General features: G+C 43.3%; 6 protein-coding genes, 12 long non-coding RNA genes and 8 pseudogenes across 53 annotated transcripts; 12 read left to right on the top strand and 14 right to left on the bottom strand.

Annotated features, from left to right (window-relative positions):
• The first annotated feature begins 113262 nt into the window (after positions 1 to 113262).
• Positions 113263 to 149728, top strand: ADPGK (ADP dependent glucokinase). Of its 20 annotated transcripts, none has more exons than XM_077939773.1 (8): positions 113263 to 113569; positions 114511 to 114632; positions 122523 to 122748; positions 125761 to 125823; positions 141518 to 141638; positions 145379 to 145575; positions 146230 to 146328; positions 148166 to 149728. In XM_077939773.1, the coding sequence occupies exons 3-8, from the start codon at positions 122656 to 122658 to the stop codon at positions 148715 to 148717; spliced, it is 1125 nt and encodes a 374-aa protein (XP_077795899.1). In that variant the 5' UTR covers positions 113263 to 113569; positions 114511 to 114632; positions 122523 to 122655; the 3' UTR covers positions 148718 to 149728. The 20 variants fall into 20 exon arrangements, with proteins under 20 accessions (XP_077795899.1, XP_077795894.1, XP_077795900.1 ...); XM_077939768.1 differs by having other exon boundaries at positions 148163 to 149728; XM_077939774.1 differs by having other exon boundaries at positions 113263 to 113726.
• LOC144329964 (uncharacterized) lies at positions 113318 to 140347 on the bottom strand. The gene is made up of 2 exons (XR_013395733.1): positions 140283 to 140347; positions 113318 to 114436 (listed from the first exon to the last, which is right to left on the bottom strand). It is a non-coding gene; the product is annotated as an uncharacterized LOC144329964 (long non-coding RNA).
• Positions 148065 to 152073, bottom strand: LOC144329975 (uncharacterized). Its single transcript, XR_013395744.1, has 2 exons — positions 151878 to 152073; positions 148065 to 150454 (listed from the first exon to the last, which is right to left on the bottom strand). It is a non-coding gene; the product is annotated as an uncharacterized LOC144329975 (long non-coding RNA).
• A 14108-nt stretch (positions 152074 to 166181) lies between these two features.
• On the bottom strand, positions 166182 to 226098 carry BBS4 (Bardet-Biedl syndrome 4). 7 transcript variants are annotated; one of them, XM_077939763.1, is made up of 17 exons: positions 226056 to 226098; positions 217815 to 217866; positions 208258 to 208315; positions 202338 to 202417; positions 197409 to 197472; positions 194353 to 194464; positions 192902 to 192974; positions 181094 to 181147; positions 179313 to 179440; positions 175744 to 175798; positions 174071 to 174139; positions 172622 to 172774; positions 172354 to 172525; positions 169450 to 169519; positions 168672 to 168813; positions 167672 to 167873; positions 166182 to 167158 (listed from the first exon to the last, which is right to left on the bottom strand). In XM_077939763.1, exons 3-17 carry the CDS (start codon positions 208295 to 208297, stop codon positions 167049 to 167051), a joined length of 1524 nt encoding a protein of 507 aa, XP_077795889.1. In that variant the 5' UTR covers positions 208298 to 208315; positions 217815 to 217866; positions 226056 to 226098; the 3' UTR covers positions 166182 to 167048. The 7 variants fall into 7 exon arrangements, with proteins under 7 accessions (XP_077795889.1, XP_077795887.1, XP_077795891.1 ...); XM_077939761.1 differs by lacking the exon at positions 208258 to 208315 and having other exon boundaries at positions 225745 to 226098; XM_077939765.1 differs by lacking the exon at positions 208258 to 208315 and having other exon boundaries at positions 202338 to 203848.
• LOC699123 (histone-binding protein RBBP4 pseudogene) lies at positions 197861 to 199220 on the top strand (annotated as a pseudogene).
• Positions 222511 to 226097, top strand: LOC144329976 (uncharacterized). Its single transcript, XR_013395745.1, has 3 exons — positions 222511 to 223873; positions 224793 to 224894; positions 225147 to 226097. It is a non-coding gene; the product is annotated as an uncharacterized LOC144329976 (long non-coding RNA).
• A 172-nt stretch (positions 226099 to 226270) lies between the features above and the next one.
• LOC144329768 (small nuclear ribonucleoprotein F-like) lies at positions 226271 to 230397 on the top strand (annotated as a pseudogene).
• A 5847-nt stretch (positions 230398 to 236244) lies between these two features.
• LOC114675420 (HIG1 domain family member 2A-like) lies at positions 236245 to 236810 on the top strand (annotated as a pseudogene).
• A 2766-nt stretch (positions 236811 to 239576) lies between these two features.
• LOC100427840 (golgin subfamily A member 6C) lies at positions 239577 to 264523 on the bottom strand. Of its 3 annotated transcripts, XR_013395711.1 has the most exons (20): positions 264284 to 264523; positions 259600 to 259957; positions 257036 to 257206; positions 256419 to 256519; positions 255236 to 255406; positions 249712 to 249831; positions 246515 to 246553; positions 246199 to 246249; positions 246017 to 246098; positions 245814 to 245920; positions 244698 to 244784; positions 244483 to 244590; positions 244203 to 244290; positions 243305 to 243795; positions 242962 to 243030; positions 241562 to 241637; positions 241040 to 241131; positions 240516 to 240616; positions 240271 to 240424; positions 239577 to 240184 (listed from the first exon to the last, which is right to left on the bottom strand). XR_013395711.1 is itself a non-coding variant. In XM_015142669.3 (18 exons), the coding sequence occupies exons 1-18, from the start codon at positions 251595 to 251597 to the stop codon at positions 239970 to 239972; spliced, it is 2148 nt and encodes a 715-aa protein (XP_014998155.3). In that variant the 5' UTR covers positions 251598 to 251727; the 3' UTR covers positions 239577 to 239969. The 3 variants fall into 3 exon arrangements, 1 of the variants encoding a protein (XP_014998155.3); XR_013395712.1 differs by lacking the exons at positions 257036 to 257206; positions 264284 to 264523 and adding an exon at positions 247717 to 247797 and having other exon boundaries at positions 259600 to 259820; XM_015142669.3 differs by lacking the exons at positions 255236 to 255406; positions 256419 to 256519; positions 257036 to 257206; positions 259600 to 259957; positions 264284 to 264523 and adding exons at positions 240699 to 240801; positions 247717 to 247797; positions 251514 to 251727.
• Positions 264524 to 265101: 578 nt separating this feature from the next.
• LOC712182 (uncharacterized) lies at positions 265102 to 325498 on the bottom strand. Of its 3 annotated transcripts, XR_013395727.1 has the most exons (7): positions 325456 to 325498; positions 292346 to 292462; positions 290729 to 290791; positions 289550 to 289621; positions 287642 to 287733; positions 265658 to 265729; positions 265102 to 265216 (listed from the first exon to the last, which is right to left on the bottom strand). XR_013395727.1 is itself a non-coding variant. In XM_077939785.1 (6 exons), the coding sequence occupies exons 1-5, from the start codon at positions 325477 to 325479 to the stop codon at positions 287659 to 287661; spliced, it is 363 nt and encodes a 120-aa protein (XP_077795911.1). In that variant the 5' UTR covers positions 325480 to 325498; the 3' UTR covers positions 265608 to 265729; positions 287642 to 287658. The 3 variants fall into 3 exon arrangements, 2 of the variants coding, with proteins under 2 accessions (XP_077795911.1, XP_077795910.1); XM_077939785.1 differs by lacking the exon at positions 265102 to 265216 and having other exon boundaries at positions 265608 to 265729; positions 289538 to 289621; XM_077939784.1 differs by lacking the exons at positions 265102 to 265216; positions 265658 to 265729 and adding an exon at positions 281479 to 283973 and having other exon boundaries at positions 289538 to 289621.
• On the top strand, positions 274985 to 371452 carry LOC144329963 (uncharacterized). The gene is made up of 3 exons (XR_013395732.1): positions 274985 to 275624; positions 275869 to 277224; positions 371089 to 371452. It is a non-coding gene; the product is annotated as an uncharacterized LOC144329963 (long non-coding RNA).
• Positions 325583 to 325841, bottom strand: LOC144329971 (uncharacterized). The gene is made up of 2 exons (XR_013395740.1): positions 325806 to 325841; positions 325583 to 325714 (listed from the first exon to the last, which is right to left on the bottom strand). It is a non-coding gene; the product is annotated as an uncharacterized LOC144329971 (long non-coding RNA).
• On the top strand, positions 329007 to 329800 carry LOC144329693 (small nuclear ribonucleoprotein F pseudogene; annotated as a pseudogene).
• LOC114675401 (HIG1 domain family member 2B-like) lies at positions 335615 to 336201 on the top strand (annotated as a pseudogene).
• Positions 338956 to 357731, bottom strand: LOC720414 (golgin subfamily A member 6C-like). 4 transcript variants are annotated; one of them, XM_077939689.1, is made up of 20 exons: positions 357547 to 357731; positions 356930 to 357030; positions 355744 to 355914; positions 349093 to 349212; positions 347095 to 347175; positions 345895 to 345933; positions 345579 to 345629; positions 345397 to 345478; positions 345194 to 345300; positions 344076 to 344162; positions 343861 to 343968; positions 343581 to 343668; positions 342683 to 343173; positions 342328 to 342408; positions 340940 to 341015; positions 340418 to 340509; positions 340077 to 340179; positions 339894 to 339994; positions 339649 to 339802; positions 338956 to 339562 (listed from the first exon to the last, which is right to left on the bottom strand). In XM_077939689.1, the coding sequence occupies exons 1-20, from the start codon at positions 357593 to 357595 to the stop codon at positions 339348 to 339350; spliced, it is 2397 nt and encodes a 798-aa protein (XP_077795815.1). In that variant the 5' UTR covers positions 357596 to 357731; the 3' UTR covers positions 338956 to 339347. The 4 variants fall into 4 exon arrangements, with proteins under 4 accessions (XP_077795815.1, XP_077795816.1, XP_077795817.1 ...); XM_077939690.1 differs by lacking the exons at positions 355744 to 355914; positions 356930 to 357030; positions 357547 to 357731 and adding an exon at positions 350893 to 351104; XM_077939691.1 differs by lacking the exons at positions 355744 to 355914; positions 356930 to 357030; positions 357547 to 357731 and adding an exon at positions 350893 to 351101 and having other exon boundaries at positions 342340 to 342408.
• On the bottom strand, positions 365285 to 388745 carry LOC144329958 (uncharacterized; annotated as a pseudogene). The gene is made up of 5 exons (XR_013395726.1): positions 388605 to 388745; positions 388085 to 388176; positions 366151 to 366222; positions 365861 to 365930; positions 365285 to 365630 (listed from the first exon to the last, which is right to left on the bottom strand). The product of XR_013395726.1 is annotated as an uncharacterized LOC144329958 (transcript).
• A 3029-nt stretch (positions 388746 to 391774) lies between these two features.
• LOC144329966 (uncharacterized) lies at positions 391775 to 394723 on the bottom strand. Its single transcript, XR_013395735.1, has 3 exons — positions 394683 to 394723; positions 392669 to 392749; positions 391775 to 391818 (listed from the first exon to the last, which is right to left on the bottom strand). It is a non-coding gene; the product is annotated as an uncharacterized LOC144329966 (long non-coding RNA).
• Positions 394724 to 397314: 2591 nt separating this feature from the next.
• LOC144329972 (uncharacterized) lies at positions 397315 to 400508 on the bottom strand. Its single transcript, XR_013395741.1, has 2 exons — positions 400334 to 400508; positions 397315 to 399628 (listed from the first exon to the last, which is right to left on the bottom strand). It is a non-coding gene; the product is annotated as an uncharacterized LOC144329972 (long non-coding RNA).
• On the top strand, positions 398086 to 402232 carry LOC144329973 (uncharacterized). The gene is made up of 2 exons (XR_013395742.1): positions 398086 to 401048; positions 401810 to 402232. It is a non-coding gene; the product is annotated as an uncharacterized LOC144329973 (long non-coding RNA).
• Positions 402233 to 414105: 11873 nt separating this feature from the next.
• ARIH1 (ariadne RBR E3 ubiquitin protein ligase 1) lies at positions 414106 to 527714 on the bottom strand. 3 transcript variants are annotated; one of them, XM_028851099.2, is made up of 15 exons: positions 527030 to 527714; positions 504508 to 504575; positions 483809 to 483876; positions 456388 to 456532; positions 445014 to 445106; positions 444447 to 444502; positions 438806 to 438872; positions 436844 to 436950; positions 433791 to 433833; positions 433222 to 433293; positions 430126 to 430256; positions 428572 to 428629; positions 419812 to 420072; positions 418636 to 418748; positions 414106 to 417470 (listed from the first exon to the last, which is right to left on the bottom strand). In XM_028851099.2, the coding sequence occupies exons 1-15, from the start codon at positions 527058 to 527060 to the stop codon at positions 417386 to 417388; spliced, it is 1398 nt and encodes a 465-aa protein (XP_028706932.1). In that variant the 5' UTR covers positions 527061 to 527714; the 3' UTR covers positions 414106 to 417385. The 3 variants fall into 3 exon arrangements, with proteins under 3 accessions (XP_028706932.1, XP_028706930.1, XP_028706931.1); XM_028851097.2 differs by lacking the exon at positions 504508 to 504575; XM_028851098.2 differs by lacking the exons at positions 483809 to 483876; positions 504508 to 504575.
• On the top strand, positions 424877 to 427393 carry LOC144329960 (uncharacterized). The gene is made up of 2 exons (XR_013395729.1): positions 424877 to 427028; positions 427310 to 427393. It is a non-coding gene; the product is annotated as an uncharacterized LOC144329960 (long non-coding RNA).
• LOC114680066 (small nucleolar RNA U13) lies at positions 450578 to 450662 on the top strand (annotated as a pseudogene).
• Positions 511739 to 514446, top strand: LOC144329962 (uncharacterized). The gene is made up of 2 exons (XR_013395731.1): positions 511739 to 512795; positions 513948 to 514446. It is a non-coding gene; the product is annotated as an uncharacterized LOC144329962 (long non-coding RNA).
• On the bottom strand, positions 513975 to 520438 carry LOC144329968 (uncharacterized). The gene is made up of 2 exons (XR_013395737.1): positions 520152 to 520438; positions 513975 to 515068 (listed from the first exon to the last, which is right to left on the bottom strand). It is a non-coding gene; the product is annotated as an uncharacterized LOC144329968 (long non-coding RNA).
• Positions 527715 to 536867: 9153 nt separating the features above from the next.
• Positions 536868 to 540143, bottom strand: LOC144329967 (uncharacterized). Its single transcript, XR_013395736.1, has 2 exons — positions 539757 to 540143; positions 536868 to 538532 (listed from the first exon to the last, which is right to left on the bottom strand). It is a non-coding gene; the product is annotated as an uncharacterized LOC144329967 (long non-coding RNA).
• A 13152-nt stretch (positions 540144 to 553295) lies between these two features.
• On the bottom strand, positions 553296 to 554264 carry LOC698624 (prohibitin 1 pseudogene; annotated as a pseudogene).
• Positions 554265 to 576716: the final 22452 nt, after the last annotated feature.

The raw sequence follows: 576716 nt of genomic DNA, 5'->3' as shown, positions 1-576716 counted from the left end.
CTTGTATTATTAAGAACCTTATAAGCCTTAAGAAATAAAATATTACTGAAGGATTTGAAAAAAAATCACATTGAGCAACCTGAGTATTGAATATGTTATTTGGGAAAGGCTAATAAACCACAGATGTCATAGATACAGATATAGATCAGTTATAGATTAGATAGATAGATAGATAGATTTCCATGTCCTGCTTCACATTTTTGTTCCATTTAGAAACTGTTAATATGTACTCACAATGCTTAAAGTTCAGCATATACCGTATGGTCTCAGTAATTTGAAAAATGCTAAAGTATAACTACAAAAATTATATTATTTAAGAAAATATATACAACTGACTTTAATTTTCTGCTTCAAAAATTTATGTGTTTTCCAAACTTTCTCTAATAAGCATATATTACATTTATCAATATGGATGCAATTTTTAAAATCAGCCTTATAATTTTACATGTATTATATGATCACAATCATGTAAAACTACAGACAATAAAAAAGAAAAGGTAACGTTATAAAAATGATTATTTCTGGGTGGTGAGAACATGAGTTTTTTTCTTCTTTCTGTGTTTCCATATTTTCCTAATTACTGCTATTATGATAAATCATTTTGTTTTTTATCAACGAGAGTTACAGATTATTTTTAAAGTGAGGTCCTCACCTCACTCTATGCACCAAAGTTAATTCCAGTGATTTTAGAGAATTAATTTTACAAATTTTAGCAAACTAGGAGAACATAAAATCAAATACAAATCAAACCTCTTGAAGGGAGTGGTTTTCAAAACTTAGGAATACTAAGAGAAATCACAAAGAAAAATATTTGCTATACAAAAATTCTGTAATATTGTCTTCAGAATAGCATCTTAAGTCTTGAGGGCGTAACTCCACACGTTGAAAGATATGCTGACATAAGGCTCCTAACCATTCAACCCACTGAACCATTCAATCTCCCTCCAGTCTCCTCGCCTTCCTGGCTCAGGTTGGCCCTGGTCGTCATTCCCTTCACTTCCACCTCTCCTGCAAGACAACCTGAGGGGTTCTGGTGCACAGGCACCCTTCTTGACCTTGACATGAAGCAATTACAATTCTTGACACTCTCCATTCTTCTCTTTGCTTCCTGACTCTACAAAGGATGAAAACTATAGAAAGCTAGCATCCCTTTTTTTTTTTTTTTTTTTTTTTTAATCCCACTTCCTGCCAGAAGGCTCTCTTCCCAGCTTGGCCAAGGACTCCTGCAGAAGGGCCAGCGCGGCATCCTCCTCTCTCCAGGACGCATCTTTGTCTGGATCGCGGTGCTGTCTCCGGCAGCGAGGCACACCATCTGCTCCTGCCTCCCACCAGCTGCCGTCTCATCTTAGCTCTCTGTCTCCCCTGAGAACTCCCTGACTTTCAGGCCCATGGTATTCTCTCCTGCCCTTGCTCAGGAGGGGGCCTTATCTTCTGGGAGCTTTCATAATCTCTCCCCATCACTTAGCATTGCCCTGGTTTCCCCGCGAGGCCTGAGATCTGAAGCCTTCCCCACTGAGTCCCCTACTGTCATCTACACCATCACACGGGGTGATAGCAGAGGGCGTGCATCTTGGGAAATGCTTGAGAGAGCTCACAGGGGACTTAGAGCTTCTGCCAGGAAGAAAACAGATCCCGGGGCTCCAAGCCCCAGGGGATCTTAGTTTAAATTCCCATATGGAGTCTCAAACTTGTGAATCATATCCAAAGTGGTATCTATGTAGGGAACTTTGGTATCTATGTAGGGAACACTCTCTTCACACCGTGTCTTTCTCTGCTCTCACACCACCACAGCAACAGTCACCCACACAGAAGGCTTCTGTGACCGAAAGTTCCCCCCCACACCAACCAGTGGACCGCAGCTGGGTGTCCTCCAATTCAATTCTGATGCTATCCACCTGGAGAGTGTCTCAGATCCCACAGGCTGCAGGCTCAGTGCCCAAGACTGCCCCGACATATCCGCAGACACCAGTCGCAAGTCTAGGCCTCTGGAACTTCTGATCACCCGGCTTCAAGTTGGGGTCTCCATGATCCCCTCTTTAGGTTCAATTAATTTGCTGGAGCGGCTCACAGAACTCACATTTGCTGATTTGTTATAAAGGATATTACAAAGGAGGAGATGTGTAGAGTGAGGTATGGGGGAGGGGGCGCGGAGCTTCCGTGCCCTCCCTGGGTGCCACCCTCCGGGAGCCTCCAAGTGTTCAGCTATCTGGAAGCTCTCTGACCCCAGTCCCCTTGAGATTTTATGGAAGCTTCGTGATGTCAGTGTCCCTTCCCCCAGTGTATAGGGTGGGACCCTCCCTGGACAAGGCTCCTAAGGCTCTAAGGCCCACCATCAGAAAGGTGGGGGAAGATCACAGTCCTGCTTTGAAGCAGGGGAAAGGAGGACAGGAGAAGTTTGGAGAGAAGAGCACATCCATTTAGCTCAGACTCTTTTCCACCTAGAACGCTCTCCCCGACATGTCTCCACATTTTTAAGTCAGGCACATCCGTCCGACCCGGAAGAAATGCTGTCTCCTTCAGGAAGTCTTCTCTGCTCTTCCAGATGAATGTCATCATTCCTCCTTCTCAAATTCACTAGTCCTGTATTCAGACATCCCCTAGGAAGAATGTATGCCATCCATGCCCTGCTACAATGCCTGTCCCCTCCCTTTCTCGGCCTGCTTCTGAGGCCTCAGCAGCTGCAAGGCCCAGCTTGGTCAAGTTACAATTGACTGAGCCAAGGTGCTTGCAGACCCAGACCTATCACAGTACTCATTCTCAGACATGAAATTCCTACCCAGACCACAGAGCTCTGTGTGCATGGCTCTCTCGTGTCCTGCAACCCTGCAGTCTTCATCATTACCTGATCTGTGCCAGGCTCAGGACACATGAGCCCAGGAGGGTTCCCATAACACAAATGGGTTACTGATGGCTCATTTTCTTCTTCCCCTCATTATGGGTCAGGTCCCTAGAAGCAGAGTCAAAGATGGAGATTCTTAAGTGATGTTTTGAGGGAGTGCTCTCAGGAGAAACCTATAGGGGAGTGAGAGGAGCAGGAGAAGGTGGGGGAAGGAACTCAGTGAGAATGTCAGGGGAAATCCAGCCACAGATTGATCCCCTGGGGAGCCCTGGAGCACAAAGTGTACCACCAAGGTCATCCTGCCCAGAGGCAATAGGGCTGGGCTGGTAGACCCCCCATTTATCAGCTATTGGCCACAATGCCTCCAGAGTAGGGTAAGAGGGGACTTGTAACCCCCCATACCTCCAGCCTCTGGGGAAGGGTACAGGTGTGTGCAATTAGCAGCCAACACCCACAGCAGCTCAGAGATGGGGCACTCTCTCGGTAAAGGGTGTCTAAGTGAGACACCAACAATATCTATTGTACCTCCTTACTTTATCTCAGTCACACATATTTTGACATGTCTGTCACCAGCTTACTCTTATTTTTTTTTTAATCTTCATAGACATGAACACAACCGACTAATTCCAATCTTGATCAGTAATACTGAAACCCCAGACTCCTTGCTTCCATGGACTAGACAAGCGTTCGTTTGGAATTGTTACCACAGAATTTTAGACACCATCTAGTGTTGTTTCTCCATTTCATAGATGAAGAAATCGAGGCACAGAGAGACATGCTTTACCTTGTCCAGCAAATTTTGTGGCAGAACCGAGGCAGAGGCTGCCTAACTGTCAGGCAAGAGCTATTTCACCATACCTCTATTTCTGCTTATAGCACTGCATTAGGACTATTTTGCTAAGATTTTCCAATCAATCATTATTGGAAATGACTATTAGATAGAATGTTTGGGAAAAAGTTACATGCCAGGAATAGTATTCCCTCCTGTGGTTTATGTCTTAGATGAGGATGTGGAGTTAAGCCAGATATAGAACCTACTTTAAACCTTACAGAGTTTTTAAACCAAACTTGAACCTTCTGGAGTTCATTTATTTATTCTTGGCAACTTTCAGCTTCCTGATTCTTGGAAAGTTGCTGGCTCATTTAGAAGAAAAACTCATGAGACTTCTTGTGCATTGAGTAGCTCTTACAAAACAGTCTTTTGAAGTGTAAAGTGTAAATGAATAAGAAGCAGAAGACAGAAGTTCTCCTAAAATACACATGGATGTAATCATTAAGGCAACAGGCACTCTAGCAAAATGCATAATTGTTTCTTGGGCCTGAAACACTGTGGAAATAGTCTTGCGCTCAGCAAATCCCAATCATGGTAGAATATTTCCTTTGTCTGAGACTCTCTTTAACTATGTGAGTGACATAGGTTGATGCCAAAGGGCAGCAGAGGGGGCATGGCCAGGCCTAGATTCACTCCACATTGTCTCCCAAGCATTTCTCTTACAATAATATCCTCTATCAATTGAGCTTCTTTCTGCTTCCTAATTCAAATTGGTCAGAATCATATGATGCCTAATTAAAACAACTGCTTTTCTGCATTTAAAGGCCTAATACTCTGAAGGTTAAATGCCATGGAAGAAGGGTCTCCTCAGAACACAGATAATTTCTTTTGATACATATAAAAGTTTTTGCTTCTTATTTGGCCTTTAAGAGATCAACTGGTCTTAGTCCTGCTTCACACTTCGGGTTTCTTCTAGTCCAAGTTCAGTTCAAGTTTCATTAAGAGTTCTTCCTTTTTTTGCGAGGTGGGAGCGGGGAGATATGGTTTTGCTCTGTCACCCAGGCTGGAGTGCAATGGTGCAGTCATGGCTCACTGCAGCCTTAACCTCCCAGGCTCAAGCAGTCCTCACACCTCAGCCCATGCCACTACCAAACCCAACTAATTTTTTTTCATTTTTTGTAGAGATGGGGTTTCACCATGTTGCCCAGGCTGGTCTCAAACTTCTGGGCTCAAGTGATCCACGTGCATTGGCCTCCCAAAGTGAGATTACAGGCGTGAGTCAATGCACCTATCCCAATTTCTTAAACAGTTCCATTCTGTTGTCTGTTATAGAAGATGGCTTTCTTCCTTAATAGCTGGTCTATCTGTTGAGGCAAAGAGCAAAATAAGCAATTGTCTAGTGTCCGGAAACTCATTTTGGTTGTTCTAGACAATTGGTTCCCAGTTCACCACCCACATTACTCCTCTTCAGCATGATCCAGGGAGAGTATTGTAAATTCTCCCTCCACTGCACAGTTAACACGGACCATCACCACTCCTACGCAACTGCAAAAAATGTTCAAGGCCAGTTTTAATTATGTTCATGAGCTATTAAACATTCCAGATCTCCCTACTATTTTGAAAGATGGCAGAAACAGCATAGCTGAGTAGATGGGGCACAGGGTTTGGAGTCAACTGATCCAGGTTTAAATCCTGGTTTTCCTCCTCATTAGCTCTGTGGCTTTGGGTAAGAGACTTGACATTTCTGAACCTAAGCTTCCTCATCTGTATACTAGAGGTAACATTGCTTAGCTTGCAGGGTAGTCGTGAGGGTCTAATAAGTTAATGTTCAAAGATGACCAGCCCATAGTAGGTGCTCAAAAACTGGGAGTAGTTACTATTATTCTTGTTTTGGTGACATCTGTCCTTCACTGCAGATTGTACAAGGGTACCCAAATCTTAAAGACCTCTGCCGGCATCTGGGGCCAAACTCTGAACCATTGCTGTGAGCTAGTACCACCAGCCACTTACTGTGCTTTTTCTCTTCCTGCCCCCTCAACCCAGCCACAGTGAGGAGAGTGTAGACTCATGAAGGGCTGAAATGACTTGCTCAAGGTTTCTCAAATGCAGTAGGCCCTCCTGAGTAAGGGAATCTCAGAATTATAATGCCTTGTTATTTCTTGAGCTTTTCAATGGAGATGGGGAAATATTTTAAAGCATCAGCTCTTTTCCTTCTGATTTATGTCTACTTCTGACTTAAAAAAAAAAAAAAAAAAAATCAGCCACTGGCTGCTGTGTACTCTAGCTCCCACCAGAGCTGGCCAAATTTCCTGGTATTTCCAACTACATATCAGGTGCCTGGAAATGTTGGCCTGGAGTTTGGAAAAGGGGTAGAAGATGGATACTTGGATTTTGACATCCTCTAACTGAGATGTTAGCTGAGCTTCTGGGTGGTGAGTGCAGTCTCATATGCTAAGAGATCATGTGTGATATGTAATATGATCTATTATGTAATAGCCAAGAAAATTTTGATAAAGAAAAATAATGAGAGAAGAGCTCACCCCACAGGATGTGAACACATATATAAAGCTAGTTTGAAAGTAAAAAAGTGGTACAGTGCCTGATAGAACAAGATAAGCAGTCAGACCACAGTATACACATAACAACTTAATATGTGATCAGTAAATGCCTCCGAATTGTTGATTCGTTATTTGAAAAATCCAGTTAAGTCTTGAGGAAGAGACAGACAGTGCTTACCAAATATTCTATGGGATCCCCCCAGCTGGAAACAAAAGACTTTGAGATGGTAGAGTTGCAGGTAGAAGCAGCCTGGGTCCCTGAGTCACTGCCTGGAAGAGCACCAAAGAAGGAATGCCATCCGAACATCACTGGGCTTGATGTGAGTGAAACCTAAGGCTTTGTTGTGTTAAGGCATTAGATTTCAGGGTTTGGCCATTGTAGCAGCTGGCATTAATTATCTCAAATACCAACACCTTTGCACCTTATACCACATATTAAAATCAAAATAAATTCTAGGTAGAATAAGAAATAAAATGTTGAAAACAGAAAATAAAGGTGCATGTTTATTCAGTCATTGGAAGGGGTTTTCCTAGGCCTGAAAGCAGTAGAAGAAATTAGAAAAGGGAAGATCCATAGTCTAACTACACAAATTTTAAAATTCTGTTTGAGACAGATTTGAATTTCAAAACAGAATTGAACAACACTTGGGGAAAGTGTCTTTGCAGCAAATATGATGAAGGGTTAATATCTTCAATATTTACCAAGCTCATAAAAATGGAGGCCAACGGAGAGAGAGAGGATTATCTGAAGCAAAGTTTTAATCATAGCTGGCTTGTCCTGTTACCTGAAATGTTTCTGAGTTCCCTGTTGCTGCCAGTTGGTTTGCGTTCTGTACATGCAAACTGTATTTAACATTGGCTCAAACCCAACATAATTAGTAAAGTCAATCTGCCGCAAAGAAAAGATCATTATAATGCTTCGTGCAGCCAAATGTCCATGATGTGCTGCATGTGTTATTGGAAGTTCTCCACATGACTGCTCCCCTCTGTTGGTGCAAGAAATTTAGGGCTGGTCATACACCACTTTCCAGGAGCTTAAGAGGAATGGTGGGATTGTCACCAGGAACAGAGGTAGGAGCAGACAATGGAGAAATTTGAAGCAGTTTTAAAAATACATCCTGCTTGTACTCATTGAATTATATTATGGATGCCATTATGTAGTGCTACTTACTTTCTATGCATTACCTCATTTAACCCTCACAACAGCCCTATAGCTAGGTATCATTTTCTCGTTTTCAAATAAGGAAACTGAGGCTCAAGTTGATGAAGTAATTTGGCCAAGGCTACACAGGAACTGGCAGAGCTGAGATTTGAAACCCAGTATGTATGACTCCAGGGACACGTAACCAGTCGCTGCCCATATTACCTGCTGCTGAAATATAGAAAGCTTCTAAATAAATGACATTTCTTGGCAATAGCAGGGTTTGAGAGGCATAGGAGGATGTGGGAGAATGGATACAGAGGGAGGCAAGGGTACAGCTTCTGTTGCCAGCTACCTTCTGACCTGAAACAACTAAGGAAATTCCAGACAAAATATATTAAACAGCGGTTTCCAAGATACTGGATACCAGTAAGAGAAGAACAGTGATCCTTAGGAGATGGAAAACAAATATATGAGTCCCACGATTGCCCCACCTATCTGCCAGGCCATGTTGCAAGAAGGGGGAACCCAGGCAGAACCCAGAAGTCTCCTTGAGATGAGGAGATGGAGGTGGGATGCCAAGACAACTAGAATTCACACGCCAGAGAATGAAAAATAGAAGGCTACCCAGGCAGAAAGCTCCAGCAATCTATAGAGAGTCCTCTTTGAGTCTTCAGCTACTTCTCATCAGTTCACATAAGTGAGGAAACAACCCAAGACCAGGGGGAGAATAAAGATCAGGGGGGAAATTCCTGGAGCTCACACAAGGCTGCAAATGGTTCTTGCTTTCAACAGCCAGATTGGGAAACTTCAAGATTTATGAGGCATTGGGTAAGAGACTCAAAAGGATTTTACCTAATTCGTGGGGGCAAAATTAGTCCTAGAATAAATTCTTCTCTGGTTTGACACAAAACTTGAAAGCAAGACCTGGCCGGGCGTGGTGGCTCACACCTGTAATCCTAGCACTTCGGGAGGCCGAGGCGGGCGGATCACGATGTCAGGAAATCCAGACCATCCTGGCTAACACGGTGAAACCCCGTCTCTACTAAAAATACAAAAAATTAGCCGGGCGTGGCGGCGGGCGCCTGTAGTCCCAGCTACTCGGAGGCTAAAGCAGGAGAATGGCGTGAACCCGGGAGGCGGAGCTTGCAGTGAGCTGAGATCGCGCCACTACACTCCAGCCTGGGCGACAGCGAGACTCCATTTCAAAAATAAAATTAAAAAAAAGCAAGACCTAAAAAGATCAAACTGTTTCCAAGCAACTTAACTGAATCCCAGAATACATCTCAAGGATCTTATGAGAATAAAAAGTATATATATTCAGTACCCAACAAGTCAGATTCACAATGTCTGATGTCTAATAAAAAATTAGATATGAAAACAAGTTGGACAATAAGATGCACAATAAGGAGAAAATCAATAAATTGAAACTGATGCAGAAATGACACAGATGATAGAATTAATAGATGGGGGAATTAAAAATTATTATAGCTGCATTCCACGGGTTCAAGAAGCCAAAGGAAAAGAAAGATTGAGCATGTTTAGTAGAGATGTGGCAGTAGAAAAAAAAAACTAAAGCAATGTCTAGATATGAAAAACTACAATGTATGAGACAAAACATAAACTGGATAGAATTAAACACCACAGAGAAAAGAACACTGAATTTGAAGATATAACAATAGAAACTATCTAAAATAAAACACTGAGAGAAAAAAAGACTGAAAAACAAACAGAGCATTAGTGAGCTGTGGGACAACTTCAAGAAGCCCAATACACAGGCAGTTGAAGATCCCAAAGGAGGAGAAGGCAAAATAAAAAAAAGTAGGAAAAAAATAATGCCTGGAAATTTTCCAAACTTGATGAAAACTATATAATCACATATTCAAGAAGCTCAACAAACTCAATCACAAGGAACATGAAGAAAACTACACCATTATTATAAGCAGTTGCTTAAAACCTGTGAGAAAGAGGAAATCTTTAAAGTATCTGAAGTAAAATACCCCTATGTACAGAGAGGAACAAAGATAAGCATGGCGGGAGACTAATCAGAAACAATGTGAGCCATAGAGTGAAACCACATTTTAAAAATACAGAAAAAAAAAGTTAACCTAGACTTTTATACCCAGCAAAAATATATTTCAAAAGTGAAGATGAAATGAAGACTTTTAAAATCATACAAATGCTGAATGAATTTATCACAAGCAGGCTACAGGAACATTAAAGCAAGTGCTTCAGGCAGAAGGAAAATGATACCAGATACAAATGTGGCCCTACCCAAAGGAATGAAGAGCACTGAAGAGGATATAACTATGAGTCTAAATAGACTGTTTTCTTGTTTAATCTCTTTAAAGCATGGCTGACTCTTCTTTTTTTTTTTTTTTTTTTTGAGATGGATTTTCGCTGTTGTCCCCCAGGCTGGAGTGCTGTAGTATGATCTCGGCTCACTGCAACGTGCATCTCCCAGGTTCAAGTGATTCTCCCGCCTCAGCCTCCCCGAGTAGCTGAGACTACAGGCACCTAATTTTTGTATTTTTTGCAGAGACAGTGTTTCGCCATGTTAGTCAAGCTGGTCTCGAACTCCTGACCTCAGGTGATCCACCTGCCTCAGCCTCCCAAAGTGCTGGGATTACAGGCATGCGCCACCATGCCCAGCCAGCTGACTCTTTATAGCAAAAATGATAGCAAGGTATTTGGGAGGCAAAAACGGAAGTATATTGTTGTAAGGTTCTTATATGAAATGGTATAATATCATTTGAAGGTGGAATGTGATTTTTAAAATATATACTATACACCTTGAAGCAGCCCTGAGGAAAGGATAACTGATAACTCTACTAAGGACATAAAAAGAAATCATTAAAAATATGTAATTAATTCAAGAGAAGACTTAAAAAGAATACAGAAAACAGCGAGTTATTAGAGTTTAAAAGTTCTTTAAATGTATATGGTCTGAGAGTCCCAGAAAAGGCAAAAATTATCAAATTGGATAAATAAAGCAAGCTACAACCATAGGCTGCCAAGAATCTCATTTTAAATATAAAGACACAAATAGGTTAAAAGGAAAGGGATGATGTGATGGTTAATTTCAGGTATCAGTTTGATTGGATTAAGGGATGTACAAATGGCTGGTAAAGCATTATTTCCGGGTGTGTCTGTGAGGGTGTTTCCAGAAGAGACTGCCATTGGAATCCATGGACTGGGTAAGGAAGACCCGTCCTCACTCAGTGTGGGCCCACACTATCCCATTGGCTGAGGCCAAGATAGAATTAAAAAGCAGAGGAAATGCAAAGGTGAGTTCACTTTCTCTCTCTCTCTTCTGGGCCTGACACCCTTCTTCACTGGCTCTTGGATATCAGAACTCCAAACTCTCCAACCACTGGGCCCCAGGACTTGCACTAGCAGCCCCCTGGGTTCTTGGGCATTCAGCCTTGGACTCAGTTACACTGTTCATTCCTGTGGTCCTAAGGCCTTTGGACTTAGGCTGAGCTAAGTATCCCTGGTTCTCCAGCTTGCAGTCTTCTGCAAGACTTCTCAACCTCCATAACCATATGAGCCAATTCCCCTAATAAATCTCTCCTCTTCTCTCTCCTCTACTGTCTCCTCTCCTCTCCTCTCCTCTCCTCTCCTCTCCTCCCCTCCCGTCCCCTCCCCTCCCCCTCCCCTCCCTTGTCTCTGCCCTCCCTTACCCTCCCCTCTCTCTCCCCTCCACTCCCTTATCCTCTTTTCTTCCTCTCTTCTCTCACTCTCCTCTCCTCGACTCCCCTCCCCTCCTTTCCCCTCCCCTCCCCTCTTCTCTTCCTCTCTTCTCTCTTCTCTCCCCTCATCTCCTCTCCCCTCCCCTCTCCTCTTCTCTTCTCTTCCTCTCTTCTCTCCCTTTCCTCTCTTCTCCTCTCCTCTCCCTTCCCTCCCCTCCCCTCCCCTCTCCTTTCCTCTCTCTCTCTCTCTCTCTGCCTCACCTCCCTGCCCCTGTCTCTCTCTCTCTCTCTTTCTGCATCTCTGGAGACAGAATGGTAATACCATTATTAAGAGATACACCATGTCCTATTAGATTCCTAGGGCTAACATAACAAATTACCACAAACTTAGTGCCTGAAAAGAACATAAATTGTTTCTCTCACAGTTCTGGAGGCCTCAAGTCTGAAATCAAGGTGTTGACAGGGCCATAATTCCTCTGGTGTCTCCTGGCATTCCTTGGCTAGAGGCAGCACAACTTCAATATCCCGCTCATTCTTCACATGGCCTTCTCCCTGCTTCTCTGATGTCCTTTTCTGTCTCTTATAAGGATACTCTTATTGGATTTAGGGCCCACTAAATTCAGTATGATCACATCTCCATTCTTACCTTAATTACACCTGCAAAGACCCTATTTCCAAAAAAAAAAGGTTACATTCTGAGATTCCAGATAAACATGAATTTTGGAGGGACATTTTTCAACCACTAAACCTGCTAACACTAAACAAAAGAAATCTGGGGTGACTATGTTAATACTAGATGAAGTAGATTTCAGAGCAGCAAATATTTCCAGGGATAACAAATGTCATTTTATATTGGTAAAAGCATCAATTAATCAAGAAATATCAAAATTCTAAACATTTATGCACTTAACAACTTCAAACTACATGAAGCAAAAATTGATAGAATTGGAAAGATAGACAAATTCACAATTACAGCTGGAGATTTCAACACTCTGTCTAAATTGATAGAATGAGTAGAAAGATAATCTGCAGAACATAGAAAATATGAAAAGCACTATAAACTATCAACTTAATTGTCATTTATAGAACATTCCACATAACAGCAGCAGCATGTACATTCTTCTCAAGTGCACAGAGAATATTCACAAAGATAGACTATATTCTGTGCTATAAAATAACTCTCAGTAACTTTAAAAGGAGTCAATTCAGCTGAGTGCAGTGGCTCACACCTGTAATCCCAGCACTTTGGGAGGCCAAGACAAGTGGATCACTTGAGGTCAGGAGTTCGAGACCAGCCTGGCCAACATGGGGAAACCCCGTCTCTACTCAAAATACAAAAATTAGCCAGGCATGGTGGTACGCGCCTGTAGTCTTAGCTACTAGGGAGGCGGAGGCAGGAGAATAGCTTGAACCTGGGAGGCAGAGGTTGCAGCGAGCCGAGATTGTGCCACTGCACCCCAGCCTCAGTGACAGAGTAATCACTTGGACTCAGGAAGGGGAACATCACACACCGGGGCCTATCATGGGGAGGGGGGAGGGGGGAGGGATTGCATTGGGAGTTATACCTGATGTAAATGACGAGTTGATGGGTGCTGACGAGTTGATGGGTGCAGCACACCAACATGGCACAAGTATACATATGTAACAAACCTGCACATTATGCACATGTACCCTAGAACTTAAAGTATAATAATAATAATAAATTTAAAAAAAAAAAGACTCTGTCTCAAAAAAAAAAGAAAAGGAGTCAATTCATACAAAATATATTCTCACACCACAGTGAAATAAGATTAGAGATCAATAACAAATATCCCTAGAAATCTTCCAAATATTTGGAAACTAAATGATACACTTCTAAATAGCCCATAAGCCAAAGAAAAAAATCAAAGGGAATTAGAAAGTATTTTGAACTGAATAAAAATAAAAACACAATGTATCAGAATTTGTGAGATATAATTAAAGCAATACTTAGAGGGAAATTTATAACATTAACTGTCTGTATTAGAAAAGAAAGATCTCAAGTCATTGAACTAAGCCTCCACTTTAAGAAACTAAGAAAAAAAGAGCAAGGTAAGCCCAAGGTAAACAGAAATCAAATTGATATCAGAGAAACAATAGAGAAAAATTAATAAAACCAAAAGGTCGATATTTATTGAAAAGATCAATAAAATTGATAAATCTGTAGCCAGAAAGAAAACAGAATACACAAATTGCCATATTAGGAATGAAAGAGATAAATCAGAGATTCTAGAAAAGGATAAGAGAATATTAATCTAGATAACCATATATATATTAAAGAAATTTAATTTGTAGTTAAAAACATTCCCACATGCGCAAAACAAATTCCAAGTCTAGATGGCTTTACTGATTAATTGTATCAAATCTTAAAACAGAAGTAATTCCAATCCTACACAAACTTTTCTAGGGTACTGAAAATGAGGGAATACTTCCCAAGTTATTCAGTGATGAAGGCATTATTACACTGACACCAGTCAGACAGACATTAGAAAAACAGAGGTGAGAACAGATAATTACCAATCTACATCTCTAGTAACTGTCAATTAAAAACAAAATGTCAATTAAAACAAAATGTCAATTAAAAACAAAACAAAAAATTATAGAAAATCGAATCCAGCAATATATTAAAAGGAAAATGGCTATGTTCTTAATGTTTGTATCCGAAATTCATATGTTGAAGTCCTAACTACTGAAATGATAGCATTAAGAGCCGGGGTCTTTGGGAGGTGATTAGGTCATGGGATAGAGCCCTCCACCCTTCCTCCATGTGAGGATACAGCAAAAAGACCCTGTATGAACCAGGAAGTGGACCCTCACAAGATACTGAAACTGCTGGCACCTTGATCTTGAACTTCTCAGCCTCTAGACCTGTGAGAGATAAACTTCTGTTGTTTCTTGGCCACCTAGTCCATAGTATTTTGTTATAGCAGCCCAAACAGGTTAAAACAATAATATATCCCAATGAGGTGGCTTTATTCCTGTAATGTAATATTGGTTGAACAATGAAAATTATTGAATAAGTTGGGTGCAGTGGCTTGCATCTGTAATCCCAGCACTTTGAGAGGCTGAAGTTGGAGAATCACTTGAGCCCAGGCATTTGAGACCAGTCTGGGCAATACAGGGACACCCTATCTCAAAAAAAAAAAAAAAAAAAAAAAGTTACCTGGGCATGGGGGCACGTGCCTGTGGTCTCAGCAACTCAGGAGGCTGAGGTGGGAGGATTGCTTGAGCCTAGGAGGTCAAGGCTGCAGTGAGCCATGATTTCACCCATGCACTTCACCCTGGGTGACAAAGTGAGACCCAGTCTCAAAAAAAAATACATTGACTAAAATATGGTCATCTCTATAAATGCAGAAAGAAAACATTTGGCAGAATCTTACATCCATTCGTGATTTTTTTTTAAAGAAAAGAACTCTTCCAGAAAACTAGGAATAGAAGTTTCATTACCTAATAAAGGAGATCAACAAAAGTCTACAAAATCCTAAGCACATCATGTTTAGTGGTGAAAGACTGAATTCTTTCCTCCTAAAATCAGAAAAACCTAGGATATCCACTCTCATAACTTCTGTTCAACATTGTAGTGGAGATTCTAGCCAGTGAAATAAGGCAATGAAAAAAAATGAAAGACATACAGATTAAAAAGGAAGAGACAAAACTGTTTCTGTTTATGGACAACATTATTACCTTATACAAAATCTTATGCAATCTTCAAAAGTTACCAGGATAAACAAACTTAACAATGTTGAAGGACAAAATAAGTAAAGAAAAATCAATCTGTTTATACCAGAAATGAAGAATCCAAAATTTAAATTTAAAAACCTACACCATTCTCAATAGCATTAACAAATATTAATAAAATGCTTAGGAGTAAATCTGATTTTAAAAAGGTATGCAAGGACTGCACACTGAAAATTATAAAACACCTGTGAAAGAAATTAAAGATAAACTAAATGAAGACATATACCGTGTTCATGGTTTGGATAATTTAATATTGATATCAATTCTTCTTAAATGGATTTGTAGATTCAATACACTGTCAATCACAAGCCCAGGATGGTTTGTAGAAATTGGCGTGCTTATTTTAAAATTCATGTAAGTCAAAAAAAAGGACCTAGAATAGCTAAAAACAACCTTTAAAAAGAAGAACAAAGTAGGAGGATTTACACTACTGTTACTGGTGGAGGCGTTCCAGGTTCTTGGCGAATTGGACAAAATGCACAAAGAAAGGAAAGAAAAGCACAGATTTATTTAAACAAAAGTACACTCCACAGACTAGGAGCATGCTTGAGCAAGCAGATCAAGAGCTCTGCTTACAGAATTTTGGGGGGCTTAAATACCCTCTAGAGGTTTCCCATTGATTACTTGGTTTATACCCTATGTAAATGAAGTAGTGGCCTGCAACCAGTCTGATAGGTTGTGGAAGATGACTAATCAGAGACTGAAGTGAAGTTACAAAGTTACACATGAAGACTTGGCCTGTGACCAGTCTGATTGGTTGCAGGAGGGGACAAATCAGAGGTACTTTCATTTTTCATCTGCAATGCAGAAAACTGAAGGGGTTGCAAAGGGAATAGCCTCTGATCCTTTTGTTACATGGATATGGAGAGGTGAGGGTTTTTCTTTTGATTCAGTTCTAGGAAGCAGCATGAATTGTCCTTAGGTTCCCTGCCTCTAGACCCTATTCTCTTGCCTCACTACTGATTTCAAGACTTCTAAAGTTATGGTATTCAAGAAGACATGGTATTGGTATAAAGACAGACAAATAAATCAATGGAACAAAATAGAGTCCTGAAGTAGAGCCAAAACAGATAGGCCGATAGATTTTAAAGAAAGATGCAAAGGCAATTGAGTGTGGAAATGATAACCTTTTAAACAAATGATGCTCAAATTTGGCCTATTAAATATTCATAGACCAAAAAAATCCCCTCCAATCTTCACTGCATACTATCTACAAGAATAAACTCAAAATGGATCATAAAGCTAAATGTAAACTTAAAACTATAAAACTTCTAGAATAAAATCCAGGAGAAAAATCTTTGTAAAGCTCATTTAGGCAAAGATTTCTTAAATGCAACAAAAAGTATAATCCATAAGTGTCTATAAAATTGATAAATTGGACATCAGCAAAATTAAGAACTTCTATTCCTTGATAGACATTACTAGGAGAGTCAAAAGACAAGCCACAGACTTAGAGATAATATTTTCAAAGAAGCGTATCTGTTAAGGACTTATAAACACAATATATAAAGAACTCTCAAAACTCGGTAATAAGACATACAACACAATTTTTAAAATAGGTAAAAGATTTTAAAGAGACATTTCACCAAAGAAGATATATATGGACGGCACAAGAAAACATTCTCAACATCATTAATCATCAGAGAACTGTGAATTATAACCACTACATCCCATTTGAATGTTTAAAATCAAACAGACAGATCATCTCAAGCATCAGCAATAAAGTGAAGCCATCACTGTAAGTCTCATATACTGCTGGTGGAAATGTAAATCATGCAACCACTTTGGAAAACAGTCTGGCAGTTTCTTAAAACATTAAACTTACACCTACCGTATAACCTGTCTGTTCCACTCCTATATGTTTATCCAAGAAAATGAAAGCGTATGTTCATAAAAAGACTTGTATATGAATGTCCATAGCAGCTTTGTTCAAACTAACCAAAAACTGGAAACAACCCAAAATGTCCATCAACAGGTGAATGCATACGTAAATGCAGTAGACTAGTTCTCAGAAATAAAAAGGAATGAACCATTGATACATGCTACAACGTAAATGAATCTCAACATAATTATGTTCAATGAAATAAAAGACAGACAATAAGCCAGGCACGATGGCTCATATCTGTAATCTCAACACTTTGGGAGGCTGAGGCAGGAGGATTTCTTGAGCCCAGGAGTTTAAGACCAGCTTGGGCAACAAACGGACAACTCATCTCTACAAAACATTTAGAAATTAGCCAAGCATGCTGGTGTATGCCTATAGGCCCAGTTACTCAGGAGGCTGAGGTGGGAGGATTGCTTGAGCCCAGGAGGCCGAGGCTGCAGTGAGCTGTGATTACATCACTGCCCTCCATCCAGCCTGCGTGACGGACCAAGAACTTGTTTCAAAAGAAAAAAAAAAAACCAATAACAGAGTACATACTCTATGATTCCATTTTCATAAAATTCTACAAAATCCAAACTATTCTGACAGAAAATAAGTCAGTAGTTGTTTGAGGACTAGGGACAGGAAGTGTAGGCAGGGAGGAGTGGGAAGGAAAGACTACAAAAGAGAATTTGGGGGTATGATGGATATTTTCATTATCTTGATTGTAGTAATGGTGTCCAGAGTGTACACATACATCAAAACATACACACCATGCATGTTAAGATGCAATTCATTGGATGTGTATATCTCAATAAAACTGTTAGAAATAGACACAGAACACTAGGACAGGAGGGTCTAAGATGTTTGGAGAATATCACTGGAGAGAATGTTGAGATTCATGACTCTGGAAGGTGAAGGATCCAACAGGTAATGATTGAAATAATAATTGTTATTATAGCTAATGATTATTGTCTGCCTACTATTTTATCATTTCACACAAGGGAAGGAACATGAAGCCCAGAGAAGCTAAGCAACGAGCACAAGGTCACAGAGCTGGTGAGAGGTGGAACAGGGGTTTGGATCCCACACAGTTAACCAAATCACTGGGGAGTTTCTGGAACAGACTGCATGGAGCCCTGGGTTTCCTACAGCACTGGAGAGGTGTTAGCGTAAGTTCAGTTGCAGTGACCCCCAGCCCTCCTGAATCTGCTGGGCCCTGCCCAGCCTCCACAAGTTCTTCTCCTCCTGTTTCTGCCGCTGGGCCATGCAGGCAGAGCCATCGCTGACAAGCGCAGATTTTGGCAGCACCATTCTCATGAATTCCAAGCCAGGAGGCTGGGAGCCAGTGTTCCGAGAGATATTTGAGAAGATGAAGACAAAAGCTGTCGGGAAAAGTGACGCATGAGGGCATGCCTGAAATATCTGCAGGTTCAACTACTTCTCCAAATCATCCCAGAGCAGGCATGTGGCCCGGTCGTGACAGGTGCTCCAGCATGTCTCAGGAGGCCTGGGAGAGCTTGCAAGAACAAGAAGAGAAAGAAGTAGACACAGGGAAGCCTCAAAGATCCTTTGCAGGAGGAACCAGACACCATGTAGGGGCTGAAGGTTTCATTAGGTCAGCGTGGCTGGCATGGGCGTACCCTCCTGCAGAGCCAGCTGTCCTGGGCAGTGAGAGGAGACTCCCATGCATCCTTGTACTCCACCGCCACAAGTCAGAATGTGGCCATTCCCAGCCTAGAACCCCATGGGGCTTTGCTACAGTCAGAAAGTCTGAGCTGGTTCCACTTCAGGGAAGGAAGGGAGGGGGTCCTGCCAGTTTTCTTGGCAGTAGAATTGTGTTCCAGAGATTGTTATCACCAATCTCCTTCTGCAACTGACGGTAGCTCAGGCCAGTATTTCATCAACAGTTCCCATTAGGGTAGCCTCATTGGAAACACCAAAAGGAATTCCTACCCCCAATTCCCTCTCCAATCTCCTTCTTCTCCCCTATATTAGTTTCCTATCCAATTACCACAAACTTAGAGGCTTAAAACAACATGAATGTATTATCTTACAGTTCTGAGGTCAGACGTCTGAAATGGGCTTCCTTGGGCTAGAATCAAAGCATTGGCTGGGCTGCTTTTCTTGCTGCAGGCTTTGAGTATAAACCCATTTTCTTGCCTTTTCCAGCCTCTAGAGACTATCTGCATCCTTGGCTCATGCCCCCTCCCATCTTCAAAGGCAACCATGTCTGGTTGAAGCATCTTTCTCATATCACCTCTCTCTCTGTCTTACAAAAACCCATGTGATTTCATCTAGCCCACCTGGATAATCCATGATAATCTTATTTTAAGGGCAGCTGATTGGCAAATTTAATTCCATCTGCAACATTAATCCTCCTCTACCATATGACCTAACACACTAAGACAGGGATTAGGACAGAGATGTCTTTGGGGAGTCATTATTCTCCCTACTACAAACCTGCCAAAAGAACAATATGTCTGGCTAATTAAAAGCATTAAACAAATCTTATGTTTCCAAAAAGCTTTTTTTGAAAGGTGCATCATGAGCGCCTCCCCCAGATTTGCTTTGGGCAAGGAGGTTGGTGAACAGGAGAAATTTTGCTTTCATTCTTGGCAGAAAACATCACCAATGACAACCCACTACCCTCTCCCTGCCGAAAAGAGCCTGGGAGCCACCAGGGAAATGCTTGACTTTATAAACGTACTTGCGGGCTTCAAATCCAAGCAGGAAGTGAAGCCAAATCCCCCAGGGAAAATTTTTCTAAAATGTCAAGAAGACTGCCATTTCTCAATCCTGAAAAGGCTGTCCACTTTGGGCAGCCAACTGGTTGCCTGTTTACAAAGACCCCTCTCTGTTTATTGTAGCCATGGTTTCCTCTGTGTTAAGCAGCCAAAGGGGAAGACCTGGCATCCCATGCTCAGGAAAGCCCTTCTTTGGATTCTAGTCTTGAGAGTTGCTGGTCACAGAGCCATGCTGGATCTGGGCTGAGCACTGAGGATATGTTTTAGTTACCTGTGGCTTCCATAACAATTTATCACGAGCTGAGTGGCTTAAAACAACAGAAATTTATTTTCTCACAGTTCTGGAGGCCAGAAAACTAAAAATCAAGGTGTCAGCAAAGCTGGCAAGGCTCCGCACAGCACCGTCTGGAGACTCTGAGGAAGAAACCATTCTCTGCTTCTCCTCTAGCCTCTAGTGGCTGTTGGCAATCCTCAGTGATCCGAGACTTGTAGCTGCATCACCCCAACCTCTGCCTCCTCCTTCACATGGTCTTCCCTGGGCTTTCTTCCGTTGTCTTTGTCTTCTCCTCTTCTTATAAGGACATTTGTCATTGGATTTGGGCCCATCCAGTTAATCCAGGATGATCTCATTTTAAAGAACCCTTAACTCAATTACATCTGCAAAGACCCTTCTTTTCAAATAAGGTGACATTCACAGGTACTGTAAGTTAGGACTTGGACATTTTGGTTGGGGGGCACAATCCAACCCCTACAGGGAGAGATCTGGCTCCCAAATGGCATTGGGTGGAGTCCTACCACTGAGTTTAAACCCCATCCCTCCAGGTGCAGCGAATTATTTGAGGCCACCCTGCAGCATCACCACATGGTCCTTTCTAGGCAAAAATACTCTCTCCTCTGCCTGAAAAGCTGGCTGCCCTTCAAAATTCACCTGAAGCATCACCTTCTGTATAAGGTCCTCCCTGGCCCAACCCCATAAGTGATACTGATCAAACAATCTTTGTGTTTTGATTTCCCCAACAAATCAAATCTTGTCTGTTCCTCTATTGTAGCACCTATTACTATGGTTACTTCACACGTCTGTTTCTCCCACTAGGATGTGACAGCCTGAGAATTCAGAAATCCACATGTTCACATGCATCTATTCATTCAGCAAATACTTACAGAGAGCCTGCTGTGCATTAGGCACATAAGAATGGCTCAAACTATTCTTTAAAAAAGGCATCGGCCAGGCGCAGTGGCTCATGCCTGTAATCCCAGGACTTTGGGAGGCCAAGGTGGGTGGATCACGAGGTCAAGAGATCGAGATCATCCTGGCCAACATGGTGAAACCCTGTCTCCGCTAAAAATACAAAAATTAGCTTGGCGTGGTGGTGTGCACCTGTAGTCCCAGCTACTCCGGAGGCTGAAGCAGCAGAATCACTTGAACCCAGGAGGCAGAGGTTGCAGTCAACCGAGATCATGCTACTGCACTCCAGCCTGGTGACAGAGCGAGACTCTGTCTCAAAAAAAAAAAAAAAAGAAAGAAAAGAAAAAAAGAAAAAAAAAAGAAAGAAAGAAAAAGAAAAAGGCATAAAACTAAGAGATCTTATGATGTGGGAGCGCAACCTAACCCAGGTCTGGGAGACCAGAGAAATCTTTCCCGAGGTGTCCTTTGAGCTGAAGCCTGAAGAATAAGTAGAAATGAACTAGAAAAAGGAGGGAGGAACATTCTAGGCAGAGGGACTAGCATGGACAAAGACTCAGGGGTGAGAGGAAGCTTAGCAAGTTCAAGGACCTGTAAGAAGCTAAGTGTGGCTGATGCAGGGCTGGGAGTTCCTGTCATGGCAAAATAACACTTGGGGTGCAGGTCAGGGTCAGAGCACACAGGGCCTGAAGATCTCGTAAAGGCATCTGGTCATTATTCATCTTTATGTCTGATATGGTTTGGCTCTGTGTCCCCACCCAAATCTCATGTTGAATTGTGATCTCAAGTGTTGGAGGTAGGGCCTGGTGGGAGGTGATTGGATCATGGGGATGGTTTCTAACGGTTTAGCACCATCCCCCTAGTGCTGTCTTATGATTGAGTTCTCACAAGATCTGGTTGTTTAAAAGCATATAGCACTTTCCCCTTTGCTTGTTCTCTTTTGCTGACCATGTGAAGATGTGCTTGCTTCCGCTTTGCCTTCCTCCTGATTGTAAGTTTCCTGAGGCCTCCCCAGTCATGCTTTCTGTACAGCCTGTAGAACTGTGAGCCAATTAAATCTCTTTTCTTTATAAACTACCCAGTGTCAGGTAGTTCTTTATAGCACTGTGAGAATGGACAAATACAACTTCCCAGCTTAATCAGTGTTGAATGAATGAATGTAAATTGACCATTGTCTGTTAAGAGACAACAGAGTACTTCCTCTTTTACCATGTATGTGAAAACAAATAAAAAAGTTTATCCTTTCAAAATGAATTTGCATCCACTAGTGACTATTCAGATTCAGAGTTGAAAGGCTAGTTTCAAGCAAAAATGACTTTTGATATTTTAAAAGTATTTATTTAAAATTACCAGTATAAGTATTTATTTAAAATTGCCAGTGTACTAAGATCTATATCAAATACTGAACTGGCCTTGGTTCAAATCAAAGGTATTTCTAACCTATAAAGGAAAGAGACTAGAACAAAGTGCTTATAAAACAGCTTAAAAATACCCACCCCCAAAAGGAGGTCAGGCTGCAGCACTGATTGATCATGCAGGTCACAGACAGTGAGCTGCATCAGTCAACGGTTAAAAATATAGCTTGTTAAAAATAGGGTAGTTCAGACCCCACCCCAGACCCCGATCAAAATGTCCAGGGGTGGGGCTCAGGCCACTACCAGATTGCTATTAAGCAACCCCTCAGCAAAAGAAAGTTTAAGGATCCCTAATATAGTGACTTTTTTATTATGGCAAAATATCTAGGTTTTTTTGTGGCATGTTAGTGGTGTTATTTATAGTGAAGCTAGAAAGAGGATCAGAACTAGGACAAGCAAGGTGGGGATAGCAATGGATATCAGCAAAGGTTGAGAATAGAAAAGGGAATTGAGTAGGGAGGTGAAGGTTAGTCTTCTGAAATAAGTAACCCAGAAAGTACTGATTAGTCTTTCTTATCACCCAACTGCCCCTGGTGGTAGGGAAGATGTTTAGGTTTCTGAGATAACTTGAGGTCTTATTCCCCAGCCCTGTACCCAACAAGGCACCACCTTGACATTTCTCCTTCTTGCTCACAAAGTGTAATCACACCACTGAGAGTCTGAGAGGTGATGACACACCCCACACAGTGGGAGCCCAAGAGCCAGAGGAGGAGCCATCCCAGAAGCCAGAGCTGCCCTGGCTCCCCATATAGCTGGGGTAGAAATGGCAGTCGGTCCTATGGGACAAACACCAATCCTCCTGGGGGCAGATGGTGTCTATGGCTAGGGATTTGGTCCTTAACAGTGTCCACAGATTGACTGCTTTGCATCCTACAGGTTTGCTACCTGGGAGACTGATAGACCCTTCCGGAGAGCAGGAGGTCAAGGGGCCCAGATGCTGAGCAGGCATGAAGGGGAGGGTATACAGAAGCAGACCATGTACAAGTTCCTGCAGGGTCCCCTGGCTCTCAGCAAACCCCTAGTGAAAATATTTCATATTTCCAAACAGCTCCCCAAATTGTATTTTTTAACATATGAAAATCTTTAATACATAAAAATGCTTTCCTAGAGCCTGGTTGTCTGGCCTGGGCTCCCCAGCAAGGGAGGAGAGTTCATAGTCTACTTGAAGCTACAGACTAGGCAGAGGAGTCTATAGAATATTCACACGTCAATGTTTGTTTCTGTGTTGCTGGTAAACGGAGAAGGCTTTGGATAAAGTCTGAGGTCAGTTAGAACCTCAGTTCTTCCTCACTTTTTCCTACTTTCAACACCCCTAGTGGGATTCCAGCTCTCAAACTAGCCTCCCTTTGGACAAATTGTGCAGACAACTTCAACTAAGGACAACCTTCACCTGTAAGTCAAGAAGAGACCTGGCTTTTCTCTTGAGTCCTGGGCTTCTTCCTCATCCTGAGGTTAAAGAACCAGAATTTGTGAGGGGAGGGAAGAGGATGCAGAGATGAAGCTCTTGATCATACTGTATGGCAGGCCAAATACTGGCCTCCAAAGGTATCTACACTCCAATCCCAAGAACCTATGATATGTTATGTTACATGGCAAAAGGACTTTGCAGATGTGATTAAGGTTACCGATCTTGAGACAGAAAGATTGGTAAACTCAATCACACCTGCAAAGTCAAGTGTGAAAGTTCAGCAGAGAAAGGCTCTCAGCTTTTAAGAGCTCAGGTAATTAGACTGGGCCACCCAGGTGACTGGGAGCCTTTCCCTGCTTAACTCACAGAGATGCAACGAAAGAAAAGGCAGGAGAAATGTAAACTGTGAGAGGACTCTACCCACCATTGGTGGCTTGGAAGACGGAGGAAGGGGACCACCAATCAAGGAATGCTGGCAACCTGTAGAAGCTGAATGTGACCCTGTGACCCTTAGATGGCAGCCAACAAAGAACCCTCAGTCCCACAACCACCTGGAGCTGAATTCTGCCAACAACTTGAAGGAGCAAAAGCATGGATCCTCCCTTGAGCCTCCAGCAAGGAATGCAGCCTGCACACACCTCAGTTTTGGCCCAGGGAGACCCATATTGGACTTCCGCCCAGCAAAATTATAAGCTAAGAAGCAGATGTCATTTTAAGCTGCTGAATGTGTGATCATTTATTACAGCAACAATAGAAAAACTAATACACCCCTAACACACTCTTATCCCTACCAGAGATCAGGAGGTCAATGGGTGCTGGGAACCAAGCAGGAACCAGCCTGGGCTTTGTGGGCTCATACCTGACTGAAGTAGGTTGGGTGAAAATCTATACCCATGAAGGGGTTGGCTTCCTAGACTCCAGAAAGTGGGGATTTAGGCAAGATGAGAGTAGAATCAAAAGATGATCACCACCTTTACTTTCTATCCTTCTATCCAAATAGAGGGTGGAAGGGGTTCAGGAATGCTCCCTGATTCCATGGATGGTCAAGTGGTCTTTCTCCTCCTCACTGGTTTGAGTGCATCCTTTAGGGCTGCAATGATCCCAACTACACAGCTTCTCTCTCAGCTCTGGAAGCAGCCCATGCTGGGATGGGGGATTAAGATTCATGATCCACTGAAGAAGCAGGGAGGCTTGGAAAGGGTGCACCCCAGAATCCTTCCCCAGGCTCAGCATTCCTCCCATCCGCTCTGGGCAGGGAGGTTTTGATCCACCCCCAGAGATGAGAAAGGTTCTCATTCACTTGTTTCCAAGGGTGGGGGTAGGGTGGGCAGGGGAGGGAATCCCACAATGGGACTGTGACTAAGACTAAATACAGATCAAAGCTCAATTTATGTCTCCAGGCTGAGCACAAACAGTGCTGAGTACCAGGATGGTACAGAACTAGCATCTTGGGCCCACGGGAGCAGCTGCAAAGCACCTTGGGAAGCTCCTTCTCCCCAGCCATGGCTGGGAGAAGCCAGAGGTCTGCTTCAGCCAGGTCTGCTGATGGCAGTTCTCTCCTTCCTTGAGTGTGTGCTAATGGCCTAAGCAAGAAGGACTGTTCCCAGGAGACACCAGGGGCCAAGCTCTCAGGAGACAGTGAGTCCATGAGCCAGGGGCAACCCCGTGGCCTAGAGTGCACACTCTCCCTGAGCCAGCGTAGGCTCCCATGACTCCTCCAGAGTGGCCAGCACTGGGCAGTTGCTTATCAAGCAGGGTGAAGGTGCTGTACAGTCACCTGAGGTCAGGTGGGGATGTCAGGACTTCTCCATCCTTTCCTCAGCTCCCAGAAAGTTGCACATTCAAGAACTTTCTCGCCCTTGCCCCAACCTCCCTCCTGGCCACTCCTTTGCCACGCTTGATTACTTCCGCCAATGTACCGTGAACACTAGGCCTCTCTGACTCCGCTTATGCCAGACCTTGTATAGAATGCCTTCCCTGTCTTGCCAAAATAAATGTGGTCTTCAAAGTCCAGTCCAACCATCACCCTCCCTGGGGAGCTTTCTCCAACTTCTCCTCATTTCCTACTCCAATTTAAGTAGAATTATTTCTTTGCTATTAAGAGTATTTATATTACTTGGCACAGACTTTATGGGTACATTTGTGGCAGACTAAGATTTTGAAATATTAACCAATGAATTCTACCCCTCTCCCCATATTTTCCTTCAGCCTGGATTTCTCTCCTGGTCCGAACCAGGTGAGTCATCACTCATTGCCTTAGGCAAAGGTTGACACTGCAGAAGATGAAATCAATTCTCAGCCTTTGAGTTTCAAAAGCCTTGTCATAAAGAATTATGGAAACAATTTGGTTGCTAGAGGGATTTGGGAGAATGCACAATTCACAGAATTCAAAGCTTTCTGCCATTCCCTTCACTCCCTTCGGAGACTAGACCAGAGGCTGAACCAGGGCCACAGCTTAACCATGTCACAGTCTATGACAATGGTGCCTCCTAGAATTGTGCAACACACAACGTACATGACTATACACAGTGACCTTAGAACCAGGCCCTTATTTCCACCCATTCTCCTTAGCATCAAGTCCTTTATCACTGATCATTGATCATTCTTGCAGCCACATAGTTGCGGGACAGCTGTTGTACCCATTGGCTTTACATTCCTATTCCTGGTGGAAAGGAGAGAGAAAGGCAGAGAGCCCTTAGTGAGGACTTTTATTCAGGAAAGGATATCCTCTCTAGGGACTTCTGCCTTGATCTCATTGGCCACAACTGTGTGTCCTCTACAAGGAAACCTGAGTCTTCGTTTTCCAATCTCTATAATAGGAAGGCAAGGGAGAAGATTGTGAGCAGTCAGTTTGCTTTGTCTACACAAGGGGAGAACATTCCAGGCAGGAGGTAGAGCATGAGCAAAGGCTGGAGAGCAAGAGCATCACTGCTGGGATTGCAATGCCTGCCACTGCAGGGCATAGCAGGCACTCACCAGACACTAGCTGGAGGAGTGAACGGATAGATAAAATGAGATCATAGCATGGTACAAAGGCTACAAAAAGTTTAGCCTAGCTGTATTGTAGCACTTAAGACAAGAAGTGGCAAGACAAGAGGCAAGGTATTACATGGCAGCCAGAGCACCAGGGGCCTTGTGTTTGAGTCTTTATACAAAGAATAACAAAGAGCCTTGGAAGAAATGTCTATAGGGTGTAACTTGATTAGATTGTGTTTGGGAAGATCATGCTGCCTGTAGGGAGGGGTACATTTTGGAGGTGAATGAGACAAAAGGTAAGGAGTGCATCTGGAGCCTATTGCAATATCCAAGGTAGAAAAGAAGATAGCCTGGAAGAATATGTGGTAATGGGGACAGAAAGTGGTCAGAGTCAAGAGATATTTTGGAGGCAGAACTGACTGCATTTGGCAAAGGATTGAACATAGGTGAAAAGAGAAAAGTCAAAGACAACTCTGAATTTCTGGCTCAAGTTACTGAGTCTCTGGTGCTATTAATCATTGAATCAGGAAGCACAGAAATAGCAAGTTTGTATTTGGAGTAGAGGGATGACGAATGCACTTTGGATGTTATACTAGGCCTTGTTATATACACACCCCAAGATTTGCTCATCTCCATCTACCCCACAGGTCTTAATCACTGGTCAATAAGGATCTCCAGCTGCAATCACGAGTGTACCCTCATCTCATCCCATGTCAAGCTGAACTTGGAGCAGTGCCATTTGGCTATTTGAACTGCTTATCATGCAGCCATAACAAGGACACTGCTTCTCATGTAGTAGACAGGAGGTGGACTTGGGTAGCAATGCCACCAGCACATTCTCCACATGTTCCATGGGCAGCTGCCACAAATGCTTAATTCTTTTCCAGCCCAGGTCCTGCAGCTCATCCACCAGGTTCCTAGGCAAAGCTGCATCTCTAGTTCTTTGTATACCATGATGTACTACAGCTTTTCTGCCTCATCCCACTCTGTCTGCATCAACAGCTCTTTCAAGCTCCAGTCGTCCCTGGGCTTGGCTGAACCTGTTGGAGACTACGGCTTCTCTGATCACTTTTTGGTTCAACTGAAGCACCAGACTGAAAGCTTGCAGTCTGGTTTCTCCAGTGGATCCCTGGAGGGGCCAATTAACACAACCCAGAAATGGGTGGGAGTTAACCATGAAGCAGACCTGGCCTATATGTACAGAAAGAAGCCACCAGATAAATCTTTTTCTCTCTACCCACAACCCCAAAGAAGTGTTCCAAGGCATGGTTCTTCTGTTAGTTCTGTTTATAAAACATTCCACGTGACAAAGCAACAGGCTGCATTTTTATTTATTTTTATTTTTTGAGACAGGATCTTACCATGTTGCCCAGGCTGGAATGCAGTGGTGTGATCATGGCTCACTGCAGCCTCTAACTCCTGGGATCAAATGATCCTCCCACCTCAGCCTCCAGCCTCCAAAGTAGCTGGGACTACAGGCAAGCACCACCATGCCCTGCTAATTTTTTTTTTTTTGTAGAGATGGAGATCTCACTATGTTGCCCAAGCTGGTCTTGAGCTCCTCTCCTCAAGTAGTCCTCCCACCTCAGCCTCCCAACGTTGCCTGCATTTTTAATGAAGTTGTGGCTAGTTTGGTGCAGTCACTTCCTAGCGCTGCCATAACGAAGTACCACAAACTGGGTAGCTTGAAACAACAGAAATTTATTCTTTCACAGTTCTGGAGGCCAGAAGTCGGAAATCAAGATGCTGGCAGGACCATGCTACTTCTGAGGGCTCTAGGGGAGAATCCTTTCTTGCCTTTTACAGCATATGGGGGCCCCCGGGTGTTCCTTGGCTTATGGAAGCTTTATTCCATCTCTGTCTCTGTCTTCACATGGCCTCCTCCCCTCTGCATGCCCTTTCCTCTTCTTATAAGGACACCAGTTATATCCCGTCTAATCCAGCTAGCCTTCCTCTTAATATAATTAACCACATCTTCAAAGACCCTATTTCCAAATAAGGGCACATTTGCAGTGCTAGGAGTTAGTACTTCAACATATCTTACTGAGGACACAACTCAACCCCAAACACTCGGTAACACACCATCTCATGTTTGCTTCCCTCCTCCTCTGCCCCATGTGCCTACTTCTCTTACACTTTGCTGCCCTGAATTTGTACCACCCAATATGGCCTTATCATAGGCACTTTGTCTAGGGATTTATTTTCTAGGAAATTTGTGTAAAGAAAGACTTGCTGAGTTTGCAACATCCAAATGAAGATATCTATAATTCTGAAATGCAGGGTAAAGGTCTGGACAGGAAAACATAAATAGGAGCTTTTATGGTAAATATCTGCTTTGTGCATCCTGTATTCCTCTCCCTTCTTCTGGCAGTAGTACTTTTTTCCTTTAGGGATCTCTTCTTCCACAATTCCATGTGGTCCGGAGGGGCTGGCAATTCTTACCACCGCAAATTCATTCAGCTCCTTTGAGTCAGCATGTAATTTCAGTTGAATCAACCACTGTCCTTTCCCAGGAATTGGGAGAAGTTCTGTCTTTCCTCCAGAGTAGTTATCTAGGATGCTAAAAGCCCTGAGTCATTTATGATCACTCCTGTGCCCTCCCCCAACTCCATGAGGAATCCTGTGCAATAGAAGAGAATGAGGCCAAGACAATGATAGAGACAGGGCTGGAGATGGAAATGGTGGGAGAGGGATATGTTTTGGCTGTCCCCCCACCCCCCCGCAAATATCACCCTGAATTGTAATAATCCCCACATGTCAAGGGCGGGCCCAGGTGGTGATAATTGAATCATGGCGGTGGTTTCCCCCATACTGGTCTCATGGTAGTGAATAAGTCTCACAATATCTGATGGTTTTATAAATGAGAATTCCCTTGCACAAGCTATCTTGCCTGCTGCCATGTAAGATGTGACTTTGCTCCTCATTCGCCTTCTGCCATGATTGTGAGGCCTTGTCAGCTATGTGGAACTGTGAGTCAATTAAACCTCTTTCCTTTATAAATTACCCACTCTAGGGTTTGTCTTTATTAGCAGTGCGAGAACAAACTAATACAGAGAGAAAGAGGCCTGACAACATCATTTGAGTCCTTAGATCCAGACATGCGAGTTTCACTCTACTTCTAAACTAGCCTATTATGCTAGCCAAACATTTCTCTTTAGTTTTGCTTGAGCTAGTGTGAATTGGGTTGCTGTCATTTGCAACCCAAAGTCCTGACTATATAGATGTCATCGTGGTTAGATGCTGACAGAGCCTGGTCAAAGTATGAAGGCTGACAAGAGCAGAGGGCCTAAGGAAGAATCCCAAAGGGCAGGAACATTCAAGCAGCATTCAGCAAAAGCATTAAAGAAGACGAAAAATTAGTGACCAGAGAGATGGGAAGAAAACAGGGAGAGTGATAGAAGACAAAGGAGGTGAGACTCAGAAGAAGGGAATTGTCCACAGTGCCAAGTGCAGCTGGTGGGTCACACAAACAAGAAATGGAAATGCCCATTGGATATAGCAGCAGCATGTCCCAATGATTTTGAGGAAATCAATCTCAATGGACAGGAGGGGACAGAAATTTAATGACCAAGTATTGAAGTACTCCTGGAAGGAAGTGAGACCGTGAGGGCAGAAAACACTCAGGAAATGTGGTTGCAAAAGGAAGAAAGGAGATGACAAAGGGGGAAAGATGGAAAGTAAAGGAGAAAACTTGAGAGTTTTTCTTAAGATAATAAAGACTTGAACACATTGAAATGTTGATGAGAAGAGACCAGTAGAGAGGTAAAGCTTACAGATATAAGCAAGGGAGGGAAGAGTGGTCCCTGAAAAATGAGAGAAGGGCTCAGATTTATCCATGGTGTCAGGAGAGAGGAGGAAAATAAAGGTGCAATTTCAGAGAGGTTTAGGTTTGATGGCAGGAAGTTGGGGGATTTGCAAGGTTATTGCTGACAGTGACAAGGGCTGCAGGGTAGTAGGCAGGGGAATGGCAGGGTTGGAGTGTGAGAGAAGAATTGGAATGGCCTGTGTGAAGAACAGGAAACAGAGGTCATTAGAGACATAGAAAGATTACTAGTCATGGAGGGAACCGTTGGAGACCATGAAGTTACAATGGCTCCAATGCACATGGCCATGGGAGGCTTCGGGGTAGTGCTCAGCTGTGTCAATATAGGCACAAAGACAGCAAATGGCTGGAGTATGACAGAACTGCAGGACAAGGAGTAGAGGCTCTTGGAAAGCTGAGTAAAGATGGAAGGGAAAACAGAAGGCAGCCCAGAGAGGCTCGAAGTAGAAGGTCTAGGACTCGAATAAAAGAGGGGACTCATACCTGGTAAGTTCCCATATTTTGCCTGGGATGCTGAAGAACAGGTGAGAAGGGCATGTGTCTGGGCTCAGATCACTCATGCAGACCCTGTCTGACATGGACCAGAGACTCACTGCCTGTCCCACTGCCGCCCGCACTGAGTCTGTCTTCACAATCTGTCCCTGATTTGACAACTTCTCCCCCCACACTCTGCACATGATCAGCTGTCTCCTTCCCTCCTCAGCCTACATTCCTCATCCTTACTGCCTCTGGGCCCTTCTTCATGGCCTCTCCATCCCAGCCCCCTGTATAACTTCTCCATACACACAAACACACACATACTTTTTGCCCATTCAAATTCCCTCTTACCCTCCAAGGCCCCGATCAATACTCTCTCCTTAATGAAGCTTTTATCAGCTATTCTGACTTCCTTTTCTGAATCCCTGGGGCATTTATAAACGGTAGCTCAGCATAACTTCATAACAGTCTCATGGTATCTATTAATTGTCTCATTTGTGATTTTGGTCTTTGTAACTAGATTATGAGTTCCTTGATATACCGAGCTACTTGGCCACTGAAGATAGATGATGGATGGATAGATAGATAGGTAGATAGATAGATAGATAGATAGATAGATAGATTGATTTTTATTAGGGATTAGATAGGTAGATAGATGACAGATGATTTGCCTTACGGAAAATTTTCAATTTCTTTACCTATGGGGGGAATTGCCAGGTAGGAGTCCCCACTTTTATCGCCTTTATAGATGGGCCCCAACTTATGATGGTTGGACTTGAGATTTTTCGACCTTAGATAGGTTTATCAGGGTATTAAGTGCATTTTCAACTTACAATATTTTTGAATTACAATGGGGTTGATAGGAACATGACCGCATCATAAGTCAAGGAGCGTCTGTACACACAAACACACATAGACAAGTGAACATACAATGCGCTGGGTACAGGGCTCAGGGACGCAGAGACAGAGGCCATGTGAGGATTCAGCCCTGATTATTCTAAAGCCATCCCAACTCTGCTTTTCAAACAAGACTCCAGCCCCACCTGGTCGCCTCCCCAGTGAATGTCTGTGACTGCTAGTGCCAATAAGAACTTTCCAGACCTGCTCCCCGAGCTCTTGGGACGGAAGCAGTGGCTCCACAGAGGTGACAGGCAATGAACAACAGCCTTGGACCTGCCTATGGGAAGTGTCCGAGAGACAGTCTTTCTAGATGACTGGCCTGTGCTGCTCATTTCCACAAAGGAGGGTCATGGGGCCTGATGGAAGAGCACCAATCTTCCCCATATTTTGCCTATAGAGAGCAGATTTAAGAGAACAAGGTCTGAGAAAGCAAGCTGTCCCTCAATTGTCCTTCCCAGGGAAGCCAGCTCTGGACTCCGAATAGCTTCATTAGGCCCAGGGCAAGGCAGGCCCTCTGGGTCAATGATAGGGAGAGAGGAGAAGAAATGCAGACTTTCTGGACTTTGACTTGTCAACGCCCTTCACTCCCCTCCCCACCCCTCAATAAAGGATACTGTGCTGCTGCTGGCAAATCTGCCTGGCTTACAGCCTCTAAAAATCAGCCAGTCTCCACACCAGAAATGTGAGCCTCTTCTGTTACAGTTTAAGTGGTGGTCCTACTTATAGAAACAACCCCTAGGGAGCCTGTGAGCCCTGGGCCAGCAGAGGCTCCCCTCCAGAGCCTGGGAAGGCTGGGACAGGGCAAGTGAGGCAACAGGGGAGGGGTGTGCACTGCCACCGCCCAATGCTGCCCTAGTGGAAGCTCCAGGCCGAGAACAGTTCTCTTTTATTTCCTCCACGCTGGCCAGGCCAGGCCTGCAGCTGACAGCAGGAGAGGGGCTGAGCCACAGAAGCACAGGCGGTCTTGTGTGGGGCAGACCTGGGCGGCTGGGGGGTGCTCGAGGGACAACTTCCCCTGCAATTGCCCACTCCTTGCTGCAGCTCCTTAGCCTTGACACTGAGTCACTGCACAGTTGGTAACTCTGGCCTCAGTGGTGACACAGAAATGGACAGGAGGGCCCATGAGGATGATGGGCTCAGCGACAGGCCAGGGGGTGGTTTCCAAGTGGGCCTGGCACTCTGGCCTGACACAGTGAGATTTTTGGGTGATATCCACCTGAGTGGGGTAGTAAGGTAACAAAAATAGAGAAAGGGAGAGCACCTTTCAGAATGTGTGTGTATGTGTGTGGGCGTGTGTGTATATGTGTGTGTGTGTGTGTGTGTGTGTGTGTGTGTGTATGTATGTATCGCTCCTGTATGCTTAAATGGTCGAGCTGTGTGGAGGGGCAGATCTGAATGTATTCAGTTACATGATGATGACAGGCTTCAGTGCATGATGGGCTGTCGGTGGTTGTGTTTCTCAGTCATCCATTTGTTGTAATAGTCATCTATTGCTGCATAACAAATGACCCCAATTTAGTGGCTTAAATGAACAACATTTTGTAGTGTCTGTAGGTCAGGAATCCGGCACAACTTACATGGTCCTCTGGCTCTGATCCTCTCACAAAGCTCCAATCAAGGGGCTGGCCTGGTCTGCAGTCATCTCAAAGTTTGACTCATGGGTCATTGCATGAGTTCCTCATGGGTTAGTGGACTGAGGGTCTCAAGTCCTTACTGGCTGTCACCTGGAGGCTACTCCCAGTTCCTTGCCACACAGGCCTCTCCATAGAGCAGTTTACACATGGAAGCCAGCTGCATCAGGTCAAGCAACTTGAGGAGAGAGAGAGAGGACAGCATGGGAACCTGATCGCAGAGGCAACACTTATCCCCATTTGTCTTAGTCCATTTAGGCTGCTGTTGCAAAGTACCAGAGACTGAGTGACTTATAAACAATAGAAACTTACTCTCACAGTTCTGGAGACTGGAAACCTGAGATCAGGGTGCCAGCATGGTCAGGTTCTGGTGAGGGTTCTCTTCTGGGTTGCAGACTGTCATCTTCTCATATCCTATATGGCAGAGAGGGCAAGAGAGCTCTCTGGGGTTCCTTTTACAAGGACACTAATTCCATTCGTGAGGACCCTACCCTTATGACCTAATCACCTCCCCAGGGTCCCACCTCCCAATACCACCCCAGCAGGAGTTAGGGTTTCAATATATAAATGTTTGGGGGAAACATTCTGTCCACTGTACCTTTGCTGTCTTCCATTCATTAGAAGTGAGTCATTCAAGGGAAGGGGCATGAATGACAGGAGGCAAAGAGCACTGAGTGCTGTTTTAGAAGTTGTCTATCACATCCATTAATTCATTTGGCAATTATTTCATGAGGACCTGCTATGTACAAGACAACATGCTAAAGGTGGAAGATAGAACAAAACTGTCCTTGTCACTTGTAGGTTACGACCTGGGAGGTGAGGCATGTATCAATTAAATATACAAATAAATATCAAATTCCAAGTACAGAAAATGCCTCAAAAGAGGGAGGCACATAGTGCCATGAGAGCCTTTAACCAGGGGACTGGGCCACGGGGGCTCCCTGAGGATGACGATTGAAAAGTGTGCCAAGGCATGAGAGAGGACCAGGAGGTATCCGGGCAGTATGGAGGGGAGGGGACAGAGAGGCAGCACTCCTGGCCCAAAGAACAGCATCATAGGTATATGATGGTGATGGATGACAGCCCAGAGCACGTGTGCATGTTCGTGTGCCTTCTGTGTCTGGGTGAACTTGTGTGTTTACACCGTGTGAGTGAATTTCTTAGTCGCACAACGCTACTGGTGCACTTAAGGACTCTAGAAAAGGAACAGGAAGGTGGCAGAGAGAACCAAACCTGAGCAGCCTCTCCGCACTTTCAGAATCATGTTCCTTCACTCTGCTTTCCACTCTCCCACTTTCCCGATCCCCTCTCTGTTAAGGTTTCTTTGGGGAGTCATATATGTCCTCATAAAAAGCAAAAATCTGCTGATGCCACCTAATGTAATATCCGGAAAGGCAGAGCTGTCTGCAAGGGCTGGCTCTGCACCCAGCCCAGCTTTGGAGGCTCCATTCTACAAACCAGCATCTCCCTTGTTAAAAAGATGGTCTATTGATTGAGGCTAAAGTGACTTTTTATGGGGCCTTCAGTCCAGAGACAGGAAAGAGACTGGGAGGAGACTGCAAGGCAGGAGCCCCTGGTGGAAGGAGGTGGGGAGAAGCCCTACAGCCAATGGGAAGGGCAGAGGGGGGCGGGAAGGGAGCTGGGAAAGCCCCTAGCCAGGACAGGACCCCTCTAGGTGTTAGGGGAGCCAAGTTTTGAGAGGGCTGAGGCTGGACACAGTGTGACATGTGGCCCAGCCCCATACACCTGTGTCTGAGGCTGACGAATCCCATGCAAGACCCAGTCATGTACAGACAAGCCCAGACCTGCTCAAATCAGCAAACATGTGTGGGTCGTGTCTTCAAGGCACCCAAGGAGGGGGCTTTCCTCCTTCCAGTAGCACCTTGATGAACTACGCAAGCCGACCCAGGACCTGGGATTCTAGCTCCACTCAGCCAATGACTAACGGCATGACTCCCACTCATTCCTCTCTTTGTTTATTAAAATAATTATCCATGCCCCTGTGCCAGGCACTGCATTAGCCTCTGGGAGCACAGGCATGGTCCTAGCACTCATGGGCCTAACAGTTTAGATAGAAAAGAATCATTAAGCAATATTCACATCACCATAGGATGACAGTTACGAGAGTTACATGAACGAAAAACACAGATCTAACATGGTTCGGAAGACATTATGGAGCCGGCGGGTGCTGAGCGCTGTAGAGGTGACTAGGCCTGTCTGAATGTCAGCCTTGGCTCCCCCCTCCATTCCAGCAACAGTGTCCATTGCTGCATTTTCTCAGCAGATTAAGTGTATGATGGGCTACTTTCCTCTGACCCACCACCCAGTTTTGCAGTCATGGACCTAGTCAGTCCTCTGAGACTGAGCCTGTCTCTATCCTGCACGGGCCTGGAGCTGTCCTTCCCACTGTCTCTTGGGTTTCCTTGCCCCACAACACAGTGGGCCCCAACATCAGCCACTTGTGTGACCCCTCCCTGGTGCCCAGGAACATTTCCTCACTCCCTTCACACACTGCTGGAAGGGAAAGGGCCTCAGGGTGAGATGGACTGAGAGGATGCTTCAGGTCCTCCCTGCTTCAGTGTTCCCCCATTGATATTCATGGATTCTGGATGAAATGAGACAGCCTCCTCCACCTTTACATCCCAGCCCACCCCTAGTCTGAACCATGACATGGGGACTGAGGTGCCAGCCTCCTCCATGTCCTCACTGGTCCTCGTCTCTTGCCACCCAGCAGTACTTGTATCTCCATCTGTGTCATGCTCTGCTTTCTTCCCTTTTCAGACACCCATCGAAGGCCAGTCACCTAAACTTAGGATGTTCGGAGCCCGCACATGCTTTTTTCCACCCCCATGAAGCCTGGCTTTTACAAATTAAAGTCTAGCTTTTCTGACCATTGTCATTTCTATCACTTTAAAGCAGTGGTTCTTAACCTTGGCTTAACTTTTGTAGGGACCTGAAAATTTTCCATTCCCAGAACTTCTGATTTAATTGATCAATTGATCTTAAAGTTCAGTGGACTTAATTGATTATGAAATCGATTGTAATCAATTCTGCAAGGCAGGACTGATGATTCCACCTTGCAGCCAGGGCCGAGAACCGCTGCTTTAAAGAGTTTCATTTAAGAAGAGCAATGACTTCTTTGATGCTGCAGATCCTGCCTTCCCTCCCCATGAAGGAAGCGAAGCCTCAGCAGGATGCACTGATTCAACACATATTAGTTGAGCCCCTTCTATGTGCCAGGCACTGTTCTAGGTGCTTGGGACACAGCAGTGAACAAAACAGACAAAAATCTCTGCCCTTATAGAGCTGTCATTCTAGCCAGGAGAGAGACAGGCAATGAGCAATAACAATAGCAAATCATAAATTTCACAGTATATTTATAGGTGATATGCACAAAAGGGAAGATTTTTTTAACAGTGTAATGGGTATCAGGTTGCCATTTAAAAAAGGGTGGTCAGTCAGACGAGACCTTGTATAGAAGGTGACATTTGAGAAAAGACTTGAAGGAGACGAGAGAGCGAGACCACTCAAAATTCCCAGAATAAAAACCGTAGCAGGGCTGGGCGCAGTGACTCATGCCTGTAATCCCAGAACTTTAGGAGGCTGAGGTGGGTGGATTACCTGAGGTCAGGAGTTCAAGACCAGCCTGGCCAATATGGTGAAACCTCATCGCTACTAAAAATACAAAAAATTAGCCAGGCATGGTGGCGGGCGCCTGTAATCCCAGCTACTCCGGAGGCTAAGGCGGAAGAATCACTTGAACCCAGGAGGTGGAGGTTGCAGTGAACCAAGGTAGCACCGCTGCACTCCTGCCTGGGTGACACAAGTGAAACTGTCTCAAAAAGAAAACAAACCATAGCAGATAATTCAAAATATTATCCTGCTACACTTATTTAGGAGGGAGAATCAATAGGACTTGGTGATTAGAAGTAGAGACCAGGGAGGGATGAAAAAAAAGGCTCCATCAAGGTGACTCTTGGTTTCTTGCGCAGCAGCTATGAGTATTAAAGGGTCTTTGACGTAGCTGTGGACACTGAAATCTGGAGGTGTAAGTCCAGGGTGACATTTTGGCCATGCTGGTGTGCAACGTCTACAAAACATCCCAGTGAACCGACACACAGATGAAGGGACAACAAACTACAGCCTGTGGGTCACTTCTGGCTTGTCATCTGGTTTTTACATTTTTTAATTATTGAAAATAATCAAAAGGAGGATAATATTTCCTGATGTGTGAAAATTATATAAAATTATATAAAATTCAAGTTATATAAAATTCAAATTTTTTAATGGTTGAAAAAAATCAAAAGATGAGTACTATTTTCTAACACATGAAATTTATGTAAAATTCTAATTTCAATGCCCGTAAACAAATTTCTTTGGAGCACAGCCGTGCTCATTTGTTCTTTTAGTGTCTATGGTTGAGTTTGCACTAGAATGGCAGAGTTGAATAGTTGCAGAAGACACCATTTAGCATAAAATATTTACTATCTGGTCTATAACAGAAAAAAATTTGCCAACCCCTCTGTCGACAGTTGGATACATGGATCTGGAGCTCAGGGGGATCATGCAGGCTGGAGACATAAATGTGGAGGCATGTAAGCCATGGAAATGGGTGGGATTGGAAAGCAAGTATGGAAAGAGAAGGGCAGAGGTTCAGGCCAGGCCCTGAAAAACTTGGACATTTGAAGCTTGGATGGAGGAGAAAGAGCCCAAAAATAAGATGGAGAAAGAGTAGGCAAGAGGATGGATGAAAATCCAAAGAGTATGTTGTCAAGAAAGAAAAGGAAAATAAGTTATCACGAGGGACCGAGAGGTTAACAGATCAATGCTGCTGAGAAATCAAATACTATGAGAATGGAAAGTGTCTAATGAATTCAACAATGAAAGGGTAACTAGTGGCCCTGGTGGGGCAGTTGCAGTAGAGCAGTGAGAGAGGAAGCCAGTTTGGAATGGGATGAAAAGAGGATGGGGAGGAAGTGGGGATGAGACATTAGGATAACTTTTTTCAAGTAGCTCAACTGAGAATAGGAGTTCATCAGCCCATAAAGAGAAAATGATGGTTAGAAGTAGATGAAGGTCAAGGAGGTTTCATTTTTGTCATTGTTGTTTGTTTTAGCTTCAGAATGATTGGAGGGTGTTTGATTGGAAAAGGGAACGAATGAAGAGGTAGGAGAGAGAATAGCCAGCAAAGCGACCTGACCCTATGAAAGCTCACTGACAGAAGCCCAAGAGCTCCTAGTTCCTGTGTGGCCCTTCCTCCACTGCTGTGAGCCCTTAGAAGTTGGGGAAAGCAGTTGGGGCATGGTGGCTCACACCTGTAATCCCAGCACTTTGGGAGGCCAAGGCAGGCAGATCTCCTGAGGTCAGGAGTTCGAGACCAGCCTGACCAACATGGACATGGAGAAACCCTGTCTCTATTTAAAAAATACAAAGTTAGACAGGTGTGATGGTGCATGCCTGTAATCCCAGCTACTCGGGAGGTTGAGGCAGGAGAATCGCTTGAACCCAGGAGGTGGAGGTTGCAGTGAGCCGAGATCACACCATTGCACTCTATCCTGGGAAACAAGAGCAAAACTCCATCTCAAAAAAAAAAAAAGAAGAAGAAGAGGAAGAAGTGGAAGAGGAGGAAGAGTAAGAGGAAGAAGAGGATGACAAGAGGAAGAAGAAAGAAGAAGAAAGAAGAGGAGGAAGAATAAGAGGAGGAAGATGAAGAGGAAGAGGTAGAGGAAGAAGAGGAGGAGGAAGAAGAGGAGGAGGAAGAAGAAGAGGAGGAGGAGGAAGAAGAGGAAAAGGAGGAGGAAGAAGAAGAGGAGGAGGAGGAAGAAGAAGAAAAGGAAAAAGAAGAAGAAGAAGGAGAAAGCCAACCCAGCCAGAGAAGCCTGCACCTTACCTTTCTCCTGTGGCAGGTGTGGTGGAAAAGGGCGACCCTCTGGAGCCAAACAATGCAGCTTAAAAATCCTGTCTCTGCCTCTTCCTGCCTCAAAGTGATCTTTGCAAGTGACTATCTCCAGAGTCTCAGTGTCCTTATCTGTAAAGTGGGGGACAAGCCTCTCTTGTTCACAAGACTTGTGAGGATCAGATGCAATGACCACACACCAGCCACAATGTCTAACACATCAGAGACACTCGACTAATGTTAGATTTCCTCCTCCTTGTCCCAAACCATCCCCAGCCCAGCTACTTCCAGACTTTGTCTTGGAAAAAGAGAAAAGAATCTCAGATAAAAACTTGACCGGCCGGGCGCGGTGGCTCAAGCCTGTAATCCCAGCACTTTGGGAGGCCGAGACGGGCGGATCACGAGGTCAGGAGATCGAGACCATCCTGGCTAACACGGTGAAACCCCGTCTCTACTAAAAAATACAAAAAACTAGCCGGGCGCGGTGGCGGGCGCCTGTAGTCCCAGCTACTCGGGAGGCTGAGGCCGGAGAATGGCGTGAACCCGGGAGGCGGAGCTTGCAGTGAGCTGAGATCCAGCCACTGCACTCCAGCCTGGGCGACAGAGCGAGACTCCGTCTCAAAAAAAAAAAAAAAAAAAAAAAAAAAAAAAAAAAAAAAACTTGACCTACATTTAGTGCCAAGTCTCTCGTCTTTCAGGAAGGGAAGAGATGCAATTCCAAGGATGCATTCAGCCAGCTGGCCTGGACTCAGCCAGATGCATTGCTTTGGAAACTCCCTGCTAAGGAAGGACTCTGAGATTCCTTCTTCCAATCAGATCTTGGCACGACCCCTCTGGCTATCTGAACTCTGGAAGCTTTTGTCAAAACAAGAATTTCTAGCCTGTTTTGCCAGGGTCCTAGTTTTATAGAAGGTTCTGTAGCATTATAGTGTTTGGAGCTTGCCTGGAATTGTCACCAGGCCACCAAACTTTCACCTCAGGAGATGATGTTTCTTTGTTTGTTTGTTTTGAGACAGAGTCTTGCTCTGTCACCCAGGCTGGAGTGCAGTGGTGCGATCTCGGCTCACTGCAACCTCTGCCTCCTGGGTTCAAGCAATTCTCATGCCTTAGCCCCCGAGTAGCTGGGATTACAGGTGTGCACCACCATGCTTGGCTAATTTTTGTATTTTTAGTAGAGACTGGGTTTTACCATGTTGGCAAGGCTGCTCTCAAACTCCTGACCTCAAGTGATCTGCCCACCTGGGCCTTCCAAAGTGTGGGGATTACAGGCGTGAGCCACCACACCCTGCCTAGGAGATGGTTTTTCTTTCAACTCCTGAGAGCCCACAGAGATCAACGGTTCCCAGCACAAAGGAGGGTGTGGCCAAGATCAGGAGACACGGCCAATGTAGGGTGAGGGACAGTGTGGGGTAGTGTCCACTGTTACCATGCTTGTGGGGGTCATCTGCACAGAGCACCTGCCTCCTCTCAGGCTGCAACCCAGGGCATCCTGTTCTAAGCCTCATCTCCCCAACCTGTTGTTTAGAAAACACAAAATGGATAGATTTTCCTGGCATTTCCTTGTCAAGCCTAGCAACATGACTTCAGCCTTGGCTTTACACTCAGTCAGGAAAGCGTTTCATCATTTTCTAGGACAAAAATCCTGTGAAGGGGACAAACCAGGTTGGTCTTTCATCATGAGAGATCAGCTCAGCAGGCCAGGGAGGGAGAGAAGCCATTTGTTCTGGGAAGCAAATCAAAGTATCAAAGATGCCTCCTGCAAGTATTTAAATTAAATATTATGTTTCACTGAATGTAAGATATATAATTAATAAAGGTTCCCCACCTTCTTTATAGTCCTACTGAGCTGCAGAGAGATCATTACCAAACAAACCTCTCCACAGTGCCCAGAATGATGGGTGTGTGCGTATGTTTGCATGTGTGAGTGACAATGTGTGCCTGAGTATTTCTGACAACTTGTGCCTCAGAAGTCATTTGACTACAAAAAGCCCACCCAAGCCAACTTATGTAAAAGAGAATTTGTTATAAGGAATTGGGAACATCTCACTGTAACAGACAAGTTGAGTAATGCTCCTACTCTGTCAGTGTCTACACCTTCCGATGGGACCAAACCACTCTCCTCACCAACACCCACAGCTCACTGGACCGGGACGTCCAACCCATGCTGCCTCAGTTGGCTTCTGACTCCCAGAAATTTGAAACTGAGACCCAGACGTTCAAATTAGTTGGTGGTGCTGTGACTAGGAGGGCGTGTCTCAAAGGTGTGTGTCAATGTTTGAATTATGTGCCTCCTTAGCACGATGGTTCTCAAACTTCTGCATGTCAAAGGAGCACCTAGGGCATTTGTTAAAAATGGAGTTTCTTTGGCTCCATCCCGGGAGATTCAGGGCTTTAAATTTTTAATAAATGCTTCTAGTGATTTGAATGTAGGTATTTCAGCAAGACAGAAGAGAGAAAGAAAAAAGAGAAGCAGATGACCGATGGAAAACCTTGCTGCCCCAGAATGTTTTTTAAAAAAAGAGAGAGAAAGAGAGAGAAACTAACTACCTCGGTTGAAGGTGGCTTCCAGTTTTCAGTTAAAGTCCCTCATAAGACCCTTCCATCATTTCTGCCCTTGTGTTCTCTGGATACCTCTGATTCCTAAGAAACTCTAAGTTGGTTTCTGCTTCCTGCCACCAAAGAACTCCTAAAAGCACTGGTGCTTATGGAGCCAAGGGCAAGTAACCATCTGGTCCAATTAGAGGTGGCGGGTGGGAGCAGAGGCAGGACCGCTTTCTATAAACACAGCTACTTCCTCTGCCTTTCTCACAGGTACAGTGGCAGGTCCTCGCATCTACTACAGTGGACGTTTCTGAGCGTGTAAGGGCCCCTGAGTGTTTGTGTGCCTGTGTGTGCGTGCAGGTGCACAACTCTGGGTCTGCTGCCTGTGAGGTACCTGGGTATGGTGTTTTCTCAGAGAACAAGATTATAATTGTGAGTGGGTGTGTGTTACTGAATCTGTCTGTGCACATGAGTGGGAGAGAACCAAGCCAAGCTGCATTCTAGGTTATAATTGTCTACATTAGAGACTCATTAACTGTATCGCTGCATCTACCCATAATACGCCAGGATTATATTTCGAAATTAGCTTCTTAAAGAGAGAGAGCAGAGAGCCCCCTGTTATATGGGAGAGGGGAGTTCCAGACCATTTGGAAAAGGAAAGGTGACCAGTGTTGCACTCAGAATGACCTGGGGACTAGGCAGAGACAGACACTAAAGGTCTGCAGGGTCAACCCCAGACAGCCTGAGAAGGCACCAGGTTCCGTTGCCATGGTGTGGGAAGCAAAGTTAGAGCAGAGGGAACATGGCCCCAGAGCCAGGAGACAACAAGGACACAACGTGCCTGGGCCAAAGTCCCCAGGGCGTTAAGAACCCAGTCAGTGATCAGAGGAAGCGATTTCCTCCCACCTCAGCCTCCCAAGTAACTGGGACTACAGGCACACACCACCACACGCAGCTACTTTTTTTTTTTTTTTTTGTAGAGGTGGGGTTTCACCAGGTTGCCCAGGCTGGCCTCTAACTCCTAGGCTCAAACGAATTGCCTGCCTTGGCCTCCCAGAGTGCTAGGATTATAGGTGTGAGCCACCATGCCTGACCTTGTACAGCATCTTAAGGGCACTTCTACATCTATGACAGTCACTACAGCAAAATTCTCATCACAAACCAGAGCGGAGAAGCAAGCTCTCTTTCCCATACAGCACCCCCACCTGCGGCACTTTATCTATCTCTCTCTGAGATGGTGTATTGCTTTCTGCCTCCTGCTTTATCGCGTGCTGTATGGGAAGGAGAGGTTGCTTCTCCGCTCTGGTTTGTGATGAGAATTTTGCTGTAGTGACGGTCATAGATGTAGAAGTGCCCTTAAGATGCCCTCCTTGCCTTGTGTGTCTGTGCTCGGCCCATTCTCCTTCATCTTTCTTCTGCTCTGCAGGGCTGCATTTCTTAGGTTTCTCTATCATCTGGTTTTTTATTGTGTTTGGCCACTGGGGAGCATTGGCAGGAAATTGGGTGCCGGGCTCTTTCTCACTCTGCCTCTGCATTAAGAGGATCTCGGACAGTTGCTGTATGTTTTCCATTCCTACAGATGCTGCCAGACAAGCCCACCGTGGTTCCAGCTCTTGCTGGGTGACCCTGCAGCCTGGGGGAGACAGTGCTTCCTGCTGCTATTAACCTTGAATTGTCTCACTGTCCTCTGTTTAACTTCTCGGCTGGGCTCATTGTTCACATCTATTACCTGGCTATTACCTGTTTAACAAATTCCCTGCATTAAAGTCCCTCTGTTTTAAATATTCAAGAGATTTCTATTTCCTGGTGAGACCCTGACTGATCCAACTCAGAATAAGAAATGACTTTGTGGTGGGATGAAGGAGACGGGGGGGGTGGGGGGGGGTGGGGGGGGTGGGTGGGGGGTGGGGTGGGGGGGGGGCAGGGGGGGGGGCGGGGGGGGGCCCAGGGGAGAGTTCTGGAGGAGAGACACAGGTTAGAGGATCACTGACAGAGGTGGAGGATAAAACCAGACAGCAGTGAAGGATAAAGCCACGGGAGTGGCAAGACTGATCACACAGAGGGTAGGAAGCTCACTAACTCACAAAGCAACCCATCCCAAATTAGTAAAAACTACTGTTTAAAATGAATTGGAATCCGCCTCACTGTAAGGTGCACCAACTGTTACTGCAGATCAAATCTGATTTTTTCCACATGCCTGTCCTTCGGGTTTTCAGTGAGGCATATCTTGCTCTCTTCCACATCTTCCGCTAAGATGACATCTCTGAATCTTCAGGCATTTCCTGGCAAGGCAGGGTTCCTGAGGTCCTTGCTCCCCTGCCCTGGTGGCTCGCCTCTGGACATGATCCCATTTAGCAGTGCTCCTTACAAATAGGCTCCTATGGGGAAACACTGGTCTCTAGATGTCATCTCAACTTCCTTGCTTCAGAAGGAAGACACGAAACCTCTACAGAGGCATCCAAGGCTGAATTCCAGCCAGGCACAGTGGCTCACGCCTGTCATCCCAGCACTTTGAGAGGCCGAGGCAGGAGGGTTGCTTGAGTCCAGAAGTTCATGAGCAGCCTGGGCAACATGGCAAAACCCAGTCTCTCCAAGAAAAAAAAAAGCAAAAATTAACCGGGCATGGTGGCATGTACCTGTGGTCCCAGCTACTCAGGAGGCTGAGGCAGGAGGATCTCCACCCCAGGATGTAAAGGCTGCAGTAAACCGTGATCATGCCCCAGCCTGGACAACAGAGTGAGACCCCATCTCGAAAACAAACAAACAAACTGAGTTCCATTTTGGAGTTGTAATCCCAACGACCGGTTTCCTGTGGATTTGCAGACAGGTCACAGAATGGGAAAAAAGATAGGTCTTCTATTTAAGGTAAACTCACCCCCTCCTGTCTGTGGTAGTTGGTTGGATAACTCAACATGCATTCTAATCTCCTTTGCCTGCCTCCACTCCAGAGACTGGGAAGATGAAATACTTTCTTTCCCAGCTTTCCCTGAAGCTGGGGGTGACAGGCCTATAACATAGTTCTGGCCAATTAAATCTGAACGTAAATCTGTTGGGGCTTCTGAGAAAGTTTTGCCTTCCTAATAAGAGACAAGTATCTCTGCAGCGAGCCCTTCCTGGTCCTACCTGCCTTTGACATAGTCATAATGTGACTGTGAGGGAAATGCCTGGAGAATCTCAGAAAAGCTGGCCCTGACACAGGGGACCATGGAGCCAGTGTGGACAGTCCCCACCTCTGGACTTCTTGCGTTAGGGAAAAAATCTGAACCAACACACTGAGGAAAAATAGTTTCAACTTCTATTACAAGGAGTTAATATTCCCGATATTTTAACAAATTTCCTAAAATAGAAAAGACCTCAACTAGTTAGAAAAATAGGCAAGGCAGATGAACAGACCATTAATGGAAAAGAAATGCAAATCTCTCTTGACCATACGGGTTGCTCTTAATAAGAGAAACATAAATGAAAACTGAGATCTCATACTCACCTATTACTGGTAAAAATTCAAAGCTTTGACAACATAATTCTGTTACTGCAGCTCTGGAGAATAGACACTCTCATACTTCGGTGGCAGGAATGCAAAATTATTATACAATCACCATGGAAAGAATTTGGCAAAATTATCTCTGTTTTCACTCTTTGTCTCAGCAATCTCACTTCTAGAAATATCTCCCAAATATGACCAAAAAAAAAAAAAAAAAAGCAACACATGTGCAAGCTTATTCATTACAGAGTTATTTGTAAACGCAAAAGCTGTCCACACTGACCCACCCAACGATGGGGATTGTTGAATAAACTATGGTACATCAAAATCCAAAATGCTCCAAAATTCAAAACATTTTGAGCATGAACATGACACCACAAGTGGAAAATTCCACACATGACCTCATGTGACAGATGCAGTCAAAAGCAGTCAAAACTTAGTTTCATGTGCAAAATTATTACAAATATTATAGAAACTTACTTTTAGTCTCTGTGTTTAAGGTGTATATGAAACAAATGAATTTCATACTTAGATTCGGGTTCCATCCCCAAGATATCTCGTTATATATATGCAAATATTCCAAACCACCCCGCAACCCCCAACCCCCCGCCAAAAAAATCCAAAATCTAAAACACTTCTGGTCCCAAGCATCTTGGAAAAGGGACACTCAGCTTATATAGCTATATGATGGAATTATATGCAGCTGTAAAAAGGAATGAGAACCATTTCTGTACATGACTAAAGAGGAGTTTCCAACACATGTAAGTACATAAAGATGGCAAATGTGTGTATAGTATGCTACCACTTATCCAAAAAGGGGTAGGATACAATTATATTTTTAATGGAAGGTTTTTTTATTATTAAAACATGGCTACTAAAGAGGCAAGAAAGAGACCAGGCGCAGTGGCTCACGCCTGTAATCCCAGCACCCTGGGAGGCCGCGGCAGGCGGATCACTTGAGGTCAGGAGTTAGAGACCAGTCTGGCCAACATGGCGAAATCCCAACGCTACTAAAAAAAAAAAAAAAAAAAAAAAAAAAAAAAAAAAAAAAATTAGCCCGGTGTGGTGGCGCATGCCTGAAATCCCAGCTACTCGGGAGGTTGAGGCAGGAGAATCGCTTGAAAGCAGAAGGTGGAGGTGGCAGTGAGCCGAGATCGCGCCACTGCACTCCAGCCTGGGTGACAGAGTGAGTTGTGATCTCAAAAAAAAAAAAAAAGAAAAGAAAGAAAGAAAAAAGGGCAGGAAAGAAAGAAAAATAGTGGCAAGGGCAGGGACGGAGCTGGACTTCTTAGACTGCCCCTGGTTTTATAGATTTGACTTTGGAACCATGTAAACATACTCCATAATGATAAAATTTAATGTTAAAAATGATATCTAAAACTCAAAACTAAAATGAAACAAGTAAAACAAAAATGAATCTCTATTTCAGTAAGAAAAATGCTAATATTAAGTCAATCTTGCATTCCTAGGATAAATCTGATTTGATCATGATGTATTATCCTTTTTACCAGTGTGGAGTTCTGTTTACTGCTGTTTCGTTTGGGATTTCCACTTTGTTACCCACTCAAAATTACCCTATAATTTTCCTTTCTCATACTATCCTCTCTGTTTTTTTTTTTTCTTTAATCAAGCCTGCACAAGTCTCCTAAAAGTTGTTTAAAGGTATGCTATCGTGTTCTATATGCTGGCAGAATTCACATGGCATTGAAATATTGTTCTTTCACTGTTCGGTAGAATTTAGCCATATGAGGCCGGGCGTTGTGGCTTACGCCTGTAATCCGAGCACTTGGGAGGCCAAGACAGGTGGATCACTTGAGGTCAAGAGTTGGAGATCAGCCTGGCCAACATGGTGAAACCCCTGTCTTTACTAAAAATACAAAAATTAGCTGGGCGTGGTGGCAGGCACCGGTAGTCCCAGCTACTAAGGAGGCTGAGGCAGGAGAATTGCTTGATCCTGGGAGGTGGAGGTTACAGTGAGTTGAGATGGTTCCACTGCACTGCCAGCCTGGGTGACAGAGAGAGACTCTGTCTCAAAAAACAGAAAAGAATTCAGCAACATGAAACAACCATGTGAAACAATGGTTTTCAAGGCACTGGATATCAAGCAATGAAAGACAGGTCTCTCTCAGAGACAGGAAATAAATAGGGTCAGCCATCCTCTTACCCCAACTTCCTGCTGCAAGGGAATTTCCAGACTCAAAACAGGGATGGGTCTCAGGCAGAGCCTGATAGACACCCCAGCTGGAGGAGATGGAGATGATAGTCTAAGAACATCAAAAGTCTTTTGAACTGAATGAAAATGAAAACATATCAACATACCAAAATTTGTGGCTATAGCTAAAGCAGTACCTAGAGAGAAATTTAAGCAGTAAACACCTATATTAGAAAAGAAAGGCTGACATAGAACTGTAGTTTTGAGAAAAAAAAAAGAAATGATTACGGCTTCCACCTTAAGACACTAGTAAAAGAAGAGCATATAAAACGCAAAGTAAGCCAACAGACATGAAAAAATGCTCATCAACACTGGCCATCAGAGAAATGCAATCAAAACTACAATGCGATACCATCTCATGTCAGTTAGAATGGCAATCATTAAAAAGTCAGGAAAAAACAGATACTGGAGAGGATGTGGAGAAATAGGAACGCTTTTACACAGTTGGTAGGAGTGTAAATTAGTTCAACCATTGTGAAAGACAGTGTGGCGATTCCTCAAGGATCTAGAACTAGAAATACCATTTGACCCAGTGATCCCATTACTGGGTATATACCCAAAGGATTATAAATTATGCTATTTAAGGACGCATGCACATATATATTTATTGCAGCACTATTCACAATAGCAAAGACTTTGAACCAACCCAAATGTCCATCAATGATAGACTGGATTAAAAAATGTGGAACATATACACCATGGAATACTATGCAGTCATAAAAAAGGATGAGTTCATGTCCTTTGTAGGGACATGGATGCAGCTGGAAACCATCATTCTCAGCAAACCGTCACAAGGACAGAAAACCAAACACTGCATGTTCTCACTCATAGGTGGGAATTGAACAATGAGAACACTTGGACACAGGGCAGGGAACATCACACACCAGGGCCTGGCAGGGGGCCGGGGGCTGGGGGAAAGATAGCATTAGGAGAAATACCTAATATAAATGACCAGTTGATGGGTGCAGCAAACTAACATGGCACATGTATACCTATGTAACAAACCTGCACGTTGTGCACCTGTACCCCAGAACTTAAAGTATAATAATTTTTTTAAATGCAAAGTAAGCAGAAGAAAGAAAAAAATAAAAATCAGAAGACCAATGGATGAAATGGAAAACAATAGAAAAAAAATCAACGAAAGCAAAAGCGATTTTTTTGAGAAGATAATAAAACTGATAAACCTCTAGCTGGGCTTCTAAGGAAAAAAAGAAAAAAGACAAAAATTACCAATATCAGGAATGAGAGATATGATATCACTACAGATTCTACAGATAAAGCAAGGATAATAAGAGAGTATTATAACAAACTAATATTATGACACCTTAGATAAAAATGAAAAAATTCTTTAAAAGACACTAATTACCAAAACTCCCTCAAGAAGAATAATCTGAATAGCCATACATCTATTAAAGACATTTAATTTGTTAATTAAAAATTCACACACAGAGGCTGACAACAGCAGCTCATGCCTGTAATCCCAGCACTTTGGGAGGTCGAGGTAAGAAGATTGCTTAAGACCAGGAGTTTGAGACCTGCCTGGGCAATATAGCAAGACCCCTTCTCTACAAAAAAATTTAAAAATTAGCCAGTTGTGGTGGCATGTACCTGTAGTCCTAGCTACTCAAGAGGCTGAGGCGGGAGGATCACTTGAGCCCAGGAGTTAGGATTCAACGTCACCATGAGCTATGATTGCACCACTGCACTCCACCCTAGGTGACAGAGCAATACCTTGTCTCTGAAAAAACCAAATTTAACTAAAAAATTTAAAAGTCACACAAAGAAAACTCCAGCCCAGGTGGTTTCACCAAATATTATAGGAGGAAAATTTCCTTCAAACATTATGCCACAGATTAAGGAGAAAAATTATCAATTCTGCACAAATTCTTTCAAAACATTGAAGAGCAGGGCATATTTCCCAACTTATTCCATGAGACTAGCATTACCCTGATACCAAAACCAGACAAAGACATCAGAGGAAAAAAAAAAATGGTAGACCAATATTCTTCATGAATATAAACACGTAAGTTCTAAACAAAATTTTAGCAAATCAAATTCAACAATATGTAAGAAAGGATAATACATCATGACCAAGTGGAGTTTATCCAAGGAAAAGAAAAAAAGGCACCAGTCTTTATTGGCAGGTGACATGATCCCCTATGTAGAAAATGTGATGGAATTTACAAAAATAGCTACTACAATTCATAAGTAAGTTAGCGTAGTTGCAGGACACAAGATCAATATATAATAAATCAATTCTACTTCTAAATACCAGCAATGAACAATCAGAAATTGAAATTTCTAAAACACCATTTACAATAGCATAAATAAATATGAAATACTTGGGAGAAAGATATGAAAGATCTGAGCACTGAAAAATATAAAATATTGCTGAGAAAAACTAATGACAACCTAAATAAATGGATATCATGTTCGTGGGTTGAAAGACTCAAGATGTTTGTTCTCCCCAAATTTATGTATAGATTCCAGTGAAAATTCCAGCAGGCTTTTTTGGTAGAAATTGACAAGCTAATTCTAAAATTTGTGTTGAAACACAAAAGACCTAGAAAAGCAAAACAACTCTTTGTGAAAGAACAAAGTTGGAGGACTAACACGGCCTGATCTTAATAATTATTTTAAACCTACAATTATCAATATAATTATTGCTGTAAAGAAAAAAAAATAGATCAGTGAAACAAAAAATAGAATTTAGAAATAGATACACAATTTCCTTTGTAATGGTGCAAAGGAAATTCAATGGAGAAAAGATAATATTTTCAGCAAATGATGTAGGAACAACTGGACCATCCACAGCCAGGAAAATGAACTTCAATCCAACAACTTGCACCGTTTACAAAAATTAACTAAAAATGATCCTAGATTTAAATGTAAACACTAAAATTATAAAAAAACTTTAGAAAAAAGTATAGAAGAAAATCTCTGTGACCTTGACTGAGGCAAGGATTTCTTAGGTATAACACCAAAAGTACAATCTGTAAAAGAAAAATTGATAAATTGAACTTCATCAAAATTGAAACATTATGTTCTTTGAAAGACACCATTAGAGAATAAAAGACAAGCTACAGACCAAAAGAAAATGGTTATAAACTGTATGCCTGCCAAAGGACATGTATCCAGAATATACAAAGAATTTTCAAAACCAAATAACCTGTTAAAAATGGTCTAAAGATAGACACTTTACCAAAGAAGATATGTGAATAGCAAATAAGCATGGACAGATTTTTAACATCATTAATCATTGAGGAAATGCAGATTAAAACCATAACAAAATAGAGCTACACAGCCACAAGAATGGCTAAAATAAAAAAGCCTGACTATATCAAGTGTTAACAAGGAAATAGAGAAACTGAATCTCTCATGCACTGCCTGTGGGAATGTAAAATGGTTCAGTCACTTTGGAAAATGGTTTGTCAGTTTTTTTAAAAAGGTGAATATATACCTACCATATGCTCTAACCTTTCCACTTCTAAGTATTTACACAAGAAAAATGAAAGCATACGTCCATACAAAGACTTATAGATGGAGGTCCACAGTAGATTTATTTGTAATAGCCCAAAACTATTAATAAATGGCTCAAATGTCCATCAACAGGTGAATGAATAAAAAAATCCTGGTGTATCCATACAAATATTATTCAGCAATAGAAAGAATGAACTCTTGATAAATGCAACAGCATAAATGAATCTCAAAATAATTATGCTGAGCCTAAGAAGATAGACAAAAAAGACTACATACCGTATGATTCCACTTATGTAAAACTCAAAAAATGCAAACTAATCTATAGTAACAGAAAGCAGATCAATAGTTGCCTATTGTGGTGGGTAACCTCTAAAATGTCTCCCTGCGACATCCACCCCCTGGCACTCACACCCTTGTGTAACTCCTTCCCCTTGAGAGCGGGCAGGACCTTGCAACCCACTTCTAATGAATAGAATATGGCAAAAATGATGAGATGTCGCTTTTGAGATTAGGTTTCAAAGAGGTGGTGACTTCTGTCTTGCCTATAAAATGAAATCACAGCCCTGGCGGATCCCATGGTTACAACCTTGGGAGAGACCCTGAGGCAGAGTCACCCAGGTAAGTTGTGCCCCACACTCCTGGCCCACAGAATATGAGAGATGATGAACATTTGCAGTTTTCAGCTGATAAATGTTGGGGTTATTTGTTATACAGCAATAGATAAGTAATACATCTGTAGACTGGGTATTACTATTAATTACTATTACTATTAATAGTAATTAATAATACATAATACTTATATAATAAATAGATTATATTATATGGATTGCATATAATAAAAATATAAATTATATATAATAAATAGATCCAATTTTATAAATAGATAAGTAATACATCTGTAGATTAATATTATTAATTACTACTACTATTAGGTATTGCTATTAATACTCAGGTGTGATAATTGCGGGGAACACAGGTGTGAGAGGCAGAAGAGAGGGGTTGCAAATGGGCATGAAGAAAGTTTGGAGGTGAAGGATAGAGTCATTACCTTGATGACCATGATGGTTTCATGAGTGTATGCATATGTTGAAACTTACTAACTTCTACGCTTTAAATATGTGTAGTTTGTTATATGTAAATGGTATCTCAAAAAAAGTTGTGTGTTAGAAAGGTGCTGTGAGGTCCAAGAGAGAACTAAGAATTTATCAATGGGCCACGCACGGTGGTTCATACCTGTAATGCCAGCACTTTAGGAGGCTGAAGTGGAAAGATCACTTGAACCCAGGAGTTTGAGATGAGCCTGGGTAACATAGGGAGACCCCAGCTCTACAAAAAATAAAAAATTACCCGTGTGCAGTGTCGTGTGCCTATAGTCCCAGCTACTCAGTAGGCTGAGGTGGAAGAATCACTTGAGTCCGGGAGGCAGAGGTTGCAGTGAGCCGAGATCATGTCACCGCACTGCAGCCTAGGTGACAGAGTGAGACCCTGTCTCATATATATATATTTATGGATGCAGCAATGTAGAAGTCATTGATCTAGGGTGACCTCCAGTCTGGATTTGCCCAGGACTGTGGTGGTTCCTGGAACACAAGAGTTTCCATTTTAAAGCCTGGAAATGTCCCAGGCAATCAGGATGAGCTGGTTATTCTGCTGCTGATGCTGACGGGATGAGAGGGGCATCTGTCGTGGAAGTCAGTGGCAACCTTGACAAAGGCTGTTTCAGTGAGATTCTGAGGACAAAAACCTTTTGGAATAGTTCAAGACAGAATGGGAGAAGAATTGGGGATGCTGAATATAGACAACTCTTTCGAGAATTTTTGTTGCAGCAGCAAGGAGAGAATTGTGGCAGTAACTAGGCAGGCGCGGTGGGTATGCTGTCCAGCAAGTTAAGTTTTAAGATGGGCGTGATTACAGCTTGTGTGTGTGTGAATGGAAATAATCCAGTGGGGAGAAAGTTTTTGATAATGCTGCACCATACAGACAGAGATCACTGCAGGAGAAAAGCCTCCAGCAGCCGACCTACTTGTCAAAGCAGAGTTCCCACATGTGGTCTGTAGCTCCCTGCCAAGCCACAGGAGCTCCCACAGTGGGTCACAGTGACCCCTCAAGTCTCTTCTTCACTTCTTACAGGCAAGTGACTCCTGCTTCTATAGACACTCATAGTTTTGGCTTAGAAGGGTTACTTACTAGTAACCTAATAAGTGAGTCATGAAAAGTTACTGAAATGTGCTATCCATAAACTAAAATTACCTAGGACTCTGGCTGTGTCCTTTGCTAAAAAACCTGGCTGCCACACAACACTTGGCAACATTGTCAAGCTCCTGCCCTGCAGCACACTTGCAGATGGTTAGAATTTCACAACTTTCCGGAAGGGCTCATGGCTACGACTTCATCAGTGTTGCCCACTGGCTGTGGTTTTGTTTCGTTACCGATGGCCTTGCTATTTTTATTATAAAAGCTTCTTTTAGTTTAGCTTTAATGTTACCATTCACCTTTTTGTGGGTTGCTAGGTTTATTTCACAGTCTACAAAAATCCACATTGGCATCGATAATACTTAACCTGCAATTTTCCTATATTTCATCAAGGCCATCTAAGTTTGGTGTCCAACCCTTAATCACTCATATCCCTATGATGGGCTGTTTGCAAATATCAGCTACTTTCATAAGTAAAACAAAACTATTGAGAGTTATTTTTAAGTTTTTAGGAAATTGTTTTATAGTACAAAAATGCTTTAGTATGTTCATATTCTTTTTTTCTTTTTTTTCTTTTTTTTTTTTTTTAGATTGTCCAGGCTGGAGTGCAGTGGCACGATCTTGGCTCAATGCAACCTCCACCTCCCAGGTTCAAGCAATTCTCCTGCCTCAGCCTCCTGAGTAGCTGGGATTGCAGGTGCCTGACATCACGCCCAACTAATTTTTTGTAATTTTAGTAGAGACAGGGTTTCACCATGTTGGCCAGGTTGGTCGCGAACTCCTGACCTCAAATGATCCACCCACCTTGGCCTTCCAAAGTGCTGGGATTACAAGTGTGAGCCACCGTGCCCAGTCTAATATGTTCATATTCTAAAGAAACTACTAAGTGAATCATTTATATATTGCTAGCAGTATGACAAATCCAATCTGTTTTATTTTTTTTCTATTCATTATAATCCTTGAGTTTTTTCCTGAGTGGAAATTTGAGGGGAGGGGAGAGCACGAAGTCTTATACCCTGCCTATGAATGCCACAATCAAAAGGTTCAGGGGCCCCAATTCTACAATTCTAAAAGGAGTTTTAGGGCTTTTTAGGACAGACCTTCGTGCCAGCGCAGGCAGAGTCTATAGCTCTCCAAATCCTGTGAGCAGCAGTTTTCCTAACTCCAGCCTGGCTCCCACAAGTGCCCACAGCCATTCCTTCCTTCTTCTTAAGAGCCAGCCCAGAGTAGGCTGTGGCTGTGCGTGACAGGGAATAACATCCCATTTTTCTGGTCTGCATCTTTCATTTTTTTCTTGTCTCCTTTGGCTTCTCTCTTCTCCTTGCCGCAAGATTTAGACTTACTGCTCTAAATATAGCTTCCAACAGGTGTGCAGCCAGGGCGGGGAGGCTGTGGTCCAGCTGTCCCCAGACACATGGATTCTCTCCAACTGCCTTGCTGGGTCACAGCATTGGGAGGGACAAAAGGAGGCACAGCTTCTCATTCCCAGAGCAAAGCTAAGCCCAAGAGAGTGTGCAAGCTACCTCCAGACTAGGGAGAACTACTCCGGGTCAGCACGGAATCAGGAATTAGGTCCTATGTTCCCATTCATGGCAGACACTGCCAGATGTCTACTCAATATACGCGTCCTCCTTTCTTGTTAGTATAAACCCCATTTGGCAGGAAGATGGGAGTAGAGAAAGGGATCAACAGAACTAAGAGTCCCAGCTAAAGACAAAACGAAATTAAACAGACCAAGCACAGTGGCTCATGCCTGTAATCCCAGCACTTTGGTAAGCTGAAGCGGGCAGATCACTTGAGGTCAAGAGTTCAAGACCAGCATGGCCAACATGGTGAAACCCTGTCTAGATGTGGTGGCGTGTGCCTGTAATCCCAGCTACTTGGGAGGCTGAGGCAGGAGGATTGCTTGAACCCAGGAGGTGGAGGTTGCAGTGAGCAGAGATTGCGCCATTGTACTCCAGCCTGGGCAACAGAGCAAGACTCCGTCTCAAAAAAAAAAAAAAAAGACTAAATTTAACATTATATTTTCTAGCCTAGCTCTGGCCAATAAGACATACATACATTAAAGGTTTCTAAGAAAGACTTGCTTTCCTCTCTTCCTGCCCATGTCCTGATGACTGGAGCTGCAGCAGCCATCTTGTGACTACGAGGAAAAGGCCAAGAGAAACAGAGACTGCAGACCCAAATCTTTGAACCACTAAAACACCACCACTACTTATCTATCTTTCTTGTGTGGGGTAAAAAAATAATAATAATACATCCTTAAGGTTTAAATTCCATCTCTCGACCGAATGCAAGTCCTAATGGATAAACCATCTGATATGGTATGGTCTGGCTCTGTGGCCCCACCCAAATCTCATCTTGAATTGTAATCCCCACAAGTTGAGGGAGGGACCTGGTGGGAAGTGATTGAATCATGGACACGGTGAGGGAGTTCTTATGGGATCGCATCGTTTACAAGCATGGCATGTCCTCCATGTGCTGTCTCTCCTGCCACCTTGTGAAGAAAGTGCCTGCTTCCCCTTCGCTTTCCACCATGATTGTAAGTTTCCTGAGGCCTCCCCAGCCATGCGGAACTGTGAGTCAATTAAACCTCTTTTCTTTATAAATTACCAGTCTCAGGTAGTATCTTTATAGCAGTGTGAACATGGACTAATGCACTATCTTTCACCCAGGGCATGGGGCTGGGCAGGTAACTGAGGACACGCCTGTTTGATATCATCCTTCCTTCCTCCCCTGCTCCTTTTCCCCCTCCTCCCATATCTCCTCCCTTTCCCCTTTCCCCCTTCCCCACTGAGTCTGTACTCTGCACCAAGCTCTGGGCCATGCCCTGAGAGAAAGTAGTGAAGCTTCAGATAGCCCTGGGGAGAGCCTGCCACCTGCTCTACAGGGCTGATCTTCTCCCGAGATAAGCTTGAGTCTCCTAGGTGATTTCTATGGCTTCTCCCTCTGCATATGGTTTCTTTCTCTTCTTAGGGGGGCAGGTGGTAGAGAGGGAAGAGCATAAATCTCTGTGTCACAGCCCTGTGTTTGAATCCCAGCTCTGCCCCCTGTTGGCTGTGAGATCCAGGTGAGTCACTGAGTACAGTTTAAGGGTGAGCTCCTCTGAAAAATGAACTGCCCTAAGGATTAAATGACACAGCAAGAGTTTACCCTTAGTGGGTGCCTACTCTGGGCCAGATGACTTTTAGACATGATTTTTGATCTTCAGAGCCAGTGCTTTTTAAATTTGAATGTGCAAAGAATCACAAGGATCACAGGGAATCTGCAAGGATCTTGTTTAAAGGCAAATTTGATTCAGGAGGCCTGGGGTGAGGCCCGAGATTCTGTACTTCTAACAAGCTCTCAGGATGCAGCTGGTCTACAGACCACTCTCTGAGTATCCAGGCTTACGTATAAATACACGAGGCAGGTCAGAGGTCAAATAGTTCCAGGGGGCCAGCAGCAAAACTCACTCTGAGCAAGAGGTGCTGGTGGGACCATGGCAAACTGAAGCAGGGATAGCTTGTCTGAAGGAGGTAGCCCTCTGCAACCTCCAAGAAGGTGGGCTCAGCACTGCCAAATATTTCCCTTCTTTTCTCCCAAAGAAACCAACATTCCAGCGTTCCTGATTGTAAAAACAAATTCAACTTTTTGTTTTTTTTGTTTTTTGTTTTTTTTTTTTTTACAAATGCAACTTTTAACAGCTTCATTGAGGTATAACTGACATATAACACACTCCAGATATTTGAAGTTTACAAGTTGGTAAGTTTTGATATTTGTAAACACCCATGAATAAACTCAATTTTTTCAAAAAACCACTCCAGTCAGCTGACTAAACATAGTTGCAGATTAGATACAGGCTATAAACCTCCAGTTGCATCCTCTGAAATAGGACTAGTACTTCCACTTTAAGATGTGGTCATTGAGGACCAGAAAGGTGAGGTGACCATCGTAAGGTCACACAGCCTGCAAGGAAGGTGTCAAGGTTCAATCCTGGATCTGACTCCACCGTTCATGCCCTCCTCCTTCATCCTCTGCCACCAAGGAAAGTCTCTCATGTCACCTGTCTCTGGGACTATAACAAATGAAGGATGACTCCCTGCCCCCTTCTCCACTTCTCACGCTCAGGAAATGATCTCTAAAGTACAAAGGCTCAGCTCACACATGTAACCCCAGGAGAAATAATAAAATAGGTTCTGCTGAAATCAAGAAGCCTCCTAGAGAATGGATCCAACTCCGGAAGTCTCTGCTCTGACTCCCAAAGCACAGCTCTGGGGGCTCTCTGCAGCCTAACGACTCCTGTGGGAGAGCCCAGGTCCCCAGAACACACGTAGAGGGCAGGAACTGACCAAAGCACTCAGGGAGCAGATTCCAAATCAGGGAGAATATTACTTCAGCTACAAGTAACAGAACACCTCAACTCAGAGTATCTTAGCACGTAAGGGGGTTTATTACCTGATAGATCAAGAAACCCAGAGTTGGGAAGACAGGATTCCAGACAGGCTACTTCAGCACTCAGACTCTCTTCTCAGTGGTTTTCTGAGAGTTGCCCCACTCTGGGTATTGACTGGAAGCAAGGTGGCCACAGAAATTCCCAGGCATCACAGCTGGATAAAGAAGAAAAACCATTTTTCTTGAGCTATTTATTAGAAGCGAGGAAACCTTTCTCAAAAGTCCCCCTGCAGACTACCCCTCATGTCTCCTGTAGTCTTTCCATGGTCTGAGCTTCCTCACACCATGGAGATTAGGTTCCAAGGGCAAGCACTGAGAGGGAGAGAGAGAGAATAAATATGCAAGTGGGACAGACATCACATCTCCTTTCATGACCTAGCCTCAAAGTCATGCAGTGTCACTTGTGCCACATTCAGTTCATCAAGGCAGTCACAAAGGGCCACCCAGCTTCAAGGAGAGGAGACACAGAATGCATATCTTGATGGAGCAGTGGCAAGTTCTCAAAAAACAGGAAACAGATTGTGGCCACTTTGGGAAAATATAATCTTCCACATAAAGGGATCTCATCCCTGTTTGCACAGCCGCCCTCACACAGCTCACTCCCATATCCAAGTCTTACTGGGCAGGATGGAGACCATCTGCAGAACCCTCCTGCAGGGGTTCCCTTGTCAACACCCACATTTCCCTGGAATGAATGGCTGGTTTCCCTCAGGACTAAAGTTCCAACCATGGCTGATGTTGAGAAAATCTTACGTGTAAATCTCCTGAAACAAGGGGCTAATATTGACCATGGCACTGGAATTTAACACTTCTGTCTTGAACTAGACTCTGTTGTCTACTCTTCTCAGTCTCTGTATTGTACCTGGGAATGAACGTTCTCATCTCAGAGGCCAGAGTCTCCAATTTGGTTCGTTTAGTGCCAAATTTGTCCAGATACTGTTGATACTAGTCTGTTTCAGAATTTTACACTTATTTTAACATTTACTTACTTTTACTAATCTCTACTGCTAAACTCTGAGCAGTTAATACTCTACGTAATATCTAGGTACCAAGGTGAGCTTTGTCTTGTAATGATTACAGAGGATTTATGAAAGAAGGCTTTTCCTCTCTAGCTGGCTAACAAGATATATATGTGCAAAGGGGAAGTATAAAACACACTGCTTCTTTTTCAAAGTCCTTGTCACAATTGTAAATAATTATTTGGAATAATTATGTGTTTAAGACGGTCGTGCATAGATTCTAAAATCCCTATCTGTCTCGTTCAAGTCTAGTTTGGCTGGAACATGGAAGGTGTTCAATAGATGTTTGCTGAATATCACAGGATAGAATGAAGCAGTAGAAATTAGGAAGGTAGCAGACCCTGTTGGTCACTTCCCTGTCAGTTATTCCTTCTTTCTTAGCTGTGGCAGGCACTGTAAGCCTGTGTGGGATAACCACACAGGGCTCCATCAGTAGCTAAAGCAAGTGCTGGGTTGATGACATTGTAATATACATTAAATCATATGTTATTTCCTCAATTAATAGAATGAAGGTAGGGGAATAAACAGCACAGCCTCACACCCATTCTCTTCCTCTCTGATGTTTCCTTCTTAAGAAACAAACACATGGCTTCATTACCAACAAGCTCAGGATAAATTAATAGGAGCTGAAATCCGTGAAATTAGATTCACTTTTCTAATTAGCTGGAGAGTTCACAGATACCAGGGCGGTCTTTATCACGGGCTCTCTTCTTGGGATGGGGATAGCCATTTGTGATCTCAGAAAATTAAACCCTCCCCTCTTACATTCTACAAAAAAATATCTGATTGAAGTGTAAATGTGAATTTCCTTTGGCCACCTGGAAGATCATTTTGAAGTTGTGACTCTTGAGCAAATTGCTCATTAATTCCACCCTGTGGTTGGGAGATTGTGTGATACAGCAATTTCCATTTTCAAAGGAATTGTCTTTTACTAATAATGTCCTCAGATTAGTTGGCACCCTCCATGGAGTTCAAAGTGATTTTGAGACATTTTGTCTTTAATTCCCACATGCCAAAGAGAGAAAACAGGGGGCCAGGAGAGAAAGTAACTGCTTTCCAGATAGCCAAGTGAAGGAGGCTGAGGTCAGAGAGCCAGGGGCCAGGAGAGACAGAACAAAGTTGTCAACATGACCCAGTGGGTCAGCGGCAGCCCCAGAGAATCCCAACTCTTATTTTATTTCCTCCTCCAGCCAACCAACCACCCCAATTATTTCCTAAGATTCTGAAACTGTCCAACAGACCCATAAGGCTCAAAGCAAGGACTCTGGAGGCCTTGCTCTGCCTCTTTTAAGGATTCACTAAATGACTTAAAATGGCAAAATTTGCCCAGTGAAAGAATGGGCTCCCTATCCACAACAGCTAGATGCCCAGTTTCCAGGAGTTCTTTCATTCACACTTGCATTCAGTTATATGACGACTTTTTATTGAGCACCTACTATGTGCCAGACACTGTTCTGAGTGCTGAGAATATAGAAGTGAATACATGAACAAAAATCCTTACCCTCCCAGAGGTTATCCCAGTGGGGAAAGCAAACAATGAACAAAAGAAATAAGTAAAATATAAGTTTTGTTAATAGTGATAAATGCTAGAAAGAAAATAAAGCAAGGACAAGGTACTTAGTGTCAATCCCAATAAGGGTACCAGAGAGGTTGAAATTTTAGTTGGGGTAACCAGGGAGCACTACACTGAAAAAGTCCAGGAAGAGAAGAAAGGTCACAATGAATATTATGGAGGGTATCACAGCCTTGGGCCAAACATGGAACCAGGTGTTTCCTACAGTCTCTTTTGAAATAAATTCATTCCTCTGTCACGCATCTGTGCAAGTATTCTTCAGAGGGTTGTAGGAGTTAAGAAATTAATTAATGTTTGTACAGGGTTGAATAGTGTTCCCCCTCCAAAAAAAAATGCATATCAACCCCAGGACCTCAGAATGTGACCTTATTTGGGAATAAGGTCTTTGCAAATGTAATTTGCTAAAATGACATTATATAGGATTAGGGTGGACCTTCTGGTATCTTTCTAAGAAGGCCATAAAGTGACACAGAGGACAAACATGAGGAAGACAGTCATGTAAAGATGGAGACAGACATTGGAGTGATGCAACTACAAGACATGAAATGCCAACGGTTGCCAGTAACCACCAGAAGCCAGGGAGATGCATGGAATGTGTTCTCCGTCACAACCTCCAGAAGGATCCAACCCTGCTGACAGCTTATTCTTGGACTTCTGGCCTCCTGAACTGTGAGACAATAAACTTCTATTGGTCTAAGCCACCTAGTTGGTGGTGATTTGTTACCACAGCTCTAGAAAACGGATACAGATTTTGGTACCAAGAAGTGCTGCTGCCTAAAATGTACAAGGGCTTTGGAATTGGGTAATGGGTAGAGGCTGGAGGAATTTTAAGCCTAGATTGTTGAAAGAGATTATCAGTACAAATATAGGCATTAAAGTATATTCTGGTGAGGGCTCAGAAGGAAGTGAAGAGCACAGCAGAGAAAGCCCCTATCATCTTAGAGAAAATGTATATTGTCATGAACAGAATATTGGTTGAAATATGAACATTAAAGATGTCTTTGGTGATATCTGAGATGGAAATAAGGAGCTTATCATTGAAAACTGGAGGAAAGAGTGGCAAAGAACTTGGCTGAGTTGTGTGCTAGTGTTGGGTGGAAAATAGAAGTTGTAAGTGATGAACTTGGATATGTAGCTGAGGAGATTTCCAAGCAAAATATGGAAGGTGCAGTCTGGTTTCTCCCTGCTGTTTTTAGTAAAATGCAAGGGGAAAGAGATAAATTGAGAAGGAGCTACTAAGCAAAAGGGAACCAGAACTTGATTTTTGGAATATTCTCAACTCATCCATATTGTAAAAGATGCTAAGGCATACTCTGCAGAGAACACCAAGGGTGTGGCTGAGCAATCTTCTGCTGGAGCCATTATATGTACAAATCATGGATCCAACCAACCATCTCAGCAGGACCTGGGAATAGAGATGGGGCTACCGAGGAAGGATCTGCAAAGAACTCTGTGTCTAATGAAGTGGATCCTCTTAATATACACAGGAGACCCACAAGGATTTTGAGAATGTCATGCCACCAACAACACTACCAGCTTGCACTAAATGGAACAGAGACAGGAAAAAATGAAAGAAAGCTGCCATTATTCTGGGATTCTATAGGCAGGAAACCAGCCAATAGAGTGATTCAGCTGTGAACATGTATTATCCTTCAAAAAAGGAGAAGATGACTGGCGGAACCCATCAGGGCTGCCTGTGCTTCCCCTATAGAAAGTGTCACCCAAGATATTAGGGCTCCTGTGCAGCAATTCTTGTTCCCTACATACAGCCCAGAAGCAGGGGAACATCAGCGAACCACAGAAGCAGAGACTGATGGGGGTCCTTAGGTGTAGTTCCGTGGGTAGAGGTTATGTTAATCCAAAGACTTAGGAATTAAAAAGACAAGTTATTTGACCTTGACACACTTACCATAACGAGATGGGGATAGGATATCCCCAAGAGAAACCCCCATCTAAAAGCAGGGGTAGGCTAGGCACAGTGACTCATGCCTGCAATCCCAGTATTTTGAGAGACTGAGGTGGGAGGATCACTTGAGGCCAGGAGTTCAAGATCAGCCTGGGCAACACAGCAAGATACTGTCTCTACAAAAAATAAAATAAAATAATAAAAAAAGATTATCCAGTCATGGTGGCTTGTGACTATAGTCCCAGTTAGGAGGATCACTTGAGCCCAAGAGTTCAAGGCTGCAGTGAGCTATGATCCAGCCACTGCACTCCAGCCTGGGTGACAGAGCCAGGCCCTGTCTCTAAATTAATTAATTAATTAATTTGACAAAGGGGAGGGGCAAGTGGGAGGTACATATATTCACTATTCCATAGTGATTTTCAAATCTAGCTGGGCACATGTCATCAGTTCTCTCAACTCTGAAGGCAAGGTGTTTTCTTTGACTAGGACCTATTTTCTGCTTCCTGGGTGTGATTTCCTGATCTATTGTTCTCTTTGGTTCTTGGCTTCATACTCTAGGTTCCACCATCTGAGACATCTTTCCTTTTAAAAACTGAATAGATCCGATTTACAGCTGGATCTCTGTTTTCTGTCTGTAAAAAGTTGGAAGCCTGGAGATCTTTTTTCATTTTGTTGTTTCTGTCTTTCTATGTTTATTTTTTGAGACAGAGTCTTTCTTTGTCACCCAGGCTGGAGTGTTGGAGTGTAGCGGCGTGATCATAGCTCACTGCAGCCTCGAACTCCTGGACTCAAGCAATCCTCCCACCTCATCCTCCCAAGTAACTGGGACTACAGGTGCATGCAACCACAGCTGGCTAATTTAAAAAAAAAAAAAAAATTTTTTTTTAGTAGAGACAAGTTCTCGCTATGTTGCCCAGGCTGCTGGTCTCAAACTCCTGAGCTCAGGCCATCCTCCCATCCCAGCCTACCAAAGTGCTGGGACTACAAGCATGAACCGCCACACTCAGCCTCTGTTCTTTTTAATCCAAGTTAGTATTTTTTTTTCTAAGACAATTCTCTTTCTTATTGTGGATTTCCCATGAATCTGGCTGGGAGCAACTCCATTCTTCAAAAGCCACATTTATAATACTTTCCAAGCTACATCTCTTTCTACTTTGGGTTGATGTCCGGATTGTTTTAGAAGCTACTTTGTCTAGCTAAGAGGATCTATGAGGTACTGGCTTAAATCTTTCTGAGGTCTAAACAGAGTCCTATAGCCACAATATTGATTCGTTCTTTACCCTGGGACCATTTCTTATTTTGAGTATCTTTTGCTGGAGAGACTGTCCTGGACTGTCTATATTGCCTCTAGATTTTGCTTGAAAATGGAATGGCTCCTTCTTGAATTCTTCTCTCCCTTATAATACCTTGTCTTATGCTGCTAAAAGAAGCCAATAGGTCCTTTCAATATTCTCACTGGAAATCTCCTTAGCGAGATCCACAGGTTTATTAGCTACATTTTCTATCCTCCAAATAACACTAATTGTATTATATAACACAAGTTGCCTTTTCTCCAGCCTCCAATAACAGCTTCCTCACTGTTCCCCCATTGTCCACTAACAGTTTCTCTGTCATCCTTCCATCATCCAGCTGCCACGAAGTCCCAAAGTCTATCCGTGTATTTTATTCTTATTTTATTTATTTACTTACTTATTTTTAGAAACAGAGTCTTGTTCTGTTACACAGGCTGGACTGCAGTGGCAGGATCACAGCCCACTGCACCCTCAAACTCCTGGGCTCAAGTAATCCTCTTGCTTCAGTCTTCCAAGTATCTGGGACAATAGGGATGAGCCACCAAACTCAGCTAATTTTTTTTTATTTTTTTTAGAGTTGAGGTCTTGCTATGTTTCCCAAGCTGGTCTCGAACTCTTAGCCTTAAGCGTTCCTCCTGCCTCAGCCTCCCAAAAGGCTGGGATAGCAGGCTTGAGCCAGTGTGCCCAGCTGCCATGTTTTAAATTTTTGCTACAGTAGCACCTCTACTCCTATTTCGAATTTCTATTTCAGTTAGCCTCTGCTACATGAAAAAAAAAAAAAAAAAAAAAAACTATTCCAAAACTTAGTGGCCTAAAATTAGCAATCTGGGCTGTGCTCAACTGAGCAACTTGTCTCTGCAACAGACGGTTTCAGCTGACTCACTCATGCACTTGCAGCCAGCTGGTACCTCAACTGGAGGTGGAGGAACCAAGACGGCCTCACGCACCTGCCTAGGCCCAGCTGGGATGACTGACATGGCTGAGAGTGGGCTAGGCCTCACTCTCTTTCCATAGGGCTTCCTATCTTCAAGGATGTTAGCATGGGCTCCTTTACAGGGAGTCCTAGGGCAACATGAGACTGAAAGCAGAGGCTATAAGGCTCCATCGTGCCTCAGAACTTGCACGATGTCCATTTTGCTGCATTCTGTTGCCCAGGCAAGCCACAAGACTGGCCCGGAATCAATAAGGAGAGAACTACAGAAGGGCAGCAATTCAGGACCTTCATTTCTCAATATTCCAGAAGCCTCAAAGATTGAAAATAGTCTGGGTTCCTCTGGGCCAAAGGAGAGTCTCTAGCCCAGAATAAGGGCTCAGTCAACATTAGACGAACAAGCCAAATAAACATGTGCAATGTGCTCTCCTCACTGGCTGAAGAGTCACTTGTACTCTTCAAGTGACTTGAAGGGAGGGAGGCGTCATCTAGCCCCGCCCTTGTGGCATCCTCATCCCCTCAACGTGAGCCCTAGCATGTGGCTCCCTCCTCTACCCGCTCACCCCTGGATGTATGACCAAGCCCAGATGGATCATCTAGGTAACCACAGGTTCCTGCCCACTCGCTTCTGGGGTGTCATGAGGCTGGACTATCCCGATAGGAAGGGACTCTTCTGCAAGGCCCACCAGCACAGCAGCCTCACTCTTGTGGGGCAAATCACAGAAAGGGGGAGGAGGGGAAGAGTATGCACAGGGGTGTCCCCACTTCTCCTGCTCCCAGAAAGTCCTTACCGGCCCTAGGATCATAAATGAGCAGACCAGGAAGGGCCCTATCCACTGCACAGGAGGAAATAGAGGCACAGAGAGAGGAGCCTCTGGTCAGAGGTCAGTGGCAGAGTCACACCCCAGGATCGGGGACTAATCTCAAAGTTCATCAGTTTTCTCAGGCAGTCACACAGCAGACACCCACCCAGATGGGAAGACCTGCACGGATTGCCCGAGACACTGAGGAGACAGTGCAGGGGAAAGGTAAGGAAATAGAGAGGATTTGTCCCTTCCCCAGGGTAACCCCCAAACAGACCCTTTCCCCACCCAGGGCCTTCTGACAGCAGGGCCTGGCAAGTAGGATCAGGGCTGGGAGTGTCTCTAGGTACTGAGCGTGCCACATTCCTCCTCCTGGCCCATCAATAAGGAATGGGGCCCCGGCCCACCCTCAAGGCTCACCCATCATCCCCAGACTCTTGCCCCAGCTGCCAACTGAGGCAGCTCCAGCACAACTTCCACCAGGCCAGTTCCCTCAACCCTCACCTCCCCTGACCCTCCCACCTCTTCCAGGCTGCAGCCCACCCCCACCAGTCTGCCTGCCTGTGTCAGCCCCCACGGTGCACAGCCTGCCAGCCCCTGAGCTCATCTGTCACTTACTCTACTTGGTGCTGGGCCCAGGAGACAGCGATGACTCAGGTCCAGCCTGCCCTCGGGTCCTTCCAGACAAGGGCAAATGGCCATTTTCCCTTTGACAAGCAGATTGATGCTTTTCTCTCAGGAGAAGCTCTTAAAGCCTGGGAAATGTTGTCCCCTATGGCTCCAGAGAAGCTCTGAGGCCAACGCGACGATAGCTGAGGGTCTCCCTCCCCCGCCACCACCTCCACCCTGGAATTTTCCAGAAATCCTTGGGTAAAAAGGATTAAGAAGAGAGAGAGGACTAGAGAGAGGTGCACACTCTCAGGCATCCTCATGCACACATAGGCACAAGCCCCACACACGTCCCACTGGGACATGGGCACACACACACCACGAGCGTGCACACACACAGAGACACAGGCACACAAACACCATGAGCATGCGTCACCCATAGACATACACATGCACACAGGCACACATGTACCATGAACATGCATACACAAATGCACATGCCATGAGCATGCACACAGGCACACATGTGCCATGAACATGCATACACAAATGCACATGCCGTGAGCATGCACACACACAGTGGACATGCACACACAGGCATACAAGCACACAAACATGAGCATGCATGCACACAGGCACACCCATGATGAGCATGCACACACACAGATACACACACACACAAACACCATGAGCATACACACACAGACACATTCACCATGAGCATGCACACACAAACGCGTGCCAGGAACATGCACACACACTTACACACATGCACACAAACACCGTGAGCATGCATGCACACAGCAATGCAAACACCAGACACACAACCACAGATACAAACACACCAGCATACACACAGACACACATGCATACTTAGACACACGAACACCTCCATGAAGTCACACCCAAGTGAACATGCATGCATAAACACACATAGAAGCCCACGAGCACCCACCTCATCACACAGGATCATGTGCAAACACAAACATGACATGGAGGCCCACACATGCTGCAGCCACGACACACAGACACACACAGGCATTCACATGCAGGCAAGTTCGCATGAGGTCCCCAAAGTCTCATGATCATGATATGAGGTGAGTGCATCACATTGGCTCCAGTCCACTTTGCTCCACCTGGGGCTGGGTGGTGCCCCTGCCTACAGTCTGGGGTTTTGCTGCCGTCCCTACCTGGATGGGCTGCAGCCTACTGACAGGAGGATTAATGGAGATCTGGGGGCATCTTTGAGAGGAGGAGAATGCCCTCTGAGGGAGTCCTCAGCCAAGCTGGGGCAAATCAGTGGCCCTGGGTGGGCTTCAAGGGTGGGCTTCAAGAGTGTCAGATGTCATTACAAGCCAGGCTAGCCACACTTCCCCAGTTGCAGATCAGGAAACTCCAACACAGGACCCAAACCACGAGGCTGCTCCCTGGAGAAGTGGGGAGGCTTCAGCATCCCTCCACTTGCCTCTGCTGAGAGGGAGGGAACCAAAGCCACCCCAGCCCCTGCCCTGCCCATGCCCTTCCAGCTAGGAATCCCAGACAGGCTTGCTGCTCCAGCAGATTTCCGGAGATAGGAGTAGAGGAATCGATGATAAAGGACAAATGCACTCGGAGCGTTTATAGCCAGTGGGAAAATCGCCCTGGGCCTCCCTGACACCAGAAATAAATGATTCCGCGAACAGAAAACCACTCAGACGCAGACGAATGACCCACTGGAGAGTGCTTTCACCTTGAGAAATTGCAGGCACTGGCGGCAGCCAGGGCTATGAGCTGGGTGGTCTGTGCAGCACAGGGTCAGATCACATTGCATCCAGGCCCCAAGACCCCGACAGCCCAAGCTACAGCCACCAACAGTTCTGCCGGGCAGCCTCTCATCTCTGGGATACATGTGACGCAGGAACCTACAGGCCCAGCCCTTCTACAGAGCAGCTGCTTAGAAGGATCCGTCTGTGGACAAAAATGGGGGTCTGTTTTCTTCAACAGAAAACCTGGTTTCTTTTTCTTCTCATGTCATTCCAAGGCCGCTGACAAGCAAATCTCCCCCATCCAAAGTGTTTCTGGGAGTACCGGCAGGTGTCCCACATGTGTTCATGGACATGGCTGGTCAGTTGCTATATGACAGCTGATGTATTTCTCTTCTGCTGGGAACTGTGTCCGCCTGACACTGGCGCTTCTGCTGGGTACTGCTGGGTCCACCTGGCACCACTGTGGGGCCAGGGCCCATTCCTCCAGATGCAAAGCTGCGCCCCCAGCAGTTGAGAGCAGAGCAGAACCTCCCTCCTCCCGTGCCACTCTATCAAAGGGATCTGGAGCAGGGCTGTTTGTGCCTCACTGCCTCACAGAATTTTAGGAAAATTACTTTTGCAATTCCAACCATGCCACCCATCTGCTCTCCCATACCTTAGCATCCAGACATGAGTCCATGGAAGTCAGTGATAGAGACAGAGGCAAGGCTAGACCCAGAACTTTCCTGTCCCCTAATGACCTCTGCTGAGCAAACCTATTGGCCTGGCCGCCTATTCCCCTAGGTGAGGACTCTTCCCAAAGGACCATAATCCACACAAAAGAGGATCCTGTCCCACTGGTTGCCAGAGATATCTAGCCTTACCTGAATTCAAGAGATGGACACTGGTTTGGCTCAACAGAACCCTGTTACACCCAAACATATGTTCAACCTGCGAAAGCAATGACGACACCCTAACAATGATGGGGCAAGATCCGGGCTTGGGACTGTTTACCACTAATTCCACCTGCAATGGCTCAAAAGGCAAGAATATTGTCCACAATGGGCAGATACTTGTGCTCTGCTGAGGGCTAAAATGGGACCATGACCTCCCAAGGTCTTGGTGTTTCCCACTCCCATGACCCTCACCCCACTTGCTTCTTTTCCATATAAAGTGAAGACTACTGGTGTGGAAGAAGGGAGGGAATACTAACAGCTATGGTCTCAATGTTTGTTTTCCCCCCAAAATTCATATGTTGATATCCTAATCTCCAAGGTGATGGTATTAGGAGGCGGGGCCTTTGGGAAGTGATTAGGTCATGGGAGTAGAGCCCTCGTGAATGAGATTAGTGCCCATATAAAAGATGCCCTGGGCTCGGTGCAGTGGCTCATATCTGTAATCCCAGTACTTTGGGAGGCCAAGGCAGGTGGATTGCTTGAGCCCAGGAGTTCAAGACCAGCTTGAGCAACATGGCAAAACCCTATCTCTACAAACAATAAAAAAAATTAACTGGGCGTGATGTGTGCCTGTAGTCCCAGCTACTCAGGAGGCTGAGGTGAGAGGATCACTTGAGCCCAGGAGGTCACATCTTCTGTGAGCTGTGATCCCACCGCTACACTCCAGCCTGGGTGACAGAGCAAGACCCCGTCTCAAGAAAAAAAAAAGGCAAAAAAGCAAAATATAAAAGATGTCCCGGAGAGACCCTTCCTTCTTCCACCAAGTCAGGACACAACAGGAAGTCCATCTAGGAGGAAGCAGTCCCTCATCAGACATCGAATCTGCCAGCACCTTGGTCTTGGACTTCCCAGCTTCTGGAACTGTGAGAAATACGTTTCTGTTGTTTATAAACCATCCTGTTTATGGTGTTCTGTTACAGCCTGAAAAGACTAAGACACTGATCCATGCTAGAAAACAACATTCTTCCTCCCCAAGCTTCCAGCTCCAGCCTTCAGGACACTTGCTGAGTCTTCCCAGCCCCTGCACTGCTTCTCAGAGACAGGCCATGAGGACTAAGGACCCTGCGGTTTTGGGAACTGACCTCCCCAGGGGACTCTGCTTACACTCCAACCTCATTACCCCTTCAGACTGGTCTGGAGTGATTCTGTTCTGAAAGGCTTAACCCTGTTACCTTTGGTTTCTGCATTTACTGGGAAGTTCCAATACAGAGCCACAGGACATCACCCAAATATCCACACTCTTCTTGAATATGATGCTAACAACATCCTCAGTGGTGTCCTTCTCAGGCTCGAGCAGCCTGACGAGGCTTCCTAGGAGAGAAGAGGCCTCTGGAAGAGTAGAATTGTGTTACAGCCAGCACAAAGAGAGAGGAAGGCCTCACAGTCAGTGGATCTCCACCTCTGAGGACATGGAGACAGCCCAGGGCTATGATCCCCCAGCCTTGAACCAGCTGAGGACCATGATCCCCAAACCCTGAGCACCATGGGGACCAGTCCAGGGATATGATACCCCAACCCTGAGAACCATGGGGCCAGCTCAGGGCTATGACCCTCCAGCTGCCCTGAGGAGCAGACTGTGGAGACCAGCTTGAGCTTAACTTGGTTAATCTCTGAGACTAGCACTACAAGGGACATGGAAAGTGCCCTAAATATGAGGAAACAACACCCAGGGTAGGGCCCTCCACTGTAGCCTGTGCTGAGGCAGTAGCCTGCCTTTGGGTCAGCCCAGAAGGGGAACTAGGAAAAGCTTCCAAAAGGCAAAGCCCAAAAGGGGAAACACGAACCAGGAGGGTCATGGAGAACAGGGACAGGAGGGACATGGAGAACCAGGTCCCATGTAAACCGCGCAGAAAGAAAGGCGCTTGGCTGTGGCCTTGAGGAGATTCATGCATGAAGGTGAAGGCAGGAGTCGGGAGCAGCAGCAGACCAAGAGCTCTTCCAGACCTGAAGGGGAGACATCTCTCATCCTGGGGTGGAAGCACCAGACATTCCGTCTACCTGACTCCACATTCAGTCTCTACCTACAGACACAGAGAAACCGCTGGCCACACACGCCTTCCTGGAGTCATGCATTCTAGTAAATCAACCCAGCAGCTTCTACTTACAACCTGTTCCACCTGTACCTCAACCACAGGGAAGAGATGCCTGATGTTTCTCTCTCTCAATCTCTCTCTCTCTTTCTCTCTCTCATTCTGATTTTGTGTGTGTGTGTGTGTGTGTGTGTGTGTCTTTTTAAATCTCACTGCAGTTGGAGATGGTTGTCCTAAGAGGATGATAGAAATCCTCTGAGGGAGAAAACTGCTCCTTTGTTTGGGAAAACACCTTAATGGATCTTTTAATTATGCAAAGAGAGGCCCCAGGGCTCGTTTGGACTGGAGAGGATGAGACAAAGAGGAAGCTAAATCGCACTGCATAATAAACTCGCAGAAATTTTGGAACTATCCCAGGAGGTAGCCTGAAGAAAGGGGCCCCCAACAAGAGGAAAACTCAGGGGCCTGAGGAAAAAGGTGGCCAGTGAGGAGCACAGGCTTCCCCCACCACCCTGTTCCCTGCCGATGGCACCGCTGCGGGCAGCACTGGTTTTCCCACAGCAGGCTGGCATCCTTTACCTAGATGTTGGTGGAAAGGGCACCCTAGGAAGCTGGAAGGCTGAGATGTTTGGATTACAGATTTCAACTATTCACTCTTGGGTCTGCTCATTTTTATGAACAGCAATAAACTGATGTTCCGGCACCCACCTCAACCTGTCTGGGAGGCAGCATGGGGAATGATGAGCTGGAGATGAGGTAACTGGAGATGAGGTCACCATGGAGAAGTTCACAGTCACGGTGAGGGGGGTTCACTTTAGTTCTGTTTTATGGTTTACAAGGCCACTGTCTACCCCATTGCTTCACCAAATCATCAGTGAAATCTGCATTACTTGCTAATGATTTGCAGAATCCTGTTTGACTTTTGGGGGATGTGATCAAATGTCAAATCCTGCTCCAGCGTGGATGTGGGAAATAACAGACTCAGTCAGTTACACCTGGGTCCCACTTAAAGCTAAATGTGGTCCATTCAAGGGCTGTCCTTTATCTTAGATTATGCCCTTCCTATTTTTATGAAATGATGGAATGATGTATTTTTCATGTCCTTAGTTGGCAAAATAAAAATTTTCAACCTAGTATTACCTCCCTTTTTAAAAACATTTTTTACTTGTTTTTGAAATCCCGAAGTCTGACATTGTTAGCAGTGGTAGATCCAAACAGGTCTGCAGCAGCCTCAATTCTTGCCTTCTCAGAAGCACGAATTCGACCAAGGGGCCTAAAGGAAGAGAAACGAGGCAAGTTTAAGAGCAACAGTAAAAGCTTTAGGTCCAGCATGGAAAGAAGTAAAGTATACTTGGAAAAGGCCAAGCGGGCAACTTGAGAGAGTCAAGTGCTCTGTTTGAGCTTTGACTTGGGGTTTTATACATTGGCATACTTCTGGGGTCTTATGTCTCCCTTCTCTCCTGATTCTCTTCTTGGGGTGGGCTGTCCACGTGCACAGTGGCCTGCCGGCACTTGGGAGGGGCTGCATGTGCAGTGTTTTCACTGGAGTTGTACGCATGCTCACTTGAGGTGTTCTTCTGTTCCTAGAAGGTCATATACCAGTTAAACTCAGCCATGTTGCCTCTTGGTGCACATGCTTGAACCCACTGGCCCAATTCCTGAGATCTTATTGGGAAGCTGCTGATTACCAGTTTCTGTCTATTAGGAGACTGCTTTTCCCTGGAGCTTGCTATGACCAACTATTATTTTAGAGAGACAGTTAACAACCACCTGACCATCACCTGATGGTCACCTGACATTCTTGGTTTGTGGGGAGCCCTCTCCTGCCCTGCTCCTGTCTGACTAACTCCCTACCGTAACAACTTGAAGCCACACTCCTGAAGGCTCTGCCTTGCCCAAATCTTACCCAGGTGGGAAATGCAGAGACCCCTTCCAATGAGAGAGGCTCTCCTTTTCCTAAAGATTTCTGCAGTGTCTGTGTCAGCACACAGCTGTATTACTCACTATGGCATCAGGAAGGCAAGCACAATCTTTCGATTAAAGCAACCCGACCTTACAGGCAACAAACAAGGTTTTATAGACACTTTATGTCCTTGGGCAAACTTCTTGAGTTTTTCCTCAATAAGCATCAGACTTAGAGGCACATGGATTTTAGTTTGGTGCTCAGTTCCACGATCGTAGAGTTTTTCATGTCTTTGATCATGCTTAAATGCTTCCTAGTCTTTATTATACTTCATGGTGGGGAAAGCCTTTTCATGGCCCCTTTTATTTATTTATTTTTTTCGTCTTTGTCATGAAGTGCAGTGGCCTTTGCTTGCCTCTCATGTTACATATCTCTACCTCCCCAGGCGCCCATAACTCAGCTAGCTCCCTGCATCTCCATCCGGACCTCTTGCATTCAAACTGTCTGGGCAGCCTATTGAGTGCCTGGCTGCCTCCTGCAGGGCTCAGAACCAGCTAGCTGAGACCCAGCTAGAGCCAGAGATAGAAGGGACCTAAAGTATACAGATCCATCCAGTCCGACAGAGCCTTAGTGGGTGACCACTTGCAGCAGGACTCCTGGTGGCACATTTATCCCCATCACATCTTTTGAGAAATCTTCTCACAGCCAAGTTATCTAGTGCCCTTTTCTTCTCTCCTCCACAATCAGCAAGAGCCTGTCTGCTGTGTTGCATGGGATCTTTGCAGCTTTTAGGTGCAGGACGGTTCTCCAAGTGTCCAGGTAGCCTTGGATTGAGCCAGTTCTCCCCGCTTTTTCGCTTAAAATTTTCATATTAACTGTAGAGGCCAGGTGCAGTGGTTCCAGCCTGTAATCTCAGCACTTTTGGAGGCTGAGGCAGGCAGATCACTTGAGGCCAGGAGTTCAAGACCAGCCTGGCCAACATGGTAAAACCCTGTCTCTACTAAAAATACAAAAATTAGCTGGACATGGTGGCAGGCACCTGTAATCCCAGCTACTCAGGAGGCTGAGGCAGGAGAATCACTTGAACCAGGGAGGCAGAGGTTGCAGTGAGCCAAGATCGTGTCGCTGCACTCCAGCCTGGATGACAGAGCAAGACTCCGTCTAAAAAAAAAAAAAAAGAATTAAAAAAAGATTAACTGTAGAATGTCCTGGGAATGACTCACTGGAGCAAGATGGCCGAATAGGAACAGCTCCAGTCTCCAACTCCCAGCACGAGCGACACAGAAGACCGGTGATTTCTGCATTTTCAACTGAGGTACTGGGTTCATCTCACTGGGGAGTGCCGGACGATCGGTGCTGGTCAGCTGCTGCAGCCCGACCAGCGAGAGCTGAAGCAGGGCGAGGCATCGCCTCACCTGGGAAGCGCAAGGGGGAAGGGAATCCCTTTTCCTAGCCAGGGGAACTGAGACACACAACACCTGGAAAATCGGGTAACTCCCACCCCAATACTGCGCTTTAAGCAAACAGGCACACCAGGAGATTATATCCCACACCTGGCCTGAAGGGTCCCACGCCCACGGAGCCTCCCTCATTGCTAGCACAGCAGTCGGAGATCTAACCGCAAGGCAGCAGCAAGGCTGGGGGAGGGGCGCCCGCCATTGCTGAGGCTTAAGTAGGTAAACAAAGCCGCTGGGAAGCTTGAACTGGGTGGAGCTCACAGCAGCTCAAGGAAACCTGCCTGTCTCTGTAGACTCCACCTCTGGGGACAGGGCACAGCTAAACAACAACAAAAGCAGCAGAAACCTCTGCAGACGCAAATGACTCTGTCTGACAGCTTTGAAGAGAGCAGTGGATCTCCCAACACGGAGGTTGAGATCTGAGAAGGGACAGACTGCCTGCTCAAGTGGGTCCCTGACCCCTGAGTAGCCTAACTGGGAGACATCCCCCACTAGGGGCAGTCTGACACCCTACACCTCACAGGGTGGAGTACACCCCTGAGAGGAAGCCTCCAAAGCAAGAATCAGACAGGTACACTCGCTGTTCAGCAATATTCTATCTTCTGCAGCCTCGGCTGCTGACACCCAGGCAAACAGGGTCTGGAGTGGACCTCAAGCAATCTCCAACAGACCTACAGCTGAGGGTCCTGACTGTTAGAAGGAAAACTATCAAACAGGAAGAACACCTACACCAAAACCCCATCAGTACGTCACCATCATCATCAAAGACCAGAGGCAGATAAAACCACAAAGATGGGGAAAAAGCAGGGCAGAAAAGCTGGAAATTCAAAAAATAAGAGTGCATCTCCCCCGGCAAAGGAGCGCAGCTCATCGCCAGCAACAGATCAAAGCTTGATGGAAAATGACTTTGATGAGATGAGAGAAGAAGGCTTCAGTCCATCAAACTTCTCAGAGCTAAAGGAGGAATTACGTACCCAGCGCAAAGAAACTAAAAATCTTGAAAAAAAAGTGGAAGATTGATAGCTAGAGTAATTAACGCAGAGAAGGTCATAAACGAAATGAAAGAGATGAAAACCATGACACGAGAAATACATGACAAATGCACAAGCTTCAGTAACCGACTCGATCAACTGGAAGAAAGAGTATCAGCGATTGAGGATCAAATGAATGAAATGAAGCTAGAAGAGAAACCAAAAGAAAAAAGAAGAAAAAGAAATGAACAAAGCCTGCAAGAAGTATGGGATTATGTAAAAAGACCAAATCTACGTCTGATTGGGGTGCCTGAAAGTGAGGGGGAAAATGGAACCAAGTTGGAAAACACTCTTCAGGATATCATCCAGGAGAACTTCCCCAACCTAGTAGGGCAGGCCAACATTCAACTCTAGGAAATACAGAGAATGCCACAAAGATACTCCTAGAGAAGAGCAACTCCAAGACACATAATTGCCAGATTCACCAAAGTTGAAATGAAGGAAAAAATCTTAATGGCAGCCAGAGAGAAAGGTCGGGTTACCCACAAAGGGAAGCCCTTCAGACTAACAGCAGATCTCTCGGCAGAAACTCTACAAGCCAGAAGAGAGTGGGGGCCAATATTCAACATTCTTAAAGAAAAGAATTTTAAACCCAGAATTTCATATCCAGCCAAACTAAGTTTCATAAGTGAAGGAGAAATAAAATCCTTTACAGATAAGCAAATGCTCAGAGATTTTGTCACCACCGGGCCTGCCCTACAAGATATCCTGAAGGAAGCACTAAACATGGAAAGGAACAAGTGGTACCAGCCATTGCAAAAACATGCCAAAATGTAAAGTCCATCGGACTTTAGGAAGAAAATGCATCAACTAACGAGCAAAACAACCAGCTAATATCATAATGACAAGATCAAGTTCACACATTAACAATATTAACCTTAAATGTAAATGGACTAAATGCTCCAATTAAAAGACACAGACTGGCAAACTGGATAAAGAGTCAAGACCCATCAGTCTGCTGTATTCAGGAGACCCATCTCACATGCAGAGACATACATAGGCTCAAAATAAAGGGATGGAGGAAGATTTACCAAGCAAATGGAAAACAAAAAAAAGCAGGGGTTGCAATACTAGTCTCTGATAAAACAGACTTTAAACCATCAAAGATCAAAAGAGACAAAGAAGACCATTACATAATGGTAAAGAGATCAATTCAACAGGAAGAGCTAACTATCCTAAATATATATGCACCCAATACAGGAGCACCCAGATTCATAGAGCAAGTCCTTAGAGACTTACAAAGAGACTGAGACTCCCATACGATAATAATGGGAGACTTCAACACTCCACTGTCAACATTAGACAGATCAACGAGACAGAAAGTTAACAAGGATATCCAGGAATTGAACTCATCTCTGCAGCTAGCAGACCTAATAGACATCTATAGAACTCTGCACCCCAAATCAACAGAATATACATTCTTCTCAGCACCACATTGCACTTATTCCAAAATTGGCCACATAATTGGAAGTAAAGCACTCCTCAGCAAATGTACAAGAACAGAAATTATAACAAACTGTCTCTCAGACCACAGTGCAATCAAACTAGAACTCAGGACTAAGAAACTCAATCAAAACCGCTCAACTACATGGAAACTGAACAACCTGCTCCTGAATGACTACTGGGTACATAACAAAATGAAGGCAGAAATAAAGATGTTCTTTGAAACCAATGAGAACAAAGATACAACATACCAGAATCTCTGGGACACATTTAAAGCAGTGTGTAGAGGGAAATTTATAGCCCTAAATGCCCACAAGAGAAAGCAGGAAAGATCTAAAATTGATACTCTAACATCACAATGAAAAGAACTAGAGAAGCAAGAGCAAACACATTCAAAAGCTAGCAGAAGGCAAGAAATAACTAAGATCAGAGCAGAACTGAAGGAGCTAGAGACACAAAAAACCCTCCAAAAAATCAATGAATCCAGGAGTTGGTTTTTTGAAAAGATCAACAAAATTGACAGACCGCCAGCAAGACTAATAAAGAAGAAAAGAGAGAAGAATCAAATAGATGCAATAAAAAATGATAAAGGGGATATCACCACCGACCCCACAGAAATACAAACTACCATCAGAGAATACTATAAACACCTCTACACAAATAAACTAGAAAATCTACAAGAAATGGATACTTTCCTGGACACTTACACTCTCCCAAGACTAAACCAGGAAGAAGTTGAATCCCTGAATAGACCAATAGCAGGCTCTGAAATTGAGGCAATAATTAATAGCCTACCAACCAAAAAAAGTCCAGGACCAGATGGAGTCACAGCTGAATTCTACCAGAGGTACAAGGAGGAGTTGGTACCATTCTTTCTGAAAGTATTCCAATCAATAGAAAAAGAGGGAATCCTCCCTAACTCATTTTATGAGGCCAACATCATCCTGATACCAAAGCCTGACAGAGACACAACAAAAGAAGAGAATTTTAGACCAATATCCCTGATGAACATCGATGCAAAAATCCTCAATAAAATACTGGCAAACCGGATTCAGCAGCAGGTCAAAAAGCTTATCCACCATGATCAAGTGGGCTTCATCCCTGGGATGCAAGGCTGGTTCAACATACACAAATCAATAAACATAATCCAGCATATAAACAGAACCAAAGACAAGAACCACATGATTATCTCAATAGATGCAGAAAAGGCTTTTGACAAAATTCAACACCCTTCATGCTAAAAACGCTCAATAAATTCGGCATTGATGGAACGTACCTCAAAATAATAAGAGCTATTTATGAGAGACCCACAGCCAATATCATACTGAATGGGCAAAAACTGGAAAAATTCCCTTTGAAAACTGGCTCAAGACAGGGATGCCCTCTCTCACCACTCCTATTCAACATAGTGTTGGAAGTTCTGGCTAGGGCAATCAGGCAAGAGAAAGAAATCAAGGGTATTCAGTTAGGAAAAGAAGAAGTCAAATTGTCCCTCTTTGCAGATGACATGATTGTATATTTAGAAAACCCCATTGTCTCTGCCCAAAATCTCCTTAAGCTGATAAGCAACTTCAGCAAAGTCTCAGGATACAAAATTAATGTGCAAAAATCACAAGCATTCTTATACACCAGTAACAGACAAACAGAGAGCCAAATCATGAATGAACTTCCATTCACAATTGCTTCAAAGAGAATAAAATACCTAGGAATCCAACTTACAAGGGATGTAAAGGACCTCTTCAAGGAGAACTACAAACCACTGCTCAGTGAAATAAAAGAAGACACAAACAAATGGAAGAACATACCATGCTCATAGATAGGAAGAATCAATATCGTGAAAATGGCCATACTGCCCAAGGTAATTTATAGATTCAATGCCATCCCCATCAAGCTACCAATGAGTTTCTTCACAGAATTGGAAAAAACTGATTTAAAGTTCATATGGAACCAAAAAAGACCCTGCATTGCCAAGACAATCCTAAGTCAAAAGAACAAAGCTGGAGGCATCACACTACCTGACTTCAAACTATACTACAAGGCTACAGTAACCAAAACAGCATGGTACTGGTACCAAAACAGAGATATAGACCAATGGAACAGAACAGAGTCCTCAGAAATAATACCACACATCTACAGCCATCTGATCTTTGACAAACCTGAGAGAAACAAGAAATGGGGAAAGGATTCCCTATTTAATAAATGGTGCTGGGAAAATTGGCTAGCCATAAGTAGAAAGCTGAAACTGGATCCTTTCCTTACTCCTTATACGAAAATTAATTCAAGATGGATTAGAGACTTAAATGGTAGACCTAATGCCATAAAAACCCTAGAGGAAAACCTAGGTAGTACCATTCAGGACATAGGCATGGGCAAAGGCTTCATGTCGAAAATACCAAAAGCAACGGCAGCAAAAGCCAAAATTGACAAATGGGATCTAATTAAACTAAAGAGCTTCTGCACAGCAAAAGAAACTACCATCAGAGTGAACAGGCAACCTACAGAATGGGAGAAAATTTTTGCAATCTACTCATCTGACAAAGGGCTAATATCCAAAACCTACAAAGAACTCAAACAAATTTACAAGAAAAAAACAAACAACCCCATCAAAAAGTGGGCAAAGGATATGAACAGACATTTCTCAAAAGAAGACATTCATACAGCCGACAGACACATGAAAAAATGCTCATCATCACTGGCCATCAGAGAAATGCAAATCAAAACCACAATGAGATACCATCTCACACCAGTTAGAATGGCGATCATTAAAAAGTCAGGAAACAACAGGTGCTGGAGAGGATGTGGAGAAATAGGAACACTTTTACACTGTTGGTGGGATTGTAAACTAGTTCAACCATTATGGAAAACAGTATGGCGATTCCTCAAGGATCTAGAACTAGATGTACCATATGACCCAGCCATCCCATTACTGGGTATATACCCAAAGGATTATAAATCATGCTGCTATAAAGTCACATGCACACGTATGTTTATTGCGGCACTATTCACAATAGCAAAGACTTGGAATCAACCCAAATGTCCATCAGTGACAGACTGGATTAAGAAAATGTGGCACATATACACCATGGAATACTATGCAGCCATAAAAAAGGATGAGTTTGTGTCCTTTGTAGGGACATGGATGCAGCTGGAAACCATCATTCTTAGCAAACTATCACAAGAACAGAAAACCAAACACCGCATGTTCTCACTCATAGGTGGGAACTGAACAATGAGATCACTTGGACTCAGGAAGGGGAACATCACACACCGGGGCCTATCATGAGGAGGGGGGAGGGGGGAGGGATTGCACTGGGAGTTATACCTGATGTAAATGACGAGTTGATGGGTGCTGACGAGTTGATGGGTGCAGCACACCAACATGGCACAAGTATACATATGTAACAAACCTGCACGTTATGCACATGTACCCTAGAACTTAAAGTATAATAATAATAATTAATTAATTAATTAAAAAAAAAAAAAGAATGAGGATGAGTGAGCCCTTAAGAAGAGTGCATTACTGTGATTTATAATAAGAAATATGTATTTGGTCTTCATCTAAATACAGATGACCCTTGAACAATGTGGGTGTTAGGGCACTGACCCCCCATACAGTTGAAGTTTCACTTAACCACATACAGCCCACTGTTGACTGGAAATCTCACTAGTAATATAGTCAATTAATACATATTTTGTACGTTATATGTGCTATATACTGTATTACAATAAAGTAAGCTAGAGGGAAAAAAAAAAAAAAAAGAATGTCCTGGGAATGCAACATCCTGAGATAGGGAGGAAGTGGCTGTAACAGTTCTGGCTCTGTTTTTCTCCCTTGTAGAACAGGATATCCTTTAACACTTTATCCCAGCAAGTCATGTTACCATGGGGTAGAAAACCCAGAGCAGGCTGCGTTCAGGGGTCCCTCAGCTGCGGTGCAAGTGGAGCACACTCAGACAAGACTCCTTCCAATTTTGCTTCTTTCCTGAGCCATGGGGATTGGCTCACCACGATCCTAGGCTTCTGTTGTCCCTTGCTGCCTATCTGTAAGTAATAACCTACTCCATGTAACTTGTTATGTGAGAGTGTCCTGTCTCACTGGACTCAAGTAAGTGATGGAAATTGGCCAAGGTGCAGTAGACAATGTGATTGATACTGGTGCATAGTGTTATCTGCCTTGCCTTGGGTATTTAAGTCCACGGTCCAGCAGGCAGTTTCTCAGCTGCTTGACTCTGCCCAGAGTCTCTTGAGAGGTACAAGATCAAAAAGACCAGTCCAGCCCCAGAGTTACCCCCCACCCACAAGACAGCTTCCATTGGCCAGATTTGCAGTCCCCTCACCCCCAGCCAACCCTGAGACACTCTGCTTCCTGGACCATCTCATTCACATGCACTTAGGAGAATAGCCCCAAGCCAGGGTAAGGGTAGTGCAAGACCTGGAAACTCAACGACCAAGATGCTACAACATTAGGAAGCAATAGTCTGAAAGGGGTCTTCCTGGGAGGAGACAGGCCAATTCTAGAGTTTTATTTAGCTCTGTCAGAAAAGACTGAAGAGAAGTCCAGGAGACACTGGGCTGGGAGTGGAGGGAGTTTGGAACCAAGGGTTCCGGTTCCTTGTCCCTGCTCAGGCCTCTGGCCTCTGGAATGAGATAAATTATCAAATATTTACCTCCCTGCAGAACACAGGCTCTGGGTTCTCTCAGAAGTGAAGGCAGGATTGGACCACCATGAATGAAACCTCCACACCAAGAAGGATGGAGGACTGTGTGGCCTTTCACATTTAACCCAGAACCACTCCCTCCACTTTGGGAACACACGCAACATGCATGGGGCATATGAACATGTTGGGGCTCAGGAAATGACGCCTCAAAGTGAAGACCTCAGAAGCAGCCTCAGAAGCAAAGTTTCTCTGTGACATTCCCCTGCCCTCCTGTCTCTTGCCCCTCATTCTCTCCTGAGGCCAGCCATAGAAACTAGAAGCCCTCTTCCCCCAGGTGGGTCATTGAAGAAACCAGAACCCCCTTACCCCAAAGCCAGCCATAAAACCTAAAGCTATGACTCTTACCTTCCCCCCACCTTTCGATGTAACAGCTGGCCATAAAGAAATTCTCTGACCTACCTCGTTTGGGAGTCATAAGATCCCTATTCCAGAAAGGGTCCTATCCTATAACTGGGAGAGGGGATGCTGCACAGAGAGGCCCAACAAGAATCTGGACAGACAGGCCCTGCTGGGTTTCCCCACTCAGTCTATTAACATGAGATCATACCCTTTTTGTGCAATCCTATTTCTACATGGCTGTCCCAGCTTCATCAAACCTAAGCATAAAAATAGATCGTTTTCCCTGTATTTTGAAGACTTCATTTCTGAAGTCTCCCATGTCACATAAAACTTTGATTAAACGAATCTGTTGTGCTTTTCTCTTGTTAACCTGTCTTTTGTTATAGAAGTGTCAGCTGTGAGCCTTATGATGGTGAAGGAAAGATTTCACATCTTTTCTGTTCATACATGTGTATAGCCATGTGTGTTGTGGGGGCATATACTGCTTTATTGCGATGTTGGTGTGTATCTATGAACTTACATAGCATGTATGTGTGTCTCATAATGTGAAAGTGATTGTAGGAACATGGCCGTGCACAAGCATGTGTAGGTGTGTGCAACTCACATAAAGGATAAGGCAGAATGAAGTGCCACCATGTGATAAATGAAGAATATGGAGAGCTCATAAGGAAAGAAGAAAAAGGAGTTAAAGTTGTGTTTTCCCCTTCTCTTCCATGATTCCTTCTCTGACTTTTAACACATGGTGACTCAGAAAAGCTCTGAAAATCTCAAGGTTGGAATGAACCATCTAATGCTGGAAACATTTCTGCAACCTCCCCAACAAGTCACTGTCTGTCTTCTCTTTAAGCACCCCTGTTGCTGTTTCTGGTGCTCACTGCTGCTCCAGAGAGTAGACCCTATCATCAGTGGCTCTAATCACTGGAAATACCTTCCTTATATTGCTTGAAATCAGCACCCCTGTAAATTTCGCTTACTGATACAGTTCCTCCTTGATGCATTTCATAAACCCAGGGTCTCTTCTCTGTCCCAGACTCATCATGGCCTCTTAAGATATGAACCTCAGGCCGGGCGCAGTGGCTCACGCCTGTAATCCCAGCACTTTGGGAGGCCGAGGTGGGTGGATCACAAGGTCAAGAGATCGAGACCACGGTGAAACCCCGTCTCTACTAAAAATACAAAAAATTAGCCGGGCACGGTGGCGGGCGCCTGTAGTCCCAGCTACTCAGGAGGCTGAGGCAGGAGAATGGCATGAACCCGGGAGGCGGAGCTTGCAGTGAGCCGAGATCACGCCACTGCACTCCAGCCTGGGAGACAGAGCAAGACTCCGTCTCAAAAAAAAAAAAAAAAAAAGATATGAACCTCAGAACTCAATACAGTTTTCAGACTAGACAAATCAGAGTAAGCAGGACCATTGAAAGTATTTGCCTTGTCCAAAACCAGGTAGAGATAGGGACATCTAGGAAATTCTAAGAACTCCTGAAAATTAACACAAAAAGACAAGCATCTCAATAGAACAATGAGCAAAGGATAATTACCAGACAATTTATGGAGTAGAGACAGTAGCATTTGAAAATATGCTCAGGCGAGGAGCAATGACTCACTCCTGTAATCCCTATACTTTGGGAGGCTGGGGTGGGGGAATCACTTAAGCTCAGGAGTTTGAGACCAGCCTGGGCAACATAGGGAAAACCTGTTTCTAATAAAAATTTTAAAATGTGCAAACCACATCAGTAATCCAAGAAATGCAAATGAAAACAACAGTGAAATATGACTACACCTGTTACACTGGCAAAAACAGAAGCTAAGTAACAAGTATTGGCAGCAGGGTGTGGGAACAATGGAACTCTAACCATTGTGAGAGTGTTGAATAGTGCACCCACCTGGGACAACCACCTAGCACTGTCCAGGTACAATAAGGATGGACTAGCCTCTGTTCCAGCAGATCCTCACCTGAGCATATATCTCAATTCCATTCTCATTCAGATTCATAAGGCACATGTATAAGGATGTTCATCACAATTGTTTGTGGTTGCAGGAAATTGAAAGCGATCTGGGTGTCCATCACCAGGAGCATGGATAGGTAAAACATGGGGGGATTCAGCATTTAGAAGCAATGAAGTTGGTATACTCATGGCAACGTAAGTAGAAATTTAACAACAAAACGCTGGATGAGAAAAATAAGAAATAGAATGTGGTCCATGACACCACACCATTCACACAAATTCAAAACTACAGCAATACAAACTTTGTAAGCATAGGAAGGCATACAGACAAAAAGAATGTATTCCGTATGGGAATCGAATGGAGATAAAAGGAACACACAAACAAACAAAACAGGAAAGGGATAGTATGTGGACTAATGATGGTGGTGTGCCAAGCATCAGAGTTTAAACAGTAAAGAGATAGGGAGAAACAGTATATTTCCATTAATGTGGCCCAAGATTATCTTAGCATTTTTAGGTAGCCACATAAAGACAACTAAACATCTTTTCCAGATACTCCTACCACCCCCACCCTATACCCAAACAAATGCTTTTTAGACTTCAATATTGGGCTCCACAGTTAGTTCTATTTCAGTTCATCTTGACAGATTTGGTCCATTTTTCCAGGCTACTGAGCTCTTTATAGATTCTCATTCGGTTATCCATGATCCTGGCTATTCTTCCTACCTTGATGGCATGCAGGATTTGGGCCCATGTGACATCCACATTCTCCTTATAACTTCTCTCATTCAACACTTAATAGGGACCCACTCTAGGCCAGACCCTGTACCAGATACAGGCAATACTGAAATGTAAAGAGAGAGTCCTTGTCTTCAAGGAGCTCACAGTCTAGAAGGCAGAGTCATGAAAGCCCCAAGTTACAATGTAGCAGCATCACTGATGCAAAGCAAAGGACCCTGGGAACAGCAGGAGGAGGGGCCTCCAGGTCTCTGGGGAGCTAGGGAAGGAGGCCCCAAGGAGGCAGCACAGAGGCTACAACTTGACAGAGGAGTCAGTCAGTGGGGAAAGCTGGAAAGAGAGCTGGCAGGAGGGGCAGTCCTGTAAGAAAGGAGGATTCGGTGCTCGCCTGTGTTGGCCAGCCCATTCTCCATTCCATCTGCTCCTAGAGTCACTTCTCCATTGTTTCTGGGGAAAGCTGCCCTGCCCCACTCTTATTCTACGTGCTTTGGGAAAAGCTGATTCCAACCCCTGCTCTGGGGACGAGCATATGATTCAGACCTGGATTATCAGAGCATCGCCTTCCTCTGAACACTGTGACTGTTTAAGGGATGGGCACCTGACCCAGGGCAAGCCGATCAGGTCCAAGCAAAGGTAATCCTGGTATTTGGTTTGAGCAGCAATGGGAGAGGGATACTCTTTCTGCTGGATTTGTTCCTGTGAGGAGGTAGCAGTCTAGAGCTGCTGGCAGCTATCCCACCACAACATGAAAAGAAGCCTGCCAGAGAATGGAGCTAACAAAGCAAAAAGCAGAGCTGAGAGATGGAAACAGCTTTCTGATGACATTGCTTGAGCCCTTGGATCCAGCCATGCCTGAAACTGAGCCAGATCTATCCCTGGATGTTCAGTTGTGTGAACCAATATATTTCCTTTTTGCTTAAGTCAATTTGAGTTGGATTTTCTCTTCCTTGCAATGTTGAGTCTTAACTGGTTCAAAGTGACAGAAAATGAAGTTAGACAAGTCAGCAGGCACCAGATGGGCATTTAGATGATATCCAATGGAAGAGATGTTGTGGAAAGTGGAGAATCCAGAACAAGGAGTATAATTTTGTGATCTGTATGGTTCACATCAGATATCAGTACGCTGACCAGGATGAGGGGTAAGACTAGAGGCGGTGAGACCAGTTAGGACACCAATACAGTAATTCAAGCAAGTGAGGATGGCATCCCAGGCCAGGGAGAGGAAGAAAAGGGAAGAAAGGATCTGAGAGAGATTAAAGAAGTGGGATCTATTGGATTCAGGAACAGAGTAGAATGGAAGGAGATGTGAGGGTAAAGGAGAGGGAGGATTCTAAAGTAACCCTTGGGTTTCTGGTTCTGATGACTAGTCTGCTGTATTTAGAAGGATAACTCCATAGTGCCCTGCCTGGAAACACAGAGCATGGAAGAAGAAGCAGGTTCACAGGAGAAGAGAGGGAAGGGATGAAGGTAGAAGGGAGAGGGCAATGATGCATTTGGTTTGGGACATGCTGAATTTGAGGTTCCTGTGAAACATCCAATGAAATGTCTGATATTAATGAGTGCACAGGTCTGGAGCCCCAGAGACGAATCCATGACTGTGGATATCGACACAGGGTCAGAGAAGACTTCCAAAAGGGAGCTGCAGTTGAGCTAAGAACCCAAGCACGACTTAAACAGAGCCTGGTGGCTGGGCGCGGTGGCTCATGCCTGTAATCCCAGCACTTTGAGAGGCTGAGGCAGGCGGATTACCTAAGGTCAGGAGTTCGAGACCAGCCTGGTCAACATGGCAAAACCCCGTCTCTACTAAAAACACACAAAAAATTAGTTGGGTGTGGTGGTGCATGCCTGTAATCTCTGCTACTCAGGAGGCTGAGGTAAGAGAATCACTTGAACCTGGGAGGCAGAGGTTGCAGTGAGCCAAGATCGCACCATTGCACTCCAGCCTGGGCGACACAGCAAGACTCCATCTCAAAAATAATAATAAAATAAAATAAAATAAAGTAAAAAGAGCCTGGTAAGAGGAAGGAGAGAGGGTATTTTAGGTAAAGTCACTAGGTATGCAGAGGCACTGGGTACACAGAGGCCCAAAGGCCCAGGAAGGCTTGGCCTCTACTTTAACAGTCTGGTCATCCTTTTGAAGATAATGAAGAGAATGGAAACTCCTGGAAAATGCAGTACATTCACCTTTGCACATATCTGCTGCTGGTCCCTAGGAGGGTTGGTAGAGAGAGCACAGCTGGTATATGAGAAACCAGCCATGGGAGCTAACAAGCAGAGGTATTTTCTTTTCAACCTTGAGCAGCAAGGTGACAGACATAAGCAAAAAATAGTTGAAGCTGTTGCAAGAATGACATTCCTTTGAAACATCACAAATGAAAAACAAAATCCTCTTAACCTATTGACAGTTCCTAGTGGAATAAAACCTTTTCTCTGAAATTACCTCCAAATTAGCAAAACCATAATTAGGATTACTAAATGAATAGATCAGAATTCCATAGAGAAAATATTTACTCCGGCTAAACCTCCCCAGTTCAATAGCTCTTTCAATGAATTTTTTCTAAAGTTTTGTATTTCCATTGACTAATCTGCTGTATTTAGAAGGACTTGTAAGCCACTTGCCAAGTAGTTAAAAGGTCTAAAATGTCTTTGCCAGGAAGCTCTTTGGGAACCTTAGCAAGAACATACAGAGAGGCAGTGGATTGTCCGAAATGCATCCCTGCAGCCAACAGGACACCACTTTCCCCAGTGCCAATCCATCTGCCACTGGGGTACGCCTTATGAACCATCCAGAGCAGCCTAGGATTGCCCAGTGCCATGGCCAGTTCCTAAGACGGTGGTTGCCCCTGCAGGTGGGAGCCTTCTTACCCATAGAACTGAGGGTTCCATTTGGAAGAAGCTAATGGATTATAAGAGACAACATGCATTGCACAATGAAGGTGAATTGTGTTGCTTTGAATGTGTTACTGAATCAAGCCTGGGCCACATGGTGCATTGAGGTGTATTTGGATTACCCTAAGATTTTGAGTGGTAGGTCAGCTGAGAGGACCTCTGATGTGGAAGATAAGCAAGGCCCTACCTGGAGTCCTAACCTACTGTTATGAGTGGAATGTTTGTGTCCCCGCAAAATTCATATGTTGAAACCCTACCCCCCAGTGTCATAGTATTTGGAGGTGGGGGCCTTTGAGAGGTAATTAGGATTAGGTGACTTCAAGAGGGTGGAGCTCTCAAGAATGGGACTAGTGCCCTTATAAGAATCCCGAGAGAGCTTGCTTCTCTCTGCTCTCCACCGTATGAGACTACAACTAGAAGTCAGCAGTCTGCAACCAGAAGTGGGCCCACCGCAGGAATTCAGCCACCAACCACGCTGGCACCCTGACCTTGGATTCACAGACTCCAGAACCATAAGAAACAAATTTCTGTTGTTTATAAGCCACTCAGTGTATGGTGCTTTGTTACAGCAGCCTGGATGTACTAATTCATCTATTAACACCATCTTCTGCCTCTGTTCCTCACCCCATTTCTCAACAGACTCACACACATTCCCCACCTGCTCTGGTCTCTCCCTCTCTCTCCAAACTCACCTTTTTCTCTGGTCATGCCCTCTACCTGAAATGTTCTTTTCCTTAAAGAAGGGAATGGCTAGACTGGAGAGCATCGCATGGAGGTACCTTGTGCTCCATGTAACCCTGAACCCAGTCCTGGCAGCTTCCACTGGGAGCCTCTGATCCACCCCTCACCAACGTCGAAGCAAGATTCAGCATTTCTCTTCATTCCTTTAAAGAAAACCCACTCCACAATGCATTAGAATAAGAAACTGATAGTGTTCTGATAGTGTGATCCTTACTACACTATCGCATAGCACACAGCAAACTCCAACTTTTTTTGTAACTCTCCCTGCAAAGTTTCTCCCCAGCCATGTGCATTCCCCTCCCAATTGGTCCTCCTCCACGAAGCTTCAGCCTCTACTTCCCACCCCTCCCCATACATATCCCTCTCCTTCTGCAGAGCAATTTAACTCTTCCCCACATCGCTTCCAATTTTGTATTCTCCCTTCCATGACCTTCAACAAATAGTCTTCGGGCTTCATTTTCTTTAGAAGGCAATGAGGGGTTATAAATAACAAATATTCTATTTCTACATCACACCTTTTCCATGGTGAACAAGCTCTGGGAGGAGCACAGTACATGGCCTGGGCTGAGGATGAGTGAACAGCTTGAGTGGTCACTCTGGCCACCAGGCCTTCCAGAAGCCACCTAGGCATTTCTGTCCTGGCAGCCCAAGACAGACATGAGGCTGCCCAAAAGTCCTTCTGAAGACCTCAGCAGAGACAGCCCTACCAAAAGTGTTCTCAGGCCCCACATGTACAGAAGTCTCACAGACCACAAGAGCAGAGTCCCAGACTAAAGCAAGAAAGTAGAATAATCCATTTTTACAGGAAAAGACGTTCATGTTTCAGTCATCTGAGGGCAGTTCTGTAAACGAAAATAAGTCATAAGACATGCTGGCTGGTTAGCAGTTGGCTTCCCACAGACTGTGGAAAAAGGCACTAACCACACCCTTCCCCTCCTCTTCAAGCCTACCCATCCATTTCTGTGTGAGTAAGCTGGGGTTGCCATGCTGATCCGAGTCAGGTAACACACTCCCTCCAATATGTCTGTTTCCACAGGGGTGGGCCTGAGAGCTGCTGGCAGTAGAATTAAGCTGAGCCTTTAGTATCTAGCCTTTAGTGTAGTTTGCACCACACATTGCTATGGGACAAGCACAATTATCATTCTTGCCCCTTTGAGGACAGAAAAATATGTCTTATGGACTGGGGCAGCCCCAGACAGAGCCTCATTTCAGGAAGAGACAACAGTACTCCTAGGAGGGGCTCACCTTAATGCCACCTGAACTGAGGGCTGTGAGTTAGAGCTCCCGGGGCCTGGGGAAAGAGTAGGCAGCAGTAGCTTGGAGTCCAGGCTAGTGGGGAGTAGCTGAGTCTCTGCCCCACCAGCAGAATGCAGATAGCTGTAAAGTGTCATTTTCTCCAGAGCCATCAGGATCATTCTGAGACCTGGACTTTGCCTGAAATTTCACCCTTACTTGACTTCCTCCCCTTCCCTGTCCTGCTCCCCTGCTTCCTTCCCGTTTCTCTTGGGAGCACTTCCATAACAAATTGCTTGCATAAGAATCCTCATCTCAGGGTCTGCAACAGGGAACATTTCAACTACACATCCTAGTCTCACAGGGAGCAGACTTCAGTGAATGTATTAGAACAGACGGGATTGAGTAGGAGAAAACAGGGTGGAAAGGGAGACCCTGGGGACAGACAGCTCTTTTGAGGGGTTTTGCTATAGAGTGGCTAAAAACTGACACAGTCATTGGAGAGAAATGAAGGTTGTATTATATTGCTATATAACACGGACTTGTTATCTCATAGTTTCTGAGGGTTATGAATGCGTCAGAGCAGTCCTGACTCAGTTTCTCATGAGGTTGCCATCAAGACGCCAGCAAGGGCTGCTCTCTCATCTGAAGGCCCAGTGGGGGCTGGAGGACGTGCTTCCAAATACTCACATGGTGGCCGGCCAGAGTCTTCAATTCCTCTCCATTTGGGCCTCTCCACAGGGCTGCTCATGATCCTGCTCCCCCAGTTTGAGTGATAAGAGAGATAGGTATTTTGAAATGTGTAGGCAAGAACTGGGAAGGACACACTGTTAATAGTTGCTAAAAGTCCTTAACTCATGGAAGTGGGATTGAGGAGCACAGAGCTTAAGTGAATTGGCAGTAGTTGGTAATGAGTACAGCTACATCTATTGGAAAAATATCAATGAGAAGGAGAGATAAGGGCAGGAAATTGGAATTGGGTCATTAAAAATGTGGGTGACAAAAAAGATACATGGATGATTTTAGAAATATGTACGATTTCCTGGGAGCACGTGGTAAGCTCTGGAACTGCTGCTGACCCCTGGCGGAGTGTGAGTGGGAGTTCCTATCTCTGCTAAGAAATCCCAAGGCCTTCTGGAGAGCTGCCTCATCCTTTCTGTTTCCCCACTGCAGGAAGGCATCAGCTCTACGTGGACTCTCTGGTGCTGACAGCTAAGCCCAGGAGAGGTCCTGGCTGGGTGCAAGGCCACATCACATTCTCAGAGTTGAACCCCGGCTCAGAAGCTTCCTCTCTCGGCGTGGCATTCAAGGCCCTTCATCATACACTGATATGGGGCCACTCAGGAAGGAGCAGGAGCAGCAAGGCTGGTGGAAATGGAGGGGCCATAGGGAGCTCCACTTGTATCGGGACAGTAAGAGAACGTGGCGTGAAATGAAAGCCACATGGCACAGGCAAAAGTGCTCACACAGAGACTGAAAAATATTGTGGGGCAGGATTCAGCCTCGTAGTTACTGGTACCACTCTTAGACAGAGGCAAGAGGGGTCCCTACCCTGAATCTGGTGACTCCAGTGACTCAAAGCAGTCCTCCACAAAGAAGTGTGGTCGGTGGACCTGTGCCAGCGCACACGTGGCCTGTTACTTGTTCTTGATGAGTTATACACAGAAACTAACAGTAAAGTTATTATCTGTTGAATCTTTAAAATTTGGGGCTTGTAACTTGTATAGATTTTTTTTTTTTTTTTTTTTTTTGAGACAGAGTCTCACTCTGTCGCCCAGGCTGGAGGGCAGTGGCGTGATCTTGGCTCACTGCAGCAGCCTCCTGGGTTCAAGTGTTTCTCCTGCCTCAGCCTCCCGAATAGCTGGGATTACAGGCACCCACTACCACGCCTGGCTAATTTGTATTTTTAGCAGAGATGGGGTTTCACCATGGTGGCCAGGCTGGTCTCAAACTCCCGACCTCAAATCATCCACCCACCTCAGCCTCCCAAAGTACTGGGATTACAGGCATGAGCCACCCCATGGGTCCTCATATAGATTTTTTTCAATTTCATTTTTCTAGTGAATTATTTCTATTGAATCAAAGAATTGATCTGTATTGGGTTGGGAAATTAAAAAAAATAATTAGAAACTGAGAAGCCCTACTTGAAAAGGTTGCATATATCACAAACACCCATAAAATGTATTGGTTATGGAGCACATGGGATCGAGTGCTCAGCGCTGGCATGGCACTGCCGGCAACAGAAACGTCGGTTCCAATGACAACACCAGTCAGGTCCCAGGGAAATGCGGCTCCTCACCTTTTGCCCTGTGTCCTCAAAACAGAAAGCAACTATGTCTGAATGTCACGAAGGTTTCTGGGTTGTGCTTCTGCCAATATTGGAGACAGACACTGCTTCAGAGAACAGGGAGGATTTGAGTGGCGGAAGCACTTAGGTAAGGGAAAAGACAAATTCATTAGCTTGTCAAATCCTTTATCTCTGATAACAAGAATGCAATCATTTCTTGCACAGTGAAATACCATTTCCCAGTAGGGCCACACATCCATTTTCATGTTTCTCTTTGTGCTCCAGTTCGTGTTCAGGAGGTCTCACGAATTAGTGTGGTATTGACAGTTGCATGGTGGCTGAGGAACATGTTTGCAAAATGAACCTTTATTTTACCTTCAAATAAGTAGAGGTGTGAGTGTAGATGTAATATGTATTAAGCTAATTCTTCATGTTACTGCATAAACTATTACCTTAAAAGAGAGCAAAAATTGCAGTATGAAAGGAATTTCTATTATGAAATTAAAATATTTTACAGTATTTTCTACAATAATTACAGTTTACCTAACACAATTCCACTAAAGCATTTGAACAGGATATGTAAAATTCATGGTTCATTTCCAAATGTAAACATCACTTTAAGATTTTAAGGAAAATTCCATTTATTACTGAAACTTTCTCCAAATTGAAATTAATTTTTTTAATTATCTAAGAATTATAATTCAAAAAAGGTAGTCTAATTTGGTGTCATCATCAATAAAACACAAATTGTGCAAAAATCTTGATTATAAAAACATAATTAGGTAATTTTGCAATAAGGAAGGTGAGGAAAACAAATTTAATGAAAAGATATATAATAATTTGAATGATTTATAATATGAATTAGGTATATGTTGATTTTATAGCTTACCAAAACATCACCAGCTCATCAACAGAATATCCAAATAGGTGCACAAATAATTAAATTCTGTCATCTTTACTATTTTACCAACTTTTGTTCATATAAAAATCATAGTGCTATACTTCTAAAAAATTTTGATCTTAAGAGGGCATATTTTTCAAGACAGAAAGATGGAACTTTTTATCTAATAGTTTATTGGCCTAGTTTATGGTTTTAAATATTTATACATGTGCTATGGGGGCCTTTACTTAGTGTTAAAGGTCTGCTTAGGGTTACCTTCCTAAGCTAGGCCAGGGCTGTCCAACAACTGACCGGATGTTAGGGAACTGACTCTATATTTTAATTCACCTAAGGGAGAGAGAATTTTAGGTAGATGGAGATGTGACAAACACAAACTTCAGAAGAGAGGCATGATTTTTAGAAATAATTATTTGCAATTGATTCCATGTCTCCTTTATTCTTCAGTTAGTAGAGATGTTTGCCTGCCTTTGGCTTAAGAAAGCCATTTTAAATGAGACCTGCAGTGGATGTCGATAAGAGCCACTTCTGTGATCCTTTGTTGATGTCACTTCTTTGATCCTGGAGGGATAGGAACTGAGTCCCGCTAAGAGGGGACATGGGAATATCCGAGCTCTAAACAGTCACTTCTCCAAAGCCTGCTCTGGAATCCATGCTACTGGCTCAGGCTAGGAGGAAGAGGGCTTCTTATCATCCATGACTCTGCCCAGCCCACTCCCAGACCACCCCCTCCAGAGGTGAAGACCTCCTGTGAACTGGCAAGAGTTTACCCCAGCCCTCTGGACTGTGAGCCTCAAGGGAAAGTACTGCCATTTATACCATTTCCCTGCTGAGAGGCACAGGCTTTGTTTTCTGTGTGTGTGCGTGTGTGTGCAGGCATGCATGCACACCATGAATGCACCTCTGCAATCAATGCTGCAATAACCACCCTTGTATATGGACCCTTAGGTGAATCCTTCTATTTCTGTGGAATAGATTCCCAGGAGTGGGATCACTAGGTCAAAGGATATATGTATTTTTAATTCTAATGGATTTTTCCAGACTGATCTGCAAAAAGGCTGTAATAATTTACATCTCTACCAGCAATGCTGGTATGATGAACATGCTCCTCACAACCTCACACGCAATAGGTGTAGAGACTCTTTTTAATTTTGCCAGCCGGAAGAGTGTAAATGAGTATCTTATAACACTTTAATTTGCATTCAACTGAATTCTAATGAATTTGAGAATCTTTCCATCAGTTGGATATTTTTCTTCCTTGAATTACCTACTCATATCATTTTGCCTATTTCTTTATTGGGTTGTCTTTTTGCATCCATTTATAAGAGCTTTTTGCATACTGTAGCTATTAGCCTTTGTCTATCATCTGCATTACATTTTTTCCAAGTCTTCTACTTGTCTTTTGACATTGCTTACAGTATCTTTTCCCACAAAAATGCTATATATATGTGTATATATATGCAAAAATACCTATCTTTTTCATCTGCTAGGTTTCCAACCTTGGTTGAGAAAGTATTCTAATCCTTAGATTATATGATGCCTCCTTGCCAAAATTTTTATTGAGATATATGTATGAAATAATGCACATCTTTTTATGTATCAATAAATTCTCACGAGGTGAACACACTCATGTAGCCAGGACCAAAATCAGGAAACAGAATCTTACCAGTACCCTAGACATTCCTTCACTTCATGCCCCCTTGCCAATCACAGCCCTCCTCAAAGATTAACCTGTACCCTGACTTCTAACATCATAGGTTAGTGTTTGAATGTTATTTATTTATTTTATTATACTTTAAGTTCTAGGGTACATGTGCACAACATGCAAGTTTGTTACATATGTATACATGTGCCATGTTGGTGTGCTGCACCCATTAACTCATCATTTACATTAGGTATATCTCCTAATGCTATCCCTCCCCCCACCCCCTCCCCACAATAGGACCCGGTGTGTGATGCTTCCCTTCCTGTGTCCAAGTGATCTCATTGTTCAATTCCCACCTATGAGTGAGAACATGTGGTATTTGGTTTTCTGTTCTTGCGATAGTTTGCTGAGAATGATGGTTTCCAGCTGCATCCATGTCCCTACAAAGGACACAAACTCATCCTTTTTTATGGCTGCATAGTATTCCATGGTGTATATGTGCCACATTTTCTTAATCCAGTCTGTCACTGATGGACATTTGGGTTGATTCCAAGTCTTTGCTATTGTGAATAGTGCCGCAATAAACATACATGTGCATGTGTCTTTATAGCAGCATGATTTATAATCCTTTGGGTATATCCCCAGTAATGGGATGGCTGGGTCAAATGGTATTTCTAGCTCTAGATCCTTGAGGAATCGCCACACTATTTTCCACAATGGTTGAACTAGTTTACAGTCCCACCAACAGTGTAAAAGTGTTCCTATTTCTCTACATCCTCTCCAGCACCTGTTGTTTCCTGATTTTTTAATGATCGCCATTCTAACTGGTGTGAGATGGTATCTCATTGTGGTTTTGATTTGCATTTCTCTGATGGTGAGTGATGATGAGCATTTTTTCATGTGTCTGTTGGCTGTATGAATGTCTTCTTTTGAGAAGTGTCTGTTCATATCCTTTGCCCACTTTTTGATGGGGTGGTTTTTTTCTTGTAAATTTGATTGAGTTATTTATAGGTTCTGGATATTAGCCCTTTGTCAGATGAGTAGATTGCAAAAATTTTCTCCCATTCTGTAGGTTGCCTGTTCACTCTGATGGTAGTTTCTTTTGCTGTGCAGAAGCTCTTTAGTTTAATTAGATCCCATTTGTCAATTTTGGCATTTGTTGCCATTGCTTTTGGTGTTTTAGACATGAAGTCCTTGCCCATGCCTATGTCCTGAATGTTATTAACTAGGTTTTCTTCTAGGGTTTTTATGGTTTTAGGTCTAACATTTAAGTCTCTAATCCATCTTGAATTAATTTTCGTATAAGGAGTAAGGAAAGGATCCAGTTTCAGCTTTCTACTTATGGCTAGCCAATTTTCCCAGCACCATTTATTAAATAGGGAATCCTTTCCCCATTTCTTGGTTTTGTCATTGAATGTTATTTAAATGAAATATCCATGTGTACTCTTTTGTATCTAGCTTCTTTGACTCAACATTATGTTTGTGAGATTAATTCATGTAGTTCATTAATTCTTATTGCTGTGCAGCAGTCCTGTATGTAACACACCACATTGTATCTGTTTTACTGTGATAGACATTTGGGTTGCTTCCAATTTGGGGCTATAACAAATAGTGCTGCTATGAACATTCTTGCACATGTTCTTCAGTGAATTTATGTCTGCATTTCTGTTGAGTATTTACCCAACGGTGTAATTTTTGGGTCATGAAGAATGTGTATTTTCAGCTTTTGTGGATATTGCCGGTCATCCAAAGTGGCTGTATGAATTACATGCTCACCAGTAATGTCAGAGACTTCTAGTTGCTCTACATCCACCCCAATAGTTTATATCATCTGACGTTTGCATTTTAGCTATTCTGGCAGGTATGCGCTACTGTTGCATTGTGGCTTGTCTTGACAGATAGTTAACATTTTATTTTTTACATTTTCAAGCCATTAATCCCTCTGGAATTTTATCTTTGTATATGGTTAGAGATAGGGGTCCACTTTGATTCTCTTCTAGGCAAACAGCCAGATGTGTTAGACTAAATACTATGTGTTTTGTCCTGATAAGTTTTGAGGTATAAGTGAGCATTTGCCAGGTGCAGTGGAGTGGGAAAGAACATTCCAGGCTGCAGGAGCTGCATGAGCAAAGGTACGGAGGCATGAAATTCACGATATGTGCAGGAGATTGCATGAGTGTGGCGAAAATTAAAAGCATGTGGCCATGAGTGGCACAGGACGGCAGGCAGGATTGGACTTTGCCGTTCTCAGAGTAGTACACAGGCACAAGGCTGCTGTTGAATGGACACACTAAAGGAAAAAAGGCTCCCTCCTCCTCTAATGTTTGGGGATGTTCTTTGAGATCCTCATTTTGAAAAGGTGTGGTTATCAAAACGTCACTCTTAGGAGAGGAAACTTATGTGTTGACTGAGACGCTTATTAAGATCCATGATACACATTGTTTAGTTTACTTCTCACAATGACTTCATGATGTGGGCATTGTTTCTCTTGATTTACAGATAAGGGAATGAGGTACAGAAAAATCAAGTGGCCCTTGGACACACAGCCAGTAAGTGACAGAATTGAGGATGGAACGGCCTGTTCCTCTTCCTGTGTTCCCGCTCTTTCCCCTAGATGCACTGCCAGTAGATGCATGAATTGAACTTCCAGCCACTTCCCAAATAATGCACATGTGATGAAGCAGAGATTTACAATCCTGCATCAGCCCCTGCCAGCAGACCTCTTAATGTCTGTTTCCTTTTCCCCAGTCGCACAGAGAGGTTGATCCCTTGGGAAAGTGAGTGACTGTTGCAGGCAGCAATTGTTCCTTCAGCTGAAAGGCATGCAGAGTCAGACCAGGGTGACTGGTTTCAGCCCATGGGCACATTTATGGGTCCACAGAGAGAAAGCAGCCTCTGTCCTCTATCCCTTTCCCATATGCAGTTCTTGGTTACAGAAAATTCCAGTTGCTCTTCTTTTCCCAGCTGGGAGAGATCTCTGTCTCCTAAAATAAACTTCTTGGTAACCTGCGCTTTCCTGAGTAGGTCTCTGATCCTCAAGGAAGGGAGAGGTAAACACTCACTAACATGAACACGCTGGCAGTCAGACACACATCACACACACAGAGGTGGCACACAAGCTACACACTGACACAGAGCGGAGACAAACACACACTTGCAGAGAACCTGCCTCTTGAAACATGAGAGCCCAGGGAATCTGTTGAGATCAAGGGTTTTCGAACTATGCCACTTGAGTTCTTCTGCAAAGGGAAGTCACAGAAAATAATGAAGCAATTTCCTACCAAAGGGAATATTGTAACAGCTAGAGATAATTGTAGAAAAGTACACTGAAATTATGAGGTATAATTTTCCCTCTATCAGACTGGCTAAGATTTAAAAGTTTGATAATACACAATGTAGGCGGGGGTGTAAAGATACGGCATGTAGCAGAAAAAGTAAATGACTGCAATTCTGGGGAAGAGAGCTCAGCAAGGTATATCAAAATGTTAAACACAGCTACCGTTAAACCTAATGATTCCACTCCTAAAAAGTTTACACAAACACACACACGCACGATACTGATTAAGGAAGTTCATTATAGCATTTGTTTATATTACTGTAAAATCAGAAACAACTAAAAAAAATCTATTAATAGAAGTATAGTCAAATAAGTTAAGGGACAGCCATACCATGGAATACTCTTAATCATTTAAAATGCTGAGGTGAACCTCTATATTCTGACATCAGAAGATATCCACAATGTATTTTATCCTGTTTGTGTTTTTAAAAATAGATGTTTGCGGCTGGGCGCGGTGGCTCATGCCTGTAATCCCAGCACTTCGGGAGACCAAGGTGGGCGGATCACTTGAGGTCAGGAGTTTGAGACCAGCCTGGTCAATATGGTGAAACCCCATCTCTACTAAAAATACAGAAAATTAGCCGGGCGTGGTGGTGGGCACCTGTAATCTCAGCTACTCAGGAGGCTGAGGCAGGAGAATTGCTTGAACCTGGGAAGCAGGGATGGCAGTGAGCTGAGATCATGCCATTGCACTCTAGCCTGGGCGACAGAGTGAGACTCCATCTCAAATATATATATGTTTGCTAGGTGCAGCGGCTCACACCTGTAATCTCATCACTTTGGGAGGATCACTTGAGCCCAGGAGTTCCAGACCAGCCTGGGCAACATGGTGAAACCCCATCTCTACAAAAATTAGCCCGGTGTGGTGGTGTGCAACTGTAATCCCAACTACTCGGGAGGCTGAGGTGGAAGGATAGCTTGAGCCCGGGAGGTAGAGTTTGCAGTGAGCGGAGATTGGGCCACTACCCTCCAGCCTGGGTGACAGAGCCAGACCCTGTCTCAAAAATTATACATATATATGTTTGTATATATCTGTAGAGTGTCTATCAGGTACATAAGAAACTGTTATAGTACGTGGTTCTGGAGAATGAGAAGGGGACAGGGAGAAAGGGGAAGAGAAGGGAAATGAATGTTTTACTTAACTTTCTGTACTATTTGACATCTTTATGGTAAGCATATATTAACTGTATAACACATTATTTTAACCCTCTGAGATGGTAAAAAATATATATATATTCGGGTCAAGTGCAGTGGCTTATGCCTGTAATTGCAGCACTTTGGGAGGCCAAGGTGGGCATTATTGTATCTGTCACCCAGGTTGAAGTGCAGTGGCATGATCTCAGCTCACTGCAGCCTGGACCTCCCCAAACTCAGATGATCCTCCCACCTTAGCCTCCCAGGTAGCTGGGAGTACAGGTGCATGACACCACACCCAGAAATAATTTTTGTATTTTTTGTGGAGATGGCGTTTTGCCATGTGGCCTAGATTGGCCCAGAACTCCTGAGTTCAAGCTATCTGCCCACTTTGGCCTCCCGAAGTGATGGAATTACAGGCGTAAGCCACTGCGCTTGACTCGAATATATTTTTTTTTTACCATCTCTGAGGGTTTCTATTAGATAGATAGATAGATAGATAGATAGATAGATAGATAGATAGATAATTAGGGTTTGCTGTTACATTTCACTTAGAAAAAGAGTTCCACCACTAAAATGTTTGAAAAATCTTTATGCAACTCAAGCCTGTTATATAAGCGGCCAGAAAAAATTGTGAAAGACTTTTGAAATAGGGAGAAAATGTACCCTATAGAATGCAGGGCTGGTGTGCCCTTCTAGGTTATCTCATTCTATGGTAGTCTCCATTTTTCATTGTCTTTGAATCTGTAAACTGTAGAAAACTGAAAGTAATACAAATTATTATTGTCCACGGCAATGCGAACAAGTTTAGTCAGGTGGAGATGCAAGTGATCCCCACCACCGCCAAACACACACACACACACACACACATACACACATACACACACAGTGGATGAAGCCAGTTTTGTATCAATTAACAAACTTATTTCATTACATCTGATGCCAATGTGTGTATCTGGCCTTTGTGTTGTCCTTTGAATCAGTTTTTAACTTAATTAATGACTTAAATAAAATCTTTGACACTCTTTATTTTATATATGTATGACAGGCATGATTTCTCCCTTTAAAAATAATCATTTAGTGGCACGTGCCTGTGGTCCAAGCTACTGGAGAGGCTGAGGTGGGAGGATCGCTTGAGCCCGGTAGGTGAGGCTGCAGTGAGTGGTGATTGCGCCACTGCACTCCAGCCTGGGTGACAAAGTGAGACCCTGTCTCGGGAGGATCGGGGGGGCGGGGGGGAGGAAGGATCATTTAACAAACCAGGAAAACAAACAAACAAACAAGAGACAACAAAGACTGTGAGGAAGAGATTTCCCCAAGGTTAGAGGCCTGTTGTAGCAAATACAGCACCAATCCCTAACCCTCAAATGTGAGCTTCTGGACTGAATTCCTTGGCTATTGTATACACACCATCAAGTAACAAGTATTGAAATCACTTTCTATTTGATTTGACTATTTACCCCACACAGATATATTCTTAATTTAGAAGATGCTTTCCCACAAATATATACACACACAGACTTACACATGCACAAACACAAACACCTGCGGCCATCCACAGGCCCCCCCGCTGACACGCTGCACAAACTCCCACGCAGATCCAGAGCTCCCCTCCCCGCCACTGGGACAGCCGCCCTCCCTGCGCCAAGCCTGCTCTTGGTTCCTTCATCTCAGCGGAGCTTAAGATTGGGGATGAAGCAAGGTCCCTTCCTGCGGACCCTCGCCTGTGCCACGCAGGGAGAAGAGGTGGCTCCCTCACTTATAATATTGGCCAGGGGTCAGAGTGGCTCTGGGGTGCGACGTTGAGGGATTCAAGGGGATGGAGGCCAAGCCCCATCCTCAAAGACTGCCCATCGTGGAAGAGGCCCGCACACGGGCGGAACCAAGCCAGCCGGGGAGCCACGCCCCCGAGTCCTGGGATAGTCCGGGAAGGCTGCCCGGAGGCGGTCACCTCAGCGCTGAGGTTTGAAAGCGTGGGGGAAAGACTGGGAGCCTGGGAGCCTCACAGCCGCGGCTGGGCCGAGGTGTTTGGGTGGAAGGACTGAGCCAGGGCTCCTAGCACGGATCTGTTAAGTGGATGGCGTTTTTGATTTTGCGGAAAAAGAAATCCCGTGGAATTCAAAGACCTCCCGGGCGCCAGACTTCACTCTCCGGTCGAGAGTAGAGCGGCTCGCACCCCGCTCCGGGGTAGCCCATGAGGCCCCGCCCCGCGCCGCGGCCGCTCTCGCGGTGGGCTCGCTGCGCCCCCTGCAGGCTCCGACCCACTCTCCCCGCACTGCTACCACGGGGAGGCGCCCGCGGGAAGAGGCGGGCCGGCTGCGGCTGCGCCCAGCCTGCGGACCAGGAGGTCCCGTCTTCCGTCCCCACCAGCCCCCGAGTTCGCTCCTGCAGGCCGGCCTTGGTTCTGTGCACCCCCGAGGGCGCCGCGTCCACACATCCCCATTACCGTGAGATCCCATCCCCATTGCGCAGATGGGGAAACCGAGGTTCAGAGTCGGAGCCTGATGCATCCACGGCACGAAGAGGAGTCTCTGGGATCCCGAGGCCCACCCTCACCCGTGCTTGTCTCTCTCCGCCTAGGTGTGGCCACAGACTCAATGGCTTGCGGTGCACCCCACGCACCCTCTCCTCTGGTTCTCTCTGGGCCACAGCATCGCCTGGTTTGGCCTTTCAAGAGCTGTGTGGACAGGAGTGCGTGTGGGGTGGGGTTACTCATCCACTTTACAGGAGGGAAATCTGACAACCACAGGGGAGCGCCTTGGGACCTGATAGTTTCACTTGCGTGGTCTATACTAAGGAGACAATTCAGAAACTCAGCAAATTTTGCTGTGTGAGTGCTTCTCCCTAGTTGTTCATAATAGCAAAATTTGTGAATAGTCTAACTCTCTACTGCTTGGTTAAATAAATGGTATTCTACGCAGCTATGAAAAATCATTCTGGGTAAAAAGTTTGCATATATTAAAGATGCCATTCTATTGTTAAGCAAATAAGCAGGTTACAATGCAGCATATATAATAACAAAGTTCCATTTCTATGAAGATGCATGCGTGGGCACACATTTTTTTAAAACTCTGCAAAGGTATACACCAACAACTTGAATATGAAGATTAAAGGTGATTCTAAAATAAGTATTTGTACCTTTCTGTATTTTCTAAATAATATTATACAGTGAATATGTATGTTTTGTATTTGTTTTGTTTTGTTTTGACAAGGCCTCACTCTTGTCACCCAGGCTGATGAAGTGCAGTGGTGTGATCAAGCTCACTGCAGCCTTGACCTCCCTCACTCAAATGATCCTCCCACCTCAGCCTCCTAAGTAGCTGGGACAGCTAATTTTTGTATTTTTGTAGAAATGAGGTTTTGCCATGTTGCCCAGTTTGGTCTCGAACTCCTGAGTTTAAGCAATCCTCCCATTTTGGGATTAGAAAGGTGGAAGGGATTAAAAGTGCTGGGATTACAGGCGTGAGCCACAATGCCCAGCCAGTTTTTTGGTTTTGTTTTCATTTTTTCCTTACACAGAAAAGCTCCAATATTCACTTACATACTGCAGAAGGAAAAGAGAGGCTGAAATGATTGGATCAAGGAATTAGGAAAGGGAATTTCTGGGGCATTTCCTTTCCCCCAATCCCAGAATAGCCAGAGAAATCATGGTCATCAAGAGCTGCTGCTTCTGAATAACATGACAGTGACGGTAAATTTTCCAAAAGGTTGATTGTAACAGAGTTTGCAACATGACCAAACTGGTGGATCACAGAGTGGACAGACATCAGGAGCTCTGGAAGAAAAATTGCTACTCGGTATCTACTCAAGTTGTAATGGAGAGAGAAATGGACTGATATGCCGGGATTTTTGTTGCAGAGAGCTGGCAAATTTGCAGTAACTAGCTCCATTCAAACTGACGGAAGCACAGAGATGGAGCCCTGAAATCCATAGCTCCATTGAAGAGGCAGCAGAATTTATCTACTCTGACTCAGGTTTGCGGAATTTATCTACTCCGATCCAGGTGCTAGGCCGCTTGTGGTAGGGAGTGAAGCCATCATGCTGATGGAATCGGTGGTGGCAAAGCAGGCTGTCAAGAAGGAGTAGGTCCCCCAGATTCTCCCAGGCAAGGGGACAACACTGGAAACTACATGTTAGGCTTTTCCTTCTGAAACTTGGCAAAGTAGAATTTGCTGAAAAGTAAGTAGTACCGCTTGTTTTTAATTTCGTTTCTCAAGAAAACCCAGCTCTCATCATGACTGTTTACTCTTGTTTCTTTTGGGAAATTAAGTTCTTAATATAACTTTGACTAAAGATACGTAGATTTGTGGTATGAAAAGAAAATCTATTTGTTGGATGATGTTCCCAGTGAAGTACTATCCGTTTGTTATTTTAAAAGTTATTCTCTATTGTTCTAAACAGTAAATAGTGCCAAAACTAAGAAAAACATGTATTATAGTTTCAATGTCAGGCTGACTTGCTTGCAGATCTGTTCACAATAAACTGTAATGCCTCTTTAAAGAAAGATTTAGAAATACATTATTAAAAGTATTAATTCATTTAAAAAAATGTTAAGCATGAATGGGGACAAGGTGGGGAGAATGATTTGTCTGCTCTTTCTTGGAGGCCGGGGAGAAACATCCACGAGAAACCTGCAGGCCCTGCCACTGCTGCTGAGAGCCAGTGACACCAAGGGCTGACCACTTGGGATGTTAGCTGCCCCTAGCCCAGGCACTGTGGTCTGGGTCTGTGGTATAAAGAAGGGCTATTGCCATAAAAGGAGATAGACACAACCAGCTTCAGTCTATCCTGCTTCCTGTCTCAGAATTATTATTATTATTTTTTTATTATAATTTTTATTATAAATATATTATAAATATTTGATAATAATATAAATAATAATATAAATAAATAATAATATAAATATATTATTATTATTATTTTTATTTTTTTTTATTTTTTTAAATATTATTTTATTATATTTATTATTTTTATTATTATTTTTATTTTTGAGATGGAGTTTTGCTCATTGCCTAGGCTGGAGTGCAGTGGCGCGATTTCGGCTCACTGCAACCTCCACCTCCCAGGTTCAAGCAATTCTCCTGCCTCAACCTCCCAAGTAGCTGGGATTACAGGCACCTGCCACCACGCCCGGCTAATTTTTCTATTTTTAGTAGAGACGGGGTTTCACCATGTTGGCCAGGCTGGTCTCAAACTCCTGACCTCGTGATCCGCCCACCTTGGCCTCCCAACAAAATTTTTTTAAAAAGAAAGTATGGTATGTCTTTGGAAATCTGAGATTCAAATCTTAGCACCCTATATCCCCACCACCACTACCATTAACAGTGCAGTTTGGAGCAAGTCACTTAATCTTTTCCAGCCCAGTTCCCGTTTGTAGAATGGAAAGAATGACATCCATATAATGTGGTTGCTGAAAGATTCATTATTTTATTATTCAACAATTATTTATTGAGTGCCAGGCATTAATCTAGTCACTAAGACAGACAAGGTCCATGTTCTCATGGAATTCATATTCTAACAGGGTAAGGTCACAACAAATAAATAATAAATGAAAAATATCAGATATTGATAAGTTTTAGACAGAAAATAAAATAGGGAGCTGAGAATGGTGGCTCACACCTGTAATCCCAGCTACCCAGGAGGCTGAGGTAAGAGATTGCTTGAGGCCAGGGGTTCAAGACTAGTGTGGACAACATAGTGAAACCCCCTTCTCTAAAAACAAATTAAAAAAAAAATTAGCCAGTGAAGGTGGCATGCACCTGTAGTCTCAACTACTCAGGAGTCTGAGGAGGGAGGATTGCTTGAGCCCAAGTGTTTGGAGTTTGAGGCTGCAGTGAGCTATGATCATGCCACTGCACTCCAGCCTGGAGTTTATTTTTAGAGATGAGTGAGACCTCATCTCTAAAAATAAACAAATAAATAGGAAGAAGCAATAGAGACCTACAGGCTTATTATATTGATTGGTCAGTATAGCCCTTTTTGAGGAAATTGTATTTGAGCAGAGATATGAATGACATAAAGCGGCCAGGCATGCACAGATCAAGTCACAGAGTATTCCAGATGAAAGTAAGAGCCAGAGCAAAGACTCTTAGGAAGGGTAGGCCGGGCACGGTGGCTTACACCTGTAATCCCAACACTTTGGGAGGCTGAGGCAGGCAGATCACGAGGTCAGGAGTTCAAGACCAGTCTAGTCAACATAGTGAAACCCCGTCTCTACTGAAAATACAAAAAATTAGCCAGTGTGGTGGTACGCATCTGTAATCTCAGCTACTCAGGAGGCTGAGGCAGGAGAATCGCGTGAACCCAGGAGCGGAGGGTGCAGTGAGGCAAGATCACGCCATTGCACTCCAGCCTGGGCAACAGTGCGAGACTCCATCTCAAAAAAAAAAAAAAAAGATATCAGGTAGCTTTTATTCAATAATAAACCACTTCAAAATTCAGTGACATAAAAATAATAACCATTTATTTATTATTTTGTGGGTCAGTAATTTGGGCTGAGCTCAGGTGGGCTGTCTTCTGGTCTCAGATGATCTTACTTTTGTGTCAGTGGTCAGCTACTAATCAGCTAGGTGACTTTGCTTCTTAGAGTTGGCTGGCTATCAGCTGGAGTGATGGGAGCAAGCGGGCCATATATCTTTCATCTAGTAGGCTATCCCAGGCTTGTTGATAAGTCTTGTTGATATGTGGCAGTGCAGGGTTGCAAGAGAGAGTGGAAACATGCAAGGCCTCCTCAGGCTTTGACTCAGAACCGGAACAATGTCACTTCTGCCATATTCTATTGGCAAGGCCAGCCCAGATTCAAATGGAGAAAGAGACATCACTCCTTGATGGGAGACTGAGAGACATGGTCACAGAGAAAAGAATTATGATATTTGTAACACACCCTGAGCAAGAATGAAAAATTCCAGCATGTCCAGAGCAATTGCTGGGGAGTGTTATGGGCTGAAGTCCTAATCCCTAGTACCTTGAATGTTACTGTATAGTATTTGAAGATAGGGTCTTTAAAAAGGTAACTAAGGTTAAATGAGGTCAGTAGGGTGGCCTCTAATCCAATATGACAGGTAAGGGAATGGAAAGACAGACAAGAAAATATTTCCAAATCACATGTCTAATAAAGGACTTGCATCTAGAGTACTTTTTTAATTCGGTAATAAGAAAAAATCAATCTAATAAAAATAGGCAAAAGATATGAACAGATACTTGACCAATGAAGATATGAAAAGATGCTCAACATCATTAATCATTAGGAAAATAAAAATTAAGACAATAGATATATCTACATATTTATTATCATGACTAAATTTAAAAGACTTACCATACCAAGTCTTGGCAAGCACATAGAAGAACTAGAACTCTAATAGAATGCTGGTAGGTATATAAAATGGTACAACCACTTTGGAAAACAATTTGGTAGTTTGATAAAAAGTGAAACATACATCTATTACATGATTTGGGTATTCCATTCCTAGATATTTCCCAAGAGAAATTAAAGCCTACAAAAAGACCTGTACACAAATGCTCATAGCAACTTTATTTGTAATAGTCAAAAACTAGACAGAACCCAATGTCTATCAACAAAGGATTAGATAAATAACGCTATATCCATACAGTGGAATACTATTCAGCAACAAAAAGCAATAAACTAGCACAATCTATAGAAGAAAAAATAACACATTTAAAAACTTTTATTCTGTGAAAGACTCCATTAAGAGGATGAAAAGACTGGAAGAAAATATTTGCATACCATGTATCTGGCAAAGGACTTTTATCTAGAATATATGATATATATTCTCAAAATTCAATAACAAAAAACAAACCATTCAATTAGAAAATGAGCAAAAGGCTCAAAGAGACGGCCAGCAGTAGTAGCTCATGCCTATAATCCCAGCACTTTGGGAGGCTGAGGCAGGCGGATCACTTGAGGTCAGAAGTTTGAGACCAGACTGGCCAACATGATGAAACCCCATTTCTACTTAAAAATATAAAAATTAGCTGGGTGTGGTGGTGCGCACAGGTAGTCCCAGCTACTTGGAAGGCTGAGGCTGGGGAATCACTTGAACCCAGGAGGCAGAGGTTGCAGTGAGCCAAGATCGTGCCACCACACTCCAGCCTGGGCAACAGGGCAAGACTTTGTCTCAAAAAAGAAAAAAAAAAACCTGAAAAGACATTTCACTGAGGAAGATGTATGGATAACAAATAAATACATGAAGAGATGCTCAACACTACTGGCCATTAGGGCAATGCAAACTAAGACCACAAACAGATGTCACTATCCACCCATTAGAACAAAACCTAAATTAGTGACAATATCAAGTGCTGGTGAGGATGTGAAGAAACTGGATCTCTCATATGCTGCCTATGGGGATGCAAAAAAAAAAAAAAAAAAACTAAACATACGACCCAGCAATTGTATTCCTGGGTGTTTATCTCAGAGATATGAAATATGTGCACCCAATACTCTGTACATGATTGTTTATTGCAGCTTTATTTGCAACTGCCCAAAACTGGAAACAACCAAAATGTCCTTCAATGAGTGAATGACTGAGCTAACTGTGACACTTCCATACTACAGAATATTACTCAGTCAAAAAATAAAAATAACAAAAATGAACTATTGACACAGGCAACAGCGTGGATGCATCTCAAGGGTATTATGCTGTCAAAAGATCACATACTGTATGCTTCCATTTATAACATTCTCAGAATGACAAAATTAGAGTGATGCAAAGCAGATTGGTGGATGCCAGGGTCTAGAAATGGTAGAGGATGGGGATTGGGTGTGACTCTAAAGGGATAGCATGAGGGAGATCTTCGTGGTGATGGAACAGTTCTTGCACCTTGATTGAGTGGTGATTACCCAAATCTCCATATATAATAAAACGGCACAAAACTATACACATACCTTGCAGCAATGCCTGTTTACTGGTTTTGATGCTGCACTATAATTATGTAAGATATATCCATTGAGAGAAACTGGGTGAAGGGTACACAGACCCTACCATTTTGGCAACTTCCTGTGAGTATATAACTGTTTTGAAATTAAAAGTTTTTTAAAGAGCAATTAACAATTGATATTCGCTACAACCTAGATAAATCTCAAAATAATTATGCTGTATGAAAAAAGCCACATCAAAAAGATTATGTACTGTATGATCCCAGTTATATAAAATTCTGCAAAGTATAAACTGAACTATAGTGACAGAAAGCAGATTGCCTAGGTACAGGGAGTGGGGAGATATACGGGCAGGAAGGAGTAAGAGGGAAGGGTTACAAAGGGCCATGAGGAAACATTTGGGGTGATGGATATGCTTACTATATTACTATATTACCTTGATTGTAGTGATGGTTTTGTCAGAGGCATTCGAACCAGAGAGACTCCATTTTGAGTGAGGGCTAGGAAAATGAGGCTGAGAGTTGCTGGACTGAATTCCCAGAAAGTTAGGCATTCCTAGCCTCTAGATGTTTACTGTTAAGGGAACAAATTATTAATGTTTACTAAAACGGACCCAGACTTGGGAGTGTCCGGATATCTCAATATCTGGGGAACAAAGGCATTCCTAATTTTGCTTTAAAGATAATAATATTGATTCTTGCCAAATATCATAATTAAGAAAATTAATAGTTTATCACAAACCCTTGTAGCAGAGCGCATCTCTCCATATATACAAGCATTGTACCTAGGGTGGATGCGTTCCTCCTCTTAGTTTCGGGAACGTCCTGCTCTGTCTATGGAGTAGCCGTCCTTTCACCACTTTGCTTTCTTAATAAACTAGCTTTCGCTTTGCACTACAGACTCGCTCTGAATCCTTTTTTGCACGAGATCCAAGAACCCTCTCTTGGGGTCTGGATCGGGATCCCTTTCCTGTAACAGTTTCAGGGTGTATACATATGTTAAACTTATTAATTTGCATACTTTAAATATTATGCACGTAATGCATATCAATTTCACTTCAATAAGCATACCAAAGATATTAAGTGCCTAGTAATAAAACTTACTAAAGACGTACAAATCCTCCACAAAAAGTCTAATATGCCATTGGGAGATATTTAGGTAGATCTAAATAAATGAAGGGATCTACCATAGTCCTAGAATGATAAAAATCCTAATTGGGTTTTTTTGGGAGGGAGGGCAACAAGTTGATTCAAAAATGTATATGGGAATTTTATTTTATTTTAGTTTAGTTTAGTTTAGTTTAGTTTAGTTTAGTATATGGGAATTTTAAAAGGCCAAAGATAGCCAAGACAGAAGAGTAAGGCAAAAGAATTTACATTAACAGATATCAAGACAGTGAGATGCTGATAAACAAATAGACCAATGGAACAGATTGAAGATCCCCAAAACAGATCCACAGATACATAGACACGCGGTATTGGACAGAGGTGGGAATGCAGAGTCATTGAGAAATGACCAGTAAAAGGCACTGGGTAAACTGGGTATCTATAAGCATTCTTCTCACAACACACAAAAATCAATTCCAAGGTAGATTAAATACCTAAACATGAAATGTGAAAGCTTATAGCTCTTAGAAGGTTGTACAGGAAAATACCAGCATGATCCTGAGTACAGGAAGATTTTTTAAATAAGTAACAAAAAGCACCAATGATAAGGGGAAAATAGTAATAAAAAAAGAACAAAATGTTAACTATATAAAAAACTAAGAACTTTAAGGCTGCGCATGGTAGCTCACAATCATAATCCCAGCACTTTGGGAGGCCAAGGCAGGAGGATCTCTCGAGGCCAGGAGTTCAAAACCACCCTGGGCAACATAGAGAGATCCTATCTCTACAAAAATACATAAATAAGAATAATTTTTCATAGAACTCTACTCACTAAAGACATTATAAAGAGAATGAATGGTGACTGGGAGGGAGGCAATATACTTGCAACTAACCAACAAATAGAAATGTCAAAACCACAGTAAGATACCACTACACACCCTACAAAATGACAAAGCTTTAAGAATCTGTTGGAGTGTATGTAGCTGGAGCAACAGAAATTCTCATATGCTGCCAGTGAGAAGATAAACTGGCATACTGCTTTGGAAAGATGTCAAACATTATATAGTAAAGTTGAAGACAGGCATATCATTGACCCAGAAATGTTATTTAGTTTCTACCCTGAAGAAATGGCTATACACATGTAACACAGCATGTACACAGCAACACTGTAATAGTAAAAAACTGGGAAAACTCCAAATGGTCTATTCATAGTACAATAGATAAATTTTAGTATTTTCATTCAGTGGGATATTATATAGATGCTGAGCAGCCAAAAAATAGAAAAGGCTACCGCATAGTGACCTATGCAGAAATGGCTGTCTTCCTTATAGTAAGAGAGTGACAGACCAGCAAGAAAGACTAAGAAGAAAATTAAATATAGCTCTCAGAACCAACCATAGCAACAGCAGGGAGTGTTTTGAATTCCAACATGTAGCAGACACTGTGCTAGACTGTCTTAAGATAACTCTACCTCCCACAACCATTCTGCAAAGTAGGAATTATTTTGCAGATAAGGAAACTGAAGAACAGAAAAGTTAAGTGACTTACCTGAGGACACACAGATAGCAGGTGACAGAGTGAAGATTTGCGACAAGGAATCAAATCCCACCTTCTTTCCATTGAAGTATGAACTGTTGATTGCTTGCAACAACCATTCACCACCTCTCCCTTCTTCCAGAACCCAATTTTGTTAAGATGTACTGCCTCTTCTGTGCTGTCCTAGGGATGGCAGAGCAAAAGACAGAACAAGCCTGGGTCCCTGAGGACTCTCTGGCAATGCTGCCAGGCCATACCAGTTAGGTGTTTTTGCTACCTTTTATTTATTTTTCCTTTATTTTAGCTTTAGGCCCAGTGGTTGTAGAACTGCTAGAGTTCTTGAATCAAAAAGAAAATGTAGTTAGAAGGCAAACTTCCCATTTCCTTCCAAACCATTGCAAGTAATACCAAAACCCAAACCAGATCACTGTAGCAGATGCTACAAGGTCTACAACAGGACTGGTTTATGCAGCCTGCAGAAGAGAACGCAAGCAGGAAGGCCTGTGAGTGTAAAGGGCTCCAGCAAGCAGCCTGGTAGCAGTGTTCCGGGAAGCCTGAGATGGCTAAGAGAGCACTGTAAGGGTGGAGGCCTATGCTTTATCCTGCCCCCTGATTCATTTCCCTATGAAGCTCATAGGTCCTGGCCAGACAGAAGCCCACACAGTCCTGTGCCTCCTGCCTTTCTAGGCTCAGCGCTTCTTCCTGATCCAAAGCAGTTAATTCCAAAGTGAAAATTCCAGGCCACTACGTTGTCACATCCTCTCAAGCTACAACCCAGTTCCCAGTCTGTGTAGGAAGTTCTATTACTGTCAAGAAACTCTCATGTTCTTCTTACTGCTTTGCTGTTGACGTTCCTCTCATCTGGCTCCTGTGCCTCAACACCCCGCCTCTCCCCTGCACTGGCCAGAGGCAGTCCATCCTCTGAGCACTTCTAGTCCCCTCCTGACCTCACATGAGTGAGGAGGATGTCTGATTGCCAAGGGCTATGGTTACAGACACAAAGCTTTCTCTTTTCGGGTGCTGGGATCCTTTATTCCATCTCTTTAATTTCTTTGGAGTTTTCTGTAACCTTCAAAATTGTGCTCTGACTCTGGCCTTTGGGTATGGCCTGTGGTGGGCTGTGTCCCTGGCATCAACAAAGGCTTTGACACAGCGTGGCCTTCAAAGAGCAGCCTGGATGAAACCGCAGGGGCCTGGAGCTGCAAGGAAAGTGGGTTAGCCCAGCTTTCACAGGGACTGTTTGGGCCCACTTTAGTTTTTGCTACATGTGGGAACAAATGTGCCCCTTCAGGCCTTTCAGATCATGGGGGTGGGTATTTTTGTTAAAGCCAAAACCTTCAGCTAATTTGGAAGCTGACAGGATTCTGCTAAGTCTTTGTGTTAACACAGTATCTGCTCCCTGGCCTTCCAGGTCAGGATCTTGGGTGGGACACCTGGAGCCTCCATTTGCCTCTGAATTTTCTAGAACAAAATTGCTTTTCGTCTCTCATTTCAAGGTCCTAGGAGAGAGAACCAATAGCAAAGGCCATGTCTGGAAGCCATTTGGGTGGGGGCAGGGGGTGTCTTGAGGTCTGCCCAGCCCAGCCCTTTCCTCTTTGTTCAGCCTAGGCAATGAAGCCACAGCTGCCACTCAGAGCTGTTTTAATTGTCCCCAGAAACCTAACTTCTAGAAAAACAATTGGCTTGCAAAGGATTCCAGACTCTCTGAACAGACAGATGATCAGAATCTTTTCTGATTTTCATTAAGGAAATATTTCAAGAGGGACTGTGGCACCAAGACAGTCAATGCCTGCCCCTGAGCCCCTGATGAGAAGGAATTAAGGGCCCTGTGACTATGTATGTGACCAGAAGCCACATCAGGCTCCACCAGGCCTGGCAACTGTCCCTGATGGTCTGTTCTTCACCTCCTGTGGCTCCTGACTCTTCAGTTCTCAGTTGGAATTGAGGTCAGCCCTCTCGTTTCCTTGTCTGGCCCCTTCACCACCCACAATGCAAACCCATACTGAGGGACCAACCAGCAAGAGGCCCAGAGCAGCCCCCATAGCAACCAGAGGGGGCCAAGCTTGCTGCCACAGCCCACAACATGCCAACACCCCATTTAGACTTTTACATGAGAAATAAACATCCACTTGGTTCAACTGCTATTGTTTCGTCTCTGTGACTAAATCAAAAGTCCTCCTAGAGGACTAGAACTAGATCTACTGTCTGTTCTATGGCCTTCCCACAGTTCAGCTTCCTGTGCTCCCCAAAGCTTCACCTTGGAAACATATTTAACTGGTTCTGACCTTCAGCCTTGTGTGACTGTGGCTCCACAGCCAATATCAAATAACTGCAGACACCAGACACTTGGTTAAAATTCTCAATAGAGGAAAATGGTCGCTGGACAGTCAGCAGACTTGCTGTTTTCAGGTCAGCTGCTGGCTCAGTCCCCTCTGGGTGCCAGGGAAACCTGACAGCTGAGGGTTGTGATAAGGAGCAGTTTCTCTAGGAACTGACTGACATGTCTCCCTGAGGAGAGAGAAGTGACAGGCAACTCTAGGGAAGATGGCTTTCATGGCTTCATAAATATCTCACTGGCTCTTTGGCTTCTTCTCCAAGGTAGCCCAGATCTCCTCCTGTGTGAATATCTTTGTGGAAAGGGATGCATTGGTCAGGTAGGCCAGGTAGGATCAACTGAGGGAAGGTAGATGACCAGGATGGAGAAAAGCTGATGAGGCGGGGCTGAGGAGAATGAAGACTAATGCCCACCATCAAAGTTAGGGAAATAAAGTGTCGCTGCCAAGTCCAAACGTCAGGGTCACACTGGAAAACTGGACACAAAGCCAACGTCAGGAGCCAACAGAGCTGGAAAAGTGGAAACAGGCCAGGGAACAAGACTAGGCCGGGCATGATGGCTGCTGAGAATGAGCTGGTACCAAGCCTAGCTTCATTGTCTCTCAACTTAGCCTCATGCACAGAAAAGTCGTATCAACGAAGAGAGAGCTGGGTTTAATGATGTCACCAAGGGGGGAACAAAAGAAAACAACGTTCCTTAACCCAGGTCCGTAACTCTCGTGTTGTGCACAAGATTGTGTACATTTTCCAAAGTTTGTCAAAGGGAACAGCGCCCCCAAAAGGGTTATTTTAAGGTTTGATTGTGGACTCTGGTTATCCAGAAGAGGACGATCTCTGCCGATCTCTGCGGGCTCTCCTGTCTCGACGAAGTCCTTTAGTGCCTGAGGGTCTGGGCCACCTTCCAAAGGGGCGGAATCCCCCTGCCTCGCGTACCCCAGGGGTCTCTGTAGCGCTGCTGTTCTGTGAGCCTACTCCTCTCAGAAGCGCCGAGCACCAGGCCTGGAAGAGGACGAGTGTAGTAAATGAAGGGACACGGGGCGGACGGAGGGATTAAAAGATGGGGGTGTGATCTGTGCCAATGGGGACACTGACTGGTTCGAATATTAACGCGAGGTTTGTCCGCTTCTTCACAATCTGTCCGTTTCGTTTTACTGGGAAAGCAAATGTGTTCCCATCCCTCTATCTGGGGATACGGTTAGAGTTCCGGGAATGGGGTGCAGCGCCCGGACTGGCACAACCGCCGTTGTCCCACCTCCTCCGGAGCCGCAACACCGCAGTGCCGGGACTCGGACTGAGGCGAGGGCTCCCCACCCGCTACGTCGTGGCACCGCCCGTCGCCCCGCCCCTTGGGGAGCCCGTGGCGCGCCCTTTTGACGTAGTGCTTGTGTCAACATCAGCGCGCGCCGAGCCCGGAAGAGGCGCGGACTAGGAAAGGATTCGGTTCGCGCAGCTGCGGCGCCTCGGTCCCCATGGCGCTGTGGCGCGGCTCCGCGTACGCGGGCTTCCTGGCGCTGGCCGTGGGCTGCGTCTTCCTGCTGGAGCCAGAGCTGCCAGGCTCGGCGCTGCGCTCTCTATGGAGCTCGCTGTGTCTGGGGCCCGCGCCTGCGCCCCCAGGACCTGTCTCCCCTGAGGGCCGGTTGGCGGCAGCCTGGGACGCGCTTATCGTGCGGCCAGTCCGGCGCTGGCGCCGCGTGGCAGTGGGGTGAGTGCCAGCGGGGCCTGGGTCTCTGAACCTCCGAGGTCCGCCTTGGAGGTCGGGCGGAGCCGGCCAGAAACAGGGCTTCCCAGAGGTCCCCGGGAGGCGCTGCTGTCCGCGCTGGCCCCTTGGCGAGAAGCGTCGGACGTCTGAGTGGAACCCGGTTCGTCACCGCTGCTCTTTCCACTCGGCTGGCCTCTGCACCTTTCTCTGATCCCGGTAGGACCAGCCCTAACAGCTTCTTGCTAATCCCTCTTTGTCTGACACCTTTCTCCGAGCCTTGTTCCTCGTTCCAACTTTTAGCCCCTTCTCTTCTGGCGACTGTTGTTTTGCAGTCAAAGATACTTGACCTTACCCACTTTGACAACACTCGTCTTCCTCTTTCTTCTGAACTTCTTGAAGACGAGTGATTTCTGCCTTTACCCACTTGCTTTCGTAACGCCGTGTAGTCTAGAAACCACACGACTGTACTGCAGCTCCTCTCTTATTTGCCTTTTTGAGTCTTCATTATCTGCTCTCTGCAGCCTTTCATGCATTGAACACGTCCTTCTTCGTGAAACTCTTTTCTTCCCCTGACTTCAGTGACATTGCATATTTAAGGTTCTTCCAAATCACAGTGCCTCCTTTCTTTGTACTTTTCCTTGGGAATGTAATTATTCCCTTTATAGTGTTGATATTGTAAACACTAACTTTAGTCTCTGTCTCAGTTCAATTTGACTTTCTTGCCATGACCTCAGAGTTATGTATAACCACCACATAAAAGCAGGCCCTCTACCATGTAGACTACTACTTTCTGTGGAGTGTTGGGACTGGGAGGGGTAAAGTAGAGCAAACTTGTCCTGAAGATTAAATGACATAATTCATGTAATCTCTCTAGCATGGTGCTTGCTTTAAAAAGCATTCGATATTAGCTATAATTTTTTTTGTTTTTTTTTTTTTGGACACAGGGTCTCTCTCTCTCTGTCGCCTAGGCTGGAGTGCAGTGGGGCAATCACTGCTCACTGCAGCCTCGACCTCCCAAGCTCAAGAGATCCTTCTGCCTCAGCCTCTGGAGTAGCTGGGACAACAGGCAAGCACCACCACGCCCAACCAATTTTTTATTTATTTATTTTTTTTAGTAGAGTCGAGGTCTTGCTATATTGCCTAGGCTGGTCTCGAACTCCTGAGCTCAAGCGAACCTCCCACCTTGGCCTCCCAAAGTGCTGGGATTAAATTGTCCTTCCTTGCTTTATGTGTGTTCATTCAGCAGATATTCACCAGCTACATGGTTAGTGTCAGGTCTGTTCTAGGTTCTTAAGATACAGAGATGGGTGAAGCAAGGTCCCCGCCTCACTTATTGGAAAAACACATATTATTGTATCAGTCTACTTGGACTGCTAGAACAGAATACCACAAATTAGATGGATTAAACAACAGAAATCTGTTTTATCACGGATCTGGAGGCTGATAGTCCGAGATCAAGGTACTGGCAGGATTGGTTTTTGATGTTGCCTCCCTTCCTAGCTTGCAGCCAGCTGACTTTTCACTGTTAGCCTGCGCATGCACGCTCCTGGTGCCTCTCACTCCTCTTATATGGACACTAGGTCCTTTTGGAACAGGGCTCACCCTTGTGACCTTATTTAACCTTAATTACTTCCTTAAAGGCCCCATGTCCAAATATAGTCACATTGGGAATTAGGGTTTCAGCATATGAATTGGTGGGGGGTGGACAGTTCAGTCTATAACAATTATGGTTAGAAGAGGAACATCCCACGAGGACCAGGCAGACGCCTTAATGCCTTTTACGACCTAATCTTAGAAGCACATAGGAACTCTTCTACCAGAGTCACAGGTCCACCTGGTTTTAAGGGAGGGGACATAGAACAAACCTTGATGGAAGGAGCATCCGTGTCACGTTGTGAAAAGAACATGTGGAATGGGACATCTTATTGCGACCATCTTGGAAAATATATTTTACTACGGTGACTTTCATAGGACAGACACTAAAGAAGAAATGAGATTTCTCCAAGCCAAAGTGGGAACAGTTCCACCTAGGCAAGAGAACCAAATGTGAAAAAGTACATGGTTGGTTTGGGAACAGGTCAACCTTGTTTTCGAGCAAGAATCTTATGGTAGAGGGTTGTAAAGAGATGATGCTGAGAACGAAGGGTTGGACCAGATTGTGAAGGGCTTTTTATGGGGAAGCCATAAAGGCTTATAAGCAGTTAACTGATGACAAGTTCTTTGTTGAGAATTGGTGGGAATGTGAAGGGTGGATTTTGAGCAGTGGTTCTAACCTGTTTCACTGCTTCTCATCATTTATTTCCCAAAGAGGATTTTTTTTTTTTTTTTTTTTTGAGATGGAGTCTGGCTGTGTCGCCCAGGCTGGAGTGCAGTGGCGCGATCTCGGCTCACTACAAGCTCTGCCTCCCGGGTTCACGCCATTCTCCTGCCTCAGCCTCCCGAGTAGCTGGGACTGCAGGTGCCCGCCACCATGCCCAGCTGATTTTTTGTATTTTTAGTAGAGACGGGGTTTCACCGTGTTAGCCAGGATGGTCTCGATCTCCTGACCTCGTGATCTGCCCGCCTCGGCCTCCCAAAGTGCTGGGATTACAGGTGTGAGCCACTGCGGCCGGCCCCAAAGAGGATTTTTAGCCCAAAGTTAGAGGGATTTAGGAGGGACGAGGGGAAGCAGGTGCAGTACTTGTATTCTTGTATCAGAATCGCATTTTGAGGTTGTAGTTTGACTTCTCTAGAGACGTATTCACACTCTCACACAGACGCACTCAAAATGCAATTTAATGTGATTCATAAGGAGGAATATCTTGAGACTCTGACACTGGTATAAGAGGCCGTTGTAGGGTTTGTGTAAAGGGAGAAAGGAGCCTGAACCAGACTTGGCAATGATGTAGAAGAGGTGAGATTTGAGAGATAACCTGAATAATAGGTTGGATGTGGTGGAGTAAAGAAAGGCAGTCAAAAACGACAGGTTTTTAGTATTGGATATCTTGTTTAGTTTTTGTTTTCTGTTTGAGACAGCATCTCGCTCTGTCACCCAGGCTGGAGTGTGCAGTTTCATGATCAAGCTCACTATGGCCTTGACCTGTCATGCTCAGTGTCCCAAGTAGCTGGAACTACAGGCATGTACCACCACGTGCGGCTAATTTTTATATTTTTGGTAGGGACAGGATTTGCCAAGTTGCTCAGGCTGGTCTTGAACTACTGAGTTCAGGCCTTGCCTCCCATCTTGGCCTCTGAAAGTGCTGGAATTACAGCTGTAAACCACCTCACCCAGCCCAGTATTAAATATAACAACTAATATGATTAGGCTTTGTGTCCCCACCCAAATCTCATCTTGAATTGTAATCCCCATAAGCTAATCAAAGGAGAGACCAGGTGGAGGTAATTGAATCACGGGGGCGGTTCCCCCGTTCTGTTCTGATACTGAGTGAGTTCTCGTGAGATCCTTTGGTTTTATAAGGGGCTCTTCCCTGCTATTCGCTCGGCATGTCTCCTTCCTGACACCTGAAGAATAGGGTGCCTTGTTTCCCCTTCCCCTTCTACCGTGAGTAAGCTTCCTGAGGCCTCCCCAGCCATGCTGAACTGTGAGTCAATTAAACCTCTGGCCTTTATACATTACTCAGTCCTGGGCAATCATTATACCATTATGAAAATTGACCAGTGCAACAACTTTATGAGGCAGGCAGATAACAGACATTATCACCAAGTCTTCACACATTGATTTATTTGCCCAAGATCTTGCAGCTATCAAGTGCCAGAGGAGCAATTGAAGCCTGGTCTTTCCCATTTCTGGTTCCTGGTTGATGCCATGTTATTGCCATTAAGAGAGGATTTAAGAAAAACAAGTTTAAAAAGATAAATTGGATTTCAGAGGAGAAATATACATACATTGTTATGGGATTTCAGATGAAGCTTCTCTGTCAGCTACTGAAAATGAGAAGCTGGTTTTTAGGAATATATTGAGAAACAGGATTGCAAATTTTGGAGACACTGGTACTTAGGTTGAAGCCAGAGACTGTATAGGATCACCCAGGAAGAGAAGAGAAGGTAAAAATGGTAAAGGTGGAATTCTGGGAGGCACTTAAGGGGCTGGTGGAAAGGGGTCAAAGAAGTAAAGGATAGGAGTTTTAAGGTGTTTAAGGTGTTTCTAGGAAACTTCCCCTGCTTCTAAATCAGACTGTGGTACCTGTTGTTCATTGGTTTTAAAATGATGAAACCCAGCGGGCACGGTGGCTCACGCCTGTAATCCCAGCACTTTGGGAGGCTGAGGTGGGCGGATCACCTGAGGTCAGGAGTTCGAGACCAGCCTGACCAACATGGAGAAACCCCCATCTCTATTAAAAATACAAAATTAGCTGGGCGTGATGGTGCATGCCTGTGATCCCAGCTACTCGGGAGGCTGAGGCAGGACAATCGCTTGAACCTGGGAGATGGAGGCTGTGGTGAGCCGAGATCGTGTCATTGCACTCCATCCAGCCTGGGCAACAAGAGTGAAACTCCGTCTCAAACAACAAAACACCCTTATGCTAATATTTATTGCCTCTGGAACTGGCTTCACCCCTACCCTTGAAACATATCTTGGTCTTCTCCCCTGTATGAATTCTCCATTGTAGCTAGATCATTCTTTATTGTATCCAAACACAAGGTTAATCCCTTCGTGTACAATTTTGCTTGTGTGTACTTCCTACGTGGGCTTCAGTATCAGATAAATCTGGGTTTGAATTTCAGATCCGCCTGTCTGTGGCTTTTGAAATGTTAGTTAATCCACAGCTTCACTTTTCTTAGCTAAAAGCAGTGATGACTACTTAGCAGTCTTACAGCATTTTGCAAATAGGTTTAATCTATCTGAAAATGCCTGCCTAGCATGGAGTGCTTCTTAAAGATCAGCCGCCTTTCTCTGTCTAGATGCAGGAGCTAGGGTTCAGCCCAGGGACCACTGCCTTTTTTTCCCGTCTCTTTACAGTTCTGTGTCTTAACGATTATGATTAGCTGTTATAACAGCTGATGCACGTAATGTAAAACTAGCAAAAACCTTAGAAAAGTCTCCGGACGCGGTGGCTCACGCCTGTAATCCCAGCACTTTGGGAGGCCAAGGCAGGTGGATCACGAGGTCAGGAGATCGAGATCATCCTGGCTAACATGGTGAAACCCTGTCTCTACTAAAAATACAAAAAATTAGCCGGGTGTGGTGGCAGGCGTCTGTAGTTCCAGCTACTCGGGAGGCTGAGGCAGGAGAAAGGTGTGAACTCAGGAGGCAGAGCTTGCAGTGAGCCGAGATCGCGCCACTGCACTTCAGCCTGGGCGATAGAGCGAGACTCCGTCTCAAAAAAAAGAAAACCTTGGAAAACATTTTACAGGTGATGAAACAGAAGGGAGGAGATAGGAAACATCATCTTTACCTTAGAGGCACTTAAGGTCTAGATGGGAGAACTGTGCCCTCTTTCCCAGCCCCCCCCAGCCCATTTTGACATTCAGCATCTATTGTCTTGACCTATTTTCCAGTTGTTTCGTCTGTGTTTTCTCCAAAATCACACTGTCATCTAATACACATTTTTTACTGATGTGTGAGATTCTGCTTGCATGTCACATGAGCATAATTTTGTTTTCTGATTCTTTAACTGTGTCTCCCTTTATTTCCCCTTGATAATACAACATCTTAGGTAATAATGCTTTTTACATTTTGGGATGCTATTGAGTTGAGAAAGTGCAGAGAAAGATTCTTATTCTGGTTAAAGTATTATAAAACAGAACAAGAAAGTACATGTAAAGTACTCGTTTGGCATCTAGCATGTAGTAGATGTTCAGTGTTTTTTTGAGAAAGGGTCCTGCTCTCTCGCCCAGGCTGAAGAGCAGTGGTGCCATCTTGGTTCACTGCAACCTCTGCCTCCCAGGCTCAGGTGATCCTCCCGCCTCAGCTTCCTGAGTAGCTGGGGCTGCAGGTGTGCACCACCACACCTGGGTAATTTTTGTATTTTTTGTAGAGATGGGGTCTTGCCATATTGCTCAGGCTGGTCTGCAACTCCTAGGCTCAGGTGATCTACCCGCCTTGGCCTCCCAAAGTGCTGGGGTTACAAGTGTGAGCCACTGTGCTCAGCCTGGTTTTTTTAATTATAAAAAGTTATCAAGTAAACCATGAACCAGTCTGAGAAACTGGTTATTTTCCCTCAGTATTCCTGATGTGATTAGGTGCGGGATGGAAAATGTTCCATGATAGTGATATTTTGTAACTCAAAATTAGTTCTGTTGGGTTTTGCCTTGTGTCACAAAATATACTGAACAGCTTTCCCCATTCTCATCTTTGAGGAGTCAGACTGTTTAAAATCTCAGCAGTACTAGATATGGAGAGTGGGGTGTTTATAGTTTTTGTTTGTTTGTTTGTTTTTTGAGACGGAGTCTCACTCTGTCACCCAGGCTGGAGTACCGTGGCACAGTCTCAGCCCACTGCAACCTCCACCTTCCGGGTTCAAGCGATTCTCCTGCATCAGCCTCCCAAGTAGCTGGGATTACAGGTGCCCACCACCATGCCCAGCTAATTTTTGTATTTTCAGTAGAGACGGGGTTTCACCATCTTGGCCGGGCTGGTCTCGAACTCCTGACCTCATGATCCACCCACCTCAGCCTCCCAAAGTGCTGGGATTACAGGCTTGAGGGTGTTTATAGTTTTTGAAGTAGTTATTTTCAAAGGCAGATTTCCCTCCGTTTCTGAACCTTCACTCTTCAGACTCCAATTGTATCCATTTGGATACAATTTTTAGACTGGGCTATCTGGAGGAAATGGTATCCCTCCTTACTCAAGCCCTCATTGTCTGAAACTTAGGAACCTACTGGCATCTGAAAGCCAGAGATACTTGTATTCCTATTGATTCTACCTACCAATCTAATGCTGCATTCATTAGAAATAAAGGGCACCATGTCTGAGGTAAAATTGAGACAGTTTGCAAGGTGTGTTTGGTTTCTTTACATTGAAGGCTGTGAAAGGAAAGATTTTAAACATATTTTTAAGCAACTGCCACGTGCGTGTCCAGAATAGCCCCTTCTGTATGTGTCATGGAGAAGGTCTGTCTTATATTTTCAGTGTTTCTTTGCTATAAATCATCCCTCTTTTAAAGAGAAGAGCCAAATAATTAGAGTAGCTAGATGTTTTATGCACTGAAAGGCGTAGTAACTCTTAGGTTATGCTTCTTCAGTTGATCATTATGTATGTCGAACAAGAAACTGTATTTAAATGCTATTTGATAGGCAAAACTCCTTTCAAAACATGAATCCCTAGGGGAAGAATTAATAAAAAGGACCCTTATAATGAAGATGCAGTCTGGTTGTGTCTTGGGGGAGGATTTCTCTTCCTTGCCCTTGTAAATCTTCCTTAAGTGATGTAAATAATATCTAGTCTGCATACAAACCTTTTTAAAATTATATCATTTTAAAAATTATAAAAGGAACACATGCATGTTAAAAGTAGGAATATACCTGGTAAAATTCCTCTTCATCCCAGTCTCATTCCTCTTCATTTTTGAAAGAGACTAAAAGGGAAATGTAACTATGCATTTTACACCAAAATTTCATCCATTGGGACATTTTTATTAATGAGTTTACCTTGTGGTTTCAGAGCTGGTCAGAATTAACTCTGAAGCCCAGTCACCCGTATCATTAGGGGCCGTCTCAGTTGGCCGGCTGGAAGCTGTCTGTATGGTAATCCAGCCTCACTGGCCAGAATGACATCCCAATAGGCAGAGGCAGGAATAAAGATTACCATGATAGGGGTGGGGCAGGAAGACCTCATCTAACTACCTTAATTATTTAAACGTTCTCTTTAAAAGAGGGATGACTTAGCAAAGAAACCCTGAAAATATAAGACAGACCTTCTCCATACACACATAGGAGAGGCCATGCCAGACAACCTTAGTACAAGTAGAGCATCCAAAATGCTCTGAAATCCAAAACTTTGGGGCACTGACATGATGCTGCTGATGTATATTAAATATTTATATGTGAAAATTCCACCCACACATAAGGAATACAAACTTTATTTCATGGACAAAAGTATTTAAAACACTGTATAAAGTTACCTTCAGGCTGTATGTATGAAGTATATGTGAAATGGATTTGTGTTTGGATGTGAGTCACATTCCCAGGATATCTCATGTATATGTAAATATTCCAAAATCAGAAACACTTCTGATCTCAAGCTCTTCAGATAAGGGATTCAACCTGTACTTTATAATTTCCACCGAGACAACCAAGAGTGGCAGGTCTTTAACGTTCATGGGTCAGTCCTGTGAACACTGGCCAAAGGGTGAGTTCTTACAATGCCGCAGGTGTGCCTAAGTCTGTAAACCACCACTAAAGTCTAAGAGGCAGGGTTTCAGCTGGGAGTACTCGGCATTTAGTAATTTATTGTATCTTGCCACCATCCTCATTTGTCTTTGGAGGGAAGATGCCTGATACTTAGCCTTTGACTGAAACACGTATTTTGCTTACTCTGCCAATTGCTGTTCCTAAGTATACATTCACATATTTAATCTTAACCATAGCTCTATGAGTTAAATGCTCATATTATTGCCATTTTGTGGATGAGGAAACCAAGGCACAGAGAAATTAGTGACTTGCCCAAGTCACACAGCCAGCATGAATCCAGTTTGGCTCTGCCAGCGTTTTCTCAGAAATGTTACATTTTTGTTACAGTAGCTTTGTTCTGAAATGCTAAGCACCTGTCTTCTCACTGTGTAACTAGTGTAAATGTTTGCCAAACTATTGAGGAGTCCTGTGTTCTGATCCTAATACATACATCCAGTTAATGTAATTTTTCTCCTGCCATGTGCTATTTCCTCTCCCAGGTTTCAGATCTACTTCCCCTGTTTTTCTGTTGAATAAGGTTCTGAGAAACATTTTCCTTTTGTTAAATGCAAAACGGTTACTTGGTGCTTCTGCTGCTTTCACACAGTTTTTTTCCTCCTTCCAGAGTCAATGCATGTGTTGATGTGGTGCTCTCAGGGGTGAAGCTCTTGCAGGCACTTGGCCTTAGTCCTGGGAATGGGAAAGATCACAGCGTTCTGCATTCAAGGAATGATCTGGAAGAAGCCTTCATTCACTTCATGGGGAAGGGAGCAGCTGCTGAGCGCTTCTTCAGTGATAAGGAAACTTTTCACGACATTGCCCAGGTTGCATCAGAGTTCCCAGGAGCCCAGGTCTGTTTGGTTCAGCAGTAGTAAATTAAGGGTGGGAAAAGATGCCTTCTTCATATGGTTCCTAGAAGCAAGCAAGCAACTTTTCATTCCAGTTTGAAGAGGAGGGGAGCAAAATCACCCCTGGTTGAAAACTGTGGGTCTAGGTTGATGGTTCTCAGACTTGAGCATGTGTCAGAATCATTTGGAGAGGCTGTTGAAACACAGATTTCTGGGCCTACTACCAGAGTTCTGATTCAGTAGATGTGGGATGAGACCCAATAATTTACCTTTCCAATGAGTTTCGTGGTTGATCATGTAGGTCTGAGAATCTCATTTTGAGAACCACTGGTCTGCAGGGTAGAACCTGTCAGAGTTAGAACCTTAGTGGTTTCCAAGCTCACCTGGTGAATATATACAAAGCCCTGCATGGTCCAGGCACTTCCTGGAGGTTCACGTGGAATAAGAGGCAGTGCTGAGGCTGGAGACCGAACCATGGCTCTTCCTACCTCACCCCAGTATGCCTGCTCCTACATGTACCCTCATGCCTCTTGAGGCTAAGTTTTGGTTGTTTGGTTATCTCCCGTGTCTTGCCCTCACCCTATTCTTCCTCCTCATTTAAACCTTCTTTTGGCTGGGCACCCAGTCTAGGTTGGTAGTTCTAGCCAGGGACGCTCTTAATGCCATTTTCAATTGGCACCTTTCACAGACAAACCTTTGTGACTGCTTTTTTTGATGACTTAAGATTTTAGGCCGGGCATAGTGGCTCATGCCTGTAATCCCAGCACTTGGGAGGCTGAGGCAGGTGGATTGCTTGAGCCCAGGAGTTTGAGACCAGCCTGGGCAACATGGTGAAACCCTGTCTCTACAAAAAATAGAAAAACTTAGCTGGGCATGGTGACATGTGCCTGTGGGAGGATCATCTGAGCCCAGGAGGTCAAGGCTGCAGTGAACCATGATCATGCCACTGCACTCCAGTCTGGGCAACAGGGTGCAACCCTATCTCAAAAAGTTTTAGAAAATAATAAGTTTTTTGTCTTTGAAGCTGCCTATTTGAACATTAGAAATGGACATAGGCATTACCCAGCTGAGTTTCTAAAGGAGACACCAAGTTAAGATTTCAGTTATTATCATTTTGACAGCTGAGATCAGTAGTGAGATTCTTATCTCTTATGAGAGAATCTTGATAGTTCTAACATGAGGAGTCCACTGCTCAAAAGTCTTTATGATTATGGAATTTAAACCACCAGTTTGATTTCTCTTCTCTCTTGATTCTGCCTTTATTTCTTGATGAAAAATTTTTTTACAGCAACTTTATCTAGCTTTGTGATGGTCCAAGTTATTTCGTAACATTATAAAACCCCCTTTCACTAGGGGAGTGCCTTTTTAAGGCAGGTTGATAAACATTATATGAAAATTCTGAAATCTACTTTGTAGATATCTTACTATTTTCCCAAGATTTTTTTTTAGTAAATTCTAGCCATCGTGGTTAAATAAAACATTAAGGCTGACATGTTAGAGGGCCAAATTTCAGCCTACATATCACAGAAAGTTTCAAATTTATCTCTAAAAAGCTATTACTGTCCCATCTGAATTCAGAGGTTAGTCAGCACAAAATTGGCGTAAGAGTGATGTCTACCATCTAGAATTGTTTACTCCAAACTTGTCCAGTTTGCAGCCCAGGACGGCTTCGAATGTGGCCTAACACAAATCATAAACTTTCTTAAAATATTATGAGATTTAACCCCCTGCCCCCTCTTCTTTTTAACAGCTCATCAGCTGCTGTTATTGTTAGTGTATTTTATATGTGACCCAAGACAGTTCTTCCAGTGTGACCCAGGGCAGCCAAAAGATTGGACACCCCTGGTTTAGTCTATGCCTCTGTGTGGGCTGAGGACTAGAAAGCTGGGATTGTAGCATTCCACCCAGGTAACACTATTAGGCTTTTCACCTTTTATAATAGAACAGCAACCTTAGCTGTTATGTGTCAGATTTCCAAGGCGCATGGATCCATCCTTAGCATCATGCAACACCAACCTTGAATTATTTGTTCTCTGGGTCCTCAGCTGAGAGGTGTGGTGTTTAAGGGAAAGTACTGTCCTATATTAGGGGCCTATTATCTTTAGAATTTACTCCCAGGAAAACCTTTATATTTCCCAACACATCAGTGTGTTTCTTCATTTCTCAAAATGTAGCAACAAACATTTACTGAACACTTATAAGAAGAAGACAGTCCCTGCCCCGAAGGACCTAGTTGTGTACCCAGATGATAGCAGCCCAAGTGGACAAGAGCCGCATTAGAGGTTTGTTCAGGTTATAGGGGTAGGAAGAGATCTGTAATCCTATCTGGTGAGGGTGGTTGTGAAGGCTGAAATGTCATTGAGGTAAGGGGAACAGAGAAGGCATTACAGAAAAGGTGACACTGCAGCTGATTCTTGGAAAGTGATCAGGGTTTTGCCTAGTATATGAGAAGGGGAGGGTGTCCTAATGGAAGGAAACAGCATGTGCCAAAGGCACAGAGACAGAGGAAGGCTGACTTGGAGAGCTGTAAGCAGGGTGTGGAAGGGAAGGGCAGGAGATGAAGGTGGTAAGGAAAGCATGGGTTAAATAAAGGTCATATGTGCCTCACTCAAGAGTTAGATTTTAGTTCATTATAGTATCTACTCAATGATTTTCCACAGGATAGTGAAGTTTTTCATTTTAGAAGGACTACAGTGTAGAAGATAAGCCCTGTCCACACTTTTTCTCTTTCCTGTTGTCTCTTCTGGCTGGCTGTAAGCTCAGAGCTGAATTTGATCAACAGTTAAAAGCAATCAGACTCATTTTCATGGTTGTCCTATTTATTTTCTTCACCTTATTACTCACTTTCTGTTTCTCTGTTGCATTAACTTCATCTGTGTGTCCTTTGATGTAAAATCACCTCAAAATGTCTTTGGGAAAATGGACTATAAATTAATTTTTAAAATAAAAAATGATTAAACTTGGGTGATACAGTTGTATTAAAATACAGTCTAAAAGCCTTGAACTCTCTTACAGCACTATGTAGGAGGAAATGCAGCTTTAATTGGACAGAAATTTGCAGCCAACTCAGATTTAAAGGTAGGTCAAAATTTTAGATTAAAACCTGTGCCTTTCACTAGTGTTTCAATAATTTTAGGAGCAAGAATGAGTATCTATTCCTTGATTCAACTTATGGATCACCTAGTATGTAGCAGACCCTGGGTCTTTTGTTATGAAGCAGTAATAGTAGGAGATCAGTAGTAACTAATACTTTCTGAGTGTTTATTCTGTGCCTGACATTGTCTTTAGTGCTTTGCATAGATTATCTAATCCTTGCAACGACCCTGTAAGGCTAGTCAGTACTGCCATTGTTCTTCCTTTCTACATGAGGAAACTTGAGGCAGACAGAGGTTCACAACTGATAGGTAATGGAATAAGGAATTTAACCCAGGCAGTCTGACCCAATAACCCATGTTCTTAGGCACCATATCATGTAATAGGAGCATGTGGGCCTTGAGACTGAGGATTATACAAGTAATGAGAGAAAACACAGGTGGCCATGTTGGTGAGCCTGGATCCAGAGTGCCAAAAAAATAAAAGCCACTAGACGAGAGTCAGTAGGGGAGTGTCTTCAAGACTTAAATTGTTTGGTTTAAGTAGAATTAAAAATTGTTGCCATGTTCACAATAACACCTGAGTAAGAAGTTTCTGTTGCTATGAGTAGAATAGGCGTGAAGGGGGAGGCCAGCAAGAAAGTTATCACTGTTGTCCTGTAAACTGATTAAGGTTTGGATTAGGGCAGCCAGAGAGGAGAAACATATATCTAAAACCTACTACAATACATGGGGAACAAAGAAGAGATTTAACAAAGATGATTCTGGAGTAAATAACCTTGATCAGTGCAGAATGGTTGTGGCTGCTAACACTAGAGAACAGATAGTGAACAGTCTTCTAGTTTTGGGGGACCAGCCTAAAAATAGAAATATGGGTCAGAGTGGTGAAACCAGAAGCCAGAGATGAACTCAGAAATACGGATAGGTCATCAGCAGTTTCAGGGAAAAATTCATATGGAGCCACATTGTACACCGGGAGGTAGGGGTAGATGTGCTTTCAATTTAGAGAGGATATTAAAATGTGAACATTCATATTTTAATAGGAATCAAAGTTCTCATGAAATATTAGGGTAGAAAATACTTTTCAGAAAGAAAATAAAAAGAAAATATAGACTTTTGCAGTCATTATGTTTATAAATTGTAATTAACTCCCAAATAGAGAAGATTAGAAATTCCAGGGCTGACCTTTGGAAATATTACCAGCTAATGGGTAGAAGAAAAGGAGATTGATCATAAGCCCTTTAGAGAGATCCCAGGCCATTCCCATCAGACCTTTGGAAATATTACCAGCTAATGGGTAGAAGAAAAGGAGATTGATCATAAGCCCTTTAGAGAGATCCCAGGCCATTCCCATCAGAATCCCAGGAGTTTTCATGGATTCCTAAGAGGCCACCCTCCTGATACTGACAAATAATTCTGGCCTCTGGGAAGACAATACCCTGGATGGTCATGGGCTGAGTACAAGATTGACCTTTCAGTATTGACCTCCCCTGGGACCAGCATTTGCTCCTGGTCTCTGGAGTAGCTGGTCCTGGGACCAGTCTGATTGGAAGGCATTCTAGTAAAACAAGTCTGGTTTTGGTAGGAGATTGAGGAAAGAAAAGCAATCTGTTACTCAATCCTAACAACAATCTTAGGATTTCAAAGATAGAGGTCTAGAGAGGCTAAGTAAGGTGCCCAGGGCCACTTGGCTAGTAAATGATGCAGCCAGGATTCAAGTGTCAGGCTCTGCCTTTACTTCACCCTGTATGTACTCTCAAAGAGATTCAGTTTAACTTGCCGAAATGCTTCTCAGCGTGGACTGAGAGATCATCTGAGAACTACAGAGATTAAGAACTAGGTATTTTCCAGAGGTGGTAATCATAGCTAGCATTTCCTTCTATAGTTTTTTACCATACACCAGGCACGGTTTTAAGTTAGGTGCTTTAAATGTGTATGAACCTATTTAAATCTTATAGGGCCACCACACCTAGCTTCTCTTCAATTTTTTTTTTTTTTTTTTTTTTTTTTTTTTAAGATGGGGTCGGCCGGGCGCCGTGGCTCAAGCCTGTAATCCCAGCACTTTGGGAGGCCGAGACGGGCGGATCACGAGGTCAGGAGATCGAGACCATCCTGGCTAACACGGTGAAACCCCGTCTCTACTAAAAAGTACAAAAAACTAGCCGGGCGAGGTGGCGAGCGCCTGTAGTCCCAGCTACTCGGGAGGCTGAGCCAGGAGAATGGCGTAAACCCGGGAGGCGGAGCTTGCAGTGAGCAGAGATCCGGCCACCGCACTCCAGCCTGGGTGACAGAGCGAGACTCCGTCTCAAAAAAAAAAAAAAAAAAGATGGGGTCTCACTCTGCCCAGACTGGAGTGCAGTGGTGCGATCTCAGCTCACTGCAATGTCCGTCTCTCAGGTTCAAGTGATACTTGTGCCTTAGCCTCCCAAGTAGCTGAGACTACAGGTGTGTGCCACCATGCCCAGCTAATTTTTGTATTTTTTAGTAGAGAGGGAGTTTTACTGTGCTGGCCAGGCTGGTCTCCAACTTCTGATCTCAAGTAATCCACCTGCCTCAGCCTTCCATAGTGCTGGGATTCATCCACCACACCTGGCCCTTTCTTCAATTTTTAAAACAGAGTTTGTGTCGAATTGGTATTGTACCTTCCTTAAATGTTTATAGAATTTAAGCCTTCTAGTGAAGCCTTCTAGGCCCAGGGTTTTCTATGTAGGAAGGTTTTAAATAACTGATTTCTTTAATAGATATAGGGAAATCTAGATTTTCCTTTTTTTTTTTTTTTAAATGAACTTTAGTAGTTTGTATCTTTCAAGGAATTTGTCTGTTTGATCTGAGTTGTTGGATTTATTTGCATAAAGTTAATTATGGTATTCTATTATTCCTTTAAGATCTCTACAATTTGTAATGATGTTTTCCTTCTCATTCCTGATATTGGTCATTTGTATCTTCTTTTTTTTTTTTTAATTATACTTTAAGTTCTAGGGTACATGTGCACAACATGCAAGTTTGTTACATATGTATACATGTGCCATGTTGGTGTGCTGCACCCATTAACTCATCATTTACATTAGGTATATCTCCTAATGCTATCCTTCCCCCCTCCCCCCTCCCCACAATAGGCCCCGGTGTGTGATGTTCCACTTCCTGTGTCCAAGTGATCTCATTGTTCAGTTCCCACCTATGAGTGAGAACATGCGGTGTTTGGTTTTCTGTTCTTGTGATAGTTTGCTGAGAATGATGGTTTCCAGCTGCATCCATGTCCCTACAAAGGACACGAACTCATCGTTTTTTATGGCTGCATAGTATTCCATGGTGTATATGTGCCACATTTTCTTAATCCAGTCTGTCACTGATGGACATTTGGGTTGATTCCAAATCTTTGCTATTGTGGATAGTGCTGCAATAAACATACGTGTGCATGTGTCTTTATACCAGCATGATTTATAATCCTTTGGGTATATCCCCAGTAATGGGATGGCTGGGTCAAATGGTATTTCTAGTTCTGGATCCATGAGGAATCACCACACTGTTTTCCACAATGGTTGAACTAGTTTACAGTCCCACCAACAGCGTAAAAGTGTTCCTCTTTCTCCACATCCTCTCCAGCACCTGTTGTTTCCTGATTTTTTAATGATTGCCATTCTAACTGGTGTGAGATGGTATCTCATTGTGGTTTTGATTTGCATTTCTCTGATGGCGAGTGATGATGAGCATTTTTTCATGTATCTGTTGGCTGTATGAATGTCTTCTTTCGAGAAGTGTCTGTTCATATCCTTTGCCCACTTTTTGATGGGGTGGTTTTTTTCTTGTAAATTTGATTGAGTTATTTATAGGTTCTGGATATTAGCCCTTTGTCAGATGAGTAGATTGCAAAAATTTTCTCCCATTCTGTAGGTTGCCTGTTCACTCTGATGGTAGTTTCTTTTGCTGTGCAGAAGCTCTTTAGTTTAATTAGATCCCATTTGTCAATTTTGGCTTTTGTTGCCATTGCTTTTGGTGTTTTAGACATGAAGTCCTTGCCCATTCCTATGTCCTGAATGGTATTACCTAGGTTTTCTTCTAGGGTTTTTATGGTTTTAGGTCTAACATTTAAGTCTGTAATCCATCTTGAATTAATTTTCATATAAGGAGTAAGGAAAGGATCCAGTTTCAGCTTTCTACTCATGGCTAGCCAATTTTCCCAGCACCATTTATTAAATAGGGAATCCTTTCCCCATTTCTTGTTTTTGTCAGGTTTGTCAAAGTTCAGATGGCTGTAGATGTGTGGTATTATTTCTGAGGGCTCTGTTCTGTTACTTTGGTCTGTATCTCTGTTTTGGTACCAGTACCATGCTGTTTTGGTTACTGTAGCCTTGTAGTATAGTTTGAAGTCAGGTAGCGTGATGCCTCCAGCTTTGTTCTTTTGGCTTAGGATTGTCTTGGCAATGCAGGGTCTTTTTGGTTCCATATGAACTTTAAAGCGTTTTTTCCAATTCTGTGAAGAAAGTCATTGGTAGCTTAATGGGGATGGCATTGAATCTATAAATTACCTTGGGCAGTATGGCCATTTTCACAATATTGATTCTTTCTATCCATGAGCATGGCATGTTCTTCCATTTGTTTGTGTCCTCTTTTATTTCACTGAGCAGTGGTTTGTAGTTCTCCTTGAAGAGGTCCTTTACACCCCTTGTAAGTTGGATTCCTAGGTATTTTATTCTCTTTGAAGCTATTGTGAATGGGAGTTCATTTATGATTTGGCTCTCTGTTTGTCTGTTACTGGTGTATAAGAATGCTTGTGATTTTTGCACATTGATTTTGTATCCTGAGACTTTGCTGAAGTTGCTTATCAGCTTAAGGAGATTTTGGGCTGAGACGATTGGGTTTTCTAAATATATAATCATGTCATCTGCAAACAGGGACAATTTGACTTCTTCTTTTCCTAACTAAATACCCTTTATTTCTTTCTCTTGCCTGATTGCCCCAGCCAGAACTTCCAACACTATGTTGAATAGGAGTGGTGAGAGAGGGCATTCCTGTCTTGTGCCAGTTTTCAAAGGGAATGCTTCCAGTTTTTGCCCATTCAGTATGATATTGGCTGTGAGTTTGTCATAAATAGCTCTTACTATTTTGAGATACGTTCCATCAATACTGAATTTATTGAGAGTTTTTAGCATGAAGGGCTGTTGAATTTTGTCAAAGGCCTTTTCTGCATCTATTGAGATAATCATGTGGTTTTTGTCTTTGGTTCTGTTTATATGTTGGTGATTGATTTGCCTATGTTGAACCAGCCTTGCATCCCAGGGATGAAGCCCACTTGATCAGGGTGGATAAGCTTTTTGATGTGCTGCTGGATTGGGTTTGCCAGTATTTTATTGCGGATTTTTGCATTGATGTTCATCAGGGATATTGGTCTAAAATTCTCTTTTTTTGTTGTGTCTCTGTCAGGCTTTGCTATCAGGATGATGTTGGCCTCATAAAATGACTTAGGGAGGATTCCCTCTTTTTCTATTGATTGGAATGGTTTCAGAAGGAATGGTACCAGCTCCTCCTTGTACCTCTGGTAGAATTTGGCTGTGAATCTGTCTGGTCCTGGACTTTTTTTGGTTGGTAGACTATTAATTATTGCCTCAATTTCAGAGCCTGCTATTGGTCTATTCAGGGATTCAACTTCTTGGTTTAGTCTTGGGAGAGTGTAAGTGTCCAGAAAAGTATCCATTTCTTCTAGGTTTTCTAGTTTATTTGCGTAGAGGTGTTTATAGTATTCTCTGATGGTAGTTTGTATTTTTGTGGGGTCGGTGGTGTGATATCCCCTTTATTGTTTTTTATTGCGTCTATTTGATTCTTCTCTCTTTTCTTATTTATTAGTCTTGCTAGCGGTCTATCAATTTTGTTGATCTTTTCAAAAAACGAGCTCCTGGATTCATTGATTTTTTTGGAGGGTTTTTTGTGTCTCTATCTCCTTCAATTCTGCTCTGATCTTAGTTATTTCTTGCCTTCTGCTAGCTTTTCAATGTGTTTGCTCTTGCTTCTCTAGTTCTTTTCATTGTGATGTTAGGGTGTCAATTTTAGATCTTTCCTGCTTTCTCTTGTGGGCATTTAGTGCTATAAGTTTCCCTCTACACACTGCTTTAAATGTGTCCCAGAGATTCTGGTATGTTGTATCTTTGTTCTCATTGGTTTCAAAGAACATCTTTATTTCTGCCTTCATTTCGTTATGTACCCAGCAGTCATTCAGGAGCAGGTTGTTCAGTTTCCATGTAGTTGAGCAATTTTGACTGAGTTTCTTAGTCCTGAGTTCTAGTTTGATTGCACTGTGGTCTGAGAGACAGTTTGTTATAATTTCTGTTCTTTTACATTTGCTGAGGAGTGCTTTACTTCCAACTATGTGGTCAGTTTTGGAATAAGTGTGATGTGGTGCTGAGAAGAACGTATATTCTGTTGATTTGAGGTGGAGAGTTCTGTAGATGTCTATTAGGTCCGCTTGGTGCAGAGTTGAGTTCAATTCCTGAATATCCTTGTTAACTTTTTGTCTCGTTGATCTGTCTAATGTTGACAGTGGGGTGTTAAAGTCTCCCATTATTATTATATGGGAGTCTAAGTCTCTTTGTAAGTCTCTAAGGACTTGCTTTATGAATCTGGGTGCTCCTGTATTGGGTGCATATATATTTAGGATAGTTAGCTCTTCCTGATGAATTGATCCCTTTACCATTACGTAATGGCCTTCTTTGTCTCTTTTGATCTTTGATGGTTTAAAGTCTGTTTTATCAGCGACTAGGATTGCAACTCCTGCTTTTTTTTGTTTTCTATTTGCTTGGTAGATCTTCCTCCATCCCTTTATTTTGAGCCTGTGTGTGTCTCTGCATGTGAGATGGGTCTCCTGAATACAGCAAACTGATGGGTCATGACTCTGTATCCAATTTGCCAGTCTGTGTCTTTTAATTGGACCATTTAGTCCATTTACATTTAAGGTTAATATTGTTAATGTGTGAACTTGATCTTGTCATTATGATATTAGCTGGTTGTTTTGCTCGTTAGTTGATGCATTTTCTTCCTAAAGTCCGATGGACTTTACATTTTGGCATGTTTTTGCAATGGCTGGTACCACTTGTTCCTTTCCATGTTTAGTGCTTCCTTCAGGATATCTTGTAGGGCAGGCCCGGTGGTGACAAAATCTCTGAGCATTTGCTTATCTGTAAAGGATTTTATTTCTCCTTCACTTATGAAACTTAGTTTGACTGGATGTGAAATTCTGGGCTGAAAATTCTTTTCTTTAATAATGTTGAATGTTGTCTCCCACTCTCTTCTGGCTTGTAGAGTTTCTGCCGAGAGATCTGCTGTTAGTCTGAAGGGCTTCCCTTTGTGGGTAACCCGACCTTTCTCTCTGGCTGCCTTTAACATTTCTTCCTTCATTTCAACTTTGGTGAATCTGACAATTATGTATCTTGGAGTTGCTCCTCTCGAGGAGTATCTTTGTGGCGTTCTCTGTATATCCTGAATTTGAATGTTGGCCTGCCTTACTGGGTTGGGGAAGTTCTCCTGGATGATATCCTGAAGAGTGTTTTCCAAGTTGGTTCCATTTTCCCTGTCACTTTCAGGCACACAATCAGACATAGATTTGGTCTTTTCACATAATCCCATATTTCTTGGAGGCTTTGTTCATTTCTTTTTACTCTTTTTTCTCTACACTTCTCTTCTCGCTTCATTTCATTCATTTGATCTTCAATCACTGATAGTCTTTCTTCTAGTTGATCGAGTCGGTTACTGAAGCTTGTGCATTTGTCACGTAGTTCTCATGTTATGATTTTCATCTCTATCAGTTCTTTTATGGTCTTCTCTGCACTGATTATTCTAGTTATCCATTCATCCATTCTTTTTTCGAGGTTTTTAGTTTCTTTGCACTGGGTATGTAGTTCCTCCTTTAGCTCTGAGAAGTTCGATCGACTGAAGCCTTCTTCTCTCAACTCGTCAAAGTCATTCTCCATCCAGCTTTGTTGCGTTGCTGGCGATGAGCTGCGTTCCTTTGGAGCGGGAGATGTTCTCTGATATTTTGAATTTCCAGCTTTTCTGCACTGCTTTTTCCCCATCTTTGTGGATTTATCTGCCTTTGGTCTTTGATGATGGTGACGTACTGATGTGGTTTTGGTGTGGGTGTCCTTTCTGTTAGTTAGTTTTCCTTCTGACAGTCAGGACCCTCAGCTGCAGGTCTGTTGGAGTTTGCTTGAGGTCCACTCCAGGCCCTGTTTGCCTGGGTATCAGCAGCGGAGGCTGCAGAAGATAGAATATTGCTGAACATCGAGTGTTGCTGTCTGATTCTTGCTCTGGAAGCTTCGTGTCAGAGGTGTGCCCAGCTGTGTGAGGTGTGAGGTTCTGCACCTAGTGGGAGATGTCTCCCAGTTAGGCTACTCAGGGGTCAGGGACCCACTTGAGCAGGCAGTCTGTCCGTTCTCAGATCTCAACCTCCGTGCTGGGAGAACCACTGCTCTCTTCAAAGCTGTCCGACCTGTATCTTCTTTTTTTTCTGATCAGTTTGGCTAGAGGTTTATAAATTTTATTGCTCTTATTAATAAGTAATTAGCTTTTGGTTAATTGATTTTTCTCTATTTTTCTATTTTCCTTGGATTTTGCTTGCTTCAGATTTAACTTGCTCTTCTTTTTCTAGTTTCCTAATGTGAGAAGCTACAGTCATTGATTTGAGACCTTTCCTGTTTTCTCATATAGGGGTTTAGTGATATAAATATCCCCTAAGTACTGCTTTAGCTGCATCCCAAAGATTGGGATATGTTATTTTTATTTTTATTCAATTCAAAATACTAATAACCCTTTGATTTATTGAGATGTGCCATTTAATAGCCCATTCATGGACTACTTAGAGGTATGTTATTTAGTTTCTAAATATTTGGGAATTTTCCAGATGTCTTTCTGTTATTGATTTCTATTTCAATTTCAGTATGGTCAGAAAATATGCTTTCTATGACCTGAATCCTACTAAGTTTTAGATACGTTTTTATGGCACAGAATATGGTCTGTCTTGGTGAGGTTCTGTGTGTACTTGAAAGTTTCAAGAATGTACATAAGCCTTTCTGTTGTTGGGTCGAGTGTTCTATAAATGTCAATTAGGTGAGGTTGATTGATAGTGTTCAAGTCTTTTATATTCTTACTTTTTTTTTTTTTTTTGGTCTATTTGATCTATCAATTATTAAGAGGGATGTTGACATCTCCAACTGTAATTTTGGATACTTGTCTATTTCCTTTATAGTTCTGTAACATTTTACTTTATGTATTTTGAAACTCTTATTAGGTATATAAATGTTTAGGATTGTTACATCCCTTTCATGAATTAATTCCTTTATTATTACTAGGGATAAATAAAATCATTTCATAATTTTCTTTGCTCTGAAATCTATTTTGATTGAAATAGCCATTCCAGCTTTCATTTGATTAGTATTGGCATGGTATATCTTTTTCCGTCCTTGTGCTTTTAATCTAGTTGCATCTTTTTACTTTAAAGTGTATTTTTTAATAGACAGCATATAGTTGGGACTTGCTTTTTAACCTGCTTTGACAGTCTCTGCCTTTTAATCGGAGTGTTTAGACTGTTTACATCTAATGTGATTATTGATATATCAGGTTAGGTTTAAATCTGGCATCTTGCTATTTGTTTGCTGTTTGTCCCATCTCTATCTTTTTCCCTCTTTTTCTGTACTCTTTTGGATTATTTTCTATGATTTCATTTTATCTTCTTTACTAGGTATAATTCTTTTTTTCTTAGTGGTTGCATTAGAGTTTATACTGTACATCTTTAGCCTATCACAGTCTACTTTCAAGTGATAACAGGCATACCTCAGGATACTGCATGTTTGGTTCTAGACCACTGCAATAAAACAAATACTGCAATAGAATGAATCGCATGAATTTTGTTTCACAGTGCATTAAAAGTTATGTTTATACTGTACTGTAGTCAAGTGTGCAGTACCATTATGTCTAAAAAAAAAAGTGTACACAATTTTAGAGTACTTTGTTACCCATAAATGTTAACAATTATCTGAGCTTTCAGACAGTCATAATCTTTTTGCTGGCAGTACTTTGCCTTGATATTGATGGCTGCTTGCTGATCAGGGTGGTGGCTGCAGGTTGGGGTGGCTGTGGCAATTTCTTAAAATAAAACAATGACATTTGCCACATCAGTTAACTCTTCCTTTCGCAAAAGATTTCTCTGTAGCATGTGATGCTGTTTGATAGCACTTTACCCACAGTGGAACTTCATTCAAAATTGGAATCAGGCGAGGTACAATGGCTCACACCTGTAATCCCAGCACTTTGGGAGAATAAGGTGGGAGGATCACTTGAGCCTGGGCAACATAGCGAGACCCCATCTCTTAAAAAAAAGTTTTTTAATTAGCTGGGCATGGTGGCACGTGCTTATCATCTCAGCTACTTGGGAAGCTGAGGCAGGAAGATCTCGTAAGCCTAGGAGTTTGAGGCTACTGTGAGCTATGATTGTGCCACTGCACTCTAGGTTGGGTGATAGAGCAAATTCCTGTCTCTAAAAATGAAAAATTAAAAAACTTTTAAAAATTGGAGACAGTCCTCTCAAACCTTCCTGCTATTTGCCATTATCAACTAAGTGTATGTAATACTCTAAATCTTTTGTTGTCATTTCAACAATATTCACAGCATCTTTACTAGGAGTAGATTCCATCTCAAAAAACCACTGTCTTTGCTCATCCATAAGAAGCAACTCTATCTGTTCAAGTTTTATCATGAAGAATACAGTAATTCAGTCACATCTTCAGGCCCCACTGCTCATTCTAGTTCTCTTGCTATTTTCACCTCATCTGCAGTTACTTCCTTTACTGAAGTCTTGAATCTCAAAGGTGTCCAAGAGGGTTAGAATCAACTTCTTTGAAACTCCTGTTAATGTCGATATGCTGCCTTCCTCCTATAAATCATAAATGTTCTTAATGGTATTTAGAATGGTAAATTCTTTCCAGAGGTTTTCAGTTTATTTGCCCAGATCCATCAGAGGAGTTATTATCCATGGCAGCTATAGCCTTATGAAATGTATTTCTTAAATAATAGACTTGAAAGTCAAAATTCTAGCCAGGTGCAGTGGCTCATGCCTGTAATCCTAGCACTTTGAGAGGCTAAGGTGGGCAGATCACTTGAGGCCGGGAGTTTGAGACCAGTCTGGCCAACATGGTGAAACCCCATCTCTACTAAAAATACAAAAACTAGCCAGGTGTGGTAGTGCACGCCTGCAGTCCCAGCTACTCGGAGGCTCAGGCACAAGAATCACTTGAAGGAGATTGCAGTGGACTGAGATCAGGCTACTATACTCCAGCCTGGGTGACAGATCCAGACTCTGTCTCAAGAAAAAAAGTCAAAATAACTTCTTAATTTATGGGTTGCAGAATGGATGTTGCGTTAGTGGGCATGAAAACATCATCCTTCTCCCTATACATTTCCAGCAGAGCTCTTGGGTGACTAGGTATACTGTCAATGAGCAGTGATACTTTAAACAAATTTTTTTTTTTTTTTTTTTTGTGAGCAGTAGTTCTGAACAGTGGGCTTAAAATGCCTATTAAACTGTAAACAGGTATGCTGTCATTCAGGCTTTATTGTTCCATTTATAGAACACAGGCAGAGTAGATTTAGCATCATACTTAGGGATCCTAGAATTTTTCAGAATGGTCAGTGAGCATTGGCTTCAATTTAGTCACCAGCTGTGTTAGCCCCAACAAGAGAGTCAGTTTGTTCTTTGAAGCTTTGAAGGTAGGCATTGACTTCTGCTCTCCAGCTCTGAAAGTTCTAGATGGCACCTTCTTAAAATTATCTTATGTACTTATCCAGCATTACCCTACAACAGAAGGCTGTTTTGTGTACATCAAACCTGTTGTTTAGTGCAGCCATGTTCATCAGTGATCTTAGCTAGATCTTTTGGATAAGTTGCTGCAGCTTCTACATCAGCACTTGCTGCTTCACCTTGCATTTTTATGTTGTGGAGACAGCTTCTTTCCTTAAACCTCATGAACCAACCTCTGCTAGCTTCCAACTTTTCTTTTGCAGCTTCCTCACCTCTCTCAGCCTTCATAGAATTGGAGAGAGTAGGGCATTGCTCTGGATTAGGCTTTGGCTTAAGGGAATGTTGTAGCTTGTTTGATCTGCTATCCAGACCATTCAAACTTTCTCATATCAGCAATAGGGCTGTTTTGCTTTCTTTTTGTTGTTGTTTTTTGTTTTTGTTTTGTTTTGTTTTCTTATATTCGTATGTTCACTAGAGTAGCACTTTTAATTTCCTTCAAGGACTTTTTGCATTCACAACTTGGCTAACAGCATAAAAGGCTTTTCTCAGCTTTCTACATGCCTTCTTTGCTAAGTTTAATCATTTCTAGCTTTTGATTTAAAGTTAGAGATGTGCAATTCTTCCATTCACTTGAACACACAGAGGCCATTGTAGGGTTATTAACTGGCCTAATTTCAATATTGTTATGTCTCAGGAAATTTTAGTGAGGCCCAAGGAGAGGGCGAGAGACGGGAACAGCCGGTCCATGGAGTGGTCAGAACACATAAATTATTTATCGATTAAGTTCACTGTCTTATGTGGGAATGATCTGTGGTGTCCCAAAACAGTTATAATAGTAGCATCCATCAAAGATCACTGATCACCATAACAGACATAATAATGAAAACCTTCGAAATGTGAGAACAACCAGAATGTGACAGAGACACGAAGTGATTACATGCTGTTGGAAAAGTGGTGCCCAGAGGGGACCACAGGGTTGCCACAAACTGTCAATTTGTAAAAACTGCAGTATCTGCAGAGCACAGTAAAGTGAAGCACAATAAAATGAGGTATGCCTGTACTTCTCTCCCTCCAATGTTTATACGATCATTGTGAAATACTTGACTTCTGCATGTTACAAACCTCACACTACATTTGTTAGTACTTTTCTTCAGTTATCTCTTAAAGAGATTTAAATAATAAGAAAAATAATCTTATGTACTTATCTAGCATTACCATTTCTGTTGTTCTTCATTTCTTTGTTTAGATCCGTATTTCTGGCTGGGCACGGTGGCTCATGCCTGTAATTGCAGCACTTTGGAAGGCCAAGATGGGCAGATCACTTGAGGTCAGGAGTTCAAGACCAGCCTGACACGGTCAGGTTGTTTCACCCAACATGGTGAAACCCCATCTCTACTAAAAATACAAAAAAAAAAAAAAAATTAGCCAAGCGTGGTGGTGCGTGTCCATAATCCCAGTTACTTGGGAGGCTGAGGCGGGAGAATCACTTAAACGCAAGAGGTGGAGGTTACAGTGAGCCGAGATCACACCACTATACTCCAGCCTGAGCGACTCCGTCTCAAAAAAATACAAAAACATATTTCCATCTCGTGTCATTCTCCCTTCTGCCAGAAGGACTTCTTTTAACATTGCTTGTAGTGGGAGTCTGCTAGTGATAAATTCTTTCAGGTTCCGTATACCTGGAAATTCTTTTACAGTAATATGCTGAGATGTTTGTAGGGCTTACTAAATTTATTCCTGTTTCTTTTTTTTTTTTTTTTTTTTGGAGACAAGAGTGTTGCTTTGTCGCCCATGCTAAAGTGCAGTGGCATGATCTTGGCTCTCTACCTCCCAGGTTCAAGTGATTCTTCTGCCTCAGCCTCCTGAGTAGCTGGGATTACAGGTGTACGCCACCACGCCTAGCTAAATTTTTTGTATTTTTGGTAGAGATAGGGTTTCACCATGTTGGCCAGGCTGGTCTTGAACTCCTGACCTCAAGTGATCTGCCTGTCTCAGCCTCCCAAAGTGCTGGGCTTACAGGCATGAGCCACCGTGCCTGGCCAGTTTATTCCTGTTTTTTAGGGATCGTCCTTTATTGTCTGATGTTCACACAATGTTTTGAAAACCATTGTTTCATACATTTTGTCTTTTTTGTTGTTTCAGGCAGGAGGGTAAATATGGCCTGTGGCCCTCGTTGTCTCATCTTGGAAGTGGAGCACTAGCCAAGAATTAGAGAAAGGAAGTAAAGTGGTTGGGGCAAAACTTTCAGAATTGGCAAGTAAAGGGCATGTGTCAAGGCAGAAAAGGGAGAGGAGTATATTTTTATCCAGAAGCCGGGATTTCTTAGATAACACAAAAGTACCTCTGTACAAAGCAGTCTATATAAGCAGTTAATTAGCAAGTTAATGCCTTTTGAAGCTTCTGGGTGGGACATATTAAATCTGAAATGGGCCGAGTATGTTGGTTTATGCCTGTAATCCTAGCAATTTGGGAGGCTGAGATCTCTTGAGCTCAGGAGTTCGAGACTAGCCTGGGCAACATAGTGAGGCCTTGTCTCTATTAAAAATAAAAATAAAAAATTAGCCAGGCCCGGTGACTCATGCCTATAGTCCCAGCTACTCTGGAGGCTGAGGCAGGAGGATCGCTTGAGCCTGGGAGGTCAAGGCTGTGGTGAGCTATGGTTGTACCACTGCACTCCAGCCCGGGCAACAGAGCAAAACTCTTGTCTCAAAAAAAAAAAAAAAAAAAAAATGTGAAGCAGTGTTGACAGTCTCTGGGGACTTTCCTTTAAATCTCAGTGCAGTCTTCATTGTTCAGTGGTTTTGAGTCTGCTAGCCTGGCCTTGAATGGTGTGGCAAAAACAATGGCTTATTGGAGTTGAGGAACAAGAACAGATAAGAAATGGCTTCTAGAAAGAATAGCCAGAGGGAGGCCCTGGTTGGAGTTGAAGAAAAAGGTTTTGGAAAAGCTGCAGAGCCCCTTCCCCTGAAGTCTCTCAGTTGGGATGCTCTTTAATTCTCATATTGAAAAGGCTGTCCTATTCACGTAACAGTTCAGTAATGGGAGAGAATTTTATTCCACAAATGAGGTCACCCGGTTGAGGATATGGTGATCCAGAAACTGTTTTTATACCGTGTAAAAACTCAAACAGTTTTCATTGGCAGCTTTGTTGCAGACAACATCCCATGTCTCTTTGCGTGCACAAGGTGTGAGTGCGTAAAGAAAGTGGGGGTAGGGTCTTCTTTGGCTGTCATAGTAGCAAAATACCATAAACTTAGGGTCTCAAGCAACAGAAGTTTATTTTCTCACAGTGGAGACTGGAAAGCCCCAGATCAAGGTTCCAGCAAGGTGTGGCTTCTGGTGAGAAGTCTCTTCTTGGCTTGCAGGTGGCCACCTTCTCAGTGTGTTCCCACAGGTCCTGTCCTTGGTGCACGCGGTCGCGGGAGAGAGATTGATCTCTCTCTCTTTTCTTATCAGGCCACCAGTTCTATCTGATTAGGACCTCAACTCACCATTATGACCTCATTTCATATTAATTACCTTCCAAAAGCCCTATCTCCAAATAAGCCACATGGGGGTTTGGGCTTCACCATCTAAATTTGGGGAGGTGACACAAACATGCAGTCCTCAGCAGAGGGAATGAGATGCAGCAGCTGCATAGGTGCCTGATGGCTGTGACACAGTTCTTTTGTCAGCCTCTCAGTTCTGGGCACATTATGGTCATACCCTCCAGAGGCCTTAGCCCTGGTGACATGCCTTCTGCTGCACACCTCCAAACCAACAGCTTTCAAAATTAGATTTGGATTCCAATATTTTGTTGAAATGATTAGAATCAGCCTGAATGTACTGTCCTGGGGTACTGTTGAGGTTCTGTGGGGCAAGGAACGGGGCTCCTGATGGACTTCGTGTTGCTTGTCTCCAGGTTCTTCTTTGCGGTCCAGTTGGTCCAAAGCTACATGAGCTTCTTGATGACAATGTCTTTGTTCCACCAGAGTCATTGCAGGAAGTGGATGAGTTCCACCTCATTTTAGAGTATCAAGCAGGTAAGGAAATGAGTAAGTAATGGTGGCAAGACCAGTCAGGGGACTGTGTATTGTCAGATGGGGGTGTGACTGTGCCAGAAATTTATCTTGGTAAATCAGCAGGATCCTGTTTTTGCCATACTGAACGTTTCCTGACCTATTGGTTCTACTGAGCTGATACTGGCCATTGTCTCAAGGGAGACTGATAGAGTATTACAACATGGAAGAAAATTTCCAGGTCTACAAACAGAATTGCTCTGAAGCCAAGATAAATCAGACTGTAGGAAAGCAGGCATCTCAAATAAAAATGAAAATGTGTTAAACACACATATATAAAGTTTTCCTTTATGACTAAGAGAAGAGAAAGGCAGGTAGCATCCATTCAGCTCTGTGCTGGATTCTGCCCTAGGCCTGTCTGACTGACTCTTCCTAGCTGCTTGGGGTTGATTCCAAGCTACTGGCAAGTTTCTCTGGAGCATTTTATTTTTCCTTGGGTGTGTGAGTGGAAGTGTTTTGTATTTAACATCACTATATTGTTTCCCATCAGATGTTCTAATGTTAATAAATCCACATCCACTGCATCCCATCCCCTCTTCCCTGCAGATTTTATGTGTTACATAGATTAGGCATCTGGTTTCTGAGAAAATCTTAAATACTTGGACATACTTTGATCCTGTGTATTTCCTGCTGTATTTTTCCCTCTGCTCAGAACTCAGACTCTTGAGTTTCTGATTCAACACATTGTTAATTCATATTTAAGACTCAAGCATCTAAACAGACTAATTGGTACCTTGAAGCAGCACTTAATACTCTTTAGTGAACTACTTCCAAGTCAATTAAGAGAATCTTCTCTACTAGAGTAATTAACTTTAACACAAGATATGAACTATGTTGTTTCTTGAAAATTATGCCTTTCTCCAGATAGAGAAAGAGTTGTAACATGTTCTGGTTCTCTTTCGGGTCTTTACTAGAATCAGCTGGGAAGTAAGGAAGGATAGGGTCTGAAAATTAGGGAAACACTGTTGACGTAGGCAGTTCATACTTAATGCTACACGAGTTTTTGAGTTTCTCAGCTTTAGTTTTCCCAAGTGGGAAGTAAGAGTGATAGTTTTTGCTGCCTGATCATTGTGGTAAGGATTAAGAGATTGGTTGGTGTGTGGAAACACTGTGAGCAGCCTGGATGAAAAGATGACCTGGCTGCGCACCGTGGCTCACACCTGTAATGCCAGCACTTTGTGAGGCTGCAGCAGGTAGATCACAAGGTCAGGAGTTCAAGATCAGCTTGGCCAAGATGGTGAAACCCCTTCTCTACTAAAAATACAAAAATTAGCCAGGTGTGGTAGCGGGCATCTGTAATCCCAGCTACTCGGTAGGCTGAGGCAGAGAATTGCTTGAGCCTGGGAGGTGGAGGTTGCAGTGAACCGAGATTGCACCACTGCACTCCAGCTTGGGCGACAGAGCAAGACTCCGTCTCAAAAAAAAAAAAAAAAAAGAAAAAAGAAAAAAAAGAATGCCCTGACTGTGGACTGGAAGGGTCTGGAATTGCTAAAGATGAGCCTCTGAGGTATTGCTGCCATGAGTTCCAGATTCATGTCACTTTTTTTTTGGCACCCACAGCATGAACTGGGGAGCTTTGTGATTCCTGGTTTGTCATTTTCCCTGGTGACTACAGAGTGGAGAGTCTTATGTCTTCAGCAAGACTTTGATGATGTATTGGACAGCTGTGCCTTGTATGTAGTTAAGGAGACAGCACAGCTCACCTCACAAAGAGTGTCTCCATCCTTGGGTTTATAAGCGTCACACTTCAGTTTTTCTTTCCTATGCCTTTTCTGCGTACAAAGCAGTGGACTTCCATTAAACTTTGTGAGGTGACATTTTCCTAGGTCCAAGGAGGGAGCCTAGACTGGTGGCAGCAGTCCTGGGCTCAGCTCTCTCAACAGAAATCCATCCCCAGTTTCTCTCTGACATCAATAGGGATATTCCAAGGGATGTGTCCACTTTTTTTCACATTCTTTCTTACCAAACCTCCCCAGAGAAGCCATCGTCAGGCTTGGGCTGGGAATCCAGTGAGTCACTATGTAGAGGTTTTGCTGACTTACTAGCTGAGGGCAGGATGATACATTGAGAAGAGATTGCTTGCAGAAATGAATACAACACTTTGTGAAGAAAGAGAGGCGCTAACTACCATTACAGGCAGAATTCGATCCATTTGCTTCTCGGGCCACCCCTCTGCCCTGTGTCCTGTGGAAACAGCAGGCAGCTCTGCATGGTTCTTCTCGTCCTTGCCTTGCAGAAGCCTGTTTGTTTTTGCCTCTGTCACTTCCTGAAGCAGTGTATTTTGAATACGGTGTGGCTCCTTTTTCCTAGATTCAATCAGGTCGTGTTTCCTGGCAGTGTCACTATTCAAGGGTTGAGTTCATGTCTTGCTCTCTGGAGAATATCAATGTAATGTATTTTTCTCATTGTACAGAGTCTTTGTTGATTTGCAAAATGTTGGATTTGGAGTTCATAACCATATTTTTTGTTGTCATGGGCATTTAGGTCATCAATCTGTTCTCTTATTTGCTTGTTCTTTTAATTCATTCCCATGGCTATATGCCAGACGCAGCGTGACGCAGAAGGAATATGATAGAGGATGACACAGGCCCTGCCCTCAGCTCACAGTTTACAGCCAGAGATAGACACTTGGAAAAAGTAATTACAGGCTGGGTGTGGTGGCTCAGACGCCTGTAATCCCAGCACTTTGGAAGGCCGAGGCAGGCAGATCACCTGAGGTCAGGAGTTTTAAGACCAGTCTGGCCAACATGGTGAAATTCCATCTCTACTAAAAATACAGAAATTAGCCGGGTGTGGTGGTGGGTACCTGTAATCCCAGCTACTTGGGAGGCTGAGGCAGGAGAATCACTTGAACCTGGGAGGCAGTGGTTGCAGTGAGCCGAGATCGCACCATTGCACTTCAACCTCGGCAACAGAGCAAAACTCCATCTCAAAAAAAAAGAAAGAAAAAAAGAAAAAGTAATTGCAAAATCATGTGCCTCAGTCCTGTATTAGGGTACAGTGGTGGCTCTGGAATGGAGGTAATCAAGTCTGCTTAGGGGTGGTAGAGTTAGGAAAGGCTTCATATTAAGGGAGGAACTAGCACTTAAACTTTGTCTTAAACAGTCATTCCTCCAAGCAACTCACATAGAAGCAACTGGAACAGCCAGATAGTCTGACCCTTTGGATCAGGTGCCCAGAAACCACTGATGGGCAGCAGGGACGAGGAGATGCAGTGAGCTTGGCTGTTGGGAAGGAATTCAGCCTGCTTAAGTTCCAACTGAATGAAAGATGCTCAGGGCAATGCTGTGAGGAAGAATGTGCTTTAAACAATGACAGCCGGTACTGTCTGCAGGGCGTGCGTTCTGCGCACTGTATGCTGGTATTTGGAAGTCATGCTGCTGTTCTGTACTGTCTCTCCTGTGTTTGAGAGCTCAGTGGACGGTAGGGCTCTCCTGGGACTCGGGGAGCTAATTACCCTGAAAAAGGCATATAGCACCCATACTATGTTTCTGTTTCTTGGTTGGGTTTGGGTTTAGGTGTTTGGTTTGTTTCTTGCAGTGCCATGCTGACCTCAGACCATTGTTGCCAGGGTCTCCTCAGCCAGAAACCAGCCTGCTTGGAGCCAAGGCTCCAAGCCTGTGAGGTGGCTGAAAGTGCCCCCACAGCTAGGAGACCTAAAGCCTCTTCCTTTTCTTCCCATTGTGTTGACTGGGTTTTTCCAGGGGAGGAGTGGGGCCAGTTAAAAGCTCCCCATGCCAACCGATTCATCTTCTCTCACGACCTCTCCAACGGGGCCATGAATATGCTGGAGGTGTTTGTGTCTAGCCTGGAGGAGTTTCAGCCAGACCTGGTGGTCCTCTCTGGATTGCACATGATGGAGGGACAAAGCAAGGAGCTCCAGAGGAAGAGACTCTTGGAGGTAATGGCACTGTTACAGAATTTCACAGATCTCAGCTGGTGGTTTTCTTCAGGTTCCAGCCTCTCTTGGCATCTGCTGCCTTGTCTTAGGTCCTGGCCTCGCAGGGACATAATCTTGGCAGCTGGCTGTAGAGCTTGCCTCCTGCTGCAGTGAGGCACCTCACTGTATCCCTACAGACGTGGGCAGCAGCTTGAGTAGGACAGGTCAGAACATCTTCTTGCCTGAGCCTCTGCATCCTGTGCTAAACTGACCGTGGTTGCAAGCTGCAGGGTTTGTAGTTTGTGTCCTTTGTGTTATTTGTATCATCTCACTTCACATCAGCTATGCTGCAACTCCTACAGATTCGTACAGCAGTCGAAGTGAACTGCTCCATTTAGGTCCCAGGAATAGGCTGGCCACATGAATATACAGGGACACTTCTTTGTCATCTCTGATTCTGTATCCCTGATGGCTCTGCACAGCCTAGTCTTCCCTGGTGGGAAAAGTGTCCCTTGTCCACAGAGGCGGTGGGGGACCCACATTGCTTGTAGCTCTCGTGAGCATGCAAAGAAGGCCATTACCAGGAGGAACCGCCTCTCAGGATCTGATCTATTTTCCCCCTTTCTTTACTTCCTTCTATTTCTAATGGCAGTGCTTATCTTCTTCTCTTTGCAGGTTGTAACCTCCATTTCTGACATCCCCACTGGTATTCCAGTTCACCTAGAGCTGGCCAGTATGACCAACAGGGAGCTCATGAGCAGCATTGTGCATCAGGTAACCACATGGGACCATTGTTTGGCCCTGATCCTCATAGAGCCTTGCAGAGAAGCTTTTTTGTGCAGTGGGACCATCTGTTTGGGCTCAGGGACTGGCTCACTGACATGTAGGTTTGTGTCACTCAGAATCAAGTCCATGGAGATCCAAATAAGGATCCAGGACTGTTCTGAAACAGTAGTGTCTCCTACTAGGTTAAAGTTACATAACTGACAGATTTGTCGATATTTCTCCTCTGGAATGGGAAAGTTGAAAGTGAGTGGAGAAAACTGAAAGCCCAGCTCAGCTGTTTTCAGTTGAATTTCAAGAAGCTCAAAGCAAAGAAACTTTGGGGGAACCTCCCTCCTTCCTCAGGCATCTGGGTGTTTGGCGCCTGCCTCTGGGCAGCAGCAGTGATTAGTATAAATCCGAGCAGGTGAGGCTTCAGAACACAAGCTTTGGAGACCTGGGTTAGCATGCCAGCCTTGCACTCCCTGGCTTTATGAACTCAGGCAAGTATCTCACTGGCAATCTATTGTTACCTAATCTTCTTAATTGGTTATATATTCATTTGGTTAAAAAATACTCCAAAACTATGAAAAGATATGCAATGAAGTCTCCCTCCTACTTCCTCCCCTTCCCTACTTGTAACCTTCATCAGTTTATTTCCAGAGTTCTTTTGTACAAGTATAAGAAAATACGGAAATATATCCTGATTTTCCTTTTCCATCCGCTTTTCCCCAAAAAGATAGCATAGCCTACTGAATACACTGTTCTTCACTTTGCTCTTTTTTTCACTAAATATATCTTGGAGATCTTCCTGCATCACTAACATGGAGAGTATCCTCTGTCTTTTCACAGCCACATGGTTAAAATGAATGTGTAGATGTACCTCTGTTTACTTAACCTGAACCTTCTTGATGGACATACTGGTTATTTACTGCCCTTTGCTGTTACAGTGCTGCAGTGAACGACTTTATACATGATTTTATTTTGCGTGTGAGCAAGTCCATATGTATGAGAAATTTTCAGAAGAAGAACAGCTGGATTGGAGCATAAGAAAGCATTTGTAATTTTGAGATTGCCAGCTTGCCCTCCATGAGAATTATACCAGTTTACTTCCCACTGGCATTCTTTACAAATGCTTGTTCCCTCATATCCTTGCTACCAGAATGTTAAAATTTGCATTTATATCAGTCTGACAGATGAAAAAATGGTATTTCAGTATACAGTCATCCCTCGTCATCAGCAGTGTGTGGGCCGGGGGTGGGGAGTGTATTCCAGAACCCTTCCCAGATACCAGAATCTGCAGATGTTTACATCCTGCAGTTGGCCCCATGGAATCTGTGGATTAGACAAGTTGGCCCTCCCTATCTGCAGGTTCCACATCCTCGAATACTCTGTTTTCCATTTGAAGTTGGTTGAACCCACGGATATGGAGGGCTGACTGGTGTTCTTTTTTTCTTTTTTTTTTTTTTTAATAGACTTCATTTTTTTTTTACAGTAATAATTAGGTGCACAGCAAAATACAGCAGAATCCAAGAGAGTTCCCATATATTCCCAGTCCCCTCACACACACAGCCTCCCGCACTACCAGCAGCCTGCACCAGAGTGGCACATTTATTGTAACTAGGGAGCCTACACAGGCACATCATCAGCACCCAAAGTCCATAGTTTACAGTTGGGCTCACTCTTGGTGTTTCTCAGTATAGCTTTTGTTTGGGTTTTTCTTCTCACCTTTAAAAAAAAATGAGCCATTTCTATTTCATTTTCATTTAGTAACTGGCTATGTCATGGGACATCTTAGGAGCCAGGTTATCTCCATCAGAAAGAGACCTGTCATTGTTTTTGTTAGCAGGTCTTTCCTGCGGTGACTTCTCTTGGGCTGAATGAACAGGAGCTGTTATTTCTCACCCAGTCGGCATCTGGACCTCACTCTTCTCTCTCTTCGTGGAACGGTGTTCCTGATGTGGGCATGGTCAGTGACATCCTCTTCTGGATCTTGAAAGAACACGGGAGGAGTAAAAGCAGAGCCTCGGATCTCACCAGGATCCATTTCCACACACTGGTCTACCACATCCTGGCAACTGTGGATGGACACTGGGCCAACCAGCTGGCAGCCGTGGCTGCAGGAGCTCGTGTGGCTGGGACACAGGCCTGCGCCACAGAAACCATAGACACTAGCCGAGTGTCTCTGAGGGCACCCCAAGAGTTCATGACTTCCCATTCGGAGGCAGGCTCCAGGATTGTATTAAACCCAAACAAGCCAGTAGTAGAATGGCACAGGGAGGGAATATCCTTCCACTTCACACCAGTGTTGGTGTGTAAAGACCCCATTCGAACTGTAGGCCTTGGAGATGCCATTTCAGCCGAAGGACTCTTCTATTCAGAAGTACACCCTCACTATTAGGAAGATTGTTAGGGGTAATTTTTCTGAGGAAGGAGAACTAGCCAACTTAAGAATTACAGGAAGAAAGTGGTTTGGAAAATAGGATTGAGAGGGTCAGAACTGTTCATAAATCTAGTTGGAAGACAGCCAAAGAAATAAAAGCAGATTAAACTGTATCAGATACATTCCAGCCTGTTGGCAACTCCATAAAAACATTTCAGGTTTTAATCAGAATTTAGCTAATGAGACTGGATTTTTGTTTTTTATGTTGTGTGTCACAGAGCTAAAAACTCAGTTCCTAAATCCTCAGTTTATGCGGCGCCATCTAGTATTTTAAGCCAAACTTCTTCACCCCTGAGAGCATGTCAGCTGGAGAAAAGCACTCCTTCCTTGCCCACTTGAGAAGTGCACGCCCACTCACCCAACATCCTGGTCTCTAGGAAAGCCTCATGTGAGGTTCCTCTCTCAGCTCAGTGCCCATGGGCAAGGATCATCATTTCCATTCAGTGTTACAATGACAATATTTAATGAGTATAACCTTCTCAGTCTCCTGCTCTCAAATTTAGGACAGAGCCGCTAAGGACAAAACAATCCCTCCTGTGCTTTATGATGGCAGCAGGGGCTGGGGAACCTCTGAGGGACTCGTTCATTCTGCAGTTGTCTAGAAGCCTGGGTGGCGTCGTGAGCTGAAGGATCGTGCTTTCCTGTCCTGGCTCCATAGGTTATAGGCTGGCTGGTGAAAGGTTCACGTGGCCTGAGCTGAACTTCATTGCCTAGCTTTGGATGTGCTTTCTGCCATGAAGACTGATTTTTGTTCGTTCTGAGCCTTCAAGGAATTTGCTTTTTACAACTGGAATATGCTCCTGTGTGTATAACAGATCATGTATGTTTTATGTTTTCATTGATCATTAAAGAGTTTGACCTCAGAGCTCCAGGATCATCAATAAATTTGTCATGTTATATATTTATTTTTTTATAAATCAAGACTTCTGTGTGCTCTTAAATATATTAAAAACAATTTACATTTCAGGATTTCTGTCTGTAATTGATTTTTGTTTCCATCACCACTCTGAAACCAGATAAGATAAAAATCATTCTGGTGTTCATTTATGATGTACATGTTACTTTGCTCTTGAGGTACTTGCAGTCCCTCATGCTGAGCCTGGGCTATAGGCCTGTCCTGTGGGGTTGAAACTGACACAAAGTACTAGTATGAAGTAGCCCAGTTAAAGCTGAATTAGAGCATAGCAGTTTGAGAGCATGGTGAACCTTTTCAGCTTGTTCGGAGGGCAGTATGAACATGGCAGTTGGTGGTGGGCCTGCCTAGTTCATCGGGTTTTCATTTCCTCCGGGCCCACAACAGCTTCTAGAATCTCAAAGCTACCTCAAGCTCTTCATTTGTGACCTCCCTTTCCCTGCTTTGGGTAAGAAAGCTTGATTACTCCTTCAAAGAAAATTTAAGCCTAGAATGCAGCTTGTAACTCAAAGCTGCATAGGCTTAAATTAACGAAATATCTGGCTGCTGTCTCATCCTTCTGTTTCCCAGATAAGTTAAAAATAACCAACCTTCTAGCCTATTTTTATTAGAAAGGCTTACATGAGATTTTTATTTTCTCAAGAATTGAAATATTTATATTCTAAACCTAAGAAGACTTTATTAGGAGTTGTGAAGTGTTCTCCACATGATCTTTTCTAAGTTGACTGAGCCCCCGGTCCTGAGTGTATATTCTTAACAGGTTCTCCATTTTTTGATTGGTGCTGCCAATAAAGACTAGTTCAGGGAGTATAGACCGCACGTACCCTATAGCAGTGTTTTTCAAATAATGGATCTTGAACTAATAGCCACTAAATCCATTTGGTTATCACAAAAAGTATAAAAACACATCATACATTATAAGGGTAAGTATAAGTAAGCATTGTTTTGTAAAGTGTCAGTGACTGTCTGAGTGTATATAGATTTGAACATACATTGCCCTGCAGAATGTCCCATCTTTTTTGTGAAGTAGCTAAGCAATAGAAGTGATGGGTATTTATCACACAGGACAGATTATGCAGAGGTGAGCTGGAAGGGTAGGATAAGCTGAACAGGTAGGGGCTTCAAGTTTCTCAACCCTTTGCTTTGGTGTTTTACAAAGGTATTTTACATATGATTTTATGTGAAGAAATGTTTGAAAATCCATTGGCCTAAAAAGGATGCCCAATGAAGAGTGAGTCTTCCTGAAAACTGTTGGTACACTCTGGCTTTCATCTGAAACTGATTTAAAATGCAGGGAAAAGAAAAGCTGCAGCATACAAAGCACTACGAAGAAGTAAGAGTACAGCCAAGAATCTGTCATCCTTATCATGCAGGTACAGTTTGCATTGTATTGTCTCCTAACAAGTTTGAGAAGAAATCCACATTCTACACAAGGTTTTGAGATGGTGAGTACTGAATGATGTTGGACAAGTTACCCTTACTGAGCCTTACTTTGCTCATCTGTAAAATGGGGTTAATGATGGTACCTACCTTCATAGGGCTGTTGATTAAAGGAGACTGCCATGTGGAATATTTAGCACAGTATGGGGCACATATTTAAGAGTTAAATAATTGTCAGTTATAACTAAGCTGAACAGACAATTTCCTGGGTCTCTTTAGAACTATTTTAAATCACTGAAAAGCTACTTGTAATAATTTAACATTTTGTTTTCTGGTCTTTTAAGGTAAAAATGTTTATATAGTGAAACTGCACAAATTTTAAGTGTGCCATTTGGTAAGTTTGTTTTTTTTTTTGTTTTTGAGACAGTCTTACTCTATCACCCAGGCTGGAGTGCAGTGGTGCAATCCCAGCTCATTGCAACCTCCGCCTCCTGGGTTCAAGTGATTCTGCTGCCTCAGCTTCCCAATTAGCAGGGATTACAGGCACCCACCACCACGCCCAGCTAAGTTTTTTGTATTTTTAATAGAGACGGGTTACCCAGGCTGGTCTCGAACTCCTGACCTCAGGTGATCCACCCACCTCGGCCTCCCGAAGTGCTGGGATTACAGGCATGAGCCACCATGCCTGGCCTTTGTTTTTGTTTTTGAGAGTGTCGCTCTGTCGCCCAGGCTGGAGTGCAGTGGCTCAGTCTCAGCTCACTGTAACTTCCACCTCCCGGGTTCAAGCGATTCTCCTGCTTCAGCTGCCCAAGTAGCTGGGATTACGGTGCCTGCCACCACACTAGGCTACTTTTTGTATTTTTAGTAGAGATAGGGCTTCACCATGTTGGCCAGGCTGGTCTTGAACTCCTGACCTCAGGTGATCTGACCACCTTGACCTCCCCAAGTGTTGGGATTACAGGTGTGAGCCACCACACCCAGCCAGGTAAGTTTTGACAAATGCATATACTCACCTAACCCAAGTGGCTATCAAGATTCAGAATGGGCCAGGTGCGGTCTCTACTAAAAATACAAAAATTAGCAGGGTGTGGTGGTGGGCGCCTGTAATCCCAGCTACTGGGGAGGCTGAGACAACAGAACTGCTTGAGCCCTTGGGGCGGAGGTTGGAGTGAGCCAAGATCATGCCGCTGCACTCCTGCCTGGGCAACACGGCAAACTCTGTCTCAAAAAAAGATTCAGATGGACAGCCCCAAGCACATTGCCTGAGTTAGTCTTGATTTACAAGGAGCAGCAAAAATAAAAAGTCCCCATCACCCTAGATAGTTCCTTCACGCCACTTCTAAGTCATCCCCACCCCATATCTCAAGCCCCAGAACAACCAGTTACTTTTTTTCCCCATAAATTAGTTTTGCCTGTTTTCAGAATGCAACTTAAAAATGGAGTCATTCAGTATTTAGTCCTTTGTATAAAGCTGCTTGCATTTAGCATAGTATTTTTTAGAATAATCCATGTTGCATGTAGTTGGTTGCTTTTTATAGCTAGATAGTATTCCACTGTGAGTACACAGCATTGTGTATAATGGCCTTCTGTTTCACACAAGTGCTTTTGCCGTTTTCAGAGTAGAGGTCTTAACGTTTAGTCAGTTAAATTCCTAAGTATTTCATATCAATAGCATTTGACACTTTTGTGATTTTTTTAAAATTTTATTTTCAAAATTGTTCCTTGCTTGTATATAAAAATACAATTGATTTTTGTACATTGACATTGTATCTTGTGACCTTGCCAAATCCACTTAGGTGTAGTCACTGTATTTTCATAATTTATTTTTAGGATTCCTTAGGATCTTCTACATAATCATGTCATCTCTAAAGAGTTTTATTTCTTCCTTTCTAATCTTTATGCCTTTTTATTTCTTGCCTTATTGCACTGGCCAGAACTCTAGTCCAGTATAATGCTGAATAGAAGTGGTAAGAGTAAACATCTTTGCCTTGGTCCTAATCTTAGGGACAAAGTAGTCAATATTTCACTAAATATGATGATATCCATTGCATTTTTTTTCTCATGGATGCCCTTCATCAGGTTGAAGATGTTCCCATCTATTCTCGATTTGCTGAGAATTTTTATGATTTTGTTTTGTTTTGTTTTTTACTTTCTCGGGGGCTGAAAAGGGTATTGAAGTTTTAGGTTCATAGCAAACTTGAGAGAAAATACAGACACTTGCCATATATCAGCTGCCCCAACACATGCATAGCCTCCTCCCTCCCTGTCAACATCTCCCATGAGAGTGGTACATTGGTTACAACTGATGAATGTATACGGACACATCTTTATCACCCAAAGTCCATAATTTACTTTAGGCTTCAGTCTTGTACATTCTGTGGCTTTGGATAGAGTCTCACTCACTTTGTCACCCAGACTGCAGCGCGGTGTTGCGATCTTGACTCACTGCAACCTCCACCTCCCGGGTTCAAGCCATTCTCCTGCCTCAGCCCCTTGAGTAACTGGGATTACAGGCATGTGCCACTATGCCCGGCTAATTTTTGTACTTTTAGTAGAAATAGGGTTTTGCCATATTGGCCAGGCTGGTCTCAAACTCCTGACCTCAGGTGATCTGCCCACCTCAGCCTCCCAAAGTGTTGGGATTACAGGAGTGAGACACCACACCTGGCCTGGACAAATATATTAATATAACAACATGCATCCACCACTATGGTATACAGGGTATTTTCACTGCCCTAACAGCCCTCTGTGCTCTGTTAATCCTTCCCTCCCCACTAATCTCTGGCAACCACTGATCTGTTTGCTGTCTCTCTAGTTTTGCCTTTTCCAGAAGGCTGTATTGTTGGAATCATGTGGGATGCAGCCATTTCAAATTGATTCCTTTCTATAGTAAGATACGCTTCAGTTTCTTATATGTCTTTTCATGGCTCATTTCTTTTTTTTTTTTTTAATTATACTTTACGTTCTAGGGTACATGTGCACAACATGCAGGTTTGTTACATATGTATACATGTGGCATGTTGGTGTGCTGCACCCATTAACTTGTCATTTACATTAGGTATATCTCCTAATGCTATCCTTCCCCCCTCCCCCCTCCCCCCTCCCCACAATAGGCCCTGGTGTGTGATATTCCCCTTCCTGTGTCCAAGTGATCTCATTGTTCATTTCCCACCTATGAGTGAGAACATGTGGTGTTTGGTTTTCTATTCTTGTGATAGTTTGCTGAGAATGATGGTTTCCAGCTGCATCCATGTCCCTACAAAGGACATGAATTCTTCCTTTTTTATGGCTGCATAGTATTCCATGGTATATATGTGCCACATTTTCATAATCTAGTCTGTCACTGATGGACATTTGGGTTGATTCCAAGTCTTTGCTATTGTGGATAGTGCTGCAATAAACATATGTGTGCATGTGTCTTTATAGCAGCATTATTTATAATCCTTTGGGTATATCCCCAGTAATGGGATGGCTGGGTCAAATGGTATTTCTAGTTATAGATCCTTGAGGAATCGCCACACTGTTTTCCACAATGGTTGAACTAGTTTACAGTCCCACCAACAGTGTAAAAGTGTTCCTATTTCTCCACATCCTCTCCAGCACCTGTTGTTTCCTGATTTTTTTAATGATTGCCATTCTAACTGGTGTGAGATGGTATCTCATTGTGGTTTTGATTTGCATTTCTCTGATGGTGAGTGATGATGAGCATTTTTTCATGTGTCTGTTGGCTGTATAATGTCTTCTTTTGAGAAGTGTCTGTTCATATCCTTTGCCCACTTTTTGATGGGGTGGTTTTTTTCTTGTAAATTTGATTGAGTTATTTATAGGTTCTGGATATTAGCCCTTTGTCAGATGAGTAGATTGCAAAAATTTTCTCCCATTCTGTAGGTTGCCTGTTCACTCTGATGGTAGTTTCTTTTGCTGTGCAGAAGCTCTTTAGTTTAATTAGATCCCGTTTGTCAATTTTGGCTTTTGTTGCCATTACTTTTGGTGTTTTAGACATGAAGTCCTTGCCCATGCCTATGTCCTGAATGGTATTGCCTAGGTTTTCTTCTAGAGTTTTTATGGTTGTAGGTCTAACATTTAAGTCTCTAATCCATCTTGAATTAATTTTCATATAAGGGAGTAAGGAAAGGATCCAGTTTCAGCTTTCTACTTATGGCTAGCCAATTTTCCCAGCACCATTTATTAAATAGGGAATCCTTTCCCCATTTCTTGTTTTTGTCAGGTTTGTCAAAGATCAGATGGCTGTAGATGTGTGGTATTATTTCTGAGGGCTCTGTTCTGTTCCATTGGTCTATATCACTGTTTTGGTACCAGTACCATGCTGTTTTGGTTACTGTAGCCTTGTAGTATAGTTTGAAGTCAGGTAGCGTGATGCCTCCAGCTTTGTTCTTTTGGCTTAGGATTGTCTTGGCAATGTGGGATCTTTTTTGGTTCCATATGAACTTTAAAGCAGTTTTTTCCAATTCTGTGAAGAAAGTCATTGGTAGCTTAATGGGGATGGCATTGAATCTATAAATTACCTTGGGCAGTATAGCCATTTTCACAATATTGATTCTTCCTTTCCATGAGCATGGTATGTTCTTCCATTTGTTTGTGTCCTCTTTTATTCACTGAGCAGTGGTTTGTAGTTCTCCTTTCTCCTTGAAGAGGTCCTTTACACCCCTTGTAAGTTGGATTCCTAGGTATTTTATTCTCTTTGAAGCTGTTTTGAATGGGAGTTCATTCATGATTTGGCTCTCTGTCTGTTACTGGTGTATAAGAATGCTTGTGATTTTTGCACATTGATTTTGTATCCTGAGACTTTGCTGAAGTTGCTTATCAGCTTAAGGAGATTTTGGGCAGAGACAATGGGGTTTTCTAAATAGACAATCATGTCATCTGCAAACAGGGACAATTTGACTTCTTCTTTTCCTAACTGAATACCCTTTATTTCTTTCTCTTGCCTGATTGCCCCAGCCAGAACTTCCAACACTATGTTGAATAGGAGTGGTGAGAGAGGGCATTCCTGTCTTCTGCCACATTTCAAAGGGAATACTTCCAGGTTTTGCCCATTCAGTTTGATATTGGCTGTGGGTTTGTCATAAATAGCTCTTATTATTTTGAGGTACATTCCATCAATACCGAATTTATTGAGAGTTTCCTGGATATCCTTGTTAACTTTCTGTCTCGTTGATCTGTCTAATGTTGACAGTGGGGTGTTAAAGTCTCCCATTATTATTATACGGGAGTCTAAGTCTCTTTGTAAGTCTCTAAGGACTTGCTTTATGAATCTGGGTGCTCCTGTATTGGGTGCATATATATTTAGGATAGTTAGCTCTTCCTGATGAATTGATCCCTTTACCATTATGTAATGGCCTTCTTTGTCTCTTTTGATCTTTGATGGTTTAAAGTCTGTTTTATCAGAGACTAGGATTGCAACTCCTGCTTTTTTTTTGTTTTCCATTTGCTTGGTAGATCTTCCTCCATCCCTTTATTTTGAGCCTGTGTGTGTCTCTGCATGTGAGATGGGTCTCCTGAATACAGCAAACTGATGGGTCATGACTCTGTATCCAATTTGCCAGTCTGTGTCTTTTAATTGGACCATTTAGTCCATTTACATTTAAGGTTAATATTGTTAATGTGTGAACTTGATCTTGTCATTATGATATTAGCTGGTTGTTTTGCTCGTTAGTTGATGCATTTTCTTCCTAAAGTCCGATGGACTTTACATTTTGGCATGTTTTTGCAATGGCTGGTACCACTTGTTCCTTTCCATGTTTAGTGCTTCCTTCAGGATATCTTGTAGGGCAGGCCCGGTGGTGACAAAATCTCTGAGCATTTGCTTATCTGTAAAGGATTTTATTTCTCTTTCACTTATGAAACTTAGTTTGACTGGATGTGAAATTCCAGGTTGAAAATTCTTTTCTTTAATAAGTTGAATGTTGTCTCCCACTCTCTTCTGGCTTGTAGAGTTTCTGCCGAGAGATCTGCTGTTAGTCTGAAGGGCTTCCCTTTGTGGGTAACCCGACCTTTCTCTCTGGCTGCCTTTAACATTTCTTCCTTCATTTCAACTTTGGTGAATCTGACAATTATGTGTCTTGGAGTTGCTCCTCTCGAGGAGTATCTTTGTGGCGTTCTCTGTATTTCCTGAATTTGAATGTTGGCCTGCCTTACTAGGTTAGGGAAGTTCTCCTGGATGATATCCTGCAAAGTGTTTTCCAAGTTGGTTCCATTTTCCCTGTCACTTTCAGGCACACAATCAGACATAGATTTGGTCTTTTCACATAATCCCATATTTCTTGGAGGCTTTGTTCATTTCTTTTTACTCTTTTTTCTCTAACTTCTCTTCTCAATTCATTTCATTCATTTGATCTTCAATCGCTGATACTCTTTCTTCCAGTTGATCGAGTTGGTTACTGAAGCTTGTGCATTTGTCACGTAGTTCTCATGTTATGGTTTTCATCTCTATCAGTTATTTTAAGGACTTCTCTACATTGGTTATTCTAGTTAGCCATTCTTCCATTCTTTTTTCAAGGTGTTTAGTTTCTTTGCGCTGGGTACATAGTTCCTCCTTTAGCTCTGAGAAGTTTGATCAACTGAAGCCTTCTTCTCTCAGCTCGTCAAAGTCATTCTCCGTCCAGCTTTGTTCTGTTGCTGGCGATGAGCTGTGTTCCTTTGGAGGGGCAGAGGTTCTCTCATGTTTTGAATTTCCAGCTTTTCTGCACTGCTTTTTCCCCATCTTTGTGGATTTATCTGCCTTTGGTCTTTGATGATGGTGACGTACTGATGTGGTTTTGGTGTGGGTGTCCTTTCTGTTTGTTAGTTTTCCTTCTAACAGTCAGGACCCTCAGCTGTAGGTCTGTTGGAGTTTGCTTGAGGTCCACTCCAGGCCCTGTTTGCCTGGGTATCAGCAGCGGAGGCTGCAGAAGATAGAATATTGCTGAACATCGAGTGTTGCTGTCTGATTCTTGCTCTGGATGCTTCGTCTCAGAGGTGTGCCCAGCCGTGTGAGGTGTGAGGTGTCGGTCTGCACCTAGTGGGGGATGTCTCCCAGTTAGGCTACTCAGGGGTCAGGGACCCACTTGAGCAGGCAGTCTGTCCGTTCTCAGATCTCAACCTCCGTACTGGGTGAACCACTGCTCTCTTCAAAGCTGTCAGGAAGCAACATTTACATCTGCAGAGGTTTCTGCTGCTTTTTGTTTAGCTATGCCCTGTCCCCAGAGGTGGAGTCTACAGAGGCAGGCAGGCCTCCTTGAGCTGCAGTGGGGTCCACCCAGTTCAAGCTTCCTGGTGGCTTTGTTTACCTACTTAAGCCTCAGCAATGGCAGGTGCCCCTCCCCCAGCTTTGCTGCCTCCTTGCAGTTAGATCTCAGACTGCTGTGCTAGCAATGAGGGCGGCTCTGTGGGTGTGGGACCCTTCAGGCCAGGTGTGGGATATAATCTCCTGGTGTGCTGTTTGCTAAGACCCTTGGTAGAGCACAGTATTAGGGTGGGAGTTACCTGATTTTCCAGGTGTTGTGTGTCTCAGTTTCCCTTGGCTAGGAAAAGGAATTGCCTTCCCCCTCGCGCTTCCCAGGTGAGGCGATGCCTCACCCTGCTTCAGCTCTTGCTGGTCGGGCTGCACCCGCTGACCAGCACCAACTGTCCGACATGCCCCAGTAAGATGAACCTGGTACCTCAGTTGAAAATGCAGAAATCACCCATCTTCTGTGTCACTCATGCTGGGAGCTGGATGCTGGAGCTGTTCCTATTCAGCCATCTTGGGTGCCCCCCCATCTTGTTTCTTTTTAGAATTGAGTAGTAGTCTTTTGTCTGGATGTACCACAGTTTATTCATTTATTCACCTTGAAGGACATTTTGGTTGCCTCCAGGTTTTGGCAACTGTGAATAAAGCTGCTGTCAACATCCATGTGCAGGTTTTTGTGTGTACATACATTTCTAACTTCTTTGGGTAAATAGGAGTGTGACTGCTGAGTCTAACATTAAAAGTATGTTTAGTTTTGTAAGAAGCTGCCAAACTGTCTTCCAAAGTGATTTTACTATTTTGCATTCGCAACATCAATGAATAACAGTTCATTGCTCAATATCCTCACCAGCATCTGGTGGTGTCAGTGTTCTGGATTTGGACATTCTAACAGGTATGTAGTGGTATCTCTTTTTAATTTGCATTTCTCTGATGACATATGGAGCACTTTAAAATGTGTTTATTTGCCATCTGTGTGTATTTTTGGTGAGGTGAGGGGTTTTGGCCCATTTTCTAATCAGGTGGTTGTTTTGCTTTTGAGTCAGTTTTGCTGTTGCCCAGACTAGAGTGTAGTGGTGCGATCTCCGCTCACTGCAACCTCTGCCTCCCAGGTTCCAGTGATTCTTCTGCCTCAGCCTCCCAAGTAGCTGGGATTACAGGCACACACCACCATGCCTGGCTAGTTTTTGTATTTTTAGTAGAGATGTGGTTTCACCATGTTGGCCAGGCTGGTCTCCAACTCCTGACCTCAAGTGATCCGCCCGCCTCAGCCTCCCAAAGTGCTGGACTGCAGATGTGAGCCATTGCATCCAGTCTCAGGTTGTATTCTTAATGTAGAGTTTTTGAAGTTATTTGTATATTTTATGTAACAGTCCTTTATCAGTTAAGTCACATGATGGGTTTTGTATGTGTGTGTTTTAAGACAGGCTCTTGCTCCATCATCCAGGCTAGAGAGCAGTGACATGATCACAGATCATGACTCAGTGCAGCCTCAAATTCTTAGGCTCAAGTGATCATCCTGCCTTAGCCTCTCAAGTAACTAGGACCACAGGATGCACCACCACACCCAGCTAATTTTTCTTTTAAAGTTTTTTTGTAGGGATGGGGTCTCACCATGTTGCCTGGGCTGGTTTTGAACTCCTGGCTTCAAGTGATTCTTCTGCCTCCACCCCTCAAAGTGCTGGGAATACAGGTGTGAGCCACCAGGCCTGGCTATGCTGGCTTTTTAAAAATTTATTTTTTCCTAGCTTGAGCAACAAAGTGAGACCCTCATCTCTTAAACAGAATTAGCTGGGTATGGTGGCACATGCCTGTGGTCCCAGCTACTTGGGAGTCTGAGGCAGGAGGAACACTTGAGCCCAGGAGTTCGAGGGTGCAGTGAGCTGTTTGAACCACTGCACTCCAGCCTGGGCAATAGTGAGACCTTATCTAAAAAAAGAAAAATAAAAAAAAATGCTTATCAGCTGTGGTGGCTCATGCCTGTAATCCCAGCACTTTGGGAGGCCAAGGTGGGTGGATCACTTGAAGCCAGGAATTCGAGACCAGCCTAGCAAACATGGCAAACATGGCAACCACCCCCCCACCCCCGCCTCCCCAGAAAAAATACAGAAATTAGCTAGGCCTGGTGGCTCACACCTGTAGTCCCAGCTACTCAGGACGCTGAGGTGGGAGACTCACTTGAACCCAGAAGGCAAAACAAAGGTTGCAGTGAGCTGAGGTTGTGCCACTGCACCCTGGCCTGGGCAACAGAGCAAGATTCTATCTCAAAAAAAAATTTTGCTTTTTTTCTGTATCTACTAAAATCATATGACTTTTTCTCTTTTGTTAATGCATGTGAGTACTTTGGTTTTCAATAGTGAACCAAGCTTAGGGTCCTGGGATAACTCCAACTTGGTCATGATTTACATATTCGCCTTTTTATGTATTGCTGGATTGCTTTCCTAATATTTTGTTGAGGATTTTTATACCTATGTTCATACAGGGTAATAGTCTATAGTTTTGTTGTTCTGTAATGTCTTTGGTCCAGTTTTGACATCATACAAACAAGTTCTTGCTCCTATTTTCTGAAAATTTTTGTAAGATTGAATTTATTTTGCCCCATAAATGTTTGACAGAATTTACCAGTATAATCATCTGAGCCAGGAGTTTGCTTTCAAGGATAACTTTTGAGTTACAAAATCGGTTTCTTTAGTAGGACTTAAGATTTTACATTGCATCTTGTTTCATGTCTGCAGAATCTGTAATGTTATACCCGCTTTCATTCCTGATACTGGTAATTTGTCTTTTTCTTGATCAATTTAGCTGGGGATTTTTTTTTCTTTTTTTTTTTTTTTCTTCAAGAGAGAGGGTCTCGCTCCATCACCCAGGCTGGAGTGCAATGGCACAATCGTGGCTCATTGCAGCCTCAATCTCCAGGGCTCAAGCAATCCTCCCACCTCAGTCTCCCAACTAGCTGGGACCACAGGTATGTGACACTGTGCCCTGCTAATTTATTCTTTATTTTTTAAATTATTTTGTAGAGATGTAGGTCTCACTATGTTACCCAGGCTGGTCTCAAACTCTTGGGCTCAAGCAGTACTCCCCTTCTCAAAGTGCTGGGATTACAGGCATGAGCTACCCACTGCACTCAGCCCTTGGTGGGTATTTATCATACATTTTTTTCCCATAGAATTTGGGGCTTCTCAAATTTTTAATACTTGTTTGTTTGTTCCTTCTACTTACTTTGGGTTTTTCTCTGCTTTTTCTAGCTTAAGGTGGAAACTGATTTTCTCCTGTCTTCTGATAGAAGCATTTACAATTCTAAGTTTTCCTCTAAGCATTGCTTTTAGCTGAATCCTACACATTTTGTTTTCATTATCATTTAGTTCAAAGTATTTTTTCTTTTTTTCCCTTGATTTATGAGCTGCTGTGTGTATGTGTGTTATGTGTGTAAGAGACAAGGCCTCCCTCTGTTGTTCAGGTTGGAGTGCAGTGGTACCATCATAGCTCACTGCAGCCTCAAACTCCTGGGCTCAAGCAATCCTGTTGCCTCAGCCTCCTGACTTGCTGGGGCTACAGGCATGTGTCTGGCTAATTTTTGTATTTTTAGTAGAGATAGGGTTTCACCATGTTTGCCAGGGTGGTCTCAAACTCCTGGCCTCAAGTGATCTGCCTGTCTTGGCCTCCCAAAGTGCTGGGACTGCAGGAATGAGCCACAATTTCTTTACCCACTCGTCAATTGATGGGCACTTGGGATGGTTCCATATTTTTGCAATTGCAAATTGTGCTGCTATAAACAAGTATGTGCAAGTATCTTTTTCGTATAATGACTTCTTTTCCTCTGGGTAAGATATCCAGGAGTGGTATCGCTGAATCAAGTGATAGAACTACTTTTAGTTCTTTAAGGAATCTCCACACTGTTTTCCATAGTGGTTATACTAGTTTACTTTCCCACCAACAGTATAAAAGTGTTTTCTTTTCACCACATCCATGCCAACATCTATATTTTGATTTTTTGACTATGGCCACTCTTGTGGCAGTAAGGTAGTATCACACTGTGGTTATGATTTGCATTTCCCTGATCTTTAAGCAATGTTGAACATTTTTTCACATTTGCTGGCCATTTGTATATCTTGTTTTGAGAACTGTCTGTTCATGTCCTTAGCCCGCTTTCTGATGGGATTTTTTTTTCTTGCTGATTTGAGTTCCTTGTAGATTCTGGATATTAGTCCTTCATCAGATGTATGGATTGCAGAAATTTTCTCCTACTCTGTGGGTTGTCTGTTTACTCTGCTGATTATTTCTTTTGTTGTACAGAAGCTTTTTAGTTTAAGTCCCACCTATTTGTTTCATTTCCTTTTGGGTTGTTTAGTCATGAAGTCTTTTCCTAAGCCAATGTCGAGAAGTATTTTTTTCAATGTTCTAGAATTTTATGGCTTCAGGTCTTAGATTTAAGTCTTTGATCCATCTTGAGTTGATTTTTGTATAAGATGAGAGATGAGGATCCAGTTTCATTCTTCTACTTGTGGCTTGCCAATTATCCCAGCACCACTTGTTGAATAGGGTGTCTTTTCCCCACTTTTTTGTTTGCTTGCCGAAGATCAGTTGACTGTAAGTATTGGTTTTATTTATGGGTTCTCTCTTCTGTTCCATTGGTCTGTATGCCTGATTTTATACCAGCACCACACTGTTTTGGTGACCATGGCCTTGTAGTATAGTTCGAAGTCAGATAATGTGATGCCTCCAGATTTGTTCTTTTTACTTAGTCTTGCTTTGGCTATGTGAGTCCTTTTTTGGTTTCATATGAATTTTAAGATTGTTTTTTCTAATTCTGTGAAGAATGATTTTGGTATTTTGATGGGAACTGCACTGAATCTGTAGATTGCTTTTGGCAGTATGGTCATTTTCACAATATTGATTTTACCCATACGTGACCATGGGATGTATTTTCCATTTGTTTGTGTCATCTACGATTTCTTTAGGCAATGTTTTGTAGTTTTCCTTGTAGAGCTCTTTTACCTCCTTGGTTCAGTATATTCCTAAGTTTTTGTTTTTTGTTTTGTTTTTTTTGCAGCTATTGTAAAAGGGGTTAGGTTCTTGATTTCTCAGCTTGGTTGCTGGTATATAGCAGGGCTACTGATTTATGTACTTTAATTTTGTATCCTGAAACTTTGCTGAATTGATTTACCATTCTAGGAGCTTTTTGGATGAGTCTTTAAGGTTTTCTAGGTATACGATCATGTCATCAGCAAACAATGACAGTTTGACTTCCTTTTTACCGATCTGGATGCCCTTTATTTCTCTCTCTTGTCTGACTGCTCTGGCAAGGACCATGTTCAACTTTTCACAAACTATTTAGGATTCATTTTGTGTCCCACTACATAAAATATTAAAACCTTGCAACCATATATGCTTTATAGTTGTCATGTTATTTATGTATGTGCAGCCTCAGAATACACTGTAATATTTTTTTCTTTGAACAGTCATATGTATTTTTTAAAAGTTAAACCAAGAGAATATATTTACCCACTTGTTTACATTTGTTGTTTGTGGAAGGACTGGTCCAACATGAGGTACTCAGCCATTATAATAATGATTTTTCCTTGAAAACAAAATAATCATTGTAGTGACACACTCCAAAGTTGTTTGCTGTCTTTGGAATGCACAGTTTTGCCCAATATTATTCAGTAAGAAGGGTACTTTTTTCTCATTGCTAGTTCATACTTCTGCTTTCTTGCCTCTCTTTTTCAGTTATCTAAAACCACATCCGTAGCTGTGATTATGTTCTTGGTTTCATTTTCCTAATTCTGTTAAAAATTCTGATGACATGAGCACCCAACCCCCATACTAGAAGTTAGAATAGTTCCTATCTCACCAGTGAATGAAAAATTGCACATTCACATGCCCAAAAGACTGACCCTGCACACCCTAGTAGAGTTTATTTTTAAAAGAAAATCTAAGCCAAATTAATGTGGAAAGCATTGCTTCTTAACTGCTATCCCTGGAAGCAAAGCACCATCTTGCCTCCAAAGAATATGGAAAAACTCAAAAGCCCTGCTCTTGCATTCTGTTTCCACCATGCTATACTTTACTTTAAAAAGACCACCTTTTTACGCTTCTCTCCCCAAATATTAAAAGTTTCTCAGATCAGAGTAATGAATACAGTTCTGTCCTCTGAAAACCTCTTCCCTCTACATCAAAGCTTTCTGAAATAAAAGTAGTCCAATATCTACTCATTCAGTCTTCGAGTCCTTAAGTTTCTATTGCCACTACTGCTTCATCAAAGATACATCACTGCTTGATTACTGATGATTAAGAGCAAGAGCTCTGCATCGAGTCCTGGATTTAAATCCTGGTCCTGCCACTTAGCTTGGAAAATTTGGTTTGTCTCTCCCAACCTCAGCTTTCTCTTCTGTAAAATGGGGATAACAGTACCTCTCTGTTGGAAGGGTTCAATGAGGCTGACCATTCCCTTCCCAAACCTTTCTTTGTTGGCTTCCCATAATACCACTACTCTCCTGGGTTTTCTCTTGTATCATATGCTGCTTTTTTGTGGGCTCTTCTGCTTCGCCCTTTAAATACTTATTTTCCTTCTTTGGTTGCCTGTCATCTTATTCCTAGCTTTCCGTGGATGACTCCTTTCAAATCTATGGTTTTGATGATCCCCCAAATCTAAATTACTCCTGAATCTTAAATATTTTTCTTTTTTTGAGATGGGGTCTTGCTTTGTTTCTCAGGCTAGAGGGCAGTGGCATGATCATAGCTTACTGCCACCTCAAATTCCTAGGCTCAAGTGATCCTCTTGCCTCAGTCTCCCAAATAGCTGAAACTACAGGTGCGCACCACCACGCCTGGCTAACTTTTTAATTTTTTGTAGATATGAGATCTGAGCCATCTTGCCCAGGCTGGTCTCCAACTCCTGGGTTCAAGTGATCCTCTGGCTTTGGACTCCCAAAGTGCTAGGATTACATGTATGTGCCACCATACCTGGCCTACTCCTGAATCTTTATCTTCAAACCAGGTTTCATTCCTGAAATCCAGCTATTCAGGTGTCTGATGGATATCATCATTTGGATATCTTAAACATCTAAAACTAGGCCGGGCACGGTGGCTCACGCCTGTAATCCCAGCACTTTGGGAGGCTGAGGTGGATGGATCACGAGGTCAGGAGATCGAGACCATCCTGGCTAACACAGTGAAACCCTGTCTCCACTGAAAATACAAAAAAGCTGAGATCGCGACACTGCACTCCAACCTGGGCGACAGAGCGAGACTCAGTCTCAAAACAAACAAACAAAAAATCTAAAACTAGATTCCACAACCAACCCTTGACCCTAGTCCAGTATTCCTTTAGTCTCCCTGGTTATCTAAGCCCCGAAATGGGTACCCAATTCTTAACCTGCCACATCCAATCAATCCCTAATTTCTGTTGATATTAGCTCCTAAATCTCTCATATTTCTCTCTTCCTCTCCATCTCATTTTTCACTAAGACCTTTCCAGTTTCAGAAAGTAACTAGACCATTTCATTCTAATATACTAGACTCCATGCTGATGTAGAAGTGTTCTCAATTGTTCAGGGTACAAATTCAGCTTTGCCACATACTACCAGCTGAATGACAAGGGCATCACTTCTGATACTTTTTGAGATACAAGAAATGAAGGGGCTCTGGCTCAGTTAGCTGTTGCTTCAATGTCAAAACAGACCCTGTAATAAAATAACTCCAGACAGTTTGGTTTGGTAGTAGGTAAGTTTTCTATCTTTAAATTATGGTGATTAAAGGGCACTTTCAGTGCAAAATGGGGACTGGCCCTCAGTAAGCAAATTGCTGGCTTACCATGCCCGTACCAAGCAGGAACTTGGCCTTGAGGTTCCTCCTCCAATTTCAAAATAGGTTTAGACACAGATAAGGGAAGACTGTGATCACAGGTTCAAGTTTTTATTGTGATCTCGTTTTTATACCTGAATAACAATTTTCTCCAAAGGAATGATGATACATAATCTTTATTCTAAAAAGGACACATAGTGTATTGATAGCATGTGGTCAGTGGTTATCACTGACTGTCTTCAGTAACAATTACTCATCTAAGAAACTCTTCCTTTTTAAAAAAAAATCCTTGGTGCTGAGCCAGACAACCCTGGGCTGCTGCTCCTCATACTGATAGGATCTGGCTTCTAGACTGACCCCTCTCAAGAACAAAATACAGGGAGGGACTTGTTCTGGATTCCCTTTGGGCAAATGCAGCTGCAGTACTCACCAGGCTGGGCCTCAACTTACAGGACTTTTATTTTTTTTCTTTTAAATGTATACTATTAAAGTTGGATTATTCATCTAATATTTATGTTTGCCTTGAGGACTAATAAACCTCACAACCTGAGGATCACCCCAGTTAAACCAAGGCTTTGTCATCACAGGGCTACTCAACAGATGTCTTAGTTTCTTGTAAGGAAGAGGTCAGTCAGCTAGGAGAGAAAAGTCCTTTTGAAAGACAGCATCATGTACCTTGCTGACTCTGCTGCATACATACAGCCTCCAGCCTTGTTGCCGGTTCTTAAAGGAACTGTGCTGTCTTTTCACTTTTCCTGGTTTGTGGGGCAATAGAGGGTTTCCTACCTCAAATGCCAATACCAGGTAGGTAGAAGGATCTTAGGCTCAACTGCTGGCTCCTCGTAATCATAACACACACTCTGTTCTGTGGTGGGTGCCACTCTGCCTGTGCCATGTCACCTTTCCTAATCCAGCACATCCTCACCCAAGAAAACCCTACTTTGGGGTCATTCATTCTATTCTTATTTCTCTCTTATTTGTTCTGATGTTTCAGTTGGACTTGATTCCATGGCAGGCTCTGGCTCCAGAGGAAGAGATGGGGGCTTTGTGAACTGGGATGTTCCTCCAGCACCTAGTAACAAAATAAAAACTTGAATCCTTATGTTCCACAATTTCAGAAGAAATCATTCTTTTTTGCTATTAGAGTTCAAGAGGAAACCCCATATTTTCTGGAACCAGTGGGACTGACCCATTAGCTATGAGGGAAGACTATAACTGAGAAAGCAACAGTCAAGTTTGCCTTCAATGAGTCACTGAAAAATATTTAATTACATGTCAACTTCTGATAAAGCAGTAAAACTTAAACATTGCATAACAGGATATACTTAATAACGTATTGCTAAAATTGGAAAGACCAGTGTATTGACCATCCAACTAACTCTGAGTAGCTGTTACCTACTACATGGCTTGCCTTAGGGAAACAAGTGCCAATTTAGCCACCCTGTGGTTTTTTTCTCCCCTTGTGGCCAATACTACATTGGACATGTTATGAGTCTGAAGAGAACCTCACTGAAAGCTATAATCTCTTTGCTGACACATGTGGCTTGTACCTGCTAGGTCTTCGTAGAGCTCTGTATGGTCCTACCTGAGGGGAGTGTCCTGTATGCAGCTGCTGAAGACATTGCCTGTCCTAGAGCTTGATTAGAGCCCAGAGGCTGCTGGAAACTGGCAGGTTTGCTGGTTGAAGTGGTCCGGTGCTTTGATTTGGGATCTTTAACTGGTTTAGTCCAGACCAGTGCCTCCCCAACCTGGAGAGCAGCTCCCAACTTCTGAGCCATCTCCACCATCTTGTGTCCACAAAGGAAGTAAAAGAACGAAAAGCATGACTGTCAGAGACAGCCCAACCCACTTCTTTGGTCTTCCAGCTGGGGTTTTAGCTGAAATAGTGTCTAGTTGTACGAGCAGCTGAGGCAGGAAGTACTTACAAAACAGCAAAGAATACAGATTGCCTTTAATGGATGGCACAGTGGTTCACACAGGATCTCAAAACCCAAAAATTCAAGCCTAGTGCATTACTGGGCTAAACTGTGCATTTCCTACAAGAAGCGAAATAGGGCTGGGCACATGGATCACAAGGTCAAGAGATTGAGACCATCCTGGCCAACATGGTAAAACCCCGTCTCTACTAAAAATAGAAAAATTAGCTGGGCCTGGTGGCACACGCCTGTAGTCCCAGCTACATGGGAGGCTGAGGCAGAAGAATTGCTTGAACCCGGGAGACGGAGGTTGTAGTGAACAGAGATTGCGCCACTGCACTCCAGCCTGGGCAACAGAGCAAGATTCCATCTCAAAAAAAAAAAAAAAAAAAAAAAGGTGAAATAGAAGGAAGCTACAGACAGACACAGACCTCAACTTTGATGAGCTGAATTAGCAATAACAACTCAGTAAGCCTGAATTTCCTTTTATTATTATTCTAGGAAAGTTCTTCTCAGGCTGTTATTAATTGATGAACTCATGCTGCTGGGAACATCAAAGCCAGAAGAGCCATGAATGTGTAATACCTTGGATTTGGATTATTTGGGCTTGATTTTTGAAAGTCTCCTGAGAGCTTACTTATGACTCTTGGGAGCTAATAAAAGACATACCTCAGAGTCAAATTCCACAGAGCTATTGTCCTTGAGTAGGTTGACTTTCTTCTCCATCTCCTGATATTGGGCCAGGGCATTCTTCTTCTCGCCCTGGTTGTACAGCAGCACAGCATAGTTCAGGTTTACTAAAGGGTTACACCTATGGCAGACAGACAGGGATTCGGTGGAGCTGGGGGCTCTGCAACCAATGGTCATTTAGAAATCCTTCTCATTACACAAAAACAAAACAAAACTGGTTAAGTAGAGATTTCTCCATTATGCAGCAAGGTAGGAACATATATGCTAAGCAGACCTGTTGAGAAGAATCAAGAAATCAATCAATGGCCTAACGAGCAAAGCTGGTATTGGGACCAAGTCTGGCATGTCAGCCCTCAACAGCGACTACCTAGGCCAGGGTTGAAAAAGGGATCTCTACCCTGCTGTCTGGAAGATGCCAGTGGAGTAAATCCTGGAAGAGTCAAGTTTATCTTCAATTAAACAGCCCAGAGTCCCATCTGATATTCCAGCTAGCCCAAAGCTATCAGCAACCCAAGCCCACGGCTGGTTCGGACTTTCTCTAGCCTCCTGATTACTCAGTTTGGGACTGGAAACAATTTCTCAATTCCTGCTGAGCCAATACATACTTAGGAGACACATCCCTCCACACTAAGGTCTGCTGTGTACTAATGCCATAGAGGAACAGCTGGGCTGACTCAGGCAGCACCGATGCTATGGTACCACCTCATGGCTTTGGAGAGTCCGACACCCCCAGTACCATTCTCAACAAAGCGCATACTTATCCAGGTGGACTGCTTCTGCGTAGGCTCTCTTGGCATTCTCTATATCTTCCAGATTGGTCAGAGCCACTGCAACAAAGAAAGCATTGCAGCTGGAGAGCTCAGCTTAGAAGACAAAAGGAGTATTAAAGACTGCCCCCAAATTAAACTTCACCCACTCAGCTCACGGCACCGGAGTTTACTAAGTCAGCTTCGATACCTGGTGCTATCTTCAACAATCCCTTCTACAGTCAATCGGTTGCCAGGTTCTGTGCATCCTTTTTTGCAGTTTCTTTTCTGACACTGCCCTTATTCAGGCCCAAGTAGTTTCAGGCTTTCCATTTATCCCCCAGTGTCAATGTCCCCACCTGCCTCCATTCCACTTTCCACAGTTCTGCCAGGTATCTCACTGACTTATAAATCTGACCACATTACCATCCTACTTAGGAATCCTCACTGGCTCCCTACATCTACAACTATGATCTTTACCCTTTCATTTAGCAATAAAACACTCCTCCGACTTTTTAAAATCAGTATTTCCTTGACACCTCATATGTAAAACAAAAACAGCTGCTCTGGAAGCCCTGCCCATTCCACCTCCCCACCAGCTATGCATTCACTCCTACCAAGCACCTAAAAGGAGATCTAGGAATACAGCTGGACAAACATGGCCTCTAAGATAAAGTCCTTGCACTGTATGCATGACTTCCATAATCTGACCCCAGAATATCTTTCCTGACTCATCTCCTATCATATTCTCTAACACGACCACCCACTAACAGCAAGGGACACTGCCATGGCTGCATGCCTTTGTTCACGTGGCTCCTCAGCCATTCTGTGCTATTCCATTCTAGCTTGTTGTTCAGGATCCAGTTTGAATGCCATCTCTACTTTGTAAAGTTAGCATTGCTGCTGTGCCTTACATCATGGCTGTTTACATTTCTATGTCCCATTAGAACCCAGCTATCTAAAAGAAACTATCAACACAGTAAACAGACAACCTACAAAGTGGGAGAAAATATTTGCAAACCATGCAGGCCTGATATCCAGGATCTATAAGGAACTTAAGCAAATTTACAAGAAAAACACAATCCCATTAAAGTGGGCAAAGGACATAAACAGACACTGTTCAAAAGAAGACATACATGCAGCCAACAAGCATATGAAAAAAAGCTCAGTATCACTGATTAGAGAAATGCAAATCAAAACCACAATGAGATAACCATTTCACACCAGTCAGAATGGCTATTATTAAAAACTCAAAAGGTAACATCCTGGTGAGGCTGCAGAGAAAAGGGAATGCTTATACACTGTTGATGGGAGTGTAATTAGTTCAACCATTGTGGAAAGCAGTGTGGCAATTCCCCCAAGAGCTAAAAACAGATCTACCATTCAACCCAGCAATCCCATTACTGGGTATATGCCCAAAGAAATATAAATCATTCTGCTGTAAAGACACATGCATTTGTGTGTTCAATGCAGCACTATTCACAATAGCAAAGATGTAAAATCAACCTAAATGCCCATTCTGGATAAACAAAATGTAAATGTACACCATGGAATACTACACAGTCATACAAAAGAACAAGATCATGTCCTTTGCAGCAACATAGATGGAGCTGGAGGCCATCATCCTTAGCTTAACTAATGCAGGACAGAAAACCAAATCCTGTTCTCACTGTAAGAGCTAAATGATGAGAACACATGGAAACAGAGAGGGAAACAGACACCGGAGCTTATTGGAGGAGCAGGGAGGGCCAGAAAAAAAATAACTATTGGGTATGGGGATTTCTACCCATGAAAACTATAATAAAGAATCGTGCCCACATTTACCCCTTGCTCCCTCCACCTTCTGATTGACCTGGTGCTTCCCCATGTGGCCCTGCATGGTGTGGCATGCCCTCCTTCTCAGGAATTGTAACAGACTATCTTTCCAGTGGCAGATGTCTTCTGATCTGTTGCCCATACCATATCTGAATAATAATAATAATAAAACCTATGTTGTTGTTTTTTTAAAGCAGTTATCTTTGTATTCAGGCAACCCTCAAATAACCATGACTCAATTGCTTTTGCAAGCTTTCTGAGTAAGAACCCCACAATAATAAACAAAAAGCCACTGGAAGACCACTGCCAAATGAGGACATAGAAATCTGCTTTGGGTCTTATATTTAGTAAGTAAATGTATATGGAGAAAAAATTTCCTAGGAAGACTATTTAGTCAGTACTTTAAAATTAAAATGGTTGTGCATAATTTTTAGTGTTTAATTTTAACTTATTTTTATGATAATTTTAGTATTTGCATGGCATAAAATGAGTTTCAGGAAGAGAACAGCATTCTATATAACATGCTTAGAAGAGATAAGGGTTTAAACATAAGGTAGCTTGACTTAGAAGTACCACCTAGGGGCCAATTATAGTAACAACAATATTGATAATAATAGACCAATTATATAACCACAGTAAAACCAAGTTTTCAAAAATCAGTATTTCAACAAAACCAGTATTATGAATTGAGTGCTTAATCATGCAATCCTCACATCAGCCCTAGGTACATATAATAAGTAGTAGAGGCAGGACCCCACCTAGACCCCAAGCTCTTAACACTTCCTATCTGGAACTTAGTTGGACTCAATATATATAAAAATGAATTGTCAAGGCAAGAGGAAAAAATTGGTAAAAGGTGAACTAGGGATGATCTTTATTTAACCTGTTGGTCTCTGAGTGAAACTCCCCCAAGTGAGAAACAACCAAGTTCTTTTGTCATCTTTTATCTATTTCTTCAAGCTCCAGGACAGTAATCCAGATTCCTATAGGATCTCTAAGGGAATGGCTCCTATGAGACAGCCACTGATCTTCCATGATTCTAATCCATTTTTCCCTCATTACAGATGGCAGAGAGAGTTTTCCACATAAATGTTTCTTACCTGCCAAGAGCATGTAGAGCTCCCCCATCTTTGGCTGGAAGTTGATGGCTGCACTGAGAAAATGAAAAGCTGATGCATACTGCTGCATAGTCAGATGGACAAGGCCCAAATTATACAGAATCTTCCAATCGAAGGGTGCCAAGTAGTTGGCTCGTTTCAGGCAGCTGATGGCCTATGAGAGAGAAGGGGCACTCAATGAGTGGGGCAAGCTAAACAGACCAATAACTACATATATGAATGCGAACAAAGAACATGAGGGGACACTCACCGCCACATATTTCTTCTTGCCAAAGAAACACATTCCAATGTTATTCCAGAGTGGAGGACTTTCTGGAACAGCACAAGCCACAACTCTGTATTTGGTGAGGGCAACATCAAAGTCCCCGTGGGTCTGCATCATGCTGCCTGCTGCCAAGATGGCCTGAAAACATGGCACATAGAAAGTAATTCAGTCATTCCCAAAAGGCTGTAGCAGTGAGGCAGCCTTCCTGAGTCTATACTCAGCAGGCCCATCAGCACAGATGGGACTGAAAAATTTCTTCCAGGGACATAAATAATATATCCAAGCTATTGGGACAAATGTTCCTGAGGAATGCCCTTGCACCCTACACTGTGGCTCTCTCTGGCACAGCACAAAAAAACAAAAAGAAAAAAAAAAGATAAAATTTTACTTGCTTTACCCATCTGTTTCCTACTTCTAGCCAGGAAAGTCAGTATTTCAGAATGAATACCAGAACCTTTTGATTAATTTTAACTTCCTTTAATCTGTTCTCTGCAGCCCGGTACACCAAGTATTCTAGACACCTGAAATACACCTGTACGTGGCTACTTAAGGTATATTTCTTTCTACCATAGAACAGAGGGTGAGTCAGCTTTAGGCTTCGTCGGCCCAGCCCTTTCATTTCTCTAAGGAAAGGTATCAAGGTGGGAGCTGAGAGGCTAATATTACTTCCTAAATCAGAACTCTGTTTGTATCCTTCTATAAACAGCTTGTCTTGCTGCATCTCCTCAATGATACTCATCCATTTGATGCTATTCCTTCTCATTCCCCAAGTCACATCTAGACAAAAGTTGTAATATCAAATCATTAAGATTCTAGAAGTCATTTCAACATGATTATTGTTGCCTTTTAGAGACAGGGTCTCACTCTGTCACGCAGGCTGGAGTACAGTGGTGCCATCATAGCCTACTGTATCCTCAAACTCCTGGGCTCAAGTGATCTTCCCTCTTCCAACTTCTGAGTATCTAGGACTACAGGTGTGTGCCACCATGCCTGAATAATAATTTTTTTTTGTAGAGATGGGGGTCTCACTACGTTGCCAAGCCTGGTCTTGAACTCCTGGCCTCAAGCGATCCTCCTGCCTCAGCATTCCAAAGTGCTGGGATTACAGGCATAAGCCACCATGCCCAGCAGATTTATTTTTGACAATAGTTGTGGAGGCATTGCTAATTTCCTAACACACAAGCTTTACTAGCACTATGATTCTGCTTTCTGCAGGGGTTACACGTCTATTGTAACAAATGTGCACTTTTAGAAGATAAGTAGAGCATACTTGACAATACTTTCAAATAAGAAGAACCACCTTATATTTGTATTTTTTCTATTTCTCAGGTATCCAAATTTAAGAAGCTATTCCTTTGCTTTCCAGGGTCAGATCACCTCTAGGAGCAGTGGGACCATCTATCTGAAGGCCAGAGCCTTCACAGTCTGTAGTACCTTGTAGTTGGTAGGGTCATAAGTCAGTGCATTGCCAAGATGTTCAAATGCCTTCTGGTAAATGCCGAGCTTGGAAAAAAAAGCAAACAAGACAATTTACATCAGCAAGGAGATGGCAGTTAAGAGTCTGGCCAGACCAGGCGTGGTGGCTCAAGCCTATAATCCCAGCACTTTGGGAGGCTGAGGTGGGTGGATCACTTGAGGTCAGGAGTTCGAGACCAGCCTGACCAACATGGAGAAACCCCATCTCTATTAAAAATACAAAATTACCCGGGCATGGTGACACATGCCTGTAATCCCAGCTACTCAGGAGGCTGAGGCAGGAGAATCGCTTGAACCCAGGAGGCAGAGGTTGCAGTGAGCTGAAATCATGCCATTGTACTCCAGCCTAGGCAAAAAGAGTGAAACTCCATCTCAAAAAAAAAAAAAAAAAAAAAAAAAACCCGGTGGCCAACCTCACCCAGAACAGAAATGCTCTGGCTTCTTTTTTGAGTTCTCCTGACAAAAAAGAAAAAAAAAAAAAAAAAGCAGCTACAGTTACCAGATAATAAAGAAAGAAAACTAAAATCCCCACAGTCTTGGTTTTCCTTCTATTTGTGTTCATCTGTCCCCTGATAAGGTCAAAGTATCTACTTGATAAGAACCATTTCTGCCACACTAGTACTGTTCCACATTAATGCCTCTTGGTAGGAAATGAGCTGGGTATCCTCATCTCCTGTGGAGCCTACCTCCCAAGCCAAAGCCCAGGAAGACCCAGGGTTAAGCTCCTGATTCCTTTTAGAGAAAAATGAAATAGACATAAAGGCCACCATAGAGGCAGGGCTGGAGGTAGAATCAGCTGAACAAAGAACTTGGCAAATGTGTGTATTGGGGAAGGGGGAAAAGCCCTTTGGATACCTGGGCCCTGGGTCCTCAGTCAGAGAATCAATGGAGCTAAAAGAATCCCATTCACATTCAGGAATGTGGAGGGGACAGAAAACTTCTTATTCTAGATAAAGTATACTTTGCCTTCTCTCTTTCCAGTAAGACCCTGGCTGGGAAGAAAGATCAAAAGAAATGGCTTTGCCCCAAAGCCCTAAGAAGTGCTCACTTGTATCCGTTTCTCTCCTCACAACAAAATAACAGCCTCCAAGACCAGAGTTATTTCTCATATATGCTCTTTCCTGGATGGCATAAGAATTTGAGACAGGATCTGGCTCTGTCACCCAGGCTGGAGTGCAGTGGCTCAATCTCAGCTCACTGCAACCTCTGCCTTCTGAGTTCAAGCAATCTTTCCATCGCAGCCTCCCAAGTAGCTGGGACTAGAGACGCATGCCACCATGCCTGGCTAATTTTTGTATTTTTTGTAGAGACAGGGTCTCATTGGCTGGTCTCCAACTCCTGGGCTCAATTGATCCACCAGCCTCAGCCTCCCAAAGTGCTGGTATTACAGGCATGAGACCACACCCAGCCTATATAAGAATTGTAATTGAACTAGGCTAAAATAGAATTGCTTCCAATTTAAATGCAGAAAATTAATTCCTTTAGCAAAGAGTACCAAATAGAGAGTGTGGTTCATGAACTTTATATGACCTTTAGTAAAATAAATATCAGAATGCAGGAAAACCACCATACAAACAAACCCAAAAGCATTTCTAATATCAATGCATGAATGAGTAAAGAGTTTTCATTACCTGTAAGTAGAGTAATCCTAAAGTTGTAAGAAGCTCTGTATTTTCTGGTGAGAACCTGCAACATAGAGATGCTCAGAGGGAAACAAGATGTAGATGAGAAACATGGAGACACATGCATGGTAATATGCCCTCGTGCAATACTTAACAGACCCCACTGAGCTTCTTCCTCCCCAAGGAAATACCTGAAGGCAGTTTGGGAACTGCCATCAAAAGTAGGTCATCTCAACCCTGGTGATAGGGAGAACTGCTCAGCAAGAAAAATGGGGCTTAGAATTCAGATTCCTTTCTTAGGGTAAAAGTCCTAAGAAAGAACCTATGGAATGTTCTGCATGACTGTCTCGGTCACACTGATAAAATTAAAGAACAATGCTTTATAAACCAAGTCAGTCTAGAACACACATAGTTTCACCAGTCCTTTCTTGTGGGATTTTTTTTTTCTATTCTCATTGTGCTCACAATGCCAGGCAGCATACTTTTCTATGTAATTTAGGATCCCAAGGCCCCTAATGCTGTTCTCTCCACTTAAACAAAGAGATATACCAAGTAGCCAAACTAAACCAAAGAAGGACGATACATACCAATCCTAGGAAAGAAGGTGCTACTGACCTTTGGGAGTAAACACTGATGTACATAAAGTATTATCTGTCTGCTCAATCCCTCACTAATATTTGTCTCTGTCACAAAACTAAGGCAACACTGAGTTGAGATGATCTGACTAAAGGATCATCAGACAGTTTCAAGAGTAAAACACCAAAGGGCTATGAACAATGTCTTCTGCTTCTAAGGAATGACATAGGGCACTGGTTACCTATAGGAAGACCTGAACCAGAAGATGCAAAGCCCCAGCCAGGGGAGGCCTGAGCTGACCAAACAGAGCTTTCTCAATTCAACTGGGAATCTGCCTTTCACTTTCTGCCATAATAAACATTCGTTTTGATCACTTCCCTCCCCAAAGCCAGGTAGCTTCTGTAATTTTAGCAATATCGGCTTTCCCACTACAACATGACTACTCTCTCTTCAAAGCTGTAGGTCATGAACTATGGTCTCTATCTTCTCAGTAAGGCTTCAAATTTTAGCTGTCCATATTTCTCCCTTGGGAAATTTAGTGACTGAAGTCCTTGATCGGTTACTGGAAGAACGTTCCCCTTGGGATTTATGTATGCTAATCTCAAAGAGCCAACCCCTAGAAGGCAGGAGTCAGGGATCAGTGCTACTACCTAGCACCACAGAGGCACTTAACATGTTACATGGCTCCTTACTACTTGCCCATATATATAACCTCTTGATGACAAAAGTCTCTTCTGTAGCTTAACAAACCAAGTGATTTTTCTGTTTTAGACACAAAATATGGTCAAAGAAAATTCAGAAAGCAGTGTTGTGACTCACATAATCAGGAAATTTACTACCATGGTAGAAGATAAAGATGATTAATAAATTAACAGAAATCTAAGTTTAGTTCAGAATCTAATTATTAGGAATAATAAGCCTTGAACCACAGACCAGACATTCTATTAAGTGACCAAACAAATGAGACAAAGCATTTTGCTACAGCTATTCCATTTAAAGAAACAACACAAGGCCGGGCACAGTGGCTCATGCCTGCAATCCCAGCACTATGGGAGGCCAAGGTAGGCAGATCACTTGAGGCCAGGAGTTCAAGACCAGCCCAACCAACATGGTGAAACCCTGTCTCTGCTAAAAATGCAAAAATTAGCTGGGCGTGGTGATGCGCTCCTGTAGTCCCAGCTACTCAGGAGGCTGAGGCATGAGAATCGCTTGAACCCAGGAGGCAGAGGTTGCAGTGAGCCAAGATCGCACCATTGCACTCAAGCCTGGGTGACAGAGTGAAACTGTGTTGAAATAGAGAGGAGGGCAGGGGAGGAGAGAGGAGGGGAGGGGAGGGGAGGAGAGAGGAGGGGAAGGGAGGAGAGAGGAGAGAGAAGGGGAGGGGAGGAGAGAGGAGGAGAGAGGAGGGGAGGGGAGGAGAGGGGAGGAGAGGGGAGGGGAGGAGAGGGGAGGGGAGGGGAGGAGAGAGGAGGGGAGGGGAGGAGAGAGGAGGGGAGGGGAGGAGAGAGGAGGGGAGGGGAGGAGAGAGGAGGGGAGGGGAGGAGAGAGGAGGGGAGGGGAGGAGAGAGGAGGGGAGGGGAGGGGAGGGAAGGGGGAAAGAAAAAGAAAAAAGAAAGAAACAAAGAAAGAAGAGGAAAGGGAAGGAGGGAAAGGAAGAAAAGAAAAAAGAAAAGAAAAGAGAAAAGTAGGGAGGGAGGGAGAAAAAGGGGGAAGGGAAAAGGGAGAAGAGAAAAAAGGGGGAAGGGAAAAAAGGGGGAAGGGAAAAAAGGGAGAAGGGGAAGGGAAAAGGGGGAAGGGAAAAGGGGGAAGGGGAAGAGAAAAGGGGGAAGGGGAAGGGAAAAGGGCGAAGGGGAAGGGAAAAGGGCGAAGGGGAAGGGAAAAGGGCGAAGGGGAAGGGAAAAGGGGAAAGGGAAAAGGGGGAAGGGAAAAGGGAAAAGGGGGAAGGGAAAAGGGAAAAGGGGGAAGGGAAAAGGGGGAAGGGAAAAGGGGGAAGGGAAAAGGGGGAAGGGAACAGGGGGAAGGGGGGAAAAGATACCGGTCTCATGCTAATAAGGCTAAATGTTTCTTTTCTTCTTTTTTTTTAAAATCAATCAGGAGATTTCTGTCCCTAATAATATCTCTGAAAACAGAAGACCTGTTGTTAACATATGATACCAAAATGGCAGACTGTCAGCCAACTCCTAAATCTGTTATTTCCTTCTTCTTGAGTGCATGTCTGCCCACTTCCCTTGCAAATATCTCCTAGTTTTGAACCATGGAATGTAAGCAGGAACGATGTGTGCAATTTCTGGGTCATTTAAAACTTATTACCAAGGACAGGTGCAGTGGCTCACACCTGTAATCCCAGCACTTTGGAAAAGGCTGAGGCAAGAGGAGCGCTCGATCCCAGAAGTTTAAGACCAGCCTGGGCAACTTAGCGAGACCTTGTCAACACAAAAAAAGTTTTTTAAAAATTAGCTGGGCATGGTGGCACATGCCTGTAGTCCCAACTACTTGGGAGGCTGAGGTAGGAAGATCACTTGAGCCCAAGAGGTTGAGGCTGCAGTGAGCTGTATTCTCCACTGCACTCCAGCCTGAGTGACGGAGTAAGATCCTGTCTCAAAATATATATATATTGCCAGATGCTTATTCCATACTTAGCTTCCCATACCATCTCCTTCCACCACGGCCTGGATGTGGATGTTACATTCAGCAACAACCATGCAGGTAAAGACAACAATCTAAGGAATGGTGAGTTAATAAGGAAGAAACCTGGATCCCTGGCTGACCTTATAGAACAGAGCTGCCCAGCTAACCTAAAGCAGCAGCCATCCTTAAAGGTAAGAAAGAAACAGTCTACCTTATTGAAGCCATTGGGAGCTCTTAAACTTCAGCTTAACCTTTAACTCATACAGTAAGTAATTAATCAAACACATTCACTCTTTTAGGCTTGGGAGTTCACATATCCACTCAATTTTTTTTTTTTTTAGCTTCTCATTTCTAAAGGAAACAGATACACTTACTCCACTGCTTTCTTGTAGATTTCAATGGCCTTGTCCAAGTCTCCCTCCAGCAAGTGGATCTTCCCCAGCATTATATAAGTCAGATCATGCCTATTAAGATTCAGGGCATTGTGCAACTGGTCTTGTGCCTGACAAGTTTGACAAAGTAAAGAAACCAAATCACTACCACTGAATGAACTCTACCTTTTTATGGTTAATGTAAAGATAGTTTCTGCTGCATTGACATAGGAATATCACATTTCAGCAAACAGCCCCCACTACCCAAAGACCAAAACATACCGAAACTGTCCTTATTGAAAAGACAGCTGGCAACATGGGATATCTGCTTCTGGAGCCACTTGGAAGAATTTATACAAGATGATTAACCTTTCTGAATGTTTTCTGCCTGATATTCACACCTATGACTCATACTTCATAAGTCAAAAGGGCCATCATAGTACAGTGTAGAGTACTACACTAAACTAAATCCCAGCTGTAACACTGACCAAGTGCACAACCTTCCCTATGGTGGGCCCCGATTTCCCCACTAATGTGATGATAAGTGAATAAATAGATTGTTCTCATTTATTCACCCAACTGCTTGCTGTTCTAGATACTAGATATATTTGAGTTAATAAAACCAACTCCTTGCTCTGGAGGAGCTTACCTTCTCCTAGTAAACAAAAGGGCTTTGTTTAGTCATTCACTGATTCAACAAGTATTTATATAAATGCCAGGTACTGTATTTGCCTAGCCTGTTAGCTGTACAGTAAAATCTAAATATATTTCTTCTCAGCACAGATCCAACGAAAGACTAATCCTTCTTCTCCCCTGACCCTGTGAATAGAAATGTGCCTGTTTGAAATCATCTCTGAAGAGAAAAATCTCCTAACCAAGTATATAAAACTATAGATCCATCTACAAAACCTAAGGGCCCACTAAATGTATTTTATGTACATATATTATCATCTCAGGAGAAAAGTTACAAATGCTAATATGCATATTTTTTTTCACACCAGTGTGGGATACAGGTTACACCAGTCTGCAAATTGACACAAACTAAACATTGTCAAATGGGTACTAACCAATTCAGATTCTCAGTCGTGGTGGCATTGAAGAAAAGAGAATAAAACTTCACAATCACTAACTGTGAGCTCTATGAAGGAAACTACCCAAAGCTCTCATCACTAAGTTTTAGAGCTCTCAATAGTTTTGTCTACTCCTAATGATATATACTCTTTCTTACCTGAGTATCAAATTTGAGGTAAGCTCAAATTGTCTTCTCTGATATAGGAGCCTATAGCTTAATCACAGTGAAATATAAATTCTCATCATGGAAAATAACTAAAAAAACCCTGAAAACTCAGAAATCAGATCCACTTAAAATTTAAAATTTATTTTCAATGACCCTAAAAACTAAGTTGCTGTCAGGGCATGGAGATAGCTCACATGGTCATGATTACACCTTTAAGACTTAAGGGTCCATTTTTTGATATTTATGTTTTATTAAGCATCTGTTTCTAAACTGGGAAATTTAACTGGAGGTAGAGAAAAAGAAGAAAGGAGAAAAACTGTCTTTCCCTCACATTTCTAGAACTTTCCATGTTCTTATTAAAAGCAGAAAACAACAGATGAATAAGGACAAGTGAGAATTAAAACAGAAAAAAATGTATAAAGGTACTTTCAATTTTCAGTTCCAAAAACCTCTGCAAGCACTAGGGATAATACAAATGAGCAAGGTAACAACTTCTGCAACAACAAGTGCACCCTCAGTGAAATCCATCACCACTTCTGTAAATTACCTTGTTGAACTGCTTCAGGTAAATGTAGCAAACTCCTAGGTTATGGCTGATCTCCTAGGCACATTAAAAAAAAGGAAAACAACTCAGGTGCAATTCCACAGTAAGTATTAGAGTGAAACAACAGACATCTAGAGATTGTTATTGCTTGACAAGGTTTAAACTTTAAACCATGCATTACAGTCAGCTTTTTATTAGAGTTCATACTCAAATATATTTAATTGTCAAAAATGAGTTCCTTAATATAAAAAAATATAGATTATAAGAAATAAAAGCAGAATAAACAGGTGATCTTCCTGGATCTATGGGGCACCCTGGGGCACATACCGAGGCCATCCCCATACCTTTTATCTCTAAGAGTTGCCCATCACCCATACCCTTGGCTCCTCCTTCTCCGAAGAGACTACCCACAGCCCCTGCTGAGAGGGCTGCTAGCCACACATTTCCACCCTTAAGTCAGCACCGGTGGATAGTGACACCTGACTCAATTGAAGTCCTTTCCCCTAGGAATCTGGAATTGGAAGAGAGCTAGTTAGTTACAAGTACTAAATTTACCAGGTGATGTGGACTTGAGGACTGAGCGCCACCTGGAGTCTGCTATAATGGAATACATGTAATTGGAGCCATCTGCAGAAGTCTAGAGCTGACATGGGAAAACTATGGTCCATGGGCCAAATGCATTCCCTGCCCTTTCTTATAAAGTACAGATTCATTGGAACACAGTCACAACTATTGTTTTTGTATGGCTCTTTTGCATTAGAACTGCAGAGTTAAGTCGTTGCAACAGAGTCTGTATGAAGCTATACAAATTAAAATATTTATTAGCTGGCCCTTTACAAAAAGTTTGCCAACCTTTGATCTACAGAAAGAGAAGATGAAGCAGAAAAGGCAGAGTAGCCACCTTGGTTGTTGAAGCATTCCAGTTCTGCTTCACTAAAAGACCAACCTACATCTCTTGATACTGTTTTATGGACTCTCAAATTCCTTTATAATAAATCTCCCCTTATTTAAGGTAGCTTTGGAGAAGGAGAAAGCAAGGGTAAGGAAAATGCTCTTGGGAAACATAGTAAGAACTACCCTATTAGTAGTGGAGATGTGTCCCTGTCTGAGGAAACATGGACCCCAGGCTCAGAGATAACAACTGATTTAATGTTTTCCAAGTCTCCTAAAACAGTAACAGCAACAAAACAGCAACCATTGGTTGAGCACCTACTAAAGTCAGGCTTTATGCCAGATATTTTCATATATGTTACTTTAATTTTCAGCAAGCCTGCAACATAGTTATAATTTTTCCAATTTTACAGATAAGGAAATTGAAGCTCAGAAAGGTTGAGTAGATTACCTAACAACACAGATAGTACCAACAGTGGGATTTTTTTTCTTGTTTAGTTCTATATACTAGGGAGAATTTCAATCATATATAAGTGCAGACAGAATCACATACTCATCATCCTGTCCCAACAACCACCCAATCCACACTCCATGTACTCCCACAACTTTTGTAAGCAAATAACACATAGCCCAACGTTTTATCCACAAATGTTTCCGTATGTATTTCTAAAAGATAAGGCCTTTTTATAAACCTACCCACATCATCATACTCAAAAAAAATTACTGACTGCTTGATATTAGATATTCAATTAGGTTAAAATTTCAAATTATCTCACAAACGCCTCACATTTAAAAAAATTTTTTTATTCAATCACAAATCATGTCCATATTATAGAACATTAGGATTTGAACTCAGGCCTGCCTCCAAAACTTGTATACTTCCATCTTTGTCATGCTATAAGAATGCATACATGGAGAGAGACAAGGCAGAAATAAAGCCTTTCTTGTCCTTTAAATGTCCTGCTCTGCAGTAGGAATTGTCAAGGCAAGTAAGTAAATAAGTAGATGTCCTGAAGGCTAACCTCTGACCTTTTAAAATCTTTGACATAGATAGTTGAGAAGGCAGCAATATACTTTTAACAAACTGTAAAAGAAATTTGGAAAGGGCAACAGAACAAATCAGAGTCAAATCCTATCTTTCAGGAGGTGAGGGAATCCAGCAGACATCCTGCAAAGGCAGTTGGTACACTGGAAAGATCACAGTCTTAAGACGAAGAATCTTACATCATCCTAGATACAGGTCTGAATTCCAGTTCTGGCTTAGCAACTACCTCACTGTAGCAACTTCCTACCCTTCAGCAAGACATTCCATCTTCCAAAGCCTTAGCTTCCTCACTTGTCAATGGGGGAAATTCTCCCTACTTAACAGAGCTGTTCCAAAAGTCAAATAAGATAATGGCAGAAAGAATTACTGTTCCCCTGTTGCAGCAAGACTGTGGAACACCCTGATGAGTCCAAGAAAGTAGGGCTACAAGGTTTTTTTGTTTTGTTTTGTTTTTTGAGACAGGGTCTTGCTCTGCTTCCCATGCTGAAGTGCAGTGATACAATCACAGTTCACTGCATCACTGCAGCCTCAATCTCCTGGGCTAACATGATCCTACTACCTCAGCCTCTAGAATAGCCAGGACTACAGGTGCACACGACCACTCATTTTTATTTTATTTTATTATTATTTTTTTCTAGAGACTGGGTCTTTATGTTGCCCAGACTGGTCTCAGACTCCTGGGCTCAAGTGATCCTCCCCGCTCAGCATCCCAAAGTGCTGTTATTACAGGTATGAGCCACCATGTTCCAGCTACTATAAGGTTTTCTACAGGTATTTATGAAATATGTAGGGTAGAGAAGGGCTGTTAATAAAAATAAAATTAAAAATCATTAAAATATTCTAAAAAGAAAAGAAAAAGGCCATGATGGGGAAAATTTTAAACAAAAATTTAAAATTGTCAAAAAAAAAAAAAAAAAAAGAGGCAGTGGCTCACACCTGTAATCCCAGCATTTAGGGAGGCTGAGGTGGGCAGATCATGATGTCAGGAGTTCAAGACCAGCCTGACCAACATGGTGAAACCCCATCTCTACTAAAAATCCAAAATTAGCTGGGCATGGTGGCGGGTGCCTATAAATCCCAGCTACTCAGGAGGCTGAGGGAAGAGAATCACTTGAACCCAGGGGGCAGTGGTTGCAATGAGCCAAGATTGAGCCACTGCACTCTAGTCTGGGTGACAGAATGAGACTCCATCTCAAAAAAAAAAAAGATAGCTAAACAGAAAGCAGCAGAAACCTTGGCAGAGGTAAATGCCCCCATCTGACAGCTTTGAAGAGAGCAGTGGATCTCCAGGCACAGAGGTTGAGATCTGAGAATGGACAGACTGCCTGCTCAAGTGGGTCACTGACCCCTGAGTAGCCTAACTGGGAGACATCCCCCACTAGGTGCAGACTGACACCTCACACCTCACAAGGCAGGGTACACCCCTGTGACGAACTTCCAGAGCAAGAATCAGACAGCAACACTCGATGTTCAGCAATATTCTATCTTCTGCAGCCTCCGCTGCTGATACCCAGGCAAACAGGGCCTGGAGTGGACCTCAAGCAAACTCCAACAGACCTGCAGCTGAGGATCCTGACTGTTAGAAGGAAAACTAACAAACAGAAAGGACACCCACACCAAAACCCCATCAGTATGTCACCATCATCAAAGACCAAAGGCAGATAAAACCACAAAGATGGAGAAAAGCAGTGCAGAAAAGCTGGAAATTCAAAAAATCAGAGCGCATCTCCGCCTCCAAAGAACGCAGCTCATCGCCAGCAACGGAATAAAGCTGGACAGAGAATGACTTTGACATGTTGAAAGAAGAAGGCTTCAGTCGATCAAACTTCTCAGAGATAAAGGAGGAACTACGAACCCAGCACAAAGAAACTAAAAACCTTGAAAAAAGATTTGATGAATGGCTAACTAGAATAACCAATGTAGAGAAGTCCTTAAAATAACTGATAGAGATGAAAACCATAACATGAGAACTACGTGACAAATGCATAAGCTTCAGTAACCAACTCGATCAACTGGAAGAAAGAGTATCAGTGATTGAAGATCAAATGAATGAAACGAAGCAAGAAGAGAAGTGTAGAGAAAAAAGACTAAAAAGAAATGAACAAAGCCTCCAAGAAATACGGGATTATGTGAAAAGATCAAATCTATGTCTGATTGGTGTGCCTGAAAGTGACAGGGAAAATGGAACCAACTTGGAAAACACTTTGCAGGATATCATCCAGGAGAACTTCTCAACCTAGTAAGGCAGGCCAACATTCAAATTCAGGAAATACAAGAATGCCACAAAGATACTCCTCAAGAAGAGCAACTCCAAGACACATAATTGTCAGATTCACCAAAGTTGAAATGAAGGAAAAAATGTTAAGGGCAGCCAGAGAGAAAGGTCGGGTTACCCACAAAGGGAAGCCCATCAGACTAACAGATCTCTTGGCAGAAACTCTACAAGCCAGAAGAGAGTGGGGGCCAATATTCAACATTCTTAAAGAAAAGAATTTTAAACCCAGAATTTCATATCCAGCTTAACTAAGTTTCATAAGTGAAGGAGAAATAAAATTCTTTACAGACAAGCAAATGCTCAGAGATCTTCTCACCACTGGGCCTGCCCTTCAAGAGATCCTGAAGGAAGCACTGAACATGGAAAGGAACAACCGGTACCAGCCATTGCAAAAACAGGCCAAAATGTAAAGTCCATCGATGCTAGGAAGAAACTGCATCAACAAACAAGCAAAATAACCAACTAATATCATAATGACAAGATCAAGTTCACACATAACAGTATTACCCTTAAATGTAAATGGACTAAATGCTCCAATTAAAAGACACAGACTGGCAAATTGGATAAAGAGTCAAGACCCATCAGTTTGCTGTATTCAGGAGACCCACCTCACATGCAGAGACATACATAGGCTCAAAATAAAGGGATGGAGGAAGATCTACCAAGCAAATGGAAAACAAAAAAAAGCAGGGGTTGCAATCCTAGTCTCTGATAAAAGACTTTAAACCATCAAAGATCAAAAGAGACAAAGAAGGCCATTACGTAATGGTAAAGGGATCAATTCATCAGGAAGAGCTAACTATCCTAAATATATATGCACCCAATACAGAAGCACCCAGATTCATAAAGCAAGTCCTTAGAGACTTACAAAGAGACTTAGACTCCCATACAATAATAATGGGAGACTTTAACACCCCACTGTCAACATTAGACAGATCAACGAGACAGAAAGTTAACAAGGATATCCAGGAATTGAACTCAACTCTGCACCAAGCGGACCTGATAGACATCTACAGAACTCTCCACCCCAAATCAACAGAATATACATTCTTCTCAGCACCACATCGCACTTATTCCAAAACTGACCACATAGTTGGAAGTAAAGCACTCCTCAGCAAATGTAAAAGAACAGAAATTATAACAAACTGTCTCTCAGACCACAGTGCAATCAAACTAGAACTCAGGACTAAGAAACTCAGTCAAAATCGTTCAACTACATGGAAACTGAACAACCTGCTCCTGAATGACTACTGGGTACATAACGAAATGAAGGCAGAAATAAAGATGTTCTTTGAAACCAACAAGAACAAAGATACAACATACCAGAATCTCTGGGACACATTTAAAGAGTGTGTAGAGGGAAATTTATAGCACTAAATGCCTACAAGAGAAAGCAGGAAAGATCTAAAATTGAAGCCCTAACATTACAATTAAAAGAACTAGAGAAGCAAGAGCAAACACATTCAAAAACTAGCAGAAGGCAAGAAATAACTAAGATCAGAGCAGAACTGAAGGAGATACAGACACAAAAAACCCTCCAAAAAATCAATGAATACAGGAGCTAGTTTTTTGAAAAGATCAACAAAATTGATAGACTGCTAGCAAGACTAATAAAGAAGAAAAGAGAGAAGAATCAAATAGACACAATAAAAAATGATAAAGGGGACATCACCACCAACCCCACAGAAACACAAACTACCATCAGAGAATACTATAAACACCTCTACGCAAATAAACTAGAAAACCTAGAAGAAATGGATACTTTCCTGGACACTTACACTCTCCCAAGACTAAAACAGGAAGAAGCTGAATCCTTGAATAGACCAATAGCAGGCTCTGAAATTAAGGCAATAATTAATAGCCTACCAACCAAAAAAAGTCCAGGACCAGACGGATTCACAGCCGAATTCTACCAGAGGTACAAGGAGGAGTTGGTACCATTCCTTCTGAAAGTATTCCAATCAATAGAAAAAGAGGGAATCCTCCCTAACTCATTTTACGAGGCCAACATCATCCTGATACCAAACCTTGACACAGATACAACAAAAAAAGAGAATTTTAGACCAATATCCCTGATGAACATCGATGCAAAAATCCTCAATAAAATACTGGCAAACCGAATCCAGCAGCAGGTCAAAAAGCTTATCCACCATGATCAAGTGAGCTTCATCCCTGGGATGCAAGGCTGGTTCAACATAGGCAAATCAATAAACATAATCCAGCATATAAACAGAACCAAAGACAAAAACCACATGATTATCTCAATAGATGCAGAAAAGGCCTTTGACAAAATTCAACAGCCCTTCATGCTAAAAACTCTCAATAAATTCGGTATTGATGGAATGTACCTCAAAATAATAAGAGCTATTTATGACAAACCCACAGCCAATATCATACTGAATGGGCAAAACCTGAAAGCATTCCCTTTGAAATGTGGCACAAGACAGGGATGCCCTCTCTCACCACTCCTATTCAACATAGTGTTGGAAGTTCTGGCTGGGGCAATCAGGCAAGAGAAAGAAATAAAGGGTATTCAGTTAGGAAAAGAAGAAGTCAAAGTGTCCCTGTTTGCAGATGACATGATTGTATATATAGAAAACCCCACTGTCTCAGCCCAAAATCTCCTTAAGCTGATAAGCAACTTCAGCAAAGTCTCAGGATACAAAATCAACGTGCAAAAATCACAAGCATTCTTATACACCAGTAACAGACAAACAGAGAGCCAAATCATGAATGAACTCCCATTCACAATAGCTTCAAAGAGAATAAAATACCTAGGAATCCAACTTACAAGGGATGTAAAGGACCTCTTCAAGGAGAACTACAAACCACTGCTCAGTGAAATAAAAGAGGACACAAACAAATGGAAGAACATATCATGCTCATGGATAGGAAGAATCAATATTGTGAAAATGGCCATACTGCCCAAGGTAATTTATAGATTCAATGCCATCCCCATTAAGCTACCAATGACTTTCTTCACAGAATTGGAAAAAACTGCTTTAAAGTTCATATGGAACCAAAAAAGATCCCACATTGCCAAGACAATCCTAAGCCAAAAGAACAAAGCTGGAGGCATCACGCTACTTGACTTCAAACTATACTACAAGGCTACAGTAACCAAAACAGCATGGTACTGGTACCAAAACAGAGATACAGACCAATGGAACAGAACAGAGCCCTCAGAAATAATACCACACATCTACAGCCATCTGATCTTTGACAAACCTGACAAAAACAAGAAATGGGGAAAGGATTCCCTATTTAATAAATGGTGCTAGGAAAATTGGCTAGCCATGAGTAGAAAGCTGAAACTGGATCCTTTCCTTACTCCTTATATGAAAATTAATTCAAGATGGATTAGAGACTTAAATGTTAGACCTAAAACCATAAAAACTCTAGAAGAAAACCTAGGCAATACCATTCAGGACATAGGCATGGGCAAGGACTTCATGTCTAAAACATCAAAAGCAACAGCAACAAAAGCCAAAATTGACAAATGGGATCTAATTAAACTAAAGAGCTTCTGCACAGCAAAAGAAACTACCATCAGAGTGAAAAGGCAACCTTCAGAATGGGAGAAAATTTTTGCAAACTACTCATCTGACAAAGGGCTAATATCCAGAACCTATAAAGAACTCAATCAAATTTACAAGAAAAAAACAACCCCATCAAAAAGTGGGCAAAGGATATGAACAGACACTTCTCAAAAGAAGACATTCATACAGCCAACAGACACATGAAAACAACGCTCATCATCACTCGCCATCAGAGAAATGCAAATCAAAACCACAATGAGATACCATCTCACACCAGTTAGAATGGCAATCATTAAAAAATCAGGAAACAACAGGTGCTGGAGAGGATGTGGAGAAATAGGAACACTTTTACGCTCTTGGTGGGACTGTAAACTAGTTCAACTATTGAGGAAAACAGTGTGGCAATTCCTCAAGGATCTAGAACTAGAAATACCATTCGACCCAGCCATCCCATTACTGGGGATATACCCAAAGGATTATAAATCATGCTGCTATAAAGACACATGCACACGTATGTTTATTGCAGCACTATTCACAATAGCAAAGACTTGGAATCAACCCAAATGTCCATCAGTGACAAACTGGATTAAGAAAATGTGGCACATATACACCATGGAATACTATGCAGCCATAAAAAACGATGAGTTCATGTCCTTTGTAGGGACATGGATGCAGCTGGAAACCATCATTCTCAGCAAACTATCACAAGAATAGAAAACCAAACACCACATGTTCTCACTCATAGGTGGGAATTGAACAATGAGATCACTTGGACACAGGAAAGGGAACATCACACACCGGGGCCTATTGTGTGGAGGGGGGAGAGGAGAAGGATAGCATTAGGAGATATACCTAATGTAAATGACAAGTTAATGGGTGCAGCACACCAATGTGGCACATGTATACATATGTAAGAAAACTGCACGTTGTGCACATGTACCCTAGAACTCAAAGTATAATTTAAAAAATTAAAAAAAGAATGGCTGTTTTGTGAACAACCACATCTACTAGTAACAATAGTATGGTTATCCCAAGTGAGTCAGTAATACCAAATGAGCTCTTTCAACCAACTGGACAGATTAAGAAACATTCCATTCCCCCTGTGACCCTGAGCTCTCCTGTTTTACCTCCTCCGTATCTCCCTCTATGGGTTCTCTTCTTCTGCTCAGTCCTTCAAAATTGCTTTTTCATGGCTCACACCTGTAATCCCAGCACTCTGGGAAGCTGAAGCAGGAGGGTCACTTGAGGCCAGGAGCTTGAGACCACCCTGGGCAACATAATGAGACTTAATTTCCACAAAATAAATTTAGCCAGGCATGGTGGCATGCACCTGTAGTCCCAGCTACTCAGGCGGCAGAGGCAGGAGGATCACTTGAGTCCAGAAGTTGGAGGTTACAGTAAGATATGATCACCCCACTGTACTCCAGCCTAGGCAACCTTGTCTCTTTAAAAAAAAAAAAAAAAAGTAAAAAACTCTTTTTTCCAGGATTCCATCCTCAGCTCATTGCAGGGTAATGTCAACCAATCTAATGGCTTCAATTACCACCTTTATGTTGTTGACGCCAGAATGTACATCTCTACTCCAAAACACTTGAGTTTCAGATTTCTATATCCAACCACACTGGACACATCTCAATTTAGATATCCCCTCAGAACGTAAAACTTATCATATCCAAAATCCTCTGAAAGACAGGATTTAACTCTGATTTCTCACCATCACCTTCTTCCAAAACTTGCTCCTCTTCCTTCCTGTATTTCCTATTCTAGTTGATTATCTTATAATCCACCAGTCCATTGTTGCATCTCCAGGGCATAGACCAGTGCTTGGCATATAGCAGATATATTCATTTTTTGAAAAACCAACTGAATGAAAAAGTACATGAATTTTTCTTTATCTGCAGCTTCACTCTGGCTGTTAGCTATTACAAACTCCACAGCATAAAGACTCAACTCAATTCTCTGACGTACAGAAGAAAAGCGACTGACAAATTGAACACACTTCAAAAATAATAGTGCCCCGTAAGAACTGCAAAGGAAATCCATGCTAATTCTCTGTACTAATAAATCTAGTCCTTCACTCATAGATATGAACGTCTCCCCGAGAATCATCAAATACTTGAAAAATACCAACAGCATAAAATAGAAGAACCAAAATGCAGAGAGTTAGAAAAATATAATTCTGAGAAGCAGAACAGAACTTTAAGAATCAGAGACACTGAAGACAAGATTTATGGAAATTAAAAATACAATAAAAGGAAATGAAATAAAAAATATTAGATGGGGCCGGGCGCGGTGGCTCAAGCCTGTAATCCCAGCACTTTGGGAGGCCGAGACGGGTGGATCACGAGGTCAGGAGATCGAGACCATCCTGGCTAACACGGTGAAACCCCGTCTCTACTAAAAAATACAAAAAACTAGCCGGGCGAGGTGGCGGGCGCCTGTAGTCCCAGCTACTCGGGAGGCTGAGGCAGGAGAATGGTGGGAACCCGGGAGGCGGAGCTTGCAGTGAGCTGAGATCCGGCCACTGTACTCCAGCCTGGGCGACAGAGCGAGACTCCGTCTCAAAAAAAAAAACAAAAAAAACAAAAAAAACAAAAAAAAAAAAATTAGATGGATATGGTATATAACAGAATACAAATAGCTAAAAACAAAAATGATGATACAGAAGATAAGACTGAATACGTGTCCTGAACATACAATAAAAGGACAAGGAGGGTCAGGTGTTGTGGCTCACACCTATAATCCCAACACTTTGGGAGGCCAAGGCAGGTGAATCACCTGAGGTCAGGAGCTGCAGACCAGACTGGCCAACACGGTAAAACCCCGTCTCTACTAAAAATACAAAAATTAGCCGGGCATAGTGGCAGGCGCTTGTAATCCCAGCTACTCGGGAGGCTGAGGCAGGAGAATCACTAGAACCTGGGAGAGAGAGGTTGCAGTGAGCCAAGATCACGCCACTGCACTCCAGCCTGGGCGACACAGTAAGCCTCTGTCCCAAAAAAAAAAAAAAAAGGACACGGAGGTAGAAAATGAGAGGCAAGTTAAGAGTTGTTGTAGAGAATAGTTAGAGAACATGTCTCATAGAGAATGGAAAACAGTGTGGCAGATGCTGCTAGTTATCTGTCTGCCAACCTGCTACCTACTCTTCTCTTTTTCCTTACTAATAGAACCCTATTTTTGTTTAGAGTGGCAATGTGACCAGATTAAAAACTACATTTAGCCAGCCTTCCTTCTAGAAGGAGAGCTGACATGACGTAAGTGGAAGTCTGTGGGGGCTTTTGGGAAAGTTGTGCTTTCCCAATATAGGCTCTGTCCTTTTCTCCTTGTTGCTTTCTCTTTCTCCCTCCCTAGAATGCAGATGTGATGTCAGATGCAGCAGTCTTCTTGTAACCATGAGGAAAAACTCTCGGCCTTGACATCCGAGGACTGCCAAATCAATGCCAGCAACTACTTATGTGATTTCTTTTGGGAAAACATAAAGCTGCCATTGAAGTATATAATGAAGCAGCTAAACTCAACCAGAAAGATTGGGTGGACATCTTGTTTCAAGAGAATTAAAAAAATAACCCCCTAATTTGTAAAGCCAATATTTAGTTGCATTTACACACAATCCCCAATTGACACAAAGAGAAGGGGAGGGGGAAAATAAAGAACTACTCCAAGGCCCTGAGCCAAAGAAAGGCAAGGGTCTTCAGAATGAGTCAACTGAGTGTCACACCGATAGGGATGGGAAAAAGACATGAAACACAACTAGATGCCTATTGCTGATATTGTGGAATTCCAATGATGAAAAAAATACCCAAAGCTTCTAGGGGTCATCAACAAGAATCAGACTGGTAAGAGATTGCTGGTCAGCAAACTGTTAGAAAATCATGCAGCAACGCCTGCAAAGTTATGAGGAAACATGGGTTTTTGATCCTATACTTAGACAAATCATGAATTCAGTATAAGGATAAAATCAAGATATTTTTGGAATGTAAGAATTCATAAATAAGACAGCCATATGATAAATGGAACCATTAGCATGTTTACTAATAAGGAACTGAAAGTTCTCTACTTACCCAATCTTTCTGGTTGAGTTTAGCTGCTTCATTATATACTTCAATGGCAGCTTTATGTTTTCCCAAAAGAAATCTGTAAAAGATACATTTTCCATAATTATTACCTGAAAATTCTTAGAAGACTAACCCTACTAGTCCCACATTTTACTCATATTTCATCCAGCAGAGAATTCTAGAAGCCTTTTCTCCATGAGCTGGTTGTGCTGGTTTGGTCAGTGAAGCTGCTATACACTAACAGCAGAAGCTCTCTTAGTAGGGATTGCATTGGCAGCTGTTCCAAGGCCTTGGTCTCATTCTATACCAATTTTAGTGAGAGTCTTGTGGAATTTTTCTCCTACAATGTACTATAAATGCAGACCAAAAAAGAAATAAGCCAAATGATATGCCATGTTAAGCAGTAACTATCATTATTTATCATCACCCATTAGGGACATGTCCTTTCCTTCCAAGACTAAGTCTCTTTCCTTGATATTGGATCCTGAGTTTAGAGAGAAACAGGGAAAACCAAGCTTTACGCAAAAACAATGCAGGTATGAATGGCAACGTGGCTAAGAAAGGGGAGATGGGAACTCCATGGAGCAAAGGACTGAAAAGGGAATACCTAGTAGTTTATCAAGACCTTTGAGATTCTTTCCATCTAGGAATCTTTAGGACATTCACTCAACAAATACAGATGCTCCTCAACTTATGATGGGGTTACATCCCAATAAACCCACTGTAAATTGAAAATACTGTAATTCAAAAATGCACATAATACATCTACTCTACCAAACATCATAGACAGCCTAGCCTATCTTAAGCATGCTCAGAACACTTACTCTGTTCCACGGAGTTCCTATCTCCACTTTCTTAACTACGTTTGCTGACAGTTGGGCAAAATCATCTAACACAATGCCACTTTTATAATAAAATGCTGAATATCTCATGTAATTTGCTGAATACTATACTGAAAATGAAAAACAGAATGGCTGTATGGATACTTGAAGTACAGTTTCTACTGAATACATAATAATTTTACATCATTATAAAGTTGAAAAATTATATAAGTTGAACCATCAGAAGTCAGGAACTCTCTGTCCTTACTCAAAACTTACTGTGTGATAGATATTAAGTGTTAGAAGAGTAGACGAGAAAAATTCCAAGGATTGCCAATAAGTTTAGAAGACTTTAGGGTACAAGGTGTCTCTATTTACATGATAAACAATATCAGTTCCCCCATCAAACTAGAATGCACAGTGTTTAAAACACTTAGTTCCTTAACACTAGTTATCTCATTTTCTCAAATTTCAAACTTAATCCATGCTCTTTAGAGTGAATCCCATTATACCTATTAAACCATTCCCCACTTGTGTATCAGGCTAATGTGGCTGCCAGCAGCAAGCTGCACCTAAGAATGCATTTTACACTGTTCTCTGTGAGTGCCCTAGGGCCTCCAGGTTGCCAATACTCACAAAGATCTCGCCACCTGCTTGAGGTTATCAGCACTCTGAGGGCTTAGAACTGCACATGTCTGGAAGAGTTCTAGGGATTCTTGGATATTTCCTTCCAGGCGAAATATCAATGCTGCCAAGAAACAGAAAATACAAAAAAAAAGTAAAACCATGTTCTGGGAAGAATGGAGCCTGGGGTCAGAAAAATTGGAGAAAAGAAAACTGGGAAACCACATCAAGTAAATCCTTTGGACAACTGTATCCTTAATACAATCAGATATGACTTCAGACAGGCTGAAACAATGACCAAAACTGTTGACAAGCTAAACTCTCTTTTAATAAGGTAACTCAACCCTACCTACTTCTCTCTCTACTCCCACGATCCATCACACAGATAATCAGTTCCTCTGCAAATTATCACACAAACTCTTCACATTAAGAGCATTTTGGGGCTTCCCCATCAGATGCTTCATTTTTCATAATTGACTTCCAACTGATAGTTTTCAGACTGAACCCCCAAATGGGGCAAATGGAATCAATATCTCAAATTCAGCACGGAGATTCTGACAAAGAATACAGTAACACTTCAGACTTCGGTTGTCAGCATAACAACCAGTTAGAACCAGAGGTTTTTCCTAGGCCTATGTTTTCAGAAGAATTTATCAGACACTGAAAGTCTGATACTTGTGACACTGGGAATAAGAGCATTTTTTGCCATGATGTCCTAAATTTGTCAATATCTTACCAATTATGTCAGAAAATTATAGGTTAATCTGAAGACTACAAATGCAATGAATGGTAAACAAAACCATTCATTCACACCCAAGAGCCAAAAAGAAAGTTCCTGGAAAAACTAAGAATGCTACTTATGCCACTAAAGAGGAAAATTTAAGTCAGTGGGATGGGTGCAGTGGTTCATGCCTGTAATCCCAGCACTTCGGGAGGCCAAGGCAGGCAGATCACCTGAGGTCAGGCATTTGAGACCAGCTTGGCCAACATGGCAAAATCTTGTCTCTACTAAAAATGCAAAAACTAGCCAGACGTGGTGGCATGTGCCTGTAATCCTAGCTACTAGTAGGGCTGAGGCAGGAGGATTGCTTGAACCTGGGAGGCAGAGGTTGCAGTGAGCTGAGATCATGCCACTGCACTCCAGCCTGGGCAACAGAGCAAGACTCCGTCTTTAAAAAAAAAAAAAAAAAGTTAAGTGAGTGGTCCTTAGGTTTCTGATGAGCTGAATTTACACTCTGCTTTATCTTGTTTATTTCTAGGCTTCTTCCCCTCATCCTGATTAACCTTACAAAAATCCTCAAGCTCTTCTTCATCTCTTTTAGCATGATTACAAGGAATCCTTCCAAAAGCATCTTCTGGCCCTGAAATCACTGTATCAGGCAGGAATCCTAAGCATCCATTCCAAAAAACACTAGCCAGAAACTAAAACATGGGTAACGATAGCAATTTTTTAACATTACTAGTCATTTCCAAAGTCAAATCCAACACAGTAATTATATTCAGATTCCATAAAAAGATTAATACGGAATAAAACCTTTCTGGAACATTTACGCTCATGCACCTGTAATGACATTTTGGTCGACAGCTGTATAAATGACGATGATCCCTTAAGATTATCTTGAAGAGGAAAAATTCCTATTGCCCAGTGATGTCATAGCAATCAAAACAGTGCAATGCATTACTCACCTACCTGTAGTGATGCTGGTATAAACAAACCTACTGTGCTGCCAGTCACATAAAAGTACAGCACATACAATTATGTATATATAGAACTTAATACTTTATGATAATAAATGACTACATTACTGGTTTATGTATTTACTACGCCATACATTTTAACCTTTATATTAGAGTGTACTCCTTCCACTTACTAAAAAAAAAAAGTCTAACTGCCTCAGGCAGGTCCTTCAGGAGGTATTCCAGAAGGTATTCCTATTGCTATAGGAGATGATAGCTCCATGCATGTTACTGCCACTGAAGACCTTCCATAAGGAGGTGGAAGACAGTGATGTTTATAATCTTGACTCTGTGTAGGCCTAGATAAGTGTGTGCGCGCACTGGCACGCGTCTGTGGGTGTGTTGCAAAGACCTTAGATGGGTCACAAAGCACTGAATGCCAAAAAAGACAACAAGGATACATTCTGCATGTTAGTACTACCATTATAGTAGTGTGTGTGTCTTAGTTTTTAACAAAAAAGTTTAAAAGTAAAAAAAATAAAAATACAAAGTTTTAAGAATAGCATAAAGAGCCGGGTGTCGTGGCTCATGCCTACAATCCCAGCACTTTGAGAGGCTGAGGCAGGAGGACTGCTTGAGCCCAGGAGTTCAAGACCAGCTTGGGCAACATAGTGAGACTCTGTCTCTACCAAAAAAAAAAAAAGAAAAAAAGAAAAATTAAAAACCTTATAGAATAAGGACATAAAGAAACTACTTTTGTACAGATCTACAATGTTGTTGTGTATTTTAAGTATCACCCCAAAAGAGCCAAAAAGTTTTAAAGTTTATAAAGTAAAAAGTTACAGCAAGTGAGTTTATCATTGTAGAAAAAATATTTTTAAATAAATTTAGTGTAAGCTAAGTGTACAGTGTTTATGAAGTCTATAGTAGTAATAATGTCCTAGGCATTCACATTCACTCACCACTAACTCACCCAGAGCAACTTCCAGTCCATCCACAGTAAGTATTCTATACAGGTGTACTAGCACTATTTTTTATCTTTTATACCGTATTTTTACAGTACCTTTTCTATGTTTAGATATACTTACTACTGTTTTACAACTGCCTACAGTATTCAGTGCACCTGCTCATACAGGTTTGTAGCCTGGGAGCAACAGACTACATCATATAGCCTATGTGTGTAGTATACTATATCATCCATCTATGTTTGTGTAAGTACACTCTGTGTAATGGTCACACAATGACAAAACTGCCTAACAACACATTTCTTAGAACATATCTCCATTGTTAAGCGGTGCATGACTGTACTTGAACTTGTTTCTTAAACTGCCTGCTCTTTTTCAAGAACCTAGGAAAAGTGTATTTCTCTAGCAAGAAGACAAGTGTCTTACCTTGGACATAGATAGCATATTCACACAATCCCTGAGTCTCCTGAAGCTGTTCTTTGATAATAGCCTGAAAGAGGAAGAAAAATGCTTCTGAGCAGTGGTTAAGTTTCTTCAGGTGTCTTTAAGAAAAAGTAGACATGGACAGGCCAGGTGCAGTGGCTCATGCCTGTAATCCCAGAACTTTGGGAGACCAAGGAGGGCAGATTACAAGGTCAGGAGTTCAAGATCAGCCTAACCAATATGGTGAAACCCCGTCTCTACTAAAAATACAAAAGGTCAGGCGCAGTGGCTCACGCCTGTAATCCCAGCACTTCGGGAGGCTGAGACGGGCGGATCATGAGGTCAGGAGATTGAGACCATCCTGGCTAACATGGTGAAACCCCGTCTCTACTAAAAATACAAAAATTGCTCCCGCAACGCTCGACCCCAGGATTCCCCCGGCTTGTCTGCCCACCATGGCCGACAAGGAAGCAGCATTCGACAACGCAGTGGAAGAATGAGTGATCGACGAGGAATACAAAATATGGAAAAAGAACACCCGTTTTCTTTATGATTTGGTGATGACCCATGCTCTGGAGTGGCCCAGCCTAACTGCCCAGTGGCTTCCAGATGTAACCAGACCAGAAGGGAAAGATTTCAGCATTCATCGACTTGTCCTGGGGATACACACATCGGATGAACAAAACCATCTTGTTATAGCCAGTGTGCAACTCCCTAGTGATGATGCTCAGTTTGATGCGTCACACAACGACAGTGAGAAAGGAGAATTTGGAGGTTTTGGTTCGGTTAGTGGAAAAATTGAAATAGAAATCAAGATCAACCGTGAAGGAGAAGTAAACAGGGCCCGTTATATGCCCCAGAACCCTTGTATCATCGCAACAAAGACTGCTTCCAGTGATGTTCTTGTCTTCAACTATACAAAACATCCTTCTAAACCAGATCCTTCTGGAGAGTGCAACCCAGACTTGCATCTCCGTGGACATCAAAAGGAGGCTATGGACTTTCTTGGAACCCAAATCTCAGTGGGCACTTACTTAGTGCTTCAGATGACCACACCATCTGCCTGTGGGACATCAGTGCCGTTCCAAAGGAGGGAAAAGTGGTGGATGCGAAGACCGTCTTTACAGGGCATACGGCAGTAGTAGAAGATGTTTCCTGGCATCTGCTCCATGAGTCTCTGTTTGAGTCAGTTGCTGATGATCAGAAACTTATGATTTGGCATACTCATTCAAACAATACTTCCAAACCAAGCCACTCAGTTGACGCTCACACTGCTGAAGTGAACTGCCTTTCTTTCAATCCTTACAGTGAGTTCATTCTTGCCACAGGATCAGCTGACAAGACTGCTGCCTTGTGGGATCTGAGAAATCTGAAACTTAAGTTGCATTCCTTTGAGTCACATAAGGATGAAATATTCCAGGTTCAGTGGTCACTTCACAATGAGACTATTTTGGCTTCCAGTGGTACTGATCGCAGACTGAATATCTGGGATTTAAGTAAAATTGGAGAGGAACAATCCCCAGAAGATGCAGAAGATGGGCCACCAGAGCTGCTGTTTATTCATGGTGGTCACACTGCCAAGATATCTGATTTCTCCTGGAATCCCAATGAACCTTGGGTGATTTGTTCTGTATCAGAAGACAATATCATGCAAGTGTGGCAAATGGCAGAGAACATTTATAATGATGAAGACCCTGAAGGAAGCGTGGATCCAGAAGGACAAGGGTCCTAGATATGTCTTTACTTCTTGTGATTTTAGACTCCCCTTTTTTCTTCTCAACCCTGAGAGTGATTTAACACTGGTTTTGAGACAGACTTCGTTCAGCTATCCCTCTATATAATAGGTACCACCAATAATGCTATTAGCCCAAACAGTGGGTGTTTTCTAAATAATAATGGGGGGCTTGATTCAGCAAAGCCACAGACTTACGTTGAAATTTTCTTCAGGAATTTTCTAGTAACCCAGGTCTAAAGTAGCTACAGAAGGGGGAATATTACGTGTGATTATTTTTCTTCTTATGCTATATATCCCCAGGTTTTTCAGACTCATTTAAGTAAAGGCTAGAGTGAGTAAGGAAGAGAGCCAAATGAGGTAGGTGTCTGAGCCATGAAGTGTAAATACTAAAAGATGTCACTTTTATTCAGGAAATAGGGGAGATTCAAATCATATAGATTCCTACTCCAAAATCTTGACACTTGACTTTCCAGGATGCACATTTTCATATGTAGACCAGTTTCCTCTTAGTTTCCTCAGTTAAGTCAAAAGTACATGTTCCTGTTTCCCCATATATTCATATATTTTTGCTCGTTAAGTGTATTTCTTGAGCTGTTTTCATGTTGTTTCTTTCCTGTCTGTGAAATGGTGTGTTTTTTTTTGTTGTTGTTGTTGTTTTTAACTTGGGACCACCAAGTTGTAAAGATGTATGTTTTTACCTGACAGTTACATCACAGGCAGACTGTCAAGTTGAGAAGAGTGAATCAATAACTTGTATTTGTTTTAAAAATTAAATTAATCCTTGATAAGAGTTGCTTTTTTTTTTTTTTTTTTTAGGAGTTAGTCCTTGACCACTAGTTTGATGCCATCTCCATTTTGGGTGACCTGTTTCACCAGCAGGCCTGTTACTCTCCATGACTAACTGTGTAAGTGCTTAAAATGGAATAAATTGCTTTTCTACATTAAAAAAAAAAAAAGATACAAAAATTAGCCAGGTGCGGTGGCGGGCACCTGTACTCCAAGCTACATGGGAGACTGAGGCAGGAGAATGGCGTGAACCTGGGAGGCGGAGCTTGCAGTGAGTGGAGATCGCGCCACTGCGCTCCAGCCTGGGCAACAGAGCAAGACTCCGTCTCAAAAAAAAAAAAAAATTAGCAGAGCAGTAGTGGTGCATGCCTGTAATCCCAGCTACTCAGGAGGCTGAGGCAGGAGAATCACTTGAACCCAGGAGGCTTCAATAAGTATGATTACTTATTCTAGAACAGGGATTTGCAAACTATGGGGCTTACAGGCCCTGTATATTTTTGTACAGCTCTCAAGCTAAGAGTGGTTTTTATATTTCTAAAGGGTTATAAAAAATAAGATAACAAACATGATGTAGAGACTGTATGTGACCTACAAACCCTAAAATATTGTTGGCCCATTACAGAAAGTTTACCAACCCCTGCCTAAAATCTAACTAGGCAAGCTAAGAAAAGTATGAAAAAATTTCCAAGTATTATCACAGATGAAAAAGAAAGAGAACATTTCAAGATTCATACTGGTGGCCAGGTGCAGTGGCTCATGCATGTAATCCCAGCACTTTGGGTGGCCAAGGCGGGCAGATCACCTGAGGTCAGGAGTTCGAGACCAGCCTGACCAACATGGAAAAACCCCATCTCTACTAAAAACACAAAAAATTAGCCAGGTGTGGTGGCACATGCCTGTAATCCCAGCTACTCAGGAGGCTGAGGCAGGAGAATCACTTGAACCCAGGAGGTGGAGGTTGTGGTGAGCCGAGGTCACGGCATTGCACTCTAGCCTGGGTGACAAGAGCAAAACTTCACCTCAAAAAAAAAAAAAGATTCATACTAGTATCTGCCTTCGGGTCAGTGGTGTCAAAAAATACTGGTATGGGCCAGGTGTGGTGGCTCACGCCTGTAATCCCAGCACTTTGGGAGGCCAAGGCGGGTGGATCATGAGGTCAGCAGTTCCAGACCAGCCTGACCAATATGGTGAAACCCCATCTCTACTGAAAATACAGAAAAAAAATTAGCTGGGCGTGGTGGTGGGCGCCTGTCATCCCAGCGACTTGAGAGGCTGAGGCAGGAGAATTGCTTGAAACCAGAAGGCGGAAGTTGCAGTGAGCCAAGATTGCACCACTGTGCTCTAGCCTGGGCAATAAGAGCACAACTCCATCTAAAAAAAAAAAACAAAAAACTAAAAAAAATGGTATGAATCTTTGTCATACCAGTATGAATTAGTTCTGTGCATTGCCATAGGTATAAACGCCATAGGTATAAACCGAAAACCTTAGATGGATTACAAACCTCTGGATGCCAAAAAAGATGACACCAAGGATACACTCTGCATGTCAGTACTACCACTGTCTGCCTGCAAGTTTGTAACACATATGGTATGTCACCAAAGATATAGAGAAAGAGAAATACAAATGGTTTTTAAATATACACATGATGATCAACCTTGCAATAAGAGGAAAATTAAAAAATAAAACTCAGGGCCAGATGCGGTGGCTCACGCCTGTAATCCCAGCACTGTGGGAGGCCAAGGCGGACAGATCACGAGGTCAAGAGTTCGAGTCCAGCCTGGCAATATGGTGAAACCCCATCTCTACTAAAAATACAAAAAATTAGTCAGGCGTGGTGACGCTCATCTGTAGTCCCACCTACTCGGGAGGCTGAGGCAGAAGAATCGCTTGAACCCGGGAGGCAGAGGCTGCAATGAGCCAAGATCATGCCACTGCACTCCAGCCTAGGTGACAGAGTGAGACTCCACCTCAAAAAAAAAAAAAAAAAAGAACTCTACAAAATACCATTTTTCATCTATCCAAAGATTAAAAAGTTAATATGTTGAGTTGAACACCTGCCTCCACCAGAAGACCAACATGTCCCCAGAGACTTGCTCTTGACATGAGAAGACACATGGAACACACCTGAACCTGACCCACAGCCTGCAGTCAAACCCAGCCACCCATAGCTGATCTGAAAGCCCATGAGCACTTAATAAATATCTGTTTGTTGGGGGCCACTGAAATTTTGAGGTTGTATGTTAAACATCACTATCATAGCAAAAGATAACCAGTGTATGAAGTGTGGGGAAAAAGGAATTCATATTTTATCACTGAGATATAAACTGCCACACTTTGTTTAGTAGGCACTGTTAGTTGCCTACCCAACATCCCCCTGCCTCTCATTTTTATTATCATGGCAATCTCTTACCTTGCAGGCTTCATAATCTTTCCGGATATAATGAAGATGAATCAACCAGTTCTGCTTCTCCAAAATAGGAAACTCTGGAGCTAGGTGGCATATTTTGACAAAACAAACAACACAGTCATTAGATTTTCTCCTTTAGCACTGTCCTCATGTCTAACCATAAACGTACTGCAATATCTCATTAAAATTTTCATGCTACTGTCTACAAGAACATATTATAATGCATCAAAAACGTACAGACTATTAAACTGAGAGATACTTGTCCTACTACATGTTGAATACATATCTTGAGTTTTTGAAGCTTGTATATCAGTTTCTCATCAAATAATGACTTGGACTGAAAAACATAAAATCATCCTTTGTCTCTTCTCCTCAATCTCTCCTTCCCTGGTTATAGAAAGTGAATAGAAAGACTTTCTAAAGGAGATTGCAGGAATATCACTAAGGAAATATATCAGGGGAACTCACCCCCAATATTTCAACATAGGTTCTATTTTCCATAAGTGTCAGCCAGTTGAGAAATAAAGAGAGAGTACAAAGAGAGGAATTTTACAGCTGGGCCTCTGGGGGTGACATCACATATCGGTAGGACTGTGATGCCCACCTGAGCTGCAAAACCAGCAAGTTTGTATTAAGGATTTCAAAAGGGGAGGGGGTGTAAGAACAGGGAGTAGGTCATAAAGATCACATGCTTCAAAGGGCAAAAAGGAGAACAAAGATCACATGCTTCTGAGGAAAGAGGACAAGGGCAGAAAGAGGACAAAATCAGAACTTTTGATAAGGGTCCAACAAAGATCACAAGGCAAAGGGCAAAAGCAAAATTACTGATAAGGGTCTATGATCAGTGGTGCAGGTACTGTCTTGATAAACATCTTAAACAACAGAAAACAGGGTTTGAGAGCAGAGAACTGGTCTGACCTCAAATTTACCAGGGTGGGGTTTTTTCCCCACCCAAATAAGCCTGAGGGTACAGCACGAGACCAGGGCATATTTCAGTCCTTATCTCAGCCGCCTAAGACAGACACTTCAAGAGCAGCCGTTTATAGATCTCCCTCCAGGAATGCATTCCTTCCCCAGGGTATTATTAATATTCCTTGCTAGGAAAAGAATTTAGCAATATCTTCCCTACTTGCACATCTGTTTATAGGCTCTCTGCAAGAGAAAAATATGGCTCTATTTTGCCTGACCCCACAGGCAGTCAAACCTTATGGCTGTCTTCCCTTGCTCCCTAAAATCGCTGTTACTCTGTTCTTTTTCAAGGTGCACTGATTTCATATTGTTCAAACACACATGTTTTACAATCAATTTGTACAGTTAACACAATTATCATAGTGGCCTTGAGGTGATGTACATCCTCAGCTTACAAAGATAACCAGATTAAGAGATTAAAGTAAGAGAGGCATAAGAAATTATAAGAGTATTATTTGGGAACTGATAAATGTCCAAGAAAACTTCACAATTTATGTTCCTCTGCCGCAGCTCCAGCCATCCCTCTGTTTAGGGTCCCTGACTTCCTGCAACAGAAATATATATATAAGATACTGAATATCATATCTGGCCAGGTACAGTGGTTCACACCTGTAATCCCAGCACTTTGAGAGGCCAAGGTGGGTGGATCACAAAGTCAGGAGATAGAGACCATCCTGGCTAACATGGTGAAACCCCGTCTCTACTAAAAATACAAAAAATTAGCTGGGCATGGTGGCACGCATCTGTAGTCCCAGCTACTCAGGTGGCTGAGGCAGGAGAATTGATTGAAACTGGGAGAAGGAGGTTACAGTGAGCCGAGGTCACACTGCACTCCAGCCTGGTGACAGAGTGAGACTCTATTTCAAAAAAAAAAAAAAAAAATCACATCTGATGATGAGACTACCAAAAATATTTTAAATAGTTAAACACAATCTTCAGAAATGGCTCAAACGAGAACATTATGCTGTTGCCCAGAAATGAGGAGTCAACAATGAAAACAATCTAGTTGAGCCATTGAAAATTGCTCACGATACAGAAACTATAAAATGAGTTACCTGCCCACTGAAATCAGAAGTTTAAAATATGGTCAAATTCATTAAGAAATTACTCTTCTGTGGTAACAAGGAGTAGAAAGATCCAAATTAACCTCAGAATAGTGAAGATCTCAAGGAAGGAAGAGGGAAGAACAGAATTATGAAAAGATAGAAAGGAGACTTCAATCTTTAATGCTTATTTCTCAAAAAAAAAAAAAAGCTTTAAAGTAAACATGACTAAATGTTTCTTATTAAGTCTAGCCAGTGAGTACATGTGTGTTTATATTATTTTTTGTTAACTTTAATATGTTGGAGACAGTCCTTGATTTTTAAAAATGGAAAAGAGGCCTGACATGGTAGCTCACGCCTATAATCCCAGCACTTTGGGAGACGATGAGGGGTAGATCATTTGAGTCCAGGAGTTTGAGGTCAGCCTGGGCAACATGGTAAAACCCCATCTCTACAAAAAAATACAAAAATTATCAGGGTGTGGTGGCGCATGCCTGTCATCCCAGCTACTAGGGAGGCTGAGGCACCAGAGTCACGTGAACCTGGGGGGTGGAGGTTGCAGTGAGCTGAGATCATGACACTGTACTCCAGCCTGGGCCACGGAGCAACGTTCTGTCTCCAAAAAAAAAAAAAAGAAAAGAAAAGAAAAGGCCGGGCGCGGTGGCTCACGCCTGTAATCCCAGCACTTTGGGAGGCCGAGACGGGCGGATCACGAGGTCAGGAGATCCAGACCATCCTGGCTAACACGGTGAAATCCCGTCTCTACTAAAAATACGAAAATTAACCGGGCGCGGTGGCGGGTGCCTGTAGTCCCAGCTACATGGGAGGCTGAGGCAGGAGAATGGCGTGAACCCGGGAGGCGGAGCTTGCAGTGAGTGGAGATCGCGCCACTGCACTCCAGCCTGGGCGACAGAGAGAGACTTCGTCTAAAAAACAAAAAAAGGAGGCCAAGGCGGGTGGATCACGAGGTCAGGAGATCGAGACCATACTGCCTAACATGGTGAAACCCCGTCTCTACTAAAAATACAAAAAAAATTAGCCCGGCGTGGTGGCAGGCGCCTGTAGTCCCAGCTACTCGGGAGGCTGAGGCAGGAGAATGGTGTGAACCCGGGAGGGGGAGCTTGCAGTGAGCTGAGATGCGCCACTGCACTCCAGTCTGGGCAACAGAGTGAGACTCCATCTCAAAATAAATAAATAAATAAAATAAAATAAAATAAAGGAAAAGAAAGGGAAGAGCATGGGGAAGACAGGAAAATGACTGTAACCCATTTCTTCATGTTCTGGAACCTAAGGAGAAACAACCTAAAGAAAAATCAAAAAACTTCTACGTCCATAATATGACAGGCAGGGAAAAAAAGCTTACTGTGACTCAGAGTTAATGTTGACTGAATACAAAAATTAAAAGGTATAACCAGGCACGTTGGCTCACAACTGTAATCCCAGCACTTTGGGAGGCTGAGGCAGGAGGGTCAGTTGAGCCCAGAAATTTGATACCAGCCTGGGCTATATAATATAGCAGGACCCCCATTTCAATAAAAAATTTAAATTAAAAAAAAATAAAAAAGAAGTAATGCTGCTCATTGCTATCCAAGAATAGGGATTATCAATGGAATTTGTAAGAAGAAATTATAACACAAAGTATGGATATGACCTTACAGGCCAGGAACAAGAAAAAAAGTAAAATTTTAAGCAACTGACTCTTCACTTTCTGACTACACACATTCTCTTAGTAGAACCGTCCTTCTAGTCATCAGGGCCTATTTGAAATTCTAAGACTTTTGTTTCCTTTCTTCTCTTCCCCTAGGCCTCACCAATAACCAGACCTCGGCCATTCACATTCTACTTAACCACTTCCAGAATCAAATTTACTTTGAAAAAGCCACACGAGTCACCAAGCTTAAAGACGTGTGAATGTGTTAAGTGCATAAAGCGTACTGTCATAAACAGTTCTAGGGTCCAGGCGCGGTGACTCACGCCTGTAATCCTAGCGTTTTGGGAGGTCCAGGAAGGTGGATCATGAGGTCAGGAAATCGAGACAATCCTGGCTAACACAATGAAACCAAGTCTCTACTAAAAATACAAAAAATTAGCCAGGCGTGGTGGCATGCACCTATAATCCCAGCTACTCGACAGGCTAAGGCAGGAGAATCGCTTGAACCCAGGAGGCGGGGGTTGCAGTGAGCCGAGATCATGCCACTGCACTCCAACCTGGGCGACAGAGCAAGACTCCTTCTCAAAAATAAGTAAATAAATAAATATTCTGGGACAAGTGGTTTACTGAGTAATCTTGGACCAAGTCTCAACTGCATGACCTAGTCCTCTGTCACCTACCTACTAAAGGGAAAGAGTAAAAGAGAATGAGGCACTGAACCCTTTTGAGTTTATACTAAGTATTGCAAACCTCAGATACTTAGTATAATATCACTTAGTAGTCTAAAAGAAAATTTATAAAATGTTAATTTTCAAGTCTTAGCTGTTATTAAAATTTCACAATAAAAGACAAGTCAGGGCTAGCCACAGTGGCTCATGCCTGTAACTCCAGCACATTGGGAGGCCCGGGTAGACGGATCACTTGAGTCCAGGAGTTCGAGGCCAGCCTGGACAAACCCCATTTCTACAAAAAATACAAAAAAATTAGCCAGGAGTAGTGGCACAACCTTGTATTCCCAGCTACTCGGGAGGCTGAGTTGGGAGGATTGCTTGAGCCTAGAAGGCAGAGGCTGCAATGAACCATGATCGTGCACTTGCACTCCAACCTGGGTGACAGAGTGAGACCCAGTCTCAAAAAAACAAACAACAAAAAGGACAAGCCACATTTTGTGTTTCCTGAATGAAAGCTGGAGAAAAAAGTGTTCAATTTGGAAGGCAGCTCAAGAGCCCAAAGGCTCATTAAATGGAACTCTAGGGATTAGAAAAAGGAAAATCCACCAAATCCAGTGCTGAAGGTCATTTCACGCTCCTGGAGATGTAGCTGTCCAAAAGCTAAAAGAATTTTAGTCCCATCAAAGATTTTAGAGAACATTTCAGTGTATATAACTGTCCTATTACCAAATGTATGACCTGGGAAATTTATAGTTTCCTCATCTGTAAAACCAAGATGCATTCATTCAACCAATATTCACTAGGTACCTACCACATTCCAGGCACTGTTCTAGGCACTGGGAATACAGCAGTGAACAAAACTGACTCCCTGATTTCATGGAGCTTATAATTGAGAGAAGGGGCTGCTACCACACAGGATAGATAATAAAGTATGTTATACTTATGAGTGATATTTTTCTATAAAGAAACATAAAGGAGGAAAGAGAAACAGTGCCGGGTGGGGGGGTTTTACTTTTAAATACAAGGGTCAGGAAATAAAATACTGATCTTATAGAGTTGTGAGGATCGAATTATCTAATATATAAAGAAGTTCAAATACTGCCTGGTACATAGTAAGCCTTAAAGAAATGTTACCTATTATTGTTGCTGGTTTTTTTGCGTGTTTTTTTGTTTTTTTGTGTGTTTTTTTTTTTTTTTAGATGCAGTTCTGTCATAAAGGTCAGAGTGCAGGGGCGCGATCTTAGCTCACTGCAATCCCCACCTCCCAGATTCAAATGATTCTTATGATTCAGCCTACTGAGTAGCTGGGATTACAGGCACATGCCACAGTACTCAGCTAATTTTTGTATTTTTTATAGAAATGGGGTTTTCCCATGTTGGCCAGCCTGGTCTTGAACTCCTGACCTCAAGTGATCCACCTGCCTCAGTCTCCCAAAGTGCTGGGATTACAGGTGTGGGCCACTGTGCTGGGCCTGTTGCTGTTATTTTTATTACCATTATTATCTACTTATTGTCAAAGATGAAGGAATTCTGGATACCTCAGAAATTCCTAGAGTCTATGAATCCTGAATTTACAATTAGAATTTTACCTGCAAATGTATAAGTTGAATTTCTGGTATTCCAAATCATTGCTCACTCCAACTCCCCCTAAAAATGGGAATACTGGTTCTTATATGCTTTCGCAGGTATTATAAGAACTACTAGTTGAAAGATCCTCCAAAAAATATAAGTATGTAAATGCAGAGCAGAATCTCCCCTATTTTGCAATAAAGCAGAGTGATCATCTCCAATGCTACATTTCAGGAGCCTATGTTACCACAAGGTCAGGTAACAGCTGACAGGTGCCAGCTGATGAGATGAAGACAAGGTAATGGCTTTTAGTGAGTTATAAAAAAGACCTCATTCATATCCCAGCTCCCACACTACCCCTCCACCATCACCAAGACAGTGGGGGCAGAAGGCTGGCAACCTAGCAACAATACTTTCTTGCCACTTCTCTTGCCCCATTCTACTCTTTTGTAACATCTCTTCCCCTTCTTTCTCCCTTTAAGGATGCACCTGACATATTTTAAACAATTCCAGAAGTGAATAAACATGACACCTAAAGAATTCTCCCCTATAATTTGCCCTAGGTGCTAAATTCTCTTTGAAGAATTTCAAATTCTGCTTAGGCTCAAAAATCAAACCTTTACATGACACTTTGATTAACGCTAGGGGTAGTATGCTAGCTATATAAGTGCTAAGCAGAAAACTATTATGGTTCAGACTTTTAGTTGAAAAATTTACTAAATAACTAAGGCTTTTGTAAATACATTGTAAGTAACGCCTTCTTTAAAGAATAATACTCATCAAAGAAAGGATTTCTTCCAGGACTAGCAGACATGTAGCACATAAAAGTTTTCACATGTAGAATTTCAATCTCGATTCAATACCAGCCTTCTATGGGACCTAGGGCAAGTTATTTCACTTCTCTGGGCCTCCATTTATCCCCGCGATAATTTTCACCCAAAAATCCAAAGAATCTGAAAATGGTCATTCAATAAATGTTCATTTCCTCATGCCAAACAGGAATTATAACACTTTTCTACCTCAATAGGATATCTGGGGCATCAAAAGAGATAACAAATCTTGAAAAGAATATAAATGTAAGACATTTTCATTACTATCATTTTGAGCCCTGTATCAGTCAGAGCCTAAGAAAAAAACACTGAGGACTTGAAACACAAGGACTTTAATGCAGAGAACAGGCAATGGAAGAAACGAGAGGCCCAACAGGGAATGGTGAGACAAATCAGAAGTCTGCATGAGCAAAAAGCCACTACTACTCTGAGGCCTGAAGGCCAGGGAGGGAAGCCCTGGCTTCTCCTTCCTCTTGCCTTCTAATCTCCTGCCAGTTCCTCCACTTGCTAATCCTGCCAGAAACTGCTGACACAGAAGCCTAGGAAGAAAAGGAGCCTGCAAGAGTCAGTTCCTCACTATACCAAAGAGAAGAGAAGGCAAGGAATGCATCTGAGGGCAAACAGGACCAGGATCAAGAGGAACATCTACTCTGTTCAGGGACATAAATGATTAAGGAAGAGGAAGAGACTGGGCTGAATCAGTATTGACTCAACAGTATATGCTAGAAGCTGCCCTTTAAGTTTTAAATTTTATTGCTGCTATCCAGTTTGTTTGCTTCTCATTAGCTTAACAGGAAATGAGGAAGAAAAAAAGTCATATAAAAGATTAGCTAATTCTGGTTTTATGTTATAGCTTAGATTATTTAAAATTATTTTACTTCCTCAAAACTTAACAATTATTTCCTTGTTAAGGGGGTGTATGTGCGTATATGTATCTCAAAGTGTTTTCTCTCCTATTATTCCAATGAATATTCATATAAGGCCAGTGAGTTATGCAATTCAGAGAATATTCCCACCTTACAAAAGAGGAAATTAAGGCCCTAAAGGTTAAGTAAATTGTCCACATTCAACAAGTAGTTAAGGGAAGAGGCAGGACTATAACCCAGGTCTCCAAGGTTACCCATTAAACTACAACAAGTTTCTGCCCAATCATAAAGGATTTTCTAATATTAAAATGTAAATGTTTGGGCTGTCAATTAGACATAACTGAGCAACACAACATTAATGATTTTGAAGCGGCCAGACGCGGTGGCTCATGCCTGTCATCCCAGCACTTTGGGAGGCCTAGGCGGGCAGATCACGAGGTCAGGAGATCGAGACCATCCTAGCCAACATGGTGAAACCCCATCTCTACTAAAAATACAAAAAAAAAAAAAAAAAAAAAAAAAAAATTAGCTGGGCCTGGCAGCACACACCTGTAGTCCCAGCTACCTGGGAGGCTGAGACAGGTGAATTGCTTGAATCCAGGAGGCAGACGTTGAGATGAGCGGAGATTGTGCCACTGGGCTCCAGCCTGGTGACAGAGCAAGACTCCATCTCAGAAAAATAACAATGATTTAAAAATGATTTTAAAGCTTTTCTATTTTTTTTTTTTTTTTTTTTTTTTTTTTTTTTTTTTTGGGAGGGAGTCTCGCTGTGACGCCCAGGCTGGACTGCTGTGGCCCAATCTCCGCTCACTGCAAGCTCCGCCTCCCGGGTTCACGCCATTTCTTGACTCAGCCTCCTGAGTAGCTGGACTACAGGCGCCCGCCACCACGCCCAGCTAATTTTTTGTATTTTTAGTGGAGACGGGGTTTCACTGTTAGCCAGGATGGTTCCGATCTCCTGACCTCATGATCCACCCGCCTCGGCCTCCCAAAGTGCTGGGATTACAGGCGTAAGCCACCGCGCACGGCCAGTAGTACTTTCAATATACCAAAGTAGGAAGACTTTCAAATGATTTTTAAAAATAACTAGTTGGTCGGCGGGGCGCGGTGGCTCACGCTTGTAATCCTGGCACTTTGGGAGGCCAAGGTGGGCGGATCACGAGGTCAGGAGATCGAGACCATCCTGGCTAACACGGAGAAACCCCATCTCTACTAAAAATACAAAAAAAAAAAATTAGCTGGTCGTGGTGGCAGGGGCCTGTAGTCCCAGCTATACTCGGGAGGCTGAGGCAGGAGAATGGCGTGAACCCAGGAGGCGGAGCTTGCAGTGAGCCGAGATCGCGCCACAGCACTCCAGCCTGGGCGACAGAGCGAGACTCTGCCTCAAAAAAATAAAAATTTAAAAAAAAATTTAAATAAACTAGATGGTTTTCTTATAAATACATACTTACAGGAAAACAAAATTCAAAGGGCACATAGGATACTAAACAAAAGACCCACTCCATTCCTATCCCTCACCAGAGGGGAAGAATTTCTTGAGTATTTTCAAGGAATTTCTATGCGCATATAAGCATACGAGCAAGTGTGTGTGTGTGTGTGTTCGTACACCTTTATTTTACACATGGGGATTCTATTAACCACATTTCGAAAACTGCTTGCTAATATTTACTGAACCTAAATATATCCTTGGTGACCCTGAAAATCCTACTCCTAAGTATGTATGTGTACACGACTCTTCATGGTGGCATTATTCATAATACATCAAAATAAAAATATCTCAAATGTTCATCAGTATAAAATGAATAGACTTAGGTAGAGCCCCATAATGGAATATACACAACAAGGAAGAAAACAACCAACCACTACCACATGCAACAACATAGATGAATCTCACAAACGTAATTCTGAACAAAGAAGCCAGACATTAAAAAGTACATACTGCATGATTCCATTTACATTAAATTCAAAAGCAGGCAAAACTGATCTAGAAGACAGAAGTTAAATACAAGTTACTACCTTTGGGAGGGGTGGTTAATGACTGGGAGGGAATAAGGAGGCAGCCTGGAGGGCACTGATAACATTCTATACCTTAATCTAGATGGAGATTACATGCGTATGTTTACTTTGTAAAAATTCACTGCACAGTACAATTATGATTTATGTATGTACTTTTCTGCATATGTATTTCAATAGAAAGGTATCCAAAATTACTGATTGAGCCAAATTAGACATTTTCTAAAACCAAAAAATTAGTTTCAGTGATATTAATGCAGAAGAGGGAGGGGACACACAACTCAGCCTGGGGTAAGGATCAAGATTTCCCAGACAAGACACAGAAGGCATTCATCACAAAATAAAAATAATAGTAAATCGGCCTTCATCAAAATTAAAACTTCTGATCATCGAAAGACACCTTAACAAAATGAAGGTAGGCTGGGGGGAAATATTGACCACACATATAACAGACAAAGGACTTACATTCAGCGTATATAAAGAAGTCTCACAAATCAATAAGGAAAAAAGAAATTTAAAAATAGGCAAAAAACTTGAGCAGGCACTACACAAAAGATATGACCAATAAGTATATGAAAAGATGTTCAACATCACTAGTCATTAGGGTAATGCAAATTAATATCACAATAAAACACAATACAAACCACCAGCAAGTCTAATATGAAAAAGACTGATAGTAATAAACGTTGGCAAGAAAGTAGGCAAATAGAATCCTCACACGTTGCTGGTGGTACAATAAAATTGTACAACCACTTTGAAAAATACTTTGGCAATTTATTAACTTAAAACGAACAGTTCACATATGACCCAGCAATTCCACTCCCTAGGCACTTATTCAAGTGAAAACACATGCCACATACACATACAAAAAAAGACCAGTAAATAAATGTTCAGGCCGGGCGCGGTGGCTCATGCCTGTAATCCCAGCACTTTGGGAGGCCGAGGCGGGCGGATCATGAGGTCAGGAATTCGAGACCAGCCTGGCCAATGTGGTGAAACCCTGTCTCTACGAAAAATACAAAAATTAGCCGGGCATGGTGGCACATGCCTGTAGTCGCAGCTACTCAGGAGGTTGAAGCTGAAGAATCGATTGAACCCGGGAGACGGAGGTTGCAGTGAGCTAAGATTGCACCACTGCACTCCAGCCTGGGCAACAAAGCAAGACTCCATCAATAAATAAATAAATAAATAAATACTCATAGGAACTTTCACAGTACTCAAAAACTAGAAACGCTGCAAATGTTCATTAACAGGAGAATGGACAAACAGTGGTATATGCATGCAACTGAATATTAGACAGCATTTTTAAATAAAAGAACTACTGATACATATAACAACATGGATGAGTCTCCAAAACAACATGTTGTATAAAAGTTGCCAAAAGCTAAACAGTAGATACTGTATGGCTCCCTTTGTGTGAAGTTCAAGCACAACTTATAGGACAGTTCAAAATCAATTTATAGGGGCAGAAATCAGAATGATGGTTGCATCTGGGGAAGTGAAGCAGAAGATTTACTGGAAAAAGCCATGAGGAAACTTTCCAGGTGATAAAAATGTTTCATTTGATCTCATGATTACAGGAATATAAATATGTACATGAGTATACATATCTGTCAAAATCCAAGTGCGTACTTCAGATTTAAAGATTTACTAGCATTGAAATAGGGAAAAATTAGATATATACTACCTTCCATTTAAATTAGAAGTTAACATTGTTCCTCAAAAATTAAACAGAATTGGGCTAGGCGAGGTGGCTCACACCTGTTATCCCAGCACTTTGGGAGGCTGAGGCAAGTGGATCATTAGGTCAGGAGTTCGAGACCAGTCTGACCAACACAGTGAGACCCTGTCTCTACTAAAAATACAAAAAATTAGCCAGGTGTGGTGGTGAGCGCCTATAATACCAGCTACTCGGGAAGCTGAGGCAAGAGAATCACTTGAACCCGGGAGGCAGAGGTTGCAGTGAGAAAAAAAAAAAACAATGCCTAGCTCATCAATTTAATCAGTAGAGTGGTAGAGCAAAAGCCAGATTACAATAGACAAATAGACTCAGAGGTGAGGATACCAAGACAAGTAAGATAAACTATTCTTTCAGAAAGCTAATCAATGAAAGTCATTCACTATCACAGTAGAAATAGTGAGATTCGGTAACTACTTATCAAAGACTCTGTGACAGTGGTTTCATGTAGACTTCAGGGTAAATTAGATAACAACTAAATTACCTTGTAACTCTACAATTCTGTATACACAAGGACCAAAATTAGCAAAAGGAAAAGATTAATGAACTCAAGAGCATGTATAGCATCTACAAAATCACTTATGAGAACCAAATATATACATAGTAATTAGTCTGTAGAATACATTATTATATACAGTACAGGAAATGACATATTTCTAGAACATCTACAAAGTTCCTACTTTCTACAACCTTTAAATTCGTTAGGAATTACTGACATATAAAGACTCTAAGGAAAACAATCCCAATGCCCATCAACAGACAGATAAACAAAATGGGATATATACATACACTAGAATATTATTCAGCCTTAAAAAGGAATGAAATTCTGATACATGCTACAACATGAATGAACCCTGAAAATGCTGAGTCAAATTAGCCAGACAGAAAAGGGCAAATATTGTATGATTCACCTTATATGAAAAACCTAGAATAGTCAAATTCATAGATACAGAAAATAGAATGGAGATTACCAGGATCTGGGGAGGCAAGAGGATGTGGAGATTTATTGCTTACTGGGTACAGTGCTTCTCTTTGGAATGATGAAACACTTCTAGAAATGGACAGTGGTGACGGTTACACAACTTTGTAAATGTACTTAATGCCACTGACTTACACACTTAAAAATGGTAAATTTCATGTATATTTTACCATAATAAATTATTCTATTAAAAATTACTCTAAAACCAGATATCAAACTGAGATCAAGCTTCTCACATAGTGAGTGTATCATCTCAGGTTGTTGACAAAACTCATCCTCAGCTATGGCCACCCCAAAATGGGTAGAGTTTTCAATGAAGACTCCTTTAAGGAAGGAAATAGACTTAAGCAGTAAATCAGTTCACTCATCTCAGTGATGGCTAAGATCTTCAACTGAAAGCCAGAAAAAAGTCACCTAAGGTCACATCATGGAGCAAAAGGAAGAGGACTTCAGTAGCCTCATGTAGGATATTATTATCTCAGACCATCAAGTCGTTCTGATCAACAATTTCATTGCCTGTTCTTGAAAAAGTCCTGATATATTTGGACAAAAATACCGAATAGAAATCTGTTTACCCCTTCCACAGTTGGCAGTCATCACCCTCAAAACTAAAGAGTCAAACTAGGATATGGACCTCTCAAGCTGAGGAGGAAAGGGGGAGGGGGAGGGACAACATCCATTCTCAGTCAAAATGCCTCCAGTTGCTACTTGTTCAAATCAAGTCTCTCAGCTTGCTAACCCAACTGCTGTGTGAATTCTTTACACACTTACCAACTACCTGCCTTCTATTTCCAAGTATTATACTACTCAACCAGAGCAGTGGTTCTCAAGTGGAAACAATTTTGCCCCAGAAGGAATAACTGGCAACATCTGGAGACACTTTTGGTTGTTACAATTAACTGCTACTATCATCCACTAGGTAGAAGCCAGGGATGTTGTTAACCATCCTACAATATACAGGACAACTCTCCCAACAAAGATTGATCTTGCTCAAAATATCATTCATGCCAAAGCTGAAAAAACCTGAACTAGAGGTTTAAAAAAATCTAAGGATTTCACAGTAAAATGTGACAGCTTTTTATTCAAAGTATTACTTTGATTTTTAATTTGTTAATTAAAGTCCATTAATCCTTAAGGATGACATTTCTCCTATTTTTGTAATACTTCCCTATATTGTGCTGGATGCAGTGGCTTACGCCTGTAATCCCAGTACTTTGGGGGGCCAAAACAGGTGGATCACTTGAGGTCAGGAGTTCAAGACCAGCCTGGCCAACATGGTGAAACCCCATCTATACTAAAAATTTAAAAATGAGCCAGACATGGTAGTGCATGCTTGTAATCCCAGCTACTTGGGAGGCTGAGACAGTAGAATCGCTTGAACCTAGGAGGTAGAGGTTGCAGTGAGCCGAGATCGCACCACCGCACTCCAGCCTGGGCAACACAGCAAGTCTCCGTCTCAAAAACAAACAAACAAACATTGTATGAGGTTTAAAAAGCCACTGAAAAGTTTACATAACCCAGGTGCAATAGCTCATGCCTGTAATTCCAGTACCTCAGGAGGCAGAAGATGCACTATCACTTGAAGCCAGGAGTTCAAAACCAGCCTGGGCAACAGGGCCAGGCCCCTGTGTTTCTAGAAAAAATTTTAAAAATTAGCCAGGCATGGTGGCATGCACCTATAGACCCAGGTACTAGGGAAGACCGCTTGAACCCAGGAGTTTGAGGCTGCAGTGAGCTATAATCACACCACTGTACTCTAGCTTGGGTGACAGAGCAAGATCCTCTCTCTCAAAATAATCATGTATGAGTCCATTTATTTGGCATTCTGAGAAAGGCAAAACTAGGAAGAAAGAAACAGATTAATGGCTCCCAGCAATTGGGAATGGAAGAAGTGGTTTACTACAAAGTAAAGGTGAATTTTGGGGGAGTAATTAAACTTTTATAACTTGATTATGGTGCCAGTAGTGATAACACGGCTAGTTTCATTTGTCGAAACTCAGAATTTGTACTAAAAAAAGGGAATTTTACTCTACGAAAATTATACGTTGATACCATTCAAAGACTGGCCACAACAAAACTAAAATAGCTAAATAAATAACTAAAACTAAATTATTATCAAAGTAGACTTCAAACAAGGAATATTATCAGAAATTGAAGAGGAATATTACATAATGACAAATGCGTCAATTTACCAAGAAATCAGACAATCCTAAATGTATATGCATCCAACAACAGATCTTCAAAATACACAAATCAAAAATTGATAGAACTGAAAGTAGAAACAAATCCACAAGTACATTTGCACACTTCAACACTCTTCTATCACCCTTCCAATCAGTAACTACATCAGTAGGAATATGAATATCTGTAAGCGTATACAGAACACTATCAACCACCTTGACCTAATGACATTTACAGAATGCTACCTCCAACAAGAGCAGAATACATATTCTTTCCAAGTGCACGTGGAACATTCACCAACAAAGGCCACGCTGTGGGCCATAAAACAAACCATATAAAGAATGTTCTCTATCCACAATAAAATTAAACTAGAAACCGATAAAGCAAAAAGATATCTGGAACTTCACAGAGTGGTTTTTCCAGAAGCAGAAAATTAGTACACACTTACTTAATAATCAAACCCCATTTAAATAATTTCCAAGTCAAACCAACCTCCTAATATCTAATAACTCTATTAAATAAAAGCTAGATGTGACAGAACATTTAGACTATTACTTCTTTTCCCAACACTCATTTTGAAATCATATAGAATAGAAAAGAGAATCAACAAGAGAGAGAAACCTGGCCGGGCGCGGTGGCTCACACCTGTAATCCCAACGCTTTGGGAGCCGAGGTGGGTGGATTACCTGAGGTCAGGAGTTCAAGACTGGCCTGGCAAACACGGTGAAACCTCATCTCTACTAAAACACAAAAGTTAGCCAGGTGTGGTGGCGTATGCCTGTAATCCCAGCTACTCGAGAGGCTGAGGCAGGAGAACTGCTTGAGCCCCAGAGGCAAAGGTTGTAGTGAGTTGAGACTGTGCCACTGCACTCCAGCCTGGGCGACAGTGAGACTCTGTCTCCACAAAAAAGATAGAAAGAGAGACAGAAACCTGTGCAAATATACACATACAATGAAATTGCATACAGACCTTTTTTCTGCTGGGGTTTTTGAGACTCAGTAGATGCAGGAAATTGAGTTCTCTGAAATGAAATAAGTAGTCTATATTGAAGGACCACAATATAAAGTTGCTAACTTAAAGAAGCATCCAAATAACAAGAATAATCAGTAGCTCACCAATGATGCAATTTAATACATTAAATCCATATTCTGATACAAAGAGTTATTTTGAATATGGTTTAAAAAACAAATGTCAAGTCATACTTTTGGTATCCAAACAATTAACAATGTATTATGCATATTTATATTTACAATGTGTATTTTTAATGTATAATTATAGTATATAGTAAAATGTGCATAAGAAATATACTAAGTTCTTAAACACCTCATATTAGTATTATACTTGACGCCATACTTCTCAGCAGCCAAACCAAAAAAGTGATCACTGTTTGATAAAAGGAAGCTTATGAGGTCATCTACACAGAAACTGTCTAGCACTCAATTCTAAAACGGAGATAGTTATTTTACACTATAACCTCGTAGAAAACCATCAAATTAATTTTTCTTTTATCATCTTCCTATGACATACCACAATATAAGCAAAAATAATGGCTGAAATTTTTCCAGATGTAATGAGAAACACCAATCCTTAGTTTCTGGATACTCAACAAATCCTGACCAGGTTAAATGAAAATAAATACATACTTAGATACATCATAATGAACAGCACCAGAGACAAGACGCAGCTCTTAAAAGCAGCCAAACAATAAAATATATCACCAGATTACCAACAAAGAAAGGACAGTTATTTGGGAGGCCGAGGGGAGAGGATCACTTGAGGTCAGGAGTTCAAGACCAGCCTGGCCAACATGGTGAAACCCCATCTCTACTAAAAATACAAAAATTAGCCAGGCATGGTGGCACGTGCCTATAGTCCCAGCTACTTGGAAGGCTGAGGCAGGAGAATGGCTTGAACTTGGGGGCAGAGGTTACAGTGAGCCAAGATCATGCCATTGCCCCCAAGTCTGGGGGACAGAGGGAGACTCCGTCTTAAAAAAAATAATAAAGGCCAGACGCCGTGCCTCGCACCTGTAACCGCAGCACTTTGGGAGGCCGAGGCAGGTGGATCACCTGAGGTCAGGAGTTTAACACCAGCCTGGCCAATATGGTGAAACCCCATCTCTACTAAAAATGCAAAAATTATCTGGGTATGGTGGCGGGCACCTGTAATCCCAGCTACTTGGGAGGCCAAGGCAGGAAAATCACTTGAACCCAGGAGACAGAGGCTGCAGTGGGCCAAGATCACGCTACTGCACTCAGCCTGGGTGATAAGAGCAAATCTCCATTTCAAAAAAAAAAAAGAGGAAAAGAAAAACAAAAAAGACAGACTGACAGTTGGCTCTTCAACAATTAAAAATGGAAGACAATATCACAAGAAGACATCATCAGAAGAATTACTCCAGTGTCAGGTACTAAGTAAAATGGATGTTAATTTAGACCAGAGGTCAGCTAAGTATGGCCCACAGGTCAAATCCATCCTGTTTTTTATTTGGTCCACAAGCTAAGAATCATTTTTACATTTTTAAATGGTTGGAAAAATTCAAAAAATATTTTAACACATGAAAATTCTGAGTCAAATTTCAGTGTCTATAAACAAAATTTTGTTGGAACATACCCACACTCATGTTTATAGAACGTCTATGGTCGCTTTTGTCCTACAACACCATTGTTGAGTAGTTATCACAGAGACTACATGGCCCACAAAGCCCACGATATTTACTATCTGGCTCTTTACCAAAAAAAAGTTTGCCAACACCTGATCTAGATTCTCACATCCATCAAAACTAATTTTCAACAACAAAGGCAAATTTTTAAAACTTTCAGAATTTGAGAGTTTTTAGATTCTCACCAAATAAACTTTTAATGAAAATATATTAGGAAAAAGAAAAATAATCCTAGGATGAAGGAGTTGAATGAGCAAAGGAATTGGTAAGATAAGTCAGTATTCTAAGCATCTACTGACTGAATAAAACCAAAAAAAAAAAGCATAATTTGTGGTGTTTAATTAAAATACATTAGGAATTACAAAACTAAACAACAATGGCATACATTTGCAGATGGCAATAGATGGTAGTAAAGCATTTGATAGTCCCTGTGTTAGCAACATTTAAGCTTGGACTTACAGTAAACACATATTTTTTAATTTCTTTGGTACTCATTAAAGGAAGGCAAAATATAACTTCCAAGGAATGAAGAGGAGCAGAAAGGGAGGGGGAACAGATGGAAATTCAGTTTTTTAAAAAAAAAGCAAGAAAGGAGGTAGAAAAAAATGAAATTCTCTAGTTTAAGACAGGTAGATCAGCCAGGTGTGGTGGCTCAGGCCTATAATTCCAGCACTTTGGGAGGCTGAGGCAGGAGGATCACATGAGCCTAGAAATTTGAGACCAGCCTGGGCAAAATAGCGAGACCCTGCCTCTATTAAAAAAACTTTAGGAATTAGTCAGGCATAGTGGCACGTGCCCGTAGTCCTAGCTACTCAGGAGGCTGAGGTGGGAGGATCTCTTAAGCCCAGGAGGCCAAGTTGCAGCAAGCCATGATCGGAGCACTGCACTCCAGCCTGAGGAACAGGCTCAAAACAAACAGCCAGGTGTGGTGGCTCACGCCTGTAATCCCAGTACTTCGGTATGCCAAGGCAGGCTGTTGAGTTCAGGACTTTAAGACCAGCCTGGGCAACATGGCAAAACTCTGTCTCTACAAAATATACAAAAATTAGCCAAGCGTGGCCTGCACCTGTGGTCCCAGCTACTCGGGAGGCTGAGATGGAAGGATAACTTGAGCCCAGGAGGCAGAGGTTGCAGTGAGCCAAGATCACGCCACTGCACTCCAGCCTGGGTGATACAGCAAGACTCTGTCTCAAAAAAACAAAAAACAGGGCAATGTAAATTATCACATTAAGACATAATTTCATATCCACCATAATGACTGATGGTAGAAGCATAAATTGTTACAATCACCATATAGTTTCCTGTAAGTAATACTCTATTACCTAGCAATCTATTTCTAGGTATACCTTAGAGAAACTTAGATATTACATCAGAAGACCTACATAATAATGCTCAGGGTTAGGACGAAAGTGAGGCCTGTGAGGTACCCAGGGTACAAACCTTGAGGGGGTACTTACTCCATAAAATGTGAACCCTAAGCACCTCACTTACCTTTCCTTAGTCCTGGCCCTATTTTTAACAGCTTTTTTTTTTTTTTCCAAGACGAAGTCTCGCTCTGCCAAGCTGAAGTGCAGCAGCACGATCTCAGCTCACTGCAACCTCCGCCTCCTGGGTTCAAGCAATTCTCCTGCCTCAGCCTCCCAAGTAGCAGGGACTACAGACGCGCACCACCATATCCAGCTAATTCTTGTATCTTTAGTAGAGACGGGGTTTCACCAAGTTGGCCAGGATGGTCTCCATCTCTTGACCTCGTGATCCACTGCCTTGGCCTCCCAAAGTGCTGGCATTACAGGTGTGAGCCACCGCACCCAGCAGCAGCATTGTTTTTAATAACTAAAAACCAGAAATAATCCCAATCTCCATCTAGAGGAATGGATAAGTTAACTGACATACTTTACTACAATAGGATACTACACAGTGTTGAAAAAATGAATAAACTGAAGGTTAATAACAAATTTTTAAAACTAATATATTGTTTAAGGATATATATAAAATATATATGGTAAAACTATAAAAATACAAAACATTAATAGAAAATTGAAGAAACACTACATCTGATGTGGAGGAAGGAAAACACAGGAGAGAGGCATTTAGGAGATTTCAAAGTTATTAATGACCCATTTCCTAACCTATGCAGTAGCAACACAAGTTTCCACTATATTATCCTTTAAAGCATACATACAACATTTTAACCACTCTTTTACAGGTATATTAGGTGTATATTTCACAACAACAAAAATTAATCCTCAAAATAAAAGAGAATACTTATTTGTTGTTTTGGTTAATGATCTTGATTTTAAAATGCACAAAAATGTATAGAGACATTTCACCAAAGAGATATGCGTGGAAAATAAACATATACAAATTCTTCAATATCATTATTCATGAAGGAAATACAAATTAAAACCACCATATGCCATCACTACCCATCCACTAGAATGGCTACATAAAAACAAACTGACAAACCAAGTGTTGACAGGGATGGGGAAAAATCACAACCCTCATGCATTGTTCATGGAAATGTTAACTGGTATATAGTCTGCAGAAGTTAGGCAGATTTGTTTCTCTTTTTTTAAACAAATACTTAAACAATACAACCCAGCAATTCCACTGACACAAGGAACCCTTTTGGAATGACGGACATGTTATAAAAGTAGCCTCTGATGACAGCTGTGCAACTATATAAATTTACTAAAACTGATCAAACGATGTACTTAAATTGGGTAAATTTTATGGTATGTGTACTATACCTCAACAAAACTGTTTTTTCAATGTTAAAGAACTATTTTTTAAAATCTAACTAGAATTTTTTAACTTTGGGGAATACATTAGTAAAGAATGTTAAAGACTCAAAAAGCACCTTCAAAAGTCAGCAATCCTTCTTTCGGCACAAAGTAGAATTATTTTAAGTCTTTTACTCAAGACTTTCCAGAACATTCTGAGATGGAAAGGATTCTATTAACCCACTCAATCTCATTCATGGGATGTATATAGAACAAATTATTTTTTTTCTGTTATTTACTCATTTTTATATAGTTTTATGATCATTTATTCATCCAACAAATATTCATGGAGCACCTGATACACAGGCACTATATCTCAGCTAGATCAACTAGTGTGCTAATTTCTGTTTTCTGCTCTTATCAGTTTAATCCTTTAATTTACAGGATGACAGGTATTTATCCAAATACATCATATAATGGGAATCAGGGCATTATAAAAAAATTTATAAGCACAAATCATGAAAGCCAGAGCTAGTTGCTCATTCAATTTTAGTTTTTGTACTTTTCAGACAAGGTCTCATTCTGTCCCTGCTGGAGTACAGAGGCAGGATCATGGCTCACTGGAGCCTCAACTTCCCCCGGGCTCAGATGATCCACCCCAGCAGCTGGGACTACAGGTACATGCCGCCACGTCTGGATAATTTTTGTGTTTTTTGTAGAAATGCGGCTCCAACATGTTGCCGAGGCTGGTCTCCAATCTCTGGACTCAAGCTATCCTCCCACCTCGGTTTCCCCAAGTGCTAGCATTACAGGCATAAGCCACCAAGTACAGCCCATCTGTTCATTTTTTAACAATTCTAAACTATTATATACACTGAAAATGCAAATATCAGTCCTCAGTTTTCCCTTCTAGGAACTGGTAGCAATCCATAAGTAATTTGGGTAGCATATTAGAATTTCTGTGTCCCACACTGAGCTAGTTTTACTCAGATTTGATGGGATGTCTTCTGGCCTCAAGTCCTTGACTGTAGCCTTCTTAGATTTTTACCTATACATTTCCTCAAAAATTCTCTGTGAGTTTTGAGTCTTTTCCTTTTCTCTACTCCATATCCATATATCCTTATCTACAGATCTATATATGTTTTCCTTTGTGTTATGAAATTAAGATCACATAATATATCCCACTTCAAAACTACCTTTTATTGAAATGTACACCATGGAAGTTCCTCCAAGTCAAGAGTGTAACATTCTTTATTTATTTATTTTTTCTGAGTTTAGGAGCTGAGGTTTAATAGGCAGAAGAAAGGAAAGAGAACAGCTTTCTCTAGTAAGAGAGAGGGGCTTCTGAGAGGAAAAGCAATTAGTTATAACATTCTTTTTAATGACTGCATAATATTCCACAGTATGGAAATATCTGAAGTCATCAATTACCCTATTAATGGGCATTTAATTTGCTTCCAGCATTTTGACACTACAGACAGTACTACAGTGAATGCCCTAGTACTACACGCTCATGTTTAACTTTTTTTCCTATGGGACACAGGTCTAGGAGTAGGATTACTGGGTTCTTTTAATTGTATTAAAAGATAAGGCCGGGGGCAATGGCTCACGCCTGGAATCCCAACACTTTGGGAGGCTGAGGCGTGCAGATCACGAGGTCGGGAGTTCCAGACCAGCCTGGCCAACATGGTGAAACCCCGTCTCTGCACAAATACAAAAATTAGCTGGGCGTGCTGGTGAGGGCCTGTAATCCCAGCTACTCGGGAGGCTGAGGCAGAAAAATCGCTTGAACCCCGGAGGCGGAGGTTCCACTGAGCCGAGATCGCACGACTGCACTCCAGCCAGGACGACAGATTGAGACTCCGTCTCCAAAAAAAATAAATAAATAAAAATATAAATAAAAGACCACTTTTCCAAAGGGCAGAAATTCAAATTTCCATGCATTGCTAACTTGAAAAGATGAAAATTACTATAAACATAACACTAGCAATAAATCTGACAACAATGAAAATAGTTAACTTCAGGCTTAATTGCTAAAGTCACATCAAAACAAAAACTATTCTCTTTAAAACAGTATTAGACATTCAAATGTACAGGACAATTCTGCCCTCACAGACTCAAGTTCATATTCTGTTACACAAACACCTGTGATGAGCACTAAAGGATAAGCTGTACTTGTAGCAATGTTATGTTACCCGTTATCTTTTACACTTTAAGATTGTGGAGAAGTATTTTCTTTCCTATGTTTTTAATATTTAAAACCCAGTAACATTAACCATGCTATTTTTTATTTTTTTTGAGACGGAGTCTCGCTCTTGTTGCCCAGGCTGCAGTGAAATGGCACGATCTCGGCTCACTGCAACCTCTGCCTCCTGGGTTCAAGCGATTCTCCTGCCTCAGCCTCCCTACCAGCTGGGATTACGAGCGCCTGCCACCATTTCCAGCTAATTTTTTGTATTTTTTTAGTAGAGACGGGGTTTCACTACGTTGCCCAGGCGGGTCTCCAACTCCTGACCTCAGGCGATCCACCCACCTCAGCCTCCCAAGGTGCTGGAATTGCAGGCGTGAGCCACCACGCCTGGTCTATTTAATTATTTTAAAATCTTTGGGTTTTTTGGGGTGGGGGGGGACGGAGTCTGTCTGTGTCGCCCAGGCTAGAGTGCAGTGGCCCGTGGTCTCGGCTCACTGCAACCTCCGCCTCCGGGGTTCAAGTGATCCTCCTGCCTCAGCCTTCCGGGTACCTGGGATTACAGGCGTGATGCACCGCATCCGGCCCAGTTATTTTAAATTTCTTAGCTTAATAAAAATGTTTCGGCCGAGCGTGGTGGCAGGCGCCTGTATTCTCAGCTAATCGGGAGGCGGAGGTTGCAGTGAGCCGAGATAGCGCCATTGCACTCCAGCCCGGGACCACAACAGCGACACTCCGTCTCAAAAAAAAAAAAAAGTTTGTCTTCAGAGTTTTCTAATTAGACTAGAATAATATGACAACACTGCAAATGAGAGTAGAAAACAAACAAAAGGCCCTCTAGCAATAACACTAAGCTTGCTGCTTAGCCAAAACTAAGTTGTGAAACAGTCAAAGGCTGCTATCGTACGTACTGTTTTCCAAGGCGTTTTTCGACAGACAATAAATTCCGAATACCTAAAATCATTCTAACAAATGCACAGAACAGGCTTTCAAACCCAACACTAAAGCAAGGTAAACAAATCTTCATACTTGGCACTTCACCGAAATTAGATCCAATTATGGATATATGCCTCAAAAAAACAGCGACTAGCTCATCCTGAATTCATCGGGTTCCTCTCTATTAGCAGTTCTGTGGAGTTAACGCCCAACTCAGCCTTCAGCTGAATTCCAAAACCGTACTTTCCTAAACTTAATCACCACAGAAAAAACATAGCCCTGCTCCACTGGCAGGAGGCAGTGAAGCTGCAAGCTTCCAGGCTGTCCTTCATGTTAAATTCCCAATTCACGGGATTAACAGAAACTGTCTACACAACTGCTAGTTATTACCTTCCAAACCCCGAGAGAAAAAAAAGATGGGACTAGGGTAAGAGCCATTACAGGTGAGAAGTCTCCCTTCTCCGTCCAGGGCACCCCAAGAGGGACCACAGTCCTAGAACAGGACCTGTGCTGCTAAGTATCCAGACTTGCCCCAGGCGACCAGTTCCCGGGACAGTAGGAAGGGAACCGTGTCGTCCCGCCCACCCTGAGCCGCTCGGCACCCAGCTCCGCCTCTCTCCAGGAACCGCTGCATGGGACAGAGGCCACCCGCCAGCCTGCCTTGCCCTGGCCGGGCAACTAAAGAGAATCTCGGCGCTCACCGTCGCAACTCTCTCCTCAGCCATCTTGGCTCAGCCCACCACTGCGCGACCGGAAGTCGGCGGTTTCCCAGACAACGAGGCAAGCGGAAGTTGTAGGACTGTGGAGGACGCTGAGGAGCCGGGGAAGGAAGTAAATAGCCGAGTGACCTAAGGAATCGGGGGAGTGTTAGGGTCTGCTCCACAGAAGGCTTACCTCTGAAAGAGTAGGGGAGGGAATGCGCAGGCACTCGCTGCCTTTATCCCGAGAAGCCCCTAACCCCTCTCGTCGTGGTCTGTACATGGTGTGTACCTCCGGCCGCGCTGGCTGGATAGGCCAGCCACCTGAGATGTCAGCCTGTTTCCCCGCCACCTGGCCGTGCCCTGACTCTAATCTGCATTTAATTCAGTCCTCCTTCCGGGACCCTAGGGCGGAGAATCTCATTCTTGCCTTTGGTACGAAACTTCCCGTTTCTTGGCTATCCCTATGGAATTGAGGTACTCACCTTATCAGCTTCCCGCTCTTGTTTACTCCAGAATTTGCAAACACGCTCCCGGTGGGCTCCGTTTGAGCAGCAGTCTTTTGATCGGAAATATTTAAAAGTTAGGAGATTTCGCAAGAAATCGGCCATGGGATAAAGAGACGACAGTCGGCCTGCGTTTCTGCAAGGCAGTGAAATCGATCTGAATGGCGGCTGCGACTGTAGATAAACATTTCTTGGCCTTTTTACCACAGTCTTCCCTTCCTAGCATACTTCAGGCGTTTTCCAGTGCCTGTCTGGCCCCAGGTGCGGTGAATTAAATGTTTAGTGTTTCTAAACCAGGAAAACGTGTGGGCTTTGGAATCAAACATGAGTTCTGGATTTGATTACTGCATGACCTAAGGCCGTCATTTCTTTGAGCCTCATGTATTAAAGTGCCGGGAGCTGTGTGATGAACAAAACAGAGGATCGCTGCACCTGAGCACTGACTTTAGTCCCAATTCATACTTTTAAGTCTCGCTCTTGTAATGTAGACATAAAATCTGCGTCTCGCAATTCGTGAATTGGGAAAGCATTTAAGACAAGTTTCTCCAGGCCTTTAAGAGAAGGAGAACCCCACTGACTAATAATTACAGTTACGTAGAAGAAACAAGTACGGTAATCTATCCAAACACAAGGGGAAAAGACAGCAATAAAATGACAGCTCTTCTAAGTATTTCAGTAACACTCTCTTAATCTTTATAACAATCCCATGAGACTCTTAGTCTCCCACTTTTTTCAGATAAATACTCTGCTTTTCATTTATTTAAAAAATTTTTTTTGCAGTTTGGCCAGCATGGCGAAACCCCGTCTCTACTAAAAATACAAAAAATTAGTCGGGCATGGTAGTGGGCACCTGTAATCGCAGCTACTCGGGAGGAGGCTGAGTCAGGAGAATCACTTGAACCCAGGAGGCAGAGGTTGCAGTGAGCCGAGATCGCACTACAGCTCTCCAGCCTGAGCTATAGAAGGAGACTACGTCTAAAAAAAAATAAAAATAAAAAAAATAAATTGCTGGGCTCAGTGGCTCACGCCTGTAATCCCAGGACTTTGTGAGGCTGAGGTGAGCACATCACCTGAGGTCAGGAGTTCGAGACCAGCCTGGCCAACATGGTGTAACCCCGTCTGTACTAAAAATACAAAAAATTAGCCAGGCGTGGTGGCTGGCTCCTGTAATCCCAGCTACTCGGGAGGCTGAGGCAGGAGAAGTGCTTGAATCCAAGAGGCAGAGGTTGCGGTGAGCCGAGATCGTGCCATTGTACTCCAGCCTGGGCAACAAGAGAAAAACTCTGTCTCAAAAATTTTTTTTCAGAGACAGGGTTCTCACTATGATGTCCAGACTGGACTTGAACTCCTAGGCTCAAGCAATCCTCCTGAGGCAGAAAAATAGGGTCTGGAGGCAGGGAACATAAGGCTGATTCACACTTCAGCTGTTACAGGAAATATTGTGTCCATAGGGCATAGGTCGTAAATGTCTTTGTAACTTTGCTTCATCTCCATTTACATAAGGCATACCCGAAGTAACCATGGAATCCTCTGGGGGTATTTAAACTCCCCAAAATTCTGTAACAGAGCCCTTGAACTTCCAAGCTCAGGCCCTCTGCCACACTGTGGAGTGTACTTTCTTTTTTTTTTTTTTTTTTTTTTCTTTTTTTTTGAGACGGAGTCTCGCTGTGTCATCCAGGCTGGAGTGCAGTGGCCCGATCTCGGCTCACTGCAAGCTCCGCCTCCCGGGTTTACGCCATTCTCCTGCCTCAGCCTCCGAGTAGCTGGGACTACAGGCGCCCCCCACCACACCCGGCTAGTTTTTTGTATTTTTAGTAGAGACGGGGTTTCACCATGTTAGCCAGGATGGTCTCAATCTCCTGACTTCATGATCCACCCGCCTCGGCCTCCCAAAGTACTGGGATTACAGGCTTGAGCCACCGCGCCCGGCCTAGTACTTTCATGTTTAATAAATTCCTTTGTCCCTTCCTTGCTTTGTTTGTGCATTTTGTCCAACTCTTTTTTCAAGACACCAATAATCTGGACACTCTCCACCTTTAACACTTCCATCTCATCCTCTCAAGTAGGAGGATTACAGGCACCAGTCACCATGCCTGGTGCTAAATTCTCCACTTTTCAGAGATTAAACACTTTGCCTAAGTGAGCCGAGATCTTGACACTGCACTCCAGCCTGGGAGACAGAGCAAGACTCTGTCTCTAAATAAATAAATAAATAAATAAATAAATAAATAAATAATTATTCATTTCTAATCCCCAGTGCTTAGTTTTTTTGTTTTTGGGACAGGATCTTGCTCTGTTGCCCAGGCGGAAGTTCAGTGGGACAATCACAGCTCACTGCAGTCTCCACCTCCCAGGCTCAAGTGATCCTCCCACCTCAGCCTCCCAAGTAGCTGGGACTACAACTTCATGCCACCACACCCAGCTAATTTTTGTATCTTTTGTACAGATAGGGTTTCATCTTGTTACCTAGGCTAGTCTCAAGCTCCTAAACTCAAGCAATCCAGCCACCTTGGCCTCCCAAAGTGCTGGAATTACAGGCGTGAGCCACCCTGCCCAACCCACAGTGCTTAGTTTCATGCAGTTTTTCAGTATTGCAGTCCTCTTCATGGGTGGGGTTACTATACAACACTGGCAGTCTAGGAAGAAATCATTTCCAAGGAATCAAAAAAATAAAAAGAGGAATTGAATCTAATGTCTTCTACCCTATTCTTTTTATCTTCTACCCTATTCTTTTTATCTTCTACCCTATTCTTTTTACACATAGTCTTTTGCCACTTTCAAAAGACTGATTCTCAATCTGATATGTCACTCCCTGTTCTCTTCAGTTACCCGTTAGTTCCACCGATTTGGGGAATTCCCAGCACTCCTCTACAGAGAATACACAACAACTAGAACAAAATTTTCCAAAGGCCTCTTCACTAAAGTGTAAGAAACTACTTTCACCTTTTCCTTCAAAGATGCAACCATTTATTTCAGGGCCTAAATATCCAAGGTCCCTTTAACCAGCAGATCCAAAACCATTCTAGAGAAACTCCTCTATTATTTCCACAAAACGAGAACTAGAAAGTAGAAGCCATTATGTCTCTTTTTTCAGAGCAAAGAACTACAGACTCAGGCCTAGTCCATTTGCATGACTGTCTGGGGGTACCTGCTACAGTCAGGAGGACCGGGGGCAGTTTAGTCATCGGTGAATAGTGAATAGACTGCAGCATTCTCCTTATAAAGGATTTACCTCTCAATTCCAAACCTTTCCTCAAGGGATTCACTGAAAAGCCAGTAAACGGTGAAACTTAAGTGGGGAATGGATTACAAAGGTTAACTGGTATCTGTACATGGCTATATGAACATGTAACTTGCAAATACAGAAGAATACATAAAGTGTTGTCTAGATGTCTGGATGAAGTTTTCATTTTGTTTCATTTTATCTCATTTTGAGACAGAGTCTGGCTCTATCACCCAGGCTGGAGTGCAGTGGTGCGATCTCGGCTCACTGCAGCCTACGGGTTCAAGCGATTCTCATACCTCGGCCTCCAGAGTAGCTGGGATTACAAGCGCCAGCCACCACGCCTGGCTAATTGTTGTGTCTTTAGTAGAGACAGGATTTCACCATGTTGGCCAGGCTGGTCTCAAACTCCTGACCTCAAGTGATCTGCCTGCCTTGGCCTCCCAAAATGCCAGGATTATAGACGTGAGCCACCACGCCCAATGTGGATGAAGTTTTAATAAGACATAATAATGTCCTTTATATCAGAGGTGTGGAACAAGGGGAAGAGGATGGGGAAATGAGAGAAGAGCATCTTTTCTGGGGGATTTTTAAAATATATATTTCTACACAATAAAGATTTGTTTTTCAAATAAATAAATTACTTTATAGCACCCTTATATACTGTCAGTTCAATAAGTTGTTAACATCTTTTGGAAGGCATCTGGCATTATAAATCCTTAAAAATGTGCATACCCTTTGATCAGTTCTATTTCTGAAATTATATGCTAAGGAAGCAATAAAGAAAACAAAGATTTATAAAAAGAGTATTTACTACACATTTATTTTGGATAATTAAAAATAATACTTTGAAACTGGAAAAAAAAGCTGGGCCCAGTGACTCGCATCTATAATCCCAAGGCCCAGTGACTTACGTCTATAATCAAGGTGGTGCCACTACACTCCTGCCTGGGCAACAGAGGGAAACTCTGTCTCAATAATAATAATAATAATAATAATAATAATTTTAAAGGAGGCCAAGCGCGGTGGCTCATGCCTGTAATCCCAGCACTTTAGGAGGCCGAGGCAGATGGATGGATCTCTTGAGGTCCAGAGTTTGAGACCAGCCTGGCCAACATGGCAAAACCTCATCTCTACTAAAAATACAAAAATTGGCCAGGCGTGGTGGCAGGCGCCTGTAATCCCAGCTACTCAGGAGACTGAGGCAGGAGAATCACTTGAACCCGGGAGGTGGAGGTTGCAGTGAGATGAGATTGTGCCACTACACTCCAGCCTGGGTGACAGAGCAAGACTCTGTCTTAAAAAGAAAAAAAAAAAAAAAAACCATTTTGGTTCAATGTAACACAGGAAAACAAGATTTTCTATTCACTGGGGAGAATGTTTTACTTGGAGAAAAAAGTTCACATTTATTTAGCTTATATGCTCCCTCTGGATAATAAGGAGTCACTGAGGGTTTTTAGGAAAGGAACAAATATCATAAAACCTAAGTTTTAATTATGTTTAGCTGTGCGGTCATCTTGTGGGATCTAATACTCACTGAAGAAAGCAAGATGTGGCCACCTCCATGGATCCTACCATGCCTACAAGAGAGTTCTGACTCTAAGCCTCCAAAGGAGGAAGACCAATACTGGATTTTCTGGAAAAGCAGCCTCTTATTTATTCTCCTGAGCTATAGAATTTATAAGCAGCCATATACTGGAAATTATACCTGAAGGCCAGTCACAGGGAAGAAGAGCTAAGAAGTCTACACTTCTGCTTGGAGGGTACAGGGCCGCTGAGACTACTGGTCCGCACTCCCTGGCAACTTCTCCTTTTCAGAAGAATGCTGTCTGTGTGGTTTAGGTGTATCTCCCCCTGAGCATCAACAGCAGAAGCTAAGTACTATCAAAGTCACATAAACAAGGCAGTAACAAGTGAACCAGACAGCCACCCCCACCTCAGACAGTCCCTTAGCTCTTCCCATCCTGTCAGTCCACAGTGTGACTCAAGTTGTACATCGCTGTCTCTCACTATCTCAGGTCTCAGTCCTCAATATAGCACTTTTTTTTCTTTTTCTTTTTTTTTTTTTTGAGACAGAGTTTCACTCTGTCATCCAGGCTGGAGTGCACGATCTCACTGCAGCCTCCACCACCTGAGTTCAAGTGAGTCTCGTGCCTCAGGCTCACCCTCCTGAGTAGCTGGAATTACAGGCACCTGCAACCACACCCAGCTAAGTTTTCGTATTTTTAGTAGAGATGGGTTTTCACCATGTTTCCCTGGCTGATCTTGAACTCCTGAGCTCAGGTGATCTGTCCGCCTCAGCCTACCCTTCCTGCTGGAATTACAGGCGTGAGCCACCGTGCCCAGCCCTGCATCTTTATATCTTGTGTGCATCCGGGTATCTCCTTTTTTTTGACCTCATTTGTCATAGTGCACATCAGATTATATTTATTGATTGGTAAATACATAGATGAATTAGTACATGAAAAAATAAATGATTATACATACACAGATATTAGATTGAATGAAAAGTTATGAAAGATAAATTTTTTTAATGTTCAGTTTATTCATGATCTCATTTTTCCTTCGAGTTTTATTAGCAGAACTTTTCTAAGAGGCATATATGTATGCTGATGTGTGATATGTGTAGGATATCTGTTGAGATGAGAAGTCAGAATAATTTTCAATACATAAAGCTTACTGTAGATAAGAACTTAAGTTTGTTATTTTTTAAGGTAAATCAGCTTCTAACTTCTTTGTTCAACCATTTCTAACTTCTTTATTTTGTTTAACCACATTTTCTCTAGCTACTGAAGTCAAACCTGAATTAGGCTGTAGACTCCCCCGGCTGGGTAAGAATGGGAAGAAGAGCAGAAAACCTAAACTTTGGTTGATGGACTATTTTGCCCAGGCAAAAGCAGGGAATCTATGAGGCATATGAAGACATTCGCCGGGAGAACTGTTGGCACTTTCCACTGTTCCATGTAAGTAGGAAAAGTGTGGGCCAGCAGCTGCTTACCCGGATGCTTCTGGCGGGCTCTGGCAACAGCTCCTTCCACCCTTCACTTGCTTAACAGAGACCCTTCCTTGTGTTAGCCAACATCACTCCCACGTAAATGATGGTTTCTCGCATGCAGAAGGAGGTGCTTTCTGCTTTGGTGCTTCTTACCAACATCCTATGCTCTGAAATTTCTGAAGGTCTTTGGTACCAACAGGATAACCCTGTTGGACATGTTTTTTGATATTTTCCCAAAATGCAAGTGTTTTTTTAAAAGGTAGGCTCAAAATAGTCTACTCCCTATTCCTGTTCTCAGCGTGAGCGCTGGTCTGTTCATTTGGGCAGTTTCTCCCCATAGCATTTATGGTATAACATTACATCCTGAGGAGGGGTATCGGGTGCATTTAAAATAATCCATAGTTAGTAAGAGAGAAGAGTTGCCTCTTAGGAATTTAACCTCTTGAGATTTTCATTCTACCCAAATTCCATCACAAAACCATCTGGCTAGTTTATAACTCTGGCTCATAATTACTTAATAACTATATCTTTCCCTCCCTTCCTTCTTTCCTCTTCCTCCCTCCCTCTTTCCTTCTTCTTTCTCCCTCTCTCTCTTTTTTTTTTTTTTTTTTTTTTTTGAGATGGAGTTTTGCTCTTGTTGCCCAGGCTGGAATGCAATGGCATAATCTCAGCTCACTGCAACCTCTGCCTCCTTGGTTCAAATGATTCTCCTGCCTGAGCCTCCCTAGTAGCTGGGACTACAGGCGTGTGCCACCACGCCCGGTTAATTTTCTCTATTTTTAGTAAAGACGAGGTTTCACCATGTTAGCGAGGCTGCTCTCAAACTCCTGATCTTAGGTGATCTGCCCTCCTCGGCCTCCCAAAGTGCTGGGATTACAGGCATGAGCCACTGAGCCCGGCTCCCCTCTTTCTTTCCTTCTCTTTTCTTTTTCTTTTTTTCTCTTCCTTTCTTTCTTTTCTTTTTCTTTCTTTTCTTTCTGTTTTTGAGACAGAGTCTCTTGCTCTGTCACCCAGGCTGAAATGCAGTGGCACAATCATGGCTCATTGCAGCCTCAAATTCCTAGGCTCAAGAGAGCCTCCTACTTCAGCCTCCTGAGTAGCTGGGACTACAGGCATGCACCACCATGCTCAGCTAATTTTTTATTTTTTGTAGAGATGGAGTTTTGCCATATTGCCCAGGCTGGTCTCAAACTCCGAGGCTCAAGTGATCCTCCTGCCTTGACCTCCCCAAGTGTTAGGATTACAGGCACAAACCACTGCACCTGGTTAGATTATTTCTCTTAATCATGTTGCTCTAATTTCTCTCTGTTTTAATTGATTGCCCCCAGGAACCTCTTTCTCTCCAACTAGTGAGCTCCGTCTGTTGAAAATTACAGAAACTAGGGCTAGGCGCAATGGCTCACACCTCTAATCCCAGCACTTTGGGAGCACAAGGTAGGAGGACCACTTGAGTCCAGGAGTTTGAGACCAGATGGGGAACATATCCAGACCCCATCTCTACAAAATGAAAATACAAAAAAAATTAGCCAGGCATGGTGGCACACTCCTGCAGTCTTAGCTACGTGGGAGGCTAGGGCAGGAGGATCACTTGAGCCTGGGACGTCAAGACCACAGTGAGTTTTGATCATGCCACCAAACTCCAGCCTGGGTGACGAGTGAGAACCTTCTAAAAAAAAAAAAAAATTTGGGAAGCTGTCCTAGCGGGTCCCAGGTTCATATTCCAACTTTACCAAAAATTCCCTCTGTGAGTGACACAAGTTATTTCCCTTCTCAGCACTTCGGTTTTCCTCTGTATAATATGTGACTATTGGACTCTGATATTCACCTACGTTTGTAGCTTAAGTGTTTCAGAAATCCAGGATTCTGTGAGTACCTCTTCCCCCTTGTAAATCCTGTCCAGTGTAGTCAGTGTGCTCTGAATAAGATGCAGGGATAGAGTCTTTTAGCAAAGCAAAGAGGGAAAATCATGAGACAGGGAAAGTCAGAGAGAAGAGGCACTTGAGAAGGAAGTCAATCAGAGCAAGAATGCAAATGAAAATAAGAGGAGAAAAAGGGGACACAGACCACATATCAACAAGGGAAAGTATTCTCCCATACAGCTCTGTTTCTTCCCTACCAGCTCCAGACCCCTATTTTTAATTTTCATTTACTTTTATATATTCTATTTTTTCTTTTCTTTTTTTAATTTTTAGCGACACAGTCTTGCCCTATTGCCCAGGCTGGAGTGCAGTGGCATGATTATGGCTCGCTGTAGCCTCAACTTCTGGATGCTCAATTGATCCTCTTGCCTCAGCCTCTTGAGTACTTGAGACCGCAGGCATGCATTACCGTGCCCAGCTAATTTTTTTCATTTTTTATAGATACAGAATCTCGCTATATTGCCCAAGCTGGTCTCGAACTCCTAGGTTCAAGTGATCCTCTTGCCTCAGTTTTCCAAGGTGTTGGGATTATAGGTGTGAGCTACCACGCCCAGCTACCAGACCCCCTATTTACATCCAATCTCTTTCCCAAACAGAACATTATTCCCTTGCAGTCTTGTTGTTGTTGTTGAGACAGCGTCTCACTCCATCACCCAGGCTGGAGTGCAGTGGTGTGATCTTGGCTCACTGCAACCTCCACCTCCTGGGTTCAAGCGATTCTCTTGCCTCAGCCTCCTGAGTAGTTCCTGAGTAGTGTGCCACCACACCTGGCTAATTTTTGTATTTTTAGTAGAGATGGGCTTTCACCATGTTGGCCAGGCTGGTCTCAAACTCCTGGCCTCAAGTGATCTGCTGGCCTTGGCCTCCTAAAGTGCTGGGATTACAGGTGTGAGCCACCACGCCCTTTATCTTATGAGATAATTGTAGATTCACCTGCAGTCGTAAGAAATAATAGATAGATCACATGTACCCTTTCTACATTATCCCATGGTAACATCTTCCAAAACTATTGTGTAATAGCACAGCCAGAATGTTAACATTGATACAGTCAACCAATCTGATTTAGACTTCCCCACTTGTACTTCATTTGTGTGTATTTAGTTCTGTGCAGTTTTGTCACATGGGTAGGTTTTGTGTATCTGTCACCATAGTCAAGATATAAAGAGTTCCATCACCACAAGCCTCCCTCTCGTTACGCTTTAATAAACATATACCTCGTTCCCACCACCTCCCCATTCCTAACCCCTGCAGGCACTAATCTATTCTCCATTTCTATAATTTTGTCCTTTCCCAGTTGTTACATCAAATAACATTATATAAAACATGTAGGCTGGGCGCGGTGGCTCACGCCTGTAATCCCAGCACTTTGGCAGGCCAAGGTGGGCGGATCATCAGGTCAGGAGTTCGAGACCAGCCTGGCCAACATGGTGAAACCCCATCTCTAGTAAAAATACAAATACAAAAATTAGCCTGGCATGGTGGCACGTTCCTATAATCCCAGCTACTCAGGAGGCTGAAGCAGGAGAGTTGCTTGAACTGGGACCAGGGAGGCAGAGGTTTCAGTAAGCTAAGGTTGCACCACTGCACTCCAGCCTGGGCTACAAAGCGAGACTCCGTCTCAAAAAAGAAAAAAAAAGAAAAGGATTTTCTCCTGCAGCTGTGGCCCGGGTATGGCGACTCCAAGCTCTGTGACTCTGGAGGCCCCCTCTGAATCATCGAAGCCTCCCGTCATTGAGGGGTTTAGCCCACTGTTTACAGCAATCCAGAGGGTTTCAAGGAAAGGTTCCTTCGCAAGGCGTGCGAGAACACGGTGGTACCCATAGGTTGCCTGGGCACGGCGGCCGCCCTCACCAAAGGCCTCTACTGCTTCCACCAAGGCAACAGCCAGTGCTCACAGCTCAAGATGCGTGCCCGGATCACCGCCCAGGGCTTCACTGTCGCAGCCATCTTGCTGGGTCTAGCTACCCCACTATGAAGTCTCGACCCTGAGCCCAGGGTCTTGAAACCTCTGCAGAAATCATTCCGAAATCCAGGAGCAACCAGTGGCCCTACCATGGGACTTACTCCCTCCTCTCCTTTGAGAGGCCCCTGTGTCATTGGGGGAGGAAGTGACCCTTTGTGTAACCGTAACTGAAAGATTTTTTTAAAAATCCCAGATTTTGTTGTTTGAATGTTACATACTTCTATTTGTGACACATCTCCCCTCCGCTCCCTTGCTTAATAAACTCTAAAAAAAAAAAAAAAAAGTAAAAAATTACATACATACTGTATGTAATCTTTTAGGATTGCTTTTATTAACTAGGCATATTCGTATGGGAAGGGGGAATTTTTTTTTCTTTTTTGAGATGGAGTCTCCCCCTGTCGCCCAGGCTGAAGTGCAATGGCAAAATGTAGGCTCACTGCAACCTCTGCCTCCCGGATTCAAGCAATTCTCCTGCCTCAGTCTCCCAAGAAGCTGGGATTACAGACACGCAGCATCACCCCCGGCTAATTTTTTGTATCTTTAGTAGAGATGGGGTTTCACCACGTTGGCCAGGCTGGTCTCGAACTCCTGACCTCATGATCCACCCACCTCGGCCTGCCAAAGTGCTGGGATTACAGGCATGAGCCACCGCGCCTGGCCAGGAAGGTTTTTAAGATACAGAAAAGTACAGAGCATGATATTGCAAACAAATATGTTCCTACCACAGAATCAACACTGACTGTTGTTAATATTTTGTTATATTTGCTTCACTTTTTTTTTAAAGAGAGACAAGGTCTCACTCTGTCACCCAGGCTGGAGTGCAGGTGCAGTGGCACTGTCATAGCTCACTGCAGCCTCGACCTCCTGGGCTCACATGATTTTCTTGCCTTAGCCTCCCTAGTAACTGGGACTAGAGGCACAGGCTACCATACCTGGCTAATTGTTTTAAAGATTTTGTAGAGATGGAGTCTTGCTCTGTGGCGCAGGCTGGTCTCGAATTCCTGGGCTCAAATGATCCTCCCACCTCAGCCTCCCAAAGCACTAGGTTTACAGGCATGAGATACTGTGCCTGGCTGTCTTTATTATTATTATTATTATATAAAAGAAAGAATGTATTATAAAGTGGGAATCCCTTCTAGTCCTCGTCCTTGTATTAGTCACAAGCAGCTACTAGTATGAATATGGTCTCCCTTCCTTCCTTCCCTCTTTCTTTCTCTTCCTACCTTCCTCCCCTCTTTCTTTCTTTTCCTTCCTTCCTTCCCTCCCTCCCTCTTTCTTTTCCTTCCTTCTTTCTTTTCTTTTTTTGACAGAGTTTTGTTCTTGTCCCCCAGGCTGGAGTGCAATGGCATGATCTCAGCTCACTGCAATCTCCACCTCCCAGGTTCAAGCTATTCTCCTGCCTCAGCCTCCCAAGTAGCTTTGATTACAGTCACCCACCACCATGCCCAGCTAATTTTTGTATTTTTAGTAGAGACAGGGTTTCACCATGTTGACCAGACTGATCTCGAACTCCTGACCTCAGGTGATCCATCTGCCTCGGCCTCCCAAAGTGCTGGGATTACAGGCATGAGCCACTGCGTCCCACCTGTCTGTGGTATATTATAATCTACACTTTGATTTCTATTATTATTATAGGTTGGTTTTTTTTTTTTTTTTGAGATGGAGTTTACTTTTTTTGCCCAGCCTGGAGTGCAGTGGTATGAGCTCGGCTCATCGCAACCTCTAAGTTATGATTTAGGCAATGTATGACTGAAAGAATTCATTCATCATGTACGACACATTAACATAAATAGGGAACAAAATATGCCTCTAACTGAAACCGAGAGGTATAAAAACATATTTCACTCTTCGTAAAGAACTTTGTGAGGAGACATAACTCTGTGATGGTATAGACACTTTTCCTCATAATACTTTGAGCTTCACAAACAGTAGATTGCACAGCAGCTTGTAAACATTTTAAGTTGCATAAACTTCCCCTTGATTTTCAAATGTAGTGTAATACTGTCTACTAAATCTCCTTTTTGTTTCAACTAAGTACTCTCATATATATTGGTTTTAATAATGGTTGTTATTGTTTTTACAATGTTTTCCATTCAAGGAAAATAAGTAAATTCCTATGTCAGAGTAATCAATAAAGAATAGGTATTAGCCAGAGAGGTCTAGATGGTAAAATCAATCTTCTAGCCTCAAAGAAGCTCCATGAACATAGAGGAATGCCAGGTGTCACACAGCTTTCCTTCACTCGCATTCATTCTTGACTAGAGCCTGTATGCCTGTTCCAGGGACATTTAAACTCTGAAAGGATTTCTTATGATCTTTACTAAATACATTAAGAAGAATGCCAACCAGTGCCCTTTTGCATACTGGGATTTGTAGTCCTGTGATTAAAACAGGTTATATGAACTCTGACTTTAAAGTATTGTAGATATAAAGGCTCTAAGCTAGAAAAGATTTTCCACATCCATAGTCAATGATGGGAGCCTGTCATTCCTCAGAAATAATCCCTTTTAGGTCACTGAGAAAGAGTCCAACCGTTGCAGCTCATGCTGCGATATCTTCATGAGCCCAGAGCACATACAAATCCTAAGGGAACTACCATAGTACCGCGCTCATTCCTGGCACCAGAACAAATGAAACACACTCTATCCTTCACACACCTGCCAGAGCAGGCCACTTTCCTCTTCTGTGAGATTTAAAAAGCTCCCCAAAATGTTATTCCTCCCATCCCCAATACACAGAAAATAGGGGAAAGGCTGTTTCCAGTTCTCGGCCTTTAAACAACTCTAAATGTCAGTACTCACGGGGGCATATTACAAAGTAAGAAACAGTGCGCACTTGAGGGCAAACCACATATTGAGCTAATGAAGAGCTCACTGTGATTAGGATTCCATCAAACATAATAGCAGAACACAAGCGAATTTTATCTGAATTCTGTAATGAATATACATGCTGCAATAACAGTAAAAAAAAGCATGGCAGCCTATTCCAAACCAGCAAGAATAGTTTTGTGCAAACAGTGGGTCTTTGTGTGTTTGAACTCCCACCACCTGAGGGCAAACTCGATATGCACACTCAAGACCTACAATTATCAAAGTAAAAACAAAAATGCTAAAGGATGCCACAGTGAACATTAGGGAAAGAGCCACTCTCCCTTAACTTTTTATAAATAAATTTAAACTGTAAATTAGAAACACAAATAAACATGAGGGGCTGTAACATTCAAATGAAGTAAATGAATTGTGCAGGGGATTAACCCCATAACTTTTCGTTGTTGTTGTTGTTGTTGTTGTTTTCAATTTCTTGACCAGCTCTCAGATGATGACGATGTTGATCTCCCTGTTCTCCGCTGCCCGGTAAAAGAAAGGGACGCAGGGTTTGCTGGCCAAGCCTGGGTGCTCCTGGGTGTCCTGCATTACAGGAAGCAGCTGCACGATCTTCTCTGCGGTGGGGTTGCCACGGGGAGAACCCTCCCTGGCCTCTCCCGCTGCAGGCTCCACGCTGTGGGCCAGGCTCACCTCACAAAGATCTTCGGAGAGAGGGAGGCGGGGGTCTGAGCACAGTGCGAGCCTCCCCTGCTCCTGCCTGCCCACCCCGCCTGAGGGCTCTACTCACCACCCTGCTCCTCCGCAGCCCCAAGCTCCTGGGGGGCTGGGGCCCCTGGAGCGGGCTCATCACCACGGTTCTGGGCAGCGGGGGGGAATTTGTCATGCCCCTCGTGGTTGCACACAAGCGGCAACACCAGCTTCTGCAGCTCCAGCAGCTTCACCTGCAAGGAGGGGTGCTCAGCTGCCACGCCTGAGCTGGCTTCACATCCCACGCCCACCCCCACCCCTGCAGAGACGTTGCACGCCCTCTACCTTCATCTCCTCGTTCTGAGCCAGACCCATGACGTCCTCCTTCTCCTGGTGCCGAGTGTTTGGCACTGCCCCCTGGCTCTCATATTCGCTGATGTAGTCTCCTGCGAGAGGACAGGGCTCAGACACTGGGGCCCCTCCGACGGCCCTGCAGCTCCCCCTGCCATGCCCTGGCCTCCTGCTCACTCATGCCCTCTGTCGCTCCAGAGAGCTGGATGAATCCAAGCTCTAGTCTTTCCACCTGCTCCTTCCTGTCCGCCTTCTCCTTCGGGAGGTCCATAAAGCTGCTCTGGAGCCAAAATAATGGGGTCACACCTCGGGAGTGACCTATCCTGCCCCGCCCCCACTTTTCTTGGCCCACGCCAGGAGGCACTCATCTTCAGCTTCTCCATGGCCCCCTGCAGGGCCCGGTAGCTCTCCCCACACACAGACTCATCCCCAGTCCCTGGGGCGGGGCCCATGCCTCTGGCTCCTTCCAGGGACCACAGAGGAAGGTGGCAAAGTGGAGCAGGGACAGTCAGACTCACCATGGCCTCCTGGCACTCCAGGTCCTCTGGGATGTGTGGCATGGGCCGAGGTGCCTCCTCCTCCTCGCTGTCTCGATGTCCTCCTTCATCTCCTGTGGGGAGGTGGCCAGAGGGGTCCTCAGACAACCCAACAAGGGAGGTACTGTGGGCCCACCTCTCCCCACCCTCACTGTGTAACCCTGAGACAGCCCCTCCCCAGAGGGGAAGGAGCTGCTGTTCTTTATTTTTCCTTTTAAGAACCAAGATCTTGCTATATTGCCCAGGCACAGTCCTGCTACCAGTCGGTGCCGGAGTTCTGAACTGCTCCCTTTCTGATCTGGGCCAGTTCACTCATCCTTAGGCAACCTGGTGGCCCCCTGCTCCCAGGAGGTCACCATATTCATGCCGAGCTTAGTGCAGACACCCGGTCGGCATAATGACCAGCTGTTCTAAAGGTCTCTTCCAACCCCTCAATCCTGTGCTGCTGACAGTGCCCCCTTCCTCCTGGGGCTCTCTCCTCTTCCCCTGAGTGGTCTCCTGTACCTTCTCCAGGGAGAGCCATGAGGCTCAAGTGGGCCTCTAGCTGTTGGTTCCACTGGCTGGCAGCTTCTAGGTGCTCCTAAGGGGACGGGAAACAGAGTGAGAAGGCACGGAGGTTGCCAGGTTGTCCCCCTCGGGGCCCTGTCCTCAGCGACTCCCTCCCCTGGGTCTCCTGCAGGTTTGGCAGGCCATCTCAGCCACCGCTTTGCCCCGAGCTTCCTGCTGCCGCAGCTGGTCCATGAGCTGGGTCTGCAGCAGTAACTCCCTGTGCAGCGCCTCCTTCTCGGAGGTCAGCTGCTGATAGGTGGCCACGTACTGCTGCGGGTGACCCAGGTATTAGTCTCGCTGCTGCTGCAGACTCTGAGACTCTTGGCTCTTCAGCTCCAGCTGCAGGAAGACCCTGGGCATGAGGGCACGTGGTGGCTGGCTTCCAGATTCTGGGACCATTAATAGGGTAGTGAGAGCACTGTGGGGCTCTGTCACCTGCCTGGGCCCCTGGCCCCTGGCTCCAGGCCTAAGAAACTTCCTCCCTTGCCTAGAACCCCATGCCTCCTTCCCCAGTCTCAAATCACATGTCCTCCTTCCCACCATTTAAACTGCAGGCCACAGACTGGTGGAAAAGCAGAGGGAGCCAACCACCATCTGCTAAGTGTGCTATAAGCCTAATGCTTTCCATGTATTCTCTCATTTAATCCTCAGCACCTCTGCAAGCAAAATGCTAACTTCCTTTTCAAGTTAAACAAACAGAGACTCAGAGATGAAAAATAGCTGAACGGTGACCAGTGGAACTGAGGCCAGAATCCAGGTTGAATCGAAGGAGGCTTTTTTGTTTTGTTTTGGGACAGAGTGTCATTCTGTGGCCAAGGCTGGAGTGCAGTGGTGCAATTTCAGCTCACTGCAACCTCCACCTCCCGTGCTCAAGTGATTCTCATGCCTCAGCCTCCTGAGTAGCTGGGATTACAAGCATGCGCCACCATGCGTAGCTAACTTCTTTTGTTGTAATTTTAGTAGAGATGAGGTTTCGCCATGTTGGCCAGGCTGTTCTCAAACTCCTGACCTCAAGTGTTTCTCCTGCCTCAGCCTCCCAAAGTGCTGGGATTACAGGCGTGCGCTACTGCCCCTGGCATAAGGAACCTCTTATACCAGTCTCTTCCCCTATGATTGGGGGACTCCATGCCTCTAGCTGGGATTATAATGTCCAGACCTGGGAGGAGCCCAGGGCTACCCACCTCTAAAAGTCAGAGGGCAGGAAGCAAGAAACAGTTATAGGGCTGCTCTGGAGGGGGCTGGGGTCACCTTCCCTCCAGCTAGAGCTGCCTTTGGCCTGGCACCTCCCCTCCCCAGAGGCTGGTGCCCGCCTCCCAGCCCTTCTTGGATGGGGCAAAGGTTACCATCTCCTTCACCTCACTCAGCTTCTCCTGCAGCTCCTTTACTCGCTGCTCCAACTGCAGAGCGCTCTTGTCCTCCTTGTTCTGGACAGAGAGAAGCAATCAGTGGCCATCCACTGCAGCTGGAGAACCCTGAACTTGGTGTCTGTCTCCCATGTCACGGGGAAGGGTAGAGGCAGGTTAGAAAAATCATCCCCTCCCCCACAGCCATCAGAGCAGGGCCTGATGAGCTCTGGCTCACAGGTGCCTTTAGAAGTACCATCTCATGTGAGGGCTACACTGCCCCATTTTACAGGTGGGGAAACAAAGGCCTGGAGGGCTAGGGATGAGGGCAGCCTCCCCAGGTGGGGCAACCCACCAGATCCTCGAAGCCGCACTGTGGCTCGGCCAGCTGCTTGTCGAGCTTGTGGTTCTGGGAAAGCGTGAGCCTCTCCTCCTGCTTTCGTAGCCTCTCCTCCTGCTTTCGCAGCCTCTCTTCCTGCTTTTGAAGCCTCTCCTCCTGCTTTTGTAGCCTCTCCTCCTGCTTTCGCAGTCTCTCTTCCTGCTTTCGCAGCCTCTCACCCTGATCCCTAAGCCTCTCCTTTTGCTCACGCAGACTCTCCTGCTCCTGCAGCGTCCACTCCTCCTGCTCCCGAAGCCTCTCATTTTGCTCCCACAGCCTCCTCTCCTCCAGCTCCTGAAGCCTCTCCTTTTGCTCCTTGCTCAGGAGACTCAAGGCCTGGTTGTTTTCCACCTGGAATTGCAGTTTTTCCACCAAACTCTCCACCTCCTTCCTCAGGTGTTTGGCCTCATCTTGTAGCTGCTCCACCTCAGAAGGCCCTGCTGGGGGCGCCGAGCATGAGGGCTCAGCTGAGAAAGGAAGCAGACAATAAGGGCCTCTGGATTCCTCTTCCCACCCCCTCCCCCCTGAAAAAAAAAAAGAAAAAAAAAGAAACAACCCTCCTCTTGATTCACAGCTCCTCTCAGGCTTCCCAAGCTTGGCCTCACTGCTAATGATTCCTCGCACCCGATGGTGCCCATTTCCAAGCCACTTTCAGATAGAGAGCACTGTGGGTGGCTGACAATGGGCACTCCTCCCTCTTTGCTGATGGGGACCCTGAGCTCATGGAGATGACAAGACTTGCTGACTCCTGGCACAGACCACTTTCCCACTGCCTCAAAGCCCTTCCATTCACCCACCTCCCTGGGGCATCCTAAGCCACCCCACAGCCCTCTGATGCCAGTTCTGCTCCCAGGTCACACCAGCCCCACCTTACCTATCTGGTGTTTGAGTTCGGACAAGGTCCTCTCCAGCTCCTGTATCCGATATGTGTCACGCATCTTCTCCTCCTTCAATGTGCGAGCCTGCCCAAAGCACAGGGGGAAAGGGCCCTGAAGAGGGGGCTGGTGGCTGGACAGGCTACCATCTTCCTCTCTGCCCCCACCTCCACAAAGCCCAGACCCATGACCACCTCTGGCTGTACTAGTCCCATTTTACAGATGCCCAGAAAGACCCAGTGACCCATCTAAGGTGGGGGCTGAAGGCTCGGGTCTCACCTCCACCGACATTTTCCGCATCCTCTCCTGCCACCGGGCCCTCTCTCCTTTTATATGTTGGGCATATTCGTCTCTCTGCAGCTGGACTTGTTTCAATGACTCTGTCACCTGCAGGAATGGGCACAGAAGTGAGGAAGGGCTGTCACTGGTCCTCACCTGCTCCTGGTCCCCTGGGGTCATCTTCCTTCCACATCCCTCCCTCTGCAAAGCCTCACCTGTGTCACGTGTGCGTTCAGCAGCGCCCGCTCCTTTAAGGTCTGCCGGAACTGCCGCTGGAGGACGGCTTCACTGCGGCTCGAGGACTGGATGGTGAAGAGTGAGAAGTTTTGATCTGGGGAGCCCGGGCAGTGCCCCTCAAAAGGGTTATCGCTAGGCTCAATATACAACTCAGTCAGTAAAGATCAAGGCATTTCCAAGCCCGTGGTCTGGTTTTTAGAAGAACTCAGTAAAGTTGGAAGGGACAGGGAAAGAGATCGAATTTACTGCTGGCTAACGGAGGCCCAGAGAGATCAGATCATATTACAATTGTTATTACTGTTATTACTACCACTGTTTGAACCTGAATGGAGTGCTTCACCAGGTACCATGCTAACAATCCCATTTAATCCTCACAACCACCATATGAGACATTCACTAGGGTAACCTCTATTGCGTAGATGAAAAACATGGAGTATTCGACGTTAAGTGCTTGCCTAAGATCACTTAGACAGAGCTGGGATTTGAACACCCAGGTCTATCCGATTCTCTAAGCCCATTTTCTCTTGCTAGGTGTGGGGGCACAGATAGAGGGGGGAAAATTAATCTTTTGTTCACTTTTTGAAAGGATGATACATTCGCATCGTCCAAAACTCAGAAGGTACAGAAGGGAAGTGTGTCCCAGCCACCCTGTTACTCTCTCCTGAGTTTTTTATGAACACTTGCAGACATGTTTTATGTATAATAGTACGTACACACACACACACACACACACACACACATCTTTCCTCTCTCTACAGAAATGGTGACATAGTAAAGGTACTCTTCTGTACCTTCACAGTACAAGTACCCGATACCCCACCTGGGACTTGGCCAAGGCCACAGCCAGGTAAGGGCAGGGCAGGCACTTGGCCTCTGAGCTCTGTGTCCAGTGTTTGCTCCCGACAGTGCCCCCAACTCACCCACAGCAGCTGACTCAGCCCCAGGCTGCCTCTAACAACCACACACAAAAGCAGCGAGAAATGAGCACGCTGCCTTCTGGGCAGGACACTGCATCCTGCAGAAGGGACCTTTAGGCTCACTCCTGCATCTGGGAAGCCAGGCTGCCAGGGGACGGGGCAGCTGGTTGGACTCACCCTGTCCTCTTCCCGCTGCTGTGTACACACAGCAGAGAGAGCCCGCTCCAATTCTTGAATACGCTGTAAGGAGGATTGCAGGCGGCCGGCCAGATCCTTGGACTCTTCTGTAATGACAGAGGTTGAGATGGGGCCCAAAGGACTCCCCCTAAAGACCTGTCAAAGTGCCAGGTTGAAGGATGATGGGGTGCCCACGTTCTCACCTTCGAAGTGTCTGGCGGCACGTTTAGTATGGTAAAGGGTGGTCTTCAAGTCTGCCTTTTCCAATGTGAGGATGTTGATTGTCTGGAATTGAACGTTTGGGAGAAAAGCCAAGCAAGTGCTGAAAGAGACGGAAAGACACATTCTCCGGAGGACAGGAGAAAACTCCCCACCCTCCACTCACCTCTAGCTGCTCCGTCTGTGCTTTGTGTATGTCATTGTTTGCTTTCTTTTCCTGTAGGAAGAGGAAGACAGAGCTCTTACCCGGGGGAGGCAGAGATGGCACAGCAAGAGACATGCCCCCAGCATGCCACCAATGCCCCAGGACAGGCACACCCATGGGACCAGGTTTTCAGGGACCCTGCAGGCATGGGGTGGAATCTGAGGGGTGAGCCTTCTTCCCCAGGCTGGGAGTGGGTGAGACGAGACTGGCGCCTCTACATCTGAGTGCCCCCCAAACCCAGCAGTCATGTTGTGTGCAAACAAAGAAATCGCGTTACTTCTTCCAGCTGATGTTCCACTTGTTTCTTCTGTTGTTTCTGTGGGGAGAGTCAAATTCAGGTGACTGAGGGGGGGGCCCTTCAACTCTATTCCCGAGACCAGGAAGCGGTAGGCAGGGGCCAGGAATGGATTTTAAAGGCAAAGTTCTCAGACCCAGTGGCAACATGAACTGGTCAACTCTCCTCAAGCTCCCAAAGACAGAGGATTTGGGTCTTTGTTGGTTTTTGCCCACAGCCACAGAACTCAAAGTCTGAATCTGGATTCTCTCAAAAGGACAGTAACATAAACCTCTAGAGTCGGAGTCTGAGAAAGGCCCACCGTTCTGCCAGTTTGTGATTTAGAAAGATGTGTTCATTCAACGAACGTTTACTGAGCACATACGGACCAGGCACGGGTCTTCACAGCACAGATACAGGACAGAAAAGGACAGACGGGAGCCGTTGGCCCTGAGGTTTCCATTCTAGGGGCTTTTTTTTTTTTTCTTTTTGAGACAGAGTCTCGCTCTGTCGCCCAGGCTAGAGTGCAGTGGCGCTATCTCTGCTCACTGCAAGGTCCGCCTCCTGGGTTTACGCCATTCTCCTGCCTCAGCCTCCCCAGTAGTTGGGACTACAGACGCCCACCACCTCGCCCGGCTAGTTTTTTGTATTTTTTAGTAGAGACGGGGTTTCACCATGTTAGCCAGGATGGTCTCGATCTCCTGACCTCGTGATCCACCCGTCTCGGCCTCCCAAAGTGCTGGGATTACAGGCTTGAGCCACCGCACCTGGCCCATTCTAGGGGCCTTTAACTCTTGGACTCTCAGAGCTAACAGAGACCTTTGATAGTCTACCTCCTCTGGAAACACAAGCCCAAGGAGGAGAGCTGGCTAGTCCAGACTCAAAGAACAAATTAGGGACTGAGTCAGGGCAGAAATACGGAGCCCCTAACAACCCTCACTCCTCTGAGAGACGAGAACCCCAGGGTGTGTGTGGCAAGGACTGGAGCAGAGGTGTCTGAAGACGAGAGTCAGCAAACAGGACAGTGACAGAAGAGCCATGCTGCATGCTCCTTGCTCTGGGGTCACCCCAGGTGAAGCCCAGGCACTCCAGCTGCCCATTAACCCTTGGCACCAGGGGCCCTGGCCTCTTTCTTCAGGGCCCCAAGGGGAAACTGGAGTCCAGGATTGGCAGCATGGAATCAGGAGACCCCACTGGACTCTTACCAATGATTCTATGTTTTCATTGAGTTGATTGATTGTTGCGGAGCTTGAGTCCAGGGCTAATTCCAGTTCTTGGTACCGGCTCTGAGGCGCACGCAGAGAGGAGGAGTTGGAGGAGGGTTGCGGGGAGAGGTAGAGAGAACAATCATTAGGGCTGGGGTGTGTGTGGGCTGTCTCAGCTGGTAGAGGGGCACCCAGCTCCCACTGTGAGAGGAGGTTGGAGGGCTGGCATGAAAGGTCACTGCTCTTCGGCCCAGGGCCTCTTACCTCTAGATCCTTCAGGGTAGCAGATGATGCAGAGGTAATAAAAATGAGAAATGAAAAAAAAATGCTTTCATGGGAAACAGTTATGGATATAAAGTATAAAAACAGTAAGGGACTCGGTACAGTGGCTCACACATGTAATCCCAGAAATATGGGAGGCTGAGGCGGGTGGATCACGTGAGGTCAGGAGTTTGAGACCAGCTTGGCCAACATGGTGAAACCCTGTCTCTACTAAAAATACAAAGATTAGCCGGGCACCCTGGCAGGTGCCTGTAATCCCAGCTACTCAGGAGGCTAAGGCAAGAGAATCGCTTGAACCCAGGAGGCAGAGGTTGTAGTGAGCCGAGATCGCACCACTGCACTCCAGTCTGGGTGACAGAGACACTCTGTCTCAAAAAAAAAAAAAAAAAAAAAGCCCCAAATCCCACATGCCTGCTCTGTACATTATTCCCAAATTACTTTTAAACTTTAAGATATGTCTCACCATTTCCAAGATTATAAAAGATGTGGGGAAGGAAAAAACCCAATCAATCAAGCAGGTGAAGAAGCAGACATAAACAGGCTGAAGGTTAATGGCAGCAACATAAAAATAAGCCAGAGGCAAAGTATCCCCCAAACCAGAGAAGCCTCAGGGGCATGCACAGCTGCAGACAAAAAGCCAGAGAGGGGTCCTGGCACTGCCTCGCCTTCCACTTTTTCAATGGGGTAGCACTACCCCATTGGAGTGGTTAAGGTTGGACGCCAGCACCTTCAGAATGTCCTGAATCTACAGGAGGTGACAAGGGAAAAAACAAGGCAGGGGGAGAAAGACAGAAGTGGTTTAGAGAGAAGCAAGAAAGTCAGGGTAGGAGGAAGACGTGGGTTCAGGAAAACGAAATGCTGAGGAAGAGCAGAGGAGATTAAAACCATGGCCTATGCCGTTCTTCCAAATGGCCACCTGCAGCCTTGCCGGGGCAGGAACAAATAGAAGGAAATGTTCCCTGAGCGATGCAGTCACAGGGTAGAGTCACCTGACCAATGCAGCTCTTAATATGCTCACTGGACCCCTCTCCTCAGGCCCAGGATGTGGGCGATTAATCTGGTAATGCTCCAGACCTCCACCTCCATTAATAAAACCAGACTTCTGAGTAAGGGTTCACTTGAACTAAGGGGGCTCCAGCTAAAAACAAGTTTCAAAGACACTGATCTTGTCCAGTATCATCTTACAGAGGAGGAAACTGAGGCCCAGGAGAAGAGGTGATTTTTCTGTGGTCACCCAGCAAGCTGGTGGCAAGTTAGATCTTCTCTTACTCCTAGTGCCTGGGGCTTTCCTCACCACACGCTGGAGCCCCCTTCAGTGACTCCTAAAGGGACAGCCTGATGGCAAGTGACTGTACTCATTGGCCCAGGTTCCCCTTGAGACTGGGGATGAGGAAAATCAAACAGCAATGACCATTTCCTGGGTGTCCTGGGTGTTTACAGCAGGCCATGTACTAGGGATTAACATAAAAACAACAACAATATGAAATCTCATTTAAACTTCACAAATGGAAGTCAAACCACACTACCCCTATTTTACAGATGTGAAAAGAGAGGCCCAAGGAGCTCAAGCAACTGACACAAATCAGATCCCTAGCAGATGGAGAGGCAGGATTCAAACCGAGAATTCTGAACAAGTACGCAGCAATCTCAACAATTATCCTCTACTGCCCCTTGGGCCCCCTGTCCCCAGGAGACTGGCCAGCCAAGACTCACATCCCCAGGTGAGTGGCAACCACCAGAAGTGGTGGTCTCAGGGCTACGGCCAGTAGTTTTCTTTTTCGTCTTCACTCCTGCCGGAACACCAGGGCTGCTCCTCTGCTGATATTCTTTTAGCTGTGGGAAAGAAGAGCAGTAATACTCATGAGAACAACCAGCCCCTACAGCCACATCCTCCTTTACAGTTTTTGCAAAATACTTTTATACACCATCTGATTTAATGCCACCAAGAACTGTACATGATGTTGCCACAGTCACTTAGTGACCGAGAGGGATTGATATTATGGCTAAAAATGAAAGGCGGGGGGGCAATAATGGAACTTAAACTCAGTCTTCTGACTCCAAGCTCTGGGATTTTACCATGAATCAGCAGCTGCCAGGGACCAAAACCAGAGGCAGTGGTAGAAAAGTCAGCATTAAGTAGGCAGGAACTGTACACTGTGTGGTTTAGAGTCATACATCCTCACACGTCTGTAAGTGTGAAGAAGTGCACCAGGACCTCTCAAACTTTTATATCAATGTGTCCTCATGGCAGAAGGCAGCTTTTTTGGTAAATCTGGGAATTTATCAGAAAGAGGACAACCAAGTCTCATTTCAGAGAGAAGTCTGGTATACTCTTAGAAACCTGTGTGACTGTCATCCCTAAGTACATTAATGTTTTTCCTCTCTCAAGAGAATCAAGGGAAACTGATGCTTTAGAAAGATCTCCCACATTTATCCTGTGGCACTCAAAGTGCCCCAGGTTGAGATGATAGGAGGAAGATTCAAGGTGTCAAGTTCAGTTTCCGAAGATCTATTCCACAGAGGATGAGCAAATCTCACTTCAGAGACCAGTGATTGAAGCTCTGTCTGGTCCCAGAACCGTGGAGAATTAGAATGTGAGGTGGAGAACTCAGAAAAAAATGTTAAATTCTCTTTGGAGAGTAGAAGGCTGGGAGAAAACCAAACCAAACTCGTTCTCCCATTGCCACCCAGAGATACTCACAACATTTTAAGCTCACGGGTGAAGTGTAGGCTTTTCACACTGCCAATGTCTATGTGAAGGGAGTGAGGCAGCCTGAAACCTCTTGCCCCTAGGTCCCATAGTCCCCATTCCCCTTCCAGCTGGAAATTTGTGCTGTGACCCAAGGAACCAGAAATGGGGTGAGAATGCTTAGGGGACTGGGTCATAAGATCAATGGCTGGTCTTGCAGCAGTAATGACAGTTCGTAGGGGGACTGTGACATCACTACATTCCACTCCTCCTGGGGGTGGGGGAAACCACATCAGTGCGATGGCTGAGTCACCGATCCACGATGGTGGAGGGGGACATAGAGCTGGGATTCAGGTCCTTGGAGACACCAGTCCAAAGAGCCCAGGGAGGTCGGGCTTGGGTCAGCAGGAGGGGAGAGTTGAATCTGCAGCAGGGAACCCCAGGAATCACCAGTTCAAAGTCACCCAGGGATGAATGGCAATGGGGGGGCCTGGGGCTGGGAGACCCAGGTCCTTGCAGAGGTGAGCCCCGAGAACCCAGGGAGGTTGGGCTTGGGGTGGCAGGATGTGAGGGCTGAGTATGGAGTGGGGAGCCCCAGGAGTCACCCACCCAAAGTCACCCTGGAGTGACTGGTGAGGGCAGGGGCTGGGCTTCTTGCTGAAGGAGTGGGACTGACTGCCAGGACTTTGGTGGGGGGAGCCCAGAGGTGCCAGGGTTGGGGGCCCCAGCCCGGTGTGCCTCAGGAGTGGTATAGACTCTGGCAGTGGTCTTGCCATTGGAGGGGATCTCTGGCTGGATTGGGGGGCCACGACCTGGTGCTTTTTACCTTTTTCTTGGCTGCTGCCAATTTGCGCTCTCGAGTTTCTTCTAACATCGCGGGGTGGGGAGGGAGGCAGGGTTGGGGCCACATCAGGGAACACCTCCAGTCACCTACCAGTCAGCTGTGTGACTGAGCCAGAGGAGGCGTAACCAGGGCGCCAATAGAACACAGAAAAGGGGTGTGGCCTTAATGCTCCAAGCCCATTGGTCAGTGAGAAAGATGAAAGGGAAAGGAGGCGTGGCCAGGCAGCAGTGTGTCCAGAGGAACCTGTGGCATCACAAAGGAAGCTGCCCATGCAACTGCTGTCCCCGCCCACTTGGGGTGAGGGGCGGGGCCTGCTTACTCCGGGAGAGGGGAGGGGCCGGCTTTTGCTTTAAAACTTTAAAAATAAACTTTAAAATATATATGTGTTTATACTTTATATATATGTGTGTCAGTGTGTGTGTGTGTGTCTACATGTTCCTCCAGAGCTATCTTCATAATCCAGCTTCTATGTACGGTCTATGATTTGGGCCTACATTTTTCATCTTCAGATGGAGTACAAGAATTACCAGTATTACCTCAATTGAGACACAAATCCTATAAAAATGGAAAATCCATAGCATGTTTGATGATTAATGAAGCAGACTATATTATCCAACATTCCAATAAGGTAAAATAATCACAAGGATTTCTCTTGGAAAAACATTTCTCTTATTCTCCTACATTATTAAGACTTTTTAAAAACAAGAAACATGTCTAATATCTTTAAAAACACAAAGCTTTTGGGCCGGGTGCGGTGGCTCCCCTTAGGTCAGGAGTTCAAGACCAGCCTGGCCAACATGATGAAACCCCGTCTCTGCTAAAAATACAAAAACTATCCAGCTGTGGTGGTGGGTACCTGTAATCCCAGTTATTCAGGAGGCTGAGGCGGGAGAATAACTTGAACCCAGGAGGCAGAAGTTGCAGTGAGCCAAGATCACATCACTGCACTCCAGCTTGGGCGACAGAGCGAGATTCCATCTCAAAAAATAAAATAAAATAAAATAAAGAAAAACACAAAACTTTCCATTTAATAAGCACTCAAACCTCTTTACTGGTTTAAAGCAATTACAAGGCCTATTTTTCTAGAATCATCTGGCCTCTCTAAGCCTTGCAAATGAAACTGAATTTCTCACTTGATACTTGGCTATCACTTGCAATCATGAAAATCAAGAATTGTGTTATGTCACTGAGTATTGCTTGTTACCTGAATTAGACACTAGACTGGGATCAAGAGTTGAATCTTTCATGATTTACTCCATAACCTGTGAGATTCTTATCCCACACCAAACTAAGCTTTTTTCTAGAGTTCCACAATTTAAGGTTAGTAGACAAGAGGGTTCTCAGCAATGTAGTCTCTGGACTAGCAGCACCAGCAGAACCTGAGAACTTTTTATAAATGCAAATTCTCAGGCCCCACCCTGGTCCTGGTGAATCAGAAACTCTGGAGTAAGGTTCAGAAATCTGTGCTGCAGTAACCCCTCCAGGTGTTCAAGAACCTCTGGCATACAACAGGTAGAAAAATGTGTTTCCTTCTGTAGGCCCAAAGCCAAGGACACCATATGTTCTTGATATAAAACAATGACATGCAATTAAAAGTCATAAATCTCCTTCCTCCTCCCACCCTTCATCCAACGTGTTCTATTTTTATAAGTTAAATAAGAAAACAAGTGGCAATCAGAGATTCAGTCTAAAAAGTATATTTACAAGTGTCAGTTCTCATCCAGCCTTACCTCATACAACACCATTTACACCCTCTTACCTCTCAAGTTTTAAAAACATATCTTCACAAAGTAAGTCGCAGGCACACTAGCAGTTCTATCATAAAACACCAAGTAGATGGGAATGTCCAAACTTACTAAAGAAAAGTGGAATCATTGGCTATATTTTCAAATTGCATTCAACAGGAAATGTAAGTTTTGAATTCTTTTCACTTTCATACATCCAAGTTAATAGAATTAAACCAGAAGACTCCATTCTTTCAAAGCCTCTACCCAGGCAAAGTTTTACTGTATTATTTCTTGCTTTCAATGGATATAAAGCAGAGTCCTGGTAGGCACATTCAGTATGCCTGCAAAGATGCAGAACTAAACAGTTCTATCTGTTCAATATCAAAACAAAAGTCCTGTAAACCCTGGATGGTGAATGTAATACTTCAGCGCTAGCACCAAAGCCTCAAATATGAAAAGATACCAACAAACGAAATGAGCTCTTGGCCGGGAGCAGAAGTTCACGCCTATAATCCCAGCACTTTGGCAAGTCAAGGTGGGACGATTATTTGAAGTCAGGTGTTCAAGACCACCCTGGGCAGCATAGCGAATTCACATCTCTCTAAAAATTTTAAAAAATTAGCTGGGCATGGTGGCACACACCTGTAGTCCTAGCTACTTGGGAGGCTGAGGTAGGAAAATTGCTTCAGCTCAGGAGTATGAGGCTGCAGTAGCTATGATCATGCCACTGCACTCCAGCCTGGGTGACAGGGCAAGACCTAGATAATTACAGTCTGTCCTGCTCCTATGAACATTAAAATCACCAAGTTAAATTGCTTTCAATCAGCAGGATAAAAATTAAGTGAAATGTGACTTTGGAGGTTGGTCAGAAAATAGGCAATGGAGAAACAGGCACTTCCCATGAGAATTACAATCACCAATAAACATATAAAAAGGATTCAAGGCAGGTCCGGTGGCTCACACCTGTAATCCCAGCACTTTAGGAGGCCAAGGCAGGTGGATCACCTGAGGTCAGGAGTTTGAGACCGGCCTGACCAACATGGTGAAACTCCGTCTCTACTAAAAAATACAAAAATTAGCCAGGCATGGAGGTGGGCACCTGTAATTTCACCTACTCAGGAGGCTGAGGCAGGAGAATTGCTTGAACCCAGGAGGCGGAGGTTGCAGTGAGCCGAGATTGCACTGTTGCACACCAGCCTGGGTGATGGAGCAAAAAAATAACACTCAAAAGCACTAGAAACCAAAGAAATGTAATGAAAACAATGAGATTTTCTGCTTAAATACCAGCAAAGAGGGCAAATGGAAGGGGGAAACCGGAGCTCTGCCCCTGTTGGTGGGAATATAAACTGAACCAATTTTTCTGCAGAATAATTTGAAAATTTCTATTAAATATCCTCAAATTGTTTTATGCTATTGTCCTCCAGAAATTCTGCTTCTATGAATTCAGTCCAAAAATGCTTGCTTGAGTCCATTGAAAAAAATATATAAGAACATTTACTTCAGGGGTGGGAATGATTAGCTTAATACACATCAAGCTTTTAAAAATGATGATCCCAAGGATATGTTTACTGCCATTGAAATATGCCCAAAACACAGTGACAAAAGACTATGTATTATGATTCTACGTTTTAAAATATTTATATGCATACAAAAGTATAAAAAGCAGCAACAGGTGGCGTGGGGAGGGAATCTCCCTTCCCCCACTTCCCACTGCCTGAGGGCCAGACAGTGGCACCTCCAGGTCCTGGAAGGACATGTATGGACCCAACTCAGTTTCCCCTTTGTCTCGTAGCCTTTCTTCTCCCTTCCCTGGGGCCAGGTGGATGTGGGAGGAGATGCAGCACCATCCTGGGTGCACTCAGACTCATTCCTCACTCCTGGCCTTCACTCCCTTTCCTCTACACACAGGCGACCCCTCACGCTGCTGATCCCTCTGCTGAAACCCAAACTCCAAGCCTCTCCTCTCCCCGCCTTCACCTTGTCCCATGGCTTCCACAGACAGTGCCTCAACGCTGAGGAATGAATCCGGAGTTCCAACACCACTGACTTTCCCAGGAACTCAGAGCCAGGGAGGGCCAGGGTCCATCTCGAGGACTCACAGCCAGGGGCTTCTTTCCTCCTACACCCCCAAGGACCGGACTTGCAGGTCTGGGACAGAGGTGGGGTGGGGAAAAGCAATGCCTTGTCAACCCACACAGAGAGCCCCGCTCCCATCCCCAAGGTGCATAAATTCGAGGAACACCCCTGCTGCCACGTCCATGCTCACTCAGGGCCCTCCTCCAAGTGGTTGGCACTCACACCAGCCTCCCGCCCTCTATGCCACAGGTATGGGTCTCATTTACAGAGGAAATGGTGGCCAAGACCCCCCTCAGCACACACAGCTAGACCACACAGAGGACTTAGGCACAGCTGGGGCTGCCCCTCCTGCCACCGAAGCGTGGTCCTGCTGCCAGGTCACAGGAAGGTGATGGAAGCCCTCCTCAAAGAGGGCTGGGAAAGGGACACCCTTACGCCTGCCTCATCCAGCCTAGTAGGGCTGGAGAGACTGTCAGTCCTAAGAGAAACGCTGGCCCTTTGGGGGTATGGAAAAGTCAGGAAGCAATCCAAAGTTGGTATTTAAAATATTGATTTCTAGATATTTAGACCGTCATCTGGTGTGAGGAGCTGGGAGGGTCCCAGGGTAGAGCCCAAAAGAGGAGGAAGACTGAAAAGGGGTCAGAGTGGGAATGGGGGCTGCTGAGAGCAAGGCCCACCCCCCTCCCTGACTCCCTGAACCCAGCCACAGAGCCAGTCATCCTCAGGCCAGAGGGTGTGAGCAACGGGGGCCCTGGCTGCTCTACAGTGGATCAGAGCCACTGGGTGTGGGGCAGTCAGGGCAAGGTAAGGCAGGCTTCCAGGGCAGAGACTGAGGCCGACTTCTGCAGACCCACTGTAACGGGGAACACAGAGATAGGCAAGGGTCTTAGTCTAGAAAGCCCCAGCAGCTCCTGCGCCCATCAGGACACCATTGAGGCCTGGTGGTGGTGGAACCCAGGAATGGTCTTTGAACCCATGACCTGGAAGGGGGAGCCAAGGATAGTCCCAGCCCAAAGGCTCCCCTACCTGCAAGGAGTGGGCAGGCCCAGTGAGGGGACCCCAGGAGCCCAGACCATGAGCTTACCTGGCCAAAGACAGCGGCCAGCTCCAAGACATCAAAGAGGGTGGGCAGAAAGATCATCACATCGGGGTTGACTGCGGCTGGCACCAGGTTCCTTTGCACTTCTGGAACACACAGGCCTCTCCTTCCTATCCCTGAAGCACCCCTGCCCCTACCCCAGCACCCCAAAGGCCAGCCTAAAATAGGCATTCGTCCTGGGTCAGTCCCACTCTCCAAGCAACTGCAATTTCTGACTAGAGAGCCAGGGCAGGGCAGGGTGTAGGAGGGGTCCCTGGAAGATGCCCCCCACAATGCACTGTGCCTAAAACGCTCCCCGTTGGGCCTTCTCAGGGAGGGAGGGTTATGGCAGCCTTGTTCTCTCCAGCCACCTCCATGACCACAGGAGCCCTTACAGGCGTCTCAGGAAACAACTGGCTCACTGGAGCCAGGACCAGCATGGACACAGTCCTGGGGCTGAGGCTGACCGAGTGGGCTCTGGGAGACCGTCACTCTCTCTTCAAGCTTTGGTCTCCTGGCCCTCTACCAGCCAGGCTGCTTCAGGCTTTGCATGAGGCCTTGCACAGAGACAGAGTTCAAACACAGTTGGTGAACACAGCGGGCTTTAGGGAGGTGGCACATACCTGGGGTTGGGGGATGAGTAGTAGGGAAGGGAGGCCCTGGGGCTAGCATGGCCTGTCTGGAGGTGGTGCAATGGGACCTGAACCCCGTGAGGAGAGAGGGTCCACCTGGAAGAGTGGATCAGCCAGATGGCCACCAAGCTGGATGGGAGAGGGGTTCAGCCTCCGATGCACCTGCAGCAAGGTGAGACAGGCACAGGTGGGCACCCTGCTTCCAACCAGCCTCAGGTTGGCAGGAAGCAGATCTCCTGCCTGACCTTCCTCTCCTGCCTCCCCCATGCAGAGAAGGGGCAGCCGCCCATCAGGCCATTGCCCAGATTGAAGCCGCTGAAGCTAGGTCCCAACAGGTAAGCGTGATCCCTGACTATCCCAGGCCCGGCCCAAGGCAGTCCTGTCTCTGGTGAGGACCTGGTAGACAGGAGATGTGATGTCCCCACGTGGCTCTACAAACCTCTAATTGAGGATAATCAAGGAAACGGGCAACACCATCACGCTCAGCCAAGAACACGAGAAGGACCAGGGGCAGGCAAAAGTCAGTTTGGGCCCAGGCCTGGCCCCTGGAAGGATGGTGGACGAGGGGCCAGCCACGGTGAAGGGGAATGGATGGCCACGGGCTGGGTGGTCAGGGCTGTCAGCTCCTGCAGCCCCTGTGGAACATCTGCCCAGGCCTGGCTCTGCACTCAGCCTTCTGCCTGGAGCCACAGGTGCCTGGACACCAGCCTCCAGTAGGGATGAGGTAGGAAAGGCACTTGTGGCCACATGTGGGTGCCTAAGCATGGGACAGAGGGGTATCATGCCCCAAAGAGACCACAGAGGCCAAGAACTTAAGCAGATGTGACACCATCAATAAATCCCCTTGTCCTGGGTCACATCAATTAAGTCAGAGCCTACTCTGACCCTGAAGCTGCGGCTCAGTCTGGTTGAGACTCACAAAGAGATGTTAGTGCTGGGCAGGGGGCCTGGCCCAGCCTGTGATGTCCAGCAAAGCTGTGGGCTGGACAAGAATCTCTGAAGATTAGTCCAGGACAAGGACGGCTGTGTCTGCGCAAGGAGTGGGGGCAATGCCCAGGGGGCAGGAGGCCTGAAGACCTTTAACTAGGTAGGGTGCCAGGTCAGGACGTGCAGAAGAAAAGGTGACATGGCAGCATCTTGCCTGAGACCAGACTATAAACCTAGGGGCCACCTGGTCTAGCCTAAACCATGCTGCCGCCCAGATACTATCCTTCAAATGTGAGGCAGGGCTGGGAGAGTCCCCAGACCTCTCATCCCTCCCTCCCCAGCTGGTTCCCATCCCTCACCAGAAGGAAATGGAACTCTTCTATGGGGCACAGCCTGCCAGGTTCTCTATCACCTGGTGGAAGGGACAACAGGGAGGGGGAGCTGCAGCTGGGTGAGAAAGACCGCAGGTCCCACTCTGTCCCTACCAGACAGGTGACCTCAGGCAAGCTGCTTTCTTTGCCTAGGGCCAAGGATAGTCACAGGGGAAGGTCCACATTAAGAGGGCTCCACCCTGGAGCCCAGAGCTACCCAGAGAGAAAACCCCCATCCTCCCGATACTGCTCCCAGCTCATGCTGCTGGGATATCATCCTCCCCATCAGAGAGGCTGTGGGAGGCAGAGGCTGACCCTTGCTCCAGGCACCTCAGTGGGTTTCAGTCCGCCTTCATCATGATCAGGGAGTGGGTCCCTGGGATCACAAATGTGAGGGGCACCTTCTTGGGCTCCAGGTGCTCCAAGATAGACCCCGCAGGGCTCCAGAGCTAGAAGAGTGTTGGGGAGGCCAGGCACGGTGGCTCACACCTGTAATCTCAATATTTTGAAGGGCTGAAGTGGGCGGATCACGAGGTCAGACTGAGACCATCCTGGTTAACATGGTGAAACTCCAGCTCTACTAAAACTGCAAAAAATTACCTGGGCGTGGTGGCATGCACCTGTAGTCCCAGCTACTCAGGAGGCTGAGGCAGGAGAATCACTTGAACCTGGGAGGTGGAGGTTGAACAGGGCCAGGACCTGAGCTCTGCCTAGCCATGGTGACTCTGAGCCAGGTAACCCTACGTTAGTCTCAGTATGTAACTTTGTCTCATGGGGAATGTCAGCATTACTTCTGGAGCCAAAAGTAGGTAAGCCAGGGTAACCAGAGTTCCCAGTAGGGACCAAGATCAAAGGATGCAGGGGTTGGGCCTGTACCAGACAGTCAGGCTGGATGAGGGGCTCTGGGAAGCTGGGGCAGCCGAGGGCCTACCCTTCAGGTTACAGGCATCTGGGTCCTGGTCTAGACCCTCATATGCCATCCAGAGACCCAACCCTAGGGACATTTCCTCCCAGGCTGGTAGCAGAGTTGATCCTTGTACTCATGCCACCAAAAGCTCTGAAATGAGCGGGCCTGTGGGTGGGGGGAAAGACTCTTCAGGAAAAGGTTCTCAGGGCCAGGGAAGGTTTGAGCTGGGCCTTAGGGCAGCCAGAGAGGTAGGTGACGGACCCCCTCACAAAGCCTGCCAGAGAATGCAGGAGGGTCACAGGTATAGTGGTGGGAATGCTCTGGAAGACAATAGGCAGTCTCCTACTCACTGATGGGGCCGACTGAGGTCAGGTCCACATACCAGGAGAAGCTGGTATCCACACGCTGGTGCACTTTGTTTCTTGTTTTAGAGACAGGGTCTTGCTCTGTTGCTCAGGCTGTAGTGCGGTGGCACAATCATAGCTCACTGCAGCCTTGACCTCCTGGATTCATGCGATCTTCCCACCTCAGCCTCCTGAGTAGCTGGGACTACAGGTGCATGCCACCATGCCTAATTTTATTGTTTGTAGAGGCAGGGTCTGGCTATGTTGCCCAGGCTGGTCTCAAGTGATCTTTCTACCTCAGTCTCCCAAAACACTGGGATTACAGGGACAAGACAGCACTCCTGGCCATGCTGGTGCAATTTGGCTGCCATGGTACACAGGAGGTATGAGCTGGGGGGCAGAATCTGCTCCTGGACCTCTACCCAGGCCTGCACCCAGACTGACCCCTGGGCTGCAGGGAGCAGGTATAAAGAGAATGCAGTGAGCAGAGCCGGCTAGCCAGTGATGGAGACCCAGGCTGGGACTACGAGAGACAGGGTTCCAAACCTCGGCCTAGTGGCCCTGCCCAACCCCTTGGGGCCAAGATGACCTCCCAGGAAGCCAAGCATGGAGGACAGCATGCACCTGAACTGAGGACAGAAGACTCTGATGAGAGGGAGGGGGAGGCCTCTGACATACTTTGGATACTTGTCCCATCCACCTCTCATGTTGAAATGTGATCCCCAATGCTGGAGGTGGGGCCTACAGTGTGAGGTGTTTGGGTCATGGTGGGGGATCCCTCATGAATGGATTAGTGCCCTCCCCATGGTAATGAGTGGATTTTCTTTTTTTTTTTTTCTTTTTTTTTTTTTTTTGAGACAGTCTTGCTCACAGCCCAGGCTGGAGTGCAGTTGCGCGATCTTGGCTCACTACAACCTCCACCTCCTGGGTTCACGTGACTCAGTGAGTGAGTTTTCTGTTAGCTCACAGGAGAGCTGGCTGTTTAAAAGAGCCTGATGCCTCCCGTCTCTTGCTTCCTCTCTCACCATGCAACACGTCTGCTCCCTCTTTGCCTCCCGCCAGGAGTAAAAGCTTCCTGAGGCTTCACCAGAAGCCTAGCAGATGCTTGTACAGCCTGCAGAACTGTGAGGCAAAGAAACCTCTTTTATAAGTTACCCAGTCTCAGCGCCGGGAGCAGTGGCTCATGCCTGTAATCACAGCACTTTGGGAGGCTGAGGTGGGTGAATCACTTGAGGTCAGCAGTTTGAGACTAGCCTGGCCAACCTGGTGAAACCCTGTCTCCACTAAAAATACAAAATTAGCCACGCGTGGTGGTGCATGCCTGTAATTCCAGCTACTTGGGAGGCTCACGCATGAAAATTGCTTGAACCTGGGAGGCAGAGGTTGCAGTGAGCCGAGATCATGCCATTACACTCTAGTCTGGGCCACAAGAGCGAAACTCAACCATCTTAAAACCCTATCTCTACTAAAGACACAAAAAATCAGTCAGACACGGTGGTGTATGGCTGTATTTGCAGCTACTCGGGAGGCTGAGGCAGGAGAATAGCCTGAATCCAGGAGGCAGAGGTTGCAGCGACCTGAGATCGTGTCACTGTACTCCAGCTTGGGCGACAGAGCTACACTTCATCTCAAAAATAAATGAATAACCCAGTCTCGGGTAATTCTCTAGAGCAACGCAAAACAGACTAATACAGCCTCCATGCTTGGTGTCTACTGGACCTGACACTCAGGGAAGGACTGGTCTTGACTCTGCCATTAACAGGCAGACTATGACAGAGTTGTTCCCCTGCTCTGCCTCAGTTTGTCCTCTCAGCTGAGCAGAGCAGGGATAATTGCTTCTCATGTGGGCCACAGGACAAAACAAAGTCCTGAGTCCCACAGGAAGGTAGGTGGGCTATGTCCAAGGAAAGACAGACCTGGGGCAGTATTTTATGTCCCCAGGGTGCCAGAGGTACATGGAGAAGATGCCTCCTTTGTGGGCAAGGGAGAAGGGAAGATAAGCAGAGAGGCGCCAGACACCTGCCTCACCCCCACCTTCCCCACCCCACACCAGGCCCATTCCCACTTAGCCCCCAACTCAGGCTGCACCGTTCTCCTTATGGTCAGCATGACTTCCCGGCCAAGCTGACGGAAGCTGACAGCTTGGATTCATTAGGGACAGCACGTAGTGTAGGTGATGTGCAGGACAGAAGTGGGAGAGGACACGGGAACCGTGGTGTCAGGTCTGGGCCTGCCCTGGCTGTGGGCAGACCATGCTGCTCCACCTTGCCAGATGTGGCCTCTAATTCTAAGGTCTCTGAGTTCCAGGCCAGGACTGGAGCCATACTCCCCTTGGGGACAGGGGACACAGTCCACATAGACGTCACTTGTGCTTTGGGCAAAGCCAGCTGGACAAATGAATGGGAGGGGCCCTGCTGGAGGGTAAAACTGGGCCTGGACTACTCAGACCTGCCTCTGTGACAGGACGGTCCCATCCTTCCAGTCAGACGCCTGAGCTGGAAGCCCACCCAGCCAGGGAATGGGGAAGGGGTGGCTTGCAGTCTCCCTTGAGTATATAGCCCTTCCCACCAAAAGAAGCTCCATAAAAAAAGATGCAGAAACACCAAGTGCTCCTCCCAGCTGCTGGCTGCTTCCTGGCATGGCCTCCAGGACCCTGGATGAGTCAAGATGGGGCTGCCAGCAGCTGGGGGCAGGGGGAAAGCTGGGTCCCCAGGGTGGATGCCTAGCAGGAACATGCAGGCGTGGCGAGTGATGGGCCCTCAGGGCCGAGCCCCTTCTGCCCAGGGGGCCTTGGTCACACACCTGCTGCTGAGCTCAGCCCAAGGAGTCAGGGCCTGGTGCCAAGCACCCTCTCTGCTTGCAAACACAGTCCTGGGATCATTATCCCTCTGCCCAGGGCTCAAGTATACAGGCTGTGAAAGGGCCAGCAGTCAGAAAGAAGGAGGCCATGGCTGTGGGTCTCTGAGCCTTCAGGGGCCTTGGTGGACAAAACCCCTATGAGGCAGATGACAGGTAAGGGAGACTGAGCTGTACCCCCCCCCCCAACCGTGAGATCTGTGGTAACAGGTTCCAGAAGGGGCCCTGGAGGAGACCAGCATGACAGGAACCGCTACAGATGCCGTTGGGCTCCTACTCTGCAAGGCTGGGCCAGCCGGAGGCGTAGGGCCCACATCAGGGAGGTGGGCCAGGTGCCACAAAGAATGAGGCTTTGTTTGGTAGAGCTGTGACCCTCTTCATCATCTCCTGACCCCCCCGCTGACCCTTGTCCTCAGACCTCTGTAGAACTTTGACTAAGTGGTGGTAGAGGAAGTCCAGCACGTCCAGGGTGGCCCTGGGTGACCCAGGGCTCAGATCACAGTTGTGGGGTTAGGGCAGGAGGCTGGAAGAGATGACCTACCCTAGTCCCCAAACGCTGCCCAGGCCCCTGAAATCTATGATGAACCTCCCACCAGACCACACCCACTGACCACCAGAATGGGTGCCACCTTCTTCAGGGCAGCACCAGCCCAGGCCCTCATGTAGGACTGTACGCGCCAGGGTCTGCACACCCTGGGTGAGGCAGAGGGCCTCTTGGTAGACACAGTCATCCCAGACCTCGGTCAGTACCTCCTTCCCTCTGTAGGCCCCCTTCCTCTGTCCATCTGCTTCCTCCTTTGGGCTTGCTGCCTTCCCTCCTCGTGGAGCTCTCCAAGGTGCTCCTAGCCCCAGCTCTTTGTTTCCGCAGCACCTTCTGGGTGCAGATTCTGCCTTCTGAGAAGTCTGAGGAAGGGCCTTGCCTGGTCATAGCCTTCTTGCTCTGCTCTAGGCTCTCCTAGCCCCAAAGCCTCCAGCCCGCTGGATGCCTTCATCTCCAGCTATGCCATGGCTCTCCACATCCTGGGCCTCCTGCTCCTCACAGTCGCCCTTGTGCTGGTGAGTGTCTGGCTGGGCCCAGGCTCCTTCCTGAGGGGCAGGCTGAGCCTTTGATGCCTTGAGCCTTTAAGCCAAGCTGGGGGTGAGCAGGCCCCTTTACATTCCTGATTCCCCCACCCAAGCCCAGCATCTCCTCATCCTCCAGCTGGGGCCGTGGGGTTTGGACCAGAGGGCTGGGCCTGATCCCAGTGTCCCCACCCTTCTTGTCAAGGTGCTAAACTGGAGGGCGTGTCTTGAGTGCTGACTTTCCCAGGAACTCAGAGCCAGAGAGGGCCAGGCACCAGCCCAAAGTCACACAGCCAGGCGCTTCTTCCCTCCTAGACCCCCAAGGACTGACTTGCAGGGCTGGGACAGAGGTGGGGTGGGGAAAAGCAATGCCTTGTCAACCCACGCAGGGAGCCCCACTCCCATCCCCAAGGTGCATAAAGTCGAGGAACACCCCTGCTCCCACGTCCATGCTCATTCAGGGCCCTGCTCCAAGTGCATGGAACTCACACTGGCCTCCCACCCTCCATGCCACATATATCGGTCTCATTTACAAAGGGGGAAATGGTGGCCAAAAGCCTCCCCCAGCACACACAGCTAGACCACACAGAGGTCTTAGGTGCAGCTGAGGGGTCCACAGTCTCTGCTGCCCCTTCTGCCACTCGTGCTGCCAGAGACCACACTTTGGAGAGGGAGGAACGAGAGTGAGCTAGGTGCTCACACATGGGACATGGGGGGCTAGGAAAGGGTCAGCTAGGAGGAAAGGGCAAGGTCTGATCCTGTACGTACATACCACAGAGTCCGTGGATTCAGGAGACCCAGGGCCAGGTCACAGCTCTGCAGCTGCTCAGTATGTGACTGTGGTTAAGTCGTCTCCTTGGACTCTCCATGCACTTTGCATGCTGCGTGAAACTTCTAGAATGAGCCTGGACCCTGGCTGGCCTCATACTCGCTGCGTAGGTTGCAGACCCCAAGTGCTTCTACAAGGTGCTTTGTTTCTTCTCATAACAGGGGCACAGGCTGGCCACGTGCTCTGGGAGTAGAATGGAGTAGCTCTGGAGGTAGCAGTTGGGAGCTGGCCTTGGGTTCCTGGTCGACAGGGCAGGGTACACCATAGGGTCACAGGGCCTGGCCCCCTCTCTAGCAGCCGTTGGCCCACAGGCTGCCCAGCTGCCCACCCACAACCCGTACCTTTGGGCAGCCCCAGCTGCTGCAGTTCACTGGACAAGCATCCGCCATCCACACTGTGCTTGGCCACACTGGAGAGGACGAAACTCAGCACTGCCACTGTGGCCTTCACATCGCCTGACTCCGAAGGACCTGTGGGTGGGACAGGGGGTGTCACTGTGGGCCCAGCCACCTCCCTGTTGCCCTCTTAACTTCAGCTCAAAGCTCCCATGCACCCTGGAGACACAGGCACTGCTACTGCTACACCAGGAGCTGGCAGAGAACAGGAAGGTGGGACTGTCAATGTCTTTCTTTCCCTCATGCTTCTCCACTAGGGAAGGTAAGTTAAGGATGCTGCTGGGAGCGGTGGGGGGGCCTCTGTACCAGGCACCAGGCCGAGGTCCCAGGGTTGCCTGGGGCCTGTGGACTCAGCAGAGTACTCACCAAACTTGGCATCAGCCGTGAGCTTCAGGATCTTTTCTTTTCACACTGTAGAGGAAGGAGACCTTTAGCGGGTGTCAGGCCCCTGTTCACCAGCCACTCATCCACAGCCTGGATCCTGTGATAAGGAACAGACAGGCTGGAAAGAAGTATGGGAGGTGCCCAGAGAGGTTGAGAGGCTGATTCACCCATCTCCCTGGGCCTAGTGCAGAGTTTCAGGGCACTGGGGGTCATAAGGTCATGGGACAATGGAGTGCTGGGTCTTGTACTCATATCAATCCCCCATTACAGCAGCTCCTTTAGTTCCTGGCTGCAGAGCAGCCACAACTTCACAGAGGACTGCAAGGGAAGTCCTTACATCAGCCAGGCTGGTGACCCTCACGCCTCCTTCCTGGGGACTGGCTCAGAGCAGGCCAGCCACTGATCAAGGTCACAAAGCATGGTAGCACAGGCTGAGAGCACTGAGGCCCTAACCCCAGAGAAACCTCACCATCATCTAAACCCACAATCCCCAGCCCAGCGCCCCTCCTCCACCCAGAGTAGACCCTGTGCACTCAACCATCTTGGCCAGCGTGCTGATCTCAGCCAGGACCCAGTCGCGATGGTCCAGATCACCACAGAGCTGGAACCTCTGCAAGGGAGGGAGGCAGGTAATCAGGCTGGAGGGAGGGCTGAGGTGTGGCCAGGATCCATGTGTCTCCCACACTGCTGCCCAGCAGGGACCCCTGGTCCCCATCATAGGTGGATACCCTCTGGCCTCTTGTTCTCCCCTATCACCAGGCTGTTGAGTGAACTCTCTCCTGACCCACCCTGCCACCAAACCCTGCTCTGAGGTCTACTCCAGGCATTCGTCTGCTCAGCAAACATCAATTGAGTGCCTTCTCTGTGCTAGTTCCCACTCTAAGTGCTGGGGGTACAGCAGGGGACAAAACAAAAGTCCTGGGCCTCACAGAGATAAGTGACCTCTCACCTCTTCCCCATACTCACACACACTCCAGCCACTCTGGCTTCCTTGCTGCTGCCCAAAGATGCCAGCCTTGCTCCTGCCTCCACGCCTGCTGCACTCTGTGTGGCTTGCTATCCTTTATTTCATTCCACTCTCTGCTCAAGTGACACCTCATCAGACCAGTCCCCACCCCCCACACTTTTTGTTTTTAAAGACAGAGTCTCCCTCTGTTGCACAGGCTGGAGTGCAATGGTGCAATCTTGACTCACTTCAACCTCCGCCTCCCAGGTTCAAGCAATTCTCCTGCCTCAGTCTCCCAAGTAGCTGGGACTACAGGCATGTGCCATCATTCCTGGCTTTTTTTATTTTTAGTACAGACACGGTTTCACCACGTTGGCCATGCTGATCTTGAACTCCTGACCTCAGGTCATCTGCACACCTCAGCCTCCCAAAGTGCTGGGATTACGGGCGTGAGCCATTGCACCCTGGAAGGCCGGCACTTCTTGATCATACTTCCTAAAATAGCCCCTCACACAAGAAAATTTTGGGGGCCAGTGGAATGCTCATTATCTTGATTGTGGTGATTCAAGAGCCAGGAAGATTTGGTCTTTACTTGTGCAGCTTCATCTTTCTCTAACCTCCAGATGATACTCTCCCAGCTATGGGAAATGCATTCATTCCTGGGGAGCCATACTCTCTCTCACCTGAATTCTCTGCACATGCTGTTCCCTGTCTGAAGACACATGCCTCCCACCCTTGCCTCCCAACCCCCGGTACACAAACCGTACTTCAGTCAGCCAGCTTCTCCATCCGTCTTTAAGGTTGATGGCATCCTCAGGAAACCCCCTTAGCACTACACGCAAGGCGCAATTAGGTCTCTGCCCCTGGAGCCTTAACTATGACTGCCAATTCAGGCCTCCGATTTCCCCTTCCCTAGGCAGCTCAAGTCCTCCCAGTGCCTAGCACACTACATGGTATAGACTTGGCGCTTACAACGTAAGGATGGATGGATTTGATGAATGGATAGGTAAGTCTCAACCCCAAAACTACTACTTTCTGGGTCTGGAAAAAGCGGAGGGTCTTCCTAACAGTGTGGAAGAGGGAGCCTGATGGTAAGCACGTTCTTGTACAAGCCCCACAGCAGGGCTGGGGAAGAGGGTGTCCTTGGGAGGTCCTCTTGGGGCTGGGGAAGCCCTGAAAGAACTCCCAGCTCCAGACAAGCCCCATTTCCTGCCCCGGGAGGCAGGGGCCCTTCCTTCCGCCAGGGAAGCACGGGGACTCTAAGCCCGCCGGCCTGCTCTGTCTTACTTGTCACCCACCCCCGCCTCCGCCTCGGGGGCCGGGTGACAGTGGACTTTTCTCTACCAGACCCACAGCCCTCACGCCGGCACACAGTGTGTTTGCGGAGAGGCCAGTGCAGACAACTTCCCCACCGTTTGCCGAGCCACTGGCCCCCTCTCATTCCCGCACCAGCATCCCCCGCCTCGCTTCACTCGGGTGCCTCAACCTCGCGCTGGGGAGCCAGGGCCCGGGAATTTCTTTTTCCCGTTCGGCAGGGTCAGCTGAGTCCAGGATCAGGTGACTGGGACTAACGGCCTCTGGGAGGGCGGGGCCTACTCGACTGAGGCTGGGAGCGACCGCAGCCCACGGGAAGTGCGGGGAAGGATATGCTGGCGTCCCCTCCTCCGTCTCCCAGAATCAGTCCCTGGAGAAAAACCAGTGCCAACCGCCCGTTTAACTGACAGTGGAAGTTACTTCATTTGTTTAAGCGGGTAGGATCCCGGGAGCCAGGGAGATTCAGGTCATTGCCATGTTTTCCACTGTTAAGCGAATAGCATTATACACAGCTGCGGACTGTGGCAAAAGACGTTTTTCAAACTATTGAAATATACTACACATGCAGAAAATTGTACCTATTAGAAATATACAGCTTAATAAGCTTTCATCAACTGTGGACCTCACATAACCAGCACCCAGATAAGGAAATAAACCAGATAACTTCTTTAAGTGCGTGGGGATTTCATTTCATTTTGATGAATCATCTAGGTGCCTAGCAAAAAGGGCTGTCATAATTAACATGCTCAGGAAAACTCCCTACAGCTGTAACATCGATAGAGGCTTATCTTAATTCTTGCCAATCTGATGGGGAAAAAAAAAATCGGTTGCTTAGATTGCAGTGGTAGTCTGCTGACTGGTAGCTTTGAGCTAATGGGTAGTTTAGAACAACTAAGTTTCCAACATTGATTTGAAGAGGCAAAAACAAAAAGACAAATCAACAACAAAAATACATTAGAGAATAGACTAATAACCAAAGAAGAGCTTGAATACAGTCGTCCCTTAGTAACCTCAGGATATTGGTTCCAGGACCCCAGAGATACCAAAATTCACAGACGCTCAAATTGCTGATAATAATATAGCATAGTATTTGCATATAACCTATGCACATCCTTCCCTATACTTTAAATCATCTCTAGATTACTATAACCTAATACAACGTAAATGCTTTGTAAATACCTGTTACAAAGTATTTGTAAATTTTTGTTTTTTATTGTTTTACTTTTTCCAAATACTTTTGATGCACAGTTGGTTAAATCCAAGGATCCAGAACCCGAGGATACAGAGGGCTGACCGTAGTTTGAGCTCTCTCCTCAATTCCATGCCCATCCCATGCACCAGGTGCAGCTGGGTTGACTGTTGCAGGCTTTCAAGTTTTCAAAAGACAGAGCTCATGACAAGTAAACTGCTCTATAGAATAGAAAGAGATGGAAAGTGTCCCAATTCATGGTAAAATTGAGCTCATTTCTGAAGAGTTCTTTTACAAATCATAAGCGCTAGCCTGTTGAAAACAAAAGTATGTTAAGTTACTAGACTATCCTTCATCATATCAAAGAAAAATTTTAAGAACATAAGACTTGTAATCATAGCACTTTGGGAGGCCAAAGCCAGTGGCTCACTTGAGCCCAGCATTTCTGGACCAGCTTGGGCAACATAGGGAGACCCCAGTCTCTACAAAAAATTAGCCACTTGTGGCCGGGTGCAGTGGCTCACGCCTGTAATCCCAGCACTTTGGGAGGCTGAGGCGAGCGGATCACGAAGTCAGGAGATTGAGATCATCCTGGCTAACACAGTGAAACCCCGTCTCCACTAAAAATACAAAAAATTAGCCAGGCATGTGAACCTGGGAGGTGGAGCTTGCAGTGAGCCGAGATAATGAGATAACGCCACTGCAGTCCGGCCTGGGCAAAAGAGTGAGACTCCATCTCGAAAAGAAAAAAAAAAAAGAAATTAGCCACTTGTGCTGGTGCACACATGTCATCCCAGCTACCTAAGAAGCTGAGGTCAGAGGATCTCTTGAGCCTGGGAGGTGGAAGCTGCAGTGAGCCATGATGGCACCACTATACTCCATCCAGCCTGAGCAACAGAAGGGGAGCATCTCAAAAAAGAAAAAAAAAAAGGAAAAAAAAATGCTGGGTGCAGTGGCTCAAGCCAGTAATCCCAGCACTTTGTGAGGCCAAGGCAGGCAGATCACCTGAGGTCAGGTGTTGGAGACCAGCATGGCCAACATGGCAAAACCTGTCTCCACTAAAAAATAAAAATAAATAAAAAAAAAAAAAAGTAGCAAGGCATGGTGCTGGGTACCTGTAATCCCAGCTACTTGTGAGGCTGAGGCACAAGAATCGCTGGAACCTGGGAGGTGGAGGTTGCAGTGAGCTGAGATTCCACCACTGAATTCCAGCCTGGGCGACAGAGTGAGACTCTGTCTCAAAAAAAAAAAAAAAAGACGTAAGAATGGCTCAACTTTTGTTCCATGCTATCAGTAGCTTAAAGAAGAGAAAAATGGATAGATTTGGAAAACCATTTTTTATTTAAAAAGAAAATTAGGAAGATGTATTTGAAGTGTATTTGAAAAACAAAACAGCAAATTTAACATCACACAGACAAAATATTTAAATTCAGAAATGATGTTAAAAGGTGGGTGGCGTGCTGGGCCCCACACCAGAGTTTCTAACTCAATAGGTCTGAGGTGGGGCCTGAGCCTTGCATGTCTGTGTTCCCAGATGATGCTGATGCTTCCAACTTGAGACTATGCTTTCAAAACCACTAATGTACGGAAATATCCAGAGAATATATTATGAATATACTTGAGAATATGTATATATGTTAACTTACAGATTTCTGTCCAGTAGAAAAGATAACTCCCAAAGAGGACAGTTTTATTCCCAGATGACTCTTTTTTTTTTTTTTTGAGTCAGAATTTTGCTCTGTCACCTAGGCTGGAGTGCAGTGGCATGATCTTGGCTCACTGTAGCCTCTGCCTCCCGGGTTCAAGCGATTCTACTGCCTCAGCCTCTTGAGTAGCTGGGACTACAGGCGCCCACCACCTTGCCCGGATAATTTTTGTATTTTTAGTAGAGACAGGGTTTCACCATATTGGCCAGGCTGATCTTGAACTCCTGACCTCAGGTGATCCACCTGCCTCGGCCTCCCAAAGTTCTGGGATTACAGGTGTGAGCCACCACGCCCAGCCTCCCTTTAGGATATTAACAAGTTTTGTCTCTATCTCAGAACGTATTTTGGAATGCCCTTCCTGGAGCACTACAGACACTGTCTCTCAAAACACTCCTTGAACTAGCTTCACCATGTTGCTGACTGCCTTGTAAATTAAAGAAAATATCTTATACATATTCCTTCATTATTTGTATGAAAGTCAAGCCTTTCACATTGTGAAAATTATACTTCAGGCTGGGTGCAGTGGCTCATGCATGTAATCCCAGCACTTTGGAAGGCTGAAGTGGTGGGATCACTTGAGGCCAGGAGTTTGACACCAGCCTGGCCAACATGTTGAACCCCATGTGTACTTAAAAAAAAAAAAAAAAAATTAAAATTAGCTGGGTGTAGTTCCAGCTACTTGGGAGGCTGAGGCCCAAGAATTCCTTGAACCCAGGAGGTGGAGGTTGCCATGAGCTGAGATCATGCCACTGCACTCCAGCCAGAGCCAGAGCAAGACTCTGTCTCAAACAACAACAACAAAAGAACAAAGAAAATTATGCTTTGATACAGTATGCTAATATAAAGGGTATGATATGGTTTAGATCCGTCCCCATCCAAATCTCACCTTGAGATGCAATAATCCCCACGTGTCAAGGGCAGGACCAGGTAGAGATAACTGATTCATGGGAGCAGTTTCTCCCATGCTGTTCTCGCGATAGGGAGTGAGTTCTCACGAGACCTGATGGTTTTACAACAGGCTTTCCCCTTTGCTCGGCTCCCCTTCTCTCTCCTGCTGCCCTGTGAAGAGGTGTCTTCTGCTATAATTGTAAGTTTCCTGAGGCCTCCCCAACCATACAGAACTGAGTCATCTTAAACATTTTTTCTTTATAAATTACCCAGTTTTGGGTATTTCTTCATAGCAGCATGAGAATGGACTAATACAGTGTGCTGATCACAGCCCAGACAGTACTATACAGGGACTACTATACTTTGATGCTAGAGGGATTCCCATTAAGCTCAGGAGCAGTATATGTTATCATTACCATGATCTAACATTCTTCCAGAGGTTTTTAGGTCAGCAGTTGTCAACTGGAGGTGACTTTGCCTCCCTGGGGATATTTGACAATATCTGAAATCATTTTGGCTGTCACACTGAGTGCTACTGGCACGTAGCAGGCGGAGTCTGGGGATGCTGCTAAATATCCTGCGAGGCACAAACAGCTCCATAACAAAGAATTATCCAGCCCGAAACACCAATAGTGCCGCTGTTGAGAAACCCTAGTCTAGACAAATAAAACATGGGAAATCCATTAACATAAATGTGGGAAAATAATAAACTAGTATTTGCCAATGACAGTCTAGCTAGGAGGTCCAAAGAAGCGCCTGAAGAACAGTTAGATTTTGCAGGGGCTGCATGGCGGTTCATGCCTGTAACCCCAGTGCATTGTGAGGTCGCATTGGGAGGATCTCTTGAGGCCAGGAGTTCAAGACCAGCCTGGGCAATGTAGTGAGACCGCATCTCTACCAAAAATTAAAACATCAGCCAGATGTGGTGGTGCACTCTTAGAGTCCCAGCTGCTATGGTGGGAGTATCACTTGAGCCCAGGAGTTGGAGGCCATGGTGAGCTGTGATCATGCCACTATACTCAAAAAAATTATTTTGAGACAGGGTTTTTCTCTGTTGCATATGGGGGTCTTGCTATGTTGCCCAGGCTGGTCTCGAACTCCTAGCCTCAAGCAGTCTTCCTGCCTCAGCCTCTGAAAGTGTTGAGATTACAGGCATGAGCCACTCCCTTGGGCTTAGAAAATAAAAATAAATAAATAAATTACAAGGTGTTATGTGGCCAGTTGAAAGATGTCAGAAAACAGTTGTGCATGTGACTCCACTGTAACCAGTTATAAAAGTATCAGGATTAAGAAATTTACTGTGTCTGACTTTTCCAAGTTTAGGTTCCTGACGAAAGAATGAGATGGACCTTTTCTTCCTCCACTCCTCACCTCATTGCAAGAACCAGGACTGTGCATTTCGATGGGCAGGCTCTTACCTGTGGCAGGCCATGGGGGGCATGCAGAGCCTTTCTGTGTGTGTTTTCTGGGCACTCGGATAAAGACCCCCTTTCCAGGCCTTTGTTTAGGATATTTGGCCCATGGAGGAATGAGGCTGGAATCATTTGGGAGGGATAGAGGCTTCGACTGGAAGGAGGCGTGACCTGAACTGCAGGTTCTGGGCCTGCACTTTGTTTCCATGCAGCACCCCGTTAGTGGTGACTAGGGCCTGAAAGTCAGGGGCCTTTGGTGGCCAAGTGTTGGCTGGACAGGAGGAGCTGAGGAGGTGAGGGCCATCTCTCCAGCACTGCCCCCAGCTTGTCCCCAAATCAATGCCCTCTCATGGCTCAGACACAGACCCGGCCAGCAGCAGTACGGGTCAGGAAGGACGAATACACACAGTACGGATCTGCTCCACAGTCTCCGCCTCACTTCATCTCGGGTTGGAGGGAGTGAGTCCCCGCAGCACTGATGATATGCTGTCAGCTGAGAACATTCAGCTTGATTAGAAAGATAAGGTGGGACATCTCTTGGGCATGGCACGTGGAGCAGTGCCATCCCTCTGTGGCAGCGAGCCGAGCAATAAACCAGAATGTGCAAAACCTGCATCCCAGAATCACCATTCCTAGAGGGAAAGCCTGTATTGTCAAGATGCCCACAACTAAATTAACCCAGACATTTCACCCAGCCTCGAAACACCAGTAGAACTTTGACATTAATACACTAACCCTCAGGTCTATATAGAAACGTGTAAGAATAGCCACATACTGTAACGTACGGTCATTGAGAGGGAGGAACCCATCAGAACAAATGGAACCAAGTCCAGAAACATGTCTGTCTGGGCACAAGATGCCAGCCTGTGTGTCAGTCACAGAAGCACACCAGGGGGAGATATTTATTAAGATTTAAAAACGGGCTCCATAGCTCAGGCCTATAATTTCAGCACTTTGGGAGGCTGAGGTGGGAGGATCACTTGAGCCCAGGAGTTTGAGGCAGCAGTAAGCTATCATTGTGCCACTGCATTCCAGCCTGGATGACAGAGCGAGGCTCCATCTCAAACAGAAAATATAATAATAATAATAATAATAAAAAGGAACATGCACAACTTGGATGGATCTCAAAGGGCATTTGCTAAGTAGGAAAAAAAAAAAAAAAAGCCAGTCTCAAAAGGCCACCTACTGTGTGATTCCATTTATTTAATGTTCTTTTTTTCTTTGTTTGGTTTTGTTTTATTTTGTTTTTCAGATGAACTCTCACTCTGTGGCCCAGATTGGAATGCAGTGACATGATCTTGGCTCACTGCAGCCTCCGCCTCCCAGGTTCAAGTGATTCTTGTGCCTCAGTCTCCCAAGTAGCTGGGAGTATAGGTGCACACCATCATGCCTGGCTAATTTTTGTATTTTTAGTAGAGACAGGGTTTTGTCATGTTGGCCAGGCTGGTCCCAAACTCCAGGCATCAACAGTTCCAACTGCTTCGGCCTCCCAAAGCACTGGGATTATAGGTGTGAGCCACCGTGCCAGGCCTTCATTCATTCATTCATTCATTGAGAGTCTCACCCTGTCTCTCAGGCTGGACTGCAATGGCAGGATCATTGTAGCCTCCACCTCCCAGGTTCAAGTGATTCTTCTGCCTTAGCCTCCCACGTAGCTGGAACTACAAGCTGGTGCCACCATGCCTGGATAATTTTTGCATTTTATAATGTTCTTGAAGTGGGAAGATTATAAAGACAGAAAGCAGATTCGTGGTTGCCAGGAGTAGGAATACTGGAGGGAAAGAGCCTGGAATGAGTGTAGAGGAATAGCAGGAGGGGAATTTTTGTGGTGGTGGGACAGTTCTGTATCTTGATTGCAGCGGTGGTTAAAGGAGTCTACATATGTGATAAAATGGCATAGACCTAGACACACGACATCGTTCGATACTGTCCTACATTTATACAAAATAGAACCTTTGGAGAAAACTGAGTGAGGAGTCCATGAAACCTCTTTGTACCATCTTTGACATTTCCTCTGAATCTGTATTTCCAAATAAAGGGTTAAAATTTTTAAAGTTGCTTTAGACAAAAATATTGAATAAAAATAATGTTGATTGTATGCAGATCTGGCAAACCTTTGGCACACTGAATGACTGGTATCTCTAACCCATCCAATGCCCAATTGCCCCCGGCAGGCCCTGTCCTAGGCTAGGTTGCCTGCTGGAAGATAGGACTCTGGACTCTCTCCTGCTTGCCTTTGGTATAGAGATGCCAGATAAAATATAGGATGCCACGTTAAATTTAGATTTCTGATAAAAAATAAACTATTTTTTAGTAAGTATGTACCACGCATATTTAGGACACATCTATACTGAAACTTATTTTCTCGATTCTTTTTTCACCATCTTCACAGGTGTTGATATTTCTCTAAATTTTTTTTTTTTTTTTTGAGATGGAGTCTCACTCTGTCGCCCAGGCTGGAGTGCAGTGGCCGGATCTCAGCTCACTGCAAGCTCCGCCTCCTGGGTCTGCGTCATTCTCCTGCCTCAGCCTCCCGAGTAGCTGGGACGACAGGAGCCCACCACCTCGCCTGGCTAGTTTTTTGTATTTCTTTTTTAGTAGAGACGGGGTTTCACCGTGTTAGCCAGGATGGTCTCGATCTCCTGACCTCGTGATCCACCCGACTCGGTCTCCCAAAGTGTTGGGATTACAGGCTTGAGCCACCACGCCCGGCCCTCTCTAAATTCTTAAATGTATGTATGTAGTTACTTTAAAGCTCTTGCCTGCTAATTTCAATATGTGAGCCATTCATGGCTTTTGTGTTTTGTTTTGTTTTGTTTTGTTTTTTGAGATGGAGTTTCACTCTTGTAGCCCAGGCTGGAGTAAAATGGTGCCATCTAGGCTCACTGCAACCTCCACCTCGTGTGGCTGGTCTTGAATTTCTGACCTCAGGTGATCTGCCTGCCTCAGCCTCCCAAAGTGCTGGGATTACAGGTGTGAGCCACCATGCCCGGCCCTTTTGTTTGTTTCTTTGAGATAAGATCTCACTCTGTTGTCCAGGCTGGAGTGCAGTGGCATGATCTCAACTCACTGCAACCTCCACCTCCCAGGCTCAAGCCATCCTTTCCCCTCAGCCTTCCAACTAGCTGGGACCACAGGGACAAGCCACCAGCAGTCCTGACTGGTTTTGTGGAAGACAATTTTTCCACAGACGGGGTTGGGGGCGGTGTTTATGGTATGAAACTGTTCCACTTCAGATCATCAGGCATTAGGTTCTCATAAAGAGTGTGAAACCTAGAGCCCTCGCATGTGCAGTTCACATTAGGGTTCACGCTCCTGTGAGAATCTAATGCCTGTTGATCTGATGGGGGGCGGAGCTCAGGCAGTAACGCTCACTGCCCACCACTCCTCCTGCTGTGCAGCCTGGTTCCTAACAGGTCACCGACTGGTACAGTCCACAGCCTGGGGGTTACGGACCCCTGCACACCCCCACACCCAACTCATTTTTGAAGTTTTAGTAGAGATGGGGTTTTGCCATGTTGCCCAGGCTGGTCTCAAAGTCTTGAGCTCAAGTGAGCTACCTGCCTTGGCCTCCCAAAGTGCTGGGGTTACAGGCATGAGCCTCCATGCACGGTGGGTCTGTTTGTATTGACTGGTTTTCTCTTAATTTTAGGATACATTTTCTCTCTTTTTCACACATGTAGTCAGTATTGCTTGAGCTGTTGGATGTTGTGAACCTTCATTGTAGAGATGTGGATTATGTTATCCTGCTCTAGTGTTGAGTTTTATTTTGGCAGGGAATTAAATTACTGATGGGTTAACTTGATCATGTGTGTCAGACTACATTTTAGGTTTTGTTAGGGTGAGCTGTTGTTCAGTTTTGCCCTTATTCCTGGGGTATCTTCCTTAATCCCAAGGCATGGCCTTCTAGGCCCTCCTGGGAGTATCTGGGATATTCATCGAGGCCTGAGATTCCAAGAGTGGACACTCTGGCTGAACCAGAATTCAGATGTGTCTCCAGCACTCTGTGACCACTGAAATTGCTGTTTAGCTTTCAGCTCCCCATTGGCTGTTCTGTGTTGGGCCTTGCAGAGTCTCAATCCACACATTCATAGTGTGAGATTTGGCCAAGGACTTGCAGCAAACTCTATAAGATTTCTGGGGCTCCTTCTCTGCAACTCCATCCTTTCTGATACTCTGCCACATACATTTTAGCAGCCCTGAGCAGCAGTCTGTTTCCTCCACCAAACAACACTGATCCTTTCGGCCTGGACTCTGTTTCCTCATGCTATCATTGAGGGTTTGGAAACTTTCTCCACCAGAAAAATGTAGCAGTCCCTTCATGTGATTCCCTTCTCACAGATTGTACCTGGAACTGCCTATTGCCCAATGCCTGAAGACAATTTCTTCATGTACTTTGCGCAGCTTTGTAGTTGTTTATGCTGGGAGACTATCATCAATACAGGTACTCCATCGTGGCCACAATTTGAAGTACTATTAATATCATATTCATTCTATTCTAAAAGTAGAGAAGACAAAGACTAACAATTCTAAGAAAAATGGAAAGTTCAAACGGGAAAAATAAAGTTCAAAGAAAAAGAAATGCAAATCCTGCTGACACACAGGATAAAATGTTTAACTTCCCTGTTAATAAGAAAGATACAATTTTAGGCTGGGTGCAGTGGCTCACACCTGTAATCCCAGCACTTTGGGAAGCTGAGGTGGAAGGATCTCTTCAGGCCATGAAGTGGAGGTGGCAGTGAGCTCAGATAGTGCCACTTGGGGTTACAGAGCAAGATCCTGTCTCAAAAAAAAGAAAAAAAGAAAAAGATACGGATGTAAACAACATCCTGCAACCTCTACCTGTGGCCCTGATTGCTAACAGGGACCAGATTTGCCTCCAACCTTTAATAACTAGAAAAATGGAACAAAATATATAAAACAATAGTTTTCAGACATTGGAGAACGGTCGAGCAGAAGTATAATCCCTAAAAGAAGGTGAACCCTACAGTGTTCACCCTCGGAAGCAATTACAGGCTCCAGCACAGGGAGGGGAATCCAAAGTCCAGTGGTCGTGGTGGATTGAGGAGACAGAGATCAGAGCTTGGGAAGGTCTTCAAGGCCGGGAGAATTTGTGAGGTACAGTACCGGGCAGGAGGTGGGAGAAGAGAACGCGTGTGCTCTGGAGACCTATGGAAGATGCCCTCAAGCCCTTGGCAAAGGGCTGATATGGACATATGTGAGAAGAAAGGACCCAGGGAAAGAACCGCCAGAAAGCAGACCGAAGAATTCCCAGAGCTCACAACAGGCTAGAGATAACTCATATTTTCACTGGTCAGAATGAAAACACCTCATAACACTTAGGAAATGGAAAGGAAGCCTTAGAAAAGTATTGCCTTAATAGTGGGGCTAAATGAGCACTGGAGTAAAGGCTTCTCTGAAACTGTCCGAACAAAGATTGAAAGCAAATCTTGATAGATCCAACTTATTTCAAGTAACTAGTGCTGGAACAGAGTCCCACACTATTTAAAGGAAAACAAAATCCAACAATCACAACACAAAAGCACAATGTCTACCAGTCAATAAAAAATCACCAGGCAATGGCCAGGCACAGTGGCTCATGCCTGTAATCCCAGCACTTTGGAGGCCGAGGGGTGCAGATTGCCTGAGGCCAGGAGTTCAAAGCCAGCCTGGCCAACATGGCTAAATCCTGTCTCCACTAACAATACAAAAATTAGCTGGGAGTGGTGGTACCCAACTGTAGTCCCGGCTACTTGGGAGGCTGAGACATGAGAATCACTTGAACCCAAGGAGACAGAGATTGCAGCGAGGTGAGGTCACACCACTGCACTCCAGCCTGGGTGACAGAGTAAGACCCTATCAAAAAAAAAAAAAAAAAAAAAAAAAAAAAGGCAAACTAGAGCCTATAGCCAGGAGAGAAATCAATCAATGGAAATAGGCCCCAGAGATGATGTAATTAGTAGATACGGATGTTAAAAAATATATTATAAATATGTTCCATATGTTCAAGAAGGCTAGAAAAATCTGAACATGATGAGAAGAGAGAAATGGAAGATATATTGAAAAAAAAAACAAAAAACTCACAGGCTGACTGTGGTAGCTCACACCTGTAATCCCAGCACTTTGGGAGGCTTAGACATAAGGATTCCTTGAGCCCAGGAGTTCAAGACCAGCCTGTGCATTGTAAGGAGACCTATCTCTATAAGTAATTTAAAAATTAGCCAGGCATGGTGGCATGAACCTGTAGTCCCAGTTACTCAGGAGGCTGAGGCAGGAGGATCACCTGAACACAGGAGGTCGAGGTTTCAGTAAGCTGTGATTGCACCACTGTACTCCAGCCTAGGCAACACGGTGAGACCTTGTCTCAAAATAAAACAAAAAAGTATTACTAGAGATGAAAAAGTCAACTGTGCAGATATGGGATTAAAAGCAGTTAAAGTCAGTGAGGCCAAGTGTGGTGGCTCATGCCTGTAATCACCCCAGCACTTTGGGAGGCCGAGGCAGGAGGACTGTCTGAGGCCAGGAGTTTGAGACTAGCCTGGGCAATATAGTGAGGCCTCATCTCTAGACAAGAAAAGAAAAGAAAAGAAAAGAAAAGAAAAGAAAGAAAAGAAAAGAGGAAAGGAAAGGAAAGGAAAGGAAAGGAAAGGAAAGGAAAGGAAGGGAAAGGAAAAGAAAAGAAAAAAAAGTTTTCAAAAACTTTAATGAAGAAAAGATAAAGACTTTTTCACACAAAAGCCAGGCTGATCACCAGCAGGCCTACACTCTGAGAAGTGTTAAAAGCAGCTCTTTGGTCAGAAGAAAAAGGATACTAGATAGAAATTTGGATCTACACAAAGGAATGGAGACCACTGACATCATAAATACATGGATACATTGAAAAGATCCTATTTTCTCATTTTTTGATGTCTAGAAATCATTGAGGCAAAACTAGTAACATACTGTGGGGTTTATAACATGTGGAAGTAAAATGATGACAAGAATAGCACAAGGGACAGGTGGGAAAATGTAAGAATACTACCATAAGGTGGCAGTCACAGTTGAGGGAGGTGATAAATCTCTGTGATTCCACCTGGAATACTGCGTTGCTCCTGGAAGTGGGAAGAGGGAGTTTCAGAGACTTCCCCTGGGCTCTTCCTACTATAGGGGCTCATACCCACAGGTCAGGGAGTAAAGTGACAGCTCTGTTAGCTTCTAAGCATACTCGTATCGGTTGCATATTTAGTGACAGAGAAATGACAACTGGATGGGGCTGCGGTCTCTTCATCCAGGGTTCCATTTATTACCGAGCCTTCATGTGTCCTCAGGCTTGTTGGAGAGGGGACATGGTGGCATTGTGCATCTTATGGTGTCAGGGTCAGCTCTAATACTACGTAAATGATCCTCAGTCTGGGTGTTCCCTTTTCATCAGTTACTGTTACTCTTATCAATGACCCCAGATCCTTCTGGAGAATAATTAATGAATACCATGTGATAATGTTGCAGGATTTTTTCCACAAATACCCAGACTCCCCTACAATCCATGAGCTGTAGGTCTCAATTGTCTCAGTCTGAAAACTGGCTAGGAAATTGCGATTTTGTGTTGCAGCCTTCTGTGGGCCAGATCTCGTAGTTGTTGTTTCCTGCCACCACCTGGCATCTGCTGTTCTCGCCTTCCACCATTCCCACTGACACCATGAAGCCTGGTCTCATGGCAGCATCTCCTCTTGTTGATCCTGGCCTACAAAGGACAGTGCCACTGAGTCTCTGAAAGATTCAGGTGCCCTTCTCACTAGTGCCTTCCTTGTTAGCCTAGAGAGGGGAGTTCCTGTGAGGCCTCCAAGGGCACATAGGCAAGTGGTGGATTCTGAATCTGCTGGCATATAACGAACCATTCCAACATTCCTACCTCCCTGTACTTTCCAGCTTCTCTGATGCTTTGCCAATGCAGTTCTATAATCTACACCTAATTCACTGCAGCAACTGTTCCATCCACATTTCAAGGAGCCACTCCAGCAGTGTGTTAGAGCCCGAGGTGTCCTTGCCAAGTCATTAAATCCTGAGTGCTCCCAGGTCAGTGTATTCTCGTGTATACAGCCTTTAGTCTCCCACCCATGTGGGACAGCCTAGAGTAAAGATCCTGAAAGTAGCAGAACAGCAATTGATCAAGTGAACCCAAGATATGACTAAAACTATCTCTGATGGCAAAGCCTTTGATGACAAGAGTCTGGCTCATAGAAAGATAGCCCTGAGCATGGCACCTCTGACCAAATCCCTCGCTCTGACCTACTGAGCTTATGAGTCCAGCCTTGCTCACAGTTGGGGTTGGAGGAAGACCTCATGGAGTCCACGCGATAACTGCACTTCCTGGTTGCCTATCACTGCTGATTCCACCCACACCGTCCTCTGCCCCAGCCAGCCCAGCCCTGCCATGCCCTGCCATTGCAGTCAGGGCTCTTTGGGGGTGAGTGACAGAAAATTCACTTGAGTTGGCTTAGGCAAGAGGGGAAGCTCATTGGTCAGTAAGTTAGCCACGGGCAGAACAGGGAACAGTTGGGTCTCAGGAATACCTGGACTCAGAGTCAGCAGCACTGTTAGGATCTGCAGGCTCCTTCCCTTGTGTCCGTCTCCACCTCAGTCTGCAGATCAGTTTTGTGATCTCAGAGCAACTTTCCCCACAAGGTTGGAGTCAGACTGCTGGCAGTACGAGGCTTCCATCATCCTGGTTTTGACCCCAAGAAAGGACGGGACTCCCCTCCATTAGTTCCGATTCAGAAAATTCCAGAAAAAAGTTTCTGCTTGGTCTGGTCTGGGTTGGCTGGGTAGCTGGGACACAAACTGCCAAGCCCTCTAGTGTCATGTGTTTGAAGTAGGGTGGGGAGATGTATTACTTCAGTGTGCCATGCCAAAATACCACACACTGGGTGCCTTAAACCACAAACATTTATTTCTCACAGTTCTGGAGGCTGGGGAATCCAAGAACAAACTACCAGCAAGGTAGGTTTCATTCTGAGACCTCTTCTCTTGTCCCGTAGGTGGCTGCCATATTGTGTGCTCACGTGACCTCTTCTTTGTATTTGTGCAGACAGAGTGAGTGAGTGCACTCTCTGATGTCTCGACTTATAAGGACACTAATTCTACTGAATCAGAGCCCCACCCTTAGGACCTCATTTAACCTTAATGACTTCTTAGAGGCCTCATCTCCAAATACAGCCATGCAGAGGGTTAGGGCTTCAACATATGAATTTGGAGGAGACAGAGACTTTCAGTCCATGATGGGAAGAAAAACTATTCATGAGAAAAGGGGTGCAGTGCCCAGAAAAGGGGGCAGACAAAATGTTCTCTCCATTTTCCCAATATGCATCACACACACACACACACACACACACACACACACACAGCCCTACCTTTGTCCCTTCCCCACAAGGCCACTCCACATCCCATGATTATTTATCTACCTCCTATCCTGCTCTCTGGAGCTGCCCCCTTCCCTAAGTTGTCCTGTGGCTCACTGAATGCTACATACAGGTAGGTGCATGTAAATGTAACCCGGGGCCTCCTGGACCATGTGTGTCCTGAGCCCAACTATGGGACTGGGCAGGAAGTGGGCCTCACCCATGTCTATTGTCCTCAGGCAGAACCTAGCCCTGGGACATGAGCTCAGTGGGTGCTACAGCTTTGTTGGATTCACCTCAGGCCCCCTTTCCCTACATCCACTTATAAGGTTCCCAGGGCCTTGATACCTCTGTCCTTGGAAGAAAAGAATGCAATTACCCAGCTTACATGAACCTGCTGGTGGCTTCCTGCAACAGAATCACATAATTTTCTAGTTCAAGAGTCTACCAAGTGACTAGCACAGTGAACGAAGAAAGACCTACAACAAGGCATATCATTGGGAAATTCCAAGAACCCAAAGAGAGAAAATCCTAAAATCTTCCAGAGAGAAAAGACACGTCATATGTAAAGAGCCAAGACTCTGCATGACACCAGCTTCTTCCCAACAACACTGGGAACTAGAAAGTAATAGAGCAATATTTCCCAATGTGAGGAGAAGGTACATTTAAATTACAGCATTACATCCAGTCAAACTACTAATCAGGAGTTGCGGTAGAACAATGACATCCTAAAATTCATGAGGGTCAGAAAGCTTGGCTTCCATTCATTCTTTCTCTGGAAGCCACTGGAAGCTGTGCTGCAACACAACGAGAGGATAAACCAAGGAAAAAGATCTGGGGCCAGGGAACAAGAGATGCACACAGAAGTAAGCAGGTAGAGTTGATCTACTACCTGCTTGAAAAAACTATTTAAAAATCCCTAACCCAAAGAAGGCCAGAGCTCTCATGAATCTCACCCAACAGATTTCAAAGTCAAAGCTGAGGGCATTTGAAATCAAAGCCTGGCTAGACAGAGATGAGGCTCCTGGGAGGGAACAGGTGCAGTCCTGCTCAGGCTGCAGTGTCCTTGGGCTGCAGCTGGATAAGGGCTCCCTGTGGGCCACAGCTTCTAGGGACAGAGTTTGGGGTAGTTTGACTGTCTGATTTGTAGGACTCTGGTGATGAGCTCAGCTGGGAAACTGTGTGGTAATGGGAAGGGAATGGTTTTGCTTTTCCAAATCGTCTACCCACTGCATGCTTGGATCCACATTGGAACTCAGTGTGGAAACTGCCTTTGAACAGCCTATGCCTGAACTCTGGGCCATATGTCCAGTTCCCGGCCTCCAGCTTTGTTTATTCTTTACCCCCAGCCATCACTGATGCCAGATCCATCCTCCCAAATATCCTTTCATCGTGTTACCCTCCCCACCACCTCATGGCACCTTCTACACAATAGGAAATGCCTTCCACCTCAGCCTGGCATTCAAGGTTCTTTTCATGTGGCTCACCTCTCACCAGCCCACCTCTCACCACTCCACATCTCCCTGTGGGCCCTGCTCAATTGGATCAATTTTTTCTATCCATGAGCTGAACTTTCCCACCTCCATACTGTTGCTTACACTGTGAACTTCCTGTTAATGTTCTCTCTCTCTCCCCCCACCAAGTCCAAATGCTATAAACTAAATTGTGTCTCCCCAAAATTCATACTTGGAGCCCTAACACCCTATGTGATTGTATTTGGAAACAGGCTCCTAGGAAGTAAAGTTAAGTGAGGGAAGAGGGGCAGAGTAAGATGGCTCATAGTTGTCTCTACCAATCCTTCCCCCTGCAAGAAAATCAAATGTAACAACAGTCTCCACCAGAAAACCATCTTCATAAGAACCAAAAATCAGGCAAGGACTCACAGGACGTGAGTGGTTTAACTTCATGTGGCTGAAGGAGGCACTGAGGAGGGTAGGAGAGACAGTCTTGAAACACCAATGTCACCCCTGCCCTTTCCCCTCCCCCAGCAGTCACCGCTGTGGGGCTGAGAGAGAATCTGTGCATCTAGGGGAGGGAGAATGCAGCAACTGTGGGACTTTGCCTTGGACTCAGTGCTGCCCTGTCACAGCAGAAAACAAAACCAGGTGGAACTCACGTGACACCTGCCCATGGAGGGAGCATTTAGGCCAGTCCTACGCAGAGGGCTTCACCCATCCCAGTAGTTACAAGGCTTGAGGCTTGGGTTTTCACAAGCCTTGGCATGGCAGGCTATTATGCTCTGGGGCCCTAAATAAACTTGAAAGGCAGTCTAGACCATAAGGACTTCAACTCCTAGGGAAGTCCTAATGCCATGCTGGGCTCAGAGCCAGTGGACTCAGGGAACACAAGATCTAGAGAGACACCAGCCAGGGCAGCCAAGGGAGTGTTTGCACAACCCCTCCCCCAACCCCAGGCAACGCAGCTTGCACTAACTCAAGTGACTCCCTTTTGCTTCAGGACAGGAAGGGGTAGAGTAAAGAGGACGTTATCTCACATCTTGGACAGCAGCTCAGCCACAGTAGGACAGAGCACCTGTCAGAGTTGAGAGGCCCCCATTCCAGGACCTAGCTCCTGAATTAGCTTTCTAGATATACCCTGGGCCAGAAGGGTGCATCTTTTGCCTTAAAGGAAAGATTCTAGACCTGGCAGGATTTATCACCTGCTGACTCAAGAGCCCTTGGGCCCTGAATAGCCAACAGTGATACCCAGGTAGTATGCGATGGGCCTGGAGTAAGGCTCTGAGACATGCTGGCTTCAGGGGAGGCCCAGCACATTCCCAGCTATGGTGGCTGTGGTGAGAGACTTCTACTTAAGAAAAGTAGAGGGAAAGGTAAAAGGGACTTTGTCTTGCAACTTAGGTGCCTGCCTGGCCACAATGGGGTAGAGAGCACCAAATGGCCTCTTATGGTCACTGATTTTAGGCCTTGGCTCTTAAACAGCATTTCTGGGCCTGCCCTAGGCCAGAGGGGAGCCCACTGCACTGAAGAGTGAGGCCCAGGCCTGGAAGCATTCACCACAAGTGACTTAGGAGCCCTTGGGCCCTAAGTAAACATCAACAGTAGCCTGGCAGCACTACCTGTGGGCCTGTGGTGGTGGCCACAGGGTGAGGCTCCACTGCCTGTGGAAAGCGAAAGGCAGACTGGGAAGCACTTTGTCTCACGGTTTCAGTGTCACCTCAGCTGCCTTAGAATAAAGCACCAGGTAAATTTCTAAGGTTTTTTACTCCAGTCTCTGGCTCGCAGACAGCATCTTCGGATCCAGCAGGGCCTGAGGGAACTTGTTGCCCTGAAGGGAAAGACACCAGCCTGGCTGGCTTTGCCATCTGCTGACTGGAGGGTCCCAGGGCCTCGAGTGAACATAGGCAATAGCCAGGTAGTGTTGACAGGGCTTTGAGTGAGACCCAGTGCTTTGCTGGCTTTAGGTCTGACCCAGTGCAGTCCCAGTGGTGGTGGCCATAGGGATGTTGTGTCAGTCCACCCCCAGCTCCAAGTGGCTCAGCAGAGAGAGAGAGACTGTTTTTTTGGAGAGAAATTACAGTTATGGGTAGAGAATAAGGATCTCTACTGTCTGGTAGCCCAGAGAATTCTTCCAGATCTTATCCGAGACCACCAAGGCAGCTCCTCTATCAGTCTGCAAGAACTATAGCATAATTGGGCTTGGAGTATATCTAATAAAGATACACTTTAGATCACAACACCCACATCCTTTCAAATACTTGGATAGGCTAAGAAGTTGGTGGGAGCTTGAAATCAGCCATGGAACATCTGCACCACCAAAAATGGCAAACACTACAGAACAGACTCTGTTCCTGCCCCGACAGAGAGCCCCTTGGGTAACAACAGCACACCACTGCCCCATCCCTGAGCGGAGCGCTGTGTGTTGCAGCAGAGTGGGGACGGGTGTCTTCTTCCTTGGGCTACAGAATACGTATTTCTTTCCTCAGCATATGGATCATTCTCAAGGACAGACCATATCTTAGGTCAAACGACAAGTCTTCAAACATTTTTAAAAATTGAAATAATATCAAACATCTTCTCTGATCACAATGGAATAAAACTAGAAGTTAGTAACAAGACAAATGTTGGAAACTATACAAACACATGGAGATTAAATAATATGCTCTGGAATGACCAGTGGGGTCAATGAAGAAATTAAGAAGGAAACTGAAATCTTTCTTAGATGATAATGGAAACACAACATGTCAGAACCTACGGGATACGACAAAAGCAGTACTAAGAGGAATTTTATGGCTATAAACACCCACTTTTAAAAAGTAGAAAAGCATCAAATAAACGACATAACAATGCACCTTAAAGAAATAGAAAAGCAAGAGCAAAGCAAACCCAAAATTATTGGAAGAAAAGAAATAATACAGATCAGAACAGAAATAAATGAAATTGAAATGAAAAAAACAAAGCATCCATGAAAAGAATAGTTGGTTTTTGGAAAAGATAAACAACATTGACAAACTTTTAGCCTAACTAAGACTAAGACAAAAAGAAGACCCACATGAATAAAATCAAAGATGAAAAAGGAAACATTACAACTGATACCGCAAAAATTCACAGGATCACTAGTGGCTATTATAAGCAACTATATACAAAGAAATAAGAAAACCAACTAAAAATGGATCAATTTCTAGACACATCCAGCCTATCAAGATTGAACCATGATGAAATCCAAAACTTGAACAGTAACAAATAATGAGATCGAAATGGTAATAAAAAGTCTCCCAGCAAAGAAAATCTGGGACCTAGTGCTTCACTGCTGAATTTTACCAAACATTTAAAGAAAAACTCACACCAACCTTACCCAAACTATTCCAAAACTAGAGAACTTACCCAACTATTCCAAACTCATTCTACAAGGCTAGCATTACTCTGATACCAAAACCAAAGATACATCCAAAACAGAGAACTACAGGTTAATATCACTGATGAATACTGATGCAAAAATCCTCCACTAAATATTAGCAAATTGAATTCAAAAATACACTAAAGTTGGGGTGCAGTGTCCCAGGTTCACTCAACCCTTCCCCTTCTCCTGTGTGTGTCTACTTTGGCTGTGCTCCTCGGGGGCAGCAGTGGTGGCAATGTTGGTGTGTGGGCCTCCCAGGACAATGGGAAAGCGAGTGTGCCCTTCTCGCCTCCTTCCAGGTGTCTGTAGCCTGGCACCAGCTCTGGCCAGGTCTTCAAGCAAGGGACCTGGAGATGTTCTTTTCCAATTTCTGGACTGGGAAATAGAGGCAAATTCTGGGTACTAGAGTCAGAACTAAGACGAGGCTGAATCGGGGGAGTCTGGGGTCCTGAGAGGCAGAGACCTGAAACCTTCTAGAGCGTGTGGGGAGCTGGGTGTGTGTTCTGGCCAGTTGCTTTTCCCTCTGCCTCAATGTTCCAGGTACCCTTGGAGGGGCTGAGATCCTGGGGATGTCTGGAACCTGGCTGCATGGACTGGCCACCCTGATGCCCTACTTGTCGGGACATTCACAGAACAAACGGGGCAGGGAGGTGGAGCGCAGCCCCTTCCCATGGGACCTCAGAGAGTGCACCTCTTGGTCAGAGGTGAAATGGTGTCTGACCACTGGCTCCTGGAAGGGGTAAGAAATCAGAAGGTGGGGAAACAAAGAGCATAAGGGAGTCTCGGAGGGACCACAGAGGAAGGTGGCAAAGGAGGTGTAGGGGGAGTCAGCTCACCATGGCCTCCCGGCTCTCTAGGTCCTCCAGGATGCGTGACATGGGCTGAGGCACCTCCTCCTCCTCAGTGTCCAGATGTCCTCCTTCATCTCCTGTGGGGAGGTGGCCAGAGGGGTCCTCAGACAACCCAACTAGGGAGGTACTGTGGGCCCACCTCTCCCCACCCTCACTGTGTAACCCTGACCCAGCCCTTCCCCAGAGGGGAATGAGCTGCTGTTCTTTATTTTTCCTTTTAAGCACCAAGATCTTGCTATATTTCCCAGGCACAGTCCTGCTACCACTTGGTGTGGGAGTTCTGACCTGTTCCCTTTCTGATCTGGGCCAGTCCACCCATCCTTAGGCAACCTGGTGGCCCCTCAATCCCAGGAGGTCACCATATTCATGCCGAGCTTAGTGCAGACACCCGGTCGGCATAATGACCAGCTGTTCTAAAGGTCTCTTCCAGCTTCTCAATCCTATGCTGCTGACAGTCCCCCCTTCCTCCTGGGGCTGTCTCCTCCTTCTCTGAGTGGTCTCCTGTACCTTCTCCAGGGAGAGCCATGAGGCTCAACTGGGTCTCTAGCTGCTATTTCTGTTGGCTGGGAGCTTCTAGGCGCTCCTAAGGGGACGGGAAAGAGAGTGAGAAGGCACGGAAGATGCCAGGTCATCCCTCTTGGAGCTCTGTCCTCAGCAAGTCCCTCCCCTGGGTCTCCTGCAGTTTTGGCAGGCCATCTCAGCCACCGGTTTTCCCCAAGCTTCCTGCTGCTGCAGTGGGTCCACGAGCTGGGTCTGCAGTAACTGCCTGTGCAGTGCCTCCTTCTCAGAGGTCAGCGGCTGATAGGTGGCCACGTACTGCTGCAGGTGACCCAGGTACTAGTCTCGCCGCTGCTCCACCACCAGGAAGACCCTGGGCATGAGGGCACGTGGTGACTTGCTTCCAGATTCTGGGCCCATTAATAGGGTAGCGAGAGCACTGTGGGGCTCTGTCATCTGCCCAGGTCCCTGGCCCCTTGCTCCAGGCCATAGAGAATTCCTCCCTTGCCTAGAACCCCATACTTCCTTCCCCAGCCTAAAATCTCACCTCCTTCCTACCATTTAAACTGTAGGCCACAGACTGGTGGAAAACCAGAGGGAGCCAACCACCATCTGCTAAGTGTGCTACAAGCCTAATGCTTTCCATGTATTCTCTCATTTAATCCTCAGCACCTCTGCAAGCAAAATGCTAACTTGCTTTTGAAGTTAACGAAACAGAGACTTAGAGATGCAAAGTAGTTGAAGGGTGACCAGTGGAACCCAGGCCGGAATCCAGTTTGAATCTCAGGAGGCTTTTTTGTTTTGTTTTGTTTTGAGACAAGAGTGTCACTCTGTGGCCCAGGCTGGAGTGCAGTGGTACAATCTCAGCTCACTGCAACCTCCACCTCCCAGGCTCAAGCGATTCTCGTGCCTCAGCCTCCTGAGTAGCTGTGATTAAAGGCATGTGCCACCATGCCTGGCTAATTTTTTTCTTCTTTTTTTTTTTTTGGTAATTTTAGTAGAGATGAGATTTCATGATGTTGGCCAGGCTGGTCTCAAACTCCTGACCTCAAGGGATTCTCCTGCCTCAGCCTCCCAAAGTGCTGGGATTATAGGCGTGAGCCACCAGCCCCGGTATAAGGAGCCTCTTATACCACTGTCTCTTCCCCTCTGATTGGGAGGCTCCATGCCTCTAGCTGGGAGTATAATGTCCAGACATGGGAGGAACCCAGGGCTACCCACCTCTAAAAGTCAGACGGCAGGAAGCAAGAAACAGTCACAGGACTGCCCTGAAGGGTGCTGGCATCGCCTGCCCCCAGGCTGGAGCTGCCTTTGGCCTCACACCTCCCTTCCCCAGAGGCTGGTGCCTGCCTCCCAGCCCTTCTTGGATGGGGCAGAGCTTACCATCTCCTTCACCTCGCTCAGCTTCTTCTCCTGCAGCTCCTTTACTTGCTGCTCCAACTGCAGAGCGCTCTTGTTCTCACTGTTCTGGACAAAGAGAAGCAATCAGCAGCCACCCACTGCAGCTGGAGACCCCAGAACTTGATGTCTGCCTCCCATGTCAAGGGGAAGGGTGGGGGCAGGTTAGAAAAATCATCCCCTCTCTCTCACAGTCATCAGAGCAGGGCTCTGGCTCACAGGTTCCTTTAGAAGTACCATTTCATGTGAGGGCTACATATGCCCATTTTACAGGTGGGGAAACAACGGCATGGAGGGCCAGGGAGGAGGGCAGGCTCCCGTGGTGGGGCAACCCACCAGCTCCTGGAAGTTGTACTGTGCCTCGCCCAGCTGCTCGCCAAGCTCGTGGTTCTGGGAGAGCACGTGGCTGATGGTGGTGCAGTCATTCTGCATGGTATGCATGTGTGTCTCTGCCTGCTCGACCCAGAGCTTGGCTTTCTGCTCCAGTTCCAGCAGCCTCTTCTCGTGCTCCCTCAGCCTCTCCTCCTGCTCCCACAGCATCTCCTCCTGCTCCCACAGCCTCTCCTCCTGTTTCCTCAGCCTCTCCTCCTGCTCCAGCAGCCTCTCCTTCTCCAGCAGCCTCTACCTCCTGCTTTCTCAGCCTTTCTCCCTGTTCCCGCAGCCCCTCCTGCTCCAGCATCTCTCCTCCTGCTCCCAAAGCCTCTCCTGCTGCAGCAGCCTCTCCTGCTCCCACAGCCTCTCCTCCCACTCCTGCAGCCTCTCCTGTTCCAGGACTGTGTGGAACAGTTCTTTTAAAAACTAGACAACAGGCTTGGAAATGACTTGATCTTTACTGACCGAGTTGTATACTGAGCCTACCCCTTGCCCTTTTAAGGGGCACTGTGTGGAATGGCCTGGGCTCCCCACATCGAAACTTCTCATCTTCACCATCCAGTCCTCGAGCTGCTGTGTGGCCTCCGAGCTCTGCGTCCAGTGCTCGCTCCCCACGGTGCCCCCAACTCACCCACAGCAGCTGACTCACCCCAGGCTGCCTCTAACAACCATACACAAAAGCAGCGAGAAATGAGCATGCTGCCTTCTGGGCAGGACACTGCATCCTGCAGAAGGGACCTTCAGGCTCACTCCTGCATCTGGGAAGCCAGGCTGCCAGGGGACGGGGCAGCTCATTGGACTCACCCTGTCCTCTTCCTGCTGCTGCATGGAGACAGCAGAGGGAGCCTGCTCCAACTCTCCAATACGCTGCAAGGAATATTTCAAGTGGCTGGTCAGATCCTTGGATTCTCCTGTAATGAAAGAGGTTGAGATGGGGCCCAAAGGACTCCCCCTAAAGACTTGTCAAAGTGCTAGGTTGCAGGATAACAGGGTGCCAGATTCCCACCCTCGAAGGGAGTGGCGGCACGTTTAGTATGGTAAACTGTGGTCTTCACGTCTGCCTTTTCCAACATGAGGATGTTGATTGTCTGGAATTGAACCTTTGGGAGAAAAGCCAAGCAAGCACTGAAAGAGAAGGAAAGAAACATTCTTGGGAGGACAGGAGAAAACTCCACACCTTCCACTCACCCCTAACTGCTCTGTTTGTGCTTTGTGTATTTCCATAGTTTGCTTTCTTTTCCTATAGGAAGAGGAAGACAGAGCCCTTACCCGAAGGAGACAGAGATGGCACAGCAAGAGACATGCCACCAGCATGCCACCAATGCCCCAGGACAGGCCTACCCATGGGACCAGGTTACCGGGGGATAACCTGGAAGGATGGGGTAGAATCTGAGGGGTGAGCCTTCTTCCCCAGGCTGGGAGTGGGCGACATGAGACTGGCACCTCTACATTTGAGTGCCTCCCAAACGCAGCAGTCATGAATTCCCCCCAAACCCAGCATTTATATCATGAACAAAAAAAAAAAAAAGTTACTTCTTCCAGCTGATGTTCCACTTGTTTCTTCTGTTGTTTCTGTGGGGAGAGTCAAATTCAGGTGACTGACGGGGCTCTATTCCCCAGACCAGGATGTGGTAGGCGGGGGCCAGGAATGGATTTTAAAGGCAAAGTTCTCAGGCCAAGTGGCAACACGAACTGGTCAACTCTCCTCAAGCTCCCAAAGACAGAGGATTTGGGTCTTTGCTGGTTTTCGCCAATAGCCACAGAACTCAAAATCTGAATCTGGATTCTCTCGAAAGGACAGTAACATAAACCTCTAGAGATGGAGTCTGAGAAAGGCCCACCCTTCTGCCAGCTTGTGATTTAGAAAGGTGTGTTCATTCAACAAACATTTACTGAGCACATACAAGCCAGGTACGGTTCTTCACAGCAGAGATACAGGACAGAAAAGGACAGACGAGAGCCCTTGGCCCTGAGGTTTCCATTCTAGGGTCCCAAATCTCCGACTCTCAGAGCTAACAGAGACCTTTGATACTCTCTACCTCCTCTGGAAACATGAGCCCACGGAGAAGAGGTGGCTTGTCCAGACTCAAGGGCAAATTAGAGACTGAGTCAGGGCAGAAATACGGGGCCCCTGACAACCAGTCAGACTAGTGCTTCCCTGAGAGGTGACAACCCCAGGGTGTGTGTGGCAAGGACTGGAGCAGGGGTGTCTGAAGAAGAGAGAGATGGCAAAGAAGGGAGTGACAGAAGAGCCATGCTGCATCCTCCTTGCTCTGGAGTCCCCCAGGTGAGGCCTGGGTGCTTCAGCTCCCCATCTGCCCATTGGACCAGGGGCCCTCAGCCCCTTTCTTCAGAGCCCCAAGGGGAAACTAAGGCCCAAGATTGGCAGCGTGGAATCAGGAGACCCCACTGGACTCTTACCAATGATTCTACGTTTTCATTGAGTTGATTGATTGTTGCGGAGCTTGAGTCCAGGGCTACTTCCAGTTCTTGGTACCGGCTCTGAGGCGCATGCAGAGAGGTGGAGTTGGAGAAGGGCTGCGGGGAGAGGTAGAGAGAACAATCATTAGGGCTGGGGTGTGTGTGGACTGTCTCAGTTGGCAGAGGGGCACCGAGCTCCAGCTGCGAGAGGAGGTTGGAGGGCTGGCCTGCTGGCCTGCAGGGTCACTGCACCCTGGCCCAGGGCCTCTTACCTCCAGATCCTTCAGGGTAGCAGATGATGCAGGGGTAATAAAAATGAGAAATTCAAAGAAACAAAAACTTACATGCGAAACATCTCTATATGGATATAGAGAAAGTATAAAAACAGCAAGAGACCATGCACGTTGGCTCATGCATGTAATCCCAGCACTTTGGGAGGCTGAGGTGGGTGGATCACTTGAGATCAGGAGTTCAAGACCAGTCTGTCCAACATGGTGAAACTGCGTCTCTACTAAAAATACAAAGATTAGCTGGGCGTGGTGGCAGGTGCCTGTAATCCCAGCTACTCAGGAGGCTAACGCAAGAGAATCGCTTGAACCCGGGAGGCAGAGGTTGCATTGAGCCAGGATTGCACCACACCACTGCACTCCAGTCTGGGTGACAGAGTGAGACTCTGTCTCAAAAACAAAACAAAACAAAAGCCCCAAATCCAACATGCCTGCTCTGTACTAAGCCAGAGGAGGGATAACCAGGACCCCACTAGAACACAGAATAGGGGCATGGCCTTAATGCTCCCAAGCCCATTGGTTGATGAGAAAGATGAAAGGGAAAGGAGGTGTGGCCAGGCAGCAGCATGTCCAGAGGACCTGTGGCATCACAAGGAAAGCTGCCCATGCAACCGCCGGCCCCTCCCCTCTCCCAGAGTGGGAGGGGCCGGCTTTCGCTGGGTGTCTGCTTAGCTTTCTGCGAGACTATTCACACTGGTGGTCAGAGTTCCTTTCCAAGAAGACGTGAGAGGCCACTTTTCTGTCTCCTGCCCTGGACCCTCCTGTGCCACTGAACCCTCTTTCCTGAGGGTCTCAGACCCCAGGGTTCAGGAGGTGGGTGAGGAGTGGACTTCACAGTTTCTTTCCTGACTCCTCACAGCCCTGCCCCAGACTTCCCCTTCCCAGAAATCACCTCCAAGGACCCCTACACAGTGCTGCCCACAACCTCCCTCTCAGAAGACCCCCTTCCTAGAGGGTCCCTACCCTGATCCTGGGGACATATCTGCCCCCTTTCCAGTTGGATCCAGTCCCAGGCACTCCTACTTCCCAGCTGCTCTTCCTCCTGCACCCACACAATACCCCTTTCTCTCAGAGTGGGCCATGGGTCTAATCAGCCTTTCCCCTCGGATTCCTCTCCTTGACTGAACCAGGACTTACACAAAGTTGCCACGGGGCCTTCTGATCCCCTGCGAGTATGTCTTTCCCGCCCCCCATCCCCAACCCCCACCGCCCACTCCCCATCCCCGACCCTCCCTCCATGTGAGTCATTGCCTCTCCTGGCCTTCCTCTCCATCCCAACAGCAGCTGATCCCCCCTCTTCCAGGTCTTCTCCCAGCTGACTGAGGACCTCCAGGTCATTTCTCAATCCCTCCCCTTCCTTTCCTCCTGCCCCCCAGTCTTCAAATAAGTGCTGTCCTGTCCTGTCCTGTCCTAGGCCAACTCCTCTCCCTCCCCATCCTGTCTCCTGCCTCTACAGATGCCTTTCACTCCAGTCCAGCACTAGCCATCTCTCCTGCTCACTGGTTTCACCCCTTACTCAGCCCTACCTTTAAACAAACCCACAGCTCCCCAGTCAGGAAAATGCTTGGTGTTTAGCCTGGCCACTTCTTTAGCTGCTAATAGTCTCTCCTCTTCTTTTGCAAGCCACCCCCAAAATTCAGCCTCCACCTTCTCTCATCCCCCAGATGGAGTTGCCACTACCACTACCTCCACTCTCAAGTTACATTGTGAAAGACTTGGTATTTGTTCATTAATTTAGCAACTGCTGGGATGCAGGTTTGTGCCAGATGGCCCCTGCCCTCCAGGAGGCTCAGGCAAAAAGCCAGTTGCAGTACAAGTATGCACATGGTTCTGAGAGGGGGAGCCCAGGCTTGGGCTTGCAAAGAAGCCTCCCCAGAGATGGCAAGGTCAGAGGCAAGGCCAGAAGGGCAAGCCACAGTGAGCCCACATGATGATGACAGGGAGGCAACCAGTTTGCCAAAAGCATTGGGCTGATTTTGCTTCGCTCTGAGAATGAGTTGGTATCTGCTAACTTTGACCATGGGTGGCTCACTGCAGATCATGCCTTTCTCATTCATGCTAATTCATTCCTTCCCTTTTATTTCTTTTTTTGGAGACAGGGTCTCACTCTGCCACCCAGGCTGGAGTGCAATGGCACAAACTGGGTTCACGGCAACCTCTGCCTCCCAGGTTCAAGCCATCCTCCCACTGCAGCCTCCCCAGTAGCTGGGACCACAGGTGTGCGCCACCACACCTGGCTAATTGTTTCATAAAATTACCCTTGTACAGACGGGGTTTCGCTGTGTTTCCCAGGCCGGTCTCGAACTCGTGAGCTCAAAGCAATCTGCCTGCCTCAGCCTCCGAAACTGCTAGGATTACAAGCATAAGCCACTGTGCCCGGCCTGGAAAAAAAAATCCACTTCTAATCTAGCAAATTTTGTGTTCTTGTTTACTATTTTAGCATTAATAACACCAAGTGACTTACATTCTCCTCATGAGCTGTATGCTAGGAATAAAAGCTTGCCACGGTGGAATTATCTAAACTAGAAGAAATCAATACCAGGGATCCCAACAAAAATCACCACAAGGGGCCACATATTCATTTCATTTGATATATCTCTGGAAAAAAATGTTTGCCATAGCAAAGTGGAGAGAGGGGAGCCAAGCAGCAAAATACATCTGTAGTGAGGTAGAGAAAACAGTATCCACTAGAAATCTTTTCAGGAAGGTGCCATTTGGGGTTGGAGAAACTCCTTGAAAGTTAATTTGGGGGAGAAGGAGAGTCCTTGAGGGACCAGGGTAAAGTCAGAACGTTTCCTGGGAGAAAGGGGAACATTTATCTTGATAATAAGGGCACAGTGCTGGACAGGGTGAAGAAGAAAAAGTCAGTCAAGAGTAGTACATTTCAGAACATGAAAGGCCTCACACTGCATAAAATGGACTACACCTTAAGACTTCCAATTTTCAGTAAGACTCTTAGGCCCATGTAAAATTCAGGGGCCTGTGGATTTTTTGGTGTGGACATCACTGAAGAGGAAGATTGTATGTCTAAATTGGAAGGGCGATACTTCAGTATGAATTGGGAATTTAGAGTGTAGCAAATTAGTCAGACATTAGATAATAAGTAAGCAAAGTTTATGAACAGTTCACCAAGAAATACAAATGGCTCTTTAACATATGAAAATATAACTGTGCAAGGAAAAAAAAACATGCAAATTAGTTTCCAAGAGATACTTTCCATTTCTTGCATTGGCAAAGAACAAAAATTTCACTGATGTAATTGTGAGGACAAATGCATTCACTAGTGGGAATTGGTAAAACTTCCATTGAGAGCAGTTTGGCAGTAACTATCAAAATTAAAAATGCACATAATCTTTAACTTAATTATTTCAATTCTAGTAATTTATTCTATAGGCATAGACATGGGAAATGACTTTACATACAAAGATATTCAATGCAGCATTATTTGTAATAACCAATGCCTAAAACCAACCTAGAGAGAGGTTAAATAAAAGTCCATATTATATGGTGCATGAAAAAGAAAGAGGCAACTATTTACATATTAATATAGAATAATTGCCAAGATACATTATTAACAGATAAAGTGCAGAAAATGCATATAGTATCTGTATTAATGAAAGGCAAAAATAAAGAGGAATAATATATACATAATTGCTTGTATACTTAGAAAATATTTCGGGAAGGATATTCAAAATGCTAAAAGTGGTTCTAAAGAGGAGAACTGGGTAGCAGGGGGACAGGGAAGAGAAGACTTTTTACTCTATACCTTTAATACACTTTGAATTTTGTACTATATGGATGTATTACCTACTCCAATAATAGAGACTGAGGAAATGAAAAGGACAACATATCAAGAATTGTGATAAATGCTAAGAAGGAGAAATATAGAACAGTTAGAACAAACAAAGGGGAATCTAGACTTGTTTGGACAGGGAAATTTTTCCTGGGTAAGAGATGTTTAAAATGAGACCTAAAGGGTAAAGCATTAGCTTAGGGAAAGGGGATGAAGAGGTGTGCAGGCCAGGAAAGAATTCTAAGGCAAAGGAAGAACTTGTGCAAAAGGCCCTGAGGATGGAAGAAACTCAGCCAGTTTGCAGCACAGAATGAAGACCAGTGTGAAAAGAGAAAAAGGTAACAGGGTTGGTTGCAATAGGAGAAGAGGTAGAGTGCAGATCCACAAAGGCCATATGAGGAATTTTATTGTAATAAAATTATTGGAAAGGCACTAGAGAAGTTTGAGCAAGGAATGGCATGGTCAGAATGAACACTTTATAAACTCATGTTAGCTCATGAGTAGAGACTGAATTGGGAGGGGGACAAAAATTGATAATCTAAGGTAAACTAAAGGATACTGCAAACGAGACGATGAAACGCTTCACTTGGACTAGTGTAATGGCAAAGGAGATGGAGAAAAAGTAAATGGATTCTCAAGTTTAGAGGTGGGAAAACCTCCAATACACAGAATTGGATATGGGGGAATGAGGGAAAGGCAAATGGATGTTAAAGGAAGATTGCCACGTTTCTAACTTTCAAAGCTGCTGGATGAGTGGTACAGCCAATTGCTGAAATGGGAAGACTCGAGGACAAAGATGTTTGTAGAAAGCTCATGAGGTTGTTTCCCAATATGTAAAATCCCCCTGAAAGGGGTCCTGTGAGGAGCAAATGACATTCTTTATTCAGTAACTAGAAGCCATTGTTATAATGTTTCAAAATCTCTCCTTTGACCCCCGATCTTGTGAGGAAGATAGAGCACTTTCTGTACAAGGGCCTTTTTAATAAGAAAGGACATTGGTTTCTCAAATTGCAATCACTAAACTTAAGGTGCTGTAATTATATACATAATTAGAAAAATCTCTTTTTAAAAAACATAATAATTTGGATACTGTGGTTCACACCTGTAATCCCAACACTTTGGGAGGCTGAGGCAGGAGGAGTTGAGCCCAGGAGTTCAATACCAGGAGTTCAATACCAGCCTCGGCAACATAGTGAGACCCGTCTCTACAAAAAATTTTAAAATGAGCCAGGCATGGTGGCATGTGCTTGTAGTCCTAGCTACTTGGGAGACTGAGGAGAGAGGATCTCCTGAGCCCAGGAGTTCAAGGTTACAGTGAGCTATGATTGCACTCCTGAACTCCAGCCTGTGTGACAGAGTGAGATCCACTGTAAAACAAACAAACAAACAAAAAGTATCTTCACAGGAAAATCCCAGAAATCACATAAAACATGTTTCTTGTGTCACAGATGGATCTTTATTTCCCTTAGCAAATCTCCTCAAATGTGACCCTGCTCATCAACATCGTTCAAATCATAGAGCTGTGCTGGGCATACAAAAAAAAAAAAATGGCATTTGTCTATTTTTATGATAGAGGCTGAGGACACAGAAGAGGAATCAGGCATCGGTAACTTTTCAGCATCCCCAATATATGCATAAATAAGGAGCTACAGTTGAGTTTTTACCTTTTTAATGTTTTATCATTTGTACTGACAAGGTCCGTAGCCAGCTTTGTTCTGATGCCACCTGCTGGGCAAGTCTGTAGCACCTTATGCCTCTTTGGAAGTGTCCAGTCCTCCCGAACCCTATACCACAAACTCTTGAGAGTTCAGCCAACACTTTGGGAAATATCACTTCAAAATAATATGAAGCTTCAGTGGACTTCATGAAGCATTTTCAGTATGCCCATTCTTGATACTACAGATATACTCAATAGCAATCAATGGTGAATGTGGGCAAAGGCATAATACTGCATTGTTTGTGAGAAAAAATACTGGGAACATGGAAATGTCCATAACCAGCAACTGTTTAAATAAACTAAGATACATCTATACTAAGACATACTATGCAGCCTCTAAAAGTCCTCAGGTTGTTAAAATAAGTTACATGAAAGAAGTGTAGAAAATATAGTATGCTTCCATTCAGGTTTTAAAAAACAATAAGGGGAGGCCAGGTGCAGTAGCTCATGCCAGAACCGTGGGAAGCCAAGGTAGGAGGCCAGGAGTTTGAGACCAGTCTAGGCAACACAGTGAGACCCCCCTGTCTCTACAAAAAATAAAACAATAAGGGAAAAGATATTGACACATTTTAGAAATACAATTTGGAAAAGAAAACACAACAACCTGCTAAGATATTTGTCTCTGTGGAGGGAGTAGAGGCACTAGGGGAGTTAAGATGGAAAGGTGTTGCTTTTATGATTCTACAAAATTTATAGGTACTTTTAATTTTAAAAACAGTTAATGAGGCCAGGCATGATGGCTCACACCTGTAATCCCAGCACTTTGGGAGGCTGAGGTGGCTGAATCAACTGAGGTCAGGAGTTTGAGACCAGCCTGGCCAACATGGTGAAACACTGTCTCTACTAAAAACACAAAAATTAGCTGGATGTGGTGGCGGGTGCCTGTAATCCCAGCTACTCAGGAGGCTGAGGCAAGAGAATCACTTGAAGCCAAGAGGCAGAGGTTGCAATGAGCCTAGATTGTGCCACTGCACTCCAGCCTGGGCAACGGGGCCAGACTCTGTCTCAAAAAAGGAAAAAAATACTAGCTAATGAAATATGCAAATAAAACCATTGTTTAAACTTCCATTCCTAACCGGGTGTGGTGGCTCATGCCTTTCATCCCAGCACTTTGGAAAACCAAGGCAGGAGGATCACAGGCAACATAGCGAGACCCCAACCCTACCAAAAAAAAAAAAAAAATTAGCCAGGCATGGTGGCACATGCCTGTGGCCCCAGCTACTCAAGAGGCTGAGGCAGGAGGATCACTTGAGCCCAGAAGCTCAAGCCAGCAGTGAGCTATGATCATGTCACGGCACTCCAGCCAGGGTGGAGTCAGACCTGTTTCAAAAAAAAAATTTTTTTTTTTTTTTTTTTTTTGAGAGGGAGTCTTGCTCTGTCACCCAGGTTGGAGTGCAGTGGCACAATCTCAGCTCACTGCAATCTCCGCCTCCCAGGTTCAAGCGATTCTCCTGACTCAGCCTCCCAAGTAGCTGGGATTACAGGTACCCACCACCACACCCAGCTAATTTTAGTATTTTTAATAGAGTTGGGGTTTCACTATGTTGGCCAGGCTGGTCTCAAACTCCTGATCTCAGGTGATCCACCTGCCTTGGCCTCCCAAAGTGCTGGGATTACAGGCGTGAGACACTACGCCCGACCTAAAAAATTTTTTTATTAAAAAAATTAACTATTTCTGAAATTCACTACTGAGATGAAGAAAGTCACAAGGGAATATACCTCCCACTCTAGCAAACAACAACAAAAGGCCAGATTTGCTAGAAAAAATATGTTTAACTCCTCAGAAAACTAAGGACAGAAAGAAATCTAAGTTGGGTGCAGTGGTTTATGCCTGTAACCCCAGAACTTTGGGGCACTGAGGCAGGCAGATCGCTTGAGCTCAGAAGTTGGCGAACAGTCTGGGCAACATGGCAAAACCCTGTCTTGACAAAAAATACAAAAATAAGCCGAGTGTGGTGGTACACGCCTGTAGTCCCAGCTGCTCAGGAGGCTGAGGTGGGAGGATCCATTGAGCCAGGCAGGCAGAGGTTGTAGTGAGCTGAGATCACTACAGGCTGTACTCCAAGCTGGGTAAGAGTGAGACCCTGTCTCAAAACAAAAACAAAAACCAAAGAAACCTAAATGATCCAAACTCTAGAAAGTGCCAACTCCTTCATAGGAGAGAACAGAACCCCTAGCTGTTGTTCTTCCTAGTTCAACTACGGTAGGAAGAGGAATACTATAGGGGGAGAAAAGAGAAACATGTTGAAATTTAACAAAATTTTCACAACCCCTTGGAGGCTGGTTTGCCATTAGAACCTAGAGGACCCAAATCCACAGAGGAAGGCTTCCCACCAATCTTACCCCTTAGATGATAACCAGGTACAGGAGGGTGTAGTACACTAAAGTTGTGGATAACAGAACCAAAGCTGTGAGAGCTTGACTTCTCCCAAGGGCAAAATACCCTTTAAAGATGAAGGGGAGGCAGGATGGTTGTGAAATCCAACAGAGGCACTCTTGGAGGCTAACTGGGGTCAGAAATGCTAAGAAACCCTTCCCTAGGCATTGTGGACATTCCTCTACAAAAGGGCAGGGCACGCATGAGAGCTGAGAAAAATATCCTCCTGTCCCCAGCTCATTGATAAAAAAAAAGTCCTGGCAGCAAGGTTGTAAAGCAGGGAAAGATCTCCCACCTTGATAAAAGCTGGTGGCTTAGCTATGAAGCAAAGTAAGATCTCTGGAATCTTGCCAATGCCCAAAACTCAGACCCTGGTGATATGAGAGTTCTGATTCTACCTTCATTCAAAATATTTGAAGCTAGAGGTAAACTGAATCAAACTAAACTAAAACTGCAATGAAGCCTCAATCGAGAATTCATATACATCACATTGAGCCACCATTCAAGTGGCCTGAAAAAAAATACAAAGGGCATGCCCTGTTTTGGAAGTAAATATTTGCTTCAATTTCTCTCTTTTTTTTTTCACCATAAAACGTCCATCATCCAATCAAATATACAAAGCAAGAAAATAAGATTCATGGTAAGGGAGAGGAAGGGCCCAACAGAAGCAGAACTAGAAAAGACCCGGATGTTGAATTATCAGTTTGGATCTTTAAAATAACTGATACAAGGGAAAAAAACCAATAAAATAACTGATTAAAATGCTAAAAAGTAGAGTGGAAAATGTGGAAAACATGCATGAAGAAATAGGAAATTTCAGCAGAAAATGGTAATTATACAAATATAATGAAATGCTAGAAATAAAAATATTAGAAAAAAATTAAAAATAATTCAGTGCAACTATGTATTCATCAATAACTAAAACGAAAAAATTTTAAATGGAGAATTCAATAAACAAGTTTAACAGGTTAACATTGGAAAGCATCAAAAAACTTAAAGATGGTTAAATGGAAAGTATCCAAACTGAAAACAAAAAGAAAACAGGGAGGGGAAAAATCATCTGAGATCTGTAGGTTTGTAGCAAATCATCTAATATACATGTAACTAGAATCTCCAAAGAGGAGAAGCAAGAAAGTATGAGACGAGAGAAAAATGTAAACAGATAATGGCCAAGAAAGAACCAGTGTTAATGAAAGACATCAACACAGATCCAAGAAGTTCAGTAAACTCTATACAAAGAAAAACATACCTAGACATATCCTAGTCAATCTGCTGAAAAGTAAATATAATGCACAGATGCAGCCATTGAGAACAACCACACATTATGGAAAGGGAAATAAAAATTAAAATGATGAATGACTTCTCACCAGAAACAAATGAGGCCTGAGTACAATAAAATAACTTCTTTAAAGTACTGAAAGAAGAAATAAAAGGTCAACATAGAATCTTATATCCAACTAAAATACCCCTTAGAAATAAAAGGAAGGACATTGTCTAATAGACAAAAGCTGAGAGAACTCATCTCTAATAAAAACTGCAACAGGACCAGGCACAATGGCTCACACCTGTAATCCCAGCACTTTGGGAGGCCAAGGTGGGCAGATCACCTGAGGTCAGGAGTTCAAGACCAGCCTGGCCAATATGGTGAAACCCTGTTTCTACTAAATATATAAAAGTTAGCTGGGCTTGGTGACATGTGCCTATAATCCCACCTACTTGAGAGGCTGAGGCAAGAGAATCGCTTAAACTTGGGAGGCAGAGGTTGCAGATCGCACCACTGCACCCTAGCCTGGGCGACAGAGCAAGACTCAGTCTCAAAAAAACAAAAACAAAGACAAAAAACCAGAAAAAACAAAAAACACTGCAATAGGCTGGGCACTGTGTCTCATGCCTGTAATGCCAACACTTTGGGAGGGCAAGGCAGGAGGATCACTTGAGCCTAGGAGTTCCAGATCAATCTGGGCAACATATCAAGACTCCATGTCTACAAAAAGTAAAAAGAAAAATTAGCCAGATGTAGTGGTGCACACCTGTGGCCCCAGCTACTCAGGAGGCTGAGGCAGGGTGATCGCTGGAGCCAGGAAAGTTGAGGCTGCAGTGAGCCACATTCATGTCACCACACTCCAGCCTGGGTGACAGAGACCCTGTCTCAAAACAAAAACAAAAACAGTCCATGGGAGCCAAGTGTGCTGGCTCACACCTCTAATCTCAGCACTCTGAGAGGCCAAGGCAGGAGGAGTGCTTGAGGCCAGGAGTTTGAGGCCATCATGGGCAACACGGCAAGACCTACAAAAAATTTCTTAAATTGGCCTGGTGTGGTGACATGCACCTGTAGTCCTAGTTACTCAGGAGGCTGAGGCAGGAGGATTGCTTGAGTCCAGGAGCTCAAGGCTGCAGTGAGCTATGATCATGTCATTGCGCTCCAGCCTGGCAGCCTGAGCAACAGAGTAAGACTGTCTCTAAACCAACAACAAAACTGTCCACGGGCTGGATCGGGCCCATGGGCCACTGTTTGACAACCCCTATAACATACCATCTTAACAAAATAAAAAAGAGAAATACATAATAATCTTATTAGAAGCTGAAAACGCATCTCACAAAATTTAACAACCCTTCCTAATAAAAATTCTCAACAAATTAGAAATAGAAAAGAACTTCTTCGGGCTGTTCTGTGAAAAACTTACAGTTAACATTATACTTAGTGATGAAATGTTAAAATCTTTATCCCTAAGATTGAGAGAACAAGGCGAGGTGTCTGCTCTCACCACACATTAAACATTGCACTAGATATTGTAGCCAGTGCAGAGAGGCATTATTTGCAAACTACACTGTTGTGTATATATTTAATATAAAACTGTATGGAATCTATAAGAACTATTTCTAGAATAAATGAATTTAGCAAGGTGGCACGATTCAAGATCAGCATACAAAAATCAGCCAGGCGCACTGGCACATGCCTAAAGTTCCAGCTACTTGGGTGGCTGAGGCATGAGAATCCCTTGAGCTCAGGAGATTGAGACCAACCTGGGCAACATAGTGAGACCCATCTCTAAAGAAACAAACAAAAAATCAATTGTATTTCTAGATACTAGCAACAAACAGCCTAAAAATGAAAATTAGCCAGGCATGGTGACCAACAAGAGCAAAACTCCATCTCAAAAAAGAAAAAAAAATTAAAAATATTTTAAAAACCAAATGCTTAAGAAAAAGTCTAATGTAAGATATGCAAGTCTTATGCAAGGGAAGCTACAAAACATCGCTGAGCAAAAAATTTAATACCTAAATAAATGACAAGACCTAATATGTTCATGGATTAGCTGACTCAATACTATTAAAATGTTCATTCTAAATTGACCTATAGACTCAACAAAACCCCATATCAAGATTCTAGCAGTAATTTATATATTTGTTTATATATTTATTTATTTATTTTAGACATAGTCTCGCTCTGTCGCCCCGGCTGGAGCGCAGTGGCCGGATCTCAGCTCACTGCAAGCTGCGCCTCCCGGGTTCACACCATTCTCCTGCCTCAGCCTCCCCAGTAGCTGGGACTACAGTCACCCGCCACCTCGCCCTGCTAGTTTTTTGTATTTTTTGGTAGAGACGGGGTTTCACCGTGTTAGCCAGGATGGTCTCGATTTCCTGACCTCGTGATCCGCCCGTCTCGGCCTCCCAAAGTGCTGGGATTACAGGTTTGAGCCACCGCGCCCGGCCTGTGTATTTATTTTTTAAGACAGGGTCTTGCTGTCACCCAAGCTGGAATGCAGTGGCATGAACACAGCTCACCCAGCACAGCTAAGTTTGAAAAACAAGATGAGCTCATTCTAAAACTTTTATGACAATCCAAAGAATCAAGAATAACCAAAGCAATCTTGAAAAATAAAAAACGGAAGGACTTACTAATTTAAAGACTTACTAGAAAGCTGCAATAATGCAAAGTGTGGTACTGATGTAAGGATACACAAACAGATTAATGGACAAGAACAGAAAATGTAGAAATACACACACACATGTGATCAATTTTTAACCAAGGTACCAAGTCAATCTCATGGATAAAGGAAAGTCTTTTTAAGTAAATGTTGCTGGAACAACTGTATATCCATGTTGGAAAAAAATCAAACCTCATTCTGTTCACAAAAATTAATTTGAGATGGATCACAGACCTAAACATAAAATTCCAAACCATAAAACTTCTAGAAGAAAATATGTTCTTTGTGACTTTGAGGTCATAAAACCATAAAATAAAAAAACTGATAAAGTGGATTTTATCAAAAAAATTTGTTCATCAAAAGATCCCAATAAGCGAATACAGTCTTTAAAAAAAATCATAGCATATCTATCCATCAAAGGATTTATATGCAAAATACAAATAATACCTACAATAAAATGACATCCAACTTTAAAATGAGAAAAGACATGAAAGACACTTCATCAAAGATACACAAATGAAAAATAAGCATATGAAAAAGTGCTCAACATCATTAATCATCTGGGAAATGTAAATTAAAATCAGTTATTTAATATATGCTGAAATGGCTAATATTAAAAAACCTGACAATGTAAATGCTGACAGACATGTGAAGCAACTGTAACTCTCATACATGACTGATGGGAGTACAAAATGGTAAAACCACTTTGGAGAACAAGAGGGCAGTTTCTTATAAATATGCACTTACCATATGAACCAGTAATTTTCTACTCTTATTTATCCAAGAGAAATGAAAACGTATATACACAAAAAACACAAACAAAAGGCTGTGTAAGAATATCGATAGCATCCTTATTCATAATTGCCCCAAACTGGAAACAACCTAAAAGTCCTTCACTAGGAGAATGAATAAACAAAGTGTGGTATATTTATAGAATGAAATACTACTCAGCAATAGAGAACAATGTCCTGATACATACAATATGGATGTCTTTCAAGCATTATCAGTGAAAGCAGCCAGATGCAAAGGAGTACATTATTATATGATTCCACTTATATGTAATCCAAACGCAGGTAAAACAAATCTTCAGTGATAAAAATCAGGAAATGATCACTGGAGTGGGGAGGCACTCAGGGGTGATTTAAAGGTATTTGAGAACTTTCTGGGTTAAATGTAATGTTTTATGGCTTCTTTTGGTAATTATTATACAGATGTATACAATTGTCAAAACATCAAACTGAACACTTAAGATGTGTGCATTTTGTAATAATATTAATTTCTACATATCAGTTTAAAATAAAGGTGAGCAGTGGATTCCTATTCCAGGAGTGTTTGTCTCCGACTCTTTACTGGCCTACTATCAGTTTGCTTCAGTGAGATTTAGGGGCTCCAATCTATTCAGGACCAGGCCCTTGATTATGGAATTTATCTTAAAGGGCACACAATCCAGTGTCCCAGAGATAGCATTTAGAATCTGTAAAGCAATTTTGTGGAAACAACAGTCATTTATTTCCATTGGTTAGTGAGCAACCATTTGACCATTGTGAGGCACTGGCTTGTACATGGACTTCCTTAAAGTACAGCACTTAACCTACTTTATTGCAAGCTAGTCAAAATGGAGTAAAAATTAATTATTCAAAGACATGGAGAACATTATCACCTTTCATTAATCCCATTCTCTAGCATTTGCTGCCCTGACCTTTACAACACTCCAAATTAGTACTAGGACTTTTGGATACAAAATCATTTCCTATCCACAGCAGACATCTTTTCCAAAGCAGGTAGACACTCAGATCATTCTTCTTTATTAGAAAACTCTTTAGTGTTTTCCCTAGTTAGATAGAAATAAACCACAAGTCTGGGTATGTGGTAGGAATTTATTAACAAGCAAACATCTTTGTTCATACCAGGAAGAACAGCAATTAGATTATAAATGACTTGAGAACTTTACAATTTTAGAGCATTCCATGAGAATGTCTATTTGCCCAAGAAGGCCCACAAGAAGTGCTCTACAAATGCTGGTTATTATTTTATGCTGTACTTCCTCTGAGAAAATGATGTGACATACAGAGGTGGGAGTACACATAGCAAAGAAGCCTCCCTGTAAAAGGAAGCTGGGAAATTCAAGTAATGGTGTTTTTGGATAAGATCCCTAAGAAAACTTAGGACAAAATCCTGCTGTGTGTGTGTTTGCTCAGTCCTCAGGAATCCCACTTGACCAACTGACTCCAGAGAGCTACAGCCTCACTGCACATGCCTCACATTCATAATTCTAAGAACAGCCATTTAATGTGCACTGAACTGGCTTATAGGGCACTACTCTGCTGTTATACAGAAACAAATCTTAGCTATCAGAGGGAGATCTGAAATCTATAGAAACGTTTTCAGTCTAAAAAAGCTTTCTGGGGGATAAACTGTCTACCATAAAGAGTTGGTTTTGTATTATTTTATTTTTTTTGAGACAGTGTCTCTGTCGCCCAGGCTGGAGTGCAGTGGCGTGATCTTAGCTCACGGTAACCTCCACCTCCCGGGTGCAAGCGATTCTCCTGCCTCAGCCTCCTGAGTAGCTGGGATTACAGGCGTGCGCCACCATGCCCGGCTAATTTTTGTATTTTTACTAGAAACGGGGTTTCACTATATTGGCCAGGCTGGTCTCGAACTCCTGACCTTGTGATCCACCTGCCTCGGCCTCCCAAAGTGCTGGGATTACAAGGTGTGAGCCACCATGCCCGGCCTGGTTTTGTATTTCTATAATCACCCTCCAAATTCTCATTCTGAAAGAAACTTGAATACTCCATGGCTAAAGGCAGGTAGGTGACTTGGAGTAAATACCAAACTTTAAACAGGCATAATCAGTGAAGAGGGTTTTACAAGTGCCAAATAAGACATAAATTGTTGCTGACAAAATATTATGTATATAAAGTCAATGTCAGCTGGGCATGGTGGCTTGCACCTATAATCCCAGGTACTTAGGAGGCTGTGGCAGGAAGATGGCTTGAGTCCTGGAGTTCACGGCAATAGTGCCCCCGAATTGTGCCTGTGAATAGCCATTATACTCCAGCCTGGGCAACACAGTGAGACCCCACCTCTAAAAAATACTAATTTTTTTAAAAGCCCATGTCATCAGGTCAAAGTAAGTAAGGTTGAACTTCTGGAAAGGGTTTGGAAACGCAGGGCTGGCTTGCTTAATTCATTAAAATGCTAGGGTGACTCTCAAATGTGAGGAGAAAAAAGGAATACTTTCAGTACTTCTGAAGAGTGTATCTGAGATCACCAACAAAAAAGGCATTTGTTTTGAAGAGATGAGCCAAGATAAGAATTAATTTTCCAGGGCAATGTTAGGTTGGAAGTCCCCTAATCAGTCTATATATAATTTTAGCAGGTGCTTTTGGTGACTGAGAAGCAGATACAGTGTGGTGAAAATAATATACTGGTCAAATAGCAGAGCTGGCTCTGATCTTAACTGGTTGAGTGGCCTTGGGCAATCCACTGAGCTTAGGCTCAAAAATCAAACCTTTACATGACACTTTGATTAACGCTAGGGGTAGTATGCTACCTATATAAGTGCTAAGCAGAAAACTATTATGGTTCAGACTTTTACTTGAAAAATTTACTAAATAACTAAGGCTTTTGTAAATACATTGCAAGTAAAGCCTTCTTTAAAAAGAATAATACTCATCAAAGAAAGGATTTCTTCCAGGACTAGCAGACATGTAGCACATAAAAGTTTTCACATGTAGAATTTCAATCTCGATTCAATACCAGCCTTCTATGGGACCTAGGGCAAGTTATTTCATTTCTCTGGGCCTCCATTTATCCCCGCTATAATTTTCACCCAAAAATCCAAAGAATCTGAAAATGGTCATTCAATAAATGTTCATTTCCTCATGCCAAACGGAATTATGACACTTTTCTACCTCAATAGGATATCTGGGGCATCAAAAGAGAGAACAAATCTTGAAAAGAATATAAATGTAAGACATTTTCATTACTATCATTTTGAGCCCTGTATCAGTCAGAGCCTAAGAAAAAAACACTTGGGGACTTGAAACACAAGGACTTTAATGCAGAGAACAGGCAATGGAAGAAACGAGAGGCCCAACAGGGAATGGTGAGACAAATCAGAAGTCTGCATGAGCAAAAAGCCACTACTACTCTGAGGCCTGAAGGTCAGGGAGGGAAGCCCTGGCTTCTCCTTCCTCTTGCCTTCTAATCTCCTGCCAGTTCCTCCACTTGCTAATCCTGCCAGAAACTGCTGACACAGAAGCCTAGGAAGAAAAGGAGCCTGCAAGAGTCAGTTCCACACTATACCAAAAAGAGAAGAGAAGGCAAGGAATGCATCTGAGGGCAAACAGGACCAGGATCAAGAGGAACATCTACCCTGTTCAGGGACATAAATGATTAAGGAAGAAGAAGAGACTGGGCTGAATCAGTATTGACTCAACGGTATATGCTAGAAGCTGGCCTTTAAGTTTTAAATTTTATTGCTGCTATCCAGTTTGTTTGCTTCTCATTAGCTTAACAGGAAATGAGGAAGAAAAAAAGTCATATAAAAGACTAGCTAATTCTGGTTTTATGTTATAGCTTAGATTATTTAAAATTATTTTACTTCCTCAAAACTTAACAATTATTTCCTTGTTAAGGGGGTGTGTGTGCGTATATGTATCTCAAAGTGTTTTCTCTCCTATTATTCCAATGAATATTCATACAAGGCCAGTGAGTTGTGCAATTCAGAGACTATTCCCACATTACAAAAGAGGAAATTAAGGCCCTAAAGGTTAAGTAAATTGTCCACATTCAACAAGTAGTTAAGGGAAGAGGCAGGACTATAACCCGGGTCTCCAAGGTTACCCATTAAACTACAAGTTTCTGCCCAAGCATAAAGGATTTTCTAATTTTTTTTTTTTTTTTTTTTTTTTGAGACGGAGTCTCGCTCTGTCGCCCAGGCTGGAGTGCAGTGGCGCGATCTCGGCTCACTGCAAGCTCCGCCTCCTGGGTTTACGCCATTCTCCTGCCTCAGCCTCCTGAGTAGCTGGGACTACAGGCGCCCGCCACCGCGCCCGGCTAATTTTTTGTATTTTTAGTAGAGACGGGGTTTCACCGTGGTCTCGATCTCCTGACCTTGTGATCCGCCCGCCTCGGCCTCCCAAAGTGCTGGGATTACAGGCGTGAGCCACCGCGCCCGGCGGATTTTCTAATATTAAAATGTAAATGTTTGGGCTGTCAATTAGACATAACGGAGCAACACAACATTAATGATTTAAAAGCGGCCAGACGCGGTGGCTCATGCCTGTCATCCCAGCACTTTGGGAGGCCTAGGCGGGCAGATCACGAGGTCAGGAGGTCAAGACCATCCTAGCCAACATGGTGAAACCCCGTCTCTACTAAAAATCCAAAAATAAAAATAAAAAAGATTAGCTGGGCCTGGCGGCACACACCTGTAGTCCCAGCTACCTGGGAGGCTGAAGCAGGTGAATTGCTTGAATCCAGGAGGCAGATGTTGAGATGAGCAGAGATTGTGCCACTTGGCTCCAGCCTGGCGACAGAGCAAGACTCCATCTCAGAAAACTAACAATGATTTTAAAGCTTTTCTTCTTTTTTTTTTTTTTTTTTTTGAGAGGGAGTCTCACTCTGTCAACCAGGCTGGAGTGCAGTGGCGCAATCTCGGCTCACTGCAAGCTCCGCCTCCCGGGTTCACACCATTCTCCTGACTCAGCCTCCCGAGTAGCTGGACTACAGGCGCCCGCCACCACGCCCAGCTAATTTTTTGTATTTTTAGTGGAGACGGGATTTCACTGCTAGCCAGGATGATCCCGATCTCCTGACCTCAGGATCCACCCGCCTCGGCCTCCCAAAGTGCTGGGATTACAGGCGTGAGCCACCGCGCACGGCCAGTAGTACTTTCAATATATCAAAGTAGGAAGACTTTCAAATGATTTTTAAAAATCACTAGTTGGTCGGCGGGGCGCGGTGGCTCAGGCTTGTAATCCCGGCACTTTGGGAGGCTGAGGCGGGCGGATCACGAGGTCAGGAGATCGAGACCATCCTGGCTAACACGGTGAAACCCCATCTCTACTAAAAATACAAAAAAAAATTAGCCGGTCGCGATGGCAGGGGCCTGTAATCCCAGCTATACTCGGGAGGCTGAGGCAGGAGAATGGCGTGAACCCGGAAGTCGGAGCTTGCAGTGAGCCGAGATCGCGCCACAGCACTCCAGCCTGGGCGACAGAGCAAGACTCTGCCTCAAAAATAAATAAATAAATAAATAAATAAATAAATAAATAAATTTTAAAAAATAAAATAAAATAAAAATAACTAGCTGGTTTTCTTAAAAATACATACTTACAGCAAAACAAAATTCAAAGGGCACATAGGATATTAAACAAAAGACCCACTCCATTCCTATCCCTCACCAGAGGGGAAGAATTTCTTGAGTATTTTAAGGAATTTCTATGCACATATAAGCATACGAGCAAGTGTGTGTGTGTGTTCGTACACCTTTATTTTACACATGGGGATTCTATTAACCACATTTCGAAAACTGCTTGCTAATATTTACTGAGCCTAAATATATCCTTGGTGACCCTGAAAATCCTACTCCTAAGTACGTATGTGTACATGACTCTTCATGGTGGCATTATTCATAATACATCAAAATAAAAATATCTCAAATGTTCATCAAGTATAAAATGAATAGACTTAGGTAGAGCCCCACAATGGAATATATGCAACAAGGAAGAAAACAACCAACCACTACCACATGCAACAACATAGATGAATCTCACAAACGTAATTTTGAACAAAGAAGCCAGATATTAAAAAATACATACTGCATGATTCCACTTACATTAAATTCAAAAGCAGGCAAAACTGATCTAGAAGACAGAAGTTAAATACAAGTTACTACCTTTGGGAGGGGTGGTTAATGACTGGTAGGGAATAAGGAGGCAGCCTGGAGGGCACTGATAATATTCTATACCTTAATCTAGATGGAGATTACATGCGTATGTTTACTTTGTAAAAATTCACTGCACCGTACAATTATGATTTATGTATGTGCTTTTCTGCATATATATTTCAATAGAAAGGAATCCAAAATTACTGATTGAGCCAAATTAGAAATTTTCTAAAACCAAAAAATTAGTTTCCGCGATATTAATGCAGAAGAGGGAGGGGACACACAACTCAGCCTGGGGTAAGGATCAAGATTTCCCAGACAAGACACAGAAGGCATTCATCACAAAATAAAAATAATAGTAAATCAGCCTTCATCAAAATTAAAACTTCTGATCATCGAAAGACACCTTAACAAAATGAAGGTAGGCTGGGGGGAAATATTGACCACACATATAACAGACAAAGGACTTACATTCAGCATATATAAAGAAGTCTCACAAATCAATAAGGAAAAAAGAAATTTAAAAATAGGCAAAAAACTTGAGCAGGCACTACACAAAAGATATGACCAATAAGTATATGAAAAGGTGTTCAACATCACTAGTCATTAGGGTAATGCAAATTAATATCACAATAAAACACAATACAAACCACCAGCAAGTCTAATATGAAAAAGACTGATAGTAATAAACGTTGGCAAGAAAGTAGGCAAATAGAATCCTCACACGTTGCTGGTGGTAGGATAAAATTGTACAACCACTTTGAAAAATACTTTGGCAATTTATTAACTTAAAACGAACAGTTCACATATGACCCAGCAATTCCACTCCCTAGGCACTTATTCAAGTGAAAACACATGCCACATGCACATACAAAAAAAGACCAGTAAATAAATGTTCAGGCCGGGCACGGTGGCTCGTGCCTGTAATCCCAGCACTTTGGGAGGCCGAGGGAGGCGGATCATGAGGTCAGGAATTCGAGACCAGCCTGGCCAATATAGTAAAACCCCGTCTCTACAAAAAATACAAAAATTAGCTGGGCATGGTGGCACACGCCTGTAGTCGCAGCTACTCAGGAGGTTGAAGCTGAAGAATCGATTGAACCCAGGAGACGGAGGTTGCAGTGAGCTAAGATTGCACCACTGCACTCCAGCCTGGGCAACAAAGCAAGACTCCATCAATAAATAAATAAATAAATAAATACTCATAGGAACTTTCACAGTACTCAAAAACTAGAAACGCTGCAAATGTTCATTAACAGGAGAATGGACAAACAGTGGTATATGCATGCAACTGAATATTAGACAGCATTTTTAAATAAAAGAACTACTGATACATATAACAACATGGATGAATCTCCAAAACAACATGTTGTATAAAAGTTGCCAAAAGCTAAATAGTAGATACTGTATGGCTCCCTTTGTGTGAAGTTCAAGCACAACTTATAGGACAGTTCAAAATCAATTTATAGGGGCAGAAATCAGAATGATGGTTGCATCTGGGGAAGTGAAGCAGAAGACTTACTGGAAAAAGCCATGAGGAAACTTTCCAGGTGATAAAAATGTTTAATTTGATCTCATGATTACAGGAATATAAATATGTACATGAGTATACATATCTGTCAAAATCCAAGTGCGTACTTCAGATTTAAAGATAGACTAGCATTGAAATTAAAAATAATAGGGAAAAATTAGATATATGCTACCTTCCATTTAAATTAGAAGTTAACATTGTTCCTCAAAAATTAAACAGAATTGGGCTAGGCGCGGTGGCTCACACCTGTAATCCCAGCACTTTGGGAGGCCGAGGCGAGTGGATCATGAGTTCAGGAGTTCGAGGCCAGTCTGACCAACACAGTGAGACGCCGTCTCTACTGAAAATACAAAAAATTAGCCAGGTGTGGTGGTGAGCGCCTGTAATACCAGCTACTCGGGAAGCTGAGGCAAGAGAATCACTTGAACCCGGGAGGCAGAGGTTGCAGTGAGAAAAAAAAAAAAAATGCTTAGCTCATCAATTTAATCAGTGGAGTGGTAGAGCAAAAGCCAGATTACAATAGACAAATAGACTCAGAGGTGAGGATACCAAGACAAGTAAGATAAACTATTCTTTCAGAAAGCTAATCAATGAAAGTCATTCACTATCACAGTAGAAATAGTGAGATTCGGTAACTACTTATCAAAGACTCTGTGACAGTGGTTTCATGTAGACTTCAGGGTAAATTAGATAACAACTAAATTACCTTGTAACTCTACAATTCTGTATACACAAGGACCAAAATTAGCAAAAGGAAAAGATTAATGAACTCAAGAGCATGTATAGCATCTACAAAATCACTTATGAGAACCAAATATATACACAGTAATTAGTCTGTAGAATACATTATTATATACAGTACAGGAAATGACATATTTCTAGAACATCTACAAAGTTCCTACTTTCTATAACCTTTAAATTCATTAGCAATTACTGACATATAAAGACTCTAAGGAAAACAACCCAAATGCCCATCAACAGACAGATAAACAAAATGGGATATATACATACACTAGAATATTATTCAGCCTTAAAAAGGAATGAAATTCTGATACATGCTACAACATGAATGAACCTTGAAAATGCTGAGTCAAATAAGCCAGACAGAAAAGGGCAAATATGGTATGATTCATCTTATATGAAAAACCTAGAATAGTCAAATTCATAGATACAGAAAATAGAATGGAGATTACCAGGATCTGGGGAGGCAAGAGGATGTGGAGATTTATTGCTTACTGGGTACAGTGCTTCTCTTTGGAATGATGAAACACTTCTAGAAATGGACAGTGGTGACGGTTGCATAACTTTGTAAATGTACTTAATGCCACTGACTTACACACTTAAAAATGGTAAATTTCATGTATATTTTACCATAATAAATTATTCTATTAAAAATTACTCTAAAACCAGATATCAAACTGAGATCAAGCTTCTCACATAGTGAGTATATCGGCTCAGGTTGTTGACAAAACTCATCCTCAGCTATGGCCACCCCAAAATGGGTCAAGTTTTCAATGAAGACTCCTTTAAGGAAGGAAATAGACTTAAGCAGTAAGTCAGTTCACTCACCTCAGTGACGGCTAAGATCTTCAACTGAAAGCCAGAAGTCACCTAAGGTCACATCATGGGGCAAAAGGAAGAGGACTTCAGTAGCCTCATGTAGGATATTATTTTCTCAGAACCATCAAGTCATTCTGATCAACAATTTCACTGCCTGTTCTTGAAAAAGTCCTGATATATTTGGACAAAAATACCAAATAGAAATCTGTTTACCCCTTCCACAGTTGGCAGTCATCACCCTCAAAACTAAAGAGTCAAACTAGGATATGGACCTCTCAAGCTGAGGAGGAAAGGGGGAGGGAGAGGGACAACATCCATTCTCAGTCGAAATGCCTCCAGTTGCTACTCGTTCAAATCAAGTCTCTCAGCTTGCTAACCCAACTGCTGTGTGAATTCTTTACACACTTACCAACTTCCTGCCTTCTATTTCCAAGTATTATACTACTCAACCAGAGCAGTGGTTCTCAAGTGGAAACAATTTTGCCCCAGAAGGAATAACTGGCAACATCTGGAGACACTTTTGGTTGTCACAATTAACTGCTACTGTCATCTACTAGGTAGAAGCCAGGGATGTTGTTAACCATTCTACAATATACAGGACAACTCTCCCAACAAAGATTGATCTTGCTCAAAATATCATTCATGCCAAAGCTGAAAAAACCTGAACTAGAGGTTTAAAAAAAGTCTAAGGATTTCACAGTAAAATGTGACAGCTTTTTATTCAAAGTACTACTTTGATTTTTAATTTGTTAATTAAAGTCCATTAATCCTTAAGGATGACATTTCTCCTGTTTTTGTAATACTTCCCTATATTGTGCTGGATGCAGTGGCTTATGCCTGTAATCCCAGTACTTTGGGGGGCCAAAGCAGGTGGATCACTTGAGGTCAGGAGTTCAAGACCAGCCTGGCCAACATGGTGAAACCCCATCTATACTACAAATTTAAAAATGAGCCAGACATGGTGGTGCACGCTTGGAATCCCAGCTACTTGGGAGGCTGAGACAGTAGAATCGCTTGAACTCAGGAGGTAGAGGTTGCAGTGAGCCGAGATCGCACCACCGCACTCCAGCCTGGGCGACACAGCAAGTCTCCGTCTCAAAAACAAACAAACAAACATTGTATGAGGTTTAAAAAGCCACTGAAAAGTTTACATAACCCAGGTGCAATAGCTCATGCCTGTAATTCCAGTACCTCAGGAGGCGGAAGATGCACTATCACTTGAAGCCAGGAGTTCAAAACCAGCCTGGGCAACAGAGCCAGGCCCCCGTGTTTCTAGAAAAAAAAATTTAAAAATTAGCCAGGCATGGTGGCATGCACCTATAGACCCAGGTACCAGGGAAGACCGCTTGAACCCAGGAGTTTGAGGCTGCAGTGAGCTATAATCACACCACTGTACTCTAGCTTGGGTGACAGAGCAAGACCCTCTCTCTCAAAATAATCATGCATGAGTCCATTTATTTGGCATTCTGAGAAAGGCAAAACTAGGAAGAAAGAAACAGATTAATGGCTCCCAGCAATTGGGAATGGAAGAAGTGGTTTACTACAAAGTAAAGGTGAATTTTGGGGGAGTAATTAAACTTTTATAACTTGATTATGGTGCCAGTAGTGATAACATGGCTAGTTTCATTTGTCAAAACTCAGAATTTGTACTAAAAAAAGGGAATTTTACTCTACGAAAATTATACGTTGATACCATTCAAAGACTGGCCACAACAAAACTAAAATAGCTAAATAAATAACTAAAACTAAAATATTATCAAAGTAGACTTCAAACAAGGAATATTATCAGAAATTGAAGAGGAATATTACATAATGACAAACGCGTCAATTTACCAAGAAATCAGACAATCCTAAATGTATATGCATCCAACAACAGATCTTCAAAATACACAAATCAAAAATTGATAGAACTGAAAGTAGAAACAAATCCACAAGTACATTTGCACACTTCAACACTCTTCTATCACCCTTCCAATCAGTAACTACATCAGTAGGAATATGAATATCTGTAAGCGTATACAGAACACTATCAACCACCTTGACCTAATGACATTTACAGAATGCTACCTCCAACAAGAGCAGAATACATATTCTTTCCAAGTGCACGTGGAACATTCACCAACAAAGGCCACGCTGTGGGCCATAAAACAAACCATATAAAGAATGTTCTCTATCCACAATAAAATTAAACTAGAAACCGAGAAAGCAAAAAGATATCTGGAACTTCACAGAGTGGTTTTTCCGTACACACTTACTTAATAATCAAACCCCATTTAAATAATTTCCAAGTCAAACCAACCTCCTAATATCTAATAACTCTATTAAATAAAAGCTAGATGTGACAGAACATTTAGACTATTACTTCTTTTCCCAACACTCATTTTGAAATCATATAGAATAGAAAAGAGAATCAACAAGAGAGAGAAACCTGGCCGGGCACAGTGGCTCACACCTGTAATCCCAACGCTTTGGGAGCCGAGGTGGGTGGATTACCTGAGGTCAGGAGTTCAAGACTGGCCTGGCAAACACGGTGAAACCTCATCTCTACTAAAACACAAAAGTTAGCCAGGTGTGGTGGTGTATGCCTGTAATCCCAGCTACTCGAGAGGCTGAGGCAGGAGAACTGCTTGAGCCCCAGAGGCAAAGGTTGTAGTGAGTCGAGACTATGCCACTGCACTCCAGCCTGGGCGATGGTGAGACTCTGTCTCCAAAAAAAGAGAGAGAGAGAAACCTGTGCAAATATACACATACAATGAAATTGCATACAGACCTTTTTTCTACTGGGGTTTTTGAGACTCAGTAGATGCAGGAAATTGAGTTCTCTGAAATGAAATAAGTAGTCTATATTGAAGGACCACAATATAAAGTTGCTAACTTAAAGAAGCATCCAAATAACAAGAATAATCAGTAGCTCACCAATTATGCAATTTAATCCGTTAAATCCACATTCTGATACAAAGAGTTATTTTGAATATGGTTTTAAAAACAAATGTCAAGTCATACTTTTGGTATCCAAACAATTAACAATGTATTATGCATATTTATATTTACAATGTGTATTTTTAATGTATAATTATAGTATATAGTAAAATGTACATAAGAAATATACTAAGTTCTTAAACACCTCATATTAGTATTACACTTGATGCCATACTTCTCAGCAGCCAAACCAAAAACGTGATCACTGTTTGATAAAAGGAAGCTTATGAGGTCATCTACACAGAAACTGTCTAGCACTCAATTCTAAAACGGAGATAGTTATTTTACACTATAACCTCGTAGAAAACCATCAAATTAATTTTTCTTTTATCATCTTCCTATGACATACCACAATATAAGCAAAAATAATGGCTGAAATTTTTCCAGATGTAATGAGAAACACCAATCCTTAGTTTCTGGATACTCAACAAATCCTGACCAGGTTAAATGAAAATAAATACATACTTAGATACATCATAATGAACAGCACCAGAGACAAGAAGCAGCTCTTAAAAGCAGCCAAACAATAAAATATATCACCAGATTACCAACAAAGAAAGGACAGTTATTTGGGAGGCCGAGGGGAGAGGATCACCTGAGGTCAGGAGTTCAAGACCAGCCTGGCCAACATGGTGAAACCCCATCTCTACTAAAAATACAAAAATTAGCCAGGCATGGTGGCATGTGCCTATAGTCCCAGCTACTTGGAAAGCTGAGGCAGGAGAATGGCTTGAACTTGGGAGGCAGAGGTTACAGTGAGCCAAGATCATGCCATTGCCCCCAAGTCTGAGGGACAGAGGGAGACTCTGTCTTAAAAAAAATAATAAAGAAAGGCCAGATGCCGTGCCTCGCACCTGTAACCGCAGCACTTTGGGAGGCCGAGGCAGGTGGATCACCTGAGGTCAGGAGTTCAACACCAGCCTGGTCAATATGGTGAAACCCCATCTCTACCAAAAGTACAAAAATTATCTGGGTATGGTGGCGGGCACCTGTAATCCCAGCTACTTGGGAGGCCAAGGCAGGAAAATCACTTGAACCCAGGAGACAGAGGCTGCAGTGGGCCAAGATCACGCCACTGCACTCAGCCTGGGTGATAAGAGCAAATCTCCATTTCAAAAAAAAAAAAAAAGAGGAAAAGAAAAACAAAAAAGACAGACTGACAGTTAGCTCTTCAACAATTAAAAATGAAAGACAATATCACAAGAAGACATCATCAGAAGAATTACTCCAGTGTCAGGTACTAAGTAAAATGGATGTTAATTTAGACCAGAGGTCAGCTAAGTATGGCCCACAGGTCAAATCCATCCTGTTTTTTATTTGGTCCACAAGCTAAGAATCATTTTTACATTTTTAAATGGTTGGAAAAATTCAAAAAATATTTTAACACATGAAAATTCTGAGTCAAATTTCAGTGTCTATAAACAATTTTGTTGGAACATACCCACACTCATGTTTATAGAATGTCTATGGTCGCTTTTGTCCTACAACACCATTGTTGAGTAGTTATCACAGAGACTACATGGCCCACAAAGCCCACAATATTTACTATCTGGCTCTTTACAAAAAAAAAGTTTGCCAACACCTGATCTAGATTCTCACATCCATCAAAACTAATTTTCAACAACAAAGGCAAATTTTTAAAACTTTCAGAATTTGAGAGTTTTTAGATTCTCATCAAATAAACTTTTAATGAAAATATATTAGGAAAAAGAAAAATAATCCTAGGATGAAGGAGTTGAATGAGCAAAGGAATTGGTAAGATAAGTCAGTATTCTAAGCATCTACTGACTGAATAAAACCAAAAACAAAGCATAATTTGTGGTGTTTAATTAAAATACATTAGGAATTACAAAACTAAACAACAATGGCATACATTTGCAGATGGCAATAGATGGTAGTAAAGCATTTGATAGTCCCTGTGTTAGCAACATTTAAGCTTGGACTTAGAGTAAACACGTATTTTTTAATTTCTTTGGTACTCATTAAAGGAAGGCAAAGTATAACCTCCAAGGAATGAAGAGGAGCAGAAAGGGAGGGGGAACAGATGGAAATTCAGTTTTTTTTTTAAAAAAAAAGCAAGAAACGAGGTAGAAAAAAATGAAATTCTCTAGTTTAAGACAGATCAGCCAGGTGTGGTGGCTCAGGCCTATAATTCCAGCACTTTGGGAGGCTGAGGCAGGAGGATCACACGAGCCTAGAAATTTGAGACCAGCCTGGCAAAATAGCGAGACCCTGCCTCTATTTAAAAAACTTTAGGAATTAGTCAGGCATAGTGGCACGTGCCCGTAGTCCTAGCTACTCAGGAGGCTGAGGTGGGAGGATCTCTTAAGCCCAGGAGGCCAAGTTGCAGCAAGCCATGATCGAAGCACTGCACTCCAGCCTGAGGAACAGGCTCAAAACAAACAGCCAGGTGTGGTGGCTCACGCCTGTAATCCCAGCACTTCGGTATGCCAAGGCAGGCTGTTGAGTTCAGGACTTTAAGACCAGCCTGGGCAACATGGCAAAACTCTGTCTCTACAAAATATACAAAAATTAGCCAAGCATGGCCTGCACCTGTGGTCCCAGCTACTCGGGAGGCTGAGATGGAAGGATAACTTGAGCCCAGGAGGCAGAGGTTGCAGTGAGCCAAGATCACGCCACTGCACTCCAGCCTGGGTGATAGAGCAAGACTCTGTCTCAAAAAAACAAAAAACAGGGCAATGTAAATTATCACATTAAGACATAATTTCATATCCACCATAATGACTGATGGTAGAAGCATAAATTGTTACAACCACCATATAGTTTCCTGTAAGTAATACTCTATTACCTAGCAATCTATTTCTAGGTATACCTTAGAGAAACTTAGATATTACATCAGAAGACCTACATAATAATGCTCAGGGCTAGGACAAAAGTGAGGCCTGTGAGGTACCCAGGGTACAAACCTTGAGGGGGTACTTACTCCATAAAATGTGAACCCTAAGCACCTCACTTACCTTTCCTTAGTCCTGGCCCTATTTTTAACAGCTTTTTTTTTTTTTTTTTCCGAGACGAAGTCTCGCTCTGCCAAGCTGAAGTGCAGCAGCACGATCTCAGCTCACTGCAACCTCCGCCTCCTGGGTTCAAGCAATTCTCCTGCCTCAGCCTCCCGAGTAGCAGGGACTACAGACGCGCACCACCATATCCAGCTAATTCTTGTATCTTTAGTAGAGACGGGGTTTCACCAAGTTGGCCAGGATGGTCTCCATCTCTTGACCTCGTGATCCACTGCCTTGGCCTCCCAAAGTGCTGGGATTACAGGTGTGAGCCACCGCACCCAGCAGCAGCATTGTTTTTAATAACTAAAAACCAGAAATAATCCCAATCTCCATCTAGAGGAATGGATAAGTTAACTGACATACTTTACTACAATAGGATACTACACAGTGTTGAAAAAATGAATAAACTGAAGGTTAATAACAAATTTTTAAAACTAATATACTGTTTAAGGATATATATAAAATATATATGGTAAAACTATAAAAATACAAAACATTAATAGAAAATTGAAGAAACACTACATCTGATGTGGAGGAAGGAAAACGCAGGAGAGAGGCATTTAGGAGGTTTCAAAGTTATTAATGACCCAATTTCCTAACCTGCGCAGTAGCAACACAAGTTTCCACTATATTATCCTTTAAAGCATACATACAACATTTTAACCACTCTTTTACGGGTATATTAGGTGTATATTTCATAACAACAAAAATTAATCCTCAAAATAAAAGAGAATACTTATTTGTTGTTTTGGTTAATGATCTTGATTTTAAAATGCACAAAAATGTATAGAGACATTTCACCAAAGCGATATGCGTGGAAAATAAACATATACAAATTCTTCAATATCATTATTCATGAAGGAAATACAAATTAAAACCACCATATGCCATCACTACCCATCCACTAGAATGGCTACATAAAAACAAACTGACAAACCAAGTGTTGACAGGGATGGGGAAAAATCACAACCCTCATGCATTGTTCATGGAAATGTTAACTGGTATATAGTCTGCAGAAGTTAGGCAGATTTGTTTCTCTTTTTTTAAACAAATACTTAAACAATACAACCCAGCAATTCCATTGACACAAGGAACCCTGTTGGAATGACGGACATGTTCTAAAAGTAGCCTCTGATGACAGCTGTGCAACTATATAAATTTACTAAAACTGATCAAACGATGTACTTAAATTGGGTAAATTTTATGGTATGTGTATTATACCTCAACAAAACTGTTTTTTCAATGTTAAAGAACTATTTTTTAAAATCTAACTAGAATTTTTTAACTTTGGGGAATACATTAGTAAAGACTGTTAAAGACTCAAAAAGCACCTTCAAAAGTCAGCAATCCTTCTTTCGGCACAAAGTAGAATTATTTTAAGTCTTTTACTCAAGACTTTCCAGAACATTCTGAGATGGAAAGGATTCTATTAACCCACTCAATCTCATTCATGGGATGTATATAGAACAAATTATTTTTTTTCTGTTATTTCTTCATTTTTATATAGTTTTATGATCATTTATTCATCCAACAAATATTCATGGAGTACCTGATACACAGGCACTATATCTGAGCTAGATCAACTAGTGTGCTAATTTCTGTTTTCTACTCTTATCAGTTTAATCCTTTAATTTACAGGATGACAGGTATTTATCCAAATACATCATATAATGGGAATCAGGGCATTATAAAAAAATTTATAAGCACAAATCATGAAAGCCAGAGCTAGTTGCTCATTCAATTTTAGTTTTTGTACTTTTCAGACAAGGTCTCATTCTGTCCCTGCTGGAGTACAGAGGCAGGATCATGGCTCACTGGAGCCTCAACTTCCCCCGGGCTCAGATGATCCACCCCAGCAGCTGGGACTACAGGTACATGCCGCCACGTCTGGATAATTTTTGTGTTTTTTGTAGAAATGCGGCTCCAACATGTTGCCAAGGCTGGTCTCCAATCTCTGGACTCAAGCTATCCTCCCACCTCAGTTTCCCCAAGTGCTAGCATTACAGGCATAAGCCACCAAGTACAGCCCATCTGTTCATTTTTTAACAATTCTAAACTATTGTATACACTGAAAATGCAAATATCAGTCCTCAGTTTTCCCTTCTAGGAACTGGTAGCAATCCATAAGTAATTTCGGTAGCATATTAGAATTTCTGTGTCCCACACTGAGCTAGTTTTACTCAGATTTGATGGGATGTCTTCTGGCCTCAAGTCCTTGACTGTAGCCTTCTTGGATTTTTACCTATACATTTTTTCAAAAATTCTCTGTGAGTTTTGAGTCTTTTCCTTTTCTCTATTCCATATCCATATATCCTTATCTACAGATCTATATATGTTTTCCTTTGTGTTATGAAATTAAGATCACATAATATATCCCACTTCAAAACTACCTTTTATTTAAATGTACACCATGGAAGTTCCTCCAAGTCAAGAGTGTAACATTCTTTATTTATTTATTTTTTCTGAGTTTAGGAGCTGAGGTTTAATAGGCAGAAGAAAGGAAAGAGAACAGCTTTCTCTAGTAAGAGAGAGGGGCTTCTGAGAAGAAAAGCAATTAGTTATAACATTCTTTTTAATGACTGCATAATATTCCACAGTATGGAAATATCTGAAGTCATCAATTACCCTATTAATGGGCATTTAATTTGCTTCCAGCGTTTTGACACTACAGACAGTACTACAGTGAATGCCCTAGTACTACACGCTCATGTTTAACTTTTCTTCCTATGGGACACAGGTCTAGGAGTAGGATTACTGGGTTCTTTTAATTGTATTAAAAGATAAGGCCGGGGGCAATGGCTCACGCCTGGAATCCCAACACTTTGGGAGGCCGAGGCGGGCAGATCACGAGGTCGGGAGTTCCAGAAGAGCCTGGCCAACATGGTGAAACCCCGTCTCTGCACAAATACAAAAACTAGCTGGGCGTGCTGGTGAGGGCCTGTAATCCCAGCTACTCGGGAGGCTGAGGCAGAAAAATCGCTTGAACCCCGGAGGCGGAGGTTCCACTGAGCCGAGATCGCACGACTGCACTCCAGCCAGGGCGACAGATTGAGACTCCATCTCCAAAAAAAATAAATAAATAAAAATAAAGATAAATAAAAGACCACTTTTCCAAAAAGGGCAGAAATTCAAATTTCCATGCATTGCTAACTTGAAAAGATGAAAATTACTATAAACATAATACTAGCAATAAATCTGACAACAATGAAAATAGTTAACTTCAGGCTTAATTGCTAAAGTCACATCAAAACAAAAACTATTCTCTTTAAAACAGTATTAGACATTCAAATGTACAGGACAATTCTGCCCTCACAGACTCAAGTTCATATTCTGTTACACAAACACCTGTGATGAGCACTAAAGGATAAGCTATACTTGTAGCAATGTTACGTTACCCGTTATCTTTTACACTTTAAGATTGTGGAGAAGTATTTTCTTTCCTATGTTTTTAATATTTAAAACCCAGTAACATTAACCATGCTATTTTTTATTTTTTTTGAGACGGAGTCTCGCTCTTGTTGCCCAGGCTGCAGTGAAATGGCACGATCTCGGCTCACTGCAACCTCTGCCTCCTGGGTTCAAGCGATTCTCCTGCCTCAGCCTCCCTACCAGCTGGGATTACGAGCGCCTGCCACCATTTCCAGCTAATTTTTTGTATTTTTTTAGTAGAGACGGGGTTTCACTACGTTACCCAGGCGGGTCTCCAACTCCTGACCTCAGGCGATCCACCCACCTCAGCCTCCCAAGGTGCTGGAATTGCAGGCGTGAGCCACCACGCCTGGTCTATTTAATTATTTTAAAATCTTTGGGTTTTTTTTGTGGGGGGGAGGGGACGGAGTCTGTCTCTGTCGCCCAGGCTAGAGTGCAGTGGCGTGGTCTCGGCTCACTGCAACCTCCGCCTCCGGGGTTCAAGTGATCCTCCTGCCTCAGCCTTCCGGATACCTGGGATTACAGGCGTGATGCACCGCGTCCGGCCCAGTTATTTTAAATTTCTTAGCTTAATAAAAATGTTTCGGCCGAGCGTGGTGGCAGGCGCCTGTATTCTCAGCTAATCGGGAGGCGGAGGTTGCAGTGAGCCGAGATAGCGCCATTGCACTCCAGCCCGGGACCACAACAGCGACACTCCGTCTCAAAAAAAAAAAAAGTTTGTCTTCAGAGTTTTCTAATTAGGCTAGAATAATATGACAACTCTGCAAATGAGAGTAGAAAACAAACAAAAGGCCCTCTAGCAATAACACTAACCTTGCTTAGCCAAAACTAAGTTGTAAAACAGTCAAAGGCTGCTATCGTACTGTTTTCCAAGGCGTTTTTCGAAAGACAATAAATTCCGAATACCTAAAATCATTCTAACAAATGCACAGAACAAGCTTTGAAACCCAACACTAAAGCAAGATAAACAAATCTTCATACTTGGCACTTCACCGAAATTAGATCCAATTATGGATATATGCCTCATAAAAACAGCGACTAGCTCATCCTGAATTCATCGGGTTCCTCTCTATTAGCAGTTCTGTGGAGTTAACGCCCAACTCAGCCTTCAGCTGAATTCCAAAACCGTACTTTCCTAAACTTAATCACCACAGAAAAAACATAGCCCTGCTCCACTGGCAGGAGGCAGTGACGCTGCAAGCTTCCAGGCTGTCGTTCATGTTAAATTCCCAAATCACGGGATTAACAGAAACTGTCTACACAAGTGCTAGTTATTACCTTCCAAACCCCCGAGAGAAAAAAAAGATGGGACTAGGGTAAGAGCCATTACAGGTGAGAAGTCTCCCTTCTCCGTCCAGGGCACCCCAAGAGGGACCACAGTCCTAGAACAGGACCTGTGCTGCTAAGTATCCAGACTTGCCCCAGGCGACCAGTTCCCGGGACAGTAGGAAGGGAACCGTGTCGCCCCGCCCACCTTCAGCCGCTCGGCACCCAGCTCCGCCTCTCTCCAGGAACCGCTGCATGGGACAGAGGCCACCCGCCAGCCTGCCTTGCCCTGGCCGGGCAACTAAAGAGAATCTGGGCGCTCACTGTCGCAACTCTCTCCTCAGCCATCTTGGCTCAGCCCACCACTGCGCGACCGGAAGTCGGCGGTTTCCCAGACAACGAGGCAAGCGGAAGTTGTAGGACTGCGGAGGACGCTGAGGAGCCGGGGAAGGAAGTAAATAGCCGAGTGACCTAAGGAATCGGGGGAGAGTTAGAGTCTGCTCCACAGAAGGCTTACCTCTGAAAGAGTAGGGGAGGGAATGCGCAGCCACTCGCTGCCTTTATCCCGAGAAGCCCCTAACCCCTCTCGTCGTGGTCTGTACATGGTGTGTACCTCCGGCCGCGCTGGCTGGATAGGCCAGCCATCTGGGATGTCAGCCTGTTTCCCCCGCCACCTGGCCGTGCCCTGACTCTAATCTGCATTTAATTCAGTCCTCCTTCCGGGACCCTCGGGCGGAGAATCTCATTCTTGCCTTTGGTACGAAACTCCCCGTTTCTTGGCTATCCCTATGGAATTGAGGTACTCACCTTATCAGCTTCCCACTCTTGTTTACTCCAGAATTTGCAAACACGCTCCCGGTGGGCTCCGTTTGAGCAGCAGTCTTTTGATCGGAAATATTTAAAAGTTAGGAGATTTCGCAAGAAATCGGCCATGGGATAAAGAGACGACAGTCGGCCTGCGTTTCTGCAAGGCAGTGAAATCGATCTGAATGGCGGCTGCGACTGTAGATAAACATTTCTTGGCCTTTTTACCACAGTCTTCCCTTCCTAGCATACTTCAGGCGTTTTCCAGTGCCTGTCTGGCCCCAGGTGCGGTGAATTAAATGTTTAGTGTTTCTACACCAGGAAAACGTGTGGGCTTTGGAATCAAACATGAGTTCTGGATTTGATTACTGCATGACCTAAGCCCGTCGTTTCTTTGAGCCTCATTGATTAAAGTGCCGGGAGCTGTGTGATGAACAAAACAGAGGATCGCTGCACCTGAGCACTGACTTTAGTCCCAATTCATACTTTTAAGTCTCGCCCTTGTAATGTAGACATAAAATCTGCGTCTCCCAATTCGTGAATCGGGAAAGCATTTAAGACAAGTTTCTCCAGGCCTTTAAGAGAAGGAGAACCCCACTGACAAATAATTACAGTTACGTAGAAGAAACAAGTACGGTAATCTATCCAAACACAAGGGGAAAAGACAGCAATAAAATGACAGCTCTTCTAAGTATTTCAGTAACACTCTCTTAATCTTTATAACAATCCCATGAGACTCTTAGTCTCCCACTTTTTTCAGATAAATACTCTGCTTTTCATTTATTAAAAAAATTTTTTTTGCAGTTTGGCCAGCATGGCGAAACCCCGTCTCTACTAAAAATACAAAAAATTAGTCGGGCATGGTAGTGGGCACCTGTAATCGCAGCTACTCGGGAGGAGGCTGAGTCAGGAGAATCACTTGAACCCAGGAGGCAGAGGTTGCAGTGAACCGAGATCACACTACAGCTCTCCAGCCTGGGCGATAGAAGGAGACTACGTCTAAAAAAAAAAAAAAAAAAAAAAAAAATTGCTGGGCTCAGTGGCTCACGCCTGTAATGCCAGGACTTTGTGAGGCTGAGGTGAGCACATCACCTGAGGTCAGGAGTTCGAGACCAGTCTGGCCAACATGGTGTAACCCCGTCTGTACTAAAAATACAAAAAATTAGCCAGGCGTGGTGGCTGGCTCCTGTAATCCCAGCTACTCGGGAGGCTGAGGCAGGAGAAGTGCTTGAATCCAAGAGGCAGAGGTTGCGGTGAGCCGAGATCGTGCCATTGTACTCCAGCCTGGGCAACAAGAGAAAAACTCTGTCTCAAAAATTTTTTTTCAGAGACAGGGTTCTCACTATGATGTCCAGACTGGACTTGAACTACTAGGCTCAAGCAATCCTCCTGAGGCAGAAAAATAGGGTCTGGAGGCAGGGAACATAAGGCTGATTCACACTGCAGCTGTAACAGGAAATATTCTGTCCATAGGGCATAGATCGTAAATGTCTTTGTAACTTTGCTTCATCTTCTCCATTTACATAAGGCATACCTGAAGTAACCGTGGAATCCTCTGGGGGTATTTAAACTCCCCAAAATTCTGTAACAGAGCCCTTGAACTTCCAAGCTCAGGCCCACTGCCACACTGTGGAGTGTACTTTCTTTTTTTTTTTTTTTTTTTTTTCTTTTTTTGTGAGACGGAGTCTCGCTGTGTCACCCAGGCTGGAGTGCAGTGGCCCGATCTCGGCTCACTGCAAGCTCCGCCTCCCGGGTTTACGCCATTCTCCTGCCTCAGCCTCCGAATAGCTGGGACTACAGGCGCCCCCCACCACACCCGGCTAGTTTTTTGTATTTTTAGTAGAGACGGGGTTTCACCATGTTAGCCAGGATGGTCTCAATCTCCTGACTTCGTGATCCACCCACCTCGGCCTCCCAAAGTACTGGGATTACAGGCTTGAGCCACCGCGCCCGGCCTAGTACTTTCATGTTTAATAAATTCCTTTGTCCCTTCCTTGCTTTGTTTGTGCATTTTGTCCAATTCTTTTGTCAAGACACCAATAATCTGGACACTCTCCACCTTTAACACTTCCATCTCATCCTCTCAAGTAGCTAGGATTACAGGCACCAGTCACCATGCCTGGTGCTAAATTCTCCACTTTTCAGAGATTAAACACTTTGCCTAAGTGAGCCGAGATCTTGACACTGCACTCCAGCCTGGGAGACAGAGCAAGACTCTGTCTCTAAATAAATCAATAAATAAATAAATAATTATTCATTTCTAATCCCCAGTGCTTAGTTTTTTTGTTTTTGGGACAGGATCTTGCTCTGTTGCCCAGGCGGAAGTTCAGTGGGACAATCACGGCTCACTGCAGTCTCTACCTCCCAGGCTCAAGTGATCCTCCCACCTCAGCCTCCCAAGGAGCTGGGACTACAACTTCATGCCACCACACCCAGCTAATTTTTGTATCTTTTGTACAGATAGGGTTTCATCTTGTTACCTAGGCTAGTCTCAAGCTCCTAAGCTCAAGCAATCCAGCCACCTTGGCCTCCCAAAGTGCTGGAATTACAGGCGTGAGCCACCCTGCCCAACCCACAGTGCTTAGTTTCATGCAGTTTTTCAGTATTGCAGTCCTCTTCATGGGTGGGGTTACTATACAACACTGGCAGTCTAGGAAGAAATCATTCCCAAGGAATCAAAAAAATAAAAAGAGGAATTGAATCTAATGTCTTCTACCCTATTCTTTTTATCTTCTACCCTATTCTTTTTACACATAGTCTTTTGCCACTTTCAAAAGACTGATTCTCAATCTGATATGTCACTCCCTGTTCTCTTCAGTTACCCGTTAGTTCCACCGATTTGGGGAATTCCCAGCACTCCTCTACAGAGAATACACAACATCTAGAACAAAATTTTCCAAAGGCCTCTTCACTAAAGTGTAAGAAACTACTTTCACCTTTTCCTTCAAAGATGCAACCATTTATTTCAGGGCCTAAATATCCAAGGTCCCTTTAACCACCAGATCCAAAACCATTCTAGAAAAACTCCTCTATTATTTCCACAAAACGAGAAATAGAAAGCAGAAGCCATTATGTCTCTTTTTTCAGAGCAAAGAACTACAGACTCAGGCCTAGTCCATTTGCATGACTGTCTGGGGGTACCTGCTACAGTCAGGAGGACCGGGGGCAGTTTAGTCATCGGTGAATAGTGAATAGACTGCAGCATTCTCCTTATAAAGGATTTACCTCTCAATTCCAAACCTTTCCTCAAGGGATTCACTGAAAAGCCAGTAAACGGTGAAACTTAAGTGGGGAATGGATTACAAAGGTTAACTGGTATCTGTACATGGCTATATGAACATGTAACGTGCAAATACAGAAGAATACATAAAGTGTTGTCTAGATGTCTGGATGAAGTTTTCATTTTGTTTCATTTTATCTCATTTTGAGACAGAGTCTGGCTCTATCACCCAGGCTGGAGTGCAGTGGTGCGATCTCGGCTCACTGCAGCCTACGGGTTCAAGCGATTCTCATACCTCGGCCTCCAGAGTAGCTGGGATTACAAGCGCCAGCCGCCACGCCTGGCTAATTGTTGTGTCTTTAGTAGAGACAGGATTTCACCATGTTGGCCAGGCTGGTCTCAAACTCCTGACCTCAAGTGATCTGCCTGCCTTGGCCTCCCAAAATGCCAGGATTATAGACGTGAGCCACCACGCCCAATGTGGATGAAGTTTTAATAAGACATAATAATGTCCTTTATATCAGAGGTGTGGAACAAGGGGAAGAGGATGGGGAAATGAGAGAAGAGCATCTTTCCTGGGGGATTTTTAAAATATATATTTCTACACAATAAAGATTTGTTTTTCAAATAAATAAATTACTTTATAGCACCCTTATATACTGTCAGTTCAATAAGTTGTTAACATCTTTTGGAAGGCATCTGGCATTATAAATCCTTAAAAATGTGCATACCCTTTGATCGGTTCTATTTCTGAAATTATATGCTAAGGAAGCAATAAAGAAAACAAAGATTTATAAAAAGAGTATTTACTACACATTTATTTTGGATAATTAAAAATAATACTTTGAAACTGGAAAAAAAAGCTGGGCCCAGTGACTCGCATCTATAATCCCAAGGCCCAGTGACTTACGTCTATAATCAAGGTGGTGCCACTACACTCCTGCCTGGGCAACAGAGGGAAACTCTGTCTTAATAATAATAATAATAATAATAATAATAATAATTTTAAAGGAGGCCAAGCGCGGTGGCTCATGCCTGTAATCCCAGCACTTTAGGAGGCCGAGGCAGATGGATGGATCTCTTGAGGTCCAGAGTTTGAGACCAGCCTGGCCAACATGGCAAAACCTCATCTCTACTAAAAATACAAAAATTGGCCAGGCGTGGTGGCAGGCGCCTGTAATCCCAGCTACTCAGGAGACTGAGGCAGGAGAATCACTTGAACCCGGGAGGTGGAGGTTGCAGCGAGATGAGATTGTGCCACTACACTCCAGCCTGGGTGACAGAGCAAGACTCTGTCTTAAAAAGAAAAAAAAAAAAAAACCATTTTGGTTCAGTGTAACACAGGAAAACAAGATTTTCTATTCACTGGGGAGAATGTTTTACTTGGAGAAAAAAGTTCACATTTATTTAGCTTATATGCTCCCTCTGGATAATAAGGAGTCACTGAGGGTTTTTAGGAAAGGAACAAATATCATACAACCTAAGTTTTAATTATGTTTAGCTGTGCGGTCATCTTGTGGGATCTAATACTCACGGAAGAAAGCAAGATGTGGCCACCTCCATGGATCCTACCATGCCTACAAGAGAGTTCTGACTCTAAGCCTCCAAAGGAGGAAGACCAATACTGGATTTTCTGGAAAAGCAGCCTCTTATTTATTCTCCTGAGCTATAGAATTTATAAGCAGCCATATACTGGAAATTATACCTGAAGGCCAGTCACAGGGAAGAAGAGCTAAGAAGTCTACACTTCTGCTTGGAGGGTACAGGGCCACTGAGACTACTGGTCCGCACTCCCTGGCAACTTCTCCTTTTCAGAAGAATGCTGTCTGTGTGGTTTAGGTGTATCTCCCCCTGAGCATCAACAGCAGAAGCTAAGTACTATCAAAGTCACATAAACAAGGCAGTAACAAGTGAACCAGACAGCCACCCCCACCTCAGACAGTCCCTTAGCTCTTCCCATCCTGTCAGTCCACAGTGTGACTCAAGTTGTACATCGCTGTCTCTCACTATCTCAGGTCTCAGTCCTCAATATAGCACTTTTTTTTCTTTTTTTTTCTTTTTTTTTTTTTTTTTTTTGAGACAGAGTTTCACTCTGTCATCCAGGCTGGAGTGCACGATCTCACTGCAGCCTCCACCACCTGAGTTCAAGTGAGTCTCGTGCCTCAGGCTCACCCTCCTGAGTAGCTGGAATTACAGGCACCTGCAACCACACCCAGCTAAGTTTTCGTATTTTTAGTAGAGATGGGTTTTCACCATGTTTCCCTGGCTGATCTTGAACTCCTGAGCTCAGGTGATCTGTCCACCTCAGCCTACCCTTCCTGCTGGAATTACAGGCGTGAGCCACCGTGCCCAGCCCTGCATCTTTATATCTTGTGTGCATCTGGGTATCTCCTTTTTTTTGACCTCATTTGTCATAGTGCACATCAGATTATATTTATTGATTGGTAAATACATAGATGAATTAGTACATGAATAAATGATTATACATACACAGATATTAGATTGAATGAAAAGTTATGAAAGATAAATTTTTTTAATGTTCAGTTTATTCATGATCTCATTTTTCCTTCGAGTTTTATTAGCAGAACTTTTCTAAGAGGCATATATGTATGCTGATGTGTGATATGTGTAGGATATCTGTTGAGATGAGAAGTCAGAATAATTTTCAATCCATAAAGCTTACTGTAGATAAGAACTTAAGTTTGTTATTTTTAAAGGTAAATCAGCTTCTAACTTCTTTGTTTAACCATTTCTAACTTCTTTATTTTGTTTCACCACGTTTCCTCTAGCTACTGAGGTCAAACCTGAATTAGGCTGTAGACTCCCCCGGCTGGGTAAGAATGGGAAGAAGAGCAGAAAACCTAAACTTTGGTTGATGGACTATTTTGCCCAGGCAAAAGCAGGGAATCTATGAGGCATATGAAGACATTCGCCGGGAGAACTCTGTTGGCACTTTCCACTGTTCCATGTAAGTAGGAAAGGTGTGGGCCAGTAGCTGCTTACCCGGATGCTTCTGGCGGGCTCTGGCAACAGCTCCTTCCACCCTTCACTTGCTTAACAGAGACCCTTCCTTGTGTTAGCCAACATCACTCCCACGTAAATGATGGTTTCTCGCATGCAGAAGGAGGTGCTTTCTGCTTTGGTGCTTCTTACCAACATCCTATGCTCTGAAATTTCTGAAGGTCTTTGGTACCAACAGGATAACCCTGTTGGACATGTTTTTTGATATTTTCCCAAAATGCAAGTGTTTTTTTAAAAGGTAGGCTCAAAATAGTCTACTCCCTATTCCTGTTCTCAGCGTGAGCGCTGGTCTGTTCATTTGGGCAGTTTCTCCCCATAGCATTTATGGTATAACATTACATCCTGAGGAGGGGTATCGGGTGCATTTAAAATAATCCATAGTTAGTAAGAGAGAAGAGTTGCCTCTTAGGAATTTAACCTCTTGAGATTTTCATTCTACCCAAATTCCATCACAAAACCATCTGGCTAGTTTATAACTCTGGCTCATAATTACTTAATAACTATAACTTTCCCTCCCTCCCTTCTTTCCTCTTCCTCCCTCCCTCTTTCCTTCTTCTTTCTCCCTCTCTTTTTTTTTTTTTTTTTTTTTTTTTTTTGAGATGGAGTTTTGCTCTTGTTGCCCAGGCTGGAATGCAATGGCGTAATCTCAGCTCACTGCAACCTCTGCCTCCTTGGTTCAAATGATTCTCCTGCCTGAGCCTCCCTAGTAGCTGGGACTACAGGCGTGTGCCACCACGCCCGGTTAATTTTCTCTATTTTTAGTAAAGACGAGGTTTCACCATGTTAGCGAGGCTGCTCTCAAACTCCTGATCTTAGGTGATCTGCCCACCTCGGCCTCCCAAAGTGCTGGGATTACAGGCATGAGCCACTGCGCCCAGCTGCCCTCTTTCTTTCCTTCTTTCTCTTTTCTTTTTCTTTTTTTCTCTTCCTTTCTTTCTTTTCTTTTTCTTTTTCTTTCTTTTCTTTCTGTTTTTGAGACAGAGTCTCTTGCTCTGTCACCCAGGCTGAAATGCAGTGGCACAATCATGGCTCATTGCAGCCTCAAATTCCTAGGCTCAAGAGAGCCTCCTACCTCAGCCTCCTGAGTAGCTGGGACTACAGGCATGCACCACCATGCTCAGCTAATTTTTTATTTTTTGTAGAGATGGAGTTTTGCCATATTGCCCAGGCTGGTCTCAAACTCCGAGGCTCAAGTGATCCTCCTGCCTTGACCTCCCCAAGTGTTAGGATTACAGGCACAAACCACTGCACCTGGTTAGATTATTTCTCTTACCATGTTGCTCTAATTTCTCTCTGTTTTAATTGATTGCCCCCAGGAACCTCTTTCTCTCCAACTAGTGAGCTCCGTCTATTGAAAATTACAGAAACTAGGGCTAGGCGCAATGGCTCACACCTCTAATCCCAGCACTTTGGGAGCACAAGGTAGGAGGACCACTTGAGTCCAGGAGTTTGAGACCAGATGGGGAACATATCCAGACCCCATCTCTACAAAATGAAAATACAAAAAAAATTAGCCAGGCATGGTGGCACACTCCTGCAGTCCTAGCTATGCGGGAGGCTAGGGCAGGAGGATCACTTGAGCATGGGATGTCAAGACCACTGTGAGTTTTGATCATGCCACCAAACTCCAGCCTGGTGACGAGTGAGAACCTGTCTAAAAAAAAAAAAATTAGGGAAGCTGTCCTAGCGGGTCCCAGGTTCATATTCCAACTTTACCAAAAATTCCCTCTGTGAGTAACACAGTTACTTCCCTTCTCAGCACTTCGGTTTTCCTCTGTATAATATGTGACTATTGGACTCTGATATTCACCTACGTTTGTAGCTTAAGTGTTTCAGAAATCCAGGATTCTGTGAGTACCTCTTCCCTCTTGTAAATCCTGTCCAGTGTAGTCAGTGTGCTCTGAATAAGATGCAGGGATAGAGTCTTTTAGCAAAGAGGGAAAATCATGAGACAGGGAAAGTCAGAGAGAAGAGGCACTTGAGAAGGAAGTCAATCAGAGCAAGAATGCAAATGAAAATAAGAGGAGAAAAAGGGGACACAGACCACATATCAACAAGGGAAAGTATTCTCCCATACAGCTCTGTTTCTTCCCTACCAGCTCCAGACCCCTATTTTTAATTTTCATTTACTTTTATACATTCTATTTTTTCTTTACTTTTTTTTTTAGCGACACAGTCTTCCCCTATTGCCCAGGCTGGAGTGCAGTGGCATGATTATGGCTCGCTGTAGCCTCAACTTCTGGATGCTCAATTGATGCTCTTGCCTCAGCCTCTTGAGTACTTGAGACCGCAGGCATGCATTACCGTACCCAGCTAATTTTTTTCATTTTTTATAGATACAGAATCTCGCTATATTGCCCAAGCTGGTCTCAAACTCCTAGGTTCAAGTGATCCTCTTGCCTCAGTTTTCCAAGGTGTTGGGATTATAGGTGTGAGCTACCACGCCCAGCTACCAGACCCCCTATTTACATCCAATCTCTTTCCCAAACAGAACATTATTCCCTTGCAGTCTTGTTGTTGTTGTTGAGACAGAGTCTCACTCCATCACCCAGGCTGGAGTGCAGTGGTGTGATCTTGGCTCACTGCAACCTCCGCCTCCTGGGTTCAAGCGATTCTCTTGCCTCAGCCTCCTGAGTAGTTCCTGAGTAGTGTGCCACCACACCTGGCTAATTTTTGTATTTTTAGTAGAGATGGGCTTTCACCATGTTGGCCAGGCTGGTCTCAAACTCCTGGCCTCAAGTGATCTGCTTGCCTCGGCCTCCTAAAGTGCTGGGATTACAGGTGTGAGCCACCACGCCCTTTATCTTATGAGATAATTGTAGATTCACCTACAGTCATAAGAAATAATAGACAGATCACATGTACCCTTTCTACAGTTATCCCATGGTAACATCTTCCAAAACTATTGTGTAATAGCACAGCCAGAATGTTAACATTGATACAGTCAACCAATCTGATTTAGACTCCCCCACTTGTCCTTCATTTGTGTGTATTTAGTTCTGTGCAGTTTTGTCACACGTGTAGGTTTTGTGTATCTGTCATCATAGTCAAGATATAAAGAGTTCCATCACCACAAGCCTCCCTCTCGTTACCCTTTAATAAACATATACTTCCTTACCACCACCTCCCCATTCCTAACCCCTGCAGCCACTAATCTATTCTCCATTTCTATAATTTTGTCCTTTCCAAGTTGTTATATCAAATAACATTATATAAAACATGTAGGCTGGGCGCGGTGGCTCACGCCTGTAATCCCAGCACTTTGGCAGGCCGAGGTGGGCGGATCATCAGGTCAGGAGTTCGAGACCAGCCTGGCCAACATGGTGAAACCCCGTCTCTAGTAAAAATACAAATACAAAAATTAGCCTGGCATGGTGGCACGTTCCTATAATCCCAGCTACTCAGGAGGCTGAAGCAGGAGAGTTGCTTGAACTGGGACCAGGGAGGCAGAGGTTTCAGTAAGCTAAGGTTGCACCACTGCACTCCAGCCTGGGCTACAGAGCGAGACTCCGTCTCAAAAATAAAAAAAATTAGAAAAAGGATTTTCTCCTGCAACTGTGGCCCGGGCATGGCCACTTCAGGCACTGTGACTCTGGAGGCCCCCTTTGAATCATCGAAGCCTCCCGTCATTGAGGGGTTAGCCCACTGTTTACAGCAATCCAGAGGGTTTCAAGGAAAGGTTCCTTCGCAAGGCGTGCGAGAACACGGTGGTACCCATAGGTTGCCTGGGCACGGCGGCCGCCCTCACCAAAGGCCTCTACTGCTTCCACCAGGGCAACAGCCAGTGCTTACAGCTCAAGATGCATGCCTGGATCGCCGCCCAGGGCTTCACCGTCGCAGCCATCTTGCTGGGTCTAGCTGCCCCACTATGAAGTCTCGACCCTGAGCCCAGGGTCTTGAAACCTCTGCAGAAATCATTCCGAAATCCAGGAGCAACCAGTGGCCCTACCATGGGACTTACTCCCTCCTCTCCTTTGAGAGGTCCCTGTGTCGTTGGGGGAGGAAGTGACCCTTTGTGTAACCGTAACTGAAAGATTTTTTCAAAAATCCCAGATTTTGTTGTTTGAATGTTACATACTTCTATTTGTGCCACATCTCCCCTCCGCTCCCCTGCTTAATAAATTCTAAAAAAAAAAAAAAAAAGTAAAAAATTACGTACATACTGTATGTAATCTTTTAGGATTGCTTTTATTAACTAGGCATATTTATATGGGAAGGGGGATTTTTTTTTTCTTTTTTGAGATGGAGTCTCCCCCTGTCACCCAGGCTGAAGTGCAATGGCAAAATGTAGGCTCACTGCAATCTCTGCCTCCCGGATTCAGGCAATTCTCCTGCCTCAGTCTCCCAAGAAGCTGGGATTACAGACACGCAGCATCACCCTCGGCTAATTTTTTGTATCTTTTGTAGAGATGGGGTTTCACCACGTTGGCCAGGCTGGTCTCGAACTCCTGACCTCATGATCCACCCACCTCGGCCTGCCAAAGTGCTGGGATTACAGGCATGAGCCACCGCGCCTGGCCAGGAAGGTTTTTAAGATACAGAAAAGTACAGAGCATGATATTGCAAACAAATATGTTCCTACCACAGAATCAACGCTGACTGTTGTTAATATTTTGTTATATTTGCTTCACTTTTTTTTTTAAAGAGAGACAAGGTCTCACTCTGTCACCCAGGCTGGAGTGCAGGTGCAGTGGCACTGTCATAGCTGACTGCAGCCTCGACCTCCTGGGCTCACATGATTTTCTTGCCTTAGCCTCCCTAGTAACTGGGACTAGAGGCACAGGCTACCATACCTGGCTAATTGTTTTAAAATTTTTGTAGAGATGGAGTCTTGCTCTGTGGCCCAAGCTGGTCTTGAATTCCTGGGCTCAAATGATCCTCCCACCTCAGCCTCCCAAAGCACTAGGTTTACAGGCATGAGATACTGTGCCTGGCTGTCTTTATTATTATTATTATTATATAAAAGAAAGAATGTATTATAAAGTTGGAATCCCTTCTATCCCTCATCCTTGTATTAGTCATAAGCAGCTACTAGTATGAATATGGTCTCCCTTCCTTCCTTCCTTCCCTCTTTCTTTCTCTTCCTTCCTTCCTTCCCTCTTTCTTTCTCTTCCTTCCTTCCTTCCCTCCCTCCCTCTTTCTTTTCCTTCCTTCCTCTTTTCTTTTTTTGACAGAGTTTTGTTCTTGTCCCCCAGGCTGGAGTGCAATGGCATGATCTCAGCTCACTGCAATCTCCACCTCCCAGGTTCAAGCTATTCTCCTGCCTCAGCCTCCCAAGTAGCTGGGATTACAGTCACCCACCACCATGCCCAGCTAATTTTTGTATTTTTAGTAGAGACAGGGTTTCACCATGTTGACCAGACTGATCTCGAACTCCTGACCTCAGGTGATCCACCTGCCTCGGCCTCCCAAAGTGCTGGGATTACAGGCATGAGCCACTGCGTCCCGCCTGTCTGTGGTACATTATAAACTATACACTTTGATTTCTATTATTATTATAGGTTTTTTTTTTTTTTTTGAGATGGAGTTTACTATTTTTGCCCAGCCTGGAGTGCAGTGGTATGATCTCGGCTCATCGCAACCACTAAGTTATGATTTAGGCAATGTATGACTGAAAGAATTCATTCATCATGTACGACACATTAACATAAATAGGGCACAAAATATGCCTCTAACTGAAACCGAGAGGTATAAAAACATATTTCACTCTTCGTAAAGAACTTTGTGAGGAAACATAACTCTGTGATGGTATAGACACTTTTCCTCATAATACTTTGAGCTTCACAAACAGTAGATTGCACAGCAGCTTGTAAACATTTTAAGTTGCATAAACTTCCCCTTGATTTTCAAATGTAGTGTAATACTGTCTACTAAATCTCTTTTTTGTTTCAACTAAGTACTCTCACATATATTGGTTTTAATAATGGTTGTTATTGTTTTTACAATGTTTTCCATTCAAGGAAAATAAGTAAATTCCTATGTCAGAGTAATCAATAAAGAATAGGTGTTAGCCAGAGAGGTCTAGATGGTAAAATCAATCTTCTAGCCTCAAAGAAGCTCCATGAACATAGAGGAATGCCAGGTGTCACACAGCTTTCCTTCACTCGCATTCATTCTTGACTAGAGCCTGTATGCCTGTTCCAGGGACATTTAAACTCTGAAAGGATTTCTTACGATCTTTACTGAATACATTAAGAAGAATGCCAACCAGTGCCCTTTTGCGTACTGGGACTTGTAGTCATGTGATTAAAACAGGTAATATGAACTCTGACTTTAAAGTATTGTAGATATAAAGGCTCTAAGCTAGAAAAGATTTTCCACATCCATAGTCAATGATGGGAGCCTTTCATTCCTCAGAAATAATCCCTTTTAGGTCACTGAGAAAGAGTCCAACTGCTGCAGCTCATGCTGCGATATCTTCAGGAGCCCAGAGCACGTACAAATCCTAAGGGAACTACCATAGTACCGCACTCATTCCTGGCACCAGAACAAATGAAACACACTCTATCCTGCACACACCTGCCAGAGCAGGCCACTTTCCTCTTCTGTAGATTTATAAAGCTCCACAAAGTGTTATTCCTCCCATCCCCAATACACAGAAAATAGGGGAAAGGCTGTTTCCAGTTCTCGGCCTTTAAACAACTCTACATGTCAGTACTCACGGGGGCATATTACAAAGTAAGAAACAGTGCGCACTTGAGGGCAAACCACATATTGAGCTAATGAAGAGCTCACTGTGATTAGGATTCCATCAAACATAATAGCAGAACACAAGCGAATTTTATCTGAATTCTGTAATGAATATACATGCTGCAATAACAGTAAAAAAAGCATGGCAGCCTATTCCAAACCAGCAAGAATAGTTTTGTGCAAACAGTGGGTCTTTGTGTGTTTGAACTCCCACCACCTGAGGGCAAACTCGATATGCACACTCAAGACCTACAATTATCAAAGTAAAAACAAAAATGCTAAAGGATGCCACAGTGAACATTAGGGAAAGAGCCACTCTCCCTTAACTTTTTATAAATAAATTTAAACTGTAAATTAGAAACACAAATAAACATGAGGGGCTGTAACATTCAAATGAAGTAAATGAATTGTGCAGGGGATTAACCCCATAACTTTTCGTTGTTGTTGTTGTTGTTGTTGTTTTCAATTTCTTGACCAGCTCTCAGATGATGACGATGTTGATCTCCCTGTTCTCCGCTGCCCGGTAAAAGAAAGGGACGCAGGGTTTGCTGGCCAAGCCTGGGTGCTCCTGGGTGTCCTGCATTACAGGAAGCAGCTGCACGATCTTCTCTGCGGTGGGGTTGCCACGGGGAGAACCCTCCCTGGCCTCTCCCGCTGCAGGCTCCACGCTGTGGGCCAGGCTCACCTCACAAAGATCTTCGGAGAGAGGGAGGCGGGGGTCTGAGCACAGTGCGAGCCTCCCCTGCTCCTGCCTGCCCACCCCGCCTGAGGGCTCTACTCACCACCCTGCTCCTCCACAGCCCCAAGCTCCTGGGGGGCTGGGGCCCCTGGAGCGGGCTCATCACCACGGTTCTGGGCAGCGGGGGGGAATTTGTCATGCCCCTCGTGGTTGCACACAAGCGGCAACACCAGCTTCTGCAGCTCCAGCAGCTTCACCTGCAAGGAGGGGTGCTCAGCTGCCACGCCTGAGCTGGCTTCACATCCCACGCCCACCCCCACCCCTGCAGAGACGTTGCACGCCCTCTACCTTCATCTCCTCGTTCTGAGCCAGACCCATGACGTCCTCCTTCTCCTGGTGCCGAGTGTTTGGCACTGCCCCCTGGCTCTCATATTCGCTGATGTAGTCTCCTGCGAGAGGACAGGGCTCAGACACTGGGGCCCCTCCGACGGCCCTGCAGCTCCCCCTGCCATGCCCTGGCCTCCTGCTCACTCATGCCCTCTGTCGCTCCAGAGAGCTGGATGAATCCAAGCTCTAGTCTTTCCACCTGCTCCTTCCTGTCCGCCTTCTCCTTCGGGAGGTCCATAAAGCTGCTCTGGAGCCAAAATAATGGGGTCACACCTCGGGAGTGACCTATCCTGCCCCGCCCCCACTTTTCTTGGCCCACGCCAGGAGGCACTCATCTTCAGCTTCTCCATGGCCCCCTGCAGGGCCCGGTAGCTCTCCCCACACACAGACTCATCCCCAGTCCCTGGGGCGGGGCCCATGCCTCTGGCTCCTTCCAGGGACCACAGAGGAAGGTGGCAAAGTGGAGCAGGGACAGTCAGACTCACCATGGCCTCCTGGCACTCCAGGTCCTCTGGGATGTGTGGCATGGGCCGAGGTGCCTCCTCCTCCTCGCTGTCTCGATGTCCTCCTTCATCTCCTGTGGGGAGGTGGCCAGAGGGGTCCTCAGACAACCCAACAAGGGAGGTACTGTGGGCCCACCTCTCCCCACCCTCACTGTGTAACCCTGAGACAGCCCCTCCCCAGAGGGGAAGGAGCTGCTGTTCTTTATTTTTCCTTTTAAGAACCAAGATCTTGCTATATTGCCCAGGCACAGTCCTGCTACCAGTCGGTGCCGGAGTTCTGAACTGCTCCCTTTCTGATCTGGGCCAGTTCACTCATCCTTAGGCAACCTGGTGGCCCCCTGCTCCCAGGAGGTCACCATATTCATGCCGAGCTTAGTGCAGACACCCGGTCGGCATAATGACCAGCTGTTCTAAAGGTCTCTTCCAACCCCTCAATCCTGTGCTGCTGACAGTGCCCCCTTCCTCCTGGGGCTCTCTCCTCTTCCCCTGAGTGGTCTCCTGTACCTTCTCCAGGGAGAGCCATGAGGCTCAAGTGGGCCTCTAGCTGTTGGTTCCACTGGCTGGCAGCTTCTAGGTGCTCCTAAGGGGACGGGAAACAGAGTGAGAAGGCACGGAGGTTGCCAGGTTGTCCCCCTCGGGGCCCTGTCCTCAGCGACTCCCTCCCCTGGGTCTCCTGCAGGTTTGGCAGGCCATCTCAGCCACCGCTTTGCCCCGAGCTTCCTGCTGCCGCAGCTGGTCCATGAGCTGGGTCTGCAGCAGTAACTCCCTGTGCAGCGCCTCCTTCTCGGAGGTCAGCTGCTGATAGGTGGCCACGTACTGCTGCGGGTGACCCAGGTATTAGTCTCGCTGCTGCTGCAGACTCTGAGACTCTTGGCTCTTCAGCTCCAGCTGCAGGAAGACCCTGGGCATGAGGGCACGTGGTGGCTGGCTTCCAGATTCTGGGACCATTAATAGGGTAGTGAGAGCACTGTGGGGCTCTGTCACCTGCCTGGGCCCCTGGCCCCTGGCTCCAGGCCTAAGAAACTTCCTCCCTTGCCTAGAACCCCATGCCTCCTTCCCCAGTCTCAAATCACATGTCCTCCTTCCCACCATTTAAACTGCAGGCCACAGACTGGTGGAAAAGCAGAGGGAGCCAACCACCATCTGCTAAGTGTGCTACAAGCCTAATGCTTTCCATGTATTCTCTCATTTAATCCTCAGCACCTCTGCAAGCAAAATGCTAACTTCCTTTTCAAGTTAAACAAACAGAGACTCAGAGATGAAAAATAGCTGAACGGTGACCAGTGGAACTGAGGCCAGAATCCAGGTTGAATCGAAGGAGGCTTTTTTGTTTTGTTTTGGGACAGAGTGTCATTCTGTGGCCAAGGCTGGAGTGCAGTGGTGCAATTTCAGCTCACTGCAACCTCCACCTCCCGTGCTCAAGTGATTCTCATGCCTCAGCCTCCTGAGTAGCTGGGATTACAAGCATGCGCCACCATGCGTAGCTAACTTTTTTTGTTGTAATTTTAGTAGAGATGAGGTTTCGCCATGTTGGCCAGGCTGTTCTCAAACTCCTGACCTCAAGTGTTTCTCCTGCCTCAGCCTCCCAAAGTGCTGGGATTACAGGTGTGCGCTACTGCCCCTGGCATAAGGAACCTCTTATACCAGTCTCTTCCCCTATGATTGGGGGACTCCATGCCTCTAGCTGGGATTATAATGTCCAGACCTGGGAGGAGCCCAGGGCTACCCACCTCTAAAAGTCAGAGGGCAGGAAGCAAGAAACAGTTATAGGGCTGCTCTGGAGGGGGCTGGGGTCACCTTCCCTCCAGCTAGAGCTGCCTTTGGCCTGGCACCTCCCCTCCCCAGAGGCTGGTGCCCGCCTCCCAGCCCTTCTTGGATGGGGCAAAGGTTACCATCTCCTTCACCTCACTCAGCTTCTCCTGCAGCTCCTTTACTCGCTGCTCCAACTGCAGAGCGCTCTTGTCCTCCTTGTTCTGGACAGAGAGAAGCAATCAGTGGCCATCCACTGCAGCTGGAGAACCCTGAACTTGGTGTCTGTCTCCCATGTCACGGGGAAGGGTGGAGGCAGGTTAGAAAAATCATCCCCTCCCCCACAGCCATCAGAGCAGGGCCTGATGAGCTCTGGCTCACAGGTGCCTTTAGAAGTACCATCTCATGTGAGGGCTACACTGCCCCATTTTACAGGTGGGGAAACAAAGGCCTGGAGGGCTAGGGATGAGGGCAGCCTCCCCAGGTGGGGCAACCCACCAGATCCTCGAAGCCGCACTGTGGCTCGGCCAGCTGCTTGTCGAGCTTGTGGTTCTGGGAAAGCGTGAGCCTCTCCTCCTGCTTTCGTAGCCTCTCCTCCTGCTTTCGCAGCCTCTCTTCCTGCTTTTGAAGCCTCTCCTCCTGCTTTTGTAGCCTCTCCTCCTGCTTTCGCAGTCTCTCTTCCTGCTTTCGCAGCCTCTCACCCTGATCCCTAAGCCTCTCCTTTTGCTCACGCAGACTCTCCTGCTCCTGCAGCGTCCACTCCTCCTGCTCCCGAAGCCTCTCATTTTGCTCCCACAGCCTCCTCTCCTCCAGCTCCTGAAGCCTCTCCTTTTGCTCCTTGCTCAGGAGACTCAAGGCCTGGTTGTTTTCCACCTGGAATTGCAGTTTTTCCACCAAACTCTCCACCTCCTTCCTCAGGTGTTTGGCCTCATCTTGTAGCTGCTCCACTTCAGAAGGCCCTGCTGGGGGCGCCGAGCATGAGGGCTCAGCTGAGAAAGGAAGCAGACAATAAGGGCCTCTGGATTCCTCTTCCCACCCCCTCCCCCCTGAAAAAAAAAAAGAAAAAAAAAGAAACAACCCTCCTCTTGATTCACAGCTCCTCTCAGGCTTCCCAAGCTTGGCCTCGCTGCTAATGATTCCTCGCACCCGATGGTGCCCATTTCCAAGCCACTTTCAGATAGAGAGCACTGTGGGTGGCTGACAATGGGCACTCCTCCCTCTTTGCTGATGGGGACCCTGAGCTCATGGAGATGACAAGACTTGCTGACTCCTGGCACAGACCACTTTCCCACTGCCTCAAAGCCCTTCCATTCACCCACCTCCCTGGGGCATCCTAAGCCACCCCACAGCCCTCTGATGCCAGTTCTGCTCCCAGGTCACACCAGCCCCACCTTACCTATCTGGTGTTTGAGTTCGGACAAGGTCCTCTCCAGCTCCTGTATCCGATATGTGTCACGCATCTTCTCCTCCTTCAATGTGCGAGCCTGCCCAAAGCACAGAGGGAAAGGGCCCTGGAGAGGGGGCTGGTGGCTGGACAGGCTACCATCTTCCTCTCTGCCCCCACCTCCACAAAGCCCAGACCCATGACCACCTCTGGCTGTACTAGTCCCATTTTACAGATGCCCAGAAAGACCCAGTGACCCATCTAAGGTGGGGGCTGAAGGCTCAGGTCTCACCTCCACCGACATTTTCCGCATCCTCTCCTGCCACCGGGCCCTCTCTCCTTTTATATGTTGTGCATATTCGTCTCTCTGCAGCTGGACTTGTTTCAATGACTCTGTCACCTGCAGGAATGGGCACAGAAGTGAGGAAGGGCTGTCACTGGTCCTCACCTGCTCCTGGTCCCCTGGGGTCATCTTCCTTCCACATCCCTCCCTCTGCAAAGTCTCACCTGTGTCACGTGTGCGTTCAGCAGCGCCCGCTCCTTTAAGGTCTGCCGGAACTGCCGCTGGAGGACGGCTTCACTGCGGCTCGAGGACTGGATGGTGAAGAGTGAGAAGTTTTGATCTGGGGAGCCCGGGCAGTGCCCCTCAAAAGGGTTATCGCTAGGCTCAATATACAACTCAGTCAGTAAAGATCAAGGCATTTCCAAGCCCGTGGTCTGGTTTTTAGAAGAACTCAGTAAAGTTGGAAGGGACAGGGAAAGAGATCGAATTTACTGCTGGCTAACGGAGGCCCAGAGAGATCAGATCATATTACAATTGTTATTACTGTTATTACTACCACTGTTTGAACCTGAATGGAGTGCTTCACCAGGTACCATGCTAACAATCCCATTTAATCCTCACAACCACCATATGAGACATTTACTAGGGTAACCTCTATTGCGTAGATGAAAAACATGGAGTATTCGACGTTAAGTGCTTGCCTAAGATCACTTAGACAGAGCTGGGATTTGAACACCCAGGTCTATCCGATTCTCTAAGCCCATTTTCTCTTGCTAGGTGTGGGGGCACAGATAGAGGGGGGAAAATTAATCTTTTGTTCACTTTTTGAAAGGATGATACATTCGCATCGTCCAAAACTCAGAAGGTACAGAAGGGAAGTGTGTCCCAGCCACCCTGTTACTCTCTCCTGAGTTTTTTATGAACACTTGCAGACATGTTTTATGTATAATAGTACGTACACACACACACACACACACACACACACACATCTTTCCTCTCTCTACAGAAATGGTGACATAGTAAAGGTACTCTTCTGTACCTTCACAGTACAAGTACCCGATACCCCACCTGGGACTTGGCCAAGGCCACAGCCAGGTAAGGGCAGGGCAGGCACTTGGCCTCTGAGCTCTGTGTCCAGTGTTTGCTCCCGACAGTGCCCCCAACTCACCCACAGCAGCTGACTCAGCCCCAGGCTGCCTCTAACAACCACACACAAAAGCAGCGAGAAATGAGCACGCTGCCTTCTGGGCAGGACACTGCATCCTGCAGAAGGGACCTTTAGGCTCACTCCTGCATCTGGGAAGCCAGGCTGCCAGGGGACGGGGCAGCTGGTTGGACTCACCCTGTCCTCTTCCCGCTGCTGTGTACACACAGCAGAGAGAGCCCGCTCCAATTCTTGAATACGCTGTAAGGAGGATTGCAGGCGGCCGGCCAGATCCTTGGACTCTTCTGTAATGACAGAGGTTGAGATGGGGCCCAAAGGACTCCCCCTAAAGACCTGTCAAAGTGCCAGGTTGAAGGATGATGGGGTGCCCACGTTCTCACCTTCGAAGTGTCTGGCGGCACGTTTAGTATGGTAAAGGGTGGTCTTCAAGTCTGCCTTTTCCAATGTGAGGATGTTGATTGTCTGGAATTGAACGTTTGGGAGAAAAGCCAAGCAAGTGCTGAAAGAGACGGAAAGACACATTCTCCGGAGGACAGGAGAAAACTCCCCACCCTCCACTCACCTCTAGCTGCTCCGTCTGTGCTTTGTGTATGTCATTGTTTGCTTTCTTTTCCTGTAGGAAGAGGAAGACAGAGCTCTTACCCGGGGGAGGCAGAGATGGCACAGCAAGAGACATGCCCCCAGCATGCCACCAATGCCCCAGGACAGGCACACCCATGGGACCAGGTTTTCAGGGACCCTGCAGGCATGGGGTGGAATCTGAGGGGTGAGCCTTCTTCCCCAGGCTGGGAGTGGGTGAGACGAGACTGGCGCCTCTACATCTGAGTGCCCCCCAAACCCAGCAGTCATGTTGTGTGCAAACAAAGAAATCGCGTTACTTCTTCCAGCTGATGTTCCACTTGTTTCTTCTGTTGTTTCTGTGGGGAGAGTCAAATTCAGGTGACTGAGGGGGGGGCCCTTCAACTCTATTCCCGAGACCAGGAAGCGGTAGGCAGGGGCCAGGAATGGATTTTAAAGGCAAAGTTCTCAGACCCAGTGGCAACATGAACTGGTCAACTCTCCTCAAGCTCCCAAAGACAGAGGATTTGGGTCTTTGTTGGTTTTTGCCCACAGCCACAGAACTCAAAGTCGGAATCTGGATTCTCTCAAAAGGACAGTAACATAAACCTCTAGAGTCGGAGTCTGAGAAAGGCCCACCGTTCTGCCAGTTTGTGATTTAGAAAGATGTGTTCATTCAATGAACGTTTACTGAGCACATACGGACCAGGCACGGGTCTTCACAGCACAGATACAGGACAGAAAAGGACAGACGGGAGCCGTTGGCCCTGAGGTTTCCATTCTAGGGGCTTTTTTTTTTTTTCTTTTTGAGACGGAGTCTCGCTCTGTCGCCCAGGCTGGAGTGCAGTGGCGCTATCTCTGCTCACTGCAAGGTCTGCCTCCTGGGTTTACGCCATTCTCCTGCCTCAGCCTCCCCAGTAGCTGGGACTACAGACGCCCGCCACCTCGCCCGACTAGTTTTTTGCTTTTTAGTAGAGACGGGGTTTCACCGTGTTAGCCAGGATGGTCTCGATCTCCTGACCTCGTGATCCACCCGTCTCGGCCTCCCAAAGTGCTGGGATTACAGGCTTGAGCCACCGCACCTGGCCCATTCTAGGGCCCTTTAACTCTCGGACTCTCAGAGCTAACAGAGACCTTTGATACTCTACCTCCTCTGGAAACACAAGCCCAAGGAGGAGAGCTGGCTAGTCCAGACTCAAAGAACAAATTAGGGACTGAGTCAGGGCAGAAATACGGAGCCCCTAACAACCCTCACTTCTCTGAGAGGCGAGAACCCCAGGGTGTGTGTGGCAAGGACTGGAGCAGAGGTGTCTGAAGACGAGAGTCAGCAAACAGGACAGTGACAGAAGAGCCATGCTGCATGCTCCTTGCTCTGGGGTCCCCCCAGGTGAAGCCCAGGCACTCCAGCTGCCCATTAACCCTTGGCACCAGGGGCCCTAGCCCCTTTCTTCAGGGCCCCAAGGGGAAACTGGAGTCCAGGATTGGCAGCATGGAATCAGGAGACCCCACTGGACTCTTACCAATGATTCTATGTTTTCATTGAGTTGATTGATTGTTGCGGAGCTTGAGTCCAGGGCTACTTCCAGTTCTTGGTACCGGCTCTGAGGCGCACGCAGAGAGGAGGAGTTGGAGGAGGGTTGCGGGGAGAGGTAGAGAGAACAATCATTAGGGCTGGTGTGTGTGTGGGCTGTCTCAGCTGGTAGAGGGGCACCCAGCTCCCACTGTGAGAGGAGGTTGGAGGGCTGGCATGAAAGGTCACTGCACTTCGGCCCAGGGCCTCTTACCTCTAGATCCTTCAGGGTAGCAGATGATGCAGAGGTAATAAAAATGAGAAATGAAAAAAGAAAATGCTTTCATGGGAAACAGTTATGGATATAAAGTATAAAAACAGTAAGGGACAGGGCACAGTGGCTCACGCATGTAATCCCAGAAATTTGGGAGGCTGAGGCGGGTGGATCACGTGAGGTCAGGAGTTTGAGACCAGCCTGGCCAACATGGTGAAACCCTGTCTCTACTAAAAATACAAAGATTAGCCGGGCACCCTGGCAGGTGCCTGTAATCCCAGCTACTCAGGAGGCTAAGGCAAGAGAATTGCTTGAACCCAGGAGGCAGAGGTTGTAGTGAGCCGAGATTGCACCACTGCACTCCAGTCTGGGTGACAGAGAGACTCTGTCTCAAAAAAAAAAAAAAAAAAAAAGCCCCAAATCCCACGTGCCTGCTCTGTACATTATTCCCAAATTACTTTTAAACTTTAAGATATGTCTCACCATTTCCAAGATTATAAAAGATGTGGGGAAGGAAAAAACCCAATCAATCAAGCAGGTGAAGAAGAAGACATAAACAGGCTGAAGGTTAATGGCAGCAACATAAAAATAAGCCAGAGGCAAAGTATCCCCCAAACCAGAGAAGCCTCAGGGGCATGCACAGCTGCAGACAAAAAGCCAGAGAGGGGTCCTGGCACTGCCTCGCCTTCCACTTTTTCAATGGGGTAGCACTACCCCATTGGAGTGGTTAAGGTTGGACGCCAGCACCTTCAGAATGTCCTGAATCTACAGGAGGTGACAAGGGAAAAAACAAGGCAGGGGGAGAAAGACAGAAGTGGTTTAGAGAGAAGCAAGAAAGTCAGGGTAGGAGGAAGACGTGGGTTCAGGAAAACGAAATGCTGAGGAAGAGCAGAGGAGATTAAAACCATGGCCTATGCCGTTCTTCCAAATGGCCACCTGCGGCCTTGCCGGGGCAGGAACAAATAGATGGAAATGTTCCCTGAGCGATGCAGTCACAGGGTAGAGTCACCTGACCAATGCAGCTCTTAATATGCTCACTGGACCCCTCTCCTCAGGCCCAGGATGTGGGCGATGAATCTGGTAATGCTCCAGACCTCCACCTCCATTAATAAAACCAGACTTCTGAGTAAGGGTTCACTTGAACTAAGGGGGCTCCAGCTAAAAAGCAAGTTTCAAAGACACTGATCTTGTCCAGTATCATCTTACAGAGGAGGAAACTGAGGCCCAGGAGAAGAAGTGATTTTTCTGTGGTCACCCAGCAAGCTGGTGGCAAGTTAGATCTTCTCTTACTCCTAGTGCCTGGGGCTTTCCTCACCACACGCTGGAGCCCCCTTCAGTGACTCCTAAAGGGACAGCCTGATGGCAAGTGACTGTACTCATTGGCCCAGGTTCCCCTTGAGACTGGGGATGAGGAAAATCAAACAGCAATGACCATTTCCTGGGTGTCCTGGGTGTTTACAGCAGGCCATGTACTAGGGATTAACATAAAAACAACAACAATATGAAATCTCATTTAAACTTCACAAATGGAAGTCAAACCACACTACCCCTATTTTACAGATGTGAAAAGAGAGGCCCAAGGAGCTCAAGCAACTGACACAAATCAGATCCCTAGCAGATGGAGAGGCAGCATTCAAACCGAGAATTCTGAACAAGTACCCAGCAATCTCAACAATTACCCTCTACTGCCCCTTGGGCCCCCTGTCCCCAGGAGACTGGCCAGCCAAGACTCACATCCCCAGGTGAGTGGCAACCACCAGAAGTGGTTGTCTCAGGGCTACAGCCAGTAGTTTTCTTTTTTGTCTTCACTCCTGCCGGAACACCAGGGCTGCTCCTCTGCTGATATTCTTTTAGCTGTGGGAAAGAAGAGCAGTAATACTCATAACTACCAGCCCCTACAGCCACATCCTCCTTTACAGTTTTTGCAAAATACTCTTATACACCATCTGATTTAATGCCACCAAGAACTGTACATGATGTTGCCACAGTCACTTAGTGACTGAGAGGGATTGATATTATGGCTAAAAATGAAAGGCGGGGGGGGCAATAATGGAACTTAAACTCAGTCTTCTGACTCCAAGCTCTGGGATTTTACCACGAATCAGCAGCTGCCAGGGACCAAAACCAGAGGCAGTGGTAGAAAAGTCAGCATTAAGTAGGCAGGAACTGTACGCTGTGTGGTTTAGAGTCATACATCCTCACACGTCTGTAAGTGTGAAGAAGTGCACCAGGACCTCTCAAACTTTTATATCAATGTGTCCTCATGGCAGAAGGCAGCTTTTTTGGTAAATCTGGGAATTTATCAGAAAGAGGACAACCAAGTCTCATTTCAGAGAGAAGTCTGGTATACTCTTAGAAACCTGTGTGACTGTCATCCCTAAGTACATTAATGTTTTTCCTCTCTCAAGAGAATCAAGGGAAACTGATGCTTTAGAAAGATCTCCCGCATTTATCCTGTGGCACTCAAAGTGCCCCAGGTTGAGATGATAGGAGGAAGATTCAAGGTGTCAAGTTCAGTTTCCGAAGATCTATTCCACAGAGGATGAGCAAATCTCACTTCAGGGACCAGTGATTGAAGCTCTGTCTGGTCCCAGAACCGTGGAGAATTAGAATGTGAGGTGGAGAACTCAGAAAAAAATGTTAAATTCTCTTTGGAGAGTAGAAGGCTGGGAGAAAACCAAACCAAACTCGTTCTCCCATTGCCACCCAGAGATACAGTCAACATTTTGAGCTCACGGGTGAAGTGTAGGCTTTTCACACTGCCAATGTCTATGTGAAGGGAGTGAGGCAGCCTGAAACCTCTTGCCCCTAGGTCCCATAGTCCCCATTCCCCTTCCAGCTGGAAATTTGTGCTGTGACCCAAGGAACCAGAAATGGGGTGAGAATGCTTAGGGGACTGGGTCATAAGATCAATGGCTGGTCTTGCAGCAGTAATGACAGTTCGTAGGGGGACTGTGACATCACTACATTCCACTCCTCCTGGGGGTGGGGGAAACCACATCAGTGCGATGGCTGAGTCACCGATCCACGATGGTGGAGGGGGACATAGAGCTGGGATTCAGGTCCTTGGAGACACCAGTCCAAAGAGCCCAGGGAGGTCGGGCTTGGGTCAGCAGGAGGGGAGAGTCGAATCTGCAGCAGGGAACCCCAGGAATCACCAGTTCAAAGTCACCCAGGGATGAATGGCAATGGGGGGGCCTGGGGCTGGGAGACCCAGGTCCTTGGAGAGGTGAGCCCCGAGAACCCAGGGAGGTTGGGCTTGGGGTGGCAGGATGTGAGGGCTGAGTATGGAGTGGGGAGCCCCAGGAGTCACCCACCCAAAGTCACCCTGGAGTGATTGGTGAGGGCAGGGGCTGGGCTTCTTGCTGAAGGAGTGGGACTGACTGCCAGGACTTTGGTGGGGGGAGCCCAGAGGTGCCAGGGTTGGGGGCCCCAGCCCGGTGTGCCTCAGGAGTGGTATAGACTCTGGCAGTGGTCTTGCCATTGGAGCGGATCTCTGGCTGGATTGGGGGGCCACGACCTGGTGCTTTTTACCTTTTTCTTGGCTGCTGCCAATTTGCGCTCTCGAGTTTCTTCTAACATCGCGGGGTGGGGAGGGAGGCAGGGTTGGGGCCACATCAGGGAACACCTCCAGTCACCTACCAGTCAGCTGTGTGACTGAGCCAGAGGAGGCGTAACCAGGGCGCCAATAGAACACAGAAAAGGGGTGTGGCCTTAATGCTCCAAGCCCATTGGTCAGTGAGAAAGATGAAAGGGAAAGGAGGCGTGGCCAGGCAGCAGTGTGTCCAGAGGAACCTGTGGCATCACAAAGGAAGCTGCCCATGCAACTGCTGTCCCCGCCCACTTGGGGTGAGGGGCGGGGCCTGCTTACTCCGGGAGAGGGGAGGGGCCGGCTTTTGCTTTAAAACTTTAAAAATAAACTTTAAAATATATATGTGTTTATACTTTATATATATGTGTGTCAGTGTGTGTGTGTGTCTACATGTTCCTCCAGAGCTATCTTCATAATCCAGCTTCAATGTACGGTCTATGATTTTGGCCTACATTTTTTATCTTCAGATGGAGTACAAGAATTACCAGTATTACCTCAATTGAGACACAAATCCTATAAAAATGGAAAATCCATAGCATGTTTGATGATTAATGAAGCAGACTATATTATCCAACATTCCAATAAGGTAAAATAATCACAAGGATATCTCTTGGAAAAACATTTCTCTTATTCTCCCACATTATTAAGACTTTTTAAAAACAAGAAACATGTCTAATATCTTTAAAAACACAAAGCTTTTGGGCCGGGTGCGGTGGCTCCCCTTAGGTCAGGAGTTCAAGACCAGCCTGGCCAACATGATGAAACCCCGTGTCTGCTAAAAATACAAAAACTATCCAGGTGTGGTGGTGGGTACCTGTAATCCCAGTTATTCAGGAGGCTGAGGCGGGAGAATAACTTGAACCCAGGAGGCAGAAGTTGCAGTGAGCCAAGATCACATCACTGCACTCCAGCTTGGGCGACAGAGCGAGATTCCATCTCAAAAAATAAAATAAAATAAAATAAAGAAAAACACAAAACTTTCCATTTAATAAGCACTCAAACCTCTTTACTGGTTTAAAGCAATTACAAGGCCTATTTTTCTAGAATCATCTGGCCTCTCTAAGCCTTGCAAATGAAACTGAATTTCTCACTTGATACTTGGCTATCACTTGCAATCATGAAAATCAAGAATTGTGTTATGTCACTGAGTATTGCTTGTTACCTGAATTAGACACTAGACTGGGATCAAGAGTTGAATCTTTCATGATTTACTCCATAACCTGTGAGATTCTTATCCCACACCAAACTAAGCTTTTTTCTAGAGTTCCACAATTTAAGGTTAGTAGACAAGAGGGTTCTCAGCAATGTAGTCTCTGGACTAGCAGCACCAGCAGAACCTGAGAACTTTTTATAAATGCAAATTCTCAGGCCCCACCCTGGACCTGGTGAATCAGAAACTCTGGAGTAAGGTTCAGAAATCTGTGCTGCAGTAACCCCTCCAGGTGTTCAAGAACCTCTGGCATACAACAGGTAGAAAAATGTGTTTCCTTCTGTAGGCCCAAAGCCAAGGACACCATATGTTCTTGATATAAAACAATGACATGCAATTAAAAGTCATAAATCTCCTTCCTCCTCCCACCCTTCATCCAACGTGTTCTATTTTTATGAGTTAAATAAGAAAACAAGTGGCAATCAGAGATTCAGTCTAAAAAGTATATTTACAAGTGTCAGTTCTCATCCAGCCTGATCTCATACAACACCATTTACACCCTCTTACCTCTCAAGTTTTAAAAACATATCTTCACAATGTAAGTCGCAGGCACACTAGCAGTTCTATCATAAAACACCAAGTAGATGGGAATGTCCAAACTTACTAAAGAAAAGTGGAATCATTGGCTATATTTTCAAATTGCATTCAACAGGAAATGTAAGTTTTGAATTCTTTTCACTTTCACACTTCCAAGTCAATAGAATTAAACCAGAAGACTCCATTCTTTCAAAGCCTCTACCCAGGCAAAGTTTTACTGTATTATTTCTTGCTTTCAATGGATATAAAGCAGAGTCCTGGTAGGCACATTCAGTATGCCTGCAAAGATGCAGAACTAAACAGTTCTATCTGTTCAATATCAAAACAAAAGTCCTGTAAACCCCAGATGGTGAATGTAATACTTCAGCGCTAGCACCAAAGCCTCAAATATGAAAAGATACCAACAAACAAAATGAGCTCTTGGCCAGGAGCAGAAGTTCACGCCTATAATCCCAGCACTTTGGCAAGTCAAGGTGGGACGATTACTTGAAGTCAGGTGTTCAAGACCAGCCTGGGCAGCATAGCGAATTCACATCTCTCTAAAAATTTTAAAAAATTAGCTGGGCATGGTGGCACACACCTGTAGTTCTAGCTACTTGGGAGGCTGAGGTAGGAAAATTGCTTCAGCTCAGGAGTATGAGGCTGCAGTAGCTATGATCATGCCACTGCACTCCAGCCTGGGTGACAGGGCAAGACCTAGATAATTACAGTCTGTCCTGCTCCTATGAACATTAAAATCACTAAGTTAAATTGCTTTCAATCAGCAGGATAAAAATTAAGTGAAATGTTACTTTGGAGGTTGGCCAGAAAATAGGCAATGGAGAAACAGGCACTTCCCACGAGAATTACAATCACCAATAAACATATAAAAAGGATTCAAGGCAGGTCCGGTGGCTCACACCTGTAATCCCAGCAATTTAGGAGGCCGAGGCAGGTGGATCACCTGAGGTCAGGAGTTTGAGACCGGCCTGACCAACATGGTGAAACTCTGTCTCTACTAAAAAATACAAAAATTAGCCAGGCATGGAGGTGGACACCTGTAATTTCACCTACTCAGGAGGCTGAGGCAGGAGAATTGCTTGAACCCAGGAGGCGGAGGTTGCAGTGAGCCGAGATTGCACTGTTGCACACCAGCCTGGGTGATGGAGAAAAATAATAACACTCAAAAGCACTAGAAACCAAAGAAATGTAATGAAAACAATGAGATTTTCTGCTTAAATACCAGCAAAGAGGGCAAATGGAAGGGGGAAACCGGAGCTCTGCCCCTGTTGGTGGGAATATAAACTGAACCAATTTTTCTGCAGAATAATTTGAAAATTTCTATTAAATATCCTCAAATTGTTTTATGCTATTGTCCTCCAGAAATTCTGCTTCTATGAATTCAGTCCAAAAATGCTTGCTTGAGTCCATTAAAAAATATATATAAGAACATTTACTTCAGGGGTGGGAATGATTAGCTTAATACACATCAAGCTTTTAAAAATGATGATGCCAAGGATATGTTTACTGCCATAGAAATATGCCCAAAACACAGTGACAAAAGACTATATATTATGATTCTATGTTTTAAAATATTTATATGCATACAAAAGTATAAAAAGCAGCAAACCAGAATGTTTTGAGTGGCAAAATTAAAGACTTCTTCATATTTTGTCTTCCGAATTATTACAAGAAGAATGTGATTTTCTGTATAACAAGGGAGAAGCATTATTTTCATTTATTTATATTTAAGTTTCTTTTCTTTTCCTTATTTTTTCTCATGGATGTATCACCTGTCGTCTAGAGAGCTTGAGTCGCTGCCTCTTGAGGTAAATCAGCCCACTTCTGTGTCTATCAGTTTGCCTTTTTTGGACATTTCAAATCAATGGAATTATACAATATGTGGTCTCGTGTCTGGCTTTTTTACTTAGCTAGTATTTTTGAGGTAGGTCCATGACATATAACAGGTCCCACAGCACCTTCTGGGCCCAGATTATGCTATCTCAGAAGTCTGGGAGGCAGGGACCCACCTGGCCATAGCCTTCTTGCTCTGCTCTAGGCACTCCTAGCCCCAAAGCCCCCAGCCCGCTAGACACCTCCATCCCCGGCTATGCCATGGCTCTCTTCATTCTAGGCCTCCTACTCGTCACATTCACCCTTGTCCTGGTGAGTATCTGGCTGGGTCCGGGCTCCTTTCTGAGGGGCAGGCTGAGCCTTTGACACCTTGAGACTTTGAGCCAAGCTGAGGGGTGAGCAGGCCCCTTTACACCCCGGATTCCCCAACCCAAGCCCAGCACCTCCTCACCCTCCAGCTGGGGTTGCAGGTTTGGGGCCAGGGGGCTGGGCCTGATCCCGGTGTCCCTGCCCTTCTTGTCAAGGTGCTAAAGTGGAGGGCCTCCCTCAGTGTGTTCAGCCTCGGAGTGTAGACACGCACAGTGTGGTACAGAGGACCCTCCAGACAGGTAAGTGGAGGGCTGTTCTCCCTGATGCCAGCCCAGGTGTTTGTTCTGGGTGGGGTCCACCCCCACCGCCCACCAAGGCCTTCTGCAAACACTCCCTGGGGGCTGTTACTGGCAGCGCCTGGGTGGTGCAGTCAGTGTGCCAGAAAAGCTCCCCACTACTGTGGGCAGTGGCCCAAGCAGGCCCCACCTACCCCTAAACTGTTCCCAGCTGCCTCCCACCAACCCCAGAAATGATGCTGGGGGCCGACAGAGACTGAACTTAGGTGCACAGGGGGCCAGGAGACCTGGGACAGACAACAGGTGGCGTGGGGAGGGAATCTCCCTTCCCCCACTTCCCACTGCCTGAGGGCCAGACAGTGGCACCTCCAGGTCATGGAAGGACATGTATGGACCCAACTCAGTTTCCCCTTTGTCTCGTGGCCTTTCTTCTCCCTTCCCTGGGGCCAGGTGGATGTGGGAGGAGATGCAGCACCATCCTGGGTGCACTCAGACTCATTCCTCACTCCTGGCCTTCACTCCCTTTCCTCTACACACAGGCGACCCCTCACGCTGCTGATCCCTCTGCTGAAACCCAAACTCCAAGCCTCTCCTCTCCCCACCTTCACCTTGTCCCACGGTTTCCACAGACAGTGCCTCAACGCTGAGGAATGAATCCGGAGTTCCAACACCACCGACTTTCCCAGGAACTCAGAACCAGAGAGGGCCAGGGTCCATCTTGAGGACTCACAGCCAGGGGCTTCTTTCCTCCTACACCCCCAAGGACCGGACTTGCAGGTCTGGGACAGAGGTGGGGTGGGGAAAAGCAATGCCTTGTCAACCCACGCAGAGAGCCCCGCTCCCATCCCCAAGGTGCATAAATTCGAGGAACACCCCTGCTCCCACGTCCATGCTCACTCAGGGCCCTCCTCCAAGTGGTTGGCACTCACACCAGCCTCCCGCCCTCCATGCCACAGGTATGGGTCTCATTTACAGAGGAGGAAATGGTGGCCAAGACCCCCCTCAGAACACACAGCTAGACCACACAGAGGACTTAGGCACAGCTGGGGCTGCCCCTCCTGCCACCGAAGCGTGGTCCTGCTGCCAGGTCACAGGAAGGTGATGGAAGCCCTCCTCAAAGAGGGCTGGGAAAGGGACACCCTTACGCCTGCCTCATCCAGCCTAGTAGGGCTGGAGAGACTGTCAGTCCTAAGAGAAACGCTGGCCCTTTGGGGGTATGGAAAAGTCAGGAAGCAATCCAAAGTTGGTATTTAAAATATTGATTTCTAGATATTTAGACCGTCATCTGGTGTGAGGAGCTGGGAGGGTCCCAGGGTAGAGCCCAAAAGAGGAGGAAGACTGAAAAGGGGTCAGAGTGGGAATAGGGGATGCTGAGAGCAAGGCCCACCCCCCTCCCTGACTCCCTGAACCCAGCCACAGAGCCAGTCATCCTCAGGCCAGAGGGTGTGAGCAACGGGGGCCCTGGCTGCTCTACAGTGGATCAGAGCCACTGGGTGTGGGGCAGTCAGGGCAAGGTAAGGCAGGCTTCCAGGGCAGAGACTGAGGCCGACTTCTGCAGACCCACTGTAACGGGGAACACAGAGATAGGCAAGGGTCTTAGTCTAGAAAGCCCCAGCAGCTCCTGCGCCCATCAGGACACCATTGAGGCCTGGTGGTGGTGGAACCCAGGAATGGTCTTTGAACCCATGACCTGGAAGGGGGAGCCAAGGATAGTCCCAGCCCAAAGGCTCCCCTACCTGCAAGGAGTGGGCAGGCCCAGTGAGGGGACCCCAGGAGCCCAGACCATGAGCTTACCTGGCCAAAGAAAGTGGCCAGCTCCAAGACATCAAAGAGGGTGGGCAGAAAGATCATCACATCGGGGTTGACTGCAGCTGGCACCAGGTTCCTTTGCACTTCTGGAACACAAAGGCCTCTCCTTCCTATCCCTGAAGCACCCCTGCCCCTACCCCAGCACCCCAAAGGCCAGCCTAAAATAGGCATTCGTCCTGGGTCAGTCCCACTCTCCAAGCAACTGCAATTTCTGACTAGAGAGCCAGGGCAGGGCAGGGTGTAGGAGGGGTCCCTGGAAGATGCTCCCCACAATGCCCTGTGCCTAAAACGCTCTCCGTTGGGACTTCTCAGGGAGGGAGGGTTATGGCAGCTTTGTTCTCCCTAGCCACCTCCGTGACCACAGGAGCCCTTACAGGTGTCTCAGGAAACAACTGGCTCACTGGAGCCAGGACCAGCATGGACACAGTCCTGGGGCTGAGGCTGACCGAGTGGGCTCTGGGAGACCGTCACTCTCTCTTCAAGCTTTGGTCTCCTGGCCCTCTACCAGCCAGGCTGCTTCAGGCTTTGCATGAGGCCTTGCACAGAGACAGAGTTCAAACACAGTTGGTGAACACAGTGGGCTTTAGGGAGGTGGCACATACCTGGGGTTGGGGGATGAGTAGTAGGGAAGGGAGGCCCTGGGGCTAGCATGGCCTGTCTGGAGGTGGTGCAATGGGACCTGAACCACGTGAGGAGAGAGGGTCCACCTGGAAGAGTGGATCAGCCCGATGGCCACCAAGCTGGATGGGAGAGGGGTTCAGCCTCCGATGCACCTGCAGCAAGGTGAGACAGGCACAGGTGGGCACCCTGCTTCCAACCAGCCTCAGGTTGGCAGGAAGCAGATCTCCTGCCTGACCTTCCTCTCCTGCCTCCCCCATGCGGAGAAGGGGCAGCCACCCATCAGGCCATTGCCCAGATTGAAGCTGCTGAAGCTAGGTCACAACAGGTAAGCGTGATCCCTGACTATCCCAGGCCTGGCCCAAGGCAGTCCTGTCTCTGGTGAGGACCTGGTAGACAGGAGATGTGATGTCCCCATGTGGCTCTATAAACCTCTAATTGAGGATAATCAAGGAAACGGGCAACACCATCACGCTCAGCCAAGAACACGAGAAGGACCAGGGGCAGGCAAAAGTCAGTTTGAGCCCAGGCCTGGCCCCTGGAAGGATGGTGGACGAGGGGCCAGCCACAGTGAAGGGGAATGGATGGCCACGGGCTGGGTGGTCAGGGCTGTCAGCTCCTGCAGCCCCTGCGGAACATCTGCCCAGGCCTGGCTCTGCACTCAGACTTCTGCTTGGAGCCACAGGTGCCTGGACACCAGCCTCCAGTAGGGATGAGGTAGGAAAGGCACTTGTGGCCACATGTGGGCGCCTAAGCATGGGACAGAGGGGTATCATGCCCCAAAGAGACCACAGAGGCCAAGAACTTAAGCAGATGTGACACCATCAATAAACCCCCTTGTCCTGGGTCACATCAATTAAGTCAGAGCCTACTCTGACCCTGAAGCTGCGGCTCAGTCTGGTTGAGACTCACAAAGAGATGTTAGTGCTGGGCAGGGGGCCTGGCCCAGCCTGTGATGTCCAGCAAAGCTGTGGGCTGGACAAGAATCTCTGAAGATTAGTCCAGGACAAGGACGGCTGTGTCTGCGCAAGGAGTGGGGGCAATGCCCAGGGGGCAGGAGGCCTGAAGACCTTTAACTAGGTAGGGTGCCAGGTCAGGACGTGCAGAAGAAAAGGTGACATGGCAGCATCCTGCCCGAGACCAGACTATAAACCTAGGGGCCGCCTGGTCTAGCCTAAACCATGCTGCCGCCCAGATACTATCCTTCAAATGTGAGGCAGGGCTGGGAGAGTCCCCAGACCTCTCATCCCTCCCTCCCCAACTGGTTCCCATCCCTCACCAGAAGGAAATGGAACTCTTCTATGGGGCACAGCCTGCCAGGTTCTCTATCACCTGGTGGAAGGGACAATAGGGAGGGGGAGCTGCAGCTGGGTGAGAAAGACCGCAGGTCCCACTCTGTCCCTCAGACAGGTGACCTCAGGCAAGCTGCTTTCTTTGCCTAGGGCCAAGGATAGTCACAGGGGAAGGTCCACATTAAGACGGCTCCACCCTGGAGCCCAGAGCTACCCAGAGAGAAAACCCCCATCCTCCCGATTCTGCTCCCAGCTCATGCTGCTGGGATATCATCCTCCCCATCAGAGAGGCTGTGGGAGGCAGAGGCTGACCCTTGCTCCAGGCACCTCAGCGGGTTTCAGTCCGCCTTCATCATGATCAGGGAGTGGGTCCCTGGGATCACAAATGTGAGGGGCACCTTCTTGGGCTCCAGGTGCTCCAAGATAGACCCCGCAGGGCTCCAGAGCTAGAAGAGTGTTGGGGAGGCCAGGCACGGTGGCTCACACCTGTAATCTCAATATTTTGAAGGGCTGAGGTGGGCGGATCACGAGGTCAGATTGAGACCATCCTGGTTAACACGGTGAAACCCCAGCTCTACTAAAACTGCAAAAAATTACCTGGGCGTGGTGGCATGCACCTGTAGTCCCAGCTACTCAGGAGGCTGAGGCAGGAGAATCACTTGAACCTGGGAGGTGGAGGTTGAACAGGGCCAGGACCTGAGCTCTGCCTAGCCATGGTGACTCTGAGCCAGGTAACCCTACATTAGTCTCAGTATGTAACTTCGTCTCATGGGGAATGTCAGCATTACTTCTGGAGCCAAAAGTAGGTAAGCCAGGGTAACCAGAGTTCCCAGTAGGGACCAAGATCAAAGGATGCAGGGGTCGGACCTGTACCAGACAGTCAGGCTGGATGAGGGGCTCTGGGAAGCTGGGGCAGCCGAGGGCCTACCCTTCAGGTTACAGGCATCAGGGTCCTGGTCTAGACCCTCATATGCCATCCAGAGACCCAACCCTAGGGACATTTCCTCCCAGGCTGGTAGCAGAGTTGATCCTTGTACTCATGCCACCAAAAGCTCTGAAATGAGCGGGCCTGTGGGTGGGGGGAAAGACTCTTCAGGAAAAGGTTCTCAGGGCCAGGGAAGGTTTGAGCTGGGCCTTAGGGCAGCCAGAGAGGTAGGTGACAGACCCCCTCACAAAGCCTGCCAGAGAATGCAGGAGGGTCACAGGTATAGTGGTGGGAATGCTCTGGAAGACAATAGGCAGTCTCCTACTCACCGATGGGGCCGACTGAGGTCAGGTCCACACACCAGGAGAAGCTGGTATCCACACGCTGGTGCACTTTGTTTCTTGTTTTAGAGACAGGGTCTTGCTCTGTTGCTCAGGCTGTAGTACAGTGGCACAATCATAGCTCACTGCAGCCTTGACCTCCTGGATTCATGCGATCTTCCCACCTCAGCCTCCTGAGTAGCTGGGACTACAGGTGCATGCCACCATGCCTAATTTTATTGTTTGTAGAGGCAGGGTCTGGCTATGTTGCCCAGGCTGGTCTCAAGCGATCTTTCTACCTCAGTCTCCCAAAACACTGGGATTACAGGGACAAGACAGCACTCCTGGCCATGCTGGTGCAATTTGGCTGCCATGGTACACAGGAGGTATGAGCTGGGGGGCAGAATCTGATCCTGGACCTCTACCCAGGCCTGCACCCAGACTGACCCCTGGGCTGCAGGGAGCAGGTGTAAAGAGAATGCAGTGAGCAGAGCCGGCTAGCCATTGATGGAGACCCAGGCTGGGACTACGAGAGACAGGGTTCCCAACATCGGCCTAGTGGCCCTGCCCAACCCCTTGGGGCCAAGATGACCTCCCAGGAAGCCAAGCATGGAGGACAGCATGCACCTGAACTGAGGACAGAAGACTCTGATGAGAGGGAGGGGGAGGCCTCTGACATACTTTGGATACTTGTCCCATCCACCTCTCATGTTGAAATGTGATCCCCAATGCTGGAGGTGGGGCCTACAGTGTGAGGTGTTTGGGTCATGGTGGGGGATCCCTCATGAATGGATTAGTGCCCTCCCCATGGTAATGAGTGGATTTTCTTTCTTTTTTTTTTGAGACAGTCTTGCTCACAGCCCAGGCTGGAGTGCAGTTGCGCGATCTTGGCTCACTACAACCTCCACCTCCCGGGTTCACGTGACTCAGTGAGTGAGTTTTCTGTTAGCTCACAGGAGAACTGGCTGTTTAAAAGAGCCTGATGCCTCCCGTCTCTTGCTTCCTCTCTCACCATGCAACACGTCTGCTCCCTCTTTGCCTCCCACCAGGAGTAAAAGCTTCCTGAGACTTCACCAGAAGCCTAGCAGATGCTTGTACAGCCTGCAGAACTGTGAGGCAAAGAAACCTCTTTTATAAGTTAACCAGTCTCAGCGCCGGGAGCAGTGGCTCATGCCTGTAATCACAGCACTTTGGGAGGCTGAGGTGGGTGAATCACTTGAGGTCAGCAGTTTGAGACTAGCCTGGCCAACCTGGTGAAACCCTGTCTCTACTAAAAATACAAAATTAGCCACGCGTGGTGGTGCATGCCTGTAATTCCAGCTACTTGGGAGGCTCGGGCATGAAAATTGCTTGAACCTGGGAGGCAGAGGTTGCAGTGAGCCGAGATCACGCCATTACACTCTAGTCTGGGCCACAAGAGCGAAACTCAACCATCTTAAAACCCTATCTCTACTAAAGACACAAAAAATCAGTCAGACACGGTGGTGTATGGCTGTATTTGCAGCTACTCGGGAGGCTGAGGCAGGAGAATAGCCTGAATCCAGGAGGCAGAGGTTGCAGCGACCTGAGATCGTGTCACTGTACTCCAGCCTGGGCGACAGAGCTACACTTCATCTCAAAAATAAATGAATAACCCAGTCTCGGGTAATTCTCTAGAGCAACGCAAAACAGACTAATACAGCCTCCATGCTTGGTGTCTACTGGACCTGACACTCAGGGAAGGACTGGTCTTGACTCTGCCATTAACAGGAAGACTATGACAGAGTTGTTCCCCTGCTCTGCCTCAGTTTGTCCTCTCAGCTGAGCAGAGCAGGGATAATTGCTTCTCATGTGGGCCACAGGACAAAACAAAGTCCTGAGTCCCACAGGAAGGTAGGTGGGCTATGTCCAAGGAAAGACAGACCGGGGGCAGTATTTTATGTCCCCGCGGTGCCAGAGGTACATGGAGAAGATGCCTCCTTTGTGGGCAAGGGAGAAGGGAAGATAAGCAGAGAGGCGCCAGACACCTGCCTCACCCCCACCTTCCCCACCCCACACCAGGCCCATTCCCACTTAGCCCCCAACTCAGGCTGCACCGTTCTCCTTAAGGTCAGCATGACTTCCCGGCCAAGCTGACGGAAGCTGACAGCTTGGATTCATTAGGGACAGCACGTAGTGTACGTGATGTGCAGGACGGAAGTGGGAGAAGACACGGGAACCGTGGTGTCAGGTCTGGGCCTGCCCTGGCTGTGGGCAGACCATGCTGCTCCACCTTGCCAGATGTGGCCTCTAATTCTAAGGTCTCTGAGTTCCAGGCCAGGACTGGAGCCATACTCCCCTTGGGGACAGGGGACACCGTCCACATAGACGTCACTTGTGCTTTGGGCAAAGCCAGCTGGACAAGTGAATGGGAGGGGCCCCGCTGGAGGGTAAAACTGGGCCTGGACTACTCAGACCTGCCTCTGTGACAGGACGGTCCCGTCCTTCCAGTCAGACTCCTGAGCTGGAAGCCCACCCAGCCAGGGAATGGGGAAGGGGTGGCCTGCAGTCTCCCTTGAGTCTATAGCCCTTACCACCAAAGGAAGCTCCATAAAAAAAGATGCAGAAACACCAAGTGCTCCTCCCAGCTGCTGGCTGCTTCCTGGCGTGGCCTCCAGGACCCTGGATGAGTCAAGATGGGGCTGCCAGCAGCTGGGTGCAGGGGGAAAGCTGGGTCCCCAGGGTAGATGCCTAGCAGGAACATGCAGACGTGGCGAGTGATGGGCCCTCAGGGCCGAGCCCCTTCTGCCCAGGGGGCCTTGGTCACACACCTGCTGCTGAGCTCAGCCCAAGGAGTCAGGGCCTGGTGCCAAGTACCCTCTCTGCTTGCAAAGACAGTCCTGGGATCATTACCCCTCTGCCCAGGGCTCAAGTATCCAGGCTGTGAAAGGGCCAGCAGTCAGAAAGAAGGAGGCCATGGGTGTGGGTCTCTGAGCCGTCAGGGGCCTTGGTGGACAAAACCCCTATGAGGCAGATGACAGGTAAGGGAGACTGAGCTGTACCCCCCCCCCCAACCGTGAGATCTGTGGTAACAGGTTCCAGAAGGGGCCCTGGAGGAGACCAGCATGACAGGAACCGCTACAGATGCCTTTGGGCTCCTACTCTGCAGGGCTGGGCCAGCCGGAGGTTTAGGGCCCACATCAGGGAGGTGGGCCGGGTGCCACAAAGAATGAGGCTTCCTTTGGTAGAGCTGTGACCTTCTTCATCATCTCCTGACCCCCCCGCTGACCCTTGTCCTCAGACCTCTGTAGAACTTTGACTAAGTGGTGGTAGAGGAAGTCCAGCACGTCCAGGGTGGCCCTGGGTGACCCAGGGCTCAGATCACAGTTGTGGGGTTAGGGCAGGAGGCTGGAAAAGATGACCTACCCTAGTCCCCAAACGCTGCCCAGGCCCCTGAAATCTGTGGTGAACCTCCCACCAGACCACACCCACTGACCACCAGAATGGGTGCCACCTTCTTCAGGGCAGCACCAGCCCAGGCCCTCATGTGGGACTATGCGCGCCAGGGTCTGCACACCCTGGGTGAGGCAGAGGGCCTCTTGGTAGACACAGTCATCCCAGACCTCGGTCAGTACCTCCTTCCCTCTGTAGGCCCCCTTCCTCTGTCCATCTGCTTCCTCCTTTGGGCTTGCTGCCTTCCCTCCTCGTGGAGCTCTCCAAGGTGCTCCTAGCCCCAGCTCTTTGTTTCCACAGCACCTTCTGGGTGCAGATTCTGCCTTCTGAGAAGTCTGAGGAAGGGCCTTGCCTGGTCATAGCCTTCTTGCTCTGCTCTAGGCTCTCCTAGCCCCAAAGCCTCCAGCCCGCTGGATGCCTTCATCTCCAGCTATGCCATGGCTCTCCACATCCTGGGCCTCCTGCTCCTCACAGTCGCCCTTGTGCTGGTGAGTGTCTGGCTGGGCCCAGGCTCCTTCCTGAGGGGCAGGCTGAGCCTTTGATGCCTTGAGCCTTTAAGCCAAGCTGGGGGTGAGCAGGCCCCTTTACATTCCTGATTCCCCCACCCAAGCCCAGCATCTCCTCATCCTCCAGCTGGGGCCGTGGGGTTTGGACCAGAGGGGTGGGCCTGATCCCAGTGTCCCCACCCTTCTTGTCAAGGTGCTAAACTGGAGGGCGTGTCTTGAGTGCTGACTTTCCCAGGAACTCAGAGCCAGAGAGGGCCAGGCACCAGCCCAAAGTCACACAGCCAGGCGCTTCTTCCCTCCTAGACCCCCAAGGACTGACTTGCAGGGCTGGGACAGAGGTGGGGTGGGGAAAAGCAATGCCTTGTCAACCCACGCAGGGAGCCCCACTCCCATCCCCAAGGTGCATAAAGTCGAGGAACACCCCTGCTCCCACGTCCATGCTCATTCAGGGCCCTGCTCCAAGTGCATGGAACTCACACTGGCCTCCCACCCTCCATGCCACATATATCGGTCTCATTTACAAAGGGGGAAATGGTGGCCAAAAGCCTCCCCCAGCACACACAGCTAGACCACACAGAGGTCTTAGGTGCAGCTGAGGGGTCCGCAGTCTCTGCTGCCCCTTCTGCCACTCGTGCTGCAAGAGACCACACTTTGGAGAGGGAGGAACGAGAGTGAGCTAGGTGCTCACACATGGGACATGGGGGGCTAGGAAAGGGTCAGCTAGGAGGAAAGGGCAAGGTCTGATCCTGTACGTACATACCACAGAGTCCGTGGATTCAGGAGACCCAGGGCCAGGTCCCAGCTCTGCAGCTGCTCAGTATGTGACTGTGGTTAAGTCGTCTCCCTGGACTCTCCATGTACTTTGCATGCTGCGTGCACCTTCTAGAATGAGCCTGGACCCTGGCTGGCCTCATACTCGCTGCGTAGGTTGTAGACCCCAAGTGCTTCTACAAGGTGCTTTGTTTCTTCTCATAACAGGGGCACAGGCTGGCCACGTGCTCTGGGAGTAGAATGGAGTAGCTCTGGAGGTAGCAGTTGGGAGCTGGCCTTGGGTTCCTGGTCGACAGGGCAGGGTACACCATAGGGTCACAGGGCCTGGCCCCTTCTCTAGCAGCCGTTGGCCCACAGGCTGCCCAGCTGCCCACCCACAACCCGTACCTTTGGGCAGCCCCAGCTGCTGCAGTTCACTGGACAATCATCCGCCATCGACACTGTGCTTGGCCACACTGGAGAGGACGAAACTCAGCACTGCCACTGTGGCCTTCACATCGCCTGACTCTGAAGGACCCGTGGGTGGGACAGGGGGTGTCACTATGGGCCCAGCCACCTCCCTGTTGCCCTCTTAACTTCAGCTCAAAGCTCCCATGCACCCTGGAGACACAGGCACTGCTACTGCTACACCAGGAGCTGGCAGAGAACAGGAAGGTGGGACTGTCAATGTCTTTCTTTCCCTCATGCTTCTCCACTAGGGAAGGTAAGTTAAGGATGCTGCTGGGAGCGGTGGGCGGGCCTCTGTACCAGGCACCAGGCCGAGGTCCCAGGGTTGCCTGGGGCCTGTGGACTCAGCAGAGTACTCACCAAACTTGGCATCAGCCGTGAGCTTCAGGATCTTTTCTTTTCACACTGTAGAGAAAGGAGACCTTTAGGGGGTGTCAGGCCCCTGTTCACCAGCCACTCATCCACAGCCTGGATCCTGTGATAAGGAACAGACAGGCTGGATAGAAGTATGGGAGGTTCCCAGAGAGGTTGAGAGGCTGATTCACCCATCTCCCTGGGCCTAGTGCAGAGTTTCAGGGCACTGGGGGTCATAAGGTCATGGGACAATGGAGTGCTGGGTCTTGTACTCATATCAATCCCCCATTACAGCAGCTCCTTTAGTTCCTGGCTGCAGAGCAGCCACAACTTCACAGAGGACTGCAAGGGAAGTCCTTACATCAGCCAGGCTGGCGAACCTCACGCCTCCTTCCTGGGGACTGGCTCAGAGCAGGCCAGCCGCTGATCACGGTCACAAAGCATGGTAGCACAGGCTGAGAGCACTGAGGCCCTAACCCCAGAGAAACCTCACCATCATCTACACCCACAATCCCCAGCCCAGCGCCCCTCCTCCACCCAGAGTAGACCCTGTGCACTCAACCATCTTGGCCAGCGTGCTGATCTCAGCCAGGACCCAGTCGCGATGGTCCAGATCACCACAGAACCGGAAACTCTGCAAGGGAGGGAGGCAGGTAATCAGGCTGGAGAGAGGGCTGAGGTGTGGCCAGGATCCGTGTGTCTCCCACACTGCTGCCCAGCAGGGACCCCTGGTCCCCGTCATAGATGGATACCCTCTGGCCTCTTGTTCTCCCCTATCACCAGGCTGTTGAGTGAACTCTCTCCTGACCCACCCTGCCACCAAACCCTGCTCTGAGGTCTACTCCAGGCATTCGTCTGCTCAGCAAACATCAATTGAGTGCCTTCTCTGTGCTAGTTCCCACTCTAAGTGCTGGGGGTACAGCAGGGGACAAAACAAAAGTCCTGGGCCTCATAGAGATAAGTGACCTCTCACCTCTTCCCCATACTCACACAACTCCAGCCACTCTGGCTTCCTTGCTGCTGCCCAAAGATGCCAGCCTTGCTCCTGCCTCCCCGCCTGCTGCACTCTGTGTGGCTTGCTATCCTTTATTTCATTCCACTCTCTGCTCAAGTGACACCTCATCAGACCAGTCCCCACCCCCCACACTTTTTGTTTTTAAAGACAGAGTCTCCCTCTGTTGCACAGGCTGGAGTGCAATGGTGCAATCTTGACTCACTTCAACCTCCGCCTCCCAGGTTCAAGCAATTCTCCTGCCTCAGTCTCCCAAGTAGCTGGGACTACAGGCATGTGCCATCATTCCTGGCTTTTTTAATTTTTAGTAGAGACAGGGTTTCACCACATTGGCCATGCTGATCTTGAACTCCTGACCTCAGGTCATCTGCACACCTCAGCCTCCCAAAGTGCTGGGATTACAGGCGTGAGCCATTGCACCCTGGAAGGCCGGCACTTCTTGATCATACTTCCTAAAATAGCCCCTCACACAAGAAAGTTTTGGGGGCCAGTGGAATGCTCATTATCTTGATTGTGGTGATTCAAGAGCCAGGAAGATTTGGTCTTTACTTGTGCAGCTTCATCTTTCTCTAACCTCCAGATGATACTCTCCCAGCTATGGGAAATGCATTCATTCCTGGGGAGCCATGCTCTCTCTCACCTGAATTCTCTGCACATGCTGTTCCCTGTCTGAAGACACATGCCTCCCACCCTTGCCTCCCAAGCCCCGGTACACAAACCGTACTTCAGCCAGCCAGCTTCTCCATCCGTCTTTAAGGTTGATGGCATCCTCAGGAAACCCCCTTAGCACTACACGCAAGGCGCAATTAGGTCTCTGCCCCTGGAGCCTTAACTATGACTGCCAATTCAGGCCTCCGATTTCCCCTTCCCTAGGCAGCTCAAGTCCTCCCAGTGCCTAGCACACTACATGGTATAGACTTGGCGCTTACAACGTAAGGATGGATGGATTTGATGAATGGATAGGTAAGTCTCAACCCTAAAACTACTACTTTCTGGGTCTGGAAAAAGCGGAGGGTCTTCCTAACAGTGTGGAAGAGGGAGCCGGATGGTAAGCACGTTCTTGTACAAGCCCCACAGCAGGGCTGGGGAAGAGGGTGTCCTTGGGAGGTCCTCTTGGGGCTGGGGAAGCCCTGAAAGAACTCCCAGCTCCAGACAAGCCCCATTTCCTGCCCCGGGAGGCAGGGGCCCTTCCTTCCGCCAGGGAAGCACGGGGACTCTAAGCCCGCCGGCCTGCTCTGTCTTACTTGCCACCCACCCCCGCCTCCGCCTCGGGGGCCGGGTGGCCGGGTGGCAGTGGACTTTTCTCTACCAGACCCACAGCCCTCACGCCGGCAAACACTGTGTTTGCGGAGAGGCCAGTGCAGACAACCTCCCCACCGTTTGCCGAGCCACTGGCCCCCTCTCATTCCCGCTCCAGCATCCCCCGCCTCGCTTCACTCGGGTGCCTCAACCTCGCGCTGGGGAGCCAGGGCCCGGGAATTTCTTTTTCCCGTTCGGCAGGGTCAGCTGAGTCCAGGATCAGGTGACTGGGACTAACGGCCTCTGGGAGGGCGGGGCCTGCTGGAGTGAGGCTGGGAGCGACGGCAGCCCACGGGAAGCGCCGGGAAGGATATGCTGGCGTCCCCTCCTCCGTCTCCCAGAATCCCTCCCTGGAGAAAAACCAGCGCCAACCCCCCGTTTAACTGACAGTGGAAGTTACTTCATTTGTTTAAGCGGGTAGGATCCCGGGAGCCAGGGAGATTCAGGTCATTGCCATGTTTTCCACTGTTAAGCGAATAGCATTATACACAGCTGCGGACTGTGGCAAAAGACGTTTTTCAAACTATTGAACTATACTACACATGCAGAAAATTGTACCTATTAGAAATATAAAGCTTAATAAGCTTTCATCAACTGTGGACCTCACATAACCAGCACCCAGATAAGGAAATAAACCAGATAACTTCTTTAAGTGCGTGGGGATTTCATTTCATTTTGATGAATCATCTAGGTGCCTAGCAAAAAGGGCTGTCATAATTAACATGCTCAGGAAAACTCCCTACAGCTGTAACATCGATAGAGGCTTATCTTAATTCTTGCCAATCTGATGGGGAAAAAAAAGTCGGTTGCTTAGATTGCAGTGGTAGTCTGCTTACTGGTAGCTTTGAGCTAATGGGTAGTTTAGAACAACTAAGTTTCCGACATTGATTTGAAGAGGCAAAAACAAAAAGACAAATCAACAACAAAAATACATTAGAGAATAGACTAATAACCAAAGAAGAGCTTGAATACAGTCGTCCCTTAGTAACCTCAGGATATTGGTTCCAGGACCCCAGAGATACCAAAATTCACAGACGCTCAAATCGCTGATAATAATATAGCATAGTATTTGCATATAACCTATGCACATCCTTCCCTATACTTTAAATCATCTCTAGATTACTATAACCTAATACAACGTAAATGCTTTGTAAATACCTGTTACAAAGTATTTGTAAATTTTTGTTTTTTATTGTTTTACTTTTTCCAAATACTTTTGATGCACAGTTGGTTAAATCCAAGGATCCAGAACCCGAGGATACAGAGGGCTAACCGTAGTTTGAGCTCTCTCCTCAATTCCATGCCCATCCCATGCACCAGGTGCAGCTGGTTTGATTGTTGCAGGCTTTCAAGTTTTCAAAAGACAGAGCTCATGACCAGTAAACTGCTCTATAGAATAGAAAGAGATGGAAAGTGTCCCAATTCATGGTAAAATTGAGCTCACTTCTGAAGAGTTCTTTTACAAATCATAAGCGCTAGCCTGTTGAAAACAAAAGTATGTTAAGTTACTAGACTATCCTTCATCATATCAAAGAAAAATTTTAAGAACATAAGTCTTGTAATCATAGCACTTTAGGAGGCCAAAGCCAGTGGCTCACTTGAGCCCAGCATTTCTGGACCAGCTTGGGCAACATAGGGAGACCCCAGTCTCTACAAAAAATTAGCCACTTGTGGCCGGGTGCGGTGGCTCACGCCTGTAATCCCAGCACTTTGGGAGGCTGAGGCGGGTGGATCACGAAGTCAGGAGATTGAGATCATCCTGGCTAACACAGTGAAACCCCATCTCCACTAAAAAAACAAAAAATTAGCCAGGCATGTGAACCTGGGAGGTGGAGCTTGCAGTGAGCCGAGATAACGAGATAACGCCACTGCAGTCCGGCCTGGGCAAAAGAGTGAGACTCCATCTCGAAAAGAAAAAAAAAAGAAATTAGCCACTTGTGCGGTGCACACATGTCATCCCAGCTACCTAAGAAGCTGAGGTCAGAGGATCTCTTGAGCCTGGGAGGTGGAAGCTGCAGTGAGCCATGATGGCACCACTATACTCCATCCAGCCTGAGCAACAGAGGGGGAGCATCTCAAAAAAGAAAAAAAAAAGGAAAAAAAAAAATGCTGGGTGCAGTGGCTCAAGCCAGTAATCCCAGCACTTTGTGAGGCCAAGGCAGGCAGATCACCTGAGGTCAGGTGTTGGAGACCAGCATGGCCAACATGGCAAAACCTGTCTCCACTAAAAAATATAAATAAATAAATAAATAAAAAAGTAGCAAGGCGTGGTGCTGGGTACCTGTAATCCCAGCTACTTGGGAGGCTGAGGCACAAGAATCGCTGGAACCTGGGAGGTGGAGGTTGCAGTGAGCCGAGATTCCACCACTGCATTCCAGCCTGGGCGACAGAGTGAGACTCTGTCTCAAAAAAAAAAAAAAAAGACGTAAGAATGGCTCAACTTTTGTTCCATGCTATCAGTAGCTTAAAGAAGAGAAAAATGGATAGATTTGGAAAACCATTTTTTATTTAAAAAGAAAATTAGGAAGATGTATTTGAAGTGTATTTGAAAAACAAAACAGCAAATTTAACATCACACAGACAAAATATTTAAATTCAGAAATGATGTTAAAAGGTGGGTGGCGTGCTGGGCCCCACACCAGAGTTTCTAACTCAATAGGTCTGAGGTGGGGCCTGAGCCTTGCATGTCTGTGTTCCCAGATGATGCTGATGCTTCCAACTTGAGACTATGCTTTCAAAACCACTAATGTACGGAAATATGCCAGAGAATATATTATGAATATACTTGAGAATATGTATATATGTTAACTTACAGATTTCTGTCCAGTAGAAAAGATAACTCCCAAAGAGGACAGTTTTATTCCCAGACGACTATTTTTTTTTTTTTTTTTTTTTTTTGAGTCAGAATTTTGCTCTGTCACCTAGGCTGGAGTGCAGTGGCATGATCTTGGCTCACTGTAGCCTCTGCCTCCCGGGTTCAAGCGATTCTACTGCCTCAGCCTCTTGAGTAGCTGGGACTACAGGCGCCCACCACCTTGCCTGGATAATTTTTGTATTTTTAGTAGAGACAGGGTTTCACCATATTGGCCAGGCTGATCTTGAACTCCTGACCTCAGGTGATCCACCTGCCTCGGCCTCCCAAAGTTCTGGGATTACAGGTGTGAGCCACCACGCCCAGCCTCCCTTTAGGATATTAACAAGTTTTGTCTCTATCTCAGAACGTATTTTGGAATGCCCTTCCTGGAGCACTACAGACACTGTCTCTCAAAACACTCCTTGAACTAGCTTCACCGTGTTGCTGACTCCCTTGTAAATTAAAGAAAATATCTTATACATATTCCTTCATTATTTGTATGAAAGTCAAGCCTTTCACATTGTGAAAATTATACTTCAGGCTGGGTGCAGTGGCTCATGCATGTAATCCCAGCACTTTGGAAGGCTGAAGTGGTGGGATCACTTGAGGCCAGGAGTTTGACACCAGCCTGGCCAACATGTCGAACCCTATGTGTACTAAAAAAAAAAAAAAAAAAAAAAAAAAAATTAAAATTAGCTGGGTGTAGTTCCAGCTACTTGGGAGGCTGAGGCCCAAGAATTCCTTGAACCCAGGAGGTGGAGGTTGCCATGAGCTGAGATCATGCCACTGCACTCCAGCCAGAGCCAGAGCAAGACTCTGTCTCAAACAACAACAAAAAAAGAACAAAGAAAATTATGCTTTGATACAGTATGCTAAAATAAAGGGTATGATATGGTTTAGATCCGTTCCCATCCAAATCTCACCTTGAGATGCAATAATCCCCACGTGTCAAGGGCAGGACCAGGTAGAGATAACTGATTCATGGGAGCAGTTTCTCCCATGCTGTTCTCGCGATAGGGAGTGAGTTCTCACGAGACCTGATGGTTTTACAACAGGCTTTCCCCTTTGCTCGGCTCCCCTTCTCTCTCCTGCTGCCCTGTGAAGAGGTGTCTTCTGCTATAATTGTAAGTTTCCTGAGGCATCCCCAACCATACAGAACTGAGTCATCTTAAACATTTTTTCTTTATAAATTACCCAGTTTTGGGTATTTCTTCATAGCAGCATGAGAATGGACTAATACAGTGTGCTGATCACAGCCCAGACAGTAGTATACAGGGACTACTATACTTTGATGCTAGAGGTATTCCCATTAAGCTCAGGAGCAGTATGTGTTATCATTACCATGATCTAACATTGTTCCAGAGGTTTTTAGGTCAGCAGTTGTCAACTGGAGGTGACTTTGCCTCCCTGGGGATATTTGACAATATCTGAAATCATTTTGGCTGTCACACTGAGGAGTGCTACTGGCACGTAGCAGGCGGAGTCTGGGGATGCTGCTAAATATCCTGCGAGGCACAAACAGCTCCATAACAAAGAATTATCCAGCCCAAAACACCAATAGTGCCGCTGTTGAGAAACCCTAGTCTAGACAAATAAAACATGGGAAATCCATTAACATAAATGTGGGAAAATAATAAACTAGTATTTGCCAATGACAGTCTAGCTAGGAGGTCCAAAAGAAGCACCTGAAGAACAGTTAGATTTTGCAGGGGCTGCATGGCGGTTCATGCCTGTAACCCCAGTGCATTGTGAGGTCGCATTGGGAGGATCTCTTGAGGCCAGGAGTTCAAGACCAGCCTGGGCAACGTAGTGAGACCGCATCTCTACCAAAAATTAAAACATCAGCCAGATGTGGTGGTGCACTCTTAGAGTCCCAGCTGCTATGGTGGGAGTATCACTTGAGCCCAGGAGTTGGAGGCCATGGTGAGCTGTGATCATGCCACTATACTCGAAAAAATTATTTTGAGACAGGGTTTTTCTCTGTTGCATATGGGGGTCTTGCTATGTTGCCCAGGCTGGTCTCGAACTCCTATCCTCAAGCAGTCTTCCTGCCTCAGCCTCTGAAAGTGTTGAGATTACAGGCATGAGCCACTCCCTTGGGCTTAGAAAATAAAAATAAATAAATAAATTACAAGGTGTTATGTGGCCAGTTGAAAGATGTCAGAAAACAGTTGTGCATGTGACTCCACTGTAACCAGTTATAAAAGTATCAGGATTAAGAAATTTACTGTGTCTGACTTTTCCAAGTTTAGGTTCCTGACGAAAGAATGAGATGGACCTTTTCTTCCTCCACTCCTCACCTCATTGCAAGAACCAGGACTGTGCATTTCGATGGGCAGGCTCTTACCTGTGACAGGCCATGGGGGGCATGCAGAGCCTTTCTGTGTGTGTTTTCTGGGCACTCGGATAAAGACCCCCTTTCCAGGCCTTTGTTTAGGATATTTGGCCCATGGAGGAATGAGGCTGGAATCATTTGGGAGGGATAGAGGCTTCGACTGGAAGGAGGCGTGACCTGAACTGCAGGTTCTGGGCCTGCACTTTGTTTCCATGCAGCACCCCGTTAGTGGTGACTAAGGCCTGAAAGTCAGGGGCCTTTGGTGGCCAAGTGTTGGCTGGACAGGAGGAGCTGAGGGAGGTGAGGGCCATCTCTCCAGCACTGCCCCCAGCTTGTCCCCAAATCAATGCCCTCTGACGGCTCAGACACAGACCCGGCCAGCAGCAGTACGGGTCAGGAAGGACGAATGCACTCAGCACGGATCTGCTCCACAGTCTCCGCCTCACTTCATCTCGGGTTGGAGGGAGTGAGTCCCCGCAGCACTGATGATATGCTGTCAGCTGAGAACATTCAGCTTGATTAGAAAGATAAGGTGGGACATCTCTTGGGCATGGCACGTGGAGCAGTGCCATCCCTCTGTGGCAGCGAGCCGAGCAATAAACCAGAATGTGCAAAACCTGCATCGCAGAATCACCATTCCTAGAGGGAAAGCCTGTATTGTCAAGATGCCCACAACTAAATTAACCCAGACATTTCACCCAGCCTCGAAACACCAGTAGAACTTTGACATTAATACACTAACCCTCAGGTCTATATAGAAACGTGTAAGAATAGCCACATACTGTAACGTACGGTCATTGAGAAGGAGGAACCCATCAGAACAAATGGAACCAAGTCCAGAAACATGTCTGTCTGGGCACAAGATGCCAGCCTGTGTGTCAGTCACGGAAGCAGACCAGGGGGAGATATTTATTAAGATTTAAAACCGGGCTCCATAGCTCAGGCCTATAATTTCAGCACTTTGGGAGGCTGAGGTGGGAGGATCACTTGAGCCCAGGAGTTTGAGGCAGCAGTAAGCTATGATTGTGCCACTGCATTCCAGCCTGGATGACAGAGCGAGGCTCCATCTCAAACAGAAAATAATAATAATAATAAAAAGGAACATACACAACTTGGATGGATCTCAAAGGGCATTTGCTGAGTAGAAAAAAAAAAAAGCCAGTCTCAAAAGGCCACCTACTGTGTGATTCCATTTATTTAATGTTCTTTTTTTCTTTGTTTGGTTTTGTTTTATTTTGTTTTTCAGATGAACTCTCACTCTGTGGCCCAGATTGGAATGCAGTGACATGATCTTGGCTCACTGCAGCCTCCGCCTCCCAGGTTCAAGTGATTCTTGTGCCTCAGTCTCCCAAGTAGCTGGGAGTATAGGTGCACACCATCATGCCTGGCTAATTTTTGTATTTCTAGTAGAGACAGGGTTTTGTCATGTTGGCCAGGCTGGTCCCAAACTCCAGGCATCAACAGTTCCAACTGCTTCGGCCTCCCAAAGCACTGGGATTATAGGTGTGAGCCACCGTGCCAGGCCTTCATTCATTCATTCATTCATTCATTGAGAGTCTCACCCTGTCTCTCAGGCTGGACTGCAATGGCAGGATCATTGTAGCCTCCACCTCCCAGGTTCAAGTGATTCTTCTGCCTTAGCCTCCCACGTAGCTGGAACTACAAGCTGGTGCCACCATGCCTGGATAATTTTTGCATTTTATAATGTTCTTGAAGTGGGAAGATTATAAAGACAGAAAGCAGATTTGTGGTTGCCAGGAGTAGGAATACTGGAGGGAAAGAGCCTGGAATGAGTGTAGAGGAATAGCAGGAGGGGAATTTTTGTGGTGGTGGAACAGTTCTGTATCTTGATTGCAGCAGTGGTTAAAGGAGTCTACATATGTGATAAAATGGCATAGACCTAGACACATGACATCGTTCGATACTGTCCTACATTTATACAAAATAGAACCTTTGGAGAAAACTGAGTGAGGAGTCCATGAAACCTCTTTGTACCATCTTTGACATTTCCTCTGAATCTGTATTTCCAAATAAAGGGTTAAAATTTTTAAAGTTGCTTTAGACAAAAATATTGAATAAAAATAATGTTGATTGTATGCAGATCTGGCAAACCTTTGGCACACTGAATGACTGGCATCTCTAACCCATCCAATGCCCAATTGCCCCTGGCAGGCCCTGTCCTAGGCTAGGTTGCCTGCTGGAAGATAGGACTCTGGACTCTCTCCTGCTTGCCTTTGGTATAGAGATGCCAGATAAAATATAGGATGCCCCGTTAAATTTAGATTTCTGATAAAAAATAAACTATTTTTTAGTAAGTATGTACCACGCATATTTAGGACACATTTATACTGAAACTTATTTTCTCGATTCTTTTTTCACCATCTTCACAGGTGTTGATATTTCTCTAAATTTTTTTTTTTTTTTTTTTTTTTTTTTTTTTTTGAGACGGAGTCTCACTCTGTCGCCCAGGCTGGAGTGCAGTGGCCGGATCTCAGCTCACTGCAAGCTCTGCCTCCCGGGTCTACGTCATTCTCCTGCCTCAGCCTCCTGAGTAGCTGGGACGACAGGAGCCCACCACCTCGCCTGGCTAGTTTTTTGTATTTCTTTTTTAGTAGAGACGGGGTTTCACTGTGTTAGCCAGGATGGTCTCGATCTCCTGACCTCGTGATCCACCCGACTCGGTCTCCCAAAGTGTTGGGATTACAGGCTTGAGCCACCACGCCCGGCCCTCTCTAAATTCTTAAATGTATGTATGTAGTTACTTTAAAGCTCTTGCCTGCTAATTTCAATATGTGAGCCATTCATGGCTTTTTTGTTTTGTTTTGTTTTGTTTTGTTTTTTGAGATGGAGTTTCACTCTTGTAGCCCAGGCTGGAGTAAAATGGTGCTATCTTGGCTCACTGCAACCTCCACCTCGTGTGGCTGGCCTTGAATTTCTGACCTCAGGTGATCTGCCTGCCTCAGCCTCCCAAAGTGCTGGGATTACAGGTGTGAGCCACCATGCCCGGCCCTTTTGTTTGTTTCTTTGAGATAAGATCTCACTCTGTTGTCCAGGCTGGAGTGCAGTGGCATGATCTCAACTCACAGCAACCTCCACCTCCCAGGCTCAAGCCATCCTTTCCCCTCAGCCTTCCAACTAGCTGGGACCACAGGGACAAGCCACCAGCAGTCCTGACTGGTTTTGTGGAAGACAATTTTTCCACAGACGGGGTTGGGGGTGGTGTTTATGGTATGAAACTGTTCCGCTTCAGATCATCAGGCATTAGGTTCTCATAAAGAGTGTGAAACCTAGAGCCCTCGCATGTGCAGTTCACATTAGGGTTCACGCTCCTGTGAGAATCTAATGCCTGTTGATCTGATGGGGGGCGGAGCTCAGGCAGTAACACTCACTGCCCACCACTCCTCCTGCTGTGCAGCCTGGTTCCTAACAGGTCACCGACTGGTACAGTCCACAGCCTGGGGGTTACGGACCCCTGCACACCCCCACACCCAACTCATTTTTGAAGTTTTAGTAGAGATGGGGTTTTGCCATGTTGCCCAGGCTGGTCTCAAAGTCTTGAGCTCAAGTGATCTACCTGCCTTGGCCTCCCAAAGTGCTGGGATTACAGGCATGAGCCTCCATGCACGGTGGGTCTGTTTGTATTGACTGGTTTTCTCTTAATTTTAGGATACATTTTCTCTCTTTTTCACACATGTAGTCAGTATTTCTTGAGCTGCTGGATGTTGTGAACCTTCATTGTAGAGATGTGGATTATGTTATCCTGCTCTAGTGTTGAGTTTTATTTTGGCAGGGAATTAAATTACTGATGGGTTAACTTGATCATGTGTGTCAGACTACATTTTAGGTTTTGTTAGGGTGAGCTGTTGTTCAGTTTTGCCCTTATTCCTGGGGTATCTTCCTTAATCCCAAGGCATGGCCTTCTAGGCCCTCCTGGGAGTATCTGGGATATTCATCGAGGCCTGAGATTCCAAGAGTGGACACTCTGGCTGAACCAGAATTCAGATGTGTCTCCAGCACTCTGTGACCACTGAAATTGCTGTTTAGCTTTCAGCTCCCCATTGGCTGTTCTGTGCTGGACCTTGCAGAGTCTCAATCCACACATTCATAGTGTGAGATTTGGCCAAGGACTTGCAGCAAACTCTATAAGATTTCTGGGGCTCCTTCTCTGCAACTCCATCCTTTCTGATACTCTGCCACATACATTTTAGCAGCCCTGAGCAGCAGTCTCTGTTTCCTCCACCAAACAACACTGAACCCTTCGGGCTGGACTCTGTTTCCTCATGCTATCCTTGAGGGTTTGGAAACTTTCTCCACCTGAAAAATGTAGCAGTCCCTTCATGTGATTCCCTTCTCACAGATTGTACCTGGAACTGCCTATTGCCCAATGCCTGAAGACAATTTCTTCATGTACTTTGTGCAGCTTTGTAGTTGTTTATGCTGGGAAACGATCATCAATACAGGTACTCCATCGTGGCCACAATTTGAAGTACTATTAATATCATATTCATTCTATTCTAAAAGTAGAGAAGACAAAGACTAACAATTCTAAGAAAAATGGAAAGTTCAAACGGGAAAAATAAAGTTCAAAGAAAAACAAATGCAAATGCTGCTGACACACAGGATAAAACGTTTAACTTCCCTGTTAATAAGAAAGATACAATTTTAGGCTGGGTGCAGCGGCTCACACCTGTAATCCCAGCACTTTGGGAAGCTGAGGTGGAAGGATCTCTTCAGGCCATGAAGTGGAGGTGGCAGTGAGCTCAGATAGTGCCACTTGGGGTTACAGAGCGAGATCCTGTCTCAAAAAAAAAAAAAAAAAGATACGGATGTAAACAACATCCTGCAACCTCTACCTCTGGCCCTGATTGCTAACAGGGACCAGATTTGCCTCCAACCTTTAATAACTAGAAAAATGGAACAAAATATATAAAACAATAGTTTTCAGACATTGGAGAACGGTCGAGCAGAAGTATAATCCCTAAAAGAAGGTGAACCCTACAGTGTTCACCCTCGGAAGCAATTACAGGCTCCAGCACAGGGAGGGGAATCCAAAGTCCAGTGGTCGTGGTGGATTGAGGAGACAGAGATCAGAGCTTGGGAAGGTCTTCAAGGCCGGTAGAATTTGTGAGGTACAGTACCACGGAGGAGGTGGGAGAAGAGAACGCGTGTGCTCTGGAGACCTATGGAAGATGCCCTCAAGCCCTTGGCAAAGGGCTGATATGGACATATGTGAGAAGAAAGGACACAGGGAAAGAACCGCCAGAAAGCAGACTGAAGAATTCCCAGAGCTCACAACAGGCTAGAGATAACTCATATTTTCACTGGTCAGAATGAAAACACCTCATAACACTTAGGAAATGGAAAGGAAGCCTTAGAAAAGTATTGCCTTAATAGTGGGGCTAAATGAGCACTGCAGTAAAGGCTTCTCTGAAACTGTCCGAACAAAGATTGAAAGCAAATCTTGATAGATCCGACTTATTTCAAGTAACTAGTGCTGGAACAGAGTCCCACACTATTTAAAGGAAAACAAAATCCAAAAATCACAACACAAAAGCACAATGTCTACCAGTCAATAAAAAATCACCAGGCAATGGCCAGGCACAGTGGCTCATGCCTGTAATCCCAGCACTTTGGAGGCTGAGGGGTGCAGATTGCCTGAGGCCAGGAGTTCAAAGCCAGCCTGGCCAACATGGCTAAATCCTGTCTCCACTAACAATACAAAAATTAGCTGGGAGTGGTGGTACCCAACTGTAGTCCCGGCTACTTGGGAGGCTGAGACATGAGAATCACTTGAACCCAAGGAGACAGAGATTGCAGCGAGGTGAGGTCACACCACTGCACTCCAGCCTGGGTGACAGAGTAAGACCCTATCAAAAAAAAAAAAAAAAAAAAAAAAAAAAAAAGGCAAACTAGAGCCTATAGCCAGGAGAGAAATCAATCAATGGAAATAGGCCCCAGAGATGATGTAATTAGTAGATACGGATGTTAAAAAATATATTATAAATATGTTCCATATGTTCAAGAAGGCTAGAAAAATCTGAACATGATGAGAAGAGAGAAATGGAAGATATATTGAAAAAAAAAAACAAAAAACTCACAGGCTGGGTGTGGTAGCTCACACCTGTAATCCCAGCACTTTGGGAGGCTTAGACATAAGGATTCCTTGAGCCCAGGAGTTCAAGACCAGCCTGGGCAATGTAAGGAGACCTATCTCTATAAGTAATTTAAAAATTAGCCAGGCATGCTGGCATGAACCTGTAGTCCCAGTTACTCAGGAGGCTGAGGCAGGAGGATCACCTGAACACAGGAGGTCGAGCTTTCAGTAAGCTGTGATTGCACCACTGTACTCCAGCCTGGGCAACACGGTGAGACCTTGTCTCAAAATAAAACAAAAAAGTATTACTAGAGATGAAAAAGTCAACTGTGCAGATATGGGATTAAAAGCAGTTAAAGTCAGTGAGGCCAAGTGTGGTGGCTCATGCCTGTAATCACCCCAGCACTTTGGGAGGCCGAGGCAGGAGGACTGTCTGAGGCCAGGAGTTTGAGACTAGCCTGGGCAATATAGTGAGGCCTCATCTCTAGACAAGAAAAGAAAAGAAAAGAAAAGAAAAGAAAAGAAAAGAAAAGAAAAGAAAAGAAAAGAGGAAAGGAAAGGAAAGGAAAGGAAAGGAAAGGAAAAGAAAAGGAAAAAAAGTTTTCAAAAACTTTAATGAAGAAAAGATAAAGACTTTTTCACACAAAAGCCAGGCTGATCACCGGCAGGCCTACACTCTGAGAAGTGTTAAAAGCAGCTCTTTGGTCAGAAGAAAAAGGATACTAGATAGAAATTTGGATCTACACAAAGGAATGGAGACCACTGACATCATAAATACATGGATACATTGAAAAGATCCTATTTTCTCATTTTTTGATGTCTAGAAATCATTGAGGCAAAACTAGTAACATACTGTGGGGTTTATAACATGTGGAAGTAAAATGATGACAAGAATAGCACAAGGGACAGGTGGGAAAATGTAAGAATACTACCATAAGGTGGCGGTCACAGTTGAGGGAGGTGATAAATCTCTGTGATTCCACCTGGAATACTGCGTTGCTCCTGGAAGTGGGAAGAGGGAGTTTCAGAGACTTCCCCTGGGCTCTTCCTACTATAGGGGCTCATACCCACAGGTCAGGGAGTAAAGTGACAGCTCTGTTAGCTTCTAAGCACACTCGTATCGGTTGCATATTTAGTGACAGAGAAATGACAACCGGATGGGGCTGCGGTCTCTTCATCCAGGGTTCCATTTATTACCGAGCCTTCATGTGTCCTCAGGCTTGTTGGAGAGGGGACATGGTGGCATTGTGGATCTTATGGTGTCAGGGTCAGCTCTAATACTACGTAAATGATCCTCAGTCTGGGTGTTCCCTTTTCATCAGTTACTGTTACTCTTATCAATGACCCCAGATCCTTCTGGAGAATAATTAATGAATACCATGTGATAATGTTGCAGGATTTTTTCCACAAATACCCAGACTCCCCTACAATCCATGAGCTGTAGGTCTCAATTGTCTCAGTCTGAAAACTGGCTAGGAAATTGCGATTTTGTGTTGCAGCCTTCTGCGGGCCAGATCTCGTTGTTGTTGTTTCCTGCCACCACCTGGCATCTGCTGTTCTCGCCTTCCACCATTCCCACTGACACCATGAAGCCTGGTCTCATGGCAGCATCTCCTCTTGTTGATCCTGGCCTACAAAGGACAGTGCCACTGAGTCTCTGAAAGATTCAGGTGCCCTTCTCACTAGTGCCTTCCTTGTTAGCCTAGAGAGGGGAGTTCCTGTGAGGCCTCCAGGGCACATAGGCAAGTGGTGGATTCTGAATCTGCTGGCATATAATGAACCATTCCAACATTCCTACCTCCCTGTACTTTCCAGCTTCTCTGATGCTTTGCCAATGCAGTTCTATAATCTACACCTAATTCACTGCAGCAACTGTTCCATCCACATTTCAAGGAGCCACTCCAGCAGTGTGTTAGAGCCCGAGGTGTCCTTGCCAAGTCATTAAATCCTGAGTGCTCCCAGGTCAGTGTATTCTCGTGTATACAGCCTTTAGTCTCCCACCCATGTGGGACAGCCTAGAGTAAAGATCCTGAAAGTAGCAGAACAGCAATTGATCAAGTGAACCCAAGATATGACTAAAACTATCTCTGATGGCAAAGCCTTTGATGACAAGAGTCTGGCTCATAGAAAGATAGCCCTGAGCATGGCACCTCGGACCAAATCCCTCGCTCTGACCTACTGAGCTTATGAGTCCAGCCTTGCTCACAGTTGGGGTTGGAGGAAGACCTCATGGAGTCCACGCGATAACTGCACTTCCTGGTTGCCTGTCACTGCTGATTCCACCCACACCGTCCTCTGCCCCAGCCAGCCCAGCCCTGCCATGCCCTGCCATTGCAGTCAGGCCTCTTTGGGGGTGAGTGACAGAAAATTCACTTGAGTTGGCTTAGGCAAGAGGGGAAGCTCATTGGTCAGTAAGTTAGCCACGGGCAGAACAGGGAACAGTTGGGTTTCAGGAATACCTGGACTCAGAGTCAGCAGCACTGTTAGGATCTGCAGGCTCCTTCCCTTGTGTCCGTCTCCACCTCAGTCTGCAGATCAGTTTTGTGATCTCAGAGCAACTTTCCCCACAAGGTTGGAGTCAGACTGCTGGCAGTACGAGGCTTCCATCATCCTGGTTTTGACCCCAAGAAAGGACGGGACTCCCCTCCATTAGTTCCGATTCAGAAAATTCCAGAAAAAAGTTTCTGCTTGGTCTGGTCTGGGTTGGCTGGGTAGCTGGGACACAAACTGCCAAGCCCTCTAGTGTCATGTGTTTGAAGTAGGGTGGGGAGATGTATTAGTTCAGTGTGCCATGCCAAAATACCACACACTGGGTGCCTTAAACCACAAACATTTATTTCTCACAGTTCTGGAGGCTGGGGAATCCAAGAACAAAGTACCAGCAAGGTAGGTTTCATTCTGAGGCCTCTTCTCTTGTCCCGTAGGTGGCTGCCATATTGTGTGCTCACGTGACCTCTTCTTTGTATTTGTGCAGAGAGAGTGAGTGAGGGCACTCTCTGATGTCTCGACTTATAAGGACACTATTTCTACTGAATCAGAGCCCCATCCTTAGGACCTCATTTAACCTTAATGACTTATTAGAGGCCTCATCTCCAAATACAGCCATGCAGAGGGTTAGGGCTTCAACATAGGAATTTGGAGGAGACAGAGACTTTCAGTCCATGATGGGAAGAAAAACTATTCATGAGAAAAGGGGTGCAGTGCCCAGAAAAGGGGGCAGACAAAATGTTCTCTCCATTTTCCCAATATGCATCTCACACACACACACACACACACACACACACACACACACACACACACAGCCCTACCTTTGTCCCTTCCCCACAAGGCCACTCCACATCCCATGATTATTTATCTACCTCCTATCCTGCTCTCTGGAGCTGCCCCCTTCCCTAAGTTGTCCTGTGGCTCACTGAATGCTGCATACAGGTAGGTGCATGTAAATGTAACCCGGGGCCTCCTGGACCATGTGTGTCCTGAGCCCAACTATGGGACTGGGCAGGAAGTGGGCCTCACCCATGTCTATTGTCCTCAGGCAGAACCTAGCCCTGGGACATGAGCTCAGTGGGTGCTGCAGCTTTGTTGGATTCACCTCAGGCCCCCTTTCCCTACATCCACTTATAAGGTTCCCAGGGCCTTGATACCTCTGTCCTTGGAAGAAAAGAATGCAATTACCCAGCTTACATGAACCTGCTGGTGGCTTCCTGCAACAGAATCACATAATTTTCTAGTTCAAGAGTCTACCAAGTGACTAGCACAGTGAACGAAGAAAGACCTACAACAAGGCATATCATTGGGAAATTCCAAGAACCCAAAGAGAGAAAATCCTAAAATCTTCCAGAGAGAAAAGACACGTCATATGTAAAGAGCCAAGACTCTGCATGACACCAGCTTCTTCCCAACAACACTGGGAACTAGAAAGTAATAGAGCAATATTTCCCAATGTGAGGAGAAGGTACATTTAAATTACAGCATTACATCCAGTCAAACTACTAATCAGGAGTTGCGGTAGAACAATGACATCCTAAAATTCATGAGGGTCAGAAAGCTTGGCTTCCATTCATTCTTTCTCTGGAAGCCACTGGAAGCTGTGCTGCAACACAACGAGAGGATAAACCAAGGAAAAAGATCTGGGGCCAGGGAACAAGAGATGCACACAGAAGTAAGCAGGTAGAGTTGATCTACTACCTGCTTGAAAAAACTATTTAAAAATCCCTAACCCAAAGAAGGACAGAGCTCTCATGAATCTCACCCAACAGATTTCAAAGTCAAAGCTGAGGGCATTTGAAATCAAAGCCTGGCTAGACAGAGATGAGGCTCCTGGGAGGGAACAGGTGCAGTCCTGCTCAGGCTGCAGTGTCCTTGGGCTGCAGCTGGATAAGGGCTCCCTGTGGGCCACAGCTTCTAGGGACAGAGTTTGGGGTAGTTTCACTGTCTGATTTGTAGGACTCTGGTGATGAGCTCAGCTGGGAAACTGTGTGGTAATGGGAAGGGAATGGTTTTGCTTTTCCAAATCGTCTACCCACTGCATGCTTGGATCCACATTGGAACTCAGTGTGGAAACTGCCTTTGAACAGCCTACGCCTGAACTCTGGGCCATATGTCCAGTTCCCGGCCTCCAGCTTTGTTTATTCTTTACCCCCAGCCATCACTGATGCCAGATCCATCCTCCCAAATATCCTTTCATCGTGTTACCCTCCCCACCACCTCATGGCACCTTCTACACAATAGGAAATGCCTTCCACCTCAGCCTGGCATTCAAGGTTCTTTGGATGTGGCTCACCTCTCACCAGCCCACCTCTCACCACTCCACCACATCTCCCTGTGGGCCCTGCTCAATTGGATCAATTTTTTCTATCCATGAGCTGAACTTTCCCACCTCCATACTGTTGCTTACACTGTGAACTTCCTGTTAATGTTCTCTCTCTCTCCCCCCACCAAGTCCAAATGCTATAAACTAACTTGTGTCTCCGCAAAATTCATACTTGGAGCCCTAACACCCTATGTGATTGTATTTGGAAACAGGCTCCTAGGAAGTAAAGTTAAGTGAGGGAAGAGGGGCAGAGTAAGATGGCTCATAGTTGTCTCTACCAATCCTTCCCCCTGCAAGAAAATCAAATGTAACAACTGTCTCCACCAGAAAACCATCTTCATAAGAACCAAAAATCAGGCAAGGACTCACAGGACGTGGGTGGTTTAACTTCATGTGGCTGAAGGAGGCACTGAGGAGGGTAGGAGAGACAGTCTTGAAACACCAATGTCACCCCTGCCCTTTCCCCTCCCCCAGCAGTCACCGCTGTGGGGCTGAGAGAGAATCTGTGCATCTAGGGGAGGGAGAATGCAGCAACTGTGGGACTTTGCCTTAGGGCTTCACCCATCCCAGTAGTTACAAGGCTTGAGGCTTGGGTTTTCACAAGCCTTGGCATGGCAGGCTATTATGCTCTGGGGCCCTAAATAAACTTGAAAGGCAGTCTAGACCATAAGGACTTCAACTCCTAGGGAAGTCCTAATGCCATGCTGGGCTCAGAGCCAGTGGACTCAGGGAACACAAGATCTAGAGAGACACCAGCCAGGGCAGCCAAGGGAGTGTTTGCACAACCCCTCCCCCAACCCCAGGCAACGCAGCTTGCACTAACTCAAGTGACTCCCTTTTGCTTGAGGACAGGAAGGGGTAGAGTAAAGAGGACGTTATCTCACATCTTGGACAGCAGCTCAGCCACAGTAGGACAGAGCACCTGTCAGAGTTGAGAGGCCCCCATTCCAGGACCTAGCTCCTGAATTAGCTTTCTAGATATACCCTGGGCCAGAAGGGTGCATCTTTTGCCTTAAAGGAAAGATTCTAGACCTGGCAGGATTTATCACCTGCTGACTCAAGAGCCCTTGGGCCCTGAATAGCCAACAGTGATACCCAGGTAGTATGCGATGGGCCTGGAGTAAGGCTCTGAGACATGCTGGCTTCAGGGGAGACCCAGCACATTCCCAGCTATGGTGGCTGTGGTGAGAGACTTCTACTTAAGAAAAGTAGACGGAAAGGTAAAAGGGACTTTGTCTTGCAACTTAGGTGCCTGCCTGGCCACAATGGGGTAGAGAGCACCAAATGGCCTCTTATGGTCACTGATTTTAGGCCTTGGCTCTTAAACAGCATTTCTGGGCCTGCCCTAGGCCAGAGGGGAGCCCACTGCACTGAAGAGTGAGGCCCAGGCCTGGAAGCATTCACCACAAGTGACTTAGGAGCCCTTGGGCCCTAAGTAAACATCAACAGTAGCCTGGCAGCACTACCTGTGGGCCTGTGGTGGTGGCCACAGGGTGAGGCTCCACTGCCTGTGGAAAGCGAAAGGCAGAGTGGGAAGCACTTTGTCTCACGGTTTCAGTGTCAGCTCAGCTGCCTTAGAATAAAGCACCAGGTAAATTTCTAAGGTTTTTTACTCCAGTCTCTGGCTCGCAGACAGCATCTTCGGATCCAGCAGGGCCTGAGTGAACTTGTTGCCCTGAAGGGAAAGACACCAGCCTGGCTGGCTTTGCCATCTGCTGACTGGAGGGTCCCAGGGCCTCGAGTGAACATAGGCAATAGCCAGGTAGTGTTGACAGGGCTTTGAGTGAGACCCAGTGCTTTGCTGGTTTTAGGTCTGACCCAGTGCAGTCCCAGTGGTGGTGGCCATAGGGATGTTGTGTCAGTCCACCCCCAGCTCCAAGTGGCTCAGCAGAGAGAGAGAGAGAGAGACTGTTTTTTTGGAGAGAAATTACAGTTACGGGTAGAGAATAAGGATCTCTACTGTCTGGTAGCCCAGAGAATTCTTCCAGATCTTATCCGAGACCACCAAGGCAGTTCCTCTATCAGTCTGCAAGAACTATAGCATAATTGGGCTTGGAGTATATCTAATAAAGATACACTTTAGATCACAACACCCACATCCTTTCAAATACTTGGATAGGCTAAGAAGTTGGTGGCAGCTTGAAATCAGCCATGGAACATCTGCACCACCAAAAATGGCAAACACTACAGAACAGACTCTGTTCCTGCCCCGACAGAGAGCCCCTTGGGTAACAACAGCACACCACTGCCCCATCCCTGAGCGGAGCACTGTGTGTTGCAGCAGAGTGGGGACGGGTGTCTTCTTCCTTGGGCTACAGAATACATATTTCTTTCCTCAGCATATGGATCATTCTCAAGGACAGACCATATCTTAGGTCAAACGACAAGTCTTCAAACATTTTTAAAAATTGAAATAATATCAAACATCTTCTCTGATCACAATGGAATAAAACTAGAAGTTAGTAACAAGACAAATGTTGGAAACTATACAAACACATGGAGATTAAATAATATGCTCTGGAATGACCAGTGGGGTCAGTGAAGAAATTAAGAAGGAAACTGAAATCTTTCTTAGATGATAATGGAAACACAACATGTCAGAACCTACGGGATACGACAAAAGCAGTACTAAGAGGAATTTTATGGCTATAAACACCCACTTTTAAAAAGTAGAAAAGCATCAAATAAACGACATAACAATGCACCTTAAAGAAATAGAAAAGCAAGAGCAAAGCAAACCCAAAATTATTAGAAGAAAAGAAATAATACAGATCAGAACAGAAATAAATGAAATTGAAATGAAAAAAACAAAGCATCCATGAAAAGAATAGTTGGTTTTTGGAAAAGATAAACAACATTGACAAACTTTTAGCCTAACTAAGACTAAGACAAAAAGAAGACCCACATGAATAAAATCAAAGATGAAAAAGGAAACATTACAACTGATACCGCAAAAATTCACAGGATCACTAGTGGCTATTATAAGCAACTATATACAAAGAAATAAGAAAACCAACTAAAAATGGATCAATTTCTAGACACATCCAGCCTATCAAGATTGAACCATGATGAAATCCAAAACTTGAACAGTAACAAACAATGAGATCGAAATGGTAATAAAAAGTCTCCCAGCAAAGAAAATCTGGGACCTAGTGCTTCACTGCTGAATTTTACCAAACATTTAAAGAAAAACTCACACCAACCTTACCCAAACTATTCCAAAACTAGAGAACTTACCCAACTATTCCAAACTCATTCTACAAGGCTAGCATTACTCTGATACCAAAACCAAAGATACATCCAAAACAGAGAACTACAGGTTAATATCCCTGATGAATACTGATGCAAAAATCCTCCATTACATATTAGCAAATTGAATTCAAAAATACACTAAAGTTGGGGTGCAGTGTCCCAGGTTCACTCAACCCTTCCCCTTTTCCTGTGTGTGTCTACTTTGGCTGTGCTCCTCGGGGGCAGCAGTGGTGGCAATGTTGGTGTGTGGGCCTCCCAGGACAAGGGAAAAGCGAGTGTGCCCTTCTCGCCTCCTTTCAGGTGTCTGTAGCCTGGCACCAGCTCTGGCCAGGTCTTCAAGCAGGGGACCTGGAGATGTTCTTTTCCAATTTCTGGACCGGGAAATAGAGGCAAATTCTGGGTACTAGAGTCAGAACTAAGACGAGGCTGAATCGGGGGAGTCTGGGGTCCTGAGAGGCAGAGACCAGAAACCTTCTAGACCGTGTGGGGAGCTGGGTGTGTGTTCTGGCCAGTTGCTTTTCCCTCTGCCTCAATGTTCCAGGTACCCTTGGAGGGGCTGAGATCCTGGGGATGTCTGGAACCTGGCTGCATGGACTGGCCACCCTGATCCCCTTCTTGTAGGGACATTCACAGAACAAACGGGGCAGGGAGGTGGAGCGCAGCCCCTTCCCTTGGGACCTCAGAGAGTGTACCTCTTGGTCAGAGGTGAAATGGTGTCTGACCACTGGCTCCTGGAAGGGGTAAGAAATCAGAAGGTGGGGAAACCAAGAGCATAAAGGAGTCTGGGAGGGACCACAGAGGAAGGTGGCAAAGGATGTGCAGGGGGAGTCACCTCACCATGGCCTCCCGGCTCTCCAGGTCCTCCAGGATGCGTGACATGGGCTGAGGCACCTCCTCCTCCTCAGTGTCCAGATGTCCTCCTTCATCTCCTGTGGGGAGGTGGCCAGAGGGGTCCTCAGACAACCCAACTAGGGAGGTACTGTGGGCCCACCTCTCCCCACCCTCACTGTGTAACCCTGACCCAGCCCTTCCCCAGAGGGGAATGAGCTGCTGTTCTTTATTTTTCCTTTTAAGCACCAAGATCTTGCTATATTTCCCAGGCACAGTCCTGCTACCACTTGGTGTGGGAGTTCTGACCTGTTCCCTTTCTGATCTGGGCCAGTCCACCCATCCTTAGGCAACCTGGTGGCCCCTCAATCCCAGGAGGTCACCATATTCATGCCGAGCTTAGTGCAGACACCCGGTCGGCATAATGACCAGATGTTCTAAAGGTCTCTTCCAGCTTCTCAATCTTATGCTGCTGACAGTCCCCCCTTCCTCCTGGGGCTGTCTCCTCTTTCTGAGTGGTCTCCTGTACCTTCTCCAGGGGGAGCCATGAGGCTCAACTGGGTCTCTAGCTGCTATTTCTGCTGGCTGGCAGTTTCTAGGTGCTCCTAAGGGGCCGGGAAAGAGAGTGAGAAGGCACAGAAGATGCCAGGTCGTCCCTCTTGGGGCTCTGTCCTCAGCAACTCCCTCCCCTGGGTCTCCTGCAGCTTTGGCAGGCCATCTCAGCCACCGGTTTTCCCCAAGCTTCCTGCTGCTGCAGCGGGTCCACAACAAGCTGGGTCTGCAGTAACTGCCTGTGCAGCGCCTCCTTCTCAGAGGTCAGCAGCTGATAGGTGGCCACATACTGCTGCAGGTGACCCAGGTACTAGTCTCGCTGCTGCTCCACCACCAGGAAGACCCTGGGCATGAGGGCACGTGGTGGCTGGCTTCCAGATTCTGGGCTCATTAATAGGGTAGCGAGAGCACTGTGGGGCTCTGTCACCTGCCCATGTCCCTGGCCCCATGCTCCAGGCCTTAGAGGCTAACTCCCTTGCCTAGAACCCCATGCCTCCTTCCCCAGCCTCAAATCTCACCTCCTTCTTCCTACCATTTAAACTGTAGGCCACAGACTGGTGGAAAACCAGAGGGAGCCAACCACCATCTGCTAAGTGTGCTACAAGCCTAATGCTTTCCATGTATTCTCTCATGTAATCCTCAGCACCTCTGCAAGCAAAATGCTAACTTCCTTTTGAAGTTACCGAAACAGAGACTTAGAGATGCAAAGCAGTTGAATGGTGACCAGTGGAACCCAGGCCAGAATCCAGTTTGTATCTCAGGAGGCTTTTGTGTTTTGTTTTGTTTTGAGACAAGAGTGTCACTCTGTGGCCCAGGCTGGAGTGCAGTGGTACAATCTCAGCTCACTGCAACCTCCACCTCCCAGGCTCAAGCGATTCTCATGCCTCAGCCTCCTGAGTAGCTGTGATTAAAGGCCTGTGCCACCATGCCTGGCTAATTTTTTTTTTTTTTTTTTTTTTAATTTTAGTAGAGATGAGATTTCATGATGTCGGCCAGGCTGGTCTCAAACTCCTGACCTCAAGGGATTCTCCTGCCTCAGCCTCCCAAAGTGCTGGGATTATAGGCGTGAGCCACCAGCCCCGGTATAAGGAGCCTCTTATACCACTGTCTCTTCCCCTCTGATTGGGAGGCTCCATGCCTCTAGCTGGGAGTATAATGTCCAGACATGGGAGGAACCCAGGGCTACCCACCTCTAAAAGTCAGAGGGCAGGAAGCAAGAAACAGTCACAGGACTGCCCTGAGGTAGGGTGCTGGCATCGCCTGCCCCCAGGCTGGAGCTGCCTTTGGCCTCACACCTCCCTTCCCCAGAGGCTGGTGCCCGCCTCCCAGCCCTTCTTGGATGGGGTGGAGGTTACCATCTCCTTCACCTCGCTCAGCTGCTTCTCCTGCAGCTCCTTTACTTGCTGCTCCAACTGTAGTGCACTCTTGTTCTCACTGTTCTGGACAAAGAGAAGCAATCAGCAGCCACCCACTGCAGCTGGAGACCCCAGAACTTGATGTCTGCCTCCCATGTCACGGGGAAGGGTGGAGGCAGGTTAGAAAAATCATCCCCTTTCTCTCATAGTCATCAGAGCAGGGCTCTGGCTCACAGGTTCCTTTAGTAGTACCATTTCATGTGAGGGCTACATATGCCCATTTTACAGGTGGGGAAACAAAGGCATGGAAGGCCAGGGAGGAGGGCAGGCTCCCCCGGTGGGGCAACCCACCAGCTCCTGGAAGTTGTACTGTGCCTCGCCCAGCTGCTCATCAAGCTCGTGGTTCTGGGAGAGCGCGTGGCTGATGGTGGTGCAGTCATTCTGCATGGTATGCATGTGTCTCTGCCTGCGCGTCCCAGAGCTTGGTTTTCTGCTCCAGTTCCAGCAACTTCTCCTCCTGCTCCCTCAGCCTCTTCTCCTGCTCCCACAGCCTCTCCTCCTGTTTCCTCAGCCTCTCCTCCTGCTCCAGCAGCCTCTCCTGCTCCAGCAGCCTCTCCTCCCACTCCCACAACCTCTCCTGTTCCAGGACTATGTAGAACAGTTCTTTTAAAAACCAGACCACGGGCTGGAAATGACTTGATCTTTACTGACCGAGTTGTATACTGAGCCTACCCCTTCCCCTTTTAAGGGGCACTGTGTGGAATGGCCTGGGCTCCCCACATCGAAACTTCTCATCTTCGTCATCCAGTCCTCGAGCTGCTGTGTGGCCTCCGAGCTCTGCGTCCAGTGCTCGCTCCCCACGGTGCCCCCAACTCACCCACAGCAGCTGACTCACCCCAGGCTGCCTCTAACAACCATACACAAAAGCAGCGAGAAATGAGCATGCTGCCTTCTGGGCAGGACACTGCATCCTGCAGAAGGGACCTTCAGGCTCACTCCTGCATCTGGGAAGCCAGGCTGCCAGGGGACGGGGCAGCTCATTGGACTCACCCTGTCCTCTTCCTGCTGCTGCATGGAGACAGCAGAGGGAGCCTGCTCCAACTCTCCAATACGCTGCAAGGAATATTGCAGGTGGCTGGTCAGATCCTTGGATTCTCCTGTAATGAAAGAGGTTGAGATGGGGCCCAAAGGACTCCCCCTAAAGACCTGTCAAAGTGCTAGGTTGAAGGATAACAGGGTGCCAGATTCCCACCCTCGAAGGGAGTGGCGGCACGTTTAGTATGGTAAACTGTGGTCTTCAAGTCTGCCTTTTCCAACATGAGGATGTTGATTGTCTGGAATTGAACCTTTGGGAGAAAAGCCAAGCAAGCACTGAAAGAGAAGGAAAGAAACATTCTTGGGAAGACAGGAGAAAACTCCACACCTTCCACTCACCCCTAACTGCTCTGTTTGTGCTTTGTGTATTTCCATAGTTTGCTTTCTTTTCCTATACGAAGAGGAAGACAGAGCCCTTACCCGAAGGAGACAGAGATGGCACAGCAAGAGACATGCCCCCAGCATGCCACCAATGCCCCAGGACAGGCCCACCCATGGGACCAGGTTACCGGGGGATAACCTGGAAGGATGGGGTAGAATCTGAGGGGTGAGCCTTCTTCCCCAGGCTGGGAGTGGGCGACATGAGACTGGCACCTCTACATTTGAGTGCCTCCCAAACGCAGCAGTCATGAATTCCCCCCAAACCCAGCATTTATATCGTGAACAAAAAAAAAAAAAAAAAAAAAAAAAAAAACATGTTACTTCTTCCAGCTGATGTTCCACTTGTTTCTTCTGTTGTTTCTGTGGGGAGAGTCAAATTCAGGTGGCTGACGGGGCTCTATTCCCCAGACCAGGAAGTGGTAGGCGGGGGCCAGGAATGGATTTTAAAGGCAAAGTTCTCAGGCCCAGTGGCAACACGAACTGGTCAACTCTCCTCAAGCTCCCAAAGACAGAGGATTTGGGTCTTTGTTGGTTTTCGCCAATAGCCACACAACTCAAAATCTGAATCTGGATTCTCTCGAAAGGACAGTAACATAAACCTCTAGAGATGGAGTCTGAGAAAGGCCCACCCTTCTGCCAGCTTGTGATTTAGAAAGGTGTGTTCATTCAACAAACATTTACTGAGCACATACAAGCCAGGTACGGTTCTTCACAGCAGAGATACAGGACAGAAAAGGACAGGCGAGAGTCCTTGGCCCTGAGGTTTCCATTCTAGGGTCCCAAATCTCCGACTCTCAGAGCTAACAGAGACCTTTGATACTCTCTACCTCCTCTGGAAACATGAGCCCAAGGAGGAGAGGTGGCTTGTCCAGACTCAAGGGCAAATTAGAGACTGAGTCAGGGCAGAAATACGGGGCCCCTGACAACCAGTCAGACTAGTGCTTCCCTGAGAAGTGACAACCCCAGGGTGTGTGTGGCAAGGACTGGAGCAGGGGTGCCTGAAGAAGAGAGAGTTGGCAAAGAAGGGAGTGACAGAAGAGCCATGCTGCATGCCACTTGCTCTGGGGTCCCTCCACGTGAGGCCTGGTTGCCCCAGCTCCCCATTTGCCCTTGGCACCAGGGTCCGTCAGCCCCTTTCTTCAGAGCCCCAAGGGGAAACTAAGGCCCAAGATTGGCAGTGTGGAATCAGGAGACCCCACTGGACTCTTACCAATGATTCTATGTTTTCATTGAGTTGATTGATTGTTGCGGAGCTTGAGTCCAGGGCTACTTCCAGTTCTTGGTACCGGCTCTGAGGCGCATGCAGAGAGGAGGAGTTGGAGGAGGACTGTGGGGAGAGGTAGAGAGAACAATCATTAGGGCTGGGGTGTGTGTGGACTGTCTCAGCTGGCAGAGGGGCACCCAGCTCCCACTGTGAGAGGAGGTTGGAGGGCTGGCCTGCTGGCCTGCAGGGTCACTGTACCCTGGCCCAGGGCCTCTTACCTCCAGATCCTTCAGGGTAGCAGATGATGCAGGGGTAATAAAAATGAGAAATTCAAAGAAACAAAAACTTACATGCGAAACATCTCTATATGGATATAGAGAAAGTATAAAAACAGCAAGAGACCATGCACGGTGGCTCACGCATGTAATCCCAGCACTTTGGGAGGCTGAGGTGGGTGGATCACTTGAGATCAGGAGTTCAAGACCAGTCTGTCCAACATGGTGAAACTGCGTCTCTACTAAAAATACAAAGATTAGCTGGGCGTGGTGGCAGGTGCCTGTAATCCCAGCTACTCAGGAGGCTAACGCAAGAGAATCGCTTGAACCCAGGAGGCAGAGGTTGCATTGAGCCAGGATTGCACCACACCACTGCACTCCAGTCTGGGTGACAGAGTGAGACTCTGTCTCAAAAACAAAACAAAACAAAACAAAAGCCCCAAATCCCACATACCTTCTCTGTGCATTATTCCCAAATTACTTTTAAATTTTAAGGTATGACTCACCATTTCCAAGATGATAAAAGATGCTGGGAAGGAAAAAACCCAATCAATCAAACAGGTGAAGAAGCAGACATAAACAGGCTGAAGGTTAATGGCAGCAACATAAAGTAAGCCAGAGGCAAAGTATCCCCCAAACCAGAGAAGTCTCAGAAACATGCACGGCTGGAGACAGCAAGCCAGAGAGGGGTGCGGGCACTGCCTCACCTTCCACTGGTGCAATGGGGAGCACTACGCCACTGGAATGGTTAAGGTTGGACACAAGCCCTTTCAGAATGTCCTGAATCTACAGGGGGTGACAAGAGAAAAACAAGGGCAGGGGAAGAAAGACAGAAGTAGCTTAGAGAGAAGCAAGAAAGTCAGGATAGGAGGAAGATGTGGGTTCAGGAAAAAGAAATGCTGAAAAAGAGCAGAGGAGATTGAAACCATGGCCTGTGCCATTCTTCCAAATGGCCACCTGCTGCCTTGCCAGGGGCAAGAACAAATAGATATGTCACAGAGTGGAGTCACCTGACCAATGCAGCTCTTAATACGCTCACTGCACCCCTTTCCTCAGACCCAGGACATGGGTGATGAATCTGGTAGAGCTCCAGACCTCCACCTCCATTAAAAAAAACCCAGACTTCTGAGTAAGGGTTCACTTGAACTAAGGGGACTCCAGCTGAAAAACAAGTTTGAAAGACACTGATCTTATCCAGTATCATGTTATAGAGGAGAAAACTGAGACCCAGGGGAAATAGTGATTTTTCTGTGGTCACCCAGCAAGCTGGCGGCAAGTAAGATCTTCTCTTACTCCTAGTGCCTGGGGCTCTCCTCACCACACGCTGGGGCCCTTTCAGTGACTCCTAAAGGGACAACTTGATGGCAAGTGGCTGTTCTCATTGGTCTGGCTTCCCTTTGAGACTGGGGATGAGGAAAATCAAAGAGCAATGACCACTTCCTGGGTGTCCTGTGTGTTTACAGCAGGCCATGTACTAGGGATTCACATAAAACAACAATAACAAATTTCATTTAACAACAATAACAAACTTCACAAATGGAAGTAAAAAAATACCACCTTTATTATACAGCCATGAAAAGAGAGGTCCAAAGAGCTCAAGTAACTTGCACTAAATCACATCCCTAGCAGAAGGAGAGGCAGGATTCAAACCCAGAATTCTTTACCAGTATCCAGCAATCTTAACAATTGCCCTCTACTGCCCCTTGGTCCCCCTGTCCCCAGGAACATGGCCAGCCAAAACTCACATCCCCAGGTGAGTGGCAACCACCAGAAGTGGTTGTCTCAGTCCTTGGAGATGCAAGCCCAAAGAGCCCAGGGAGGTCAGGCTTGCGGGGGCAGGAGGTAAGGGCCGAACCTCGAGCAGGGAGCCCCAGGGGTCACCTGCCCAAGGTTACCCTGGGGTGATTGTCAAGGATAGGGGCTGGGCTGCTGAGGGGAAAGGGCTGGCTAACAATATTTTGGTGGGGAGAGTGCAGAGGCACCAGGGGGGCCCAACCTGGTGTGCCTCAGGAGTGGCAAGGACTCTGGCAGTAGTCCTGCTGTCAGAGGAGGTCTTCAGGTGGGTTGGGGGCTACGACCTGGTGGTTTTTACCTTTTTCTTGGCCGCAGTCAATTTGCTCTGTCAAGTTTCTTCCTGCATGGTGGAGTGGGGAGGGAGGCAGGGTTGGGGCCACATCAGCGCAATCTAAACTGCTAAACACCTCCAGTCACCTACCAGGTAGCTGTGCGACTAAGCCAGAGGAGGGATAACCAGGACCCCACTAGAACACAGAATAGGGGCATGGCCTCAATCCTACCAAGTCCACTGGTTGATGAGAAAGATGAAAGGGAAAGGAGGTGTGGCCAGGCAGCAGCATGTCCAGAGGACCTGTGGCATCACAAGGAAAGCTGCCCATGCAACCGCTGGCCCCTCCCTTCTCCCAGAGTGGGAGGGGCCGGCTTTCGCTGGGTGTCTGCTTAGCTTTCTGTGAGACTATTCACACTGGTGGTCAGAGTTCGTTTCCAAGAAGACCTGAAAGGCCACTTTTCTGTCTCCTGCCCTAGACCCTCCTGTGCCACTGAACCCTCTTTCCTGAGGGTCTCAGACCCCAGGGTTCAGGAGGTGGGTGAGGAGTGGACTTCACAGTTTCTTTCCTGACTCCTCACAGCCCTGCCCCAGACTTCCCCTTCCCAGAAATCACCTCCAAGGACCCCTACACAGTGCTCCCCACAACCTCCCTCTCAGAACACCCCCTTCCTAGAGGGTCCCTTCCCTGATCCTGGGGACATATCTGCCCCCTTTCCAGTTGGATCCAGTCCCAGGCACTCCTACTTCCCAGCTGCTCTTCCTCCTGCACCCACACAATACCCCTTTCTCTCAGAGTGGGCCATGGGTCTAATCAGCCTTTCCCCTCGGATTCCTCTCCTTGACTGAACCAGGACTTACACAAAGTTGCCACGGGGCCTTCTGATCCCCTGCGAGTATGTCTTTCCCGCCCCCCCACCGCCCACTCCCCATCCCTGACCCTCCCTCCGTGTGAGTCATTGCCTCTCCTGGCCCTCCTCTCCATCCCAACAGCAGCTGATCCCCCCTCTTCCAGGTCTTCTCCCAGCTGACTGAGGACCTCCAGGTCATTTCTCAATCCCTCCCCTTCCTTTCCTCCTGCCCACCAGTCTTCAAATAAGTGCTGTCCTGTCCTGTCCTAGGCCAACTCCTCTCCCTCCCCATCCTGTCTCCTGCCTCTACAGATGCCTTTCACTCCAGTCCTGCACTAGCCATCTCTCCTGCTCACTGGTTTCACCCCTTACTCAGCCCTACCTTTAAACAAACCCACAGCTCCCCAGTCAGGAAAATGCTTGGTGTTTACCCTGGCCACTTCTTTAGCTGCTAATACTCTCTCCTCTTCTTTTGCAAGCCACCCCCAAAACTCAGCCTCCACATTCTCTCATCCCCCAGATGGAGTTGCCACTACCACTACCTCCACTCTCAAGTTACATTGTGAAAGACTTGGTATTTGTTCATTAATTTAGCAACTGCTAAACCTGGGATGCAGGTTTGTGCCAGATGGCCCCTGCCCTCCAGGAGGCTCAGGCAAAAAGCCAGTTCCAGGACAAGTATGCACATGGTTCTGAGAGGGGGAGCCCAGGCTTGGGCTTGCAAAGAAGCCTCCCCAGAGATGGCAAGGTCAGAGGCAAGGCCAGAAGGGCAAGCCACAGTGAGCCCAGATGATGACGACAGGGAGGCAACCAGTTTGCCAAAAGCATTGGGCTGATTTTGCTTCGCTCTGAGAATGAGTTGGTATCTGCTAACTTTGACCATGGGTGGCTGACTGCAGATCATGCCTTTCTCATTCATGCTAATTCATTCCTTCCCTTTTTTTTCTTTTTTTTTTTGAGACAGGGTCTCATTCTGCCACCCAGGCTGGAGTGCAATGGCACAAACTGGGTTCATGGCAACCTCTGCCTCCCAGGTTCAAGCCATCCTCCCACCACAGCCTCCCCAGTAGCTGGGACCACAGGTGTGCGCCACCACACCTGGCTAATTTTTTCATAAAATTACCCTTGTACAGACAGGGTTTCGCTGTGTTGCCCAGGCTGGTCTCGAACTCGTGAGCTCAAAGCAATCTGCCTGCCTCAGCCTCTGAAACTGCTGGAATTACAAGCATAAGCCACTGTGCCCGGCCTGGAAAAAAAAAATCCACTTCTAATCTAGCAAATTTTGTGTTCTTGTTTACTATTTTAGCATTAATAACACCAAGTGGCTTACATTCTCCTCATGAGCTGTATGCTAGGAATAAAAGCTTGCCACGGTGGAATTATCTAAACTAGAAGAAATCAATACCAGGGATCCCAACAAAAATCACCAGAAGGGGCCACATGTTCATTTTATTTGATATATTTCTGGAAAAAAATGTTTGCAATAGCAAAGTGGAGAGAGGAGAGCCAAGCAGCAAAATACATCTGTAGTGAGGTAGAGAAAACAGTATCCACTAGAAATCTTTTCAGGAAGGTGCCATTTTGGGTTGGAGAAACTGCTTGAAAGTTAATTTGGGGGAGAAGGAGAGTCCTTGAGGGACCAGGGTAAGGTCAGAACGTTTCCTGGGAGAAAGGGGAACATTTCTCTGGCTAATAAGGGCACAGTGCTGGACAGGGTGAAGAAGAAAAAGTCAGTCAAGAGTGGTACATTTCAGAACATGAAAGGCCTCACACTGCATAAAATGGACTACACCTTAAGACTTCCAATTTTCAGTAAGACTCTTAGGCCCATAAAAAATTCAGGAGCCTGTGGATTTTTTGGTGTGGAAACCACTGAAGAGGAAGATTGTACATCTAAATTGCAAGGGCGATACTTCAGTATGAATTGGGAATTTAGAGTGTAGCAAATTAGTCAGACATTAGATAATAACTAAGCAAAGTTTATGAACAGTTCACCAAGAAATACAAATGGCTCTTTAACATATGAAAATATAACTGTGCAAGGAAAAAAAAACATGCAAATTAGTTTCCAAGAGATACTTTCCATTTCTTGCATTGGCAAAGAACAAAAATTTCACTGACGTAATTGTGAGGACAAATGCATTCACTAGTGGGAATTGGTAAAACTTCCATTGAGAGCACTTTGGCAGTAACTATCAAAATTAAAAATGCACATAATCTTTAACTTAATTATTTCAATTCTAGTAATTTATTCTATAGGCATAGACATGGGAAATGACTTTACATACAAAGATATTCAATGCAGCATTATTTGTAATAACCAATGCCTAAAACCAACCTAGAGAGAGGTTAAATAAAAGTCCATACTATATGGCGCATGAAAAAGAAAGAGGCAACTATTTACATATTAATATAGAATAATTGCCAAGATACATTATTAACAGACAAAGTGCAGAAAATGCATATAGTATCTGTATTAATAAAAGGCAAAAATAAAGAGGAATATTATATACATAATTGCTTGTATACTTAGAAAATATTTCGGGAAGGATATTCAAAATGCTAAAAGTGGTTCTAAAGAGGAGAACTGGGTAGCAGGGGGACAGGGAAGAGAAGACTTTTTACTCTATACCTTTAATACACTTTGAATTTTGTACTATATGGATGTGTTACCTACTCCAATAATAGAGACTGAGAAAATGAAAAGGACAACATATCAAGAATTGTGATAAATGCTAAGAAGGAGAAATATAGAACAGTTAGAACAAACAAAGGGGAATCTAGACTTGTTTGGACAGGGAAACTTTTCCTGGGTAAGAGATGTTTAAAATGAGACCTAAAGGGTAAGGCATTAGCTTAGGGAAAGGGGATGAAGAGGTGTGCAGGCCAGGAAAGAATTCTAAGGCAAAGGAAGAACTTGTGCAAAAGGCCCTGAGGATGGAAGAAACTCAGCCAGTTTGCAGCACAGAATGAAGACCAGTGTGAAAAGAGAAAAAGGTAACAGGGTTGGTTGCAATAGGAGAAGAGGTAGAGTGCAGATCCACAAAGGCCATATGAGGAATTTTATTGTAATAAAATTATTGGGAAGGCACTAGAGAAGTTTGAGCAAGGAATGGCATGGTCAGAATGAACACTTTATAAACTCATGTTAGCTCATGAGTAGAGACTGAATTGGGAGGGGGACAAAAATTGATAATCTAATGTAAACTAAAGGATACTGCAAATGACACGATGAAACCCTTCACTTGGACTAGTGTGATGGCAAAGGAGATGGAGAAAAAGTAAATGGATTCTCAAGTTTGGAGGTGGGAAAACCTCCAATACACAGAATTGGATATGGGGGAATGATGGAAAGGGAAATGGATGTTAAAGGAAGATTGCCACGTTTCTAACTTTGAAAGCTGCTGGATGAGTGGTACAGCCAATTGCTGAAATGGGAAGACTCGAGGACAAAGATGTTTGTAGAAAGCTCATGAGGCTGTTTCCCAATATATAAAATCCCCCTGAAAGGGGTCCTGTGAGGAGCAAATGACATTCTTTATTCAGTAACTAGAAGCCATTGCTATAATGTTTCAAAATCTCTCCTTTGACCCCAGATCTTGTGAGGAAAATAGAGCACTTTCTGTACAAGGGCCTTTTTAATAAGAAAGGACATTGGTTTCTCAAATTGCAATCACTAAACTTAAGGTGCTTTAATTATATACATAATTAGAAAAATCTCTTTTTAAAAAACATAATAGGTTGGATACTGTGGTTCACACCTCTAATCCCAACACTTTGGGAGGCTGAGGCAGGAGGAGTTGAGCCCAGGAGTTCAATACCAGGAGTTCAATACCAGCCTCGGCAACATAGTGAGACCCGTCTCTACAAAAAATTTTAAAATGAGCCAGGCATGGTGGCATGTGCTTGTAGTCCTAGCTACTTGGGAGACTGAGGAGAGAGGATCTCCTGAGCCCAGGAGTTCAAGGTTACAGTGAGCTATGATTGCACTCCTGAACTCCAGCCTGTGTGACAGAGTGAGATCCACTGTAAAACAAACAAACAAACAAAAAGTATCTTCACAGGAAAATCCCAGAAATCACATAAAACATGTTTCTTGTGTCACAGATGGATCTTTATTTCCCTTAGCAAATCTCCTCAAATGTGACCCTGCTCATCAACATCGTTCAAATCATAGAGCTGTGCTGGGCATACAAAAAAAAAAAAAAAATGGCATTTATCTATTTTTATGGTGGGGGCTGAGGACATAGAAGAGGAATCAGGCATCGGTAACTTTTCAGCATCCCCAATATATGCATAAATAAGGAGCTACAGTTGAGTTTTTACATTTTTAATGTTTTATCATTTGTACTGACAAGGTCCGTAGCCAGCTTTGTTCTGATGCCACCTGCTGGGCAAGTCTGTAGCACCTTATGCCTCTTTGGAAGTGTCCAGTCCTCCCGAACCCTATACCACAAACTCTTGGGAGTTCAGCCAACACTTTGGGAAATATCACTTCAAAATAATATGAAGCTTCAGTGGACTTCATGAAGCATTTTCAGTATGCCCATTCTTGATACTACAGATATACTCAATAGCAATCAATGGTGAATGTGGGCAAAGGCATAATACTGCATTGTTTGTGAGAAAAAATACTGGAAATATGGGAATGTCCATCACCAGTAACTGTTTAAATAAACCAAGATACATCTATACTAAGACATACTATGCAGCCTCTAAAAGTCCTCAGGTTGTTAATATAGTTACATGAAAGGAGTGTAGAAAATATAGTATGCTTCCATTCAGGTTTTAAAGAATAACAAGGAGGACACCAGGTGCAGTAGCTCATGCCAGAACCGTGGGAAGCCAAGGTAGGAGGCCAGGAGTTTGAGACCAGTCTAGGCAACACAGTGAGACCCCCCTGTCTCTACAAAAAATAAAAAAATAAGGGAAAAGATATTGATACATTTTAGAAATACAATTTGGAAAAGAAAACACAACAAACTGCTAAGATATTTGTCTCTGTGGAGGGAGTAGAGGCACTAGGGGAGTTAAGATGGGAAGGTGTTGCTTTTCTTTATGATTCTACAAAAGTTATAGGTACTTTTAATTTTAAAATCTGTTAATGAGGCCAGGCGTGATGGCTCACACCTTTAATCCCAGCACTTTGGGAGGCTGAGGTGGCTGGATCAACTGAGGTCAGGAGTTTGAGACCAGCCTGGCCAACATGGTGAAACGCTGTCTCTACTAAAAATACAAAAATTAGCTGGGTGTGGTGGTGGGTGCCTGTAATCCCAGCTACTCAGGAGGCTGAGGCAAGAGAATCACTTGAAGCCAAGAGGCAGAGGTTACAATGAGCCTAGATTGTGCCATTGTACTCCAGCCTGGGCAACAGGGCCAGACTCTGTCTCAAAAAAGGAAAAAAATACTAGCTAATGAAATGTGCAAATAAAACCATTGTTTAAACTCCCATTCCTAACCGGGTGTGGTGGCTCATGCCTTTAATCCCAGCACTTTGGAAAACCAAGGCAGGAGGATCACAGGCAACATAGCGAGACCTCAACCCTACCAAGAAAAAAAAACAAAAAAATTAGCCAGGCATGGTGGCACATGCCTGTGGTCCCAGCTATTCAAGAGGCTGAGGCAGGAGGATCACTTGAGCCCAGAAGGTCAAGCCAGCAGTGAGCTATGATCGTGTCATGGCACTCCAGCCAGGGTGGAGTGAGACCTGTTTCAAAAAAAAAAATTTTTTTTTTTTTGAGAGGGAGTCTTGCTCTGTCACCCAGGTTGGAGTGCAGTGGCACAATCTCAGTTCACTGCAACCTCCGCCTCCCAGGTTCAAGCGATTCTCCTGACTCAGCCTCCCAAGTAGCTGGGATTACAGGCACCCACCACCACACCCAGATAATTTTAGTATTTTTAGTAGAGTTGGGGTTTCACTATGTTGGCCAGGCTGGTCTCAAATTCCTGATCTCAGGTGATCCACCTGCCTTGGCCTCCCAAAGTGCTGGGATTACAGGCGTGAGACACTGCGCCTGACCTAAAAAAATTTTTTTATTAAAAAAATTAACTTTCTGAAATCCACTACTGATATGAAGAAAGTCACAAGGGAATATACCTCCCACTCTAGCAAACAACAACAAAAGGCCAGATTAGCTAGAAAATAAAAAATATGTTTAACTCATCAGAAAGCTAAGGACACAAAGAAATCTAGGTTGGGTACAGTGGTTTATGCCTGTAACCCCAGGACTTTGGGGCACTGAGGCAGGCAGATTGCTTAAGCTCAGAGGTTGGCGATCAGCCTGGGCAACATGGCAAAACCCTGTCTCGACAAAAAAATACAAAAATTAGCCGAGTGTGGTGGTACACGCCTGTAGTCCCAGCTGCTCAGGAGGCTGAGGTGGGAGGATCCATTGAGCCAGGCAGGCAGAGGTTGTAGTGAGCTGAGATCACTACAGGCTGTACTCCAAGCTGGGTAACAGTGAGACCCTGTCTCAAAACAAAAACAAAAACCAAAGAAACCTAAATGATCCAAACTCCAGAAAGTGCCAACTCCTTCATAGGAGAGAACAGACCCCCTAGCTGTTGTTCTTCCTAGTTCAACTACGGTAGGAAGAGGAATACTATAGGGGGAGAAAAGAAACCTCTTGGAATTTAACAAAATTTTCACAACCCCTTGGAGGCTGGTTTGACATTAGAACCTAGAAGACCCAAATCCACAGAGGAAGGCTTCCCACCAATCTTACCCCTTAGATGATAACCAGATACAGGAGTGTGTAGTACACTGAAGTTGCAGATAACAGAAGGAAAGCTGAGAGAGCTTGACTTCTCCCAAGGGCAAAATACCCTTTAAAGATGAAAGGGGAGGCAGGATGGTTGTGAAATCCAACAGAGGTACTCTTGGAGGCTAAGTGGGGTCACAAATGTTAAGAAACCCATTCCTAGGCATTGTGGACATTCCTCTACAAAAGGGCAGGGCACGCATGAGAGCTGAGAAAAATATCCTCCTGTCCCCAGCTCATTGATAAAAAAAAATCCTGGCAGCAAGGTTGTAAAGCAGGGAAAGATCTCCCACCTTGATAAAAGCTGGTGGCTTAGCTATGAAGCAAAGTAAGATCTCTGGAATCTTGCCAATGCCCAAAACTCAGACCTTGGTGATATGAGAGTTCTGATTCTACCTTCATTCAAAATATTTGAAGCTAGAGGTAAACTGAATCAAACTAAACTAAAACTGCAATGAAGCCCCAATCGAGAATTCATATACATCACATTGAGCCACCATTCAAGTGGCCTGAAAAAAAATACAAAGGGCATGCCCTGTTTTGGAAGTAAATATTTGCTTCAATTTCTCTTTCTCTCTTTTTTTTTTTCCCAACATAAAACGTTCATCATCAAATCAAATATACAAGTCATCAAAAGCAAGAAAATAAGATTCATGGTAAGGGAGAGGAAGGGCTCAACAGAAACAGAACTAGAAAAGACCCGGATGTTGAATTATCAGTTTGGATCTTTAAAATAACTGATACAAGGAAAAAAACCAACAAAATAACTGATTAAAATGCTAAAAAGTAGAGTGGAAAATGTGGAAAACATGCATGAAGAAATAGGAAACTTCAGCAGAAAATGGTAATTATACAAATATAATAAAATGCTAGAAATAAAAATATTAGAAAAAAATTAAAAATAATTCAGTGCAACTATGTATTCATCAATAAGCAAAACCAAAAAATTTTAAATGGAGAATTCAATAAACAAGTTTAACAGGTTAACATTGGAAAGCATCAAAAAACCTAAAGATGGTTAAACGGAAAGTATCCAAACTGAAAACAAAAAGAAAACAGGGCAGGGGAAAAATCATCTGAGATCTGTAGGTTTAGAGCAAATCATCTAATATACATGTAACTAGAATCTCCAAAGAGGAGAAGCAAGAAAGTATGAGACGAGAGAAAAATGTAAACAGATAATGGCCAAGAAAGAACCAATATTAATGAAAGACATCAACACAGATCCAAGAAGTTCAGTAAACTCTATACAAAGAAAAACACACCTAGACATATCTTAGTCAATCTGCTGAAAAGTAAATATAATGCACAGATGCAGCCATTGAGAACAACCACACATTATGGAAAGGGAAATAAAAATTAAAATGATGAATGACTTCTCACCAGAAACAAATGAGGCCTGAGTACAATAAAATAACTTCTTTAAAGTACTGAAAGAAGAAATAAAAGGTCAACATAGAATCCTATATCCAACTAAAATACCCCTTAGAAATAAAAGGAAGGACATTGTCTAATAGACAAAAGCTGAGAGAACTCATCTCTAATAAAAACTGCAACAGGACCAGGCACAATGGCTCACACCTGTAATCCCAGCACTTTGGGAGGCCAAGGTGGGCAGATCACCTGAGGTCAGGAGTTCAAGACCAGCCTGGCCAATATGGTGAAACCCTGTTTCTACTAAATATATAAAAGTTAGCTGGGCTTGGTGACATGTGCCTATAATCCCACCTACTTGGGAGGCTGAGGCAAGAGAATCGCTTAAACTTGGGAGGCAGAGGTTGCAGATCGCACCACTGCACCCTAGCCTGGGCGACAGAGCAAGACTCAGTCTCAAAAAAACAAAAACAAAGACAAAAAACCAGAAAAAACAAAAAACACTGCAATAGGCTGGGCACTGTGTCTCATGCCTGTAATGCCAACACTTTGGGAGGGCAAGGCAGGAGGATCACTTGAGCCTAGGAGTTCCAGATCAATCTGGGCAACATATCAAGACTCCATGTCTACAAAAAGTAAAAAGAAAAATTAGCCAGGTGTGGTGGCGCACCTGTGGTCCCAGCTACTCAGGAGGCTGAGGCAGGATGATCGCTGGAGCCAGGAAAGCTGAGGCTGCAGTGAGCCACATTCATGTCACCACACTCCAGCATGGGTGACAGAGACCCTGTCTCAAAACAAAAACAAAAACAGTCCATGGGAGCCAAGTGTGCTGGCTCACACCTCTAATCTCAGCACTCTGAGAGGCCAAGGCAGGAGGAGTGCTTGAGGCCAGGAGTTTGAGGCCATCATGGGCAACACGGCAAGACCTACAAAAAATTTCTTAAATTGGCCTGGTGTGGTGACATGCACCTGTAGTCCTAGTTACTCAGGAGGCTGAGGCAGGAGGATTGCTTGAGTCCAGGAGCTCAAGGCTGCAGTGAGCTATGATCATGTCATTGCGCTCCAGCCTGGCAGCCTGAGCAACAGAGTAAGACTGTCTCTAAACCAACAACAAAACTGTCCATGGGCTGGATCGGGCCCATGGGCCACTGTTTGACAACCCCTATAACATACCATCTTAACAAAATAAAAAAGAGAAATACATAATAATCTTATTACAAGCTAAAAATGCATCTCACAAAATTTAACAACCCTTCCTAATAAAAATTCTCAACAAATTAGAAATAGAAAAGAACTTCTTCGGGCTGTTCTGTGAAAAACTTACAGTTAACATTATACTTAGTGATGAAATGTTAAAATCTTTATCCCTAAGATTGAGAGAACAAGGCGAGGTGTCTGTTCTCACCACACGTTAAACATTGCACTAGATATTGTAGCCAGTGCAGAGAGGCATTATTTGCAAACTACACTGTTGTGTATATATTTAATATAAAACTGTATGGAATCTATAAGAACTATTTCTAGAATAAATGAATTTAGCAAGGTGGCACGATTCAAGATCAGCATACAAAAATCAGCCAGGCGCACTGGCACATGCCTAAAGTCCCAGCTACTTGGGTGGCTGAGGCATGAGAATCCCTTGAGCTCCGGAGATTGAGACCAACCTGGGCAACATAGTGAGACCCATCTCTAAACAAACAAACAAAAAATCAATTGTATTTCTAGATACTAGCAACAAACAGCCTGAAAATGATAATTAGCCAGGCATGGTGACCAACAAGAGCAAAACTCCATCTCAAAAAAGAAAAAAAAATTAAAAATATTTTAAAAACCAAATGCTTAAGAAAGTCTAATGTAAGATATGCAAGTCTTATGCAAGGGAAGCTACAAAACATCGCTGAGCAAAAAATTTAATACCTAAATAAATGACAAGACCTAATATGTTCATGGATTAGCTGACTCAATACTATTAAAATGTTCATTCTAAATTGACCTATAGACTCAACAAAACCCCATATCAAGATTCTAGCAGTTATTTATATATTTGTTTATTTATTTATTTTAGACAGAGTCTCGCTCTGTTGCCCAGGCTGGAGTGCAGTGGCCAGATCTCAGCTCACTGCAAGGTCCGCCTCCCGGGTTCACACCATTCTCCTGCCTCAGCCTCCCCAGTAGCTGGGACTACAGGCGCCCGGCACCTCGCCCTGCTAGTTTTTTGTATTTTTTAGTAGAGACGGGGTTTCACCGTGTTAGCCAGGATGGTCTCGATCTCCTGACCTCGTGATCCGCCCGTCTCGGCCTCCCAAAGTGCTGGGATTACAGGTTTGAGCCACCGCGCCCAGCCTGTGTATTTATTTTTTAAGACAGGGTCTTGCTGTCACCCAAGCTGGAATGCAGTGGCATGAACACAGCTCACCCAGCACAACTAAGTTTGAAAAACAAGATGAGCTCATTCTAAAACTTTTATGACAATCCAAAGAATCAAGAATAACCAAAGCAATCTTGAAAAATAAAAAACGGAAGGACTTACTAATTTAAAGACTTACTAGAAAGCTGCAATAATCCAAAGTGTGGTACTGATGTAAGGATATACAAATAGATTAATGGACCAGAACAGAAAATGTAGAAATACACACACACACATGTGATCAATTTTTAACCAAGGTACCAAGTCAATCTCATGGATAAAGGAAAGTCTTTTTAAGTAAATGTTGCTGGAACAACTGTATATCCATGTTGGAAAAAAATCAAACCTCATTCTGTTCACAAAAATTAATTTGAGATGGATCACAGACCTAAACATAAAATTCCAAACCATAAAACTTCTAGAAGAAAAAATGTTCTTTGTGACTTTGAGGTCATAAAACCATAAAATAAAAAAACTGATAAAGTGGATTTTATCAAAAAAATTTGTTCATCAAAAGATCCCAATAAGTGAATACAGTCTTTAAAAAAAAATCATAGCATATCTATCCATCAAAGGATTTATATCCAAAATACAAATAATACCTACAATAAAAAGACATCCAACTTTAAAATGAGAAAAGACATGAAAGACACTTCATCAAAGATATACAAATGAAAAATAAGCATATGAAAAAGTGCTCAACATCATTAATCATCTGGGAAATATAAATTAAAATCAGTTATTTAATATATGCTGAAATGGCTAATATTAAAAAACCTGACAATGCAAATGTTGACAGACATGTGAAGCAACTGTAACTCTCATACATGACTGATGGGAGTACAAAATGGTAAAACCACTTTGGAGAACAAGAGGGCAGTTTCTTATAAACATGCACTTACCATATGAACCAGTAATTTTCTACTCTTATTTATCCAAGAGAAATGAAAACATATATCCACAAAAAACACAAACAAAAGGCTGTGTAAGAATATCGATAGCATCCTTATTCATAATTGCCCCAAACTGGAAACAACCTAAAAGTCCTTCACTAGGAGAACGAATAAACAAACTGTGGTATATTTATAGAATGAAATACTACTCAGCAATAGAGAACAATGTCCTGATACATACAATATGGATGTCTTTCAAGCATTATCAGTGAAAGCAGCCAGATCAAAGGAATACATTACTATATGATTCCACTTATATGTAATCCAAAAGCAGGTAAAACAAATCTTCAGTGATAAAAATCAGGAAGTGATCACTGGAGTGGGGAGGCGCTCAGGGGTGATTTAAAGGTATTTGAGAACTTTCTGGGTTAAGTGTAATGTTTTATGTCTTCTTTTGGTAATTATTATACAGATGTATACAATTGTCAAAACATCAAACTGAACACTTAAGGTGTGTGCATTTTGTAATAATATTAATTTCTACATATCAGTTTAAAATAAAGGTGAGCAGTGGATTCCTATTCCAGGAGTGTTTGTCTCCGACTCTTTACTGGCCTACTATCAGTTTGCTTCAGTGAGATTTTGGGGCTCCAATCTATTCAGGACCAGGCCCTTGATTATGGAATTTATCTTAAAGGGCACACAATCCAGTGTCCCAGAGATAGCATTTAGAATCTGTAAAGCAATTTTGTGGAAACAACAGTCATTTATTTCCATCGGTTAGTGAGCAACCATTTGACCATTGTAAGGCACTGGCTTGTACATGGACTTCCTTAAAGTACAGCACTTAACCTACTTTATTGCAAGCTAGTCAAAATGGAGTAAAAATTAGTTATTCAAAGACATGGAGAACATTATCACCTTTCATTAATCCCATTCTCTAGCATTTGCTGCCCTGACCTTTACAACGCTCCAAATTAGTACTAGGACTTTTGGATACAAAATCATTTCCTATCCACAGCAGACATCTTTTCCAAAGCAGGTAGACACTCAGATCATTCTTCCTTACTAGAAAACTCTTTAGTGCTTTCCCTAGTTAGATAGAAATAAACCACAAGTCTGGGTATGTGGTAGGAATTTATTAACAAGCAAACATCTTTGTTCATACCAGGAAGACCAGCAATTAGATTATAAATGACTTGAGAGCAAGTGCAAGAACTTTACAATTTTAGAGCATTCCATGAGAATGTCTATTTGCCCAAGAAGGCCCACAAGAAGTGCTCTACAAATGCTGGTTATTATTTTATGCTGTACTTCCTCTGAGAAAATGATGTGACATACAGAGGTGGGAGTACACATAGCAAAGAAGCCTCCCTGTAAAAGGAAGCTGGGAAATTCAAGTAATGGTGTTTTTGGATAAGATCCCTAAGAAAACTTAGGACAAAATCCTGCTGTGTGTGTGTTTGCTCAGTCCTCAGGAATCCCACTTGACCAACTGACTCCAGAGAGCTAGACCATCACTGCACATGCCCCAGATTCATAATTCTAAGAACAGCCATTTAATGTGCACTGAACTGGCTTATAGGGCACTACTCTGCTGTTATACAGAAACAAATCTTAGCTATCAGAGGGAGATCTGAAATCTATAGAAACGTTTTCAGTCTAAAAAAGCTTTCTGGGGGATAAACTGTCTACCATAAAGATTTGGTTTTGTATTATTTTATTTTTTTTGAGACAGTCTCTCTGTCGCCCAGGCTGGAGTGCAGTGGCGTGATCTTAGCTCACTGTAACCTCCACCTCCCGGGTGCAAGTGATTCTCCTGCCTCAGCCTCCTGAGTAGCTGGGATTACAGGCGTGCGCCACCATGCCCGGCTAATTTTTGTATTTTTAGTAGAAATGGGGTTTCACTATATTGGCCAGGCTGGTCTCGAACTCCTGACCTTGTGATCCACCTGCCTCGGCCTCCCAAAGTGCTGGGATTACAAGGTGTGAGCCACCATGCCCGGCCTGGTTTTATATTTCCATAATCACCCTCCAAATTCTCATTCTGAAAGAAACTTGAATACTCCATGGCTAAAGGCAGGTAGGTGACTTGCAGTAAATACCAAACTTTAAACAGGCATAATCAGTGAAAAGGGTTTTACAAGTGCCAAATAAAACATAAATTGTTGCTGAGGAAATATTGTGTATATAAAGTCAATGTCAGCTGGGCATGGTGGCTTGCACCTATAGTCCCAGGTACTCAGGAGGCTGTGGCAGGAAGATGGCTTGAGTCCTGGAGTTCACGGCAATAGTGCCCCCAAATTGTGCCTGTGAATAGCCATTATACTCCAGCCTGGGCAACATAGTGAGACCCCACCTCTAAAAAAATAGTAATTTTTTTAAAAGCCCATGTCATCAGATCAAAGTAAGGTTGAACTTCTGGAAAGGGTTTGGAAATGCAGGGCTGGCTTGCTTAATTCATTAAAATGCTAGGGTGACTCTCAAATGTGAGGAGAAAAAAGGAATACTTTGAGTACTTCTGAACAGTGTATCTGAGATCACCAACAAAAGAGGCATTTGTTTTGAAGAGATGAGCCAAGACAAGAATTAAGTTTCCAGGGCAATGTTAGGTTGGAAGTCCCCTAATCAGTCTATATATAATTTTAGCAGGTGCTTTTGGTGACTGAGAAGCAGATACAGTGTGGTGAAAATAATACACTGGTCAAATAGCAGAGCTGGCTCGGATCTTAACTGGTTGAGTGGTCTTGGGCAATCCAATGAATCTATGCAGAATCAAGGTTGAGAGCTTTAGACAAACCAACAGACCTTTTGTTCACTGCTGTACCGCCAGTGCCTGGCACTGTGGGTGGCGACCAATAAAACCTAGGTTTGTAACTTCATTCTGCCACTTACTAACAGGATGACCTCAGGGAAACTACCCATCTTCTTTGAGTTTCTATTTTCTTATTTATAAAATGAAAATAGTAGCTACATCATAAGATTGAGATGGAAGAGCTAGAAGCAGTGGCACATGCCTATGATCCCAGCTACTTAGGAGGCTGAGGCAGAAGGGTTGGTTGAGCCCAGCAGTTCAAGTACAGCCTGGGCAACACAGCAAGACTGTCTCTTAAAAAAATAAAAAATAAAAATAAACAAGATGGAAACAAACCATTTGGTAAATACTAAGTAGCCACAATTATCTATCATATACCAATTCATTACATATATTTAAAAAATTAAAACTTAAGGGCATTTCAGTTTTGTCAATTTCCATTATGTGAACCCAGCTAACTATGATCTCCAAGTTTTCCTTCCTGATTAAGCTCTCAACATCCACGCTTGTATTGATGATCCTGCCCCATGGATCTGATTGGTTCTCTCTACATGTGTCTGGAACAGTTAACATGGTAATGCCCGGAGCTATGGGGTAACTGACAGGAAAAGCAGCAGTAAGAGCCGCAAGAGAATGATGTACAGATGGCAGACAATACCATTTTAGGGGTCCAAAATGGTTTTCTAGTTCCCAGTCCAATCTCATCCTGCCTTTAGGAATCTGAGACAGCTCTGTATCCTTATCTTTTGCCCAAGTTAGCACTGGTGTGCTTATTATTGTAACTAGGTTTTGTTTTCACATGTTCTTTGATCCTCACAATACTCCTATGTAACAGACAACAGCATAACAGAATGAACATATGGAATCAGACAAGCATGGCCCTGTTAAACACTCAATGTGTAACTTTGGAGTAAGTTAGTAGTGTATGAGTGTTTTTCCTCATAAAAATAGGGTAACAATGCCCATTTTGCTTTAGGGCTGCTTGGAAGATACAAACAAAAGTAAGGCATCTGGCAAGAAGCATTCAACAAATTACAGTTCCTATTAGTATTCCCATTTTACAAAAGGGAAAACTATGGCTGAAAAGTGTCAATATTCTTACTACTATACCACACTTGAAATAAAAATACAAGATTATCAAAAGAATGAAAGATAGAAGTAGGAAACTTGTGAACTCTAAGTGCTCATGGAATTGTGCAGACTTGATGCAAATAGCTTTAATGAGTTTTGCTTATAACCAGTCAACTTCCTTTGCTCAGACTCTATTATTTTCCCTAGATTTCTCCCCCTTGGCAAGAGAATGTACTGCCAATCAACATGGCTGCTTGTCAGTTCTACTTCTTGGTAAGACTTTTAGTTTTGTGATTTTCTCCAAGGTGGACCATTTACCAGAAAACCGACAAAACACCAAATCAGGCGCTGCACACCAGACCCTTGGGAGGCACCATTCCACAAAACCCACTCAACTAGGGCCTCCAGTGAGGCCCTATTCTGAGCCCATCAATTTGCCTTGAATCATTTTGTCCCTTATGATCTGCAGTTGCTCGCCTATATTCTCTTTTTGCAACTATAGAAGGCAATCCAGATCACGGATCTCAACCTAGTCTGCACGTGAGAATCACCGATTGGAATTAGGGGGTGAGAATGCAGAAAGGGCTTTACAAAAAATACTGATGCCTACCCAAAGCTATTAAATCACAATCTCCATAAGGTAAGACTCAGGCACTAATAATTGTTTAAAGCTTCTCAGTCATTCCAATTCGCAGACAAATTTAAGTATCACTGGTCTAGGTAATGCCAGATGGACAGTGGCATTGTTGCAAGCCAAGACTAATAGAAGCTGGAAAATAAACTGCCCATGGCCGGTTTTTCTTTGTCCCACATTTAAGATAATTCACATGAAGAAGATTTCACAGGCTCTTCTCAGAGCCCGTATAGTCCAGGGTAGTCTATTTCTAAAATATTTACTTGGCTCTTGTTGACATTTCAGTTTGAGACTCCTGGATTACTTGAGACTCCTGAATTACTATGGTAATAAGGTTGTTGTGGCATTGATAGGGCTGCTACATATCAATGTGTGACTGATTTACAAATTCTAACTGGCTCCTACCTTGAAAATAGTCCTAAATAAGCACATCTGTGGCCCTAAATAAATGATAGCCTGAAAACTGCTTTTCACACATATCTCATATTATTTTTTTCCATCCTAAACGCTACTGCCTGGAGAAAAGTCAACAATAGTTGCCCTAAAAATTGGACTTAACTCCACACAAAAGCAAAAACTAAAAACCCAAAAGTTGTCTGTTTACTCCACTGGTAGGCACTATTTGACTGATATCCAAATGAGTATTTCTGAGTTGGCTATTTGATCTTGGGTAACTACAGAAGCAAAATCCTTAAACCAGATATAACCAACTTTATCCCCAAAGATATATGAAAAATCTGAGGGACCCACACATTTTCCTGTTTCTGAAGCAGCCAAAATTTTCTCATAAAACTCACTGCTTATCATCTTTTAAAAGCCTCAAAAGCTGAGATCCAATGGATATGGATATTCTGTGCATTTTGTTATCAGTTACAAAACAAATCCTGTAACAATTTCCCACAGACTATCCAAAATTCTTTACAATGGAAATTCATTTGAATAACTAAACCAACTGCAAATTACTTGAGCACTATTTAGCAAATCATACTAAACCATTTATTCTCAACTACCGTGACAGTCTTCACATGAGGACTGCCTACCTTAATCTGCAAGATGAAAAGGGCTACTCTTCTATCCATGGATGGTTTCTAACAATTAGGCAAAACACAGGGCCACATTAGTTGCAAACTGCAACAACGAATGAAAGATCAGAGATAGTATAGAGCAACCTCTAACAGTAGCAATGATAGGCATTTATAATAGTCTTTAATGCGGTTTAAAAGTACAACAATATAGTTAAGAACTACCTTCCCTGGCACAGAATACTGTCATTCTGAGACCAGAATAACAAAATATGATATAAAGAGGTAGTATGATGTTAAGTTTCAGGTAGAAGGAAATGAAAACTTGGGTGAGTTATTTAACCTCAGTGAGCCTTATCTTCCTCCTTTATAAAAAAGGGCAATTTCTTTCCCACTTGTTTTAGACAGTAAGTTGAAGTGCTTTGAAGAGGAAAAGTGATAAACTCCCATAATTACAGATTCAAGTAAGAGTAAATTAAATTGTCCTAAAACCTGGACTTGGCCAGAGTATGAACGACAAACTATCTTCAACTTTGGGACCTGGTTTAAGAAAACTCTCCCTTCATCCCTATATAACAGTACCACCTTTAAGAGTGAGCTAAAATGAGGCCGGGCGCGGTGGCTCAAGCCTGTAATCCCAGCACTTTGGGAGGCCGAGACGGGCGGATCACGAGGTCAGGAGATCGAGACCATCCTGGCTGACACAGTGAAACCCCGTCTCTACTAAAAAATACAAAAAAACTAGCCGGGCGAGGTGGCGGGCACCTGTAGTCCCAGCTACTCAGGAGGCTGAGGCAGGAGAATGGCGTGAACCCGGGAGGCAGAGCTTGCAGTGAGCCAAGATCACGCCACTGCACTCCAGCCTGGGCGGTAGAGCGAGACTCTGTCTCAAAAAAAAAAAAAAAAAAAAAAAAAAGAGTGAGCTAAAATGAAAGTAATGTGAAGGAGTTTTGAGGTTAGCTAAGAATGACTCAAAGTATTTTCTTTAAAAAAGTGGCAAAGAGCTATTGAGCATTTTTGTATCACTGTTACAACACGAACAACTTAAATTCAATATTTGAGACGCAGAAATTGGAAAGCGTTCAGAAAATGCTCTGAAAGCTTATTAACCAAGTTAAATGTTGGGGGAATGGGCTCATTCACAGTTCCCAAAGAAACTGAACCAAATTTAGACATTTTATATTAAGTGGGAACAGTGAATAAGGCACACATTACAGGTGGCTATTAGCCCCCTTTAGTCATTTTTTAACTATAAAAATAAACATAAGTAACTAATGGAATAACAAAATAAAAGTTTATTTTATTAGAATTAGGAATGTTCTTTCCCTCTGGGCAACCTGAACAGTCCAGTTACAATGAAATCTAAGAACAGTTATTTCCACAGCACAGGGTGCTCTATGCACAAAATTACAGGGTTAGGAGCATTTATCAATTTACCAATCTGATTGTCTCACCAACCCACCCCATCCCATCCCCCAAGTGCTCTATTACCAGGGTTTGTAGCTAAAAGAATTTGTTACATTAACTCCTTTTCTCTCTTCTACTAAATTTCAGTTCCTAATCCTGGTTGAACCACTTTATTACACTGCAGATTCAACCATTTCAAATGAAGTCAGCCAGGCTTGGATCTGTTGTGTATGTGTGTATGTATACACATGTGTATCTAATATATTTATTTAAACACACATAAAACACATACAATCTGGGTTGTGGAAAATTACAGATAATTTAGTCTGATGATATTATATGCTACTCAATTTTACCACTGTGGTTTTTGTGTCCTGAGCTTTGGATCAAAATTTTATTTTAAATCACTGAAAGTCCATCTGCTGCTGATTGTTCAAATGAAGCATGCACTTTTCAAAAGAATGAAACTGACCTCAAGACATGGAGACCTTGGTGCTTACTGTGAATAAAGCCCTCAGACAAGACGACTTATGTAGGTGAAACAGGGAAGCTGTCATAATACGGCTTGCCTATCCCAGCTGGGTGCACTGAATCTACTAACAACATAAGCAATTCACTATGGGAATTCCATCAAATATGGTGGTATCTGTTGAAAGCTTGGAAGTAGAAAAGGGCCAGTTCATCTTGATGATACAAATTAGGGAATGCACCCACAACTGCAAAACCCTCAGGTAGTATGCCAACACTGAAACTAGAAAGCATCTCTAAAAAGCACTGTTCCTCCACGGGTGAAGACTGGTATTATGAAGTGCACACACAATTTTGGGGTATTTGTTGCAACAGGAACACATGGATTTATGACACTCAAACCTAGATACTGCAAAGTTAACTGGTAAGACTTTTTTTTTAAACACCACAAATACACAAAGCATTTTAAAGGAGCCACATACATCTATCTAGCAACTCTGACTGCTTTTCAAAGTTACCAGGGAAAGGAATTTAGGCTTTCTTTAAAAAACTTAGTTTTAATGTATGTCTTTTTAAGATTGATAATGTCATTTGAAGTAAAATAATGTCATATGAATAATGTCATATGGAAGAGGGGAGGGAGACGAGAATATGGAAGAAGCAGACACTGAATTCAGATTTGCACCTGAGGTGGCAAGGGAGGAAAGGAGAAAAGGTACAGGAAAAGTTGATCCTAAAGCGACAAGTGGTTTAAGGAAGCAGCATTTATACTCAGCAAACATTCACTGATTTTTGATGGGAAAAGAACAGTTGCCAGTACATCTCCTGTAACAACCTTTTCTAAAAGGAAAAGTAGGGTTGATTCAGCAAAGCCTAACTTAGGCAAAAGGCCAGAGGAAAGTGAACCTACTTCCCAATGGAGTAATAGGATGTACAATGTAAGAGCAGACAAAGCTGCCTCACAAATGGTAAACACTCCCTAGGCACAAGACATTTAAAGGAAGACGAAGAGGTCCTCAGCCTCAACTGGTATTTCATATTTAGACCTCTTAATCTAGTTGCCTAGTTCACTCTATACTCCTGTATAAAACTGACAGATTTACGGATGCTGACCTGTTGAAAAATACCACAGCCAGAATGGCCTAAACATGTATATAGTTAATAAAACCACCACCATCCTTTACTTTTAACATAGCTCTTAGTAGAAATTTCATAAAAATGGACATCACAGCTAAAATGCATTATTAATTCTCCTATGTGCTGACAATAAAAAAAGCAGCAAACTCAGTGATTTCTATTTAAATGCACTAGATGGGAATATCATGTTCTAGGGGTGTTTGCCTTCGAACCGAACCCACAGCAACACACACAAGCAATTTCAGTATCCGCCATTTTAAATTCACAATCAGACTAAATGAATGGCTATTTATATTTAAAGCAAAAAATTTTGTTTGACACCCTAATGTAGAGAAGGGGTGACAGACGAGCCATAACTAAAATCTGAAAAGGCTCAAAGCAGCAATCAAGGGAAAACCGAAAAGTAAAAGAAATTTTTAAATGCTTCCATTGGATGTGACAGGGAACTTAAGCCTACAGCTGTGTGCGTAACACGGGCACACAAAGGCTTGGGTAGAGGCATGATGCCATGGAGGGGGAATAGGTTGGGAACAGGTTAATTCATGAACTATAGCAACAAAACTCGCTGCTGTAGCCCTTAATCAGGTCATGGCATTTATTCAGAGCTTGACCTCCCTTGTCCCTGATCAAGAGCAGGAATTCAAGGCATGAGGCCCATGGTCAGCAACAGACACACCAACACCAGAAAGGGCAAAGTAACCTCAGGAAAGTGAAAGAGCTCTAGATAGGTCTTCCAGAGGTGCTCAACCAACACACCTTCATCCCAACCCCAACCCGGGAAAGATAAGCAAACTGAAAGAAAATGCACAGCAAATAGACATAATCTTGAAGATTTTTAAAGAATAAATATTTTTTTTTGTAATTAAACATTATGCAAACACGTGCCACGCTTGCTTTGTCCATGCATATGCGCTATATACAATTTTGAAAAATACTGTGTTGTCCTCTTGTTTTAAAAGTCATATACAAAGTTTTTATGTTTTTTGTTTGTTGAATCCTCTTGCTGCCTACCCCTTCCCCATCCCAAGATTTTCTTTACAAGGAACTAAGCATCATTCACTCATGACCTTGGGGTATGAGAGAAAGAGAGTCAGTCTGTGTGTGGGTGTATCTGTATGTGTAGGGGAGGAAGGGGAAGAGGTCCTTTACCAAAGTACAACAAAATGGCTGGTTTGAACATGAAAAGCAGTGTCAAGGAGCTGTTTGAAATTTTAACTGTACTACACTCAGGAAAAGGAAAAAGAAAAAGAAAAAAGGAGTCAGCTTTGAGAATGAAGCTACGTTACAAGTTAAAGTTGGAGGGCTTTTAGTGTGTCTGTCACACTTTTGTTGGCGGCCTAGAATACTGTTGTACAATGGTTTATCTACCTTTTTTATTACAATATAATTTACTTAAACTTTCCGTTAACAAAACAATTCTGGTACTACAGACCAGTGGTGTCAGAATAGGCTTAGTGCCTCCTTGTTTGTGTTTGTTTTGTTTTAATTGCATGAGCACTCTAGATGGTAAAGTTTTCAGAGTTCATTTTATGCAGGGCCATTCTCAGTCCTCAATGTACTCCCACAGATCTTTTTCATAGCCTTCATGCACATGCTGTAACAAAACCCTTCGTCGACTCTCACAGTATCTGTAATCAAAGAGAAAAAAAAAAACTTGTTGTCAGCCTCTAATAATAAAAAAAGAGGCATTTACTTATTTTTAAGGCATCCCTATAGTTTATCCAGACTCAGAACCAAGCACCTATTTTTAATTTTAATAGGCACATGTTCAGGTCTAGATGTACAGACACATCAAACTGCTTCTAATATTAAAATAGTATTTTCTGAAAGTCATTATTCCATGGGAATTAATTTTAAAGCAATAAAGTGTTACAAGTTCTGATGGACCTTAGAAATAATTCAGTCCCACAGTTCTGCAGATAAACAGGTTCAGAAATAATTTCATGGGTTCTTTATTCACGTCCTTAAAAATCTTTGTTAACTGTAAAAGTACTATGAACACATTATAGTAGTTAAAATTGGCTAAGGGAAGGGAAGATATTGGTTAGGACTAAATCTCCAAGTCTTCCAAACTCCCCAAGTTTCCTACTACTTTCAAAAGACACTAGCATTTGTCACTTTGGGAGAAAGAGCTTCATGTTGAGAAATCAAACATTTTGCATCTCTATCTTAAGAGATGGCACATCTTGAAAAGTCAACTCCTAGGACAAGTATCTCCTTAGATACACACACACACACACACACACACCCCCCCCAATAAAAACTCCTAGGACAAGTATCTCCTTAGATACACACACACACACACAATATCCTTAGATACACACACACACACAATCTCCTTAGATACACACACACACACACACACACACACACACACACACCCCCCCCCAATAAAAACTCTAAAAAGTAAGTTTCCATAGCTCGTTTGTGAATAGCCATGACCCATACATAGGATTCCAGGATAAGACCAACATCCAATTCTCACTCTCATCCTAAAAGCCACTTGGCCTTTCTGGGTTCTTTCTTCCTTGCAAGGTAGCAACTAAATAATTGAACAGAAGTAGAATTAGCCAGTAGAATAAATGGTTGAATTCCTCCTCTATGTATGGTTCACCAGTACTACTACCTGCAATTTAGTGCCAAACGGACAGAAGCAATCTGTGAGAAACATGGCAGCAGCTCAGCTGGTGGATATGCTAAACCTAGTTTCACTATCACTGAACTTGACCACTAAGGCATACTAGATCATCACTGGCAGAAAGTTTTATTCAACAGCTTAAAAAAAAAAATTACCTGTACTTGTCTTGTACTTTCTGCTTTATATCCTGCAGAGAATCTTGGGAAATATCTCGTTCAAGGTAGCCCGAGAGCACCTCTGTGGCATTCTCTAGATCTGCTTGGTTATTCTGTAAGAAGAATAAATGTAAATTTTGGCTTCAAAATAAAGCTAAAAGATAAACCATTTTCACTGTTTTGTTGACTACAGACTGCTCTCAACACTGATAACTGCACCTGTAAAGCTCAATGGCTTTCATCTCTAATAACTTGTTTGTTCTTTTCCAGAACAATTTTTTAAATGTTAAAAGAATTAAAGATTTCACCCATTACTTTTGGAAGAATACTGAAGACCATTTGAAATGATTTAAAATGTCTCTTGGAATTTTCTCGTTCTGAGAGCTGCTCTTTGCTAAAAACTCAAAGGGAAACGAGAAAAAATAGAAACCTATTATTGCTTACATCTGGCTATACTTCTTATAAGAGAACACTGTACAGAAGATTCAAATTGTATCATCCTTTACTATGATGGCTAGTTCTGTACTGGTTAACCAAATGAAGTCCCATCTGCTAGTCAGGCTTACTGTCTAGTCATAAATAGATATCCATGTTTTATGCATCAATTTTAAATGAGCATCTTTACTTGAGAAAACCTTACTGCTAAAAGCTGGCTTTTTAGTCATTACTTCTCCACTAAAGACAACCATAACCACACCACATTAATTTCTAATATTGCAGGGTTAGTTTAGGCTGAATAAAGGTTTTTATTGAGAACTTATCATGATGTTCCAGGTGCTATATAGCAATTAACACAAATTGTCTCACTTAAACACAAATTGTCTCACTTAAACCTCATAACAACCTAGAAAGGTATTATCCTCACTTTAAAATGGAGAAATAAGAGGTTAAGTAATTTGCTCCAAATTAATAGAGCTAAAATACAATAAAGTAAATATTAAAATCTAGGGCTGACTCCAGAATCTGCATACCTAATCACTAGCTGGCTAAACAACATCGATCTGAATATAATTTAGGACAGAAATAGAAATTTCTTGTATCTTTGTAATAAATACATTCGTCTATCTACATTTTCTGAATAAACAAGAACCCTGAAAACGCTGTATCTTATATATGAAAGATCAGGTAGTCCTATGATACAAGGTGGGCTTTTTCCTCACCCAGAACTACTCCTACCTCAAAGATAATGGACTGGTTATTCTTTTTGAGGTAGAAAGCGAAGACATAAGTGTACATGAGTGTGGCACGACACTGGCAGAGGACATCAACTGCTTTCTTCAGGAACTGCACCTCAATCCAGGACATGTTGTGCTGTTGCATCTCCTCCATTTTCTGTTTCACCTGAGCATATAGTTTGTGCTCAAAACGCAGACTCTGCATGTGGTTCATATAGCGATTACAGTAGAACAGGTACCTCTGCAGGGCTGCCCTAGATCGCTGTCCCATTAAGAAAAATTGGGTGATATAATTATAACACGTAAACTGTACACAAAAGCTGATTATCAAATTAAAACCACAATGAGGTACCACTTCACACCTGTTAGAATGGTTTTTATCAAAAAGATGAAAGGTATGTCTTGGCAAAGATAAAGAAAGAAGCAAACTCTTGATACATTCTTGATGGGAATGTAACTTAGTATAGCCATTATGGAAAATGGTATGGGGAGTTTCCTCAAAAAACTGAAAACAAAACTACCACAGAATCCAGCAATACCACTAATGTGTATATATGAAAAGGAACTGAAATCAATATGTCAAAGGGATCTCTGTACTCTCACATTCACTGCAGCATTATTCACAATAGCCAACACATGGAATCCACCTAAGCGTCCATCAATGGATGAAGAGAGAAAGAAAACGTCATATATGTACACACACACAGGAGTACTCAGCCTCAAAAAAGGAATTCTGTTATTTGTGACAACATGGATGAATCCGGAGGACATTACACTAAGTGAAATAAGCCAGGCACAGAAAAGAAATACTACATGATCTCGCTTATATGTAGAAACTAAAAAAGTTGAACTCATAGACATAATAATGATGCTTACCAGAGGTTTAGGGGGATAAACGGGTAAGAAGGGAGGGAATGGGGAGTTGGTGACCAAACAGTTTCAGATAGACTGGATGAATAAGTTTTGAGATTTATTGCATAGCAGGGTGAATATAGTCAATAATAATATATTATTTCAAAATAAGTATTTCAAATGTCTCACCATAAAAATGCTAAGGCCAGGCAATACAATAATTAGTCTGATTTATCATTCCATTGTTTACATATTGCAAAACATTCCACTGTACTCCATAGATATGTATAATTATGATTTGTCCATTAAAAATATTAATAATTTAAAAAGCTGATTTACTGATGAAACAGTACTGTGATCTAGGCTAAAATCAGGAATAGACATCTATTGCTACTTTAGTTATTTCATACTCTTGAAAAATGTCCTATTAATTGTACTTTCTAATTCCAGTAGCCACAAGCCACACGTGACTACTTAAAATTCAATTTAAGAAACTAAAAATTCAGTTCCTCATTGCTCAATAATCACATGTGGTTAGTAACTACCAAATTAAGACACTGGTGATAAAGAATATTTACATCATTACAAAAATGTTCTATTGGATGGCACTGTTCTACAGTATGCAACAAGATGTAAAACAAGCAAAAAGCAGAGATATTTTTAAGTAGAAAACCACAGAGGCAACTAGATACCATGTAACTCCTGATACAATAAAAAGTATAATCAATTAAGTATTCTGGGTTCCCCCCAACCACGGAATCTGAATTTGATCAAGTTTCTTGAATTAATCACCAGTTGCAGAAAATGCAGGGATAGAAGAACCTATTAAATGACACCATGCAGTTGCAACCAGCAAAATCCATAATGGAGGAAACTCTACAGGACAACATGATCTAGTTTCTTCAACAAAGAAAAAAAAAGCAAGGAGGGGGGAAGAGAAGGAACAACAGGTAGAGGAGACTCAAGAGATATCAATTAAATCCAATCTGTGGACCTATGTGGATCCCAATTTGAACCACGATAAAAGAAAATTTAAGAAAGGCCAGGTGCAGTGGCTCAAGGTTGTCATCCTAGCACTTTAGGAGGCTGAGGCGGGTGGACTGCCTAAACTCAGGAGTTTAAGCCAGCCTGGGCAACAACACGGTGAAACCCTGTATCTACTAAAATACAAAAAATTAGCCAGGCGTGGTGGCATGTGCCTGTAATCCCAGCTACTTGGGAGGCTGAGGCAAGAAAATTGCTAGAACCTGGGAGGTGGAGGCAGCAATGAGCCGAGATCGCGCCACTGCACTCCAGCCTCGGTGACAGAATGAGACTTTGCCTCTAAAAAAAAAACATGCAAAATTTAAGATAATTGGAGATATCTGAACAACAGACAGTTGATACCAACAGAGTATTGCTTTAAAACATAAACAGTTGACCATTGAACAATACAGGATTAAACTGTGAGTCCACTTATATGTGGATTTTTTTCAATAAATATATTGAAATTTTTTTTGGAAGTTTGCAACAATTTGAAAACACTTGTGGACAAACTAAAATTAAGAAAAGAGTTGCCATGAATGCATAAAACATATGTAGTCTATCTTATCATTTACTACCATAAAATATACATAAATCTATTAATAAAAAGTTGAGATTTATCAAAACTTATGCACACAAACTCTTACAGACTGTATATGGTACCATTCACAGTTGAGAGAAATGTAAACAAACGTAAAGATGCACATGGTACTCTGGAAAGGACTGTCAATGCTATCAAAGAGAACCCCGACAGAACATCATGGAAGTCTGGAAGGAGTGCACCACTGAAGACGTCATCGTTGTTATAGAAAAAACTGTGGTATCATCAAGCCTGAAACAATAAACTCCTGGTAGAGAAAACTGTGTCCAGATGTTGCCCATGACTTCACAGGATCTACAACAAAGCCCATCAAGGAAATCATGAAAGAGACTGTGGATATGGCAAAAAAAAAAAAAGTGGGAGGTGAGGGGTTAGCTAACAGACACCACACCACAGGAATTAAAAGACCACTTGATGGAGATGAGCTGCTTCCAAACCAGTGCCAGACAATGAGGAAGAAGACGCTAAAGAAGCAGTGTCAGGAAATAAATTGACATTAGACCATTTGGCAGAAGGGTTCTGATTACTTAAGACTGCTTTGGATTTCTTTTATGAATGGACCCTTCTATTATACCAGGACTGAAACTAAAGCAAATGGAAGGAAGATTGTTACCATACAGAAACATTTTTAGAGAAACGAAAATGCAAAACAGATAAGGTTTTTCTGCAAAGTTACACCAAGTGTGCCTGCATCTCCTGAATCCGTTCGACTTCCTCTACCTCTGCCACTTGAGATAGCAAAACCAAGCCCTCCTGTATTTTCCTCCTCAGCCTACTCAACATGAAGACCTTTATGATGATCCACTTTATTTTTTTTTGAGATAGAGTCTCGCTCTGTCGCCCAGGCTAGAGTGCAACGGCACGATCTCTGTTCACTGCAACCTCCGCCTCCTGGGTTCAAGAAATTCTCCTGCCTCAGCTTCCCGAGTAGCTGGTATTACAGGCGCCTGCTACCACACCCAGCTAAGTTTTGTATTTTGAGTAGAGATAGGGTTTCACCATGTTGGCCAGACTGGTCTCAAACTGCCGACCTCAGGCGATCTGCCGGACTCAGCCTCCCAAAGTGTTCCAATTACAGGCATGAGCCACGGGGCCCAGCTGATCCACTTCTACTTAATAAAAAGTAAACATTTTCTCTTCTTCACAATATTTTAAAATAAGTTTTTCCTAGCATACTTCATTGTTAAGAAGACAGTATAGGCCAGGCACAGTGGCTCACGCCTGTAAACTCAGCACTTTGGGAGGCCGAGGAGGGTGGATCACCTGAGGTCAGGAGTTCGAGACCAGCCTGACCAACACGCTGAAACCTCGTCTCTACTAAAAATACAAAAAAATTAGCCAGGCGTGGTGGCGCATGCCTGTAATCCCAGCTACTCAGGAGGCTGAGGCAGGAGAAGCGCTTGAATCAGGGAGGTAGAGGTTGCAGTGAGCCGAGATCTGCCACTGCACTCCAGCCTGAGTAACAAGAGTGAAGCTCCAGCTCCAAGAACAAAAAAAGCACACAGTATAATAAAACATGTAACATACAAAACAGTGTTAATTGACTGTTATTGGTAAGGCTTTTGGTCAACAGTAGGCTATTAAAACAGGTAAGTTTTGGGAAAATCAAAAGTCGTATATAGATTTTCCATTGTGGGGGTAGGACGGGTTAGTGTCCCTAACCCCTGCATTGTTCAAGAATCAACTCTAATGGTATTACAGTTATGTAAAAAGAGTCTGTCTTTAGAGATACATAAAATATATTGTTATCAAAGCAACAATGTATCCAGTTTAGATTTTGTATTATTACATTGTAAAAATTATTCATATAAGGCCTCTACCATTATACCATAAATCTCTAGAGGGAATAGACTTTTAAAAAGGTAAAGTATTTCCAACACTTGATTTGCAGAAAACGATTAATAAATGCTTACTAAATGCAACCACTATCGAAGGGGTTCTTAACACACACACGTTCTTTTCCTTTATCCTTACCTCCTCTTTCTCTCCCATGTTTTAAAACCTACGTAACAGGTACTACTTGGCCCTGTGGTTGGTCCCTTGCTTAGATACACTAATTCTGAGCCACATAATTAGCTAACCACACGATCCAGCATTATACAACAACAAAACACTTCAAAACACCAACGCAAGTTGGGGGTGGTGGTGCACACCTCAAGTTGCCTCTAGTTCCTGCTAATGGGGAGGTTGAAGCAGGAGGATCACTTGGGCCCAGGAGTTCAAGGCTACAGTGAGCTATGATTATGCCAACACACTCCAGGCTGAGTTACAGAGCAAGACCCTCACCTCAAGGAAAAAACAAAACAAAACCACAGTCATGTTATTTCAAGAGTCAGATAGGTATCAAACCAATGCTTATGAACAGGAAAATTATGCCAATCTGAAAATATCTGGAAAATCTGCTTGGCATTTTATCTTTCCCTAAAGTACTAATATTTTCAAGCCTGTCAAATTCCCCAAATGAAATGAAAACCCTCTCTTACCATACTGACATGTATGATGCTATGGGACTTGATTTAATCTAAGAATTCTGAAACTGCTTCTCACTAAAATTCAACATGAAAAAAGAAAACCCATACACCACTGCTAATAAGTTTTTTTTTTTTTTGGAGACAGGGTCTTGCTCTGTTGCTCAGGCTAGAGTGCAGTGGCACAACCATGGCACACTGAAGTCTTAACTTCCCAGGCTCAAGTGATCCTCCCACCTCAGCCAGCATGTACTACCACACCTGGCTAAGTTTTAATAAATTTTTTGTAGAGACAAGGTCTCAGTTGTTGCCCAGTCTGATCTCAAACTCCCGCGCTCAATCCTCTCGCCTCAGCATCCCAAAGTGCTAGGACTGCAGGCGTGAGCCAGTGAGCCTAATCAACACAAATTATCCAATCAAATGCCAGAATCTGGAATGAGAAATGCAATCAGTGACCTGAAAACAGTCTGGGGAGCAGGGAAAAGCCTACAAACCTGACTGCTTAGAATAGGGGTATGTGAACTCTGGCCTGCATGACAAATCCAGCTGCCACCTGTCTTTGTAAATAAAACTATTTTGCTTTCTTTGTTGTTTTTTGTTCTGAGATAGGGTCTCTGTCATCCAGGCTGAAGAGTGGTGGCCTGATCATGGCTCACTGTAGCCTGGAACTCCTGAGCTCAAGCAATCCTCCCACCTCAGCTCCCAAATAGCTGAGGCACACACCAGCATGCATGGCTAATTTAAAAACTTTTTTCTTTTATAGAGATGAGGGGGTCTCAATATGTTGCTCAGGCTGGTCTTGAACTTCTGGCCTCAAGTGATCCTTGGCCTCGGCCTCTCAAAGCACTAAGATTACAGGTTTGAGCCATCATGCCCAGCCAGTAAATAAAACTTACTCGGAACAGTTATACCTATCCATTTAAGTCTATGGTTGCTTTAGCATTATAAGGGCAGAGGCAGAGTTGAGCAGTCACAACAGAGATTATGTAGTATGCAAAGCTAAAAATATATACCATCTGATTCTTCACAGAAAAAGTTCGCTGACCCTAGTCTAGAGGACAAGAAGATTCAAATATCCACCACTGTCAGCACTGCGGTGCAATATAATGAATCAACAGTTTTCTATAACACAGGTACATCTTTTGCAGGGCAGTCAAGGTACCATGGAGGATCTTTTGAATATGTGTCAACCTTCTAGTAATTTTTCAGACTACAACTCCCAGTAAATGCTAGGCCAGAGCCTGGGAGTAGGGAAAGATGAGGAGGCCAGATAGGCATGCAATGGTGTGATCCTTTCAGGGAGGCGTGGCTCCCAATCAGTTAGTCAATCAGCCAACCAACCAATGGAGTGATAGGAAATCTTTTCTTGTACTACCACAGTTATAGAAGATTCTAGTTGAGTCCAACAGATGTGAATAGAAAAATAATCCATTTTAGTATCTAGAATCTAAACATTAGACTCTGGCTCAAAAGCTATGCACATAACCCACCCTCCCTATAGATCTCAGAAAGGGATGATTCTACCGGCATCCAAATAAAGACCCGGTGAGGTCAAGGATAACCCACATATATTTTCTTTCTTGATAAACAGCATATCTGTCTAGATAACTTTATCAGGTTAATGGAGGAAAAAAAGGTGGTAAGAACATATATCCATAATACATTCTGGGCAAATCAAGTAATGCATCGTAAAAATTAATATTGGAAATATAGAAATATATAGAAAGTTAGTGGGATATGACTTAAGGGACACCATTCAAGAAAGAAAATTGGTGGGAGAACAAGTTATCTCATGATATTTAACAGTACAGTAATAATACATTTTTAAAACCCCAACAACAGTATCTACCAAATTAACATTTACTTCAGTTTCACTGATTTTGTGGCTCTCTTGGTTTGGCTGTAGAGCTGTGCAAGAGCACAAGAGTTTATAGCTGGTTCTTGTTTATATATATTTAAATAATATCATAATAAACATCATGTAAACCAATATTGGAATTTGTAGGGATTTTTTCCCCTGTAAATGGACCTAAACATTGTGAAGGTCTGTGAAACATCATTTATAATTACAAAATACAATTTCCCAGTCATTTTATTATGTATTTATTTATTTAGAGATAGAGTCTCACTCTGGAGTACAGTGGCAAAATCTTGGCTCACTGCAACCTCCACCTCCTGGGTTCAAGTGATTCTGGCCTCAGCCTCCTGAGTAGCTGGGATTACAAGTGCAAGCCACCATGCCCAGCTAATTTTTGTATTTTTAGTAGAGACAGGGTTTCACCATGTTGGCCAGGCTGGTCTGGAACTCCTGACCTCAGGTGATCCGCCTGCCTCGGCCTCCCAAAGTGTGGGGATTATAGGTGTGAGCCACCAAGCCCCGCTGAATTTCCCGGTCTTTTTAAAAAGAGAGAGACGGCCGGGCGCAGTGGCTCAAGCCTGTAATCCCAGCACTTTGGGAGGCTGAGACCGGCAGATCATGAGGTCAGGAGATCGAGACCATCCTGGCTAACACGGTGAAACCCCGTCTCTACTAAAAAATACAAAAAACTAGCCAGGGGAGGTGGTGGGCGCCTGTAGTCCTAGCTACTCGGGAGGCCGAGGCAGGAGAATGGCATAAACCCGGGAGGCAGAGCATGCAGTGAGCTGAGATCCGGCCACTGCATTCCAGCCTGGGTGACAGAGCAAGACTCTGTCTCAAAAAACAAAAAAAAAAAAAAAAAAAAAAAGGGAAAGACAAAACTTTCACTTCTAACAATATGACAGACTAGGTTACATATATATTCACTTCTATGTATGATATTTTTATTAGAAATACATTTTGAAGATATGTTAACAAGTAAAACAATAAAAAACAAACCATGTTTTAGATGGTATCCTGGTTAGGAAAACCATTTGAAAAGAATATTTCTGGGACAACTGGGGAATTTCAATATGGAATGGGTGAATGTAGGAACTATTAAATTCCAGGATTCTACAATTATGATAAAATCACCAGACTGAAAGGAATGAAAAGTGCTTTAGAATCTAATCCACACCTAGTGTTTGGATTCCTTCTATAATAGTGGCTCATTTCCCTATCTAGCAATAGGGAACTTCTCAGCTCCTGAGACACACCATTCCAAATCAGCTCACCGATAATCATCAGAGCTTCTTGATGAACAAAAAGGTTTAAAAAAACCTTAAGTAAGATATTGCCTATAAATAGCACCAGGGTCATTTAACAAATGCTGTTCACTACTGTTCTTCTTGGGGTAGGAGGGATCTTTGAACAAGACTCTACCAAAAGCTAAATTGTACTATGTGACTACATTAATGAAAAGAAAATAAATTTACTCTAAGTAAGAATGTTCTTAATAAATATTTTGGATAAGATTCCCTTTCTAAATGTAAATAGATATCCAATATTTACTGGAATATCTAATATTTACTGAAATGTCTTTCAGAATTGAAAACTTCTACTCAATTATTCCCTGGGCCGGGCGCGGTGGCTCAAGTCTGCAATCTCAGCACTTCGGGAGGCCGAGGCCAGTGGATCACGAGGTCAGGAGTTCGAGACTAGCCAGACTACTAATAATACAAAAATTAGCAGGGTTTGGTGGCAAGTGCCTGTAATCCTAGCTACTCAGGAGGCTGAGGCAGAAGAATCACTTGAACCCAGGAGGCGGAGGTTGCAGTGAGCTGAGGTCGCGCCACTACACTCCAGCCTGGGCAACAGAGCGAGACACCGTCTCAAAAAAAAAAAAATTTATTCTCTAATGAATATGAATATACAATGTGCATTCTTAGTCAACTATTATCCTGTAATACATATACTTACCTCCTGTGCATCTCTTGCTGCCTTTGCATCATCCTCATTATAGCGGTTACAGTTGTACCTTCAAGTAAATAAAGAGGATTCCATAAAGAAAAAAAAAATCAATGAAAAGAAAAAAAAAAAATCAATGAAAAGAAAAAAAAAAAATCCCAGAATTTTAACCTGGATTTACAGATTATCTAACACCAACGTTGTCTCTTATAACAGAGAAACTGAGATGTTAAAACACCCAGACTTCTACTGCTATGACAGAATTAGCAAGCTGAAAGGAACTGTTCTAACCCTATCTAGTGTTTGAATCCTCTATAATAAATTAGTTCTTTATCCAGTGATAGGAAATTCCCCACCTCCTGAAGCAGTCCATTTCAAATCAACTCACCTATCATTATTAGAAAACACTATCCTTCTAGAACCTTTGACTCTTGTCTGAATTCCTAACTCAACTTTTTGAGAAAGAGACAAACTTTTCTCTTAGGCCATCTGTTAGTTAAGCCAAATATTTCTAATTTTCCAGGATTATTCACCTTATCTGCTCTTTTATACACCACAGAGAACCAACAGTTGACAACCAACCAACCTCTATTACCAGGTAATAGATGCTGTGCTATGTGCTTTGCTATTACAGTTTTTCAGAGTCATTTAAAATTGCATGATATACAGAACGGTGGGAAGGGAGAAACATACCCAGAGAGGTCTGCTCAGAGCGTAGAGTAACACTTGCACTTCCCCTGGAGTGGTTACTATACCCCAGTTATGGAAGCAGCTATTTCTTGAGTGCTTACTATATACCATGCACTTGGCTAAGGACTTTAAATATACTAACACATTTAATCCCTTAAACATTTTATGAAATACGCATTATTTTCTTCATTGAGAAGATGAAGAATAGAATTTAGAGAGGATGGGAAACATACTTAAGAGTATAGCTTAAACTTTTGCCTGTCACCCAATGGAGGCTTATGCCCTTAACCAGTGAGAAAACTGCTCATATTGTGTAAGATTCTTTTTTTTGAAACAGAGTTTCGCTCTTGTTGCCCAGGCTGGAGTGCAATGGGGCGATCTTGGCTCACTGCAACCTCCACCTCCTGAGTTCAAGCGATTCTCCTGCCTCAGCCTCCCAAGTAGCTGGGATTACAGGCATGTGCCACCACGCCTGGCTAATTTTGTATTTTTAATAGAGACGGGGTTTCTCCATGTTGGTCAGGCTGGTCTCGAACTTCCAACCTCAGGTGATCCACCCACCTTGGCCTCCCAAAGTGCTGGGATTACAGGTGTGAGCCACCGCGCCTGGCCCAAGATTCTTATATTAGTTCAAGTAAGCCATCAATAAAATGAGGAAAGCAGTATGTTTCTGTGTGTGTGTGTGTGTGTGTGTGTGTGTGTGTGTGTGTGTGTGTGTGTATGTGTATGTCTGCATACACTTATAACATTAATCACATACTGTGTATTTATTTAGCTTGCAAGTTAGATGGTGCTATCTATGAGGTAAAAATGTTATTCATAATACATGGCATATACCTATGTAAATACATTCTTCCCTTAATTTCCCCAACCTACCAGGCAGATCCATGTGGTTCCCATGGGCCAAGACACACCCAGCAAAACTCTGCTTTACAATTCTGGTTACGACAGACCATGTGATTACAACCACCATCCTTCTCAATTGTGACATGGCATTTGGGACATTCCTATGAAAAGAAACTATAAAGTTGGTGTCAATGCTACACTAGGTTGCATTACTAACATTAAAGAAAAGCCAGTTCTAGATTTGGTTTTTAAACATCTTATTTATTGTGGTTAATACACATAAAGCACTTAGAACAGTGTTGAACACTTAAGCACTATTTAAAGTGAGCTGTTACCATTATTACCACTGGCTTTTAAGACGTACAATTTAAGGACTTGGTTTTTTAAACTTAGAGTCTCACTACGTTGCCCAGGTTGTAGTGCAGTGGCTATTCAGAGGCCCAATCATAGCTCACTAAAGCCCTGAACTTCTGGAGTCAAGTGATCTTCCCACCTCAGCCTTCCTAGGATTTCTTTTTAAGCAGAGTTGAGAGACAAAAACATTTTAAGTATTTAGTAATAATAGTATTATGGGAGATAAAAGCATTCTATTCATATAAATATACTATACTGTCTAGTGTCATCTAGAAATAATGGAGTACTTCCCATATCCCACGCACTGTTGTCAATGTTTTATATGTATCAACTAATAATTTCTTAGAGTGGTGCTATTCCTATTTCCATTTGTCAGATTAATAAACTAAGGGAGAAAGAAATTATAAAGAAGCTAGTCCAAGGTCACATAAGTAAAGTCAGGATCCAAATCCAAGCAATCTGACTTCAATGTCAGGTAACTAGGAAATCAGACCTTGATTGGTAAATTCATTTTGTGACTACTGGATTTTCCAAGTTTCTCCTGCCAAATACCCAGATTTTAAATTCTTTTGATTGTACTCCTTAACAAGTATGCTACAGAGATCATGTTAGATTATTTTTTTCCAAGTCCAAATCATTTTCTTTTTCTTTTCGAGACAGGGCCTCACTGTTGCCCAGGCTGGAGTGCAGCAGTGCAATCACGGCTCACTGCAGGTTTGACCTCAAGGGCTCAAGTCATCCTCCCACCTCAGTCTCCCAAGTAATGGGACTACAGGCACATGCCATCATGCTCGGCTAATTTTTGAATTTTTTGTTGAGGTGGGGTTTCACCAAGTTGCCCAGGTTGGTCTCAATCTCTCTCAGGCTCAAGCAATCTGCCCACCTCGGCCTCCCAAAGTGTTAGGATTACAGGTGTGAGCCACTGACCTGGCCTTATATCATATTCTTGGTTGGTAGTAAGCCAAAATTACCTCTCTGTAGGCCTACGGTTTTTTTGTTCTTGCATTTGTGATTGAGGTTTGTAGCTCCCCCAAGGAGGGAACGTCACCCACTATATTAGTATTTGCACAATTTGGCCTTCTTTGTGGAACTGACTATGCTGTCCCTCAACGATAGCAATTTAAAATAGGCCAATATAGCATTTTTTAAATTATATATTTCAAATCAAATTTTTGAAATCACCCTCGTAAGAAATTTTACATTTTTCCAAACAAGCTAATTTCAGGCATAAAATGTTTCATTCTAAATTTCTTGGTTATAATTAACCAAATAGTATTAAACTTCCAAAATGTTAGGATATCATTGACAATATGCAAATCTGTTTAGGGAGCTAATAATCTTAAAAGCTTCTAAAACCTCAAGAGAAAAACTCTTCGGTTTTCTCTCAAAAATATTGAGCAGCTAAATTTGCTTTACAAATTGCCATTCTTCCTTGGTAATCTATAATCTAAACTAAGCCAAACATATTCAAGCCTGTACTCCCTATTTTAAACATCTTCGGGGCTTACGAGTAGGAATTTCTCTAAATGTAGAAAAAAGGCGACCATTTAAACAATTTAGTGAAAATATAATTGCCTTATTCTAAATATAAGTTTTTCAGAGCATATTAAAGAATTCTGGGACTTTAAGGAACATTTCTTGCGGGAAAATCTTCAATTTTCAAAAAAAGAATGCTTGGTTAAGAATTGTTTTTAATAACAAAAGAAGTAACCACTTTCTGATATTACAGTATATTTACAGTAAGGTTTTCTTTGATTGATGTGAGTTATGCTTATCATGATGAAGGAGGGAACAAAAAAATATTTCTACCATATATTCCTTAAAGAATTAGGCATTTGTTGTTTTATGTGGCAAGATTCACTGTTTCACTACTTTCTGGGAGACAGAAATGGATATTCATGTTTTATCTGTAAGTATGTAAGATGTATACTTAAACACACACAGATAACCTGTGTTGGCCTTCACTGTTTACGCACTTCTTACTCTCATTGTCCTGTGATGAGTGAGTGAACAGTTCAAAGATAACTTTATATACTATGGGTCAAACAACTCGGCATTCTTTAAAGCATCATCTTTACATGTACAAAATAATACTAAAAATGAATCGCCCATGAACCATCCTACCATTCATTACCCAAGTCACTCACTGTGTGGACAGGATAGGACTGAATTACATAAAGGATGGATAATACAACTTTGTATTGAAAGACTAGCTGGGTACACGGCTGGCATTCAAATGCTTGCTCATTATATTAGTGATTAAGGAGAAGGGTACTCAAGACTTAAACATTTGTAAGACATTTGTCTGGGGTTAAGAAAGTGGCTTGTGATCATAAAGAAACTGAATTTTGAAACTAGTATCAAGAGCAATATACTTCAAAAAAAAATTAGGAACAAAAATGTAAATCAGCCTAACAGAACCAAGCTAGGCGGAGTAAACTCCAATACATGCGTATACTAAATGGCAGCCAAGCACAAATCCCACACTTGAAAAATGATCAGCTTTTTCCTCTATAGAACACTAATTTTTTTCCAGTAGAAGAAACCTAAGGCAGAGAACTGTGGATACTGTAGTATAGTACTCAATACTCTAAAATAAACTCAAAGACAAAAAGGAAATAACAGGCAAGCCTTCTGGGAAAAAAAAAAAGACTCAATGGAGAAAAAGATGAAACGAAGCCTGTAAGTAGGTCACCTTATTGCTTTTGCTAATGCCAAAACACCAACCCTTATCATTTTCATTACCAAGAATTACTGAAGGAAAACACTAACCTTTGTGTTGGCTGCAATCCAATTGGAGGTTTCACTGTCATCATCGCACTTTTTAATCCATTTCTTTAACCACTGTTTGAAAACAATTGTTAGAATACAACAAAAGACTTTAAAAAAGAGCAAATTACTTTAGCACTTAACTATAGTCAAGCTTAAATGTAAAAGCCAATGAATAAGATTATCACTAGGCTCACATCTTCTTAAGCCAGGGAAATCCCGTAACTATAATGTCCAGTATATATAAAATCAACCAAAGTAGGATTTTCTTTGGTAGAAGCTGAGTGGGGAACCTACAGCTTGAAAAGAAGCCCAACTACAAGGTGTGTATTCCCCTAATTACAAAGCCTGACAAAGACGTGCCTTAGCCATGGTTATCCTAGTAATAATCAGGAGCTGACTTTATACTAAGGAATTACCTCTGAATACATGCAATAATCATCTGAAATTAAAAGGGTAAAAAAAAAACACTACCAATAGATAGATAAAATCATCAGCTATGATTTTCAGTCACTAAGTCTTAGAAGTGTGTCATTACATTATTTAAAAACGGAAATGTCAGACAAACTCACCTTACATTTAACAGGATCATGCCAATTTTCTCCACAGTTAAAGCTGTTAAGTGATACAAAGAGTTAATAGAATTAAGGCCTACCTACAGTAAGTAAGTAAATAAGCCAATCATTTCATGCCTTATAGTTCCACAGTCACTAGTTTCTAGTGACTGGCAACTACAAGGAGAGAATCCCTGTCTGCTTTACGGTTAATTATCTAGAATTTAGTATTAGAACTAAAACATACTGGGTACTCAATATGTGTGAAATGAAGAATGACTATAAGCATGAAGACACGCTTTGATGACAATTTCATAATAATTGTTGCTAAGGTGCCTCAGACTATATTGAGAAGTTTCAACCCATGTTTCATCAGTGTATTTTTAATCTTTTACTTAACACCCTAAATGAAGAATAAAAGGCTGACTTTGTAGGTTACTTATATAATTTAGTACTAATACACAGTAGACAATAAATGGGAAACAAAGAGGTCACATCTTTGCATTATTTAAACAAAAGAGCCTCAGCCCTGTAGAGGGAAATGGTACTGGGCAAGGTATAAAAAAAAAAAGACTACTTACTAAACACGTATTAATCGGTAATTCACTTTTGTTTTCTAAGCTCATGACATATACATTTGTAAAAGAAGGATAATTAACAAACAGAAATGCTTAAGAAAAAATAATAAAACGACAGATTAGCTAATTAAGTAATTTACAAATGGCAAAAAATCCTTTGCTAAAGAGAGAAACAAACTACTATTGATTTAAATCAGGTTAAGATAAATGGTTATTTCTGAAAAGAAAGATGGGGAATGGGAAGGAACATGGAACCAAGGAGCTTCAAATATACGTGTCATGTTTTATCTCTTAATGAAGAAAAACAAAATACTAATTTCGCTTTAGCTGGATTGTAGCTACATAGGGTATTCACTGTTGTATTCTCTATACTTTGTTTGACACGTGTCATGCTAAAAATACATTGGAAAGTAGGTATTATCCACCTTTTCTCTAAAATAACAATGCATATTTAATCTTTATTCTAACAGTATGTATTTTACACATATTCAATCTCTGTGAGCTTACCTGCTCTTTTTGGAAATATTTATTATTAATGATGTGTTAAGTGTAATTCTATAGATGTTTGGAGGAAAAAAAGAAAGGTATGGCATACCAATAAAATATCTACCCCCCATCTCCCCAAAAACATCTGGTTGGCCATGGTGCTTCTTGCCAGTAATCCCAGTACTCAGGGAGGGCCAAGGCAGGTGGATCACTTGAGGCCAGGAGTTCAAGACCAGCCTGGCCAACATGGTGAAATGCTGTCTCTAAAATAAATAAACAAACAAACAAACAAACAAGCAAACCAGGCGTGGTGGCACACGCCTGTAATCCCAGCTACTCGGGAGGCACAAGAATCGCTTGAACCTGGGAAGCAAAGGTTACAGTGCAAGATCGTGCCACGTACTCCAGCCTGGGTGATGGAGTGAGACCCTCTCTCAAAACAAAACAAAACAAAAAATCTATTTGCTGGGTCTAGAGCGCCTTGGCTTGACGGGCTTCTTACTCCTCAAGACCCTCAAAGGAACAGAAAATCATCTTAAACTTCTAGCAGGATATAAATGTTAGTGTCCCACTAAAATGTGTATGTTAAAACTTAATAACCAATGTGACAGCATTAGGATGTGGAGCCTTTAGGAGGTGAATGGAATTGGCATCCTTTAAAAGAAAAAAAAAAGGGCCCAGAGAGCTGCCTTGTCCTTTCCACCATATGAGGACCCAGCAAGTAGGCACCATCTATGAACCAGAGAAGCGGGCCCTCACCAGACAACAAATCTTTTGGCACCTTCATCTTGGACTTCTCACCCTTAAGAACTGTAAGAAATAAATTTATGTTGTTTAGAAGCCACCCAGTTTATGGTCTTTTGTTATAACAGCCTGAACATGAAGACAGAAAATGGTACCAAGGAGTGAGGGGGCTGTTGTAACAAAACCAAAAATGTGAAAACCGATTTGAAACTAGGTAATAAGTAGAGGCTGGAAGAGCTTGGAAGTGCAAGCTAGAAAAAGCCTAGATCACTGTGAATGAACTGAACTGTTAAGGGTAATTCTGGTGAGGATTCAGAAAGACAGAGGTGTGGGCAATGCCTCAATCATAGAGAAAACCTAAATAAATGGCCATGAACAGAATGTTGTTAGAAATAATGGACATTAAAGGCCATTATGATGAGGTCTCAGATGAAAATGAGAAACATGCTGTTAGAAACTAGAAGGCCATCCTTGCTATAAAGTGGCAAAGAAGTTGGCTGAATCGTTTTGGGGAAGGTAGAGATATGAAACTGAATATCTGGTTGAGGAAATTACCAAGCAAAGTGTTGAAGATGCAGCTTAGCTTCTCTTCAATGTTTTAGAAAATGCAAGAAGAGATGAATGACCTAGAGATAAACTGTTCATCAAAAGGAAATAAGAAGTCAAAAATTTGAAAAATTTTCAGCCTATTCACTTCGGAAAAAACGAGAACAACCGTAAAGGAGCCTGAACTGATTAAGACATCCCCGAATATGTGGCACTGGAAACTTCCTGGCAGTTCAAATCTAGAATTCAGAGGCTGAAGAGTATACTATAGAACTCCAAAAGCCAAAGTTACCAAGAAAGCTCGGCAAGAAGGGCCACAGGAAAACTCTTAGTTAAAAAGGAGACCATCAGCCTAATTTACCTGCACATTTCCTTTGCATAAGTAAGGTTAAACTTGGCAGAGTAAAGGAAAACGTATAGTCCCAAATCTACAAGTTTGCTTCCCTTAAGTTACAGTGGAGCATACAGGAAGATATGATTACAGTTGTATATTTTCTCCATAAAAAAAATTCAAAAAAGTTAGATCAAGGAAAGAGGAAAAATTTTTTAAGACGTGACCTTTTCATACAATTCTCAAAGAGATATATACTATTTTAAACCAGTATCAGACATCTCCCTGCCGAAGGGAAACTTTTTTTTTCTTCTATTTTACTACCAAGAACAGGAGAAATAAAAACGCTTTGTGCACTATTTCAGTTTAGGAAATCACTTGCTTACCAAAATTGGCGCCCACATTTGCAGCGAACAGGTTTAGCATCAGGATATTGGACTTTAACAACATGGTGGCAATCTGGGGCAGGACACCACTTTAACAGTCGATTGCACTGAAATACAAGTTAGAAAATAAAAAATGACAGCTGGTTGGGCACAGTGGCTCACACCTATAATCCCAGAACTGAGGGAGGCCAAGGCGGGAGGACTGTTTGAGGTCAAGCACTCAAGATCAGCCCAGGTAACATAGCAAGACCTTGTCTCTACCTACAAAAAAAAAAAAAAAGAATTTAGCCAGTCATGGTAGTATGTGCCTATAGTCCCGACTACACAGGAGGCTGAGGCAAGAGGATCACTTGAGCCCAGAAGGTAGAGGCTGCAAAGAGCTGTGATCATCTGCTGCACTCTAGCCTGGGTGTCAGAATGAGGCCCTGCCTCAAAAAAAGGCAGCAAATTAAACTAGGTCATGATGCAAGATTTAACAGTACATCAAGCAATTATTTATATTGCTTCTCTGGTACAAGGGGCAAATGGGGGATGATGACACAAGCTTATGAAAACTTGCTGTGGTCTTCTATAGCAACACTTTCAGATGTACTGTTTTTTGTTGTTGTTGTTGTTGTTTTTTAAGATGACTGATCCTTGAAGACTCGGTTTTATAAAATACATGAATTATCTCTTGTTCTATGTTCTTTTAATCCCACTGAAACTTTAATAAAATATTATGCATGTGATCATCAAAAAGCACTAATTTATTTATGGTTCTATTTCAGGACAATTTTCAAAAGACACAAGAAAATCAGATATACTCTTTACCAAGGAAGGTGCTACAGAATAGTTCAAGATAGTTCAAGATAGGCTAAAGGATATACATACAACTTCTCCCATAAAAAGCTCTTATAAGAAAAAAAAAAACCCCAGTTCCTAAACCACAGGCAAAGAGTGCATTTTAGGTCATCAAAAGAAAATATAACTTTTATAGTATTTTTATTATGAAACAAAACACTCTGCACCAGAATTCAGAAGTCCATTGACCATTTCAAATAATACTCTATTTCTAAAATAGGCTGTTTCCAGGTTTAATCTCTAACAGAAATAATTACTTTTTAGAATTAGAAGACCAAGTTACACTGATGTTGTCATACAGGATCTGGTCAACTCCTCTGTAAAGAGCCAAGAGGGTAAAGAATTTTGGTTTTGCAGGCCAGAACAGCCTCCGTAGCAACTACTCAACTCTGCCACTGTAGCACAAAAGGAGTCATAGAACAAATGGGCAAAGGCATGGTCCAATAAAGTATAGCATTCTTTATCAACAAGATTTACTGGTAATGAAACCTAAAACGAGCGGAGAAATAGCAGGGTTAGAATCTCATGGTTAAACATGACACGATTAGTAATCTACTACAATTCTCTGCTACGGTAAAGAAAAAGAAAGAAAGAATACACTAAAAATGATTTTATTACCCAAGGTCAAGATATATGGAGAGATCTACTTACTGGTTTCTCATACTCTTTTATTTTATTTTACTTTTTATTAAGAGGGAGTCTTGCTCTGACATCCAGGCTGGAGTGCAGTGGCACGATCTCAGCTCACTGCAACCTCCGCCTCCGAGGTTCAGGCGATTCTCCTGCCTCAGCCTCCCAAGTAGCTGGAATTACAGGCTTGTGCCACTGCGCCCAGCTAATTTTTGTATTTTTAGAAGAGACGGGGTTTCACCATGTTGGCCAGGCTGGTCTTGAACTCCTGATCTCAGATGATCCACCCACCTCGGCCTCCCTTAGTGCTGGGATTACAGGCGTGAGCCACCGCACCCGGCCTGTCATACTCTTTTGAGAATAAAGGTATTTTGGCATGCTTCGAAATATGGTAAAGATTTTTTTTACTGTCAATAAATTATAATTTTTAAAAATAGTATTTCTATTAATAAACAGAATTCCTTCCTACAAGAAGGAAAACAAATCACTTACCTCTACAAAGCTATTTGTTATTAAATGCTGATACTTTAATTTAACTTTTGAATCTGTGATCAGGCGCCTGAAACCAAGAATAAAAATAGATTAGAAAGTTTCTAGTCAAGAGTATTTTCCACATTTATAAAACATAGTCTCAAAAGCTGTTTATGCTAATGGCTACAACATGTTTATGCCCTAAGCTGTAAATACTGAAATGCACACAGGCTATCAACAAATGTAATTGTACTGATCAAAACAATAATTTCAAAGTCTGTATAGTTTTATTTTCATAGACTTTTTTTTCATGGTTCTTATTTTTTAAATATTCTACTTTTACCCAGTTTTTATTACAGCCTAATGACTTACCAACTAGTGCCAAGTTTAGGCACATTTCAGGGTCTTTTGACTCTGATATCATGCCTTAAAAGACAGCAATTCTCAGCCACCTTCCTTCAGACACCCCACCCAAATCAGTATGTGAAATGAGACAGATACTGTTGTCAGAAATGTTAAGAAATGGATCCAGGTTTTGTGACACCTAAAGCCCATATAATTTTAAGAGTCTTCTTCCTCTGAGAGCTCTTGGAAATTAACCAGAAATGCTCACTGATTGCATCCTGGCCTCTTCTGAACACTCTATAATTCACAAGAATTTCCAGAACTCACAGGAGCCCACGTCGTGAGGAACCCTGAAGCTTAAGTTTCATTAATTCTATGGTAAATACTCCTGAGTATATTACAAGAAAAAGAATTCCCACTGAGACAGGAAGAACATGCCTGTAGCTCAATCCCATTAAAATATTTTAAATGAACCAGACAATCTGGCCTCATCTGACTCTTCTGAGCTTCACAGGCCTCTCTCCTTCCACAAGATCCCACCCTGTCCAGTGCCACTTTCAGTGCACTTCTATCACATTCGTATTCTTGTATTTCCTTCAAAACAGTAAGTACCACCCTTCATCAGAGGTTTTGCATAAGGCTGCCTCCCTTGGAAAGACAAGAATACTATAATGGAGCTCTAAGATGGGAGAGCCGAGGTTTGAATGCCGGCCTCACCACTCACTAGCTATGAATTGAAGGTAAATTCTTTGAACTTTCCATTCCTCAGGTTACTAATCTGTAAAATAGATATCAGAAATACGGTTGTGAGACTAGAATAGTGCCTGGCAGATAGTAAGCACTCAATAAATATTAGACGCTATTACTATATTACTTCACTCAGTTACAATCAAGTATTACTCAAGGAAGCCTTTCCTGAGTTTCCACACTCGTTTGAATATAGATCCCCTCTCAATTCTCATGGTACCTTAAACATCTCCTTTACAGAAATTATCATAATTTTAATTAGACAGTTATCTGTATAATCATTTAATATTTGTCTTTCTCCTCCCAACCCCAAGAAAGGATACCCAGGTGTCCGGTACAGTGCCTGGCCTGTAGAAAGTGTTCAATTAATATTTTTTAAATGAGTAAATCTCCATATTTCACAGAAGTGGAACCTGTGGTCTAAAAATAATTCATGTGGTTCCTCAAAAAGTTAAACATAGCGGGCCAGGCACGGTGGCTCACGCCTGTAATCCCAGCACTTTGGGAGGCTGAGACGGGCGGATCACAAGGTCAGGAGATCGAGACCACCCTAACTAACACGGTGAAACCCTATCTCTACTAAAAATACAAAAAAAAAAATTAGCCAGGCGTGGTGGTAGCGCCTGTAGTCCCAGCTACTGGGGAGGCTGAGGCAGGAGAATGGCACGAACCCAGGAGGCAGAGCTTACAGTGAGCCGAGATCGCGCCACTGCACTCCAGCCTGGGCAACAGAGCGAGACTCCATCTCAAAAAAAAAAAAAAGTTAAACATAGCATTACCACATGACCCAGCAATTCTCCTTTGAGGTATATATATACTTAAGAGATTAAAAACAGGTGTTTACGGCTGGGTGCGGTGGCTCACGCCTGTAATCCCAACACTTTGGGAGGCCGAGACAGGTGGATCACGAGGTCAGGAGATCGAGATCATCCTGGCTAACATGGTGAAACCCCGTCTCTATTAAAAATACAAACATTAGCCAGGCATGGTGGCGGGCGCCCGTAGTCTCAGCTACACGGGAGGCTGAGGCAGGAGAATGGCTTGAACCTGGCAGGCGGAGCTTGCAGTGAGTGGAGATCACACACCACTGTACTCCAGCCTGGGCGACAGAGCAAGACACCGTCCCAAAAAAAAAAAAAAAAAACAAAACAGGTGTTCAATGAAAAACTTGTACACAAATGTTCATATGTTCACATAACACATTTCCGTAAAAAATGGAAATGTCCATACAATGGAACCATTATTCAGCAATGAAAAGGAATAAAGTGTTGATTCATAATACAACATGGATGAATCTTGAAAACATTAAAGAAGCCAATCACAAAAGGCAACATATTATATGATTCCATTTATATGAAATGTCCAGAGAAGGAGAAAGGAGTAGCGAAAGACTGCTTAATAGATATAAGGTGATCAAAACAGTCTGCAATTAGGTAATGTTTCTAGAATAATATTATGTATATACTAAAAGCCTCTGGATTACACACTTAAAAATACAGTTGCTGGCCAGGAGCAATTGCTCACGCCTGTAATCCTAGCACTTTGGGAGGCAGAAGTGGGCGGATCACTTGGGGTCAGGAGTTGAAAACCAGCCTGGCCAACAGGGTGAAACCTCATCTCTACTAAAAATACAAAAAAATTAGCTGAGCATGGTGGCGGGCACCTGTAATCCCAGCTACTCAGGAGGCTGAGGCAGGACAATCACCTGAATCTAGGAGGCAGAGGTTGCAGTGAGCCGAGATCATGCCACTACTGCACTCCAGTCTGGGCAACAGAGAGAGTTTCCATCTCAAAGAAACAAAAAACAAAAAAAATCCATTGCTTCTTAACACAGGTTTGAACTGCATGGGTCCACTTACACATGAATATTTTTCAACCAAATGTGGATCGAAAACAGTTATTTGTGGGATGTGAAACCTGCATATATGGATGGTCGAATTTTTGTATACATGGGTTCTTCTGGGCTGACATGAGCATGTGCAGACTGGTATATTCAGGGTGTAGGGTGTGGGTCCTGGAACCAATCCCCAGTACACTAAGGATGACTGTAATTAAAATGAGTTTTATGTTACAGATTTTTTATCAATAAATAATAATAAGGAATGTTATCAGGCCAAAAGTCAGATGCCCTGCTTGCCAAACAAATGCACCTTAGTTACACATGTATTACCCATAATGCTTTTTGGGTATGACAAATCCTAATGATTTCTGATAGTTGACCTTAGCCTAAAAAATTATCTAAACCTGGCATGGACCACCAGGACCGGTGACAGCAAACATCAGCCAATAGTTATTAGGACAAGGTTCTGCCCTTAGTTTATCCGATATTGATAAGGAAGTAAAAGAAAGTGAGCATCCATCTTCGAGACTAGGCATTCTCAAGAAGGTGGCAGCAAGTGTCACTCTGGTCATTTATAAGACAATTCTCTTGGCAACGATTTGTTGCCATCACAAACTGAAAATAGTTATTGGCCGGGTGCGGTGGCTCACGCCTGTAATCCTAGCACTTTGGAAGGCCAAGGCAGGCGGATCACCTGAGGTCAGGAGTTCGAGACCAGCCTGGCCAACATGACAAAACTCTGTCTCTACTAAAAATACAAAACTTAGCTGGACATGGTGGTGTACACCTGTAATCTCACCTACTCGGGAGGCTGAGGCAGGAGAACTGCTTGAATCCAGGAGGCAGAGGTTGCAGTGAGCCGATATGGCACCACTGCACTCCAGCATGGGCAAACCAATATGCAGAAGAATGAAACTTAACCCCTGTATCTTTCACCATATACAAAAATTAACTAAAGGATTAAATACTTGAATGTAAGAGCTCAATCTACAAAAATCTTAGAAGAAAATCCAGGAAATACCATTCTAGACATCAGCCTTAGCAAAGAATTTATGACAAAGTCCCCAAACGCAACTGCAACAAAAGCAAAAATTGACAAGTGGGACTTAATTAAACTTGTGAGCTTCTGTACAGCTAAAGAAACTATTAAAACAGAGTAAACAGACAACCTACAGAATGGGAGAAAATATTCAAATTATACACCCAAAAAAAGCCTCATATCCAGAATCTAAAAAGGAACTTAAACAAGCAAAAAACAAATAATCCCATTTAAAAATAAGCAAGCTACTTTGTCAATGAAGTAGCCATTCCTCTGTTTCTTTACTTCTCTAATAAATTTACTTTCACTTAAAAAAAGAAAAAAAAGGGGCAAAGTACATGAATAGACACTTCTCAAGAAGACATACACACAGCCAACAGAGAAATGCAAATCAAAACCATAATGATGTACCATATCATCTCATACCAGTCATAAGGAATATTATTTAAAAGTAAAAAAAATTAAAACAAAAAAATAATTTTAAAAAGTAAAAAAATAACAGATGTTGGTGAGATCACAGGGAAAATAAATCACTCTACCAAAAAGACACATTCACTAGTATGTTCACTGTGGCATTATTCACAATAGCAAACACATGAAATCAATCTAGATGCCCATCAACAGTGGACTGATAAAGAAATGGTGGCACATGTACACCATGAAACACTATGCAGTCATAAAAAAGACAGCACAATCATGTCCTTTGCAGCAATACAAATGCAGCTAGAGGTCATCATTCTAAATGAATTAACACAGAAATACTCAATACCGCATGTTCTCATTTTTAAGTGGGAGCTAAACGGTGAATACACGTGAAGATGAGAATAAAAGACAGTGGGGACTATTAGAGTGAGTAGGGTGGGACGGCAAGAGCTGAAAAACTATCAGGTATTGTGCTCACTACCTGGGTGATGGGATCATTTGTACACCAAAGCTTACCGACAAGGAATTTACCCATGTAACAAACCTGCACATGTACACCTGAACCTAAAATAAAGGTTGAAAGGAAAAAAAGAAAGAACCTTTCACAAGAAGAGTTGTTAGCTGAAAGCCTCCAGCTTGCCTCCAGCTGTAGTGTATCTGAAATCAGTAGCAGTGTTTCAGAAAAGACCACGATTCCTTGGGTAGTCTCCGTCAATGACTGAGCATATCAAGCGTACTGGGCCCAGCTCTTTCTACTTATTAAGGTATCCCTCTATAGGCAATCTATGCACAGAAATTCCCCCACAGGGCTGCTAAAGACTCTCATAGCTGTATCATGTGAAGTCTCTTCCTGTTGAATCTTCCTTCTTTCTTGCCTTTAACAGATGTCAGGCTTACATCAATGTCTATCTGCTCCTGCTGTTTACCTTACACATATGCTATTCCACAATGGGTCAGTTTCACTTTTTTTTCTATCTTGGGATCTGCTTCCAAGAGCACCTCAACTAACACATATGCACAATCTAATCTCCAATCCCAAGGTTTATCAAAATCTAGCTACCGTGCATTTCTAAGTTTGTAAGAATAGTGATCAGGCGTTTAACCAAGTCACAAATGGGCTTTTGTACTGCTACTAAGGAATGGAATGTAGATGTAAAAGTTTCTTCAGACTTTGAGAAGTTTCACTTCCTTTGAGGTGCTAAGTAAAAATTAATTTGGTTTAACCAACTAACCAATATTCACATGCAGAATCTATCAAAAATACTTACATAACTGTGTTGTCATCCACTAAGATATCACAACCATGAGCAGGACACGAAATAGTCTGAAAAAGATTGAAATTTAAACTGTCTTCATTCAACAAATATTTAATGAATGCTTACCATTGCCAGGCACTTTGCTAGGTTCTGGGAATACCTTAATAAACGTTTATAGGATCTCAATCCTTCCCTTTCTCCTTAAAGGAAATATGTGTGAGAGTATATTTATCACCATAAAGCAACTAGACTTGCTAACCTGAGTGATTGGTTTTTAAACACACAACTTTAAAGGCAGAAGCAAGATAATCTTACAAAACTGTGCAACAAGTTTCAGTTAACATATACCAATACTGATGCCGGCTGAGAAAACATTACCTGGAGTGGCTCTTTAACTGGAATGCCACATTACTTTAGGAAAAAGCCTATTACCTTTAGTTGTTTGAATCTAGAAAAATGTTCCCCATGCGATTCATGATACACAAAGCTTCACCTGTTTTTATTTGTGCAAATTTGTGCAAGGGTCTGAACACCATAGGAAATTCAACAAAAAAGTGAGAAACAACTTGGTATCTTTACCTGACCCATGCCTTCTTCCATTATTTTGGTAGTTAAATATTCACTCCAGCATTGCATACAAAACTTATGTCCACATTCAAGGCCAGTGAAGTACTGTAAGAAAAATAAAACATGAACTTAACAAAGACATTATCAGAAAAATCACTATAAACAGTGACTTAATAGGGCTTGATGAGGTCACATTTCTTACAGTGGCTAAAATGTCCAGTTTGACAATAGATGGGCTCCTAAAATGAACTTTTCATGGTGAAATCCGGACATGCAAATACACTGAACACATATACATCTTAGGAATGGCGGGCAACAACATCTGTATTAAATATAAAAAGACAGACAAATGAGCATATGAAAGAATGCTCAGTATCATTCAGCATCATGGAAATGCAAATCAAAACCACCACGAAGGCTGGGCAACATGGCAAAACCGTCTCTACAAAAAATACAAAAATTCATCAGCCATGATGACGCATGCCTCGAGTCCCAGCTACTTGGGAGGCTGAGGTGGAAACACTGCCTGAGCCTGGGAGGCAGAGGTTGTAGTGAGCTGAGATCACACACCACTGCACTCCAGCATGGCCAAAAGAATGAGACCCTGTCTCAAACAAAACAAAGCAACACCACTTCACACTCACTAGAACAGCTATAATTAGAAAGACAGAGAAAGCAGGGCACACTGGCTCATATCTGTAATCCCAGCACTTTGGGTGGCTGAGAGGGGAGGATTACTTGAGGCAAGGAGTTCAAGACCAGCCTGGGCAACAGAGTGAGACTCTGTCTCCACAAAAAATTAAGAAATTAGCCAGGTGTGGCAGCACATGCCTGTAATCCCAGCTACTCAGGGAGGCTGAGGTGGGAAGATCACTTGAGCCTGAGAGGTCAAGGCTACAGTGAGCTGTCATCATGCCACTGCACTCCACACTGGGCAACAAAGTGAAGCTCTATTCGGAAAAAAAAAAAGACAGATAATATTAATAACGAGTGTTGGTGGGGATGTAAAAAATTGGAGCCTTCGTACACTGTTGATAGAAATGTAAAATGCCACAGCAACTTTGGAAACAATCCAGGCAGTTCCTCAAAATATTAAACATAGGGTTACCATAAGACTCAGCAATTCCAATCCTAGGTATATACTTGAAAGAAATGAAAACATACATCCATACAAAAACTAGTACACAAATGTTCATTATAGCATTATTCATAACAGCCAAAAAATGAAAACAATCCAGATGTCCATCAACTGAAGAAGAAAAGTATTTTTTCCATATAATTTCCACAGATAAAATATTATTCAGCCATAAAAGGAAATAAAGTACTGATACATGGCCACAATATAGATGAACCTTGTCTTCAAGGTTCTTCTCCTATCACTTGCATAGTGAAATTTCTTGTAAAAGACTGAAAATAAGCCAGTCATAAAAGATCACATATTGATTCTTTTCTTTTTTTTTTTTTTTGAGACCGAGTCTCGCTCTGTCACCTAGGCTGGAGTGCAGTGGCGCCATCTCGGCTCACTGCAACCTTCGCCTCCCGAGTTCAAGCAATTCTTCTGCCTCAGCCTCCCAAGTAGCTAGGACTATAGGAGCGCACCACCACACCCAGCTAATTTTTGTATTTTTAGTAGAGACAGGGTTTCACCATATTGCCAGGCTGGTCTCCAACTCCTGACCTCGTGATTCACCCACCTCGGCCTCCCAAAGTGCTGAGATTACAGGCGTGAGCCGCCATGTCAAGCCTTGTTTGATTCTGTTACATGAAATGTCCAGAATAGGTATATCCATTGACAAAGAAAACAGATGAGCAGCTGCCTACGGGCTGGGGGACTTGGGAGGAATTAGGGGGTGAATTTAAAAAGGTATCTCCTGGGGGGTTATCAAGTGTTTTTAAAATTGTGGTGATGGCACGTAACTCTGCAGAATATACTAAAATCACTTTAAATGGGTGAACTGGATAGTATATAAATTATATTTCAATAAACCTGTTATGAAAAGACTTATTCAGAATAGCTAAGGATAATAGTAACTAACACTTTGTTCTAAAATGTTAGAGTTAAGGGATCCTTAAACGAAGCTGTATCCTGTAATGGGACATTAAGTAAACACTTTAAATAATATTAGATGATCTGGAGGATTATGTCTTTTAAAAAGATTCAAACAATGGTTACCTTATTTTAAAGAACATTTTGCAATAATTTACCACTAAATTATTTTTAATTGAGTAAGTTATACAGACTTATGATTAAAAACAAATTTTTTTTAACAGTACAAGTTCAGAGTTTATGCTGAAAAATAAGCCTCCCTAGGCCAGGTGCGGTGGCTCACACCTGTAATCCCAGCACTACCGGAGGCAGACGTGGGCGGATAACTTACAGTCAGGAGTTCAAGACCAGCCTGGCCAATGTGGCGAAACCTGTCTCTACTAAAAACACAAAAATTAGACAAGTGTGGCGTTGAGGCAGGTATATCACTTGAGATCAGGAGCTCAAGATCAGCCTGGCCAAAATGGCAAAACCCTGTCTCTACTATAAATACAAAAATTAGCCAGGTGTGGGGGCAGGCACCTGGAGTCCCAGCTACTTGGGAGGCTGAGGTGGGAGAATCGCTTGAACCTAAGAGGCGGAGGTTGCAGTAAGTCAAGATCGGGCCACTGCACTCCAGCTTGGGTGACAGAGTGAGACTGTCTCAATAAAAAAAAAAAAAGGCCTCCCTCATTCCCATCCCTGTTGTTTGTTTCCTCTACCCGGAGGCAACTGCTATTTCCAGTTGCTTACATATTCTTCCAGAGGTGTTCTAATGTACACACTTACACACACACTGTAACAGTACCACAAATTCTCTTCTGCACCTTGTTTTTTGTTGTTGTTGTTTCAAAAAATCCAATAGGGCTGGGCAAGGTATCTCACGCCTGTAATCCCAGCACTTTGGGAGGCCAAGGCGGGCGGATCATTTGAGGTCAGGAGTTCGAGACCAGTCAAGCCAACATGGCGAAACCCTGCGTCTACTAAAAATACAAAAAACTAGCCAGGTGTGGTACTGTATGCCTGTAATCCCAGCTACTCAGGAGACTGAGGCAGCAGAATCCCCTCAACCCAGGAGGCAGAGGTTGCAGTAAGCCAAGATCGCACCCTTGCACTTCAGCCTGGATGACAGAGCAAGACTCCGTCTTAAAAAAACAAAAAAACAAAATCCAATGGATTTCTCATGTGGTATCACACTGGTGCAAGTTTGCCTCTTTATAGAAAGGTACCACAATTTTATTTACAGTCTACTATTAATGAACCTTTATACTGCCCTTTTTTCCCCTACTACATTACTGCATTGACTATATATATATCTTTGTGATCTTATGAATATATCTTACGACAAATCCGTAGAGGCGACATTATAATAAATATATATATTTACAACCTAATAGCTATCATCAGGCTCCCCTGCAAAGAGGTTGTCGTCATTTATACTGTGCAAGAGTACTTGGTTTCTCATGCCCATGACAATGTAGTATATGATCCAACTCCTTGATCTTTGCCAATCTAATAGGTGAAAAATGCACTAACTTCTAGTTTTGATTTGAATTTCTTTTATTATAAATGAAGTTATAATATTTCAAAAAAATTTTTACACTGTATATTTCCTTTTCTGTATACTCTTCATATATTTTGCCAACTTTGCTGTGAGTTTTTCACTTATTTATGGGGGCTTTTTACTTATGTAGGAAATAGGCCATTTATAAGTAGGGGAAATCTTTTCCCCCACTTTAATTCTTAGTGTTCATATTTTGTTGCCATACAGAAGCTCTTTATTCATACACAGTGAAACTCATCACTGTTTAATTTATGACTTGCGAATTCATTAACTTTTATTTATGAAGCTAGGTAGGAATCTTAAGTTTCTATTCCTTATGGCTACCAAGTTGCTCCAACACCATGTATCAAATAATCAACCTTATTTGAAATGCCTCCCCTGTAAACACTAAATTCTCCTCATGCATATCTGACTCTATCCTGTTCCACTGCTACCATGTATCAAATAATCTACCTTATTTGAAATGCCTCCTTGATAATACACTAAACTCTCCTCATATATATTTGACTCTATCCTGTTCCACTGCTCTGTATCTTGTATCTAGTATCTTGTATCTAGTATTCTTGTATCTAGTAGGACTAGTCCTCACTCTACTCTCCCCTGTCAATCTAATCTTCTTTTTCAAGATTTTCCTATTTCTTCTATCTCAAATATTCAAGTCATCCTTTTATCTTAGTATTTGAAGTTTTCTTCAAAGTGATCTTTCACATTTCTTATCAAGTTTATTCCTAGCTCTTTTATTCTTTTTGTGGCTCTTATAAAGGGTATTTTAAAATTCCCTTAGACTTTTTATTTAGCCATTATGTGACATGTACCTATAATATTCCTGACGCTACTTATGATATTAGATACAAATATCTGGTTAGGATAGAAATTCTATATATAGCATATCAACTATATTTTTTAAATACATAGACAAAGACATGAAAAGAAATGTATGAGAGGGCTGGGTACGATGGCTCATGCCTGTAATCCCAGCACTTTGGGAGGCTGAGGCAGGTGGATCACATGAAGTCGGGTAGTTCGAGACCAACCTGGCCAACATGGTGAAACCCCGTCTCTACTAAAAATACAAAAGTTAGCTGGGTGTGGTGGCACACACCTGTAATACCAGCTACTCGGGAAGCTGAGGCAGGAGAATCACTTGAAACCGGGAGGCGGAGGTTGCAGTAAGCCGAGATCACACCACTGCACTCCAGCCTGGGCAACAGAGTGAGACTTCATCTCATTTTTTTAAAAAAAATTTTCTATATATATATATATATATATGAAGTGTATCAGTCCTGCAATTAGGTTTACTGAAAGAATGACAGGCCGGGCGCGGTGGCTCAACCCTGTAATCCCAGCACTTTGGGAGGCCGAGACGGGCGGATCACGAGGTCAGGAGATCGAGACCATCCTGGCTAACACGGTGAAACCCCGTCTCTACTAAAAAGTACAAAAAACTAGCTGGGCGAGGTGGCGGGCGCCTGTAGTCCCAGCTACTCGGGAGGCTGAGGCAGGAGAATGGCGTAAACCCGGGAGGCGGAGCTTGCAGTGAGCTGAGATCCGGCCACTGCACTCCAGCCTGGGCGACAGAGTGAGACTCCGTCTCAAAAAAAAAAAAAAAAAAAAAAAAAGAAAGAATGACATGTAAAATATATATCAAGCTTAAAGGGAGTCTATTATCATTACTCCTCATCAGAGAAGGAGATCTAACTTGTTACCACATCACTAATGGACTCTGATTTTTAAGGCTATTACAGGAAGGGGTATTCTGTAAAAGACAAATAGAGTAAATATATCAGCAACTCTAAAATGTTTTATTCAAAACTTAAAAACATATATAAACGCTTATATGTGCTTCATTCTTTTTTCAAGTAGGAATCCTTAAGAGAGATCAATGGTCACAATGGCTACCAAGTAATCACTTTTTAAGTCTCAACCTTTTTGACTTCTAGTCTAGAGCTCATTTTAAGATAAAAAGATAGAAAAAAAGATAAAAAGATAGTTCATAAATGTAATCATTGGGTTTTCACACACGTGTGAGATGTACCTCTTTCAACCTTGTTACAACTTCAGCACATAGATAAAAGCTTTTTATTCTTTTTAAATAACTTTTCTAATCAGATACCAAGATTAAACAAGTTAGGAAAATAAATCATACATGTATGTCGAAAGATAGAGCAAAAAAATAAAAATACCAAAAACCAAAAAACAAATCTGTGGTCTAAAGATACATATTAATTGTGCTTTAGAGGAATGTATTATTATCACAGATATCTTCCTGTCTATCTCACTTTCCTTTCCTTCTCCGTCCTCTGATATATTCGTTTCCTCATAACCTTGAGCTGGGTTCACCTACATGGCTCCCTGGGCTTTCCCCTAACCCAGGGGATCATATTATCTATTCCCTAAATTTATCCCTGTTTATATCACAAATACATCCGATCAAGAGTACATGAAAAATACATGAAATATCTACAAAAGAAATTAATGGACTTAAAGAAACTAAATAATACACTCTTAAAGGTTTCATTTATCTGCATCACTTTACATACACAGCAACTAAACCCCTTTGTTTATAAAAATTGAACAAATGATCTAGGGTTATTATACCTAGGTATTTATACACCAGTTCCCTTGTGTATAAAACGTAATGTGTTAAAAGGAATATAGGGCAGGACCTACATATTTTCAAGCAGTGTTTCCAGCAACACCAAGATTCCACAGAGGGGCATCAAGGATGGGGTATGGGAGGGTAGACCACCATTCCTCACAATTTCAACTCCGCCTTTACCTACTTCACGTATGTTCTTCTTAAAATACACAAATAATTTTTTTTTTTTTTTTTTTTTTTGAGACAGAGTCTCGCTCTGTCGCCCAGGCTGGAGTGCAGTGGCCGGATCTCAGCTCACTGCAAGCTCCGCCTCCCGGGTTTACACCATTCTCCTGCCTCAGCCTCCCAAGTAGCTGGGACTACAGGCGCCCGCCACCTCGCCTGGCTAGTTTTTTTGTATTTTTTTTAGTAGAGATGGGGTTTCACCATGTTAACCAGGATGGTCTCGATCTCCTGACCTCATGATCCGCCTGTCTCGGCCTCCCAAAGTGCTGGGATTACAGGCTTGAGCCACCGCGCCCGGCCAAAATATACAAATTATTTACTTCATAAAAATGAGACACTGGCCGGGCGTGGTGGCTCACTCCTGTAATCCCAGCACTTTGGGAGGCCGAGGTGGGGGGGTCACTTGAAGTCAGGAGTTGGAGACCAGCCTGGACAACATGGTGAAACCCCATCTCTACTAAAATTACAAAAATTAGCCGGGTGTGGTGGCGGGCGGCTGCAATCCCAGCTACCTGGGAGGCTGACGCAGGAATCACTTGAAACCAGGAGGTGGAGGTTGCAGTAAGCCGAGAACATGCCACTGCACTCCAGCCTGGGCAACAGAGCAAGACTCCATTTAAAAAAAAAATAGAGAGACACTGTAGTCGAAGCTACATTTCCCAGTACAGTGGTGGGCCAGGACAGCTATTATCTTAACTACTTTAACCTAAAACATTAAGTTGCTAGGGTTAAAAAAATTAGCTACAACACACTTGGGAAGGACTGGGGTGGAGAGTGGAATCTATGAATTTACAACGTGCTCCAATGTCTCAGGACATTGTTTTTAAAGAAGCAGCCACTCAGGACAGTTAACTCCAAAGGGTTGAAAACTAAGCTATCAAAAGTACTTATTTTAAAATGTGCATGTGATGCTGCATAAAGCAAAAATTGCTTTCTGGAAGGATAAAGATACTGAAGATATATATAATAAAAAAGTACAAATGCTTGGAGAGTAGTAAAATGTGGGAGTTATACAATGTAAGTAAAGAACTCACTCATCCAATAATAAAGCTTCATGAAGAATTTCAGGTGACATTTACTTTCAAAACTCTAGAGGTTCAACTTATCTTTCTATATTTGTCTAAAAATTATGAGGAAAGGACATCCTAGTTTTGTCATGATACTTTTCGGAACACTTAGCAGTTTCCATAGTGCTTTTAACTTACTTGCCAACCCATGCTGTTCCTTTTGCTATCTTGTCCTATCACTTGCATGGGAAAATTTCTTGTAAAAGAGTAATTTGTTTACATTTATTGCTTCCATTTCCTTTCCCACCTTCAAGTCAATGATTCTTTAGCCCATGAAGTTTGGTTTCTCATTCTACCTCACTCCTTCACTTCATTTCAAATTAACTTTTTAAATCTTTTCTCTGAACCTTTTAGTACTATTTATTTATTTTTTATTTTTTATTTTTTTTTTTGGAGACAGAGTCTTGCTCTGTCGCCCAGGCTGGAGTGCAGTGGCGCGATCTCGGCTCACTGCAAGCTCCACCTCCCAGGTTCATGCCATTCTCCTGCCTCAGCCTCCTGAGTATCTGGGACTACAGGCGCCCGCCACCACGCCCGGCTAATTTTTTGTATTTTTAGTAGAGATGGGGTTTCACCGTGGTCTCGATCTCCTGACCTTGTGATGCGCCCGCCTCGGCCTCCCAAAGTGCTGGGATTACAGGCATGAGCCACCGCGCCCGGACCTTTTAGTACTATTTACCATCCCCCAGTTCTTGAAAGTACATTCTCTCCTCCTTTGGATTCTGTATTGCTACATTTTCCTGGTTAGCCTAACTACCATGCCTTCAGATGTTAGCTCCAATTTCTGTGAATTTCTGTGGTGAGTCCTCCCTGATCAAAAACTGGGTTAGGTATCCCTCCAACACGTTCCCACAGTATCGTATCTTATATTTGCCCTGCCAAAGCACTTATCATTCTTTCTGAATATGTCACCTTACTACTTATCTACCCAACTAACCCGTAAATTATTTGAAGTTAGGAATTATGTATTTATTCTCCATTGTTTCTTAGAATAGTGCCTAGTGTGTTCAATGAATAAGTTCTCCATCATCAGTTACAAGTACAAAACAAAAATTTACACTGTAAATCTCAAGTCATGATTTTGAATTCTAGTTTGTTGAGACTGTCAGACAATACCAAGAACAGTGAGAAAGTTACAGTGGATATTTGTAAGCAGCTAGCTTCAGTACTCAAATCAGAGTTAAAATTTCAATTAAGAAGGAACTGGCTATGATAGAGCAGGAGGAAAAACACCAAGAAGTAAGGAAACCTTGTAAAACCTGGGTCTTAGTATTACCTCACAGAAGCATTTAACTGTAAGCACTACGTAAAACTCAACTGGCAAAGAGAATCTGTTTAAGACAATAAAATAGTCAAAATATGAATTTAATATATTGTAACAGTAGTACTTTTTTTAAATATTCAAATTAGAATTGTGATTTAAGGTAAGAGAAATGATACAGTTTTCAGGCTGGAAGAAAATTGAAAGAATATCTTATTCAACTCAGAAAGAAAAAGAAACTGCTGGGTGCGGTGGCTTACACCTGTAATCCCAGCTCTGTGGGAGGCTAAGGTGGGTGGATCACCTGAGGTCAGGAGTTCAAGACCAGCCTGGCCAATATGGTGAAACCCCAACTCTACTAAAAATAAAAAATTAGCCAGGTGTGGCAGCGGGCGCCTGTAGTCCCAGCTACTCGGGAGGCTGAGGCAGGAGAATCACTTGAACCTGGGAGGCGGAGGCTGCAGTGAGCCAAGACTAACATTGCACTCCAGTCTGGGCAACAAGAGCAAAACTCATGCCAAAAAAAACAAAGAAAGAAAAGAAAAGAGGCCAGGCGCAGTGGCTCACGCCTGTAATCCCAGCACTTTGGGAAGCTGAGGCAGGTGGAACACGACGTCAGGAGATCAAGATCATCCTGGCTAACATGGTGAAACCCCGTCTCTACTAAAAATGCAAAAAATTAGCCGGGCTTGATGGCAGGCGCCTGTAGTCCCAACTACTCAGAACCCGGGAGGCGAAGCTTGCAGTGAGCCGAGATCGCACCACTGCACTCCAGTCTGGGTGACAGAGCGACACTTCCTCTCAAAAAAAAAAAAAACTGGAGGAGCACGGCGGCTCACACCTATAATGCCAGCACTTTCAGAGGCCAGGTGGGCAGACTCCTTAAGCTCAGAGAAGTTCCAGACCAACCTGGGCAACACGGTAAAACCCTGTCTCTACAAAAAACAAAACAAAACAAAACAAAACAAAACAAAACACACACACACACACACCAGAAAAATCAGCCAGACATGGTGGCATGCGCCTGTGGTCCCAGAGTTTGAGGCTGCAGTGATCACATCACTGCACTCCAGCCTGGACAACAGAGCAAGGTCATCTCGAAAGAAAGAATGAAAAGAAAAAAGAAAAATCCAGTGACATTAAATGGCTTACCTCCCCCTAAAGCCAAAAATTTCATGTTAGAATTATGATCAGAACTTGAGAATTTGAAAATTCAGTTCACCACTTTACCTACTCACTGATCATTCTATTTCTCTAAGAGTATTTAATTTTCTTTTAAAACTTTTCTCATCACTTGTACATATGAACAAGTTAACTTCCCGCAAATGGACCCCATTAGAGATACACATATACAACTCTAAGATAAACAATAAAAATCCTTCAATATAAATATTAGCCAGGCTTGATGGTGCATGTCTGTAATTCCAGCTACTTGGGAGGCTGAGGGAGGAGGAACACTTGAACTTAAAGAGTCTGATAAAGGCTGTATAGTACACTATGACTGTGCCTGTAAATAGCCATAACACTCCAGCCTGGGTGGCATAGTGAGACCCCATTAACGGATTAATTGTGAAAATAACAGTGTCTAAGATTTGGTATACAGTAATTATTAGAAAGAGCTGTTTAACAATTAAAGCAGAGAACATGAACAAGACAGTTATAATTATCATGGAATTAAGTTATCTCTTAGATATCTTAAGACATCTTAAGACTAAACTTCCTTAGTAAACACTCAAGTAAAGCATCAAGTAAGTAAATCATCTCAGTTCAGTAAATTTTATTTTATATTTTGAGACGGAGTCTCTCTGTCACCCAAGCTGGAATACAGTGGCACGATGTCAGCTCACTGCAGCCTCTGACTTCCAGGCAGCAATTCTCACGCCTCAGCCTCCCAAGTAGCTGGGATTATAGACACGCACCATCACGGCAGGGTAATTTTTTTGTATTTTTAGTTGAGACAGGTTTTCACCATGTTGGCCAGGACGGTCTCAAACTCCTGGCCTCAAGTGATCTGCCTGCCTTGGCCTCCCCAAGTGCTGGGATTATAGGCATGAGCCACTGAGCCCAGCTTCAGTTCAAGAAATGTTTAGGAAGGATATTTGTACTTAGGATTAACATCAGTTATTTGGTTGTCTTCCTTATCGCTGGTTCTGTTCCAAGTCGGTCCCCACATACCATATTTAACAATCTCCATTTGAATGGATTTGATTAAGTGAAAATTTTATCTTTTGAAGAATTCTGAGAGTTCCCTAGCAAATAGTATTAACAATATTTATGAGTGTTTCTGGATATTTAAAAAACACAGTTTAAATCTATTTTAATTTGGATAAGAAACAATTCTACTCACTGCCTACCTATTACACAATTCTCCCCGTAGTGATAAAATAAACTCCAGAAAGATTTAGGTCTATAAATGACAACTTGGATAAGTTGTTGCTGCTTTAAAAAACAAACAGGGGTTGGAGGGAAGAGGAACCAAGCTCTTACTCTTTTCCTTCCTTTCCTCACACTGAATACATTGATAGGTTATGGCTTAGAGGCTACTACTCAAAGTCCCACAGATTTTCCTTTGTCTAAATAATGGAAGTTGATTTACCCTCTGAAATACAAAGTCAGCACTAGCCTTAAACTACCAGATACTCACCGAGTTAGGGTAGTTCAAGTAGCAGATCTGACAAGGCATATCCTGTGCTGATGACCTTGTATTCATCTGGCGTGTTCGAGACTTTTTACTTGGATTAATTACATGACACTCAGCAAAGAGCTTCTCCAGGTTTCCATCAAAGTACCTGCATTATTTAAACAGAAAGGATAAGAGCCCAGCAACTGCACACTGTTAGAGCTCTCCAAAAACCTGATTTTCTATAGGGAAAAGCAAGAAGCTGAATAAAAATAAAACAAGATAATAACCTTTTTACTCAGAGGAAATAAAAGCTATCTGGTACAAATTACAGCAAATTAAGGTGTGTGTATACATGTGCATATATATAATATTGCAGGCAGCAAAAAAAGCCGCAAAAATTCAGTCTACTCTCATATATATGAGTATATACATGTGTGTGTGTATGTGTGTGTGTGTGTGTGTGTGTGTGTGTGTATATACATATATGTAAACTAGTAGACTGAGTTTTTGCTATTTTTTTTTCTAAATTTTGTTTTTAAATAATTGAATCTTGGGAAGTTAAGCTATTAGTATTTTAACAGTACTGCAACTAAAACTTAAGGATTAAATATTACTCTATGAAGAGTCATATTTTACATGGGTAGGCTATATTTTATACAAATGAACTCATTTTATTAATAATTTTAGTTAAAACAATTTAAACATATTAGCTTTAGTAAACAATTTATCTTACCACACAAATCATCTTAAAAATAAAATTATTACATGTGTCTCATTCTACATAATAGACTTGCTTCCTAAACGTTCTTTTGAAATATTTTTAATTTACTAAGAAAGGAGAAGAAATATAACAAAAAAGTGTAACTTCAAACATTTTATATAAAATAAATTACATATTAGCTTTTCATAAAATATGTATCTAAATACAGAGGTGTTCCATATCTAATACATCAAGAGTATATGCCAAGTACTACCTAGAGTTTTAACTAAATAGCAAACCTCTGGACAGAAGATAGTAGAGCAGACCTTAAGCGGGGGTGGGCGGGGAAGATAGTGGTAAATACTTAGCACAATGTTTCCAATTAATTCAGGTAAGACATGTTCCCTGGCCTCCTGAAATAGCTTACTATTCAAAAGGGAAAAGCAACAGATTCGAAAAAATTAAAAAAAAACTTTTCAATTTGCAAAACCAATATAACCAGCAAAAATATTAATGAATAATCTGGTCAATTACTTTTTAGGCTGTAAAGCCCAGGTTACAATAACTACAATGCTCTTTACATACAAACAGGAGATTTTCAATTTTAAAAGTAATTCAATACTCAAAAGGAATTTCCAATATTTTTAATTAAGGTCTTATTTAGGCTTTGTGTCAAAGGTTACTATATCTTACTGTACCTCCAGAAAAATCATTCAAATGAAACAAACCATATCACTTCTCCTAAGACTAATAAATATCTTTTTTATAGATACTTTGACTACAGCATATTTCAATGAAATCATATTATCAATTGAAATGCCAACACATTACAAAAAGGAGGATTATCAGAAAGTTAAAGTTGTCAGGAACTCATACAAATAGAAAATTAATGTCTCTGATGATTCAGATAATCAGAATATATCTACAGCAGAAAATCAAATGCTTTCCTACAATTTTGAGACAGAGTCCCACTCTGTCACCCAGACTGGAGTGCAGTGGTGCTATCTCGGCTCACTGCAAACTTTGCCACCCAAGTTCAAGCGATTCTCCTGCCTCAGCCTCCCAAGTAGCTAGAATTGCAGGCCTGCCACTATGCCCCGCTAATTTTTTAGTACCCAGGCGCGGTGGCTCACACCTGCAATCCCAGCACTTTGGGATGCCAAGGCGGGTGGATCACTTGAGGTCAGCAGTTCAAGACCAGCCTGGCCAACATGGTGAAACCCCATCTCTACTAAAAATACAAAAAAATTAGCCGGGCACAGTGGCGGGTACCTGTAATCCCAGCTACCCGGGAGGCCAAGGCATGAGAACTGCTTGAACCCAGGAGGCGAGGTTGCAGTGAGCCAAGATGGTGCCACTGCACTGCACTCTAGCCTGGGTGACAGAGCAAGACTGTCTCAATTTTTTAAAAAAAGATAATATAAAATACCAACTTTTACCTGAAAAACTGAAAGCATAAGAGACTAACACTAAATATTAATTCATAAACCAGCTAAACACCTTGTTTTAAAAAATATTCACGCTCACAAGACAAACTTCTGTCATCCAAAATTTGACAACATGGAACTAATGACTCTCACACTCTGGTTAACATTCTAGACAGTCTTCTATGAGTATAGAGCTACATGGACATGTGTCTCTAATTTCATATAAGTAACACCCTAGTCCACATTTCTAACCTGCTTTCTTCACTAGACAATATCTAACAGACATCTTTGTCATTAAATGTCTACATTTTTCATTTTTGTACAATATTCCACTATAGTTATTCACTATAATATATCTAACCAATGTTATTCTGAAGGACATTTAAATGTGCCACATAAAAACAATCCTTGATTAAAATCTTAGCCCATCAGATAGGGAAAAATATCTAGACTTAACTTGTATTTCTTTATTAGTGAAGGTGAACACATTTTTCTGTGGTGATCTTATTCCTTATGAAGTTCAGTGTGTAAAGAGGAAGAGTAAATCTGTTTCATGGGTTGCTTTCTTTCTCCCATTTCTTTTTTGTCTTTCAGCCTTCTTTAATGGTGTTTATCACTTTAAAATTTTTATGTAGGCACATTTATCATGCTACCCCACTCTGATTTCTGCAGTTTATACTACACTTTAAAAGACTTCTATACCCAAAGATTTTTTTTTAATGGAAATTCATTAATGATTTAGATCTCACCTTTAAACTGTTTCTATTAAAACTGTTATTTTTGCGTACTAAGGAGTGCGGGATTCCATTTCATTTCAATCCATTTATTGAAGGGTTGTCTCATCTACTGGAAACACTTTTTCCCACCTTTAGGTTCCAGCTTACACCTGACTTCCTCAAATAAGTGATCTCTGACACCTCCTCACTTCCAGCCCCATTAGATAAGGTTCCCTTGAATTACATCCCATTGTTACTCCTAGTCCTTTGCAGCACTTAACAACATTACTAAGTGTAATCACTCTATGTTTGCTCTGCTAGAAGGTAAACCCCAGGAGGACTACTTTATTATTCCTGGAGCCCTCATGTCTACAGGCATGTTACAAGCACTTAGTTTCTTCTTAAAGGGTAACTGACTAATCTAACTCTCTGCACTGACCTGTTTACCATACACCAAAATTTCCTATTTAGACGAGTTTATTCCTGGACTCTCCATTCCATTCCACTAATTTGTCTGCTCTTGTAGTTGATAAATTCTCAATATTTGACAAAGATCCCTTTATCATTCTTCTCTTACAGAATTTTCTCTCCTATTCTTCCATATTTGTTTTTCCAAGTATAATCATTGTTAATTTTTTTTAATCCTGTGGAACTTTTACTACAATTGTATCAAGTAAACTGAAAGAACTGACTCTCTAATATTGTCTTCCTAGCCAAGAACAACAAAGTATCTTTCAATTTACTTAAATTCCAATTCCTATTCAGTCCTCTCAACAGTTTTATAACTTTTTTTTCACTATGTGGATCCTGCACATATTCCAGTGACTTTATTCTCAGGTATTTCAAGTTCTTTTTGTTGGGAGAAAAGCTGCGTTGGGAGAGAAGCTGAGGCAGGGTTTGCATGTCTGCTAGACTTGCTGGCTCCTTACTTCTAGCACTCCCATGATCTCAAGTAGCCACATGTTTCAAAGAAAATGCTAAACCCTCACAGCTGTAAGCTCATTCGCTTGATACACCGCTTCCTTTCAACCCCCACATCCTCACCACCTGTTTCTTTGTTTGATCACTAATAAACAGCGTGGGCTCCCCAGAGCTCCAGGGTTCCCAGCCTCCATACTAGCGTTGGCTCCCTGGTCCCACTTTCTCTCGTCTTTTCTCATTCCTTTGACTCCGCTAGACGTCGTCACCCCAACAGTCTGGTGTTGGGTCTAATCAACCCAATACTTTTACTGTCAATCTGAATACCTCTGCTTTAGATAGCTTTAGTACTGGAGTTTGTAACATTTTTTAAAACAGCATATATTGGAGTTAATAGCTTCTTTAAAAAAAATAAGAGGGTCAGACTATGTTGCCCAGGCTGGTGCACAGCAGCTTTTCACAGATGCAATAATAGCATACAGCCTTGAACTTTTGGCCTCAAGTGATCCTCCTGCCTCAGCTTCTTGAGTATGTGGGACTACAGGTGCACACCACTACATGTGACTTGGAGTTTATAGCTTTTTTTGATCCATTCTAGAAGCCACCAAATGAACTTTCAAATACTGCTAAGTATTTTAAATGAAATATGAGTGGGAAGCTAAGAATCCACTCATATTCTTGAGGGTAGTAGGCCTAGAAATCTTCTTTTATCAAAGTTTCATGTATTTGTTCTGATCTGTATTTACTATATGGTCCGTTCACCCCTGACTCCACAATCTTTATTTGGAAATTACTAAAATCTAATTTAGTTTTACTAGGAGTTGCCTGTGTAATTAATACTTAAATACATTTCTTATAAAAGTTAAATAATACATTGATCATCCTTTTGGTTTTGGTTGCAGCTTCCTAAAGCTCTTCCCAGTTGATTATAGATTTATATAATGTTTTCACTACTTACATTCTTTTTTTTTTTTTTTTTTTTTTTTGAGACGAAGTCTCTCACTCTTGTCACCCAGGCTGGAGTACAATGGTGCAATCTCGGCTCACTGCAACCTCTGCCTCCCGTGTTCAACCGATTCTCCTGCCTCAGTCTCCCAAGCAGGTGGGACTACAGGCGCCTGCCACCACGCCTGACTAATTTTTGTATTTTTAGTGGAGACAGGGTTTCACCATATTGGCCAGGCTGGTCTCCAACTCCTGACCTTGTGATCTGCCCGCCTCAGCCTCCCAAAGTGCTGAGATTACAGGCATGAGCCACCACGCCCGGCCCATTGTTTTAGTATTATGTAGCCTTTCTTTCAAGAATGATAACTGTTTTTTGTCTCATAAACTTGATCACCTCCAATTACTCAGACATAATTCTAATGTTTAAATGTGTTCAATTGCTCACTTTGGACAAAATCCTTTCCCTTCTCAATATTCATATAGACATAGTGTTTTATTTTCTTGCTACCTGTTGCTACTGAGGAAGTCTGTGGCCAAAATAATTTTCTCGTTTTATTCTTTCTTTATTCTTGAACTTTAGCAGTTCCACCAGGCTTTATTCTAAGCATTTAACCTTCTCTTTTGAAATGTCATTTGGATATTAATTACCTCAAGATCCTTTAATTGTTAAGAATGTGTTTGATTTGCATCCAGTCTCTTAAGTTGTCCTCCATGTCTACCATTTGCTATTTACTTGTCCTTTTCCTGTCTTCCAGACCTATTTTCTGTAATGCCTGCTCTATTTCTTTCTATCAATGTGGTTTCAAGTTCTACAAGATCATTATTTATCCTTTCTTTTTTTTCCTGTTCTGTCAGTTTCCTTTTCTCCTTCTTCTGTTGTTTTTCAGTTTAACTTTGATCCCTCATCTCAGAGTCTAAGTTTAATTTCCTAAGACAAAGCTGATTTTTTCTAATTATGATTGTTTTATTTAAGACTACTATGCCTGGATAGCAGTCCAGGCATAGCATAGGCTGGATTCTTAGCTACCCACACTGTTTACCTGGGTACTTATCTGGAAGTTCCTCTGATTTGCTGGCTTCTATGTAAATCATTGCTTCTGAAAATCAGACCAAAAAAAAAAGGAACTGACTCAGTGTGACGCAGTGTAGTTGAGGTATCTTTAATGAGTTAACCAAATACTTCTCTCTGCTCCATTGACTTGAAAGAGCTGCAAAGCTTATCCTAGAACTGTGCTTCCCTCCTTGCCTGTAACCCTGCCCATCGTTTTCGGGAAATCATGTTGATCAAAACAAAAAAAAACAAGTAGCAGTGTGGTTTCTCCTTCAGTCCAGCCTCTCCTTAGTGAAGAAAGGGCACAAGCAGGGTATCACCCATTCCTATGGCCTATATTTGTCTACATTAAGATTTTCATATAGACAATTATCTGTCAATTTAAAGAATTAGATTTAAGCAGTTTCTCAGTAGATTGTAAATTCTCTTCTCTCCAGGATCATTTCTGCACATTGAGTATATTTACAGAAATACAGTTGAGCAACCTGGCAATCAGACAACTTTTCAGAATATTTGGATCTTAATTTTTCATTTTACTTGCCTGCTATAGAGAAACATACCAAATAATATGAATTAAATTTCAAGTCAGGAAAGTTACAGCCTAAGAGCTCTTATGTCTAGTTGAGGAGAGAGGAAACGGGGCTGGTAGGGATCACCACTGGCTAGTGTTTCTTCTTGAATCCTGAGTGACTGTGGCATCACTGTTATCACTGTTTGCCATTCTAATATTTATCTTCAAAGCTACTAAGTCTTCATACCTCATGAAGACCAACCACTACTGGAGAAGTACTAATTCTCACAACAGAATCAGAAAAGCAAAATGTTAAACCAACTTAAAGATATAAAGTAGGTTTTTCTATGCTGTATTCTTTTTTTTTTTTTTTTTTTTTTTTTTTTGGAGACAACGTCTCTCTCTGTCACCCAGGCTGGAGTGCAGGCTGACTTCATCTCAGCTCACTGCAACTTCCACCTCCCAGGTTCAAACATTTCTTGTGCCTCAGCCTCTGGAGTAGCTGGGATTATGGATGTGTGCCACCACGCCTGGCTAATTTTTTTGTGATTTTAGTAGAGATGGGGTTTCGCCATGTTGGCCAGGCTGGTCTCAAACTCTTGGGCTCAAATGATCTGCCCACCTCAGCCTCCCAAAGTGCTGAGACTACACGCCCAGCCTCTACGCTTATTCTTAAAACTGATTATCAGAGTTCAATCCTCCTATCCAGTCTTTTAATGCTTCCATTATACATTTGCAAGTCAACTAGCTATTGCTATAAGCCTGAGAGTAAAAATAAACACACATAAGAAAATTTATTAAAAAACACATTATACATTATATGTATCTATGTATGAAAATGTATATACATGTAACGTTTACTTCTAAATGACCAAAAACATTTGTTTTAACACTCACATGTGGCAGTTTATGGGGATCAGATTGCAATTTCAAAATACTACAAGTCGCAATTATTCTATACCTTATAGTTCTGACAAAGAACAAAAATCCGTGATGCCAAAACCCTTCAAGAACTGCCATTTCAACCCCCACCCCCTCCGCCGCCAGCCACATTAACCTGTTAATGATGTAGTTTTTTTCTACTTTTAGAATATGTACATTTAAGAGAAAATGTCAAAGAAGCAAAGAAATATCTTAAATTCATTTAAATCACACGAATGAATAAGAACTGCCGTCACATAAGAAGCAAAAGTAACACGAGGTATGAAGATGACTGCCTTAAAACAGCAATACGGAATAATAAGTCATAAAAAATACTAAAATAAATAGTTCTTTCTCTTGTGGAGAATGGGATCAGAGCAGAGGGTCTGGAGCACTATGTTTCATTTATAACTTGGGAAACTATAGGACTTTTAAAACATCATGATCGTGTTACTTTGATAAAAAAATTTAAAAAGGGTTCCTGAGGCAGAATGTAAGTTTTCAAACAAATTGAAAGATACTAGTGCATCCTTTGTGGTTTTTAAAGTTATTCTTACAAAAGAGTGTAAGATGACTGGCATAACTACATACCTCTACTAGGTAAGTTCAGAATTCCCAAGAAGCAAAACCATCTAAAGAAGTTAAGGAAAGAAAACCTTTCTATCCTAAGGAAAGCTTTTAGCCCTCATGTTACCAAAAAAAAAAAAAAAAAAAAAAATCAAATGAGAACTCGCACAAATCTGTAACAGCTTGCTTTAAAAGATTTAGGTTTCTTAAGCTAATCTCTAAAAAAAAAATGTGTATTCTATGTAGTTTTTATAGCTAAATAAACTTACTGCTCATATATTTTTCAGAAAAAGTAGAATACTTTTTGAGGCTGTAAGATTTTTCTTATTAGCCTGGTTTTTAAAAAAAGGCATTATAATAAAATAAAACCTAAAAAAACAGCATTGTAATAATTCTCCTGAGTTTGCTTACTGCTAAACAAAATAATGCTTGACAGAGCAGCTACTAATTAATACTACTTCCAAGTGGCAGCACAAAAATCTGACTGCATACTTTATTCTTTCTACTTCTGAGCCAGGATGAAGGCAGGTGGATTAAGGAACTAACCACAGTGAAACAGATGTTAACATAACTCTTTCTAGGCTTGAATTTGCAAAATCATAACAGAAACACAATAAACTATGCCGTCTTCCAAAGGGATCCAATACCCATTTAATACAGAAAAACCTTAATACCCAAAAGCCAAGTGAACAGTAAATTGACCTTTTACTTCCCCCATCCAGCTTTTACGATAAAAAATTTTGCTAATCAAAAAGCTTTTTTAAATAATACATTATTGCTCCTCATGAGTTTTAAAGGTAGATGTAAAACCATGAAGGTAAATAAAATTTCAAAAGAAAAAAAGGCTATGTGCAGTAGCTAGTGAGCCTATATCCCAGCACTGTGGGAGGTCAAGCTGGGAGGATCGCTCAAGCCCAGGAGCTTGGAACCAGCCTGAACAATATAGCAAGACTCTATCTCTATTAGAAATAAAATTTAAAAGATAAAAATAAAAGTATGGAGGACATTTACAAAAGAAGTTAATGACTATTCTTTTTCTAACACAGAATGGAGAACATCTCTACAAGAGAGGCTTTAGAAGACACAGACACTGGTTTTCACAGGATGTTCCAGCCACACTTACAAACACGTGTCATCTTTACTGGTGGTTGTCTATGACTTCTGGCTTATGATTATTTCAATTTTACCAAGTTCATCAAACACATACATTTGTAATTGCAGGTCCCTGGCATTTCAACAACTGTGCAGAAGACAAACGTTATAACTTATTTACAAATGTTCTCTGCCCCCACCCCACCCCCGCACTCCCAGAAGAAGGTTCAAGATTGTATTACTTTTTCAAGAGACTACAGTCCCCAAAATGACAAGAACAAAAAAAAAAAAACAAGAATTTTTTAAAATATTAAACAAAATATTTTTTAAAATATATTTTTAAAAAACTATTTTTACTTCAAAGAAAACAAAGACAGTAGCTTTTTGTGTCCTCTTTCCAAATATGTGCATTAAAGGAAATCTACACCCTCTGCTTAATCGTCTTTTGCTCCTGCTATACATTTTTATCTAGAAAATAAAACTACTTGTGAATCATGCAACAGTGGATCTGATTCCAACTGAAGAGAAGTATCGTTTCTTCAAGTATATAAAAAGAAATGTCTTTTTATTGTTTGGATAATGATTTTTCAATGTATGTAATGGAAATCCTCAGGTTGTAAAAGTTGAAAGCCTATGAATCAAACAAGTATGTTTAAAATTTAGCTATGTTAAAACAAATCCATCAAAACACAAGCTAGTAACATAATTAAGTTCCATTTAACATAGTTCCCTCACCTATTCAGCAACTATATGTAGGAATTATGCTAGTTAGTTGTAATGTCAATTGTTTTGAAGGAAAGAGATGAACACCTGTTTGTAGTATGACATGCTACTTAGCATGCAAGAATGGGAGAAGAATCCTAGAGAAGCACAGAAAACTAACTTCAAGAACTTGAAACAAGCTGGTAAACGTGGTTAGAATATAGAGAAGAAGATATAGGAGGCATCAATTTGTGATGTACAGAATTGTACATGATGTCTACGAGCATAACCCAGAATGAAGTATTCTTGATACGCTCTGATTCTGTACAAAGCTACAGCTCTTAAGGTTGAGGCCTAAATAGGAGAGGGCATCCCAAGGAATATACAGTTATAAGCACAGACATACAGAATGTAGTGAATGTACACAAGGTTTTCAAACCCCAAATCCGGGGAGTATAGCTTTGATGTGGCAGAAACCACAAGGGTAGCAGAGGTTGCTCAAATAAGTTAACACATCTAAGTTAAATTTAGGATGGATTTGATATACTAGAGCCTATGAGAGCAGTGAGAAAAGCTGTCTTGGCAAAATGATAGGTTTACTTGTAGGTACAAAGAAACTATTAATCCTACATGTCCAGAAAAAAAAGCTGGACCTTTCCTTTAAGATTGATCCTTTTCTTATGTCTGTGTACGTGTTTTAAAATGATTTTTATTTTGCAATAACACAATTCTAGAGAAGTACATAAACATGCAGCTTACAAACTGGTATTAAAAAACACCAGTATCCAACCACCACCCAGGACAAGAAATAGAAACACTGCTAGTACTCTACAAGCCCCCCCAAAAGTATAATCACTACCCTGTTTTTTTAAATAATTACACCATCTAAATATGCATCCTTAAACAATGTAAACTTAGTTTCAACTGTTTTAATCACTGCCCTGTTTTTTAAAAATAGCTACACCACCTAAATACGCATCAAACAATATAAACTTAGTTTCAACCGTTTTTATATTTTATGTAAGAAGAACCATGTAATAGATAGGTATTACTGTGGGTCTTTTTTTCCACTATGTTTTTAAGATTTATCTATGCTGTGGCTTGCAGCTTTTGCTCGTTTATTTTGCACTGCTGAACAGTCACTATGTCAATATACCATAATTATCTATCTAGTGTAATAGTGATAAACATGTAGGTTGTTTTTAGGTTGAAGTATGAACAAATACTGCTATGAACATGCTTATATATGACTTTTTCTTTTTTTGAGACAGGGTCTTACTCTGTCACCCAGGTTGTGGTGCAGTGACATAAAAACGGCTCACAGTAGCCTTGACCTCCTAGGCTCCAGCAATCCTCCCACCTCAGCCTCCTGAGTAGCTGGGACTACAAACGGATGCCACCATGCATAGCTAATTGCTTAATTTTTTGTAAATACGGGGTCTCACTATGTTGCCCAACCTGATCTGTAACTCCCGGCCTCAAGCGATTCTCCCATTTTGCTGAGTTCACAGGCATCAGCCACCACCAGTCTTATATATGATTTTCAATGTAGATGTGCACATATTTCTTTCTATTGGATATATACCTGAGAGTGGAATTACTGGGTCAAAGAAAAAAACAAATTTTTCATATTTCTTTCTAAAGACATTTATTCTAACAATTTACCTCTAGACTCTGATTTTTCCACATATACAATCACATTGTTTGTGAATACACAATCACATTGTCAGTGAATATTAACAGGGGCCGGGCCCAGTGGCTCATGCCTATAATCCCAGCACTTTTGAAAACAGGCGGATTACTTGAGCTCAGGAGTTCAAGACCAGACTGACCAACATGGTGAAACCCCATCTCTACTAAAAATACAAAAATCAGCTGGGCTTGGGGGCATGCTCCTGTAGTCCCAGCTACTCGGGAGGCTGAGACAGGAGAACTGCTTGAACCTGGGAGGTAGGGGGTTGCAGTGAGCTGTGATCTCACCACTGTACCCCAGCCTGGGAGACAGAGCAAGACTCCATCTCAAAAAAAACAAAAACCCCAAAAAACACAGGCATTTCTCTTACATTATATTTTGTTTTCATTTTTTGTTGTTCTACTGGCTAGAATCATTTCTAGAATAATGCTGAATTGAACTGGAGATACAATATCCGCATCTTGAACTCCCAACTAAAAGGAAAATCTTTCTAACATTTTGGTGTATAAACCATGATTATCTCCTACAAATGTTTCTATAAGATTTATGAGGTTAACAAAGATCTAGATTGCTAATAGCTTCTTTTTAAAATCATGAAGCAAATGCTCCTTGGCATCTCTGAAATGTTTTTCTCATTAATTTGTTCAAGTGACCAATCATACTGAATTGTTTCAGGTTAAACCAACCTAGCATTCCCAGGATTCAGCTCAGGTGGCCATGCTGGGTTACCCTCCTTTTTATATATGTACTGCTAAATTCAATTTGCTAATATTCTGAGGTGTTTCTGTTGCTCCAGTTTTTGTTTTGTGCGCTTGTATGTGTGTATGGTTTTTTTCTATCTATGTACATGAGACAAACTGGTGTATAGTCTTTCCTTGGGTTTTGGTATAAAGGTTATGATATCCTTATGAAGGCAGAAGATCCTATTTTTCTGTTCTTTAGAAGAATATAAGGTTGAAGTTACTGTCATATTAAATGTTATGGTAGAACTTTCCAGTATAACCATTTGAACTTCAACTTTTCTTTATAAAAACATTTTAAATTATGGATTTCATTTCCTGATAATTAATAAGGATACAGGTTTACTATTTCTTATGTCAGTTTTGGGAAATTGCCTATTTCAAGGAATCTACCCATTTCGTCTATCAAGTTTGAACAGCTGTCCATAATTTTAAGTTTTGTTTTCTAAGCCATCCACAAGATTTAGTGATATTCTTTTTTCATTCCTGATATTGGTTATTTAGGCTCTTTTTCCTAACCTCATCAAAGTGTCAATGTTATCAGTCTTAAAAAAAAAAAAAAAAATCTTACGACCCTTCTACTGCATGTTTTCTATTTTATTAAATTCTGCTTTCTTTCTTTCCTTGTATTTTCCCTATATTTATTTTGTCGTTCTTGTCCTAACTTGAGACCTCTAGCTCATTACTTGAGACTTTTAAGATGAATGCTTAGCTCGTTATGCATTTAAGATTATAAATCCCAAAGTACAACATTCTGCAAGATTTTTCTCTTTAACAGACAAATAGTTGCTTAAATAACAATTATGAGTATTTTTGAAACTTCAATCCACACTGGCAGAATAAAATGTTGGTTGGCTTTAAAAAGATACAAAAATAGGTACAACATAAAACCATTTATATTAATTAAAACATACTGTTTATGAATGTATTTTCCATGAATATCATATTCTAGGTAAGGTTTATTTTCTTTCAATAGATTGAGGTATCATCTTACTATCACTTTCATTGTTGCTGTTGAGCTGTGCTCTAGAATATTATTATACCTATACTTTCACTCTTTTGAAAGCAGCCTTTCTTGTATCTCATTGCTTTAGATTTTTTCTTTATTTTTGCTGATTTTGTAGTTTTACTAAGATGTTTTTAAATGTGGATTTCTGGCCAGGCATGGTGGCTCATGCCTATAATCCCAGCACTTTGGGAGGCTGAGGCAGGCAGATCACCTGAGGTCAGGAGTTTGAGACCAGCCTGGCCAACATGGCGAAACTCTGTCTCTACTAAAAATACTAAAATTAACCAGGCCTGGTGGCTCGTGCCTGTAATCCCAGGTACTCAGAAGGCTGAGCACTAGAATCCCTCAAACCCAGGAGGCAAAAGCTGCACTGAGCTGAGACTGCGCCACTGCACTCTAGCCTGGACAACAGAATGAAACTGTCTCTCAAAAAATAAATAAATAAATAATAAATACATTTTTAAAAATGTGGATTTCTTTTTACCATATTTCATAAAATCTAAAATGCTTTTGTGCTGAAATTTCATGATCTTTAACAGAAGTTGACATGGAAAATTTTTCACGACTCAAAATTTCAATCTTGTTGGACTGTAAGGTGCTATTAATTGAAAGATGCATCCAGATTTCAGACGTTACAATGTGAAAAACCTTAGGATCAATGAAACAAGTAGCTATCACACATGGGAACTGTTATGTTTCTCAAATCTCTGACATTTGAGTCTTTTACCAATCTGGAAAATTCTCAGCGTTTTCATCTTCAAATATCGCCTCTGCCACATTCTCTCCTCTCTTTCTAAAACTCAATGAGACCTTCTCATTATATCCTCTGTATTTCTTAACCTCTTCTGTATTTTCCATCATTTAATGGGTATACTTAATTCTGGATCATTGTTTGATTTTCAAATACACTAAACTCTCTTTAGCTTTGTCCAGTCTGCTGTTACACTATCTCACCAAGCTAATTTTGCTTATTTTGTTTAGTTATAAAAACTCTGATTTTTTTCCAAATCTGAATGACAGCTCTCTGATGATAGCATACTCATTTTGGTCTAGGTCTGACAATTCCAGTATCTTCAGTTCCAGGTTGTTACGTTTTAATAAGAAAAATAATTTGAAAAGATAGTTTAAGGTCTTAAATAATGTTATTTCCCTAGAGAAGATTTGTATTTGTTTCTGTTATATATGGGGGCTATCTTAACCCAAGTTCAAGGTTTAAGGTTTTCTGGACTACCCAAAAGACATGAAGATCATCTTCAGTCTTTAAGGAGCTAGTGTATTCAATTCTCGCTCTTAGTAGACCTAATATTCCAACTTCCCCCTCTACTAACCAAAGGGCAAACAAAACTCACAGCTCAGCCTCTGAGCTACCTCTTCTGGATCAGCATATACTGCTAGGGCAACAAGGACTGGAAGCTTGTTTCTCTAAATTTCTCTTGATTCCCAGACTCTCAACCTTGAAACTCTATTTCCTATCTTACTAATTATTTGATAATCTTACTTTTCAAACATGTTTCAATATTTCACCTAGCCTCTTCTAGTGTATTTAGTGAAAGGAATGGTCAAAATTACCAGAAGTTTTCCCGGAGTCTCCTATATTTTCTGTCTCAGTTAAAACTTATTTTACTTCTCTTCCATCTACCCTCTGCTATCAATTTAGCTGTCACTATTGTAAGTCAGGACAGTATTTTCCTTTTACCTGGATAGCTAAAACAGCTCATTTATTACTAGATTGTTTTCTGAAATAATGCTTTTCCATCATTATTTCTCCATAAAACAACATTCAAGGGCTTCTGAATAAACAGAAAAATTCCAAATTCACTTACTTAAAATTCAAAGCCCTTATAATGTGCATTAAACATTTCCAAACATTTCCCCTCTATTCTTCACATACTCCAGACATTCAATCTCATAATTGTTCAACATATATTCCTTAAACTTTGTGCCCCACTTGGTTTTCTTTTCTGAACCTTAAATATCCAGGTTCCCATATCACTTCTGCCCTTCCTTGCCCAATCAAATGCCACACCTCATTACTAAATCCTTTCCCACCTAAGTCAAAATTAAAAATTTATCTCTAAGTACCATGGAGCCATAAAAACTCATCTCTACGTACCATGGGGGTCTATTGTATGATACACTGTTGTGTGTAACTCATCACCAAGCTCCTGCTCAATGTCTTAAACATAGCTGGTATTTAAAAAATTCTTGGCAGGGTACAGTGGCTCAGGCCAAGAAAGGAGGACTGCTTGAGTCCAGGAGTTCCAGACCAGTGTGGTCAACAAAGTAAGGTCCCATCTCTACAAAAAATTTGCTAGGTGTTGTGGTGCACAGTCCTACCCACTAGGGTGGCTGAGGCAAGAGGATCAGCTTGAGCCCAGGAGTTTGAGGATGCAGTCAGCTGTGATCATGCCACTGCACTCCAGTCTAGGTGAGATAGTCAAATAGGGGGAGCAAGGATTCCATGTTCTTAATCACTGTACTATAATGAGATAGTACATTTGCTTTTTTTTTTTTTTTTTTTTTGAGATGGAGTCTCGCTCTGTCGCCCAGGCTAGAATGTGGTGGCGCGATCTCAGCTCACTGCAAGCTCCACCTCCTGGGTTCACGCCATTCTCAGCCTCAGCCTCCCGAGTAGCTGGGACTACAGGCACCCGCCACCACACCTGACTGTTTTTTTCTATTTTTAGTAGAGAGAGGGTTTCACCATGTTAGCCAGGATGGTCTTGATCTCCTGACCTCATGATCCGCCCGCCGCGGCCTCCCAAAGTGTTGGGATTACAGGCGTGAGCCACCACGCCCAGCCGTACATTTGCCTCTTGCCCTTCACTACTCTCCTCAATCACATATGAATTGTTTTTTGGTTTTTTTCTGAGACAGGGTCTCACTTGGTCACTCAGGCTGGAGTGCAGTGACATGATCACAGATCACACCTCCACCCTCCTGGGCTCCAGCAATCCTCCTGCCTCAGACTCCTGGACTATAGGTGTGCACCACCACACCCAGCTAATTTTTTATTTTTTATATTTTATTTTATTTTTTTTTTGAGACAGAGTCTCGCTCTGTCGCCCAGGCTGGAGTGCAGTGGCCGGATCTCAGCTCACTGCAAGCTCCGCCTCCCGGGTTAGGGCCATTCTCCTCTCTCAGCCTCCTGAGTAGCTGGGACTACAGGCGCCCACCACCTCGCCCGGCTAGTTTTTTGTATTTTTTAGTAGAGACGGGGTTTCACCATGTTAGCCAGGATGGTCTCGATCTCCTGACCTAGTGATCCGCCCGTCTCAGCCTCCCAAAGTGCTGGGATTACAGGCTTGAGCCACCACGCCCGGCCTAATTTTTTATTTTTTTGTAGAGATGGGGGTCTCCCTAAGTTGTCCAGGCTAGTCTCCAACTCCTAAGCTCAAGCAATCTTCCTGCCACAGTCAGCTAAAGTTCTGGGATCACAGGCATGAGCCACTGTGCCCGGCCCTGGATTGTTTAAACTGGAAAAATTTCACTATATTGTAGAACAGTGATAAATGTCATCAAAAAGTCAAGGTTTCTGAAAAACCAAATTTACTTTCACCATCCCAGAGGCTAATTATGAAATTATATATTATTAATAATGTGCTACCAAAAGTTCCATGTAATAATCACATCCAAATGGGTATTAATGCTTCAGAATGAAAAGTGAAAAGCTATTTGTAACAGAGTCCAGGAAAGACTGAAATCCTTCTTCAGGATTCTTCAATTATACCTGTCCAGGTATAATTTAAGTTTTATAGGTGGTTAAGTTTTCAACCACCTACATTTCATCCCACCTCAAACACACCAGCTAATTCATTAGCATTTACCTTATATATTACCATACTATCAACTGAAATGAGTTTTTAAATGTTATTATAATAGATCTACAAAAAATCTGAGCTGCAGGAAAGATACTTTTTTTTTTCACTTGTTACCAACTTTAAAGGAGCTCCACTCTTGACGCTGCATTTCTAAAAGCTCCCAAAATGAAATCTGATTTACATTCATGTCATAATTTCAATAAAATTCTACTATAGAAAAGAAAACCTATAAATGGCTGGATTTAATTAAAATACTTAGTAAACAATGGCTACATATTAGGAAATGCATTATGTGTAGGAATACAAGTAGGATAGTTTCTACATAAAGAACCTCAAATACAAGTGGTAAAATACTAAGTCAAATAAACAATACAGTGCAAAGCAGGTAGATCTTCAGAAATAAGAAAAGCTGTCTCAGAAGAAAAGGTTAACTTGAGTTTTGAAGGAAAATTAGGAAAAAAGACAGTAAGAAAGGCAAGTAAGGCCTGGGCCAATGACAGTACAATTCCAAAGATGCTCCCTAGAGCTGCACAGTAAACAGAAGCTCTGGGTCAAAACACATTCGCAAAGCTGAGGCAGTAATTTGGTGACTATCACAAAGCTTTTGTACTACTAAAGTGTAATATGAGAACAGACATAAGGATACAGAGATAAAAGAAGCCAGCAAGGTAGACAGAGGTCACAATTCACTTTCCCATCTCTTCAACTGAGAGAATTCCTCCCAGGCAGGAGCAGGGAGACAAACAGTTTATCAAAAACTTAGTACTCAAAGAAGGTTCAATGAGGTAATCAAAGGAGTAAGGAGATATCCAGCTTTCAGAGGTTTCAGAGGTATTAGTTTTGGTGTCATATGCCCAATATTGATGTTACCAGCAGTGATACCTGTGTCCAATGGCAGCAGCAACAGTGCCTGCGCTAAAATAGTTTGACATTGTGATTCTGGCATTTTCCTGACTGCACAGCCTTCACACCTAAGATTCTCAATCTTTAATGTCTATTTCACTTTTAACCTCTTAAAGTTTGTTTATAATGAAAAATCCTGACTGATATACCAGGAAAGGAGGAAAAGGTTCAAGATATGACAGATGAAATAATGGAAGCAATATCCCACAAAAATCATCGTTGTATCAAAACCAGATGCAAGATTTGACAGATACAGTTGTTGCTGTATTTCTGACTTTCTGCATTGCTTTACCTGGAGAGGCATGGAAAGAAATTAGTAATTACAGAAAATTCTATTTAGTTTATAAAACAGAAGAGAAATTAATCTGCAGAGATTAAAAAAAAAAAAAAAAGAGCATTAGACTAGAAAAGAAAGAAAATGGCAGTGGTCTGGAAAACTGCTATAATGGATAAAAGAAAGACCATAAAGTTAAAGGTGTCCTTTCTCCACGAGCTCCAACCTTTGCCCAAAATTTATCTTATTTAATTGTTTAAGAGTCAGGGTCTTCCTCTGTCGCCCAGGCTGGAGCACAGTGGTAAGATCAGGGTTCACTGCAGTCTCAAACTTTGCACTGAAGTGAGACTCCCACCTTGGCCTCCCTGGTAGGCAGCACTGCAGGCACACACTACCATGCCCAGCTAAGTTTCCTACTTCTTTTTAAAGGCGAGTCTCACTGTGTTGCCCAGGCTGGTCTGGGAACTCCAAGTGATCCTCCCACCTAAGCCTCCTGAGTCACTAGAATTACAGGGTTGAACCACCGTACCTGCCCCCAAATTTAAAAAGAATAAATCACATTCATTTTTGGGGTCAGTACAAATTTGTTTAACCTACAGACTAAGAGGAATGGGGCAAATAAGAGGAATAACTGGCAAGGATCTATTTATACCTCTATGCCCTCAGGGGACCATGAGCTCCTCGCTCCAGGGCAGGGACCATGGCTTACTAATGAATAAAATAAAAAAAAAAATCATGTCTGGCATATGGAAATGACAAAGGAAAATTTTAAAATATTTCACAATTTTAACTAGGATAAGATTTATCTTTAAATATATCAAAATAAGTATAAATGATACTTCAATACATTCACTGTTATCCATTAGGAAGCAAGATTTTAAAAAAATACTACTTTACAAACCTTATGGGCTATATGTAGACTAAAGGTACGTATACTGCCTACCTTTTCTTATGATTCCTAGGACACTAAACACCTACAGGATTACCATATGGGTAACCTCAATTTTTATATGCAAACAATGCAGAGACTGAACGTGGTGGCTCACACCTGTAATCCCAGCACTCTGTGGGGCTGAGGTGAGAAGATCGCTTGTGTCTAGGAGTTTGAGATCAGCCTGGAGAACATAGTGAGACCTTGCTTCTACAATAAAATTGAGAGAAAAAAAAAAAGAATGTGGAGGAACACAGGGGTCACTGAAGCTACGACTACTTACATTCCACGTTTCTTTTCATTTTCCAAGGGAACTGAACGAGGAAGTAATGGAAAGGGACCGGGCACTGTGATTGTTTGAACTTCTCAGGTGATTTTAATGGGCAATCACTTTAATAGTTTATCAGTCAATTCTTCTGGGTTTCCTAGATTATATACTTTACATATAATTTATCTTCCTTTCTAGTTTTTATGTCACTTATTTAATTTTCCATGTATTACGTTATTTATCAGAACCTCCTTCAAATGGTGGTAACAGTCATAATCCTTGTTTGATTAAAACGGGCATGCTTCTGATGCTTCAACATTAAGTATAATTTTATTGCAGATTTCAGTTGATACCTTTAATCAATCTGAGAAATCACTTTCTCAGTTTGCTAAGAATTTAGTTTTCACTAAATCATGACTTAACGCATACTTTTATTAAAATGCTCAACTGACATTTATTATGAATATCCTTTGGTTTATCTTCATTAATCTGTCAATGCTGTAAATGTTATAAACAAAACAATTTTCCCCCAGTGATGATCTACTCTTGCTTTCTTAGGAGAAATCCTACTAAATTGGCCAGGCACTGGAGGCTCATGCCTATAATCCCAGCACTTTGGGAGGCTGAGGCGGGCAGATCACTTGAGGTCAGGAGTTTGAGACCAGCCTGGTCAACATGGTGAAACCCCATCTCCACTAAAAATAAAGAAAAAAACTAGCCAGATAGGGTGGCACGCACCTGTAGTTCCAGACACTTGGGAGGCTAAGGTGGGAGAATCATTTGAACCTGGGAGGTGGAGGTTGCAGTGAGCCAAGATCACACCACTGCACTCCAGCCTGGATGACAGAGTAAGATCCTGTCTCAAAAAAAAAAATCCTGCTAAGAGTCATTGATTCAATTAAGTATTATTTTATTTACAAATTCAATAGCTATGTTCATAAGTATCATTTTCTCATACCGTCTTTGTCAAATTTTGGAACCGGGTTATTCTGATTTGGCTAACATGAATTAATGATGTCCTACCATTTTCAATGTTTGGAGATAATTTTCTACAGGAACTGGCAGTTCCTTGAACATGTATTAGAACTTACCCATAAAATCATCCAGTACTTTTTGGGGAAGGAGTGGAATCTTTTACTTTATTATATGGCTCACACAGCACTTTGGAAGGCCAAGGTGGGTGGATCACTTGAGGTCAGAGTTCCAGACCAGCCTGGCCAACATGGCAAAAACCCATCTCTACCAAAAAAAATACAAAAATTAGCTAGGCATGGTGGCACACACCTGTAATCCAAGCTACTCTGGAGGCTGAGGTGAGAGAATCACTTGAACCAGGAGGCAGAGGTTGCAATGAGCGGAGATTGCACCATTGCACTCCAGCCTGGGCGACAGAGCAAGACTCCATCTCAAAAAAAAAAAAAAAAAGTATGTAAAAGTAGTACACAGTATTTTTCCTACCTCTAATTATGCCTTATTATTCTCAATATTGTGTCTTCTCCCCCTCCCCCAACACATTTACCAATGGTTTATTTCCCCCTTTAAAAGAAAAAAAAAAACTTTATTTTTTTAGAGCAGTTTAAGGTTCACAGCAAACATGCACAGAAGCTACAGCTTCCATAAAACCCCGCCCCAACACACACACATAGCCTCCCTATCAACACCCCACACAGATGGTATATTCGATGAACCTACATTGACACACCATTGTCACCCGAAGTCTGTAGTTTACATGAGGGTTCATATTTGATGTTGTACATTCTATGGGTCAGGACAAATGCATAATGATATGTATCTACCACTACAGTATCATACAAAACAGTTTAGCCACCCCTCACCCATCCCAAAAAAAAACTGTGCTGTTGACTATTCATCCCTCCCTCTTCACTAACCCCTGGCAATCACTGATTTTTTTAATACTTTAACTTCTAGGGTACATGTGCACAACACGCAGGTTTGTTACATATGTATACATGTGGCATGTTGGTGTGCTGCACCCATTAACTCGTCATTTACATTAGGTATATCTCCTAAATGCTATCCCTCCCCGCTACCACCTCCCTACAATAGGCCTCGGTGTGTGATGTTCCCCTTCCTGTGTGCAAGTGATCTCACAGTTCAATTCCCACCTATGAGTGAGAACATGCGGTATTTGGTTTTCTGTTCTTGCAATAGTTTGCTGAGAAAGATGGTTTCCAGCTGCATCCATGTCCCTACAAAGGACACGAACTCATCCTTTTTTATGGCTGCACAGTATTCCACGGTGTACATGTGCCACATTTTCTTAATCCAGTCTGTCACTGATGGACATCTGGGTTGATTCCAAGTCTTTGCTATTGTGAATAGTGCCGCAATAAACATACGTGTGCATGTGTCTTTATAGCAGTATGACTTACGATCCTTTGGGTATATCCCCAGTAATGGGATGGCTGGGTCAAATGGTATTTCTAGTTCTAGATCCTTGAGGAATCACCACACACCACTGATCTTTTCATTGTCTTCATAGTTTTGCCTTTTCCAGAGTGTCACATAGGTGGAATCATACAGTATACAGTCATTGCAGATTGGCTTATTTCATTTAATAATATGCATTTAAAGTCCCTCCATGGTTTTTCATGGTTTGATAGCTCATTTCGTTCGCACGGAATAATACCACACTTCTGGATGTACCACAGTTTACAAATCCTTTCATCTACTGAAAGACAACTTGGCTGCTTCCAAGTTTTGGCAATTATGAATAAAGCTGCTATGAACATCCATGTGCAGGTTTTTGTATGGACAGTCTTCCAACTCTTTAGGGTAACTATAAAGAAGTGTTGATTGCTGAGTTACATAGTAAGAGTACATCTTGTCTTGTAAGAATCTGCCACACTGTCTTCCATTTTGTGGCTGTACCATTTTGCATTCCCACCGGAAACGAATGAGAGTTCCTACGGCTCCACATCCTAGTCCACATTTGGTAGTCAGTATTTTGATTCTGGCCATTCTAATAGGTATTTACTGGTATTTCAATGTTGTTTTAATTTGCATTTCCCCTAGGACATGGAGCATCTTTTCATTTATTTATTTGCAATCTGTATAACTTCTTTGGTGAGTTGCCTGTTAAGCTCTTTGGCCCATTTTTTAATCCGACTGTTTCCTTACTGTTGAGTTTAAGAGTTCTTTGTATATTTCGGACAATAGTCCTTTGTTCCATGTGTCTTTTGCAAATATTTTCTCCCAGTCTGTCACTTATCTTCCAGAAAATTCATGTCAAAGATCTTTATCTTTTTTTTGTTGTTGTTGCTCTCTAGTTCATTAATATATAATTTTATCTTAAATACCTTTTCTACGGCTTTCTTTGGGTTTATTTTTCTAACTTCCTGTTTCAAAGACTTGGTCCTTTTTTTTTTTTTTTTTTTTTTTTTTTTACCTCATTCTCTTGTTTCTTTTTTTCTTTTTTTTTTTTGAGACAGAGTCTCACTCTGTTGCCCAGGCTGGAGTGCAATGGCACAATCTCAGCTCACCGCAACCTCCGCTTCCCAGGTTCAAGCCATTCTCATGCCTCAGCTTCCACCTCCCACACAGCTGGAATAACAGGTGTCCATCACCATGCCTGGCTATCTTTTGTGTTTTTAGTAAAGATGGGGTTTCACCATGTAGGCCAGGCTGGTCTCAAACTCCTGGCCTCATGTGAGCCGCCTGCCCTGGCCTCACAATGTGCTGGGATTACAGGTGTGAGCCATGGTGCACAGCCCAGTTTTTTACCTCATTTTCTTTTTCTAATAAAAACCCTTAAGACTGTAAATTTCAGCCACATCTCATATTTGTATTCTCATTATTAATTCTAATTATTTTAATGTAAGAATAAACAGACAGATAAAGCAAAAATTATACCCACAAAACAAGAATAAAGTTATTAAAAGGAGTAAGATGGACACTGTTGAATAAACAATTCAATACGGCTATAAAGCAGAATGGATGCAGGAAGAAAAGCAAGATAAACTGAGGAATTTTCACAGAACAAAGTCAAAAACAAAGATGAATACAGTCATTGGCACTTGCCCAAGGATTGGGGGTGGGGAGATGAATACAGAAATTATTTTTTAGAAAGTTAGAAGACATGCTGGGTGCAATGACGCACGCCTCTAACCCCAGCACTTTGGGAGGTGTAGAGGGGCAGATGACCTGAGGTCAGGAGTTTGAGACCAGCCTGGCCAACATGGTAAAACCCCCTCACTACTAAAAATACAAACATTAGCCGGGCGTGGTGGCAGCTGCGTATGATCCCAGCTACTCAGGAGGCTAAGAGAGGAGGATCCCTTGAACTCACAAGGCAGAGGTTGCAGTGAGCCGAGATGGCACCACTTGCACGCACTCCAGCCTGGCTGAGGCGAGACTCCATCTTAAAAAAAAAAAAAAGTTAGAAGACATGGAAAGAGATCCAGAAGTTTCAACATGGATCCAGGAATTCCAGAAAGCATCAAGAGAATGGAGAAAAGATATGCTGAACAAGTAACAGCTAAGAATTTCCAAAACCAAAAATATGAATTGTCCGACTTAAAGGGCCCAACTGTTTATGTTTTCAAAACTCACATCCAGAAATATTACAGTAAGTTTCAGTACATTAAGTTTCTCTTAGAGGACTCAAAGTTTGTCACATATGAAACAATTTATATTACAGGATATATTCTAGAGGAAAAACAGAGTATTTACAAAAAAAAATAGTGGTACGCAAAAAGCGAGTTAGCCAGAAAAGGGGAGGAGGGGTATTATATACATAGATAGTAAAAACGCTTACAATCGAATAAAAAATTCAAATATCGACTGGGCACAGTGGCTCATGTCTGTAAGTCCAGCATTTTGGGAGGTCAAGGTGAAAGGATTGCTTGGGTCCAGGAGTTTGAGACCAGCCTGGGCAACATGGTGAAACCCTATCTCTACAAAAAATACAAAAACTAGTTAGGTATGGTGGTGCGTGTCTGTGGTCCCAGCTACAGGGGTTGCTGAAATGGAAAGATTGCTTGAACCCAGGAGGTCAAGGCTGTACTGAGCCGTGATCTCACCACTGCACTCCAGCCTGGGTGACAAAGTGAGACCCTGTCTCAAAAAGAAAAGAAAAGGAAAAAAAAAAAATCAAACATCAACTTATCAAGGTGATAAGGAAAAGGAAAGGACAAAGAAAAAATTTATGCTACAGTTTTTGTCTTATACAGAGGATGGATTAAAACTTCAAGTAAATATTATAAACTTTTATACAGTTTTAAGTATGCACACACAAATTGTAAAAGTGACTAGAAAAACTGAAATAGAATACATATATAACTTTGAAATTATTCAAGAAAAAGGAAAATCTGATGAAGCCAACAGAATAAGCGAGCAGAAAACATAATAAATATAAAGCACAACTTAAAATGACAGTAATTTAATCTAAACATTAATTATAAAACATGAATATGTTAATCTCAGATATTAAAAGATAATAGTTTTTCCATTCAGATTCTTTTAAACATCACCTACATAGTACTTACAAAAGATACTCCTAAAACCAAATAACCCAGAAAGGTTGAATATTTAAAAAATGGAAAAGATACATCAGTCAAATGCTTTAAAAAAAAAAAAAAAAAGTGTAGCAGTGCTAATAGCAGACAACACAAAATATAATGTGAAAATCATTAAATGAGACAAAAAGATATTGCATATTGATTTCAAAGACACTGTTTAAAGACTGAATTAAATCTTTTAGGTACCAATAGCTTATCTACAGAAACTACAAGGAGAAACTGAAACATTCACATACTCAGAAGTTTCCCAGATACCTCCTTTTAATTTTAAATTCACACTTACCACCTACTTTTTGTAGAGCAGTTTAAGGTTCCCAGAAAAACTGAGCAGAAGCTACACTTCCCATATTAAGTACAAAATTTAGTACATTAAGTACAATAGTACATAAATATTAAGTACAATATTTAATGGAAAAATATTTTCAGCAACGTTGTAAGACAAAATTCAGAATGTCTTGGAGATACATTAACATGAGAGAAACTTGGGTAAATCAGTGTTAATTCATTAGCGTTTCAGAAGTAAACGATAAAAACTCTTTCTCCTAACAGAGGTGTCATAAAATAAAAAAAACTTGAAAGTAAATGTTACCAAAATTAAGAAACACCACTGACGACAAAAAATATGGTCAGGGCTGGGCGCGGTGGCTCACACCTGTAATCCCAGCACTTTGGGAGGCTGAGGCGGGCAGATCACCTGAGGTTGGGAGTTCGAGACCAGCCTGACCAACATGGAGAAACCCCATTTCTAATAAAAATACAAAAATTAGCCAGGCGTGGTGGAGGGCGCCTGTAATCCCAGCCACTTGGGAGGCTGAGGCAGGAGAATCACTTAAACCCAGGAGGTAGAGGTTGCGGTGAGCCGAGGTCACGGCATTGCACTTCAGCCTGGGCAACAAGAGCAAAATTCCATCTCAAAAAAAAAAAACAAAAGAAAACAAACAAAAAAAAATATGGTCAGAATGCATAAAAAGAAACATCAAACTAGTTGAACACATTATCCTTCATGAACCATGGGAAAGCTTTATACAGTATGTGTTTGTTTTGTTTTGAGATGGAGTCTCGCTCTGTTGCCAGGCTGGAATGCAGTGGCGCGATTTCGGCTCACTGTAACCTCTGCCTCCCGGGTTCAGGCAATTCTCCTGCCTCAGCCTCCCAAGTAGCTGGGACTATAGGAATGCACCACCATGCCCAGGTAATTTTTGTATTTTTAGTAGACACAGGGTTTCACCATGTTGTCAGGATGGTCTCAATCTCTTGAACTTGTGATCCACCCGCCTCGGCCTCCCAAAGTGCTTGGATTACAAGCGTGAGCCACCATGCCCGGCCTACAGCATGTGTTTAAGACATAAGTTTTGAAGTCCAACAAACCTGTGTTTGAGGGCTAACACCTTGTGTACAAAACTTAGATAAAAAATTGAAGCTTCCAACCTTAGTTTCCACATTAAATGGGGATAATAGTTTCTAGCCTCATAAAGCTATCAGGAGGATAAAATAAAATGCTTGATAGAGGGTTCAAAAATTGATAGTTATTATTGTTACTATTAAATTGTAATTTATAGTAACAACAGATTTTATTATTTACAATGTAATTTAACAGATGCAAGGTGTATGAAACGGGGTATTATTTAATATGTTTTATAAAGTACTCTCTGAATTTTAAAATCAAATGAGAAATACTTTCCATTTATTTATATAATATATGGATTCTCAGTTCCCAACAACTAGTTTTAATATTTTATTAAATTTAGAATTGATAATGAAATAAATATGTTGTCAACCTACCACCATTAGTAAGTGTCCCAAATTTCCAATCTAAAGAGCAGAACAAGGTTAAGAATGACATTAATACAGTCATTCTCCAGTCCCACTAATTTCTTCTCTTTTAGAACTATAAAGATTTTCAGAAAGAAAGTATTTTTTAAAACCCAATGGAACAGAATCCTGACCCAAAACCAGAGAACTAGTCCAAGCACCTGGTCTGGCGGCCAGAAAAGCCTAAGCAACTTTTCAATTTTGTTTCTATTGAATAAATGTTACTAATGTGCCTGACATCGTTTTTTTTTGTTTGTTTGTTTGTTTTTTTGAGATGGAGTCTCGCTCTGTTGCCAGGCTGGAGTATAGTAGCACGATCTCTCCTCACTACAACCTCTGCCTCCCAGGTTCAAGTGATTCTCCTGCCTCAACCTCCTGAGTAGCTGGAACTACAGGCACACACCACCACACCCAGCTAATTTTTGTATTTTTAGTAGAGACGGGTTTCAGCATGTTGGCCAGGGTGGTCTCAATCTCTCGACCTCATTATCCACCCGCCTCGGACGCCCAAAGTGCTGGGATTACAGGCGTGAGCTACCACGCTCAGCTGAGCAAGAAATCTTTTTAAGTAATTAAAGGAGGATCTTACTCATGTACTCCAATAATGTTATCAGGTGCTTTTTTTCTCTACCTGCTTTTAGTTCTTGGTACTCAAGAGGATATATGTAGAAAATACTGAAGCACCACCCCCAAACACACATACTCCCAAATAAAAAGAAATATTAAGCCTGGATTCCCTAACATTAAATTTACTGCAAACTTTACAAAACGGGAATACAAGAAATTAAAGCAGTCACTAGTTGCACACATTAATCAATTCCCTTACTTGATTCTTATAAACTCGGTTCAACAGGCTTTCTGTGTTATTTCTAAGCACAAAGCCGACAATACGGTTCCTTACCTTTCCATTAGCTTCTCTTTATCCCAATTGAAGTGGCTAAGGAGTATTCTTGTGATAGTTGCTGGATTCTAAAGAAGGAGGGGAAAAAAAGTCATTTTAAGGTAATAACACTTCACTGACATTTAGTGAACTCCTAGGTTGAAGTTAAATTTCCAGAATACTCTACCCAAATTTCCATCCCTAGGATATTTCTTTATTCCTCTAAGGAAATATATTTTAATGACAAGATCAAGACTATTTAAACATAGTCTGCCACACTACTATGTCACGTTTCTTTAGGATTCAAAATAAGCCAAAAAGAAATTACACAGAAAGTAAGTTATGCGCTGTCTTAATCGCAAAAAAAATAATTTCAACAGACTACCACATGAGCACACTAAATGTAATCAAGAAAATTTTTAAAAGAAAATTTCCAACACTCAGACACGATCGCATGTGCCTATAGTCCTAGCCACTTGGGAGGCTGAGGCAGGAGGATCTCAGGCCCAGAGTTCGAGTCCAGCCTGGGCAACATAGTTAGAGCCAGTCTCTTAAAAAAAAAAAAAAAATCATTTAATACCTTATGCACTGAATAGTTCAAATGCGGTCAAATCACTTTTAAGTTAGAAGGATACTTCACAAATATTTAAGCAAAATTAAAAAATACTGTACCACATAGTAGTTTACAAGGTAAACTTTTAGGCTGCTATTTCAAGAAGGAAAAGTTACCACTATGAAATAAAACAAAACCAAAGTTTACTACCTTATCATTCAATGCTGTCACAGATATCTCCATTTCCCATAAAACTAGTGAGCTTACTATTTGTGTACAAATTTTAACTCAAAATGCAATGGGGCCTAAGAAATCAGCAAGGCCTGACTCAAAGATATGAGAGCTAGTTACAATAGCAGAAGTGGAACCCAAACATGGGTCTGCTTATTTGTGTCTCATATATAATTTTACTACATCAAATAACCTTCCAAAAAAGATCTCTGTGGACTAAAACCACTTTACTTCACCACAGGCGGGCCATAGTTAGCTACAGATTTAAAGTAAACTCGTATAAAAATAGTGCCATGAAAGAAATGTATGTCAATTGTTTTCAACAGTACCATTTGTTACAGAAAAATTTACACACATGCATACTCCCCTCCAAAAGCCAAAGATACGGATACTCACTCACTCACCTTAGTACATTTTGCTAATCTATCTAGGTACTCCTTACTTCTTTGGACTCACACTCCCCTAAGAATCTGTCTTTAACAGAGCACTGCAGATAGACACCACCCATCTAGAAGTTAAGTGAAAAGAAATATTTTAACTGATCCTAAGTTATACATATATTTGTAGAGAATATAGAGACACTGTCATCTCCAGCTTTCTTAGAAATGTGATCTAAAACTTTTTTTTAAAAGAACTGAGTTCAGTAAGTTTTAACAAGAGGATTTGCCTACAACTGAAATAAAGTAACTAATTAAGATTTAGTTATATGTAAAATAAGAGCAATAATCCATCAATCGAGAGACTTAAGTCTCCTGTCATTAACTAAAATTGCATGACTACAACTTTGTGGCATCCAGTACACTATATTTTCTACCACTGGATAGGGTGTTTGGGGTAAAATATTTCAGGAATCGTTAAGAGCCTCAACTCGCAAAAAGGGAAAAAAGAGAGGAGAGGCAGTATAACTTGATGTTGCTAGTGCCAAATATTGGTTCTATCCACAAGTTCCCAAACCTGTTATTGGTTTATCAAAAGTAAATATGGTAAGTTTTATTAAAACAGATTCCTAGTTTCCACCACCATACTTTTATTTAATACGGTTAGGGCAAAGGCTCCCTAAATGTGCTCACTGCCATGTGAGGCATGACAGGTAGGAGACTCAAACTATAATTCCATGCTTCTGGCTAGGGGAATAAAGAAGGCCCCTGGGAGCTGAAGAATATGGGTGAAATCACTGATGATAAGAGACAGAAAAGTAGATCCCTAAGTCCGTGGGCCCAGCTACAAGCTATCTATATATATGCAGAACAGATCCAAAGAAGTGTAAGGTAGGCTTTCACAATAGAACTAGGATATAAATCACTGCTCAAATGCTAGATCAACCAAAGTGGGAATGGGAGGGGCAAATGCAAACAACACGGCAAAGACTTTGAAAACTAAACAGATAATGGAACCACTGCCTATATAAGATAAGAAAGAATTTGCAGGTATAAACTAACTACGTTGATTTGTCTACTAAAACAAACAAATCTTCAACTTTCTCTACAGCATTTCAACGGGACTCAGAATCTCACAATATTCAAAATGTCTGGGATAGAATCTAAACTACCAAACACAGCAAATACAAAAACAAAAAACTGACCAATTCTTAAAGCAGAAGGTAATCAACAGACGCTGACTTTTATCTAGATGACCCACATATCATAATTATCAGAGACTTTTAAAGCAGTTATTTTATTTTTATTTTTTATTTTTCGAGATGGAGTTTTGCTCTTGTTGACCAGGCTGGAGTGCAATGGCACAATCTTGGCTCCCACAACCTCCGCCTCTCGGGTTCAAGCAGTTCTCCTGCCTCAGCCTCCCAAGTAGCTGGAATTACAGGCATGTGCCACCATTCCCGGCTAAATTTTTTGTATTTTTAGTAGAGATAGGGTTTCTCTATGTTGGTCAGGCTGGTCTCGAACTCCTGACCTCAGGTGATCTGCCCGCCTTGGCCTCCCAAAGTGCTGGGATTACAGACCAGCAGTTATTAAAACCATGATCCATTAGGTAAAAAATGAACACCTTAAAACAAATATGAAATTATCTTTTCTGTTGTTTTTCTGATGGAGTCTTGTTCTGTCGTTCAGGCTGGAATGCAGCGGTGCGATCTAGGCTCACTGCACCCTCTGCCTCCCCGGTTCAAGCAATTCTCCTGCCTCAGCCTACCAAGTGGCTGGGATTACAGGTGCATACCACCACGCCCAGCTAATTTTTTTTTTTTTTTATTTTTAGTAGAGGGTGAAACCCCCTTTACTGGTCTCAAAGTCCTGACCTCAAATGATCCACCCACCTTGGCCTCCCAAAGTGCTGGAATTACAAGCATGAGCCATTGTGCCTGGCCAAAATTCTCCTGTTGTTTTTGTTTTTTTGAGACAAGGTCTTGCTTTGTTGTCCAGGATGGAGTGCACTGGTGCAATCTCAGCTCACTGCAGCCTCAACCTCTTGGTTCAGGTGATTCTACCAACTCAGCCTCCTGAGTAGGTGAACTACAGGCAAGCGCCACCATGCCCAGCTAGTATTTTGTATTTTAGTAGAGACAGGGTTTTGCTATGTTGCCCAAGCTGGTCTCGAACTCCTAGACTCAAATGATCCTTCCACCTTGGCCTCCCAAAGTGCTGGGATTACAGGCATAAGCCACAGAGCCCGGTCTGAAATTCTCAAAAACGAAAGAGTTGACTATTTTTTTAAAAAATGGAAATTTTAGAACTCACTGGACTGGCTCACTATCAGAAAGAAGATGACAGAAGAGTCAGTGAACTTGAAGACATGGCAATAGAAATTATCCAATCTTAACAAAAGAGAGAAGAAATATTTTTTTAAAAATGAACAATCTCTCAGGGCCTATAGGATATCAAAAGGTATCAAGCTAGAATTCCATATTCACTAAAAGTATAGTTCACAAATGAAGACAAAGACATTATCAGACAAAAAAGCAAAAAACAGGTTAGGTGCAGTGGCTCACACCTCTAATTTCAGTGCTTTGGGACACTGAGGCAGGAGGATCACTTGAGCCCAGGAGTTTGAGACCAGCCTGAGTAACATGGTAAGACCCCGTCTCTACAAAAACTACAAAAAATTAGCTGGGTGTGGTGGTATAAGCCTGTAGTCCCACTAGCTGAGGAGGCTGAGGTGGGAGGATCATTTGAACCCGGGAGGTTGAGGCTGCAATGAGCTGTGATCATACCACTGCACTCCAGCCTGAGCAACAAGGCAAGACTGTCTTAGAGACAGACAGACAGAGAGACACAGAGATGAGAGAGAGAGAGAGAGAGAGAGATTGAAACCTGCTCTAAAAGAAAAGCTGTAAGAAATTCTTTGGGTGGAAGGGAAATGATATGGGTGTAAGTAGAATATTTTAAAAATTTCAAATAATCCAAAAGGCAGAAAAAGGAGGAACAAAGAGAAAAGTAATTTTAAAAGGCCTAAATCTAACCACGTAAATAATTACATCAAGTGTAAATGTTCAAAACAAACCATTTCAAAGCCAGGGCAACCACTCAGATATTTTTTCAAAAAAGGGCAAAACTATATGCTGTCCATAACAGCTCAGTTTTCAATGTAAGGATTGACATATACAGATTAAAAGTAAAAAGATGGGAAAAGATGTATCATGCAAACACTAATCACATGAAGGCTACAGTGGCTATATTTCTATCAGGCAAAGCAAACTCCAGAACAAGGAAAATTAGCAGCAATACCTTCAAAATAAAGAAAAAACTGATAGAAATCAAATAGATGATTCCACAATTATACTTAAGAGATTTCAACACTCCTCTCTCAGTAAGCCACTGAATACTATGTAGACAGCCTACTTCCAAATTAAACAATCTTTTATTAAATCCAAGCTTGAAAGAGGAAATCTCAAAGAAAATTAGAAAATATGTCGAACTAGACAAAAATGAAAATACAACATATCAAAATTGTGGGACATAACAGTGTTTACAAGAAAATTTATCACATTAAATGCTTATATAAGAAAATCAGAAAGATCTCAAACACTTCAGGAAGAAAAAGAAAAACACAAAGCAAGCAGAAGAAAGGGAATAAAGAGAAGTCAATGAAGAAAAAAAAAAAACACAACGAGAAACAAAACCAAAAGCTAGTACTAAAGATCAATGAAACTAAGAAAACTCTACCTAGGACGATAAGCAAATACTACAAACTCTTTGCCCATTAAATTCATCAATTCAATAAAACAGACCAACTTCTCAAAGACACAAACTACTAAACCTCACTAAACAAGAAACAGGTAACACAAATGCTCCTATTACTGATTAAGCAAACTGAATATGTAATTAACTCTCTTTAACAAAGAAAACTCATGGACCAAAAATGGTTATCACTGGTAAATGCCACTAATCATTCAAGGAAGAAAAAACAAATTCTACACAACTCTTTCAAAAACCAGAAGAGGGACCACTTCCCAATTTCTATAAGATCACAGTGACATCAAAATCCAAAAGAGACATTTCAAGAAAATTACTCTACGAAAAAAGATGTAAAAATCCTCAGCAAAATATTAGGAAATGCAATCTAGCAATATATAAAAAGGATAATTACACTGCAACCAAGTGGGGTTCATCCCAGGATTGCAGGGATAATTTTAAACATTCAAACTTCAGTTTAATTACCACACTAAAAGCCTAATGAAGAAAAGTCATAGGACAGGACATAAAGCATTTGACAAAATTCAGCATCCACTATCATAAAAATCTCTCAGCAAACTAGGAATAGAAGAGGCACTTCTAGGCCAGGTGCCGAGTCACTCTTAGTCACCTCTGTACTGGAGTCTTACAAATACAATATGGCAAGAAGAAGAAATAAAAGAAATTGGAAAGGAAAAAAGCTGTTTCTAGTCAGATGACTATGTATGTGGCTATGCAGAAAATCCCATTAATGTACAAAAAATTCCTAGAAGAAATGAGTTTAGCAAAGTCCAAGGCCAATATAAAAAGATTAGCTGGGCCGGGCACGGTGGTTCATGCCTGTAATCCTAGCACTTTGAGAGGACAAGGTGTGTGGATCACCTGAGCTCAGGAGTTCAAGACCAGCCTGGCCAACATGATGAAACTGCATTTCTTCTAAAAATACAAATAATTAGCTGGGCATGGTGGTAGACACCTGTAATCCCAGCTCCTCGGGAGGCTGAGGCAGGAGAATCACTTGAACCCAGGAGGCAGAGGTTACAGTGAGCCAAGGTGGCGCCACTGCACTCCAGCCTGGGCAACAAGAGCGAAACTCCATCTCAAAAAAAGAAAAAAAGAAAGAAAGAAAAGATCAGCTATATTTTTACATACTAGCAATGAATAACTGAAGATCAAAAAAATTCAAAGTGCCACTTACAATAGCACCAAAACCTCAAATACGTAGGTATAAATTTAGTATGTAAAGAACGTGTACACTGAAAACTGCAAAATACCGATGAAAGAAATTTTAATAAGACCTAAATAATGGAGAGAGATGCCATCCGATTGGAAAACAACATAGTTAAAATGTTAATTCTTCCCAAACTGACCTATAGATTCTACTCAATGCCAATCAAACTCCAAATATTTTTTGATAAATATCAAAGTGATTCTAAATTTTATATGGAATACCAAGGAAACTAGGATGGCCAAATTTGAAAATTTTGAAAAATTGTTAAACAGAACACCTGATTTCAAAACATAACTATGAGGTTACAGTACTGGCAAAAAGATATACAAATCAAAAGAATGGAATGGAGACCAGAAATAGACCCATATAAATAGAGCAAAACTGATCTTTTACAAAAGTGATAAAACAATTCAACAGAGAAAAGGTCTTTTTTTTTTTTTTTGGAGTCGGAGTCTCACTCTGTCAGCCAGGTTGGAGTGCAGCGGCGCGATCTTGGTTCACTGCAAGCTCTGCCTCCCGGGTTCACATCATTCTGCGGCCTCAGCCTCCCTAGTAGCTGGAACTACCACGCCCGGCTAATTTTTTTTTTTTTTTTTTGAGACGGAGTCTCACTCTGTCGCCCAGGCTGGAGTGTAGGGACGCAATTTTGGCTCACTGTGAGCTCCACCTCCCGGGTTCATGCCATTCTCCTCCCTCAGCCTCTGGAGTAGCTGGGACCACAGGCGCCAGCCATCACGTCCGGCTAATGTTTTGTATTTTTTCTAGTAGAGAGGGGGTTTCACCATGTTAGCCAGGATGGTCTCGATCTCCTGACCTCATGATCTGCCCCGCTTGGCCTCCCAAAGTGCTGGGTAGTACTGGAATAATTAAGATGTACATACTTTTAAAATGTACTTTAGCTCATATTTAATACAAATAATGGATCAGACCCAAATGTAAATCAGACCATAAAACAGAGAAAATGTTTGTGACCTTGAGTTACACAAATAGTTCATACATACATCAAAAGCACAATCCCTAAGAGAAAACGGATACACTGAAATCCATCAAAAGTAAAAGATACTGTTAAGAGAATACAAGATATACCACCGACTAGAAGATATCTGCAAATTACATTTCTGATGAAAAATTTGTACCTAGAATAATTTTTTAAAAATCTAAAAACTTAACAATAAGAAAATAAAAGCCCATTTTAAAAATGGATTTAGGCCAGAAGAGGTGGGAGATACCTGTAGTCCCATCTACTCAGGAGGCTGAGGCAGGAGGATCACTTGAGCTAAGGAGTTCAAAGATATAGTGTGCTAGGATCCCATCTGTGAATAGTCACTGTGCTCTAGCCTGGACAACATAGTGAGGCCCCATCTCTCTTTAAAAAAAAAAAAAAAAAGGTGGGGCTGGGGTGGGGGATTGGTGTCACACCTGTAATCCCAACACTTTGGGAGGCCAATGCAGGAGGAATGCTTGAGCTGAAGAGTTTCAGACTAACCTGGGCAACAAAGCAAGACCTCTACTAAAATTTTTTAAAAAATGATCCAGGCATGATGACACACATGCCTATAGTCCCAGCTACTCTTAGAGACTGAGGTGAATAGGATCCCTTGAGCCCAGGAGCGCAAGGCTGTAGTGACCTATGATCACATCACTGCATTTCAGCCTGGGCGAAAGAGGAAGACCCTGTCTTAAATGAATGAGTGAAAATAAATAGAAATAAGGATAGGGTACAAATCCAGAGCTGCCAAATATTAAGGGTGGGGGAGGGTCTGACTAAACAATGGGGTAGAAAGAAATCTGAGGGGTGATGGTGAGGGAAAACTGTTCTGTAAATTAACTATCGTGGTGCTTATACAACTTGAGGCATTTATCAAAACTCAGAGAACTGTATGCTCCAGTGTAAATTTTCTTGTATGAAACTTAAAACATAAAGTATTCAACTATAAAAGTAATCTAGCCTGCATTGGAGCACCTGTAGTGAAGTTCTTTTAAAAAGAACAGTGTGGGCCAGGCGTGGTAGCTCACGCTTGTAACCCCAGCACTTTGGGAGGCCGAGGCAGGTGATCACCTGAAGGCTGACCAACATGATGAAACCTTGTCTCTACTAAAAATACAAACATTAGCCGGGAGTGGGGATCCACACCTGTGGTCCCAGCCACTTGGAAGGCTGAGGCATGAGAATCACCTGAACCTGGGAAGCGGAGGTTGCAGTGAGCTGAGATCAGGCCACTGCACTCCAACCTGGGCGACAGAGCAAGACTCAGTCTCAAAAAAAAAAAAAAAAAAAAAAAGAGGGGGAGTGGGGAGGCCAAGCACAGTGACTCACATCTGTAATCCCAACACTTTGGGAGGCCGAGGCGGGTGGATTACCTAAAGTCAGGAGTTTGAGACCAGCCTGACCAATATGGTGAAACCTCATCTCTACTAAAAATTAAAAAATTAGCCACGTATGGTGGCGTATGCCTGTAGTCCCAGCTACTCGGGAGGCTAAGACAGGAGAATTCCTTGAACCCGGGATGCCGAGGTTGCAGTTAGCCAAGATCGCACCACTACACTCCAGCCTGGAAGACAGAGACTCCGTCTCAAAAAAAAAAAAAAGAACAATGAAAGTAAAAGGGAATGCTGAACAGGAGAACACAGATTTGAAATTACTTAGTGCCAAGCACAACGCTAGATACTTTAGATACGTTTCATTTAATCCTCACATCAATATTTTATGCTAAGTTAGATATGATTTACATTTTACAGACGAGGTTACAGAGGTCAAGTGTCTTGGTCCAAGATAAAATAGGCTAGTAGGATTTGAATATATGGAGAGATTATTTTTTAATTTGTGATTATAGCACCACTCCCTGCAAGGACTTGTCAAAGGAGAGAAATTCACTTCGGTGTGCCACCAAAACTGATAGTTCAGTGAAAAGTCAATTCAAGCTCTTGGCTGAAATAAAGAACTCTTCATCCTTTTTAGAGGATATAAACAAACCAAACAATAGTTTGGGTAAAATCACTATAATCAGAAAACTAGTACTATTACTAGCAGCAGTACATTTTAACTTTTAGGACAATAAAACAATCTAAAACCTTGTATCTTGTCTAGTTATAACTCTAAATCAGTACCACCTACCCCCGTCCATTCTGGTTACATATAAGAATCTCCTAAGGAACTTTAAAAATAACATGAATTGGGCTTTGCCCCCAGCAATTCTGATTCAACTGTCAGGGGTAGAATATGAGTATATATATTTTCATCCAACATTTTTATCTTAAGGTCCCCAGATGATCCTAACATGCAGCCAGAACTGGGAACTACTGCTCTAAACAATTTACCGCTATAGAAGCTATAAAAAAGTACATCTGTAGATGAATGTGGCAGTATAGTATTTTAGTAATCTGAAGAAAATAACATTCCAGGCTCAGAGCAGCTGTATGTACTTTGAAGTTTTGCATTTTGAAAAAGTTGATTAGTAAGTCTGATTATGTCAACTGTCCCAGCTAAAGTTTTAACAACAATTGCACCATCATCCCCTATCCTTTGATCAAGTGGTTCTCAATTTTAGTAGCACATAAGAATCAATTTTAGTAGCACACAAGAAGCTCTTGTTATTTATTTATTTATTTTTAAAGACAGGATCTTGCTATGTTGCCAAGCTGATCTCAAATTCCTGGGCTCAAGCAATCCTCCAGCTTCAGCCTCCCAAAGCACTGGGATTATAGAATGAGCCACTGTGCACAGCCACCTAGGAAGCTTTTAAACAAGCCACACACCCCAGGCCAAATATATCAGAATATGGGAGGAGTGAGGACGAAGGCTGAAGGGGAGACCTGGGCATTACCATTTTCAAAAACTCCCAAAAGATTCCAATAAGCAGTCAAAGTGGAGAACCACAATCTGGATACACACATGTGTGCAGACAGGCCCACATTCAAAAGTATAACAAACTCTCCAGGTAGAATCACAACCAAAGGCAGGCATGGTGGCTCACGCCTGTAATCCCAGCACTTTGGGAGGCCAAGGCAAGTGGATCACTTAAGGTCAGAGTTTGAGACCAGCCTGGCCAACATGGCAAAACCCCATCTCTACTAAAAATATGCAAATATTAGCCAGGCATGGTGGTGTGCGCCTGTAGTCCCAGCTACTTGGGAGGCTGAGGCAAGAGAAACACTTGAACCCAGGAGGCAGAGGTTGCAGTGAGCTGACATCATGCCACTGCATTCCAGCCTGGGTGACAGAGCAAGACTTCATTTCAAAAAATACATACATACATAAATACATACAGAATCACAACCAAATTGCTGAATGACATTCCTATATTTAGCAGAGTGGGAGGCAACTACTTTTTCAAAAATCTCAAGAGACAACTTTATTTTAGGATACAGTAAAAAAAAAAAAAAAAAAAAAAAACTTTTATTCCAGTTTACATACACAGAACACCTCCAAAACCCACCTTTTTATTATTTTAGAATTTGATCTGAAAGAGAATTAAATAGGTTAGCGGTACCACCTTAAAACTCAGTTTTAAGATTTTACTACAGAAGCATGGGCTCATGTTTTCATAAAATCTACAAGTTCCTCAAATGAGCTGCTTATGGGTCCAAAATTTAAAGAGTATTTTTTAACACTTTTTAAACAATATTAGAAACTCAGAAGGCACAAAGTATAAAAACATCTGTATTCTAAGGAATATTTATAAACTCTACAACAAAAATAAGCAAGCATACCCACCCATAAAAGAAAATAATCCAACAAAAATGGACAGTTCATCAATTCGCGTATTACAATTAGTTGAAAAACACGAAAATATCCAATCTCCTTAATACAATGAATGCTTTAAATCTTCCACAATGACTAAATTCTTAAAAACTGATACTATCGGCTGGGCACGGTGGCTCACACCTGTAATACCAGTACTTTGGAAGGCCAAGAAGGGCAGATCATGAGGTCAGGAGTTCAAGACCAGCCTGGCCAACATGGTGAAACCCCATCTCTACTAAAAACACAAAAATTACCCAGCACGGTGGCGCGAGCCTGTAATCCCAGCTACTCGGGAGGCTGAGGAAGGAGAACTGCTTGAACTTGGGAGGTGGAGAGTGCAGTGAGCCAAGATCACACCACTGCACTCCAGCTCTGGACAACAGAGGAAGACCCCGTCTCAGGGTTTAAAAAAAAAAAAAAAAAAAAAAAAAAAAGACACTATCCAGTGACAAAGGTAAGAGAAATAGGTCATAATTTGTTGGTGAGATGGCAAATCTGGTCAAACCTTTTCTAAGGGTAGTTTGGCAGAAGATCAAAATTTTAAATGCCCATGAACTAGGACCTAGAAATACCCATTCTAGGAACCTACTCAACAGAAATACCAAGTATAGAAGTATAAGAATTTTCACATCCACATTACTTGGGAAAGCATTTTCCCATTTATACATTTTTTCAAGAGGAGACTGCCTATAAATTATGCTATATTCATACTTGAAATATTATGCAGCCATTAAAAAATTAAACTGAGCTGTATGCACTCCCATGGAAGGTTATTCATGAGATGCCACTGAGCGGAAAAAAAAACAAGCCACTGAGTAGCGCACAATATTCCATTTTTGTGTTAAAAAAGTAAATTTCTATGATACAGTAGTATTCAAAAAGAAAGTTCATATAAATAGAAATTTAAACTATTACCTTTATTTATGATAACTATAAACACTATAGGCTTTGCTACTCAAAGTGTGGTTCACAAAATTACAATCACCTGAGTTTGTTAGAAATGTAGAAGCCTAGGTCCCAACCACCATCTACTGAATCTTCACTTCAAACAGACCCTCAAGTGTTCGAGAGGTGATCTGTATGCATGTTAAAGTTTGAGGAGCACTGATATAAGCTACAGGAAGTAATGCTCTTGAGAGTTGGTTAAATTGCAACTATAAATGGTTTCATTTCCAAATTCTCCTCAGATATGATTAAAAACTTAATGCCTTCTAAGAAATTATCATGTGTAATTCAAGTATAGTTTTTCTTCCCTTTAAAGGTATAGGTTTGTTAGAGGGCTTTATATTTAGAGTCACTAAAAGGGTCAATACAATTAATGCTTACTCAATGACATCATATAATAACTTCTTTATATATCTGAAGTTCAACGACAGAGGCAGGAAGCAGAGACATTCTAGGCAGACAGGGGCAGGTCCCCAGTGACACCCCAACTTCGAACCAAAAAGCCTGAAACCCACGGCCCAAAGTGAGAACTTCTGTCTGCTGATTCTCTCTCAATTGGTTCTTTCCGAATAATGTCTTTCTACCAATCAAATGTTGCCTTTTCCGAAACTACTGATGGCCACCCCACCCCTCATCCTGTGCAGATAAAGACGAAGGACAGAAGCGGCTTGACTGGAGAGAGTCCCTGGATTTCAGGAAAGATTACCTACCCATCCTGTCCCCTCTCTAGCTCCCCTCCCTGCTGAGAGCCATTTTCATCGCTAAAGAAAATTCTCCGCCTCCACCATCCTTCAAGCGTCTGGCAGGACCTCATTCTTCTTGGACACCAGACAAGAGCTTGGGACCCACCAAGTGCAGGTACCCAAAAAAGGCTGTCTGGCTGGGCGCAGTGACTCACACCTGTAATCCCAGCACTTTGGGAGGCCGAGGCGGGCAGATTAACCTGAGGTCAGGAGTTTGAGTCCAGTCTGGTCAACATGACAAAACCCCATCTCTACTAAAAACACAAAAATTAGTGGGGCGTGGTGGCAGGCACCTGTAATCCCAGCTATTTGGGAGACTGAGGCAGGAGAATTGCTTGAACCCAGGAGACAGAGGTTGCAGTGAGCCAAAATCATGCCATTGCACTCCAGCCTGGGTGACAAGGGCGAAACTCCATCTAAACAAAAACGGCTGTCACACTGGCCCTTTGCCCTCACTAGTGGAGGGCAGCCACCCCACACAACAAGGCAAGGAGCCTACTGAGCTGATAACACACCACTGTCCACAGACAGTGGAGCTAAGACAGCATTGTAACATGCCCTCTGGGGCTTCAGGGGTTGCAGACACCCCAATTTGGGTGCCATCACAGGGCCCACATGAAACTTCCTCCTGCCAGCACCCAAAGCAGCCAGACAGAACCTGCACTCATTTGCTCACATGCTCCCTCCCACAAGGGGTTGAGGGCTGTGGGCAGAGTAAATGGGGCACCTCCATTACAAGTCCAAAGAAGGAGTCAAGAAAAATCCTGCATCACTTACAGTACCATCTACTAAATGGAAGAGTAGCATTTTGTCACCAAAGGATGCTCTTGACTTTGATCAATCAGTATTTGGTGGAGGGAATAGAAACCACTAGATATTTTGAGCAAAGGGGAAGTAAAAAGGAACTGGATGCTTAGTTATGGGAAAGAATGGAGGAATGGGGCCACAGAAATATGTCTCCAGGAGAGACTACCAGAATACTACAGAACTGAAATCATAAGAAGCCATCAATGGAACCATTAAATCCAAGAACATATGGCAGATAACTGTGATCCAAAGACTGGAGAGCTTGAATCAGGAAGTTGCCACTGTCACAACTGCCTCTAAATACCCAGGAAGCTAGCGGATGTACACAATAAAATAGTCTAGCTGCTGCCTTAACCACAAAAGCCTCTGCTGCCTTAACCACAAAAGCCTCTGAAAACTCAAGATGCTGGAGAATAAATAATGCTATGCTGCATTTCTGCTACTGTTGGCAAAATCTCACTTCTTCATGACCCAGACCAGAAAAACGAAAAATAAACTCCCTTCAAATCTCCCACATATACATTCTAATTGTCATCAACTATTTTATATCTAGAACCCTAAATGCAAAATAGTCTGAGAAATAGTTTTTGGCCTTCTAGACTACCTAGGACAGAGAAGAACTTAGTGGGGCTGAGGGAGACAATCCACACAATCTCTAGATGGCTTAAAAGTATGTGCATTTTAAAAGAATTTACAACTGAATACTAATCATCAAACTTCCCAGTTTTGAGTATTTACTTCTAAGCTACCTCAGGAGAAGGAAGGTAAAAGAGAAAGTAAAAACGTTGAGGATAATATTCTTGAGAGAACTCCCCTTTAAAGATGCTTCCCAGATTACTTCAGCAGGAATGTCATACCTTCATCACTCTTTTTTTTGAGACAGGGTCTGGCTCTGTTGCTCAGGCTGGAGTACAGTGGCGAGATCTTGGCTCACCGCAACTTCTGCCTCCCTGGCTCAAGCAATCCTCTCACCTCAGCCTCCCAAGTAGCTGGGACTACAGGCACATGCCGCAATGCCAGGCTAATTTTTTTTATTTTTTTGTAGAGACAGGGTTTCACCATGTTGCCCTGGCTGGTCTGAAACTCTTGGGCTGAAGCAATCGGCCTGCCTCAGCCTCCCAAAGTGCTAGGATTACAGTCATGAGTGAGTGCCCAACCACTCATTACTCTTGGAAATTATTTAAAGCAAAATTTAACAATGACAAGTTTCAATTAACTATTGGCAATCCTATAAATACATGACAATTTGAAATTTTGCTGAGATATGCATTTGATTTAAATATGTAATCCTGATGCATCCAAACTTGTTAATAAATGTGCCTAGCCAATGACACATCTGGGCTTTGCTGTTCTTTGCACATTTATTTTATGAGGAAAATTACTTCCTTCTATGTCATCCCAAATATATCATAAAGATTTCACCTCTAGAAAACATCAAGAGTTTAATCAGTGTTTAATACAATGTCTCTATAAATAGAAGAAAGGATGTTACCACTATGTATAATCATTTGATGTTTTCCAAAAAAATTCAACCACAAACCAAAGAGGGGAGAGATAATGGAAGGATATATTTATATAAACAGAAACAACAGGTAAGGTATCATTCAATATTGTATCAAAAAAGCAAACTCAAGACTTAAAATAGCAGTCTATGACTTTGTATCAAGAGACAAGTCGCTTCTAATATGTAACACCCTAGTTTTCAAACTTTTATCATTACCTGAAACCCCACTCAGGCAAGATTTTCTTGGGTTGCAGTCTCTTAACTGGCTATTCCTTATAGGGGCAAAAAAGCACTATTGATAAAAAGGGTACAAACTAAAGGTAGGGCCAAGAACCAGGTAACTTAAATTCCAAACTGCCCTGGCACAATGGGGCTAATGTAAACCATAAACATAGACCACCTCATGCTACTTTATTATTTTTGTGGTGATTCAGAATTGTGAGATGACTGAAGGTGTTTTGTAACCTTTCAGTTATTTGTTCACATTCTCACTACTGGGTTCCAACTGTTAAGCCCTAAGTATCAGCATTCCACGTATCTATTGTGGCACATACTAAAATGTTCCACCAAACACACAAGCAAAACATTTGTGTGACTTCAATGTAACTCCACTTCTTTAACACAACCACTAGGTGGTCAACAAACCATCTAGAGACAGCATATAAAAATTTGATTTTTAACAGCATTTGAACCAGTACTTTCTCAAACCGTGCCACTCAAAACACTTATTGATAAGTGGTGGGATTCTGATTAGCAATTCACTGCTTCTTACTCATCCATACTACACATATGTATATACAGTAAATAAAATTTTGTTCAATAACATAAGATTATTTGAAAACCATACTTGTATTTTAAAAGAGTGGGGATTTAAATAAATTTGTCTCTTAAGAAGTGTTTTCTAACAAAAATTCTATTTTTGAAAAAAAGCCATTGTAGGCTTCTTCAAAGCTAATGAAGGTCTTAAATCCAAATGATCTTGAATTAGACAAAAATATACCCCTGTATGTAAGTTTTAAAACCAAGCAATTACAGGCCATGTAAATCTCCAGTACATTCTCTGTCAATTATTCTCAGAATACACAGCTCAATAATTACGAACCGTGACAAAGGAATACATAGTGTGCACCTCCTCCCATGAAGGCTGATAGTGAATATTTGGTCTAAGAACACGTCTACATAAACTTCCTGACGATATTTTAAAGAATGAAGGTATCATTAAATATAGACCTTAGAGATTACAATAAATCACTTTTAAATTATTTTATTTAATATACATACATAGTTTTGAAAGTTAATGGGTACTGCAAGATTCAATGGCCTTCTTTGCCATACCTCAGTCACTACTCAATCACATATCTCAGTCATTCACCCAATCCTCTGACGTAAGCATTTTAAACTCTTTTAGCTCTGTCTTCTAGTATTTATTTATCCTAAATAATAAGCTTATGTTCAAGAAGTTATTTTTCTATTTTAGATATTATCTGTAACCTTCCCGATGTGAAAGATGAGGATTTAGCACTGCTACATGCACCCCTCAATCTTTCTTCCATAACTTATCATTATTTTAAGTTATAGCCATTGTTTTTAACATTCAACTAATAGGAATTCCAAAAAAAGAGGAGAGGGAAGGAAATTAGCAAAGCAGTAATAAAAGTTAATTCCCCAAAGCTTTACAAGGACACAAGTCTTCCAGCTGAAAGGGTCCACTAAAGATCCATCGCAATGGATCAGAAGATTCACACTTACACATCTCTTCAGAATGCCACAGAAAAGGCTGAAATCTTTTTTTTTTTTTGAGACAGAGTCTCGTTCTGTCACCCAGGCTGGAGTGCAGTGGCCGGATCTCAGTTCACTGCAAGCTCCACCTCCCAGGTTTACGCCATTCTCCTGCCTCAGCCTCCTGAGTAGCTGGGACTACAGGCGCCCGCCACCTCGCCCGGCTAGTTTTTTGTATTTTTTAGTAGAGACGGGGTTTCACTGTGTTAGCCAGGATGTTCTCGATCTCCCCACCTCGTGATCCGCCCGTCTCGGCCTCCCAAAGTGCTGGGATTACAGGCTTGAGCCACTACGCCCGGCCAAGGCTGAAATCTTTAAAAGAAAAAAGTCATAAAGTGGCTCACACCTGTAATCCTAGCACTTTGGGAGGCTGAGGCGGGCGGATCACGAGGCCAACAGATCGAGATCATTCTGGCCAACACAGTGAAACCCCATGTCTATTAAAAATACAAAATAAGCTGGGCATGGCGGTGCACACCTGTAGTCCCAGCTACTCGGGTGGCTGAGGCAGGAGAATCGCTTGAACACGGGAGGCGGAGGTTGCAGTGAGCCGAGATTGCACCATTGCACTCCAGCCTGGCAACAAAGTGAGACTCTATCTCAAAAAAAAAAAAAAAAGAGGGCCGGGCGCGGTGGCTCAAGCCTGTAATCCCAGCACTTTGAGAGGCCGAGACGGGCGGATCACTAGGTCAGGAGATCGAGACCATCCTGGCTAACACGGTGAAACCCCATCTCTACTAAAAAATACAAAAAACTAGCCGGGCGAGGTGGCGGGCGCCTGTAGTCCCAGCTACTCGGGAGGCTGAGGCAGGAGAATGGCGTAAACCTGGGAGGCGGAGCTTGCAGTGAGCCGATATCCGGCCACTGCACTCCAGCCTGGGCGACAGAGTGAGACTCCGTCTCAAAAAAAAAAAAAAAAGAGAAATGACAACCAAACTACTATCAGTCTTATCACCAACAGTGAATGTAGAAGGCAATGTCTTGCATAAACATTCCAATCTAGAGTTTCCAACCTAGCCAATCTAGCAATCAAGTTTGAAGGAAAATTAAGCACATTATCAGAGCCACAGTAAGTAACAGCCTAAGAAAGTGTTATGTATCTAAGAATCAGAGGCTCCAACACAGGAGAAGAGTGATGCAAAGTCCATGGTTGAGAGCTATATGTAACAGGCTTAGAGGGAAAGCCATCCTGATCACAAGAGCAGAATGAAGGGCTCCAAGGAGTATAAATAAACCCTAACCATCTTGCCACCAGAGTACTGTTCTTTGGAAGGTTCACAGCATTTGAAATTAGACCTGTTAAAAACAAAAAGTAACAGTAATCTTAACAAACTACTTGGAAGGTCATTGATATTTATAAACCATAAAAACAAGCATTCAATAGTGTCACTTCAAAAATCAAGCTATAAGCAAATTAATAAGATTTGGCTATAATCACAAGACAAAAGTATTTTGATAACATAACTATAGCGGGCATAAAGTGGGGTTCTCCAGGATGGAGGAAAAAAAGGAAAGAATGTCAAAAGGAAGAGACATATTAAAGCTATAAATGTTATCATTATAAGACATAACATTGATATTTGCTACCACATGCATGTACTGTTTTTTTCTTCTTTCAAATAACAGACTGGAGAAAGAGCTACGATAATTATATACATTCCATTACTAGCTGGGCACAGTGGCTCACACCAACACTTTGGGAGGCCGAGGCAGGTGGATCACTTGAGATCAGAAGTTCGAGGCCAGCCTGACCAATATGGTGAAACCCCATCTCTACTAAAAATACAAAAATTAGCCAAGTATGGTGGCATGCGCCTCCCAGCTACTCAGGAGGCTGAGGCGGGAGAATGGCTTGAACCTGGGAGGCAGAGGTCACAGTGAGCCGAGATCACACCACTGCACTCTAGCCTGGGTGACAGAGCAAGACTTCATCTCAAAAAACAAAAAAAAATTATGAAAAGGTGCAAAGGATATAAAAAGGCAATTCAGAAAAATGTAAATTAAAACAACTAATATTTTCTTTACCTGATTAATAAAAATTTAAATTCTTTGTTTTTTTTTTTGGAGACGGAGTCTCACTCTTGTTGCCCAGGCTGGAGGTTGGCTCCCGGCAACCTCCGCCTCCTCGGTTCAAGCCATTCTCCTGCCTCAGCCTCCCAGGTAGCTGGGATTTACAGGCTTGTGCCACCACACCTGGCTAATTTTGTATTTTTAGTAGAGATAGGGTTTCGTCATATTGGTCAGGCTGGTATCGAACTCCTGACCTCGGATGATCCACCGCCTCAGCCTCCCAAAGTGCGGGGATTACAAGCGTGAGCCACCATGCCAGACCAAGATTCTTAATTGTTGTCAGCAAGGGTATACAGAAAATGGTAGTTCACACACATGTAAACATAAACTTATAACTTTTGAAAACATTCAGCCTTCTTTACAAAAACTCTCTAAGGGAAGGGAAGACACAAATATGAAGTGAATTAGATGTCCAACAATAGGAAAACTGATAAACTGAAATGGTTATCTTAGAAAATACCATACAATTTTTAAATCTATAGATTTAAAATTTCCTACTGCTGAAGGAAAAAATAGCAACTTGCAGAATAAGGTGGAATTGGAGCAGAAGTGAAAAAGCACAAATGTGCCTCATTTTTATTTTAAAACAAAACATTTTGGTTGCAGATTAAAGTCTACTGACATAAGAAAGCACCATTTTAAAAAGTCAAATCTTTCTGAGCAGTGATTTAGATCTAGTCAAGAAGTTCACATCTTCACCTCCTTAAGACTCCCCTTTTGTGATCTATTTAGTGGAGCATTAAATACCTAAATACATTTGGGAGAAGGTGCTAAATACCTTCAGTAGACTCAAAAACAGGTAACTGAAAGTTTCCAAGACCAGCTGAAAAAAAATCTTAAAAAATTCAAAACATTTTAACACTATTGATTTGAAACATTCCTATCATGGTATATTATGAAGCTTCACTTCCACATTCAAGAAACTAGATCTCCTCAATATAGTATATGGAATTTATAAAAGTATTAACTAACATCAGCATTTGAGTCAGAATTTAGGCTGTGGTAAGATCCTAGGTTTTACAGCTAAGATTGCTGATTTGAAAACCCAGCAATCTTTACTGGAAGAACAAATACACATTTTTATCTGACTTCATTTGGGAAGCCTTGAGAAGCACTCTACTAACCCATTCAGGAAAACACAGCCTCTTCAGAAGCATAACAGCACAGAAAATGATGCAAATATGTGCATCATTCCACTATACCTATAGCACTCGCTTTTCAGCCAATACTAGAATGACACATGCAACCTAACACTCAACCTTATAGGCCTTCCATTTCATCTTCAAGTGTTTGCAATGTATGATTAAGTCTTAAAACTTGCCTGTAACTGATGTTTTAGGATTCAGTGTAAAAATGCTACTGCCCTTCCATCCTAACCCTGTTATTTTTTTTTTAAGCCAGAAATTGCTATTATAACTGCTATCATTTAGCAAGTAAATTGATACAAATACTTAAGTAAATGGTACAAATATTTAAATAGAATTTCTTAATCATCCTCATGGAAGTAAGCAAAATAACTGGAAGATTTAGATTATTTTCATCAAAATATTACAGAATCAGGAATATAAACATTAACACATTAATATACACACATAGCTCAATCTATCTTCTCTGTTTCTCCTCCCAGTTTACAAAATAGGATCCTTTATCATAGTTTCTGAAAATCAGCCAGCTCCATGAATCAAATTAATACCATTTATTTCCTCCATTTAATTATCTCTTCTATTATTCCGCATCTTAAAGACAGCGGCAAATGCCATTTACTTTGTTGCCTAAGTGCCAAGTAGGCTTCTGGTTTAAAACATAGTAATAAAATTGTGCCCTTTACAAGTACGTCACATTTGTCATGTCAGAACAAGCTTTCCCATAAAGATTTATAGGATAAATGATGTGCCCTTAAATAATGAGGTACTGGTTGCCAATGTCTGTGTGTATGTGTGTTTAATGGTCCTTTAATGACTTGTCTTTGGAATGATTCTGTCCTACCTTTGCTGCTGCAGCCCGCCTGTCCTTTGCATCACTGAATTCATACTTCTGGAAGTACCCAATATGCACTGTAACAGACAGATGGACAGATCAATGGGCCACAGCGGCAAAGGCCAAAGAGACACACTTGATAAAAATTAAAATCAAGGTATATAAAGGGGTGGGGAAAATCAGAAGAAAACACGTCTATCTATATTCTATAGTAAAATACCTGAACTTGGTATTTGCAACCATCTCATGCACATATCCAAATAAGTTATTCTTGATTATCACAACAGGCAAAATAAATCAGTATTTTTAATACCAGTGACAGTTACAGATACAGCAGACACTTCTGTAACCAGGCCACACAGTTTCTTCAAATAGAGATTGCTCTTTGGTATATAAACTATCACATCCATAGAAGGCTTTCTGCACCAAAATTAAAATGGTAATTATTGCAAACAGGAAGTTTCTACTGTGACACTAAGGTCCGTGTGCTTTTATGTTTGTATTTCAGCATTTTGCCATTCTATACTCCTGCCTTTATAAAAACAGTTGCTAGCACCACATCTAGGTAAGACAATTTTGGGGGCTTAAAACAATATGTAACAGTATTATTTAGGTCAATTACCAAGCTATAACAGTAAGACATTTATACACAAAACTGCACCGTGGCTCAAGCTTGTAATCCCAACACTTTGGTAGGCTGAGGTGGGAGGACTGCTTGAAGCCAGGAGTTTGAGACCAGCCTAGGCAACAGACCCCATCTCTAAAAAAAATTTTTTTTAAATTAGGTGGGGTGGTGTGTGCCTGTAGTCCCAGCTGCTCAGGAGGCTGAGGCAGAAGGACTGCTCGAGCCCAGGAGTTGAAGGCTGCAGTGAGCTGTGATCACACCACTGCACTCCAGCCTGGGTGACAGAAAACCAGTGTCTCTTTAGGAAAAAAATTGTAGGATATATTTTTGTATAATATACATATTTGTATATCATAGTTTATATATCATATATAGTTACATCTCAAGAAGCTTCTAAAAGCTATTTTTAAAAAACAAACCTTAAAACAATGTCTCAAAATTCTAGCTCAAGCCAGTATAAATACTGTGCTTTGACACAGAATTTTTTAACCGACATTAACCCAAATACCCTGTCTGATCTGCCTTCACCAAGAGCTTACAATCATGAAAGAGCAATTTTAATTTAATCAAATGTTTTATTTTGCATGCATCTAAAATAAACTAGATCCATGCTACACATTTAAGGAAGTTTCAGGAAACTTTTGTTTATAGGAGATCTAACCATTTGTATATTCTTTTGTGTATAGGAGATCTAACCATCTGTATATTCTTTACTATTTTAACCCATCAAGAACATGGGCAAATAAAGAGACATAATAACCAAATGCAATCCATGATCTTTGACCTAAAGAAGAAAAATTATAAAAGACATATTGGACAAATGGGGAAAATTGAATTAGATTTTTTTTCTGTGACAACTTGAGATATACCATGAAATTAACTCTCAAAAGTAGTTCAGTGGTTTTGATTATATTCACAGAGTTGTGACATAGTTGTGTCAACCATTAATTTTAGAACATTTCATCACCCCAAGAAGAAACCCTATACTCATTAGCAGTCACTCCCCATTTCTCCCACTCAGCCTCTGACAACCACTGATCTACTTTCTATCTCTATAGATTTGCCAATTCAGGACATTTTGTATAAATGATATCACACAGTATGAGAGCTATCGTGACTGGTTAATTTTGCCACTTAGGCCTACAAGCTGAGAGCCTGTCATGAACACTGCCTAGGTCTGTTTTACTGAGTAAATGGAGAGCAACTATTAACTATTCACCAAGTTAGTTAAAGGAAAGTTGCTTAAAGCTTTAACTATACAATCACAATACTCACAGATGATGAAACAGAATGTATTAAAATCATATTACACACGAAGTCACAGAGCTGGTAAAAGGCAAAGCTGGAACTGAATGTGGTTCTAAATGATACCAAAGACTTAATCACCAAGTTTTTTTTTTCTCCTAATAATTCATCATTTCTCACTTGTATCTTGAATGCCTTCCCTCCTCCATTCCAGCCTTGCTAACCCATTTCTTTCACAAGTTATTCTAATAGATTACTCACTACTACTCTCCCAGTTTCCTAATCTCACCCTGTTCTCATTTATTTCCTATAGTACCAACAGAGCGGCCTTTTAAACTCTAATCCCTTATTAATTTAAAAGTTTAAAGTTGTTTCATATAGTCCTAGTGAATTAAGTCCATCGCAATAGCACTCACTACGCTAAAGGCTTTCATAAACTGATCACACTGCCTGTCTAGCATCACCTCCTACCACTCTACTTCCCAGTAATTTCAGCAATATTCAATTCCTTATTGTTCATTCAACATACCAGAATTTCTTCCATTCCTCTTCCTCCTTTGTCTGGAATGCCACCTCTAACCCCATCTGCCTAGTAAGCTACTATTCGTTTTTCAAGATTCAGCTTCCTTCCATTCCTACCAGCAAGTCGGTCCTCCCAGAGAACAGCATTAAATACTCCTTCTTGACCTTATGCTTCTACTGTGAAACATATCATCACATTGTACTTTATTTATAGATTATTTCTTAAAGAGTTGTCCATTATCTGTATTCCCCCAGCAGTGTGGCAGCTAAAGAAATCTCAACTGACAAAAATAAATCAAGTACTCAATTTACAAATGGTTCCCAATTCAACTGAAGCATTATTTTTAGGGACCCACTAACCTCAGAAATTTATAAAGTAACTATAATATATTTAGGATCTTATAAAAAATATAAAAATCAGGTTGGGGAAGGGTTCTGCATTTACGAGAAAAGCATTAAGACATCAACAATACTGTGAGGGAAGGAACCAGGTAGTTGAGGTATAAAGGCAGATGTATGGGTTTTTTAAATCTTTTGTGCTTTTTTAATTTAAGCCAAGAAAATACATGTATGCATAGTCAAACAATAAAAAAATTTGAAATCCTTTTAAAAAGTTTATAAACAGTCACTCTTAGCACACTAAGACTGTTTTTACTTTTAAAAAAAAAAATCTGAGGTTATGGAGAAGAGCTCAGTATACAACTTATTTCTATATTTTGTTTTGTACATAGAATGAAGAAAAACCTGATTCACAAAGATAAGTTTGCAACGTAATTTCAATATTCTTTGCTTAAAATGATCTAGAATCTTTAAAAGGGTACTACAAAACATTTTATTCAGAGCTAACTAGTTAACTGTCTAGAAAGTGCTTTTATTTTTATAAATTCTGAGTTGGAGGAAATATACAGAACTCAAAACTATTAATAAAATAGTAACATCAAGATGAATTACTTGGCCGGGTGCGGTGGCTCACGCCTGTAATCCCAGCACTTTGGGAGGCCGAGACGGGCAGATCACAAGGTCAGGAGATCAAGATTATCCTGGCTAACATGGTGAAACCCCCTCTCTACTAGAAAAAATACAAAACATTAGCCGAGCGCGGTGGCTGACGCCTGTAGTCCCAGCTACTCGGGAGGCTGAGGCAGGAGAATGGCATAAACCCGGGAGGCGGAGCGTGTAGTGAGTCGAGATTGCGCCACTGCACTCCAGCCTGGGTGACAGAGCGAGACTCTGTCTCAAAAAAAAAAAAAAAAAAAAGATGAATTACTTACTAATTTGTTACTGCAAAACCCACCAACCCTTCAGTATCTACAATGAGGGTATGAACAGATCTGCCTGGTATTTATTTAATTGAACAGGGTGTACATGTGCTGCTGTAGTGTTCTACCTTATGTAACTTTGCCTCAACAGACATGCACAGGCCTCACTCCAAAATACCAGTGAAGACAATCAACAATCCCTAAGAAGTAAACCCAGAATAAGCAGCAGCTTTATTCTGGGTTCTGACCCCCCAAAAAAAATGTTAGTCTGGATTAGGTTACTGCATTGCTAGTCTCCAATATGTTCAATAAATCTTTAAAATTATAGAACGGCTATCATGAGAAGGATTAGAACCAGATAGGTTCAGGTAAAAAGCTACAGGAAGACAAAATCAGAGTATGAAAGAACTCTAAATCAGAGTTGTTCAAATATTAAGTGTGCTCACTTCTGGAAGTGGCTGTGAAGGTTTAGCCAGAGTAGACACTTAAGAATAGTCTATAGGATAACTTACCAGGGAGGTAGTACTTGATATGTGGTTGGCTAGGATAACTGTTAGGATCCTTCCAACCTTGTTAATTTGACTCTATGTGAATCAAAAACTGTGTTTACTGTGGTATGAATCAAAGATTAGGCAAGCTTACTGTTTCCTTAAATCTTCAAATATTGCTTAATATTATACTTTCATTCCTAAGGGTGACTAGAAAACTTCTGTATATTTAAAAGTCCTATTTTCACCACTTTGGCTTTATAGCTGGGTATAATGGAACATTATAATCAAGCTTCATACATTATCATATATCCTAAGGACCCAGCTATTATATTAATGCAATACAATTAGAGATTATTATTAAAACCAGACATTTTTAGAGCCAATGAAATGTAATAATTACATTTAAAAATTCTGTAACAAAACAGTGACTAAAATTTTGTACGTATGTTCTTTTCAAAGGAACATTTCCAAATTAAATGACTAGTAATTTGAGCCTCACTCCCTAAGTTTTCCCCTTCATAAGAGGTGGTAAAGAGTAGGTTAAAAAGTAAACATATTTTCCCACATTTGAAGTTAAATGGCATTAGTAATAAGTTCACCTGAGAACTTTACTAAAGAACTATTTTCTTATTACTGAGCAAAATAAACTGGCTGTTCTCCCTTTAAAACAAGCATTTGTTATCTAGTGCACCTCCATAACAGTTTCACAGTGCTATTCTTCCAGAATCTCTTGGTACTTCTTTCAGAAGAATGCTGGGTTTTGTGGACCACTAGTCTAAGTTTGTAACTTCATACATAAATCATGAACAAATTTTATGTAATATATATGTATTCTATTACTTTGGTCGAGTAGAATTATTTTTTATTAAACTGTGTGTTTTTAAATGCTAGAGTAGAAAACAGTAAATGTTTTAACAGCAATTTTGACTTGATATTTTCTTGAGGATGGTATATATGTAAGCTGTACAGTCTTTTTTTTTTTTTTTTTTTTTTGGAGACGGAGTCTCGCTCTGTCACCCAGGCTGGAGTGCAGTGGCCGGATCTCAGCTCACTGCAAGCTCCGCCTCCCGGGTTTACACCATTCTCCTGCCTCAGCCTCCCGAGTAGCTGGGACTACAGGTGCCCGCCACCTCGCCCGGCTAGTTTTTTTGTATTTTTCAGTAGAGACGGGGTTTCACTGTGTTAGCCAGGATAGTCTCGATCTCCTGACCTCGTGATCCGCCCGTCTCGGCCTCCCAAAGTGCTGGGATTACAGGCTTGAGCCACCGCGCCCGGCCAGCTGTAAAGTCTTAAATGGGGTATGTAGTAGACTTCTGACTCTATTCCACTCTTTTTATCATTTATTTGGATTCAGAGGCCACAGCAATGAAGTCACAAGTCAGAGCCCACTGACTCAGCCTGTATAAGTCTGTCTTCTGGAGCACAGCAGGATGGAAAACGATAGAAGAGTTCTGCAGAGGCAAACAGAAAATACCCAGCACACACAACAGTAACATTCACACGTTTGTGTATATTTAATGATATAAAATACTGAGTTCCAACTCCAGCTATGAAAAGCTGGTTATTTAATTCCTCTACACCTCTAATTCCTTAATCACAAAATAGTAAAAATGTCACCTATTTCACATAACAGTTTTGATAACTAAAGTTCCATAAGATAACTGGTTAAGAGCAAAGAGTAGTTATGTTAGAGAATAAGGGAAGTGTTAATTCAGTGAATTTGGTAGAAGAGAAATGTGAACAATTCACAAAGGAAAAAAATAGGGATAGTACCAAGAATTATTTTTATCAATAATAAAATCAATCAGAAAATCCATTCATATATAACTTTTCAATGTCTATCAGCTATGTTCCAGGAACTTTGTGGGTACAATGGAAATACCAAAATTAATATACTGATCAAATCACCAAGAATTTCAGAGTCTATTTAGTAAGGGAATGAGATAAGAGCTTTTTATTATAAAAGTATATACAAAATTCTGAGGCTCACAGGGAAAGATTCAAAGAAGAAACAATGTTTACAGTGGGTCGTTAAGTATAAATGGGTTTAAGGGGGGGGTAGAGGGAAAGCATTTGAAGCAAAGGAAAAAAACCTTACAAAAGCATACAGAAAATTTCCACAGGGAATATGATTATTATGCTATAATACAAGTAAGCATAAGGAAATGGCAGCTAAGGTAGATAGGGGCAAATTATGAAAAGCCTGATCTATCATGCTAATCTTTTCTTTTTTATCTTTTTCGAGACAAGAGTCTTGCCGTCATCCAGGGTGGAGTACAGTGGCACGATCTCGGCTCACTGCAACCTCTGTCTCCCAGGTTCAAGCAATTCTCCTGCCTCAGCTTCCCGAGTAGCTAGGATTACAGGAGCCCGCCTGTAATTTTTGTACTTTTAGTAGAGACGGGGTTTCACCATGTTGGCCAGGCTGGTCTTGAACTCCTGACCTCAAGATCCACCTACCTCGGCCTCCCAAAGTGCTGGGATTACAGGTGTGAACAAATCTTTTATCCTAATCCGCACTGTTTAGTTATTGGGACTCAAAGGCTCAAAACATGTTTGGCTAAGTAGGTTCCTTTTAAGTTTCCTATCCTATTGGCTGCCCACATAACCACTCCTATCCCTGCTTCCTCTCCCACCCCTGCTTGTCATGAATGATAAAGATTTGATATGCTTCCTCAGACTATAGATTTAGGCCAAATATGAACATTTTTGAGACTACAATACAGTGGTCCCCAACTTTTTGGCACTAGGGGACTGATTTCATGGAAGACAATTTTTCCATGAAAAGGAGGGGGAGGGGAGTGGAGACGGACAATGACAACAATGAATATTCCACCTCAGATTATCAGGCATTAGATTCTCATAAGAAGTGCCAACCTAGATCCCTCGAATGCACAATTTACAATAGGGTTTGCACTTCTACGAGAATCCAATGCTGTTGCCAATCTGACAGGAGGCAGAGCTCAGGTGGTAATGCTCGCTGGCTGCTCGCCTACTGTTGTGCAGCCCAGTTCCTAACCAGGCCACAGCCTGGGGATTGGGAACCCCTGCTATAATAAACTCAGTAAGGTGACTAACTTGTAAAAGAAGGAGACTTCTTTTTTTTTTTTTTTTTGGAGGAGGAGGAGACATTTCAGCATTCCCTGAAAAACATTTTTTTTTTTGGCTAGAGACGGGGTCTCACTATGTTGCCCAGGCTCATCTCAAACTCCTTGGTTCAATCAATCCTCCTGCCTCAGTCTCCCAAAGTGCTGGGATTACAGTGAGCCACCGTACCCAGCCTCCCTGAAAAATCTGTGGTGACTATACGTATTACATTCACAAGGCTACAAAGGCCTCTTTTCCATTATTATCATCCTTTTCAGAGCTCTTTTGATTTTTCTGATTTTTTCCAAAGACAGCCTTCTAATAGCTTTTAACAAGACTCTACTTATCCACAAAGATCAATATTTTCCTTTCCTAAAAACCAACTGGTTGCTTTAGAGGGCAAAGCTTTCCGTAACCCACAGAGGTGCCAACATGTAACAAAAGTGAACCATACTAGCTAGGATTGACATCTTATAATAATAACATTTCAAAAGACAAACTGGTAGTGTGTGGAATTTTAAGGTAACAACAATACGCTAAGATTCTCAACTGTGGAAACCTGTCCAGGGTAGGTCCAGAAACGAAATAAGTTCACAAGTCAAAAGCACACACAAATGTTTTTATTTTGAGATGACCACCATACTTCAGTATGCAGAAGTGCTTTATACATACCTCCTGTTTTGTCACACAAGCAATTAAGATGTGTCCTTAAGGAATAAGACTTAGAAAACTAGTAATTTTTACTTCTTCATTTAGGATTAAGTGAAACGTATTTTTTTACTCTGAGTCAGTGATGGTGAAGAACACAGTGACTACTAGTATAGTTTGGTGCCACTGATATCTTTTGTACTAAGGTGCCAGTGGTTTCACCTTCTCATTGCCCTGCAACATCAACACAAATACCAGAACATTTTAAAAGGCAAATAGTGTCTTTCAGTTATTACTAAATAGTTTTGTTCTTATGGACCATACTTTGACACTACTGTATTAAACTAATTCAACTGTCTTTTTTTTTCTTTTTTTTTTTTTTTTTTGAGACATGGTCTCACCCTGTTTCCTAGGGCTAGAGTGCAGTAGCACAATCTCGGCTTACTACAACCTTGATTGACCTCCTGAGCTCAGCAATCCTCTTCTCCCACTTCAGCCTCCCAAGTAACTGACTACAGGCACATGCCACCAAGCCCAGCTAATTTTATTTATTTTTTGTAAAGAAAAGGTCTATGTTGCCCAGGCTGGTCTCAAACTCCTGGGCTCAAGCAATCCTCCCGCCTCAACCTCCCAAAGTGCTGGGATTGCCGGCGTGCGCCACTGTACCTGGGTGATTCAGCTGTCTTTAACATCATCACTGTGTCAGTTTACATAAAGTGCCAGGGAAGTATATGCAAATAATAAAGCTTCACCTAAAAGGCTGAATATTCAGGGGCCTTAAGAAGCTTGTCCTCTTGGAATTTAAACATTTCTTCTTTGCCATCTTCTTACACTATCACTTTGGCATTATCTAGAAATCATAAAATAATTTGTTAATGCCAGAAGAAAATCTTGTCTGGATCCCTTTGGTTTACCACAAGGAAAAACTGAGAAAGCAACCATTTACCAGGCAAGGACAAACTTCAACAAATATTTACTGAGTTTCTTCTGTCAGAGACTCAGTGCACTATCTGCTATGGACACAAAGATGAAGGAGTTTTAGTTTTCACCTTCAAAACCCTCATATATAGCTAGAGGCTTGGGTATAGGGATGGCTGTATCATAACCTCTTATAGGCTATACCAAATATCTACATGAAGCACTATCCAAACATAGATAAGGAAGCACAGGAAAGGTAGAGAAGAACCTGAAAAGAGATGAGCCACCATGGCCAGCCTGAGCAGATTCTCACTAGGAATATATCAGGCAGTTAAGAAGAGAAAGACAGCTGGGCACAGTGGCTCATGCCTGTAATCCCAACGCTTTGGGAGGCTGAGGTGGGAAGATTGTTTGAGTCCAGGAGGTCGAGATCAGTCTGGGCAACATGGCAAAAAACTCTGTCTCTACCAAAAACAAAACAAACAAACAAAAAATAAATGTAAAAATAACACAAAAAATTAGCCAGATGTGGTGGCAAGCAACTGTAGTCCCAGCTACTCAGGAGGCTGAGGTGGGAGGATCACTTAGGCCCAGGAGGAGTTCAAGGCTGTAGTGAACCATGATCGTGCCACTGCACTCCAGCCTGAGCGATAGAGCAAAATCCCTGTCTCAAGAAAAAAGTGAGAGAAATAAAAGGTATCAAAAGGGACGAGCATGAACAAAAGCATGAAAACACAAATACGTGTTACACAGTAAGGAATTACAAACAGTGCAACTGGGGGTAATAAGGGATGAGGAACAACAGCAGATGAGATTGAAAAAAATTAGCTATATTAAGATGGGGAAGACATGAATGCCACAGTAAGGAATCTAGGATAGACTTTTGACAGGAAGTCTCTTTTTAGCAGGACTATTACATTTGTGTTTGGTAACAGAATGATACATTGGAAGCCTAGAGACAAGGAGGCAAAATAAAAAGGTCCTAAACTAGGATTAGTTAGTAAAAAGGATAGTAACAACACGAAACAAATTTCAGAGGTAACTTGATCAGGGATAATTGAATGTGGAAAATGAAGGAAAAAAAATTCAAGGATGACTCAAAACCCAAGAATGGTTCTCAGATAAGCCAATCAAAGTGGGAAAAGCCTCAAAGAGAGAAGGTATTAAATTTGAGTTTCAAGTAAGTTTCAGATAAATGTCTGTACCAATGTCACAAATTCCAAGATAAATGTCCACATTAGTAGCTTTTACTTACAAATACAAGCTAAGAATCAAGTAATACTTCTCGGTTTCTAGTTTACACTTTATCCCTAAAAACACTGTACAACTGTGATTAGGAGAGAGGACATATTACCAGGTAATTAGAGTCAGTTAATATCTTGAGTTATAAGTATGACAGTTTCAAAGGCAATGGCAAAGCAAGCCTGGGGATAAGTGTCTAGGATGATAGTTATTCTTAGCATTGTCTAAGCAAATGTCTCAGTAACAAGAAAATGTTACCTAATACTTCATTACCTGCTCTGTTTTTTGCCAAAATGTATTGTAAGGGCACTTCTAACACTTTTAAGTGGAACAGAGCAAAAAAGGAAAGAACAATACTACAGAACAGTATTTACATACAAAAAAAAAAAAAAAACAGGAGAAAATTCCTGAATATTTGGCATTTTTCATTTAAATCTTCAAACTTTTGGCCTTAAAACCAAAATTGTCAGGCTGGACACAGTGGTTCATGCCTGTAATCTCAGCACTTTGGGAGGCTGAGGAGGGTGGATCACCTGAAGTCAGGAGTTCAAGACCAGTCTGGCCAACACGGTGAAACCCTGTCTCTACCAAAAAATACAAAAATTAGCCAGGTGTGGTGATGCATGCCTGTAATCTCAGCTACTTGGGAGGCTGAGGCATGAGAATCACCTGAACCCAGGAGGCAGAGGTTGCAGTGAGCCAAGATCATGCCACTGCACTCCAGCCTGGGCGACAGACTCTGTCTCAAAAAAAAAAGTGATTTTTAAAAATGAAAACAAACAAACAAACAAAAATAGGGCTCTGGAAAGCTGATTTGTCAGAGCAGATGTTAGAGCAATAAGAATTTTTTAAGCCACCTTCTGAGATAGCATACTGTCCACCAACTAATTGGGCATCAACTATACCCCAAGCTGCATCAAATGAGACACTACAGCAGTCTCCTTCATCCTCAGGGAACATGTCCCAAGACCCTCAGTGGAAACTTGGAAGTGCAAATAATACCGAACTTATACATGCTATGTTTTTTCAATCTGATAACAGTTAAGTGACCAGCCGAGGCCAGTAGAAGCAGGTAGGTAGTCTATATACTGCTATATACTGGATAAAGGGATGATTCATGTCCTGGGTGGGATGGTGAGCGATTTAATCACACTACTCAGAATGGTGTACAATTTAAAACTTACAAATTGTTTCTTTCTGAAATTTTCTATTTAATATTTTCAGACTGCTGCACACCTCAGGTAACTGAAACCTTGAAAATTGAAACTGCAGATAAGGGGAAACCAGATGACCACCTATCACTAGGTGAATGACAATTTAGGAAAAAAAAAATTAAAAATTTAGAGAGAAACTTAAATTATAAGTGATTATAGAAATCTACTGACTCTATAAAAGTTGCTCGACAGCTTTTTAAAAAAATATACATGAGGCGGGGGCCAGGCACAGTGGCTCACACCTGTAATCCCAGCACTTTCGGAGGCCAAGGAGGGTGGATCACAATGTAAAGAGATCCAGACCATCCTGGCTAACACAGTGAAATCCCGTCTCTACTAAAAATACAAAACAATTAGCCGGGCCTGGTGGCGGGTGCCTGCAGTCCCAGCTACTCGGGAGGCTGAGGCAGGAGAATGGAGTGAACCCAGGAGGCGGAGCTTGCAGGGAGCTGAGAACGCACCACTGCACTCCAGCCTGGGCAACTGAGCAAGACTCGGTCTCAAAACAAACAAACAACAACAACAAAAAAAACAAAAACATGAGGCTTTTTAAAACACAGAAAATAATGCAAGGACCACTACTACTACCATCTCCGTGGGCCCGAAAGGATCCAGTCACTCCAGGTTTAGAAGCAGCCTGATTACTATCTTGCCCAGTAATGTCAGCCTAAATAAATTCTCATTCTTCTATTTATCCCATCATTTAATGAAAACAATTAAGCTATTTATACAGTTATATAGTAATATAGTGTCAAGATCAAAGGATGAGTTGTGTATATAGTCAATAATTTAGCAAAGTTATGGCCTATGATACTATGCCTATTATAAGAAAGACAGTGATTACCTAAAAGGAATGACTGAGGAAAGGAGAGGTGATTAACCTTAGGAAAAAAAATTTTTCCTTCAGGATTCCAAAATGATAGTTATATAAAAAAACAAAACCATTCAGGGTGCTACCAGTACTAAGAACAATGAGTGAAAGCTAATATGGAAGTAGATTTTATTTCCATTAAAAAAAATCAATAGGCAAACACTGGATTGAGATGCATCACAAAATAGCTCACTGTTATTTACTTGTAGTTAAGCAGAGACGGCAGTGTTTTAGAAAGATTTCTTACAAAAACAGGAGCTCTCAACCCTGGCTGTGCATTAAAACAATCCAGGGAAGATTCTTGTTTAATGGCAATGCCTGGCCCAAACCCCCCAGAGACCCACCTACTTGGTATGCGGTAGGGCCTGGGTGCCTGCATTTTTAAAAATCCCCAGGTAAGAAAATCTGAGTAAGATCACTAGATCACATCAATGTCATTATCCTCATTGTGATACTGTGCAAGATGTTTTGCAAGACACTGTTTTTATAAGATGTAAACTATTGCAGAAAAATCGGTAAAGAATATGTGGGATTCCATGCAATACCACTTTAGTCCCACCAAGAATGGTCATAATCAAAAAATTAAAAAATAATAGATGTTGTCATGGATGTGGTGAAAATGGAACACTTCTACACTGCTGGTGGGAATGTAAACTAGTACAATCACTATGGAAAACAGTGTGGAGATGCCTTAAAGAACTAAAAGTAGAACTACTATTTAATTCAGCAATCACACTACTGGGTATCTACCCAGAGGAAAAGTCATTATACGAAAAAGATACTTGCACATGCCGTTTAGAGCAGTACAATTCGCAATTTCAAAAATGGGGAACCAGCCCAAATGCCCATCAATCAACAAGTGGATAAAGAAACTGGTGTGTGTGTGTGTGTGTGTGTGTGTGTGTGTGTGTGTGTGTGTGTATCAGATGGAATACTACTCAGCCATAAAAGGGAATGAGCTAATGGCATTTGCAGCAACCTGGATGGGATTGGAGACTACTATTCTAAGAGAAGTAAATCAAGAACAGAAAACCAAACATTGTATGTTCTCACTCCTAAGTGGGAGCTAAGCTATCAGGATGCAAAGGCATAAGATTGATATAATGAACTCTGGGGACTCGGGGGGAAAAGGTGAGAAGCGGGTGAGAAAACACTACAAACTGGGTTCAGTGTATATTGCTCAGATGATGGGTACACCAAAATCTCACAAATCACCACTAAAGAATTTACTCATATAATCAAATACCACACCTCTTCCCAAATAACCTAGGGAAATAAAATTTTTTTTGGAAAAAAGAATAGGTGGGATTTTTGCATTATTTCTTGCAACTGCATGTGAATCTACAATTTTGTGTGTATGTGTGTGATGGAGTTTTGCTCTTGATGTCCAGGCTGGAGTGCAATGGCACAATCTCAGCTCACTGCAACCTCTGCCTCCTGGGTTCAAGTGATTGAACCTCCCGACTAGCTGGGATTACAGGCACCCACCACCACGCCCAGCTAATTTTTGTATTTTTTTTTTTAGTAGAGACAGGGTTTCACCATGTTAGCCAGGCTGGTCTCGAACTCCTGACTTCAGGTGACCTGCCTGCCTCGGCCTCCCAAAGTGTTAAGATTACAGGCGTAAGCCACCGTGCCCGGCCGCGAATCTACAATTTTCTATTTAAAAAAGAGTAATGAAAAAAATTCCCAGGTGATTCCATTATGTAGCTAGAGTTAAAAAAAAAAAAAAAAAAAATTCAGTAAACTGGAGACTCTCAAATTCCTACCAATTCTGAGACTACAAGCTATTTTAAACTTAAGCCACTGAAAGGTTATTAGGAATGTTTATCATTTACAGATATGCTTTGCAAAGACAAATGTAAATAGTTTATGGTTAACCCAAAATAAAAAATCCAACACACTATGTTCTCGCAGTAGTATATAAAAAGATTGGATAGAAAGGCATTATACAATAGCTGTAATTTACCTCTTAACAGAGAGAGAGAGAGAGAAACAGCCGGCCTCTAAGATGGCCCCCAAAGACCCCTGCCTCCTGGTCTTCACATCTTTGTATAATCCCCTCCACTTGCATATGGGCTGGATTTAATTATTCACTTACAGTAAATAAAATATTGCAAAGTGATGCGACGTTACTTCTGAGATTAAGTTATAAAAAGACTGTGGCTTCCATTATATGGGCCTTCTCTCTCAGATCCCTCACTCTGGAGGAAACAAACTACTGTGTTGTCAGCCACTTTATGCAGAGGCCCACATGGCAAGGAACTAGTATCTCTGGGCAACAACCAGCCAGTGAAAATCTGGCCTCGTCACAGCCAAATGAGTGAGCTTGGAAGGGGAAGCTTCCCCAGTCAAGCCTTGAGGTCAGATACGGTGGCTCATGCCTGTAATCCTAGTATTTCAGGAGGCTAAGGCAGGCAGATCCCTTGAACTAAGGTGTTCAAGAGCAGCCTCAGTGACATAGCAAAACAAAAAAATACCAGTCTCTACCAAAAAAAACCCACACACACAAAAAAATAAGCTGGGGCGTGGTGGTGCACACCTGTAGTCCCAGTTACTCGGGAGGCTGAGGGTTGCAATGAGCTGAGATTATGCCATTGCACTCCAGCCTGGGCACCAGAGCAAGCCTCTATCCTCAAAAAAAAAAAAAAAAAGAGAGAGAGAGAGAGAACTGCTACCCAGCTGTCAACTTGGCTGCAGCCTCGTAAGAGACCATAAGCCAGAGGCCCCCAGGTAGGCTGCATCCAGAATTGTAACTCACAGAAACTGAGATATAATAGATCCTTGTTGTTTTAAGCCGTTAAGTTTTGGGGTAACATAAGGCAAAAGATAACTAAATCTATATAGTTACCACAGGTCAACCCCAAAAGAAAGGAATCTAATCTGATGACTTCTGCTTACCTTTCATCATAGTCTTTAATCTCCCAGGTTCTACATTATTATCCAGCATTTTAAAACTCCATTCTACTTTAGCTGACTTCATTACTCAAAAATTCTCCTCATTCTCACCTCATTCAATTCCTTAGAATGACTTCCTCTTTTTTATCCACCCAAATCCTAGCCATCTTTGACAACACCTACAGGTGTCTCTTCCATGAATACCTATTACTATCCACTTACTTAAATTACTCACTAACCTAACAGCTTGGTTTTAACTCTAAGAGACTGTCAACTCCTTAAGAGTAAGTCTTCTCATATTCCTTTAAACAGGACTTTATATCTATCCAAGACTTTATATCTCTTCCAGCATACTAATAAATCAGAAAACTCAATGTTCTACATTAAAAAAAAATCTAGGAGTGGAAGGGAAATCAAGAACTCCAATCGGCTGGGCGCAGTGGCTCAAGCCTGTAATCCCAGCACTTTGGGAGGCCGAGACAGGTGGATCATGAGGTCAGGAGATCCAGACCATCCTGGCTAACCCGGTGAAACCCTGTCTCTACTAAAAAATACAAAAAACTAGCCGGGCAAGGTGGCGGGCGCCTGTAGTCCCAGCTGCTCAGGAGGCTGAGGCAGGAGAATGGTGTAAACCCGGGAGGTGGAGTTTGCAGTGAGCTGAAATCCGGCCACGGCACTCCAGCCTGGGCGACAGAGCAAGACTCCGTCTCAAAAAAAAAAAAAAAAAAGAACTCCAATCTAGAATGTCAGATGTCACTAGTTTGGTTTGTATATTTGCAAATACTGGCCGGGCACAGTGGCTCATGCCTGTAATCCCAGCACTTTGGGAGGCCCAGGCAGGTGGATCACCTGAGGTCAGGAGTTCAAGACCAGCCTGGCCAACATGGTGAAACCCCGTCTTTATTAAACATACAAAATTAGCCAGGCATAGTGGTGGGTGCCTGTAATCCCAGCTACTTGGGAGGCTGAGGCAGGAGAATCGCTTGAACCTAGGAGGCGGAAGGTGCAGTGAGCTGAAATGGCACCACTGCACTCCAGCCTGGGCGAGAGAGAGACTGTCTCCAAAAAAAAAAAAAAAAAAAGAAAGGAAAGGAAAGGGAAAATACTGAATAAACACCACCTTAGCTGAAGGACAGCAACTACGAACTACGATGACAAACACCTTCCAACCTTATCGATTAGCCTAGTGTTGCCGAGGTTCTGGAAATTTTCTCATTACTATTTTTTGTTTTTGTTTTTGTTTTGAAGCAGAGTCTCCCTCCATCACCCAGGCTGGAGTGCAGTGGCGCGATCTCAGCTCACTGCAGCCTCCACTTCCCAGGTTCAAGCAATTCTCCTGTCTCAGTCTCCCAAGCAGCTGGGATTACAGGCACGCACCACCACACCCAGCTAGGGTATCACCATATTGGCCAGGCTGGTCTCAACCTCCTAACCTCAAGTGATCTGCGTGGCTCAGCCTCCAAAAGGGCTGGGATTATAGGCATGAGCCACCGTGCCTGGCCCCCTAATTAGTTTCTTAAACAATTTACCTTGCCTCATTAACCCACCTCTGTAGTAATCTATCACTACACATAACACACAGAGAAACACTACTGTTAAATTTCAACTACATCAGCAGTTCTCAAACTTTAGCTTGCATCACCATCACCTAGAAGACTTGTTAAAACAGCCAGACCCCATCCCCAGAGTTTGATTCATAGGACTACTGCCATAGCAATTCAACAAGTCAGTGTAATTTAAACTTACAGTTCAAGGAGATAAAGCTGGGAAAACATAGTCCAAGAGGAATAAATCTAAACCGTACCAAACACTTCAGTAACTTCAAAACACGGGTGCCTGCACACACCATGCACAGGCTTGTACATCCTCTTCCTCCTCTCCCAATTAATGAATTTAACTACGATATGCACACCTGAATTCAATTTCTTGGAAAACATGAACATCTCCAATTAACTGAGGTTTTTAAAATGCTAAACAAACAAAACCCTTAATGTAAAAAAGGACCAATCCAGTAATTCAACTCCCTCATTTTCAGTCCCAGATTAAAAACAAAACAACGCCGGGCAGCGTGGCTCACTGTGATCCCAGCACTTTGGGAGGTCGAGGCGGGCAGATCACCCGAGGTCGGGAGTTTGAGACCAGCCTGACCAACATGGAGAAACCCCATCTCTACTAAAAATACAAAATTAGCTGGGCGTGGTGACATATGCCTGTAATCCTAGCTACTCAGGAGGCTGAGGCAGGAGAATCGCTTGAACCTGGGAGGCAGAGGTGATCTGAGATCACGCCATTGCACTCCAGCCTGGGCAACAAGACAGAAACTCCATCTTAAAAAAAAAAAAAAAAGTTTGCCTGGGTACCATGGCTCACGCCTGTAATCCCAACGCTTTGGGAGGCCAAGGTGGGTGGCTCATTTGAGGTCAGGAGTTCGACACCAGCCTGGCCAACATGGTGAAACCTTGTCTAAAATACAAAAATTAGCTTGGTGTGGTGGTGAGTGCCTGTAATCCCAGTTACTTGAGAGGCTGAAGCAGGAGAATGGCTTGAACCCTGGAAGTGGAGGTTGCAGTGAGCCGAGATTGGGCTACTGCACTCCAGCCTGGGTGACACAGCGAGACTCATATCAAAAAAAAAAAAAAAAAATTGAAGGTTCTGAGATACTAACTAGACAGAGAAAAAACCAGGGCTATAACTGACTCCCCAACCAGTAAATAATATGCTAGAATAGTACACTGTCTTCCTTAGTTTAGGCTTGCAATCTCAACTTTGAGGTTCTTTAATTAAATCCCTTATAGGTGAAATAAATCTTTCAAACCAACAGCCAACAGAAAATTTCTTCAGTAAGACTTAAATATTTTAATGAGTTATTTGGCTGGGCACGGTGGCTCACAACTGTAATCCCAGCACTTTGGGAGGCCAAGGCAGGCAGATCATGAGGTCAAGAGATTGAGACCATCTGGCCAACATGGTGAAACCCAGTCTCTACTAAAAATACAAAAATTAGCTGGGCGTAGTGGCATGTGCCTATAGTCCCAGTTTCCCGGGAGGCTGAGACAGGAGAATCGCTTGAACCCGGGAGGCAGAAGTTGCACTGAGCCAATGTCGCACCACCACTGCTCTCTAGCCTGGCAACAGAGCAAAACTCTGTCTCAAAAAAAAAAAAAAAGTTATTTAGCATAATAGATCTTATAAAAGCAAGATACCTATCCACTGTTTTTTATACCTCCTCTCTGACCACTCACATTCAACAGTCCCAGGTCCATATTCCTCTCGGCACACACTCTAAATATGGTACAGGTTGACTATCACAAGTTTCTCAGATTTGGAATATTTAATTATACTTACAATCAGCATCCCTAATCTGACAATCCGAAATCCGAAATGCTGCAATGAGAATTTCCTTTGAACATCATCACATCAGTGCTCAAAAAGTTTTGGATTTCCAGCCCTACCACTTTGAGAGGCTGAGGTTCGAGGAGCACTTGAGGCCAGGAGTTTGAGACTGGCCTGGGCAACAAAACAAGACCCTGTGTCTCTACAAAAAAGAAAAAAAAATTAGCCAGGTGTAGTGCCACACACCTATAGTCCTAGCTACTCAGGAGCCTGAGGCAGGAGAAATCACTTTAGCTCAGGAGTTGGAGGTTGCAGTGAGCTATGATCTTGCCATTGCACTTCAGCCTGGGCAACAAAACAGTGATTTCAGAGCATTTCGGATATTTTGATTAGGTATACCCAATCTGTGCTCCTAAGAGCTGCTGCTCTTCTCACTCACTCTGCCTGAGTCAAAATCGTGACAGTGGATTAACTATCACTAGAAGTCTAAAATACAGAGACGCTCACGTTCCACCCCAGACTTCATTTATGAGTAGGAATCTCTGGAAGTGGAGTCCAAGGACCTCCATATTTCCTATCCCTATATGCTCCTTAGGCAAGAAGCATATCCTCTGCTTAACATAGTGCCTGGCATACTTAGAAAGCACAATCAACATCTGCTGGACACTGCTGTGGAAATACAAAATGGCAAGTTTAAATACTCCCAACTGCAGAATTGAACAGGGTTCATTTAATAATTTACCTAGCTACTTATACAGTTACATTAGAAAACCACTTTTTAGGCTGGGCACGGTGGCTCACGACTGTAATCCCAGCACTTTGGGAGGCCAAGTTGTGTGGATAACCTGGAGTCAGGAGTTCAAGATCGGCCTGGGCAACATGGTGAAACCCCCTCTCTACTAAAAAATACAAAAATTAGCTGGGTGTGGTGGTGCACACCTGTAATCCCAGCTACTCGGGAGGCTGAGGCAGGAGGATTGCTTGAACTCAGGAGGCAGAGGTTGTAGTGAGCCAAGATCACGCCACTGCACTCCAGCCTGGGCAGCAGAGTGAAACTCTGTCTCAAAAAAAAAAAAAAAAACCCTGGCCAGGCATGGTGGCTCACACCTGTAATCCCAGCACTTAGGGAGGCCAAGAAGGACAGATCACTTGAGGCCAGGAGTTCGGGACCAGCATGACCAACATGGCGAAATCTCGTAACACAAAAATCAGCTGGGCCTGGCGGCAGGTGTCTGTAATCCCAGATACCAGGGTGGGAGGCGGCTGGGGCGGGGAAGACTGAGGCAAGGGTAATCTCTTGAACCTGAGAGGTGGAGGTTGCAGTAAGCTGAGATCAGGCCACTGCACTCCAGCCTGGGTGACAGAGCAAGACTGTCTCCAAACAGAACAAAACAAAACAAAAAACTCAGATTTTTTTTTTTTTTCCTTAAAAGCTGAAAAGGCAAGCTAGGTAGCCACAAAGGATTTAAATAAAAGACCAAATTAAATATATTTGGTCTTTTATTTAAATGTTAACCGGGAAAGTATAGAAAGCCAGAAAACCAAGAGTTTTCTGAAAGAAAAATAAAGTTGACTTATTTGAAGACCAAACCTAACCTGTAGATATCCACAAATAACAGTATTTATGCTGTTGCCCAGAACTCCTCTCCCAGAAAAAGTAATCAAATTCCCAAGGAAACACTAAATTAATTTGGTGATCTTTTTACATTTCAAACTTTTTCACCTGCCAATGTATCTTACCTGATTTCATACTGAAAATTAGAATTGGAAACAGGGAATTTAAATTTTTAAGAATTAACAGTAAGCTCTCTAATGTAAACTAAGTAAAATTCAGTGTTTATCAAACCAACATTAAAAACCTAGATAACTGCTATTTCCAACCTCTGTTAAGTCTTACAAACCAGTAAGAGATAAATATCCCAAAGAGGTGCAATGGGCAAGAGAGGATAAAATGAGCAAAAAGCGAGGGGCAATTTAAAAAAGAAATACCAAGCCCAATAAACGAAAGTTCAATTTCACCAGGTTTTTTTTGCCCATCAAACACTGGTTGGGAAAACTAGCATAACTTTTCCGAAAGCAATGTGATAGTATGTATCAAACGCATTGAAAATGAGCAAATTCTTTTGACTCAGCAATTCACTTTATCCCAAGAAAGTAAGAACACTCAAAGACTGACCTATAATAATATTTTAAATGATGTTTATAAAAGCCAGAAACTAGAAAATAAAAAGGAAGGCAAATCACAGACTGATTAAATAAATCAGTTTGGATCGATAATCATGTAAGTTCTCGAAAAACTTACTTGACAGAAGGTTGTTCAGAGGATTTTTGTAATAATGTTTTTCCACTGAAAACACAGAACATACAGTACAGTTCCACTGTTATTAATGTCGAACCATATTAGTAGCTATCCAAAGGTCTAGAAAAATAACTACAGTTGACATTTTGGTGTAGGTCTCTGGGTGGCAGGCTTGTTTTGTCTTTTTATTTTTTCTTACCTAATCAGATTTGTCTTACACGTGCATCTTCTACAGGCCTGGCGCGGTGGCTGACGCCTGTAATCCAGCACTTTGCGAGGACGAGGCGGGCGGATCACGAGGTCAGGAGTTCGAGACCAGCCTGGCCAGCATGATGAAACCCGTCTCTACTAAAAATACAAAAAATTAGCTGAGCATGGTGGCGCACGCCTGTAGTACCAGCTACCGGGGAAGCTGAGGCAGGAGAACTGCATGAATCCGGCAGGCGGAGGTTGCAGTGAGCTGAGACTGCACCATTGAACTCCAGCCTGGGAGACACAGCGAGACTCTGCTTCAAACAAAAAAAAATTATCTTCTACAATCCTCAACTTCCTTCTTAGACTGCGTTCTCTATATTAAAAAATTAAGACTTCCACTATTTAGTAATGGCACTAGGTATCAGACATTTTTCTATTATGCAAAACGCTGTATTCAAACAGTGCCTGAATAGATAATTCAATTTTTAAAACTGTTACTTATAATACTATAAAAATCTGTTAATGATAGAAAGTCAACGAGTTGACAGTGCCATACTTCTAATTTGTCAATGAATATTTAGCCAACCAATTTATGTTAAAAACGAAATGATGACTGACAAGCAAGAGGCAATAGTAAGTAACTTGCTGCTCATATATGTTTCCTTCCAGGTTTTCTAAAAGTTGCACTAAATCAAGCTTCATTTTTATTCTTCGGCCATATCCCTGATTCCTCAGGACAAGTGAGGTTTTTTCCCCCAAAGAAATGAAGATTTTTGATTTTCTAAAGCTCAAAAATGCAAAATCTGACGCATATGGTTCACTGAGATGTGGTTATCAACTTACACCAAGCCTAACTTACCACAAAATAGAAAATATCAGAGAAAGGAGTTCACAAGCAGAAAGTCTCTTCTTTCTAACAATAGAGTCTTGTCCAATATTAGACAACACTGCGTTTTGTTGCCGTTTTAGCTACAAGGATGGGTATGCAATATGCAGTAACTATTCCAACAGCTTCAAGCAAGTAATATGCTACGACTAGAAAAAGTAGCAGTTAGGTCCCAAACAGCAAAAATGTAAAAAAGATGTAAGCAGAAGCCTCACCATCTGAAAAGGCCCATCAGCACCTCTTCCGAGAAATAGTTCCCTTCCCCCACCCTTTAAGTAGGCACTTGAGACTGCCAAGATCCATTTCTTTATTAACTGGTGCCCACTTGGGGCAACTGTACACCAAGCTGCTCTAAGGCCTACTCTAATCCCTTCCAAAAGTGCTCAAATGAGGCTAAGGCCGGGGTAACCCTCGTCGGGGCCCAATTCTTCCTGACTCCTCTTCCCCACCCCACCTCCTCCGCCCCGCCCCAGTAGGCGCTCGCCCAGGCAAAGAAAGGACACCGGGGCCGGGGACTGGCAGAAATTGCCCGCAAGAGAAGGCTTAGGCGGCCGAAGGCCTCCGCCATAGCAGGACTTGGGAAGCACCGCCCCCAGAGTACCTCCCCACACCCGGCTAATCGGCGAACCTCTGCTTTCGACACCCTCTATCCCCAGCAGAGGCAGCGGAGAAGACAAGGCCGGGAGGCACCGGGCTGGGCTGCGCACCAGGCCCAGGCCTGTCCCTTGGGACCGCGCGTGCAGCCTGAATCCGCTCCCCGGTTGAGCCCGGTCCAGCTGGCGCGGCGGCCACCCTCACCTGGATGACCTCGTTGACCTCCCGGATACATTCCACCATGTGTTGTAGAATCTGCTCGGCCGTGAGCACCTCGTAGCGGTAATCCTCCTCCTGCTCGTGCCCCGGCCCGCCACCACCGCCGCCGCCGCCGCCGCCGCCGCCACCACCGGGCCCCAGAGCGCTGCCGCCGCCACCGCCCGTCTCCCCGCACAGCAGTCCGTCCCGCTCCCCGCCGACGCCCAGGCCGGGCTCCACCAGCTCCACCTCGCCCAGATCCAGGGTATCATCGTCCGGCTCGTCGTCGTCTTCGTCCTCCTCCTCCTCGGCGCCGCTGTCCTCCTCACTGCACTCCTCGTCCTCGTCGAACTCGTAGTTGTAGCCCTCGTCCGAGTCCATGGCGCGACGCGCGGGGGCCCGGCGGACGCTGGCCGAGGCGGGGAGAGGGCGGGGACGCCGAGGCCCCGGCTCTCGCTCCGGCTCCGGCTGATGTCCGGACGCAGGCCTGGCTCCGGCCCCGCGGGCCGCGGCTCCTCCCCAGGAGCGGCGGTTGGCGTTTGACTGCTGGTGGCGGCGGGGAGGGCGCGGAGGAGGGAGGGAGGGAGCGAGGGGGCCGCTTGCTGCCCGCCTCAGTCAGACGCGGCTCCGCTCCGGCCTCCGAGAGAAAACAGTCCCCAGCGCCACCTCTACGGCCGCTGCTATCGCTACTGAGCCAACAAAGGGGCGTGCGTCACCGCGTCGCGTTGCGTCGTCGCGTCACTCCTCTTTGCGTCACTGCGCCCCGCCCCGCCGCCCCTGCGTGGAGCCCGGGGAGACCCCACGGCCCGGCCTACCTGGGCCTAGGACTTGAGCGGGAGTTGCCTTCTCGGTTCGGTCCGCTGCCGCTGTGAGGGCCGAGCGGAAACCCGTAGAGCTTTTATGTGAAGAGATTGCGGCCTCCTGGTCACCAGTCACCGAGAGAGGGACCCCTGGACCGCCTAGGTGGTGGTGTTTGCCGCAGGCCATAGGGATCCAGCTCCCTCCGGCAGTCCCATGGGGACGCGGCCTTCCCACCCGGGCGGAAAGGCGCTTCCCGCCCGCCCTGCGGTAATCCCGGAAGCCGTGATCTGTTAATCTAAAATTTCTGTTGCTTTGGCTACTGATGGAAACCTGTTGTAAGTGGAACCTCTAAACTGTATGACAGGCGAACCCACTTTAGGTAGCTGTGTGATCCTGTTCACTTGTACAGACATGCTGTGGTTTTTAAGTCTCCTATAATGACGTCATTTTAAAGAGGCATTTCCTCAACCCCGCTGATTAGAGCGCCTCTTGAGGGCCCTAAACAATGTAAACAGCGATGGTTTTCATGAATTGAGCACTGTGTAAGGGCTTTACATATATTCTGTTTCATCTTCATGGAGCCATAGTACCCATTTTATACCTGAGGAACCTGAAGCTCAGAAAGGAAAAGGGACCTGGCCAAGACCACATAACCCTTGCCCTATTTTAGCCGCTGGATGCCCCAAAACATGAATCAAAAATGCATTGTAATGCATATGTATTATATACTGTATAGTACATAAAAGACATGAATGCTTCAACAAAATACAGGCAATAATAGAAATATCTACAAGGGCCAAATGTAGCAAGAGAGATAATGCTTGAATCTCATCTGAAAGTGTGCTATGTGAGCTGAGTGTTGTTGAATGGCTAGGAGTTCAACAGAGAAGGCAGGGAAGATGGTCTGGCCACAGAGACCAAGCAAAAGCGCAGAAGGTGTCAAGTAATTAATAGTTTGGGAGCTTAAAGTGCATGGAGGGTAGATGGCAAAATATTAGGCAAGTTAGTCAGGGGTCATGTCAGTAAGAGCATTTTATGCCTTTTTAAGAGTGGGCTTAAATCTTTGTAAACAGGACATGAGAGCCAGACAAGTGTTATGAAGGAAGAAGAGGCATAAGAAGGCTCCCTCTTGAGATAATCTGAAGAATTGGCCAGATTGAAAACCTTTTACAATCTAAATCCCTGCTTTGTTGATAAATCTTACTGTTCAACCTATAGGTTCCCTTTGGAAATTGATTTTGAAAAGTGAAAAATTCCATTATAATGTTAAAAAGCCTCTACCAATTTGTCCATTTTGTAAGTTTCGAAATACTGATAATTTCTTAACCTCAGGATTTAAAAAGTAAAGCTTTTAACCTCTACTGATAGGTCTAGGTTCTTTTTTGTTCTTTTTTTTTTTTTTTTTTTTTTGAGATGGAGTCTTGCTCAGTTGCCCAGGCTGGAGTGCAGTGGTGCAATCTCTGCTCACTGCAAGCTCCACCTCCTGGGTTCACGCCATTCTCCTGCCTCAGCCTGCCAAGTAGCTGGGACTACAGGCGCCCACCACCACGCTTGGCTAATTTTTTTTGTATTTTTAGTAGAGACGGGGTTTCACCATGTTAGCCAGGATGGTCTCGATCTCCTGACCTCGTGATCCACCCGCCTCAGCCTCCCAAAGTGTTGGGATTACAGGCGTGAGCCACCGCACCCAGCCCTTTTTTTTTTTTTTTTTTTTTGAGACGGAGTCTCACTCTGTTGCCCAGGCTGGAGTGCAGTGGCAATCTCAGCTCACTGCAACCTCCACCTCCCAGGTTCAAGCAATTCTCCTGTCTCAGCCTCCTGAGTAGCTGGGACTATAGGCGCATGCCACCACCCCAGGCTAATTTTTGTATTTTTAGTAGAGACAGGGTTTCACCATATTGGCCGGGCTGGTCTCGAACTCCTGACCTCAGGTGATCCAGCTGCCTCAGCCTCCCAAAGTGCTGGCATTACAGGTGTAAGCCATGGTGCCCAGCCAGGTCTAGGTTCTTTGATTCAGTGTTCCTATTTAGCAATTCTAGATTGCTGCCACAACTAAGGCAAGCCATAGACACAAGCAACACTTCTCTCCACCCGGTCTCCATTGTGATATTACCTACAGAAAAATTCAGTAGGTACCTAATCAGTACTCTAAACTCCTTTGCCTCACCTTTTCATCGTACCCCTACCTTGAATGAACCCTACCATCCATATTCTCCCCTTTGATAATGGAACAGCTGACCACTATTAGAGAAATGTGCATAGCCATCTGTATTCTATTACTAAATTTCTTTTTTTTTTTTTTTTGGAGGCACTCTTACTCTGGCACCCAGGCTGGAATGCGGTACTGTGATCACTACTGCAGCCTCGATGTCCCGGGCTCAAGTGATCCTCCCACTTCAGCCTCCTGAGTTGCTGGGACTACAGGTGCACACCACCATGCCTGGCTAATTTTTTAATTTTTTTGTGTATATACATCTCACTATGTTGCTCAGACTGGTCTGGAACTCCTGGCCTCAAGCAATCCTCCCACCGTGGCCTCCCAAAGTGCTAGGATTATAGGCGTGAGCCACTACACCCAGCCTACTTAATTTCAATCACCAAGCACAACTCAACCCTCAATACTTCCCAGCAATCCTATTAAATTTTTCCGGATTGTTCTCCCTCTCTCAGCAACTCTTTCACACCTTTGCCAATTTCCTAAAACTTCCAACCCTGCCCTTTCACATCTTCTCAAAGCACATGACTTTTTAAGTCACAGAGGAATTTGAAAATATCAGGACCAATGTGACTTGAGACATGCTGAGCAAAGAAGAGGGTATTAAGGGATAAAGTCAGATAAAGCAGATCAAGGTAGGGGCCAGTATGGGCCTTGTAGGTCATCTTAAGCAGTTTACATTATTGCAGTGGCAATTATTAAAGGGTTTTAAGCAGAAGAGTGAAACTATATGATCTGTGTTTTTGAAAGATAACTGGGCCGGGCGCAGTGGCTCAAGCCTGTAATCCCAGCACTTTGGGAGGCCGAGACGGGTGGATCACGAGGTCAGGAGATCAAGACCATCCTGGCTAACAGGGTGAAACCCCGTCTCTACTAAAAAAATACAAAAAAACTAGCCGGGCGAGGTGGCGGGCGCCTGTAGTCCCAGCTACTCGGGAGGCTGAGGCAGGAGAATGGCGTAAACCCAGGAGACGGAGCTTGCAGTGAGCTGAGATCCGGCCGCTGCACTCCAGCCTGGGCAACAGAGTGAGACTCCGTCTCAAAAAAATAATAATAAAATAAAATAAAAAGATAACTGACTGCTTTATGGAGAATGGACTATGAAAACAAAGCAATTACGAGGCTATTTCAATAGTCCAACTAAGTAGTGATAATAGCCTGAACTAGGGTTGTGGCAGTGGAGGTGATAAGAAGCGGTCAGATGGAGATAGAATTTGAAAGCAGAGCCAAAATATTTGCTGATGGCTTGACAGTGGGTTTGATGCAGGAAACAAGGATGCCTACTATATTTGGAGCTTGAGCGACTGGGTGAATGGTGGCATCACTTACTGAAACATGTTATTTGAGGTGGTCATTAGACATCAGGGTAGAGGTGTTGAGTAGGCACTTCCATAAACTAAAGTACAAGACTGAAGGTCAGGAAAAATTAGAGCTGGAGATAGAATTTTACCAGAGTTTACACCAGCAATATTGAGAAGTGGCATAGGATAAAGGTGAAGAGGATAAAAGTTATTGAAGCAGATGGACCTGAATTTGCCTCTGCCCCTCTTGTTGCTGTCTGTAACCTTAAGCAAATTACTAAGCCTCTCTTTTAGAGGTTTACTTTAGAGGATCATAATTCCTGTTCTCATAGGATTATTTGTATCAGATAAAATTATGTATTTAAAGCACTTGACACAGTACCTGGCACATAGTTAAGTACTCACAGAATCAGAGCTTTTAAAAAGTGTCATAAGTCACCTTTATAATCTTTTAATCAGTTTTTGTTTGTTTGAGATGGAGTCTTGCTCTCTCACCCAGGCTGGAGTGCAGTGGCATGATCTCAGCTCACTGTAAGCTCCGCCTCCCGGGTTCAGGCAATTCTCCTGCCTCAACCTCCTGAGTAGCTGGGACTATAGGCACACACCACCAAGCCTGGCTAATTTTTGTATTTTTAGTAGAGACAGGGTTTTACCATGTTGGTCAGGCTGGTCTCGAACTCCTGACCTCATGATCCTACCGCCTCGGCCTCCCAAAGTGCTGGGATTACTGTCATGAACCACCACACCAGGCCTAATCAGTTTTATTTTAATTCTGCTTATATGTACACAGCCTGTGTCATCTCGATTTTCTAGGGAAGACAATTGGTCTGATTTTTTCCTCAGAAACCTTTTCCATGACTTCATTTTTTATTACAGTGCTTCTGAATTTTTGGGTCTCCTATCCATGGATAAACCATGATAACCATGGTTTGATGGTTAATTAACTTTCGTTCTATACATATTTTTATAGAACTAATTAGTTAACATTCATTCTATACATATTTTGGAAACCATCTTAGATTCAGGTTAGGTTATGGTGCTATTTAAGGAAAACCAGTAGAACAACTTCTCTCTGGCCCCAGATTGGCCAAGGGATGACCCACATACATTATTTTGTTTTGTTTTTTAATGACTTGTTCTTAAAGGTATTGCATGTGTTATTGTTTTCCCAGCTATGGTGATTACTAGCTAGAAGCACAGTAGTCTCTAAACAATAACAGGAAAAGGTTCTTGAAAAAGAAAATACACAAATTAATTCCTTTTTGGTGCCGAGATAATCATTGTTGGTAATTTGGCACTCCCGTTGTCCCCAAGTCCTAGTAAGGTAAAAAAATATTGGTATACATTTATAAAATATCTATTCATGGGGCAAAATTCCATAAATATTTATATGCTAACCAAATGATTATGTACTGAATACCAACAGGAAGACTATGCAGGTGCTTTTCAGATAAATATAAATTACAATAGCACTGGAATTTTTCTAAGGGCAGATAATAGAAGTGTAAGCTATGGAAAAGCCAACTGTACCAACTGTTCCAGTTGGCTCAGGACAGGGGTTTCCTGGGACACTGAATTTTCAGTACCCACCCTGGGAAGTCCCAGACAAGCTGGGATGGTTTGGTCACCCTACAGGGCCTCTGACCAAAAATTCTTGTATGTAAGCAACTGTCTCTAAAATCAAGTGAGAAGAAATTGCTTTTTGTCATTTTGTTTATAAAATTACTGTTAATGCAGCAGTTTTTGTTTTTGTTTTGTTTTGTCCTTTGTTGGGGGTTGGGGGCGGAAACGAAGTCTCACTCTGTCGCCCAGGTTGGAGTGCAATGACATGATCTCGGCTCACTGCAACCTCTGCCTCCTGGTTCAAGTGATTCTTCTGTCTCAGCCTCCCGCGTAGCTGGGATTACAGGAATGCGCCACTAAGCCTGGCTAATTTTTTGTATTTTTAGTAGAGACAGGGTTTCGCCATGTTGGCCGGGCTGGTCTCAAACTCCTGACCTCAGGTGATCCACCTGCCTTGGCCTCCCAAAGTGCTGGGATTACAGGCGTGAGCCACCGCGCCGGGCCTGTTTTTTTTATTGTTTTGTTTGTTTGTCTGTTTGTTTTGAGACGCAGTCTGGCTCTGTCACTCAGGCTGGAGTGCAGTGGTGCGATCTCGGCTCACTGCAACCTCCGCCTCCCGGGTTCAAGCGATTCTCCTGCTTCAGTCTCCCGAGTAGCTGGGACTAAAGGTGTGTGCCACCACGCCCAGCTAATTTTTTATATTTTTAGTAGAGACGGAGTTTCACCATGTTAGCCAGGATGGTCTCAATCTCCTTACTTTGTGATCCGCCCGCCTCAGCCTCCCAAAGTGCTGGGATTACAGGCGTGAGCCACTGCGCCCGGCCTGTTTTTTGTTTTTTAATGTTTTAGGTGTTCCTGTGTTTTACCAGGAAGGAGGTAAAGAAATTAAAATTAAATTTTATTGCAAATTTAATATTAAATTTTAATCAAAGCACAAAAAGAGACACTGATAAGCTGAGTACTTTGCATTTCTGTAAAAGCATCTATGTATTTCAAATTTTGTTATAGATACCAATCGAGTATTACAGCATTATTGAGAGATCATATCACACCAGTTCTAAGTGTTAATAATAAGGTATAGAGAAACCGAAGTTACATGCCACATTAGAAGTCTGGTAGAGGCCGGGCGCGGTGGCTCAAGCCTGTAATCCCAGCACTTTGGGAGGCCGAGACGGGTGGATCACGAGGTCAGGAGATCGAGACCATCTTGGTGAACATGGTGAAACCCCGTCTCTACTAAAAAATACAAAAAACTAGCCGGGCGAGGTGGCGGCGCCTGTAGTCCCAGCTACTCGGGAGGCTGAGGCAGGAGAATGGCGTGAACCCAGGAGGCGGAGCTTGCAGTGAGCTGAGATCCGGCCACTGCAACTCCAGCCCGGGAGACAGAGCGAGACTCCGTCTCAAAAAAAAAAAAAAAAAAAAAAGAAGTCTGGTAGAGATAGTGACAACCAAAAGCAGAACCCAAGATTCTTAACTGCAGCCATTTCTTTACAATCTCCCCATCCTGGTACAGTGACTCACGCCTGTAATCCCAGCACTTTGGAAGACCAAGGTGGGACAATTACTTGAGGCTAGGAGTTTTAGACCAGCCTGGGCAACATAGTGACACCCTGCCTCTACAAAAAAATAAAAAGTAAGCAAATTAGCGAGGGCTGAGTGCAGTGGCTCATGCCTGTTATCCTAGCACTTTGGGAGGCCGAGATGGAAGACTCACTTGAGCGCAGGAGTTCAAGGCCAACCTGGGCAACATAGCAAGACCCTATCTCAAAAAAAAAAAGAAAATATTAGCCAAGCATGGTGGTGCATGCATGTACTCCCAGCTACTCAGGAAGCTAAGACAGAAGGATCTGTTGAGCCTCCAGGAATTTGAAGCTGCAGTGAGCTATGATCACGCCACCGTATTCCAGCCTGGATGACAGAGTAAGGCCCTGTTTCTAAAAATAAAAATAAAAGATATTCTCTACCTTACCTTTCTTACAGAAACACAGTTGTCCCTTGATATCTGCAGGAGATTGGTTCCAGGACCCCAACAGATAAGAAAATCTATGGTTGCTCAAGTCCCTTATGTAAAATGGCATGCTATTTGCATATAACCTATATACATCCTCTCAAGCACTTTAAATCATCTCTAGATTACTTGTAACACCTAGCGCAATGTAAATGCTTTGTAAATATTGGTTATATTGTATTGTTACATTTGATTTTTTTAATTGCCGTATTCTTACTTTTTATTTATTTATTTATTTTTAATGTTTTCAGTCCATGGTTGGTTGAATCTGTGGATGTGGAACCTGCAGATACAAAGGGGCCTATTGTACAGGGTCTATAGACTTTATTATTGAGCCTGAGCTTTTATACAAGTAATTATCTAATGTGTGATAAGATAATGCTGGAACTAGAGGCCAGGCATGCTGGCTCATGCCTGTAATCCTAGCACTTTGGGTGGCCAAAGTGGGCAGACTTTGGCCTCAGAAGACAGAACTCCTGAGGTCAGGAGTTCGAAACCAGCCTGACCAACATGGTGAAACCCCGTCTCTACTAAAAATACCAAAAAATTAGTCAGGCGTGGTGGTGGACACCTGTAATCCCAGCTACTCAGGAGGCTGAGACAGGAGAATCGCTTGAACCCAGGAGGCGGAGGTTGCAGTGAGCCGAGTTCATGCCACTGCACTCCAGCCTGGGCGACAGAGCAAGACTCCATCTCAAAAAAAAAAAAAAAAGATAATGCTGAAACTAAAAATAGAGTATATACTATCATACAATTGTACAAATGTACAAAACCATAGTGTCTGTTGCCCCATGATTGCAATATACATTTATTCGGCCTTAAATGTGTGCTTACACTACAACAAAAAGTAACATAGGATGACCTTCCAAAAAGTGAACATATATTTATCCTAATGACTTAAGGACTTGAAGGAAAAGTTTTTTGTCACTAAAGTTTGCAAAAGAAACATTTCTCTGTAGTTCACAATATATCTATTTTGTTGTTTTATGGATGTATTTAAATGGATGAATGGGCAAAAAGTGAGCAAATATATTATTGCGTCTATACTAGATGTCACACTAGATGCATATGCATTTTTTTTTTGAGACAGAGTCTCACTTTGTTGCCCAGGCTGGAGTACAGTGGCAAGATCTCTGCTCACCACAAGCTCCGCCTCCCGGGTTCACGCCATTCTCCTGACAGCCTCCCGAGTAGCTGGGACTACAGGCGCCGCCACCATGCCTGGCTAATTTTATGTATTTTTAGTAGAGATGGGGTTTCACCGTGTTAGCCAGGATGGTCTCGATATCCTGACCTCGTGATCCACCCGCCTCGGCCTCCCAAAGTGTTGGGATTACAGGCGTGAGCCACCGCACCCGGCTACATATGCATTTTTAATTTATTCTTTATGATCTTGTGAAGTCGGAAGTCTTAACTTCATTTTAGAGATGAGAAAAAAGCTCAAAGGTGAAAGTAATTTACCAAAGTACACAACAGGTGGCAGAACCTTGATTCAGATCCAAGTTTTCAGAGTTCAAGTCCAGATTTTTTTTCATATAATTCTCAGTGATTATAAGAAGATCTTACTCTAAAATTTGTCTTTGTATTTTTATAAGGGAGTAATTGCTATCAATGCTACTGCTTTCTGGATTGGCAGCCATAAACATTGACTGTATGTAGTATTTGTTCCTCCTGGAACTAGGTAATAAAAGTGGCATAGTGAATAGACGTGTTATCTTCTGCTCACAACGTTCTACTTTATTCTTATAAATATAATCTTAGCATTCTTTGTTGTTGTTGTTGTTGTTGTTTGAGACGGTCTCGCCCTGTCGCCCAGGCTGGAACGCAATGGCGCAATCTCAGCTTACTGCAACCTCCACTTCTCAGGTTCAAGCAATTCTCCTGCCTCAGCCTCCCAAGTAGCTGGGATTACAGGTGCCCGCCACCACACCCCACTAATTTTATGTATTTTTAATATATTTTTAGTAGACATGGGGTTTCACCATGTTGGCCAGGCTGCTCGCAAACTCTCGACCTCAGGTGATCCACCTTGGCCTCCCGAAGTGTCGGGATTACAGGTGTGAGCCACTGCACCTGGCTTAATGTTAGCATTCTTAATGAAGACTTAAAGTACATGAGCCATGATTTTTTTGGTCAACCAATCAATAGTTACTTATCAGTATCTACTCAGTGCAAAGCACCTTTCTAGGGATTCTGGAGAAATAAAGAGATTATAATTTAGGGAAAGAGATAAATTAAAAGGTTAATTTTAAAAATGATAACTGCACAATTGAAGAGATGTCACAAGCCAAGAACAATGGCACAAATGGTAGTGCTAAAGAAGTTCTTGGTCATGGTGCCACGTGCCTGTAACCCCAGTTACTTGAGAGGCTGTGGCAAGAGGGTTGTTTGAACCAAGGTGTTCAAGACTAGCAACATAGCAAGTCTCCATCTCAAAAAAAAAAAAAGTTACAGAAAAAAAATAGATTCAAATCCTAGCTAGGAAAAAAAAGGAGATAGAAGTCACTAGACTGGCATATTCTACAAAAGCATAATATGCTAGACTTTCTTATGCCTCCTGCCTTTGTACCTGCTGTTGCCTCTGCCTGACCTCCTTCCCACCTACTCTTTCCCACAAACTAATTCACGCGTTTCAAAACTACTGTCTTTTTCATATCATTTCTAACATGGTGCTTAATGCCTAGAACATGTAGTCATCTATGTATTGCCCATTCCCAACAAACTTCCAAGCTTTTGTTAATGCTGTAATGAATGTAAACCTAAAGTTTATGAATTAGTATAAACCTAAATGTCTGAAAATAATAGACATTTATTGTATTCTTACCTCAAAATATGTTGAATCTTGCCAACATTAAATCAACACTGGTGTTCTTGCCTGTTAATTCTTCTAGGTGTTCATGAAAACTTGAAGGTTGTGTGGAGCAGAAGGAAGAGGGGGTCTGATATGCATGTTCTCCATGGCCCTCCTTATCTAGAATTTCTCTAAGGCAAATGCTTATTTTACCTCCCACATCCCCAGTGGTACTTCAGCCTTTAATACTTCATGGCAAGATAGGATTGATGTTGGAATCCAACTAAATTGGACACAAACGATACAATGCAGCTTGGTTATGAATGAATAAAGGACTGTAACAGGAAGAAAAAATCTTTAGGACTTGAAGATTGTAGTAATAGTAAACTCAGAAATAGCAGCACCCAGCAGGACCACACAGCCCCAAAGTTTTCAGAAATGAAAAAGCTTTGTTTTTTGTCTTTTTGTTTTCTCTCTTGGTTTTTTGGTTCTTTTGGTTTGTTTAATTTGAGACAATACCATGATTTAGTAGGCATAGTCACCTCTTCCACTCCAGGAACCAAATGCCACTCCTTACAGTTATTTTGCAATGTGGCAAGAACCGGTTTTTCAATTACATCTTTCTAGCTGTACCCTCACAGACATCTTTAGTAAAGTAATAATGGAGAAATTGTGATACATGACAAGAAGTCTTGATAAGGCACTTCACATTTTGCTTTCCGGAAAAGATAATTTAACGTTGGATATGTGGATTGACACATTTAAATTGCTGAAGCAGTATACCAAGTTCCTTTTTTAAAATTATTTTGAGGTGGAGTTTCAGTTTCGCTCTTGCCCAGGCTGGAGTGTAATGGCGCGATCTCGGCTCACCACAGCCTCTGCCTCCCAGGTTCAAGCAGTTCTGCCTCAGCCTCCCAAGTAGCTGAGATTACAGGTATGCGCCACCATGCCCGGCTAATTTTGTATTTTTAGTAGAGATGGGATTTCTCCATGTTGGTCAGGCTGGTCTCAAACTCCTGACCTCAGGTGATCCGCCTGCCTTGTCCTCCCAAAGTGCTGGAATTACAGGCATGAGCCACAGCACTGGGCCTCAAGTTCCCATTTTAAAGAATTTGATAGGACAATAAAGTAATTAAAATCATTACATTGTATCTACATGTTATTAAAACAGAATAGTCCTGGAGGTTTATACTATATTGATTACTATATTTGTTTACATTAAACAAAGCCGAGTATGTACGGACACATTTTTTTTTCTAGATCACAAGCTGCATGTATGAGCCATGAGCCTTTGTTTCTCCTAAGTGAGTGTATATGGGAGGTTGAAAGGGGAGAGGGTCAGACAGAGGGATGAGATATTGTGCAAAAGTGAGTATTGTTACTCAACTGACTTTGAGAGGCACAATAGTGTGGTAGTTAGCACCATACGTGCCAGAGCTAGAAACCCTACTTATTAAATATGTGACCTTAGGCAAATTGGTTTACCTCTTACAAGCCTATTTCCTCATCTGAGAAAAAAAAAAGAGGAAAAATAATAAGATTTTCTTCATTGGATTGTAATGATGAAATGAGTTGGTGTAAAGGACTTACATTATTATTATTTGACACAGGAAGTGTACAGAGCTTTGTTTTAGGTCTGACTATAAACAAAGATGATTATTCAATTTTAAAGTGGTGGCCCTTTGAAGAAAACAAAGCAATATTCATTTGTCAAATTGTTGAAAATGCTACTGTGCTCTTCTTGTATGCCTGTATTTTTATTAGTTAATTCAACAAGTCAGTTGTTCACTAACATGTCAGGCACTGTGCTAGATGTTGAGGTTAAGAAGATAAATAGGCCAGACGCGGTGGCTCACGCCTGTCTGTAATTCCAGCACTTTGGGAGGCCGAGGCTAGTGGACTGCCTGAGGTCGGGAGTTTTGAGACCAGCCTGGCCAGACGGTGAAATCCCGTCTCTACTAAAAATGCAAAAAAAAAAAACAAAAACAAAAAATTAGCCAGGTATGGTGGCAGGGAGGCAGAGGTTGCAGTGAGCCGAGATCCCGCCATTGCACTCCAGCCTGGGCAACAGAACGAGACTCCGTCTCAAAAAAAAGAAAAGATAAATAAAACCATTTCAGCTCTCAAGAAGTTCTCAGACTAGTAAGAGAAGCAGACATGTAAACCATTAATTATAACATAAGTACTATAGTAGAAGTATGATCTGAATGTTAGAGAAGCAGGAATATATGTATCTAACTCAGTGTAGAAGGCACACAAGGGTGTAATGGAAGGATTCCTAGAGAAAGTGTGGCCTGAGCTGGCTGGACGTAGTGACCTATGCCTGTAATCCCAGCACTTTGGGAGGCTGAGGCAGGCGGATCACGAGGTCAGGAGATCGACACCATCCTGGCTAAGACGGTGAAACCCCGTCTCTACTAAAAATACAAAAAAAAAAATTAGCCAGCTGGCGCCTGTAGTCCCAGCTACTCTAGAGACTGAAGCAGGAGAATGGCGTGAACCCGGGAGGCGGAGCTTGCAGTGAGCCGAGACCGCGCCACTGCACTCCAGCCTGGGCGACACAGCAAGACTCTGTCTCAAAAAAAAAAAAAAAAAAATAGCGGGGCGTGGTGGCTTACACCTGTAATCCCAGCACGTTGGGAGGCAGAGGCAGGTGGATCACGAGGTCAGGACATGGAGACCATCCTGGCTAACACGATGAAACCCCATCTCTACTAAAAATATTTTTTTAAAAAATTAGCCGGGGCCGGGCGCGGTGGCTCAAGCCTGTAATCCCAGCACTTTGGGAGGCCGAGACGGGTGGATCACGAGGTCAGGAGATGGAGACCATCCTGGCGAACACAGTGAAACCCCGTCTCTACTAAAACTACGAAAAAAAAACTAGCCGGGCGAGGTGGTGGGCGCCTGTAGTCCCAGCTACTTGGGAGGCTGAGGCAGGAGAATGGCGGGAACCCGGGAGGCGGAGCTTGCAGTGAGCTGAGATCCGGCCACTGCACTCCAGCCTGGGCGACAGAGCGAGACTCCGTCTCAAAAAAAAAAAAAAAAAAAAAAAAAATTAGCCGGGCGTGGCAGCGGGCACCTGTAGTCCCACCTACTCGGGAGGCTGAGGCAGGAGAACAGCATGGATCCGGGAGGCAGAGCTTGCAGTGAGCCAGGATCGAGCCACTGCACTCTAGGCTGGGCGACATAGCAAGACTCCGTCTCAAAAAAAAGTGTGACCTGAGCTGCACATTGGAGGACAAATAAATGATGTTCTGGGAAGAGGAATGTGAATGTACATATAAAATATGTTAAGTGTGAAAAACGGCATATTTGAGCCATGCCCTATTGGGGGAACTGCCAGAAATTAAGCATGCCTGAAATTTTGGGTGTATATAAGACCGTTACGGCCTGGCACGGTGGCTCATGCTTGTAATCCCAGCACTTTGGGAGCCGAGGCAGGAGGATCACAGGAGGCTAGGAGTTTGAGACCAGCCCGGCCAACATGGCGAAACCCTGTCTCTACTGAAAATACAAAAAATTAGGCAAAGGTAGTGGCACTTGCCTGTAATCACAGTTACTTGGGGGAGGGCTGAGGCACAAGAATCGCTTGAACCGGGGAGGCAGAGGTTGCATGAGCCAAGATTGCACCACTGCACTCCAGCCGGGAGACAGAGCAAGACCCTGTCTCAAAACAAAACAAAAACCTGCTGGAAATGCCATTGTCCCTTCTTGTGCCCTTCCGCTAGAAAGGTCCCTTTTTTATTTTTTTTATCCTCTTTCACTTTCTCTTTACATAACCTGGCTCAAGGCTCTTCAGCTTGCAAATGATAAGAGGTGGAAATCAAAGCCCTGATTCATCTCTCTGTCTCTAGTCTGTTCTCCTTCTCTTATGCTACTTTGAAGATTTTCCATTCTTTGAATAAAATTTGTCATTATTTTACTAGGATTTTTGTGAGAGAGACTGTGCTAGGTTGCGCTTTACTGGACTAATTTTGATCATTTAGATTTTATAGAGCTAATAGGATGAGTGCAAGTAGGGGAAGATGTATTCCATATTAATTCAATTAAATATACATATACTGAATGCAGTTGGACGTAACCATTGTGTTAGCTATTATTGAAAATACAAATCAGGTTACATTTTCTGTCCTTAAGAAGCTTATATTCTAATACAGGAAATCGTACAGGAAAAAATCTAATGCCAGATGGTTCGTCAAACAGCTGTCTGTTAAGCTTAGCACTAGGGCCATGTTTCTCAACTTTTATTTTCATTATTATCCCCCTTATGGAACCTTTTTAGACCTGTTTTTCCTATTCAGCACCCCACTATACAATTTTAACACCATGGATATACCGTATATGCTTTAATGGACTGTATGTGTATCTATGCTTTGCATAAAAAACATACTTTTTTTCATACCCTCCCAAAAAAACAATTTTTTCCCCTTGGGGAATAATACTGCCCATGTTGAAAGCGTGTACACTAAACTAGAGTTACCATTTCTGAGGTCTAAGATTGGGAGTAAAATTCTAGTTTCAGGATTTTAGTAAATATCTAACCATATATTATAATTTAGAAATTAAATTTTCTGAGTTCAGATAAAATGCACAGCACTGTCAGCATCAGATCAAAAAATAAAATAATTACATATGCACATACTTGTGTGGCTAAGCCCAGGGTTGTCACATTGTGCAACTTCAGGAGAGTATATTTACAGTATAGTCTGTGTGATGGGAAGGAAAGGAGGGAATGAAAAATAATTTGAAATTATAACCGTGATATGATTAAAAGACAAAATCAACTTAAAGTTTTCTTGACATTCTTATCTTGTACAGAATTATGTGTTTGTCTTTTGCAATATATAATTAATTCTCTGTGAATGTTTAAGTCACCCACATATTAATTTACATACAGGCCAAAAATGTATTCCAACCAGAATATTCACAGAATATACACACTTATTTTATTCTTGAATATAGAGCTAAGAACATGAATGCTGTGCTAATTTTTACTCTATAAAGACATTATAAATCAGTTTTATCAAAGCTTAAGTACCCACCCTAGGACAAAAATAAATTATTCTGACCTATATGCCAAGGAACTAAAGGAGATCTCTAGCCACCAAAAAACCTGTGAGGAACTGAATTCCTACCAGATAACTGAAAGCCTTGGCTTAACAGCCTATGAGGATCTTCATTCTGCCAACAACCATGTAAGCAAACTTGGAAGTGAATCTTCCTGCAAACAAGATTGCAGCCCTGGGCAAGACTTTTGTTTGCATCTCTGTGAGAGATCCTGAAACACAGAACCCAGCTAAGCCACACCCACATTCTGACCCATGGATACTCTGAAATAATAAATGTTCACTGTTGTTTTTTGTTTGGTTAGTTTTGTGTGTGTATGGTTGAGTTTTTTGGGTGTTCCCCCTCCCCTGAGATGAGGTCTGGCTATGCTGCCCAAGCTGGTCTCTAACTCCTGGGCTTAAGCAGTACTTCTACCTCAGCCTCCTGAGTAGCTACGATTACAAACGTGCACCATTGTGCCCTGTTGTTGTTTTTTAATTGAATTCTCCTTCACTTCCACCAAACCATCTCCTTTTAAAGATCGACTGTTCAATAAGTACCTGAACAGTTGATAGATTCCACATACTATACACTACTATAGAACTTAGCACTTCTTTATAGCATTTATCAAATTTGCACTTAAACAGTATGTTATCTCTCTGAATTGGTAAATTACATAAGGATGAGAACATTCCTGTTGTGTTTATTACTACAAACCATATATATAACACAGTTTTTGATATTTAGAAGACATGCAATAAATAAGGTAAAAATTTATCTCCCCATTCGCTTTACCAAGTTATATCCTTGTCCTATGTTATATATAAAAATAAAATCTAGATAAAGGTCTAAAGAAAGAAAACATAAAATTAGTAGAAGAAATATTGTTTAATATGTAAATATTTGGGAGTGGGGAAGGTTATCAAGGATAGTACCAAAGGCAATATCTATAAAGCAAAAGATTGATAGGTATGATCATACAATTTGATACTTTCTTCTGCAAAAACAACATAAATAAAAGATACAAACTGGAAAAATACTTACAAAATATATGACATGAGGTTATTTATCCTTAATGTATAAAAGTCTTATATGAATTAATAAGAAACACATGTACACATATTAGTGTTTTGGAGAGATGGACAGAGAACATAAACTGAAATACAAATGTCTAATAAATGACCAAAAGTTAAACTTTATTAGTAATTGAAATGGAAATTGATAACAAGCTATCATTTCTACCTGTCAGAATAATAGAGACTTTATAAAAAACTAACACTGAGTTTCGATGGGAGAAATGCAAGGACAGAATGACTACTTATAGGAGTACAAATTGGTAGTTTTTTTAGAGGGCAATTTGTAAGTAAGAAAAACCTTTAAATGAGCATGCCCTATGATCTAGCAATAATTCTTTTAGCAATTTAACCTAAAAAAATTTGTACCAAACTTTAGCTGCAAAAATGTTCAGGGAATCAACTGGTTAAACAAATTGTGGCCGAGCGTGGTGGCTCACGCCTGTAATCCCAACACTTTGGGCGGCCAAGGAGGGTGGATCTTGAGGTCAGAAGATCGAGACCATCCTGGCTAACACAGTGAAACCCCGCCTCTACTGAAAATACAAAAAATTAGTGGGGAGTGGTAGCGGGCGCCTGTAGTCCCAGCTACTCAATAGGCTGAGGCAGGAGAATCACTTGAACCTGGGAGGCAGAGGTTGCAGTGAGCTGAGATCGCACCATTGCACTCCAGCCTGGGCGACAGAGCGAGACCCTGTCTCCAAAAAAAAAAAAAAAAAAAAAAAAAATTAAAACAAACAAAAAAATTGTATACAGAATATAAAATCAAAAACTATGTCCCCATTTAAAATGATATCGTGGAATATGAATTGACCTGGAAAGATGGTCATCGTATGTGGTTGAACAAAGAAAAAAGAGGCAAATTCATCCATTTTAAGTATATGATTCAATGAGTTTTTTTTTTTTGTTTTTTTTTTTTTGTTTTTTGTTTTGTTTTGTTTTGTTTTGTTTTTGAGACGGAGTCTCACTCTGTCGCCCAGGCTGGAGTGCAGTGGCCGGATCTCAGCTCACTGCAAGCTCCGCCTCCCGGGTTCACGCCATTCTCCTGCCTCAGCCTCCCGAGTAGCTGGGACTACAGGCGCCCGCCGCCTCGCCCGGCTAGTTTTTTGTATTTTTTAGTAGAGACGGGGTTTCACCGTGTTAGCCAGGATGGTCTCGATCTCCTGACCTCGTGATCCGCCCGTCTCGGCCTCCCAAAGTGCTGGGATTACAGGCTTGAGCCACCGCGCCCAGCCAATTCAATGAGTTTTAATACATTTATAGCATTTACAGAGTTGTACAGCCATCACATTCCAATTAAAATGATCTTTCTTTTCTTGCTTACCTATATTTTCTTCTGCTTCTATGCTAGGTATGTATAACTGGCCATTTTAAAAGTTAAATTCCCCCTTCAATACTGACTCCTCCAAAAAAAAAAAAAAAAAAAGAGGCAAATTTAAAATGTCAAAATAATAGTAACGGTAGCTAAAACGTTTTCCAAAGAATGAAAAAGATAACAAGCAAATACACTTTAATTTTTGTAGAGAGATTAAACACTTGCAGAGAGATTGGAGGACCTGCTTTCAGTCTGTGTAAGTGTTCCTATTTGCAAAAGGGCTTTACTCTTATCCCCACCTACCCTCTCTTTCTCTGACCTTGCTGATCCTCCCAATGTATTTTGGCTTTAAAAGGATAAGGAGTTTTAGTATGGGATTTATTAAAAGTCCTAATTCAGCCTTAATTCCTAAAAGTAAAAGAAACTAGGCTTGATAAACATAAGGAAACATGAATTCAAGAAATAGATAAGAACAAAAAAACACAATAGAAAATGTTAGTGGGGCACGATGGTTCACACTGTAATCCCAGCACTTTGGGAGGCTGAGCCCAGGAGTTTGAGACCACCAGCCTGGTCAATATATTGAGACCCCATCTCTACAAAAGATTTAAAAAGTGGTGCTCACTGTGGTCCCAGCTATTCAAGAGGCTGAGGTGGGAGAATCACTTGAGCCTGGGAGATTGAGGGTACAGTGAGCTATGATCACACCACCGTACTACAGCCTGGGTGACAGAGCAAGACCCTGTTAAAAAACTGCTACTGAAATACATTGCTTTTTCAAAGATCAATATATAATAACCAATTGTTATAGCTGTGAAAATTATACATTATATACAAAATAAAAAGCACTGATTTACCACGTTGGGCAAAACCACAATAATTTTCCAACTCTAAGCCACTTCTGCCATCATCAAGATATCAGATCCAAAAGTATCAGAAAAATAGGGATGAGACTTGAAATTTTCTAAAAATGTTATGCTACTCAGATACATTTTGCTTTATAGAAATAGAAGGAGAACACACATAAAATGCATATTTACCTGTGTATCACTGTTAGAATGTAAGCTAGTGCTAGAATAAATATGAAAATATAGAAGGGGTTGAAATGCCAAAGTCCTTTCATATCAGGAGACAAAAGATCAAAAGATACACTTTTCGCATAACAGAATCACAGAGTGTTATGACACAGTAATTGTTTCTACTTCAACTTATTTATGAATGAGAAAATCAGAACAAGTATGACCTGTCCATAGTGATATATTAGCTAGTTACTATCAAAAAAAACACAAAACTCGCGTCTCTTTCATCATAGTCTAGTACATTTTTCTTTTTCTTTCTTTCTTTCTTTTTTTTTTTTTGAGATGGAGTCTCACTCTGTCGCCAGGCTAGAGTGCAGCGGCGCAATCTCGGCTCACTGCAACCTCCGCCTCCTGGGTTCAAGTGATTCTCCTGCCTCAGCCTCCCAAGTAGCTGGGACTACAGACGCCTGCCACCATGTCCAGCTAATTTTTGTATTTTTAGTAGAAACAGGGTTTCATCATGTTGGCCAGGATGGTCTTGATCTCTTGACCTTTTGATTCACCCGCCTCGGCCTCCCAAAGTACTGGGATTACAAGTGTGAGCCACCACGCCCAGCCTATTTTTCTTTAATCCTTGCTTTTATAGGATACAATAGACTAGAAGCTCTGGAGTCTAAATGCTTGATTTCAAATCCTGTGTCACCACCTAACTAGCTATGTAATTTTGGCCAAGTTACTCAATATTTTTGGATCTTATCTGTATAGTAGAGGATCTAATAGTACTCAAAATAAAAGTACAACAATTGATATATTGTATGTAAAATGCTTAATACAGTGCCTAGCACATGGTAAGCATTCAATAAACACTAGCTATTTGTTACTCAGTGTAAATAAAGTTGTTTTTTTTTTTTTTAGAGGAGTCTCGCTCCATCGCCCAGGCTGGAGTGTGATGGCGTGATCCAGCTCACTGCAACTTCTGCCTCCTGGGTTCAAGCGATCTCCTGCCTCAGCCTCCTGAGTAGCTGGGATTACAGGAGCCCACCACCATGCCCGACTAATTTTTGTATTTTTAGTAGAGACAGGATTTCACCATGTTGGCCGGGCTGGTTTCAAACTCCTGACCTCAGGTGATCCATGCACCTCGGACTTCCAAAGTGCTGGGATTACAGGTGTGAGTAACCGCACCCAGCCTAAATAAAGTTTTTAAATGATAACATCACAGGCAAGAGTGTGACTAAAAATATGTAAAACAAGGGGTTAAAGAAGTTGAATTTGTGTGTGGAAGCAGAGAAGAGAGAAAAGGGCATGGTGTGGAGAGGGAAATTATAAGTCAGGAAACAAACTAGATTTAATTACAGCAAGATAATGAGAAGAAAACTGGACCATAGGATAATTTTATTTTGTTTTATCTATTTATTTTTTGAAACACGGCCTCACTCTGCCTCCTAGGGTGGAGTGCAGTGGTGTGATCATGGTTCATTGCAGCCTCAAACTCACGGGCTCAAGTGATCCTCCCACCTCAGCTTCCTGAGTAGCTGGGACTACCGGCGCACGCCACTACACCCAGCTAACTTTTTAAAATTTTTTGTAGGGACCGGGTCTCACTATATTGCCCAGAATGGTCTCGAACTCCTGAACTCAAGGCATCCTCTGATCTTGTTCTCCCAAAGTGCTGGGATTATAGGCATGAGCCACCCTGCCCAGGCTAAGGCAAATCTTACCATAATAATTAGTTCTTTTTTTTTTTTTTTGAGACGGAGTCTCTCGCTCAGTCGCCCAGGCTGGAGTGCAGTGGCGCGATCTCGGCTCACTGCAAGCTCCGCCTCCCGGGTTCATGCCATTCTCCTGCCTCAGCCTCTGAAGTAGCTGGGACTACAGGCGCCCGCCACCACGCCCAGCTAATTTTTTGCATTTTTAGTAGAGACGGGGTTTCACCGTCTTAGCCAGGATGGTCTCGATCCCCTGACCTCGTGATCCGCCCGCCTCAGCCTCCCAAAGTGCTGGGATTACAGGCGTGAGCCACCGCGCCCGGCCAACAATTAGTTCTTAACAAACCAACCAACAAACTACATCCGGGCATTGTGGCTCACGCCTATAATCCCAGCACTTTGGGAGACTGAGGCAGGGGGGCGGGGCGCGGGGGGGATCACTTGAGGTCAGAAGTTCCAGACCAGCCTAACATGGTGAAACCCCATCTCTACTAAAAATACAAAAATTAGTCGGGCGTGGTGGTGGGCACCTGTAATCCCAGCTACTCAAGAGACTGAGGCAGGATAATTGTTTGAACCCAGGAGGCAGAGTTTGCAGTGAGCCGAGATTGTGCCATTGCACTCCAGCCTGGGCAACAAGAGCTAAACTCCATATCAAAAAAAAAAAAAAAAAAAAAATATATATATATATATATATATACACACACACACACACACACACACTCTAAAATCTGGATCATATATGCTGTATGAAGTGAATTATATCACCCTACCAAACAGTTAAAGGCCAGAAAGTTTGGTTCCGGAGTCAGAGCCAAAACTGTTTCAGGTGGTAGCTGCAGGCATACCCATTAACCAATGGTAACACAAAGAGACTTTTGTCCACATATTTATAGAATTTTGTCCCCAGTTTTTATAGGGAAATTTGTTTAAGGTTACCAAAACAATGATAGCACTCTTAAGAGTTCTATGGACCCCATCTTGAACCTTTCTTCTAAGATGGCAGTGTCCATGTAAGCTCTTTATGTGCCCTTAAAAACAGCTAGAGGTATTAGAAATTAGAATCTTTGTAATCAATTCTTGGTTCCTCAGAATGCCCAAACAAGTAAAATTGACTGGGTTTGCAGCTGGAAGGGACTTTAGACATCCCTAATTTTACAGAAGGGAAAACTGAGGCTCTACAGCATAAACTAACTTGCCTATCATCAAAGTAGCCAACAGCAGAGCTGGCACTAGAATTTCAGTCACCTAATTTCTAGTGCAGTACTATTTCTACTGTCAGAAGTTATTAAAATTGTATATTTAAACGAGTCTTTTAAAAAAGTCAGTCCAGAGATTCCTAAATAATTACCCAGGAGCTTGTCCTGGATCGGCTGTAAAAAATTATTAGTAGTGCTTCTTAGAGATACATACCTTTGGCTCCATCTTCAGAGATTCTGATTCAGTATTGTCAGGATATGGAATCTGTATTGTTTAAAACTTTCGAGTTAATTCTCTTGATCAGCTAGGCCTGGGAAGCATTCTCTGGACCAGTCATTTATCAGACGTACCAGTACCATCGATAACATTAGTACAGCTTCTGCTTGAATACCTTCAATATAAAATCTATTACATAAACAAGTCCTTGATAGTATGATACCTAAGCAAAGGAGGATGAGGACGAGGTTTAAATTCTATTTTAAACTTTAGAAACCTCTACTCAAGTTTAGGCAAAGAAGTAGGATTTCTCCGGCAGGGCACCACAGCTCATGCCTGTAATCCCAGCACTTTGGAAGGCCGAGGTGGGCAGATCACCTGAGGTCAGGAGTTCGAGACCAGCCTGGCCAAAATGGTGAAACCCCGTCTCTACTAAAAATACAAGAATTAGCTGGGCATGGTGGCATGCACCTGTAATCCCAGCTACTCAGGAGGCTGAGGCAGAAGAATCATTTGAATCCGGGAGGTGGACGTTGCAGTGAGCCAAGATTGTACCATTGCATTCCAGCCTGGGCAACAGAGCAAGACTCTGACTCAAAAAAAAAAAAAAAGTAGAATTTCTCCATGTCTTAATAAATTGGGCATATGTGTCAGTTTTCACATAATTTGGGGCTGTGTTAATGGAACCATGGAAATAGGCAGAATATCTGTTGAGTTCAATGGTAAAACTCAGGAAGCTGAATGTAATGGTACTTTAGACTGTGTCTAAATGGTATTAAGACTGTATCTTGATTTATGAATTATGTGTTCATGCTTCTTGGCACTTGTAATTAAGGTTTCACTATCAAATACATCAGTGTACATCTCACTCTGAAGCTAGCTATATAGAGAACAAGCAATAAATTTATTATAAAAGCTATTATACAATTACTATTAGCATAGTAATATAACTTAGTTAATTTCAGAATTTATTTTCCCCTTCTCCTTCCTAAAGAACTTTGCTTTTGTTCAACATTTCCCCTCTCTTCCATGAATTCTATATAATTCTTTGAAGCTCACCTTATCTCTAGCCCTAGCTGTTTTATTAGGACTAGTGAAAACATGGTATTCCTACTTCCATGCCCATATTTGTTACTTGCTCCAGAACTAGGCTTAAGGCAATCAGCACATAGCATTCTTATGGTGACTATCACTGGTCTGGGGGAGAATACACATTGACCAATCAAACTGAAGGGAGAGACTTACATTCAACAGTAGGTGAGAGGTTTCCTTTCTCTCCACTTATACTTGAATAAGGGTACATGTTACCACTGCTGCTGCTGGCAGCCATCATGTGGCCAAGAGGAAAGCCATTTAAGGATGAACCCTACACTCTGAGGAAGGCAGAGCTGGGAGAATAGCATAGAAATGGAGCCAGAGCATGGCTCTCTAGACACCCTAACCACTGGACTTTGTTTTGCAAGATAACAAAATTCCATATTGTTTTAGCTGGTGTGAATTAGGTTTCATTATATACAGCTGAAAATATCATAACTATTCATGCATAAAATATATTGTGAGGTGGGCAGGGGATATGTTGGAAATCTCTGTCCTCTTAATTTTGATGCTCCAAAACTGCTCTAAAAAATAAAGTCTTCTAAAAAATACATATTGCAAGGTTCAGCCCAACAAATACTTTAGTATAATGTGACCTGCTCTAATCCTCAGACTATGGCAAAATTATATTTGATCTAACCAATGAGTATTTGACTTGGAGTCTCTGAGTTTCTGGCTGCATCACCAAGACTTCATTCATAAGGCTATTGTCCTACCTACAAAATATGTAAACTCTTATTGAGGGACACAGTATGAGAAAGGCTCTCTAGAACCATTCAGAAGCTGTGCCATGGTGTTCACATCAGTATATATTATACTTAGTAATAGGTAATGAGTCTGCATAAAGATTTACTTACTTATTAAGCACATGCAAAGACTGAAAGGTGAGGACATTGAGGTACAAGCAGAAGTAGGGGACTGTAATGTCAAGGAAGCAGAAGGAAAAAAGGTTTTGAGAAGGAAAGGATGATCAGCTGTTCAAGTGCTGCTAGAAGCTTTCTTGGAATTTCAAATGCAAGTGAGTAGGCAAGGTATTCACACATTATCAAACAAAGTTGCATATAGTAAATGTGATGTGAATTCAAAGGTTGTACATTCTAGCTCTTTCCTACTCAAAAGAAGCATCACTTAGGAGTTGTTACAATTGCAGAACCAGCCAAGCATAGTGGCTCACACCTGTAATCCATAAGAGGCCCTAGGCAGGAGGATCACCTGAGCTCAAGAGTTCAAGACTAGCTTGGGCAATATGGTGAAAGAAACTCCATCTCTACAAAAAAATACAAAACATAGCTGAGTGTGGGGGCACGTGCCTATAATCCCAGCTACCCCGGAGGCTGAGGTGGGAGGGTAGGTTGAGGCTGCAGTGAGGTGTGATTGCACCACTATGTTCTTCAGCCTGAGCAACAGAGCAAGACTCTGCCTCCAAAAAAAAAAAAGGAAGCACAGAACCTCAGATGCCAGTCCCACCAATCTCACCCAGAATCTATTAAATCAAAATTTTACTTTTTTTTTTTTTTTTTTTGAGATGGAGTCTCACTCTGTCACCCAGGCTGGAGTGCAGTGGCGCGATCTCGGCTCACTGCAAGCTCCGCCTCCAGGGTTCATGCCATTCTCCTGCCTCAGCCTTTCGAGTAGCTAGCTGGGACTACAGGCACCCGCCACCACACCCGGCTAATTTTTTGTATTTTTAGTAGAGGCGGGGTTTCACCATGTTAGCCAGGATGGTCTTCATCTCCTGACCTCGTGGTCCACCTGCCTCAGCCTCCCAAAGTGCTGGGATTATAGGTGTGAGCCACCGCGCCCAGCCACAATTTTACGTTTTAACAACAAACTGATGAAGGCTGGCATTTTAGGAATTTAACCAAGTGATACACAGTATGAAGTGAAGAGAAGCAATCTAGAAGTAAGGGGATAGGCTTGGTTTTTGTATTTTTTTTAACCACTTTTGTCTTCCTTTTAATCGAAATTTTATATTTTACATATTTACATATATGCATATATAAGTATATATACATATACAATTCATTTTCACCTATAAATGTATATATACATATAAAATGTATGTATATATGTACAATTCTTTTTTACCTTTAAAAACGTGTGGTGTATGGCTGGGCGCTGAGGCTCACACCTGTAATCCCAGCACTTTGGGAGGCCGAGGTGGGCGGATCACGAGGTCAGGAGATCCAGACCATCCTGGCTAACACGGTGAAACCCCATCTCTACTAAATATACAAAAAATTAGCTGGGCAAGGTGGTGGGCGCCTGTAGTCCCAGCTACTCGGGAGGCTGAGGCAGGAGAATGGCGTGAACCTGGGAGGCGGAGCTTGCAGTGAGCCAAGATTGTGCCACTGCACTCCAGCCTGGGCGACAGAGCAAGACTCCGTCTCAAAAAAAAAAAAACACTGTGTATATATGTATATGTTTGTGTATACATAAATGTTATATATATATATATTTAATGTAGTGGTCCACACCTATAATCTCAGTACATAGGGAGGCCGAGGCAGGAGGATCACCTGAGGTCAGTAGTTCAAGATTGGTTTGGGCAGCACAAGACCCTGTCCTCTTTTTATTTTTTAGATGGAGTCTCCCTCTGTCGCCCAGGAGTGCAGTGGTGCAATCTCAGCTTACTGCAACCTCTGCCTCCCAAGTTCAAGCGATTCTCCTGCCTCAGCCTCCCGAGTAACTGGGGCTACAGGCATACTACGCCCAGCTAATTTTTGTATTTGTAATACCATGTTGGCCAGGTTGGTCTCGAGCTCCAGACCTCAAGTCATCCACCCACCTCGGCCTCCCAAAGTGCTGGGATTACAGGCATGAGCCACCGCTCCCAGCCTGAAGTAATTTTACTTTTATTTCCTTCACTTTAAGCCAATAATGAAATTTCACAGTGATTCCTGGGGTAGGGGGAGAAGGAAGGCGGTGTTTGGAATCATCGGGGCTGTGGCCCAGCTGCCCCGCACAGATGCAGGCAGGGTGGGCCCTCACTGGGGCAGCGGAAGGAGCAGGTACTTCCCCGCCTCAGGAGCGTGAGAGCTGGCCCGCGGTATCCCCGGTGGCTTCCGGCTGGCCCGGCTCCAGCAGGCCAGTCCCCGCGGTGGCCAGTGAGGTAGTGAACCGCTCGGCTGCCTTGGAGTAGCCCTCAGCAGATATCATGGCTGCCTTTTTCTGCTGCCCAGCCTTTTGCACCACAAATCTGGCCCTCTCTGCTTCCTGCTGAGCCACGTGTTTGGCTTCCACTGCTTCTGTGAACTCCTTCCCGAAGGTCAGATGTGTGGAGGAGACGTCCTCCAGGATGAGCCAAAAGGAGGCTGCTGCTCCGTAAGGTCGTCCTTCACCTGCCTGGAGACCACCTCTCTCTGGGTGATTGCTTCGGCAGCCTCAAAGCGAGCCACCACCTGCTTAAGGATGTCTGTAGTGATGTATGGCAGCACAGGCTCATCACAGCGCTCTCCGATGCTGGTGAAGATGCAAGGAAGCTGGCTAGGGACAGGCAGGAAGAGGATGCACAGTGGGGTATTGACATTCTGTAAGTCTTTGCTACCAGTGATGACTGGCACCTTATGTGGTCAAGAATGACAAAGGTAATTGGTTTCTGTATCCATGGGATGAGAAAGTGAGTTCGTTCCCCTACCACAATGTCCTGTACCCCAGAATCGGTCAAAGATGACAGCTCTGTGCCCAGCATCCACATTATATAAGGCAAGAGTTCACCATGCCTCCTGCAACAGCTAAGGCCAGGCCAAACTTGCCAATGGACTCAAACACTCTGGCAGCCATGTTTCCTTCTGCTGGACCCTCTCACACTTGCTTCCACTGACCTCCACATGAATTCCTCAGCCACGCATACAAAATCTTTTTTTTTTTTAATTAGCTGGGCATGGTGGTGCACACCTGTCATCTTAGTTACTCAGGAGACTGAGGAGGGAGAATTGCTTGAGCCCAGGAGTTGGCAGCTGCAGTGAGCTATGATTGGGCCACTGCACTCTGGCCTACGTGACAGAGCAGGACACTGCCACTAAAATTAAAAAAATTTAAACTTTAAAATAATAAAAAATATATAATACATATAATTCTTTTTTCACCTTAATTTTTTTTTCTTTAACACCTCCTTACTGATTCATAAAAAGCTTCCTTGGCCAGGTGCCATGGCTCATGCCTATAATCCCAGCACTTTGGGAGGCCAAGGCAGGTGGATCATCTGAGGTCAGGAGTTTGAGACCAGCCTGGCCAACATGGTGAAACCCCATCTTTACTAAAAATACAAAAAAGTTAGCCAGGCATGGTGGCAGGAGTCTATAATCCCAGCTACTTGGGAGGCTGAGGCAGGAGAATCACTTGAACCGAGGAGATGGAGGTTGCAGTGAGCCGAGACCACACCATTGAACCCCAGCCTGGGCAATAAGAACGAAACTCCATCTCACAAAAAAAAAAAAAATAAAAATAAAAATAAAAGCTTCCTTTTCTCAACAGTTTAACGGTATTCTATTGACTGAATAAATGATAATTTATTTTTCAGTCTCCTATGATAGACTAAGTTGTTTACAGATTTACCAATAATCCTGAAGTGAATGACTGCAAATGCGAATCACTTTCCATATGTATGAATTTATCTATAGGATTAAATTCTTAGGAATTGAAGAGTACATTTTAAACATTTAAACATTCCTGTTGTTGCTGTTAAATTTCCCTCTATAGAGGCAGTACCAATTTATGTTCCCCACTCTAAGATTGTCTTATCAAAAAAAATGTTTCTTTTTGACTGGCGCGGTGGCTCACGCCTGTAATCCCAGAACTTTGGGAGGCCAAAGCAGGTGGATCCCTTGAGGTCAGGAATTCAAGAGCAGCCTGGCCAACATGGCAAAACCCAGTCTCTATTAAAAATACAAAAATTAGTCGGGCATGGTGGCACACACGTGTAATCTCAGCTACTCGGGAGGCTGAGGCAGGAGAATCACTTGAACCCAGGAGGCAGAGGTTGCAGTAAGCAGAAATCGTGCCCCTGCACTTCAGTCCATGCAACAGAACAAGACTTCATCTAAACAAACAAACAAAAAAAAGAAATTCTTAATCTTAATGAAGTCCAAAGTACCAAATGATCTTTCATGGTTACTGTTATTTTTATGTGTATAATATAAAAATATGTGTTATTTTTATATTCTCTTATCTCTGGGATAAGAGAAGAGTTCAATTGCTGGGTTATATAGTAGTTGCATGTTTAGTTTATAAGAGACCGCCAAACTGTTTTCTAGAGTGGCTGTACTATTTAACATTCTCACCAGTAATATATGTATGATCTGGTTTCTCTGTATCCTTCAAAGCATTTGGTGGTATCGCTAGTTTTTATTTTAGCCATTCTAATAGACGTGTAGTGATGTCTCACTGTGATTTTTAATTTGCATTTTTCTAATGTCTATTGATGTTGAATATCTTTTCATGTGTTTATTTGCCATCTGTGTATCCTCTTTGGTGAGATGCCTGTTCAGGTATTTGCGCATTCTCATTGGATTGTTTCCTTTGTGTGCTTTTTTAATTGCTGGGGTTTGAGAGTTCTTTTTATATCCTAGTCCTTTGTCAGATGTGGTTTGCAAATATTTCCTTCCACTCTGTAGCTTGTTCTTCCTCTTCTTAATGGGGTCTTTCACAGAACAGAAGTTTTTCATTTTCATGAAATGCAATTTGTCAATTTTTCCTTTTATATATACTTTTTTTTTTTTAGAGATAGGTCCTATGTTGCTCCAAGCTAGTCTTGAACTCCCAGCCTCACAGAATTCTCCCACCTCAGCCTCCCAGTGTGTTGGGATTACAGGTATGATCCACTGCTCCCAGCCTACTAGGTAATATTAAGTATTAAATTTTTTTAATTTTTAATTTTTAAATTTCTTTTTCTTTTTTGAGACAGGGTCTTGTACTGTCACCCAGGCTAAAGTTCAATGGCACGATCTCGGCTCACTGCAACCTCTACCTACCAGATTTAAGCAATTTTCCTGCCTCAGCCTCCTAAGTAGCTGGGACTACAGACATGTGCCACCATGCCTGGCTAATTTTTGTATTTTTAGTAGAGATGGGGTTTCACTATGTTGGCCAGACTGGTCTCGAACTCCTGACCTCATGTGATCTGCTCACCTCAGCCTCCCAAAGTGCTGGGAACACAGATACGAGCCACTGTGCCCAGCCTAAAAATGTTTTTAAATTTTTTTATGGGCAGCTTTTATAGCCAGAGAAGGCTTAGAGAGACCCCCAAGTATTCACATTTATTTACACGAATTGTATTTGGTTTGGAATATATCATATTATTGGGATATGCTTTTCACGTCTGTAGCCTTACTTATTTTCAAAATGTGGTCTGTGTTTCCTTTCCTTTATTTTTGTTTGTATTTATTCCAATAATTTAGAATGTTTATATTTTTCTATTGAATGCATTTATAATAACTTTATATATGCCCTAATGATCATTTTCTTTAGATTGATCTAATGACTGTTATAAGAAAGATGTAATTGATAATGGAATCTTTCCTATTCTTTCCCTTTATTCTTTTTGTCTTCCATCATCTGATTTTATTTTTATTTTTTAAGAAATTGGGTCTTATTGCTTATCAGCCTTTTGGCTAAGATCAAGTGTGGAGATGGGGTCTTGCTATGTTGCCCAGGCTGGATTTGAACACCTGGGCTCAAGCAGTCTTCCCACCTCAGCCTCCTGAGTTATTGGCATGTGCCACTGCACCTGGTTGATATTAGACTTATTGTCTTTTGTAGTATTTACACTTTCCTAGAAAAGTATGTAGCTCCCTGTAATAGACAATCCAACTAATACTGGCTTTGAAAATATGGCTTTAGTTTTCTCACATAACAAGAATTCTGGAAATAGGTAGTTCTTGGCAGTTTCCCCTGCTCAACACTGTCATTGACGACTTAAGGTTTTTCTGTATTTCTGCTCTTCCATCCTCAGTATGTTGGCTCTTGACTTCATGCTTTTTGCTTCATATATCCAGGATGACTGTTGCAGCTCTGGCCATCACAACAGCATTTAAGACTAGAGGATGCTGGGTACAGTGGTTCACACCTGTAATCACAGTATTTGGGAGGCTGAGGCAGGAGAATCACTTGACCCTAGGAATTTAAGACCAGCTTGGATAGCATAGTGAGACCCTGTCTCTACAAAAAATAATTTAAAAATTAGCAGGCAATCCAGGCATGATGGCTCACGCCTATAATCCCAGCACTTTGGGAGGCCGAGACGGGTGGATCACCTGAGGTTGGGAGTTTGAGACCAGCCTGACCAACATGGAGAAACCCCGTCTCTACTAAAAATACAAAATTAGCCGGGCGTGGTGGCACATATCTGTAATACCAGCTACTCGGGAGGCTGAGGCAGGAGAATCACTTGAACCCAGGAGGCGGAGGTTGCACTGAGCCAAAATCGCACCACTGCACTCCGGCTTGGGTAACGAGAGAGCCTCTGTCTAAAAAAAAAAAAAAAAAAAAAAAAAAAAAAAAAAAAAAAAAAAGCCAGGCATCATGACATGTACCTGAAGTCCCAGCTTCAGGAGGCTGAGACAGGAGCATTGCTTGAACCAAGGAGGTTGAGGCTGCAGTGAGCCATGATCAAGCACCACTGCACTCCAGCCTGGGTGACAGAACGAGACCATCTCAAAACGAAAAGGAAAAGCTGAGAGCAGCACTATTAGTGTTTGCAAAGCAAATACATGTTTACTCTATTGTCTTATTGGACAGAAATATATCATATAGTTATCTCTAGCTATAGAGGAGGAAAGAAAGTGATTATGTGGTATGCCACTATTGAAATCAGTCTTTTGTTATGTCCTGTAGGAAAGTTTTAAAATTTTCCTCATATATATCTTCTACAGTTATTTTCATTCTTGGGTGTTTTATTCTTTACTATTTTGAATATATTTTGTTGTTACATTTTCTAATTGGTTATATGGCTAATGTTTAAATTAGTTTCTGATTTTTGAGTGTTGATTATTTTGTTCATCCATATAAGTAAAGTTTCTTCTTAGTTCTGATGGTAAGTTAGGGCAGTGAGGTAGAAGAGGGAGATGTAACAACCGACACCCTGGAAGTACTGCTTCTTCCATAGATCTTACTGCATATGCTGCCCCTTTGAACTAGCTTAGCTACCCAGCAAGGCCTAGCACAAATCCAAAAGCACAGCTTAAAGAGAGCAGTGGAGCGAATACCTCTCTAAAGGCAGAAAAGCTATGGTCATTTCCCAGTACAGAAAGATGAGCAAGAAAATTACCACAATTAATAATGTGTTTGGTCTTTTTTTCAGTCTACTCTTAGAAAAAAAAAATTGTGCAGCAGCTTTGCAAAACACTGCAAAGACAAAATGTAATAACAGAATAAACCCCTCCTCTAATGCTAGGGTATGGATCTTTTCTAATGACCAGAGTTTTAAACACAAGGTTTTCAAATAATTACCTGAGCTCTTGAATCTCCATAGCCCCAGAGCTGATTTTGGGGTAAGGACTAGAGAAACATGAATTGCTATGTGTAACAAAATGCAAGGAAATAGGATTTTGTTCCATCAAAGAACGGGGCACCAAAAAGTAAAAGAGGACGAGAAAAGAAGGGAGATAGTAAAACTAAGCATATATGACAAGAGGCTAGAGTCAAAGGAATATAAATGGCTGAGGAAATTTCATTTTTGTTTTTATTTTTTAAGAATATTTATTTAAATACGATGCATGAGAATGCAGGTATGAATAAAAGAAAATGAAAGTTACAGGTTTTCAAGCCAGTCAAACATCCAATACCTCCATGGTTTTAGGCAAAATTATAAGGGAGGTAAAGTTTGTCATTAGCAATCTCCTTCATGCTTTTCAGTATCCCTATCCTCCAGGTAATTAGCCCCTTTATCCTGCCTGAAAGCTCTCAAAATTCGTTCCCTATCTAGACCTTCCCTTTGCAAAGTTTATTCTTCCTTCTCTTAACTATCAAAGCATCTGCTTAGTAATATTTGGATATATCACTATATGATTGATTTGAATAATCTGATTTAAGATATGACTAAAATTTTAACTATCCTCTTAGAGAATTCATACTTTAAAACTGGTCTCTGTTAATTCATAGTTACTAAGAGGCATGTCTTTTAATGCTTCTAGTCTTGTCTATCCTCTATTATAGTCTCCTTGTTTCCTTTCTTTCCTTTTTTTTTTTTCTTTTTTTGAGTCGGAGTCTTGCTCTGTCGCCCAGGCTGGAGTGCAGTGGTGCGATCTCGGCTCACTGTAAGCTCCACCTCCCAGGTTCACACCATTCTCCTGCCTCAGCCTCCTAAGTAGCTGGGACTACAGGCGCCTGCCACCATGCCCAGCTAATTTTGTGTGTTTTTAATAGAGATGGGGTTTCACCATGTTGGCCAGGCTGGCCTCAGGTGATCCACCCTCCTCAGCCTCCCAAAGTGCTGGGATTACAGGCATGAGCCACCGCACCTGGTGAAAATTCACTACAAAAAATCCAAAAATTATCCAGGTGTGGTGGCATGCACCTACGGTCCCAGCTCCTCAGGAGGTATCACCTGAGCCCAGGAGGTCGAGGCTGCAGTGAGCCATGATCATGCCACTGAATTCCAGCCTGAGCAATAAAGTGAGGCCCCATCTCAAAAAAAAAAAAAATCTTTCAGCAAAATAGGAACAGAGGAGAATGTCTTCAACTTGATAAAGAACATCTACAGAAAGCCTGACACTAACAACATACTTAGGGTAAGAAACTGGAAGCTTTCTTGCTAAGATCAGGAGCAAGGCCAGAATGTTCCCTTTCACCACTCCTTTTCAGTGTTGTACTAGAACTCTTAGCTAATGAAATAAGAAAAGGAAATAAAAGTTATATAGATTTGGACAGAAGAAATAAAAACTGTCTTTGTTCACAGAAGACACGATTTTGTATGTAAAAATCCAAAAGAAGTGACAAAAAATAAAACCTTCTGGAACTAATAAACAATTATAGCAAGATACAAAGTTAATATAAAAATTTCAATCACTATCCTATATGCCAGCTAAATATACCAGCAATAAACTAGTAGAATGTGAAATTACAAGCATTGTACCATTTACGTTAGCACCACCAAAAATGAAATACTTAGATATAAATCTAATAAAATACACATATAATCTATGTGAGGGAAAATACAAAACTCTGACGGAAGAAATCAAACAGAACTAAATAAATCAAGAGATATTTCTTGTTCTTGAATAGGAAGACTTAATATTATTAAGATGTCAGTTCTTCCTGACTTCATAGATTCAATACATTCCCAATTAAAATCCCAGCTACTTGATACAGGATTCTGGGAAGATGACAAAGTAGAAGGCACCAGGAATCTGTCTCCCCACCTGACAACCATAGCACTGGCAGAATTTGTCTGATGAAACTATTTTGAAACTCTAGAGTCTACTGAAGGCTTGCAACATCCAGGAGAAGTCTTGGATGCTAAAGTGAGTTTAAATTTGATCAAATTCAGCTCCTGAATACAATAGCAGGTAACCATCCTCCACCCCTGAGCCACTTGGCAGGCAGTTTGTGCAAGTGTTCCTAGAGCACCTTGCAAACATCTTGTGGGAACCCAGGTGGGGAAAAAGGTCCCTGTCCTTCAAATATTAGGCATCTAAGCCGTGATTGCTGATTACTGATGCTGATCAAAGAGGTGCAGACAAAGAGGTTGGCTGCCATTGTTGTAGTCTGGAAAGTATTGAGTCTGAGGAACAGAAATAATAAAGATTGAAGAAAAGTGAGCCAAAGGGACCTGTGGGACACAATCAAGTGAACGAAAGTGTGTGTTATGGTAATTTCAGAAAGAGGAGAGAGAGAGAGTTGGGGCAGAGAGAATATTTGAAGAAATAATGGCTGAAAACTTCCCAAATTAAATGAAAGACATGTGTATAAACATCCAAGAAGCTCAAAAAACTCTAAGATGAACTCAGAGATACACACTGAGACACGTTATAATTAAACTTTTGGAAACCAAAAACAATGACAGAATATTTAAAGAAGCAAGAGAAAAGTGACTCATCACATGTAAGGGATCCTCAATAAGATTATTAGAAGATTTCTCATCAGGACCTTTGAAGGTCAGAAGGCAGTGGGCCATTATATTCAAAGTGCTAAAAGGCAGGTGGGGGAAAGTCTGTCAACTAAGAATCCTATATTCAGCAAAACTGTCCTTCAAAAGTGAGGCAGAAATGAAGACCTTTCCAGGTGAATAAAAACTGAGGGAGCCTGTTACCACTGGACTTGCCCTGCAAGAAATGTTCTAAGTATCACTAGTGAGACAAAATAAGAAAAACACACTCAAGGGAGTCCTGCAGGATGAAATGATAGGACACTCAACAGTAACTCAAAACCATGTGAACAAATACAGATCTAAATAAAGGTAAATTTATGGGCAATTATAAAAGTTAGTATTATTATAACAATGATTTGTTTTCTACATGCTTCAAAAGACTAACCCTTTTTAGTATTATTGTAACTTTGGTTTACAACCCCACATTGTATTTTCTACACAATTTAAGAGAGTAGTGCATTTAAAAGAATTATTCATTTATGGTCAGGCATGGTGGCTCATGCCTGTAATCCCAGCACTTTGGGAAGCCATGGTGGGAAAATCACTTAAGATCAGGAGTTTGAGACCAGCCTGGCCAATGTGGTGAAACCCCATCTCTACTAAAAACACAAAAATTAGGCAGGTGTGGTGGTAGGCACCTGTAATCCCAGCTACATGGGAGGCTGAGGTGGGAGAATCACTTGAACCCGGGAGGCAGAGGTTGCAGTGAGCTGAGATTGCACCACTGCACTCCGGCCTGGGTGACAGAGCAAAACTCCATTAAAAAAAAAAAAAAAAAGACTTGTTAGTTCATATAGTTTATACACATCTGTAAAATGTAATTTTATGACATCATCAACCAAAGGGTAGAGACAGAGCTGTAAAGGAGCAGAGTTCTTGAATGTTATTGAAGTTAAGCTGATATAATTCAAATTAGAGTGTTATAACTTGTCATAACTCTCAGAGATTAGAGTGTTATGAGCATTTTTGTTAGTCTGTTTTGTGTTGCAGTAAAGGAATACCTGAGACTAGGCAATTTATAAAGAAAGAGGTTTATTTTGGCTTATGGTTCTGCAGGCTGTACAAGAAGAATGGTGCCAATATCTGTCTCTGGTGAGGCCTTAGGAAGGCAAAGGGGGAGCTGGTGTATCACATGGTGAGAGAGGGAGTTAAGAGAGGAGGAGGAGCCAGGATCCTTTAAACAACTAAATAAAAAATTCTGGAGAATAAATGGTCTGAGTAAAAAAATTAAATAAACCAAAAAATAAACAACCAGCTCTCATGTAAACTAACTGAGTGAGAACTCACTCATCACCAAGGGAATAGTGCTCAGCCCCACCTCCAACACTGGGGATCATATTTCAACATGAGATTTGAAGGAGGACACACATCCAAACCATATCAGCATTGATATAAAAATCCTCAACAAAATACTAGCAAATTGAATTTAGTAACATATAAAAAAGGATTATACACCATGGCCATGTGGTTTTTTTCCTGGAATGCAATGATGGTTCCATATATGAAAATCAATCAGTGGAATACACCACATTAACAGAACGAATGTAAAAAGCACATGATCATCTTGATTGATGTAGAAAAAGCATTTGACAAGCTCCAACACCCTTTCATGATAAAAACACTCAACAAAATAGGAATAGAAGGAAATTAAAATATCAGCCTAGTAGAGCATCCAGAAAATTAGGGGGAAATCCTGAAAGAGTGGGCTGCAGAGGAGATGAGCTTTAAGATCTGCATATAAAATTAGACTAAATTCTTGGCTCGTGACTAAACTACACATCCATGGAGGTGACTCTGCAGAGCCTTATGGAAAAGCAGCACGTGGAAGCTTAAAGGACTGTGTGAGATTTTACCTGTTGCCTACTGTATAGGAAACAGCATTTGGAGTATGAGATCAGGCAAGTTAGCTGTCTTTTTTTTTTTTTTTTTTTGAGACGGAGTCTCATGCTGTTGCCCAGGCTGGAGTGCAGTGGCGCGATCTCGGCTCACTGCAAGCTCCGCCTCCTGGGTTCACGCCATTCTCCTGCCTCAGCCTCCTGAGTAGCTAGGACTACAGGTGCCCGCCACCGCGCCCAGCTAATTTTTTGTATTTTTAGTAGAGACGGGGTTTCACTGTGGTCTCAATCTCCTGACCTTGTGATCCGCCCGCCTCGGCCTCCCAAAGTGCTGGGATTACAGGCTTGAGCCACCGCACCCGGCCAAGTTAGCTGTCTTTTAGAGCAAACTCATCTTCCTCAGAAGATGGGAAAGTGTAGAGGTTGTTACAATGTATCAAACGTAATGTACAGTAGTCAATAAAAAAATCACTAAACTTGTGAAGAAACAGGAAAATAAAATCCATAAGTAAAAGACTTTGAAACAGCCATTATAATTTTTATAATAACTTAGAAGATAAATGAATAATGAATGAACAGTTACAGCCTCTTAACATGGATATGGAAAGTATAAAACAAACTAAATAGAAATTCTGGAATTGAAAAATGCAATAAGTAAAATTTTAAAATTGGCCTATGAATTAACCCTGCTCCACAAGGAGCAGTAAAAAAAATTAAAAAATGAAATGAAATGAAAAATTCTCTATATGTTCTCAACAGCAGGTTGGAGGCAGTGAGGAAAAAAATGTCAGTGAACTTGGAAATAAGTTAATAGAAATGGACCAATCTGAAGAATGCAGAGGAAAAAAAGATTGAAGAAAAACAAACAGCATCAGAGCCCTATTGAGTAACAACAACAAGTAGAACAGGAGTCCTAGAATGAGTAGGATTGAGGCAGAAAAAAATACTTGAAAAAATAATGGCTGAAAACTGATCAAATTTTATAAAAAGATGTTGACATACAGATCCAAAAAGCTCAAAGAATTCAAAATAGGATGAATACAAAGAAAACCACACCTAAGCACACTATAATCAAACTGCTGAAACCGAAGATAAAGTCTTGAAAGCAGCCAGAGGAAAGCCACATGTGACAGAGGAACAATTGTGTGTGTGTGTGTGTAAATCAGCTGACTTCTCAATGGAAATAATGGAGCCTAGAAAACAATGGAATGACATCATTAAAATGTCGAAAGACAAAATACTGTCAACTCAGAATTCTACATCCAGTGAAATTATCTTTCAACAATTAAAGTGAAATAAAGCCATTCTGACACATAAGAACAGAAAATTCATTGCTAGCAGACCTCCACCACAAGAAATGTTAAAAGAAGTTATTCAGTCTGAGATGTGCCATCAAGTAGTAACTCAGATCTACAGTGATGAATGCACATAACTGGAAACTGATATGGTTAATATAATTTTAAAAACTTCTGGTCATTAACAGACACTATTAAGAAAATGAATAGGCAAGCCACAAGTTGGGAGAAAAGATTTGTAAAACATATATGACAAAGAACTTGTATCCAAAATACATAAAGAACTTCTACAATTAATAATAAAATATAACCTAAATTTAAAAATAAGAAGACAAATTAAAGACACAAAGGAATTTATACAAATGGGTGTGGAAAAGGTGCTCAAAATCGTTAAATACCAGGGAAATGCAAATTAAAACTTAATGAGGTGCCATTTTATATTCACTAGAATGGCTAAATTTAAAAGGATTAACAACCACAAATGTTGGCAAAAATGTAGCATAGCAAAAATTGATGTTATCTTCTGCCACCCTAATCCTCCAAAATCTTGTCCTTGTCTGCTCTTCACATCCTTCCAGCCTCATCTTTGCCACTCTTGTCTGTGACTACTGCTCTCAAGCCACACTGGCTTTCTTTTAGTATCAGGAACATCCTAAACTCCTTCTTGCAAATGCTATTCTTCAACTGCTCCTTCTTCTCCTGGCCAAACTCTACTCTTCAAATCTTAGATTAAATATTCCTCAGTGAAGGCCTCCCTGACATTACACTTCAGCATGGATTGAGTAATCTCTGTATTACACATTCATAGTATTCTATACTTGTCTTCTTGGCATTTAACACAATTGTAACTAAGTAATTGTTTGTGGTATAATCTGCCTCCTCCACTAAATTACAAGTTCCAGAACACAGGGCATGAGTCTGTCTTGTTTATCTCAGATCCATTGTAAGTACTCAAAAAATATTTGTTAAATCAATGAATGACAAGGAAATGAGATCAAAATAAAACAAGCCAGGGCCAATTTCTGGGTGGTAAACATGATGTCAACATCGTATATAGATTGGTAGATCTGTATCAATGGTCCAAGAATGAGACCAGCTCCCTCCTCCTTCAATGAAGTAGCAAAGATTTCCTAGACTTGCCTGGTATGATTTTCTTAGTGATTACTCAGGTAGGAGGCAGTTTCTCATTTTTCTGGTTCATCTCTTTCCCAGCATATCACTGATGGAAGCTGAACTTAATGCTCTAAATGGCATCAATATTTTCTCTTTTTTGAGACAGGGTCTCGCTCTGTCGCCCAGGCTGGAGTGCAGTGGCAGAATCTTGGCTCACTGCAGGCTTCACCTCCCAGGTTCAAGTGATTCTCCCACCTCAGCCTCCCAAGTAGCCAGGATTACAGGAATGTGCCACCACACCTGGCTAATTTTTGTATTTTTAGTAGAGATGGGACTTCACCATATTGACCAGGCTGCTGTCGAACTCCTGGCCTCAAGTGATCTGTCCACCTCAGCCTCTGAAAGTGCTGGGATTACAGGTGTGAGCCACCACATCCAGCCGGCATTCATACTTTCTCCCATTTCACACTCTTGTTCTTCATCTCAGAATAACGGGACTGAACACAATATGAGAAAAAGGAGTATTTGGGGCCATGTATTGTATAATGTGTTAGAAAACAGGATGAATCTTCATGTATAAAGTAGTTACAGATGGAATCTCAATGTCCTAAGTAATAGTATTCTAGTTTCAACTAAGGTAGATGATGTCTATTTGTCAAGAGGAGAGCTATATAGCATCTTTTCTTTTTCTTTTTTTTTTTTTTTTTGAGACAGAGTCTCGCTCTGTCACCCAGGCTGGAGTGCAGTGGCGCATCTCAGCTCACTGCAGGCTCTGCCTCCCAGGTTCATGCCATTCTCCTGCCTCAGCCTCCCGAGTAGCTGGGACTACAGGTGCCTGCCACCATGCCCAGCTAATTTTTTGTATTTTTAGTAGAGGTGGGGTTTCACCGTGTTAGCCAAGATGGTCTCGGTCTCCTGACCTCGTGATCCGCCCACCTCAGCCTCCCTATATAGCATCTTTAATTTGAGTTGCCTTTCTGGGCCCTAGTGCTAATTAGTACCTTTAATCACCAGTGTATGTCCTGTAGACCTTCTTAGACCTAGTAGTAGATGCTTTCAGTGCTCTACCTATATCCTTTGGGCCTTAACACTTGCGTGTTTTCTGGCAGACTTCTAGTAGCCAACATCTGCATCTGTTTTCCTAAAGACTTCCACTGGAGCTGGGAAAGGATTCTCTCCCTAAGCTGGCCCAGATGTTCTAGGGAATTAATATCTGGCTCTGAGTAGCCCTCAACCAGATCCCTGCCCCTGTGTGTGGGAGGTATAACTCGGAAGCATGGATTTTATGTTGTTCCCATTATCTCTGCAGGATTAAGCTCTTATTGACCATAGTGGAAGCAAGCTTGATAATGCATCCTTTATTGGTTGCCTTCTCTTCCCTTTTTCACTTCCTCACTTCCCCTCTCCTCTTTCCCACCTTACGTTCGGCTTAGCATCCTGAGGTGGAGATCAAAATATGAAAAGGAAAAACTATTGATGATGCTAGTTGGGGCATCAGCTCCCCACAGCATTCCATTTGCAGCTTTCAAACAACCTACATGTACTTCAGTCTTTGTCTAGGATTGATCTGGACATTGGACACTCAGCTAAAGAGGCAGAATCTACAACTTGCTCAAAACTGTTGTGGTTCTTAATCACAACACCTAAGGGAGATGATAAACTTCCAAGAGAAACAGTATGATAGTTCCTCAACATACCTCCAGTTATGTCAAAGGACAGTGTAAAGAACATACAAACAGCAAACAGGAGGAGGTCATTCTGGTGGGAAGCAATCTGCCTATAGTCATTCTGGCAATATATGTTCCATTGTCCCACATAAAAACTAGACAATTGCTACTTAAGTCATTCAAGACCACAAAAGTTCTCATGTTCAGGATTAGTCATATTTGGTTTCTTTCTGGAAATACTGGAACAAACCATTTCTTTTCTTTTTCTTTTTTCTTTTTTTTTTTTTTTTGAGACTGAGTCTCACTCTGTCTCCCAGGCTGGAGTGCAGGGGTGTGATCTCAGTTCACTGCAACCTCTGCCTCCCAGATTCAAGCGATTCTCCTGTCTCAGCCTCCGGAGTAGCTGGAATTACAGGCATGCTCCACCACACCTGGCTAATTTTTGTATTTTCAGTAGAGATGGGGTTTCGGCATGTTGGCAAGGCTGGTCTTGAACTCCTGACCTCAGGTGATTCACCCACCTGTGCCTTCCAAAGTGCTGTGATTACAGGTGTGAGTCACCCGCGCCCAGTCACCATTTCTTTCTTTCTTTTTTTTTTTTTTTGAGACAGATTCTCACTCTGTCACCCAGGCTGGAGTGCAGTGGTGCAATCTTGGTTCACTGCAGGTCTCCGACCTCCCAGGTTCAAGCGATTCCTCTGCCTCGGCCTCCTGAGGAGCTGGGATTACAGGCGCCTGCCACCACACCCGGCTAGTTGTTTGCATTTTTTTTCATAGAGACAGGGTTTCACTGTATTAGCCATGACGGTCTCAACCTCCTGACCTCATGATCCACCTGCCTCGGCCTCCCAAAGTGCTGGGATTACAGGTGTGAGTCACCACTACCAGCCCACCATTTCTTACTTGTTACAAAAACTTAGGAAATAATTTCATACTTAGAGAAAAGTTATAATAGTTCAAAAACACCTAAACTCACTTTTTCCCTATATACTTTAACATTTGCTCTCTTGATTTATCTATATATGTTGGGCTCTTTTATAAGGCCTCCATGACTTCTATTTTTGCCACCAGACAGCTCATGGATGATTATAGCCCATTTCATTTATTCTGTGGGACACTGAGCTGATACACATCTATTTTTGAATAGTCTCCAATTCAGAGGTGATGGTAATATTTGAGTAAATATTTTATTGAAATTCTACTGGGACCTTCTATTTCTGATCCTCTTATCAACTATTCTTTGGTTTCATATGTATCTATTGCCAGTTTAAGCTGCTTGTTCATTTGATTGCAGGAGGCATTCACTATACATTGGTGCTAGCTTCTGACGGACTATATTTATAACAGAGCTAATTATATCTGTTTCTTTGCACACTTGAACTCTTGCCTTGCCCTTTGGGATTACGAGTAGTTTAATGGCCTTAGCACAAATGCATTAATTAATTCAACAATTATTTATTAAACACCCATGCATACCAGACACTGTTCTACTCACTGAGCACATACCATTGAACAAAACTGTAAAAACCTTGCTGTCCTGAAGTTTACATTCCAGAGGGGTATATACTAGTCAGCTGCATTGCTGCAACGATGCTGCACAATAAATACTTCGAATATTCTCAGTGGCATACAATAACAGACATTTATTTTTCTCACTCTCAGGTCTGAAGATCAGACAAAGTTTGGCTGATCTTGGCTACGTTTGTCTATGTTTGGCTGGGCTAGGCTGGACTCCAATCTTCAGGTCAGGTTTACGTCTGCTTCACATGTCTTCATCATTCTAGAACCAGTTGCCTGCCTGAGAGACGTTCTTCCCACAGTGGGTGACAGAAGTATAAGAGAGGTGAGTAGAAATACATAATGCCTTTTAAGGTCTCATCTCAGGATTGTCATGGTCACTTCTGCTTACATTCCATTAGCCAAACCATGCCATGCTATGCCTAACATCAAGGGAGCAGAGAAATATATTCCATCAACGACAGTGGGAGGTTTTGCAAAGTCACATGGTGATAGGCATGATTGGATAATTCTAATATTGAGATGGGGCAGTAACGAATTGAGAACAATGGGCCAGGTGTGGTGGCTCACGCCTGTAATCCCAGCATTTTGGTAAGCCAAGGTGGGACGACTGCTTGAGCTCAGGAGTTCAAGACCAGCCTGGGCAAAAAAACAAGACACCATCTCAATCAAAAAAACTTTTTTTTTTTTTTTTTTTTTTTTTTTGAGACGGAGTCTCGCTCTGCCGCCCAGGCTGGAGTGCAGTGGCCGGATCTCAGCTCACTGCAAGCTCTGCCTCCCGGGTTCACGCCATTCTCCTGCCTCAGCCTCCCGAGTAGCTGGGACTACAGGCGCCCGCCACCTCGCCCGGCTAGTTTTCTGTATTTTTTAGTAGAGACGGGGTTTCACCGTGTCGGCCAGGATGGTCTCGATCTCCTGACCTCGTGATCCGCCCGTCTCGGCCTCCCAAAGTGCTGGGATTACAGGCTTGAGCCACCGCGCCCGGCCCAAAAAAACTTTTTTAATAATTGAAAAACAATGATCCAATCTACCTTCAGGAAGAGTGGGAGACAGAAAGTAAATTAATATATATCAAGTACATAAAGCAATTGAGGGCATAGAGAATGAGTAATCTTTAAGATACGGTGGGTCAGGAAAGCTTTTCCAAAAAGGTGACACTTAAGCAGAGTCCTGAAGCAAGTAAAGAATCAAGATTAATGGAGAGAACAGTGAATGAAAAAGCCCTAAGAAGGGCACTTGCTTGAAAGGATCAAGGAACCACAAGGAAGCCAATGTGGCCGAAGCAGAATGAGGAAGAGGGAGAACAGCAGGAAATGAAACTAGAGATATAATTGCTGAGTCATAAGATATACGCAGCTCCTAGATTACTAAGTATTAAGAAATTAATTTCTAAATTGTTTTGTTTTGTTTTGTTTTGTTTTTGAGGCAGCGTCTTACTCTGTTACCCAGGATGGAGTACAGTGGAGCGATCCAACTCCTGGGCTCAAGCAATCCACCTGCTTCAGCCTCCCAAGTTAGCTGGGAATACCGGTGTGCACCACCATGCCCAGTTAACTTTTTTCTTTTTAGTAGAGACGAGGTCTCACTATGTTGCCCAGGCTGGTCTTGAACTCCCAAAACTCAAGTGACCCTCCTGCCTCAGCCTCCCAAAGTGCTGTGATTACAGGCATGAGCCACTGTGCCTGGCCTAAAATGTTTTTTAACCAGTTTGTACTCCTGACAGCAGTGTATAAAAATTCTATTTTTATCAGAAGATAAGGGAAGAAAAAAAAGTCTGATAATGTGAGCCTTTTAAATGTAATGATAATTCTATTATGTATTTACACATTTTACTATAACATTATATTAATAATCTCATAATATGTATTATAATTTTATTAAACATTTTGTGTTTTGTTTTTTATTTCCCTAATTACTAGTAAAATTGAACAAACATCTTTCTTGTGTTATTAGCCATTTGGATTTCCTTTTGTAAATTAATTATGCAGATCCTTTGCCAATCTTTCTTTCTCTCTCTCTCTCTCTCTCTCTTTTTAAGAGTTGGGGTCTCACTCTGTTACCCAGGCTGGAGTGCAGTGGTGTGATCATAGCTCACTGCAGCCTTGACCTCCTAGGCTCAAGCAGTCCTCCCACCTTGGCCTCCTGAGTAGCTGAGACTACAGGCATGTACCAACACATCTGGCGAATTTTTTTTTTTTTTTTTTTTTTTTTTTTTTTTTTACTTTTTGTAGAGACGAGTTCTCAATATATTTTCCAGGCTGGTCTCACACTCCTGGGCTCAAGCAATCCTCCTGCCTTGGCCTCCCAAACTGCCTCGATTACAGGCAAGAGCCACCATACCTGACCCCTTTACCAATTTTTCTATTGGGTAATTTGGCCCCATCCCTCCTTTTTCTTTGCGTAGAATTTATTCATGTATTCTAGATACTGATCCTTTGTTATATATAGTAAATATCTTCTTACAGGTGAGCTTATCTCTTTGACTGCTTTATGTTATATCTTATAGTACAGAATTTTTAGGTTTTTGTGTTTTGTTCTATTTCGTTTCTTTGTTTTGTTTTGATACGGAGTCTCCCTCTGTTGCCCAGGTTGGAGTGCAGTGGCATAATCCCGGCTCGGTGCAACCTCTGCCTCCTGGGTTCAAGAATTCTCCTGTCTCAGCCTCCCAAGTGGCTGGGACTACAGGCACGCACCACCACGCCCGGCTAATTTTTGTAGTTTTAGTAGAGACACGGTTTCACCACATTCATCAGGCTGATCTTGAACTTACCTCAGGTGATCCACCCGCCTGGGCCTCCCAAAGTGTTGGGATTACAGGCGTGAGCCACTGCGTCCAGCCAAAGTTTTAAAACAGTAAAATTTATCAAGACTTTTTGTTGTGGTTTGTAATGGTTGTTTATCTTAAGAACACCTAAATTCATAAAACTGTTTTATTATTATTCTCTAATTTTTTACCTTCAAAAATATTCTTGTTTATTTTGCAGAATTTCAAACCCAGAGAAAAGTTGAACAGTAAAATGAATACTGTTATACCTCTCACCTGTATTTATCAACTATTAACATCTTGACACGTTCGCTCTCTCTATCTCTCTGTCTCTATATGTATTTTTTCCCTTTTGACAAACCATCTGAAAGTGAGTGTAGGCGTTGTGATATTTTACCTCTAAATATTTCAGCTTATCTCGGCCGGGCACAGTGGCTTATGCCTGTAATTCCCAGAACTTTGGGAAGCTGTCTTGGGCAGATCACTTGAAGTCAAGAGTTTGACACCAGTCTGGCCAACATGGTGAAATCACGTCTCTACTAAAAATACAAAAATTAGCTGGTATGGTGGTGCGTGCCTGTAATTCCAGTGCCTTGGGAGTCTGAGGCGCTTGAACCCAGGAGGCACAAGTTGCAGTGAGCCAAACTCATGCCACTGCACTCCAACCTGGGCGACAGAGTGACACAGTGTCTCAAAAAAAGAAAAAAAAATATAAATATTTCAGCATATTTTCCAGAAAACAATGACATTCTCCTACATATCCACAGCATCATTACCACACCTGAGGAAAAAAAATTGTTAATTCAACACAACTTCCAACATTCTTTTCATACTCAAACTTCCTAAATTGTCAAAGAAAAAGGTTTATACTTTTTTTTTTTTTTTTTTGAGACGGAGTTTTGCTCTTATTGCCCAGGCTAGAGTGCAATGGTACAATCTCGGTTCACTGCAACTTCCGCCTTCCAGTTTCAAGCGAGTCTTCTGCCTCAGCCTCCCAAGTCGCTGGGATTACAGGTGCCTGCACCACGCCCAGCTAATTTTTTTCTATTTTTAGTAGAGACGGGGTTGCACCATGTTGGTCAGGCTGGTCTTGAACTGCTGACCTCGTGATCCACCCACCTCGGCCTCCCAAAGTGCTGGGATTACAGGCATGAGCCACTGCCCGCGACCCAGTTTATACATTTTTCAAAAGTCCAGATTCAATGGATTTCATCTGACTGTTATATGCCTGTAGTCTCCTTCAGTTTAAACAATACTATTACCTCCTTCTGCTCCTCATAATATTAAATCCTTAAATAGTGGCCAGTTATCTCGTAGACTGTCTCATATTCTGGATTTTTGTTTGACTATTTATCATTAGATTCAGGTCAGACATTTCTAACAAAACACCACACAAGTGATGGTGTATACCTCCTACTGTATCATATCTAAAGGCACATGATAGGCTGGGTGTGGTGGCTTACACCTGCAATCCCAGCACTTTGGCAGGCCAAGGCAGGAAGATGACTTGAGGCCAGGAGTTCAAGGCTACAGTGAGCTATGACTGCATCACTGCACACCATCCTGGGCAACAGAGCAAGACCCTATCTCAAAAGAAAAAAAAAAACTGCACATGGTGACCACTTAGTTAAGATTGTGATTGCCAAATATTTGCATTGTAGAGGTACATTTCCCCTTTGGAACTAATAAATATTTAGTGAAGTGATAATTTGATGTCATGTTTCCAAATAACCACTTAATGATGACTTATCAGTGATCCTTGCCTTAATTATGTTGGGGATTATAAAATAATGATTTTCAATTTCCATCATTCCTTCTATATTTATTAGCTGACATTCTTCTACACACAAAAAATCTACCTCTACTTTTTCCCTTTTTCACTGATTCTATCTTCTGTTGAGTGTCACTATGGACTCATGGATTTTTTTAAAAATTCAAAGTGTTAATAATCTATTATTTCCATTATTCTTTTTGATGCTTAGATTTCCTTCGAATTGGCCAGTGAAGGTCCCTAAAGTTTGCTTTTCACATATAGGACTTTGATCTTTTGGAACTTAAAAACAGAAAGATCACAAAGCAGGGATGAAGTTTTAAGTTATATTCCCTATTTAACCAGTTGTATCAGCCCCATTAGGTGGACTGTCCATAGTTCCCTCATTATGTATTTTTTAATGTTTCTTCTGTATTTCTAGGGTTTCTATTCTGTTCTGTTTATGTAATCGTGTACCAATACATTACCTTTTTTTTTTTTTTTTTTTGAGAAGGAGGGAGAAACAGGGTGTCACTGTGTTGTTCAGGCTGGTTTTGAACTCCTGTCCTCAAGCGATCCTCCCATCTCAACCTCCCAAGTAGTGGGGATTATAGGTGTGAGCCACTGCACCTAACTTCCACAGTCTTAATTACAATAGTTTGATAAGTCATCTTCACATCAGGTAGCGTAAATGTCCCCATCCTTTTATTTTTCACAATTATCTTGGCCCTTTTGGGCCCTTTGCAAAGAGGACAGAATGAGCTGTCCTGAATTTGGACCTGACTCTTGTTCATTTTCCACAGAAAAAAAAAATCTGTGAGATTTTTGTTGTTGTGAATTGCATTGAATCCACAGGTTAATTTGGATATTTACCATCTTACAGATTCAAAATATTAAGCAGACATTGATAGTATTACAAGGAAAAAATTTAAAACATGAAGCCATCATGGGAGACTTAACACAGAAAAACATAAAACAAAGAGTAGTAAAGATGGTAGGGTGTGGTGGCTCAGGCCTGTAATCCCAGCACTTTAGGAGGCCGAGGCAGGCAGATCACTTGAGGTCAGGAGTTCAAGAGCAGCCTGGCCAACATGGTGAAACCCCATCTCTACGAAAAATACAAAAATTAGCCAGGCGTGATGGTGAGTGCCTGTAATCCCAGCTACTCGGGAGGCTGAGGCAGGAGACTCACTTGAACCCGGGAGGCAGAGGCTGCAGTGAGCCGAGATCGAGCCACTGCACTCCAGCCTGGGGGACAGAGCAAGACTCCATCTCAAAACAAACAAACAAAAAACACCAAAGAGTAGTAAAGAAACAGAAGATTTAAACAATAAAATATGCTCGAGTAATGTATATGTAAATATGTGTACCTACATATATACTTTAGTTATGTCCTTTTCATGCTTTCTCTTTTTTTTTTTTTTTTTGCTTAATTAGGTTTACTTGTAGTTTGCCTTTCATTTAATTTTTGTCAAAAGAACTAGATTTTAGTCTATCATTTGAACCTAAGGTTTTTTTTCATATTTTTACAAAGTTTAGTTTAAAAATTTTCTTCCTTCTTTTGGCTTTTCTAGTTATTCTTTTACAGGTTCATGAATTGAACACATAACTCATTTATTTTTAACTATTTTTGTTGGTTGTTTTATTTTAATGCATCTATGGGTTTTGGTTATAGTAATTCTTTCATGGTTGTTTAGTTCTAAATATATTATCATTTATGTTGTGATTTCCTTTTTACCCAATTTTTTTAGGGAGCATCATTTTGTCCTAAAAGATGTAGAGCTTTGTTTTTTTTTGTTTTGTTTTGTTTTAAACAGTCTCATTCTGTTACCCAGGCTGGAGTGCAGAGACATGATCTCAGCTCACTGCAAACTCTTCCTCCCAGGCTCAAGCAATTCTTGTGCCTCAGCCTCCCAAGTAGCTGGGACTACAGGCATCTGCCATTGCACCCAGCTATTTATTTATTTATTTATTTTTTTAAGTAGAGATGGGTTTCACCATGTTAGCCAGGCTGATCTCAAACTCCTGGCCTCAAGTGATCCATCTGCCTCTGCCTCCCAAAGTGCTGGGATTACAGGCATGAGCCACCATGTCTGGACAACTATTTTTTTTAATCACTCACATTATTGAGTTCTAATTTAATTTCATTATGGTCAGGATCCATGGACTGATATATCCTTTGACATTTATTGAAACTATATAGTATTTGGTCAATTTTTGTAAATGTTCTATATAGATCTAAAAATAAAATAGTTCTCTTTCTGTTGCTTGTGCTATCTAGATTTTATCCTATTGGATTTTTTATTCCAATTAGTACTTTTTCATTTTAATTATTTATAGTTGGTTCTTTCTTATTTAAACCTGTTCTTGTTTTATTTCTACCTATTTTGTTTCATGGTTTTGGGTCTTTTTTTAAAATTTATGATTCTGTCATATATCTGTGCATCCTAAGAATACTTAGTCTTTATCACATTATACCCCAAATTAATCCAGAATGAATTCATATTCTGATTGTTGACTTTGTTACTTTTTTTCTGAACTTTTTTTATTTTTTTCAGACAGAGTCTTGCTCTGTCGCCCAGGTTGGAGTGCAGTGGCGTGACCATGGTCACTGGAGCCCCGACCTCCCAGGCTCAAGGATTCAGAAACTACAGGACTTCCCAAGCTCCTAGTACTACAGGAGTGTGCCACAACACCCAACTAATTCTTTAACTTTTTGTACAGATAGGGTCTCACTATGTTGTCAGGGTTGGTCTCAAACTAGTGGGCTCAAGCAATCCTCTTGCCTTGGCCTCCCAAAGTGCTGGAATTACAGGCATGAGCCACCACGCCCGACTGAACATTTCTTTACATGTCTGGAATTCCTATTTGTAGGTACAAACATTTGGTTTATTTGTTTTTGTTTCTTTCTCCCTCTATGCTTATTCTGTCATACCTAGTAGTTTTGGGGTTTCCTTACATTGGCCAAAGGCCTCAGTCAAGAATCAGGTCTGATAATGTGGTATTTTAGATTTTCTGTTCTGTTATGCTACCAAGGAATATTACAGACACAGTAAATGAACCCACAGGCTGCTTAGTTTAGCAAGGTTACATTTGTGTCCTTCTCCCTCTTTAGGTCTGCAGTTCCAAATAAGCTAGTTAGTGCTGGCAGTAGTTTTTGTTTAGCTTCTTCTTCTTTTTTTTTTTTTTAAACAACTTGCTATCTTTGATTTATTCACTCTTCTAAACAATGTTAAATATCACCTTCTGATATTTCAAAGTTTATTCTGGGAAGAAAATTTAACTAATACTATGAATACATATACATCAGGTA

The sequence above is a fragment of the Macaca mulatta genome, chromosome 7 (genome assembly GCF_049350105.2).
Source record: "Macaca mulatta isolate MMU2019108-1 chromosome 7, T2T-MMU8v2.0, whole genome shotgun sequence".
NCBI classification, from domain to species: domain Eukaryota; kingdom Metazoa; phylum Chordata; class Mammalia; order Primates; family Cercopithecidae; genus Macaca; species Macaca mulatta.
The sequence above is the reverse complement of the archived record's forward strand: the minus strand, read 5'-3'. Positions and strand labels throughout refer to the sequence as shown.

Excerpts from the sequence above, each read along its gene's own strand:
- ADPGK (XM_001093274.5), top strand. The coding sequence starts at position 113,337 with ATGGCGCTGTGGCGCGGCTCCGCGTACGCGGGCTTCCTGGCGCTGGCC. Across the intron at positions 113,570-122,522 it reads TGGCGCCGCGTGGCAGTGGG|AGTCAATGCATGTGTTGATG; the intron begins GTGAGTGCCAGC and ends TCCTCCTTCCAG. Across the intron at positions 145,576-146,229 it reads AGAGGAAGAGACTCTTGGAG|GTTGTAACCTCCATTTCTGA; the intron begins GTAATGGCACTG and ends TTCTCTTTGCAG.
- BBS4 (XM_077939761.1), bottom strand. The coding sequence starts at position 225,792 with ATGGCTCTTACCCTAGTCCCATCTTTTTTTTCTCTCGGGGTTTGGAAG. Across the intron at positions 174,140-175,743 it reads TAGGATTACTCTACTTACAG|CTCGGCATTTACCAGAAGGC; the intron begins GTAATGAAAACT and ends TTTTTTTCCAAG. Across the intron at positions 172,775-174,070 it reads ATGACCCTACCAACTACAAG|GCCATCTTGGCAGCAGGCAG; the intron begins GTACTACAGACT and ends CCATGTTTTCAG.
- LOC100427840 (XM_015142669.3), bottom strand. The coding sequence starts at position 251,597 with ATGTGGCCCCAACCCTGCCTCCCTCCCCACCCCGCGATGTTAGAAGAA. Across the intron at positions 244,591-244,697 it reads TGAACGCACACGTGACACAG|GTGACAGAGTCATTGAAACA; the intron begins GTGAGGCTTTGC and ends CCATTCCTGCAG. Across the intron at positions 243,031-243,304 it reads AGTGCGGCTTCGAGGATCTG|AACAAGGAGGACAAGAGCGC; the intron begins GTGGGTTGCCCC and ends CTCTCTGTCCAG.
- LOC712182 (XM_077939785.1), bottom strand. The coding sequence starts at position 325,479 with ATGGCTGAGGAGAGAGTTGCGACA. Across the intron at positions 290,792-292,345 it reads ATGAAAACGTAGAATCATTG|CGTATTGGAGAGTTGGAGCA; the intron begins GTAAGAGTCCAG and ends TATTCCTTGCAG. Across the intron at positions 289,622-290,728 it reads AGCAGCAGGAAGAGGACAGG|AACAGTGAGAACAAGAGCGC; the intron begins GTGAGTCCAATG and ends CTCTTTGTCCAG.
- LOC720414 (XM_077939689.1), bottom strand. The coding sequence starts at position 357,595 with ATGCTAGCCCCAGGGCCTCCCTTCCCTACTACTCATCCCCCAACCCCA. Across the intron at positions 355,915-356,929 it reads TGGCCACTTTCTTTGGCCAG|ACCTGCAAGTCCGGTCCTTG; the intron begins GTAAGCTCATGG and ends CCTCTGTCCCAG. Across the intron at positions 343,969-344,075 it reads TGAACGCACACGTGACACAG|GTGACAGAGTCATTGAAACA; the intron begins GTGAGACTTTGC and ends CCATTCCTGCAG.
- ARIH1 (XM_028851097.2), bottom strand. The coding sequence starts at position 527,404 with ATGGACTCGGACGAGGGCTACAACTACGAGTTCGACGAGGACGAGGAG. Across the intron at positions 438,873-444,446 it reads GTGGATGACAACACAGTTAT|GCGCCTGATCACAGATTCAA; the intron begins GTAAGTATTTTT and ends TCTTGGTTTCAG. Across the intron at positions 433,294-433,790 it reads ATGATCCTGTTAAATGTAAG|TGGTTAAAGAAATGGATTAA; the intron begins GTGAGTTTGTCT and ends GTTTTCAAACAG.